The sequence below is a fragment of the Carcharodon carcharias genome, chromosome 7 (assembly GCF_017639515.1).
Source record: "Carcharodon carcharias isolate sCarCar2 chromosome 7, sCarCar2.pri, whole genome shotgun sequence".
Taxonomy (NCBI): Eukaryota; Metazoa; Chordata; class Chondrichthyes; order Lamniformes; family Lamnidae; genus Carcharodon; species Carcharodon carcharias.
Window position 1 is genome coordinate 188,765,923 of NC_054473.1, and position 488,547 is coordinate 189,254,469.

At 48.6% G+C, this 488,547-nt stretch overlaps 3 protein-coding genes across 6 annotated transcripts; 2 read left to right on the forward strand and 1 right to left on the reverse strand.

Annotated features, from left to right (window-relative positions):
* The first annotated feature begins 47,119 nt into the window (after positions 1–47,119).
* pepd (peptidase D) lies at positions 47,120–284,639 on the forward strand. The gene is made up of 15 exons (XM_041192615.1): positions 47,120–47,176; positions 56,975–57,158; positions 69,801–69,928; positions 72,494–72,557; positions 90,342–90,389; positions 91,123–91,184; positions 121,402–121,446; positions 134,873–134,948; positions 139,528–139,574; positions 175,663–175,731; positions 178,648–178,725; positions 230,839–230,987; positions 271,965–272,149; positions 276,165–276,356; positions 283,784–284,639. The coding sequence occupies exons 1-15, from the start codon at positions 47,160–47,162 to the stop codon at positions 283,931–283,933; spliced, it is 1,494 nt and encodes a 497-aa protein (XP_041048549.1). The 5' UTR covers positions 47,120–47,159; the 3' UTR covers positions 283,934–284,639.
* Positions 284,640–308,311: 23,672 nt separating this feature from the next.
* Positions 308,312–335,809, reverse strand: cebpg (CCAAT enhancer binding protein gamma). Its single transcript, XM_041190899.1, has 2 exons — positions 335,709–335,809; positions 308,312–310,220 (listed from the first exon to the last, which is right to left on the reverse strand). The coding sequence occupies exon 2, from the start codon at positions 310,094–310,096 to the stop codon at positions 309,614–309,616; it is 483 nt and encodes a 160-aa protein (XP_041046833.1). The 5' UTR covers positions 310,097–310,220; positions 335,709–335,809; the 3' UTR covers positions 308,312–309,613.
* A 26,061-nt stretch (positions 335,810–361,870) lies between these two features.
* On the forward strand, positions 361,871–364,160 carry cebpa (CCAAT enhancer binding protein alpha). Of its 4 annotated transcripts, none has more exons than XM_041190857.1 (2): positions 361,871–362,221; positions 362,264–364,160. In XM_041190857.1, the coding sequence occupies exons 1-2, from the start codon at positions 361,958–361,960 to the stop codon at positions 362,981–362,983; spliced, it is 984 nt and encodes a 327-aa protein (XP_041046791.1). In that variant the 5' UTR covers positions 361,871–361,957; the 3' UTR covers positions 362,984–364,160. The 4 variants fall into 4 exon arrangements, with proteins under 4 accessions (XP_041046791.1, XP_041046790.1, XP_041046794.1 ...); XM_041190856.1 differs by having other exon boundaries at positions 361,871–362,218; positions 362,261–364,160; XM_041190860.1 differs by having other exon boundaries at positions 361,871–362,212; positions 362,273–364,160.
* Positions 364,161–488,547: the final 124,387 nt, after the last annotated feature.

Here is a 488,547-nt window from a genome sequence, read left to right on the forward strand (position 1 = left end):
GGGAGCTTTACTCTGTATCTAACCCTGTGCTGTACCTGTCCTGGGAGTGTTTGATGGGGACAGTGTAGGGGGAGATTTACTCTGTATCTAATCCCATGCTGTACCTGTCCTTGGCATGATGAGACAGTTTAGAGGGGGCTTTACTCTGCATTTAATCCATCCTGTACTTGCCCTGAGAGTAATGGGACACCATAGAGTAGTTCTACTGACTGAACGTTGAGCAGAGCCTATAGTTCCAGCCTTTGCGAAGGGAGTTTATATCCCAGGACCTGTGATGGCCAAAATTTATCCTTCAAGCAACTTCAGTAAAACACAGGTGACCTGGTCATTTATTTCACTGTTGTTCATAGGATATTGCTTTGCTATTTACATAATCCTCTTTTCACTCTTCTGGAAGCTTACAGTCCAGCTCTGACTCACGTTTACACCAGAACAAGATGGTCCTTTGCTGGTCGGCATCACAGGGTGAACAATGAATCTTATCTTCTCTTATTTTGATGCTCGGGGGAAGAGCTGAGACTGGCTTCCGGATGGGGAACAGAGTTAAATTGAACTGTGATCTATGTGACAATTCTTGCATTTCTTTTAAATTATACTTAAGACATTGAATTATCAGCACAGAACCAAGCCATTTGGCCCATCCAGTCCATGCCAATGTTTCTGCTTCACATCAGCATTCTCCCTCCCTCGTCATCTCACCCTCACAACATAACCTTCTCCTCCTTTCTCCCTCATGTTCTTATTGAGCCTTCCTTCAAATACATGGATGCTATTCACCTCAATTTCTCCATGTGTTCATGAGTTCAGCATCCTCACTACTCCCTGGGTAAAAGCATCCCTCCTGAATTCCTGAATGTTTTTGTTGGTGACTATCTTATATTTACAGCCCTGAGTTCTGCTCTTGCTCTCAAGTGCAAACTTCTTCTCTATATCTACAGGCCAGTCAGTTTGACCTCAGTGGTAGGTAAACCTTTGGAAACTATATTTTGAGACAAAATCAATAGTCACTTAGACAAGTGCAAGGTAATTAAGGAAAGCCAGCATGGATTCATTAAGAGGAAATCATGTTTCACTAACTCGCTGGAGTTTTTGAGGAGGTAACAGAGAAGGTTGATAAAGGAAACTCTGTTGATGTGGTGTATCTGGATTTTCAAAAGGCATTTGATACAGGGCCACACAACAGACTTGTGAGCAAAATTCTGGCTCATGGAATAAAAGGGAACGTAGGCACTTGGATAAGAAATTGGCTGAGTGACAGGAAACAGAGAGTAGTGATAAATGGTTGTTTTTCAGATTGGAGGGAGGTTTGTAGTTGAGTTCCTCAGGGGTCAGTGCTGGGGCCCTTGCTGTTCCTGATATACATTAATGATCTAGACTGTGGTGTTCAGGACATGATTTCAAAATTTTCAGGTGATACAAAGATTGGAAACATTGTCAACTGTGATGAGGATAGTCTTGAACTTTAAAAGGACACAGACAGTTTGTGGATTGGGCAGACAAGTGGTAGATGAAGTTCAATGCAGAGAAGTGTGAGATGATTTATTTTGGCAGGAACGATATGGTGAGACAGTATAAAATAAAGGGAGAAACTCTAAAGGAGGTGCAGGAACAGAGGGACCTCGGTGTATATATACATAGGTCATTGAAGATGGCAGGGCATGTTGAGAGAGAGTTAACAAAGCATTTAGTATCTTAGGCTTTATTAATAGGAGCATTGAGTACAAGAGTAAGGAGGTCATGTTAAACTTGTATAAAACACTAGTTAGGCCTCAACTGGAGTACTGCATCCAGTTCTGGGCGCCATATTTGAGGAAGGATGTGAAGGCATTAGAGACAGTACAGAGGACATTCACCAGAATGATTCTCAGGATGAAGAACTGTAGCTGTGAGGATAGATTAGGGAGGTTGGGACTGTTTTCCTTGTGGAAAAGAAGGATGAGAGACTTGATAGAGGTATTCAAGATCCTGAGGGGCATGGACAGGTTATTTTTTTATTATTCATTCACAGAATGTGGGTTTCGCTGGCTGGGCCAGCATTTATTACCCATCCCTAATTTCCCTTGAGAAGGTGGTGGTGAGCTGCCTTCTTGAACTGCTGCAGTCCATGTGGTATAGGTACACCCACAGAGCTGTTAGGGAGGGAGTTCCAGGATTGGGACCCAGCAATAGTGAAGGAACGGTGATATATTTCCAAGTCAGGATGGTGAGTGACTTGGAGGGGAACTTCCAAAGGGTGGTGTTCCCATCTATCTGCTGCCCTCGTCCTTCTAGATGGTAGTGGTTGTGGGTTTGGAAGGTGATGTCTAAGGAGCCTTGGTGAGTTGCTGCAGTGCATCTTGTAGATGGTACACACTGCTGCTACTGTGCGTCAGTGGTGGAGGGAGTGGATGTTTGTGGATGTGGTGCCAATCAAGCAGCTGTTTTGTCCTGGATGGTGTCAAGCTTCTTGAGTGTTGTGGGAGCTGTACTCATCCAGGCAAGTGCAGAGTATTCCATCACACTCCTGACTTGTGCTTTGTAGACGGTGCACAGGCTTTGGGGAGTCAGGAGGTGAGTTACTCACCGCAGGATTCCTAGCCTCTGACCTGCTCTTGTAACCACAGTATTTATATGGCTAGTCCAGTTCAGTTTCTGGTCAATGGTAACCCCCAGATGTTGATAGTGGGGGATTCAGTGATGGTAATGTCATTGAATGTCAAGTGACGATGGTTAGATTCTCTCTGGTTGGAGATGGTCATTACCTGGCACTTGAATGGTGAATGTTACTTGGCACTTGTCAGCCCAAGCCTGGATATTGTCCAGGTCTTGCTACATCTGGACATGGACTGCTTCAGTATCTGAGGAGTTGCAAATGGTGCTGAACATTGTGCAATCATCAGTGAACATCCCCACTTCTGACCTTATGATGGAAGGAAGGTCATTGATGAAGCAGCTGAAGATGGTTGGGCCGAGGACACTACCCTGAGGAACTCCTGCAGTGATGTCCTGGAGCTGAGATGACTGACCTCCAACAACCACAACCATCTTCCTTTGTGCTAGGTATGACTCCAACCAGTGGAGAGTTTTCCCCCTGATTCTCATTGACTCCAGTTTTGCTAGGGCTCCTTGATGCCACACTCGGTCAAATGCTGCCTTGATGTCAAGGGCCGTCACTTTCACCTCACCTCAGGAGTTCAGCTCTTTTGTCCATGTTTGAACCAAGGCTGTAATGAAGTCAGGAGCTGAGTGGCCCTGGCAGAACCCAAACTGAGCGTCAGTGAGCAGGTTATTGCTAAGCAAGTGCCACTTGATAGCACTGTTGCTGACCCCTTCCATTACTTTACTGATGATGGAGAGTAGACTGATGGGGCGGTAATCGGCCGGGTTTGATTTGTCCTGTTTTTTGTGTACAGGACATACCTGGGCAATTTTCCACATAGCCGGGTAGGTGTCAGTGTTGTAGCTGTACTGGAACAGCTTGGCTAGGGGCGCGGCAAGTTCTGGAGCACAAGTCTTCAGTACTATTGCTGGAATATTGTCAGGGCCCAAAGCCTTTGCAGTATCCAGTGCCTTCAGCCGTTTCTTGATATCACGTGGAGTGAATTGAATTGGCTGAAGACTGGCATCTGTGATGCTGGGGACCTCCAGAGGAGGCCGAGATGGATCATCCACTCTGCACTTCTGGCTGAAGATTGTAGCAAATCCTTCAGCCTTATCTTTTGCACTGATGTGCTGGGCTCCTCCATCATTGAGGATGGGGATATTTGTGGCGTCTCCTCCTCCAGTAAATAGTGAGAAATTGTTCCCACTCAAGAGAACATCAAGAACTAGAGGGCACAGATTCAAAATAATTGGCAAAAGGAGTAAATGTGATGTGAGGAAAATTTTGTTCACCCAGAGGGTGTTTGGAGTCTGGAACGAACTTGCTGAGAGGGTGGTGGAGGCAGGTTCGATCGAGGTATTCAGAAGGGAATCAGATTGCTACCTGAAAAGAGAGAATGCGCAAGGTTATGGGGATAAGGCAGGGGAGTGGGACTAGGTAGAATGTTCTTTCAGAGAGCCAGTGCAGACTTAATGGGCTGAATAGCCTCCTTCTGCAATGTAGAGATTCTGTGATTCTGTATTTCTATGATCTACCTTATCAAGCCACCGACATAATCTGAAAGAGCTCTACCAGCTCACCCCCCAGTCCTCTCTTTTCTAGGCCAATTGCCTCTGATTCTGAAGGTGTTGGGCTCTGCTGGGACTGCACTTCCCGGAGTATTGATATATTTCCCTGTGCAAGCTTCCAACATGTTGTTCAGGTATCTAGGAGGGTCATTCACTCGCCAACATGTTGATGTTCCAGCTGGGGCCTCCCATGTCTGTTTGCCTCAGCTCCCCACCACTTCAACACGCCGGGGCAAATTTGTCAATCTGCCCCTTAACCCCAACTTCCTCCTGAGGAGGGTATCATTCTTTACTGTACTGAGTCGTGTTTGAGTTTTAAAAGGAAGGGAGACTGAGACAGGAGAGCCAAAGTGTTTGGAGCAAGGAATAAATACAAGAGCAATAGTAATCGGAGATTTCAAATAGAAAAACTCAACACAGTCTGAAAGAAAAGGGGTTTAAAAAATAATCCCCCTTTATTCTGACACTAAAAATAAAAATCCCATTTTCCAACAGCTTTGTTGAGTGTTTAATATCGAGTGAGCATGATTCAATTATATTAACTGAGTCAGTGCACAGGCTCTGAGTTCAGATAATCATTCTTCATCCTGCTTTCTCTACCCAGGTGTCTCCATCACAAAATTGCTGTTTTTATGATTCTGAGGGCACAGGACCCTGTCACTAGTGTTTCAAATACCATACTCTGTGAACACGAGGGAAAGATGACAGGCAGCACTTGTACGCAGATACCAGGGACCATCCAGCCACACATTCACCGCTGTGTCTAAGCAGTTTCTGTGCCCAGGTGAAACACTATTTTTCATTCTTTCACAGGATGTGGGATTCGCTGGCTGGGCCAGCATTTATTACCCATCCCTAATTTCCCTTGAGAAGGTGGTGGTGAGCTGCCCTCTTGAACCGCTGCAGTCCATGTGGTGTAGGTACACCACAGTGCTATTAGGGAGGGAGTTCCAGGATTTTGATCCAGCGACAGTGAAGGAATGGCCGATATATTTCCAAGTCAGGATGGTGAGTGACTTGGAGGGGAACTTCCAGGTGGTGGTGTTCCCATCTATCTGCTGCCCTTGTCCTTCTAGATGGTAGTGGTTGTGGGTTTGGAAGGTGATGTCTAAGGAGCCTTGGTGAATTCCTGCAGTGCATCTTGTAGATGGTACACACACTGCTGCTACTGTGCGTCAGTGGTGGAGGGAGTGGATGTTTGTGGATGTGGTGCCAATCAAGCAGCTGCTTTGTCCTGGATGGTGTCAAGCTTCTTGAGTGTTGTGGGAGCTGCACTCATCCAGGCAAGTGCAGAGTATTCCATCACACTCCTGACTTGTGCCTTGTAGATGGTGGACAGGCTTTGGGGAGTCAGGAGGTGAGTTACTCATCGCAGGATTCCCAGCCTCTGACCTGCTCTTGTAACCACAGTATTTATATGGCTAGTCCAGTTCAGTTTCTGGTCAATGGTAACCCCAGGATGTTGATATTGGGGGATTCAGTGGTGGTGATGCCATTGAATATCAAGAGGCGATGGTTAGATTCTCTCTTGTTGGAGATGGTCATTACCTGGCACATAATGTAGCGCAAATGTTACTTGCCACTTGTCAATACAAGTTTCCTCCTCTTGAATTCTTTCACTGTCCTCTTGAAGGCATTGACTCTCTTTGGGGTCCAGGTTCCTCAGTCACCCTCCAATACTTTTATCAAGAGGGAATCCTTTGTGCCCGAACCCAGTCCTTGAGCACCAGCACATATTTGACTATGGAAGGCTTCACAATGGATTCAGCCCTAACTCAACAACCACACGTTCCGAAAGAGTTATTGAGATGGTGATCAGGAATCAGGAAATCAGGGCCCAGTGCTGACACCCCAAAACCAAATCCAATGAGTCCCCTGAGCGCAGCAGCCGCCAACTCAAGAGGAAGACTCATTGGGAAATGAACTCTCTTCTGTTGCTTGTCTGGGTCCTGATGAAGAGTCATTCGGACTCAGAACGTTAACTGTATTCCTCTCTGCAGATGCTGTCAGACTTGCTGAGCTTTTCCAGCTATTTTTGTTTTTATCTCTTCTGTTGCCTGTCCGGTTATTTAGATGGAGTGAATCAAATGCCATTGGGCTGACCATTTTCAATTGTGCAGAACCCAATCAACTGTTCCTTACTTCACCACCACCACACCCCCCCTCCCCCCCACCCCCCAACCCCCAGTCTCTCCCACCCCGCCTCCCCCATATTGCTGCTGATGCTGCTCCCACTCTGGGAGTTTGCATCGGAGGGAACAGCTCCCTGGGAATTCTGAGTGTGTGAGGCTGGGAGCCAGGAGCAGGTACAACGCGTGACGGTGTGGGCTGGAGGATGATAGAGCTGTGAACAATCTGAGTTTGTGTCTGAACACAAGCAACTGTTTGAAATGGGAGGCTGACATTCCACACATGGGTATACGCCTGGTTTGTAAACGCGTACAGCCACTGCCTCCCAGAGCATCTCCTGCCTGCACCGTCCAATTGAATTGACATTTTCTGAATGTGACACCACAGCCACAGGAAGATAAAAGGAACTGCAAAGATTCTGCATTCGTTTCAGGAATCAGAGGAGAGAATAGACTGGGATCTGGGAGTTGGAAGCAGTGCAATGGGGCGGGGAGTGAGCTGGGAGATTGTAAAATGGGGGCTCAGGGAGAGACGGAGGGGGATTTGCAAGTTTAGAAGCAGAGATTTGGGGATTGGGGTGGTGAGGGGCCGGACGGAAACTAGGGGCCGGGAAATGTTGTGGGTGTTCAGGAAGGGAGGGGGATGAGGGTTAGAGAATGGAAGCTGAGGTAGAGAGAGGGATTGGTGTGTCCATGAGCATCAGTATTTTGTATGTAGCAGCAGAGTGAGAGCAACCAGTGAAGGACTGAGTTAAACATCGGATCTGCCCCAACTTTGTGCTGCATGGGGAAGGGGGGGCATTCTGGCTTTAGTTTCAGGGTGAGTATCATTGAGTTATAGGATTACTATTAGTTATAGGTAGGATATTGTAATAGTTGCAGTTACACACAGACTACATTATTGTTTATTAAGAGAGGAATCAGAGTTTTATCCTGAGTACAATGCACTTTGAATGAGTTACCATCGGTTATGGGATGAATCAAAGTTCATCCCATCTCTGTAAATCACTCCATATATTATTAGCACAACCAGGCTCTAGGTGCGTTGGATAGAAGAGAGCTGGAAACCATGCTGTTGCAAACTAGTGAGCATTTATTACCTATTTACATGATTTACAGAGACAGACTTTAGCAGAACTTCATATGAACCTTATTCCCTCAGGTTCCAGTTACGTGTGATCTGACATCATCTGACATCACTGATGATGCACTCTAGCCATCAGCATAATAGCTTTTAACCCTTTACACCACTCTCCCCTCCCTTGATTAGAAGCTGGAGTTAATGGGGCTAAGGTGAGTTCCCAGCGGGAGCACTGTTTGAGTTCAGGGGAAGTGAAAATCCCTAAAATGACAACAGGCAGCAGGTCCATCAGCAATGAAAGGAGGAACAGAGAGGGGTTAGCAGAGATCCTGATTCAGAACCAAGCTCTGCATGAACCCAGTGAAGTGACTGTCACTAGCCCCCACTTTCAGACATTGTGACCTGCTGAGTCTCGGACATTTTCAGTTATAAAATGATGGAATTATACAGCACAATAACAGGCCAGTGTCACAATTGGTCCATGTCAGTGTTTATTCTCCACTCGAGCCTCCTCCCACCACCTCTTTATCCATCAGCATATTCTTCCATTTCTTTCTCCCTCGTGTCTATCCAGCCTCTCCCACATTTATCCATACTATTCACCTCAAACGTTCCCCGTGCTAGCACGTCTCACGTTCTCACTACTCTCTCGGCTAAGACGTTTCTCCTGAACCCCTGATTGGATTTATTACTGACGATCATATAATTGATGAGCATCTGACTGAGCTCTTGTTCAAATTCAATGGAAGGTGTCTTTATAACTTCAGGTCTCTGAAAATGCTGAGGTGAAAACAGATGAATTGTTAAACTGAGACTCTGGGTGGAATTGTCCCAGATTTGCACTACGTGCACCCTACCCTACCCGCCCACACCCTCCACATGCTTGTGTACTCCCTCCAACCGCAGGGCAGTCCTTGCACCCCCTCCCCCAACTGCCCCCACCCCCCCCCAACACACCTCAACCTAGAAGTCTAACCAGTTTCCCTGGCGAGCGCTGTGTAACGTTACTGTGCACTCACCTCCGAGACCCCCTCCAGACGCAGCTCACCGAGTGCTCGCCTTTTACATGCTGTTGTGAGATATGTTGGTGTGATGGGCAGATGATCCAGTGCAGGGGGACTGGCCTTAGAACGATAATGCTGATGTGTTACAATGAGGTTCCTGACTTCCGATGGTGGGAAACGTGATCCATCATCAATGGGCTGAGCGGACGATCGCAAACTGGTTGTGAAACTGATTCTTGTCCGTCTCGCCATCTTGTCGCTCACCCCACTGAACATGCCCAATGCCAGCGAACATGGACCACTCCGTCCCCTGTCTACCTTCTCAGGTAGGTGTAAAAGATTCCATGACAGGTTTGAAGATGAGCAGGGGAGTTATTCCTGCTGTCCTGGCCAATATTTATTCCTCAATCAACATCACATAGACAGATTATTTGGTCAGTGCCACATTGCTGTTTGTGGGATCTTGCTGTGTGCAAATTGGCTGCCATGTTTCCTACATTATAACGGTGACTACGCTTCAAAAATATTTAATTGGTTGGAAAGCATTTTGGGATGGCCTGAGGTTGTGAAAGGCGCTATAGAAATGCAAGCCTTTCTCGTTTTTTCACCTTGATAGGACATATTGACCGAGACGGGACCCTGCTGATGCATCTTTCTATTCCATCGTGTTGAAGTCTGTTAAAGTGTGTGTTCGGGGAGTACAAAGGGGTCGTTCAATGTGATTGCCAAGCTGCGAGATGGCTTAATGCACCCGAGACTTACTTCAGCAGCTGTTGCCTGCTCAGGTTTGGGATGTGGAAGCTGCGGTTCCTCCACATTGACTGGAGATTTCATAAACATCCCCCAGAGATCCTCAGAGAGGCTTTCACAGCTGTCGCATAAACAGGATGCTGACAATTCCTACTCCAACACCAACACAGGAACTCATTCAGCCCTGCGTAACTCACTGTCATCCATAGAACTGCAGGTTCCAGACAGACTGGCAAATGGGACTCAGCAAATTCTATGGAATCTGAATGAATTCAAAATCTTTCCCCTTCACTCTTATTGTGCAGCATCCCAATGGATCAAAACCCTCCCCATTCACTCCCACAGGCAGAACCATCCCAGCTTCGCACTAAGTGTGGTAAAGGGCGGTTAAAAGAACGTTTTACCCACCAGCCACTATGACTGGTTTTCACACTGTATCATCCCGATCCCACCTCATTAATTTTGCATTCCGGGGAAACACGCCGTTTCCATGGTGGGCAGACTCTCACTCGCTCACCACGCTATCACCTCGCCGCTTCATCGCGCCAGCGCACACATCTCAGTCCTTCCAGCCCACGACTGCTGCTGGGAAGATGTCCATGAAAGGCAAAAAAGACTGTAGCCCCCCCAACAGGGTTTAGCGACGTGTCACTGGAATGTCATTTGGACGCCATGGAGACCCTCCACGATGTCCCCTATCCCCCACCCTGGGCAGCAGTGTCACCAATCCAGCATGGCAGGCGGTGGCAATGGTGGTCAGTGCCAATGCTGCACAGAAGGGGTCGGCCATCCAATGTAGATAGAGGATGAATGATCTCAATCGTGCAGCCTGGGTAAGGTAACCATCTCATTCACTCTAAACTCACACACACTCACAAACCCATCACACGTTCACTGGCATCTCACTCACCGCCAGCTCAAGGGACATCACCACTCACTCTCTCACACACACACCCTCACATCTCCTTCTGGCCTCATCTCCTCTGGAGACTGCCTCCTCAGCCCTCACCATCTTGAGGCCACTTGCACAGATTAACATGTGCCCCACACACACCCTGGGATACCCTCCTTCCCCAGTACAGCCCTCGCCCTGCAGCTGTTGAAAATCCACCCCCTCCTTCCGGCTGATGTGGTAGGTAGAGACCTAGCGTGAGCCCCACTAAAAGAGATGTGGAGCTCTCTGTGAAGGCTGGCGCTGATGACTGCGAGTGCTGACCACGGCAAGGTAGGTAAACAAACATGGAAGTCCCGAGCGAAATGCCACTCACCAGGTGCACACCTCATGAATGCTGTTGTGAAACAGGTCGGCGTGCTTTCCCGCCAATGTGGGCAGACAGTTCTACGGGGTGGAGGGGGGAGGGGGCGATGAGATGACCTGGGCTAAAAATGGCCTTTCTCATCGATAGTTATGTTACAAACAGAGGGTGGAATCATGGCCGGAACTCTGTTTATTTTGTTGCTGATGGAAGTTTACTGTGAGCAGGATTTGTGTGGTGAGATTTCCAGGGCAGGAGTGTGTAATGGGCTCATAGTGACTCAGTAACCTGTTTTAAACTGCACATGATTCTCAAAAGTCTTTTCCACTGACTTCATTTTTGTTCTTTGTCTACTTACCTAGTATCTCACTCTATCTTGCTACTTTTTATGAGTTTTTTGTGGTGTTGAAATATCGTGATTAAGTTGTGTCAGGCTTGCTGATCAAGAAAACACAAACACATTTGTGAACCATTCAGTCTTTGTCCTCTGGACTCTTAAAAGTTGCATTGCACAGAGACACCTGAGGACTCCAATGCTTCTCAATGACAGTGAAGATTTATGTTGTTCCATCATTCCACTTTGTTGATCAGAAGTCATATGATCTTTCTACCCTATCAGGTTACTGATAAAAAAAAACCCATTACGCCCCCTTGTATGAATAACTCTATTGAATAATATCACGCACACAGACAGAAGAAAGTCTTCTACAGAATGAAAAAGATCTTGTACAGTTTAAGTAGTGTACATGACCACAGGACATCCCAAAGCACGTTGCAGCTTTTGAAGTGTAGTCACTGCAGTGAAACTGATGGTTCTAATTTTTTTAAAAGTCGGTCAGCCACAAAGCTGCCCAAAGGTTTTTCCTGCTTTCAGCAATTGTAAGGTTCCTTTCTAAAAAAAAACTGACTGTCAGTTGCTGAGATTGGGAACTGACAGCAAAACAGCGATTGGAGGAGCAGCAGATGTGGGAAAGACAGGGACTGCTTCTCCAATCACAGATCCTGTCTCTTCCACATTGGATATATTCAAGTTCCTCCTTGTGTTCTTTTATCTCTGAAATCTGTTTGCCAATCTAGTCTTCCAGTGGCCCTCTCCATGCTGTCGGTTCCTCTCTTCCTCATGCTGTTTGATCTCTAAAGGTTGTCTAGCAAATCTCTTCATTTTATGTATGAAAAAGAAATGAACGTCATAATGTATGAACAGATCTGAGGTGAGAGTGTATTGCTGAGGGCTTTCTTTGGAAACTCTCATGTTATGTCCCCTTGAAGTTGTTAAAATCTGTTGAATGCGAACTGTTGAAACCAATGAGACAAGACAAGACTGTGCAAGTTAGTCATTGATCCAGTTCCTCCAATCAAATATTCCCACCCTCCTGCTCTGGCCGCCTCTCCAGAGACAGAATCTATGATTGGAGCAGCAGCAAGGGCGAGAGAGAGAGAGCCTGTGATTGGAGGAGCTGGGGCAGTTACTCTGGCCGTATCCCAGTGGCCACCATACAGGAGACTTTCAGCGGCACTGAACAGTTTAAGACCATAAGACATAGGAGCAGAAATTAGGCCATTCAGCCCATCGAGTCTGCTCTGCCATTCAATCATGGCTGATAAGTTTCTCAACCCCATTCTCCCGCCTTCTCCCCGTAACCTTTGATCCCCTTACCAATCAAGGACCTATCTATCTCGGTCTTAAATACCCTCAATGACCTGGCCTCCACAGCCTTCTGTGACAATGAATTCCATAGATTCACCACTCTCTGGTTAAAGAAGTTTCTCCTCATCTCTGTTCTAAAAGGTCTTCCCTTTACTCTGAGGCTGTGCCCTCGGGTCCTAGTCTCTCCTACTAATGGAAACATCTTCCCCACGTCCACTCTGTCCAGGCCTTTCAGTATTCTGTAAGTTTCAATCAGATCCCCCCTCATCCTTCTAAACTCCATCGAGTATAGACCCAGAGTCCTCAAACGTTCCTCATATGTTAAGTCTTTCATTGCTGGGATCATTCTCGTGAACCTCCTCTGGACCCTCTCCAGGGCCAGCACATCCTTCCTGAGATACGGGGCCCAAAATTGCTCACAATATTCTAAATGTGGTCTGACCAGAGCCTTATAAAGCCTCAGCAGCACATCCCTGCTTTTATATTCTAATCCTCTCGAAATAAATGCCAACATTGCATTTGCCTTCCTAACTACCGACTCAACCTGCAAGTTAACCTTAAGAGAATCCCGGACTAGGACTCCTAAGTCCCTTTGCACTCCAGATTTCTGAATTCTCTCCCCATTTAGAAAATAGTCTATGCCTCTATTCTTCCTACCAAAGTGCATGACCTCACACTTGCCCACGTTGTATTCCATCTGCCACTTCTTTGCCCATTCTCCTAACCTGTCCAAATCCTTCTGCAGCCTCCCCACCTCCTCAATACTACCTGTCCCTCCACCTGTCTTTGTATCATCTGCAAACTTAGCCAGGATGCCTTCAGTTCCTTCATCTAGATCATTAATGTATAAAGTGATAGGTTGTGGTCCCAACACTGACCCCGGCGGAACTCCACTAGTCACCGGCCGCCATCCTGAGAAGGACCCCCTTATCCCCACTCTCTGCCTCCTGCCAGACAGCCAATCTTCTATCCATGCTAGTACCTTGCCTCTAACACGATGGGCTCTTATCTTCCTGAGCAGCCTCCTGTGCGGCACCTTGTCAAAGGCCTTCTGGAAGTCCAAGTAGATTAACATCCATTGGCTTTCCTTTGTCTAACCTACTCGTTACCTCCTCAAAGAATTCTAACAGCTTTGTCAGGCATGACCTCCCCTTGATGAAACCATGCTGACTTTGCCCTATTTTACCATGCACTTCCAAGTATTCTGAAATCTCATCCTGAATAATGGACTCTAAAATCTTACCAACGACCGAGTCGGCCTGTAATTTCCTGTCTTTTGCCTCACTCCCTTCTTAAACAGGGGGGTTACATTAGTGATTTTCCAGTCCTCTGGGACCCTCCCTGACTCCAGTGATTCCTGGAAGATCACCACTAACGCCTCCACTATCTCTTCAGCTATCTCCTTCAGAACTCTGGGGTGTAATCCATCAGGTCCAAGTGATTTATCCACCTTCAGACCTTTCAGTTTTCCTAGCACCTTCTCCTTGGTAGTGGCCACCATACTCACCTCTGCCCCCTGACTCTCCTGAACTTTGGGGCTGTTACTCGTTTCTTCCACCGTGAAGACTGATGCAAAGTACCTATTCCGTTCCTCTGCCATTTCTTTGTTCCCCACTGCTACTTCTCCAGCGTCATTTTCCAGCGGCCCAATGTCCACTTTTTCCTCTCTCTTACCCTTTATATAACTAAAAAAACTCTTGCAATCTTCTTTTATATTACTGGCTAGTTTACCCTCATATTTAATCTTCTCCCTCCTTATTTCTTGTTTAGTTGTCCTCTGTTAGTGATAACATCTTCCAGGAGGCCAAGGAGAAGAAACAGAAAATGAAAGAACAGCAGGAAGTCCAGACCCGTAACAAGGCCGGAGCAGCCTCGGGGAGCAGGTCCAGGGGGAGCAGGCCCAGGGGGAGCAGGCCCAGGGGAGCAGGCCCAGGGGGAACAGGCCCAGGGGGAACAGGCCCAGGGGAGCAGGCCCAGGGGAGCAGGCCCAGGGGGAACAGGCCCAGGGGAACAGGCCCAGGGGATCAGGCTGGGGGAGCAGGCCCAGGGGATCAGGCTGGGGGAACAGGCCCAGGGGAGCAGGCCCAGGGGGAACAGGCCCAGGGGGAACAGGCCCAGGGGGAGCAGGCCCAGGGGGAACAGGCCCAGGGGGAGCAGGCCCAGGGGATCAGGCTGGGGGAACAGGCCCAGGGGAGCAGGCCCAGGGGGAACAGGCCCAGGGGGAACAGGCCCAGGGGGAGCAGGCCCAGGGGGAACAGGCCCAGGGGGAGCAGGTCCGGGGGAGCAGGCCCAGGGGATCAGGCTGGGGGAACAGGCCCAGGGGAGCAGGCCCAGGGGAGCAGGCCCAGGGGAACAGGCCCAGGGGGAGCAGGCCCAGGGGGAACAGGCCCAGGGGAGCAGGCCCAGGGGGAACAGGCCCAGGGGGAACAGGCCCAGGGGGAGCAGGCCCAGGGGGAACAGGCCCAGGGGGAGCAGGTCTGGGGGAGCAGGCCCAGGGGATCAGGCTGGGGGAACAGGCCCAGGGGAGCAGGCCCAGGGGAGCAGGCCCAGGGGAACAGGCCCAGGGGGAGCAGGCCCAGGGGGAACAGGCCCAGGGGAGCAGGCCCAGGGGGAACAGGCCCAGGGGGAACAGGCCCAGGGGGAGCAGGCCCAGGGGGAACAGGCCCAGGGGGAGCAGGTCCGGGGGAACAGGCCCAGGGGAGCAGGCCCAGGGGAGCAGGCCCAGGGGAGCAGGCCCAGGGGAGCAGGCCCAGGGGGAACAGTCCCAGGGGGAACAGGCCCAGGGGGAACAGGCCCAGGGGGAGCAGGCCCAGGGGGAACAGGCCCAGGGGATCAGGCTGGGGGAACAGGCCCAGGGGAACAGGCCCAGGGGGAGCAGGCCCAGGGGGAACAGGCCCAGGGGGAGCAGGCCCAGGGGAACAGGCCCAGGGGGAGCAGGCCCAGGGGGAGCAGGCCCAGGGGATCAGGCTGGGGGAACAGGCCCAGGGGGAACAGGCCCAGGGGGAGCAGGCCCAGGGGGAACAGGCCCAGGGGATCAGGCTGGGGGAACAGGCCCAGGGGGAACAGGCCCAGGGGGAACAGGCCCAGGGGGAACAGGCCCAGGGGATCAGGCTGGGGGAACAGGCCCAGGGGAACAGGCCCAGGGGGAGCAGGCCCAGGGGGAACAGGCCCAGGGGAGCAGGCCCAGGGGGAACAGGCCCAGGGGGAGCAAGCCCAGGGGAGCAGGCCCAGGGGGAACAGGCCCAGGGGAGCAGGCCCAGGGGATCAGGCTGGGGGAACAGGCCCAGGGGGAACAGGCCCAGGGGGAACAGGCCCAGGGGGAACAGGCCCAGGGGATCAGGCTGGGGGAACAGGCCCAGGGGAACAGGCCCAGGGGGAGCAGGCCCAGGGGGAACAGGCCCAGGGGAGCAGGCCCAGGGGGAACAGGCCCAGGGGGAGCAAGCCCAGGGGAGCAGGCCCAGGGGATCAGGCTGGGGGAGCAGGCCCAGGGGGAGCAGGCCCAGGGGGAGCAGACCCAGGGGAACGGGCCCAGGGGGAACAGACCCGGGGCAACAGGCCCAGGGGAGCAGCCCTGAGGGAGCAGCCTCGGGGGAACAGGCCCAGGGGGAGCAGACCTGGGTGCGGGGGTGGAAGGAGGTGGGGTGGGGAAGGTTTTAGGGTAGCTGGGCAGTGGTGGCAGGCTGGGGAATTATGCCTAGAGGAGCAAGCCCCCGGGGAGGTGTCACTCAGTCTCACACCGGGCTGGATTTGCTGATCCACATCTGCAGCACAAGATCCTACCAGGGAACTGGAGCTTTGGTTCGAGTGTTGCTGAGTTATCTTGAGTGAGGTGAGTTAGTGCTGTGTCTGTGTCTGTGTGTGCAGCGAGGAAGGAGGGAGCTTAGGCAGCATCCAGTGACTGGGACTATTACCTCTCCTCCTCTCCTCCCTCCCTCTTTCCCTTCTACAACCCTCCAACAATGAAACAATGTGAGCTTCAGCATGGAGACACTTTCTTTTCTATACAGAACAGGTGGTCAAAATATATAAAACAAAAAGCTTTCTTGCAATCTGCATTGCAAGTATTGAACCTTGTCCATTCGGGTGCAATGTGCAGAACATGTTAATGAGGGTTAAGGCAGCCACCGGAATCAGTGTTATTATCTGCACAGTGTTCCAAATTACTAACGGGATAGATTCCTGTCAAACTAACAATATTGCACAATGCTGTTAAAGTAAAATTTATACTCTCTGAGTTGTTGAATAGTCACGGTGGGATCACTTATAGGCACACACAAACAAACACTGCCTTATATCGTTGCTGCTCTTAATATTAATGACCCATGCTGCAAATATATCGGACAATATTTGTAACCAGATGCCAACAATGGGCATTATCATTTTATCAGAGTCTTTCTGTGATTGTTTGTTGAATTGATTGGTGAATCTTGAAAGTGGAGGGAGGGTGATAAAGTGTAACAAGTGAAGCACCCAGGGCCCATGATTCCTCTCCCTGGCCCTGGGTCCACATTCCCAATGGATCAAACCCCTTCCCATTCACTCCCACTGTACACAATCCCAATGGATCAAACCTCTTCCCATTCACTCCCACTGTACACAATCCCAATGGATCAAACCTCTTCCCATTCACTCCCACTGTACACAATCCCAATGGATCAAACCACTTCCCATTCACTCCCACTGTACACAATCCCAATGGATCAAACCTCTTCACATTCACTCCCACTGTACATAATCCCAATGGATCAAACCCCTTCCGATTCACTCCCACTGTACACAATCCCAATGGATCAAACCTCTTCCCATTCACTCCCACTGTACACAATCCCAATGGATCAAACCTCTTCCCATTCACTCCCACTGTACACAATCCCAATGGATCAAACCCCTTCCCATTCACTCCCACTGTACACAATCCCAATGGATCAAACCTCTTTACATTCACTCCCACTGTACACAATCCCAATGGGCCAACACTTTCCTAATCCCCAATTATACAGAATTCCAAAGGAGCGAACCTTTCCCGGTCACACCCATTGTGCACAATCCTGATGGACCCAAACACCTGCCCATTCAAGAGAAAAATACTGCAGATACTGGAAATCTGAAATAAACCCATCCCGTTTGTTCTTATGGCTCTATTCACTGGAGAGAAGGTTGTTCTCCTGGTGGGCACTGGGACATCCTGAGCACATGAAAGGCTTTGTAGAAAACACAATTTGTTTGATGTTTTTCACTTACTGTCTTTGTTCCTGGTAATGCCCTACCAATAAGGCTTGACCTTTCACCTGGACCTCTCCTTCAGAAGATTGTGATCCAGCGGAGAGCTCTGCCTGACCCCTCACTGCCTCCTATATTAGAATCGCCTGCCCAGCTCTCTCGATTTAAAATGATACCTCAGGGTAGGCTTTCAAAAAAGAGCCAGATCCTGTCAGGAGGCACTTCCTGCTCATACATCGATCCGATCTCAGTTCTACATATGGTGACCGCTTTTCATTTTGAGCTGTCACAAAGTCTTCCTGCGATTTTGCTGTTTGACATTTACCCCTGGTGTTCTGTGACTTCTCTCACCTCAGCCCTGTGCATTGCCATGCCAGGACTCATCTCTTGTAATTATGCTGCAGGTGTAACCTTCAAGGTCCATCACTGGGACCAACGTATACACTCGGCAATTCAGAGTGGCTTAGAACTGCTCATTACAACAGCCAGTATTCTCACTGAATGTGTCAGTTTCTTCAGTTCCAGGGTAGGCTTTGCACTCCTATTTTTCGTCACACTGAGTAATGAGTCTGCATGAGAAACACATGTTCCCTATGGGGAATGCGCACTCTAACCAGAACAGGTACACTCTGCATTACAACCTTCTTAATTCACAGGAGAATTCCTCCACCCCATCCATGTACTCTGTCAACCACCTCCTCCTTCAGGCACCATGCCCTAAGAAGGTGTTGGCAACCATGGACTTCCCTTGGATTGGTCCATGATTACACTTGGCAAAGTACTGCAGTGATTGGCTGTTGCCTTGTGCAGGAAACTGTCCCACTCTTACCTCCTGCCATCAGGCGCATTGGAAGGATTTACAGGCAGATAGTCAACCTGTTTGGCCACATTATGAATGAACCTTCATGGCCATCGAATTCTGGAATTGGACTTGAATCCAGAGCTTCAGGCCCAGAGGTGGGGACGCTACCCACTGCCGACCACAGAGATAATAAAAAACCAAAGACCACAGTTAGGAAACTTCCTGGCATCACCCCTATTTTACAGGCTCAAAATAGGTATCCAATCCTCCAAATGGTGTCTGTGGTGCATGTATGTAAAGCTGAATATGTGCTCCCATCATATTGGTAAAGGCAAAAAGAGACAGAGATCATGTTCTTCACAATGGTACAGTAACATAGTGCTTATGTCACTGGGCTAGAAATCCAGAGACCCAGACAAATGATCATACAAACATACAAATTAGGAGCAGGAGTAGGCCACTCAGCCCCTCGAGCCTGCTCTGCCTTTCAATAAGATCATGGCTGATCTGATAGTAACCTCAACTCCACATTCCCACCTACCCCTGATAACCTTTCACCCCCTTGCTTATCAAGAATCTCAAGAATAAAGGTCAGGGGACACAAGTCTAAATCCTGCCACAACAGTTGGGGAATTTAAATTCAATCAATTTAATAAACCTGGAATAAAAAGTTAATATTAGCAACAGTGACCAGATTCTCATATAAAACCCATCTGGTTCTCTCATGTCCCTTAGGGAAGGAAATCTGCCTTCCTTACCTGGTCTGGCCTACATGTGACTCCAGACCCACAGCAATGCTTTTGGCTCTTAATCACCCCGAGCAAGCCATTCGGTTGTTACCACCACCTTCTCAAGGGCAAATAGGGATGGGCAATAGACGCTGGCCCAGCCAGCGATGCCCACATCCAGTGAATGAATAAAAAAAGTGTATGCAAATCGGAGGATCAGTGCCTGTTTAAAAGTGTGTCTGTCCAGGTTACAGGTGCAGGAGTGGTGGGGAGAGGTGAAAGGTGAAACCTGAGCCTGGGTTAGCCCGATGAGCTGTGTCAAACTGAGAAGGTAACTGGAGTCCCAGCCACTTGGACTGATTCACCTTTCCCTCTCTCCCAAAGGTGTAGACATGTATCAGAGAACACAGAAGGGACAATTCCAGGACTGGTTGCAGAAAGAGAGGGAGATAATCCAATCCAAAAAACCTTGGGATAATAAACGTACCTACCACTGGTGTCAGTGATTGGGCCTAAATTCTCCCCTGCCATTCCTGTTCGGGCAGGTTGAGCCTTTTCTCTCTCTCCCGCTCAAATGTTGGTGAAGGGCCACTGAGTAAATTGGGAGTTCAGAGCTCGAGGAGGGAAGAGCAAATCTCCAGCCTGGGGCCTGAGACAGCAAGGCTTTCGTCCCCCAGTTCCCCCGCAGTAGACTCCCACTCAATGTGCTGCATGTCCTCTCCTGCTTCACGCATAACTGGGAGACACTGACCACACAGACTCTCATCACCACACTTACCTTCAGTATGCATGGCAGGACATAGCTCATTGCACGCACTCCACACTGCCTCTCTGTCAGCTCAGCGCTCTCAACCTTTAATCATAAACTGAAATGTGAGGGGCTGTGCATGGGTATGGAATATGACAAGGTTGCTATGGGAACAGGACTCCCACTGTGGCTGTTTCTCCACGTTTATTTTGAGATGTGTCAGTATGAGTTGGTTGGGTGCTGCCAATCCAATGCAAATTGAGAGGTGCCATGGCTCAGCTGTTTGCTCTCTCACCTCGAGTCGGAAGGTCATGTGTTCGATTTCCTCTCCAAACATTTGAGCAACAAATCCAGACTGACGCAGAATGCAATACTGAGGGGGTGCCACACTGTAAGAGGGTCAGTGCTGAGGGAGCCCTGTGCTGTTGGAGGTGCTGTCTTTCGGAAGAGACATAAACCAAGGCACTATCTGCCCTCTCAGGTAGTTGTAATAAATCCCAGTGTGCTATTGATTGTGTACAATATTTATCCCTTCAACTGTCACCTGTAAACAGATACAAGAGCAAAATATTGTAGCTGTTGTAAACACAGGAACTACTCAGTAGTTCAGGCAACGCCTGTGGAGAGAGACTCGGAGTTAAGGTTTCAGCTTGATGACCTTTCACCAGAACTTTCTGCTGAAAGGTCATTGACCTGAAATGTTCTCTCTGTTTCCAGGAAGAAGATTATGTGGTATTCTATCCTCACTCACTTTTCCAGAACTGCTTTATCCAGTTCAGGGTTGCAGGTTATCTATACTGCTTTGCACAAATTGGCTGCTGTGTTTCTGACATTATCAGACTAATTTATCAGATTGGAACAATGAGAAGAGGCAATATAAAATAAACATCCAGTACTGGAGATGAAATTTCCTCCAATTAAATATTGGGAAGGCAGAAGCCATTGTTTCTGGTTCCTGCTCCAAATTCCATCCCCAGCGACTGATTCTACCCCTCTCCCTGGAAACAGTCCAAGACTAAGCCAGTCTGTTCAAAACCTTGGTGTCATATTTCACCCTGAGATGAGCGTCCAGCCTCATATTCATGTCATCACCAAGCCCACCTATTTGCACCCCCATAACATCTTCCAAGGCTCACCAAGACTCCTTAGACAGCACCTTCCAAACCCACGGTCACTACCATCTAGAAGGACAAGGGCAGCAGATAGATGGAAACACCACAGCCTGCAAGTTCCCCTCCAAGTCACTCACCATCCTGACTTGGAAATATATCGCCGTTCCTTCACTGTCACTGGGTCAAAACCCTGGAACTCCCTCCCTAACAGCACTGTGGGTGTACCTACACCACATGGACTGCAGCATTTCAAGAAGGCAGCTCACCACCAACTTCTCAAGGGCAACTAGGGATGGGCAATAAATGCTGGCCCAGACAGTGAAGCCCACATCTTGTGAATGAAAAAAACTTTGCCTCTGTCTCCGTTCATCTGCTGCTGAAACCCTCACTCATGCCTTTGTTACCTCTAGACTCGACTATTCCAACACACTCCTAGCTGGTCCCCCACATTCTACACTGTGCAAACTTGAATTCATCCAAACCTCTGCTGCCTGTGTCTTAACTCGCACCAAGTCCAATTCCCCCGTCACCCTTGTGCTCACTGACCTACATTGGCACCCAGTAAAGCAATGTCTTGATTTTAAAATTCTCATCCTTGTTTTCAAATTCCTCCATGTCTTCACCCCTCCCTATCTCTGTAATCTCCTCCAGCCCCGCTGTAGGATGTTGGTTACAGTTCAGTAGCTCTGAAGAAGTCTTTGTCGGTTAACTGTAAGCCTTTATTGACTCTTAGAACTATTTACAAATATAAAATAAAGGGTATAAGCTTGGAGCTGTCTCCGTGCTTGCCGGTACACACAGCTCTGTCCTGCAGTAGACTGACCCTGGGTACAGGTCATGTGTTCTCTTACATCACTATGTGGGCGGTACTGTACTCTGTCCCACATTAACACTTAATGAGCAAGACTGTTATACTCTACCTCCCCACAAGCCTTTATCCAATATATTTTAAGTGATAATAGATTACCTTAAGGTTACATTGTCATTACTACATTCTCACTACCCCATATCCCGCCTCAAGTCCTTGAATTCAAAGGTGCAGGGGGTCTCAAAGCCTTATAACCCTTTCATATCTTGTTCACCTTACTGCTGGAGGAGTGGTAGGCTCTGTCGCTGCTGGTTCTTCCAGGAAGTTGTTCTGGCATCTTGGTATCTTTCTCGATGTCTCTCCATTGCACAGTGGGGATGGGCAGTCTAGTGATGAGGTGGAGACTCCTCCTGCTTCTCCTGACTGCACCCTCTGGGGTGCCAACCAAGTAGGACCGAGGTTGATCATCGTCCTTCCTGATGATAGTTCCCTCTCCCTCAAGGTCTTTAATCCAGACCTTGTCATCCTTTCATAGTTGTGGCAAGTGTCTGGTGTGGTGCCTTCTTCTGCTTCTGCCTGTAGGACTGCTCTCTTGTTTGGAAGTCCTGGTAATCCTTGGTTACCAACCCTGGTTTGAGTTTTTTTCAGCAAAATTGTAAGTTGTGTGTGCAGATTCCTGCCCATCAGGAGTCTGGATGGGGTCAGGCTGCATTGTAAAGGGGTGGACCTGCAAGTTAGCAGTGCTGTGGGAAAGTCCTCATTCTTTGTTAGGGGGGCTTTTACTGTCCAGACCCTTCCTTCGGCCTCCCCATTTGACTGTGGGTATCTCAGGGAGCTGGTATGGTGGTGGAAGTTGGATGTGGTTGCAAAGTGTGCAAGATACTGATTTGAAAATTGTGGGCTGTTATTTTTTGAAGGATCTCCGGCTGAAGGGAAACTGGGATGACCAGCCGCTCAGTGTAGACCAGGAGATCGTCACTGACAGTAAAGTGTTTTTGTTGTTCGAACCAAGCTTTTATGGTACCACCATTTGGTCTCAGTTGTGGCCACACTTGTTGGCAGTAATGGTGGATGCGGGCACACTTCCCATTGTGCGTTTGATCCTGGTGGTTCTGAAGGAGTTTACTTGTGGTTGCTGGCAGGTGTCTCCTTGTCAATTGGGAGTACACTTCCAGTTCTTCGATGAGATTGACGTCCTGGTTTGTTGGAAGGCCCACTGTGGCCCTGGAAAGCATGACTGCCATTGGCTGGTTTTTTTACCTTGGATGTGTATTGTCTCATAGACGAACTTCATGAGGTGCAGGTGGAATCTCTGGATTCTGGGAGGCATCTTTGTAAACACCTTCTCACCCTATAATGAGGCTAGTGGCTTATGCTGTTTCAGTTGTGACCTTGAGGCCAATGATATAGTCTGAAAACCTCTTACATGCCCATCTGACTGTGAGGGCTTTATTTTCTATGACAGCATATCTTGTCTCTGTGTCCGACAGCCCTCTGGAAGCAACTCGGCAACTTCCATCCAGTTGTTCCTGGAATAGGGCCACTCCAAGGCCTATGGACGAAGCATCCATTGGTGTGGTGGTGGGCAGGGCTGGGACATAATGGGCCAGAATGTCAGTGGTGAGCTGCACAGTTGATGTGAGTGAATGCTTGCTCTTGATGTGAGTTCCAGCACCATGCTCGGTCTTTCTTAAGCAGATGCAGATGCCAAATTTGGGAAACTGTTGCAGTTTTCACCATCCCCAAGAATTGCTTAAGGTCTGGAATCGAGGATGGGGTTGGGAACTCGCTAAGAGCTTTAATTTTCTGTGGCTCTGTTGTGATGCCTTTATTGCCGATGATGTGGCCCAGGAACTGAATTGATGTTTTGGAGAACTCACATTTCTCATTGAGCGTCAGCCCTGTTTCCTGCAGGCACTCTAAGCCTGCTTTAAGTCTCTTGTCATGTTCATCCACTGTTGCACTGTGAACAATACATCATCCATGTGGCAAATGAGCCCTTGTAGGCCCTGCAAAATGACTGACGTTGTACGTTGAAATATTTCTGGCACAAGTGATTCCAAATGACAGACGGTTAAAACAGAATCTGCCAAAGGGGGTAATGAATATGGGCAGCAGCCTGGATTTGGCATCAAGGGGAAGTTGCCAAAAGCCGTTGTTGACGTCCAGCTTTGAAAATACTGTGCTCTTCAAGAGTTTATTTTGGCTTTCATCCACTAAGGATATGGGATGTACTTCTCTGGCTATGGCTTTATTGAGGTGTGTCAGGTCAACGCTGATACAGATGGGCCCATTCAGATTTGGGACTGGGACCATGAGGTTGGCTGTGTGACTGGGGAGATGACTCCCATGTTTGTCAAGTCGTCCAGGTGCTGCTGCACTTGTTTCATGAGTGGGTGTGTGGGATCTTATGTGATGTGAATAGGTTCAGCATCCTCCCTCAGTGTGACCTTGTATGTGCTCTTCAGTCTCCCAGTCCTGTAAAGAGCTTCAGGAACTCACATTTGTACCTGGAACCAGGCCTTTGTTGGTTGACCATGTCAATCCTCTGTAGCAGGTTAAGTTCAGCATAGGTTTTGCAGCTTAGTGATGAACCATCCAGGTTGTCAATCACAAAGAAGGTCTCATGAATTGTTTTATTCTTGTATCTCAGTCTCGCCTGCAGAAACTACACTTTCATTGGGAGCTTTAAGCCTCCATGTAGGGCTGTTGTGGGTGCTGTCAGCGGGTGGGTCGCCAGCCATGGCTCTTTGTCCAACAGGACTGTTACACTGGCTCTCATGTCTAATTTCAAATCGGTTAAGTGGCCATTAACTGAAATGTCCGCTTTCCAAAATGAGAAACCAAGATCTTTGACCTCACCAGAGAAGCGTGGCTGTGTGTCCTCTAGGCTTGCAATCTCGGCCTCCTGGGTAATCTTTGGGTCTTCTGTGCATTACAGAGTTTTTTGTCTTGCACGGTTTGCAGTAGTGTCCAGTCCTGTTGCACTGAAAACACTGAGCTAAACTCGCAGGACATCGACCTTGCCTGTGGGGGTGCCTTGCTCCACATGGCGGCTCTGCTGGTCGGTTTGGGTATTGCTTTCTCTGGCCTGGAGTGTTCCTGTATCTTTGTTGCTTAACCAGCTGAACTGTGGGTTGGCCTCTGCACCACAGTTTATTTTCTCCCCTTAAAGTGGTTCTGTGCTGCCCACAGAGATCTGACTGTCTAACTAGCTGGGTTGCCTTTTCCAGGGTTAGAGATTCCTTTGCTTGCATTAGGTCAGAGACCTGCTTCACCTGCTACTCTTACCACAATTCAGTCTCTGATGAGTTCAGATATTAAGTCTCCATATTCGCAACATTCTGCCATCCTATACAGATCATTGATGAATGAATCGACAGGTTCTCCTGGCTGCTAGAGCCGCTTGTTAAATTTAGCACTGTTGAATATTTTATTGTTTCTTAGATTGAAATAAATATCAAATGCTTTTGGTACTTCTTCAAATTTAGCAGATGATTCATTGATTCTCCATCTTCCAATAATGTCATCCAGAATCAGGCCTACTGAGTAAAACAGTGTGTTTTCCATTTCGCCTCATCTGTTTTAAATGAACAACCCCTTATTTTTAAACAGTGACCCCTAGTTCTAGATTCTCCCACAAGAGGAAACATTCTCTCCACATCCACCCTGTCAAGACCCCTCAGGATCTTATATGTTTCAATCCAGTCACCTCTTACTCTTCTAAACTCCAGCGGATACAAGCCCAGACTGATCAACCTTTCCTCATAAGACAACCTGCCCATTCCTGACACTAATCTGGTAAACCTCCTTCTGGTAAAATGCTTCCAATGCATTTATACCCTTCCTTAAATAAGGTGACCAATACTGTACACAATATTCCTGATGTGGTCTCACCAATGCCCTGTATAACTGAAGCATAATCTCCCTACGCTTGTATTCAATCCCTTCACAGTAAATGATAACATTCTATTAGCTTTCCTAATTACCTGCTGTATTTGCATACTAGCCTTTTGTGATTCATGCACTAGGACACCCAGATCCCTCTGCACCTCAGAGTTCTGTAATCTCTCATCATTTAGATAATATGCTTCTCTTTTATTCTTCCTGCCAAAATGGACAATTTCACGTTTCCCCACATTATGCTCCATCTGCCAGATCTTTGCCCAGTCACTTAACCTCTCTATATCTTCTTGTAGCCTCCTCATGTCCTCTTCACAACTTACCTTCCTACCTATCTTTGTGTCATCAGCAAATTTGACAATGATCTCTAGAATCCCTTCATCTAAACCATTTATATAAATTGTAAATATTTGGGGTTCCAGCACGGATCCCTGTGGCTCGCCACTCAGAAAAAGACCCATTTATGCCTACTCTCTGTTTCCTGTTAGCCAGCCAATCCTCTATCCATGCCGATATGTTACCCCCTACACCATGAGCTTTTATTTTCCACAATAACCTTTGATGTGGCACTTTATCAAATGCCTTCTGGAAATCTAAGTACAGTACATCCACTGGTTCCCCTTTATCCACAGCACATGTTACGTCCTCAAAGAACCCCAATAAATTGGTAAAACACGGTTTCCCTTTCACAAAACCATGTTGACTCTGTCTGATGACCTTGAGCTTATCTAAGTGCCCTGCTATAGCTTCTTTCATAATAGCTTTTGCTATTCGTCTGTTCCTGACTTTTTGTCCAAACCTGAAGTGATGCTGCATCTCAGGAACCTTTTCCTCCAAAGTCCCCAATTTTTGTGATTGATCTGGGCCTCGGGTTAATCTAAATTGATTTGGAAATGCGGAATTCTGTTCCATGGTTCAATTTTTAAAAGAGTAGTTTCTGCTTGAAGAGCTTTCTGAATTTCAAGACGGCATCAGTTGGACACAAAGGGATTTCCCACGCTTGCTGGTTTTGGTGGGATCTGCTCAGGTTTCCCACAGTGGCTGCCTGGATCAACTGCCCACAGAGTTCTCTCGCTCAGCGTTTTACTTTAATATTTATGCAGCGTCTTTAATGTAGTAATCTGCCCCAAACAGGAACAATGATCAAATACAAGTTGACATCGAGGAGTTTGATTCTTTGTGCTCCTGTGCAGTGCAGTGCAAGGAGATATAAGGTCAGGAAGGGGATAACAGGCCAGGAAGGAGATATCAGGTCAGGAAGGGGATAATCCGGCCAGGTGACCACAAGCTTAGCCAAAGAGGTAGGTTGCAAGGAGCATCTTAAAGGAGGGGGGAGAGGGAGAGAGCTGGAGAGGTTTAGGGAGGGATTTCCAGAACTTGGGCCCCAGGCAGCAGAAGGCACGGCTGCCTATGGTGGAGCGATTCACTGCAGGGGATGCTCAAGAAGCAGGACTTCCATACTTTGTGTTTAAGTCAGTGTCTAGGTGCAAACTGAATGGTCACTGAGGTGAAATGTGAGTGTGTGTGTGTGTGTGTGTGCGTCACAGGACTCTCCTTGTCATCTTCCCTATGCTGTGAAGCTGATCACTGCTGTCACAGGTGGTGAAATTCATCATCGCCTCCAGTGTGTCAGCTCAGCTTTTACACAACTGAGGAAAAGGGTGTTTGAGGATGAGGGTCTCACACCTGAGACTAAGGTCATGGTTTACCGGGCAGCAGTGACCCCCACTCTCCTATTGGCTTCAGGGACTTGGAGAACCTTCGGCAGGAAAGCACTGGAGAAGTCCCACCAGGGGGGCCTTCACAAACTCCTCCAAACCTGGTGGCAAGAAAGGTAGCCCAACAGCAGCGTCCTCTCCCAAGCTAACATATCCAAGCCAACGTACCCAGCATCGAGGTGCTAACCACTCACAGGACATGTTGTTTGTAATGCCTCACATCAGACTCCCAGATCACAGGAGCAATTGTTCTTCTTGGAACTCAGTCGTGAGAGGAGGCTCCCAGTTGGATGGTGAAAACGTTTTAGGGATGTCCTCAAAGCATCCCTGTGGAGGTCAAACATTCCCACTGACTCATGGGAGTCCCTGGCTGGTGACCGATCAAAATGGAGAAGGCTCATCCGGGGAGCCGCTTCATTGGGAACGCGCAGGGGTGAAGTCGGGGAATTGGAGAGAGTGCACAAACCTCCAAACACCTTATCTACCCGGCCCTTCAAACACCGCCTGCCCCTCATGTGGCAGAGTCACGTATTAGGCTTATCAGCCATCTTGGAACCCCTCTCACCGGAGTGGAAGCGAGTCATCCTCGATCCCGAGGCACTGCCCAAGGAGAGAAGAGGCTTCTCGGAGATGTTGCTGTGTCAGCGTCTGGACTCCCTCCCGCCCATGCCCCCCCCCCCCCCGCCCCACTCCCCACCAACGCCACCAGACCCCCACCCCCCCCACCCCCTGACCCACATTTCCTGAACTGACCCTTGGGTCAAGGGTGACTGAGGCCTACTCCCCGCATCCTGAGGCAGCACCAGGCTTTCCCCTGTTCATGCCCTGGGAGAATGCTCTAACCGCTCCAGTTCTGATGGAACTTCATCGTTTCACTTTGCGCAGCCGCCCTCCTAAACTCGGACTAATCACTGTGCCTACCCATTGAAGACCCCCATCTCCCCATCACTGATCGCCAAGGTAATCCCCCTCACTCTGAGGGGCTCACATCTCCATGGTAACACCCCATTTCCTGTTGCCATGGCGATGCCCCAATCCCCTCACTGCATAAGAGCCCCATGTTTTGCCACGGTCACTGAGTGACAGGAGACTGGCAGCAGACAGGGCATAAAATAACCAGACTGAAATCCCTTCATTCAAATGCAGTCAGTCTGTGAGGATCAGCTACGATTTTAAATTTTAATATAATGCTCAGAGTGATGGAATTTGTTTAAATCACCAATGAATAATTGAAGAAAAGGAACTAGCATTGGGAATGATTATGAAAAAGCGCATAATGATATTTATATTAAATAAATCTCCATGGCTCCAATTTTAAAATAAGGTTGACCAATGTTAATACAATTCCTCAAGGGCAGGGACAGTGTAGGGAGCTTTACTCTGTATATCACCAGTGCTACTGTAACTCCTCGCTCAGCGTTATAGTTCTGTTCCGAAAAAATGCAACTTTAACTGAAACAATGTGAAGCAAAATCAAATCTTGAAAAAAGATTATACTTTGCAAGTTGAAATACCTTACGTTGCCTAATTATTATATTTCTCGACAAAGTAACTTGAATTTTATTTTATGCTGACTCTTTCAACTTGTCTCTATTGCGCTGACCCTCCCTCTCGCTAAACCTCCTGCTCACTGCTCTCCGCTCCAGAGCTGAGCAATGAGAGGCAGGAACAGCTTCAGGTTGGTAGGTTGCAGCGGGTAAGCCCCAAGCTGGAGACTGGGCAAGAGGGAAGATCGCTGGTGACAGGGGGACTCAGGGAGAGGGAGAGGCTGTTCCATGATGGCACCAATTGGGTCACTCAGCCCCATGTCAGGTCCTGTGTGAAATAAAGTTAAAACAAACCTCCCAACATTTAACATCCGTCACTTAATAGGGCCCATACTAACCTTGAAGTGGAACGACTTAAAACAGGGATTTATTGTACTCCTATCCTGGGAATGTTTGATGGAGGCAGTGTAGAGGGAGCTTTACTCTGTATCTAACCTCGTGCTGTACCTGTCCTGGGAGTGTTTGATGGATACAGTGTAGAGGGAGATTTACTCTGTATCTAACCCCGTGCTGTACCTGTCCTGGGAGTGTTTGATGAGGACAGTGTAGAGGGAGCTTTACTTTGTATCTAACCCCGTGCTTTACTTGCCCTGGGAGTGTTTGATGGGGACAGTGTAGAGGGAGCTTTACTTTGTATCTAACCCCGTGCTTTACTTGCCCTGGGAGTGTTTGATGGGGACAGTGTAGAGGGAGCTTTACTCTGTATCTAACCCCATGTTGTACCTGTCCTGGGAGTGTTTGATGGGGACAGTGTAGAGGGAGCTTTACTCTGTATCTAACCCGGTGCTGTACCTGTCCTGGGAGTGTTTGATGGGGACGGTGTAGAGGGAGCTTTACTCTGTATCTAACCCCGTGCTGTACCTGTCCTGGGAGTGTTTGATGGGGACAGTGTAGAGGGAGATTTACTCTGTATCTAACCCCGTGCTGTACCTGTCCTGGGAGTGTTTGATGGGGACTGTATGGAGCAGTGGTTTTCAATACATTTTTGCTTAAGGAATCCTATATTATTACGTGAAATTCTGTGGAAACCCGACCATCTCTCTTCCTCCTCCCTCCTAGCCTGTATATACTGTAAAGCAAAGTAAAAACTATTGACTGAAGGATTGAAAATGCAAAAAATTTTAATGATTATTTTTCATTAAATGCAAGAGTGGCACGTTTTGAAAAGTTGAAAAATTAAGATTCAGCGTGGAACATATTTGCATATTTCTTTGATTCTTGGGTGAATTGTGAATCAGCAAACTTGAGTCTCTCCTTTGACAGAAGGAAGTTGTCCCCTTTTGTTAATTTTGACATTGCTAAGTGATGAAAACCTGAGTTCGTACAGATGTGTTGTGGAAAATTGCAGCCAAATTCTCAGAACCCTTTTTAGAATGGGGCATTTGGTTTTGATTCTTAAACAAAATGAGTCCAGAGGTGGTTCAAGGCGCTTTAACTTCAGTAACCAATCATTTTGAATATCTGTGATGTTGAATATCCAATTGTCCTTGTTCAGAGGCCATTTAAGAGTCATCCACATGGCTGTGGGTCTGGAGTCACATGTAGGCCAGACCAGGACAGCAGATTTCCTTCCCTAAAGGGCATTAGTGAATCAGATGGGGTTTTACAACTATCGTTTCAAGGTCATCATTAGACTTTTAATTCCAGATTTTTATTGGATTAAAATTCCACCATCTGTGTTGGTGCATTTCAAACTCAAGTTCCCCAGAGCATGGCCCTGGGTTTCTGGATGGCTAGCCCAGTGACAATACCATTACACCTCCCCTAAAGTGTGAACTGTTCTGCGCTGTATGGTACTTTTCGAATGGGTTTCTCATGCAATTGTACTTTGGAACTGACAAAGAGGGAAAATAGAAACAGATACTTTCTTGTGATGAATCCAGATGATCTAAAATAAGAGGGAGAGTTTCATCATATTTTGTCTGGGCAGCTAAAAGAAACATATCCAGATTCCCAATTGAGGCACCGCATTTCCCAAATCCTCATTTTCTTTTGAAGTGTACAAATGTTTCCTTCCTGTTCCTGCATCTTGGTGTTCACCTTGTTCAATGCTGAAACACTTCAGTTAAATATGAACAGCAGAAATCCTTACTGAGCAAATTAGAAACATCGACTTGATTTTTTTCCTATAAAGAGAAGCAATAATTCTTTTAATTCATAAGAACTCCAGACAAGACTTTTCCCCCGACAACCATCTCACTTTGTGTGTAGGACAAGGTTGTGTGTAGGACGAGGTTGTGTGTAGGACGAGGTTGTGTGTAGGATGAGGTTGTGTGTAGGACGAGGTTGTGTGTAGGATGAGGTTGTGTGTAGGATGAGGTTGACATGTCGAATCCATAATTTCACAAAGATTCTAAAAATGGGTGATTTCAATGGCCTTTGTTTTACATGATTCATCATCTTCACTGCTTGACTATTTTCAAATCATGTCCTATTGTTTTAGCAATGAGGGGTTTCCAATGCAGCAAACAATAAGTAGACACGATGTTAGAATTCTTTTGCGTCACAATTGAGACATACTCTATCAGATATCGGTTATCAAGGGATCAGTGCATGTATTCCAATATCTATTGCAAAATTCCAAATAAGAAGTCTAAGTGTCAACACGTTTTGGCCTTTTTGTTGTTTCTTGTAGCTCTTTACATCAAAAGAAGTTTTCAATTATTATCCCATTGCCAATAAAATGAGCCAATGTTAGAAGCTGTGCTTTGCCAATAATATCCATAGATTCATCCACTTGTAGGGCAAACTACAGAGGTATAGTAGCTCTGAAGAAGAGTCATATGGATTCAAAATGTCAACGCTGTTTGTCACTGCACAGATGTTGTCAGAACTGATGAGCTTTTCCAGCATATTCTGTTTCTGTTGTAGTATAAAGAGATATAGATAGGTTAAGTAAGTGGTCAAAATTTGGCAGATGGAGTATAATGTGGGAAAATGGGAATCTGTCTACTTGGCAGGAAGAATAGAAAAGCAGTGCGCTATTTAATTGGAAAGAGATTAGAGAACTCTGAGGTACAGAGGGATCTGGGTGTCCTAGTCCATGACTCATAAAAAGTTAGTATACAGGTGCAGCAAGTGATCAGGAAGGCAAATGGAATGTGGCATTTATTGTAAAGGGAATATAAAAGTAGGGAAGTTTTACTGCAGCTGCACAGGGCATTGGTGAGGCCACATCTGGAGTACTGTGTACAGTTTTGGTCTCCTTATCGAAGAAAGGATATAATTATGTTAGAAGGAGTTCAGAGAAGATTCACTCAACTCATTCCTGGGATGAGGATCTTATCTTACGAAGAAAGGTTGAACAGGTTGGGCCTATACCCATTGGAGTTTAGAAAAATGAGAGATGGTCTTATTAAAACATATAAGATCCTGAAGAGACCTGATGGGGTGGATACCCAGAGGATGTTTCCTTTTGTGGGAGAGACTAGAACTAGAGGACACAGTTTAAGAATAAGAGGTCATTTATTTAAGCCGGAGATGAGGAGAACCTTTTTCTTTCAGAAGGGCGTTAGTCTGTGCAATTTTCTTCCCCAGAAAGCAGTGGAGACCAGTTCACTGAATTTATTCAATAGTGATTTAGATAGATTTCTGATAGGCAAGGGAGTCAACGGTTATGGGGGGCAGACAGGAAGTAGCTTCAGGGTTTGTTAGGGTTAATGTGTGGGACTGTGTAAATAGCACCTCCCATAATGATGCTGGAAGAGAACACATAACTAAGAGTCAAGAAAGAGAGTGTTCATGGCTTCTGCATTGTGATACCTGGTCATGGAAAGCTGTATAGCTGTATCAGATGTGTAACATAAACCAGTTGTTGTTTGAACACACTGACATCTCATTAATCATTTTGAAGCTGAACTAACCAACATACAACAGAGTTGAAGCCATAATCAGATCAGTAGGAACAGGCTGCAAGTGCTGAATGGCCTCGTCCTGCTCCTAAGCCCTGTCTGTTCGTACGTTCTTCCTTTCGATATAATTGGACACGTCAATGATTCGCCTACTGATGGTGTTATCAATAAGTGTGGCCTTGTTGAGTTCCTCTCATCTTCAAACATTGCCTTTACTATTGTTTGACAGGTGGGTAAGATCAAAGACTCTGCTCTAGTGTGTGCTTTCATTTCTTCAGCTAGCAGCTCTCCTGCCAGATAACTCCCCTCTTGAGCTTTATCATTTACTTTGCCTTTCTTTTCAAAACTTGAATCTGTCCTCTCTTTGTACGTTCAAAAGTCTCTTAAAATAGTTCACCTTTTCTGTGGAAGGGTCATGAGGACTCGAAACGTTAACTGTGTTCCTCTCCGCAGATGCTGCCAGACCTGCTGAGTTCTTCCAGGTATTTCTGGTTATGTTTTGGATTTCCAACATCTGCAGTTTTTTGCTTTTATCACCTTTTTATCTGCTAAGTGGCTATGGATGGAATATTGAGCTGGTGGGATTTTATGGTCCTGCTGAAGTCAGTAGATTAGCGAGAGGTGAGCTGCATTTTGAGACCCCGCCCCCACTGTGACAGGGCCATTCAATTCTGCCCTATGTTTAGTAGAAAAGTTATTAATTTTGCTTCCAATCTCCACCCTTCCATCATTTTCACATGGTCCATCTCTGACACTTCCCTTCCCTTCCTTGACCTCTCTGTCTCAATCTCTGGTGATAGACTGTCCACCAATATCCAGTACAAGCCTACCGACTCCCACAGTTACCTCAACTACAGCTCCTCACACCCCGCTTCCTGTAAGGACTCCATCCCATTCTCTCAGTTCCTTCGCCTCCGTCGCATCTGTTCCGATGATGCCACTTTCAAAAACAGTTCCTCTGACATGTCCTCCTTCTTCCTTAACCGAGGTTTTCCACCCACTGTGGTTGACAGGGCCCTCAACCGTGTCCGGCCCATCTCCCAAGCATCCGCGCTCACGCCTTCTCCTCCCTCCCAGAAACATGATAGGGTCCCCCTTGTCCTCACTTATCACCCCACCAGCCTCCACATTCAAAGGATCATCCTCCGCCATTTCCGCCAACTCCAGCATGATGCCACCACCAAACACATCTTCCCTTCACCCCCCCTGGCAGCATTCTGTAGGGATCGTTCCCTCTGGGACACCCTGGTCCACTCCTCCATCACCCCCTACACCTCAACCCCCTCCTACGGCACCTTCCCATGCAACCGTAGAAGGTGCAACACCTGCCCCTTTACTTCCCCTCTCCTCACCGTCCAAGGGCCCAAACACTCCTTTCAAGTGAAGCAGCATTTCACTTGCACTTCCCTCAATTTAGTCTACTGTATTCGTTGCTCCCAATGCGGTTTCCTCTACATTGGAGAGACCAAACACAGACTGCATGACTGCTTTGCAGAACACCTTCGGTCTGTCCGAAAGCATTACCTAGACCTCCCTGTCGCTTGCCATTTCAACACTCCACCCTGCTGTCATGCCCACATGTCCGTCCTTGGCTTGCTGCATTGTTCCAGTGAAGCTCAATGCAAACTGGAGGAACAGCACCTCATCTTCCGACTAGGCACTTTACAGCCTTCCGGACTGAATATTGAGTTCAACAACTTCAGACCATGAACTCTCTCCTCCATCCCCACCCCCTTTCCGATCCCCCTTTTTCCAATAATTTATATAGATTTTTCTTTTCGCACCTATTTCCATTATTTTTAAATGTATTTCCATCCATTGTTTTATCTCTACCTTTTAGCCTATTTCGATCCCTTCCCCTCACCCCACCCCCACTAGGGCTATCTGTAACTCTTTTAAGTACAAAGGGCTATCTGTACCTTGCTTGTCCTACTTTCTACCCTTAATTAGCACATTCCTTAGATAATATCACCACCTTCAACACCTCTTTGTCCTTTTGTCTGTGACATCTTTTGGTTATCTCCACCTATCACTGGCCCTCTATCCAGCTCTACTTGTCCCACCCCCCCACCCCCAAACCAGCTTATATTTCACCTCTTTCCTATTTTTGCTTCGTTCTGTTGAAGAGTCAAATGGACTTGAAACATTAACTGTGTTCCTCTCCGCAGATGCTGCCGGACCTGCTGAGTTTTTCCAGGTATTTTTATTTTTATTTTTGTTTGAGTGGAAAAGTGCCCAGCACTATGGCAGCATTTGACAGCTTTCCCCCACAAACAATGCATTTAGGTCGGCTAGAGGGCAGTGCACATCTCCAGTCCAAAGAAAACCCGTGACGAGACAGCTATCGTTACTTTGGTGAGTTTAGTTAAGTTGTGCGGCTATGCTGCTTCTCCTTACCTTTGCTGACTTTCAACATTTCTCATGTTATTGCCACTTTTTGTCCCTTCTTCACTAGAATTATCCAATCGATATTTACCCATGTTTTTAAATCAATTTCAGAATATAAATTCTATGTAATATTAAAATCACTTTCCGCTGCTCATAATTGACAGAATCAAAACATAAGAATGAACAAAAGTTTGAGAACTGAAAACAGGAAGTGTCGGAAAAACTCAGCAGGTCTGGCAGCATCGGTGGCGAGAGACAGAGAGTTCACAGTTCGAGTCTGATATAACTCAACCTAGGAACCAAACAGGTAGAAAAATGCAATGGGTTTTATGCTGTTGAAAAAAGGCTGGGTGAGCAAAAGGGAAGGTCAGGGAAAGGTTTGGTGGGGTGGGGGACGGGGAGCTTAAATGACAAAATGTCATGGGACAAAAAGCAAAGGGAGTTGTAATGGTTGTTGTAAAAGAACAAATCACTGATGTAGAGCTGGTGTTAATAGAAAATTGCTCTCTCTCTTATTTACATCCAACATCATCTTTCAGTGATGCCCTAGCATGATTAACTGGGATGGGAGTAACACTGTCTAAATGGGTTGTGATTTAAAACTATTCCAGATGGATTCTGTTTAATATCTAAATCAATACATTTAAAAGCCAAGTATGTTGCAGTTTGTCCAACCTTTTATGTGACACACATCTATAGTCATTTGGTAGCAAAGAACTTGAGTATTGCTGAAAAAAGAGACATGTTGAAGCTTTTTGCCTTGTACTTCACAAGAATATCAATATGAGAGAAAAACAACAATTGATACTGTACGTGAAGAGAGTGAGGATTGTACTTAAAAGCTCCATGAGCCTGACCCACAATTTCAAATTCTACTCCAACAGGATCAGATCTGATGAAAGGTCATTGACCTGAAACATTAATGCTATTTCTGGGTCCATAGACAATACCAGACCTGCTGAGTGTTTCCAGCATTTTCTGTTTTTATTTCAGGTTGCCAGCATCTGCTGTATTCTGCTTTTCAATCTTTTCCTGTTATTGGCTGAAGGTTAAATATTGGCCAAAACTTGGAGAACTTCCCTGCTCTCCTTCCATAGCGGCTGTGGGATCCTTTCCACCGAATGGGTACATTGGGCCCCAGGTTAACATCTCATCTGAATGACAGCACATTCGACAGTGCAATAAAGGCGCAATATAAATGTTAACACAGTAAAACGTCCCAAAGTGTTTCTGAGTGCTAATGCAGCACTCCCTCAGTACCGCAGCACAGTGAGAGTCTGGATTATGTGAGAATGGGGAGGTCGTCACCAGAATCTCAGTCTGTAATTCTTCTTTTCTAATTCTATTAAAATGTGCATTCATCTTTCAGTTCTATTCTGAAGGTGTGTTCTCTCCAGCATGCTGATTAATCTGCGGTTTATCCAGTCTTTTCAGTTTTCCCTTCACTCCACCCAGCCTGGCTACATTCTGCAGGGTTGTTTGGATCTTTAAACTCACAATCCCATTTAAAACCAATCCAGCTCCTTTAACAGACTAGTTACTCACGAAAATTTTATAATCTTTACCCTCTCGCTTCTCCTGAACCTGCTGCCTCTAGCTGGGCTACAGCTGCAAGTGTCACTCATTACATGTGGAACTATTCCACCACTGAAAACCTCACAGCACAGTCTGATTCCAACCTTCAGGACAGTATTTAGTAACAAAAACAGAATTACCTGGAAAAACTCAGCAGGTCTGACAACATCGGTGGAGAAGAAAAGAGTTGATGTTTTGAGTCCTCATGACCCTGCGACAGAACTTAAGTGAGTCCAAGAAAGGGGTGAAATATAAGCTGGTTTAAGGTGTGTGTGTGGTGGGGGCGGGGTTTGGGTGGGGGGAGAGAAGTGGAGCGGGGGTGTGGTTGTAGGGAGAAACAAGCAGTGATAGAAGCAGATCATCAAAAGATGTCACAGACAACAGAACAAAAGAACACATAGGTGTTAAAGTTGGTGATATTATCTAAACGAATGTGCTAATTAAGAATGGATGGTAGGACACTCAAGGTATAGCTCTAGTGGGGGTGGGGGGAGCATAAAAGATTTTAAAATATTTAAAAATAATGGAAATAGGTGGGAAAAGAAAAATCTATATCATTTATTGGAAAAAACAAAAGGAAGGGGGAAACAGAAAGGGGATGGGGATGGAGGAGGGAGTTCAAGACCTAAAGTTGTTGAATTCAATATTCAGTCCGGAAGGCTGTAAAGTGCCTAGTCGGAAGATGAGGTGTTGTTCCTCCAGTTTGCGTTGGGCTTCACTGGAACAATGCAGCAAGCCAAGGACAGACATGTGGGCAAGAGAGCAGGGTGGAGTGTTAAAATGGCAAGCGACAGGGAGGTTTGGGTCATTCTTGCAGACAGACCGCAGGTATTCTGCAAAGCGGTCGCCCAGTTTACGTTTGATCTCTCCAATGTAGAGGAGACCACATTGGGAGCAACGAATGCAGTAGACTAAGTTGGGGGAAATGCAAGTGAAATGCTGCTTCACTTGAAAGGAGTGTTTGGGTGTCTTGGATGGTGAGGAGAGAGGAAGTGAAGGGGCAGGTATTGCATCTATTGCGTGGGCATGGGGTGGTGCCATAGGAGGGGGTTGAGGAGTAGGGGGTGATTGAGGAGTGGACCAGGGTGTCCCGGAGGGAGTGATCCCTACGGAATGCCGATAGGGGGGGGTGAAGGGAAGATGTGTTTGGTGGTGGCATCATGCTGGAGTTGGTGGAAATGGCGGAGGATGATCCTTTGAATGCGGAGGCTGGTGGGGTGATAAGTGAGGACAAGGGGGACCCTATCATGTTTCTGGGAGGGAGGAGAAGGCGTGAGGGCGGATGCGCGGGAGATGGGCCGGACACGGTTGAGGGCCCTGTCAACGACCGTGGGTGGAAAACCTCGGTTAAGGAAGAAGGAGGACATGTCAGAGGAACTGTTTTTGAAGGTAGCATCATCGGAACAGATGCGACGGAGGCGAAGGAACTGAGAGAATGGGATGGAGTCCTTACAGGAAGCAGGGTGTGAGGAGCTGTAGTCAAGGTAGCTGTGGGAGTCGGTGGGTTTGTAATGGATATTGGTGGACAGTCTGTCACCAGAGATTGAGACAGAGAGGTCAAGGAAGGGAAAGGAAGTGTCAGAGATGGACCACGTGAAAATGATGGAGGGGTGGAGATTGGAAGCAAAATTAATAAATTTTTCCAGGTCCAGACAAGAGCATGAAGCAGCACCGAAGTAATCATCGATGTACCGGAGAAAGAGTTGTGGAAGGGGGCCGGAGTAGGACTGGAACAAGGAATGTTGCACATACCCCATAAAGAGACAGGCATAGCTGGGGCCCATCCGGGTACCCAGAACCACACCTTTTATTTGGAGGAAGTGAGAGGAGTTGAAGGAGAAATTGTTCAGTGTGAGAACAAGTTCAGCCAGACGGAGGAGAGTAGTGGTGGATGGGGATTGTTCGGGCCTCTGTTCGAGGAAGAACCTAAGGGCCCTCAGACCATCTTGGTGGGGAATGGAGGTGTAGAGGGATTGGACGTCCATGGTGAAGAGGAAGCGGTTGGGGCCAGGGAACTGGAAATTGTTGATGTGACGTAAGGTGTCAGAGGAATCACGGATGTAGGTGGGAAGGGACTGGACAAGGGGAGAGAGAAGTGAGTCAAGATAACGAGAAATGAGTTCTGTGGGGCAGGAGCAAGCTGAGACGATCGGTCTACTGGGGCAGTTCTGTTTGTGGATTTTAGGTAGGAGATAGAAGCGAGCCGTCCGAGGTTGGGCGACTATCAGGTTGGAAGCTGTGGGAGGAAGATCCCCAGAGGAGATGAGGTCAGTGACAGTCCTGGAAACAGTGGCTTGATGTTCAGTGGTGGGGTCATGGTCCAGGGAGAGGTAGGAGGAAGTGTCTGCGAGTTGACGCTCAGCCTCCGCGAGGTAGAGGTCAGTGCGCCAGACAACAACAGCACCACCCTTGTCAGCGGGTTTGATGACAATGTCAGGGTTGGACCTGAGAGAATGGAGCGCAGTAAGTTCAGAGACAGATAGGTTAGAATGGGTGAGAGGAGCAGAGAAATTGAGACGAATAATGTTGCGCCGCCAGTTCTCAATGAAAAGATCAAGAGAAGGTAAGAATCCAGAGGGAGGGGTCCAGTTGGAGGGAGAATATTGGAGGTGGGTAAAAGGATCCGTTGAACTGGGAGAGGACTCCTGCCCAAAGAAGTGAGCCCGGAGACGAAGACGGCGGAAGAAGAGTTCAGCATCATGCCGAGCCCAAAATTCATTGAGGTGAGGGCGTAAGGGTATGAAACTAAGTCCTTTGCTGAGCACTGAACGTTCAGCTTCGGAGAGGGAAGGTCAGGGGGTATAGTGAATACACGGCTAGGGCTGGGATTGGAAGATGGGGTGGGGATGGAGGTACAGGCAGGGGTGGAGGGTCCTAGATGGGTGTTGGTGTCGATGAGTTGTGGGGGCTTGCGTTCCTTAGCACTTGAGAGAAAGAGAAAAAGTTTCTTGTTGAGGCGTCGGATGAGCCGAAGAATAAAATGAAACTGGGGGCACGCGCAGCTTTGAAAAAGCGTTTGGCGGTGCTGCTGGATGAGAGGTCAAGTGTGTTCATATGGCGGCTCATGGCACTGAGTGTGGATTTCAGAATGTGACGGGAACAGCAGTCCGAGAAATGTTTTATGTCCCGGAGATACCTGTAATCCTGGGTGGGTTCGAAACATGAGGGGTGGAATTTCAGTTGAAATCCACGTGGGGTATGTTGGAGACGGAGACAGTCACTGAGAAAGGAGATATGGCTGTGAAAGCGGGTTTTAGTAAACACCTTGTCAAACACCAGGAGAGAAATGGAAAGCAATGAAGGTGAACAAGGCAAAAGAGAGATACGGAAGTCTTGTCGCAGAGAGGAACAGAACTTCTTCAAGGAGGTAGGCATTTCTTGAAGAGCAGTGGCAGTCAATTAAACAGAGATAAAAACAAAAAAACTGCGGATGCTGGAAATCCAAAACAAAAACAGAATTACCTGGAAAAACTCAGCTGGTCTGGCAGCATTGGCGGAGAAGAAAAGAGTTGACGTTTCGAGTCCTCATGACCCTTCGACAGAACTTGAGTGAGTCCAAGAAAGGGGTGAAATATAAGCTGGTTTAAGGTCGGCATTCCGTAGGAATCGTTCTCTCCGGGACACCCTGGTCCACTCCACCATCAACCCCTACTCCTCAACCCCCTCCTATGGCACCACCCCATGCCCACGCAAAAGATGCAACACCTGCCCCTTCACTTCCTCTCTCCTCACCGTCCAAGGGCCCAAACACGCCTTTCAAGTGAAGCAGCATTTCACTTGCATTTCCCCCAGCTTAGTCTACTGCATTCGTTGCTCCCAATGTGGTCTCCTCTACATTGGAGAGATCAAACGTAAACTGGGCGACCGCTTTGCAGAACACCTGCCGTCTGTCCGCAAGAATGACCCAAACCTCCCTGTCGCTTGCCATTTTAACACTCCACCCTGCTCTCTTGCCCACATGTCTGTTCTTGGCTTGCTGCATTGCTCCAGTGAAGCCCAACGCAAACTGGAGGAACAACACCTCATCTTCCGATTAGGCACTTTACAGCCTACCGGACTGAGTATTGAATTCAACAACTTTAGGTCTTGAACTCCCTCCTCCATCCCCACCCCCTTTCTGTTTCCCCCTTCCTTTTGTTTTTTCCAATAAATGATATAGATTTTTCTTTTCCCACCTATTTCCATTATTTTTAAATATTTTAAAATCTTTTATGCTCCCCCCACCCCCACTAGAGCTATACCTTGAGTGTCCTACCATCCATTCTTAATTAGCACATTCGTTTAGATAATATCACCAACTTTAACACCTATGTGTTCTTTTGTTCTGTTGTTTGTGACATCTTTTGATGATCTGCTTCTATCACTGCTTGTTTGTCCCTACAACCACACCAACCCCCTCCACTTCTCTCTCTCTCCCCCCACCCAAACCCCCACCCCCCACACACACCTTAAACCAGCTTATATTTCACCCCTTCCTTGGACTCACTCAAGTTCTTTCGAAGGGTCATGAGGACTCAAAACCTCAACTCTGACATCTTTTGATGATCTGCTTCTATCACTGCTTGTTTGTCCCTACAACCACACCCCCACTCCACTTCTCTCTCTCTCTTTCCGCCCCCAACACACACACCTTAAACCAACTTATATTTCAACTCTTTCTTGGACTCGAACTCAAGTTCTGTTCAAGGGTCATGAGGACTCGAAACGTCAACTCTTCTTCTCCGCCGATGCTGCCAGACCTGCTGAGTTTTTCCAAGTAATTCTGTTTTTGTTTTTGTTTTGGATTTCCAGCATCCGCAGTTTTTTTGTTTTTATCTCTGTGTTTAATTGACTGCCACTGCTCTTTAAGAAATGCCTACCTCCTTGAAGAAGTTCTGTTCCTCTCTGCGACAAGATTTCCGTATCTCTCTTTTGCCCTGCTCACCTTCCTTGCTTTCCATTTCCCTCCTGGTGTTTGACAAGGTGTTTACTAAAACCCGCTTTCACAGCCACATCTCCTTTCTCAGTGACTGTCTCCATCTCCGACTTACCCCACATGGATTTCAATTGAAATTCCACCCCTCATGTTTCGAACCCACCCAGGATTACAGGTATCTCCGGGACATAAAACGTTTCTCGGACTGCTGTTCCCGTCACATCCTGAAATCCACACTCAGTGCCATGCGCCACCATATGAACACACTCGATCTCTCCCTCCAGCAGCACCGCCAAACCCTTTTTCAAAGCTGCACGTGCCCCCAGTTTCATTTTATTCTTCGGCTCATTCGATGCCTCAACAAGAAACTTTTTCTCTTTCTCTCAAGTGCTAAGGAACGCAAGCCCCCACAACTCAACGACACGAACACCCATCTAGGACCCTCCACCCCTGCCTGTACCTCCGTCCCCACCCTTTCTTCCAATCCCAGCCCCAGCCGTGTATTCACTATACCCCCTGACCTTCCCCTCTCCGACGCTGAACGTTCAGTGCTCAGCAAAGGACTTAGTTTCATACACTTATGCCCTCACCTCAATGAATTTCGGGCTCGGCATGATGCTGAACTCTTCTTCGCCGTCTTCGTCTCCGGGCTCGCTTCTTTGGGCAGGAGTCCTCTCCCAGTTCAACGGATCTTTTTACCCATCTCTAATATTCTCCCTCCACCTGGACCCCTCCCTCTGGATTCTTACCTTCTCTTGATCTTTTCATTGAGAACTGTTGGCGCGACATTAGTCGTCTCAATTTCTCTGCTCCTCTCACCCATTCTAACCTATCTGTCTCTGAACTTACTGCACTCCATTCTCTCAGGTCCAACCCTGACATTGTCATCAAACCCGCTGACAAGGGTGGTGCTGTTGTTGTCTGGCGCACTGACCTCTACCTCGCGGAGGCTGAGCGTCAACTCGCAGACACTTCCTCCTACCTCTCCCTGGACCATGACCCCACCACTGAACATCAAGCCATTGTTTCCAGGACTGTTACTGACCTCATCTCCTCTGGGGATCTCCCTCCCACAGCTTCCAACCTGATAGTCGCCCAACCTCGGACGGCCCGCTTCTATCTCCTACCCAAAATCCACAAACAGAACTGCCCCGGTAGACCGATCGTCTCAGCTTGCTCCTGCCCCACAGAACTCATTTCTCGTTATCTTGACTCACTTCTCTCTCCCCTTGTCCAGTCCCTTCCCACCTACATCCGTGATTCCTCTGATACCTTACGTCACATCAACAATTTCCAGTTCCCTGGCCCCAACCGCTTCCTCTTCACCATGGACGTCCAATCCCTCTACACCTCCATCCCCCACCAGGATGGTCTGAGGGCCCTTAGGTTCTTCCTCGAACAGAGGCCCGAACAATCCCCATCCACCACTACTCTCCTCCATCTGGCTGAACTTGTTCTCACGCTGAACAATTTCTCCTTCAACTCCTCTCACTTCCTCCAAATAAAAGGTGTGGCCAAGGGTACCTGCATGGGCCCCAGCTATGCCTGTCTCTTTATGGGGTATATGGAACATTCCTTGTTCCAGTCCTACTCTGGCCCCCTTCCACAACTCTTTCTCTGGTACATCGATGATTACTTCGGTGCTGCTTCATGCTCTCGTCTGGACCTGGAAAAATTTATTAATTTTGCTTCCAATCTCCACCCTTCCATCATTTTCACATGGTCCATCTCTGACACTTCCCTTCCCTTCCTTGACCTCTCTGTCTCAATCTCTGGTGATAGACTGTCCACCAATATCCATTACAAACCCACCGACTCCCACAGCTATCTCGACTACAGCTCCTCACACCCCGATTCCTGTAAGGACTCCATCCCATTCTCTCAGTTCCTTCGCCTCCGTCGCATCTGTTCTGATGATGCTACCTTCAAAAACAGTTCCTCTGACATGTCCTCCTTCTTCCTTAACCGAGGTTTTCCACCCACGGTCGTTGACAGGGCCCTCAACCGTGTCCGGCCCATCTCCCGCGCATCCGCCCTCACGCCTTCTCCTCACTCCCAGAAACTTGATAGGGTCCCCCTTGTCCTCACTTATCACCCCACCAGCCTCCGCATTCAAAGGATCATCCTCCGCCATTTCCGCCAACTCCAGCATGATGCCACCACCAAACACATCTTCCCTTCACCCCCCCTATCGGCATTCCGTAGGGATCACTCCCTCTGGGACACCCAGGTCCACTCCTCCATCACCCCCTACTCCTCAACCCCCTCCTATGGCACCACCCCATGCCCACGCAAAAGGTGCAATACCTGCCCCTTCACTTCCTCTCTCCTCACCGGCCAAGGACCCAAACACTCCTTTCAAGTGAAGCAGCATTTCACTTGCATTTCCCCCAACTTAGTCTACTGCATTCGTTGCTCCCAATGTGGTCTCCTCTACATTGGAGAGATCAAACGTAAACTGGGCGACCGCTTTGCAGAACACCTGCCGTCTGTCCGCAAGAATGACCCAAACCTCCCTGTCGCTTGCCATTTTAACACTCCACCCTGCTCTCTTGCCCACATGTCTGTCCTTGGCTTGCTGCATTGTTCCAGTGAAGCCCAACGCAAACTGGAGGAACAACACCTCATCTTCCGACTAGGCACTTTACAGCCTTCCGGACTGAACATTGAATTCAACAACTTTAGGTCGTGACCTCCCTCCCCCATCCCCACCCCCTTTCTGTTTCCCCCTTCCTTTTGTTTTTTTCCAATAAATTATATAGATTTTCCTTTTCCCACCTATTTCCATTATAAAAAGAGAAAAAGAAAAAAAAAATATTTATTTATTTATTTATTTTACATCTTTTTTGCTCTCCCCACCCCCACTACAGCTGTACCTTGAGTGCCCTACCATCCATTCTTAATTAGCACATTCGTTTAGATAATATCACCAACTTTAACTTTAACACCTATGTGTTCTTTTGTACTATTGTTGTTGACATCTTTTGATGATCTGCTTCTATCACTGCTTGTTTGTCCCTACAACCACACCCCCACTCCACCTCTCTCTCTCTCTCTCTCCGCCCCCCACCCCCCACCCCACACACACCTTAAACCAGCTTATATTTCAACTCTTTCTTGGACTCGAACTCAAGTTCTGTCGAAAGGTCATGAGGACTCGAAACGTCAACTCTTTTCTTCTCCGCCGATGCTGCCAGACCTGCTGAGTTTTTCCAAGTAATTCTGTTTTTGTTTTTGTTTTGGATTTCCAGCATCCGCAGTTTTTTTGTTTTTATATCTGCAACTCACTGTCTCCCTGCGGACACAGAGCCACCCTCATCACTCCATTCACCTCCCAAACTCACTCATGTTCCTAAACAAAAACAAAAACAGAATTACCTGGAAAAACTCAGCAGGTCTGGCAGCATCGGCGGAGAAGAAGAGTTGACGTTTCGAGTCCTCATGACCCTTCGACAGAACTTGAGTTCGAGTCCAAGAAAGAATTGAAATATAATTAGCACATTCGTTTAGATAATATCACCAACTTTAACTTTAACACCTATGTGTTCTATTGTACTATTGTCGTTGACATCTTTTGATGATCTGCTTCTATCACTGCTTGTTTGTCCCTACAACCACACCCCACACCCTCCACCTCTCTCTCTCTCTCTATCTCTCCACCCCCCACACAAACACCTTAAACCAGCTTATATTTCAACTCTTTCTTGGACTCGAACTCAAGTTCTGTCGAAGGGTCATGAGGACTCGAAACGTCAACTCTTTTCTTCTCCGGCGATGCTGCCAGACCTGCTGAGTTTTTCCAGGTAATTCTGTTTTTGTTTTGAAATATAAGCTGGTTTAAGGTGTGTGTGTGGGGGGCAGAGAGAGAGAGAGAGAGAGAGAAGTTGGGGGGTTGTGGTTGTAGGGACAAACAAGCAGTGATAGAAGCAGATCATCAAAAGATGTCAACAACAATGGTACAAAAGAACACATAGGTGTTAAAGTTAAAGTTGGTGATATTATCTAAATGAATGTGCTAATTAAGAATGGATGGTAGGGCACTCAAGGTATAGCTCTAGTGGGGGTGTTTTTTTTTTAAATAATGGAAATAGGTGGGAAAAGGAAAATCTTTATAATTTATTGGAAAAAAAAGGAAGGGGGAAACAGAAAGGGGGTGGGGATGGGGGAGGGAGGTCACGACCTAAAGTTGTTGAATTCAATATTCAGTCCGGAAGGCTGTAAAGTGCCTAGTCGGAAGATGAGGTGTTGTTCCTCCAGTTTGCGTTGGGCTTCACTGGAACAATGCAGCAAGCCAAGGACAGACATGTGGGCAAGAGAGCAGGGTGGAGTGTTAAAATGGCAAGCGACAGGGAGGTTTGGGTCATTCTTGCGGACAGACCGCAGGTGTTCTGCAAAGCGGTCGCCCAGCTTACGTTTGGTCTCTCCAATGTAGAGGAGACCACATTGGGAGCAACGAATGCAGTAGACTAAGTTGGGGGAAATGCAAGTGAAATGCTGCTTCACTTGAAAGGAGTGTTTGGGTCCTTGGCCGGTGAGGAGAGAGGAAGTGAAGGGGCAGGTATTGCATCTTTTGCGTGGGCATGGGGTGGTGCCATAGGAGGGGGTTGAGGAGTAGGGGGTGATGGAGGAGTGGACCTGGGTGTCCCAGAGGGAGCGATCCCTACGGAATGCCGTTAGGGGGGGTGAAGGGAAGATGTGTTTGGTGGTGGCATCATGCTGGAGTTGGCGGAAATGGCGGAGGATGATCCTTTGAATGCGGAGGCTGGTGGGGTGATAAGTGAGGACAAGGGGGACCCTATCATGTTTCTGGGAGTGAGGAGAAGGCGTGAGGGCGGATGCGCGGGAGATGGGCCGGACACGGTTGAGGGCCCTGTCAACGACCGTGGGTGGAAAACCTCGGTTAAGGAAGAAGGAGGACATGTCAGAGGAACTGTTTTTGAAGGTAGCATCATCGGAACAGATGCGACGGAGGCGAAGGAACTGAGAGAATGGGATGGAGTCCTTACAGGAATCGGGGTGTGAGGAGCTGTAGTCGAGATAGCTGTGGGAGTCGGTGGGTTTGTAATGGATATTGGTGGACAGTCTATCACCAGAGATTGAGACAGAGAGGTCAAGGAAGGGAAAGGAAGTGTCAGAGATGGACCATGTGAAAATGATGGAGGGGTGGAGATTGGAAGCAAAATTAATAAATTTTTCTCCAAGTCCCGACGAGAGCATGAAGCAGCACCGAAGTAATCATCGATGTACCGGAGAAAGAGTTGTGGAAGGGGGCCGGCGTAGGACTGCAACAAGGAATGTTCCACATTCCCCATAAAGAGACAGGCATAGCTGGGGCCCATGCGGGTACCAATAGCCACACCTTTTATTTGGAGGAAGTGAGAGGAGTTGAAGGAGAAATTGTTCAGCGTGAGAACAAGTTCAGCCAGACGGAGGATGCATGTTCCTCTCTGCATGCTACTTCCGGGTGGGCGGGGCTGCCGGAGGCGGGGCTCCTGGGAGTGGGCAACGTCCCTGTAAGTGGGCTGGGCTCCGGGTAGTGGGCGGGGCTCCGGGTAGTGGGCGGGGCTTAGGGTTGCGCGGGCGTTGTTACGTGGGGCGGGGCTCCTGTGAGTGGGCGGGGCTCCTCGGAGCGGCGCGGGTCACTGGCAGTGGGCGGGGCTCCTGGCGGGTCCGGATCGGCTAGTGTCCATTCGCCGCTGAACTACAATTCCCGGAGGTCCTCGCGCTGTGCCCCGCCCCTCCATGCCCCTATTGGTCGGATCTGCTAGGGGCGGGGCCTACGCTGGGTAAAGTTCAGTTTGTTCACGTGAGGACAGAGAGCACCAAGATGGCGGCGGGAGCGGAGTGAGTGGATGCAGGGGATTGGGGATTGATCTCAGGGATCCAGCCGGGGAGCTCACGGGAATACAGGGGGAGATCTCAGGGATCCGGGGGGGAGATGCTCTGTGAATCGGGGTGTGTGGGGGTCAGTGAGGGGATTGGGTGATGGTGGAGCCGGGGGCCGGACAGGGGGAGAACTCGGGGAATTGGGGGGGGGGGGGGGAGGGGGGATGGTCAGAGACAGGAGGGAGGGAGGACGAAGGGGGAGGGAAAGGGGGGGAAGCGGGGAGGGAGAGGGAAGGGGGAAAGCGGGAAGGGGGGAAAGCGGGGGTGGAAGGGGGAAAAGTGGAGGGGGGAGGGAAGGGGGAAAAGCAGGGGGGAGAAAGGGGGAAAAGCAGGGGGGAGAAAGGGGGAAAAGCAGGGGGGAGAAAGGGGGAAAAGCGGGGGGGAGGGAAGGGGGAAAAGCAGGGGGGAGAAAGGGGGAAAAGCAGGGGGGAGAAAGGGGGAAAAGCAGGGGGGAGAAGGGGGGAGAAAGGGGGAAAAGCAGGGGGGAGAAAGGGGGAAAAGCAGGGGGGGAGAAAGGGGGAAAATCGGGGGGGAGGGAAGGGGGAAAAGCAGGGGGGAGAAAGGGGGAAAAGCAGGGGGGAGAAAGGGGGAAAAGCGGGGGGGAGGGAAGGGGGAAAAGCGGGGGGGGAGGGAAGGGGGGAAAAGCAGGGGGGAGAAAGGGGGAAAAGCAGGGGGGAGAAAGGGGGAAAAGCGGGGGGGAGGGAAGGGGGAAAGCGGGAAGGGGGGAAAGTGGGGGTGGAAGGGGGAAAAGTGGAGGGGGGAGGGAAGGGGGAAAAGCAGGGGGGAGAAAGGGGGAAAAGCGGGGGGGAGGGAAGGGGGAAAGCGGGAAGGGGGGAAAGCGGGGGTGGAAGGGGGAAAAGTGGAGGGGGGAGGGAAGGGGGAAAAGCAGGGGGGAGAAAGGGGGAAAAGCAGGGGGGAGAAAGGGGGAAAAGCAGGGGGGAGAAAGGGGGAAAAGCGGGGGGGAGGGAAGGGGGAAAAGCAGGGGGGAGAAAGGGGGAAAAGCGGGGGGGAGGGAAGGGGAAAAGCGGGGGGGAGGGAAGGGGGAAAAGCGGGGGGGAGGGAAGGGGAAAAGCGGGGGGGAGGGAAGGGGGAAAAGCGGGGGGGGGGAGAAAGGGGGAAAAGCAGGGGGGAGAAAGGGGAAAAGCGGGGGGGAGAAAGGGGGAAAAGCAGGGGGGAGAAAGGGGGAAAAGCGGGGGGAGAAAGGGGGAAAAGCAGGGGGGAGAAAGGGGGAAAAGCGGGGGGAGAAAGGGGGAAAAGCGGGGGGGAGGGAAGGGGGAAAAGCGGGGGGGAGGGAAGGGGGAAAAGCAGGGGGGAGAAAGGGGGAAAAGCAGGGGGGAGAAAGGGGGAAAAGCGGGGGGGGAGGGAAGGGGGAAAGCGGGAAGGGGGGAAAGCGGGGGTGGAAGGGGGAAAAGTGGAGGGGGGAGGGAAGGGGGAAAAGCAGGGGGGAGAAAGGGGGAAAAGCGGGGGGGAGGGAAGGGGGAAAGCGGGAAGGGGGGAAAGCGGGGGTGGAAGGGGGAAAAGTGGAGGGGGGAGGGAAGGGGGAAAAGCAGGGGGGAGAAAGGGGGAAAGCAGGGGGGAGAAAGGGGGAAAGCAGGGGGGAGAAAGGGGGAAAAGCGGGGGGGAGGGAAGGGGGAAAAGCAGGGGGGAGAAAGGGGGAAAAGCAGGGGGGAGAAAGGGGGAAAAGCGGGGGGGAGGGAAGGGGGAAAAGCGGGGGGGAGGGAAGGGGGAAAAGCGGGGGGGAGGGAAGGGGGAAAAGCGGGGGGGGAGAAAGGGGGAAAAGCGGGGGGGAGGGAAGGGGGAAAAGCGGGGGGGAGAAAGGGGGAAAAGCGGGGGGGAGGGAAGGGGGAAAAGCGTGGGGGAGGGAAGGGGGAAAAGCGTGGGAGAGGGAAGGGGGAAAAGCGTGGGAGAGGGAAGGGGGAAAAGCGGGGGGGGGAAAGGGGGAAAAGCGGGGGGGAGGGAAGGGGAAAAGCGGGGGGGAGGGAAGGGGGAAAAGCGGGGGGGGGGAGAAAGGGGGAAAAGCTGGGGGGGAGGGAAGGGGGAAAAGCTGGGGGGGAGGGAAGGGGGAAAGCTGGGGGGGAGGGAAGGGGGGAAAGCTGGGGGGCAGTGGAAGGGAAGGGGGTGGGAGGGAAGGGAAGAGGGGGGAAGGGGAGGGAAGGGAGTGGGGGGGAGGGAAGAGGGGGGAAGGGGAGGGAAGGGAAGAGGGGGGAAGGGGAGGGAAGGGAGTGGGGGGGAGGGAAGAGGGGGGAAGGGGAGGGAAGGGAGTGGGGGGGAGGGAAGAGGGAAGGGAGTGGGGGGGAGGGAAGGGAGGGAAGGGGGCGCGGCAAGAGGGAAGGGGGGTGAAGGGGGGGAGGGAAGGGGAAGAGGGGGGAAAGGGCAGGAGGGAGGGGGTTAGGGTTAGGGTTGTGGTTGGACAGGAGGGAGGGGGTGGAAGGAGGGAGAGGGGTGGAAGACAGGAGAGGGGAGGGAGGACAGGCAGACAGGAGGGTGGGTGGGGGGGGGGAAGGACAGGCAGAGAGGAGGGAGGGTGGGGGGGGGGGAAGGACAGGCAGAGAGGAGGGAGGGTGGGGGGGGGGGAAGGACAGGCAGACAGGAGGGGGGTTGGGGGATGTGGATGGAGACAGGAGGGGGGAGGGAAGGAGAGACAGACAGGAGGGAGGGGGGAGGGGGGGGAAGGACAGGCAGAGAGGAGGGGGGTTGGGGGATGTGGATGGAGACAGGAGGGGGGGTGGGGAGGAGAGACAGACAGACAGGAGGGAGGGGGGGTGGGGCAGGAGGACGGACAGGATGTTTGGGGGGGGGGGGGCCTCTGTGAACGGAGGATGTGGGTTGTCCATGTGGTAGGGGTGGGCTATCCCGCAAGGTAGGGGGATCCCGGGGGGAGGATGAATCCTTGAGGGGGATCCTGAGGGTGGGGTGATCCTTGAGGAGAGGAGGAGGGGTAGGGGGGGATCCTTGAGGGGTGAGCAAGGGTAACCCCCAAGGGGGGAGGGGGACAAATCCCTGAGCGGAGAGGGGGATCCCTGAAGCCAGGGCAGGGGGTTCTTGAGGTGGAGGTGGGTCTGAATGTGAGGGCTGGATGTGATCTATTGTTTTGTGAACTTGTTATTTTGCAGTTATTACTTTTTTCGCCTGGGAGACACTTGGTTTCATTAACTGAGTGCCTAGTTCCTCTGTTTGAAATACTGTGTACTTGTCTCTGGGTTAAAGGTGAAATCTCTTGTAGGAAATTATCTGAATTTGATAAATCAGGAAAACTAAGTCAGGTGGGACTCTATCTCGAGAGGTTACCTGATAGACAGTCTTTAACGTTATGTACGGTGTTGATAAGGTAGACATGGAGAAGTTATGCCTACTTGTGGGGGAAGAGCACAAGCTAAGAGTGATAAATATAAGATAGTCTCAAAATCCAATAAGGAATGAAAACAGGAAATGCTGGAAATACTTAGGTCTGCAGCATCTGTGGGGAGAGAAACAAGAGTAAACTTTCCAGGTGAATGAAACATTAACTCTGTTTCTCTCTCTCCACAGATGCTGCCAGACCTGCTGAGAATTCCCCGCATTAACTGTTGTTGTTTCAGTTTCTAGCATCTGCAGTATTTTTCTTTTGCTTCTGTTTTTGAATCCAATCGTGAATTCAAGAGAAACTTCCTCATCCACAGGATAATGAGAATGTGAAATTCGTTGCCACAGGGAGTGATTGAGGCGAATAGTTAGAAACATTTAAGGGGAAGCTGTATAAACTCGAGGGAGATAGGTATTGGGAGGTGAAATGTAGGAGAAGCTCCATTTAGAACATAAACACCAGCATGGGCCAGATGGGCTGAATGGCATGGTTCATGTTGTAAATTCTGTGGAATTCTATATCAATTGGCCAAGGTTTCATGGGGTCTCGTATTGCACTTGATGTAGTGAGCAGATTCTGAGCAAGACAGCAAGTTGCAGACTCTGAGTGAAGCTCCCTATGTGACCGAGAGGGTAAATGATGGGCTGCCTCCTGGAAGATATGCTATCCTTTCATAATGAGATAGCTGCGCTGTCAGGGGGGCCATTGAAGATTCTACAGTCACCTTTGGGACTGAGGAAGGTGGGAATTCGGCAAGGGATTGTCCTCCAGAGGTTACTAAATACTGTCCTGAGGTTGGAATCAGACTGTGCTGTGAGATTTTCAGTGGTGGAATAATTCCACATGTAATGAGTGACACTTGCAGCTGTAGCCCAGCTAGGGGCAGCAGGTTCAGGAGAAGCGAGAGGGTAAAGATTATAAAATTTTCGTGAGTAACTAGTCTGTTAAAGGAGCTGGATTGGTTTTAAATGGGATTGTGAGTTTAAAGGTCCAAACAACCCTGCAGAATGCAGCCAGGCTGGGTGGAGTGAAGGGAAAACAGAAAAGACTGGAGAAACCGCAGATTAGTCAGCATGCTGGAGAGAACATACCTTCAGAATAGAACTGAAAGATGAATGCACATTTTAATAGAATTAGAAAAGAAGAATTACAGACTGAGATTCTGGTGATGACCTCCCCCTCCCCATTCTCACATAATCCAGACTCTCACTGTGCTGCAGTACTGAGGGAGTGCTGCATTAGCACTCAGAAACACTTTGGGACGTTTTACTGTGTTAACGTTTATATTGCACTGTCGAATGTGCTGTCATTCAGATGAGATGTTAACCTGGGGCCCAATGTACCCATTCGGTGGAAAGGATCCCACAGCCGCTATGGAAGGAGAGCAGGGAAGTTCTCCAAGTCTTGGCCAATATTTAACCTTCAGCCAATAACAGGAAAAGATTGAAAAGCAGAATACAGCAGATGCTGGCAACCTGAAATAAAAACAGGAAATTCTGAAAACACTCAGCAGGTCTGGCAGTGTCTGTGGACCCAGAAATAGCATTAATGTTTCAGGTCAATGACCTTTCATCAGATCTGATCCCAGTAAAGTAGGATTTGAAATTGGAAGACAGGTTTGTGGGACTTTTAAATATATTGGTTTAGATATTAAACAGAGTACATCTGGAATCATTTTAATTCACATTTCCATTTAGACAGTGTTATCCAATCCCAGTTAATTGTGCTAGGTCATCACAGAAAGATATTATATTTAAAGATGATCAAGTGAATTGCAAGGCTTAATTGGTCAGTTAAACTGGCTGGACACTCCCGTGCTGTATCCCCCCAAGTTGTGTGTGATGGGGACAGTGTAGAGGGAGCTTTACTCTGTATCTAACCCCGTGCTGTACCTGTCCTGGGAATGTTTGATGGGGACAGTGTAGAGGGAGCTTTACTCTGTATCTAACCCCGTGCTGTACCTGTCCTGGGAGTGTTTGATGGGGATAGTGTAGAGGGAGCTTTACTCAGTATTTAACCCCATGTTGTACCTGTCTGGGTGGTAGTGCTGTGGAATAGGAATCTGGCCGTCATGAGATGCCCAATCGGTTTGGGGATATGTTGTCTGCAGTTCACAATTGTGTCTCATTAGTAAGTACACAGAACCCAAAGGACTGCGATAGTGAGTGGTGTATTACAGAGGCTGCTTTGGGTACCCATTGGTAGAGCAATGATGATCTTTAACAAAAACAGAATTACCTGGAAAAACTCAGCAGATCTGGCAGCATCGGCGGAGAAGAAAAGAGTTGACGTTTCGAGTCCTCATGACCCTTCGACAGAGTCGTGGATTTCAGAATCTTCCACGACTCTGTCGAAGGGTCATGAGGACTCAACGTCAACTCTTTTCTTCTCCGCCGATGCTGCCAGACCTGCTGAGTTTTTCCAGGTAATTCTGTTTTTGTTTTAGATTTCCAGCATCCGCGGTTTTTTTGTTTTTAATGATGATCTTTAATTGACTTCATTGGTACACTGGTTAGACCTAATTTAAGGTGTGAAAGAAAGGTCTGTGCGTTTTCATTTATATTGCCCCTTGCCCCATCTCAACACTTTACACATGGAATTTTTTTTTTTTATTCATGCACAGGATGTGGGCATTGCTGGCTGGGCCAGCGTTTATTGCCAATCCCTAGTTACCCTTGAGAAGGTGGTGGTGAGCTGCCTTCTTCAATTGCTTTGTGTTTTATGACTGTTTTATAGAACAGTGATTGCTGATATGCAAATTGTGCCAGTTTTGAAATCTGCTGTCTACAAATTAATAGTGTTGCCAGCCATGTCTTCGTGGGTAACTGTCTTACTCGAGGTCTGATTGTGAGTTCAAGAGTCTCCAGAGACTTTACATAATCTGTGCAACGGTGGACAAAATGTTGGATTGAAGCTGAATAAATCTCCAGATCTAGACTGTTTCTAACCAGCAATATTAAAAGAAATAACTGCATTATTTCTCATCACCTGCTGCTTGCTGGGTTCAGGGATTGGAATTGGGAAGCAGTAGGGAAAATTCAGCAGGTCTGACAGCATCTGTGGAGAGAGAAAAACCAGAGTTAACATTTCAGATCTATAACCTTTCAGAACTCTGAGTGGTTCTGGTGACAGATCATTGACCTGAAACGTTAAATAAGTTGACAAAACTGCTTAAAGAAAAGCATAAGGTCTTCTTGGCTTTATAAATAGAGGCTTATAATGGAAAAGCAAGGAAATGATGGTAGACATTACTAAACCGCTGGTTAGGAGTTGGGTGGAATATTCTGCCTATTTTTGAGTGCTGTGTTTTGAAAAGGCCTTAGACAGGAGCTTTACCAAAATGGTACCCAGTTTATGGAGAGTTTACAGAAGCTGTGAATGTTCTCCCTTGAGCAGAGGGGAGATTTGACAGAATTGTTCTAAAAGGTCGATGTTTTAATAGACAAGATGGGGAGAATCTGTTTGTACCGGGAGGAGAGTTGGTAACCAGAAACCAGAGCACACAGATTTAAGAATATTGGCAAAACAGGCAGAGGGAGATTTTTTTCACAGTTATGACCTGGGATGAACGGCTTAAAAGGGTCTTGGAAGCAGATTCAATAATAAATTTCAAAACTGAAATGGATCTCTACTTAAAAAGGAAGAAATTATAGGAGTGTGGGGAAAGAGCAGGGATATGGGAGTAATTGGAAAGCACTCTCAAAGAACTGGGATAGGCTTGATAGGCCAAATAACCTCCTTCGGTGCTATCACTGTAAAATTCTGGGTAAAGGATATGGGAACAGGGTGGGTGCATGTGATTAGGATTATTTACTAGGATGGAGGGTAAACGCTGACAGGAATTACCTGAGCTTGTGGGAAAGAAACACATCTGTTAAAACATCAGAGGATGAATCTCTGTGCCTGAGTTTCCAGCTGTCTTTGGGAATAAGAAAGGAAAATATAATTTCTTCAGCCCGTGTGGGGTTGATTGAGAACAATTGACTTGGGCACCCCCACTGCGAGTTGGCAGGAGGGTGTGAGATCTTAATAAAAGCTCATTCCATTGTAAGTGCTGCCTGCAAGTTAGTTAATGTATGAAGGTGATTGTTGGGAAGGTGGGTTTTTGTGGGAGACATGTGAGTTGATATGTCAGGTGGAGGGAGGGTGAGATTGATAAATAGAGCACAATGATTGACCTGAGTGGAAATCAGAGGGAGCTTTTTGGTGTGAGGCTGCATGATAACTTGCTGGGAAGCGCACATTGCTGCAGCTTGCCCAATGTAATAACTGTCTTGAGTGCAGATCTGTAATGTAGAGATATACAAAACATATGCATTTACCTCAGGATGACACAAAGCGCTTTGCAGCCAACGAAACACTGAAGTGCAGGCACTGTTTAATGTAGGAAATGTGGCAGGCAATTTGTGCACAGCAAGCTGCCACAAACAGCAATGAAGTAAATGACTTATTTTTATGTTGAGGGCTGAACATTAGCAGGACACCGTGGAGAACTCCAAGTGTTTTAAAAAATGCCATAATCTTTAATGTGCACCTGAGTGGGCACTTCTGGCTGAAGATGGTTGCAAATGCTTCAGCCTTGTCCTTGCTGCTGAGCACTTAGCTCAGCCTATTGTATGTTATCTCCTGCCCCCTCAGCTGATGAATCAGCGCTGCTCCATGTTGAACACCACTTGGAGGAAGCACTGAGAATGGCAAGGGCTCAGAGTGTACTCTGGGTGGGGACTTCATTGTCCAAGAGTAGCTCAGGAGTGCCGCTACTGACCGAGCTGGCCAAGTCCTGAAGGACATAGCTGCTAGACTGGGCTGGCAGCAGGTAATGAGAGAACCAACAAGAGGGACAAACCTATTTGACCTCGTCCTACAAATCTATTTGTTTCACTTGCATCTCTCCATGCTGGTACTGGAAGGAGTAATCACCACACATTCATTGTAGAGATGAAGTGTTGTCTCCACATTGAGGACACTGTCCATCACGTTGTGTAATATCACCGTGCTAAATAGGATAGATTTCAAACAGAGTGGGGGCCGGTAGGTGGCAATTGGCAGCAGCTTTCCTTGCCCACGTTTGACCTGCCCTGTTGATTTGGCTATGTATTTCAGCATTCTTTTTGCCTTGTTATTTGCTGCAGTGCATTGACTGTAGGAATATGATCTCTGTGCTCACTCTTGTCCAGTTGGATTTCTTGGAACACATCCTTAGATGGTTGGATGTTGTGTGCCAATGGAACCTTGGGGCTGAATTTTACACTGATCAGGTGGGTGCGTGCCCTACCTGATCGGGCATGAAATCGCGTAAGATGACATCGGGCAAGCATCCTGATGTCATTGCGCACTCGCGCGATATATCGGTCAGTGAGCACGTGCAGAATTAAGAGGGCAATTAAGCCCATTAATGACGCAGTTTTCTGCTATTTTTCATTGCCCGTCCAACCTGACAGTTGGCAGATGGGTGAATTGGCCGGGGGGCCTATACATTTGCCACGAAACCTCATCCAAGGTCGGGATGAGATTTCCGTAATTACATTAAAAATAAAAATCTGTGGGCAGCATTTTTATCATCTATATTTTTAGCTGCCTGATTGTGATGCTTGGACGCTTTTTTTTCTGCTTTTTAAAAAATTTTATTGGAACGTTTTTGGATCTGCAGCTCCCTGCGGCAGCTCTCTGCCCTCGGGGAGCTTTCTCTCAGCGATTGCCCGTCCTTCTCCTTCCCCCTCCCTGGCAGCTCCATTAATTGGCCAGCCAGTGTGAAATCGCCCATTTCCCAGCCGATCCCGGGCCTGCCGATTGCGCCCACCCGCCGAGCTAAAATTTAAGGACTTGATTTTAGAAACTTAGGCCTGAAAGAAAGAGAGAGACTTGCATTTACATAGCGTCGATCACCACCTTAGAGCACCCCCAAAGCACTTTCACTAGTGAAATTAGTTTTTGAAGTTTTGGCACTGTTATAGGAAAGGTGGCAGCCAATTTGTACACAGCAAGATCCCACAAAAAGCAGTGAAATAGTGGTCAGAACATCTGTTTTAATTAATATTAATTAAGGGATGAATATTGGTCAAGGCACCTGGGAGTGCTGATCTTTGACATAATGTCATGGGATCTTTTTGCATTCATTTTAGAGAGCAGACGGGGCTTCAGCTTAACATTTCACCTGAAAGACTGCACCTCTGACGCTGCAGCACTGCCTCAGTACTGCACTGGGACTGTCAGTCTGGATAATGTGCTTACGTCTCTGGAGTGGAACTTAAAACCATGGACTTTCTGATTCTGAGACGAGAGCATCACCCATTGATTGGGTGAAGGGATGGGTGGGGTGGATGTTGTGTCTGTTTCTACTCATGGTGGGAGGTCTCGTTTGGCACTGCTTGTTATATAGTCAGTTAACCTTATCTTTTATACCCTGCTTTCAGGCCCTCCTTCTCGCTTGGCAGTGGGACCCTCCAGGTGCCGATGGCCCTCTTTGCTTTGAACAGACGCCGGCTATGTGAACAGTTACGACGGAACACACAGGTGCCAAAGAAAGCGGTGGTGGTGTTGCAGGGGGGAGATCAGACTCAGCGATACTGCACTGATACTGATATCGTCTTCCGTCAGGTGAGTTGCAGTTTCTAATGCCCTAAGAAACAGGTGTGGGGGTAGACTGACCTCTGTTCCATGACTTGGGTTGACAGCTAGCTGTGTGTTAATGAAAGTGGCACACGATTACATAGAATGTGCAGCACAGAGGCTTGCCACTTTGTGAACAGATCCATGCTAGTCTTTATGTGCCAAATGAGCCTCCTCCCACTCTGTCCCCTTCCACAAATCCTTCTAAGGAGCTAGTTTTGTTTCCACTTCTCCTGAATGAGCTGCCTCACACTGGGGAGTTCAGCATTCTCAGGGAACTGCCAGAATAGTCGTTCTTTGTAAGGCAGGCAATTTGAATGTATCAGACTCTCCACAGGGCTGAAATAAAAACAAAATGCTGGAAAAACTCAGCAGGTCTGGAACCATCTATGGAGAGGGAAACAAGAGTTGACAGTTCAAGTCCGTATGACTCTTCAGAGCTGAAGAGAGGTAGAAATGTGATGGATTTTATACTGTTTAAGAGAGGATGGAGCAAAATAGAAGGGTAGGTGGGTGCTCATGAGAGATTTGACAAAGGTATCATGGACAGAAGGCAAAGGGAGTGTTAAAGACTAAAGAAGGTGCTCTCATAAAGGTGAGAGCAGTATGTCTTACAACAGCATAAGGGTCAGTGCTCTGTGAAAGCAAAACATAAAAACAAGTGGCATATGAAGTAGGAGCAGAAGTAAGCCTTTCGGCCCCTTGTGCCTACTCTGCCATTCAATGAGATCATGGCTGATCTGTTTGTGTTTTGAATTCCACATTCCCATCTAACCCTGATTAACCTTAGATTCTTGTTAGGCAAGGGAATCAATCTACCTCTGCTTTAAAAATATTCAATGGCCCTGCATCCACCACCTTCTGAGGCAGAATGTTCCAAAACCACGCAACCCTTGGAGAAAAAACTTCTCCACATCTTTATCCTGATAGGGTAATCCCTAATTTTAAAACAGTGCCCCCTAGTTCTGGACTCACACACCAGAGGAACCACCTTTTCCATGTCCACCTTGTCAATAATGTTGAGGGTCTTGTATACTTCAATTAAGTCTCCCCTCACTCTTCTAAACTCCAGTGGAAACAAGCGCAGTCTGTCCAACCTTTCCTCATAAGACAACCCACTCATTCCAGGTATCAATCTAGTAAATCTCCTCTGAACCGCCTCCAATGTATTTACATCCTTCCTTAAATAAGGAGAACGAAACTGCGCACAGTATTCGAGATGAAGGCTCACCAATGCCCTGTATAACTGAAGCATAACATCCTTACTGTTGTGTTCAATCCCTCTCATAATAAAGGATAACATTCCATTAGCCTTCTTAATTACTTGCTGCACCTGCATACTAACATTTTGTGACTCATGCACTAGAACACCTAGATCCCTCTGCACCTTGGACTTCTGCGGTGGTTCTCCCTATAGGTAATACTCTTTTTTTTATTCCTCCTGCCAAAGTGAACAACTTCACATTTCCCCACATTGTACTCCATCTGCCAGATTTTTGCCCACTCACTCAACCTATCTATATCTGCCTGCAACCTCCTTATGTCCTCTTCACAACATACTTTCCTACCTATCTTTGTGTCATCTGCAAATTTTGTTACCGTGTCTTCCTCTCCTCACCTAAGTCATTGATTTAAATTGTAAGAAGTTGAGGCTCCGGTACAGATCCCTGCAGGACTCCACTCGTCACATCCTGCCATTCAGAAAAAGACCCATTTATGCATCCTCTCTGTTTTCTGCCAGTGAGCCAATCCTCTATCCAGGCTAACATGTTACCCCCTACACCATGAGTTTTTATTTTCTGCAGTAACCTTTGATGTGACACCTTATCAAATGCCTTCTGGATATCCAAATACAGCACGTCTACAGGCTCGCCTTTATTCACAGCGCATTTTACTCCTTCAAAGAAATCCAATAAGTTGATTAAACATGATTTCCCTTTTACAAAACCATGCTGACTCTTCCCAATTAACTTGATTTTCTCTTGAGTGCCCAGCTATAACTCCTTAATGATCAATTCTACCATCTTCCCCACGACAGACATAAAGCTAACTGGCCGATAGTTTCCTGTTTTCTGCCTCCCTCTCCTCTTGAATAGACATTTGCTATTTTCCAGTCTGATTGAACCTTTCCAGAATCTAGTGAATTTTGGAAAATTAACACCAACGCACCTACCACCTTATTAGCCGCCTCTTTTAAGGCCCTAGAATGAAATCCATCAGGACCTGAAGATTTGTCAGCCTCCAGCTCCAGCTCCATCAGTTGCTCAGGACTGCTTCCCTACTGATTGTAATTTCACCAAGTTCCCCCCCTTTCCATCTCCTGATTTACAGCTATTACTAGAATTTTTTTTATCCTCTAGTGAAGGCAGAAGCAAAATATTTGTTCGTTTCACTTGCCATTTCCTTATTATCTATTATTAACTCCCACTGTCCAGAGGACCAATACTCACTTTACCTACTCTTTTCCTTTTTAAATATCCTTAGGAGCTCTTGCTATCCGTTTTTACATTTCTAGTTAGCTTCTCATACTGTAATTTTTTTATCCTGATAAACCTTTTAATCATTCTCTGCCATTCTTTATATTCTGACCAATCATCTGACCTGCCACTCACATTTGCCCAGTTATATGCTTTCCCCTTAGGTTTGATGCTTTCCTTAACTTCTTTAGTTAACCACGGATGGTGGGTACCCCCCCCAACTTTAGAAATTTTCTTTATAGTGACCCATAACTCTAAGATTTAAGGTAGTTATGGAAAAGGACAAAGATGGACTGGAAATAAAGGTCCTGAATTGGGGGGAAGGCCGATTTCAATATGATGAGACAGGATCTGGCCAAAGTGGACTGGGAACAGCTGCTTGTAGGAAAGTCTACATCAGACCAGTGGGAGTCATTCAAAAAGGAAATAGTGAGAGCTTGGGGCCAACATGTTCCCGTTAAGGTGAAGGGTGGGACCAACAAGTCCAGGGAACCCAGGATGTCGAGGGATATAGAGGATTGGATAAGGAAAAAAAAAAAGGAGGCTTATGGCAGATAGAGAGGGCTGAAAACAGCGGAAGACCTAGAGGATTATAGAAAGTGTAGGGGTGTACTTAAAGTAATTAGGAGAATGAAGAGGGGCCATGAAAAAACACAGGTGGACAAGATAAAGGAAAACCCCAAAGCATTTTATAAATTTATTCAGGGTAAGAGGATAACCAGGGAAAGAGGGCCCATTAGGGACCAAAGTGACAATCTGTACGTGGAGCTGGAGGACATAGGTGAGGTTTTAAATGATTACTTTTCACTGTGTTCACTATGGAGAAGGACAATGTAGGTGTAGAAATCAGGGAGGGGAACTGAGATATACTTGAACAAATTAGCATTGAAAGGGAGGAGGATTTAGCTGTTTTAGTGGGCTTAAAAGTGGATAAATCCCCAGGTGCAGATGAGATGTATCCCAGGCTGCTGTGTGAGGCAAGGGAGGAGGTTGCAGGGGCTCTGACACTAATTTTCAAATCCTCTCTGGCCACAGGAGAGGTGCCAGAGGACTGCAGGACAGTGAATGTGGTACCATTATTCAAGAAGGGTAGTAGGGATAAACCAGGTAATTACAGGCCAGTGAGTCTAACATCAGGTAGGGAAACAATTGGAAAACATTCTGAGGGACAGGATTAATCTCCACTTGGAGAGGCATGAATTAATCAGGGAGAGTCAGCATGGTTTTGTCAGGGGGAGATCATGTCTAACAAATTTGATTGAATTTTTTTAGGAGGTGACTAGTTGTGTAGATGAGGGCAGTGCAGTTGATGTAGTCTACATGGACTTCAGTAAGGCTTTTGGCAAGGTCCTGCATGGGAGAATGGTCAAGAAGGTAAGAGCCCATGGGATCCAGGGCACTTTGGCAAACTGGATCCAAAATTGGCTTAGTGGCAGGAGGTAGAGGATGATGGTCGAAGGTTGATTTTGTGATTGCAAGCCTGTGACGCATGGTGTACCGCAGGGATTGGTGCTGGGACCCTTGCTGTTTATAGTGTACATTAATGATTTAGACGTGAATATAGGAGGTATGATCAGTAAGTTCACAGATGACATGAAAATTGGTGGAATCGTAAATAATGAGGAGGAAAGCCTTAGATTACAGGACAACATAGATGGGCTGGTAAGATGGGCAGAGCAGTGGCAAATGGAATTTAATCCTGAGAAGTGTGAGATGATGCATTTTGAGAGGACTAACACAGCAAGGGAATACACAGGAAGTGCAGAGGATCAGAGGGACCTTGGTGTACATGTCCATAGACCCCTGAAGGCAGCAGCACAGGTAGATAAGGTGGTTAAGAAGGCACATGGGATACTTACCTTTATTAGCCGAGGCATTGAATATGAGGGCAGGGAGGTCATAACGGAACTGTATGAAACGCTAGTTAGGCCGCAGCTGGAGTACTGTGTGCAGTTCTGGTCACCACACTATAGGAAGGATGTGACTGCACTGGAGAGGGTGCAGAGGAGATTCACCAGGATGCTGCCTGGGCTGGAGTGTTTCAGCTATGAAGAGAGACTGGATAGGCTGGGGTTGTTTTCCTTAGAACAGAGAAGGCTGAGGGGGGACCTGATAGAGGTCTACAAAATTATGAGGGGCATAGATAGGAAGAAACTTTTCCCTTTAGCAGAGGTGTCAATAACTAGGGGGCATGGATTTAAGGTAAGGGGCAGGAGGTTTGGAGGGGATTTGAGGAAAATATTTTTAACCCAGAGGGTGGTTGGAATCTAGAACACACTGCCTGAGGGGGTGGTCGAGGCAGGAACCCTGAAACATATAAGAGTTATTTAGATGAGCACTTGAAATGTCATAGCATACAGGGCTATGGACCAACTGCTAGAAAATGGGATTAGAATAGATAGGTGCTTGATGGCCAGCACAGACACGATGGGCCGAAGGGCTTGTTTCTCTGCTGTATAACTCTGACTCTATGACTCAAGGTACATACTTATTCTGAGTATTCTGAAATATCCCCTTAAATATCTGCCACTGCTTCTCTATTGATTTATCCCCTAGCCTAGTTTCCCAGTTCACTTCAGCCAGCTCAGCTTTCTTGCCCACATATTTGCCCGTATTTAAGTTTAAGATATTAGTCCCAGACCCGTTCTTCTCCCTTTCAAACTGGATGTAAATTTCAATCATGTTGTGGTGCCTTCACTCTGAGATCATTAATTAATCCTGTCACATTGCACAATATCAAGTCTAATATAACCAGCTGTCTGGCTGGTTCCAGAACATGCTGCTCTCAAAAAACTATCTCGAAAACATTATGAACTCCTCATCCGGGCTACTACTGCCAATCTGATTTTTCCAGATTATATGTAGATTAAAATCACCCATGAATATTGCTGTCCCTTTATCACAAGCACCCAATATTTCTTCTTGTATACTTTGTCTTACATTGTGGTTATTGTTGGGAGGGCCTGCAGACCACTGCCACTGCTTCTCTATTGATTTATCCCCTACCCTAGTTTCCCAGTTCACTTCAGCCAGCTCAGCTTTCATAGGTGGCAGATGAAGTTCAATGTGGAGAAGTGTGAGGTGATGCATTTTGGTAGGAAGAACTTGGAGAGGCAATATAAAATAAGGGGCACAATTCTTAAGGGGCTGTTGGAGCAGAGGGACCTGGCTGTATATGTGCTTAGATCACTGAAGGTGGCAGGGCAGGTGGAAAGAGCCTTCTTTCCCCTACTATTCCTCATCTCCACCTAAACAGATTCTACATCCTGATCCCCTGAACAGTTATCAGGAGAGGCTTCTATAGGATCTTATAACATAGAAGGAGGCCATTCTGCCTGTTGTGTCTGTGTTGGCTCTTTGGACGAGTTGTCCAGTTAGTCCCACTTGCCAGTTATTTTTGCCCATAACCCTGCAGATGTGTCCTCTTCAAGCATGTGTCCAATTGGCTTTTGAAAGTTCCTAGGGAATCTGATTTCACCATCTTTTCAGGCAGTGTGTTTCAGAGCACAACCACCTGCTTGAAGAAATTTCTCCTTGGTTCTCTCCAAATTCTTTACCAATTACTTTAAATCTATGACCTTTGGTTACTGATCCACAAGCCAGAGGAAATAACTTCTCCCTATTTGCTCTATCAAAACCCTTGCTGAATATCCAGTGCATTGCACTGTATAATGCTAGCTGGGAACTGCTCATGATGAGCCAAATGGCAGGCTGCTGACCAAGTCTATCTCCATAAGAACATAAGAAATGGGAGCAGGAGTAGGTCATTTGAGCTTGCTCTGCCATTCAATAAGATCATGTCTGATCTGATTATGGTCTTAATTCCACTTTATTGCCTGCCCACCATGACCCTTGATTCTCTTGACAAGCAAAAATCTGTCTAACTTGACCTTTAATATATTCAATGATCCAGCCTCCACTGCTTGCTAGGGAAGTGAATTCCAAACACTAGCAACCTACTGAGAGAAGAAATTTCTCCTGATTGCTCTCTTGAATGGGAGACCCTTTATTTTTAAACTGTACCCCTAGATTCCTCCACGAAGCAAACACCCTCTCAGCATCAATCCTGTCAAGCCCTCTCCAAATCTTGTATGTTTCAATGGGATTACTGCTCATTGTTCCAGACTTCAGTGAGTACATGCCCAACCTGCTCAACCTTTCCTGAAAAGACAAACTCCTCATATCACAGAATCATAGAATTGTTACAATGCAGAAGGAGGTCATTCGGCCCATCATGCCTGCACTGGCTCTCTAAATGAGCATTATGACTTAGTGTCATTCTCCTGCCTATTCCCCATACCCTTGTACATTGTTTTTATTCATATAAGCATCCAATTCCCTCTTGAATGCCTCAAGTGAACCTGCTTCCACCATACTTCCAGACAGTGCATTCCAGACCCGAACCATTCGCTGTGTGAAAACGTTTTTTTTCATGTCACATTTGCTTCTTTTGCAAATCACTTTAAATCTGTGCTCTCTCGTTCTTGATACTTTTATGAGCGGGGACAGTTTCCCCTATCTACTCTGTCTAGCCCCCTCATGATTTTGAACACTTCTATCAAATCTCCTAGCCTTTTCCTCTCCAAGCAAAACAGCCCCAATCTCTCCAATCTATCTTTTTAACTGAACTTTCTCATCCCTGGAACCATTCTTGTAAACCTCTTCTGCACTCTCTCCAATGTGTTCACATCCTTCCTATAGTGTGGTGCCCAGAACTGTACACAATACTCCAGCTGAGGTCTAACTAGTGCCCTATACAAGTTCAGCACAACTTCCTTGCTCTTGTACTCTCTGCCCCTATTAATAAAGCCCTGGATACTATATGCTATATTAACTGCTCTTTCCACTTGTCCTGCCACCCTCAATGATCTAAGCACATATACACCCAGGTCCCTCTGCCCCAGCAGCCCCTTAAGAATTGTTCCTCTTATTTTATACTGTCTTTCCAAGTTCTTCCTACCAAAATGCATCACCTCGCACTTCTCTGCATTGAACTTCATCTGCCACTTATCTGCGCAGTCCACCAACTCGTCTATGCCCTTTTGAAGTTCTACACAGTCCTTTTTACAGTTTACAATGCTTCCAAGTTTTGTATCATCTGCAAACTTTGAAATTATCCCTCGCACACCAAGATCTAGATCATTAATATATATCAGGAAAAGCAAGAGACCCAATACCAACCTGTGGGGAACTCCACTCCAAGCCTTCCTCCAGCCCGAAAAATATCCATTGACTATTACCGTCTGTTTCCTATTACTCAGTCACTGTCATCCCAGGAATCCACCTAGTGAACCTTCTCTGAACTGCCTCCAATACATGTGTGTACTACCTTAAGTAAGGAGACTCTCTGGTTAACCAAATGTGGAAAGCTGCTTTACCCTGTGCAGTATCAATGTGGAGCAACTGTCATTGTGTTGTGGGTTAGACATGTATGTTCCAAAAAGGAATGGTGCTCTGCCTCTGTGTTTTATGAATCCCCCACCTCTGATTATATTGGGCATAATCCTGAATTCATAGGCAGGACGATTGTAGTATGGCCTGTGGGATTATGTCTGGCACCCAGGTCAGACAGCTCGGCTTTGTTCGTCATTGCTCAGTGCTTTCTCCTGTTCAAATGTTGTGGACCAAGAGGTTTAAAGAGAGTAGTTTTTTATTCTGTTGCCTTGTTGGATCAATGAATTGGAACCCTGAGATCCGTTACAATCATCAAATTGAGGCAGATGAGAGTAGATGTAAAGGGGGAATTGAAGTTCCAAGTTGAGTATTGGCTGCCAGAATCATGTCAATCAGTTGGAGGCCAGGAGGGACTAATGGCAGAACTGATGACAAACAAATTAGTCTCTGCTGAGTAAAAGATTAAGAGTTGCTATGATTGACAGGAAACAGAATTCATGATTGAAACTACAGCAATGTCTCCCAATAAAAGCAGCATTATTTCTCCTGCAAAATGCAGTGAGTGGAGGATAGTTAGAAAATATAATTATCCCAGTAAAACCAATCCAAGTCATTTACAGCAATGTGCTCTTTAGACATGATTAACAGGACAAGTCCCTAATCTTCTCCTTTCTGCCTTGGTCTTTACATATGTCATTCTATACAGCCTTTAAAATTCTGTAGTTTCCAAGACTTCCAGATATGAAGCTAAGGCTCTCTCAAAGATGCAGGATGTTCCTGATTGAGGGTAGCTTACCCCTTAATCTTAGAAATGTTAACCTCATTCTTCCCATTTTGAACACTAGCAGTATAACTCAATATATAATATATATATATATAATCTATCACAGTTAACAGGAAATCAATCCCACATTGAAAAGCGAATTATTCTTTTCTTTATCACTTTAGACACTGAGGTTAAACATTGCTTGGTGCTGTTGGGATTCATTGCAGCTGTCAGAACTGTACAATACAGTACTGACAGCAATATTGCTAATAGATAAAAGGAACATTGCAACTCATCCAATCGTGTATTAAGAGCTACGTTTGCGTAAAGATCTTTAGAAGTAATCTGTTTAATATATTCGGAACAAATCTATCTGTTAAATACAAGGAATGAAATGCAACAGCCTTGTGTTTGCTGGATGGTACAGTCCAATCTGATAAGAGTTAGGAAAGGTTGAGTCTCACTCCCTTCTGTTTGGGATAGTGCAAGTAATTAAATCAAGCATTGTTATAAAGCTATATCACAGAGCAGGGTAACCTGGCTGTGTATTCTGCATTTAGTTACTGTCAACAGTTACCTAGTGTTTGTTACTTCTGTTGAGCAGCTAATACTAACTGCTCTGATCAGAGCAAATGACTCAGTGAATCTGGGTTTTGCTTGTTGTGCACAATAGGAGGCTTCACCACCATGGCTTAGGTGAGATGTTAGGGCATAAGAATTTTACTGTGTCTATTATCCTCTCTCTTGCCACCTCCTTGCCATAATGAGTGTGCCAGTTTGGCTCTGTGGGTAACACTTAACTCTGAGTCAGTAGATGGTGGATGTTAACCCAAGGCTGTGTCTGCTCTTTCAGGTGAATGTAAAATTATAACAGACATGGAAACTCTGTCACTAGAAAGGCTCAAAATTGATAAGGAAGAAGTGTTGAATAGACTGTTGGTGCATAAAGTTGACCAGGCACCGGGACTAGATGAGATGCATTCAAGGATATTGAAGGATGTGAGAGTAGAAATTGCAGGGGCACCGGCCATAATCTTTCAGTCTTCCTTAGAATTGGGTGGTGCCAGAGGACTGGAGAACTGCAAATATGATGCTGTTGTTCAAAAAAGGTTGTAAGGGTAAGCCCAGCAATTACAGACCAGTCAGTTTAACTTCAATGGTGGGCAAGATTCTAGCAACAATTATTCAGGATAGAATTAATAGTCACATGGAAAAATATGGGTTGATGAGGAAGAGCCAGCATGGATTTCTAAAGGGGGAATCGTCTTTAACTAGTGTGTGTGTGTCAGTGTGTGTGTGTCAGTGTGTGTGTGTCAGTGTGTGTGTGTCAGTGTGTGTGTGTCAGTGTGTGTGTGTCAGTGTGTGTGTGTCAGTGTGTGTGTGTCAGTGTGTGTGTGTCAGTGTGTGTGTCAGTGTGTGTGTGTGTGTGCGCGTCAGTGTGTGTGTGTGTGTGCGCGTCAGTGTGTGTGTGTGCGAGTCAGTGTGTGTGTGTGCGCGTGTCAGTGTGACATTGCCATATTGGTGGAGCGGCCGGATAGGTGGCAGATGAAGTTCATGTAAAATAAGGGGTGAAATTTTGAAGGAAGTGCAGGAACAGTTCATATTGTAGGAAGTATGTGAACACATTGGAGAGAGTGCAGAAGAGATTTACAAGAATGGTTCCAGGGAGAGAAACTTCAGCTATGAGGAAAGATTGGAGAAGTTGGGACTGTTTTCCTTCGAGAGAAGAAGGCTGAGAGGAGACTTGATAGAAGTTTTCAAAATCATGAGGGGGCTGAGCAGAGTAGATAGAGAGAAACTTCCCACTCGTAAAAGGATCAACAATGAGAGGGCCCAGATTTAAACTGATTTGCAAAAGAAGCAAGTGTGACGTGAGATAAAACTTTTTCACACAACGATCGGTTCGGGTCTGGGATGCACTGACTGGAAATGTGGAGGAGGCAGGTTCAATCGAGGCAGTCAAGAGGGCATTAAATGATTAATTAAATAATGTGCAGGGATTTGGGGAAAAGGCAGGGCAATGGCACTAGGTCATAATGCTCATTTGGAGAGCCAGTACAGACATGATGGGCTGAATGGCCTCCTTCTGTGCCATTTAAATTTTGTGAAGAGATCTGAGTTTGAGTAGGCCTTTTCATTAAATAAGGCTGATCTACCTCTTCTCCACCTCCCCATATCCCTCAGTACCTGAAAATCTATCAACCTATGTCTTCAGAATTCCTAACTTCAGTCAACCTCCTTAATGGCTTAAATGAAGAGACAGAGAGTAATGTATCTAAGTTTGCTGATGATACCAAGCTAGGTGGGAAGGTAAGTTGTGGGGAGGACACAGAGACTGCAAAGAGATATAGACAGGTTAAGTGAATGGGCAACAAGATGGCAGATGGAGTATAATATAGAAGTGTGAAGTTATTCAAACAAAACCAGAAAATGCTGGAAAATCTCAGCAGGTCTAGCAGCATCAGTGGAGAGAGAAACAGAGTTAATGTTTCAAGCCTGTATGACCCTCCTTCAGAGAAGTTATTCACTTTGGTGTTAAGAATAGAAAAGCTGAATATTTTTTAAAAGGTGAGAGACTTCTAAGTGTTGATGTTCAAAGAGGCTTGGGTTTGCTTGTACAAGGAACGCAAAGTTAGCATGCAGGTGCGGCAAGCAATTCGGAAGGCAAATGACATGTTAGTCTTTTTTGTGAGGGGATTGGAGTACAGGAATAAAGGAGGCTTGCTGCAATTGTACAGGGTTTTGGTGAGGCCACATCTGGAATTCTGTGTGCAATTTGATCTCCACATTTAAGAAAAGATATACTTTCATTGGAGACGGCACAATGAAGATTCACTAGATTGGTCCCTGGGACGAGGAGGTTGTCTTATGATGAGAGGCTGAGTAAATTGGGTTTATATTCCCTGGAGTTTAGAAGAATGAGAGGTGATCTCATTGAAACCTACAAAATTCTGAAGGGTTTTGACAGGGTTGATGCTGAGAGATTGTTTCCACTGGCCGGGGAATCTAAAACACGGGGGCACAGACAGGCTAAGGGCCTGATCATCTAGGATTGAGATGTGGAGAAATTACTTTACTCAAAGGACTGTGAATCTTTGGTGTTCTCTATCTCAGAGGGTTGTGGATGCTCCATTGTTGAATACATTTAAGTTGGGCTACACAGATTTTTGGGGTCTTAGGGAATTAAGGGATATAGGGAGTGGGCAGGAATATGGAGTTGAAGCCCAGGATCAGCCACGATTGTATTGGCTGGTGGAGCAGGCTCGATGGGCCCAATAGTCTACTCCTGCTCCTATTTCTTATGTTGCTTGCATTCTAAGGAGAAGGTCACCTTTGTTCCTTCTCAGTCCTGAGAGAGTCTGGGGGCTTTCACTGTCCGCTGGTTATCCTTATCGCTTGATACAGACCCACTAAAGCATGCAGCTGTGATAGCCCTTCAGTTAGTGTGTAATGTCTATAAGCAACTTGTTACAAGCTATTGGAGAGGAAGCTGTAGAGTCTGGAGTTTGTGGTGGGTAGCAGGAATGATGGGATGGGATCTCAGCTCAGCGGAGGAGAGTGCAGAATTGGGGCTGTCTCTGAGCATTATGGTGTAAGGGGCTGCCCATGGTGACCTCCCATACAACTGATGCATATGCAGTAAGAAAGGAGCTGGTAATTAGTGACATACATTATATAATTATCCATACATCCACACATTCCAGCAAGTAACAAGGTAGCTGTGACAGTCATTTAGTTTGATCTTGGTTTGTTGTATTTCCATGGCCGGTGCCTGGGATGAGGGGAGATGAGAATTTTTTTACGCAGTGAGTTGTTCTGATATGGAATGTGCTGACTGAAATGGCAGTGGAAGCAGATTCAATAGGAGCAGTCAGAGGGGAATTGGATAAATACTTGAAGGTGAAAAATTTGCAGGGCGATGGAGAAGGAGCAGGGGAGTGGATTTAATTGGATAGCATATGTTCAAAACAGTAAGCTTGTTCCTTGTTGCAGGAATCTTACTTCCACTGGACGTTTGGAGTGACCGAGGGAGACTGCTATGGTGCTGTGGACGTCGCTACTGGCAAGTCACTGCTGTTTGTGCCCAAGCTCCCAGAGAGTTACGCTGTGTGGATGGGGACGTAAGGCACTTTCTATCTCCTGTGACTTTCTGAACCCCTGCTGCTGACCTATATTGGCACCCAGTCTGGCAATGCTTCTATTTAAAATTCTCATCCTTGTGCTTCCATCCCTCCATGGCCTAGCGCCGCCCCCCACCCCGATCTCTCTAATCTCTGCATTCCCCCCGATTGTGCAACCCTGATTTTAATCACTCCACGTTGGGGGACATGCCTTCAGGTGCCAGGATCCTAAGCTCTGGAATTCCTTCCCTTTCATTTCAATCAAATCACCTCTTAAACTTCTAAATTTTAGGGAATACAATCCTAGTTGGTGTAATCTCTCCTCCTTTGGCCCTCCAAGTGAAGTATGCCTTTCCTAAGGTGCAGTGTCCAGTAAGGCTCACAGTCCTCCAGGGACGGTTCAACCAGGGCTTCATATAACTGAAGCATGACTCCCGCCTCCTTGTATACTAATCCTTTAGATGTAAAGACCAGCATTTCATTCGTCTTCCTGGTTATTTTCTGTACCTGTTCATGACATTTTAATGATCTGTGTACAAGGACCCCCAAATCTCTTTTGACCTTCACCGTTTCCAACTTTTCACCATTTAGAAAGTGCCCTTTTCTTTTGTTTTTAGGCCCAAGGTGGATGACCTCTCACTTTCCTACATTAAAGCCCTTTTGCTGCAGCTTGACCCATTTGATCTATCAATGTCGCTAATGTAATGTTTCCACCTACACAGCTTACAATGTTGTCTTGGTGTCATTTGCAGATTTGGATATGTGGTTTCCCATTCCATCATTAAGCCATTAATAAATGGGGAGAATAGTTGAGGCATCCCTGGGACACCACATCCTGCTAATGAGCAGCACAGTATAAGAGAATCCCCCCAGCTTCGATTCTGAGGCCTGTGCTGTGTTGGATGGTTATCAGTGCAGCAGCGGGGGGAGCTGCACCTTGGCTTGATGATCTTGATGAGGTGGAGGGAATGAGCAAGAGCCTGCTTTTCCATATCTCCAACCCCCTTCTTGTAAATGGCTGCATGTGTTGCTGGATTAGTACAGTTTTGGGCCTAGCTGTCACGCCCTCTGCAGTAAAATGGCTTTCTGAAACAGTCTGGGATAGCCGCATGGTTGGGATGCTGGAGGCACTTGTTCACCAAGAGTCTGTGGCTTCAGGAGAAAAAATTGGAGACACTTTCTCCAATCATTCCATTGAGTGATTTTATTTGCCGATCAGTACTTGTGATTTCTTGTATGGATTTTGAGGATGGACGATTTGGGATTAGGATTTGTTATTCTAATTTGCCAAACACACTAATTGATGGAAGCCATTATTTACTCTTGGCTTTGGGACCAGATTGAAAGTGGGAGTAATTATTCATCTGCTTTGTACTATCTCCCTCTGTAATTAATACTGCAGCTGCTGCTCTCTTGTTTGATTGCAATTATTTGTAGTGCTAATTAATGTATTGATTAAATGGCTGCCTTCAGGTTGCACCATTGTTCTCCATGCAATGAAACAATTAGATGCTATCCTCTCAATTTGGTAAAAAAAATGATTTTTTTCTTTCTCTGCAGTTGACTCTGGGATTATTTATATTTATTTGACTCCTGTGAAGGGTGAAGTTGTAATTTGGGCTCTCAGTGATGTCTCTTTACATCACAGCAAGTTACAGTCATGGTTGTTTACAAGATAAACACCAGGGACCAGTTACAGTTTCTCCCAAGGACTTGGACACAACCCAAGAATCAAATTGTACAACAGAGGAAGAGGCCATTTGGCCCGTTGTGCCTGTGCCAGCTCTATGAAAGAGCTATCCAATTAGTCCTACTCCCCGTGCTCTCTCTCCATAGCTTTTTCCAATAGCAATTTCCTTTTGGAAGTCACTATTGAATCTGTTTCCCACCACCTTTTTCAGGCAATGATTCCAGATTATCATAACTTGGGTTTAAAAAAAATAGAAATCCCCCCCCCCACCACCCCCCTACCAGTGTCTACTTTAAATGTGTGATCCTGCTTGTCTGTGGAAACACTTTCTCCTTATTTATTCTATCAAAATCCTCAAGTAATACAATTCCTGTCAAAATAGTTGGCCATTGTCATTTCCTCATTAATAAACAAAAACTCTGTAAGGATGTTCTTAATTAAGAACAATCTTTGACTTTTTTTTAAAAAAGACTTTATTTTAATAAAGGTGCCCCTTACAGAGATTAGAACAAAACCTTTTGGGAAATGTTATAATGCAACATCTGAGAAATAGAGTGGAGAATTTGGAATTAAGAGACAGAGCTGCACAAACACAGGAGCAGCTGGGGATCTCCACCTATAACTGCCTGTGGCTGAGTGGTAATACTGCGGGAAAACAGTCTTCCAGCAAGGCTGTAAATGAGGAAGGGGTGACATCAATCTGCTGCCCCGTCTTCTGCAACAGCTGGACCAGTGCCCATTGAGAAACAGCAAATTGGAACTTGACCCAACGTTCTCAGCTCCAAGGAGCAACTGTTTGGGAATAGAGGAACCAGGCAGGAGGGCCGAAAACAGATGCTGCTACTCAATCTTCTCTCTCTCTCTCTCTCTCCAAGGATTCAGTCCTGTGACTACTTCAAAAAGAAATATGCTGTGGATGAAGTTCACTACGCTCCTGATGTAAGTCTGTCTGTCTAATGGTGCCAAAAGCTTTTGAATTTTCTGTTCAGGGAGAAGGAGAAAAGCCTGAGTTAGAGGTGGGGAGGGGAGTTGTAGGAGATTAGCGATAGCACAAAGGGTGAGGCCATGGAGAGACTGAATCACAGAAATGAGGCTGCCTGTGGCACTGAGGAGACTGGAACCACTATAGGCCAGTGAGCACAGTGGTGACAATTGAATGGGACTTGGTGTGATTTAGAGGTTCAGCACAACTGAAGTTTACAGAGTGGAGGCTGGTCGATATTGGAATGGTTGAGTTTGGATGAATGTTTCAGCGGTGGGTGTACTGGGGAGGAGCACAGCGACAGGATGTTACAGGAACAGAGAGGCAGGTACAAGGGGAGCAAATCAGCGGAGGCATTAATGGAGTACAGAAAGTGCAGAGTGGAGCTTAAGAAAGCAATTAGGAGAGCAAAGAGGGGAAAAGAGGAAGCTCTGGCTGGTAAAGGTAGGGAAAATCCCAAGATATTCTATAAGTATATCAATGGGAAGGGGATAACCAGGGAAAGCGTAGGGTCCATTAGGGACCAAGGGGGCAATCTATGGGTGGAGCCAGAGGACATCGCTAGAGTGTTGAACGAATACTTCACATCCATCTTCACCCAAGAGAATGAGGATGAAGGTATCGAACTCGGGGAGAAAGACTGCGAATTGAGCAAATTGATATAGGGAGTGACAAGGTATTGGAGATGTTGGCAGGCTTAAAAGAGAACAAATCTCCAGGTCCGGATGATTTGTATCCCAGACTGCTGAGGGAGGCAAGGGAGGAGATCACAGGGGCTCTGACCCAAACCTTTAATTCCTCTCTGGCCATGGGGGAGGTGACAGAGGACTGGAGAACAGCTAATGTGGTTCCGCTATTTAAGAAGGGTTGTAGAGATAAGCCAGGGAACTACAGGCCAGTGAGTCTCATGTCAGTGGTAAGGAAACTATTGGAGAAAATTCTGAAGGAGAGAATCTATCACCACTTGGAGAGGCAAGGTTTGATCAGGGGTAGTCAACATGGCTTTGTCAGAGGGAGGTCATGCCTAACAAATTTGATTGAATGTTTTGAGGAGGTGACAAGGTGTGTAGATGAGGGTAGCGCAGTTGATGTGGTTTATATGGATTTCAGCAAAGCCTTTGACAAGGTCCCACATGGGAGACTTATAAAGAAGGCAAATGCACATGGGATACAGGGTAATTTGAGCAGGTGGATTCAAAATTGGCTTAATTGTAGGAGACAGAGGGTGATGACAAAAGGATGCTCCTGGAAGCCAGTGTCCAGTGGTGTGCCACAGGGATCTGTGCTCGGTCCCCTATTATTTGTCATTTATGTAAATGACATAGATGACTATGTGGGGGGTAGGATTAGTAAGTTTGCGGATGACACAAAGATTGGCCGGGTGGTTAACGGAGAGATTGAGTGTCTTGGGCTACAGGAAGATATAGACGGGATGGTCAAATGGGCAGATAAGTGGCAGATGGAATTTAACCCTGAAAAGTGTGAGGTGATACACTTTGGAAGGAGTAACTTGACAAGGAAGTATTCAATGAACGGCATGACACTAGGAAGTTCTGAGGAACAAAGGGACCTTGGCGTGAGTGTCCATAGATCTCTGAAGGCGGAGGGGCATGTTAGTGGGGTGGTGAAAAAGGCATTTGGGACATTTGCCTTTATCAGTTGAGACATAGATTACAAAAGTAGGGAGGTCATGTTGGAGTTGTATAGAACCTTGGTGAGGCCACAGCTGGAGTACTGTGTGCAGTTCTGGTTGCCACATTACAGGAAGGATGTGATTGCACTGGAGGGGATGCAGAGGAGATTCACCAGGATGTTGCCTGGGATGAAACATTTAAGTTATGAAGAGAGGTTGGATAAACCTGGATTGTTTTTATTGGAGCAGCGAAGACTGAGAGGTGACCTGATCGAGGTGTACAAGATTGAGGGGCATGGACAGGGTGGATAGGGAGCAGCTGTTCCCCTTGATTGAAGGGTCAGTCATGAGGGGACACAAGCTCAAGGTGAGGGAGGTTTAGGGGGGATGTGAGGAAAAGCTTTTTTATCCAGAGGGTGGTGACGGTCTGGAATGCACTGCCTGGGAGGGTGGTAGAGGCGGGTTGCCTCACATCCTTTAAAAAGTACCTGGATGAGCACTTGGCACGTCATAACATTCAAGGCTATGGGCCAAGTGCTGGTAAATGGGGTTAGGTAGGTAGGTCAGGTGTTTCTCACGTGTTGGTGCAGACTCGATGGGCCGAAGGGCCTCTTCTGCATTGTGATTCTGTGAATAGTAGTGGACTGTCTTTGTGAGGGAGAGGGTGGTGGATCAGAAACTGAACTTGGTGTTGAATAAGGATCCAGCCTGGGTAGGGATGGAGTTGGTGGAGAGAGCACGGTAATATTCCCCCATCCCGATGTTGAGCATCAATTGCGAAGTGGGCTTTTCAGGGTGGGGTATGGGGGAGGGCAGAGAGAAGGTGTAGCTTCATCTTTCTGTTCTTTCCCTTTCCCCATCACCCACTTCATTGCTGAGCTCATTGCAGCTGTGGGATGTTCTGGACAGTGCTTACCCGCCCGTTTCATCAGTGTTGTGGGGCAGGGAAGCGAGTCTTCGCTGTGTCAGAACCAGGCACCTCATCTGAGTTGGTTGCATCTTGAGCAATCAGAGCCGTTAACGGGAGGCGAGGGGAGGAAGAGATGGAGGACAGGTGTATGGCATTAATAATACTATAAATGAAAGGGATTTGATTCAGATTGCACAGAATGCAGCAGAGTAAGGATGGTTTAATTCAAAGAATCTTGATTTTCATATAGGTGCAATTGAAGCTAAGTTACTGATGTTTTATTCATCACTTGGAAACCTGGTGTTTGATTTTTGTCTGAATTATGTGGGAAGTAAAACATAAGAGTGAATAATTAATACAAAAGACAAAATACTGTGGATGTTGAACATTTGAAGTAGAAATGGAAAATGCTGGAAATACTCCAGTCTGGCAGCATCTGTGAGAGAGAAACACAGTTAACTATTCTGGTCATTGATAAAGAATGATCGAATAATTAATTCAGAAGGCCGAGGGCAGAGAGGTGGGAATGAGGTAGAGAATTTCAATAACAAGTGACTAGAAGCTTAGATTGAGTGAAGGATTCAGCAAAGTAGTTACCCAGTCAACGTTAGTTTTCCCCAGTGTGGTTGAGTGAGGGTGTTCCAGAGTGAAGTTGGGGGGCAGAGTGCAGGGGGCGGGGTAGGTGAGGAGACATGACAAGTGCAAGATGGAGGTGGGTGTTGGGGGTGGGGGGAGGGAGTGAAGACGAGTGTAAGGTGGGGTGGGTGGGGGGCTGAAGACGTGCAAGGTGGAGGGAATGGGTTGGGGAGTGTGGTGAAGACAGGTGCCATGAGGGAGAGGGAGGGACAGGTGCTGGAGGTTGTGCCATGGGTAGAGCAAGGGGAGGAGTTGAAATAGCAGCCAATCAGATTGCTTACTGTCTTCTATGTGGGGTTCCTATTCATTACTCCCCAGCGGGAGGGGGACCCTGACATCTCGGACTGGAGTTGTTTTAATAAACCTCTATTCACTCTTTACTCTTGATTAGTCTGAATGTAATCCACATTTTCCAGAGGCTGTGCTAAGTGCATTTTGCCTTTAGAGTAACTTAAAATCATTTTATTAAAATCCTGATAGAATAATCAAATCTCGGGTCTGATCTGACCAAGCCTGGATATAATTTAGGAATGAACACTCCAATAACCTGTTTGCTTTCCAAACTGCCTTACCATATCCTTGTCCACACTGGTAAATCAGCTGTTTGACTGTTTCATCATGTGGGGTGGCACCAGTTTATCATGGCTAGTGACTTGACAGTGTTCCTGATCGCTGACCTTTCTTCACTCCGTTTCTGTGTCTTCAGTTTGTAAAATCACATCAGAAAGACCTTGCATTTATTTAGCACCTTTCACAACCATAAGATGTGCCAAATACTTTACAGATGATCAAGTATTTTACAGTTGTTCTTGTAATTGAGAAAATCAATTTGTACACAGCAAGCTCCCACCAACAGGAATGAATTAAATTACTCAATCTGTTTTTCGTGATGTTGATTGAGGAATGATTGACCTGTGGAGACCGAGGAGAACCCCTCTGTCCTTCTTTGAAATAGTGCCATGGGATCACCTGAGAAAGCAGTTGGGGCCTCCATTTAACATCTCCTCCGACAGTGCAGCTACTGCCTATGTACTGCACTGAGAGCACAGCAAGACCAGTGAGGGATAAAAGAACGGCTGCAGCAGCTGGGCAGAGTGACATATGCTTTTGGGTGCAGGGTGAGGCTAAAATACTTGTACCACTGTTTACTAAGGAAGAGAAACCGGCCAAATATTAGTAGGATAACGGATGGGGTGAAAATTGATAGGTAGGATGTACTGGAAAGGCTGGCTATGCCTAGAGTGGATAAGTTGCGTGGTCTGGATGGCTTGCATCCCTGGTTGCAAAAGGAATTAAGGGTGGAGATTATGGAAGAGTTTGTCATAATCATCCAATCCTCCCTAGACAGGAGAGCTGCCAGAGGATCAGCAAACATGACACCCTTATGCAAGAAAGGCTGTAAGGACAGACCCAGCAATTACAGGCGGTCAGTTTAACGTTAGTAATGGGTAAGAGTTTAGAGACAATAATGAGGGGAAAAATATCAACGGGAGCTTGGAGAGGTTTGAATTAATTAAGAACCAGCACAAATTTGTAAAAGGTAAATGGGGCATGACTAGTCTAATTGAATTTTTTGATGAAGTAACAGAGAAGGTTGATGAAGGGAATGAGGTGGATGTTGTCTCTATAGATTTTAAGAAAGCATTTGACAAAGTACCATGTAAAAGGCTGGTTAACAAAATTGAGGATTATAGAATAGGAGGGTCAGTATCCACTTTTATAAAAATTTGTCTTAAGGACAGATAACAGTGATTTATGGTAAATGGTTGTTTATCAGACTTGGAAGATGGTACACAATTGTGCTCCTCAAAGGTCTGTGCTAGGACCACTGCTTTTTTTGATATATACCCATGACTTGGATATTGGAATAGAGAGTAAAACTTCAAAATTTGCTGATGATACCAAACTTGGATCAGTGGCAAACAATGAGGATAATATTGATCGACTGCAACAGGGCTTAGACTATCAGAATGGGTAGATGAGTGGCAGATGGAATTTAAAACAGAAGTGTGAGGTGAAGCATTTTGGCAGAAGGGAGGGAAGGGGCAATAGACTTAGTTGCACAATTCTGAAGAATGTGTAGGGACAGAGGGACCTGAGGGGTTCATATGCACTGATCTTTGAAGGTGACAGTATATACTGAGAGTGATTAGCAAAGCATATGGGAACCTGGGCTTCATAAATAGAGGTATTGAGCACAATAGCAGGGAAGTTATGCTGAACCTTTATAAAGCTCTGGTTAGGCTGCCACTAGAGTATTTCATCCAGTTCTAATTACCACACTTTAGGAAGGATGTGAGGGTGCTTGAGAGGGGGGCAGAGGAGAGGTTCCAGGGATGAGGGATTTTAGCTACAAGGTTAGGTTGGAGAAGCTGGGGTTGTCCTCCTTGGAGCAAAGGAGATTGAGGGGAGATTTGATAGAGTTGGACAAGATGATGACAGGTTTGGATAAGGTAGATAAAGAAAAACTGTTCCCATTGGCTGATGGTACAAGGACTAAGGGGGTCACAGATCTAAGATTTTGGGCAAGAGATGCAGGGGGATGTAAGGAAGAACTTTCTTATGCAGCGAGTGGTAAAGACCTGGAACTCTCTGCCCACGAGAGATAATGAATGATTTCAAAAGGAAATTGGATGGCCACTTGAATAAAGTAAACTTGAAGGGCTACGGGGGAATAAGAGTGGGGGAGGGACTGGATTGCAGTACAGGCATCCAGCATGGACTCGATGGACCAAATGGCCGTATAATGGTCAGTCTGGACTATGCGCTCGGGTCTGGAGTGAGATTTGAACCTCTGCCTCAAAGATGAGAGTACTACCCACTGAACCATAGCTACCCTCTAAATTACCTTAGAACAGCACAATACTGAAATTCTAAAATAAAGATGCAAAAAATGCTGGAAACACTCAACAGGAATGTTTCAGTTCGATGATCCTTTATCAGAAGTGGAAAATTTTAAAGATGTAACTGGTTTTAAGCAAGTACAGATGTAGGAAGAAGGGAAAGAACAAACGGGGAAGGTCTGTGATAGGGTGGAAGCATAGAGGCTAGGAGCAGGAGTAGGCCATTCGGCCCTTCGAGCCTGCTCTGCCATTCATTATGATCTTGGCTGATCCTCTATCTCAAAGTCATATTCCCGCTTTCTCTCCATGCCCCTAATATCCAAAAAATTATCAATTTCTTTCTTGAATATACTCCCAGTGACCTGGCCTCCACATCCTTCTGTGGTAGAGAATTCCACAGGTTGACCACCCTCTGAGTGAAGAAATTTTTCCTCATCTCAGTCCTAAACGGCCTGCCCCATATCCTGAGACTGTGGTCCCTGGTTCTCGACTCCCCAACCTGGGGAAACATCCTCCCTGCATCCAGTCTGTCCAGACCTGTTAGAATTTTATACGTTTCAATCAGATCCCCTCTCATTCTTCTAAACTCTAGTGAATACAGGCCCAGTCGAACCAATCCCTCCTCATACGACAGTCCTGCCATCCCCGGTATCAGCCCAGTGAGCCTTCGCTGCACTCCCTCTATGGCAAGTATATCCTGTCTTAGGTAGGGAGACCAAAACTGCACACAGTACTCCAGGTGTGGTCTCACCAAAGCCCTGGGCAGGAGAGATTAAATTGCAGAAAGGATGATGGTGCAAGACAAAAGGAGATGGTAATGGGACAAGAAAAGATAGGTCTTGAGGAGGTGTAGATGGGGATAGCAGAATCATGAACACCTGCTGCCTGAAAAAATGGGGGCAGAGGTTATGATCTGAAATGAGTGAACTCTGATTGTAAAGTGCCTAATCAAAAGGTGAAATGCCATTCTTCTTGTATCCAATGAACATCATTAGAAAAGAGTCAGAGGCTGTGAACTGAATGGGAACGGATTGTCAAATTTGTTACGATCCTCCTAGAGATAGATAATTTTTATAGAGATATGAACTTCTCAGTGATGGATGGAGAGTCGCACCACAAGATTTCATGTTTTAAGATTTTTACTGTAACAATCAAACTAAAATCAACAGAACTGAACAGTAGGCAATTAATACACTGACCCACAGAAAAGGTCCCTTTCTGAATTAACTAACTAACACAACTGAAAACCTGTTTATTCACTATGCAGTTATGTAACCTTATAGATAAAGTTCCAAACTCCTACTTTCTAACAGGATCCCTTCTCTCTGCCACACTAGGGCGAGTCTTCCATTCTCCTTCTAAAAGTCCCTTCACTTAATGTCCTGAGTTCCAACAAAAGGACTTCCAGCAGCAAGGCACCCTCTGGCAACTCCTTGGTTTTATCTCATCGACATTCACAGCACAGAAGGAGGCCATTTAGCCCATTGTATCTGTGCTGGTGAACAAAGATCTGACTACACTAATCCCATTTTCCAGTGCTTGGCCCATAGCCCTGGAGGCTATGGCAACGCAAGTGAATATCTAAATACTTCTTAAATGTTACGAGAGCTTCTGACTCAACCACCCTTTCAGGCCATGAGTTCCAGACTCTCACCAGCCTCTGGGTGAAAAATTTCTCCTCAACTCCCCTCTTAGCCTTCTACCTCTTACCTTAAATCTATGCCCCCTGGTTATTGACCCCTCTACTAATGGAAAAAGTGCCATTCTATCCACCCTATTTATGCACCTCATAATCTTATACACCTCTATCAGATAAATCTCCTCTGCACCCTCTCCAGTATAATCACTCCCTCCCTATAATGCGGCGACCAGAACTGCATGCAGTGCTCCAGTTGTGGCCTAACCAGTGTTTTATACAGTTCCAGCATAACCTCCCTGCTCTTGTATTCTATGCCTGCACCTGCCATGCTACCTTCAGGGATCTGTGGATATGCACACCAAGGTCTCTCTGATCTTCAGTACTATCCATCGTCTGACCATTCATAGCGTAATCTCTTGCCTTGTTAGCCCTCCCCAAGTGCATTACCTCACACTTTTCCGGGTTGAATTCCATTTGCCACTGCTCTCCCTACCTGACCAGACCATTGACATCCTCCTGCAGTTTACAGCTATCCCCCTCACTATTTACCACCCTACCAATTTTTATGTCATCTGTGAACTTCTTGATCATACCCCCTATATTTAAGTCCAAATCATTTATGTACACCACAGACAGCAAGGGCCCCAACACTGAGCCCTCCGGAACCCGACTGGAAACAGACTTCCAATCACAGAAACATCCCTCTATATCACCCTCTGCTTCCTGCCTCTCAGCCAATTTTGGATTCAACATGCCACTTTGCCTTGGATCCCATGGGCTCTTACTTTCTTGACCGGTCTACCATGAGGGACCTTATCAAGAGCCTTGCTAAAGTCCATGTAGACCACACATCAAATGCATTACCCTCATCAACATTCCTGATTACCTCATCAAAAAATGTGATCAAATTGGTCAAACATGACCTTCCCTTAACAAATCCATGCTGACTATCCCTGATTAATCTGTGTCTCTCCAAGTGCAGGTATATTCTGTCCGTTCCTCTTTTAATAATGGGACAACGTTAGCAGTCCTCCAGTCCTCTGGCACCTCACCTGTGGCCAGAGAGGATTTGAAAATTACTGCCAGGGCCCCTGATATCTCTTCCCTTTCCTCCCTCAACACCCTGGGATACATTCCATCCGGGCCTGCAGATTTATCCACTTTTAAGGCCGCTAAACCCACTAGTACCTCCTCTCTCTCTTTCTCTCTAATATTTCACAGTCCTCCACCCTGATGTCTATATCTGCGTTGTCCTTTTCCATTGTGAAAACTGACGCAAAACTATTCATTGAGGACTGTACCCACATCTTCTGGGTCCACACACAGATTACCTCTATGGTCCCTAATTGGCCCTACTCTTTCCCTAGTTATTCTCTTGCTCTTTATATATTTAAAAAACCACTTTGGTGAAAAGAATAAAGGAAAACTCAATGCTTTCTCATGCATTCTCTTAGCTTTCCTAATTTCATTTTTAAGTTCCCCTCTGCACTTTTCATGCTCTTTGGTATCTGCCATAAGCTTCTCATTTTTAGTTCTTAGTCCTAACCTTCATGTCCTAACCTTGACATCCAGGGTTCTCTGGACTTGGTCCCTCCATTTGTCTTTACAGGAACATGTTTGTCCTGTGCTCTCGCTAGTAAATCTCTACAAATCTTGTTTCTTCAAACAGGGACTGCATTCTCACCAGCATTCTGCTTTGGTGGTTAATGCAGAAACAGTCTTTCCCTCTGCTTGGCACAGCAATAGCTGTTTTTGGTCTTCTGAGTCTGAGAGCCGATGTCCACCAAAATTGGCTGCCCCTCAAGCTGGGAAAACTAGCACTTGAGTTTGAGTTTCGATCTGGGCCTTGGTCTCAATGACAATCAAATCACATGGACCTGCCTCAGGGCAAAGTTCAAATGACACCATCCCCCAATTCAGAATGTTCCGTTTTACCTTCCATTAAAGGAGATGGTTTGAAAGATAACAGTTTTATAAAGCTTCATATTCAAAACACCTCCCCCACCCCAAACATTTGAAAAAGAAATTATCGTAGTAATGATTTTTCTACAACACCAAAATGACAGGTTAAATAGTCTAAATTACCTTCCTAGAAGGGCATTAGGGATCTGGTTGAATGTTTTTCCATATCTCACTTAATGATGCTCATTGTTAGTTGGTAAAAACTTGCTGCATTTTCCAAACATTTATGCAGTGTCTCTATAATATTTTTAAAATTTGGTGCTTTAGAACTCCCAGGAACCATGAAGGTGTGTAAGAGTTTTAAATTTCTAACCCAAGACCTTCTAACCCACTAGACATGTTCCAGAATCAGATTAAACCTTTCATGATAGTACACTACTGACAGATGGTGTACAGTCTTCAGTGAAGTGAACGTATGTGATTCTGCATCAAAGAACTTCATTCTGGGGAGGTCTCCAGAGGAATTGAGTTAAATATCAAATCATGAGCCCTGGATTAGTGGAAGTTCAGTGCCTCACTGTTTTTTTCTTAAAAACAAACAAATGTCTGTGTTTCTTTTTATTATTGAACCGTGTGTTTTCTTTGGTTCCTTTGTCCCTTTCCTCCACAAATTAAATAACTGTTCGGCAGGCTGAACTCTCTGGTGAACTGTTGTTTGAGACTGGGGCCTGGGGCCTTGCAATGTCGTCTGCTGTCCTGGGCCTCTGTGACCATGCTGCAGCCCCTGCCATGCAGCTTTAACCATTTACATGCCTTCCGGACCTGTTATTTCTCTCACTCTGCCTCCTTTTGCCTTGCGCTATTGTTGTCACTCCTACCATTTAATCATCTCCACTTATCCACCGAATCACTTGACAGCTCATTCTATTTCTTTTCAATAGCAACTTGCATTTATAAAATGCCTTTAGCTTAGTAAAAATGTCCCCAGACTCTTCAGTTATGCCACAAACACAAGAAATAGGAACAGGAGTAGTTCTTGCAGCCTCTTTCTGTCTGAAAGCAAAATAAGTGTGTTAACAGCAGAATATGGCTCTGTGCTGTCTGAAAGCAGAAAGCATGGAGAACAAGATAAAGGCTGGTATTTGGAGGAAACAGTCAAAATGGAAGACAGCTCAGCATCTGAAGTTGTTGAATTCCGTGTTCAGTGAACTTGAATTCACTTACAGGAGGAAATCCTTCATCCTTACCTGGTCTGGCCTACATATGGCTCCAGACCCACAGCAACGTGGTTGACTCTTAAATGCCCTCTGAAATGGCCTAGTAAGCCACTCGGTTGTATCAAACCACTAAAAAGTCACATAAAAGGAATGAATCCCATGGTCACATAGCATCGATTTCGGAACTGGAAACGACAGTGGCAAACTCAGCCCTGTCGACCTGGCAGAATCCTTCGTACTAACATCTGGGGGCTAGTGCCAAAATTGGGAGAGCTGTCTCACAGACTAGTCAAGCAACAGCCTGACATAGTCATCCTCATGGAATCATACCTCACAGATAATGTCCCAGACTCCTCCATCACCACCCCTGGGTATGTCCTGTCCCAACAGCAGGACAGACCCAGCAGAGGTGGCAGCACAGTGATATACAGTCGGGAGGGAGTTGCCCTGGGAGGAGTCAACAGCAACTCTGGCCTGCATGAACTCTCTCAGCATCAGGTCAAACATGGGCAAGGAAACCTCCTGCTGATCACCACATACTGCCACACTCCACGCGCTGCCACACACACACACACCCCCCCCAAACTAATGAAATAGCACTTGTCCATGTTGAACACCATGTGAAGGAAGAACTGAGGGTGACATGGGCACAGAATGTACTCTGGGTGGGGGACTTCAATGTCCATCACCTAGAGTGGCTCGGTAGCACCACTACAGGCCAAGCTGGCCGAATCCTAAATGACGTAGCTGCTAACCTGGGTCTGCGGCAGGTACTGAGAGAACCAACAAGAGGGAGAAACATACTTGACCTCATCATCACCAACTTGCCTGCTGCAGATGCATCTGTCCATGACAGTATTGGTAGGAGTGACCACTATCCAGTACTTGTGGCGAGGTACCCTCAATCATGTTTGCAGCATTTACTCAGCAATAACCTGCTCACTGATCCTCAGTTTGGGTTTCGCAAGGGCCACTAAACTCCTGACCTCATTACAGTCTTGGTCCAAACTTGGACAAAAGAGCTGAACTCCAGAGGTGAGGTGAAAGTGACTGCCCTTGATATCAAGGCAGCATTTGACCAAGTGTAGCATCAAGGAGCCCCCAGCAAAATTGGAGTCAATGGGAATCCGGGGGGGGAAACTCTCCACTGGTTGGAGTCATACCTAGCACAAAGGAAGACGGTTGTGGTTGTTGGAGGTCAGTCATCTCAGCTCCAGGACATCACTGCAGGAGTTCCTCAGGGTAGTGTCCTGGGCTCAGCCATCTTCAGCTGCTTCATCAATGACCTTCCTTCCAACATAAGGTCAGACGTGGGGATGTTTGTACAATGTTCAGCACCATTCGTGACTCCTCAGATACTGAAGCGGTCTGTTTTCAAATGCAGCAAGACCTGGACAACATTCAGGCTCAAGCTGATAAGTGCCAAGTAGTATTGTCATCACACAAGTGCCAGGCCTTGGCCATCTCCAACAAGAGAGAATCCAATCAACACCCCTTGACAGTCAATGATATTACCATCACTGAATCCCCCACTGTCGACCAGGAACTGAACTAGACAAGCCATATAAGCACTATGGCTACAAGAGTAGGTTAGAGCCTGGGAATTCTGTGGCGTGTAACTCACCTCCTGATTCCCCAGAGCCTGTCCACCATCTACAAGGCACGAGTCAGGAGTGTGATGGAATACTCTCCACCTCCCTGGATGAATGCAGTTCCTATAACACTCAAGAAGCTCGAGACCGCCCGGGTCAAAGCAGCCCGCTTGATTGGCACCCCATCTACCAACTTCAGCATTCACTCCCTCCACTACAGATGCACAGTAGCAGCAGTGTGTACCATCTACAAGATGCACTGCAGGAATTCACCAAAACTCCTTGAAACCCAGGACCACTACCACCTAGAAGGACAAGGGCAGCAGATAGATGGGAACACCACCACCTGCAAGTTCCCCTCCAAGTCACTCACCATCCTGACTTGGAAATATATCACTGTTCCTTCACTGTTGCTGGTCAAAATCCTGGAACTCCCTCCCCAACAGCACTGTGCATGTACCTACACCACATGGACTGCAGCGGTTCAAGAAGGCAGCTCACCACCGCCTTCCCAAGGGCAAATAGGGATGTGCAATGAATGCTGGCCCAGCCAGTGAAGCCCACATCCCATGAAAAAAACAAAAGAAAGAGTTTATGTTGGGGTGAAAGGCAGGAGGCTGGACAGGAGAACTTGAAATAGTGAAGTCATGTTACATTTCTAGGTTTTATTGAAAGGTCAGTGACCTGAAACTTTAACCACTTTCTTTTTTCTACAGGCCCTCCCTGACTTGCTGAGTCTTTTTAGCATCCTCTGTTTCAGATTTCCATCAACTGCAGTACTTCTTATTGTTCCTTTGTTCTGATGTTCTTTTTAATGATTTGCCTTTCTCTAATAAGATGTTTACAAGTATAAGACTCTAGGTACCTTTATAAATCGCTGTCTTCGATTCCACAATTAACCCTTGCCATCTAGGATTATTTTGTGTTAATTCTGATTCTACTTTTTCAAAATATTAATGCTCAAAATACTCAATGCTACAGGGGGGATGTGATGCTATTACTTTGTTTGTTATAGATTAACTCCTTGTCCAATATCGATTGCTCCCGGGTGTACGGTGGGTGGGAGTTCATGGTGGTTTGTTCTCTTATCAGGTTCCTGGTTTGTTAGAATGTGCCAGTATTGTATAAAACCTTCTGTACTGGTTGATTCTTAAACTGAGTTTGGGTTAAATAACATTGGAATTATGTTGATAATTTACTAGGAGGTGGTGCGGGGCCTGGAGTGAGCTTTTGAGCCTTTTGGGGTTAACAGTGAGAGTGGGGAAGGGCGGTGATGGGGTCTGCCTCTCTCTGCTGCATGCATACTCTCTCTCTGGCACGTGTGTGCTCTCTTCCTCACTCTTTCTGGTGGCCGCTTTGCATGCACCTTCCCGCTCATGCTCTCTGGCACATGTGGACCCTCTAGGCTCCTCCCAACCCAGCCCAATTCTGTTTCTTGGCCCTCCCCTGCTGTACTCCCCCTAGTGATGGCTAGCAGACCTGACAAGCTCTTCACTTTTGCTCATGGAAATGAGGAATCAGAGGTAATTTTCTCCTCCAGCTGCTGACGAAATGCATTATAAATGACCTAGTCATTCGCATATAAATATCACTGACCTTGCAGATCACATGCTCTCTTCCCCAGTATCTTGAGAGGTTTTTTTAGCTTTTTGACAATGAAGAAGTTTCTAAGGTGCTGACTTTGGAGCCTGCTCATCGCTCCCGTGTGTAAATGCCTACTCTGGGTATCTTAGGACTTGTGTGGTTTAACTGGCTTTCTACATGATTTAAGGTCTGTTTCTTAGGTTCGGATCAATCCATGAGGAAATCAATTCCAGTGCAGACTGGGGTGTGACAAGATGTAAGCTGATTCTTGACTGTGCCCTAGTTTGTGTTGCTGTAATCTGCTCCTCTGACACACCGTGCACATTAGCGATGATTAATTGACGAAGTAGTGGTCGGTTGTCTTTAAGTGCAGTTCAGTGGAGCTGACATAGTGTGATATCTTTTGTTTCATGTCTAACATTTGTTGCTTAGTCCTTTTCCCCTGAAATAAAAAGTAAAATAGCACCGATGCTACAAGGGAAATGGTGAAAGCAGCCAGCAGAACGGGTAACACCTGTCAGATACCGAATCCTTCCCGAGAGCTGGGAATACAGATTGATAACATGTATAGAGAATAACCAGAGAGAGCGTAGGAGTGAGTTGGAGCTGGGACACTCAAGGCAATTTTCACACTCAAGATAGTGGAAACCTGAAACACACTTTCCCCAAAAGAGGCAGTGGATACTGGGGCTGATTGAAATGGACGAGATTGAAATGAATGCATTTCTGTTGGATAAGGATATTAAGGTGGCTAAATAGAATTGAAGTACAGATCTAATTCAATGGGGGGGAAAGGTTCAAGGGTCTAAATGACCTCCTAATCCTATGAGGGAAAATGGGGAATTAACAATGAACACGAATGCACGCACATGAAGATGGTGAATAAAGTGTTTAGGTGCAGAACAGGACATGATTACAAGTGATATGCACATGAGAGCAAAGGAGGGACAATGAGAGAAAACAAAGAAATGCAAGATAGTGTAGCATAGCTGAAGGTGGGCAAGAGGGATGCAGAATGGGACCTTTGTAAAGCTGACAGAATGGAATATTGATGGAAGGAAGGATATAATAGACCAGCACTCTGTGTTCAAAGCACCCTGACGCATGTTATTCCAATGGGGGAGTTCTCACCCCAGCCCATTCCCCTTCAAACCTTGGAGTGAGTGAATAATGAAGTGGAAACCTGACTTCAGAGCGGACCATAGTGGAACAAACCCCTTCTCATTCATTCCCACTGTCACATGAAATAATTCTATGCTAAACTCCTAATGTTATTACACTGGCACCATTCTCCAAGGAGGAGGGAAGATTATTTTTCTACATTTCATTGACGCAATTTTCCATTAGAGTACCTCGGAAAGCTGCTGTATCAGCTCTCCCTACTATTAAAGATAATCAGTTACCTACCTCTTGTCTCAGCAGCAACTCAGAATCATAGAATTGTTACAGGAGAAGAGGAAGCCCATTCGGCCTATCGAGTCTGCACTGGCTGTCTGAAGGAGCATTTACTTAATTCCACTCCCTGCATTCTCCCTGTAACCCTGTGTGTTCTTTCAGAAAATAATCCAATTCCCTTTTGAATACCTCGATTGAACGTGCTTCCACCACACACATTGCATTCCAGGTCCCAACCAGTCATTGCGTGAAAAAGTTTTTTTTCTCATACCTCTCTAAAAATTTCTTTCTGCCAATTATCTTAAATCTGTGCCCTCTTGTTCTCGATCCTTCCACCAATAGCAACAGTTTCTCCCTATCTACTCTTCCTAGACCCCAAATGATTATGTATACCCTCATCAAATCTCCTCTCAGCCTTCTCTTTGAGGAAAACAGTCCTAACTTCTCCAATCTATCTACAGAATTGAAGTTCCTCATTCCTGAAACCATTCTTGTGAATCTTTTCTGCAGCTTCTCTAATGCCTTTACATCTTCTTAAAGTAGTGTGAGTGCCATAACTGGACACAATACTCCAGTTGAGCTGCACCAGTATTTTATACAAGTTTGACATAACCCCCTTACTTTATACTCTCTGCCCCTATTAATAAAGCCCAGGATACTGTATGCTTTATAAACTGCTCTCTCAACCTGTCGTGTCACCTTCAATGATTTATGCACTTATACACCCTGTTCCCTCTGTTCCTGTACCCCCTCTTAGAGTTATGCCTCCTAGTTTGTGTTGTCTCTCCACATACTTCTTACCAAAATGAATCACTTCACACTTCTCTGCATTAAATTTCATCTGCCATTGTTCACCCGTTTCGCCAACTTGCCTTGTCTTGAAGTTCTATGCTTTCCTCCTCATGGTTCACAATACTTCAAAGTTTCATATCATCCAAAAAATTTAACATTTGGCTGAATGCCCCTTCCTGTTCCTAAGCAGTTGGAACAATGTCATCATGGCTCAGTAGGTAGCACTCTCGTCTCTGAGTCAGAAGGTTCTGGATTTAAATCACAATTTATAGAGAGTTGAGCACTAAAACCCAGGCTGATAACCCAGCGCAGCATTGATGGACGTATGAGATGTTAACTTGAGGCCTCTTTTGCTGTCTCAGGTGGACGTAAAGATCCTTTGTTTTATTTATTCACGGGCTGTGGGCGTCGCTGGCTGGGCCAGCATTCATTGCCCATCCCCAGTAGCCCTTGAGAAGGTGGTGGTGAGCTGCCCTCTTGAACCGTTGCAGTCCATGTGGTGTAGGTACATCCACAGTGCTGTTAGGGAGGGAGTTCCAGGATTTTGACCCAGTGACAGTGAAGGAACGGCCGATATATTTCCAAGTCGGGATGGTGAGTGACTTGGAGGGGAACTTCCAGGTGGTGGTGTTCCCATTTATCTGCTGCCCTTGTCCTTCTAGATGGTAGTGGCTGTGGGTTTGGAAGGTGCTGTCTAAGAAGCTCTGGTGAGTTCCTGCTGTGCATCTTGTAGATGGTACACACTGCTGCTACTGTGCGTCAGTGGTGGAGGGAGTGAATGTTTGTGGATGTGGTGCCAATCAAACAGGCTGCTTTGTCCTGGATGGTGTCAAGCTTCTTGAGTGTTGTGGGAGCTGCACTCATCCAGGCAAATGGAGAATATTCCATCACACTCCTGACTTGTGCCTTGTAGATAGCGGACAGGTTTTGGGGAGTCAGGAAGTGAGTTACTTGCCACAGGATTCCTAGCCTCTGACCTACTCTTGTAGCCACAGTATTTATAGGGCTAGTCTAGTTCAGTTTCTGGTTAATAGTAACTCTCAGGATGTTGATAGTGGGGGATTCAGCGATGTTAATGCCATTGAATGTCAAGGTACTATGACACTATAGAAACATAGAAAATAGGAGCAGGAGTAGGCTATTCGGCCCTTTGAGCCTGCTCTGTCATTCAATATGATCATGGCTGGCCCTCTGTCTCCATACTCCCACTCTCTCCCCATACCCCTTGACTCCTTTAGTATCTAGAACTCTATTTCCTTCTTAAATATATTCAGTTTATATATATTTAAATATATTCTACTTCAAAGATGAGCAAGTTAGTTATCCCCAGTGTCCTTGGCCAATATTTATTCCTCAATGAACATTAAAAAAATTTATCTTGTCATTATCACGTTGCTGTTTGTGGCTATTGACTGCTGTGTTTCTATATTACAGTAGTGACCGCATTTTCAAAGTACTTAATTGACTGTAAAGTGCATTGGACATTCCTATATAAATGCAAGTCTGTGTTTTCTTTATAGCTGCTGGATATATTCAGAAGTTCTACCTCGGCCAGTTTTTAATGCTGAGAGTAACGGGGGAGTGCTTTGTCTTTACAGGTGGCTGAGGTGCTGAAGAAGATGCAGCCAGATGTGCTCCTTACCCTGGTATGTACCTGTGCAGTGTGACTAGCGGGAAATGGGTCAGCCAAGGAGTTAGTGTGGATCATGGTCGAGCTTGAGGTCGTGTAGTTTGTGTTTGGTTAAGGTCCCTGGGAGTTAGTGAGTAGCTTCACTTGTGCCCTGGTGATGTGGCTATGGACTGAACTGCCCGATAGATGCTAGTCCTATGGCCCTTCATCAACAGATGATCAGATCCAATGAGGGAATCATAGTTGTGAACGTACAAATACAATAGATGGTCTTGATCAGGGTGGCATCATTGTCATCAATCTGCCATTTTATAAATGGGCCTGATGATTGTGAATGTTGATCCTGTTAATGACTTTATAACAAAGAGCTTGCAGAGGGAGCTTGTTCCTTTTAAGTGTAGCTGGGATCATCACCCCTGCCTGAAAGAAGACACCTCATGTAGTTACTGAAGAACTGAGGCTGATGGGCTTGATCATTTTACTGATGTTGTGTAAAGCAGCTGCAGGTAGTTTGTATGCTGGGCTACTGGCTGAGTAAATCTTTGCTAATTATGCAAAATGCCACAAATTTTATGGACCCTGGAGTGCTTTCCTTTTTTTTTATCTCCATGAAAACTACAAACCATGGCCTTGACTATCCACTCTCCCTCCCTCCCTCCCTCCCTCCTTACTCTGCTTCCTATGATCACTGTGAACTTAGGATGTATTCAGTAAATGTGGAGGTAAACGGTTATTTGTTATAATTTCAGCGTGGCATGAACACAGATAGTGGGCACACCACTCGAGAAGCCTCCTTTATTGGAATCAGTCAGTAAGTGCTCTTTTATAACCTTTGCTCTTTCACTATATTGGTAAGGCTCCTAATGTATAATTGAACGATTAAAGCTAATTACTTAACTGCATATTCAGGGCACACTGCTTGTTTACAAACTCTTGCAGATTGACTCCTTTTCCACTCAGGAGCTAGCTAGTTGCCCGATTGAGACAATAATACAATTCCTACTGGTGTTAAGGGCACTTCTCCAAATCTTCGCAATATAACAGATCAAAACAGAGGCTTGCGATTTTAATGATCAGACATGATGGTTGTGTGGGTGTGGAAGGTTGAAGATAAAAATGCAGGTATCCGTTTCACTTGAGATAGTACACCCTGACTCCTGATGGTTGTGGGTTCAATCCTCACTTCAGATTTGAGCACATAGTGAGGGAGTGCTGCTTTGACAGTGGTGCTATTTTTAAAGAAGGTCCAGAAGAACATTAAAGAAGCCACTATTCGAAGTGCACAAAGTTCAAAAACAGATGAACTATTTCATTGAGGGATCTCGCTGTGCAAACTTGACATTTCCCTACATAAGTGACAACAATTCATGCTTAATTTGTGGGATATTTGGAACGTTAAAAGGCATGATAAATGCATGTTGTTAGTCTTTAAACGTTATGTTTAGTTGGCTTATTGTAGGAGTTGTTATCACGTCCCTTTTTACAGACATGTTCTTTATAATCAATCCAAATGTTCAGATATTGTACAGGCTATAAAAAATCATCCTGTTAATTGCTTGTTAGCCTTGGAACTTGGACGCTTGTTTACAATATCCATCTCCTTTGAAAAATTTTGGAATTTATGAAGCTACAAGGGGAGGTGGGGAAGACTGTGGAACCATAAGAGAGTTTAGTTAATAAGGGATATGCTTGCATTGGAAGCAGTTCAGAGAAGCTTCACTCAGCTGATTCCTGGGATGCAGGGGTTTGCCTTATGAGGATAGGCTGAGTAGGTTGGGCCTATACCCATTAGAGTTTAGAAGAATGAGAGGTGATCTTATTGAGACATACAAGATTCTGAGGGGGTTTGACAGGGTAGATGCTGAGAGGATGTTTCCCCTCGTGAGGGAACCTAGAGTTAGGGGGCACAGTTTAAAGATAAGGGGTCTTCCATTTAAGATGGTGAGGAGGAGGAATTTCTTCTCTTAGAGGATCATTAGTCTTTGGAATTCTCTTCCTCAGCCAGCAGTAGAGGCTGGGTCATTGGCTGTATTCAAGGTGGAGTTCGACAATTTTGATTGACAAGGGAGTCGAGGGTTATGGGGAGGGCTAGACAGAAAAGTAGAATTAAAGCCATAATCAGATCAGCTGTGATCTTATTGAATGGCTGATCAGGCCTACTCCTGCTCCTAATTCTTTTGATTTTATCTTAGGAAATGTTTGAGATGGGGCTTTACCCTCTTTTTTTCCATGAGGAATTAGCCATTCAGCCCCTTGAGTCTAATTCGCTATTCAGATGGATCATTACTGATCTGTGTCTCAATTCCATATACCATCTTGGTTCTGTAACCTTTGTCTAACAAAAACCCATTAAGCTCAGTTTTGAAATTTTCAGTTGGAACTCAGCCTCAAACAACCTTAAACTTTTGAGGGAGATAATCATTTAAAACATCTTAATTGAACCCTTACTCTTCAATACTCAAGGGAATATAAGCTTATTCTGTGCAACCTGTCATCATAATTTACCCCTTTTGGTTATGGTATTATTCTGGAGAATTTACCCTGCAGCCCCTCAAAATCCAAATGTCCTTCCTGAGGCAGATGGTCCCAAAATGTTCAGATTGGGCTTTGTTTTGTAGGAATAGATTTATAATTTGGTGGGGGAACAGTAGCATAATGGTAATGTTACTGGATGAGTAACCAGAATCCTGGACTAGTCCTCCAGAGACAAGAGTTCAAATCCCACCCCCCACAGCTGAGGGAATTTAAATTCAATTAATTAATAAATCTGGAATAAAATGCTAATCTCATTAATAATGATCATGAAATGAGCAGATTTTCAAAAAAAAGTCCATATAGTTCACTAATGTACTTCAGGGGATAAAATTTTCCATCCTTACTCAGTCTGGTCTACACGTGACTCTAGACCCACAACAATGTGGTTGACCCTTAACTGCCCTCTGAAATAGCCTAGCAAGCCACTCAGCTGTATCAAACCGCTGCAGAAAAGCCCAGCACTGTGGGTGTAGCTACACCTCAAGGACTATAGTGATGCAAGAGGGCAGCTCACTACCACCTCCTTGAGGGATATTGGCCTTGTCAGTGACACACATCCCAAGAACAAATTTTGAAAAAGTACAGGTTTGCTAACTCTCCAACTTGTGGAGATTTTAAGACAGTCGATTTTTGGTGCAGACCAGCATTTGCGTGCATGGGCTGTGAGTGAAGTGTTCACTGCGATAAGATGGGGATCAGCAGGGGCTGCATTGAATTGTATCTGTATTTATGGGGGTCTTGGAGTGTTTGGCAACTAGTGGTCTAGAGGGTGGAGCATCCATATTAGAAACCCCATAAGCTGCCCGTTGTTGAACATCAAAAAAGGAGGCACTGCTAGACCTGGTTCTTGGGAACAAGGTGGGTCAAGTAGATAAGTGACAGTGGGGGAACATTTAGGGGACTGTGATCATTGTATCATAAGGTTTAGGATGACGTTGGAAAATGACATTGGTTGATCCAGTGTAAGAATAATCGACTGGCAGAGAACGGACTTCAAAGGGGCAAGAACGGAGCTGGACCGGATAGATTGGGACCAAAGGTTGGCGGGAAAAACAGTAACTGAACAATGGGTTACCTTCAAAGAGGAGATGGCTTGGGCACAGTCAAGGTATGTTCCCTCAAAAGGGAAGGGCAGGACTAACAAATCCAGAGCTCCCTGGATGACAAAGGAGATAGAAATTAAAGAAGAAGTGTGCTTTCGACAGGTGTCAGGTAGCAAATACAATTGAGAACCAAGCTGAATGCAGAAGGTTCAGAAGGGATGTGAAAAAGCAAATATAGGAAGCAAGGAGGGATTAGGAAAAAAGACTGACAGCTAACATAAAAGGAAATCCCCATGTATTCTATAAGCATGTCAATAGTAATAGGGTGATAAAAGCAGGAGTAGGGCTGATTAGGGAGCAAAAAGAGGATTTACACAGATGCAAAAGGCATAGCTGAGGTGCTAAATGAATATGTTGCATCTGTCTTTACCTACGAGGTAGATGCTGCCCAGGCCATGGTGACAGAGCAGGAAACTCAGTCACTAGAAGGGTTTAAAATTGATAATGAGGAGGTATTGGATAAGCTGTCGGTATTTAAAGTTGATAAGGCACCGGGACTGGATGAGATGCATCCAAGAATATTGAAGGAAATGGGAGTGGAAATTGCAGAGGCACTGGCAATAATCTTTCAATGTTCCCTGGATTCGGGGGAGGTGCTGGAGGACTGGAAAATTGCAAACATTATGCTTTGTTCAAAAAAGGTGGGGAAACTTCTAGAAACAATAATTTGGGATAGAATTAATAGTCACATGAAAAAATGTGGATTGATTCGGAAGAGTCAGCATGGATTTATTAAAGGGAAATTGTTTCTAATGAACTTGCTGGAGTTTTTTGAAGAGGTAAGAGATGGTCAGTGAGACCAAGGCCGTTGATGTGGTGTATATGGACATCTAAAAGGTGTTTAATACAGTGGCAAACACACTTGTGAGGAAAGTTATTGGTCATGGAATAAAAGGGGCAGTAGCAACGTGGATACAAAATTTGCTGAGGGATAGGAAACAGAGAGTAATGGTTAATGGGTATTTTTTGGGCTGGAAGACATTTTGTAGTGGAGTTCCCCAGGGTTTAGCATTGGGAGCCTTGCTCTTCCTGATATAAAAATTTGCAGATGACACAAAACTTGGGAGAATTGTAAACTGTAAGAAGGTTAGTATAGAACTTCAAAAGGACAAAGACACATTGGTGGAGTTGGCAGGGTTGGTGGCAGATGAAGTTCAATGTGGAGAAGCGTGAGGTGATGCATTTTAGTACAAAGAACATGGAGAGACAGTATAAAATAAAGGATACTATTCTAAAGGGTATGCAGGAGCAGAGAGAGACCTGGGTGTATGTATACATTAGTCATTAAAGGTGGCAGGACAGGTAGAGAGAGCTGTTTCTAAAGCATACAGTATTCTAGGCTTCATTAATAGGGGCATAGAGCACAAGAGCAGGGAGGTTATGATGAACTTATATAGGACACTCATTAGACTTCAGCTGGAATATTGTGTACAGTTCTGGGCGCCATAGGAAGGATATGAACACATTGGAGAGAGTGCAGAAGAGGTTTACGAGAATGGTTCCAGGGATGAGTCTTCAGTTATGAGGAAAGATTGAAGAAATTGGGACTGTTTTCCCTGGACAGGAGAAGTTTGAGAGGAGACGTGATAGAAATTTTCAAAATCATGAGGAGTCTGGACAGAGTGGATAGGGAGAAACTAAACGGATCGAGAACCAGAGGGCACAGTTTTAAAGTGTTTTGCAAAAGAAGCAAATGTGAGGTGAGAAAAGAACTTTTTCATGCCGTGAGTAGTTAGGGTTTGGAATGCACTGCCTGGAAGTGTGGTGGAGGCAGGTTTGATTGAGGCATTCAAGAGGGCATTGGATGATTATTTAAATAGAAACAACGTGCAGATTTACAAGGAAAAGGCAGGAGATTGGCGCTAAATTAAAATGCTGAGAGCCGGTGCAAACACGACGGGCCAAATGGCCTCCTTCTACACTGTTACAATTCTGTGATTCTGTGATCAAGGACGAATCTGCTCGATCTGGGAGCTGAAAATTAAATTCTGATGTGATCACTGCTGACCTCCTCCCAGTTCTTCCTGCTGCTGCCTTTTTAACTTGAGCCTGGATTTGAAATCACTCTGTAGAAAATATCAAAGTAATTCGCCCATGCCACAGTTTTATATTGGCCCCTGAGGGAAACATTACCAATAAATTCAGGATTGATGGCTGCTTTCATTGCATCTTCACTTACCCAAATAGAGCGAGAGATTATTCCATCTGTGGAAATCATCTTCAGTTTGATTTATTAAAGGGATAACTTTAAGCAAGGTGGATTTTAATGTCCAAGGATAATATTGTCAGGTGGTACTAACTCATGAAAATAATACCCAAATCCTCCTCTTGATCCGGTGGCATTAAGGATAATGCTAAGCTGCTTTAGTAGGTAGAGGGCGAAGAATTTCCTTATGATTTAAGAACCGTGATCAGTAATTACACTGACCTGCAATTCTATCACCACTCTAGAACTGGCAAGCCTACTAAAATAAACCCTGCGGTTTTCTGGGCAACGCAGTAATTAATTTGCATACAACACAATTGCACAAGTAATAATTATATAAAAAAGAAAGATTTGTATTTCTATCCGTCTCTTGTAAGAAAAATTAAACCGAGACCCTCATCTGCCCTCTCAGATGAGCATAGCAACAGGAGGAGGCCATTTAACCCATCGAGCCTGTTCACCATTTATTGACAGCATGGCTGATCTGTGATCCACCGCACTGTGATCTGTGATCCACCGCTCTGTGATCCACCGCACTGTGATCTGTGATCCACCGCACTGTGATCTGTGATCCACTGCACTGTGATCTGTGATCCACTGCACTGTGATCTGTGATCCACCGCACTGTGATCTAACTCACTTTACCTGCTTTTGCCTCCTATCCCTTAATACTTTTGGCTACCAAAAACCTATCAATCTCTTAAAATCAACAATTGATCTAGCATCGGTTGCCATTCACAGAAGAGTGACCCAAACTTCTACCATCCTTTGCGTTGAAGTATTTCCTAATTTCACTCCAGCAAGGTCCGATTCTAAAACTTTGGCGAGACCTCTTAGTCCTAAACGTCCCAATTAGCAGAAATCGTTTCTGTCTGCCCCATACATTCCCCTTAATATCTTAAAATCTTCAATCAAATCACCTCTTAACCACCTAAATTCCAGAGAATACAACACTAGCTTGTTTAATCTCTCCTCAGCTTGATCCTTGGAGTCTGGAATTATTCTAGTAGATCTACGTTGAACTCTGAGTATATCCTTCCTAAGGGGTGAAGGGCAGAGTAGCTCAGGGTGCTGCAGCTGTGGTCTATCCAAGACTTTGCATAGCAAAGCATGATCCCCACCCACCTTGTATATTTTAGCCATCTGTACATAAAGGCCAGCATTCCATTGTCTCTTTTTGGATTATTTTCTGCACCTTTTCATGACTCTTTAGTTTCCTACATTACAACAGTGGCTACACTTCAAAAGTACTTCATTTGCTGTAAAGCACTTTGAGACATCCAATGGTCCTCAAACACAATATAAATATAAGTCTTTTTTTCTTTACCTGCACTCCCAAGTCTCTTTGGACCTCTACTGTTTTTAGCTTTTCACCATTTAGAGAATTCCCTGTTCCAATTCCTTTTTTAGGTCCAAAGTGGATTACCTCACTTTGGCCTACATTGAAATCCATTTGCCACAGTTTTGCTTGTTCAGTTAATCTATCAATACCGTGTTGTAATTTTAGACTTCCACCTGCAATGCTCACAAAGCTGCCTAACGTTGTCAGTCGGCAATTTGGTTATATGGCTTTTTATCTCTTCATCTAAGTCATTAATGAATACGGTGAGTAGTTGAGGCCCCAACACAGAATCGTGCAGGACTCCCCTTCTCCCATCCTGCTCATTGGAGTTCTCTTTTCTCTTCTTGCACCTAGTGGCGTATGAGGCAGACAAAGCGCGTGCTTAACATCTGTTTCCACGGCCAGTTTTTCCTGCAACAGCTCGCGGTCACCAGAGGCTATAGCTTGTGGGCCGCCAGTCCACATCAAGCATGCCTGACCAGGAGACCCTCCCCATTGCCACCTGCCATAGGCATGTCGGAAAGATTTTCAAGTTGATGGTAAACCTGTTTGGCCACATTATGAACGCAGCTTCCGTGACCATCAAGTCCCGGAGTGGGACTTGAACTTGGAACTCCTGGCTCAGAGGCAGGGACACTACCTACTACGTACACACATACGAATTAGGAGTGGGAGTAGCCCACTTGGCCCCTCGAACCTGCTCTGCCATTCAATAAGATCATGGCTGATCTGATTGTAACCTCAACCCCACATTCCCACCTACCCCTGATAACCTTTCAACCCCTTGCTTATCAAGAATCTATCTAGCTCTACCTTAAAAATATTCAAAGATTCTGCTTCCACTGCCTTTTGAGGAAGAGAGTTCCAAAGGCTCACTACCCTCTGAGAGAAAACATTTCTCCTCATTTCTGTCTTAAATGAGCGACCTCTTATTTTTAAACAGTGACCCTTAGTTCTAGATTCTCCCACAAGAGGAAACATCGTCTTCACATCCACCCTGTCAAGACCCCTCAGGATCTTAAAGGTTAAGTTGCCTTCTACTCTTCTAAATTCCAGTGGATACAAGCCTAACCTGTCCAACCTTTCCTCATAAGACAACCTGCCTATTCTGTTGAAGAGTCATGCAGACTCGAAACGTTAACTGTGCTGCCTTCCACAGATGCTGCCAGACCTGCTGAGTTTTTCCAGGTTTTTTGTTTTTGTTTTCGATTTCCAGCATCCGCAGTTTTTTGCTTTTATCTGCCTATTCCTGTTATTAGTTTAGTAAACTTTCTGTGAACTGCTTCTAACGCGTTTACATCTTTCTTTAAATAATCAGAGACCAATACTGTACTCCAGATGTGGTCTCACCAATGCCTTATATAACTGAAGCATAACCTCCCTACTTTTGTAATCAATTTCCCTCACAATAAATGATAACGTTCTATTAGCTTTCCTAATTACTTGCTGTAACTGCATACTAACCTTTTGTGATTCATGCACTAGGACACCCAGATCCCTCTGAATCTCAGAGCTCTGCAATCTCTCACCATTTTGGTAATAAGCTTTTTTATTCTTCCTCCAAAAATGAACGATTTCACATTTGCCCACATATTCTATTTGCCAGACCTTTTCCCACTCACTTTAACCTATCTATGTCACTTTGTAGCCCCCTTATGCCTTCTTCACAATTCACTTTCCTACCTATCTTTGTGTCATCAGCAAGTATAGCAACCATTCCTTTGGTCCCTTCATCCAAGTCATTGATATAAATTGTACAAAGTTGAAGCCCCAGCACTGATCCCTGTGGCACACCACTCATCACATCCTGCCAACCAGAAAAAGACCCATTTATGCCAACTCTCTGCTTGTTAGCTAGCCAATGTCCTATCCATGGCAATATGTTACCCCCTACACCATGAGCTTTTATTTTATGCAATTACATTTGATGTGGCACTTTATCAAATGCCTTCTGGAAATCTAAGTACAGTACATCCACCTTTATCCACAGCACATGTGACCCCTCCAAAGAACTTCAATAAATTGGTTGAACATGATGTCCTTTTCACAAAACCATGTTGACTGCCTGATTGCCTTGAATTTTTCTAAGTGCCCTGCTATAACATCTTTAATAATAGCTTCAAACATTTTCCCTATGACAGATGTTAGGCTAACTGGCCTGTAGCTTTGTTTCCCTCCCTTTTTGAATAAAAGAGTTACATTTGCTATTTTCCAATCTAATGGAAGCTTCCCTGAATCTAGGGAATTTTGGAAAATTAAATCCAGTGCATCAGCTATCTCACTAGCCACTTCTTTCAGGACCTTAGGGTGAAGTCCTTCCGGACCTGGGGATTGGTCAGCCCGCAGCCCCAACAATTTGCTCAATACCACTTCCTTGGTGATTGTAGTTTTGCTGAGTTCCTCCCTCCCTTCCATTTCCTGATTTACAGCTATTTCCAGGATGTTACTTGTGTCCTCTGTAGTTGAAGACCGAAGCAAAATACCTGTTTAATTCATCCGCCATCTCCCTGCTTTCCATTCCCAATTCCCTAGATACACTTTCTATAGGACCAGCACTTACTTTGTTAACTCCTGTTTAAATATCTATAGAAACTCTTACCATTCGTCTTTATATTACTAGCTAGCTTCCTCTTGTACTCTAATTTTTACCTCCTTATTAATCTTTTGTCATTCTTTGCTGTGCTTTATATTCTTTCCAATCTTCTGACCTGCCACCTGTCTTTGCATAATTATATGCTTTTTCTTTAAGTTTGATACTTCCTTTAACTTTTTTAGTTAACCATGGATGGTGGGCCCTCCCCTTGGAATTTTTCTTTCTCATTGGAATGTATATATTCTGTGTATTCTGAAATGTCCCTTTAAAATGTCTGCCACTGAACCTCTATTGACCTATCCCTTAACCTCATTTGCTAGTTCACTTTAGATAGCTCTGCTTTCATGCCCTCATAATTGCCCTTATTTAAGTTTAAAATACTAGTCTTGGATGCACTTGTTTCTCCCTCAATATGAATGTAAAAATTCAATCGTTTTATGCTCGCTGCTACCTAGGGGAACTTAACTTTCACTATGAGGTTATTAATTAATCCTATCTTGTTGCTCAGTACCGGGTCTAGTATAACCTGCTCTCTGGTTGTTTCCAGAATGTGCTGTTCTAAGAAACTATCCCAAAATCATTCTATGAACTCCACACCTATGCTCCCTTTGCCCATCTGATTTTTCCAGTCTATTTGTCGATTAAAATCACCCATGATTATTGCTGTGCCTTTTTGACAAGCTCTCATTATCTCTTCTTTTATATTCTGTTCTACCGTGTAGTCACAATTAGGGATCCTGTACACCACTTGCACATGGGAATTCTTGCCTTTAACGTTTCTCATCTCAACCCAAACTGCTTCTACATCCTGGTTTCCTGAACTTAGACCATCCCTCTCTGATGTGCCAATACCATCATTAATTAACAGAGCCACCCCTCCCCCTTTTCCTCTCCTTCCTAGATGTCATGTACCCTTCAATACTCAGGTCCCAATATATGTCATCCTGTAACCATGTCTCTGTAACAGCTATCAGATCATACTTATTTATTTCTATTTGCACTATCAGTTCATCTGTTTTATTTTGAATAATGTGTGCATTTAGATACAGAGTCTTTAATTTTGCCCTTTTATTTTTGTAGCATCTAGCCTTATCTGCTGATTTACTCTTAGATTTATATTCTTTGTCCCTTCCTCTCACAGGTTTACCTTTCTCTCTTGCCTCGTCTCTACTCTGGTTTGTCACATCTTCCCAAATTTGATTTAAAGCCTTCTTTACATCCCTAGTTATGCAGATCACGAGGACACCAGCCCAGCACGGTTCAGGTGTAGACTGTCCCAATGGTACAAATCCCACCTTCCCCAATACTGGTGCCAGTGGCCTACGAACGGGAACCCACTTCTCCCACACCAGTCTTTGAGACACACATTCATTTCTCCAACCTTATTTTTTTAAATTTGTTCTGGCTAAGCCAGCATTTATTGCCTATCCTTATTTGCCCTTGAGAACTGAGTGGCTTGCTAGGCCATTTCAGAGGACATTTGAGAGTCAACCACATTGCTGTGGACCTGGAGTCACATGTAGCCCAGACCAGGTAAGGACAGCAGATTTCCTTCCCTAAAGGGCATTAGTGAACCAGGTGGGTTTTTACAACAATTGACAATGGTTGATTCATTAGATTTTTAATTCCAGATTTTTTTATTGAATTCAAATTTCACAGTCTGCCATGGTGGAATTACCCTGGATCTCAGGATTACTAGCCCAGTGACAATATCACGACACCACCACCTCCCTCCATTCCTTTGCCAATTTCCATGTGGCTCAGGTAATCCAGAAATTACCTTTGAGATTCTGCCCCTTAAATTGGTGCTTAGCTCCTCATACTGACTATGCAGAATCTCCTTCCTCATTCTGATTATGTCGTTGGTATCTACATGGACCACAACCACTATCCTCCTCCTCCCATTGCAAGTTACTCTCCAGCCCTGAGCAGATGTCCTGAACCCTGGCACCAGGCAGGCAACACAGCCATCTGGACTCTTGCTCTTTGCCACAGAGAATAGTATCAATCCCCTCTCACTATACTGTCCCCTACTACCGCTATATTCCTTTTTGATCTCCCCACTTGAATGGCTTCCTGTACCACAGTTCCATGGTCAGTTTGCTCATCCACTCTGCAGCCCCCACTTTCATCCAACAAGCTGAGAAAACCTCAAACCTGTTGGACAATAGCAGAGGCTCAAACTCCTGCCCTCTGAGTCCCCTTACCTGCCTCACTCGCAGTCACACCCTGCTGTTTCTGATCACTGACCAAATCAGAAGACCCTACCCTAAGTGGTGTGACTGCCTCCTGGTATAAAGCATCCAGGTAACTTTCCCCCTCCCTGATGTGTCGCAGTGTCTGCAGCTCAGCCTCCAGCTCAATGAGTCTGAGCTGAAGTTCCTTGAGCCACAAACACTTACCATAGACACGTTTGCCCTGGGTCACAATGTTATTCAGGAGCTCCTGCCATCCTTAATGGGTCTTAATTATATTAAACCCTTAATTATATTGCGTTCTGATGTATTTTATTAACTTTACCACCAATTTGTATACTATTTTAAATCTTAGACATAGAATAGAACTTACTCACTTACCAGGTACTCACTAAACAACTAGCTCCTTTCCCTGTAGTGGAGCAGAACCAATTCCTATGGAGTAAGAAAGATATAAAAAGGAAATGAAAGAAAAAAGGAATCTAGCCTGCTTACACAGTACTTTTCAGTTACTGCTAATTACAGACTTTAAGAATTTAAGAGCAAAATTTAAGAACAAAATTAACACTTAAAATTCCCCCTCTCACCAAACTCCAAGCTAGCTCAGCTACACTCCTCCATCAGTTAGAGTACCTGCTCATTATCCCTACCCTGCCACTCTGCAGATTTCCTAACGAGGTCAATAGTTTGCCTTCAATTCCATGATTTTCAACTTCAGTGAACAGTCTCTTATGAGGGACTTTATCAAATGCCTTCTGGAAGTCTGTATACATAATATCCTTAGACATTCACCTGTCCGCCACTTTAGTTACCTTTTCAAAAAAAAAGTCAATCAAATTTAATGGACGTGACCTACCCTTTACAAATCCATGCTGGTTGTTAGGCTAACTGGTCTATAATTCCCTGGTTTCCTGTCTCCTTTTTTAAATAGCAGAGTGACATGCACCACTTTCCAATCTAAAGTAATGGTTCCTGAATCGGGAGAACTTTGGAAGGTTATAGTTGGGGTATCTTCAATGTTCTCACTACCTCCTTTAAAACCCTGGGATGAAAACCATCTGGTCCTGGGGATTTGTCATTCTTTAGAGCTATTATTTGCTTCATTACTGTTACTTTTGTGCATATTTTGGTGTGCCTCTGTCCCTGACTCAATATTTGTTTCCATGGGATGTCTGGCGTGCTCACCTCTTCCTCTCCTGTAAGCACTGACACAAAGTAACCAACATATTTGCTTGTTTTCATCGACAATATCACTATTATCAGTTTTCTAGAGGCTGACATTACTCCTGATCATCTTTTTCTTCACGGAATTGTAAAAGATTTTGTGTTAATTTTCATGCCACTCACAAATTTGCTTTCATGCTCCCTTCTTATAACCCTTGCCATCTACTTGGTTATCCTTGCTGCTGTTTATCTTTTCTATTCGCCAGTATCTGTGCTTCTTATTACATTTTGGTGTGTTTTTAGTTTTATTGGTGAGGAGAGAGACATGCTGTCGAAGCTTTCTGTCCTGCACTCAGGACATTCGCAAGAATACTAAATGTAAAGAGAACAAGTTAGACTTCATGAGAAGAGAACGCTGATTGTTTTGCTAGTGGAATCTGATTGGTAAAGGCACTGCCATGGAGAATGCGCCAGTTAACTGATGACTGACCGTTAACCACCAAGCTTAGTTTAAATTCACACCTGGCAGGTTGACTCTGATTGGTCAAGGCATTGTCCTGGGGAATGTACCAGAGGATGGCTGTTGCTTATTTTGTTCAACTTAAACAGGTGCAATATGTGTACATGTTCTTTTTTTATGCAAAGAATAAGGTCCTGTGTGTTGCTATATGTAGCTTCTAGCACGTGTAAATGAGCCACACTGTGAGCCCAATTGATGATAAATTTTTGTCAGTGTAATTCTTAGCGCACTCAGGATTGTTTAGCAAATGCTGTCCAATTACGAAATCACACCTCATATAGGACACTGTTTTGAATTCTCACTGGTGACCTGACTAATATTTATCCCTCAACTAGCGTTAAAGCAGATTATTTATTGCATTGCTGTTTGTGGGATCTTGCTGTGCACAGATTGGCTGCCCTGTTTTCCATGGGCAGAATTTTTCAGTTGGCGTGTGGGGGTGGGCCTGACATGCTGATGTGTAAAGTGATGCGCCATGACGTTGGGCGTGCGTCCCGATGTAATCGTGCTGAGCAGTGATGTTTTGTTCGGCGGGCGCACGCCAGAGGCGGCCATTAAGGATCTAAATAAGATTATTGTAAACGCTCACCGTCCAACCTTAAGGTTGGCGGGCAGGCAAAAAGGCCAAGTGGCCTTCGCATTTTTACGAAACCTCACCCATGAGCGAGATGAAGTTTCCTAAAGCTTTTAATAAATAAATAAAAACTTCTCCCTAAAAATAAAAACATATCCCATCTCATGTGACACAGCCACATAAGGGGACGTGTTTAAATAAATTTTTTGACCCATTTATTTAATTATTTCTATATCCATTCAATCTCCCTGAGGCACGGAGCATGCCCCAGGGAGATTGAAGTGCTCTTTTGCGCAGGCCCTGACCCTCTGTTTTACCACCCCCCCCCCCCCCCCCCCCCCCCGCCCACACAGGTAGTGCTGAGCGCTACTGATTGCGTCTTACGCTGGGTGGGCCTTAATTGGCCCTCCCGTGTAAAATGGCAGCATGGAGCTCGCTCCCACCAAGCCTGCTGCCGTGTGAAAAGTCCTGCTCCATATTGCAACAGCGGCTACCCTTCTAAAGGTACTTCGTTGACTGTAAAAGGATTTAGAGCACCCAGAGATTCTGAAAAGCGTGATATAAATGCAAGGCTTTATTTTGTAAGCCCCTGGGAGGGAATCTGCACCAACCCTGTCCCTCTTGGTGATGCCGCCTTTCATTAAGAAACTGTTTAATTCAGCGTAGGCTGACTGTGTGCAGAGTAATTTTTCAAAATATTTAACTGCACTTCCTTTTAATTTATAACTCACTGAAAGGGTTAAAAACATGAATGTTGGAAATGTATTTATGGAGAGAAAGATCCATTTATAACCTCCAGAATACATTAGTGTCTGACTCACTCAGCAAATCCTGTAGTGCAGTCACACTCACCATCTAAAAAATCAATGAGCAGTCAGAATGTCCAATATATTTATACAGAGATAATAAAACCTGATTAGAATGGAAGCCTTTTGTACTGAAAGGTTAACCAGCCTGGCAAAAAATTGCACATTGTGAAATATTTTATTGACTGCTAATCCTTTGCCCCTTTACCCCCAGTGAAATTAGATTTCATAAATAAGCTCATAAAGTGCAGTTGAAAACTGCTAACAAGGAAAGTGTTGACCCTTGTTCCAAGCTAGTAAAGAAGTGATTGCTGCTTGCTGCTGAGGTGTGTTGCATTCAGTCACGCATCTAATTTAGAGGCCAGACATTGCCTGTTAACAGTAGCCAGCCTTGCAGAATTAAAGCATCTTGTTCTGAAACATATACCAAATGCAGACAGTATTTTTGATTCTGTTTATTAGAAAATCGGCATTCATTAGAATAAGCTTGTCCTTTTCTCATTTGCTCTTCCTCCTTCCCCAATACCCGCTCCCCCATTAATAGCCCCCATTGGCTTTCCTCAGCATTTTATGGAATAGCTGTGTCTCTATTCCCCCTGCCCCAACCCCACCTTACAACCAAGGTGAAGAAAAGCATTTTTAACTCAGTCCTGGTTCAGATTCATGTTCTCGAATAAGGTGGATCATCCTGTACAGAATCCTGCACCCTGTCACTGTGAACACTCTACCCTTGAATGTGCAATGTCTGCAAGCCTGACAAAAAGAAGAAATTGCATTTATATAGTGCTTTTCACACCGTCAGGACATCCCTAAGTGCTTTGCAGTTTTTTTTTATTCATTCACGGGATGTGGGCTTCGCTGGCTGGGGCAGCATTTATTGCTCGTTCCTAATTGCCCTTGAGAAGGTGGTGGTGAGCTGCCTTCTTGAACCGCTGCAGTCCATGTGGTGTAGGTACACCCACCATGCTGTTAGGGAGGGAGTTCCAGGATTTTGACCCAGTGACATTGAAGCAACAGTGATATATTTCCAAGTCAGGATGGTCTGAGACTTGGAGGGAAACTTCCAGGTGGTGGTGTTCCCATGTATCTGCTGCCTTTGTCCTTCTAGGTGGTAGTGGTCATGACTTTGGAAGTTACTGTCGAAGGAGCCTTGGTGAATTCCTGCAGTGCATTTTCTGGATGGTACACACTGCTGCTACTGTGCATCGGTGGAGGGAGTGAATGTTTGTGGATGTGGTGAAATCAAGCGGGCTGCTTTGTCCTGGATGGTGTCCAGCTTCTAGAGTGTTGTGCGAGCTGCACTCATCCAGGCAAGTGGGGAGTATTCCATCACACTCCTGACTTGTGCCTTGTAGATGGTGGACGGGCTTTGGGGAGTCAGGAGGTGAGTTACTCATCGCAGGATTCCTAGCCTCTGACCTGCTCTTGTAGCCACAGTGTTTATATGGCTAGTCCAGTTCAGTTTCTGGTCAATGGTAAACCCCAGGATGTTGATGGTGGGGGATTCAGTGATGGTAATGCCATTGAACATCAAGGGGCGATAGTTGGATTCTCTCTTGTTGGAGATGGTCATTACCTGACACTTGTGTGGTGCAAATGTTACTTGTCACTTGTCAGCCCAAGCCTGGATATTGTCCAGGTCTTGCTGCATTTGGACATGGACTGCTTCAGTATCTGAGGAGTTGCAAATGGTGCTGAACGTTGTGCAATCATCAGTGAACATCCCCACTTCTGACCTTATGATGGAAGGAAGGTCATTGATGAAGCAGCTGAAGATGGTTGGGCCGAGGACACTACCCTGAGGAACTCCTGCAGTGATGTCCTGGAGCTGAGATGACTGACCTCCAACAACCACAGCCATCTTCCTTTGTGCTAGGTATGACTCCAGCCAGCGGAGAGTTTTCCCCCAGATTTCCATTGACGCCAGTTTTGCTAGGGCTCCTTGATGCCACACTCGGTCAAATGCTGCCTTGATGTCAAGGGCAGTCACCCTCACCTCAGGAGTTCAGCTTTTTTGTCCATGTTTGAACCAAGGCTCTAATGAGGTCAGGAGCTAAATGGCCCTAGTAGAAACCAAACTGGGCATCAGTGAGCAGGTTATTGCTAAACAAGTGCTGCTTGATAGCACTGTTGATGACCCCTTCCATTACTTTACTGATGATGGAGAGTAGACTGATGGGACAGTAATTGCCTGGTTGGATTTGTCCTTTTTGTGTACAGGACATACCTGGGCAATTTTCCACATAGCCGGGTAGATGCCAGTGTTGTAGCTGTACTGGAACAGCTTGGCTAGGGGCGTGGCAAGTTCTGGAACACACGTCTTCAGTACTATTGCCGGAATATTGTCAGGGCCCATCGCCGTTGCAGTATCCAGTGCCTTCAGCCGTTTCGTGATATCACGTGGAGTGAATTGAATTGGCTGAAGACTGGCATTTGTGATGCTGGGGACCTCTGGAGGAGGCCGAGATGGATCATCCACTCAGCACTTCTGGCTGAAGATTGTAGCAAAAGCTTCAGCCTTATCTTTTGCACTGATGTGCTGGGCTCCTCCATCTTTGAAAATGGGGATATTTGTGGAGCCTCCTCCTCCAGTGAGTTGTTTAATTGTCCACCACCATTCACAACTGGGTGTGGCAGGACTACAGAGCTTAGATCTGACCTGTTGATTGTGGGATCTCTTAGCTCCGTCTATCACTTGCCTTGCACGCTCTTTTTTAAATGAACTCTCCTCCCTCTTTTCAAAATGATCTCTTCCCGCCCTTTTATAAACGAAGTCTCCCTGCTCTCCGCGCTCTTTTTTTATACATAGCTCACACTCTTATCCATTCCTTCAAGGTGCAAAAACCGAAAAGGTCAGTCAACTGTGGCTGACAAAGTAAGTTAAGGACTGTATAAGTTTAAAAGAAAAGACTTATAAAGTTACCAGAAGTAGTAGTAAACCTGAGGATTGGGAGGTTTTTTAGAATATAGCAAAAGTAGACCAAGAAATTGGTAAAGCAAGGGAGAACAGAATATGAATGCAATCTAGCAAAAAGCATAAAAATGGACTTTAAACCTTCTGTAGGTATGTAAAAAGGGAACGTTTGGCTATGACAAATGTGGGTCCATTACTGACAGAGTTAAGAGAATTCATAATGGGGAATAGAGAAATGACAGAGACACTAAGTGGTTACTTTGTGTCTGTTTTCACTGAGGAAGATACAGGAAAGCTCCCAGATTTAGAGATTGAAGGGACTAGGCAGAATGAGGAGTTGAAGGAAATTAGTGTAAGTAAGGGAAGGTTGTATTGGAGAAATTAATGGGAAAGAAAGTTGATAAGTCCCCAGGACCTGATATTCTGCATCCCAGAGTGTTGAAAGAGGTTGCTATAGAGATAGTGGATGCATTGGTGATCATTTTCCAAAGCTCTATAGATTCTGGAATGGTTCCTGAAGATTGGAAGGTAGCAAATGTCACCCCACTATTTAAGGAGGGAGGGAGAGAGAAAACAGAACTACGGATCTGTTAGCCTTACATCATTAGAACCATAGAACCATAGAAAAGTTAAAGCACAGAAGGAGGCCATTCGGCCCATCTTGTCCATGCCAGCCCAAAGACATCCAGGTGCCCTTTCTAATCCCACCTTCCTGCACCCGGCCCATAGCCCAGCAGCTTACAGCACTTAAGGTGCAGATCCAGGTACTTTTTAAAAGAGTTTAGAGTTTCTGCCTCTACCACCAACTTGGGCAGCGAATTCCAGACACCCACTACCCTCTGTGTAAAAAGAGTTCTTCGTCATGTTCCCCCTACACCTTCTGTCACTTTTCTTGACTCTATTCCCCTGGTTCTAGAATTCTCCACCAAGGGAAACAATTTTATCCTGTCCACTCTATCTATTCCCCTCATAATTTTGTACACCTCAATCAAGTCACCTCTCAGCCTTCTTTGTTCTAAGGAAAATAACCCCAACCTATCCAATCTCTCCTCGTAGCTACACTTTTCTAACCCTGACAACATTCTTGTAAACCTCCTCTGCACTCTCTCCAGAGCTATTATGTCCTTCCTGTAATGTGGTGACCAGAACTGTTGTGGCCTCACCAGTGTTTTATACAATTCCAACATTATATCCTTACTTTTATATTCTATACCCCTGCCAATGAAGGAGAGCATTCCATATGCCTTCTTTACAACCTTGTCTACTTGAACTGCTGCTTTCAGGGATCTGTGTATTTGTATGCCAAGATCTCTCACTTCATCTACCCCTCTTAGTATATTCCCATTTATTGTGTAATCCCTGTAACTGTTTGACCTCCCTAAATGTATGACCTCTCATTTCTCTATGTTAAAATCCATCTGCCATTTTACCACCTCCTCCACCAACCATCTATATTGTTTTGGAGGTTATGGCTATCCTCTACACTATCCACTACTCGGCCAATCTTTATGTCACCTGCAAATTTCCCAATCATGCCCCCACGTTCACGTCCAAATTGTTAATATATAACACAAACAGCAAGGGTCCCAGCACCGAGCCCTGTGGAACACCACTTGAGACTACTTTCCATTCACAAGAGCATCCATCGACCATTACCCTTTGTCTCCTGTTACAAAGCCAACCTTTTATCCAGTTTGCCACATTACCCTGAATCCCATGGGCTTTTACTTTCTTGACCAATCTGCCATGTACACAACATCCACTGCACCACCTTCATCAACCCTTCTTGTCACTTACTCAAAGAATTGAATCAAATTTGTGAGGCAAGACCTTCCTTTAACAAATCCATGCTGACCATGCCTGACTAGTCCATGCTTTCCACATGACAGTTAATCCTATCTCTCAGGATTGATTCTACTAATTTGCTCACCACTGATGTAAGACTAACTGGCCTATAATTGTTTGGCATTTCCTTTGATCCCTTTTTAAACAATGGAACTATGTTTGCATTTCTCCAGTCCTCCGGTACCTCCCCTGTATCTAGTGAAGATTGGAAAATCATCCTCAGAGCATCTGCTATCTCCTCCCTAACTTCCTTCAGCAGCCTCGGAAACAATTCATCTGGCCCTGGTAACTTACCAACTTTCAAGGATTTCAACCCTTGGATTGCTTCCTCTCTCTTTATGACAAGCTGTCTAATATCTCAGTGTTCCTCCTGGACTACTATATTTACATCCTCCCTTTCCTTTGTAAATACAGAGACCAAAATATTCATTCAAAACCCTTCCTACAGCCTTTGCATCTACACACAAGTTTCCATCTTCATCTCTGATAGGTCCCACTTTTTCCTTAACTAACCTTTTAGCATTAATGTATTAGTAAAACATCTTTGGGCTATCTTTAACTTTACTTGCTAATCTTTTTTCATGCCTTCTCTTTGATTTCCTTATTTCCTTCGTCCCTGCACTTCCTATATTCATCTAGGCTATCTGCAGTGCTTAGTTCTGTGTGCCTATCGTATGCTTTCTTTTTCTGTTTGATCTTCCCCTGTAATCCTCTAGACAACCAGGGGGGTCTAGATTTGGCAGTACCACTCTTTAATTTTTGTCGGGGACATGTCTACTTTGTACAATTAGGGTCTCGCTTTTTAGTGCTTCCCACTAGTTTTCCACTGTTTTATCCTCCAGCAGTGCTGTCCAGTCCACCTCAGCCAAGACCCTTCTCATTTCTGCACTACTTTCCCGAGTCTTTTACTGTTCCTGATGGTCACCCATTCCCTTTCTGCCTGTGTAATCTTCACCTGCAGTGTGACCACCTCACTGAGCGTGCTATCCACGACTTGCTCAGCATCGCAGATGCTGCACAATGAGTCCACCCATAGCTCCAGCTCCGAAATCCGGTTAGCTAGAAGCTGCATTTGGACACACCTTCCGCACAGCCTCCCTCATTTCTCATATCCTGCAGGAGGAGCATATCACAGGTCTGAGTTCTCCTGCCATGACATCCCTCTCGATTAAGCTAGTTACTCCCTTAAAAGATACACTAGCTCGGGGCCTTATTTATGTTAGGTAGGAACCTTGTTTCTTGACTAATTATACTTGTACAGTACTACTCTATAGTTTTCTTTTAGCTCCTACCTCAGTATTAAGCAATGAATTACTTTAATAGATTGAAGAAAAAACTCACCAGGAATTACTCACCAATCAGCTGCTTTCTTTTAAAACCCACGTTCAGAAGAGTGTCCCTCGCAGCTCTGGTGCATTCCCGAAGGTACTGCCTCTTCCTCTTTTTTTTTGGTTTGAGGAGGAGGGAGGGATGGAAACACTACAGCAATGTAATGTTTGGGACTATTCCATTCTTTGACAGTGGGTCCTCCTCGATCCCCTTCTGAGTTGCGGTGACTGCACTGACGTCTCCCAGAATGCTTCAGTCACTTCTCACTACCGCCCTCTGTTGGATGCTCTTCCTCCTGTTGAGTGCAAGGGTCCTTCTCCTTCTGAGTTGCATTGACTGCGCCAGAATGCTTTTCAGTCACTTCTCATTACTGCCCTCTGATGGATGATTAGTAAGGAAAATGCTAGAATCTATTATAAAGGATGTGATAAATGGATACTTGGATAATCATGATCTGATTGGGAATAGCAAGCATGGATTTGTGAATGGGAAATCATGTTTGATGAACTTGGAGTTTTTTGAGGATGTTAATAACAAAATTGACAAAGGAGAGTTGATGGATGTAGTATACTTGGATTTTCAGAAGGCTTTTGATGAAGTCCCCCACAGGAAGTTGATTAGCAGAATGAAAGCAGGTGGGTTAAGAGGTAATATTCTGACATGGATTAAGGATTGGCTAACAGGCAGAGAGTAGGAATAAACAGGTCATTCTCGCTTGGCAGGCTGTAATTAGTGGGGCACTGCAAGGATCAGTGCTTGGGCCCCAGCTGTTCACAATATATATCAATGATTTGGATGTAGGCACCAAATGTAATGTTTCCAAAATCATGGATGATACAAAGTTAGGCAGGAATGTGTCTGGTGAGGAAGATGAAAAGCAGCTACAGGAGGATTTTGACAGACTGAGTGAGTGGGCAAGAATGTGGCAGACGGAATATAATGTGGAAAAATGTGAGGTTATCCACTTTGGTAGAAGGAACAGATGTGCAGAGTATTTCCTAAATGGTAAGAGATTAGAAAGTGTAGATGTACAAAGGGACCTGGGTGTCCTTGTCCATAAGTCACTGAAAGCCAACATGCAGGTGCAGCAGGCAGTTAGGAAGCTAAGGGAATGTTAGCCTTTATCACAAGAGGATTTGAGTACAGGAGGAGTGAAGTCTCGCTTCAGTAGTATAGAAGCTTGGTTAGACCACACCTGGAGTACTGTGTGCAGTTTGGTCCCAGACTGATTCCTGGGATGGCAGGATTGTCGTATGAAGAGAGATTCTGTTGACTAGGCCTGTATTCACTGGAGCTTAGAAGAATGAGAGGGGATCTCATTAAAACATATACATTTCTGACAAGGTTGGACAGACTGGATGCAGGGATGATGTTTCCTCTGGTTAGGGAGTCTAGAACAAGGGGCCACAGTCTCAGAATACGGTTTAGGCCATTTGGGACTGAGATGAGGAGAAACTTCTTGACTCAGAGGGTGGTGAACCTGTTAATTCTCTACCACAGAGGGTTGGGGAGGCCAAGTCATTGAATATATTTAAGAGGGAAATAGATAGATTTCTGGACTCGCAAGGCGTCAAGGGGTATGGGGAGAAAGCGGGAGTACGGTGTTGAGATAGAGGATCAGCCACGATCATATTGAATGATGGAGCAGGTTCGAAAGGCTGAATGACCTACTCCTGCTCCTATTTTCTATGTTTCTGAGGCAAGGCAATGAATATTATTACCATAGAGGGAGTGCACCAGACTTGTTCCCGGGATGGCGGGACTGTCCTATGAAGAGAGATTGGAGAAACTGGGTCTGTATTCTCTAGAGTTTCGAAGAATGAGAGGTGATCTCATTGAAACCTACAAAATATTTAAAGGGACAGAGGGGGTAGATGCAGGTAAGATGTTTCCCCTGGGTGGGGAGTCTAGAACCAGGGGACACAATTTCAAAATAAGGGGGAAGCCATTTAAGACTGACATGAGAAGAAATTTCTATATTCAGAGGGTTGTGAATCTTTGGAATTCTCAACCACAGAGGACCTTGGAAGCCCAATCATTGAATATGTTTAAGGTAGAGATTGATAGATTTTTGATTAACGATAACGTAAAGGGTTATGGGGATAGTGTGAGTAAAAGGCATTGAAGTGTTCGATCAGCCATGATTGTATTGAATAGTGGAGCAGGCTTGATGGGCTAAATGGCCTTCTGTTCCTATGTTCAAATGATACTTGGAATGAGTGGGTTGTCTTATGAGGATAGGGTGGACAGACTGGGCTTGTTCCCACTGGAGTTTAGAAGAGTGAGGGGTGATTTGATTGAAATATACAAGACCCTGGACAGTCTTGACAAGGTGGATGTGGAAATGATGTTTTCTCTTGTGGGTGAGCCCAGAACGAGGGGCACTGTTTTAAAATTAGGGATCGCCCTTTATAGGACAGAGATGAGAAATTTTTTCTCAGAGGGTTGTGGACTTTGGAACTTTCTGCCTCAGAAGGTGGTGGAGGCGGGGTCATTGAATATTTTTAAGGTGGAGGTAAATAGATTCTTGTTAGGTAAGGGGATCGAAGGTTATCGGGGTTAGATGGGAATGTGGAACTAGTAATACAAACAGATCAGTCAAGAATGGCGGAGCAGGCTCGACGCACTGAATGTTGTACTTCTGTTCCTGTTTTGTATGTTTGCATGAGCGCAGGGGTGATAGGGGAACGGGATTTGTTGTAAGACATGGACAGCAGAGATTTGAATGACCATGTTTATGGAGGGTAGAATGTTGGGAGTGCACGGGAATAATCAAGTCTGGAGGTAATATAGGCACGGATAAGGTTTTCAGCAGCAGATATACAGAATGGCAGAGTATTATTTAAATGGTGATAGATTGGGAAATATTGATGTACAAAGGGACCTGGGTGTCCTTGTACACCAATCACTGAAAGCAAGCATGCAGGTGCAGCAAGCAGTTAAGAAGGCAAATGATATGTTGGCCTTCATTGTGAGAGGACTTGAGTACAGGAGCAAGGATATCTTGCTGCAGCTGTACAGAGCCTTGGTGAGACCACACCTGGAGTATTGTGTGCTGTTTTGGTCTCCTTACCTAAGAAAGGATATACTTTCCATAGAGGGAGTGTAGCAAAGGTTCACCAGATTGATTCCTGGGATGGCAGGATTGTCGTATGATGAGAGATTCTGTTGACTAGGCCTGTATTCACTGGAGCTTAGAAGAATGAGAGGGATCTCATTAAAATATATACATTTCTGACAGGGTTGGACAGACTGGATGCAGGGATGATGTTTCCTCTGGTTAGGGAGTCTAGAACAAAGGGCCACAATCTCAGGATACGGTTTAGGCCATTTGGGACTGAGATGAGGAGAAACTTCTTGACTCAGAGGGTGGTGAACCTGTTAATTCTCTACCACAGAGGGCTGGGGAGGCCAAGTCATTGAATATATTTAAGAGGGAAATAGATAGATTTCTGGACTCTCAAGGCGTCAAGGGGTATGGGGAGAAAGCGGGAGTACGGTGTTGAGATAGAGGATCAGCCACGATCATATTAATTGATGGAGCAGGTTCGAAAGGCTGAATGACCTACTCCTGCTCCTATTTTCTATGTTTCTGAGGCAAGGCAATGAAAATAGGTGATCTTAGTGACAGCAGATTTAGGTAGTCGGAAGGCCATTTCAGACATGACATAAGGATATGAGCGGTTTGGTTCAGCCTTGATAATGCTATGGGATTCATAAATCCCACTTAAGACCATGGACAGGGCCTCGGTTTAATGTTTCATCTGAAAATCAGCACCTCCCTGTGCAACATTCCCTTTGGTACTGGAATGTCAGCCAGGGTTGTGCACTCAGGCACCTGGGCCCGTGACCTTCTGACTCAGCTGAAGACCGTAAGATGTAGCAGCAGAAGTAGGTCATTCGGCCCATAGAGTCTGCTCTGCCATTCAATGAGATCATGGCTGATCTGACAATCCTCAACTCCACTTTCCTGCCTTTTCCCTATGACCCTTGATTCCCTTACTGATTAAAGCCCTGTCTATCACAGCCTTGAATGTACTTAATGACCCAGCATCTACAGCCCTCTGTGGTAAAGAATTCCATAGATTAACTACTGAGAGAAGAAATTCCTCCTCATCTCTGTTTTAAGTGGGCGACCCCTTACTCTGAGATTATGCTCTCTGGTCCTAGACTCTCCCACAAGGAGAAACAACCTCTCAGCATCTACCCTGTCAAGCCCCCTAAGAAACTTATAAGTTTCAATAAGGTCGCCTCTCATTCTTCTATAAACTCCAAAGAGTACAGGCCCAACCTACTCAACCTCCCCTCATAAGAAAATCCCTCTATAACCAGGATCAACCTAGTGAACCTTCTCTGGACTGCCTCCACTGCCTGTATATCTTTCCTTAAATAAGGGGACCAAAACTGTTCACAGTATTCTAGGTGGGGTCTAACTAGTGCCTTGTATAGTTTTAGCAAGATTTCCCTATTGTTATATTCCATTCCCTTTGAAATAAAGGCCAGCATTCCATTTCCCTTCCCTATTACCTGCTGAACTTGTATGTTAGCTTTTTAGGATTCATGCACGAGGACCCCAAATCCCTCTGTGCTGCAGCTTTCTGCAGTCTTTCTCCATTTAAATAATATTCAGCTCCTCTATTCTTCCGGCCAAAATGCATAACCTCACATTTTCCCACATTATATTCCATCTGCCAAGTTTTTGCCCACTCATTTAACCTGTCTATATCTTTCTTTGTGTTATCCTCACCACTTGCCTTCCCACCTATTTTTGTGCATTCTGCAAATTTGGCGATAGTACATTCACTTCCCTCATCCAAGCCATTAATATATATTGTAAATAATTGTGATCCCAGCACCGATCCCTCTGGCACTCCACTACTTACAGGTTGTCATCCTGAAAATGCCCCCCTTATGCCAACTCTGTCTTCTATTAGTTAGTCAATCTTCTATCCATGCTAATATACTACTCCCAACACCATGGGCTCTTATCTTATTAAGTAGCCTTATGTGCGGCACCTTATCGAACATCTTTTGGAAATCCAAATATATTACATCTACTGGTTCCCCTTTATCTATCCTGCCTGTTACCTCAAAGAATTCTAATAAATTTGTCAGGCATGATTTTCCCTTCATGAAGCCATGCTGACTCTGCTTGATTATATTATGCATTTCTAAATGCTCTGCTTTAAAACATCCTTGATAATAGACTCTAACATTTTCCCAATGATGAATGTTAAGCTAACTGGCCTATAGTTACCTGTTTTTGGTCTCCCTTTTTGAATAAGGGTGTTACATTGGCCATTTTCCAGTCTTCTGGGACTTTTCCAGAATCTGAGGATTCTTGGAAGATTACTACTACCAATGCATCCATTATTTGTGTAGCTACTTCCTTTAATATCCTTGGATGCAACCCATCAGGTCCAGGGGACTTATCTGCCTTTACCCCCATTAATTTTCCTAGTACTTTTTCTCTAGTGAGTTATTGTATTTACTTCCTCCTCTCCTCCCCCCTCCCTTTTGCCGTTTGATTGTTTAGTATGTTTGGAATGCTATTGGTATCTTCTATCATGAAGACTGATGCAAAGTATTTATTCAGCTCCTCTGCCATTTCCTAGTTCCCCATTATTATTTCCCCAGCCTCTTTCTCTAAGGGGCCTATGTTCACCTTGGCCCCTCTCTTCCTTTTTATATATTTAAAGAAGCTCTTACTGTCCGTTTTTATATTACTTGGTAGTTTACTGTCAAAGTTTATTTTCTCCCTCTTTATTTTTTTTTTGGTCATCTTTTGTTGATTTTTAAAACTTTCTCAATTCTCTGGCTTACCACTGATCTTTGCTACATTGTATGATTTTTCCTTCAATTTGATACTATCCTTAACTTCCTTGGTTAACCGTGGTTGGTTTATCCCCTTCCTAGAATCCTTCTTCCTTACTGGGATATATATTTGTTGCGATTTGTGAATTATTTTCTTAAATTTCTGCCATTGTTCATCAACCGTCCTATCTGCAAAACTCCTTTCCCAGTCCGCTGCAGCCAACTTTGCACTCATTCCTTCTTTCCCTTGTTATTTTTTACCTCCACCCATATGGATTCTACATCTTCCGATCCAAGATCATTTCTTGCTATCGTACTTATTCCATCTCGTATTAACAAAACTACCCACCCTTTCCTTCCTACCTGTCCTTTCAAAAAGTCGCATAGCCCTGAAAATTTAGTTCCTAGCTTTGATCTCCTTGTAACCACGTTCCTTTAATGGCTATAAGATCATATCCATTAACCTCTATATGTGCCTAATTGAAACTAATTTACAAGTCTGTGCAATAGGGAAATGAGAATTTCATTATTCAGAGTGGTGAGAAGTGAAACTTATTACCACAGGAAATGGTTGAGGCAAATAGTTTGAATATTTTCAAAAGGAAGCTGGACAGATAAACGATAAATGGGGATGGAAAAATATACTGGAAGTCTTAGATGAGGTAGATGGAATGGGAGGAGACTCGTGTGGCATATAAATACTAGCACAAACTGGTTGGGCCGAATGGCCTGTTCCTGTGCTGTATATTCTTTGTAATTCCACACACTGGTGCAGTGCCTCAGAGCAGCGTCCAGATGAGTAAGCTTTCATTCTTGAAGTCTGCGGACAATCCTGAAATGTTGAATTTGTTCTGTCCATTTAATTGTAGCATTTTAAATACCTTTATTGCAGCATCGTAAGGTCTCTGTTGGATTTGACCTTGAAAGCTCATTTCTGTCCAGGGGTGGGCAGTGGCTAAGCTTTAATAAACGCGGTGATTATCAAATTAAGATGTAACTGCAGCAGTGTTGTTCTGGGCAAGTTGACACTGAACACACGTGTTAAGTGAGTGATTACAGGATTGCTATGCAAATGAGTTGATCCAGGTCCATCTACAGAGAGCTTGCTGATGAGCTGATTATCATGATTTTAGAGTGGGGCGAATCAGTTTTGAAGGTGCTCATAGCCAGGAATTATTACAGTTGCATCAAAGGTGTGAAGTCGATGTGACTGTCTGTCTGCTGCTGTAGAAGCATGAAAATTAATGACAGCGAAAGAGGCCATTTGGTCCATCATGCCTGTGCCGGCTGAAAAAGAGCTATCCAGCCTAATCCCATTTTCCAGCTCTTGGTCCGTAGCCTGTAGGTCACAGTCTTTTAAGTGCATATCCAAATTTCTTTTAAGTGTGATGGGGGTTCCTGCCTCTACCACCCTTTCAGGCTGTGAGTACCAGATCCCCACCACCCTGGGTGAAACAAATTTCTCCTCAACTCTCCTCCAGTCCTTCTGCCAATTACTTTCAATTCAATTTCACTTTACTGTCCACATGGAAATTGAATTCAGGTACATTGCTTGTTCATTCAAAAATTACGTTCAACTTGTATGGTGCCCACTTCTCAAACTGAACCAGTTCCAATGTTCCAGGCATCTTAAAACCCTTCCTACTGCACCATCTCACCAGCCATGCATTCATTTACAATATCCTCCTATTCCAAACTCACCAGCATATAGCACCAAGAGTAACCTGGAGATTATTATCTTGGTGTTCCTATTTTTTAAATTTCTTTCCTAGTTCTGCAAACTTTGCTTCATGACCTCATCCCACTTTCTATCTATGTAGCTGGTATTGATTTGGACTTCCTCAGAATGTTCTGCAGGTGCTCAGTGATATTATTGACCCTGGCACCAAGGAGGTACCATCCTGGAATCACATCAGCAGCCACAGAAATTCCTGCTGTTACAGCCGCAGCTGACGTTACTCGCTGAGCAAGTCAGGTCCCAGAGGGAAACTTGTCCTACTGATCATAACCCTTTTTTTGAATTTTGAAAATGAGGGCAAAACTACTGATTCTAGGAGCATAGAATCCCACTTCTAGGATTTTAAAATTAAAAGATTTATGAACAAGAAGAAAAGAAAACTTTAATACACATGGGTAATTATACAGTTAAAACAGTCTTACAAAATCTTCCCCCCAAAAACCCAAGTAAACTGCTTGGCAACAGCTCCCTTATAGTTTTTTTTAACCATAAAAATCCAGTAACATCACCCAAGGCAAAAGCTCAGCCCCCTCCCCCCACCTCCCCACCCTCACCTTGCCCTTCTCCCTCCTCATCCCCTACCCCCTCCCCATCCCATATTTCCATTCATTCAGTGCAGAAGGAAACTATGAAGCAACAGTGATAAAAGTAATAAGGTTTTTAACACAGTGAGTGGTTAGGATCTGGAATGCACTGCCTGAGAGTGCGGTGGAGACAGGGTCAATCGAGTGGTTAGGGTCTGGAATGCACTGCCTGAGAGTGTGGGGGAGGCTGTTTCAATCATGTCTTTCAGAGAGAAACAATTTGCAGGGCCACAGGGAAAATGCACCTGAGTTGGACTAGCTGAGTAGCTCTTGCAGAGAGCCAGCATGAACATGAAAATTGATTGGCCACCTCCTGTGCTGTAACCATTTGTTGATTTTATTCAGCCCATCATGCCTGTGCTGGCTCTTTGTAAGAACTATCCCATTAGTCCTGCTCCCCTGCTCTTTCCCCATAGCCCTACAAATCCATCCTGTTCAAGTATTTATCCAATTCTCTTTAGGAAGTTACTATTGGGTCTACTTCCACTGTCCTTTCAGACAATACATTCTCACTGCCTGAGAAATGATTACATTTCCTCCTGTCCCCTTCTGGCCTTTTTTCCATGTATTTTCAACCTGGGACCTCTTATTACTGACCCTCCTGCCTCTGGAGACACTTTATCCTTTTTTTTACACTCCTATCAAAATCCTTGTAATTTTGAGGACCTGTTATTAACCCTCCCCTTATGGATTAGGCACTGGTAATCCTTGCTGCTGCTTTAGCTGAGTTTTATTTGGTGCACTCGTGGAGTCTGTTGGCGACCTTGAACCCATCAATTCTCAAGACTGTGGTCCAATCCCAAGACTTGGCCAGAAAATCTAGGCTGGGACCGGAGTGAGCAGGGCGTTCCCCCAGTGCACTCAGCCAACATTCCTCCCTCAACAAACTCTGCTAAAACCAGATTCACTGATCATTCATCTCGTTATTTGTGGGACTATGTTGGGCCCTAAATAGCTACCACATTTACCTATCTTGGTGACTGCGCTTGATTGTATCTGGAGAACTTCCGGCTGTGCAAATAAGGGAATCAAAGGGTGGGATTTTCTGGCCCTGCCCGTTACCCGGATAGTCCGGTCCCGCCGAAGATCAATGGACTTTTGGCTGGACTGCCGAATCTCCCTGTGGTGGGTCCTGTCACGGTGCAACCAGAAAATCCCACCATGGTTTCTTTGTTTTTCTGTTCTCTGCTTCTGGTTCTCCTGTTTATCTCCTTATGTCTGTGTTATCGACTCCTTATATTACTATAAAAGTTTGCAATCATTTTCCTGGTGCATTGGTCCCAATCTTCAATCCAGATAAACTAGGAAGAGGACCAGTGAAATTTGCACCAAGCAAAGGGATGTTTGTTAATTACCCAACACAGATTTAGCGGGGGTGAGAGGTGGTGATGTGGGGGTGGTTTCTGAGGGCAAGGGGGCAGAGTTACCAGGGATGAGAGGGTAAGTTACTGGGGTGAGGTGTGGGGGTTTTGTCAGTTCCTTTTATTTCCTTTGGTCAGTGTTGAATTTAATTGGTCGGTGTCTGGTGAATTAGTGAGTTTACACAGTTGAAAAACTATCACCTATCCAGACCTGACATTGTAACTTTTCTCTCTACAGGCACTGGTGTAGCAAGTTGTGTTTTATCCTCTCTCCTTTTCAACCTTCAACCCACCTTTGCTGTTCATAATGAAAGGCTAATGAGAATAAATGGAAAATTGAGAGCATTGAAGGCGCCTACATTTTAAAGAAAACTAAAATAAAATAGGTTCTTTTATCGTTTTCAGGTTTAATGTGAACAACACTCTGCTTCATCCTGTAATCATGGAATGGTGAGTATCTGTATGTAAACTGTGTGGATGAAACATGGTGCCATGGAATGTCTGAATGCTGTATCAGTCTCTTGTTCCCCTGTTTCATGTCATAACTTGCATTTATATAGTGTCCTTAACATAAAACATTCCAAGGTGTTTCACAGGAGCATTATTAAACAAAAGTTGGCACTGAGTCACATGATATTAGGTTAGGCAACTAAAATCTTGTTAAAGAGATGAGTTTTAAGGAGCATCTTAAAGGAGTTGAGAGATTTAGAGGGAACTCTGAGACCCTGGCTGCCAGTGGTGGAGTGATGGAAATTGGAGTTGTGCAAGAGGTCAGAATTGGATCATGGTGATCATCTTTTTAATTGTGTATATCTTTTGGGTGCTGTGTAGTCATGGTCATGTTACCAGATTAGTAAACCACAGGACTTGTAATCCAGAAATCAGGAGTTGAAATCCCACTGTTGCATTTTGCGAATTTGAAAAAAAAGTCTAAAAATAAAAAGCTGGGATCAGTAAAAGTGACATAAAAACCCAACTGGTTCACTGTCCTTTAGGAAAGGAAATCTGACCCGGACCTGTATGTGACTCCAGTCCCACACAAATGGGTTGACTTGTAACTGCCCTCTGAAGTGACCTAACAAGCCGCTCAGTTGTATCAAACCTTCCCAAGGCCACTAGGGATGGGCAATAAATACCTGCTTTGCCAGTGATGCCCACATCCTAAAAATGAATAAAAACAAATTTAAAAATCTCATTTAGTAACTTTTGTAATCTTTATTTGTCAGATTTTTGGAGGTGAGCTTGTACTATTTTTCAGTCCCACAAATTGTTTTTATTTTTCAGATTCAGTGTATTCTCCATTTCCAATTTGACCGATAGCTATTATTTCTTTAAACTTGGAGGATTTTAAATTCACAGTAAACAAACCAAATAAATCAGCATAATTTTGTATAATTTGACATTTCTCCTCATTCCAGAGGGGTGATAAGTTACTTTTACACGGTGAGTTGTTGTGATCTGGAATGCGCTGCCTGAAAGGGTAGTGGGAGCCGATTCAATAACTTGAAAAGGAAATTGGATAAATACTTGAGTAGGAAAAATATATAGGGCCATGGGGAAAGAGCAGGGGAGTGGAATTAATTGGATAATTCATTCAAAGAGCCAGCACAGGCATGATGGTCTGAATAGCCTCATTCTATGTTGTATGATTCATTGCAATTTAAAAATACAATGCAGTTTATTGATGGTGCAGGGAGGCAGTGTGTGGTTGGGGTGCCCCATGTTTGGAGATTTCTTCTGAAAAGAAGTCAAGAATTAGGCTGACACTCCATTGTAGTACTGAGGGAGTGCTGTATTTTCAGAAAAGCCATCTTGAGGATAAGACTTTAAATAGATACTCCATCTCTGCTCTCAGTGAATATAAGAGATCCCACAGCACTAATTTGACTTCTTCCTGGTGCCCTGGCCAATGTTTATCCCTCAACTAAAATCATTGAAGTAGATGACTTGGTCATTCTCTGATTGATGTTTGTTGTTGTGTGATGTTGTATGATGTGCCTGCATGCCATTGTAATGTAAAGGTGCTCGGCAGAAGCAAGGGTTAATACGGAACTGGAGAATAGCACCGCCCACGGTATGATGCATAAAGTCACATGGTAATGGACTGAGAGAGCAGACTAGAAAGAACACTCTGGAAGCAGCCTGCATGGAGATAACAGTTTCATGCATGACCATACCTTGGATCTGTAAGTAGTTAAAGGTTAACAATAAATGTTTAAATATACAAGTCTCAAGATCTCATTGTTGGGACACCACAGCTGGCACCAGAATACAACATGGGAGCTCCTAAAAGCTGTCACATCAGGGATAGTACCATAATCTGGCATGGTGATCCACAGCGATATGAAAGGTGGCAGCTAAATGTGTGAACCCAGAGCAGCATCCCAAGGTTATGAAACACTATAAGAGCAGCAGACGCCAAACTAGAGAGATGCACACCTAAGATGCTTGAAGAAAAAGTTGAAGAAGCTTCAATACGGACTAGGAAGTGAGGAATCCATCACAGTGAGTGGAAATCTATTACAGAAACTTGCAAGAACCTGAGTGATACAGTTCATGAGATGGTGAGCAAAAATACCAAAAAAGCGGCTGTACTTATATTTTAGAATAGGTAGCGATCCCAAAGGTTTAGCATCCAGAGGGCAGCTGAAAGATAGCTGCAAGTAAAAAAACAAAGGTTTAAAAAAAAACTGCAGAAAAAAGGGTGGCAGAGTTAAATAGAGAAGCCCGCAGTGCACAGCAAGAAAAAAGACTGCAGAGTTTTTAAAAAATGCATTGCTGCAGAGTTGACAACTCGCAAGTGAAAAAAAGTGTGCCCACCGAAACTCCTGAAGCTCAATGTTCAAAAAAACAAAAGAACGAAAGAAAGAAGTTTTATCCACTTCGGTAAGAGAAACAGAATAGCAGAGTATTATTTAAATAGTGATAGATTCGGAAATGTGGATGTACAAAGAGACCTGGGTGTTCTTGTACACCAATCACTGAAAGCTAGCATGTAGGTGCAGTTAAAAAGGCAATTGGTATGTTGGCCTTCACATGGATGGCAGGATTGTTGTATCAGGAGAGATTGGGCCGACTAGGCCTGTACTCACTGGAGTTTAGAAGAATGAAGGGGGATCTCATTGAAACGTATAAAATTCTGGCAGGGCTGGATGCAGGGATGATGTTTCCTCTGGCTGGGGGGCCTAGAACAAGGGATCACAGCCTCAGGATACGGGTTGGCCACTTAGGACTGAGATGAGGAGAAACTTCTTCACTCAGAGGGTGCTGAACCTGTGGAATTCTCTACCACAGAGGCTGTGGAGGCCGGGTCACTGAATATATTTAAGAAGGAAATAGATAGATTTCTGGACTCTAAAGTCATCAAGGGGCATGAGGAGAGAGTGGGAGTACGGCCTTGAGATAGAGGATCAGCCATGATCATATTGAATGGCAGAGCAGATGCAAAGGGCTGAATGACCCACTCCTGCTCCTATTTTCTATATCTTTATGTTAAAATTTAAAAAAAAGCAGCTATGATCGCCGGGGAGCCCGCCAAAATCAGAAAAGCATGGGAAAATCACAGTGACAGAACCAGCAGCTGCAGAGACAGTGTGAGTGTTAAAAAAAAGTTACTGCACTCAGAGCCTTTAAGAGACAAAGCAATTTAAAGCTGTAAACTGCGAGAAAAGAAAACAGCCATGGACAGAAAATTGGAAGAAACTCCAGAGAGAAGGCAACTCCACCGAGGGCAACACAAGACCCAGAGAGAGAGCAACTCAGTCGAGGGCAAAGGAAAACCCCAGAGCGAGGCACAGGGATGACAGTGCAGAGTGAGCAGATAGCCGTGCATTAAAGAAAGCTATCTGAGGTAACTGAAAAGAAGCAAAATGTGCAAAAAGTAAATGGAGTGGTTTTATAGGAAAATGCTTGCATCAGAGCTGAACTGAAGATTTGAAGCATAATATTCAAGCTGAGTATATACCTTTGAAAATGCATGATAAACTGAAGTCTTCAATGAACCAAGCTGTTCGAGTTCTATCAGGAGGAGATAGCGACCCTTCACTCCACAGCTGGCAAATCAAAGCAGGAGTTAGAAAAACTCAACCACATGTACAGCCAGGCAAAACAGTAGGCAGAAAAGGCACGCAAAGAAGTTGCAACTCTGAACAACGCCTTGAAGAATTGACTTGTAGCCATGGAAAAACATAAGGAGCTGCAGAGGATGTTGAATATTACTTCAGAAAAAGCTGCGTTGGAATTATCAGTAGCAACAAAACAATGCACTGAAGCCCAGTGTGGCAAGAGGTCCAACAAGAAAATAAACAGTTGAAAGAACAGTTGATTGTCCTTCAAGATCAAATGCAAAAGGAATGGGTAACCGTTCATCAACATGACAAATTGAAGACTGAGTTAAACAGCAGAATGGAAACACGGCAGAAGAAACTCGGAGACTATGGTGAATTACAGGAAAGCTCAAGATGAAGCAAGCAGGTTTTACAAAGACAAGAAAAACCTGTGGACAGACCTTCATGTGCTACAAAAATTACTTAGGTCTATGTTTCTTTCTCTGGAAAATTACGAAGAAAAGGAAAATTAATTTAATGTCACTGAACAAACGGAAGAACCAGTTGGCAGAGCAGACTCAGCAATGTTCAATATTCCAGGAGGAAGCCGAAAGCTACAGGAAACAGACTGAAGAGCTGAAGAAGCAGCTGAATGGAAAAGAGGAGGCATTGGAAAGAAAAGCCATCGAACTTCCCAAGTGGCGAGCGGATAATGAAGCCACGAGCAGCAAAATTACAGAACTGAATCAAATGAAGACTTCGCCGGAGACAGACCCGGCCAACAGTGAAACCAAAATGAAGACCACGGACAAAGTTCTGTTGCAGACAGAAAAATAAAAGGTAGGAATGAGATCAGAAAATGTAAATCTGACATAGAAGCACAAGTCCAATGAGTGAACAGGTCTTTTATATTATATGCTTTTATGTAAAGTATGTTCTCCTTAAATGCCCTGTATCCTGAGACTCTTCTTTGCTTTCTCCCACTTGTCACCAGTGGGCACCTTGCTCGTGGGCTGGAGATTTTTGTTGGGGTGGCCATTTTCCATTGCTTTGGGGAGTCTCTTAAGCTCTGGCTTGTGATTCCTCCCACTTGCACAACTTGTCCACCAAGCGTTGCATTGTGTCCCCACCACCGCCCCCCCCCCCACCCCCCCCCACCCCCACACCCTCCAGCCTCACTTAACACTAATTTCTGTGACTCTCAGCCGCATCTACGGGGTGATGAGCTCTAAGGATCAGGGGAACAAGGATTCCAAACCACTTTGTAACCCACCCGCCTGCCCATTGGAATACGAATGGATCTGTGGGACTTCCTTCAATTGTTTCAATGAAGTGTAGTTTCTGGACACGGATGAGTTAATGACATCTGTGCAACGTGCAAGTGTTGAAAAATGGTCTCAATTGGGGGAAAGTTTAAACTGTATTTACTATGAGACGTTCATAAATATTTCATGAGCAGCTGCCACAATATAGTGAGAGAGGGGATTTATCATAGTGAGGGATAGTTCTAAGTGCTGTGAAAATACAATAAATAGCAGTTGAAAAAGTGGGCTTGTCAGATATAATGCCCAATGCTGACTCACATTGGCTCTTTGAATTTATTAATTGAACGACTCTGAGAGGATAGCGTTCGTGTTCATTTGAATTGCATGAAATATGTGGAAATGGTCGATTTCGGGGTGTTGGAATCGTGCTAAACCACAGATTGTGATTTGCCGCTTTTCAGGAGAATTTATATTTTGTGCAATTCAACATGCAATATGGTCATAGAATATTCCGGCACAGGCTGTGAACCTTTCAAATTCTATACCCAGAGAGCTGTAGATGGGCAGTCATTGGCCCAGAACTTCTGTGGAGTGACATTCACCGTTAGATTGCCACTTCACGCCTCCTTACCTACCCAAGATAGGATCAGCACATTTCTCGCCCAGGCCTGGTGAGAAATGCGCAGTGCTGCAGCTCTGGGAGCCCTTCCAGTGCAGCGCTGCAGCTCCGGGAGCCCTTCCAGTGCAGCGCTGCAGCTCCGGGAGCCCTTCCAGTGCAGCGCTGCAGCTCCGGGAGCCCTTCCAGTGCAGCGCTGCAGCTCCGGGAGCCCTTCCAGTGCAGCACTGCCGCTCCGGGAGCCCTTCCAGTGCAGCGCTGCCGCTCCGCGAGTCCTTCCGGTGCAGCACTGCCACTCCGCGAGTCCTTCCGGTGCAGCACTGCCACTCCGCGAGCCCTTCCAGTGCAGCGCTGCAGCTCCGGGAGCCCTTCCAGTGCAGCGCTGCTGCTCCGGGAGCCCTTCCGGTGCAGCGCTGCCGCTCCGCGAGTCCTTCCGGTGCAGCACTGCCACTCCGCGAGTCCTTCCTAAACATCACTGCAGCTCCGTGAGCCCTTCCAGTGCAGCGCTGCAGCTCCGTGAGCCCTTCCGGTGCAGCGCTGCCGCTCCGCGAGTCCTTCCGGTGCAGCGCTGCCGCTCCGCGAGTCCTTCCGGTGCAGCGCTGCCGCTCCGCGAGTCCTTCCGGTGCAGCGCTGCCGCTCCGCGAGTCCTTCCGGTGCAGCGCTGCCGCTCCGCGAGTCCTTCCGGTGCAGCGCTGCCGCTCCGCGAGTCCTTCCGGTGCAGCGCTGCCGCTCCGCGAGTCCTTCCGGTGCAGCGCTGCCGCTCCGCGAGTCCTTCCGGTGCAGCGCTGCCGCTCCGCGAGTCCTTCCGGTGCAGCGCTGCCGCTCCGCGAGTCCTTCCGGTGCAGCGCTGCCGCTCCGCGAGTCCTTCCGGTGCAGCGCTGCCGCTCCGCGAGTCCTTCCGGTGCAGCGCTGCCGCTCCGCGAGTCCTTCCGGTGCAGCGCTGCCGCTCCGCGAGTCCTTCCGGTGCAGCGCTGCCGCTCCGCGAGCCCTTCCGGTGCAGCGCTGCCGCCCCGCGAGCCCTTCCGGTGCAGCGCTGCTGCTCCGCGAGCCCTTCCAGTACAGCGCTGCAGTGTCAGGGGGAAGTGAAGCCACCCCCCTATTTAGGGCACTAGCTGCCATAAACCAGGTAAGTTTAAAGGTCCCTGTAACATGACAGGAGGGATGGTAGGTGTGTAAGCTAAGTGGGTGAGGTGCAGGGTGGCTGGGAGGGCAAAGGGTTTGGGAGGGCAGTGGATGGAAGAGTTTGGAGGTTAGTTTAGGGATGGGGTTGGGTCGGTAGTTTAGGGGGTGGGGGTTATTCAAAGTATTGGGTGTTTGGGAGGGTAGTTGGGGCGGGGGGTAGTCAGGGGATGGAGGAGTTGGGAGGCTAAACTTTCCAGGCAATTCCGATGCAGTGTCTGGGGGGTGGTGGGGTTGGTCACCCAGTGCATCTCCTGTACCTGCATACTGACTTTTTATAACTGATGCACTGGAACACCCAGATCCCTCTGCAGCCATTCTCCATTTAAGTAATACTCAGCTTTTTTATTCTTCCTGCCAAAGTGAACAACTTCACATTTTCCTACGTTATACTCCATTTGCCCGATTTTTGCCCACACACTCAGCCTATCTATATCTGTCTGCAAACCCTTACATCCTCTTAACATATTTTCTTACCTATCTTTGTGTCATCTGCAAATTTAGCTACCCTGTCTTCACTCCCTCACCTAAGTCATTGATATAAATTGTAAAAAGTTGAGGCCCCAGCACAGAGCCCTGCAGGACTCCGCTTGTCACATCCTGCCAATCAGGAAAAGACCCACTTATACATACTCTGTTTTCTACCAGCCAGCCAATCTTTTATTGATGATAATATGTTACCCACTACACCATGAGCTTTTAAGCTGTTCTGCCCATTCCCACCACCTTTTATTATCCAACCCCATGTAATCCCACTCTTGTCCTGTTTAATAGACCACACTCTCCTCACTTCCTGCACCCTTTAGTATCTCATCCTGTCTAATCCTGCTCACTCCACATTCCTTTGAAATTACACCTAGTCTGATTCCAGTCTCCTGCCCAAGCCCCGTGTCCTTATAAAGGAGATTTACAAGAGCGTAATCAAGCAAAAAATGACAAAATAGGGTACATTAGGACAGGTGACCAACAGATTGATCAAAGAGGTAGGATTTGAGGAGTTTCTTACGGGAGGAGAACATAATTTAAGAAACAGAAGCTGGACCAGGCTTACTCGGCCGTTTGGTAAGATCATGGCGATCATCTTCAACTCCACCTTCCCACACTACCCCCTTATCCCTTAATTCCCTTCATAGAGAGATGAACAGACAGGAAGGGGGATCTCCAGAGCTTAGGGCGTAAGTAGCAAAGACGTGGCTGCCTTTGGTAGAGCAATTAAAATCCGTGATGCTGGAGGCCAGAATTGGGAGGATGCAGGTATCTGTGAAGGTTGAATGGTGGGAGTAGGTTATGGAGATAGGGAGGGGTGAGGCCATGGAGGGATTTGAATACAATGAAAATTTTATATTCTGTGTTGTTGGACCGGGAACCAATGTAGGTCAGTGAGCAAGAGTAGTGGCTGAATGGGACTTGGGGTGTGTAAAGTTACAGGCTTCAGAATGAATTCTTTGGAAACTGGGATCTAAATATCGATTTTTCATGAAACCTGGGAGGTGGTGCTCAATGTTTCATTGGCTTGCAGTGGACTAATACAACAAATACCAATTTGTTGCAATAAATGCTGGCCCAGCCAGCGAAGCCCATACCCCGTGAGTGAATAAAACTTGCGGCAGAGTAACAGCAATGAGCTGTTGAAGCTGTGCTGGGAATCTCTTATCCCCGAAACCATACATGCATTTGTCAGTCTCAAAAGGGAAAACCTTTTGAATGGGATGATGGGGCTCTGCCCAGAATGGCCTTTAGAACCCAGCACAGAAGGAGGCCATTTAGCCTACCCTGTTTGTGCTGGTAATTTACCAAGAGAATTCAAATTCAATCCCACTGCTTCCCCATCCTCTCCATGTGCCACATATATTACTGTGCTGTAAATGTTTATCCATTCTTTCCTTAAAAAATACAATGATCCCTGTTTCAACCATTCACAGAGGCAAATCATTCATGCTCCAACAACACTCTGTGTAAAAGTAATTTCTCCAAAACACACTCCTCGTTCTTACAGGCAACTTTAAATCAATAAGAGCTGCTTTATGTTTCCAGTATTTGGTTTGTTTTAGATTTCAGGCAATGCTGTTTTTTTACTCTCTGATCCCTGCTGCTCAGGCATCACTTTACACTCATCAAACAAAATCTGATTTGGCTGTATCTGGATATGAAATTTCATCTTCGCCGCATCTATTCTGGGATATTTCTGGCTTTCTGTAAGGGCTCGGGATTGGAAGGAGAGAGATTGAATCAAAATGAGAGTGGTTTAAAATTGGGAGCCTCCTGTAGCTGCGATTTGTTTCTGACCACATAATGCAACATAGTATTGGAATCTCAAGAGCTATCTCATATCTAATAATATGAGAGGATTGTGGGGCCATTGATGCAGGAGAATGAGGTGGCCAGTGAAATATGAGACAGTTGATCATGTTTGATTGCCTCGCTTGCAATGAGACCTCTCTCTTTCTGATTCTTGGTTATGAGTGTCTGTTACACAGAGCTGCTCTGATTGTGTTATTAACTCCACCTCCTGCCCTGAAATTGCCAATTCCTTGCTGAGGTATGCTTCCATGGGTCCTAATACTCTGTATTTCATACATTGGCTGAGGGAGTGAACGTCAGCCACTCGGCAGCAGGTACGTCACTTTTGCCAAAAACTCAAGTAGTGACTCAAAATGACTATTCCACCTCCACCTCACTACCTCTCCTAGTGTGGAAAAGGCAGAAGATTGGCACTAAGTTAAAATGCTCAGAGCCAGTGCAGACATGATGGGCCGAACGGCCTCCTTGTACACCGTAATGATCCTGTGATAGCCTCAGCGACTCTGCACTAATTGTAACACCCAACCTCTTGTTACTGCTTAGATCAGCTAACTGAGCACAGACCAGAGGATGAACATGGTAATGTGTGAAACAAAAACAGAATTACCTGGAAAAACTCAGCAGGTCTGGCAGCATCGGCGGAGAAGAAAAGAGTTGACGTTTCGAGTCCTCATGACCCTTCGACAGAACTTGAGTGCGAGTCCAAGAAAGTTGAAATATAAGCTGGTTTAAGGTGTTATATTTCAACTCTTTCTTGGACTCGAACTCAAGTTCTGTCGAAGGGTCATGAGGACTCGAAACGTCAACTCTTTTCTTCTCCGCCGATGCTGCCAGACCTGCTGAGTTTTTCCAGGTAATTCTGTTTTTGTTTTGGATTTCCAACATCTGCAGTTTTTTTGTTTTTATGGTAATGTATGATCTCAGTAACTTTACCAACTAGACCAAGTAATGTGGAACAGGTTTTTAGCTAACTGAATTAATGAGTTGCCCGTCTGTAGTCACTGCACAGGTAAATCACAGCATTTATCTCTTCAGATCTTTTTCATTCATGGGATATGAGCATTACTGGCAAGGACAGTATTTATTGCCCATCCCTAACTGCCCTTGAGAAGGTGGTGGTGAGCTGCCTTCTTGAACCGCTGCAGTCCATGTGGTGTAGGTACACCCACAGTGCTGTTAGGCAGGGAGTTCCAGGATTTTGACCCAGTGACAGTGAAGGAACGGTGATATATTTCCAAGTCAGGATGGTGTGTGACTTGGAGGGGAGCCTTCAGGTGGTGGTGTTTCCATGAATTTGCTGCCCTTGTCCTTTTAGATGGTAGAGGTCGCAGGTTTGAAGAGTGCTGTTGAAGGAGCCTTGGTGAGTTGCTGCACTGCATCTTGTAAACAGAGCACATTGCTACCAATGTGTGTCAGTGGCGGAGGAACTTAATCTTTAAGTTGATGGATAGGATGCCAATCAAGTGGGCTGCTTTGTCTTGGATGCTGTTGAGCTTCTTGACTGTTGTTGGAGCTGCACTCATCCAGACAAGTGGGGAGTATTCCATCAAGCTCCTGACTTGTGCATTACAGATGGTGGACAGGCTTTGGGGAGTCGGGGGGGGGAGTTATTCGCTGTAGAATTCCCAGCTTCTGACCTGCTCTTGTAGCCACAGTATTTATATGGCTGGTCCAGTTCAGTTTCTGGCCTTTGGTAACCCCCCAGGATGTTGATGGTAGGGGATTCAGTGATGGCGATGCTGTAGAAAGGGGAACTGTTGAGAATCTCTCTTGTTGGCGATTGAACGGCACTTGTGTTGCATGAATATTACTTGCCACTTAGTGCAAGCCTGAATGTTGTACAGATCTTGCTGCGTTTGGACATGGACTGCTTCAGTAGCTGAGGAGTCACGAATGGTGCTGAACATTGTGCAATCATCAGTGAACATCCCCACTTCTGACCTTGTAATGGAAGGAAGGTGATTGATGAAGCAACTGAAGATGGTTGGACCTGAGGAACTCCTGTCCTGGGACTGAGATGTTTGACCTCCAGCAACCACAACCCTCTTCCTTTGTGCTGGGTATGACTCCAACCAATGGAGAGTTTTCCCTCTAATTCCCATTGACTCCAGTTTTGCTAGGGCTCTTTGATACCTCACTCGGTCACATGCTACCTTGATGTCAAGGGCAGTCACTCAAGCTTCACCTCTGGAGTTCAGCTCTTTTGTCCGCATTTGAACCAAGGCTGTAATGAGGTCAGGAGCTGAGTGGCCCTGGCGGAACCCAAACTGAGCATCAGTGAGCAGGTTATTGCTAAGCAAGTGTTGCTTGATAGCACTATTGATGACCCCTTCCATTACTTTACTGATGATGGAGAGTAGACTGATGGGGCGGTAATTGGCCAGGTTGGATTTATCCTGCTTTTTGCATACTGGATGTACTGGGCAATTTTCCACATAGCTGGGTAGATGCCACTGTTGTAGCTGTACTGGAACAGCTTGGCTAGGGGCTTGGCAAGTTCTGGAGCACAAGTCTTCAATACTGTTGCTGGAATAATGTCAGGGCCCATAGCGTTTGCAGTATCCAGTGCCTTCAGCCAATTCTTGATATCACATGGAGTGAATCGAATTGGCTGAAAACTGGTGTCTGTGATGCTGGGTTCCTCTGGAGGAGGCCGAGATGTATCATCCACTCGGCACTTCTGGCTGAAGATTCTTGCAAATGTTTCAACCTTATCCCTTGCACTGTCTAAACCCTGCAAACTTTATTGTTTGTTTTATAAAGTCTTTTCTTCACCCACCCATCTCTGCAGAGACATTGTCCGTTTGTCCTTTGTACGCGTGTGTGTGTGTGCGCGTGTGTGTGTGCGCGTGTGTGTGTGCGCGTGTGTGTGTGCGCGTGTGTGTGTGCGCGTGTGTGTGTGCGCGTGTGTGTGTGCGCGTGTGTGTGCGCGTGTGTGTGCGCGTGTGTGTGTGCGCGTGTGTGCGCGCGCGTGTGTGCGCGCGTGTGTGTGCGCGCGTGTGTGTGCGCGCGTGTGTGTGCGCGCGTGTGTGTGCGCGCGTGTGTGTGCGCGCGTGTGTGTGCGCGCGTGTGTGCGCGCGTGTGTGTGCGCGCGTGTGTGTGCGCGCGCGTGTGTGCGCGCGCGTGTGTGCGCGCGCGTGTGTGCGCGCGCGTGTGTGCGCGCGCGTGTGCGCGCGTGTGTGTGCGCGCGCGCGCTGGGGAATTTTAAGAGAGATAGATAGTTACACTTTCAGATTACAAATTATGCATTAACCAGTTCATGCAGCTTCTTTTATAAAAGTAGTTTTGTTTCACAATAAATTGATCGTTCTGAGTTTATTGAAAGAAGCCAGGTTGAAGTCTCTCTTATTCTGTGTCTAACATTAGCGAAGGTAAATAATTGGCTGTTTTGGTGAGAGAATTAAACTTTTAAACTCATGGTGCGACCTATGGAAAAGTGGGGCTAAAACCACTTCACACTCCTCCCATCTCGATTGGAACAAGAGTAAAGCTCCCTCTACCCTGTCTCCATCAAACACTCCCAGGACAGGTACAGCACGGGGTTAGACAGAGAGTAAAGCTCCCTCTACACTGTCCCCATCAAACACTCCCAGGACAGGTACAGCACGGGGTTAGATACAGAGTAAAGCTCCCTCTACACTGTCCCAATCAAACACTCCCAGGACAGGTACAGCACGGGGTTAGATACAGAGTAAAGCTCCCTCTACACTGTCCCCATCAAACACTCCCAGGACAGGTACAGCATGGGGTTAGATACAGAGTATAACTCCCTCTACACTGTCCCCATCAAACACTCCCAGGACAGGCAGACCCACTTATACCTGAACCTATCCCATTGGCTGTCATCAACAGTAAAATGTGGAACCAGAGGACATGGTCTGTACTCGAAGGAGGCTGAATTCAATAATCAGTGTAAAAAAACATTGCCCCTGTAAATGAGTGCCCATGGACCAGACTTTCTCGGGAGGCGGTGGAAGCCCATATTTTTGATTCATTCAGATGCATATTTGATAAGCTTAATTGAGAAAATAATCATTTGATACAGTGTATGTGTAATTTGGGACATGATTGTAGTGAGTGTTGCATGTTGAGGAGGTACTAATGTATGTCCTGTGGTTGCTCAAGTTCTCCACTAAGGGTTTCCTCATCATGTCAGGCTCTGTTGTAGACTGGTTGATCTAGTTGATAGAGGTTGATTACTGTGATGAGTTAATATTCCATTATCATTGTATCTATCAAGATAGAAGTAGATACAACTTGGCCTTTTATCACCATAAATTCCTGGTTTCATTTATCTCTTAACATTCCTCAGAATGCCTTAATGTGAATAATGTATGATATCCCTGCACATGTGTTTACTGAAGTAACTTTGATGTTTTATGGAGTTGGAATGTTAAATGTTGGCACAGGAGAACTAAAACTTGATATTTTTTTCTCTCTCTCCACCCACCCCCCCTTCCCTTTAAAAGCCGTGTGATAAAGACAGACATGGAACTGGAGCTAATGCGCTACACTAACCGCATCTCCAGCGACGCACATAAGGAGGTAACACTTAAATATTGTATAAACTTTCTCATTATAATAATCAACTGTATCATCCTCTTGGGGGCACTATTCACCTAAACTGCCCAAAAGAGGTGGCTGAGAGGTGACCTGATAGAGGCCATTAATATTATGGAAGGGTTTGATAGGGTGGCATTGAAATGATGCCAGATGGGGGTGTCCAAAGATGGAGTTCATTAATATAAATATAGTGATCACAAATAAACCCAACAGGGAATTCAGGAGAAACCTCTTTACCCAGATAGTGGTGAGACTGTGGAACCCAGTATCACGTATGGAGTAGCTGAGGTGACTAGCATAGATACAATTAAGGCGAAGCTAGATAAACATAAGGGATAAAGGGGTGTGTTGATAGGTCAGATGGAGACAGATAAGAGGAGGCTGCGTGGAGCCTCAGTACTGGCATAGCCCAGTTAGGCCGAACATTTCTGTGCTGTAAGCTCAATGTACTACTCTGTAACCTAAACACTGATAGGATTGGGTCCAACATTAGCTTTTTATACATTCCTGATTTTACTCTCTGCTGAAGGCAGCTGTAAATCCTGTGTTACACCCAATCCTGTGAGTTTCCCACTCAGTAAGGTGGGTTAAAGTTACACCCCTTTGCATCGCCATTGCGATTGTGGATACCACATGTTGATAGCCCAGCTTGGTGAGGCTGATGAGCTGTTCATTACCCTCCCTTATTACCATACACACACACACAAACAGGCCATATGGGTCGATACACGCAACTTACAGCCTGCTTCATCTCACCCCATCAGCATATGTTTCTATTCTTTTCTCCTTTATATGTTTAATGTCTTAAATGTATCTGCTATTTGCCTCAACTACTCCATTAAATCATAGAACAGAGGGAGGCCATTCAGCCCATTAAGGCTGCACCAGATGTTTTAAAGAACAATTTAGTTCATCCCACTTCCCTGCTTTTTATCTAATATCCCTGCAATCCATTCCCTTTCAAATATTTATCCAGTTCCTTTTAGAAAGCTGCTATTGAATCTGTATCCATTGCCCTATCTGGCAGTGCATTCCAAACCCTAACCAATTGTTGCATAAAAATGTTTTTCTTCATGTTGTCCCTACTTGTTTTGCCAATCGTTTTAAATCTGTGCCCTCTGGTTATTGACCCTTTATCAGTGGAAACAGTTTCTCTTTATCTACTTCATGTAAATGCTTCCTGGTTTTAAACACCTTTACCAAATCTCCCCTTAACCTTCTCTGCTCTAAGTAGAGCAACCTCAGCTTCACCATTTCCTCCACATGACCAGAATCCCTCGTCCCCGGTCATATTCTACTAAAGCTCCTCAGCGTCCTTTCAAACTCGGATCTGAATACAGTACTCCAACTAGGGCTGCACTGGTATTCTATAACATGAACACAAGAATTAGGAGCAGGAATAGGCCATTTGGTCCCTCCCAGGTTGCTCTGCCACATGCTAGGATCATGGCTGATTGATTACGGCCTCACCTACACTTTCCTGCCTGTCCCCCACATAACCCTTGACTCCCTTGTTGATCAAAAATCTGTCTAACTCAGCCTTGATGATCTCTAATGACCCAGCCTCCACTGCTGTCTGGGGAAAAATATTCCACAGAATAATCACCCTCTGAGAGAAAAAAATTCACCTCATTTCAGCCTAATATGGAAGAGCCCATGTCTTTAAACTGTGTTCCCTAGTTCTATCCCCCTGACTATATTGTTGCCTTCTACCACTACACTCCTATTTACTCCCCTCACTTTCCCTGTACCACAGTGTCACACTCAGTTCATCCACCCTGCAGCTCCCTTTCTCAGCTCACTCCTTTTATGTAAAAGGTCAGAACAGCACCTGCTTCCTCACTGCACCAAATTCCCAAGCTCACACAGAGATAGAAACAAAAAAACCGCGGATGCTGGAAATCCAAAACAAAAACAGAATTACCTGGAAAAACTCAGCAGGTCTGGCAGCATCGGCGGAGAAGAAAAGAGTTGACGTTTCGAGTCCTCATGACCCTTCAACAGAACTCGAAACGTCACCTCTTTTCTTCTCCGCCGATGCTGCCAGACCTGCTGAGTTTTTCCAGGTAATTCTGTTTTTGTTCCCAAGATCACACCCTGTGCCTAGCTGCAGCCAGTGATGAGCTGCTCTCTTCGTGCTTGCTTACTCCATGTGCTTGTCGAGATTACTTGTATTTAATATATAAAGCTTTAACATAACTCCCTGTGGTAGCAAGTTCAACATTCCCACCATTCTGGGTAAGAAAGTATCTCCTGAATTCCTCATTAGATTTATCAGTGGCTGTATTATGCTTACACTCTGGATTCCCCCACAATGGAAATGTTGCTTTCGGAGAAATGTATTTGGGAAGTTGAAAGCCAAGCAGCATTTTCTCCTAATATAACTTCTTACACCATGTGTTTCAAAGAGTCTACACATTGTCCTTTGTGTGGCTCCAGGAGCATGCTTCTTGTCCACACTTCAGAACAACAAGTCCTTTAAAGAAGGAAATTGTTTGATTGCTCTGGACTGTCAGGCGGGTGTCCTGGTGATTTAATTGCATCATTCTACATGAGTGAGTGAACATCTTTATGTTTCAGACTGTGCAGTGAGGAGCTGTGCACAAGCTCTGCAGAATCAATCTGACACCTCACCCTCTTTAATAGAAATCGGGCTATTTTCTGAAGCAACCTCTTCTGAAACTTTAAAAACAGCTTGTAAATTATTGAGATTGTGCAGGCAGGGAGTAAAATGCCTTTCACCTTTACAAAATAAGCCGTTTCCCTCCCTAGTGGGAGGTCTTTTGAAGTTGCCACTGCCTGCCTGTAGGTAGTGAGAAGTAGAGTTCCCTTTAGAAATCGTTCATCAGAACTGTCAAGCATAGAACTGAGACAGCAGATGTGAAATTTAACAGTACTCCTGCACCCATCAGAAACCCCAATACATTTTATATAAGATGCATGTGTCTCACTATTTGCACTTTTCAGCGGTATACGCTGCTAGGTTTTAGGGTTCATGGAGTTTTCCTTGCGCCTCCGCCACCTATAGCTTCGGCTACTATCTTCGAGGAGCATGCAGCAAGTACAAGAACTGTACCAACCGGACAGATGTCAAAGAGCCAATTCCTGCCCATGTGTTCCACGTATTGGGATAATGTAGATGTTCATTCTATTGCACAGGCCTTTTTGTCATCTGACAGTGCACAGTTGGTGTTGTCTAGTGCAGTGTGACCCTCCCCAATTCTCAAACCAATGTAATGTAGTAACTTTGCTCTGTTTGTTATGAGCATTGTTTGGACACCATTCTGTGAAACGCCATACCTTTCAGCTTTTTGTTTTGTTCTTAGGAAATTGACATTGCTGATGAAGCTGCTGTTTATTGGCCATCCATAATTTCTCTTCAGTGTGGAGGTGAATTCTCATCTTGAATGGCACTCCCACAGTGGTGTTGGCTAGGTCATTTAGGAGTGAAATCTTTACACAAAGGGAAGTCGAAACTGGACCACGTCCCAAAAGGGTGTGGATGCTGGAGGTCAATTGAAATGCTGAAGACTGGGATCAGTAGAGTTTTGTTGGGTAAAGGTGTCCAGAGAAATGGAGTAGGGTTACATATCAGCCTTGATCTAACTGAATGCTGAATAACCTACTCCTGTTTCTTTGTTCAGGATTCAGACCCAGCAATGAAGGAGGAATACAATTTATGTTTAAGTCAGGATCATAGAATGATACAACACGGAAGGAGGCCATTCGGCCCTTTGTAACTATTCCAGCTTTTTGAAAGAGTTATCCAATTAGTCACACTCCCTCTGCTCTTTCCCCATTACCCTGCAAGTATTTTACCTTCAAGTATTTATCCAATTCCCTTTTGAAAGTTATTGTTGAATTTGCTTCAACCACCTTTTGGGCAGCTCATTAACAAACTCGCTGCATTTAAAAAAAAAAGTTCTCATCCCTGCTCTGAATCTTTGTCATTAATGTACGCAACCAGGATTTCTATGATCCTGGGATACGATTTCAAGATTGCTTAATCTAGATTCCAGACCACTCGGAACATCCCGGTGAATTGTTAAACTGAGGCCCTGCCTGTCTGTTCCAGTGGATGTAAAAGATCCCATGGCATTAGTGGAAGGAGGTCAGGGGGGTTCTCCCAGTGTCTGCACCAACATTCACTCTGGCAGTTAACGTGCGCGGAGTGGATTTACTCCACATTCATCTCATTTGCTCTGTGCAAAGATGGTTTTCACATTTGTCTAAAAAGCAGTGCTGACTGCACAGTGAGTTAATTCATTGACCTTGAAGCATTTTGGGACATCCTGAGAACATGTAAAGCAGTGAGTTCTTTAATGGAATAAAGTCCCACTGCTGACTCTTAGACCAGGAATATCGATGTTTTCAGTCACTGGATGTAGTGTTAGTGATTGACAGGAGCAGTGTAGAAACATTCCTTCAAATCACTGGTGCAAACAAAAAGAGAGAAGCTACTAATCCTGTTAAAGCCATTATCTTTGATACAGAAATGCTGTGAAACCCTTTGAGAGGTACTGATTTACACCTGTTTGATTTTCCCTTCTCAATCCTCCAGATAATGAAAGCTGTGCGAGTGGGAATGAAGGAATATGCGTTGGAAAGGTCAGAATGTTTCACATCTATATTTTCAGACAATATTAAAATGTTTCCTTTCAGTTATTTTGCATATCTTTCTTGGGAATTCTGTTGGAAAGAAGCATTAGAGCATAGCTCCAGGCAATGGATAAACAAGGTTCCTTCAAATTGTCAGCGTGAACTGGGGAGCAGCTACTGGAAGGACCTACCAATATTTTATTTTTAAGTTCCCTTTGGTTTTCAATTGTAAATTTACTGCTCAGAACCATTACCTGATATTGAAGTGCTAGTGTCAGATTTATTGATGAGAATAGACTTTGGTGCAGGTATTTTGATGATTAAGACCCCATTTCTGATATTCAACCTAATCCTGCCCCCGCCTGGGTTTCCTGCTCATTCCTCCTGCCATTCAGGCTGCAACAGCCAGCGTTCCCCTGCCTCTGAAGTTTTCCCCTAATATGTCAGCTGTGGCTCAGTGGGGTAGCACTGGGTGCCCCGAGTCAGGAGGTTGTGCCTTCAAGTTCCACAGCAGCTTAGCCTAACACTGGCACTACAGCACATGGGGAATGCTGCATTGACAGAATGTGCCGTCTTTCAGATGAGACTTAAACCAGACCTCCCCACCTGTTGAGTTGAACGTGACACTTTCTGCACAACTATTCAAGGAAGAGCAGAGGAGCTCTGCCGATATCCTGTTCATTATTGATCGTTCAACCAATACGCTTCTGGTTATTTATCTTATTGCTGTTTGTGTGATCCTGTTGTTGCTAAATTTGCTGCTGTGTTTACCTACACATGACAGTGGTTATATTCCAAAATGAATTCAATAGGACATTCTGAAAGGTTTTTAATAACCTCAGGGTTGCTCTTAACAGGCACCGACTTGAGCCATTTTGTGGCTTGTGGTGATTGGATGTGATAATCTCCTCCCTTGTTCATCCTTTGAGGTGAAGGTTCATCATCTGGGTGTTTTGTAGGGGTTTGCTGGGGACGTCGGTAACTCCTAAGGTTAACCTGCATCTGGAAGGTTACTGCTGCAAGTAAGACAGGACGCTGCAGTCAGCTGAGTTTTGGGCGAATTGCTGACTCCTCATTCCTTCTCTCTGCCTCTGATGTGCACTTGCTTTCGAAGGAGGATGCACCATTTTTTATTTTGGCTGCACCAGGTGCGTGGATCCTGGGTGAGCTTGTCCCAGGGTGCAAAGTCAATATCAAAACCTTCAGAGTGTCCTTGTAGCGCTTCCTTTGACTGCCATGAGAGCACATCCCAGACTCAAACTCCCCATAGAGGATTTACATGACCAACCCAACTCAGTCCTAACTGTCTCAATACGTTGTGGATGTTTGGCATACCAGCCCGAATGAGCACCTCAGTGGATTTTGTCCTGCCATCTGATTTTCAGAAACTTCCAAAGGCAGCTCAAGTGAAAGTGGTTGTTTTTTGGCACAACACTGGTACACAGTCCAAGTCTCACATGTAGAGCAGGGTGGGAGGGACTATTGCTCTACAGACTTTCAGTTTGGTAGGCAGACTTACTCCCCCTTGTTTCCAACTGATATTTGAAATCTGCTGATGGCTACACTTGCTTTCACAATCCCTGCATGCCTCATCGTCAATATAGACATCTCGAGAGAGAGTGTGCGGCCAAGATAAGTGTACTTATCCAGTGCTGACAGGTTCTGGTCATGGACTGAAACCCTGAGCTTGAGATGGCGGCTTTCCTGGAGCAGGCTTGTTCATTACTTCAGTTTTCTTTGTGCTGATCGTAAGACAGAAGTTGTTGTGTGCATCGGAGAAGAAGTCCATGGTACATTGCATCTCTAGCTCTGAACTGGCAGCTAGAGCACAGACACCAGCAAACAGGAAATCTCAAAGTATCTCCTTGGAGACCTTAGTCTTTGCCTGGAGCCAACTCAGATTGAGCAGCTTCTCATTCATGCGCTATCTGATTTCAATGCTAGGATCACCATCATGGAAGACATCGAAGAGCATGGCAGAGAAAAACATGCTGAAGAGGGTTGGCACAAGCCCACAGCCCTGTTTAACTCCGTTAGTGACTGGGAATGGATCAGAGGACTCACCATTATCCAGGACATGCTTGAGCATGCTGTCAAACCATTGTGATGAATTCCTCAAGGCAGTGAATTTCTCCATTACCTGTCAAAGGCCTTGGCCAGGTCAACAAATGTGGTTTGGAGATCCATGTTCTGTTCTTAGCATTTCTCCTGGATCCGTCTAACTGCTGCTGTCATATGCTAACAACTGTTTGGAACCATAGGTGAGAGCTAGGTGCAGGTGAGGACCAGTACAGGACAAACCACTCCAAAGAGTGCGACAAACCCACCTGTGAGAGGTCTGCAGACTGAACGAAGATGTTCTGCAAAGCGATCACCCAATCTGCGTTTGGTCTCCCCAGTGTAGAGGAGACCACATTGGGAGCAGCGAATGCAGTAGACCAAATTGAAAGAGGTGCAAGTGTAGCGCTGCTTCACCTGGAAGGAGTATTTGGGGCCTTAGATGGTGAGGAGGGTCATCAGAACAGATGTGACGGAGGCGGAGGAGCTGGGAGAATAGGATGGAGCCCTTACAGGTAGCAGGGTGTGAGGAGTTGTAGTCGAGGTAACCGGGAGCCGGTGGGGCTTGTAATAAATATTGCTAGGCAGTCTATCACCAGAAATGGAGACAGAGACATGTTGGAAACAGACCATGTGAAGGTGAGAGAGGAGGGGAAATTGGAAGCAAAATTGATGAATTTTTCCAGGTCCAGACAAGTGCACGAGGTGACACTGAGACAGTCGTCAATATACTGGAAAAGTAGCAGTGGGACAGGGCCTGAGTAGGACTGGATCAAGGAACGTTCCACATAGCCCACAAAAAGACGGGCATAACTGGGGCCCATGTGGGTACCCATAGCCTGTTTAGTATTTCTTGGGTTGTGTGTGTCTGATTATGTGAGTGCTACAGTTCAATTATGATTTATAATTTCCTTACATTGTTGGGTTTTTCTTTGTTACTAATGTTAAAACCAGACGTGACTTGATTACTGATGAGTTATTTGTTAATTAAAAGCCAGTGCAAGTAGGATCACAGGCACAGATGCCTTCATAGAGACAGGCTTCCCCCTCTATGAAATGCTGATTGCCTTACCATTAATGGGATGGCTGCTCTGTTTCATATTGCACGTCTGGCTGTGGAGCAATGCAATGAATGTTTATTGGCTGCTTTAACAGCCAGTAACGGGATTCATAAGATACATGATTAGGAGCATAGGGAAAATTAGATGTTTTCTGTCCTGAAGACAGTGGCTTTTGTCAGCCTTCAATTCCACAGGTGCCTCACCCCAGGGGCATCCTTCATGTATGACCTTGGCCAGGGAGGAACTTTATTTTTAAGTCCAGTGCAGACTGGTTCCTGGGACTGATGCTTGAGTGCAGCGTTGAAAATGTTAAACCCTGAGACCTGGGTATCTATGAGTGGTGTCAGCTGTGGTTTACAGCAGCACTGTCCCTAAGTCAGAGTTCAAGACCCACTCTAGCACCTTGAGCCCCCAGGTTTAGACTGGCTCTTTGTGTGGTACTGAATGGGTGCTGCACTGCCGGGTGTGCCGTGTTTTGGATTCATTAGGAGGATGTAAAAGATCTCATGGCTTTGTTTTGAAGAAGAGCAAGGGACTCTCCTGACCAATGTTTATCCTTCAACCAATATCACTAAACCAGAGGCAAATACAAGTTCTTGTAACTGACTGAGAGATGAAGCCAGCCTGCTGAGTCCTGCAATGTGAGAGTGGATTACAGGGATATAGTTCTTGTGTTCCGTTTATAGAAATTGGTTCCACTCCCACCACAGCTAGTTTACAAAGCCTGTCGTCCTGCTGATCAACTCTCTTGTTTGCAGCTTTTCAGCTCTGTTGAATTCTCATTTAATTGTTGAGTGCGGATATAATTGGAAGGAAGTAACTCTGAAATGTTAGTCACAAGGGAATTGAATTAACATTGTCCCCCTGAGACAGCACTTTGTGTTACTCGTGCCTCTACTGATATTCATTCAGTTCCCTTTTCAGCCTAGGGAGTCTGCGTCAGCAAAAGGAAGACAGGAATTGCAAATTTATAGCACCCTTCCTGATCTTGGGATGCTCTCTAATTAGGCTGCAATTCTCTTTTGCAAGTTACTGTTGAAACTGCTTCTCCCGCTCTTTCAGACAGCCTCCTTAGACAGCACCTTCCAAACCCAGGACCACTACCATTTAGAAGGACAGATAGATGGGAACACCACCACCTGGAAGTTCCCCTCCAAGTCACTCACCATCCTGACTTGGAAATATATCGCTGTTCCTTCACTGTCGCTGGGTCAAAATCCTGGAACTCCCTTCCTGCACCACATGGACTGCAGCGGTTCAAGAAGGCTGTTCACCACCATTTTCTCAAGGGCAACTAGGGATGGACAATAAATGCTGGCCCAGCCAGCGATGTTCACATCCCGTGAAAGAATTTTTTAAAATTGCAGATCACAACAACTCACTGCATTTAGTTAAGTTTCCTTATGTCACCTCGGGTACTTTTGCCAATTACCTTTAATGTGTAACATTAACAAATCTTGCAAATGCTAGAAATCTGTAATAAAAACAAAAAATGCATCCGTGGAAAGAGAAACAGAATTAACGTTTCAGGTCATGACCTTTCATCTGAACTCATGGTGAAAGCTCATCAACGTGAAATATTAACTCTTTCTCTCTCCACAGATGCTGCCTGACCTGCTGAACATTTCCTGTGGTTTCTCTATTTATTTACCTTTTTAATCTCTGTTCTCTGGTTACTGACCTTCTTGCCACTGAAGCAATTTCTCCTTATTGACTCCACCAAAACCATGTGTCGTAAGTCTCCCCTTTAAACCTTCTCTCCTCCTAGGAGGACACTCAGCTTCTGCAGTCTCTTCACATAACTGAAGTCCTGCATCCCTGGTACTATGCTGGTAAATTTTGTCTGCACCCTCTTCAGCATCTTGACCTCAGTCCTGAAGGTATGGTGCCCAGACTTGATTGCAATATTCCAGCTGAGTGTTGGCCTGTTTGATTTCACTTATTGCCTTGGAGTGTTTGTCGAGGTATCACAACCTGTTCCAAGGAGCTCACCGAGATATTTCAGTGTTTTAGATGTGAGCTGCAATGTTTGATATTTGAACCCTGTGACCCTATTAGAGTCAAAGCAAGAATTTTGTTGACAGGCAAACAGAATTAATTGAATGCATTAACCATACTGAGCTAAAGCCACCATAATTAATCGAACATCAGTCATTATTATGGCTGCCAGGGTCAGGATCTTTTAAAGGAAGATTGACAGCCCCTCATTACTGACTTAGAATTCATTTGAAATTAGTCTACTGAATTGTTATTCTCCATTTGATTGGTTTGTGGATCGTGGGAGGGTTAGACTCTGTGACTTCAGCTTAGCAAGAATAATTAGTATTCTTGAGAATTTTTAAACCTTTATCCTGCTGAATAAACAGCCTGTATATAATTTATGTTGAGTAACTCTTACCCTGCTGAACAAACGGTGACTGTACAATTCCAGTGAGTGATCCTTACTCGACTGAATAAACAGTGTCTATGCAGTTACACCATGAGTAACCCTTATCTGAATAAAGTGATCCTGTACAGTTAGTAAATGACCTTTACCCTACTGAATAATCTTCCAAAACATTTCATGTTGAATAATTTTATGAGCAGCCACTATTCTGTAGGCAAGTATAGCAACTACTTTTTAAACAAGATTCCCACAAACAGTAATGAGCTGAGCAATTAGCTAAGATGTCTGTGGTGTTGGCCATCAGTTACCTCCCAGATCTCCCTCCAATGGACCCTTTAGCATCAACCCGAACAGACTTCCTCGCTGTATTGAGTTCTCTGGTGTTAGATTCTCATCTGTCATGACTCAAAATTATTGTTAAGTTCAGTTTAAACAATTAAGGGGATAGGATGTGTCTTGTGTGTAAAAAGGAGCTTGTGTGGCATTATTTTTAAAGCTGTGTGGTAAGGATCTGTAGACAGGCTGACTCAGGGCTCCTTGTCAGTAGCTGTCTGAATGTTTCACACAGTGTGGGTGTGTGTTGAGGCATTGCTGGCATTGCCTCTATGGTTGGCTGGGCAACAGGCTCTTTACTCCAGCTCTTCCATTGGACCCTGTTAGACACACAGACTCTAGATGGAAGAGCACTCTTTCAATGAAGAAATGAAAATTAAAAACCCATGACTTCTGAAAATAAAAGGAAACAGGATTAGCATTTCTACAATGCCTTACCACTTCTCTTAAACAACCCCAATAGCTTCACGTGCCATATTGTATGAAATGATAACTGTTGTGCAGCATGTTAATGATTAGCCAGTTCATCTATTTTAGTGATGTTGGTTGAGGGATAAATGTTGGCCAGGACACTGAAATCATAGAAAGTTTACAACACAGAAGGAGACTATTTGGCCCATCATGTCCATGCTGTTTGACAAAGAGCTATGGAGCTTAATCTTACCTTCCTGCACTAGGTCCGTAGCCCTGCAGGTCACAGCTCTTTGTGTAGACATCCAAATATTTTTTAAATGTGGTGACAGTTTCTGTCTCTACCACGCTTTCAGGCAGAGTTCCTGATCCACAATCTTCTGGGTGAAAAAATGATCCTTCATCTCCTCTCTAATCCTCCTCCCGATTACTTTTAAATCTGTGTGCCCTGGTTTTTGCCACCTGTACTAAGGTAAATAGGCCATCCCTATTTAAGACCCTCATAATTTTAAACTTCTCAATTGTCACCCTTAGCCTCCTCTGTTCCAAAGAAAACAACCCCAGCCTATCCTACCTTTCCTCTAATTTTTCAGTCCTGGCAACATTCTCTTAAATCTCCCCTGCACCCTTTCCAGCAGTCACATTTTTCTGTAATGTGGTGAGTACACAGTACTCAAACCTTGGTCCAACTAGTGCTGTATGCATTTCAAGCTAATGAAAGTATGCCACATGCTGCCTTAACTACCTTATCAGCCAGTCCTGCTACCTTTAAAGATCGATGGACTGGTGGGAGAACCTCTCATTGAACAGTAGCAGTAGGATCTTTTACGTTCACCTGGGAGGTTAGATGGTGCCTCAGTTTAACATCCCATATGAAAAATGGCATCTCCAACAGTGCAGCACTCCCTCAGTGCTGCTGTATATTTAACCTGTGCTGTACCTGTCCTGGGAGTGTTTGATGGTGCTGGAATAATGGATGGTATTCCTTTCCCCAGCTTTTGATAAGTACAAAATTGTTACTTGCTTTCAACATCTTTTGAGCAAGACATATTTCAACCTAACAGTATAGAAAGTCCTCTTTTTATAATGATCCTTACAGAGGTCTATCACTGTCAGGCATTACCAGTATGGACTGAGGAATGGAGTAAAGGGCCTCCTATTGATGCATTATAGTCAAGTATAAATATTTTATTGGTGCACCTTGCAAGCAGGCACTGAACTGGTGAATACTGTGTGCACTGATTTATTGTGAGAAATGAACCATTTTGTTGATGTGGGACTAAGTTGCTTTGGCAGCATGGTGCATTCTTTGATTGAGTAACCACTAGGCCCTTGATAGTCCATAATCCATCTGACACCATTAAAGCAACTACTGATTGATTTGGGAATCGCAACCGTAAAGTTGAAAAGTGCGCTGAGTTCCCCCGAACCAGAGTTCCCAGACCTTTTATAGCAAAGAGCCCCTGAGTCACAATCGGAACTATAAAATAGATAGCAAATTTAGTGAGTTTAGAAAAGATACAATTATTAGGAACTTAATCTTTATAGGATATATAAGTAGAAAAAAAGACTTGTATTTCTCTGGCAACTTTCACTGCCTCTGGATGTCCCAAAACACACTGCAAGCAATTAAGTTCTTTTGAAGTTTAGTCACTGCTGTGATGTGGGAATTATGATAGCGTGTTTGCGCACAGCAAGATCCCCCCCAACAGAAATGAGATAAATGACTGGATCATCTGTTTTATTGACACCAGTTAAGTGATGAATACTGGCTGGAATGCCAAGAAAAGTTCCCCTGCCCTTTTTCGCAACAGTGGCCATGGGATTTTTTTTGTAACTCCCTGAGGAAGAATTTTAATAAGGCACCGTTGCACCTTCTTGCATAGCTCAAGGTAGCCTGTGTCAGGAGGTTGTGGGTTCAAACCTCATTTCTGGATTTTAGCTCATAATTCTATGCCGATGCTTTTCTGCATTAAATTTCATCTGCTACTTATCTGCCCATTCCACCAACCTGCCTATGTCCTTTTGAAGCTCTACGCTATCCTCCTCACAGTTCATGTTGCTTCCAAGTTTATATTGTCTGCAAGTTTTGAAACTGCCCCTTCAACCAAGGTTTAGGTCATTAATATATATATCAGGAAGAGCAGGGGTCCTAACACCGACCCCTGGGGAACCCCACAATAAACCTTACTCCAACCCGGAAAACAATCATTGACTGCTACTCTGTCCCCTTTCACTCAGTCAATTTTGCAACCTTTTATTCCATGAACTCTAACTTTGCTGAAAAGTCTGATATGTGGCACTTTATCAAAAGCCTTTTAGAAGTCCGTGTGCACCTTATCAACGGTAGCATTACCCTCATCAGCCCTCTCTGTTGCCTCATCAAAAACATAAGTTAGTTAAACATGATTTGTCCTTAAATCCATGCTGACATTCCTTAATTGATCCGCTTTTTCACAAGTGACTATTAATTTTGTCCAGAATTATTGTTTCTAGAATTTTCCCCACCACCGAGGTTAAACTGATTGGCCTGCCGTTGCTTTGCACCCTTTTTTGAACAAGGGTGTAACACTTCCAATTCTCCAGTCCTCTGGGCTCACCCCTGAGCCTAAGTAAAATTGGAAAATTATGGCCAGTGCCTCCACAATCCCCACTCTCCCCTCAGTATCCTTGGATGCATTTCACATGGTCCTGATGCCTTATCAACTTTTAAGCACTATCTATCCATTACCTCCTTATCAATTTTAAACTCTTCAAGTGTCTCAACTACTTCCTCTTTCACCATGACCTGCGCAGAATCTTCAGTGCCTATTGGATTCTCCTTTATGTTAGCTGCCAGTCTCTTCTCATGTTCTCTCTTTGCTTCTCTCATTTGCTTTTTAAATTCCCCCCCGAACCTTCAATATTTGGCTCTTGGTTCTATTTTCCACCTGACATCTGTCATAAGCACACTTTTTCTTTTTAGTTTCTGACTCTTTCGTAATCCTTTGTGGGAATGTACCTTCTTTAAAGGTAGCCCATTGTTTAATTACAGTCTTGCCTTCCAAACTTTGATTCCAGTTTACCTGATCCGGATCCATTCTTATCCCGTTGAACGAAAAATGTTGGAAAAACTCAACAGGTCAGGCAGCATCTGTGGAGAGAGACAGAGTTAATGTTTCAGCTCGATGACCTTTCATCGGAACGGAATAAAGGTGGAATTGTAAGAGTTTTCAAGCCAGCGGAAAGGAGGGAGGGGAAAGAACAACAAAGGAGAAGGTCTGTGCTGGGGTGAAGGCCAGAGGAGACTAAATAACCAAAGGTTTCATGATGCAATAGCCAAAGAAAAGTGGTGATGGATATAGTAGAGAAACAAAGGTTGTGTTCAAATGAGGCATGAATGGCTACACAAAAAACATCTGAATGCAACATCAAGGGATAAAGAAAGAAACAAGATAAAGACCAACCAGGCAAAACAAGAATAAGAAAAAAAAAAAGCACAGAACAAGATGGAAGCAGAGGTTACGGTCTAAATGTTGTTGAGCTCAATTGTTGAGTTTGCGTTGAGCTTCACTGGAACATTGCAGCAAGCTGAGGACAGAGAGGTCGGCGTATGGAGCAAGCTGGAGAATTAAAATGACAAGCAGCTGAAAGCTCAGCGTCGTGGTTGCAGACTGAACAGAGGTGTTCCACAAGGCAGTCCCCAGTCTGCATTTGGTGTCTCCAGTGTAGAGGGAACTGGATTGTGAGCAGCGATACTGCAATTAAAAGAACTACAAGTAAATCACTGTTTCACTTGGAAGGAGTCCTTGGGACTTGGACAGTGAGAAGGGAGGAGATGAAAGGACAGGTACTGCATCTCCTATGCTTGCATGGAATGGCGCTATAGGGAAGGGAGAGGGTGTTAGGTGTAACTGAGGAGGGGAGTAGGATGCCCCAGAGGGAATGGTCCCTCAGAATACTGAAAGGGGAGTGCAGGGGAATGTTTCAGCATTCATTCAACATTCATGGGTTGCTGTTAAAGCGAACAGACTTCCGATGGTCCCAAGAGTGTTCTTAACTTTGAGGGTGTGTAGCTGATCCTTCTACTTGACTACCATAGCTGTACCTCAGTGTAACGACACGGGGAGATGGTAGTGAAGTGGTTAGATCACTGGGCTAGTAATCCAGAGGCTCTGGCTGGTGGAATTCAAATTGAATAAAATTCAATGAATTAATAAACCTGGAATTGATAGTTTTATCGAGACTAGCTTTCATCATGATGGTCATGATGAAACTAAGATCAATTGTCATAAAAACCCCTTAGGGAAGGGAATCTGCCTTCCTTATCTGGTCTGGCCTACATGTGACTCCAGACCCACAGCAATGTGGTTGACTTCTAAATGCCCTCTGAAATGATCTAGCAAGCCACTCAACCACTAAAGAAAAATCAAAGGAATAAAACCGATGGGCCACCCAGCATCGACCTAGGCACTGGAAACTACTACGGCAAACTCAGCCCTGTCAACCTGAAAGTCCTCCTTATTAACTTCTGGGGGCTTGTGCCAAAATAGGGAGAGTTGTCTCATAGACTAGCTAAACAGCAGCCTGACATAGTCATCCTCACGGAATCATACTATACTCAATGTTCCAGCCCCCACCATCACCATCCCTGGTATGTTCTGTCTCACCTACAGGTCAAACCCACCAGCGGTGGTGGCACAGTGGTATACAGTAAAGGGGGAGTTGCCCTCAACATTGACTCCACATCCCACAAAATCTCATGGCACCAGGTCAAACATGGACAAGGAAACCTGCTGCTGATTACCACATACTGCCCGCTGCTAGTTGATTAATCAATACTCCCTCCATGTTGAGCACCACTGAGTGGAAGCACTGAGGGTGGCAATGGCATAGAATGGACTCTGGGTGAAGGACTTCAATGTCCATCACCAAGAGTGGCTCGGTATCACCAACACAGACCGAGCTGGCCAAGTCCTAAAGGACATAGCTGCTACACTGGGTCTGCGGCAGGTGGTGAGGGAACCAATAAGGAAAAACATACTTGACCCATCCTTACCAATCTGCTTGCCACAGATGTGTCGATAGGAGTGAGCACTGCGCAGTCCTTGTGGAGACAAGGTCCCGTCTTCACATTGAGGACACCCTCCATCGTGTTGTGCGGCACTGTTACCGTGCTAAATGGAATAGATTTTGAACAGATCTAGCAATTCAAAACTAGGCATCCATGAGGCGCTGTGGACCATCAGCAGCAGCAGAATTGTACTCAAACACAATCTGTAACCTCATGGCCTGGCATATCCCCCATTCTACCATTACCATCAAGCTGGGGATTCACCCCTGGTTCAATGAAGAGTGTAGGAGGGCATGCCAGGTGCAGCATCAGGCATACCTAACAATGAGGTGTCAACCTGGTGAAGCTAACACAGGACTACTTGTGTGCGAAACAGTGTAAGCAGCAACCGATAGACAGAGCTAAGCGATCCCATAATCTTCGGATCAGATCTAAGTTCTAGTGTCCTGCCACACCCAGTTGTGAATTGTGGTGGACAATTAAACAACTCTCAGGAGGAGGCAGAGGCTGCACAAATATCCCCATCCTCCATGTTGGAGGAGCCCAGCACATCAGTGCAAAAGATAAGACTGAAGCATTTGCTACAATCTTCAGCCAGAAGTGCCGAGTGGATGATCCATCTTGATTCATTCCACATGATATCAAAAAATGGCTGAAGACACTGGATATTGCAAAAGCTTTGGGCCCTGACAATATTCCAGCAATAGTACTGAAGACATGTGCCCCAGAACTTGCTGCACCCCTAGCCAAGCTGTTCCAGTACAGCTGCAACACTGGCATCTACCCGGCTATGTGGAAAATGCCCAGGTTTGTCCTGTACACAAAAAGCAGGACAAATCCAACCTGGCCAATTACTGCCCCATCAGTCTACTCTCCATCATCAGTAAAATAATGGAAATTGTTGTCGACAATGCTATCAAGTGGCACTTGGTTAGCAATAACCTGCTCACTGGCACCCAGTTTGGGTTCCGCCAGCTCCTGACCTCATTACAGCCTTGGTCCAACCACGGACAGAAGAGCTGAACTCGAGGTGAGAGTGACTGAGGAGAGAGTGAAGGCTGGGTTAGATAGATTTTTGATAGACAAAGGGGTATGGTGGATCAGCCATGATCCTATCAAATGGTGTGGTAGGCTCAAAGGGCCAAATGGCCTACTGCTGCTCCTAAGTTCTATGTTCCCTTTGCCATCAAGGCAGCATCTGACTGAGCGTGACATCAAGGAGCACTAGCAAAATTTAAATCAGCAGGAATTGGGGGAAACTGCACAGGTTGGAGTCATACTTAACATACAGCAAGGTGGTTGTGATTGTTGGAGGTCAGTCATTTCGGTCACAGGACATCACTGCAGGAGTTCCTCAGGGTAGTGTCCTCGGCCCAACCATCTTCAGCTGCTTCATCAATGACCTTCCTTCCATCATAAGGTCAGAAGTAGGGATGTTCACTGATGTTTGCACAATGTTCAGCACCATTCACGACTCTTCAGATACTGAAGCAGTCTGTGCCCCATGCAGCCATACCTGGACATCATTCAGACTTAGGCTGATAAATGGCAAGTGGCATTCGTGCCACATGAGTGTCAGGCAATGACCATCTCCAACAGGAGAGAGTCTAAGTATCGCCCCTTGACATACAACTGCCTTACCATTGCTGAATCCCCTATCATCAACATCCTGGGGTTTACCACTGACCAGAAACTGAACTGGACTAGCCATATAAATACTGTGGCTACAAGAGCAGGTCAGAGGCTGGGAATCCTGTAACGAATAACTCATCTGCTGACTCCCCAAAGCCTGTCCACCATCTACAAGGCACAACTCGGGAATGTGATGGAATACTCTCCACTTGCCTGGATGAGTGCAGCTCCAACAACACTCAAGCTTGACACCATCCAGGACAAAGCAGCCCACTTGATTGGCACCACATCCACAAACATTCACTCCCTCCACCACCGACACACAGTGGCAGCAGTGTGTACCATCTACAAGATGCACTGCAGGAATTCACCAAGGCTCCTTAGACAGCACCTTCCAAACCTGTGACCTCTACCACCTAGAAGGGCAAGGGCAGCAGATAGATGGGAACACCACCAAGTTCCCCTCTAAGCCACACACCATCCTGACTTGGAAATTTATCACCGTTCCTTCACTGTCGCTGGGTCAAAATCCTGGAACTCCCTCCCTAACATCACTGTGGGTGTACCTACACCACATGGTTCAAGAAGGCAGCTCACCACCACCTTCTCAAGGGCAACCAGGGGTGGGCAATAAATGTTGGCCCAGCCAGCGAAGCCCATATCACAAGAAGCAATATTTTAAAAATTGCTGATGCAAAGGTATTGTGGAGTTTAACCGACTTTGAACTTTTCGACCTTCGTCCGTTCTTATTAGCTTCATTTGTAGAATCTTGTGTACAGAAACTAAGTGACCTTGCAGATTTCCGTAGTTCCGAGAGCATTAGCTGTATCTCAATACTGTCTCTATGTGGGCTTTGGTGTCTTAGCAACTTCCCCTTACGTGATTCTCTCACTGAGCTCAATTTCACACAGACAAAAGGTTTCCCCTTTTCTCCACTTTCACTGGTAAATGCTAAAGTAAAGCATTGCTTGGGATTGTTTGACCGTCCCAATACTTTCCTACAGGGTATAAGTGGACCAATTAGATTCTCACGGCAGGTCTTCATTGAAAGTCTACAACAGCTTCCCAGCCTCTTCTGCTGATGGGGGATTTTTATTTCCTGAATTTCAAGCTGAAATTCTCAAGGTGCCCTGAGGAAGTTTGAACTGATATTCTGTTGATTACTGGTCCAGTAGTAAGACCACCACATTAAATTCATAACTGCATTACTGGATTTGGCAGGAGATAAGTAGAAATGGAACTGGGGCGTGAAATGGGAGTGTTGATCATTCCTCCCCTCGGGTGAATCAGCAGAAGTGTTGATGGTCTAAAGATGCTCCTGTGTAACCTGGGAACAACAGCATGGAACCCTGCACATTTACTGAGCCTGTTTGTGGAATGTGGTTGCAGTCATTGCCAATTTAAGCAGCATTGCTGGCTGGGAAGAGGGAGAGCAGCTAAAAATGTACAAAATTGGCAGGTCAGTAAAGACTGCAGATAAAAACAAAAAACTGTGGATGCTGGAAATCCAAAACAAAAACAGAATTACCTGGAAAAACTCAGCAGGTCTGGCAGCATCGGCAGAGAAGAAAAGAGTTGATGTTTCGAGTCCTCATGATCCTTCAGCAGAACTGGGTGAATCCAAGGAGAGGGGTGAAATATAAGCTGGTTTAAGGTGGGGTGGGGGGGGAGAAGTGGAGGGGGGGGTGTGATTGTAGGGACAAGCAAGCAGTGATAGGAGCAGATAATCAAAAGATGTCACAGACAAAAGAACACAGAGGTGTTGAAGTTGGTGATATTATCTAAACGAATGTGCTAATTAAGAATGGATGGTGCAGCAGGTGTTCTGCAAAGCGGTTGCCCAGGAGAGACCAGACGTAAACTGGACGACCGCTTTGCAGAACACCTGCGGTCTGTCCGCAAGAATGACCCAAACCTCCCTGTCCCTTGCCATTTTAACACTCCACCCTGCTCTCTTGCCCACATGTCTGTCCTTGGCTTGCTGCATTGTTCCAGTGAAGCCCAACGCAAACTGGAGGAACAACACCTCATCTTCCGACTAGGGACTTTACAGCCTTCCGGACTGAATATTGAATTCAACAACTTTAGGTCTTGAACTCCCTCCTCCATCCCCACCCCCTTTCTGTTTCTTCCCCCTTCCTTTTGTTTTTTCCAATAATTTATATAGATTTTTCTTTTCCCACCTATTTCCATTATTTTTAAATCTTTTATGCCCCCCACCCTCACTAGAGCTATACCTTGAGTGCCCTACCATCCATTCTTAATTAGCACATTCGTTTAGATAATATCAGCAACTTTAACACCTCTGTGTTCTTTTGTCTGTGACATCTTTTGATTATCTGCTCCTATCACTGCTTGCTTGTCCCTACAACCACACCACCCCCCTCCACTTCTCTCCCCCCACACCACCTTAAACCAGCTTATATTTCACCCCTCTCCTTGGATTCACCCAGTTCTGCTGAAGGGTCATGAGGACTGGAAACGTCAACTCTTTTCTTCTCCGCCAATGCTGTAAAGACTGCTGCTGCATCAAGCCTGCCCCCCATATGACAGAAGGACAATGAGGGATCTGTAGAGTCCAACACAGCATCCTGTTCCTCGACACCTCCAACTGTGCTGCCCACCCCCACTGTGGCTGCTCACACCGAGGTGCTGTTCGCCTCCCCTCCTCAGCCTTGCCCACTTTCCACCCTTAATACTGGCCGCCTCCCCCCTCCTCGGCATTGACCGCCTCCACCCTTGACACTGCCCACTTCTCCCTGCCATTGCCCCTGGTGATGTCCGAGCCCTCGACACTGAGCAGAAGTGTTGATCTGGATTATGGCGCAAGTGCCGGAGTGGCGACATCCCGCTTGCTACGTGGAATTCGAGAACAAGCGTAGCTAAAATGAGCAGACGGCTGATAAATGGATCTGTTTTAATAATGCAGTCTCGATAAAAATGCTAAATGAATGTGTTGAGAGAGGGAGAGTTGATGCAGTGGTAGTTTCGCTCAGTGTCGCTATTGCATTCTGACATTTTATATTGAAAACTCCAGCCGAGGAACTCTGCATTACTTTATTTTAAATGGAACATTTTCTTTCTCTTGCCCAACTTTAGAACATTGGAATTACCTTTGAGATCATGGCAACGACAGGAAAATAATTAAAGTGTGGCATGGGTTACACAGAACAACTGGCAGAGTAATGAGCGAACAGTTTGATGAGTTCCGAGTCTCTCAGAGCAGATTCAATGCGTCTTGTCTGATTCTCAGAATCCTTTGGCTGCATGTGGGTAATTGTAACCTGTGGAATTGCTCCCTCTGGGAGTAATTACTCTACAGCACAAGGCGCACTGCCCTGACTGCTGTAAGCAGCCAAGCTTCCCTCAGCAATAAAGGGATATTCCAACCCCCGCTGGCAAAATCAGTGAAAGCCAGTTTTATCTGGGGGCACATTGTGTTTTAATCGCCACCCGCCCCCTTTCTTTGTTCTTTACACTTTTCTTTGTTACAACAGTGATAATGCTTCAAAAGTATTCATTAGCAGTAAACCGCTTTGACAGGTTTTCAGGTTGCGAAAGGTGACCCTTTCTCTGCTCTTCCCCTCGTACACTTTCCCCCTCTTGGGCTCAAGGATGCTCACCTTCCCCTCTCCCCCCCCGCTGTTATTCACACCTCCCCCATCCCCACCCTGTTGTCACATTCATCCCCCACTCTCTCGCCCTCCTGCTCTAACCTCTTGCCAGGCCCCTACAGCCCCTCTGTGCCCCCCCCTCACTTCTGACTCCCTGGCCCCTCTGCATCGCACCACCAGCCCCTCCGTTCTCTCCCCCCCATCCCCCCAACCCCGGCCCCTCATATTGCCATGGGATCTTTGTGCTCTAGTTTCTGAAGTGGGTAGTGAACCCCCTGATGGCTGGCAAGAGCAGGAGAAAGGAGGACCCGGAGACAGTCAGCAGCCTGTTAAAGAGGTGTCCAGTGGCTCCAGAGCAAACTGACCACATTCTGAAAAAAATCAAAATGTGACATCACAGGGAAACGGGTAGTTGATTGGTTTGTGAGTATTTTTCTCAGTTATCTTTTAAAACTGGGATAATTTTAGTAATTCTAGAGGCTGGTGGTGTGATGCATAGGAGCCAGAGGTGCAGAAGTGAGGGGAGCACAGAGGGGCTGGTGGGGTGAAGCAGAGGGGAGGGGGCGCAGAATTTACTACTACTTAGTAGTAGTAGTAAAGCTAATTAGATTGGGAGGTGAGTATTCCTTATTTGTCTTATCTAAGGATTTTCAGTCAGGGTAAGTAGAACATTTATTGAATTCATAAGAATATCAGCACAGGCAGGAATAGAGGTATTAATTAAAATAAATCAGTAAAATAATTAAACATTATAACTATGGCAGACAAGTGATGTGTGGTGGCTGCAAAATGTGGGAGCTCATGGACACCTGTGTTATCCAAGGTAAACACGTCTGCAGCTGGAGGCTGAGCTGCAGACACTGCAACACACCAGAGAGAGGGAAAGTTTTTTATATGGACACTTTATCCCAGAAGGCGGTCAGATCTTAGGCTAGGGTCATCCAATTTGGTCTGTGGTCAGGGACAGGACGATGTGACTGCAAGTGAGGCAGGTAAGGGGGCCCAGTAGTGGAGGAATCTCAGCCCTTGCAGTTGCCCAACAGGTCCAAGGTTCTTGCAACCTGTATGGATGAAAGCAGTGGCTGCCGGGTGGATGAGCAACTGACCATGGCACCGTGATACAGGAAGCCATGCAAGTGGGGGGGAGTTAATTTTTTTTTTTCCATTCATTCATGGGATGTGGGCTTCGCTGGCTGGGCCAGCATTTATTGCCCATCCCTAATTACCCATGAGAAGGCGGTGGTGAGCTGCCTTCTTGAACCGCTGCAGTCCACGTGGTGTAGGTACACCCACAGTGCTGTTAGGGAGGGAGTTCCAGGATTTTGACCCAGTGACAGTGAAGGAACGATGATATATTTCCAAGTTGGGGTGATGAGTGGCTTGGAAGGGAACTTCCAGGTGGTGGTGTTCCCATCTATCTGCTGCCCTTGTCCTTCTACATGGTAGTGTCTGTCAGTTTGGAAGATGCTGTCTAAGGAGTCTTGTTGAGTTCCTGCAGTGCATCTTGTAGATGGTACACACTGCTGCTATTGTGTGTCAGTTGGGGGTACTGAGTGTGTTTGTTGAAGGGCTGCTTTGTCCTGGATTGTGTCAAGCTTCTTGAGTGTTGTTGTAGTTGCACTCATCTAGCCAAGTGGGGAGTATTCCATCACACTTCTGACTTGTGCTTTCTAGATGGTGGACAGACTTTGTGGAGTCTGGAGGTGAGTTACTCGCCACAGGATTTCCAGCCTCTGAGCTGCTCTTGTAGCCATAATATTCACCCTCTGGTCAATGGTAACCCCCAGGAAGTTGATAGTGGGGGATTCAGTGATGGTAATGCCATTGAAGTCAAGGGGTGATGGTTAGATTCTCTCTTGTTGGAGATGGTCATTGCCTGGCACTTGTGTGACACGAATGTTACTTGTCAACCCAAGCCTGGATATTGTCCAGATCTTGCTGCATTTGGACATGGACTGCTTCAGTATCTGAGGAGTTACAAATGGTGCTGAACATTGTGCAAACATCAGCGAACATCCCCACTTCTGACCTCATGATGGAAGGAAGGTCATTGATGAAGCAGCTGAAAATTGTTGAGCCTAGGACACTACCCTGAGGAACTCCTGCAGTCAGTGTAGTGGTAGTAGGGGACAGCATGGTCAGGGGGATAGTTACAGTTCTCTGTAGCCGAGAGAGGGAGTCCAGACGGCTGTGTTGCCTGCCTGGTGCTAGGTTTTGGGACATCTCCTCTGGGCTGGAGAGGAACTTGCAGTTGGGGATGGGGGATCCAGTTGTCGTTGCCCACTTAGGTACCAATGACACAAGTAGGACTAGGAAAAATTCTTAGAGAGTATGAGAAACTAGGGGCTAAATTAAAAAGCAGAACCTCAAAGGTAATAATCCAGAGCAAACTGGATTAGGGTAAATAAGATTAGAGTTAAATTTATGGCTCAGAGATTGGTGTGGAAGAAATGAGTTTAGATTCATGTCACCAGTACTGGGGAAAGTGGGAGCTATACTGTCAGGGCGGTCGACACCTGAACCATGGTGGGACCAGTGTTCGGGTGAGGCATATAACTTGCGTGGTAGAAAGAGCTTTAAACTGAATAATGGTGAGGGAGGCTGTGATAAACTAAAGAGAGTGGACAAGGCAAGAGAACAAGCTAGCAATAAGAGAAATGATAATCTGAATGTGGCAGGCAGAGACAAAGTACGAACTTGAGAATGCGCCAACAGATAAGGCAAAAATAATAATACTGAATTAGAGACACTTCCAGCTGAATGCAAACAGTATTCACAACAAAGGTAGATGAATTGGCAGCACAAATTCAAGTAAACAGATATGATCTAATTGCCATTACAGAGATGTGACTGCAGGGTGACCAAGGCTGGGAAATGGATGTTCACGGGTATTTGACGTTTAGGAAGAATGGACAAAAAGGAAAAGGAGGTTGGGTAGCACTGTTAAATAAAGGATGAAATTAGCATATTAGTGAGAGAGGATCTTAGATTGGAAGATCAAGGTGTAGAATCATTTTGGTTGGAGTTAAGAAACAGCAAAGGGCAACAAATATTGTGGGATTTGTTTATCGGCCACTAAATAGTGACAAAGTAGGACAGAGAAAGGGCTAATTAATAATTTTGTTGTAAAGGCGCCTCTAGGGAAGAGTGCCCATAATATGATAGGAATTTACATTAAGTTTGAGAGTGATGTAGTTCAGTCCAAAACTAGGGTCTTAAATCTAAACAAAGGGAAATGTGAAGGTATGGGCGGCAAAGTGGGCTCTGGTAGATTGGGAACTACGTGAACAGGTATGATGGTAGACAGATGATGGCTAGCATTTAAAAAATTAATACATAGTTTACATACAACAAGTTTACATTCCTTTAGGTGTAAAACCCAGCAGGAAAGGTGATCCAACCATGGCTAACAAGAGAGGTTAAAGATTGTATTAGATTAAAGGAAGAGGCTTATAAAGTTGTCAAAAAAGTAGTAAACATGAGGGAGCATTTTAGAATTCAGCAAAGGAAAACTAAGAAACTGACAAAGAAACGTAAAATAGAATATAAGAGTAAACTAGTGAGAAACATAGAAACAGACTGTTAAAAACTTCTATCGATATGTAAAAAGGAAAAGATTAGCAAAGACAACAAGCAGAGACAGTGAGAATTTATAATGGGGAATAAGGAAATGGCAGAGAAACTAAACAAATACTTTGTGTCTGTCTTCATGGAGGAAGATACAAGAAACCTCCCTGAAATACTGGAGAACTGAGGGACTAACGAGAATGTGGAACTGAAAGAAATTATTATTCGTAAAAAAGTCGCACTGGAGAAATTAATGGGACTGAAAGTTGATAAATCCCCTGGATCTGATGATTTGTATCCCAGAGTGATGAAAGAGGTGGCTGTAGAGATAATGGATGCATTGCTGATCATCTTCCAAAATTCTATAGATTCTGGAAGGTTTCCTGCAGACTGGAAGGTGGCAAATGTGACCCCACTATTTAAGAAGGGAGGGAGAGAGAAAACTGGAACTACAGACCTGTTAGCCTTACATCATTAGTAGAGAAAATGCTAGAATCTATTACAAACGATGTGATAACTGGATAATTAAAAAAATAATGGCAAGATTGGGCAGAGTCAGCATGGGTATGTGGAAGGAAAATCATGTTTGACAAACCTGTTAGTTTTTTGAGGATGTAACCAGCAGAACAGATAAGGGAGAACCACTGGATGTGGTGTATTTGGATTTCCAGAAGGAAGTTAGTAAGCTAAACTGGAGCACAGTGGGATTGGGGGTAATAAACTGGCATGGATTGAGAATTGGTTAATGGACAGAAAACACAGAGTAGGTATAAATTGGGTGTTCTCAGGTTGGCAGGCTGTGACTAGTGGGGTATTGCAACAATCAGTGTTTGGGCCCTAGCTATTCACAATCGATACCAATGATTTAGATGTGTGACCGAATGTAATATTTCCAAGTTTGCTGATGACACAAAACTAGGTGGGAATGTGGGTTGTGAGGAGAATGCAAAGAGGCTTCAAGGGGATTTAGACAGGCCAAGTGAGTGGGCAAGGACTTGGCAGATGGAATATAATGTGGAAAAATGTGAAGTTTTTTTTTATGGGTAATCCTTGTTCAGAGGGCATTTTAAGAGTCAACCACATTGCTGTGAGTCTGGAGTCACATGTAGGCCAGACCAGGTAAGGATGGCAGATTTCCTTCCCTAAAAGGCATTAGTGAACCAGATGGGTTTTTACAGCAATCGACAATTGTTTCATGATCATTATTAGACTTTTAAGTCCAGGTTTCTATTGCCGTGGTGGGATTTGAACCCAGAGCATTACCCTGGGTCTCTGGATTACCAGCCCAGTGTCAAAGCCACTACACCATCGCCTTCCTTTGGTAGGAAAAACAGAAATGCAAAGTATTTCTTAAATGGGGAGACACTGGGAAGTTTTGATGTCCAAAGGGACCTGGGTGTCTTTGTTCCTAAGTTACTGATGCTAACCTGGCAGTGTAGCGAGCAATTAGAAAGGCACATAGTGTGTTGGCCTTTATTGCAAGAGGATTTGAGTCCAGGAGTGGAGAAGTCTTGCTGCAGTTGTACAGGGCCTTGGTTAGACCGCACCTGGAGTATTGTGAACAGTTTTGGTCTCCTTACCTAAAGAAGAATATACTTGCCATAGAGGGAGTGCAAGGAACGTTCAGCAGACTGATCCCTGGGCCTGAGAGTGAGGAGACTGGATCTGTATTGCCTAAGTTTTGAAGAAATGAGAGGTGATCTAATTGAAGGGTATAAAATTCTTACAGGGTGTGACAGGGTAGATTCAGGAAGGATGTTTCCCCCGGTTGTGAGCCTAGAACCAGGGGACACAGTTTCAGAATAAGTGAAAGGCCACTTAGGACTAAGATGAGGAGACATTTTTTCACTCAGTGGTTGGTGAATCTTTGGAATTCTCTACCCCAGAGGGCTGTGGAGACTCTGTCACAGAGTATGTTCAAGACAGAGATCAATGGTTTTCTTGATAGGAAAGACATCAAGGGGTATGGGGGTCGAGTGGGAAGATGGTGTTGAAGTGGATGGTCAGCCATGATCCTGTTGAACGGTGGAGCAGGCTCGAGGGGCCGAATGGCCTCCTCCTATTTCCTATGTTCCTATAAGAGCAGCTGTTTGCAGAGCTGTTAACTGCCCTGTCTCTTGCATGTGTCCTTGCCATAAGTCAATTGCCCTGCTTCCAATGGTGTGTGAAAGTGAGCAGATGAATGAATCTCATGAAATATTAAAATCCTGCAGCTCCCCAGTGCTAGCAACCAAATAATGACCTCTCAGGCACTTTGCTGTCAAATATTAATTTAGGAAGCATGCAGCATTAATGCATTCACTGGATAATTTAGCAGCTGAGTGGTGCATTAAGATGTTCAAGCACTTATTGCACTCTGTGATCTCAAGCTAATTGTCAGTGCTGTTTTCTTAAGGATTTTATTTCCAACCCTTTCACATTTAACGGTATGAGAGCTAAAGACTGCCCTCTTGTGGTCAGCTTCTGACAATGCCTCTCTCTCTTCAAATTTCAAACCTTGAGACAAAGGGTTGGTTGTTCACCTCCAGCCCAGATCAAAAGTGGAGATGGGTGAGAATGGTGAGTAGGGTTGCATAGACTTGGCTTATATTTGATTAAGTTTAGAAGGTTGAGGGGTGACCTCGCTAAGGTGTTTAAAATGTTAAAAGGGTAGATGGAGTCACACTGAGCTATAGGTGTGTGTTACATGAATGGGACTCACTTGTGACCCAGTGTAAAATTCTGCAGATGTTAGAAAGCTTGAAATAAAGAGGAAATTCAGCAGGCCAGGCAACATCTGTGCAAAGAGAAATGGTCAAAGTTTCATCTTTCATCAGAACCAATCACTCTTGAACAATGCCCTCTTTCATGCTGCTCTTCACCAAAGATAGCCATTGCCTCTTGGAGCTTTTTCAAGGCGTCACTGAGTGATTTTGAGCTAAATGTCTTGGTTGATTGGTGGTCCTTGCTCAGCTTTCCCCCCCTCGGCCCTCTGTTGTTCCATTTCTTTGTAGTACTTGGTAGACAAAATCTCTGCATGGGAGGCAAGCAACTCTGCAACATCCTTGGTCTTTTGCTCATCCAATCCAATTTGCTTGCCAATTTCTACGATCACCTCTTAGATTTTTGCAGTAGGTTCCACATAGCCTTGGGCTCTAACACAACCTGGCCACAAGTTCCTCTGCACACCATTCATTTTGGATGAGGTAACCTCATTCCATGTCACAGAGATGTTATCAATGGCCTTAACGATGTCATGCTACTTCCAAAATTCCTTTAGGGGTAGGGCATCATCACCTTCAGTTTCCCTGATAATCTGTCTGAAAACTCTTCTATGGTAATAGGCCTTAAAGGTTGCAATCACTCTTTGATCCAAAGGCTGCGAAAAGGAGGTGGAAATATTGACATAGTCACTGAGGTCATCAAGAGCAGTAGAATGATCAGGACCATTGTTCAGGAGAGGAAATGCTTTGTTGGCAAGACTATTTGCTGAACAATAATTCTTGACAGTTGGACAAAAGTAGGATGTAAACCAATTCTTAAAAATTGCTAGGTTACCCATACCTTCTTGTTTGCCACACAACAGGTAGTTTGTTCTTTGAATAATCTTTCATTGCCTTGGATGTTTGGGAATGGTAAACAAGCATTGGCTTCACTTAAAATCACCTGCATTCCCAACAAGCAACAATGTCCTTTTCTGCTTTAAACCCTGGCATAATTTTTTCATCGATTGAAATGTATGTCCTGAAAGGCACCATTTTCCAGAATTAACCAGACTCATCACATGAATCAACGGAGAAGAAAAGAGTTGACGTTTCGAGTCCTTATGACCCTTCGACAGAACTCATGTTCTGTCGAAGGGTCATGAGGACTCGAAACATCAACTCTTCTCCGCCGATGCTGCCACACCTGAGTTTTTCCAGGTAATTCTGGTTTTGTTTTGGATTTCCAGCATCCGCAGTTTTTTTGTTTTTATCATCACAAGAATCACTTGTTGAGGAGTGTATCTTTTTATTATTCACTTACAGGATGTGGGCTTCGTTGGCTAGACCAGCATTTATTGCCCATCCCTAGTTGCCCTTGAGAAGGCGGTGATGAGCTGCCTTCTTGAACCGCTGCAGTCCCTGTGGTGTAGGTACACCCACAGTGCTGTTAGGGAGGGGGTTCCAGGATTTTGACCCAACGACAGTGAAAGAACGGTGATATATTTCCAAGTCAGGATGGTGAGTGACTTGGAGGGGAACTTCCAGGTGGTGGTGTTCACATCTATCTACTGCCCTTGTTTTTCTAGATGGTAATGGTCGTGGGTTTGGAAGATGCTGTCTAAGGAGCCACCCTCCTCAATGATTTCACTGAATGTTTTAATGAAGGATTATCATTGCACTGCTTCATCATTGGCACAGGCAATTTCCCCATTTACAGCAATTTTACACGTTAACAGGTTTTTTATACCTTGCAAGCCACCCACGACGAGCATCAAATGATTCTATGTTTGAACATTCACCATAGTCTTAAGATCATCATACAAACTCCTAGCCTTTTCTTGAATAAGGTAAACTGAGAGGCATGTGGTGTTGCATTTGATGTTCAATCCAAATAAGTTAGCAGTCTTTCCATATCCACCATAATCCCACTCTGATTATTTCTATTTAAATCTAACAGCAGCCAAAGGAGTTGCTGGCATAACAAACTCTTATTTTATCAGTGTTTTTAATAATTATTTTCACTATTGTTGCTGGCAAGTCAAGACCTCTAGAGATATCCACTGCACATTCACATGTTTCAGAGTGTTTTATAACATCTAATTTCACTTGAAGTGTAACTTTTCTCAGCACGAGGCACTTCATAATTTCTGACTCTTTTTCAGCTCATTATCAATGAATGTTATGGGTAACATTAATGAATAATACGACAACAATTTAAGACAACCATGATTGTATCAGGAGGGAACTCTGTTTTCATATCCCAAAATGTTGCAGTGCATACTCCTCCAATCTATACTGTACAGGGCGGTGAGTCTTTAACCAGTGGCATCTCAGAGAACCATTGGAGACATAATGGCCAGTGGAACCTGGGCCCAGCACAAATAGAAATCTGGGCTGCTTGCAGTAACCGATTTCTCCCGAGCTTCTCATGATTGCCTGCTCGGCATCTCCCCCGAGGCCCAGCTCTCGCAGGCTCAATATGGAAGTTAGGTGGGAATGTCTAGGTGTGCGATGACATTAATGCAGAACAGCAGCAACACAATGCAAAGGCTGGGTGTTGATTGGAGATCATTGTTAACGCGGAACAATGTTGTACAGGACAATATTGTGAGGACACCCTGGATGGGGATCAGATGGGAAAATGCAGTTGATGTATATCAGCCATGATCTCAGTGAATAGCGAGCAGAGCAAACTCAAAGGACCAAATGGCCTGCTTCTGCTCCTATTATGCTCTTAAAGTGAGACAAATATCGGAACAAAAGATAGGTTCAGAGGAGGTGTGATTGGCAACAGCTGAATTGCATTTAAGAGGAGGGAAGTATGGAAAACTGGGAAAGAGGAGACTCCGTGGCCTGTGGTGAAGAGACCCTAAGGTTGTGGACTGCCATCCCTGGTTATGTACTGGAAGGTGCTCCCCACTCTGCACCAGCCCACCCAACCCAGACATCTCCCATAACGCACAAGCAAAACACTGCAGATGCTGTAAATCAGAAATAAATACCGATAATGCTGGAAGGACTCAGCAGGTCAGACAGCAGGCTAGATGATCGCTTTGTGGAACACCTTCATTCAGTCCAGACACATGGCCCCAAGCTTCCTGCCTCCTGTCATTTCAATTCTCCACCTTGCTCCCACTCTGATCTTTCTGTCCTTGGCCTGCTAGAGCGCTCCATTGATGCTCAGTATATATGCTCGAGGAATAACACCTTTTTTAGGCTTGGCACTCTACACCCTTCTGGACTCTACATTGAATTCAACAATTTGAGATCATAACCTTTGCCCCCATCTTGTTTCATTTGTTTTGCTGTATCTTTTTCTTCTGGTTTCTTTTATTATTCCTTCACTTTGTGTTCAGGTGCTGCTCACCCCACCCCACCTCACCTCGATACCTCACCTCGACACCTCACCTCGCCTTGCCTCACCCCACCTCACCCCACCTCGCCTCGCCTCGCCCCACCTCACCTCACCTCGACACCTCACCTCACCCCACCTCACCTCACCTCCTCACTTCGACACCTCACCTCACCCCACCTCGACACCTCACCTCACCCCACCCCACCTCACCTCGACACCTCACCCCACCCCACCTCACCTCGACACCTCACCCCACCCCACCTCACCTCGACACCTCACCTCGACACCTCACCTCGACACCTCACCTCACCTCGACACCTCGCCTCACCCCACCTCACCTCACCTCACCCCACCCACCCCACCTCACCCCACCCCACCTCACCTCGCCTCGCCTCACCTCACCCCGCCTCGCCTCACCTCACCCCGCCTCACCTCACCTCACCCCACCTCACCTCGACACCTCACCTCGACACCTCACCTCGACACCTCACCTCGACACCTCACCTCGACACCTCACCTCACCTCACCTCGACACCTCACCTCGACACCTCACCCCACCTCACCTCGCCTCACCTCACCTCGACACCTCACCCCACCTCACCTCGCCTCACCTCACCTCGACGCCTCACCTCACCTCACCCCACCTCACCTCACCTCGACACCTCACCTCGCCTCACCTCACCTCACCTCGCCCCACCCCACCTCACCTCGACACCTCACCCCACCTCACCCCACCTCACCTCGCCTCACCTCGCCCCACCCCACCTCACCTCACCCCACCTCACCTCACCTCGACACCTCACCCCACCTCACCCCGACACCTCACCCCACCTCGCCCCACCTCACCCCACCTCACCTCGACACCTCACCCCACCTCACCTCGACACCTCACCCCACCTCACCCCACCCCACCTCACCCCACCTCACCTCGACACCTCACCCCACCTCCTCTCGACACCTCACCTCACCCCACCTCACCTCGCCTCACCTCACCTCCACACCTCACCCCACCTCACCTCACCCCACCTCACCTCACCCCACCTCACCTCGACACCTCACCCCACCCTACCTCACCTCGACACCTCACCCCACCCCACCCCACCTCACCTCACCTCACCCCACCTCACCTCGACACCTCACCCCACCTCACCCCACCTCACCTCACCCCACCTCACCTCACCTCACCTCGACACCTCACCTCACCTCGACACCTCACCTCACCCCACCTCACCTCACCTCACCCCACCTCACCTCACCCCACCTCACCTCGACACCTCACCCCACCTCGCCTCACCTCACCTCACCCCACCTCACCTCGACACCTCACCTCACCCCATCTCACCTCGCCTCGCCTCACCTCACATCACCCCACCTCGCCTCACCCCACCTCGCCTCGCCTCACCTCACCTCACCCCACCTCACCTCGCCTCACCCCACCTCACATCACCTCACCTCGCCTCACCTCACCTCGACACCTCACTCCACCCCACCCCACCTCACCTCACCCCACCTCACCTCGACACCTCACCTCGACACCTCACTTCGACGCCTCACCTCACCTCACCTCGACACCTCACCTCACCCCACCTCACCTCGACACCTCACCTCACCCCATCTCACCTCACCTCACCTCGACACCTCACCTCGACACCTCACCCCACCTCACCCCACCTCACCTCACCTCGACACCTCACCCCACCTCACCCCACCTCACCTCGACACCTCACCTCAACACCTCACCTCGACACCTCACCTCGCCTCGCCTCACCTCACCTCGACGCCTCACCTCACCTCACCCCACCTCACCTCGACACCTCACCCCACCCCACCTCACCTCGACACCTCGCCTCACCTCACCTCACCTCGCCCCACCCCACCTCACCTCGACACCTCACCCCACCTCACCCCACCCCACCCCACCTCACCTCGCCTCACCCCACCACACCTCACCCCACCTCACCCCGACACCTCACCCCACCTCACCTCGCCCCACCCCACCTCACCTCACCCCACCTCACCCCACCTCACCTCGACACCTCACCCCACCTCACCTCGACACCTCACCTCACCCCACCTCACCCCACCCCACCTCACCCCACCTCAGCTCGACACCTCACCCCACCTCATCTCGACACCTCACCTCACCCCACCTCCCCACCTCACCTCACCTCACCTCACCTCGACACCTCACCCCACCTCACCTCACCCCACCTCACCTCGACACCTCACCCCACCCCACCCCACCTCACCTCGACACCTCACCCCACCTCACCCCACCCCACCTCACCTCACCTCACCCCACCTCACCTCACCCCACCTCACCTCGACACCTCACCCCACCTCATCTCACCCCACCTCACCTCACCTCGACACCTCACCTCACCCCACCTTGACACCTCACCTCACCCCACCTCACCTCGCCTCGCCTCACCTCACCTCACCCCACCTCACCTCACCTCACCCCACCTCACCTCGACACCTCACCCCACCTCGCCTCACCTCACCTCACCCCACCTCACCTCACCTCACCCCACCTCACCCCACCTCACCTCGACACCTCGCCTCGCCTCGCCTCACCCCACCTCGCCTCGCCTCACCTCACCTCACCTCACCCCACCCCACCTCACCTCGCCTCACCCCACCCCACCTCACCTCGCCTCACCTCACCTCACCTCACCCCACCCCACCTCACCTCGCCTCACCCCACCTCACCTCACCGCACCTCACCTCGCCTCACCTCACCTCGACACCTCACCTCACTCCACCCCACCTCACCTCACCCCACCTCACCTCGACACCTCACCTCGACACCTCACTTCGACGCCACACCTCACCTCACCTCGACACCTCACCTCACCCCACCTCACCTCGACACCTCACCTCACCCCATCTCACCCCACCTCACCTCACCTCGACACCTCACCTCAACACCTCACCCCACCTCACCTCACCTCGACACCTCACCCCACCTCACCCCACCTCACCTCGACACCTCACCTCACCTCGACACCTCACCTCACCACCTCACCCCACCTCACCTCGACACCTCACCCCACCTCACCTCGACAACTCACCTCACCCCACCTCGACACCTCACCCCACCTCACCTCACCTCACCCCACCCCACCTCACCTCACCTCACCTCACCCCACCACCTCGACACCTCACCCCACCTCACCTCGACACCTCACCTCACCCCACCCCACCTCGACAACTCACCTCACCTCGACACCTCACCTCGACACCTCACCTCACCTCGACACCTCACCTCACCTCGACACCTCACCTCACCTCGACACCTCACCTCACCTCGACACCTCACCTCACCTCGAAACCTCACCTCACCTCGACACCTCACCTCACCCCACCCCACCTCACCTCGACACCTCACCCCACCTCACCTCACCCCACCTCACCTCACCCCACCCCACCTCACCCCACCTCACCTCACCCCACCTCACCTCACCCCACCTCACCTCACCCCACCTCACCTCACCTCACCTCGACACCTCACCTCACCCCACCTCACCTCACTTCGACACCTCACCTCACCCCACCTCACGCCACCCCACCTCACCTCGACACCTCACCCCACCTCACCTCACCTCGACACCTCACCTCACCCCACCCCACCTCACCCCACCACACCTCACCTCGACACCTCACCCCACCTCACCTCACCTCGACACCTCACCCCACCCCACCTCACCTCACCTCACCTCACCCCACCTCGACACCTCACCTCACCCCACCTCGACACCTCACCCCACCACCTCACCCCACCTCGACACCTCACCTCACCTCGACACCTCACCTCACCTCGACACCTCACCTCACCTCGAAACCTCACCTCACCCCACCTCACCTCACCTCGACACCACCTCACCTCACCCCACCCCACCTCACCTCGACACCTCACCCCACCTCACCTCACCCCACCTCACCCCCCTCACCTCACCCCACCTCACCTCACCTCACCTCGACACCTCACCTCACCCCACCTCACCTCAACACCTCACCTCACCCCACCCCACCTCACCCCACCCCACCTCACCTCGACACCTCACCCCACCTCACCTCGCCTCACCTCACCTCACCTCGCCTCACCTCACCTCACCTCACCCCGCCTCACCTCACCTCGACACCTCACCTCACCTCGACACCTCACCCCACCCCACCTCGCCTCACCTCACCTCACCCCACCCCACCCCACCCCACCTCACCTCGACACCTCACCCCACCTCACCTCACCTCACCCCACCCCACCTCACCCCACCCCACCCCACCTCACCTCGACACCTCACCCCACCTCACCTCACCTCACCTCGACACCTCACCCCACCTCACCCCACCCCACCTCGCCTCACCTCACCTCACCTCACCCCACCCCACCCCACCCCACCTCACCCCACCCCACCTCACCCCACCTCACCTCACCCCACCTCACCTCACCCCACCCCACCCCACCTCACCTCACCCCACCCCACCCTACCCCACCTCACCTCGACACCTCACCCCACCTCACCTCACCTCACCTCACCTCGACACCTCATCTCACCTCACTCCACCCCACCTCACCCCACCTCACCCCACCTCACCTCACCTCACCCCACCTCACCTCACCTCACCTCACCCCGACACCTCACCTCACCTCACCTCGACACCTCACCCCACCTCACCTCACCTCACCTCACCTCGACACCTCACCTCACCCCACACCACCTCACCCCACCCCACCTCACCTCGACACCTCACCCCACCTCACCTCACCCCACCCCATCCCACCTCGCCTCGCCTCACCCCACCCCACCCCACCCCACCCCACCTCGCCTCACCTCACCTCACCTCACCTCACCCCGACACCTCACCTCACCCCACCCCACCTCACCTCACCCCACCTCACCTCACCCCACCTCACCTCGACACCTCACCCCACCTCACCCCACCCCACCTCACCCCACCCCACCTCACCCCACCCCACCTCACCCCACCCCACCTCACCTCGACACCTCACCCCACCTCACACCTCGACACCTCACCTCACCTCACTCCACCCCACCTCACCCCACCTCACCCCACCTCACCCCACCTCACCTCACCTCACCCCACCTCACCTCACCCCGACACCTCACCTCACCTCACCTCACCCCACCTCGACACCTCACCCCACCTCGACACCTCACCCCACCTCGACACCTCACCCCACCTCGACACCTCACCCCACCTCACCTCACCTCGACACCTCACCTCACCTCACCTCAACTCGACACCTCACCTCACCTCGACACCTCACCTCACCTCGACACCTCACCTCACCTCGACACCTCACCTCACCTCGACACCTCACCTCACCTCGACACCTCACCTCACCTCGACACCTCACCTCACCTCGACACCTCACCTCACCTCACCTCGACACCTCACCCCACCTCACCTCACCCCACCTCACCTCACCTCACCCCACCTCACCTCGACACCTCGCCTCGCCTCGCCTCACCCCACCTCACCCCACCTCACCTCACCTCACCTCGACACCTCGCCTCACCTCACCTCACCCCACCTCACCCCACCTCACCCCACCTCACCTCGACACCTCACCCCACCTCGCCTCACCTCACCTCACCCCACCTCACCTCACCCCACCTCACCTCGACACCTCGCCTCGCCTCGCCTCACCCCACCTCGCCTCGCCTCACCTCACCTCACCCCACCCCACCTCACCTCGCCTCACCCCACCTCACCGCACCACACCTCACCTTGCCTCACCTCACCTCGACACCTCACCTCACTCCACCCCACCTCACCTCACCCCACCTCACCTCGACACCTCACCTCGACACCTCACTTCGACGCCTCACCTCACCTCACCTCGACACCTCACCCCACCTCACCTCGACACCTCACCTCACCCCATCTCACCCCACCTCACCTCACCTCGACACCTCACCTCAACACCTCACCCCACCTCACCCCACCTCACCCCACCTCACCTCACCTCGACACCTCACCCCACCTCACCCCACCTCACCTCGACACCTCACCTCACCTTGACACCTCACCTCACCACCTCACCCCACCTCACCTCGACACCTCACCCCACCTCACCTCGACACCTCACCTCACCCCACCTCGACACCTCACCCCACCTCACCTCACCCCACCCCACCTCACCTCACCTCACCTCACCCCACCTCACCTCGACACCTCACCCCACCCCACCTCGACACCTCACCTCACCCCACCCCACCTCGACAACTCACCTCACCTCGACACCTCACCTCGACACCTCACCTCGACACCTCACCTCACCTCGACACCTCACCTCACCTCGACACCTCACCTCACCTCGACACCTCACCTCGACACCTCACCTCACCTCGAAACCTCACCTCACCCCACCTCCTCACCTCGACACCTCACCTCACCCCACCCCACCCCACCTCACCTCACCCCACCTCACCTCACCCCACCTCACCTCACCCCACCTCACCTCACCCCACCTCACCTCACCTCACCCCACCTCACCTCACCTCACCTCGACACCTCACCTCACCCCACCTCACCTCACCTCGACACCTCACCCCACCCCACCTCACCTCACCTCACCTCACCCCACCTCGACACCTCACCTCACCTCACCCCACCTCGACACCTCACCCCACCACCTCACCCCACCTCGACACCTCACCTCACCCCGACACCTCACCCCACCTCGCCCCACCTCACCCCACCTCACCTCGACACCTCACCCCACCTCACCTCGACACCTCACCCCACCTCACCCCACCCCACCTCACCCCACCTCACCTCGACACCTCACCCCACCTCCTCTCGACACCTCACCTCACCCCACCTCACCTCGCCTCACCTCACCTCCACACCTCACCCCACCTCACCTCACCCCACCTCACCTCACCCCACCTCACCTCGACACCTCACCCCACCCCACCTCACCTCGACACCTCACCCCACCCCACCCCACCTCACCTCACCTCACCCCACCTCACCTCGACACCTCACCCCACCTCACCCCACCTCACCTCACCCCACCTCACCTCACCTCACCTCGACACCTCACCTCACCTCGACACCTCACCTCACCCCACCTCACCTCACCTCACCCCACCTCACCTCACCCCACCTCACCTCGACACCTCACCCCACCTCGCCTCACCTCACCTCACCCCACCTCACCTCGACACCTCACCTCACCCCATCTCACCTCGCCTCGCCTCACCTCACCTCACCCCACCTCGCCTCACCCCACATCGCCTCGCCTCACCTCACCTCACCCCACCTCACCTCGCCTCACCCCACCTCACATCACCTCACCTCGCCTCACCTCACCTCGACACCTCACTCCACCCCACCCCACCTCACCTCACCCCACCTCACCTCGACACCTCACCTCGACACCTCACTTCGACGCCTCACCTCACCTCACCTCGACACCTCACCTCACCCCACCTCACCTCGACACCTCACCTCACCCCATCTCACCTCACCTCACCTCGACACCTCACCTCGACACCTCACCCCACCTCACCTCACCTCGACACCTCACCCCACCTCACCCCACCTCACCTCGACACCTCACCTCGACACCTCACCTCGACACCTCACCTCGCCTCGCCTCACCTCACCTCGACGCCTCACCTCACCTCACCCCACCTCACCTCGACACCTCACCCCACCCCACCTCACCTCGACACCTCGCCTCACCTCACCTCACCTCGCCCCACCCCACCTCACCTCGACACCTCACCCCACCTCACCCCACCCCACCCCACCTCACCTCGCCTCACCCCACCACACCTCACCCCACCTCACCCCGACACCTCACCCCACCTCACCTCGCCCCACCCCACCTCACCTCACCCCACCTCACCCCACCTCACCTCGACACCTCACCCCACCTCACCTCGACACCTCACCTCACCCCACCTCACCCCACCCCACCTCACCCCACCTCAGCTCGACACCTCACCCCACCTCATCTCGACACCTCACCTCACCCCACCTCCCCACCTCACCTCACCTCACCTCACCTCGACACCTCACCCCACCTCACCTCACCCCACCTCACCTCGACACCTCACCCCACCCCACCCCACCTCACCTCGACACCTCACCCCACCTCACCCCACCCCACCTCACCTCACCTCACCCCACCTCACCTCACCCCACCTCACCTCGACACCTCACCCCACCTCATCTCACCCCACCTCACCTCACCTCGACACCTCACCTCACCCCACCTTGACACCTCACCTCACCCCACCTCACCTCGCCTCGCCTCACCACCTCACCCCACCTCACCTCACCTCACCCCACCTCACCTCGACACCTCACCCCACCTCGCCTCACCTCACCTCACCCCACCTCACCTCACCTCACCCCACCTCACCCCACCTCACCTCGACACCTCGCCTCGCCTCGCCTCACCCCACCTCGCCTCGCCTCACCTCACCTCACCTCACCCCACCCCACCTCACCTCGCCTCACCCCACCCCACCTCACCTCGCCTCACCTCACCTCACCTCACCCCACCCCACCTCACCTCGCCTCACCCCACCTCACCTCACCGCACCTCACCTCGCCTCACCTCACCTCGACACCTCACCTCACTCCACCCCACCTCACCTCACCCCACCTCACCTCGACACCTCACCTCGACACCTCACTTCGACGCCTCACCTCACCTCACCTCGACACCTCACCTCACCCCACCTCACCTCGACACCTCACCTCACCCCATCTCACCCCACCTCACCTCACCTCGACACCTCACCTCAACACCTCACCCCACCTCACCTCACCTCGACACCTCACCCCACCTCACCCCACCTCACCTCGACACCTCACCTCACCTCGACACCTCACCTCACCACCTCACCCCACCTCACCTCGACACCTCACCCCACCTCACCTCGACAACTCACCTCACCCCACCTCACCTCACCCCACCTCACCTCACCTCACCCCACCCCACCTCACCTCACCTCACCTCACCCCACCACCTCGACACCTCACCCCACCTCACCTCGACACCTCACCTCACCCCACCCCACCTCGACAACTCACCTCACCTCGACACCTCACCTCGACACCTCACCTCACCTCGACACCTCACCTCACCTCGACACCTCACCTCACCTCGACACCTCACCTCACCTCGAAACCTCACCTCACCCCACCTCACCTCACCTCGACACCTCACCTCACCCCACCCCACCTCACCTCGACACCTCACCCCACCTCACCTCACCCCACCTCACCTCACCCCACCTCACCTCACCCCACCTCACCTCACCCCACCTCACCTCACCCCACCTCACCTCACCCCACCTCACCCCACCTCACCCCACCTCACCTCACCTCGACACCTCACCTCACCTCACTCCACCCCACCTCACCTCACCTCACCTCACCTCACCTCACCCCACCTCACCTCGACACCTCACCTCACCTCACCTCACCTCGACACCTCACCTCACCTCAACACCTCACCCCACCTCGAAACCTCACCTCGACACCTCACCTCACCTCACCCCACCTCACCTCACCCCACCTCACCTCACCTCACCTCGACACCTCACCTCACCCCACCCCACCTCACCTCACCCCACCTCACCCCACCTCGCCTCGACATCTCACCTCGACACCTCAGGGCTCTGAAGAAGGGTCATACAGACTGGAACCGTTTACCCTGTCTCTCTCTCTCTGCACTGACACTGTCAGACCTGCTGAGTTTTTGCAGCACTTTCTGTTTTTGTTTCAGATTTCCACCATCTGCAGTATTTTGCTTTTATATTACGTTGTAATAAAAATACCTTCTGTTTAAGTTCGATAATCCCAGGAAAGGTGTCCAACAAGGAGCAAAGGGACTGTTGTTATGGATAATTTTAGTGATAATGAATTGCATGTTTTGTTTCTGTACAGCTTGTTTCAACATTATTGCTACACTCGCGGAGGGATGCGTCACGCTTCCTACACGTGCATCTGTGGCAGGTAAGAACCTGCCTGTCTTCCTCTGTTTTCTGGAAAGTTCCTCTGTGTCTGTCAGAGGGTCAGAATTGTGGGAGCAGCGCATTGATGGAGGGTCAGTATAGAGGGAGGACAACACTGTCAGAGAGTCAGTGCTGAGGGAGTGCTGCACTGTCAGAGAGTCAGTGCTGAGGGAGTGCTGCACTGTCAGAGGGTCAGTGCTGAGGGAGTGCTGCACTGTCAGAGGGTCAGTACTGAGGGAGTGCTGCACTGTCAGAGGGTCAGTACTGAGGGAGTGCTGCACTGTCAGAGCGTCAGTGCTGAGGGAGAGCTGCACTGTCAGAGGGTCAGTACTCAGGGAGTGCTGCTCTGTCGGAGGGTCAGCGCTGAGGGAGCGCCGCATTGTCGGAGGGTCAGCGCTGAGGGAGCGCCGCACTGTCGGAGGGTCAGCGCTGAGCGAGCGCCGCATTATCGGAGGGTCAGCGCTGAGGGAGCGCCGCACTCTCCACTGTCAGATATGTCACCTTTTGAGTAAGATGTTAAACTGAGTTGTAAACCGTTAATTACATCCTGCTCTAAGTTGGATGTAAAAGAATCACAGGGAATATTTGATCAGGAGCAGGGGAGTTCTCCACAGTTTCCTGTCCCAGTATTTACTCCTCATCAGCATCACTAAAACAGATTATCTGGTCACCGTTGCATCGCTATTTGTGGGATGTTGCTGTGCTGAAACTGGCTGCTGCGTCTTCCACAACACTGCCCACACTGCACAAGTACTGCATTGGCTGTAATGGCAGGTGCTTTTGGACATTGGCTGTAATGGCAGGTGCTTTTGGACATTGGCTGTAATGGCAGGTGCTTTTGGACATCCTGACTTTGTGAAAGGATTTATAACAATGCAAGTCTGGCTACCTTAGTGCAGTGATCCAGTGCTGAGATCAGGAACTGTGTCTCTGACCAGCTGGGGCTCCAGTAAATCCTCTCACCTTTCTGAACCTCATGTCACATGGATTTCCTAAACAAATCTGGCTGTTGGGTTAAAGCTTGACATCCCCATTTTAGCAGTAGGACCCATGCAGAGAAGAGGCGAGTATTTCCGCAGCCAGTGGTTGCGATCTGGAAGGGACTGCCTGAACGGGCGCTGGAGGCAGATTCAATGGTAACTCCCAAAGGGGAGTTGGTTAAAGAATGGGAAACATTCTGTGACCCTGTAGGGTAATGGGATTAATTGGATCATTCTTTCAAATAGCCTGGGTGGGTACAGTGGGCTGAATGGTCCCCATTCCTATTTGGACTGTTCTGTCCATGACCCCTTACACTATTCCAACGAAACTGAGCCCAAGTTCACCGAGCTTCTCTTGACCACTAACCAGACTCATTATTTCAGTTCAGCAGCTTCAGGTCTAGAATCACCACCCCTATTTCTGTTGGACATTGACCATTCCCACCTCCTCTCAATCCAGATTTTGATGACTTCGCTTGTCCCATCACCACCATCCCTTTCGTCATTTAATTTCTCCTGCCTTTCACCCTATCACCCTTTTGTTCTCTACCCCCTTCCGCCCCTCCTTTTCCCCTGATCCTGGACTAACTTTAAACCCGTTACATATCTAGCCTTTCCCAGTTCTGACGAAGGGTCACAGACGTTAACTCTGTTTCTCTCTCCACGGACACTGTCAGACCCACTGAGCTTTTCCAGCGTTTCCTGTTTTATTTCAGATTTCCAGCAACCGCAGTATTTAGCTTTTATATCTTTCCTGGGCTGTGATGCCCTTTGTCGGATCCAATATGGTTGACCTCCCCCCTTCCCCCACTTGAGGTCTGTGTCCCCAAATCCTGCTGCACCCCAGCTCATATCCACTCCTTTGTGCTGGTGCTCGTAGTCCTCTGGCGCCACCAGGTGCTGCACTGATGTAATGTCACGCAATGCCCTGGCTGCTCTTCCTCATAGCCCCGCAATATCAGCCTTCCCTTCCAGCCCAGCTACCAACAGAACCTCCCTACAGCAGAAACACCTGCTGCAACGTAGGAAATGTGGGATGTAACTCATGTCTGAAGTCAGCGTTCAGGCCAGAGGGCCGTGGGGTGGGGGGAAAAGATGAGACCCAGTTGCTGTAGCTTCCATTGAGTTTGGTTGAAACAAGTAGAGAGATCAGAGTGCAAAAGGGGGGAAGGGCCAAAAGCTGGTACACAGGAACTGGGACCCACAGTTGTGAAAAGAAAGAAAGACTTGCATTTATATAGCGCCTTTCAACCTCTGTCTCCCAAAGCACCCTACAGCCAGTTAAGTGTTTTTTTCTAACTGGAGTCACTGTTTCCCTGTAGGAAACGTGGTAGCTAATTTATGCACAGCAAGCTCACACACACAGCCGTGAGCGGATGCCCAGAGTGTGTTTTTAACGATGATGGTTGGTTACTTACAGATCCATGTGCAATGGCGCCTATCTTTCAAGGTGGGCAGCGTTCTCTCATTTCTCATCTTGTGTTCAATCCCCAGTCCGGGGAATTGGGCGTGGTATCCAGGCTGACACGCCAGTGCAGTACTGAGGAATGCTGCACTGTTGGAGGTGCTGTCTTTTAGATGAGACGTTAAACTGAGGCACTGTCTGCCCTGTCATTTGGGTGTGAAAGATGCTAAGGCACTAACTGAAGACGAGCAGGGGGGTTATACACTGGCCATCGTAAGAGCAGATGATCTGGTCATTATCACAGTGCTGTTTGTGGGAGCTTGCTGTGTATAAATCAGCTGCTGAGTTTCCTACATCACAACACAGATTACATTTAAAAAATGCTTAATTGGCTGTAAAACACTTTAGGACATCCTGAGGTTGTGAAAAGCCCTATAAATACAAGTTTGTTCAGTCTGTCAGTTTTCATTGTTAACAAGAGACTGGTCAGTACTTTACAACAGTCAATGCGTTGTGTTCATTTACATTTCAGTGGGATTAATTCTTCTGTCCTGCACTATGGACACGCAGGTGCTCCGAATGACAAGATCATAAGGGATGGAGACATGTGGTAAGAGCTGTTTTATTCCTTCTATTATTTCCTCTTGATTCTGCCATTGTGTAGCTGTAGCCTCTCACTGGTATTGTGTGTTGGTATGGTTGAAGACGGTTGTTGTGTTTTTGACTAGCCGTTCATTTTGGTCCATTTTGTGTGAAAAAGACATCAGCTCCTTAAAGTTGAATCTTGTTCTTGCTTTGATCTATTCAGACTCCAGGTACAATTTCTTCTCCTCTGCTGTTTAGTGGCTCAATGTTAGACTTCCCCATAAGCCAGTCCATAGCTGAGTGAATGAAGAGCTGCTGGCACCTCTTCAATCCTCCTTGACCACCAGCGTGTGCGAACCTAGCCCAGAATGTGGGGTCTTGAAGGTGAAGCCTAAATCCTCCTCGCTCCACACATTTGCATCTTCTCAGGAAGAGGATTGGAATCCAGGTTTATGCCTAACTTTGTCATTGGACACCATATCCAGTGAGCACACTGTGCAAGGACCAGGGATGGAGGTGAGGCTTCTACAGCCTCTCTAAGTCACTGCTAGGGTCCCCCCCACACGTTCCTCGGAGGAGGAGATGGGTTAATCAGCCGTAATACCTGGATTGACTGTTTTTTCATGAAACCTCATCCAAGGGCAGGATGAGGTTTCCACTATTAAATTTTAAAAATAAAAATGTATGGACAGAATTTTCATCTTCTATATGTTCAGGTGACTGATGCTTGCACATTTCTTTCATGATTTTTAAATCTTTAATTGTTTTGAAGTCTTCAGCTCCCTGAGGCAGCTCTCTGGTGGGAGCTTTCATTCAACGCTCTCCCGCAGTGATGTCAGTGTCCACCCTCCTCCTGCCCCCAGCCCAGCAGCCCGAGCATTTTAGGGTGCACTTCACGCTGGCTGGCCATTAATTGGTGAGTCAGTGTGAAATCATGGTCAGGGCCTAATCACAGGCGGTGATCCATTTCCTGGCCACTCCTGGGCCTGTACACCGACCTCCCCTGTGTGTGTGTGTCTGTGTGTGTGTGTGTGTGTGTGTCTGTGTGTGTCTGTGTGTGTGTGTGTGTGTCTGTGTGTGTGTCTGAGTGTGTGTCTGTGTGTGTGTGTGTCTGTGTGTGTGTGCGTCTGTGTGTGTGTGCGTCTGTGTGTGTGTGCGTCTGTGTGTGTGTGCGTCTGTGTGTGTGTGCGTCTGTGTGTGTGTGCGTCTGTGTGTGTGTGCGTGTGTGTCTGTGTGCGTGTGTGTGTGTGCGTCTGTGTGTGTGTGCGTCTGTGTGTGTGTGCGTCTGTGTGTGTGTGCGTCTGTGTGTGTGTGCGTCTGTGTGTGTGTGTGTCTGTGTGTGTGTCTGTGTCTGTGTCTGTGTGTGTGTGTGTCTGTACGCACATGCGCCTGTCTGTGTGTGCGCGTGCGTCTGTGTGCGCGCGTGTGCATGCACCTGTCTGTTTGTGTGTGTCTGTGCTTATGTGTGTGTGTATACGCGCACGCACACACACGCTTGCTTGTGTGTCTGTATGTATGTGAGTGTATTTAATCAGAGTGCTGCTTCCTCAGTTCTACACTCCCACGTAGACAAAGACTGACCAGCCATACCAACTTGATTTATATAGTGCCTGTAATAACAACAACTTGATTTATATAGTGCCTGTAATAACAACAACTTGATTTATATAGTGCCTGTAATAACAACAACTTACATTTATACAGCACCTTTTAATGTAGCCAAACATGCTAAGGTGCTTCACAGAAGTGTTATCGGCCAAAATTTGACAACTAAGCCAAAAGGAGTATTATTAGGACAGGTGACCAAAACGTTTATCAAACATGGGTTCAGGGAAGATTTAGGAGCAGAGAAAGTGGCAGTCTGGAGAGATCGAGGGAGGAAATTCCAGAGCTCAGGGCCCAGGCAGCTAAAGGCACAACCACAGGCCAGGACTACTCGAGGTCAGAAATGGAGGACTGATCAAATCTCAAAGCCCTGTTTAAAAAAACATCCCTCCCTATCTCTGTAACCTCCTCCAGTCCCTACAACCCTCCCTATCTCTGTAACCTCCTCCAGCCCCTACAGCCCTCCCTATCTCTGTAACCTCCTCCAGCCCCTACAACCCTCCCTATCTCTGTAACCTCCTCCAGCCCCTACAACCCTCCCTATCACTGTAACCTCCTCCAGCCCCTACAACCCTCCCTATCTCTGTAACCTCCTCCAGCCCCTTCAACCCTCCCTATCTCTGTAACCTCCTCCAGCCCCTACACCCCTCCCTATCTCTGTAACCTCCTCCAGCCCGTACAACATTCCCTATCTCTGTAACCTCCTCAGCCCCTACAACACTCCCTATCTCTGTAACCTCCTCCAGCCCCGACACCCCTCCCTATCTCTGTAACCTCCTCCAGCCCCTACACCCCTCCCTATCTCTGTAACCTCCTCCAGCCCCTACAACCCTCCCTATCTCTGTAACCTCCTCCAGCCCCTACACCCCTCCCTATCTCTGTAACCTCCTCCAGCCCCTACACCCCTCCCTATCTCTGTAACCTCCTCCAGCCCCTACACCCCTCCCTATCTCTGTAACCTCCTCCAGCCCCTACAACCCTCCCTATCTCTGTAACCTCCTCCAGCCCCTACACCCCTCCCTATCTCTGTAACCTCCTCCAGCCCCTACACCCCTCCCTATCTCTGTAACCTCCTCCAGCCCCTACAACCCTCCCTATCTCTGTAACCTCCTACACCCCTCCCTATCTCTGTAACCTCTTCCAGCCCCTACAAACCTCCCTATCTCTGTAACCTCCTCCAGCCCCTACAACCCTCCCTATCTCTGTAACCTCCTCCAGCCCGTACAACACTCCCTATCTCTGTAACCTCCTCCAGCCCCTACAACACTCCCTATCTCTGTAACCTCCTCAGCCCCTACAACACTCCCTATCTCTGTAACCTCCTCCAGCCCCTACAACCTTCCCTATCTCTGTAACCTCCTCCAGCCCCTACACCCCTCCCTATCTCTGTAACCTCCTCCAGCCCCACAACCCTCCCTATCTCTGTAACCTCCTCCAGCCCCTACAACCCTCCCTATCTCTGTAACCTCCTCCAGCCCCTACACCCCTCCCTATCTCTGTAACCTCCTCCAGCCCCTACACCCCTCCCTATCTCTGTAACCTCCTCCAGCCCCTACAACACTCCCTATCTCTGTAACCTCCTCCAGCCCCTGCACCCCTCCCTATCTCTGTAACCTCCTCCAGCCCCTACAACCCTCCCTATCTCTGTAACCTCCTCCAGCCCCTACAACCCTCCCTATCTCTGTAACCTCCTCCAGCCCCTACACCCCTCCCTATCTCTGTAACCTCCTCCAGCCCCTAGACCCCTCCCTATCTCTGTAACCTCCTCCAGCCCCTACAACCCTCCCTATCTCTGTAACCTCCTCCAGCCCCTACACCCCTCCCTATCTCTGTAACCTCCTCCAGCCCCTACACCCCTCCCTATCTCTGTAACCTCCTCCAGCCCCTACACCCCTCCCTATCTCTGTAACCTCCTCCAGCCCCTACACCCCTCCCTATCTCTGTAACCTCCTCCAGCCCCTACACCCCTCCCTATCTCTGTAACCTCCTCCAGCCCCTACACCCCTCCCTATCTCTGTAACCTCCTCCAGCCCCTACAACCCTCCCTATCTCTGTAACCTCCTCCAGCCCCTACACCCCTCCCTATCTCTGTAACCTCCTCCAGCCCCTACACCCCTCCCTATCTCTGTAACCTCCTCCAGCCCCTACACCCCTCCCTATCTCTGTAACCTCCTCCAGCCCCTACACCCCTCCCTATCTCTGTAACCTCCTCCAGCCCCTACAACCCTCCCTATCTCTGTAACACCCTCCAGCCCCTACACCCCTCCCTATCTCTGTAACACCTTCCAGCCCCTACACCCCTCCCTATCTCTGTAACCTCCTCCAGCCCCTACACCCCTCCCTATCTCTGTAACCTCCTCCAGCCCCTACACCCCTCCCTATCTCTGTAACCTCCTCCAGCCCCTACAACCCTCCCTATCTCTGTCACCTCCTCCAGCCCCTACACCCCTCCCTATCTCTGTAACCTCCTCCAGCCCCTACACCCCTCCCTATCTCTGTAACCTCCTCCAGCCCCTACAACCCCCCCTATCTCTGTAACCTCCTCCAGCCCCTACACCCCTCCCTATCTCTGTAACCTCCTCCAGCCCCTACACCCCTCCCTATCTCTGTAACCTCCTCCAGCCCCTACACCCCTCCCTATCTCTGTAACACCCTCCAGCCCCTACACCCCTCCCTATCTCTGTAACACCCTCCAGCCCCTACACCCCTCCCTATCTCTTTAACCTCCTCCAGCCCCTACACCCCTCCCTATCTCTGTAACCTCCTCCAGCCCCTAGAAGCTTTATAAATGAGAACATGGAAAGCGAATGGAGGTGTGGGAGGAAAGATTAGGAGGGAGCACTGAAAGCTTGGTCAGGAAGATGGGTCATGAGATGCTTTAAACGGAGAGGGAAGATGCCTGTGGTGAAGAGTTTGGAAAGTAGAGAAGGCCAGAGAGTGGAGTTGGGGCAGCTGGAATCTGGGCTGTCCAACGTGCAGTGCAGTGGAGGCAAGGCCCTTTAATATTTTTAAGGCAGAGGTAGATGGATGGGAGTCAAAGGTTATCAGGGGTAGGCGGGAATGTGGAGTTGGAGTCGTGATCGGATCAGCCTTGATCTTATAGAATGGTGGAATATATCCAAGTGAAGGCCAGTGAGGAAGCTGTGGAGAATGGAGCACTAAAGGATTGGGCCAAAGGCAGGGAGGGCTGTGAAGGTAATGAGTCCTGAGCATGGTCAGTGTCCAGGAGGTTTGGAAGCTCCGGTCCTGTGTTGGTGACTGAGTATGGGCGGTGATGGTGAGCTGGCCTCAGTGAGGTATCAGGGCAATTTAGGTAAACGCCAGATGATCTCAGCTTCCTTCATAGTTTGATTTGGAAACTACTGAACATGGTGATGGAGTTCTGGAATTTTTAGGCACCCAACTATCCCTAAGTCCACTTAGTCCCTGTATCCTCAACATCCACCTACTCACTGTCTCACCCTATCCCTCAGCCCCTTCTCTCCATAAAAACTTATATTTTGATATACTCTCTGCTTTAATGTTCTTCCCTGGATAACCATTTCACTGTTTGACTACCCTTTGCTCCCCAGTGTCTTGCCCTCTCATTCCCTGTATCCTCATTTTTAACTTCTCCCAACAGGAAACAACCTCTTTTGATCAACTTTAACAATTCTCTTTACAATCTTGAAAAATTCAATTATTTCATTGCAAGAACCCTTTCCAAAGAAAACAGCCCCAGTTCCTGTTTGTCTGTAAAACACAGACTAGCATCTTGCTAAATTGCTTTTCTTTAGAACTTGATACTGGGTCTCCAAGGTAAAGGTACATTTGCCAAGGGAATCCAATCTGTAACGATACACAGGACATCAGTTCAAATCCCAGCAAAGCAGTTTAAAAACATCCTGGAAATTAAAAGTCTAGTGTCAGTAAAAGTGGCCATGAAGGTATTGAATTTTCATAAAACCCTAACTAGCTCATTAATATCCTTTTAAGGAAGGAAACCTACTGTCTGTACCCAGTCTGACTCCAGCCCCACATCAGCATGGTTGACCCTTAACTGTTCTCTGAAGTGGCCTAGCAACCAGTCTGTTGTATTAATCTGCTACCTGCAGCATTTCAAGAAGATGGCCCACAACCTTCTCAGGGTAACTAGAATGGGCAATAAATGCCGGCCTTATCAGACCCCAGATCCTGAGAATGATTAATGTAAAAAAAAAACCAAAGAGAGTCCTAGTCTCCATGGTTATCAGATGAGGATAGAATCAGGTTTGGCATGAAAGCTTTGTAACTGTTACAGTGTGGACTGAGTACAGGGCTGGTGCTGTGTCACCGCTGTGGGTAGGTCTTGATACCCACAATTCCAGACTAACATAGTGCTTAGGCCTCTGGGTAAGTGACAAACAGAGGCAAAGACAGTTTTCACTCCATAAGATCAAATGATCAAATTCCACAGCATTTAATCATTCTGAAAGAGGTTAATCCCATCCTTTGTCTCTTTATTAAAATTCATTCACGAGATGTAGGCATCGCTGGCTGGGCCATCATTTATTTCCCATCCCTAGTTGCCCTTGAGAAGGTGGTGGTGAGCTGCCTTCTTGAACCACATCCTTAGTGCTAGGTACATCCACAGTGCTGTTATGGAGGGAGTTCCAGGATTTTGACCCAGCGACAGTGAAGGAACGGCGATATATTTCCAAGTCAGGATGGTGAGTGACTTGGACGGGAACTTGCAGGTCGTGGTGTTCCCATCTATCTGCTGCTCTTGTCCTTCTAGATAGTAATGGTTGTGGGTTTGGAAGGTGCTGACGCAGGATGAGTTCCTGCAGTGCATCTTGTAGATGGTGCACACTGCTGCTACTGTGTGTCAGTGGTGGAGGGAGTGAATGTTTGTGGATGTGGTGCCAATCAAGCAGCTGCTTTGTCCTGGTGTTTGAGCTTCTTAACTGTTGAGGGAGCTGCATCGTCCAGGCAAGTGGGGAGTATTCCATCACACTCCTGACTTGTGCCTTGTAGATGGTGGACAGCCTTTGGGGAGTCAGGAGATGAGTGACTCTCTGCAGGATTCCTAGCCTCTGACCTGCTCTTATAGCCACAGTATTTATGGCTGGTCCAGTTCAGTTTCTGGTCAATGGTAACCCCCTGGATGTTGTTAGTGAGAGATTCAGTGATGATAATGTCATTGAATGTCAAGGGGCGATGGTTAGATTCTCTCTTGTTGGAGATGGTCATTGTCTGACACTAGTGTGGCGCAAATGTTACTTGCCACTTGTCAGCCCAAGCCTGGATATTGTCCAGGTCTTGCTGCATTTGGACATGGGCTGCTTCAGTATCTGAGGAGTCCTGAATGGTGCTGAACATTGTGCAAACATCAGTGAATATCCCCATTTCTGACCTTATGATGGAAGGAAGATCATTGATGAAGCAGCTGAAGATAGTTCAATTGAGGAACTCCTGCAGTGATGTCCTAGAACTGAGGTGACTGACCTCCAACAACTACAGCCATCTTCCTTTGTGCTAGGTATGATTCCCAACCAGTGGAGCGTTTTCCCTCTGATTCCCACTGACGCGAGTTTTGCTAGGGCTCCTTGATGCTACACTTGTTCAAATGCAGCCTTGAAGTCAAGGGCAGTCACTCTCACCTCACCTCGGGAGTTCAGTTCTTTTGTCCATGTTTGAACCAAGACTGTAATGAGGTCAGGAGCTGAGTGGCTCTGGCGGAACCCAAACTGAGCGTCAGTGAGCAGGTTATTGCTAAGCAAGGATCACTTGATAGCACTGTTGATGACCCCTTCCATTACTTTACTGATGATGGAGAGTAGACTAATGGGGCAGTAATTGGCCGGGTTGGATGTGTCCTGCTTTTTGTGTACATGACGTACCTGGGCAATTTTCCACACAGCCGGGTAGATGCCAGTGTTGCAGCTGTACTGGAGCAGCTTGGCTAGGGGCGCGGCAAGTTCTGGAGCACAAGTCTTCAGTACTATTGCTGGAATATTGTCAGGGCCCAAAGCCTTTGCAGTATCCAGTGCCTTCAGCCATTTCTTGATGTCACGTGGAGTGAATCGAATTGGCTGAAGACTGGCATCTGTGATGCTGGGAACCTCCAGAGGAGGCTGAGATGGACCATCCACTCTGCACTTCTGGCTGAAGATTGTAGCAAACTCTTCAGCCTTATCTTTTGCACTGATGTGCTGGGCTCCTCCATCATTGAGGATGGGGATATTTGTGGAGTCTCCTCCTCCAGTGAGTTGTTTAATTGCCCACCACCATTCACGACTGGATGTGGCAGGACTGCAGAGCTTAGGTCAGATCCACTGGTTGTGGATTGCTTAGGTCTGTCTATCACTTGCTGCTTATGCTGTTTGGCATGCAAGTAGTCCTGTGTTGTAGTTTCACCAGGTTGACACTTCATTTTTAGGTATGCCTGGTGCTGCTCCTGGCATGCCCTCCTGCACTATTCATTGAATCAGGGTTGATCCCCTGGTAGAGTGGGAGATATGCTGGACCATGAGGTTATAGATTGTGATTGAGTACAATTCAGCTGCTCCTGCTGATGGCTCACAGCACCTCATGGATGCCCAGTCTTGAGTTGCTAGATCTGTTCGAAATCTATTCCATTTAGCACGATGGTAGTGCCACACAACACAATGGAGGATATCCTCAATGTGAAGGCAGGAATTTGTCTCCACAAGGACTGTGCGGTGATCACTCCTACCGATACTGTCATGGACAGATGCATCTGCGGCAGGCAGGTTAGTGAGGATGAGGTTTTTCCCTCTTGTTGGTTCCCTCACCACCTGCTGCAGACTCAGTCTAGCAGCTATGTCCTTTCGGACTTGGCCAGCTCGGTCAGTAGTGGTGCTACCGAGCCACTCTTGGTGATGGACATTGAAATTCCCCCACCCAGAGGACATGCTGCACCATTGCCACCCTCAGTGCTTCCTCCAAGTGGTGTTCAACATGGAGGAGCACTGAGTTATCAGCTGAGGGAGGGTGGTACGTGGTAATCAGCAGGAGGTTTCCTTGCCCATGTTTGACCTGATGCCATGAGCCTTCATGGGGTCCAGAGTCGATGTTGAGGACTCCCAGGGCAACTCCCTCCTGACTGTATACCACTATGTCCCCACCTCTACTGGGTCTGTCCTGCCGGTGGGGCAAGACATACCCAGGGATGGTGATGGTGGTGTCTGGGACATTATCTGTAAAGTGTGATTCTGTGAGGATGTCTATGTCAGGCTGCTGCTTGGCTAGTCTGTGAGACAGCTCTCCCAATTTTGGCACTAGCCCCCAGATGTTAGTAAGGAGGACTTTGCAGGGTTGACAGGGCTGTGATTGCCGTTGTTGTTTCCAGTGCCTAGGTTGATGCCGGTTGGTCCATCTGGTTTCATTCCTTTTTTGTGACTTTGTAGTGGTTTCTTACAAACTGAGTGTCTGGCTCGGCCATTTCAGAGTGAACCACATTGCTGTGGGTCTGGAGACATATGTAGGCCAGACCAGGTAAGGATGACAAATTTCCTTCCCTCAGTGACACTCGTGAGCCAGATGGGTTTTTACAACAATTGACTGGTTTTACGGTCAACATTAGACTTTTAATTCTAGATTTTTAAACATTCAAATTCCACCATTTGCTGTTGCAGGCTTCAAACCCTGGGGTCCCCAGGGCTCCTCCGGGTCTCTGGATTGTCTCGCGATAATACCACTCTCTACACCATTGTGTAGTTGATTTGCTTCAGTTAGTGACTCACAGACCAACACAGACAAGACTGCTGGGAATGTGGTGGAGCTATCTCATGGCTCTCCGAGTGGCTCACAGCTGCACAGTGGGGTCAAACACTGAGCCACCACTGGTGAACAGCTGAAGGGGGTGTGGGGGCTTGGGTGGAGGAACTGGTGTTACATTGGGACCATGGGCAAACCCATTTACAACCAGTGTGGTCAGTTCAAGTTAAACTGGTGCACTCTGGGGATCGAGGAAGTTCTTTATTTCAACCCCTGCCCACAAGCAATTCAATTAGAGTCGGCCTCGCTCTGGATAAAACAAAGCTCAGCTCCCAGTCAGAGTCCGGAGACTTGAACTCGTAATCCACATTGACATCCCAGTACAGTACTGATGGGGTGCTGCACTGTTGAAACATTAAAGTTGAAACATTAAACCAAAATTAAACATTGAAATATTGAACCAAGTCCCATCCACTCTCTCAGACAGATGTAAAAGATCTCATAGCTCATTTCAAATAAGAGCAGGGGAGCTCCCCCCCACCGCCCCCCCCCAGTGTCCTGACCAATATTTATCCCTCAACGAACATCACAACAACATTATCTGGTCATTGTCACGTTGCTGTGTGTGGGAGTTTGCTGCACATGAATTGGTTGCCACACTCCCTGGACCACAACAGTGTCTGCACTTCTGAAAAGTACTTTACTGACTGCTTTGGGACACCCTGAATTGGGAGGCGTTATATAATTGCAAGTCTTTTTGAGGTCTTTACATTGCTGAAGCGATGGGTGTTTCCATCTTGAGAACTCTCACTGTTTTGGGGGGAGGGGTTGTGTATGGGGATATTAGTGTATGGAAATTGTGGGGGGTGGTGGGGATGTGAGAGAGTCAGTATCGGTGGGGGGTTAGGGATGTGGGTGTTTGTGTGACTGGTTGAATCCGAAATTCTGTTGACAGGTCAGCAGTGATTTTCACTTTGAATATTGAAACCATGTTCAGCCCATTTGACTTTCATTTTCTCGTTTCCCGTCTCTGGGGAAAGGCTTATCAGCTCTGCCTCGGGACACTCTTGTGTTTACTGCTTCAGTTTTCATTCTTAATCGCACTTCTTGATCTGTTGCATGTGATTGATGAGTGGTTCAGGGTTGTCTCTGTAACCCTGCAATGTCTGAATTCTCGCAAACCCCTTGCAGCTTTAGAATTATGTCTGTCAGCACGCTGAGTGTGGGAAATGCCTCTATTTGTGTCAGAGATTGACAAAATCGAGGCTGATGTTCCAGAGGGAGTGCTGCACTGTTGGTGATGCTGTCCCCTAGACATGACATTAAGCTGAGAGCCCGTCTGCCCTCTCAGTTGAACATAAATGATAGAAGCAAAGGAGTTCTCCCTGGTATCCTTCAACCAACATCACTAAAACAGATTGTCTGGTCATTATTACATTGATGTTTGTGAGAGCTCGCTGTGCACTAAACAGATCAGCTCTGATGTTACTCAATGGGAGAGCAGGCTTGAGGGGCCGTGTGGCCTACTCCTACTCGTGCATCATGTGTTTGTTAATGTGCTGCCATGTTTTCTACACTAGAGCAGGTACTCCTCAGAGATTCCTCTGACCAGCTGTAAAGTGCTTTGAGTTCCCTGACAGTGCAAAAGGCGCTTTCAAAATTAAATTTATTTTTATAGAGCCTTTCATGTTGACGTGTTCGATGCCACACTGTAAATTACTTTTAAATTTTTACTTTGGCAACCATCTGTCTCATGAAGCTACAGTTTGAATCCTGGTGGTCAATTCTGGCAAACACTGTCGATGTGACTCAGTAACCCCGCTCTGGTAAACACTGTCGATGTGACTCAAGAGACCCCGCTTTGGTAAACGCTGTCGATGTGACCCAGAGACCCTGCTCGGGTAAACACTGTCGATGTGACTCAGTGACCCCGCTCGGGTAAACACTGTCGATGTGACTCAGTGACACCGCTCTGGTAAACACTGTTGATGTGACTCAGTGACCCCGCTCTGGTAAACACTGTCGCTGTGACTCAGTGACACCGCTCTGGTAAACACTGTCGCTGTGACTCAGTGACACCGCTCTGGTAAACACTGTTGATGTGACTCAGTGACCCCGCTCTGGTAAACACTGTTGATGTGACTCAGTGACCCCGCTCTGGTAAACATTGTCGATGTGACTCAGTGACCCCGCTCTAGTAAACATTGTCGATGTGACTCAGAGACCCCGCTCTGGTAAACACTGTCGATGTGACTCAGTGACCCCGCTCTGGTAAACACTGTCGATGTGACTCAGTGACCCCGCTCTGGTAAACATTGTCGTTGTCACTCTGCGACCCCGCTCTGGTAAACACTGTTGATGTGACTCAGTGACCCCGCTCTGGTAAACACAGTCGATGTGACCCCGTTCTGGTAAACAATGTCGATGTGACCCCGTTCTGGTAAACACTGTCAATGTGACTCAGTGACACCGCTCTGGTAAACACTGTTGATGTGACCCTGTTCTGGTAAACATCGTTGATGTGACTCCGTGACCCCGCTCTGGTAAACACTGTTGATGTGACTCAGTGACCCCGCTCTGGTAAACACTGTCGATGTGACCCCGCTCTGGTAAACACTGTCGATGTGACCCCGCTCTGGTAAACACAGTCGATGTGACCCCGTTCTGGTAAACAAAGTCGATGTGACCCCGTTCTGGTAAACACTGTTGATGTGACTCAGTGACCCCATTCTGGTAAACAATGTCGATGTGACCCCGCTCTGGTAAACACTGTCAATGAGACTCAGTGATCTTGCTCTGGTAAACACTGTCAATGTGAACCCGCTCTGGCAAGCATTGTTAATGTGATCCAGAGACCCTGCTCTGGTAAACACTGTCGATGTGACTCAGAGACCCCGCTCTGCTAAACATTGTCGATGTGACTCAGAGACCCCGCTCTGGTAAACACTGTCGATGTGACCCCGCTCTGGTAAACACTGTCGATGTGACCCCGCTCTGGCAAACATTGTTAATGTGACCCAGAGACCCTGCTCTGGTGAACACTGTTGATGTGATCCAGAGACCCCGCTCTGGTAAACATCGTTGATGTGACTCAGTGACCCCGCTTTGGTAAGCATTGTCGATGTGACTCAGAGACCCCTCTCTGGTAAACACTGTCGATGTGACTCAGTGACCGCGTTCTGGTAAATATTGTCAATGTGATTCAATGACCTCGCTCTGGTAAACACTGTCAACGTGCACCCGCTCTGGCAAACATTGTTAATGTGACCTAGAGACCCCGCTCTGGTAAACACTGTCGATGTCACCCTGAGACCCCACTCTCGTAAACACTGTCGAAGTCACCCTGTGACCCCGCTCTGGTAAACACTGTCAATGTCACCCAGAGACCCTGCTCTGGTAACCACTGTCGATGTGACTCAGTGACCCCACTCTGGTAAACATTGTCGATGTGACTCAGAGACCCCGCTCTGGTAAACACTGTCGATGTGACTCAGAGACCCAACTCTGGTAAATGTTGTCGATGTGACCCCGCCTTGGTAAACATTGTCGATGTGACCTTGCTCTGGTAAACACTGTCAATGTGACTCAGTGACCCCGCTGTGGTAAACGCTGTCGATGTGACCCAGAGACCCCGCTCTGGTAAACATTGTCGATGTGACCCAGTGACCTCGCTCTGGTAAACACTGTCAATGTGAACCCGCTCTGGCAAACATTGTTAATGTGACCCAGAGACCCTGCTCTGGTAAACACAGTCAATGTGAACCCGCTCTGGTAAACATTGTCGATGTGACCCAGAGACCCTGCTCTGGTAAACACTGTCAATGTGAACCCGCTCTCGCAAACATTGTTAATGTGACCCAGAGACCCCGCTCTGGTAAACGTTGTCGATATGACCCTGCTCTGGTAAACATTGTCGATGTGACTCAGTGACCCCGCTCTGGTAAACACTGTCGATGTGACTCAGTGACCCCGCTCTGGTAAACACTGTCAATGTGACCCAGTGACCCCGCTCTGGTAAACATTGTTGATGTGACTCAGAGACCCTGCTCTGGTAAACATTGTCACTGTGACTCAGAGACCCCGCTCTGGTAAACATTGTCACTGTGACTCAGAGACCCCACTCTGGCAAACGCTGTCGATGTGACCCAGAGACCCTGCTCTGGTAAACACTGTCGATGTGACTCAGAGACCCGGCTCTGGTAAGCGTTGTCGATGTGACTCAGGGACCCTGCTCTTGTGAACATTCTCGGTGTGACTCAGTGACCCCGCTCTGGTAAACATTGTCACGGTGACTCAGAGACCCCACTCTGGCAAACGCTGTCGATGTGACCCAGAGACCCTGCCCTGGTAAACACTGTCGATGTGACTCAGAGACCCGGCTCTGGTAAGCGTTGTCGATGTGACTCAGGGACCCTGCTCTTGTAAACATTCTCGGTGTGACTCAGGGACCCTGCTCTTGTAAACATTCTCGGTGTGACTCAGTGACCCCGCTCTGGTAAACATTGTCAATGTGACCCAGTGACCTCGCTCTGGTAAACACTGTCAATGTGAACCCACTCTGGCAAACATTGTTAATGTGAACCAGAGACCCTGCTCTGGTAAACACTGTCAATGTGAACCCGCTCTGGTAAACATTGTCGATATGACCCAGAGATCCCGCTTGGGTAAACACTGTCGATGTGACTCAGTGACCCCGCTCTCGCAAACATTGTTAATGTGACCCAGAGATCCCGCTCTGGTAAACATTGTCAATGTGACCCAGAGACCCCGCTCTGGTAAACACTGTCGATGTGACCCAGAGACCCCGCTCTGGTAAACACTGTCGATGTGACCCAGAGACCCCGCTCGGGTAAACACTGTCGATGTGACTCAGTGACCCCGCTCTCGCAAACATTGTTAATGTGACCCAGAGATCCCGTTCTGGTAAACACTGTCGATGTGACCCAGAGACCCCGCTCTGGTAAACACTGTCGATGTGACCCAGAGACCCCGCTCTGGTAAACACTGTCGATGTGACCCAGAGACCCCGCTCTGGTAAACATTGTCGATGTGACTCAGTGACCCCGCTCTGGTAAACATTGTCGATGTGACTCAGTGACCCCGCTCTGGTAAACATTGTCGATGTGACTCAGTGACCCCGCTCTGGTAAACATTGTTGATGTGAAACAAAAACAGAATTACCTGGAAAAACTCAGCAGGTCTGGCAGCATCGGTGGAGAAGAAAAGAGTTGACGTTTCGAGTCCTCATGACCCTTCGACAGAACTTGAGTTCGAGTCCAGGAAAGAGCTGAAATATAAGCTGGTTTAAGGTGTGTGTGTGGGGGGCGGAGAGATAGAGAGACAGAGAGGTGGAGGGGGTTGGTGTGGTTGTAGCGACAAACAAGCAGTGATAGAAGCAGATCATCAAAAGATGTCAACAACAATACTACAATAGAACACATAGGTGTTAAAGTTAAAGTTGGTGATATTATCTAAACGAATGTGCTAATTAAGAATGGATGGTAGGGCACTCAAGGTATAGCTCTAGTGGGTTTTTTTTTATTTTTTTTTAATTTTATATAATGGAAATAGGTGGGAAAAGGAAAATCTTTATAATTTATTGGAAAAAAAAAAAGAAGGGGGAAACAGAAAGGGGGTGGGGATGGGGGAGGGGACTCACGACCTAAAGTTGTTGAATTCAATATTCAGTCCGGAAGGCTGTAAAGTCCCTAGTCGGAAGATGAGGTGTTGTTCCTCCAGTTTGCGTTGGGCTTCACTGGAACAATGCAGCAAGCCAAGGACAGACATGTGGGCAAGAGAGCAGGGTGGAGTGTTAAAATGGCAAGCGACAGGGAGGTTTGGGTCATTCTTGCGGACAGACCGCAGGTGTTCTGCAAAGCGGTCGCCCAGTTTACGTTTGGTCTCTCCAATGTAGAGGAGACCACATTGGGAGCAACGAATGCAGTAGACTAAGTTGGCGGAAATGCAAGTGAAATGCTGCTTCACTTGAAAGGAGTGTTTGGGTCCTTGGACGGTGAGGAGAGAGGAAGTGAAGGGGCAGGTGTTGCATCTTTTGCGTGGGCAAGGGGTTGTGCCATAGGAGGGGGTTGAGGAGTAGGGGGTGATGGAGGAGTGGACCAGGGTGTCCCGGAGGGAGCGATCCCTACGGAATGCCGATAAGGGGGGTGAAGGGAAGATGTGTTTGGTAGTGGCATCATGCTGGAGTTGGCGGAAATGGCGGAGGATGATCCTTTGAATGCGGAGGCTGGTGGGGTGATAAGTGAGGACAAGGGGGACCCTATCATGTTTCTGGGAGGGAGGAGAAGGAGTGAGGGCGGATGCGCGGGAGATGGGCCGGACACGGTTGAGGGCCCTGTCAACGACCGTGGGTGGAAAACCTCGGTTAAGGAAGAAGGAGGACATGTCAGAGGAACTGTTTTTGAATGTAGCATCATCGGAACAGATGCGACGGAGGCGAAGGAACTGAGAGAATGGGATGGAGTCCTTACAGGAAGTGGGGTGTGAGGAGCTGTAGTCGAGATAGCTGTGGGTGTCGGTGGGTTTGTAATGGATATTGGTGGACAGTCTATCACCAGAGATTGAGACAGAGAGGTCAAGGAAGGGAAGGGAAGTGTCAGAGATGGACCACGTGAAAATGATGGAGGGGTGGAGATTGGAAGCAAAATTAATAAATTTTTCCAAGTCCTGACGAGAGCATGAAGCAGCACCGAAATAATCATCGATGTACCGGAGAAAGAGTTGTGGAAGGGGGCCGGAGTAGGACTGCAACAAGGAATGTTCCACATACCCCATAAAGAGACAGGCATAGCTGGGGCCCATGCGGGTACCCATAGCCACACCTTTTATTTGGAGGAAGTGAGAGGAGTTGAAGGAGAAATTGTTCAGCGTGAGAACAAGTTCAGCCAGACGGAGGAGAGTAGTGGTGGATGGGGATTGTTCGGGCCTCTGTTCGAGGAAGAAGCTAAGGGCCCTCAGACCATCCTGGTGGGGGATGGAGGTGTAGAGGGATTGGACGTCCATGGTGAAGAGGAAGCGGTAGGGGCCAGGGAACTGGAAATTGTTGATGTGACGTAAGGTGTCAGAGGAATCACGGATGTAGGTGGGAAGGGACTGGACAAGGGGAGATGCTGCCAGACCTGCTGAGTTTTTCCAGGTAATTCTGTTTTTGTTTTGGATTTCCAGCATCCGCAGTTTTTTTGTTTTTATCTCTGTGTTTAATTGACTGCCACTGCTCTTCAAGAAATGCCTACCTCCTTGAAGAAGTTCTGTTCCTCTCTGCGACAAGATTTCCGGATTTCTCTGTTGCCTTGTTCACCTTCATTGCTTTCCATTTCTCTCCTAGTGTTTGACAAGGTGTTTACTAAAACCCGCTTTCACAGCCATATCTCCTTTCTCAGTGACTGTCTCCGTCTCCGACTTACCCCACATGGATTTCAACTGAAATTCCACCCCTCATGTTTCGAACCCACCCAGGATTACAGGTATCTCCGGGACATAAAACGTTTCTCGGACTGCTGTTCCCGTCACATTCTGAAATCCACTCTCAGTGCCATGCGCCGCCATATGAACACACTCGACCTCTCCCTCCAGCAGCACCGCCGTACCCTTTTTCAAAGCTGCGCGTGCCCCCAGTTTCATTTTATCCTTCGGCTCATCCGACGCCTCAACAAGAAACTTTTTCTCTTTCTCTCAAGTGCTAAGGAACGCAAGCTCCAACAACTCATCGACACCAACACCCATCTAGGACCCTCCACCCCGGCCTGTCCCTCCGTCCCCACCCCATCTTCCAATCCCAACCCCAGCCGTGTATTCACTATACCCCCTGACCTTCCCCTCTCCGATGCTGAACGTTCAGTGCTCAGCAAAGGACTTAGTTTCATACCCTTACGCCCTCACCTCAATGAATTTCGGGCTCGGCATGATACTGAACTCTTCTTCCGCCGTCTTCGTCTCCGGGCTCACTTCTTTGGGCAGGAGTCCTCTCCCAGTTCAACGGATCCTTTTACCCATCTTCAATATTCTCCCTCCACCTGGACCCCTCCCTCTGGATTCTTACCTTCTCTCGATCTTTTCATTGAGAACTGTCGGCGCGACATTAGTCGTCTCAATTTCTCTGCTCCTCTCACCCATTCTAACCTGTCTCTCTCTGAACTTACTGCACTCCATTCTCTCAGGTCCAACCCTGACATTGTCATCAAACCCGCTGACAAGGGTGGTGCTGTTGTTGTCTGGCGCACTGACCTCTACCACGCGGAGGCTGAGCGTCAACTCGCAGACACTTCCTCCTACCTCTCCCTGGACCATGACCCCACCACTGAACATCAAGCCATTGTTTCCAGGACTGTCACTGACCTCATCTCCTCTGGGGATCTCCCTCCCACAGCTTCCAACCTGATAGTTGCCCAACCTCGGACGGCCCGCTTCTATCTCCTACCCAAAATCCACAAACAGAACTGCCCCGGTAGACCGATCGTCTCAGCTTGCTCCTGCCCCACAGAACTCATTTCTCGTTATCTTGACTCCCTTCTCTCTCCCCTTGTCCAGTCCCTTCCCACCTACATCCGTGATTCCTCTGACACCTTACGTCACATCAACAATTTCCAGTTCCCTGGCCCCTACCGCTTCCTCTTCACCATGGACGTCCAATCCCTCTACACCTCCATCCCCCACCAGGATGGTCTGAGGGCCCTTAGCTTCTTCCTCGAACAGAGGCCCGAACAATCCCCATCCACCACTACTCTCCTCCGTCTGGCTGAACTTGTTCTCACGCTGAACAATTTCTCCTTCAACTCCTCTCACTTCCTCCAAATAAAAGGTGTGGCTATGGGTACCCGCATGGGCCCCAGCTATGCCTGTCTCTTTATGGGGTATGTGGAACATTCCTTGTTGCAGTCCTACTCCGGCCCCCTTCCACAACTCTTTCTCCGGTACATCGATGATTATTTCGGTGCTGCTTCATGCTCTCGTCAGGACTTGGAAAAATTTATTAATTTTGCTTCCAATCTCCACCCCTCCATCATTTTCACGTGGTCCATCTCTGACACTTCCCTTCCCTTCCTTGACCTCTCTGTCTCAATCTCTGGTGATAGACTGTCCACCAATATCCATTACAAACCCACCGACACCCACAGCTATCTCGACTACAGCTCCTCACACCCCACTTCCTGTAAGGACTCCATCCCATTCTCTCAGTTCCTTCGCCTCCGTCGCATCTGTTCCGATGATGCTACATTCAAAAACAGTTCCTCTGACATGTCCTCCTTCTTCCTTAACCGAGGTTTTCCACCCACGGTCGTTGACAGGGCCCTCAACCGTGTCCGGCCCATCTCCCGCGCATCCGCCCTCACTCCTTCTCCTCCCTCCCAGAAACATGATAGGGTCCCCCTTGTCCTCACTTATCACCCCACCAGCCTCCGCATTCAAAGGATCATCCTCCGCCATTTCCGCCAACTCCAGCATGATGCCACTACCAAACACATCTTCCCTTCACCCCCCTTATCGGCATTCCGTAGGGATCGCTCCCTCCGGGACACCCTGGTCCACTCCTCCATCACCCCCTACTCCTCAACCCCCTCCTATGGCACAACCCCTTGCCCACGCAAAAGATGCAACACCTGCCCCTTCACTTCCTCTCTCCTCACCGTCCAAGGACCCAAACACTCCTTTCAAGTGAAGCAGCATTTCACTTGCATTTCCGCCAACTTAGTCTACTGCATTCGTTGCTCCCAATGTGGTCTCCTCTACATTGGAGAGACCAAACGTAAACTGGGCGACCGCTTTGCAGAACACCTGCGGTCTGTCCGCAAGAATGACCCAAACCTCCCTGTCGCTTGCCATTTTAACACTCCACCCTGCTCTCTTGCCCACATGTCTGTCCTTGGCTTGCTGCATTGTTCCAGTGAAGCCCAACGCAAACTGGAGGAACAACACCTCATCTTCCGACTAGGGACTTTACAGCCTTCCGGACTGAATATTGAATTCAACAACTTTAGGTCGTGAGTCCCCTCCCCCATCCCCACCCCCTTTCTGTTTCCCCCTTCTTTTTTTTTTTTCCCAATAAATTATAAAGATTTTCCTTTTCCCACCTATTTCCATTATATAAAATTAAAAAAAAAAATAAAAAAAAAAAAAAACCCACTAGAGCTATACCTTGAGTGCCCTACCATCCATTCTTAATTAGCACATTCGTTTAGATAATATCACCAACTTTAACTTTAACACCTATGTGTTCTATTGTAGTATTGTTGTTGACATCTTTTGATGATCTGCTTCTATCACTGCTTGTTTGTCGCTACAACCACACCAACCCCCTCCACCTCTCTGTCTCTCTATCTCTCCGCCCCCCACACACACACCTTAAACCAGCTTATATTTCAGCTCTTTCCTGGACTCGAACTCAAGTTCTGTCGAAGGGTCATGAGGACTCGAAACGTCAACTCTTTTCTTCTCCACCGATGCTGCCAGACCTGCTGAGTTTTTCCAGGTAATTCTGTTTTTGTTTTGGATTTCCAGCATCCGCAGTTTTTTTGTTTTTATTATTATTATTGTTGATGTGAATCCGCTCTGGTAAACATTGTCGATGTGACCCAGTGACCTCGCTTTGGTAAACACTGTCAATGTGAACCCGCTCTGGCAAACATTGTTAATGTGACCCAGAGACCCTGCTCTGGTAAACACTGTCAATGTGAACCCGCTCTCACAAACACTGTTAATGTGACCCAGAGACCCCGCTCTGGTAAACATTGTCGCTATGACCCCGCTCTGGTAAACATTGTCGATGTGACTCAGTGACCCGGCTCTGGTAAACACTGTCGATGTGACTCAGTGACCCCGCTCTGGTAAACACTGTCAATGTGACTCAGTGACCCCGCTCTGGTAAACACTGTCAATGTGACCCAGTGACCCCGCTCTGGTAAACATTGTCGATGTGACTCAAGAGACCCCGCTCTGGTAAACGTTGTCACTGTGACTCAGAGACCCCGCTCTGGTAAACATTGTCACTGTGACTCAGAGACCCCACTCTGGTAAACATTGTCGATGTGACTCAGTGACCCCGCTCTGGTAAACACTGTCGATGTGACTCAGAGACCCAACTCTGGTAAACATTGTCGATATGACCCCGCTCTGGTAAACATTGTCGATGTAACTCAGAGACTCCGCTCTGGTAAACACTGTCAATGTGAACCCGCTCTGGCAAACATTGTTAATGTGACCCAGAGACCCTGCTCTGGTAAACACTGTCGATGTGGCCCAGAGACCCCGCTCTTGTAAACATCGTTGATGTGACTCAGTGACCCCGCTTTGGTAAACATTGTCGATGTGACTCAGAGACCCCACTCTGGTAAATATTGTCAATGTGATTCAATGACCTCGCTCTGGTAAACACTGTCAACGTGCACCCGCTCTGGCAAACATTGTTAATGTGACCCAGAGACCCCACTCTGGTAAACACTGTCGATGTCACCCTGAGACCCCACTCTGGTAAACACTGTCGAAGTCACCCTGTGACCCCGTTCTGGTAAACACTGTCAATGTCACCCAGAGAACCTGCTCTGGTAACCACTGTCGATGTGACTCAGTGACCCCACTCTGGTAAACACTGTCGATGTGACTCAGAGACCCCGCTCTGGTAAGCGTTGTCGATGTGACTCAGGGACCCTGCTCTTGTAAACATTCTTGGTGTGACTCAGTGACCCCGCTCTGGTAAACATTGTCGATGTGACCCAGTGACCTCGCTCTGGTAAACACTGTCAATGTGAACCACTCTGGCAAACATTGTTAATGTGACCCAGAGACCCTGCTCTGGTAAACACTGTCAATGTGAACCCGCTCTGGTAAACATTGTCGATGTGACCCAGAGACCCTGCTCTGGTAAACACTGGCAATGTGAACCCGCTCTCGCAAACACTGTTAATGTGACCCAGAGACCCCACTCTGGTAAACATTGTCGATATGACCCCGCTCTGGTAAACATTGTCGATGTGACTCAGTGACCCCGCTCTGGTAAACACTGTCGATGTGACTCAGTGACCCCGATCTGGTAAACACTGTCAGTGTGACCCAGTGACCCCACTCTGGTAAATATTGTCGATGTGACTCAGAGACCCTGCTCTGGTAAACATTGTCACTGTGACTCAGAGACCCTGCTCTGGTAAACATTGTCGATGTGACTCAAAGACCCCACTCTGGTAAACATTGTCGATGTGACTCAAAGACCCCGCTCTGGTAAACGCTGTCGATGTGACCCAGAGACCCTGCTCTGGTAAACATTGTCGATGTGACCTCGCTCTGGTAAACACTGTCAATGTGACTCAGTGACCCCGCTCTGGTAAACGCTGTCGATGTGACTCAAAGACCCCGCTCTGGTAAACGCTGTCGATGTGACCCAGAGACCCTGCTCTGGTAAACACTGTCGATGTGACTCAGAGACCCCGCTCTGGTAAGCGTTGTCGATGTGACTCAGTGACCCTGCTCTTGTAAACATTCTCGGTGTGACTCAGTGACCCCGCTCTGGTAAACATTGTCGATGTGACCCAGTGACCTCGCTCTGGTAAACACTGTCAATGCGAACCCACTCTGGCAAACATTGTTAATGTGACCCAGAGACCCTGCTCTGGTAAACACTGTCAATGTGAACCCGCTCTGGTAAACATTGTCGATGTGACCCAGAGACCCTGCTCTGGTAAACACTGTCAATGTGAACCCGCTCTCGCAAACATTGTTAAGGTGACCCAGAGACCCCGCTCTGGTAAACATTGTCGATATGACCCCGCTCTGGTAAACACTGTCGATGTGACCCAGAGACCCCGCATGGGTAAACGCTGTCGATGTGACCCAGAGACCCCGCTTGGGTAAACACTGTCGATGTGACTCAGTGACCCCGCTCTGGTAAACATTGTTAATGTGACCCAGAGACCCCGCTCTGGTAAACATTGTCGATGTGACCCCGCTCTGGTAAACATTGTCGATGTGACCCCGCTCTGGTAAACATTGTCGATGTGACCCCGCTCTGGTAAACATTGTCGATGTGACCCCGCTCTGGTAAACATTGTCGATGTGACCCCGCTCTGGTAAACATTGTCGATGTGACCCCGCTCTGGTAAACATTGTCGATGTGACCCCGCTCTGGTAAACATTGTCGATGTGACCCCGCTCTGGTAAACATTGTCGATGTGACCCCGCTCTGGTAAACATTGTCGATGTGACCTCGCTCTGGTAAACACTGTCGTTGTGACTCAGTGACCCCGCACTGGTAAGCGCTGTCGATGTGACCCAGAGACCCTGCTCTGGTAAACACTGTCGATGCGACTCAGAGACCCCGCTCTGGTAAGCGTTGTCGATGTGACTCAGGGACCCCGCTCTTGTAAACATTGTCGATATGACCCCGCTCTGGTAAACATTGTCGATGTGACTCAGTGACCCCGCTCTGGTAAACACTGTCGATGTGACCCAGAGACCCCGCTCTGGTAAACATTGTCGATGTGACTCAGTGAGCCCGCTCTGGTAAACATTGTCGATGTGACTCAGTGACCCCGCTTTGGTAAACATTGTTGATGTGAATCCGCCCTGGTAAACACTGTCGATGTGACTCAGTGACCCCGCTCTGGTAAACATTGTCGATGTGACTCAGTGACCCTGCTCTGGTAAATATTGTCGATATGACCCAGAAATCCTGCTCTGGTAAACATTGTCGATGTGACTCAGTGACCCCGCTCTGGTAAACATTGTCGTTGTGACTCTGCGACCCCGCTCTGGTAAACACTGTTGATGTGACTCAGTGACCCCGCTCTGGTAAACACAGTCGATGTGACCCTGTTCTGGTAAACAATGTTGATGTGACCCCGTTCTGGTAAACACTGTTGATGTGACTCAGTGACCCCATTCTGTTAAACAATGTCGATGTGACCCCGCTCTGGTAAACACTGACAATGTGACTCAGTGACCCTGCTCTGGTAAACACTGTCAATGTGAACCCGCTCTGGCAAGCATTGTTAATGTGACCCAGAGACCCTGCTCTGGTAAACACTGTCGTTGTGATTCAGAGACCCCGCTCTGCTAAACGTTGTCGATGTAACTCAGAGACCCTGCTCTGGTAAACACTGTTGATGTGGCCCAGAGACCCCGCTCTTGTAAACATCGTTGATGTGACTCAGTGACCCCGCTTTGGTAAACATTGTCGATGTGACTCAGAGACCCCACTCTGGTAAATATTGTCAATGTGATTCAATGACCTCGCTCTGGTAAACACTGTCAACGTGCACCCGCTCTGGCAAACATTGTTAATGTGACCCAGAGACCCCACTCTGGTAAACACTGTCGATGTCAACCTGAGACCCCACTCTGGTAAACACTGTCGAAGTCACCCTGTGACCCCGTTCTGGTAAACACTGTCAGTGTCACCCAGAGACCCTGCTCTGGTAACCACTGTCGATGTGACTCAGTGACCCCACTCTGGTAAACACTGTCGATGTGACTCAGAGACCCCGCTCTGGTAAGCGTTGTCGATGTGACTCAGGGACCCTGCTCTTGTAAACATTCTCGGTGTGACTCAGTGACCCCGCTCTGGTAAACGTTGTCGATGTGACCCAGTGACCTCGCTTTGGTAAACACTGTCAATGTGAACCCGCTCTGGCAAACATTGTTAATGTGACCCAGAGACCCTGCTCTGGTAAACACTGTCAATGTGAACCCGCTCTGGTAAACATTGTCGATGTGACCCAGAGACCCTGCTCTGGTAAACACTGTCAATGTGAACCCGCTCTCGCAAACACTGTTAATGTGACCCAGAGACCCCGCTCTGGTAAACATTGTCGATATGACCCCGCTCTGGTAAACATTGTCAATGTGACTCAGTGACCCCGCTCTGGTAAACACTGTCAATGTGACCCAGTGACCCCGCTCTGGTAAACATTGTCGATGTGACTCAGAGACCCTGCTCTGGTAAACATTGTCACTGTGACTCAGAGACCCCGCTCTGGTAAACATTGTCGATGTGACTCAGTGACCCCGCTCTGGTAAACACTGTCGATGTGACCCAGAGACCCCGCTCTGGTAAACATTGTCGATGTGACTCAGTGACCCCGCTCTGGTAAACATTGTCGATGTGACTCAGTGACCCCGCTCTGGTAAACATTGTTGATGTGAATCCGCTCTGGTAAACACTGTCGATGTGACTCAGTGACCCCGCTCTGGTAAACACTGTCGATGTGACTCGGTGACACCGCTCTGGTAAACACTGTCGATGTGACTCCGTGACATCGCTCTGGTAAACATTGTCGATGTGACCCCGCCTTGGTAAACATTGTCGATGTGACCTCGCTCTGATAAACACTGTCGTTGTGACTCCGTTACATCGCTCTGGTAAACACTGTTGATGTGACTCAGTGACCCCGCTCTGGTAAACATTGTCGGTGTGACTCAGTGACCCCGCTCTGGTAAACATTGTCGATGTGACCCCGCCTTGGTAAACATTGTCGATGTGACCTCGCTCTGGTAAACACTGTCGTTGTGACTCAGTGACCCCGCTCTGGTAAACGCTGTCGATGTGACTCAGAGACCCCACTCTGGTAAACGCTTTCGATGTGACCCAGAGACCCTGCTCGGGTAAACACTGTCGATGCGACTCAGAGACCCCGCTCTGGTAAGCGTTGTCGATGTGACTCAGGGACCCCGCTCTTGTAAACATTGTCGATATGACCCCGCTCTGGTAAACATTGTCGATGTGACTCAGTGACCCCGCTCTGGTAAACACTGTCGATGTGACCCAGAGACCCCGCTCTGGTAAACATTGTCGATGTGACTCAGTGACCCCGCTCTGGTAAACATTGTCGATGTGACTCAGTGACCCCGCTCTGGTAAACATTGTTGATGTGAATCCGCTCTGGTAAACACTGTCGATGTGACTCAGTGACCCCGCTCTGGTAAACACTGTCGATGTGACTCAGTGACCCCGCTCTGGTAAACATTGTCGATGTGACTCAGTGACCCCGCTCTGGTAAACATTGTCGATGTGATTCAGTGACCCCGCTCTGGTAAACATTGTCGATGTGACTCAGTGACCCCGCTCTGGTAAACATTGTCGATGTGACTCAGTGACCCTGCTCTGGTAAACATTGTCGATGTGACCCAGAAATCCTGCTCTGGTAAACATTGTCGATGTAACTCAGTGACCCCGCTCTGGTAAACATTGTCGTTGTGACTCTGCGACCCCGCTCTGGTAAACACTGTTGATGTGACTCAGTGACCCCGCTCTGGTAAACACAGTCGATGTGACCCTGTTCTGGTAAACAATGTTGATGTGACCCCGTTCTGGTAAACACTGTTGATGTGACTCAGTGACCCCGTTCTGTTAAACAATGTCGATGTGACCCCGCTCTGGTAAACACTGACAATGTGACTCAGTGACCCTGCTCTGGTAAACACTGTCAATGTGAACCCGCTCTGGCAAGCATTGTTAATGTGACCCAGAGACCCTGCTCTGGTAAACACTGTCGTTGTGATTCAGGGACCCCGCTCTGCTAAACATTGTCGATGTGACTCAGAGACCCCACTCTGGTAAATATTGTCAATGTGATTCAATGACCTCGCTCTGGTAAACACTGTCAACGTGCACCCGCTCTGGCAAACATTGTTAATGTAACCCAGAGACCCCACTCTGGTAAACACTGTCGATGTCACCCTGAGACCCCACTCTGGTAAACACTGTCGAAGTCACCCTGTGACCCCGTTCTGGTAAACACTGTCAATGTCACCCAGAGACCCTGCTCTGGTAAACACTGTCGATGTGACTCAGAGACCCCGCTCTGGTAAGCGTTGTCGATGTGACTCAGGGACCCTGCTCTTGTAAACATTCTCGGTGTGACTCAGTGACCCCGCTCTGGTAAACATTGTCGATGTGACCCAGTGACCTCGCTTTGGTAAACACTGTCAATGTGAACCCGCTCTGGCAAACATTGTTAATGTGACCCAGAGACCCTACTCTGGTAAACACTGTCAATGTGAACCCGCTCTGGTAAACATTGTCGATGTGACCCAGAGACCCTGCTCTGGTAAACACTGTCAATGTGAACCCGCTCTCGCAAACACTGTTAATGTGACCCAGAGACCCTGCTCTGGTAAACACTGTCGATGCGACTCAGAGACCCCGCTCTGGTAAGCGTTGTCGATGTGACTCAGGGACCCCGCTCTTGTAAACATTGTCGATATGACCCCGCTCTGGTAAACATTGTCGATGTGACTCAGTGACCCCGCTCTGGTAAACACTGTCGATGTGACCCAGAGACCCCGCTCTGGTAAACATTGTCGATGTGACTCAGTGACCCCGCTCTGGTAAACATTGTCGATGTGACTCAGTGACCCCGCTTTGGTAAACATTGTTGATGTGAATCCGCCCTGGTAAACACTGTCGATGTGACTCAGTGACCCCGCTCTGGTAAACACTGTCGATGTGACTCAGTGACCCCGCTCTGGTAAACATTGTCGATGTGACTCAGTGACCCCGCTCTGGTAAACATTGTCGATGTGACTCAGTGACCCCGCTCTGGTAAATATTGTCGATGTGACTCAGTGACCCTGCTCTGGTAAACATTGTCGATGTGACCCAGAAATCATGCTCTGGTAAACATTGTCGATGTGACTCAGTGACCCCGCTCTGGTAAACATTGTCGTTGTGACTCTGCGACCCCGCTCTGGTAAACACTGTTGATGTGACTCAGTGACCCCGCTCTGGTAAACACTGTCAATGTGAACCCGCTCTGGCAAGCATTGTTAATGTGACCCAGAGACCCTGCTCTGGTAAACACTGTCGTTGTGATTCAGAGACCCCGCTCTGCTAAACATTGTCGATGTAACTCAGAGACCCCGCTCTGGTAAACACTGTCAATGTGAACCCGCTCTGTCAAACATTGTTAATGTGACCCAGAGACCCTGCTCTGGTAAACACTGTTGATGTGGCCCAGAGACCCCGCTCTTGTAAACATCGTTGATGTGACTCAGTGACCCCGCTTTGGTAAACATTGTCGATGTGACTCAGAGACCCCACTCTGGTAAATATTGTCAATGTGATTCAATGACCTCGCTCTGGTAAACACTGTCAACGTGCACCCGCTCTGGCAAACATTGTTAATGTGACCCAGAGACCCCACTCTGGTAAACACTGTCGATGTCAACCTGAGACCCCACTCTGGTAAACACTGTCGAAGTCACCCTGTGACCCCGTTCTGGTAAACACTGTCAGTGTCACCCAGAGACCCTGCTCTGGTAACCACTGTCGATGTGACTCAGTGACCCCACTCTGGTAAACACTGTCGATGTGACTCAGAGACCCCGCTCTGGTAAGCGTTGTCGATGTGACTCAGGGACCCTGCTCTTGTAAACATTCTCGGTGTGACTCAGTGACCCCGCTCTGGTAAACGTTGTCGATGTGACCCAGTGACCTCGCTTTGGTAAACACTGTCAATGTGAACCCGCTCTGGCAAACATTGTTAATGTGACCCAGAGACCCTGCTCTGGTAAACACTGTCAATGTGAACCCGCTCTGGTAAACATTGTCGATGTGACCCAGAGACCCTGCTCTGGTAAACACTGTCAATGTGAACCCGCTCTCGCAAACACTGTTAATGTGACCCAGAGACCCCGCTCTGGTAAACATTGTCGATATGACCCCGCTCTGGTAAACACTGTCAATGTGACCCAGTGACCCCGCTCTGGTAAACATTGTCGATGTGACTCAGAGACCCTGCTCTGGTAAACATTGTCACTGTGACTCAGAGACCCCGCTCTGGTAAACATTGTCGATGTGACTCAGTGACCCCGCTCTGGTAAACACTGTCGATGTGACCCAGAGACCCCGCTCTGGTAAACATTGTCGATGTGACTCAGTGACCCCGCTCTGGTAAACATTGTCGATGTGACTCAGTGACCCCGCTCTGGTAAACATTGTTGATGTGAATCCGCTCTGGTAAACACTGTCGATGTGACTCAGTGACCCCGCTCTGGTAAACACTGTCGATGTGACTCGGTGACACCGCTCTGGTAAACACTGTCGATGTGACTCCGTGACATCGCTCTGGTAAACATTGTCGATGTGACCCCGCCTTGGTAAACATTGTCGATGTGACCTCGCTCTGGTAAACACTGTCGTTGTGACTCCGTTACATCGCTCTGGTAAACACTGTTGATGTGACTCAGTGACCCCGCTCTGGTAAACATTGTCGATGTGACTCAGTGACCCCGCTCTGGTAAACATTGTCGATGTGACCCCGCCTTGGTAAACATTGTCGATGTGACCTCGCTCTGGTAAACACTGTCGTTGTGACTCAGTGACCCCGCTCTGGTAAACGCTGTCGATGTGACTCAGAGACCCCACTCTGGTAAACGCTTTCGATGTGACCCAGAGACCCTGCTCGGGTAAACACTGTCGATGCGACTCAGAGACCCCGCTCTGGTAAGCGTTGTCGATGTGACTCAGGGACCCCGCTCTTGTAAACATTGTCGATATGACCCCGCTCTGGTAAACATTGTCGATGTGACTCAGTGACCCCGCTCTGGTAAACACTGTCGATGTGACCCAGAGACCCCGCTCTGGTAAACATTGTCGATGTGACTCAGTGACCCCGCTCTGGTAAACATTGTCGATGTGACTCAGTGACCCCGCTCTGGTAAACATTGTTGATGTGAATCCGCTCTGGTAAACACTGTCGATGTGACTCAGTGACCCCGCTCTGGTAAACACTGTCGATGTGACTCAGTGACCCCGCTCTGGTAAACATTGTCGATGTGACTCAGTGACCCCGCTCTGGTAAACATTGTCGATGTGATTCAGTGACCCCGCTCTGGTAAACATTGTCGATGTGACTCAGTGACCCCGCTCTGGTAAACATTGTCGATGTGACTCAGTGACCCTGCTCTGGTAAACATTGTCGATGTGACCCAGAAATCCTGCTCTGGTAAACATTGTCGATGTAACTCAGTGACCCCGCTCTGGTAAACATTGTCGTTGTGACTCTGCGACCCCGCTCTGGTAAACACTGTTGATGTGACTCAGTGACCCCGCTCTGGTAAACACAGTCGATGTGACCCTGTTCTGGTAAACAATGTTGATGTGACCCCGTTCTGGTAAACACTGTTGATGTGACTCAGTGACCCCGTTCTGTTAAATAATGTCGATGTGACCCCGCTCTGGTAAACACTGACAATGTGACTCAGTGACCCTGCTCTGGTAAACACTGTCAATGTGAACCCGCTCTGGCAAGCATTGTTAATGTGACCCAGAGACCCTGCTCTGGTAAACACTGTCGTTGTGATTCAGGGACCCCGCTCTGCTAAACATTGTCGATGTAACTCAGAGACCCCGCTCTGGTAAACACTGTCAATGTGAACCTGCTCTGGCAAACATTGTTAATGTGACCCAGAGACCCTGCTCTGGTAAACACAGTTGATGTGACTCAGAGACCCCACTCTGGTAAATATTGTCAATGTGATTCAATGACCTCGCTCTGGTAAACACTGTCAACGTGCACCCGCTCTGGCAAACATTGTTAATGTGACCCAGAGACCCCACTCTGGTAAACACTGTCGATGTCACCCTGAGACCCCACTCTGGTAAACACTGTCGAAGTCACCCTGTGACCCCGTTCTGGTAAACACTGTCAATGTCACCCAGAGACCCTGCTCTGGTAACCACTGTCGATGTGACTCAGTGACCCCACTCTGGTAAACACTGTCGATGTGACTCAGAGACCCCGCTCTGGTAAGCGTTGTCGATGTGACTCAGGGACCCTGCTCTTGTAAACATTCTCGGTGTGACTCAGTGACCCCGCTCTGGTAAACATTGTCGATGTGACCCAGTGACCTCGCTTTGGTAAACACTGTCAATGTGAACCCGCTCTGGCAAACATTGTTAATGCGACCCAGAGACCCTACTCTGGTAAACACTGTCAATGTGAACCCGCTCTGGTAAACATTGTCGATGTGACCCAGAGACCCTGCTCTGGTAAACACTGTCAATGTGAACCCGCTCTCGCAAACACTGTTAATGTGACCCAGAGACCCCGCTCTGGTAATCATTGTCGATATGACCCCGCTCTGGTAAACATTGTCGATGTGACTCAGTGACACCGCTCTGGTAAACACTGTCGATGTGACTCAGTGACCCCACTCTGGTAAACACTGTCAATGTGACCCAGTGACCCCGCTCTGGTAAACATTGTCGATGTGACTCAGAGACCCTGCTCTGGTAAACATTGTCACTTTGACTCAGAGACCCCACTCTGGTAAACATTGTCGATGTGACTCAGTGACCCCGCTCTGGTAAACACTGTCGATGTGACTCAGAGACCCAACTCTGGTAAACATTGTCGATGTGACTCAGTGACCCCGCTCTGGTAAACACTGTCGATGTGACTCAGAGACCCAACTCTGGTAAACATTGTCGATATGACCCCGCTCTGGTAAACATTGTCGATGTAACTCAGAGACCCCGCTCTGGTAAACACTGTCAATGTGAATCCGCTCTGGCAAACATTGTTAATGTGACTCAGAGACCCAACTCTGGTAAACATTGTCGGTGTGACCCCGCCTTGGTAAACATTGTCGATGTGACCTTGCTCTGGTAAACACTGTCAATGTGACTCAGTGACCCCGCTGTGGTAAACGCTGTCGATGTGACCCAGAGACCCTGCTCTGGTAAACACTGTCGATGTGACTCAGAGACCCCACTCTGGTAAGCGTTGTCGATGTGACTCAGGGACCCTGCTCTTGTAAACATTCTCGGTGTGACTCAGTGACCCCGCTCTGGTAAACATTGTCGATGTGACCCAGTGACCTCGCTCTGGTAAACACTGTCAATGTGAACCCGCTCTGGCAAACATTGTTAATGTGACCCAGAGACCCTACTCTGGTAAACACTGTCAATGTGAACCCGCTCTGGTAAACATTGTCGATGTGACCCAGAGACCCCGCTCTGGTAAACGCTTTCGATGTGACCCAGAGACCCTGCTCTGGTAAACACTGTCGATGCGACTCAGAGACCCCGCTCTGGTAAGCGTTGTCGATGTGACTCAGGGACCCCGCTCTTGTAAACATTGTCGATATGACCCCGCTCTGGTAAACATTGTCGATGTGACCCAGTGACCCCGCTCTGGTAAACACTGTCGATGTGACCCAGAGACCCCGCTCTGGTAAACATTGTCGATGTGACTCAGTGAGCCCGCTCTGGTAAACATTGTCGATGTGACTCAGTGACCCCGCTCTGGTAAACATTGTTGATGTGAATCCGCTCTGGTAAACACTGTCGATGTGACTCAGTGACCCTGCTCTGGTAAACATTGTCGATGTGACCCAGAAATCCTGCTCTGGTAAACATTGTCGATGTAACTCAGTGACCCCGCTCTGGTAAACATTGTCGTTGTGACTCTGCGACCCCGCTCTGGTAAACACTGTTGATGTGACTCAGTGACCCCGCTCTGGTAAACACAGTCGATGTGACCCTGTTCTGGTAAACAATGTTGATGTGACCCCGTTCTGGTAAACACTGTTGATGTGACTCAGTGACCCCGTTCTGTTAAATAATGTCGATGTGACCCCGCTCTGGTAAACACTGACAATGTGACTCAGTGACCCTGCTCTGGTAAACACTGTCAATGTGAACCCGCTCTGGCAAGCATTGTTAATGTGACCCAGAGACCCTGCTCTGGTAAACACTGTCGTTGTGATTCAGGGACCCCGCTCTGCTAAACATTGTCGATGTAACTCAGAGACCCCGCTCTGGTAAACACTGTCAATGTGAACCTGCTCTGGCAAACATTGTTAATGTGACCCAGAGACCCTGCTCTGGTAAACACAGTTGATGTGGCCCAGAGACCCCGCTCTTGTAAACATCGTTGATGTGACTCAGTGACCCCGCTTTGGTAAACATTGTCGATGTGACTCAGAGACCCCACTCTGGTAAATATTGTCAATGTGATTCAATGACCTCGCTCTGGTAAACACTGTCAACGTGCACCCGCTCTGGCAAACATTGTTAATGTGACCCAGAGACCCCACTCTGGTAAACACTGTCGAAGTCACCCTGTGACCCCGTTCTGGTAAACACTGTCAATGTCACCCAGAGACCCTGCTCTGGTAACCACTGTCGATGTGACTCAGTGACCCCACTCTGGTAAACACTGTCGATGTGACTCAGAGACCCCGCTCTGGTAAGCGTTGTCGATGTGACTCAGGGACCCTGCTCTTGTAAACATTCTCGGTGTGACTCAGTGACCCCGCTCTGGTAAACATTGTCGATGTGACCCAGTGACCTCGCTTTGGTAAACACTGTCAATGTGAACCCGCTCTGGCAAACATTGTTAATGCGACCCAGAGACCCTACTCTGGTAAACACTGTCAATGTGAACCCGCTCTGGTAAACATTGTCGATGTGACCCAGAGACCCTGCTCTGGTAAACACTGTCAATGTGAACCCGCTCTCGCAAACACTGTTAATGTGACCCAGAGACCCCGCTCTGGTAAACATTGTCGATATGACCCCGCTCTGGTAAACATTGTCGATGTGACTCAGTGACCCCGCTCTGGTAAACACTGTCGATGTGACTCAGTGACCCCACTCTGGTAAACACTGTCAATGTGACCCAGTGACCCCGCTCTGGTAAACATTGTCGATGTGACTCAGAGACCCCACTCTGGTAAATATTGTCAATGTGATTCAATGACCTCGCTCTGGTAAACACTGTCAACGTGCACCCGCTCTGGCAAACATTGTTAATGTGACCCAGAGACCCCACTCTGGTAAACACTGTCGAAGTCACCCTGTGACCCCGTTCTGGTAAACACTGTCAATGTCACCCAGAGACCCTGCTCTGGTAACCACTGTCGATGTGACTCAGTGACCCCACTCTGGTAAACACTGTCGATGTGACTCAGAGACCCCGCTCTGGTAAGCGTTGTCGATGTGACTCAGGGACCCTGCTCTTGTAAACATTCTCGGTGTGACTCAGTGACCCCGCTCTGGTAAACATTGTCGATGTGACCCAGTGACCTCGCTTTGGTAAACACTGTCAATGTGAACCCGCTCTGGCAAACATTGTTAATGCGACCCAGAGACCCTACTCTGGTAAACACTGTCAATGTGAACCCGCTCTGGTAAACATTGTCGATGTGACCCAGAGACCCTGCTCTGGTAAACACTGTCAATGTGAACCCGCTCTCGCAAACACTGTTAATGTGACCCAGAGACCCCGCTCTGGTAAACATTGTCGATATGACCTCGCTCTGGTAAACATTGTCGATGTGACTCAGTGACCCCGCTCTGGTAAACACTGTCGATGTGACTCAGTGACCCCACTCTGGTAAACACTGTCAATGTGACCCAGTGATCCCGCTCTGGTAAACATTGTCGATGTGACTCAGAGACCCTGCTCTGGTAAACATTGTCACTTTGACTCAGAGACCCCACTCTGGTAAACATTGTCGATGTGACTCAGTGACCCCGCTCTGGTAAACACTGTCGATGTGACTCAGAGACCCAACTCTGGTAAACATTGTCGATGTGACTCAGTGACCCCGCTCTGGTAAACACTGTCGATGTGACTCAGAGACCCAACTCTGGTAAACATTGTCGATATGACCCCGCTCTGGTAAACACTGTCAATGTGAATCCGCTCTGGCAAACATTGTTAATGTGACTCAGAGACCCAACTCTGGTAAACATTGTCGGTGTGACCCCGCCTTGGTAAACATTGTCGATGTGACCTTGCTCTGGTAAACACTGTCAATGTGACTCAGTGACCCCGCTGTGGTAAACGCTGTCGATGTGACCCAGAGACCCTGCTCTGGTAAACACTGTCGATGTGACTCAGAGACCCCACTCTGGTAAGCGTTGTCGATGTGACTCAGGGACCCTGCTCTTGTAAACATTCTCGGTGTGACTCAGTGACCCCGCTCTGGTAAACATTGTCGATGTGACCCAGTGACCTCGCTCTGGTAAACACTGTCAATGTGAACCCGCTCTGGCAAACATTGTTAATGTGACCCAGAGACCCTACTCTGGTAAACACTGTCAATGTGAACCCGCTCTGGTAAACATTGTCGATGTGACCCAGAGACCCCGCTCTGGTAAACGCTTTCGATGTGACCCAGAGACCCTGCTCTGGTAAACACTGTCGATGCGACTCAGAGACCCCGCTCTGGTAAGCGTTGTCGATGTGACTCAGGGACCCCGCTCTTGTAAACATTGTCGATATGACCCCGCTCTGGTAAACATTGTCGATGTGACCCAGTGACCCCGCTCTGGTAAACACTGTCGATGTGACCCAGAGACCCCGCTCTGGTAAACATTGTCGATGTGACTCAGTGAGCCCGCTCTGGTAAACATTGTCGATGTGACTCAGTGACCCCGCTCTGGTAAACATTGTTGATGTGAATCCGCTCTGGTAAACACTGTCGATGTGACTCAGTGACCCCGCTCTGGTAAACACTGTCGATGTGACTCAGTGACCCCGCTCTGGTAAACATTGTCGATGTGACTCAGTGACCCCGCTCTGGTAAACATTGTCGATGTGACTCAGTGACCCCGCTCTGGTAAACATTGTCGATGTGACTCAGTGACCCCGCTCTGGTAAACATTGTCGATGTGACTCAGTGACCCCGCTCTGGTAAACGCTGTCGATGTGACTCAGAGACCCCGCTCTGGTAAGCGTTGTCGATGTGACTCAGTGACCCCGCTCTTGTAAACATTGTCGATATGACCCCGCTCTGGTAAACATTGTCGATGTGACCCAGTGACCCCGCTCTGGTAAACACTGTCGATGTGACCCAGAGACCCCGCTCTGGTAAACATTGTCGATGTGACTCAGTGAGCCCGCTCTGGTAAACATTGTCGATGTGACTCAGTGACCCCGCTCTGGTAAACATTGTTGATGTGAATCCGCTCTGGTAAACACTGTCGATGTGACTCAGTGACCCCGCTCTGGTAAACACTGTCGATGTGACTCAGTGACCCCGCTCTGGTAAACATTGTCGATGTGACTCAGTGACCCCGCTCTGGTAAACATTGTCGATGTGACTCAGTGACCCCGCTCTGGTAAACATTGTCGATGTGACTCAGTGACCCCGCTCTGGTAAACATTGTCGATGTGACTCAGTGACCCTGCTCTGGTAAACATTGTCGATGTGACCCAGAAATCCTGCTCTGGTAAACATTGTCGATGTAACTCAGTGACCCCGCTCTGGTAAACATTGTCGTTGTGACTCTGCGACCCCGCTCTGGTAAACACTGTTGATGTGACTCAGTGACCCCGCTCTGGTAAACACAGTCGATGTGACCCTGTTCTGGTAAACAATGTTGATGTGACCCCGTTCTGGTAAACACTGTTGATGTGACTCAGTGACCCCATTCTGTTAAACAATGTCGATGTGACCCCGCTCTGGTAAACACTGACAATGTGACTCAGAGACCCAACTCTGGTAAACATTGTCGATGTGACTCAGTGACCCCGCTCTGGTAAACATTGTCGATGTGACTCAGTGACCCCGCTCTGGTAAACATTGTTGATGTGAATCCGCTCTGGTAAACACTGTCGATGTGACTCGGTGACACCGCTCTGGTAAACACTGTCGATGTGACTCCGTGACATCGCTCTGGTAAACATTGTCGATGTGACCCCGCCTTGGTAAACATTGTCGATGTGACCTCGCTCTGGTAAACACTGTCGTTGTGACTCCGTTACATCGCTCTGGTAAACACTGTTGATGTGACTCAGTGACCCCGCTCTGGTAAACATTGTCGATGTGACTCAGTGACCCCGCTCTGGTAAACATTGTCGATGTGACCCCGCCTTGGTAAACATTGTCGATGTGACCTCGCTCTGGTAAACACTGTCGTTGTGACTCAGTGACCCCGCTCTGGTAAACGCTGTCGATGTGACTCAGAGACCCCGCTCTGGTAAACGCTTTCGATGTGACCCAGAGACCCTGCTCTGGTAAACACTGTCGATGCGACTCAGAGACCCCGCTCTGGTAAGCGTTGTCGATGTGACTCAGGGACCCCGCTCTTGTAAACATTGTCGATATGACCCCGCTCTGGTAAACATTGTCGATGTGACTCAGTGACCCCGCTCTGGTAAACACTGTCGATGTGACCCAGAGACCCCGCTCTGGTAAACATTGTCGATGTGACTCAGTGAGCCCGCTCTGGTAAACATTGTCGATGTGACTCAGTGACCCCGCTCTGGTAAACATTGTTGATGTGAATCCGCTCTGGTAAACACTGTCGATGTGACTCAGTGACCCCGCTCTGGTAAACACTGTCGATGTGACTCAGTGACCCCGCTCTGATAAACATTGTCGATGTGACTCAGTGACCCCGCTCTGGTAAACATTGTCGATGTGACTCAGTGACCCCGCTCTGGTAAACATTGTCGATGTGACTCAGTGACCCCGCTCTGGTAAACATTGTCGATGTGACTCAGTGACCCTGCTCTGGTAAACATTGTCGATGTGACCCAGAAATCCTGCTCTGGTAAACATTGTCGATGTGACCCAGAGACCCCGCTCTGGTAAACATTGTCGATGTGACTCAGTGACCCCGCTCTGGTAAACATTGTCGATGTGACTCAGTGACCCCGCTCTGGTAAACATTGTTGATGTGAATCCGCTCTGGTAAACACTGTCGATGTGACTCAGTGACCCCGCTCTGGTAAACACTGTCGATGTGACTCAGTGACCCCGCTCTGGTAAACATTGTCGATGTGACTCAGTGACCCCGCTCTGGTAAACATTGTCGATGTGACTCAGTGACCCCGCTCTGGTAAACATTGTCGATGTGACTCAGTGACCCCGCTCTGGTAAACATTGTCGATGTGACTCAGTGACCCTGCTCTGGTAAACATTGTCGATGTGACCCAGAAATCCTGCTCTGGTAAACATTGTCGATGTAACTCAGTGACCCCGCTCTGGTAAACATTGTCGTTGTGACTCTGCGACCCCGCTCTGGTAAACACTGTTGATGTGACTCAGTGACCCCGCTCTGGTAAACACAGTCGATGTGACCCTGTTCTGGTAAACAATGTTGATGTGACCCCGTTCTGGTAAACACTGTTGATGTGACTCAGTGACCCCGTTCTGTTAAACAATGTCGATGTGACCCCGCTCTGGTAAACACTGACAATGTGACTCAGTGACCCTGCTCTGGTAAACACTGTCAATGTGAACCCGCTCTGGCAAGCATTGTTAATGTGACCCAGAGACCCTGCTCTGGTAAACACTGTCGTTGTGATTCAGGGACCCCGCTCTGCTAAACATTGTCGATGTAACTCAGAGACCCCGCTCTGGTAAACACTGTCAATGTGAACCCGCTCTGTCAAACATTGTTAATGTGACCCAGAGACCCTGCTCTGGTAAACACTGTTGATGTGGCCCAGAGACCCCGCTCTTGTAAACATCGTTGATGTGACTCAGTGACCCTGCTTTGGTAACCATTGTCGATGTGACTCAGAGACCCCACTCTGGTAAATATTGTCAATGTGATTCAATGACCTCGCTCTGGTAAACACCGTCAACGTGCACCCGCTCTGGCAAACATTGTTAATGTAACCCAGAGACCCCACTCTGGTAAACACTGTCGATGTCAACCTGAGACCCCACTCTGGTAAACACTGTCGAAGTCACCCTGTGACCCCGTTCTGGTAAACACTGTCAATGTCACCCAGAGACCCTGCTCTGGTAACCACTGTCGATGTGACTCAGTGACCCCACTCTGGTAAACACTGTCGATGTGACTCAGAGACCCCGCTCTGGTAAGCGTTGTCGATGTGACTCAGGGACCCTGCTCTTGTAAACATTCTCGGTGTGACTCAGTGACCCCGCTCTGGTAAACATTGTCGATGTGACCCAGTGACCTCGCTTTGGTAAACACTGTCAATGTGAACCCGCTCTGGCAAACATTGTTAATGTGACCCAGAGACCCTACTCTGGTAAACACTGTCAATGTGAACCCGCTCTGGTAAACACTGTCGATGTGACTCAGTGACCCCGCTCTGGTAAACACTGTCAATGTGACCCAGTGACCCCGCTCTGGTAAACATTGTCGATGTGACTCAGAGACCCTGCTCTGGTAAACATTGTCACTGTGACTCAGAGACCCCACTCTGGTAAACATTGTTGATGTGACTCAGTGACCCCGCTCTGGTAAACACTGTCAATGTGACTCAGAGACCCAACTCTGGTAAACATTGTCGATATGACCCCGCTCTGGTAAACATTGTCGATGTAACTCAGAGACCCCGCTCTGGTAAACACTGTCAATGTGAACCCGCTCTGGCAAACATTGTTAATGTGACCAGGAGACCCTGCTCTGGTAAACACTGTCAATGTGAACCCGCTCTCGCAAACACTGTTAATGTGACCCAGAGACCCCGCTCTGGTAAACATTGTCGATGTGACTCAGTGACCCCGCTCTGGTAAACACTGTCGATGTGACTCAGTGACCCCGCTCTGGTAAACACTGTCAATGTGACCCAGTGACCCCGCTCTGGTAAACATTGTCGATGTGACTCAGAGACCCTGCTCTGGTAAACATTGTCACTGTGACTCTGAGACCCCGCTCTGGTAAACATTGTCACTGTGACTCAGAGACCCCACTCTGGTAAACATTGTCGATGTGACTCAGTGACCCCGCTCTGGTAAACGCTGTCGATGTGACTCAGAGACCCAACTCTGGTAAACATTGTCGATGTGACCCCGCCTTGGTAAACATTGTCGATGTGACCTTGCTCTGGTAAACACTGTCAATGTGACTCAGTGACCCCGCTGTGGTAAACGCTGTCGATGTGACCCAGAGACCCTGCTCTGGTAAACACTGTCGATGTGACTCAGAGACCCCGCTCTGGTAAGCGTTGTCGATGTGACTCAGGGACCCCGCTCTTGTAAACATTCTCGGTGTGACTCAGTGACCCCGCTCTGGTAAACATTGTCGATGTGACCCAGTGACATCGCTCTGGCAAACACTGTCAATGTGAACCCGCTCTGGCAAACATTGTTAATGTGACCCAGAGACCCTGCTCTGGTAAACACTGTCAATGTGAACCCGCTCTGGTAAACATTGTCGATGTGACTCAGTGACCCCGCTCTGGTAAACACTGTCGATGTGACTCAGTGACCCCGCTCTGGTAAACTGTCGATGTGACCCAGTGACCCCGCTCTGGTAAACATTGTCGATGTGACTCAGAGACCCTGCTCTGGTAAACATTGTCACTGTGACTCAGAGACCCCGCTCTGGTAAACATTGTCACTGTGACTCAGAGAACCCACTCTGGTAAACATTGTCGATGTGACTCAGTGACCCCGCTCTGGTAAACACTGTCGATGTGACCCAGAGATCCCGCTCTGGTAAACATTGTCGATGTGACTCAGTGACCCCGCTCTGGTAAACACTGTCGATGTGACTCGGTGACACCGCTCTGGTAAACACTGTCGATGTGACTCGGAGACACCGCTCTGGTAAACACTGTCGATGTGACTCCGTGACATCGCTCTGGTAAACATTGTCGATGTGACCCCGCCTTGGTAACCATTGTCGATGTGACCTCACTCTGGTAAACACTGTCGTTGTGACTCCGTTACATCGCTCTGGTAAACACTGTTGATGTGACTCAGTGACCCCGCTCTGGTAAACATTGTCGATGTGACTCAGTGACCCCGCTCTGGTAAACATTGTCGATGTGACCCCGCCTTGGTAAACATTGTCGATGTGACCTCGCTCTGGTAAACACTGTCGTTGTGACTCAGTGACCCCGCTCTGGTAAACGCTGTCGATGTGACTCAGAGACCCCGCTCTGGTAAACGCTTTCGATGTGACCCAGAGACCCTGCTCTGGTAAACACTGTCGATGCGACTCAGAGACCCCGCTCTGGTAAACATTGTCGATATGACCCCGCTCTGGTAAACATTGTCGATATGACCCCGCTCTGGTAAACATTGTCGATGTGACTCAGTGACCCCGCTCTGGTAAACATTGTCGATGTGACTCAGTGACCCCGCTCTGGTAAACACTGTCAATGTGACCCAGTGACCCCGCTCTGGTAAACATTGTCGATGTGACTCAGAGACCCCGCTCTGGTAAACATTGTCACTGTGACTCAGAGACCCCGCTCTGGTAAACATTGTCGATGTGACTCAGAGACCCGGCTCTGGTAAACACTGTCGATGTGACTCAGAGACCCCGCTCTGGTAAACACTGTCGATGTGACTCAGAGACCCCGCTCTGGTAAACATTGTCGATGTGACCTCGCTCTGGTAAACACTGTCAATGTGACTCAATGACCCCGCTCTGGTAAACGCTGTCGATGTGACTCAGAGACCCCGCTCTGGTAAGCATTGTCGATGTGACTCAGAGACCCTGCTCTGGTAAACATTGTCACTGTGACTCAGTGACCCCGCTCTGGTAAGCACTGTCGATGTGACTCCGTGACCCTGCTCTGGTAAACGCTGTCGATGTGACTCAGAGACCCCGCTCTGGTAAACATTGTCGATGTGACTCAGAGACCCTGCTCTGGTAAACATTGTCACTGTGACTCCGTGACCCCGCTCTGGTAAGCACTGTCGATGTGACTCCGTGACCCCGTTCTGGTAAACACTGTCGATGTGACCCAGAGACCCTGCTCTGGTAAACACTGTCGATGTGACTCAGTGACCCTGCTCTGGTAAACATTGTCGATGTGACCCCGCTCTGCTAAAAATTGTCGATGTGACTCAGTGACCTCGCTCTGGTAAACACAATGTGACTCTGCTCTGGTAAACACTCTAGATGTGACCCCGTTCTGGTAAACATTGTCGATGTGACCCCGTTCTGGTAAACACTGTCGATGTGACCCCGTTCTGGTAAACATTGTTGATGTGACTCTGAGACCCCGCTCTGGTAAACACTGTCGATGTGACTCAGAGACCCCACTCTGGTAAACACTGTCGATGTGACCCCGTTCTGGTAAACACTGTCGATGTGACTCAGAGACCCCACTCTGGTAAACACTGTCGATGTGACCCCGTTCTGGTAAACACTGTCGATGTGACCCCGTTCTGGTAAACACTGTCAATGTGACCCCGTTCTGGTAAACACTGTCGATGTGACCCCGTTCTGGTAAACACTGTCGATGTGACCCCCGTTCTGGTAAACGCTGTCGATGTGACCCCCGTTCTGGTAAACGCTGTCGATGTGACCCCGTTCTGGTAAACGCTGTCGATGTGACCCCGTTCTGGTAAACGCTGTCGATGTGACCCCGTTCTGGTAAACGCTGTCGATGTGACCCCGTTCTGGTAAACGCTGTCGATGTGACCCCGTTCTGGTAAACGCTGTCGATGTGACCCCGTTCTGGTAAACGCTGTCGATGTGACCCCGTTCTGGTAAACGCTGTCGATGTGACCCCGTTCTGGTAAACGCTGTCGATGTGACCCCGTTCTGGTAAACGCTGTCGATGTGACCCCGTTCTGGTAAACGCTGTCGATGTGACCCCGTTCTGGTAAACGCTGTCGATGTGACCCCGTTCTGGTAAACGCTGTCGATGTGACCCCGTTCTGGTAAACGCTGTCGATGTGACCCCGTTCTGGTAAACACTGTCGATGTGACCCCGTTCTGGTAAACACTGTCGATGTGACCCCGTTCTGGTAAACACTGTCGATGTGACCCCGTTCTGGTAAACGCTGTCGATGTGACCCCGTTCTGGTAAACACTGTCGATGTGACCCCGTTCTGGTAAACACTGTCGATGTGACCCCGTTCTGGTAAACACTGTCGATGTGACCCCGTTCTGGTAAACACTGTCGATGTGACCCCGTTCTGGTAAACACTGTCGATGTGACCCCGTTCTGGTAAACACTGTCGATGTGACCCCGTTCTGGTAAACACTGTCGATGTGACCCCGTTCTGGTAAACACTGTCGATGTGACCCCGTTCTGGTAAACACTGTCGATGTGACCCCGTTCTGGTAAACACTGTCGATGTGACCCCGTTCTGGTAAACACTGTCGATGTGACCCCGTTCTGGTAAACACTGTCGATGTGACCCCGTTCTGGTAAACACTGTCGATGTGACCCCGTTCTGGTAAACACTGTCGATGTGACCCCGTTCTGGTAAACACTGTCGATGTGACTCAGTGACCCCGTTCTGGTAAACACTGTCGATGTGACTCAGTGACCCCGTTCTGGTAAACACTGTCGATGTGACTCAGAGACCCCGCTCTGGTAAACACTGTCGATGTGACTCAGAGACCCCGCTCTGGTAAACACTGTCGATGTGACTCAGAGACCCCGCTCTTGTAAACACTGTCGATGTGACTCAGTGACCCCGCTCTGGTAAACACTGTCGATGTGAACCCGCTCTGGCAAACATTGTTGATGTGACCCAGAGACCCCGCTCTGGTAAACACCGTTGATGTGACTCAGGGAGACCGCTCTGGTAAACACTGTCAATGTGAACCCGCTCTGGTAAACACCGTTGATGTGACTCAGTGACCCCGCTCTGGTAAACACCGTTGATGTGACTCAGTGACCCCGCTCTGGTAAACATTGTTGATGTGACTCTGAGATCCCGCTCTGGTAAACATTGTCGGTGTGACTCAGCGACACCGCTCTGGTAAACACTGTCAATGTGACTCAGTGACCCCGCTCTGGTAAACATTGTCGGTGTGACTCAGCGACACCGCTCTGGTAAACACTGTCAATGTGACTCAGTGACCCCGCTCTGGTAAACATTGTCGCTGTGACTGAGGGATTCTGCTCTGGTAAACATTGACCATGTGGCTCAGCGTCTCCGTTCTGGCATGGCATTCTTTTAAAGTGTAGTTGCTGTTACATAGCAAGATTCCACATGCAATACTTAAGGTATATGATCAATTTTTTGGTGATGGTGTTTGTGGGTGGAAAGTTGGCCAGGATAACAGGCACGTTCACTGCTCCTTGTCCCGAATCTGTGTGTCCATGTCCCGTCGGAGTTCCTGCTTTAATAATCTGATCTTTCTCAGTGGGAGGTAGCTGCAATTGCAAACCAGTGACTCTTATTGCAGAGGGCTGAGGAGTGGCAATCTGGCGAGTGCAGCCGCAGACTTTAGTGAAATCTATTCAGTGTGCCATCCTCGTGAATGTTGACTGGTTTGGCTCATTACTAACTGAGCCACTTCTCACACTATTCTGATGCTCAGTGATCTACTTTGACTCCCAGTCCAGCAGCACCTCAAATTTAAAATTCACCTTCATGTTTTCAAATCCTTCCCCTACCTCAGCCCTCCCTCTGCCCACCGGGACTCAGTGAGCAGCAGTTTTGCCTCTTGAGTTGGAAGGTTAGAGGTTCAAATCCCTCTCCAGAGATTTGAGCTCAAAAATCTGGGCTGAGACTCCAGTGCAGTAACCGAGGAGTGCTGCCCTGTTGGAGGCACTGTCTTTCGGAGGAGATGTTGAACTGAGGCCCTACCTGCCCATGCAATTGGATGTAAATGGCACTATTTCGAAGAGGAGCAGGGGCAATATCCACTGGTATCATGGCCAATGTTTTTCTCTCTCAATTAACATCACAATAACAAATTATCTGATCGCTACCATATCGCTGTTTGTTGGATTTTGCTTTGCACAAATTGGCTGCTGCATTTTCTACATTACAACAGTGAGTTTACTCCAAAAGTACTTAATTGGCTGAGAAGCACTTTGTGATGTCTCGAGATTGTGAAAGGTGCTATATAAATGCAAGTCGGTCTTCTTTTAATCTCTGTAACCTACTGTAGTCTGTCAACCCTCAGAGGGCTCTGCGCTTTTGATTCTGGCCTCATGCACAGCTTTGATTTTAATTGCTTGTACCCTGAGCCCTGGAATTCCCTCCCTAATCATTTCCACCTCTTGCTCCTTTAAGACACTCCCTAAAACCCATCACTTTGACCACTGACTCACTGTCAAATTGTGCGCATTTGACCTATGAATAAACCTATGAAACGCCTTGCGAAGTTTTACAATGTTAAAGGCGTGGTGCTATATAAATATAAGATGTTTTGTTTTCAGACAATCTGCCTCATCTGGATGTGGTGTGGATGATATTGCTGTCCATGAGGTGGCAGTGTTGTACTGCAGGAAGAGCAGCCGGTGCCTATCTCTGTGAACAGTCTGTTTCAGGGGCCCTGAGCTCAGCTTTCGCTCCCTCCCCCAGTCACTTTGCCGTTCCCTACTGCAAGGAACCTCAAACCTATCATCCCACTTTTCCCCTCCCCTGCAGAGAAGCAGCTGCCACTGAGGGTGGTGCGAAGAGGCACAGACGCTTGGCGTGGTCGGCTCTGTTGTCTCTTGGTTCTGGTGCAGTTCCCCAGCAGCAATGACAATGGGAGCAGAGCCACAGTCCAGCCTCACTCCCACCAAGCTGTAGACTGACTGAGAGCTCCCTGCAGCCCCTGCTATCATACACAGCAGTCTGGATATTGAGGAGTGGGAGAGTGGGCTCTACACTGTACATGTGCTATTGCAGGCTCGTTTCCCCAACTGTTCAACCTGCCCGCTGCAGCCACTGCTCCCCCCACCCTTCCCTACCCTTGCTTTTACCTCCCCGTCCCTGCACAAACCCCCTCCCCATCCCCACTCTTCTGCCCCCTCTAGGCATGAAGCACCAGCACAGTCTCACCAGGTTTCTCCATTTCTATCCTGCATCTTGTCTCACTCTACTGGGACCTGGGGGTTTGGTGGGGGGGGGTGGGGAGGCAGGTATCTGAGTGCAGATGGGGAGGTGGGTATCTGCTGGGGGGTGGGGGGGGGTGGCGCGGGGAGGTGGGTATCTGAGTGCAGATGGGGAGGTGGGTATCTGAGTGCTGGTGGGGGGGGTGGCGCGGGGAGGCGGGTATCTGAGTGCAGATGGGGAGGTGGGTATCTGAGTGCAGATGGGGAGGTGGGTATCTGAGTGCTGGGGGGTGGGGGGGTGGCGCGGGGAGGCGGGTATCTGAGTGCAGATGGGGAGGCGGGTATCTGAGTGCAGATGGGGAGGTGGGTATCTGAGTGCTGGGGGGTGGGGGGGTGGCGCGGGGAGGCGGGTATCTGAGTGCAGATGGGGAGGTGGGTATCTGAGTGCTGGGGGGTGGGGGGGGTGGCGTGGGGAGGTGGGTATCTGAGTGCTGGGGGCAAAGCAGAGGACAATTTGGGGTCTTCATGCTGGATCTAGTTATGAGGACAGATTCAGGCTCCTCAGCAAAAGGGAAAGTGGTGACTGAAAGGACCCCATTTCCACAAGATATTAGTTAAATTGAGCAAACTGCATAAAGCTTCAAACTGGGCAAAGGCCTGACCTCAGGATATTGTTGATCTAAATGCTGTGCTCCAAGGGCAGCCTGGGTGCCTGGAGAGAGACTTGCAGAACTAGAGACATGGCAAGCAGGCACTGAGAGTCTCTGAATAACTCTTCTCCCTCACTGACTGAAAGCTTTTGGCCATTTTCAAAGCTGGAAATAAGTTGCAGCAGGGAAGGGGTTAAACCTGAATCTGGTAGAGGCTGCTTACATGAGCTGTGGTTTCTGGCCGTTTTGGTTATTGACTGCACTCTGGTTGAGCAACATTCCGATCTCCATGATCAGCATCAAGAATCTCGGAGAGAGCCTTCAGTGAGATAGAAAACCTTCCTTCTGTTGATTGTGCTGATAACAAGGGGGCTGGGCTGACACCAAGATAGTTGATCACTGTTAGAAATAAAGTCTCCCCACCCTGGGTGGGTCATTGTGGAAATGCTTTTCTTGGTGAGGTACAGATTAGAAAAGTCCCAGGTCTGTGCAGTGTTGGTTAGGATCAGGCCCTCCGTTCAGTTAGATCACGGCTGATTTGTATGTTAGCCTGTGACCCTTAAACCCTTACCTAACAAAAAATCTTTGCATCTCCATTTTGAATTTTTTAATTAACCCCAGCCTCAACATCTTTATGGAGGAGTGAGTTCCAGATTCTTACTCCCCTTTGTGTGAAGAAGTGCTTCCTGACATTATCCCTGAACTGCCTGGCTCGAATTTTAAGATTCTGTCTCCTTGTTCCAGACACACCCACCAGAGAAAATAGTTTCTCTCTCTCTCTCTCTCTCTCTACCCTATCAAATCCTTCAATCGCCTTACAATCGGTTAGACGTCTCTGAATCTTCTAAAGTCGAGAGGGATACAAGACGAGTCCATGGAACCTGTCCTCAATGAACCTTAAGGCTGGAGCACTACAGTTTGTCTTGTCCACATGGGGGTGTAGGGGAAGCCTGAGTGTTGGATCATTATCCGTTGGGAACTGAAATGGGAAGAAGGTGATAATGTATCTGCAGGTTTACTGGCTGTTCCCTAAAGGAGGAGGAGGTCATTCAGATAAAGGCTGGACCTGCAGGAGTTATGAATGGGCAGTTGGATTGGGATTGGTTCCAGTGATTTGATGTTTAGTTTGAAAGGATGATGTGAGAGAGCAGATGATGGACAGTAGCCCTCAGCACAAGGGCACCACTGAGGGAGTGCAGCCCAGTGGCCTGGCATTGTGCTGAAGCTCCACTATCAGAGCAGCCCTTTCAATCATCATCCCCTCCTGAACTGGGCGTAGGGTGTAATACCAATCTTGGGGAATCCCACAGTTGCCCCTGAGTTTACAGATTGGTTCTGAGTGCTCCAATTGTGACACACACTGTGACCCGTGCACTTCAATCAACACAAGAAGCTTGTGCCTGTTAGGGAGACATGATATGTTGGGTTCTGGTGATTGCTTTACTATGCCGTGTTTGGAGGTGAGGGGAGGTGATGGGTAGGGTGGGGAGAGATCCTGGTACCTGTTGATGAGCACTGACATCTTAATGGGGGTTCTTGGGAGTTGATGTGTGACTGAGGTGGCTGGAGGGCCCTGACTGTTAATAGGTGAGTAAGTCCGAGTAAATTCTCTGGCAGGCAGGGTATTCTAGACTGAGCTAAGCAGGTCTTCAGCATCCTAGTCACCCTGGCTGAGTGATGTTTCATTGTGATGGTGGTGGGTTTAGTACCTTCACTGGGGGTCGGACTCCAGGTAACTTGATGACCCATTGCTATAGTGTGATGCACACCTCCAGTATGAAGTTAACCTCGTGCTCAGTGCTGTGGTTCAGTGGGAAGCACTCTCACTAGGAGTCAGTAGGTCGTGTGTGGATTTAAGTCCCACTCCAGAGATTGGAACACATAATCCAGGCTGACTCTCTGGTGCAGTACTGAGGGTGTGCCACACTGTTGGAAGTGTTATCTTTCAGATGAGACATTAAACCAAGGCACAAAAATTGCTGGAAAAACTCAGCAGGTCTGACAGCATCTGTGGAGAGAGATTAGACCAAGGCCTAGTCTGCTCTCTCAGGTAGATGCAAAAGATCCCACAGGCTCCGTTTGAAAATTGGAAGGACCTGGTAATCAGAAGACATGGATTTAACAGAAAAGTCCTCATGGGAAACGGTTTCTACATTGCATTGTTGTAATCTGGAATGTGCTGCTTGAAAGGGTGGTGGAAGCAGATTCAATTGTAATTTTCAAAAGGGAACTGGACACTTTAAAAAAAGGAGAAATTTGCAGAGAAATGGGGAAAACCAGTACAGGCACAATGGGTTGAATGGCCTTCTTCTGTGATGTATGATTCTGGGAGCCATGAAGTTCTCGATCAATACTTATCCCTCAATCAACATCACTAAAACAGATTATCTGGTTGCTATCACATTACTGTGAAAGCTTGCTATGCACAAATTAACTGTTGTATTTTTGCAATACAGCAGTAATTACACTTTAAAAATAATTTTTTGGCTGAAAAGCACTTTGGGACATCCTGAGGTCATAAAAGAAGATATATAAATGCAAGTTCCATCTTAAACTCTGTGGTGTACCTGCACACACTGGAGTTGTTGAGCTATGCTTCTGACAAGCTGTGTCTAACCACTCAACTGGGAGAGCAGGGGGTGTTGCTGTGAAGCGAGAGTGCCCACTCAATATTTGCCAGGTGGGAACCCTGTCTGTGTGAATTCCCAGCTTCATTGGGAGGCTTGTAAAAGTGCAGTGGTGGGTTTGTGTGTGTCAGACAGACTGAGATCACCTTCCCAGGGCTCAATTAACACCACCTCTCCCTGCTAGTTCCACAGGTCTCAAATCCAGTTCAAATGCGTGACGTAAACTGTGTCAGGTTGTAAATATTCACACAAAAATATAAAGTTGTTTCTTATGCTGGGCTGCTCCTAAATTTGAGGAAGGTTCGTCCGAACGTTTAAAGGTTAATGGATCAGTTCAAATGTTAATGGCTCAGGTTCGTAAGAGAACAGAATGATGACGTGTGCAGCAGTTTAGAATGAAAGGTCAGTGTAGGTAATTCTGTCCTTTGCTGCAAAGGGGTGGAACTGGCAGCGATCCAGGCTGCTTGAATTGTACAATGTGTACGGTTTGTAACTGAGTCACGGTGTGACTCGATATGGAGAGTTATCCCACAAACCTCGTGTCTCTGGTGTGTTCTGACTGACCTACTTGCAGCTCGTATCAAGGTGCAATCAGCCAGTATCGATAAAGTATAGCTCGTTATGTTGAGTCATATTGTGTTCACAGAACAAGATGGTAGAAGGGGGCAGGGAGGAGCGCGTTGTCATCCTGGCATCTCTGGATATCGAACTTGCTTTGGCTCCTGATCGACAACGCCTCAGTTTTAAAATTCTCCACCTTCTTTTCAAACCTGCCCATGACCTCACCCCCTCTCTTTGTAACCCTTTCCAACCCTACAACCCTCAGATATCTGCACTCCTATTTTAACCTCTTGCACTTCTCCAGTTTCCGTCACACCAATGTTGGCAGCCACCCCTTCACCCAGCAAAGCCCAAAGCTCTGGAATTCAATCCCTAAACCTCTCCACTTCTCTCTCTCTCCTCTAAGATGCTTCTTAAAACCTTTCTCTTTGACCAAACTTGTCCTATGCACTCCTTATGCAACTTGGTGTCAAATAATGGTTGATAATCATCCCTATGAAGCACTTGAGAACATTTTTATTATGGTGAAGGTGCTATGTAAATGCAAGTCGTTGTTGATGACATCCTGCCCTTTGAGCCTATTTCTCTGTCATGATGAAGTCTTCATGTTTGTGAATTCATTGGGATCCCTGATCAGAGAAAATAACTGTGATTACTGTTGTGTTGTTGTCTCACACACTGCAAGAGCAGAAAATAGCATAAGATCATAAGAAATAGGAGCAGGATTGGCCTTTCAGCCCCTCGAGCCTGCTCCGCCATTCAGTAAGGTCATGGCTGATCTGCTTGTGGTCTTAACTCCACTATCCTGCCTGTCCCCATAGCCCTTGACTCCCTTGTTGATCAAGAATCTGTCTAACTCAGCCTTGAATATATTCAATGATCCAGCCTCCACTGCTGTCTGGGGAAGAGAATTCCACAAACTGGCGACCCTCTGACAGAAGAAATTCCTTCTCATCTCCATTTTAAATGGGAGACCCCTCTTTTTGAACCACCCCCCTCTCCAGTTCTAGATTTCCCCCAAGAGGAGAAACATCCTCTGTTTCAATAAGGTCACCTCTCATTCTTCTCAACTCCAATGAGTACAGGCTCAACCTGCTCAACCATTCTACATAAGGCAAACCCCTTCATCCCACAAATCAGCCTAGTGAATCCTACCCATTCAAGCTCAGTTTTGACTTCTAGAAACAGGGCAAGAGTCTGGAGACAATCCTGCTTTTCATTAGCCAACAGGGACTTGAGTGGCAATTGTATCTGCTAAAGAGCCCTCACGTGCTACAATGAACTGAGGTCCCGTCTACCCTCCTCCAGGGTGTAAGTCAAAGGGACTGGAACACAAAGTGGAGGAAGTGATGCTTCAGTTGCTCAGAGCCTTGGACAGATCCCACCTGGAGAAACCGCTTAGCTCTGGGCATCACACCTCAGGGAGTGCCTGGTGGGGGAGTGCAGCACAGATTCACCAGAATTATATTGGGGCTTTAAGGTTAAGTTATGAGAAGGTTGCATAGACTAAGCTGCTTATCCCTTGGAGTTTGTGAATAAAGAACTTTTGCCACAATTAAGTAGGGCTTTGGTGAGAGCACACCTAAAGTGTACAGTTTTGGTCTGCTTTTCAAGATAACATGGAATACAGATAGGCTAGTTGAGGGAAACTATTTTTGCGGGTTGTGGAGTCTAGAACTAGGGAATTATCTAAAAGTTAGAGCCAGATGTTTCAGGAGTGAAACTAGAAACAAGGTGGAGAGGTTTAGTGCCATTGATGCTGAATCAATTGTTAATTTTAGTAAGAGATTGTAGATTTTTGTTATCCAAAGATATTAAGGACAAAGGTGGGTATATGGAGTTAGGTCATGGATCAGGCTCATGGGGCGAAACAGCATCCTCTTTGTTCATATAATCCCCCCACTCTCACCCTCATACCTCCCCTCTCTCTCTCTCCCCTGTCCCTCCCCCCTCGAATTCTCTCCCCTGTCCCTCCCCCCTTGAATTCTCTCCCCTGTCCCTCCCCCTTCTATCTCTCTCCCCGTCCCTCCCCCTTCTATCTCTCTCCCCGTCCCTCCCCCTTCTATCTCTCTCCCCTGTCCCTCCCCCCTCTATCTCTCTCCCTGTCCCTCCCATTCCTTCGCTCCCAGTTCTTGCCACAAGCTGTGCTCCCTCCCTCCCTCTCTCTGTTAGTGAGGTTGCACTGCATGGATTCGCTGACCATTGTGAGGGTGCTTGTGGGTCAGAGTTTGGTCAACATGCTCTAAATTTGATCAGGTATTTCGGTGATATTCTCCTGGTTGAAATAGATTGCGCAGGACATGCCAATTAGAGTTTGAATCATTTTTACCCATCATACAATCATGAGGGGACATAAGTTCAAGGTGAGGGGCAGGAGGTTTAGGGGGGATGTGAGGAAAAGCTTTTTTACCCAGAGGGTGGTGATGGTCTGGAATGTGCTGCCTGGGAGGGTGGTGGAGGCGGGTTGCCTCACATCCTTTAAAAACTACCTGGATGAGCACTTGGCACCTCATAACATTCAAGGCTCTGGGCCAAGTGCTGGTAAATGGGATTAGGTAGGTAGGTCAGGTGTTTCTCACGTGTCGGTGCAGACTCGATGGGCCGAAGGGCCTCTTCTGCACTATGTGATTCTGTGATATTGTCTCCTCTCCTGCCCCAGCAAGGTTAAGTGCCTTCAGCAAAGGAGGAAAACAGTTACAGGAACAAATTGGCACCAGCTCAACTTCAGTAAATGGTGAGGGTCTGATACAGGAGCTCAGTGCAGCAGCACATCAGCTGTGGTCAATACAGAGTGCCTTCATAGACCCTTAAACTGTACCTAACCTGTCCTCTACTTGTCCTGGGAGTGTTTGATGGAGACAGTGTAGAGGGAGCTTTACTCTGTATCTAACCCCGTGCTGTACCTGTCCTGGGAGTGTTTGATGGGGACAGTGTAGAGGGAGATTTACTCTGTATCTAACCCTGTGCTGTACCTGTCCTGGGAGTGTTTGATGGGGACAGTGTAGAGGGAGCTTTACTCTGTATCTAACCCCGTGCTGTACCTGTCCTGGGAGTGTTTGACGGGGACAGTGTAGAGGGAGATTTACTCTGTATCTAACCCCATGCTGTACCTGTCCTGGGAGTGTTTGATGGGGATAGTGTGGAGGAAGATTTACTCTGTATCTAACCCCGTGCTGTACCTGTCCTGGGAGTGTTTGATGGGGACAGTGTAGAGGGAGCTTTACTCTGTATCTAACCCCATGCTGTACCTGTCTGGAATGCTAAATGTTGCTTTGTATTTAGCCCCTGCTGCGTGTAGGTCTGTGGATGAGAACTGAGACTCTGATTATCTTTTATCAATGTATTGATTTTATATTTCCAGCCTCTTCGATATGGGCGGTGAATATTATTGTTACGGCTCTGACATCAGCTGCTCATTCCCAGCCAATGGCAGGTTCACTCCTGACCAGCGAGATATCTACCAGGCGGTTTTGAAAGCGTCACGGGCAGTGATGGATGCCATCAGACCAGGTACGATAACACCTATCCTCCCTAATAAATACTTTTATTGAGTTGCTGTGTAGTTTTGCAACTCGCATTTATATAGCACCTTTAACGTCATAAAACATCCCAAGGTGCCTCATAGCAAGATTATCGAACAAAATTTGACACTGAGCCACATACTGTTATATTAGTGCAAACAACCAGAAGCTTGGTTAAAGAGGTAGGTTTTAGGATGTGACTTGAAGCGTGATTGAGGTGTAGAGGTCTCGAGAGGGAATTCTAATGCTTGGGCCTTGGGTAACTTAATGCGTGGCTGCCAATGGTGCGGTGATTAAAATCAGGATGCTCAAGAAGTTCGAATTGGAGGATCGCAGTTATCTTCAGGTTATAGGGTTTAATTCCGATATATGGTATCATGTCAGGATTAGCTTTTGTTGGATCTCAGGTGAATGCCAGGGTAGGTTTTTGTCCATTAAAAACCACAGTCGTCAGGCTTGCTGTGTGAGTATGGTACATCACTGGAACCAGCTGGCTTTCTAGCTGGGATCCAGACACACCTGACCCCGCCTGTGTGTGGGCTGCTTCTCATTAAAGCAGAATGTGAGCTGTCCCCACACAGAAACCAACAGCCCAGACACACAAACATGGGAAACATAGCCCAGAGCTCTAACCCCACACTCTAACCCCACCCATCAGCCATCCCCTTGTGTTCTATTCAAGGGAATTAATTATCTATAAATCTTATCTCTCTGACTGGAGGTTCTCCAATCAGGAGAACAAAAATGTGGGTTTTTTTGGGGTAAATTCTAGAAACTGATTTGTGGCTGCCAGATTGAGGATTTTATCTCAGTTTGTGCACCGCCTGAAAGGGGAGTGGAAGCAGATACAAAGGGTAATTGGAATAAAAGCTTGAAGGGGAAAGATTTGCAGGGTATTTGTCTGTGTATACGTGATAAATGTGCTCTGGTCGGGGGTTCTCCAGTTCCAAACAGATGACTTTCTGATGTCATTGGGATTGCTGCCCAGAGGAATATTTAACTTCCCTATTTGTAGTGTAGTCTCCTGAGTCGGAGTGAGGTTATTACCCAGAGCTAGGGGGCCACCAATGTTTAAAGTGACTTTGGTTTCAGCTTCAAAGTCCACTGGAATTGAATAAACTGCCACAAACCAGTGGCTGGCCTTGTGAGTTTCAAAGTTGAACGTCTGATCTGAACACTGTCATGGGATATGGAAGGGCAGAGGAGAGGGACATACGGTAACTAAAATCCAACGTCACTGCTGTCCTTCAACCTTCAGCACTCCTGTCAGGACAACCACCTGAATCCTTTGGCAGGCTTATGAGAATTCAGGCCTTCAGGCACACTACTCTGACCTGCCCAGGGCCAAGGTTCAGTGTCAGACTCTGGGCAAATGTAGCCTGTGCCCCAGCTGCCAGATGAGAGATAGGTGAACGGTGGCATGCATTGGAAAACCTTGTGTAGAACAAGCTCAGAGTTTCCAAAGACTTTCTTCTCTCCCTCCCATGCTTTAAGTTGGCTCCCTCAAGCCCTTAGACCAATTGCATGGTATGCTTAACACAGGCAGCAGTGTATGATCCACGATTGTTACGCTCCTGTGCCTCCTATCCATGGAAAATCACTTTGGTCAGTTAATGTGCAGATTCTGAACGACATTCAGTACTCAGAAGGGTTAATCTGTGCTGTTTCATTTCAATGAAGTGTTACCAGTGATTAAAAAAAAAACCTTGCTTTGGCTTTTTTTATTGTAGTTCACCTGCTGTTGTGACTTGGTTTCTTTTGAGCATTCTCCCGTTTTTGTAAGTCTGGTTGCTTGTTACCAAATCCAGAGGTCACACTTGTGCAGTCTCCCCCATTTCAGTAACTCTCAATCCAGTCAAAGAGCTGGAGTATGGAGGGATAGGCTGGACAACCGAGACAGAAATTTCCAATTTAAATGTATTTTGGCTTGGCCTTTCTGTTGTTTTGCTGGTAACAGAGACTGCAACCTAAAGGTGTTTGTATATTTATGAAGAAGGGGAGTCCTTGCCATTTTTGTTTCCGAGCTACCCCTCCATTACTTTCCCCAACTCTTTAACAGGTTTGCCTTTTACAGGCAGTTTTCCAAAATTTTCAAGACTGATCTGGGAAGGAGGGTATCAACAATGAAACCTTATATTTATATTGTGCCTTCAACATAATAAAATGTCCCAAAATACAGCAAAGGAGCATTGGGGAGATGTTAATGTCACTGGAATAGTAATCCAGGCTAATTCCCTGAGGACTGCAGTTCGTAATCCCACCACAGCAGATGGTGAAATTTGAATTCAATTAAAATCTGGAATTACACAGCTGGTGGATTTTAAATTTAATAAATAAATTCAATTAATTAGTAAATATGAGGCAATGGCGTGGTGGTATTAGTAATCCAGGCCCCCCCAGGATAATGCCCTAGGGACTCTGGTTCGAATCCTGCCACAGCAGGTAGTGAAATTTGAATTCAATAAAAATCTGGAGTTAAAAGTCTAATGATGATCATGAAACCAATGCCGATGGTCATAAACCCATCTGGTTCACTAATGTCCTTTAGGAAATCTGCCATCCTTAGACCCCAGACCCTCAACAGTGTGGTTGACTATTAAAAACCCTCTGAAATGGGTGGGACAATTCAGTGTCCATCACCAAGAGTGGCTCGGTAGCAACACTACTGACCGAGCTGGCCGACTCCTACAGGACATATCTGCTAGACTGGGCCTACGGCAGGTCGTGAGGGAACCAACAAGAGGGAAAAACATACCTGACCTCATCCTCACCGACCTGCCTGTTGCAGATGCATCTGTCCATGACAGTATCAGAAGGAGTGACCACCACACAGTTCTTGTGGAGACAAAGTCCCAGCTTCACATTGAGGATACCCTCCATCGTGTTGTGTGGCACTACCACCGTGCTAAATGGGATAGATTTCAAACAGATCTAGCAACTCAAGACTGGGCATCCATGAGGTGCTGTGGGCCATCAGCAGCAGCAGAATTGTACTCTAACACAATCTGTAACCTCGTGGTCCAGCATATCCCCCACTCTACCATTACCATTAAGCCAGGGAATCAACCCTGGTTCAATGAAGAGTGCAGGAGGGCATGTCAGGAGCAGCACCAGGCACACCTAAAAATGAGGTGAAAACCTGGTGAAACTATAACACAGGATTACTTGCGTGTCAAACAGCATAAGCAGCAAGCGACAGACAGAGCTAAGAGATCCCACAACAAACGGATCAGATCTAAGCTCTGCAATCCTGCCACATGCAGCCGTGAATGGCGCTGGGCAATTAAACAACTCACTGGAGGAGGAGGCTCCACAATTATCCCCATCCTTAATGATGGGGGAGCCCAGCACATAGACTCATAGACGTTTACAGCACAAAAGGAGGCCATTCAGCCCATTGTGTCCACGTCGGTCAACAAAGATCTGACTACACTAACCCCATGTTCCAGTGCTTGGACCATATCCCTGGAGGCAAGTGAATACCTACATACTTCTTAAATGTTACAAGGGTTCCTGACTCAACCACCCTTTCAGGCAGTGAGGTCCAGACTGCCACCACTTGGTGAAAAAATTTCTCCTCAACTTCCCTCTTAACCTTCTACCTCTTACCTTAAATCTATGTCCTCTGGTTATTGACCCCTCTACTAATGGAAAAAGTGCCTTCCTGTCCTCCCTATCTATGCCCCTCCTAATCTTATACACCTTTATCAGGTCCCCTCTCAACCTTCGCTGATCCAAGGAAAACAACCCCAGCCTATCCAATCTTTCCTCATAGCTCACGCCCTCCAGCCCAGGCAGCATCCTGGTAAATCTCCTCTGCACCCTCTCCACTGTAATCACATCCTTCCTACAATGTGGTGACCAGAACTGCACACACTACTCCAGTTGTGGCCTAACCAGCATTTTATACAGTTCCAGCGTAACCTCCCTGCTCTTGTATTCTATGCCTTGGCTAATAAAGGCAAGTATCCCATATGCCTTCTTAACCACCTTATCTACCTGCCCTGCTACCTTCATGGATCTCTGCATCTGCACACCAAGGTCCCTCTGATCTTCAGTACATTCAGTGCAAAAGATAAGGCTGAAGCATTTCCTACAATCTTCAGTCAGAAATGCCAAGTGAATGATCCATCTTGGTCTCCTCTGGAGGTTCCCAGCATCACAGATGCCAGTCTCCAGCTAATTCAATTCTGTCCAGATGATATCAAGAAACGGCTGAAGGCACTGGATACTGCAAAGGCTATGGGCCCTGACAATATTCCAGCAATAGTACTGAAGACTTGTGCTCCAGAACTTGCCGCGCCCCTAGCCAAGCTGTTCCAGTACAGCTACAACACTGGCATCTACCTGGCTATGTGGAAAATTGCCCAGGTATGTCCTGTACACAAAAAGCAGGACAAACCCAACCCAGCCAATTACTGCCCCATCAGTCTACTCTCGATTATCAGTGAAGTAATGGAAGGGGTCATCAACAGTGTTATCAAGTGGTACTTATTTAGCAATAACCTGCTCAGTGACACCCAGTTTAGGTTCCGCCAGGGCCACTCAGCTCCTGACCTCATTACAGCCTTGGTTCAAACATGGACAAAAGAGCTGAGCTCCCGAGGTGAGGTGAGAGTGACTGCCCTTGACATCAAGGCAGCATTTGACCGAGTGTGGCATCAAGGAGCCCAAGCAAAACTGGAGTCAGTGGGAATAAGGGAAAAAAAAAACTCTCTGCTGGTTAGAGTCATACCTAGCACAAAGGGAGATGATTGTTGGAGGTCAATCATCTTGGCTCTAGGACATCACTGCAGGAGTTCCTCAGGGTAGTGTCCTAGACCCAACCATCTTCAGCTGCTTCATCAATGACCTCCTTTCCATCATAAGGTCAGAAGTGGGGATGTCCGCTGATGATTGCACAATGTTCAGCACCATTCGTGACTCCTCAGATGCTGAAGCAATCCATGTCCAAATGCAGCAAGACCAGGACAATATCCAGGCTTGGGCTGACAAGTGGTAAGTAACATTCATGCCACACAAGTGTCAGGCAATAACCATCTCCAACAAGAGATAATCTAGCCATCGCCCCTTGACATTCCATGGCATTATCATTGCTGAATCCCCCACTATCAACATCCTAGGGGTTACCATTGACCAGAAATTGAACTGGAGTAGCCACCAATATCCATTACAAGCCTACCAACTCCCACAGCCGCCTCAACTACAGCTCCTCACACCCCTCTTCCTGTAAGGACTCCATCCCATTCTCTCAGTTCCTTCGTCTCCGTCACATCTGTTCCGATGATGCTACCTTCAAAAATAGTTCCTGTGACGTGTCCTCCTTCTTCCTTAACCGAGGTTTTCCACCCACGGTCGTTGACAGGGCCCTCAACCGTGTCCAGTCCATCTCCCATGCATCCACCCTCACGCCTTCTCCTCCCTCCCAGAAACATGATAGGGTCCTCCTTGTCCTCACTTATCACCCCACCAGCCTCCACATTCAAAGGATCATCCTCCGCCATTTCCGCCAACTCCAGCATGATGCCACCACCAAACACATCTTCCCTTCACCCCCCCCGGCGGCATTCCATAGGGATCATTCCCTCCGGGACACCCTGGTCCACTCCTCCATCACCCACTACTCCTCAACCCTCACCTATGGCACCTCCCCATGCCCATGCAAAAGATGTAACACCTGCCCCTTCACTTCCTCTCTCCTCACTGTCCAAAGGCCCAAACACTCCTTTCAAGTGAAGCAGCATTTCACTTGCAATTCCCCCAACTTAGTCTACTGCATTCGTTGCTCCCAATGTGGTCTCCTCTACATTGGAGAGACCAAACGTAAACTGGGCGACTGCTTTGCAGAACATCTGCGGTCTGTCCACAAGAATGACCCAAACCTCCCTGTCGCTTGCCATTTTATCACACCGCCCTGCTCTCTTGCCCACATGTCTGTCCTTGGCTTGCTGCATTGTTCCAGTGAAGCCCAACGCAAATTGGAGGAACAGCACCTCATCTTCCGACTAGGCACTTTACAGCCTTCCGGACTGAATATTGAGTTCAACAACTTTAGATCTTGAACTCCCTCTTCCATCCCCACCCCCTTTCTGTTTCTTCCCCCTTCCTTTTGTTTTTTTCAATAATTTATATAGATTTTTCTTTTCCCACCTATTTCCATTATTTTTAAATCTTTTATGCCCTGTTAGCCTTTCCAGCCCACCCCCACTAGAGCTGTACCTTGAGTGTCCTGCCATCCATTCTTAATTAGCACATTTGTTTGGATAATATCACCACCTTCAACACCTCTGTGTTCTTTTGTCTGTGACGTCTTTTGATTATCTGCTCCTATCACTGCTTGCTTGTCCCTACAACCACACCACCCCCTCCACTTCTCTCCCAACACCCAACAACACCCCCCCCCCCCCCCGCCAACCTTAAACCAGCTTATATTTCACCCCTCTCCTTAGATTCACTCCGTTCTGTTGAAGGGTCATGAGGACTCGAAACATCAACTCTTTTCTTCTCCGCCGATGCTGCCAGAACTGCTGAGTTTTTCCAGGTAATTCTGTTTTTGTTTTGGATTTCCAGCATCCGCAGTTTTTTGTTTTTATATCCATATAAACACTGCCTACAAGAGCTGATCAGAGGCTAAAAATCCTGGGGTGAGTAACTCACCTCCTGATTCCCCTAAGCCTGCCCACCATCTACAAGGCACAAGTCAGGAGTATGATGGAATACCCTCCACTTGCCTGAATGAGTGCAGCTCCCACAACACTCAAAAAGCTGGACACCATCCAGGACAAAGCAGTCCGCTTGACACTTGATTGGCACAACATCCACAAACATTCACTCCCTCCATCAGTGACGCACAGTGGCAGCAGTGTGTACCATCTACATTCACCAAGGCTCCTTCAACAGCACTTTCCAAACCCACTACCATCTAGAAGGACAAGGGCAGCAGATAGATGGGAACACCCCCACCTGGAAGTTCCCCTCCAAGTCACTCACTATCCTGACTTGGAAATACATCAGTGTTCCTTCACTGTCGTTGGATCAAAATCTTGGAACTCCCCCCTAACTGTGGGTGTACCTACACCACATGGACTGCAATGGTTCAAGAAGGCGGTTCACCACCACCTTCTCAAGGGCAATTAGGGATGGGCAATAAATACTGGCGTAGCCAGTGAAGCCCACATCCCTTGAATGAATAAAAAAAAAACCTGGAGTAAAAAACTAGTCTCAGTCATGGTGACCATGAAACTATCATCAATTGTCGTAAAAACCCATCTGGTTCACTTATGTCCTTTAGGGAAGGAAATCTCCTGTCCTTACCTGGTCTGACCTACATGTGACTCCAGACCCACAGCAATGTGGTTGATTCTTAAATGCCCTCTGAAATGACTTAGCAAGCCACTCAGTTCAAAGGCAGTTAGGTATGGGCAACAAATGCTGGCTTTAAGAATAAACACAAGTATAATACAAAAGTTGACGCTTAAGGAGATATTAGGCCAGATGACCAAAAGCTAGGTCAAAGAGGTAGTTTTTAAGGGGTACCTTGAAGGAGGAAAGTGAGAAGAAGAGGGGGTAAGGTGTAAGGAGGCTATTCCAGAGTCTAGAGCCTATGCAGCTGAAGGCACGACTGCCAGTGGTGGAGTTATTAAAATTGGGGATGCTCAAGATGTCAGAATTCGAGGAACACGGAAGTCTTATAGGGGTCTAGGGGCTGGAGGAGATTACAATGATAGGGAGCGGCGGAACCATGTAGGGATTTGAAAACAAGGGTGAGAATTTTAAAATCAAGACATTGCTTGACCAGGAACCAATGAGCCAGCGTAGGTCAACGAGCACAGGGTTGAATGGGACATGCTGCAATTTTTTGATCTCAAATTTATGACAGGTAGAATGTGGGAAACCAACCAGGAATATGTTAGAACAGTCACACCTAGACATAACGACGAAGGCATGAACAACGGCTTCAGCAGCAGATGAGCCGAGACGGGTAAAGTCAAACGATGTTATGGGACTGGGAATAGGCGTGTTAGTGATGGTACGTGTACATGGTCGGAAACTCATCTTGGGGTCAAGTATGCCACCAAGGTTACGAACGGCTGATGGTGGGCACAGAAAAACATTCCAATGGATGTCTTCATCTGGTGTCCATTTGCTGATGGCTGAGGAGGCCAATCCTTGAGAGGCAGGTTCTGCTGCAAGTGCCACACATGCAGCTACTGAGTGACATTGTGGATTGTTGTTTTCAGTGTCGATGTCTGTTGCCAAGCTGCTATGGTGCTGTATGCCAGTCCACAGGAATTTTTTAAAAATTCTTTCATGGGATGTGGCTGTCGCTGGCTGTGCCAGCATTTATTGCCTGTCCCTAATTGCCCTTGAGAAGTTGGTGAGCTGCCTTGAACCGCTGCAGTCCATAGTACACCCACAGTGCTGTTGGAGGGGGTGGTGCTGGTTCCAGGATTTTGACCTAAGGAATCTTGTTCCAAGTCAGGTTGGTGGGTGACTTGGAGGGGAACTTGCAGGTGGTGGCGTTTCCATGTATCTGCTGCCCTTGTTCTCCTGGCTGAAAGTGGTCATGGGTTTGGAAGGTGCTGTCTAAGGAGCTTTGGCAAGTTCCTGCAGTGCATCTTGTAGATGGTACACACTGCTGCTACTGTGTATCGGTGGTGGAGGGAGGATGCCAATCAAGCAGCTGCTTTGGCCTGAACAGTGTCAAGCTTCTTGAGTGTTGTGGGACTCTTCCAGGCAAATGGAGAGTATTCCATCACACTCCTGACTTGTACCTTGTAGATGGTGGACAGGCTTTGGGGAGTCAGGAGATGAGTTACTCGCTACAGGATTCCTAACCTCTGACCTGCTCTTGTAGCCACAGTATTTATATGGCTAGTCTAGTTCAGTTTCTGGTCAATGGTAACCCCCAGGATGTTGATAGTGGGGGATTCAGTGAGGGTAATGCCATTGAATGTCATGGAGCGATGGTTAGATTCTCTCTTGTTGGAGATGGTCATTGCCTGGCACTTGAGTGGCATGAATGTTACTTGCCATTTATCAGCCCAAGCCTGGATATTGTCCAGGTCTTGTTGCATTTGTACATGGACTGCTTCAGTATCTGAGGAGTCGCGAATGGTGCTGAACATTGTGCAATCATCAGCGAACATCCCCACTTCTGACCTTATGATGGAAGGAAGGTCATTGATGAAGCAGCCTAAGATGGTTGGGCCGAGGACACTACCCTGAGGAACTCCTGCAGTGATGTCCTGGAGCTGCAATGACTGACCTCCAACAACCACAACCATCTTCCTTTGTGCTAGGTATGACTCCAACCAGCAGAGAGTTCTCCCTCAATTCCCAGGTGTCCCCATTTTCCTCTGTTGTCAGCTAGTTACTCCCAGGTGCATGAATCAGTTAGGGCCTTCATGACACACTTGCAAGCATCCTTGGAGCGAAGCTTTGGGCTTCTTACTGGTTGTCTGGCGCCAGTTACCTCACCATACAGAAAGCCTTGTGTATGTGACCATCTTCCATCCTGCAGATGTGCCTAAGCCAGTGAAGCCACCCCTCTTTAGGACCATAAGACATAGGAGCAGAAATTAGGCCATTCGGCCCATCGAGTCTGCTCCGCCATTCAATCATGGCTGATAAGTTTCTCAACCCCATTCTCCCTCCTTCTCCCCGTAACCTTTGATCCCCTCACCAATCAAGAACCTATCTATCTCGGTCTTAAATACACTCAATGACCTGGCCTACACAGCCTTCTGTGGCAATGAATTCCATAGATTCACCACTCTCTGGTTAAAGAAGTTTCTCCTCATCTCTGTTCTAAAAGGTCTTCCCTTTACTCTGAGGCTGTGCTCTCGGGTCCTAGTCTCTCCTACTAATGGAAACATCTTCCCCACGTCCACTCTGTCCAGGCCTTTCAGTATTCTGTAAGTTTCAATCAGATCCCCCCTCATCCTTCTAAACTCCATCGAGTATGGACCCAGAGTCCTCAAACGTTCCTCATATGTTAAGCCTTTCATTCCTGGGATCATTCTCGTGAACCTCCTCTGGACCCTCTCCAGGGCCAGCACATTCTTCCTGAGATACGGGGCCCAAAATTGCTCACAATATTCTAAATGTGGTCTGATCAGAGACTTATAAAGCCTCAGCAGCACATCCCTGCTTTTATATTCTAGTCCCCTCGAAATAAATGCCAACATTGCATTTGCCTGCCTAACTACCTACTCAACCTGCAAGTTAACCTTAAGAGAATCCTGGACTAGGATTCCCAAGTCCCTTTGCACTCCACATTTCTGAATTCTCTCCCCATTTAGAAAATAGTCTATGCCTCTATTCTTTCTACCAAAGTGCATGACCTCACACTTGCCCACGTTGTATTCCATCTGCCACTTCTTTGCCTATTCTCCTAACCTGTCCAAATCCTTCTGCAGCCTCCCCACCTCCTCAATACTACCTGTCCCTCCACCTATCTTTGTATCATCTGCAAACTTAGCCAGAATGCCCTCAGTTCCTTCATCTTGATCATTAATGTATAAAGTGAAAAGTTGTGGTCCCAACACTGACCCTTGCGGAACTCCACTAGTCACCGGCCGCCATCCTGAGAAGGACCCCCTTATCCCCACTCTCTGCCTCCTGCCAGACAGCCAATCTTCTATCCATGCTAGTACCTTGCCTGTAACACCATGGGCTCTTATCTTACTGAGCAGCCTCCTGTGCAGCACCTTGTCAAAGACCTTCTGGAAGTCCAAGCAGATAACATCCATTGGCTCTCCTTTGTCTAACCTACTCGTCACCTCCTCAAAGAATTCTAACAGGTTTGATGAGTGCGAACAACGTTGGGAGTTCTGCCCATGAGCAGACTGCCACGTTCATGATTCTTTCGTACCAGGACACACACACAATACACTGCAGGCAGTGAAGATGCAAATTGTTGAGCCAAAATTGCCCACCAAAGCTCCTCAGTCTCACCCGTCCCTCCCATCACAACATGACTGTGCTGCACAGTTTGATGGCTCTACTTCCCACAGTTTCAGACTGAAGAATGGAGTGAATGGCAGCTGCTTCTGTGTGTTCCTGACCATCACCTTCCCTGCAGATACGGAAGGAGTTTACCTGCATACCAGGTCCAGAATTCAAGCTCTACAATCGATCAAGCTGAAAGCAAAGACAAAAATACATTGTGTCCTGATCAGAGAACTCCCCTACGCTGAAGCCATGGTCTGTTAGAATGTCGGAAAAGTCTCAAGGGGCTGAATGGCCTCCTCCTCTCCCTATGAAACCATGATCCAAGCCAACGTAATGCCTTGTGCCACAGTAAACTGAGAGTGGGGGAACTGGGCAGTGCCACCACTCATGGCTGTGGGCCTCCAGCAATGTTTTGTGAACTAACTCCTCTGTGTCTGAAGGGAATCTTGTGACCCCTGCTTTACTGAGCTTGGATGTTAAATAAACTGTTGGCCTGTTTGAGAAAAGCATCATCTGAATTTTACTGCTGTGTGTCAAACTAGTGAACCCAGCACTAAAACGGCATGAAAAATACAGAGGTTCCAATGTCTGCACTGTCCTTGGCAGCAGGTTGTAACACAGCTACAGGGCATGAGTTCACTCTCCAGGGATTCCCCACACAGTCTCTTACCATTCCCTGATCTCCGCTGTCAGAAATGGGCAGACCTATTTCAATCTCATTCCCCTTTCTCGGCAGGATATTGATGCAGCTTCTCTTTAAAAAGAAAAAGTGTTTTCATTTCTATAGCGCCTTTCATGACCTCAGAACATCCCAAAGAGCTTCACAGCCAGTGAAGTACTTTTTGAGGTATAAACACTTGTAATCTAGGAAACATGGCAGCCAATTTGCGCACAGCAAGATCCCAAAGCAACAGTGAGCCAAGTAGCCAGATATCTTATTTAGTGATGTTGGTTGAGGGATAAATATTGGCCGGAACAAAAGTTAGAACTCCCCTGCTCCTCTTCAAACAGTGGCGTGGGATCTCTCAGCTCCACTTGAGGGGGCAGACAGGTCCTCGGTTTAATGTTTCATCTGAAAGATTGCTTAAATTTGTACCGTGGCTTATTCCATCTCAGTCATCTCCTGGCTCTTGTCACACACGCCTGGAGAGAAGAAGAAACCCATGAGGTGCTGATTAAATGATTGTAGTTAGCCAGTGTTGGACAATGATATTCCGTGCAGGAGTAACACAGGAGAAGAATATTTGACTTTTGTTGAGTCAACAAATGAAAGTTACTCAGTTTCCTGATGAGGAATGAAGCTGAATGATCTCATTTATACATGTGCAGGCAGTTTTAAAAAATCTGTTTGCACTAAACTGATAGACATCATCTGTGCTTAATAGGTATCAGGATGTGTTGTGTACAGAACCATGTTTGGCATCTGTAGCAGGCTGCAACTTGTTCAATTTATTTGAGGAGAAAGCTGAGACCGTCACTTGTGACCTAGCAACTGCCTGTCGGTTGGGACATTGTGGCTGAGGGTCATTTCCCTGGCACCAGCAGCAGTGCTGCTGCTGTACATCTTGTGTCTTCACCCACTTTCCATAGAGATGCCGCCCCATTTCCTTCTGAAGCGGAAGATATGGAATCATGGAGCACAGAAGGAGGCCATTCAGCCCATCGTGCCTGTGCTGGCCCTCTTGTAAATCGTATCCAATTTTTCCACTTTTTCCTTCATAGCCTTGGAAATGTTTTCACTTCCAAGTATTTATCCCATTCCCTTGTGAAAGCTACTGTTGAACTTGCTTCCGCTTCCCTTTCAGGCAGCACATTCCAGACTATAATAAACTTGTTGCGTAAAAAAGAAATTCTCCTCATCCACCCCCCCCCAATTTGGTTCTTGTAATCATCTTAAAATCTGTCTCTTCTGTCCATGGAAACCATTTCTTTTTATTTACTGTGTCAAAATGCCTCAATTTTCAATGCCTTTATTAAATTTCCCCTTAACCATCTCTGCTCTGTTGAGAACAATCCCAGTATGGCAAGAATATTTACCCAGGAATGGAACTCTTTGGTAAGATAGATTGGATTTGCATTTCTGCAGAACACCATCACATCCCAAAGCTTTTCACATCCAATGAATTACCCTTGGCTGCTGTTTTACATCAGGAAGGTTTGAAGCCAATTACAGCACAAAAAGAAGCTACAAATGGCAGCGAAACAAGGCTAATCACATATTGGTGTTAGTGGTTGAGGGACAAATATTGGCCAGGACATTGAGAGAACTTGCCTGATTTTAAAATGATGCCATGAATCTTTCACATCCACCTGAGAGAGCAGACTGTCTCAGTTTAATGTCCCATCCATAAACTCTGTGTTAGCTGAACTGACAGAGTGGACCTTGAATCTGTAACCTGCTGACTGAGTCCTAAAGTAATTGTAATGTTGACTGTGGCTCAGAGGTGAGAGATCTACCCACTGGCAGCAAACTCACCTCTGAGCCAAGAAGTTGAGTTCGAATCTCACTCCAAAGACTTGGACACATAATCCAGTTTGACACTTGTGCAATACTGAGAGGGTGCTACACTGTCAGAGGTGATGTCCTTTTTGATGAGACATTAAACCAAGGCCCATCTGCTCTTTCAGGTGGACATAGAAGATTCCGCAGCACTGTTTCAAATAAGAGCAGGGGAGTTTTCCCTGGTGCCTTAGTCATTATTAATCCCTCAACATCACTGAAGCAGATTGTCTGACCATCCATTTCATTATTTGTGGAATCTTGCTGTACATAAATTGGCTGTCATGTTTCGTACACTGTAACAGTAAATCGCTTTGGAGTGTTGAGAGATTGTGAAGAGCACTATATGAATGCAAGTCTCCCCCCCCGACCCCCAACCAGAGGAATATTTCTGTAATTCCATGTTTGGCTCCTACTCTCAGGTGGGATTCAACATGACAGTATCATTTTTGGCAGCTGGATCAGCCTCCCTGTATCCTATGGTTTAGATTGTCACTGGATTAGTAATCCCAGGGTAATGCTCTGGGTCTCGGATCCAAATCCTGCCACGGCAGATGGTGGAATTTGAATTCAGTAAAAATCTGGAATTAAAAGTCTAATGATGACCTTGAAACCACTGCTGATTATTGAATAAACCCATCTGGTTCACCACCTTCATTTAGGGAAGGAAATCTGCTGTCCTTACCTGGTCTGGCTTTCCCTAAAGGACATTAGTGAACCAGATGGGTTTTTACAACAATCAGCAATGGTTTCAAGGTCATCCATATTTTTATTGAATCCAAATTTCACTATCTGCCATGGTGGGATTCGAACCCAGGTCCCCAGAGCATTGCCCTGTGCCTCTGCATTACTAGTCAGTAACAATACCACTATGCCACCACCTCCATGTTGAACACCACTTGGAGGAAGCACTGAGGGTGGCAAGGGTGCAGAATGTACTCTGGGGGGTGCGACTTCAATGTCCATCACCAGGAGTGGCTCGGTAGCACCACTACTGACCGAGCTGGACAAGTCCTAAAGGACATAGCTACTAAACTGGGCCTGTGGTAGGTGGAACCAACAAGAGGGCAAAACATACTTGACTTCACCCTCACCAACCTGCCTGCTGCAGATGCATCTGTCCATGCAGTTTCAGTAGGAGCTGACCAGCACACAGTCCCTGTGGAGACAAAATCCCATCTCAACATTGAGGATTCCCTCCACCGTGTTGTGTGGCACGGCCACTGTGCTAAATGGAATAGGTTTCAAACAGATCTAGGTACTAAAGACTGGGCATCCATGAGGCACTGTGGGCCATCAGCAGCAGCTGAATTATAGTCAACCACACTCTGTAACCTCATGGCCTGGCAAAAGATAAGGCTGAAGCATTTGCAACAATCTTCAGCCAGAAGTGCTGAGTGGTTGGTCCATCTTGGCTTCCTCTGGAGGTCCCCAGCATCACAGATACCAGTCCTCAGGCAATTCTATTCACTCCACGTGATATCAAGAAACAGCTGAAGGCACTGGATACTGCAAATGCAATGGGCCCTGACAATATTCCAGCAATAATACCGAAGACTTGTGCTCCAGAACTTGCCGTGCCCCTAGCCAAGCTGTTCCAGTACAGCTACAACACTGGCATCTACTCGGGAATGTGGAAAATTGCCCAGGTATGTCCTGTACACAAAAAGCAGGACAAATCCAACCCGGCCAATTATTGCCCCATCAATCTACTCTCGATCATCAGTAAAGTAATGGAAGGGGTCATCAACAGTGCTATCAAGCGACACTTGCTTAGCAATAACCTGCTCACTGACGCTCAGTTTGGGTTCCACCAGGGCCACTCAGCTCCTGACCTCATTACAGCCTTGGTTCAAACATGGACTAAAAAGCTGAGGTGAGAGTGACTGCCCTTAACATCAAGGCAACATTTGACCTATTAAAGCAAAATACTGTGAATGTTGGAAATCTGAAATAAAAACACAAAATGCTGGAAAAACTCAGCAGGTCTGGCAGCATCTGTGGAGAGAGCAAGAGAGGTAACGTTTCAAGTCCATATTACTCTTCTCCAGAGCTAGAGTAGAAATGTGATGGATTTTATACTGTTTTAAAAGAGGGGATGGAGCCAAATACAAGGTCAGGAATGGGTGGGAGTTCAGGAGAGATTTGACAAAGATGTCATGGACACAGGGCAACAAGAGTGTTAGTGGTAGTGTTAAAGACTAAAGAAGATGCTGATAGTGGCATAAAGATAAGATAGCAGAATGTGTTAATAGCAGAACAAGGGTCTGCACTCTGTGAAAGCACAGCATAGAAACCAGTGAAAGGTGGCCCCATGGGGCTGGGGGGGTGATTGGGGGGAAAAAAATGAAAATGAATTTTAAAGATGTAAAAATTGGATTAAGAAAGGGATAAAGATAGAGGAGAGAGTTCATGATCTGAAGTTGTTGAACTCAATATTCAGTCCGGAAGGCTGAAAAGTACCTAATCGGAAGATGAGGTGCTGTTCCTCCAGTTTGTGTTGAGCTTCACTGGAACAATGCAGCAGGCCAAGGATGGACATGTGGGCATGAGAGCAGGGTGGAGTGTTGAAATGGCAAACGACAGGGAGGTCCGGGTCATGCTTGTGTACAGACTGAAGATGTTCCGCAAAGCGATCACCCAGTCTGTATTTAGTCTCTCTAATGTAGAGGAGACTGCACTGGGAGCAGTGAATATTGTAGACCAAATTGAAGGAGGTGTAAATGAAGCTCTGCTTCACCTGAAAGGAGTGTTTGGGCCCTAGGACAGTGAGGAGGGGGGAAGTAAAGGGGCAGGTGTTGCAACTTCTGCGATTGCATGGGAAGGTGCCCATGGGAAGGGGATGAGGAGTTGGCATAATGGAGGAGTGGACCAGAGTGCCCAGGAGGGAATGATCCCTGTGGAATGCTGACAGGGGGGGTGAAGGGAAGCTGTGTTTGGTGGTGGCATCAGGTTGGAGTTGGCAGAAATGGCGGAGGATTATCTTTTGAACACGGGAGCTGGTGGGGTGATAAGTGAGGACAAGGGGGATCCTATCATGGTTCTGGGAGGGAGGGGAAGGGGTGAGGGGAGAGATATGGGAGATGGGTCAGACACGGTTGAGGGCCATGTCAACCACAGTGGAGGGAACCCTCAGTTAAGGAAGACATGTCAGAAGCACCATTTTGGAAAATGGCATCATTGGGACAGAAGTGACAGAGCCGGGGGAATCGGAGAATAAGATGGTGTTCTTATAAGATGCAGAATGTGAGGAGCTGTAGTCGAGGCAGCTGAATATTGATAGACAGTCTATCGCTAGAAATGGAGAGAGAGAGAGGTCAAGGAAGGGAAGTGTTAGAGATAGACATATGTGAAGGTGAGAGTGGGGTAGAAATTGGAAGCAACCTCAGTAAATTTTTCCAGGTCCAGATGAAAGCATTTGACCAAGTGTGGCATCAAGGAGCCCTAGCGAAACTGAAGACAATGGGAATCGGGGGAATCTCTCCACTGGGTGGAGTCATACCGAGCACAAAGGAAGATGGTTATGGTTGTTGGATGTCAATCATTTCAGTTCCAGGACATCACTGCAGAAATTCCTCAGGGTAGTGTCCCAGGTCCAACCATCTCGAGCTGCTTCAACAAAGACCTTCCTTCTGTACAAGATCAGAAGTAGGGATGTTCGCTGATGATTGAACAATGTTCAGCACCATTCATGACAACTCAGATAGTGAAGCAGTCCATCCAAATACAGTAAGACCTGGGCATTCTCCAGGCTTGGGCTGACAAGTGGCAAGTAACATTTGTGTCCCACAAGTGCCAGACAATGACCATCTCCAACAAGAGTGAATCTAACCATCGTCCTTGATATTCAATGGCATTACCATCACTGAATCCCCGAGTAACTCACCCCCTGACTCGCAAAAGCCTACAAGGCACAAGGCATCAGGAGTGTGATGGAATACTCCCCACTTGTCTGGATGAGTGCAGCTCCCACAGCACTCAAGAAACTTGACACCATCCAGGACACAGCTTGATTGGCACCACATCCACAAACATTCACTCCCTCCACCACCGATGCCCAGTAGCAGCAGTGTGTGTCATCTACAAGATGCACTGCAGGAACTTGCCAAAGCTCCTTCGACAGCACCTTCCAAACCTGCAACCACTACCATCTAGAAGGACAAGGGCAGCAGACAGATGGGAACACCACCACCTGGAAGTTCCCCTCCAAGTCACTCATCATCCTGACTTGGAAATATATCGCCGTTCCTTCGCTGTCGCTGGGTCAGAATCCTGGAACTCCCTCCCTAACAGCACTGTGGGTGTACCTACACCACATGGACTGCAGCGGTTCAAGAAGGCAGCTCACCGCCACCTTCTCAAGGGCAATTAGGGGTGGGCAATAAATGCTGGCCCAGCCAGCGAAGGCAACATGCCGTGAGTGAATTTAAAAAATTGTCCCCAGCCAAGATGATCTCCATTCGAAAAGTTAGTAGTTGGGGCTTGGGACCCTCCTGGCCTGATTGAATATTAAACACACTGGTGGTACACTTTAAAAGTTTCATCCTTATTTTCCAGTCCTTCTAAGGCCTTGCGCCTCCCTATTTACAAGATCTCTGTACCCCTTCAATTCTGGCCTCTTCCTCCACTCCCCAATTTTAATCACCCCACCATTGGCTATTGCTTCAGCTGTCTTCTCCTCTCTTTCCTCTGTCACTCCTGAAAACCTCCCTCTTTGACCAAGCTTTTGGTTACCTGTCCTAATGTCTCCTTAGGTGACTCGGTGTCAAATGTTTGTCTGATTACATTCCCGTTGACTGGGACCATTTCACTACATTAAATGCATAAAGTTGTTGTCTGATGTCCTCACTGAATCCTGAAGGGGATGGGGATGGAGGAATCTGTTGATAACTAAAATTGAGAATTGGGCTTGAGCTGAATTGCGAATGAGTTCCACTGGGTTTGTATCAGAGCAACTTCATTCACTTTTCCAAGTCTCAAATCAGGGAATGAGAAGAATCCTGGTTGGAAACATTGCCTTGTTTATAAATATTGTTTCTGTTCCAGCACAGAGAGATGATTGAGTACCTCCTGGTCATGAGTCCTCCACTCAATCTTGCTTGAGGATGTCAGTTCTGGCTGGCTGGGGGATATAGCCTCTCTGTAAACACATGTGCGTGTCTTGACCAGCTCTGGCCTCTGCTGCATCTGCTGTTGAACAGTTTTGTAAAGCCTTGCTTAAGTGAACTGCAAACATCCTCCCTGATGCTCTGTGTTGTTCCCCAGTCTTCGACTGCACCCAGTATCTTGCCTAAGGAGTTGTTTATCGTGTCACTTTAAAGAACGAGCTTTGGGAGCTGTTCCTTTATGTGTCAGATGACTGCACTCTGTTCTCAGCTGATGCTTTCTTGTGCACTTCAGACAGGGAGCAGGAGCTGCTGACTGACTCTATTTAATACAAATGTATGTACATTTTCCTGTCCTTGGCCCTGAGAAGCTCCTGGCAGCATGATTTGCCAGCAAGCTACGGTAACATTGGTTAACTTTTGACTAGCATCTTGAATTGGCAGGCAGCAGGGGAACAGTGCAGACACATCAGATTCTGTCGCAGGCAGGCTTCTGTGAGGCCACATATCTGAAGTCCAAGGGCAGTGTAATATAGCATTGTATACTGTAGCTGTCATCGAGATATAATCAGTTGATAAATTGATAGTCAGAGTTGAATTGTGTGTGTCTCTGTGTGTATAAGTGCTGTTATATTGTAACAGAGTTTGAGTATCTATTAGCTGAGGCTGCAGTGGTCACTGCGATCTTTCTACCAGACAGACTCTAAACGTCAAAACTTGTCAACAGAAGATCTCTGCCTACTGATTGACTTCAGCTTTAATTACATCTTAAATAACGCTGGTTAGCTCTACAAGACAAAAATGAAAAATAAATATTTTTCAGATCTGAGAAACAAAAGATAAATCCATCTCATTGCTACTAAGCTTTGACAAATCAACAAATATTGGTTAGCGGACAGGAAGCAGAGAGTGAGCATAAATGGGACATTTTTTGAGCTGGCAGGCAGTGAATAGTGGATTGCCGCAAGGATCAGCTGTTTACAATCTGTATTCACGACTAAAATGCAGACACGGAGAGTAATGTACCCAAGTTTGATGATATAAGACTAGGTGGGGAAGACATACAGGCTGCAAAAACGTAAGGGAGAATTTTCTCCCCGTCGAGTGGGCTGGCCGAGAGCCAGCGCGGAGTCGATCGCCACCTGCAATCGGCTGCGCACCACCATTGGCGGACCAATTAAGACCTGCCCAGCGTGACGTGCGCCCAGAGTGCTCAGCGCTACCTGTGCGGGTAGGGGTAGGAGGGAGAGTCAGGTTCAGGGTGTGTGCGAGAGGGCGCAGAAATCTTCCTGAGGCACGGAGGGAGATTAAGTTCAATAACAAAGTTGGCCGGATAAAAGAATAACATTATTCAGACATGTCACATGAGGGGACAGTGTCACATGAGCTGGGACATGTTCATAAATTTTCATGAAAGTTTTTATTTAATTAATAAACACTTCATGAAATCTAATCCCGCCCGTGGATGAGGTTTCATGAAAAATGCGAAGGCCGCCTGGGCTCTTCTCCTGCACCTCCCCCCCCGCCAACCTGACAATCACGTTAATTAGTTTGTTAATGGCCTTAACAAGCCTTTGACAGTTCGGCGGGTGCACAGCCGACTCCTGTGCGCGCCTGTCAAACTAAAGATTGGAATGACGCGCGGTGATGTTGGGACACATGCCCGATGTCACCGTGCGTCATTTTACACGTCAGTTTGTGAGGCTCACCCCCCACACGCCAAACAGAAGATTCTGCCCATATGGGCAGGGTAAGTGAGTGGGCACCAAGATGGTAGCTGGAATATAATGTGGGGAAATGTGAAGTTATTCACCTTGGCTGTAAGAATAGAAAAGCAGAATATTTTTTAAAAGGTGAGAAATCTGTAAGTGTTGATGTTCAAAGAGGCTTGGGTTTGCTTGTACAGGAAATGCAGAAAGTTAGCTTGCAGGTGCAACAAGCAATTCGGAAGGCAAATGGCATGTTGGCCTTTATTGTAAGGGGATTGGAGTACAGGAATAAAGAAGACTTGCTACAATTGTACAGGGTTTTGGTGAGACCACATCTGGAATAGTGTGCGCAGTTTTGGTCTCCACATTTAAGAAAGGATATACTTACATTGGAGATGTTACAGCGGAGGTTCACTAGATTGGTCTCTGGGGTGAGGACGCTGAGTAAATTGGGTTTATATTCTCTGGAAGTTGGAAGAATGAGAGGCGATCTCATTGAAACATACAAGATTCTGAAGGGGCTTGATAAGATGGCGCTGAGGCATTATTTCCCCTGAGAATCCAGAACATGGGGAACAGTCTCAGGATAAGAGGCTGATCATTTAGGACTGAGATGAGGAGAAATTACTTCACTCAGAGGGTTGTGAATCTTTGGAATTCTCTACCCCAGAGGGTTGTTTATGCTCCAACGTTGAATATGTTTAAGTCTGCGATAGGCAGAGTTTTGGTCTCCCAGAGAATTAAGGGATATGTGGAGCAGATGGGAAAGTGGAGTTGAAGCCCAAGATCAGCCATGATCATACTGAAGGCAGAGCAGGCTCGATGGGCTGAGTGGTCTACTCCTCTGATTCTTGTGTCCATGAATTTCATTCATCCCCATTATAATTTCTCATGCATCTGCCTCTAAGGAACCCATGTGGACCTTTGTTACTATCTTTCTTTTTGTACACTTGCAAAAGCTCTCGCTGTCTGTTTTTGCATTCCTTGCCACTTGCAGCCCTTCGAGATGTTAAGCAGTGATTCAACCTGCCTTGCCATGGTTGAGGTGAACATTAAAAGACTTTGCAGCATCTATAATCAGCGTGTCCTCCTGGGGTCCTGATCAACAGCATCCAAAAAGCAGATTAACTGGTCATTCACTCCCTTGCCTGTTTGTGGGATTTTCAGAATCATTCTCGGAATGTGGTTATCTCGGGCATGGCTGGCATTTATTACCAGTTTGACACAACGGAGTGATTTACTGGGCTACAGTTAAGAGTTAACCGCATTGCTGTGGACCTGGAGTCTCATGTAGGCCAGCCTGGGTAACAACACCAGATTTCCTTCCCTCAGGTACATTGGTGAACCGGGTGGGTTTTTATTTAGATTTTTTTAAACCACATTGAAGTTGTCAAACCGCCACAGTGGGATTTGAATTCATGTTCTCTGGAATACTTGTCCTGTAATAGAATCACAGCACTACTGTACCTCGAAGCCATGCTATATGCAGATTGGCTACTGCATTCAGCTATTTGTTTTATTCGTTCATGGAATGTGGGTGTCGCTGGCTGGGCCAGCATTTATTGCCCATCCCCAGCCATCATGGCTGACCATCTACCTCACGCCATTTTCCTGCGCTGTCCCCATATGCATTGATGCCTTCAGCATCCAGAAATGTATCGACCTCTGCTTTGAACATTCTCAATAATTGAGCATCCACAGGCCTCTGGGATAGAGCATTCCAAAGCTTCCCTAATCCTCCTCATCTCGGCATTCCCCTTATTCTGCCCAACACCGGAGCCAATAATTTTCACCTTTACTTTTGGTGCAATTTGTCCCAGATTAATTTGTGAAAAGTGTAGGATGTGCGAAGATATTGTGCAGGAGGGAAGCAGTTGAGGGGGGTCCTTAGAGAAGGACAAAGACTGGTAGCGGTGTTGGGGGAGGAGGTTTTTCACTAGAGAAACATTCTCCAACCCTTTCACCACATTCTGCTTCTGAAGATTTTAGGATAGCTCCTGCTATTGCCTCCACAAACCCCTCCACTTGATGCAAGGTTGCACGTTTAACATATACAGGTAATTAAAGAATTCCGTTTTTCTCTGTATGCAAAGCTGGGTTAGAATGGGACATTCTCTGCCATTGACTTGTTGGCATACAACAACAACTTGCATTTGTATAGCATTTTCAGCTAAATGCATCCCAAGCGGAAATTGTAAATTCTTCTAAAAGATTATCAGGTAGTTGAATGAGGAAAATTATTTAGGGAGCAAACGACTCAGTAAGTCGATTTACTGAGTTTAAAGAATTAAAAGCCTCAGTGAATAGCTCTTTCTGTGCTGTAGTTTGGTTGTAACTGTGTGAGGTTCCCATATTAATATGGATTTGTAACTCTCAGACCGCCTGGCTGCTATCAACATAAAGGACGCATGATCTAGTCCCAACATTTGCAGGAGTTCACATTACAAGGATTCTTTCTAGATGAGCGGCCAGATGTTAACCCTTTGAGGACTGCAGCAGTATTCCACACCACTTTTCAAAACAGAACTATTGGTGCGATGCTCTGAATTGAAGATCCATGTCAGACTTCCCAAATGTAACTTCCTCCAACTCTACAGCTCTCCCCCTCCACCCCCAAGATCTCTGCCCTCCTCCAACTCTGGCCTCTTGCAAATACCCCATTTCCTTCACCACCCCCTGCCCCCCACCCTCCCCCAACCCCGACTGCCAATGGCAGCCGTGCCTTCAGCCTCTAAATCCTGAAATACCCCCACCCCTCCACCAAACCTGTCCACCTCTCCCATTTCCTTTAAATCTCTCATTTAAAATCCTACCTGTTTGACCAAGCTGTTGGTCATCTGACCTGATGTGGGTCAGTGGTCACTCCTGTCGAGTACCTTGGAACATTTTACTACATTAAAGGCACTATATAAATGCAAGTAGATGGTGATGCATCAGCAATGTATAGTGTGAGTTAAACAGCAGAGAAAGCCACACCAGTGTTGATGCTGACTAATCTGGTTGACCTTGGTCAGGGAGATGCTTGGGCTGCTACATTGGATTAGGGAGGGGGAAATCCGGTTATTTTCCAACCCCGCCCACCGTCAGGATCATCCGGTCCCGCCGCAAGTCAAAGAGTTTTTGGCTGGGCCACTGAATCTCCCACAGCGGGTCCCACCACAACAGGGCCAGAAAACCCCAGCCCTAGTCTCTGTCCTGTTCCTGGAGCACATGGAGGGGGCTGTGTAAAATACCCTACTTGGAGAAGGGTCCCCCACCACCATCTCAGGGCAATTTGGGCTCGGCAGTGAATGTGCTCAGACACCCAGAGAAACGATTTTACAAAGCTGAGCTTGTGATGGTGTCCACTTGGATGAGGCACCTGGAGGTCTGAGGCAAGAGAGCAAAATTGAAAAGAAGAGAATAACATGGCTTTCGTGGCTGTCTCTCCGAGCTCCTGCTGACACCGTGGATAAGGAGCAAAGGGAGAATAAACCTTGGGTTGGGGAGCGATGCAAAGTTCAGTCAAGCAGGAGGATTGAACTGAAGTTAACCAAAGGCTGGAATTGTATTACAGTTCCAGACATGAGTGGCCCCTGTCACCTTTGTAACTGCTTTGTGTTTGTACAAGTTCCCCATCGGTCATCCCACTGCCACCCTTCAGTCCACTAGCACAATGCATAACAGTTTAGGAAAGTTCCCCCTCTGTTTCCATTCCCTCTCCCCCCATTCCTTCACCAGTCCCCCTCTTAATCTTCCCCCTTACCTCCCCTCCTCCTCAGCCATCCACCTGGCCATACCTTTATCCATCCCCATCACCCATCTTACTTCCCATCCTCTGTTCTTCCATTGCTGTCCCCCACACCTTCCCTCCTCCTCACTGGGACGTAGCAGTTACTAGATGAAAAAAGATCGCATCCACCATCTTCATCTTCCATCTTCCTGGTGATAGCATGAAGTAATGATAATGGAGTCATTGACCAATCACAGTGATCAATCTCTATCAATGAGTCTACAAGACCCATACACTGGGGTAGAGCTTTAGAAACTATAGGCACACTGTTTCCTGTTCTTCCCGTGCATGGAATAAAAGGGACAGGAGCAACATGGATACAAAATTGGCTGAGGGATAGGAAACAGAGAGTAATGGTTAATGGGTATTTTTCAGGCTGGAAGAAGGTTTGTAGTGGAGTTCCCCAGGGGTCGGTATTGTGCCCCTTGCTTTTCCTGATATATATAAATAATCTAGTTTAAGGAGAACTTATTCAGTGAGAGAACAAGTTCAGCCAGACGGACAATCCCCATCCACCACTACTCTCCTCCGTCCGGCTGAACTTGTTCTCTCACTGAATAAGTTCTCCTTAAACTCCTCTCACTTCCTCCAAATAAAAGGTGTGGCTATGGGTACCCACATGGGCCCCAGTTATGCCTGTCTCTTTATGGGGTATGTGGAACATTCCTTGTTCCAGTCCTACTCCGGCCCCCTCCCACAACTCTTTCTCCGGTACATCAATGATTATTTCGGTGCTGCTTCATGCTCTCGTCTGGATTTGGAAAAATTTATTAATTTTGCTTCCAATTTCCACCCCTCCATCATTTTCATGTGGTCCATCTCTGACACTTCTCTTCCTTGACCTCTCTGTCTCAATCTCTGGTGATAGACTGTCCACCAATATCCATTACAAACCTACCGACTCCCACAGCTACCTCGTCTACAGCTCCTCACACCCCGCTTCCTGTAAGGACTCCATCCCATTCTCTCAGTTCCTTCGCCTCCGTCACATCTGTTCTGATGATGCCACTTTCCAAAACAGTTCCTCTGACATGTCCTCCACCTTCCTTAACCGAGGTTTTCCACCCAGGGTCGTTGACAGGGCCCTCAACCGTGTCCGGCCCATCTCCCGCGCATCCGCCCTCACGCCTTCTCCTCCCTCCCAGAACCATGATAGGGTCCCCCTTGTCCTCACTTATCACCCCACCAGCCTCCGCATTCAAAGGATCATCCTCCGCCATTTCCGCCAACTCCAGCATGATGCCACCACCAAACACACCTTTCCTTCACCCCCCCCCCAGTGGCATTCCATAGGGATCGTTCCCTCCGGGACACCCTGGTCCACTCCTCCATCACCCCCTACTCCTCAACCCCCTCCTACAGCACCTTCCCATGCCCACGCAAAAGATGCAACACCTGCCCCTTTACTTCCTCTCTCCTCACCGTCCAAGGGCCCAAACACTCCTTTCAAGTGAAGCAGCATTTCACTTGCACTTCCCCCAATTTAGTCTACTGCATTCGCTGCTCCCAATGCAGTTTCCTCTACATCGGAGAGACCAAACGCAGACTGGGTGATAACTTTGTGGAACACCTTCGGTCTGTCTGCAAGCATGACTCAGACCTCCCTGTCGCTTGCCATTTCAACACACCAACCTGCTCTCATGTCTGTCCTTGGCTTGCTGCATTGTTCCAGTGAAGCCTAATGCAAACTGGAGGAACAGCACCTCATCTTCTGACTAGGCACTTTACAGCCTTCCGTACTGAATATTGAGTTCAGCAACTCCTTAGATCATGAACTCTCTCCTCCAGCCCCACCCCCTTTCCGATCCCCTTTTTCCAATAATTTATGTATATTTTTCTTTTCCCACCTAATTTCCATTGTTTTTAAATGTATTTCCATTCATTGTTTTATCTCTACCCTTTAGACTATTTCAATACCTTCCCCCTATCCCACCCCCACTAGGACTATCTGTACCTTGCTCGTCCTGCTTTCTACTCTTAATGTCCCCATTGGCACGTTCCTCAGCTAATATCACCACTGTCAACACCCCTTTATCCTTTTGTCTGTGACATCTTTGGCAATCTCTTCTTTGCCTCCACCTATCACTGGTCCTCTATCCAGCTGTACCTGTCCCACCCCCCCCCCTTAAACCAGCTTATATTTCACCTCTTTTCTATATTTCCTTAGTTCTGATGAAGAGTCATTCAGACTCGGAACATTAACTCTGCCTTTCTCCCCACAGACGCTGTCAGACTTGCTGAGTTTTTCCAGCATTTTTGTTTTTGTTTCAGATTTCCAGCATCTGCAGTATTTTGCTTTTATCTTAAGGCTAAGAAGAGACTTGATAGAAGTTTGCAAAATCATGAGGGGTCTGGACAGAGTAGATAGGGAGAAACTGTTCCTACTTGTAAACCGATCAAGAACCAGAGCGCACAGATTTAAAGTGATTTGCAATAGAAGCAAATGCGATGTGAGAAAAAACATTTTCACACAGCGAGTGGTTCGGGTCTGGAATGCGCTGCCTGACAGTGTGGTGGAGGCAGGTTCAATCGAGGCATTCAAGAGGGCATTAGATGATTATTTAAATAGAAACAATGTGCAGAGATATGGGGAAAAGGCAGGAGATTGGCACTGAGTTAAAATGCTCAGAGGGCCAGTGCAGACACAATGGGCCAAATGGCCTCTGTCTACACTGTTACAATTCTGTGATGTTACACTCACTATATGTCATGCCCCAAATTACTCACGTATTGGATCCCAATATTTGATTCTCTGAAAAAAATTATCTAGTTTCCATTTGAATGAATCAACACTGTTTCCTCCATCTCCTCAGGAGCCTGTTCCATAGATTCACTGCTCAATGAAATAATGTCCTGGCAGTAAGTATTTACCCCCTTCCCTTTCTCCTCCCTCCTTATCCCTCCCACCCATCATCCTTCCATTCCCCCTCAGACTTCCATCCCCTTTTCCTTCTCCTCCATCATACCCTCCATCTCTTTCTATCCCTTATCTACCTCTGCCGTCTCCACCTCCCCCTCCTTCTACCCTTTTCCCCCACTCCTCCCTCCTCCCTTTCCACCATATCCTCATGTCTCATCTCTCTCTACCTCCCCCCAACCCCTTACCTCACTCCTCCCCTCCCTCCTCTCTGCCGAAATCCTGGATGGAGCTTTGAAGCTGTAGCCTTGGCTCAGAGACAAGTTCAGACCAGGAACCGGCTGATAGTCTGACCAGCTGTTGCCCAGTATTCTTGCGTACTTGCTACACACATACACACGCACACACACGCAATCACAGGCACACACACTCTCACTCGCATTCACACAGACACACACACTCACAGACACACGCACTCACGCGCGCACTCACACAGACACACACACTCGTGCACACACTCAGACACACACTTGCGCACACACTCTCTCAGACACACACTTGCGCACACACTCTCACAGACACACACAGACATTCACTCACACACATAACACACACATTCACTTGCTCTCTCTCACACACTGACACACTCTCACGTACGCACACAAACACACAAGCACACACACATACACCCACACACACAGGCACACACACTCTCACACACAGACACACTCATGCAGGCGCACACACACGCACGCTCACCCAGACACACGCATGCTCACACACACCGGCACACACAGACACACTTGCACTCCAACTTATGCACACACTCACAGACACAGACACACACAAATATGCGCACACGCATCACACACACGCTCACACAAATTCTCACACACATTCACAGACACAGTCACACACGCTCACACACATTCTCTCACATTCGCACACACAGGCACACATTCACAGACATAGTCACACATGCTCACACACATTCTCACACATTCTCACACACAGACATACACTCTCACAGACACACACTCACACTCTCTCTCTCTCACACACACACACTGTCACAGGCACCGACACACACACACACTCACATCCCACATACGCACATGCTCGGGCGCACATACTCATACTCACACACACACACACGCGTGCACACACACACAGACACACATTCTCTCTCTCACACACACACCCCCCCCAACACTCTCTCACACACACACAAACAAATACACACACACACACCACAACTCTCTCTCACTCACTCACAGACACACACACACAGTCACAGTCACACACAGTCACACACACACACACAGTCTCACACACACACACAGTCTCACACACACACACAGTCTCACACACACACACAGTCACACACACATACACAGTCACACACACACACACACTCACATTCATACAGTCACACACGCTCACACACATTCACAAACACAGACACACACGCTCACACACATTCACAAACACACACACGCGCTCACACATTCACACACAGACACACGCTCACACACATTCACACACACAGACACACACGCTCACACACATTCACACACACAGACACACACGCTCACACACATTCACAGACACAGTTACACATGCTCACACACATTCTCTCACACATTCTCACACACAGACACACATGCTCAGACACATTCTCACACACACGCTCACACACATTCACACACACAGACACACGCTCACACACATTCACACACACACGCACAAACTCAGACAGACACACTCACTCACAAGGCACACACACCAGCGCGTGCACACAACAGTGAGCAGCGCCACACATGCTTACTCTGCAGAAAGATAATGACCTTTATGTACTTAACCCTTGGCCGCAGAATGTGCCAGTTATAGTTTAACTATTGCCCACTAATAAACTGCGGACAAGGTCAGATGGCCATATACCCAGTCAGCACGGCGGTCGATAAAGCTGGTTACTGTGTAACTTCACTACTTATCATTTTCCAGTGGAATCAAGGCACTGTCACTGCATATAATCGAAAGAGAGAGAGGTTGCTGTTTAAAAATGTGTCTGTATCCTCAAATACAATTCTCTGCCTCCAGTAGTTTGATGATGTAAGGCGCTTATTGACAAGGGTGAGGAAAGCTAACTTCATCAATATTCTGGCTAATCCTACCCCTTCTCCACAAAGAGACTACCAACGATATTCACACTCCCATTGACCTGAGAAGCTGATATGCAGGACCAAGCTCAAATTCCAGAATTTATGAGAGGAGTTGAAATCATGGAATAAATTACATGGGTTATGGGTGCATCAGGACAAAACAACTTGAATTTACATAGCGCCTTTCATGACTCAAAGCTCATTACAACCAATTAAGTATTTTTCAAGTGTAGTCACGATTATAATGACACAGATAATCTATGTCAGTGATGTAAGTTCAGGCCTAAATATTGGCCAGAACACCTGGGAAAAATCCCCTTTGCTTTGAGTTAGAGCCATTGGTTCTTACATCTACCTGAAAGATCAGAATGGGTTCATCACTCATTTAGAAGACACCAGCTCTGACAGTGCAGCACTCCCTCAGTACTGACCCTCTGACAGTGCAGCACTCCCTCAGTACTGACCCTCTGACAGTGCGGCACTCCCTCAGTACTGACCCTCTGACAGTGCGGCACTCTCTCAGTACTGACCCTCTGACAGTGTGGCACTCTCTCAGTACTGACCCTCTGACAGTGTGGCACTCCCTCAGTATTGACCCTCTGACAGTGCGGCACTCCCTCAGTATTGACCCTCTGACAGTGCGGCACTCCCTCAGTACTTACCCTCTGACAGTGCGGCACTCCCTCGGTACTGACCCTCTGACAGTGTGGAGCGCGTTCAGCACTCTGTTGGAGTGTCAGCCTGGACTTGGTGTGAGTTTTGAGAATCTCTGTTAAGTGGCGTTATCTTCTCACTGGAAACACTGAACATGATCTTGTGATTCAGTGTTTGTACAGGCTTCAAACCCGAGTGTGAGCCTGGAGTAAGTGGGCAGGGGTCCGATCATAAACTTGATAGGGGGATGCCGGGTTTTGGTCAGAATTGAGATTCTTGGTTGAATCAGACTCCTCGGAGAATTTATCCAGGGAATAGGTGAGGCCTTGAACACACTCGCTTTGATCTTGCAACCTGGAGCAAGTTATGTGAGCTGAGGCGGAGTGATGGTGCTACATGTAGCTCTAGGGTAGTAAGTTATGTGAGCTGAGGCGGAGTGATGGTGCTACATGTAGCCATGAGTTAGTAAGGAGGATTCTGTTCCCATCGCTGTCCCGTGTGTTTCAATGAGACGAGATGATGGTTGTGTGTGATGCTCAATGTTATTGTAATGTAGGAATTGATAGACAAACAGAGCCACCCAGCTCATCTTCTCCCATCCCGGCAGTCACATGATCCCATGATGATGGAGTCATCAGCCAATCACACTGATCAATCTCTATCAATGAGTCTAAAACAGACTCAAACATGAGGTGAGGAAAACCCCCAGTGGGGGAGGGATTAGGGAACCATAGGCCCAAAATCACCTGTTCCTCCCGAGCACATTACACTCTCTACGCATCAGGTCTCAGACTGCTCATAGATCGGATCCCAAAATATTACTTCCTGAAAAAAATCACTGTTTCATTTCAATAAATCAGTGCTATCCACTTCCACTGAATCCCCCAGGAGCCTGTTCCATATATTCACTCTCTCCTATCGCTGGGACAGTCGTTCTCTTCCTTTCAGCTGTTCTGTGTTCCCTTCTTCTCTCATGTCCTACCTGTTCCTCAGTTACATACTTTGGCTGGTGATTGAATCTCCTTCAGACCAGTGTGCAGGTTGCAGCTCATGAACCAGTGTTTGAGAATATGCCCAAAGAAGGGATTGAGAGAAAGGAAAGCAAAATGCTGCAGGTGCTGGAAATCAAAATAAAAACAGAAAACGCTGGAGCAGAATTTTCAGGCGGGCGCGATCAGTGGGTTCAGGATCGGTCGGGGAACAGAGCACCAACCGCGATCGGCTCCCAACCACCATCTCAGGGCTGTTCATTGGCCAGCCAGTATGAAACAGCTGCTGATAGGCTCAGCGCTGTCAGGACAGGAGGAGGGTGGGAGGAGGAGGGTGAGCACTGACAGCAAGCTCTCTGAAGGCAGGGAGCTGCCTCCGGGAGCTGAAGACCTGAAAAAGCATTAAATAAAGTTTTAAAAATCAGGAAAAAATGTGCAAGCATCACAGTCAGTCACCTGAATATATCCATCACAGTCAAGTCACCTGAATATATCCATCACAGTCAGTCACCTGAACATATCCATCACAGTCAAGTCACCTGAACATATCCATCCCAGTCAAGTCACCTGAATATATCCATCACAGTCAAGTCACCTGAATATATCCATCACAGTCAAGTCACCTGAACATATCCATCCCAGTCAAGTCACCTGAATATATCCATCACAGTCAAGTCACCTGAATATATCCATCACAGTCAGTCACCTGAACATATCCATCACAGTCAGTCACCTGAACATATCCATCCCAGTCAGTCACCTGAACATATCCATCCCATTCAGTCACCTGAACATATCCATCACAGTCAAGTCACCTGAACATATCCATCACAGTCAAGTCACCTGAACATATCCATCCCAGTCAGTCACCCGAACATATCCATCCCAGTCAGTCACCTGAATATATCCATCACAGTCAGTCACCTGAACATATCCATCACAGTCAGTCACCCGAACATATCCATCACAGTCAGTCACCCGAACATATCCATCACAGTCAGTCACCTGAACATATACATCACAGTCACCTGAACATATCCATCACAGTCAGTCACCTGAACATATAGATGATAAAAATGCTGCCCAGAGATTTTTATTTTTCTTTCATTTAATAACGGAAACTTCATCCTGCCCTTGGATGGGGTTTGATGAGAAATACAAAGGCCGATTCACCCGTCTGCCAACCCGTGTGATTGGACAGAGCATGAAAAATCGCAAACAGTCGTACCTTTAATAACCCGAATCGGTCTCTTCATTGTCAGCCGGAGCACTCCCGACTTTTACACACACCCGACAACTGAAATATCGCAGCAGCACAGGATGGAGTTCGGGACGCTCGCCCAACATCGTCTCCCACAATCGGGCGCGCACCCACGCACTGAGCTAAAAGCCCTGGCCTTGGAATTGCTCTGTGGGTTTGGCGGTTCTGGTAAAAGGTCATTGAGCTGCTGAGTGTTTTCAGCAGGATCAGTTATTATTATTGAGTAAAAGAGTCCTTGCTGCACCCAGCCAGCCAGTTCCTTGCCCTATGTCACCCAGTTACCATCCTTAACGCAGCCTTCAGAAACAAAACCACTCAAAAGATGAGGGAGAAAAGTTTCAAATAGAAAGCAAAAAGCAAATTGGGATCAGGCAGAGTGATCCCTGGAACAGAAAGAGCTTAATTTCCATGCCTGCTCATCTGTACGGATAGCTGGGTTTCTGATATGAATGAAAGCACAGCACCAGCCCCTTCCACATTATTCAGAAATACTGGAACCAGAAGACAAGTTCCATAAGCTCATCCACCTGATCCATATCTGAATTGTACTGAGAATGTAAACACATTTCTTTTAACAATATCTTATGGTTGCAACGGATGTTCAACATGTAGAGTTTTAAATATGTGTTAGCACTTCTCGTCAATAACTTTAATGTTTAGCCGCTTATCTGGGCAGTTACAGCAGTGAATTTGAACACAGCAGGATCCCAATTAGCTCACTTGCCAGTTCCTTTTGGTGCGTGTTGGTGAGGGTGGAAAATTGGCTCAGGAAGCCAGGGAGAGTTCCCTTACTTTGTAAAGCATGAGGAAAGCTTTAGTGTGCCTCTGAACAAAGTACAAATAAAGTTGGGGTTCATCTCTGCTGTCTGGCTTCTAAAAGTTGCTGATTTTCTGTCCCTTTAATCCAGCGCCTGAAATCCAGTGGGATAGCAGAAATGGAATGAGTCAGATATGGGACTCAGTAGGGATTGAGTGTAAACAGGAAGGAGGAGGAATTCAATTCAACTGCTTCCCCCTCAATCTTCCAAACTCAGGCAGGCCTTTCTCCTCGGGCAGGCCTGGGAATGGCTGGGAGATAAACCACCGCCCGCTATCGGGCTCGAAGTGCGATTTGACACTGGCTGGAAACACACACACACTGAGATTCTCAGCACTGCCGGGGTAGGAACATGAGCGTGAGCGCTGAAGTCTGCACATACACAGGGGAGCACGCGCTGGAAACTCCCTGAAGGCACAGAGCTACCTCAGATGGCTGAAGAATTTTGAAATTAAAAATAAACATTTTACAAATGATATAAACGTGTTCCCGCATGTAACTCAGTCGTACTGAAGAGGGACATGTTCAAAATGATGTTCAAAGTTTTTATTGTGTTTTTAGTCACAGTTGGAAACCTCACCCCGCCCATGGATGAGGTTTTGTTAAAAATGCGAAGGCCGCCAGGCCTGTTTGCCCGCCTGCTAACCGAATGGGTGAGTGGGCAGCGAAAAATGCAACTTAATTAATTACTTAAGGGCCTTAATAGGCCTCTCAATTGTCAGCGGGCACATTGCTGACTCTCTCACATACCCACCAACCGAAAGATCGGGGGAATGCGCGATGATGTCGGGACACTCGCCTGAGGTCATCACGCACTGTTTCACTCCCATTCAGGTCGGGCGCACACCCACGGGGCAAAGATTTCTGCTCCAAGTATTAGCTTCAGTGCTTCAAGAATGAAGTGAGGTGGTGCTGAAAATACCAAGTTGCCCTCTAGATGTCTCTAATGTGCTGTTTAAATACAACAGGATAGTTTATACTCAAGGGATCTCTAGTTGCAGAGTGTTGGTCCTCCATCAATTTATTTTTGTTGGGGTTTTGTTTGAATTTCACACTGGCTACTCCCTGCTGCTTCCAGTTAGAAGGCCAGCTATTGTTGGCTCAGATATATAAAGAGTATAAGTCCCTTGAACCTGCCCCGCCATCCAACAAAATCATGATTGATCTATCTCAACAGCACCTTCCTCTTATCTATCCCCTACACTATCCCTGTATCCCGTAATTCTCTTAGTACCCAAACTTAAACACATTCAACGACTGAGCACCCACAACACTTTGGGGTAGAGAATTCCAAAGATTCACAATCCTATGATGAAGAAATTTCTCATATAAGTCTGAAACAACCAATCCTTGATTCTGAGACTGAGCCCCTGTGTTCTAGATTTCCCAGTCAGCAAAACCATCTTTTCAGCATTTAGCCTGTTCAGCCGCTTCATTTCAATAAGATCACCTTTCATTTTTCTACAATTGGCATTGCTCAACATGGATCCCCTAAAAACAATCAAACTGCACAAACAGTCTGGCCCTTAGGTAGGATGTCTTGGAGTGTGTTTCGCAGGTTTGGCTGTGCTGTAGACAGAGACTCTGAGAAGACATATGGGCACAGGCTGCCTAGCTCCAGCTCCCACTCACCTTCCCAGTCCGACAGTGCAGCACTCCCACAGTACTGACCCTCCGACAGTGCAGCACTCCCTCAGTGCTGACCTTCCGACAGTGCAGCACTCCCACAGTGCCGACCCTCCGTCAGTGCAGCACTCCCTCAGTACTGACCCTCCGTCAGTGCAGCACTCCCTCAGTACTGACCCTCCAACAGTGCGGCAATCCCTCAGTGCCGACCCGCCGACAGCATTGACACGATGGGCCGAAGGGCCTGTTTCTGTGCTGTATACTCTACTCACCCTCTGGCAGTGCAGAGCTCCCTCAGTACTGACCCTCCGACAGTGCAGTGCTCCCTCAGTACTGATGCTCTGACAATGCAGCGCTTCCTCAGTACTGACCCTCTGACAGTGACGCACCCCCTCAGTACTGGCCCTCCAACAGTGCCGTACTGCCTCAGTTCTGGAGTGCTCACTGTCAGGCGGTCAGTACTGAGGGAGTGCTGCACTGTCAGACGGTCAGTACTGAGGGAATGCTGCACTGTCGGAGCAGGAATTAATCAGGGATAGTCAGCATGGTTTTGTCAGGGGGAGATCATGTCTAACAAATCTGATTGAATTTTTCGAGGAGGTGAGTAGTTGTGTAGATGAAGGTGGTGCAGCTGATGTAGTCTACATGGACTTCAGTAAGGCTTTTGACAAGGTCCTGCATGGAAGAATGGTCAAAAAGGTAAGAGCCCATGGAATCCAGGGCAATTTATCAAATTGGATCCAAACTTGTCTTATTGACAGGAGGCAGAGAGTGAGGGTCAAAGGTTGTTTTTGTGATTGGAAGCCTGTGACGCATGGATCAGGGATCCATGCTGGGACTCTTGCTGTTTGTAGTGTACATTAATGATTTAGACATGAATATAGGAGGTATGATCATTGAATTCGCAGATGACATGAAAATTGATGACATCGTAAATAATGAGGAGGAAAGCCTTAGATTACAGGACAACATAGATGGGCTGGTAAGATGGGCAGAGCAGTGACAAGTGGAATTTAATCCTGAAAAGTGTGAGGTGATGCATTTTGGGAGGACTAACAAGGCAAGGGAATACACAATGAATGGTAGGAACCTAGGAGATACAGAGGATCAGAGGGGCCTTGGTGTACATGTCCATAGACCTCTGAAGGCAGTAGCACAGGTAGATAAGGTGGTTAAGAAGGCACATGGGACACTTGCCTTTATTAGCCGAGGCATAGAATATAAGAGCAGGGAGGTTATGTTGGAGCTGTATAGAATGCTAGTTAGGCCACAGCTGGAGTACTGTGTGCAGTTCTGGGGGCCATACTATAGGAAGGATGTGATTGCACTGCAGAGGGTGCAGAGGAGATTCACCAGGATGTTGCCTGGGCTGGAGTGTTTCAGCTATGAAGAGAGATTGGATAGGCTAGTGTTGTTTTCATTAGAGCTGAGGGGGGACCTGATAGAGGTATTCAAAATTATGAGGGGCATAGTTAGGGGAGATAGGAAGAAACTTATCCCCTTAGTGGAGGTGTCAATAACCAGGGGGCTTAGATTTAAGGTAAGGGGCAGGAGGTTTAGAGGGGATTTGAGGAAAGTTTTTTCATCCAGAGGGTGGTTGGAATCTGGAACTCACTGCCTGAGGGGGTGGTAGAGGCAGGAACCCTCAACATTTAAGAAGTATTTAGATGAGCACTTGAAACACTATAGCATACCAGGCCACGGGCCAAGTGCTGGAAAATGGGATTAGAATGGATAGGTGCTTGATGGCTGGCACGGACACAATGGGCTTGTTTCTGTGCTGTAAAATTCTATGACTCTACTGACCCTCAAACAGTGCGGTGCCCCTTCAGCGTTGACCCTCAGACAGTGTGGCGCTCCCTCAGTATTGACCCTCCAACAATGCAGTGCTCCCTCAGTATACCCTCTGATAGTGCAGCACTCCCTCAGCACTGACCCTAAGACAGTGCAGCACTCCCTCAGCACTGACCCTAAGACAGTGCAGCACTCCCTCAGCACAGACCCTAAGACACTCTGTGTGTCAACCTGAATTTGCGATGTTCATGATCTCCTGAATGAAATGTTTTCCTGCTGAGGGAGAGGGGAGAATGAGGTTTGGATATTGGAAATACACTGCATCTGAAAGGAGAGGCTCAGATATCGGGTGTGTCTTCACCCAGATCCAGAGGGCGTGTCATTGTCTGCAGTGTGCTCTCTGTGTGCAGTTGATTTGTGTGTGGTTTACCTCCTGGATTCTCAGCTCCTGGATCGTTCTTTGTCACTGGTTTTGTAATGAAGTTTTCTTGCTAAGTAACGTTAGCACTGCTGCCCCAGGATTATACTTCACATTGAATCCTTTGCTGATTCTGTGTCCTGGCACCATACAACTGGCAACCTCACACTGTCGGATATCAGGCACTCTCCTTACTGCGGGCTGGGCTGGGCTGGGTTGGGTTGGGCTGGGCTGGGCTGGGCTGGGTTGGGCTTGGGCTTGGCTGGGCCGGGCCGGGCCGGGTTGGGCTGGGCCGGGTTGGGTTGGACTGGGCTGGGCTGGGCTGGGCTGGGTTGGGCCAGGTTGGGTTGGGTTGGGCTGGGCTGGGTTGGGTTGGGTTGAGTTGGGTTGGGCTGGGCTGGACTGGGCTGGGCTGGGTTGAGTTGGGTTGGGTTGGGTTGGGCCGGGTTGGGTTGGGCTGGGCTGGGCTGGGCTGGGCTGGGCTGGACTGGGTTGGGTTGGGCTGGGCTGGGTTGGGCTGGGCTGGGTTGGGCCGGGTTGGGCTGGGCTGGACTGGGTTGGGCTGGGCTGGGTTGGGCTGGGCTGGGTTGGGCTGGGCTGGGTTGGGTTGGGTTGGGCTGGGTTGGGTTGGGCTGGGCTGGGTTGGGCTGGGTTGGGTTGGGCTGGGCTGGGTTGGGTTGGGCTGGGTTGGGCTGGGTTGGGTTGGGTTGGGCTGGGTTGGGTTGGGTTGGGCTGGGCTGGGCTGGGCTGGGTTGGGTTGGGTTGGGCTGGGTTGGGTTGGGCTGGGCTGGGTTGGGTTGGGCTGGGTTGGGCTGGACTGGGCTGGGTTGGGTTGGGCTGGGCTGGGCTGGGTTGGGTTGAGTTGGGTTGGGCTGGGCTGGACTGGGTTGGGCTGGGCTGGACTGGGCTGGGTTGGGCTGGGCTGGGCCGGGTTGGGCTGGGCTGGGCCGGGTTGGCCTGGGCTGGGCTGGACTGGGTTGGGCTGGACTGGGTTGGGCTGGGTTGGGTTGGGTTGAGTTGGGTTGGGCTGGGCTGGACTGGGTTGGGCTGGGCTGGGCTGGGCTGGGTTGGGCTGGACTGGGCTGGGCTGGGCTGGGCTGGGTTGGGTTGGGTTGGGCCGGGTTGGGCTGGGCTGGGTTGGGTTGGGTTGGGCTGGGCTGGGCTGGGCTGGGTTGGGTTGGGTTGGGTTGGGCTGGGCTGGACTGGACTGGGCTGGGCTGGGCTGGGCTGGGTTGGGTTGGGCTGGACTGGGCCGGGTTGGGTTGGGTTGGGTTGGGTTGGGTTGGGCTGGGCTGGGCTGGGCCGGGTTGGGTTGGGTTGAGTTGGGTTGGGCTGGGCTGGACTGGGCTGGGCCGGGTTGGGCTGGGTTGGGCTGGGCTGGGCCGGGTTGGGTTGGGCTGGGTTGGGCCGGGTTGGGTTGGGTTGGGTTGGGCTGGGTTGGGTTGGGTTGGGCTGGACTGGGCTGGGTTGGGTTGGGCTGGGTTGGGTTGGGTTGGGTTGGGCTGGGTTGGGTTGGGTTGGGCTGGACTGGGCTGGGTTGGGTTGGGTTGGGTTGGGCTGGGTTGGGTTGGGTTGGGCCAGGTTGGGTTGGGTTGGGTTGGGCCGGGTTGGGTTGGACTGGGTTGGGCCGGGTTGGGTTGGGTTGGGCTGGGCTGGGTTGGGTTGGACTGGGTTGGGCCGGGTTGGGTTGGACTGGGTTGGGCCGGGTTGGGTTGGGTTGGGCTGGGCCGGGTTGGGTTGGGCTGGGTTGGGTTGGGTTGGGTTGGGCCGGGTTGGGTTGGGTTGGACTGGGTTGGGCCGGGTTGGGCTGGGTTGGGCCGGGTTGGGTTGGGCTGGGCCGGGCTGGGCTGGGCCGGGCTGGGTTGGGCTGGACTGGGCTGGGTTGGGCCGGGTTGGGCCGGGTTGGGTTGGGTTGGGCTGGGCTGGGTTGGGCTGGGCCGGGTTGGGTTGGGCTGGACTGGGCTGGGTTGGGTTGGGTTGGGCTGGGCTGGGTTGGGCTGGGCCGGGTTGGGTTGGGCTGGGCCGGGTTGGGCTGGGCTGGGTTGGGCTGGGCCGGGTTGGGTTGGGCTGGGCCGGGTTGGGCTGGGCCGGGTTGGGCTGGACTGGGCTGGGTTGGGCTGGGTTGGGCTGGGCTGGGTTGGGCTGGGCTGGGTTGGGCTGGGCCGGGTTGGGTTGGGCTGGGTTGGGCTGGGCTGGGCCGGGTTGGGTTGGGCTGGGTTGGGCTGGGCTGGGCCGGGTTGGGCTGGACTGGGTTGGGCTGGGCTGGGTTGGGCTGGGTTGGGTTGGGCTGGACTGGGCTGGGTTGGGTTGGGCTGGGTTGGGCTGGGCTGGGCCGGGTTGGGTTGGGCTGGGTTGGGTTGGGTTGGTTTGGGCTGGGTTGGGTTGGTTTGGGCTGGGTTGGGTTGGGTTGGGCTGGGCTGGGCTGGGCCGGGTTGGGTTGGGTTGGGTTGGGCTGGGCTGGGCTGGGCCGGGTTGGGTTGGGTTGGGTTGGGCTGGGCCGGGTTGGGTTGGGTTGGGTTGGGCTGGGCTGGGCTGGGCTGGGCTGGGTTGGGTTGGGCTGGACTGGGCCGGGTTGGGTTGGGTTGGGTTGGGCCGGGTTGGGTTGGGTTGGGTTGGGTTGGGTTGGGTTGGGCTGGGCCGGGTTGGGTTGGGTTGGGTTGGGCTGGGCCGGGCTGGGCTGGGCTGGGTTGGGTTGGGCTGGACTGGGCCGGGTTGGGTTGGGCTGGGCTGGGCTGGGCTGGGCTGGGCTGGGTTGGGTTGGGCTGGGCTGGGCTGGGCCGGGTTGGGTTGGGTTGGGTTGGGCTGGGCTGGGCTGGGCCGGGTTGGGTTGGGTTGGGCTGGGCCGGGTTGGGTTGGGTTGGGCTGGGCTGGGCTGGGCTGGGTTGGGTTGGGCTGGACTGGGCCGGGTTGGGTTGGGTTGGGTTGGGCCGGGTTGGGTTGGGTTGGGTTGGGTTGGGCTGGGCCGGGTTGGGTTGGGTTGGGTTGGGCTGGGCTGGGCTGGGCTGGGCTGGGTTGGGCTGGACTGGGCCGGGTTGGGTTGGGCTGGGCTGGGCCGGGTTGGGTTGGGTTGGGTTGGGTTGGGCTGGGCCGGGTTGGGTTGGGTTGGGCTGGGCTGGGCTGGGCTGGGTTGGGTTGGGCTGGACTGGGCCGGGTTGGGTTGGGCTGGGCTGGGCTGGGCTGGGCTGGGCTGGGCTGGGTTGGGTTGGGTTGGGCTGGGCTGGGCTGGGCTGGGCTGGGCTGGGTTGGGTTGGGCTGGACTGGGCCGGGTTGGGTTGGGTTGGGCTGGACTGGGCCGGGCTGGGTTGGGTTGGGCTGGACTGGGCCGGGTTGGGTTGGGTTGGGTTGGGCTGGGCTGGGTTGGGCCGGGTTGGGTTGGGTTGGGTTGGGCTGGGCTGGGCTGGGCTGGGTTGGGTTGGGCTGGACTGGGCCGGGTTGGGTTGGGTTGGGTTGGGTTGGGCTGGACTGGGCCGGGTTGGGTTGGGTTGGGTTGGGCTGGGCTGGGCTGGGTTGGGTTGGGCTGGACTGGGCCGGGTTGGGTTGGGTTGGGCCGGGTTGGGTTGGGTTGGGTTGGGTTGGGCTGGGCCGGGTTGGGTTGGGTTGGGTTGGGCTGGGCTGGGCTGGGCTGGGCTGGGCTGGGTTGGGTTGGGCTGGACTGGGCCGGGTTGGGTTGGGTTGGGCTGGGCTGGGCTGGGCTGGGCTGGGTTGGGCTGGGCTGGGCTGGGCCGGGTTGGGTTGGGTTGGGTTGGGTTGGGCTGGGCTGGGCCGGGTTGGGTTGGGTTGGGTTGGGCTGGGCTGGGCTGGGTTGGGTTGGGCTGGACTGGGCCGGGTTGGGTTGGGTTGGGTTGGGCTGGACTGGGCCGGGTTGGGTTGGGTTGGGTTGGGCTGGGCTGGGTTGGTTTGGGTTGGGTTGGGTTGGGTTGGGCCGGGTTGGGTTGCGTTGGGCTGGGCTGGGTTGGTTTGGGTTGGGTTGGGCCGGGTTGGGTTGGGTTGGGCTGGGTTGGGCTGGGTTGGAGAGCTAGCCTGGGAGCTGTCAATGTGTTCTAGATGTGTCATTTGGCCCTGCCAGTTTTCTTCAAACCTTCCAGACCTTAGAACAAACCAACGAATCCCATTGCAGAATTGAGTGGGAAGTGGGGAGCTGGAGAATTAACGGGGGCTGCAGGTTTGTAGAAGAGGGGAAGAGATGAGGGGGACACAGGGTGAGGGGAGTGGAATTGGAGGGTATGAGGGGTGAGGGGAAGAACAGTGTCAATGAAGATTTTGCCACTTGTAGGCTCAGCGACAGATTTATTTCTTGCATTTTTGTTGGAATTCCTAACATGTCTCCTGGTTTATGTTCTAACAAGGGGTTGCTTGGCCTGACATGCATCGCCTCGCTGACAGAGTACAGCTGGAAGAGTTGACAAGGATTGGCATTCTCCAAGGCAATGTGGCAGACATGATGAAAGTCTATTTAGGAGCGATATTCATGCCCCATGGTCTGGGTCATCTGCTGGGATGTGACGTACATGATGTTGGTGGCTATCCAGAGGTCAGTCCAGCTCTTGTTTTTTCAATATTGTGGAGCTGTATATTAAAATGAGGAAAGAACCCAGCTTTAACTCTCTCTGTTTGTCACTGGCTCTGCTCATAGACAAATCAATCTGACTGTCCTTTGTATCCCCCGTCTCTTGCGAAGGTGCTGACTCTGCCCGGGAACCTGGTTTCCCTCTGTTGGGTGCTCAACCTGAGTGTGTAAACCAGAACAGCGAGAGCTGATTGGCTGTTTGTCCATAGTATGCATCACATCAGAGCCAAAGTCCTGTTTGTGTGCTATCCCAGCAGAGTAGGAGCCCAGGCTGATAGTCCCCAGTGCAACCTTCTTTCTCTCTTATCTTCCTCTCCCACTCCCTCCCCCTTCTCTCTGTCCCTCCCCCATTCCCTCCCCCTCCTCTCTCTTCCTCCCACAGTCCCTTCCTTCCCTCTCTCTCCCCTCCCCCTCACTGACCGTCTCCCTCCCCAACTCCCTCCTGTCTCCCTCTCCCTCCCTTCCCAGTAAATCACGTGCAGTCTCCATGATCCCATGTGAATAGAGAGATCAGGGTATCAGTAATTCATAAATCACTGATAATAACAGCTTTGGCGCTTATTTTTAAAGTTTAGTTCCAGCTGATTAACTGCCAAATTCATAAATTATATAAATAGGATTCATTCTGGCAGTTCCAGTTTCGTACTGGGCAATTTTCCAGAGTAGAGCTCTTGTGTTGTTTCATTGGGATGTATGTAGTTGTAAATTTCTGTAAGCCTTCAACCATAAACTGAGTATTTACAATAATCCATTGAGATTGGGATTAACTGTCACCCTCTCCTTAACCTATAATGAGGCAATGGGAATGGGTGTAATGGGGAAGAAGAAGGGGAAGTGGGAGTGGGTATACTGGGGCATTGGAAGGGGATGTTATTTGGCAGTGGGAGGGGCTCTAATGGGAAAGCAAGAGGACGTGTAATGAGGCAGTGGGAGGGGGTGTAATGGAGCAACAGGGTGTGTAATGGGGCAGCAGGGTTTGTAATGGGGCAGAGGGGTGTAATGGTGCTGGGAGGGATGTAATCCACCTGGGGGTTCTAATCAGGCAGGGAGATGTGTAATGAGACAGTGGGAAGTGTAATGGGGTAGAGGGGGGTGTAATGGGACAGGGATGGGTGTAATGGGGCAGGGAGGAGTGTAATGGGTCAGGGAGGTGTGTAATGGGGGAGCAGAGGTGTAATGGGGTAGCGGGAGCTGTGATGAGACAACAGGGGTGTAATGGGGCAGTGGAAAATGTAGTGGGGCAACGGGGGTGTAACGGGGAAGTGGGGACTGTAGTGGGGCAATGGGGAGGGTATAATGGGGCAAGGCAGGGTGCAGTGGGGCAGGGAGATGTGTAATGGGGCAACAGGCGGTGTAATGGGGCAGCGGAGACTGTAATGAGGCAGCAGGGGCTTATAATGGGAATGTGGGATGTAATGGGGCAGCACGGGTTGTACTGGAGCAGGTAGGGGTGTAATAGAAACATAGAAAATGGGAGGAGTATGCCATTCGGCCCCTCTAGCCTGCTCCCCCATTCATTATGATCATGGCTGATCATCCAACTCAATAGCCTGCTCCTGCTTTCTCCCCATACCCATTGAACCCTTTCGCCCCTTGAGCTATATCTAACTCCTTGAAAACATACAATGTTTTGACCTCAACTGCTTTCTGTGGTAATGAATTCCAGAAGCTCACCACTCTCTGGGTGAAGAAATTTCTCCTCATCTCAGTCCCAAATGATCTACCCCATATCCTCAGACTGTGACCCCTGGTTCTGGACTCCCTCACCATCGGGAACATCCTTCCTGCATCTACCCTGTCTAGTCCTGTTAGAATGTTATAGGTTTCTATGAGATCTCCCCACATTCTTCTGAACAGGGCAGTGGGAAACTAATGGGGCAGCTAGGGACTGTAATGGGGCTGTGAGGGGTGTAATGGGGCTGTGAGGGGTGTAATGGGACTGAGGGATGTAATGGGGCTGTGAGGGGTGTAATGGGGCTGTGAGGGGTGTAATGGGGCTGTGAGGGGTGTAATGGGGCTGTGAGGGATGTAATGGGGCTGTGAAGGGTGTAATGGGGCTGTAAGGGATGTAATGGGGCTGTGAGGGGTGTAATGGGGCTGTGAGAGGTGTAATGGGGCTGTGAGGGGTGTAATGGGGCTGTGAGGGGTGTAATGGGTTTGTGGGAGGTTAATGGGTTTGTGGGAGGTTAATGGGGCTGTGAGGGGTGTAATGGGTTTGTGGGAGGTTAATGGGGCTGTGAGGAGTGTAATGAGTTTGTGGGAGGTTAATGGGGCTGTGAGGGGTGTAATGGGTTTGTGAGAGGTTAATGGGGCTGTGAGGTGTGTAATGGGTTTGTGGGAGGTTAATGGGGCTGTGAGGGGTATAATGGGGCTGTGAGGGGTGTAATGGGGCTGTGAGGGGTGTAATGGGGCTGTGAGGAGTGTAATGGGGCTGTGAGAGGTTTAATGGGGCTGTGAGGGGTGTAATGGGTTTGTGGGAGGTTAATGGGGCTGTGAGGAGTGTAATGGGTTTGTGGCAGGTGATTGGGGCTGTGAGGAGTGTAATGGGTTTGTGGGAGGTGATTGGGGCTGTGAGGGGTGTAATGGGTTTGTGGGAGGTTAATGGGGCTGTGAGGAGTGTAATGGGTTTGTGGGAGGTTAATGGGGCTGTGAGGGGTGTAATGGGTTTGTGGGAGGTTAATGGGGCTGTGAGGAGTGTAATGGGTTTGTGGGAGGTGTTTGGGGCTGTGAGGAATGTAATGGGTTTGTGGGAGGTTAATGGGGCTGTGAGGGGTGTAATGGGTTTGTGGGAGGTGATTGGGGCTGTGAGGAGTGTAATGAGTTTGTGGGAGGTTAATGGGGCTGTGAGGGGTGTAATGGGTTTGTGGGAGGTGATTGGGGCTGTGAGGAGTGTAATGGGTTTGTGGGAGGTTAATGGGGCTGTGAGGAGTGTAATGGGTTTGTGGGAGGTTAATGGGGCTGTGAGGAGTGTAATGGGTTTGTGGGAGGTGATTGGGGCTGTGAGGGGTATAATGGGTTTGTGGGAGGGTAATGGGGCTGTGAGGGGTGTAATGGGTTTGTGGGAGGTGATTGGGGCTGTGAGGGGTGTAATGGGTTTGTGGGAGGTTAATGGGGCTGTGAGGGGTATAATGGGTTTGTGGGAGGTGATTGGGGCTGTGAGGGGTATAATGGGTTTGTGGGAGGTTAATGGGGCTGTGAGGGGTGTAATGGGTTTGTGGGAGGTGATTGGGGCTGTGAGGAGTGTAATGGGTTTGTGGGAGGTTAATGGGGCTGTGAGGGGTATAATGGGTTTGTGGGAGGTGATTGGGGCTGTGAGGGGTGTAATGGGTTTGTGGGAGGTGATTGGGGCTGTGAGGAGTGTAATGGGTTTGTGGGAGGTGATTGGGGCTGTGAGGGGTGTAATGGGTTTGTGGGAGGTTAATGGGGCTGTGAGGAGTGTAATGGGTTTGTGGGAGGTGATTGGGGCTGTGAGGGGTGTAATGGGTTTGTGGGAGGTGATTGGGGCTGTGAGGAGTGTAATGGGTTTGTGGGAGGTTAATGGGGCTGTGAGGGGTGTAATGGGTTTGTGGGAGGTGATTGGGGCTGTGAGGAGTGTAATGGGTTTGTGGGAGGTGATTGGGGCTGTGAGGAGTGTAATGGGTTTGTGGGAGGTTAATGGGGCTGTGAGGGGTGTAATGGGTTTGTGGGAGGTGATTGGGGCTGTGAGGGGTGTAATGGGTTTGTGGGAGGTTAATGGGGCTGTGAGGAGTGTAATGGGTTTGTGGGAGGTGATTGGGGCTGTGAGGGGTGTAATGGGTTTGTGGGAGGTTAATGGGGCTGTGAGGAGTGTAATGGGTTTGTGGGAGGTGATTGGGGCTGTGAGGGCTGTAATGGGTTTGTGGGAGGTTAATGGGGCTGTGGAGAGGGTATAACCAGCTCCAGCAATGCCCTGCTGCTTGGCTGTATCCTGAGTGGGTGACGGGTCAGTCTTGTGTTCCAGGGTGTCGAGCGTATTGATGAGCCAGGACTCCGGAGCCTTCGTACCACACGGACCCTGCTTCAGGGGATGGTGCTGACCATCGAGCCAGGAATCTACTTCATCGACTGTCTCTTGGACCAGGCTCTTGCAGATCCAGCCCAGGCTGCTTTCATCAATAAGAATGTCCTGGCTCGATTCCGAGGGTTTGGTGGCGTGAGTACTCATGAATGTTTGGAACCGCGATGTCCACAGAATCTCACAGCACGAAGGGAGTTCAGTCATCCCATTGTGCCTGTGTTTTAGTGTATACCGAAGTCTATCTGTCGTTTATTTTATATCTTTTATTCAGAGAAAAGAGCTGAATATCTTTTCATCAAGATAGAACAGTGTAGAGGGAGCTTCACTCTGTATCTAACCCCGTGCTGTACCTGTCCTGGGAGTGTTTGATGGGGACAGTGTAGATAGAGATTTACTCTGTATCTAACCCCGTGCTGTACCTGTCCTGTGAGTGTTTGATGGGGACAGTGTAGAGGGAGATTTACTCTGTCTCTAACCCTGTGCTGTACCTGTCCTGGGAGTGTTTGATGGGGACAGAGTAGAGGGAGCTTTACTCTGAATCTAACCCCGTGCTCTACCTGTCCTGGGAGTGTTTGATGGGGACAGTGTAGAGGGAGATTTACTCTGTATCTAACCCCGTGCTGTACCTGTCCTGGGAGTGTTTGATGGGGACAGTGTAGAGGGAGATTTACTCTGTCTCTAACCCTGTGCTGTACCTGTCCTGGGAGTGTTTGATGGGGACAGTGTAGAGGGAGCTTTACTCTGTATCTAACCCCGTGCTGTACCTGTCCTGGGAGTGTTTGATGGGGACAGTGTAGAGGGAGATTTACACTGTATCTAACCCCATGCTGTACCTGTCCTGGGAGTGTTTGATGGGGACAGTGTAGAGGGAGCTTTACTCTGTCTCTAACCCCGTGCTGTACCTGTCCTGGGAGTGTTTGATGGGGACAGTGTAGAGGGAGATTTACTCTGTATCTAACCCCGTGCTGTACCTGTCCTGGGAGTGTTTGATGGGGACAGTGTAGAGGGAGATTTACTCTGTCTCTAACCCTGTGCTGTACCTGTCCTGGGAGTGTTTGATGGGGACAGTGTAGAGGGAGATTTACTCTGTCTCTAACCCTGTGCTGTATCTGTCCTGGGAGTGTTTGATGGGGACAGTGTAGAGGGAGCATTACTCTGTATCTAACCCCGTGCTGTACCTGTCCTGGGAGTGTTTGATGGGGACAGTGTAGAGGGAGATTTACTCTGTATCTAACCCCGTGCTGTATCTGTCCTGGGAGTGTTTGATGGGGACAGTGTAGAGGGAGCTTTACTCTGTATCTAACCCTGTGCTGTACCTGTCCTGGGAGTGTTTGATGGGGACAGTGTAGAGGGAGCTTTACTCTGTATCTAACCCTGTGCTGTACCTGTCCTGGGAATGTTTGATGACATCATCCTTTTTAAAAGTGTTGTCATGTATAAAAGCTGAAGGGAGTGGAGCGTTTCTGTGTCTCAAGGACATGTTTTAATTTGTCAGTACTGAGCAGGTCAGTAGGGTGAGGTTTGCCTGGGCTATTTTTACTCAGACTGCATGCGAGGTCAGAGTATAATTACAGCAGCAATCGCGTGGGAGTAACCTCCACATTACTGCCTGTTGGATTTACACCTGATCAGATAGGAGGTTTATTGAACACTTTGTGACTGGTTACAGACCTACTGATAAGATACGACAATATAAAATCAGTGTCAGTGGGTTTTTTTGGGAGATAATGTTGGAGAAGGTTGGGGTGTGTAATAAATCACATATTAATTTGGACCTGACTGGCACAACTGCTAACAGCAGCAGCATATTGTGTCAGTCACTAATGGGAGCTACAGACTTAACCCTTTCCTGTCTGTCCCGAGCTCTGAATTGCAGAGCCACCTAATCCCTCAGCATGGGCCTCACCCTGACACAACTGAAGGCTGTTGAGCCCATCGTGCTTGTGCTGGCTCTTTGAAAAAGCTATACCAATTAGTCCCACTCCCCAGCCCTTTCCCCACAGCTCAAGACTATTCTCCTTTTCAAGTATTTATCCCATTCACTTTTGTTGAATTTACTTCACCACCCTTTCTGGCAGCGAGTCACAGTTCACAACAACTCACTTTGTAAGTATATTTTTTCTGATGTCCCCTCTGGTTCTTTTGCCAATCCCCTTTAATCTCTGTCCCTTTATAGTTTCTCCATATTTCCTCTCTCTTTGTGATTCTGAACACCTCTATTAATCTCCCCTTATCCTTCTCTGCTCTAAGGGGAACCTCTGCACAGATCTGAAGTTCCTCAAGCCCATGAGCAAAATGGTAAATCTCCTCCCCACCCTCTCCGAAGCCTAAAGTGTGGGACTCAGAATTGGACTGAGTCCTTCAGCTGGGCCCAGGCAGCGATTTAGAAAGATTTACCATTACCACGTCCTCTGTGTCTCTCTTAACAAATTGCTGGATTGTGTAAGGAAAGTGAAGTACTGCAGTTGCTGGAAATCTGAAATAGCGGACGCTGTGTGTTTTATTATTCCTGCCACCTTCACAGATCAATGTTCGTCCATAAAATGTTCCAGACAACTTTGCAGTGGGAAAAGTAAAAAAGGCGCAGAGTGACAGGGTGGGGGGGGTTGGTAGGCATGGGTAGGGGAGGGGCTGTGGGGGCGGGGCAGTGGGAGTGGGGGCTGGGTTGTGGGAGTGGGGACAAGGGCGGGGCAGTGGGAGTGGGGGCTGGGTTGTGGGAGTGGGGACAAGGGCGGGGCAGTGTGACGGGGCGGGGCAGAGGGAGTGGGGGCGGGGCAGTGTGATGGGGCGGGGTAGTGGGATGGGGCGGGGCAGAGGGAGTGGGGGGCGGGGCAGTGGGATGGGGCGGGACAGAGGGAGTGGGGGGGCGGGACAGAGGGAGTGGGGGGGCGGGGCAGAGGGAGTGGGGGCGGGGCAGTGTGACGGGGCGGGGTAGTGGGATGGGGCGGGGCAGAGGGAGTGGGGCCGGGGCAGTTGGATGGGGGCGGGGCAGTGGGACGGGGGCGGGGCAGTGGGACGGGGGCGGGGCAGTGGGACGGGGGCGGGGCAGTGGGATGGGGCAGTGAATAAACAGTTGGATGGGATGGAGCTTTTCATAGAGTGAGTGATTGGTGAGGAGAAAGAATCTTGTGATGGAAAATTCCAGACATGAGAGGTTTAACGAGTGTGTGTGAGGAGTCCCAGGACATGAGGAGGTTACAGATTGGATGGGTGATGACGTGACAGGATTTTAAGATGAGAATTTTCAATTGAATGGACTATGGGCTAGTGGATGGTTAATACAGGGTGTGATGGGTTAATACAGGGTGTGATGGGTTAATACAGGGTGTGATGGTTAATACAGGGTGTGATGGTTAATACAGGGTGCGATGATTAATACAGGGTGCGATGATTAATACAGGGTGCGATGGGTTAATACAGGGTGCGATGGGTTAATACAGGGTGTGATGGGTTAATACAGGGTGTGATGGTTAATGCAGGGTGTGATGGTTAATACAGGGTGCGATGATTAATACAGGGTGTGATGGGTTAATACAGGGTGCGATGGGTTAATACAGGGTGTGATGGGTTAATACAGGGTGTGATGGGTTAATACAGGGTGTGATGGTTAATACAGGGTGTGATGGTTAATACAGGGTGTGATGGTTAATACAGCGTGCGATGATTAATACAGGGTGCGATGGGTTAATACAGGGTGCGATGGGTTAATACAGGGTGTGATGGGTTAATACAGGGTGTGATGGTTAATGCAGGGTGTGATGGGTTAATACAGGGTGAGATGGATTAATACAGGGTGTGATGGTTAATGCAGGGTGTGATGGGTTAATACAGGGTGAGATGGATTAATACAGGGTGCGATGGTTAATACAGGGTGTGATGGTTAATACAGGGTGCGATGGGTTAATACAGGGTGCAATGGTTAATACAGGGTGCGATGGGTTAATACAGGGTGCGATGGTTAATACAGGGTGCGATGGGTTAATACAGGGTGCGATGGTTAATACAGGGTGCGATGGGTTAATACAGGGTGCGATGGTTAATACAGGGTGCGATGGTTAATACAGGGTGCGATGGGTTAATACATGATGCGATGGTTAATACAGGGTGGGATGAGTTAATACAGGGTGCGATGGTTTATACAGGGTGCAATGGGTTAATACAGGGTGTGATGGTTAATACAGGGTGCGATGATTAATACAGGGTGCGATGGGTTAATACAGGGTGTGATGGTTAATGCAGGGTGTGATGGGTTAATACAGGGTGAGATGGATTAATACAGGGTGTGATGGTTAATACAGGGTGTGATGGTTAATACAGGGTGTGATGGTTAATACAGGGTGCGATGGGTTAATACAGGGTGCAATGGTTAATACAGGGTGCGATGGGTTAATACAGGGTGCGATGGTTAATACAGGGCGCGATGGTTAATACAGGGTGCAATGGTTAATACAGGGTGCGATGGGTTAATACAGGGTGCGATGGTTAATACAGGGTGCGATGGGTTAATACAGGGTGCGATGGTTAATACAGGGTGCAATGGTTAATACAGGGTGCGATGGGTTAATACAGGGTGCGATGGTTAATACAGGGTGCCATGGTTAATACAGGGTGCGATGGGTTAATACATGATGCGATGGTTAATACAGGGTGGGATGAGTTAATACAGGGTGCGATGGTTTATACAGGGTGCAATGGGTTAATACAGGGTGTGATGATTAATACATGGTGCGATGGGTTAATACAGGGTGCGATGGGTTAATACAGGGTGTGATGGTTAATACAAGGTGCGATGGGTTAATACAGGGTGTGATGGGTTAATACAGGGTGCGATGGGTTAATTCAGAGTGTGATGGTTAATACAGGGTGTGATGATTAATACAGGGTATGATGGTTATTACAGGGTGTGATGATTAATACAGGGTGTGATGGTTAATACAGGGTATGATGGTTATTACAGGGTGTGATGATTAATACAGGGTGTGATGGTTATTACAGGGTGTGATGATTAATACAGGGTGTGATGGTTAATACAGGGTGTGATGGATTAATACAGGGTGTGATGGTTATTACAGGGTGTGATGATTAATACAGGGTGTGATGATTAATACAGGGTGTGATGGTTAATACAGGGTGTGATGGATTAATACAGGGTGTGATGGTTATTACAGGGTGTGATGGTTATTACAGGGTGTGATGGTTAATACAGGGTGTGATGGATTAATACAGGGTGTGATGGTTAATACAGGGTGTGATGGTTAATACAGGGTGTGATGGATTAATACAGGGTGTGATGGTTATTACAGGGTGTGATGATTAATACAGGGTGTGATGATTAATACAGGGTGTGATGGATTAATACAGGGTGTGATGGTTATTACAGGGTGTGATGATTAATACAGGGTGTGATGGTTAATACAGGGTGTGATGGTTAATACAGGGTGTGATGATTAATACAGGGTGTGATGGATTAATACAGGGTGCGATGGGTTAATACAGGGTGTGATGGGTTAATACAGGGTGTGATGGTTAATACAGGGTATGATGGTTATTACAGGGTGTGATGATTAATACAGGGTGTGATGGTTATTACAGGGTGTGATGATTAATACAGGGTGTGATGGTTAATACAGGGTGTGATGGATTAATACAGGGTGTGATGGTTATTACAGGGTGTGATGATTAATACAGGGTGTGATGATTAATACAGGGTGTGATGGTTAATACAGGGTGTGATGGATTAATACAGGGTGTGATGGTTATTACAGGGTGTGATGATTAATACAGGGTGTGATGATTAATACAGGGTGTGATGGTTAATACAGGGTGTGATGGTTAATACAGGGTGTGATGATTAATACAGGGTGTGATGGATTAATACAGGGTGCGATGGGTTAATACAGGGTGTGATGGGTTAATACAGGGTGCGATGGGTTAATTCAGGGTGTGATGGTTAATACAGGGTGTGATGATTAATACAGGGTATGATGGTTATTACAGGGTGTGATGATTAATACAGGGTGTGATGGTTAATACAGGGTATGATGGTTATTACAGGGTGTGATGGTTAATACAGGGTGTGATGGTTATTACAGGGTGTGATGATTAATACAGGGTGTGATGGTTAATACAGGGTGTGATGGTTAATACAGGGTGTGATGGATTAATACAGGGTGTGATGGTTAATACAGGGTGTGATGGATTAATACAGGGTGTGATGGTTATTACAGGGTGTGATGATTAATACAGGGTGTGATGATTAATACAGGGTGTGATGGTTAATACAGGGTGTGATGGATTAATACAGGGTGTGATGGTTATTACAGGGTGTGATGATTAATACAGGGTGTGATGATTAATACAGGGTGTGATGGTTAATATAGGGTGTGATGGTTAATACAGGGTGTGATGATTAATACAGGGTGTGATGGATTAATACAGGGTGTGATGGTTATTACAGGGTGTGATGATTAATACAGGGTGTGATGGTTAATACAGGGTGTGATGGTTAATACAGAGTGTGATGATTAATACAGGGTGTGATGGTTAATACAGGGTGAGATGGATTAACACATGATGCGATGGTTAAAACAGGGTGTGATGGGTTGGCTGGGTTTAGTGTAGGATGGGATATTGGTTGAGTTTTGAGTGAGTTGGAGGTCCTGGATTTGGGGAAAACTGGAGTTGCCAAGCTGAGTGAAGAGCAGGCAAGGTTTTCCATGGTATGGGTGCCTGTTGGGACAGAGATGGAGTCGTGTAGTCCTCGTGCTAGGTCCAATCTGAGGGCAAGTGGAAGCAGTGGCTGGAGATTGGAGTTTATGACAGGGAGGAATGTGAGGAATTTCCTATGCCCAGTGTTGATTTGGAGAAAGTTAGACCCTGACAGATCTTTGCAAGGGATATGATGGGGTCATAAAGCTGAAAGTCACCAGGACATCACCAAGCGGAACCATGTAGCTGAACAAGTGCCATGGCTAATGAATCCGTGGGGAACCTCAAATAAATTGATTAAGGTTGGGTTTGTTGAGGGGGTGATGATGGTTTTAGGAAGGAGTCAGCGGGAATGGTAATTGGTCAGAAGTTGGTTGGGGTCAGTGGCAGTGAAGTTGGGTCTGATATGGCATTGATTTAGAGAGGGTGAGTGGGAGGTACACAGTAACAGAGTTGGGTGGGCTTTGGGGTAGGATCAGGAGCAAAGGTAGCCATCTCTCCTTCCCCATTTCCCCTCAGACCCTCCTCCCCTTGACCCCTCCTCCTCTCACCCCTCCCCCTCCTTGCCAGGGCAGTAATGAGGGAGTGCTGCACTGTCTGAGGAGCTGTCTGTTACAGAGATGTTAAACTGAGGTCCTGTTTTGCTGCTGGAAAGCAGGGGGTAGTAGACAATATTTATCCTTCCACTAACATTCTCTCAAATAGATTAGGTGGGCTTTTATTTAATTGCTTGTGGGATCTTTCTCTGCACATATTGGTTGAAGAGTTTATATGTAATTACTGAGCTCCTTTGGGGTGTGTGTAGATGGAATTGAGGTCAAAGCCTTCAGTGATCTTACCTGCTCTCCTTCCAGGTCCGTGTTGAGGATGATATTGCAGTGACTGCCAGTGGGATGGAGCTGCTGACTTGTGTGCCTCGCACCATCGAGGAGATTGAGGCCTTCATGGCAGGAGATTCTGGTTCCACCAAGCAGTTTGGCCAACTTTCCGGCCAGGAAGCCTGAGGGCCAGGCTGTCCTGTGACTGCTTTACTCTGTCCTGTGTCTGAGCGGTTCCATGATCACAATCTCAAAATGAATCAAGCTTTGTGCTCGCTAATTATACACAAATAATGATACAAAAATCCGAAACCTTCCACTGTCTGCCAACAAACCGAATTCAGTGGTGGAGACAGTGAGTGAAATCTCAGCTCAAGGGGAGGCTGGATTCATCAACATAATACACTTCAAAATGCATAAACATGTACACGCTTACACACACAGTCACACAAGCACATCCACATGTATACACAGACACATGCAATTATGCACACACACACACACACACACACACACGTACACGAATGTGTACACATGCACACACACACCGATAAACAGACATGTATACACATGCGAACACTCCCATGCACAAAGAATGGCTGGTTGATTGGGAGTGAGTGTAGTCTGTGTTAAGTAGGCAGTCAGACTCCAGCTCTCCACTCATCGTGTCAGTCAGATACAGCTTGCTTGCCACCTTTGCCTCATAGATTCTGCAGTGGGGAGGCTGTGAGCCTAAGTCCTTCACATTCACTCACTTCTCTCCATCCAGTACATCAAACACCAGCAATCACTGCCTGTGCCTGTACACCCAGTAACAACACAATCCACAAAGGGGTAAAATCTGAGCTAGTGCCCAAGGGGCCACAGGGAGAGGGGACGGGGATGGGACACAGGGAGCAGGTCTGCGGGGTACGGGGAGCGGGTCTGTGGGGACCAGGTCTGTGGGGAGTGGGTCTGTGGGGAGTGGGTCTGTGGGGAGTGGGTCTGCGGGGAGTGGGTCTGTGGGGAGTGGGTCTGTGGGGAGTGGGTCTGTGGGGAGTGGGTCTGCGGGGAGCGGGTCTGTGGGGAGCGGGTCTGCGGGGAGTGGGTCTGTGGGGAGTGGGTCTGTGGGGAGTGGGTCTGCGGGGTGTGGGTCTGTGGGGAGTGGGTCTGCGGGGTGTGGGGAGTGGGTCTGTGGGGAGTGGGTCTGCGGGGAGTGGGTCTGTGGGGTGTGGGGAGTGGGTCTGCGGGGAGTGGGTCTGTGGGGACCAGGTCTGCGGGGAGTGGGTCTGTGGGGTGTGGGGAGTGGGTCTGCGGGGAGTGGGTCTGTGGGGTGTGGGGAGTGGGTCTGTGGGGAGTGGGTCTGTGGGGAGTGGGTCTGCGGGGAGTGGGTCTGCGGGGAGTGGGTCTGCGGGGAGTGGGTCTGTGGGGAGTGGGTCTGTGGGGTGCGGGAGTGGGTCTGCGGGGTGCGGGGAGTGGGTCTGTGGGGAGTGGGTCTGTGGGGAGTGGGTCTGTGGGGAGTGGGTCTGCGGGGAGTGGGTCTGTGGGGAGTGGGTCTGTGGGGAGTGGGTCTGCGGGGAGTGGGTCTGTGGGGAGTGGGTCTGTGGGGAGTGGGTCTGTGGGGAGTGGGTCTGCGGGGTGCGGGGAGTGGGTCTGCGGGGAGTGGGTCTGCGGGTCTGTGGGGAGTGGGTCTGTGGGGAGTGGGTCTGTGGGGAGCGGGTCTGTGGGGAGTGGGTCTGCGGGGAGCGGGTCTGCGGGGAGTGGGTCTGCGGGGAGTGGGTCTGTGGGGAGTGGGTCTGTGGGGTGTGGGGAGTGGGTCTGCGGGGAGTGGGTCTGTGGGGAGTGGGTCTGCGGGGAGTGGGTCTGCGGGGTGTGGGGAGTGGGTCTGCGGGGAGTGGGTCTGCGGGGAGTGGGTCTGCGGGGAGTGGGTCTGTGGGGAGTGGGTCTGCGGGGAGTGGGTCTGCGGGGAGTGGGTCTGCGGGGTGTGGGTCTGTGGGGAGTGGGTCTGCGGGGAGTGGGTCTGCGGGGAGTGGGTCTGCGGGGTGTGGGTCTGCGGGGTGTGGGGAGTGGGTCTGCGGGGAGTGGGTCTGTGGGGAGTGGGTCTGCGGGGTGTGGGGAGTGGGTCTGCGGGGAGTGGGTCTGCGGGGAGTGGGTCTGCGGGGAGTGGGTCTGTGGGGAGTGGGTCTGCGGGGTGCGGGGAGTGGGTCTGTGGGGAGTGGGTCTGCGGGGTGTGGGGAGTGGGTCTGCGGGGAGTGGGTCTGCGGGGAGTGGGTCTGTGGGGAGTGGGTCTGCGGGGTGCGGGGAGTGGGTCTGTGGGGAGTGGGTCTGCGGGGTGTGGGGAGTGGGTCTGTGGGGAGTGGGTCTGTGGGGAGTGGGTCTGCGGGGAGTGGGTCTGCGGGGAGTGGGTCTGCGGGTCTGCGGGGAGCGGGTCTGTGGGGAGTGGATCTGTGGGGAGTGGGTCTGCGGGGAGTGGGTCTGCGGGGAGTGGGGAGTGGGTCTGCGGGGAGTGGGTCTGCGGGTCTGTGGGGAGTGGGTCTGCGGGGAGTGGGTCTGCGGGGAGTGGGTCTGCGGGGAGTGGGTCTGCGGGGAGTGGGGAGTGGGTCTGCGGGGAGTGGGTCTGCGGGTCTGTGGGGAGTGGGTCTGCGGGGAGTGGGTCTGCGGGGAGTGGGTCTGCGGGGTGCGGGGAGGATCCAGATGGAGTGCTTGCTGAATTCGGAGCCTAGCATTGGAGAAGGACAAAGCAAAGTGTCAGGCTGGATGGTGTCAATCAGCTCCGCTCCCTCCCAAAGTGAACGCAGGGACAGGCAGCATCTTGTTCCAGGTGTGACAAATGAAGCAAATATTCTCTTTAAAATAATGACAGTTGCTGTAAATTCCTTTATATCTCTGCAATAAAGCTGTTGTGTTTTCAGGAACTATGTTGCTGGTGTGTCTGTGTTAGAGGGGGCTGGGGTGGGTGGGAATTTTAAGCAGTTCAAGCCCCTCAGAAGGAACATCAGAGGGCAGACTGTCCTATCTCTGGCTGTGAGTGGTGGCTGGATAATGATGGGGAGGAGAGAGCAAAATTCCCAGACTCTGCACCAGTCATTCAGTTTGGAAATCACTTCCACTGGTGTTGAAACAGAGCATCACAGTGCTCAGGTCGACCCTAACCCTGAGCCTCCAGTCCCGAACCTCGAGGAGAACCCGGCCCCTGCACAACAACAACTTGCATTTCTATAGCACCTTTAATGTAGTAAAACATCCCAAGGTGCTTCATAGGAACAATATAAAAAGAAATCAAAATTTGGCAGAGAGTTAAATAAGGACATGTGAGGTTGAAATGGGAGGTTTCAAGGAACAGAGATTTAGGGAGGCAATTCCAGAGCTTAGGACCCAGGAAGCTGAAGGCACCACCACCAATGGTGATGAAATTGAAATTTTGAGATGTGCAAGAGGCCAGAATTAGAGGAATGCAGATATCTCAGAGGGATGTAGGGGCTGGAGGAGATTACAGAGATAGGGTTGTAGGGGCTGGAGGAGGTTACAGACAGGGAGGGTTGTAGGGGCTGGAGGAGGTTACAGGGATAGGGAGGGTTGTAGGGGCTGGAGGAGGTTACAAAGATAGGGCGGGTTGAGGAGGTTACAGAGATAGGGAGGGTTGTAGGGGCTGGAGGAGGTTACAGACAGGGAGGGTTGTAGGGGCTGGAGGAGGTTACAAAGATAGGGAGGGTTGAGGAGGTTACAGAGATAGGGAGGGTTGAGGAGGTTACAGAGATAGGGAGGGTTGTAGGGGCTGGAGGAGGTTACAGACGGAGGGTTGTAGGGGCTGGAGGAGGTTACAAAGATAGGGAGGGTTGAGGAGGTTACAGAGATAGGGAGGGTTGTAGGGGCTGGAGGAGGTTACAGACAGGGAGGGTTGTAGGGGCTGGAGGAGGTTACAAAGATAGGGAGGGTTTTGGGGCCTGGAGGAGGTTACAGAGATAGGGAGGGTTGTAAGGGCTGGAAAAGATAAAAGGTAGGGAGGGGCAAGGCCATGGAGGGAGTTAAAAACAAGGATTGAGTCAAATAGGAAAATGTAAAATAGGGAGTTAAGGAGGATCTCCCAGCCCTGCTGTGAAATTCTCAAATATTATTACTGTAAAGTGAAGCTGTTGTCTCCCTGATGAGTGAAGATAGGTGGACCCTAAATTGCCCCTCACTGCACAAATACACCATTTGAATTGGGTATGCCATTATAGAGTTTATATAACACCATTAGTAACCTAGAGACCACCACTGAAATGGAGAATGTGAGTTCAAATCCCATCATGACAGCTAGGGATTTAAATTCAATTAATAAAATCTGGAATGAAGAGCTAGTTTCATTAAAGATTGTGGTAAAAACCCATCTGGTTTACTAATGCCCTTTAGGGAAGGAAATCTGCCATCCTTACCTGGTCTGGCCTACATGTGACTCCAGACCCACAGCAATGTGGGTGACTTTAAAGTACACTTTGAAATGGCCTAGCAAACCACTCAGCTGTAACAGACTGTTACAGAAAAGTCAAATAAGAATGAAACTGACAGACCAGCCGACATTGAGTGAGGTACCAGAAATGACATGGGCACACCTTGCCTAGTTAAGCCTGCAAAGTCTAACTTACTAACATCTGGGGGCTAGTGCCAAAATTGGAAGAGCTGTCTCACAGACTAGTCAAGCAACAGCCTGACATAGTCATCCTCACGGAATCACCTTACAGATAATGTCCCAGACAGCATCATCACCATCCCTGGGTATGTCCTGTCCCACCGGCAGGACAGACCCAGTAGAGGTGGTGACACAGTGATATACAGTCAGGAGGAAGTTGCCCTGTGAGTCCTCAACATCGACTCTGGACCTCATGAAGGCTTATGGCATCAGGTCAAACGTGGGCAGTAAAACCTGCTGGTTACCACATACGGCCCTCCCTTAGCTGATGAATCAGTGCTCCTCCATGTTGAACGTCACTTGGAAGAAGCACTGAGGGTCTGGGGATAGCAAGGGCACAGCACTCTTGTTACCCTCAATGACAGGGCCTTTGACCATTACAAGGCCAACTCAACAACATTTGTACAAGTCATGTGATCAGGCATCAGATGGTCTAATATCATGGTCCAAATGTCATATGATCAAAGTTCCAGAAGTGTCCCCGATCAGAGTTGACATTTCAAACCTGGAGCAGTGTCCCAGGCTCCAGAAAATGTACCGCCCTGTCTCACAGTCTCCCTGGGGAAGGTAGACTAACTCCAGGAGACTGCAGCAATTTCATAAGAGCCCTAACCTCCCAATCGACATGTCTCCCTGTCTCAATCTTCTCCAGCAACTTCTTGTTGGTCAGAGTGTATGGCCACCTGCTGCTCGCTCCTGAGCTCTGAAAGGGACTATCCCTCTTGGTTTCCCTAGATCCCAGGAGAGTTCCAGCACATTTAGGGTGATTGGAGGAGGAGAGGGGAAGGAAATCCATCCTCATTGTTTCCAAACTGCAGCTTGTGCCTCGCTGTTAGACCCTCTCTCTGACATCAATGTTGAATCTACAATTCTGGCAGTTTTGAGATGAGTCTTCAGATCAACCATGACATATCAACCTGAAAGGGTTAATCCATGGCCCTATAAACTCTTCACTGTAAATATCAGTTTACAGAATGACTGCCCATGTACATTAAAGAACAAAGTTAATTATTAAACTTTTTTTATGAGCAGCAGACTTGGACTCTCAATAGTGCAACCTCAGACTAAATTCATGTTGAATGGGGCAGTGGGGAGGGGAGGAGCATAAGCAACAACCCTTCCCCCATAGACACAGTGCAACCCAGTGATATGAAGTAAGCAAACCTGTGAAGGCAGCTTGCTGCCCTTCCCTCATTCTTCAAGTCCCCCAAATCTTATCTCCCTAATTCCATTTTGGTTTCAGGTCTGGGGAGTTGGGAAGCATGAGGAGAGAGGAAGGGAAAGTGGGGGTGTGGGAACACATGGGATCAAATACAATTCCAGACCTCCACAGTAACTTGAGCCAAGGCTGCCTGGTGCCCTTCAAGTTTCCAAAGGATCTTTGGCCATTTCCACAACCTAACTCCCAAAACCCAGCTCCACCAGCAACCTCGTCTTCTAATGGTAAGAGTTTACTCTTAGCAATTTGTTCTCAGGATAGAGGGAGGGGGTGGACACACTCACTGCCCAATGAAGAATTGGATGGCACACCTTGCTAGGTTAACTCATGTCAAACTGAGAGGCTGAAAATGGATTCTGATCCGATATGAAATCATTTTTCTATTGTCCTATTGTGGACCCAAATAGCTGTAAGGAACAGAGAAATAGCAACAGTGGAGAAAGCTAGCACTGGTCCAGCGCAAGGGGCTGAATGCCCTCCTTGTACTAAAACTTCTATTCTGTGACAAATGGCAAACTCCTTCTAAAAAGCCCTGGACGAGTTAGTTACACAGCTTTCCAAGTGAATGTTCTGGAACATGCATAGAGGATGCTGGACTGATGTTCTAGCTGCACTGCTCCTTGGATTTTCAACCTAAAGATGAAAATGAACCAGATTAGACTGTCAGACCTGTTCCACCATTCAATATGATCATGGCTGATCTACCCTGACTCCGCTTTCCCACACCATCTCCATGTCCCTCAATTCCCCCAGTCTCCAAAAACCTATCAATCTCTGTCTTGAACATACTCAATGACTGAGAATCCACAGCACCCTGGGATAGAGAATTCCAAAGATTCACCTCTGAGTGAAGAAATTCCTCTTCATCTCAGTCCTAAGTGATTGGACCCTTATCCTGAGACTGTGGCCCTGTTCCTGGATTGTCCAGCCAGGAGAAACATCCTCCCAGCATCTGCCCTGTTAAGTCCCTTAAGAATGTTGCATGTTTCAATGATATCACTCCCCGCCACCCCCTTCCCCCCCCCCCCCCACCCCCACCCCACCATCCTTCTAAACTCCAGGGAATATACAGCTAGTCTACTCAACCTCTGCTCAAAGGGCAATCCCCTCATTCCAGGGATCAGTCTGGTGAACCTTTGGTTCTCTCCCTCAAAGGCAAGTATTTCCTTCCTTAAATAAGGAGGTACACATTACTCCAGGTGTACACAGCACTCCAGGTGTAGACATTACTCCAGGTGTACACATTACTCCAGGTGTACACATTAATCCAGGTGTACACAGCACTCCAGGTGTAGACATTACTCCAGGTGTACACATTACTCCAGGTGTACACAGCACTCCAGGTGTAGACATTACTCCAGGTGTACACAGCACTCCAGGTGTACACAGCACTCCAGGTGTAGACATTACTCCAGGTGTACACAATACTCCAGGTGTAGACATTACTCCAGGTGTACACAGCACTCCAGGTGTAAACATTACTCCAGGTGTAGACATTACTCCAGGTGTACACAGCACTCCAGGTGTACACAGCACTCCAGGTGTAGACATTACTCCAGGTGTACACAGCACTCCAGGTGTAGACATTACTTCAGGTGTACACAGTACCCCAGGTGTACACATTACTCCAGGTGTACACAGCACTCCAGGTGTAGACATTACTCCAGGTGTACACAGTACCCCAGGTGTACACATTACTCCAGGTGTACACAGCACTCCAGGTGTACACAGTATTCCAGGTGTACACATTACTCCAGGTGTACACAATACCCCAGGTGTACACAGTACCCCAGGTGTAGACAGTACTCCAGGTGTACACAGTATTCCAGGTATGGTCTCACTGAGGTCCTAGGCAATTGCAGTAAGACTCCTTCATTCTTCTACTCCAATCCCTTTGTAATAAAGGCTAACAGAACATTAATTAATTGATATACTGGAATATTAACTTACTGTGATTCATGTGATTCCAGAACTCCTCTAAATACCAATATTTGTCAGTCTGTCAGCATTCAAAAAATATTCTGCTTTTCTATTATCCCTTCCAAAGTGGATACCTTCACACTTCCTCGAATTATATTCCATCTGCCACATTAATATCTTGGACCCCAGCACTGAGCTTTGCGGCACACCAAGAGTTACAGTTGGACAATTCAAAAATGCACAATTTATTCCTACTCTTTGCTTTCTGTCTGGTAATCAATCTTTCATCCGCGCTAATACATCACTCCAAAATCTATGGAGCCCTTACCTATTAATCTTTTGTGTGGCACCTTATCAACTACCTTGTGGAAATCCAAATGTACAACATCTACCTGTTTCCTTTGATCTATCCTACTAGTTACACCCTCAAAATACTCTAATAAATTTGTCAAATATGATTTTCCTGTTGTAAAATCATGTTGACTTTGATCTCACTATGATTTTCCTATGTGCGTTGTCATGACTTCCTTAATAATAGACACCAGCACTCACCTGAAAACTGATGTCAGGCTAACTGGTCTGCACTCCCGTGTTTCTTCTCTCCCTCCTTTCTTGAATAGCAGAGTTACATTTGCTAACTTCCAATTTGTTCCAAAATCTAGGGAATTTGGGAACATAAAAACCAGTGCATCCACTATCTCTACAGTGACCTCTCTCAGAATCCTAGGAGTTTTTTTATTCATTCATGGGATGTGGGCATCACTGGCTGGGCCAGCGTTTATTGCCCATCCCTAATTGCCCCCTTGAGAAGGTGGTGGTGAATTGCTTTCTTGAACTTCTCCAGTCCATGTGGTGTAGGTACACCCACAGTGCTGATGGAGAGGGAGTTCCAGGATTTTGACCCAGCAACAGTGAAGGAACGGCGATATATTTCCAAGTCAGGATGGTGAGTGACTTGGAGGGGAACTTCCAGATGGTGGTGTTCCCATCTATCTGCTGCCCTTGTCCTTCTAGATGGTAACGGTCGTGGGTTTGGAAGGTGCTGTCTAAGGAGCCTTGGTGAGTTCCTGCAGTGCATCTTGTAGATGGTACACACTGCGGCTGCTGGGTGTTGGTGGTGGAGGGAGTGAATGTTTGTGGATGTGGTGTCAATCAAGAGAGCTGCTTTGTCCTGGATGGTGTCAAGCTCCTTGAGTGTTATGGGAGCTACACTCATCCAGGCAAGTGGGGAGTATTCCATCACACTCCTGACTTGTGCCTTGTAGATGGTGGACAGGCTTTGGGGAGTCAGGAGGTGAGTTACCCACCTCAGGATTCCTAGGGCAGGAATTATAGGTTGGTGGGCCCAGGAGTGGCTGGGCCCACGATCAGCCCCTGGCTGCGATTTCACGTTGGCTGGGCAATTAATGGCCAGTCAGCGTGAAACACGCACTGAAATGCTCACAAGCCCCCAGGGTGGGAGTGCTCACTGATGTAAGCATGGATGTGGGGGAGCGTGGAATGAAGGCAGAGAGCTGCCTCAGGGAGCTGAAGAATTTAAAAGCAATGAATAAGGATTTTAAAATCCAGAAAAAAATGTCCACGCATCAGGATCAGTCACCTGAACATATACATGAGAAATATTCTGTCCATGCTTTTTTATTTTTTTTACTTGAAAACAGAAACCTCATCCCGCTCTTGGATAAGATTTCATCAAAAATGCAAAATCCGCCTGGCAGACTCCCCCCCTCCGCCGGCTGTTAATCTTGGACGGACCAGGAAAGGTTAGGGACGAATGGAACTTCAATGGGTTTAATCGGCCTCTTAATTGTCGTCGGGTGTGTGGAAAAGTCAGAAGCGCATCGCCAACTGAAATATCGCATGAGCGCGGTATGATGTTGGGACACTCACCCGATGTCATCACGCAATATTTTACACTCAAACTGGTCAGGCACATGCCCACTCGCCAAGCTAAAAATTCTGCCCCTAATCTCTGACCTGCTCTTGTACTTATATGGCTAGTCCAGTTCAGTTTCTGGTCAATGGTAACCCCCAGGATGTTGATAGTGGGGGATTCATTGATGGTAATGCCATTGAATGTCAAGGGGTGATGGTTAGATTCTCTCTTGTTGGAGATGGTCATTGCCTGACACTTGTGTGGTGTGAATGTTACTTGCCACTTGTCAGCCCAAGCCTGGATATTGTCCAGGTCTTGCTGCATTTGGACATGGACTGCTTCAGTATCTGAGGAGTCACGAATGGTGCTGAACATTGTGCAATCATCAGCGGACATCCCCACTTCTGACCTTATAATGGAAGGAAGGTCATTGATGAAGCAGCTGAAGATGGTTGGGCCGAGGACACTACCCTGAGGAACTCCTGCAGTGATGTCCTGGAGCTGAGATGACTGACCTCCAACAACCGCAACCATCTTCCTTTGTGCTAGGTATGACTCCAGCCAGCGGAGAGTTTTCCCCTTCCTTGATGCCTCACTGAGTCAAATATTTCTCACTGTTTTTTATCATTGTATCTTTTAGTCTATTTACCCAAACAACCCTTGATAGCTCTCTCCTAATACTTATGCATTTGGATTGTTTCAGTTGAAGGTTCTTGTTTGGGAGTGGAGTTTGTCACTTTCAAACTTCACATGGAATTCAATTATATGACCATCATTTGCTTTGCTTTAATTGAGACTGCAGTTCCCCATTTACCCCTCATTTCCTCTCCAACCTTTTTTGAGCAGTGGGGTGATATTTGCTGCCTTCAAATTCATGTGGACTATTCTAGAATCTGAAGATTTCTGGAAGATTAAAACTAATACATCCACCATCTCTAATCAACTCTTAAAACTCTCGAGTGCAGACCATCAGCTCCATGGAATTTGTCAACTTTGAAACCTAATTCATTTCTCCAATCTTATTGACAAATAATAATATTCCCAAGTTCCTCATTTCCAATAGACCCTGGTTTTCCATTATTCCTTGAATGTTTTTTGTAGCTTCTACCATGAAGATAGATACAAAGTATTGGCTTTTTAATTTCTGCTGTTACTGCCTGGAATTGACTCATGTTTGCTCTGAATAATCATTTCCTTTTACATAGCTGTGGTCACTTTTACAATTTGTTCCTATTCTCCTCTCAATGGGTTCAAAGTATAATCCCCTCCTCCCCCTTAAAAAATAATTGTTGGTTTTGATAGAGCTCCTATAAAACACTTTGAACTCTGAACAATGGGACAAGAATCAACTTTGAGATGGTGAACAGATGCCAAGCTCACTACAGTAGCGTCTCAATCCAGTATGTATAACATGCGTGTACCACAGACTCAGTTTATTAAACTGCCCATGGGCTAAACCTGGCCTGAAGTAAGCATCCAGATCTGGCTCCAGTCCGAGTGATCCCAGCAGATAGTTCTGGAACGTTCTGAGCCAATGGCTTTTCTTTGGTGTTACATACGAACATATGAATTAGGAGCAGGAGTAGGCCACTCAGCCCCTCCAACCTGCTCCACCATTCAATAAGATTATGGCTGATCTGATTGTAACCTCAACCCCACATTCCTACCTACCCCCGATAACCTTTCAACCTCTTGCTAATCAAGAATCTATCTAACTCTACCTTAAAAATATTCAAAGACTCTGCTTCCACCCCCTTTTCAGGAAGAGAGTTCCAAAGGCTCACAAACCCTTGAGAGAAAAGAATTTCTCCTCATTTCTGTCTTAAATGGGCCACCCCTTATTTTTAAACAGTGACCCCTAGTTCTAGATTCTCCCACAAGAGGAAAAACCCTCTCCACACCCACCCTGTCCAATCCCCTCAGGATCTTAAAGGTTTCAATCAAGTCGCCTCTTAATTAATTGCAGCCAATCAGGGTCCCCGACATAAAACAGCCTTGATATTGCACCAGGAATGAGTGATGCTGAGAGATTTGTCAGAGTAACGAGGACAGGAGATTTCCCCCCATCCCCCACCCTGCCCCATGCCCGGGGGGCACTGACTCGGGAGTGAAGCACATATCATTGATCAGTGATTTAGATGGAAGGGTTATGAGATTCGGGCATTGCTAGCAACGCCAGCATTTATTCCCCTTCTGAAAGGGCTGCTCCCTCTGGGAGATCATGGTCATTTCCTCAATCACTCCCAGCACCCCTACCCATTCACATCGCACAGGGGTTATGCTTTCACAGATGTGGCTAGTTGCCCCTTGAGAAGGTGGTGGTAAGCTGCCCTCTTCAAATGCTGGAGTCCATCCGTAGCAGTTTGGTACAACTGAGTGTCTTGCTGGGCCATTTCAGCGTCACCACATGTAGGCCAGACCAGGTAAGGAAGGCAGGTTTCCCTCCCTCAGGGACATTAAACCATAGAAAAGCTACAGCATAGAAAGAGACAGTTCAGCCCATTGTGTCTGCATTAGTGAGTCAGGTAGGTTTTATAACAATCGATGATAGTTTCATGGTCACCATTACTGAGATTAGCTTTCAATTCCAGACCTATGAATCAAACTTTAATTCCAGCAGCTGCAGTGGTGGGATTTAAACTAATGTCTCCAGAACAATAGATTAACCTCTGGATTACTAGTCAGTGACATTATCACCATGTCACCATCTGCCTTTCTTTACTCCTGGAACCATGACTCCCTGTCACCTCCAGTTTGGGAGGTTTTGGGAAATCCTGGATTTTTGCCTCCGGCACTCATTGTTTAGGCAGGACCGGAAACCGTGATCAACATCCTGATTTCCCTCAAATTCCAGGAACCCGGGTGTAGCAGGAAGATCAGTGTCTCCCAACGTGGAAGAGGTGGACCTCACCTGGCTCGGTTCTGCCTCTGGTTCTGGGCTTGTTTGACTGCTCGCATCCTGGGCAGATGTGGATGCACTTACCAAGGGGTCACCGCTGTCAGATGAATGCAGCATCGTACCAGCGTACCCTATCGCCTGGGGTTCATCTTTCACCCTCTCTGCTGATGCACTGAGCAATGAAGGATCATGGTCGCACTCAGGTGGGCCTTGGTCCAATTGGTCTGTTCCCCTTCCAGTAAGAACAAGTTTAGTCTCCGTACCCAGGACATCTTCCTGGCAAAGGGCTGGATTCTCGGCCCCAGTGAAGAGTGTCCAATACCAGCACTGACGTCCCGATCGAGGTCATCAGAGCATTTGGGCAGTTTGAGGGGCTCCGATTTGGTGTCATCGATGACTGTCTGCTCCTTGACATCTTCCACTGTCTCAGTGAGATTGAGGTCGACACAGGCATTTCACTCAGGAGAGGCAATTCCTGATTGTGAAGGACATATATTGTATCCAGTATCTGCTTGTCCCTGTATTGGAGCGTTGTTTATAACATGCCTGTGACAGGTAGTGTGATCCCTCCTGGACCATATAACAGTGCTTCAGTTGTCCTCAGCCATGGTTCTTTATCAGTCGGATTGTAACACTGGCTCCCTTATCTAATTTCAAATTAATGATGTATCCATCAACACAAGTGTCCACATTCCTGAAAGTATATCTTGGATAGTCATATGGTACTTCAGAAGTTGAGTATTGCTGAAAAAAGAGCTATGTGGAAGCTTTTCATCTTGCACTCATCAGGACACTCGTAAGAATACCAATATAAGGGGAAAACAACAATTTATACTGCATGTGAAGAGAGTGTTGATTGGTTGGCAGGTGGATTTGGATTTTTTTATTCATTCACGGGATGTGGGTGTCGCTGGTTGGGCCAGCGTTTATTGCCCATCCCTAATTGCCCCTTGAGAAGGTGGTGGTGAGCTGCCTTCTTGAACCGCTGCAGTCCATGTGGTGTAGGTACACCCACAGTGCTGTTAGGGAGGGAGTTCCAGGATTTTGACCCAGTGACAGTGAAGGAACGGTGATATATTTCCAAGTCAGGATGGTGAGTGACTTGGATGGGAACTTCCGGGTGGTGGTGTTCCCATCTATCTGCTGCCCTTGTCCCTCTAAATGGCAGTGGCCATGGGTTTGGAAGGTGCTGAGACATTGTCTCTAAGGTGTGATTCTGTGAGGATGACTATGTCAGACTGTGGCTTGACCAGTCTGTGAGACAGCTCTCCCAATTCTGGCACTAGCCCCCAGATGTTAGTGAGGAGGACTTTGCAGGGTGGACAGGGCTGCGATTGCCGTTGTCGATTCAAGTGTCTCGGTCAATGCCTTGTGGTCCATCCAGTTCTATCCCTAATTGAATTTTTCACAGCGGTTTAATAAAACTGAGCGTCTTGCTAGGCCATTTCAGAGGGCAATTAAGAATTAAGCACATTACTGTGGGTCTGGAGTCACATGTAGGCCAGACCAGGCAAGGACAGCAGATTTCCTTCCCTAGAGGGCATTAGTGAATTGTTTTTTTTATGACGATTTGGCAGTTTCATGGTCACCATTTTGAAACTATTTTTTGGTTCCAGAATTATTAATTAGTTGAATTTAAATTCTCCCAGTTGCTGTGGTGGGATTTGAACACATTTCTCCAGATTATTAATCCAAGCCTCTTGATTACTAGTTTCTGTGACATAACCACTAAATTACCATAACCCAATTTCCCTGTATGACCAACAGGAACACAGTAACTGACTATGTTAATGAGTAGCTATAGGTGTAATCCCCTGATAAGGTATCTGTAAACTTGTAATGATCCTGTATTCAACCTGAAATCATGACCAGAATTCTCCCACGCTGCACAAACTGTGCTCAGGCTCAAACTCCTTCCCTGTGTCCTTGGACTGTGCACCAGACTCTGGCTCTGATATCACTCTGAACCTGGAACCTCAGGCAGCACCAACTCACACATCAAGTCTAGCTGGTACAGGCTGACTAAAACCAGAGAGAGTGCACAAAGCTAGCAGGTTCAGTTTTGGGGGAATTTCTCACAAGACAACGTTGTCCAAAACTCTGCTCAGTGCCAACATTTCGAAGCCAACCCCTCAACTCAGAACCAGTAAAGAAAGGCTTTCAATGAATTGGGGAAATTGCCGGAGAGGAAGGGGTCATTCAGTCCCTCCCAGGCTGCTGGTGTTTCTATAACTATCTCTCCAAAGATCTTTTAATATTCCCCCTTTTCAATTATATTATACCAGTCCGTTTTGAAATAAAACTCAGTCTCTATCTTAGTAACTAAAGGTGGTGAAGCATCCCACAGTCCAATAGCTCCCTGTTTAAGAACCTTCCTCCCCGTTTGCTTCTTTCAGCAACGTTCCTTGGTTTCTGGTTTCTACTTCTCCATTTTTTTTTATTCATTCATGAGATCTGGGCATCACTGGCTGGGCCAGCATTTATTGCCCATCCCTAATTGCCCTTGAGAAGGTGGTGCTGAGCTGTCTTCTTGAACCGCTGCAGTCCATGTAGTGTAGATACACCCACAGTGCTGTTAGGGAAGGAGTTCCAGGATTTTGACCCAGCGACAGTGAAGGAATGGCGATATATTTCCAAGTCAGGATGGTGAGTGACTGGGAGGGGAACTTCCATTAGCCCTCTAGTTGAATCAGTTTTTCACTGTTTACCCACAGTATTGCCCACATGACTTGTTACTGTCTGTCGCTCTCTCTTGGGGCCACTATCACATCACAACTGCTGCTCTCAGCTCTGTGGGAAACAGAGAACCAGGATCTTGGCCTGAACTCCATGGTCAACAAGGAGGAAATCTGCTGGTGTTGCAATGCCAGGAGAGATGGGATCCCCTCAAAAGAGGCAGAAGAACCTCCTCCCCCCTCTCAGATCAGTCACCATGTGTTCTACAGGGGTGAGGTCTGAAAGCCGGATAAGGTTTTGGGGCCTGAGTAGAGAGTGGTGCTCAGTATCATTGCTGATCCTGAAGAAATGCCTTGGGAGAACCCTGGGGTTGTGAGGAGGAGTGCAGAGGCTGGGAACCTCAGGTAGAGGCCATGTCCCCAGCTGTTCACAATCTAGATCAATGATTTGGATGTGGGGACCAAATGTAATTTTCCAAATTTGCTGATGACACCAAACTGGTTGGGAATGTAAGTTATGAGGAGGAAACATGGAGGCTTCAAGAGGACTTGAACAGGCTGTGTGAATGGGCTAGAACATGGCAGGTGGAATTTAATGTGAATAAATACAAAGTTATTCACTTTGGTAGCGAAACAAAGGCAGCAGAGTATTTCTTACATGGTGAGAGTTTGGGAAGTGTGGGTGTCCAAAGGGATCTGGGTGACCTTGTTCATGAGTCAGTAAAAGCTAACACACAGCTGCAGAAAGCAATGAGGAAGGGAAGTGGTATGTTGGCCTTTATTGTGAGGGGATGTGAGTACAGGAGTAACCAAGTCTTGCTGCAATTGTTTAGAGCCTTGGTGAGACCTCATGTCCTTATCTAAGGAAGGATATACTTACCACAGTGGGAGTACAACAGAGATTCACCAGACTAATCCCTGGGACGGTAGGATTGTTTTATGAGGAGCGATCGAGGAGACTGGGTCTGTATTCACTAGAGTTCGAAGAATGAGGGGTGACCTCATTGAAACTTACAAATTTCATACAGAGTGTGACAGGGTGGATGTGGATGAGATGCTTCCCCCGGCTGGAGAGTCTAAAACCAGGGGACGCAGTCTCAGGATAAGGGGTAGATCATGTAAGACTGAGATGAGGAGGAATTTCTTCACTCAGAGGGTGGTGAATCTTTGGAATTCTCTATGCCTGAGGCTGTGAAAGCTCAATCACTGAGAATGTTCAAGACAGAAATCCATATATTTCTGGAGACTGATGACATTAAGGGAAATGGGGATAGTGGGGGAAGGTGGCGTTGAGGTAGATGATCAGCCACGATCTCACTGAATGTGCAGCAGGCTGGAGGGGCTGAATGGCCTACTCCTGCTCCTTTGTCTCACCTCTTGTGGCTGGCAAATTGGGGAGGGGGTGGGGAGCAGCATTCTCCTGCTGGGGCAGGTGCAGGGAGTGGAAAAACTGTGCAGTTTAGCCAAGCAGTCAGCAGCGGATTGCTCCCACTCACTCAGTTTTCCCCCATTTTCCACCATTATGTTGGCCGATTTGAGGTGGTTGTGGGGGATGTACATTCAGGCCCAGCGTCTGAAAGCTATAACTTAGCCACTCACCCTGAGTTTACTTAAACACTTCACCTGAGCAGCACAATTAAAAAAACATCACATGATATCGAATTTTGGAAAACAAAATGTCCAACTCCCCAGAAAGAACACAGGAGAGAAAATCCAAATGAGATTTGACCAAGTGATTGTTTTTTTCACTTCAAAGAAGGTAACTTAGATTTGTTCCTATTGGGGAAAGTACATAGAATGTACAGCCCAGAAACAGGTCATTCTGCCCGACTGGGATCGCAGCACAGCAATCAAGAAGTCTTACTACAATTGGACAGGGTTTTGGTGAGACCACATCTGGAATAGTGTGTGCAGTTTTGGTCTCCACATTTAAGAAAGGATATACTTACACTGGAGATGGTACAGCGAAGGTTCATTAGATTGGTCCTTGGGATGAGTGGGTTGTCCTATGATGAGAGGCTGAGTAAATTGGGTTTATATTCCCTGGAGTTTAGAAGAATAAGAGGTGATCTCATTGAAACCTACAAGATTCTGAAGGGTTTTGACAGGGGCAATGCTGAGAGATTGTTCCCGCTGGTCAGGAAAATCTAAAACACAGGGGCACAGTCTCAGGATAAGGGGCCAATCATTTGGGACTGAGATGAGGAGAAATTACTTCATTTGAAGGGTTGTGAATCTTTTGAATTCTCTGAGGGTTGTGGATGCTCCATCATTGAATATATTTAAGGCTGAGATAGACAGATCTTTGGTCTATCAGGGAATTAAGGGATATGGGGAGGGGGCAGGAAAATGAAGTTGATGCCCAAGATCAGCCATGATGGTATTGTATGGTGGAGCAGGCTTGATGGGCCGAATGGTCTACTTCTACTCCTATATCTTGTGTTCTTGAGATTGGTCCATGGCAGTGTTTATGCTCCACACAAACCTTCTACCTCTCTTCATCCAACTCCATCAGCATATCTTTGCATTTCTTTTCACTTGTGTTTATCCAATTTCCCATTAAATGCATCTAAACGATTCATTGCAACTGCTCCACTACCCTCACTAAGCTGGTGAGCCCATGTGCAACCTTGGTACCTTGTTCAGTCCTGAGTTCTCACCATAAATGGGCCCATTTCCAGGATGACTTCTTCCCATCTCGAGGACACTCCTATCTCACACTCTCCATAAGCCTCACTCAGACTATCATTGCCTCAAGGAACAATGTCTTGAAAGTTTGCCTTGTTGATCTTCCACCTCTATCATTCGCAAACCATGACAAAGTCATATCCCTGCAGCTCAAAGTCCTTCTCTGAACCTCATCACTCTGTTTTCTTCCATCTCCCCACTCCAGCTGCCCCAGAAAGTTGACTCCCAGATGGTTACCCCATTCCCATTGAGTCATCTCCAGGGTGACATCCCAGCCTGCATCATGCAGGTTACTCCTGCAGTGTCCCAAACTCTTCCTTCCACCATTGAAGGCAAATCTTTCAGTCACTCTAATCCTGTCCCTCTGAAACTCTTCCAAAGCCACTGATGCCTTCCTCCCTCTCACCAGCAATTGAAGTTTCTAAAAAATCTCAGCTCCTTGGCTGTCTTCAATGTTCTCCTCCTACATTCCTTTGCTTCTTGCTGTCCGCATGTCTCTAATTAGTTGTGAGAGTTACCATGCTGGAGGAGTAACATATCATTGCAAATCATTTTTTCAACAGAATAGTACCCGACACAAACAGCCTTATCTCCAGCATTAAATCCTTCACATTCTTCAGATTGTTTTTCTAAACATCAAGTTTGTGATGTTAATATCCATGTTACAGATTTCACTGTATTGTAAATGAATCCATCAAGCAGATGATCACACCCTAGGAGGTTCCTTAATCTGGCATCAATATCATCTTAGGTCAAAATAAGTCAAATCCCTCGATAGAACTTGTAAATTGGGAAGTCTTATAAAGGGGAGGCTCCGACAGATTTCTTGTCGCTGACTAATATTTATAGTGCTGGAGCAAGCCAGGAGTCATGGGTTCAAATTCCACCAAGCTGTGGAACTAAGTTCAATGTTCTGGAGATTTGTGGGACAGTATCAGATAAAGTAACCATGAAGCCACTGGGATTGTCGCTAAAAGCCTAACTGGTTCCCAAATGCCGGTGAAAGGAATGCCCAATCTCGCCTCCAGGTGACTCCAGTTCCACACTATGAGGCTGACTCCCAATCTCCTTGCAGAAACTCAGGACGGGTAATTGAGGTTGGCTTGTCCACATTCCACATCAAATAATAAAAACATCTGATTATTTGTTGTCTGTAGGTGATTAAATAAGTTACAGTTCCCAATAACCAAAATGGGGAAGATGAGGGAGGCCTGGGTTTCACCTCCCCTCACTGATACTTTCACCAAATCTGATTTGAGGCAAGGATGGTATCTTGTTCATGCAGTGATCTCCTAGTCCTGTATGCTCCTGCTAAACCTACTACCTCCAGACTTCACTATTCCCCCAATGATCTTCTCACCATCCTCCTGCCTCACACCCTCTGTAAACTTCAGCCCATATCCTAACTCACACCAAGTACCATTCACCCCTCACACATCTGCAACCCCCTCCAGTCCTATAACACCCCTACTCATCTAATTCTGATCTCTTGTGGAACCCCTATTTCATTGCTTCACTATTGGCAGCTGTAACTTCACCTGCCAAGGCCCCGAGCTCTGGAATTCCCTCCTTAAACCTCTCTCTCCTTTTTTAAAACTGTCTTTAAAAGCTAGCTCTTTGGCCAAGTATTTAGTCACGTGTGCCAATATCTCCTTATGTGGCTCCGTGTCAAATGTATATCTGATAACACTGCTGCGATGCACCTTGGCACAGTTTACTACATTATAGGCGGTATATAAAGATGATGTTGTTGCTGTAGACACTGTTGTCCTGGCCTAATTGGTTCAGACACCAGTACTTTAGATCCTAACACACTGGATTAGGAGATCCCCAATGTAAACAAGTTGTGACATACACCAAGCCAAATACAATTGTGAAAGAATTAATGTTTTAATCTCCATTCTTACAACTGAAGACTGTAGTATTTGTTATTCTGAGCACACAGTGTATAAAATAGAGTGTAAAGAGATTTAAATCTTTCAACATCAAATATCCTGAGCATTTCATTCCGGTAGTTAATATCGCACATTAAAATTTCTGACTTTTTTTTACACAGCAAAGCATTTGGTTCTAACACAAGGTTTAAAACAAGGTTCTTCTAAGAGGAACACTCTCTGACTTCATTAAATAGCAAAGGATACCAAAAATTATCCTCGTGAGGGAAAGGGATCATTTAAAAAAGAATGTTATATACAATTATTTGTTTAGGTAGCACTGCCCTAATAAAGACTGTTCCTGTGTGTGGAAGAGGGGGACAGAATCTACATCAGAACCCAGATCAGCGAAATACTTATGATGGCAAAAGAGCCAGAAATGAAAAGATGTCATTTGTTGAAAGAAAGCAGCCTTGCTTTGACAGTCAAGAGAGCTGGATATTCTGGAGATTACTTTGGTGCATTTGGGGTATAGGAAGCAGATTAAATGGGCGGCTAGAGTCAGTGTTGGAGGGAGTGTGCAGGCTGGATGGTGTGAATGACGCTCTCTTGGTCATTGTTTCATTATGTTTGGATGAGTTGTTTCATTTGACAAACTGAGGCATCATCTTTCCTGTTCAATGGTGATTGTTATAGAGTATGCAACATGTCCAAACATGTGTGAGGCAACATTTCTATCATCCTGGTAGGAAATTCCTCTCTTACCTCTAAACCAAACCGACCCACCTGTCAAATAAAAGGATACGTTTGACATATACTCCCTCTCTGCCACTTCTCCTATCCATGTTGCTGAACACTGCATTCTGGGGCTGGTAGCTTCCTCAAGTCAAGCACTTAGTTCCAAACACAAAGTTTGGAAGCGGAATTTTACGGCCCCCTCACAGCGGGGGTGAGGCTATAATACTGCCAGCCGTTTTCGTAAAATCCCGCTGGATCTAAAATTCTGCCCTGGATGTTGTTCAGTACTACCCACACAACATAGCCCTCTTCTTAATTTGAGCTACCCCTCTTTCTACCTCCCCAACCCCACCCCCCATCACTGCATACTCCCTCTAACTGCACCTGTCACTGTGACCAATGTCCCTCCTATAAAGGTCAGTAGCTGTCAGGTACAGTGAAACTTGCGGATTCAGGGTACCTAAGGGACCAACAGGTTGCAGGCAGGATTCAACCCCCAGTGCAAAACAGGGACAGAAAGGAATCCAGTGACAACCCGTTGGTCATCATGCTCTTTGGACTGTACACAGTATGAACACGCCTGGTGTTAAGGTGTGTCCTGTATTTTAAGGTGCAAAAGGATTTTTTAGAACATTGAAGGCTCTGCGCAGTTCACAATTTGCAACTGTCTTCAGAGTGTCTCGTGTCTTTTTACGATGTGAGTTAGTTGGGACTGTCAATAGTGTTTTTTTTTTAAGTATCAGCTCACAGTCATGATTGAACAAATCTCAGGTGCTCCTTCACAAACAGTTCTACAGCCAGATGCTGCTCACGCCTAGACTGACCAAAATCTATCAGCAATCCGGATTCAGACAGGACATTTATAAAATATACAATTAACATTCAGCGATTCTCTTTACAAAATGTCATTTCTCAACAACCAGAAAGAGATCCCCCTTCAAATGCAGCAGGAAGTATCCTATCCAGGTGTGTTTACTTCTTTTCAACAACCAAGTCTAACAGAAAAAAAAAACCCTTCAAAATATAGCAACATAAGGGCCCATACAGAAACATATAAACATTTCATCTATACATTATAAAATTCACCTACTGTTATGGACAAAATGTGTTCATTCCTACGACTGGACTTAAAAAAATACAAGATGCAGTAGTTTCGCTGGTATTTCAGTAACAGACATTTATTAAACCTGGAAGAAAAATGCCTAAGAACACTATGGCAGGTTTGGCAAGGGCACAGAACTGTATCCCTTCAAGACTCCAACACCCTTTGCTGCTTGGACTATATGAAAAAAGATTTGATTCATAAATATCCTGGAAAAATAGGACACTGTAGGTTTTTAAACTTTTTACAAAAAGCAAAATGGCCAGACTAATTTCTGTAATGAATAGTCCTCGATCTCTATTTTCTCCCCTCACTATATCTTCGAAGAATCTCTCGAATTGGGAACTATTCCTTTCAATAAATGCTGGCCTAGCCAATGAAGCTCACATCCCTTGAATGAATAAAAAAAATGGAAAATTGCACATGTTACTGTTACTTAAGGTGAGAGATTGAAACCAAGCAATTAGAGACCAGTGTTTCCCAACATCAGTTGTCTGGAAATGACTCCAGTCCACGATTAAGCTTAGAGTGACTGAACACCTTGAAAATGTTCAGCTGATCAGAGAGAGCCAGCACGGATTTATAAAGAGAGTTCATACCTGACTAACCTGATTGGATTTTTTTAAAGGGGAGCGGGTAGTGAATGTCTATGGATATTACCAATATGGACTTCCAGAAGGCATTTGATAAAGTCCCTCATTAGAGACTATTCACTGAAGTAGAAGCTCATGGAATTGAAGGCAAACTATTGACCAGGTTTGGAAAGTGGCTGAGTGGCAGGAGACAGAGTAGGGAGAATGGGCAGGTACCCTCATTGGCAGGATGTGACTCGTGGTGTCCCACCGGGATCTGTGCTTGGGCCCCAACAATTCACTGTGCACATTAACCATTTAGATTAGGGGATAGAAAGTCACATACACACACTTGCTGATGACACAAAGATAGGTGACAGTGTAGTTGGAAGTGTAAAATTATTGATAAAGTAAATGGAAAAAACTATGGCAAATGGATTTCAGGCAAATGTGAGGTCATCCACTTTGAATCTAAAATGGACAGATCAGAGGACTCTCTAAACGGTGAAAAGCTGGAAATAGCAGAGGGTCCAAAGGGACTTGTGGGGTCCAGGTTCACAGATCATTAAACGTTATGAACAGGTACAGAAAATAATCAGAAAGCCAAATGGAATGCTGGCCTTTATATCTAGAGAACTAGAATACAAGGGGGTAGAAACAATGCTTCAGTTATTAACTATATTCAGTCCAATCCCACTTAAACTGTTGTGATATAAATGAACACAATAGCCCAGATAGGGTGTGACCATTGGAAGCATCGCTTCCACACATCTGTATCATCAAGTTGCCCCTGGTCTACATTGAAAGTCCAGCTGTTACACGGCTCAAAACACTCTGTCCAAACACAACTCAAAACTTATCAGCAAAATCTCCAGTTGTACTTCTGGTGCTCAAGTGAGCAGGGACTGAAAATTCCACATCCTGATGACAACATTGGAGTGGGAGTGGGGGGTGCGGGGCAACAGGAAATAGTTATTTAAAAAGTGTTGGGTAGCACTGTCAGCTCTGAGCTCACTTTGCATTTAGAGCTCGAATATAGGATCCAGGTTGACACTCCTAGTGCCGATCAGAGGCGGTGCTGGACTGACACCAACTTTCAGATAAGACATTCAAACTGAGTCTGGCCTGCTCTCATGGGCGGAGGTGAAAGATTCGGTGGTATTATTCACAGAAAAGGAGGAAAATTTGCCACCATCACTCAACCAAAACAGCTCATTCATCTCATTGTTGTTTGTGGGATCTGACTGTGCCCAATTGAGTATTGTATAAATTGCCATGTGTACATGAAGTGCTTAGAAATCTGACAAGACATATGTGCAAGTGCTTGTAGTGTGAGTTATCCAGTGGGTAATAAGCAAGGGAGGATGTGCAGAGTATCCACTGTGGAACCTGCCTCTGGTGCAGGTCTGCAGCCTGAGTACTGCACACATGGCAGGTTCCACGTTACGCACCCAAATGGTGCTTTACACATGTAGCAACTGGGAACTCGCTACGATGCAATCCCACAAACAACTAGTGAGGGTACTGTAATCAGAGGTGGGGGCCGAGGCGGTTTTTATTCTTTTCATGGGTCGCGGACATCGCTGGCTGGGCTAGCATTTGTTGCCCATCCCTAATTGCCCTCAAACTGAGTGACTTGCTGGGCCATTGCAGAAAGTAGTTAAGAGTCAACCACATTGCTGTGGGTCTGGAGTCACATGTAGGCCAGACCAAGTAAGGGTGGCAGATTTCCTTCCCTAAAGGACATTAGTGAAACAGATGGGTTTTTACAACAATTGATAAGTTTCATGGTCACCATTACTGAGACTAGCTTTCAATGACACATTCTTATTTTGTAATTGAATTTAAATTCCATCAGCTGCCATGTTGAGATTTGAAAGGTGTCTTTCCCAGGTATTAACCTGAGCTTCTGGACTACAAGTCCAGTGACATTCCCACTACACCACCATCGCCCCGAGCAGTTTATCAAAGGCGTTTGTGTCTATTAGCAGCTGCAATGCAGCTCCCGGCGACTGCATGATTGTCATTCGATTCCAGTCAGGTGGGTTCTCACTTATTGTTGTCGCTGCCACATACATGGCCATGGATGAGAGCTCATAAACCAGCAGTGAGGTAGGGTTTTTTTAATTCATTCGTGGAATGTGGGCTTCACTGGCTGGGCCAGCATTTATTGCCCATCCCTAATTGCCCTTGAGAAGGTGGGGGTGAGCTGCCTTCTTGAACCGCTGCAGTCCATGTGGTGTAGGTACACCCTCAGTGCTGTTAGGGAGGGAGTTCCAGGATTTTGACCCAGCGACAGTGAAGGAACGGTGAAATATTTCCAAGTCAAGAAGGTGAGTGACTTGGAGGGGAACTTCCAGGTGCTGATGTTCCCATCTATCTGCTGCCCTTGTCCTTCTAGATGGTAGTGGTCGTGGGTTTGGAAAGTGCTGTCTAAGGAGCCTTGGTGAGTTTCTGCAGTGCATCTTGTAGATGGTACACACTGCTGCTACTGTGCGTCAGGAGTAAATGTTCATGGTCATAGTGCCAATCAAGCGGGCTGCTTTGTCCTGGACAGTGTCGAGCTTCCTGAGTGTTGTTGGAGCTGCTGGTGAGGGAGGGAGGCAGAAATTCCCAGTGACAAAAAGAATGGAGGCAACAGAACTTGACAGGTAGAAAATGAAACCAAAAGCTAAAGGGTTGCTGAGTGCTGGAAACTGCAATTAGAAACTGCTATAAACTCCAGGCTTCAGAATGTTAATCTCTGCAAGGAAGCAGTGTGATTGCAGACAGTCCCAATGAGGAGACAATATTAAAATAGTGCAAATTGGCTCCAAACTGCTTCACTTGCACTGCTACCAACTTTTTATTTTAAACTGAACTCAAATTCTGAAGCTGCCCTAATGAGATTTGAACTGAATCTCTAGTAACAAAACCTCTACACTCCTGTGAATTTAAATTACCAGGGCTGTCAATCTGTAATTAAAAAGAAACAGAGCCAGCAACCCAGAGAGAGAAAATAAGAGACAGTTTAGTGTTTCAGGCAAGAACCTCTGTCAGACCCCGAGACCCTCCCCGCCCTACTGTCAGACCCACGTTTTGGCTGCAAGGCAACTTGGCTGTTCCTTAGACTAAAAGGGACAACAAGGGACTGTCCACAATGTTATTGTGTCTTATGTGCTTCAGGTATTGTCTGGACTGCTGTTCCATTAGTTAGTCTAATCACCCCTTCTGAAGTCAACAGCCCCACATGGATTCAGTGACAGACCATGACCTCCAGCTCAAAATCTTCTCACCCAATGGGGTGAAAGTGCATCCTTGAAACACACAGCCTTGCATACATCTTCATAGCTCAACTGGAATAGAAGAATAGAGGGAAATGGGACAGAGGTTGAATCGGGGTGGGTTATGGGGTAGATGCCAAGCAGCAAGATTGGAGAGTAATCCTGGATGCTTTCCATGATTGTTGACTGTGCCTTTAGTTTCTGCACAGTCCGTTTTGCAAACTCCTGCTTTTCTCAGTCCTTCGGGGATCTGAATACTTCCCGGACACAGACCACTGGACAACAGAAATATACACATCAAAGAAAGAAATTTAAATTAAAACAGACAATTCAAAGCAAAACCCCTTTCCATAAAATTTCCTGATGTTGACACTTGCCATCTCTGCCCCCTCCTATTGCTGCATATTGTTAGACTCCTGCCCAGCTCCAGTGTTTTCAGTGAATGGTGGGTGCCCATTATCTGAGAAACTATGCGCATGCTCAAGAAACAAATCCTTTAAGACGCTCAGCTCCTTGCTGAGCAGTTTGATTTTTGCTTCCAGACGCTCATTCTCCTCTTTCAGCTCATTGACTCTCTGCTGTGTGTCCTGAGCCTTCTGTTTGCTCTTTAAGCGGCTCTTCCTCACCGCCATGTTGTTCCGTTCTCGCCGCTGTCGGTACTCCTCGCTCTCCTTGTTGTAACTCGCACTCTTTTTGCTTTGTTTACTTGGTGCCATGGTCTTGCCAGCCCCTGAGGGACTGAGTGGATGGAGCTGCGGGACTTGCTGTACACCGACACTGGCACCGCTGCTGCTGGGCTGGAGCTGCACTCTGCTCACTCCATTCTGACCTGTGCTCTCTTTGGGATGAGTGGAAATGACAGACCGTGCACTCATTTGGGTCAACGGCCCCCTTGATGATCTGGATTCTCTTCACGTTGGGTTTATGAAGTGCCAAGTATTACAAAGTGGGAGAAATGTCCCCCAGGAGTGACAGTGCCACACAAGGGATCCACACAACCTAAAAACAAGAGAAGATAAGTGACTCCACAGAAACTGACAAAACTCAAAATGGAGATGGATTTCCAGAACAAACATTACCTTTACACACAATGTTTTATTTGTAGTTTTTGCCTTTGAAAAGCCTTGGGATTTTTTTTAATGAATTAAAGTTGCTCTAAAAATGCAGTTGTTTGAACATGACGGGTACCTGGGCTAGGGTTCTGAGGCAAAGACAAATGGCAGAGGTACACCACTGAGACAGAGACAGGCAGATGTGAATAATCTCAATTTTGCTCCTATTTGTCTAGAAAGGTGACAATATAAAACCAGTAAACGGGTCTCTGACCAAAGCAGTCTCTTGCGCTGGTGAGGCAGTGATGACTGGCTCATAACTAAGCAGAAAAGCTGATCACCCTGAAACGTTAATTCTGTTTCTCTCCACAGGTGCTGCCTGGCCTGCTGAGTATTTCCACCATTTTCTGTGTTTTAATAGCAGATTTCAGATTGTTTATGCAGACCACGTCCACCGATTCACAGAAACAATCAATGGTTGTGCCAGGAGAACGTGGAGAGCAAATTAACAACTGGGGAGATTTACACTGAGTCCAAATGCTAATCAATGGGCAGTGATATGAATGTCCACTAGGTTACAGTACATAAATGTGCTTTTAAACCTACGTCAGAACAGAGTGTAAGACCTGGGAATGGGGAGAAAACATGCATAAAGAAACCTGCACACATCAGCAAATGGCAAGCATTGCAGGGGTGGTGGGGAAAGCCACAGGAAGAACAGTTCTGCTCTGTATCTAGTCAGTATTCCCAGATAGTTAACATTTAATAAACCAGTAACACAGTAACTGCTTCAAATAGTCTCGCCATCTTGGGTAACTCTAGAACTTGGGTAACAGAGTCAGACTCATCTACAGCACAGAAGGGGGTGGTGTGGCCCATCATGTCTGTGCTGGCTCTCTGTACAGCAATCCAATCAGTCCCATTCCCCCACTCTATCCCCGTAACCCTGTAAGTTTATTTCATTCAAGTGCCCATCCAATTTCCTTTTGAAATCATTGATCATATTTGTTTCCACCTCCCCCCCACCCCGTGGGCAGTAAGTTCCAGGTCTTTACCACTCACTGTGTAAAAAAGTTCTTCCTCACATCCCCTCTGTTTCTCTTGCCCAAAACCTTAAATCTGTGTCCCCCTAGTCCTTGTACCATCAGCCAATGGGAACAGCTTTTCTTTATCTACCTTATCCAAACCTGTCATCATCTTGTCCAACTCTATCAAATCTCCCCTCAATCTCCTTTTCTCCAAGGAGGACAACCCCAGCTTCTCCAACCTAACCTTGTAGTTAAAATCCCTCATCCCTGGAACCATTCTGGTAAATCTCCTCTGCCCCCCTCTCAAGCACCCTCACATCCTTCCTAGTGTGGTGACTAGAACTGGATGAAATACTCGAGTGGCGGCCTAACCAGAGCTTTATAAAGGTTCAGCATAACTTCCCTGTTTTTGTGCTCAATACCTCTAGTGATGAAGCCCAAGATTCCAAATGCTCTGCTAATCACTCTCTCAGTATATACTGTCATCTTCAGTGATATATGCACTAGAGCAACTCACCAAGGCTCCTTCGACAGCAGCTTCCACACCTATGACTACAAGGACAGCAGGTAGATGGGAACACCACCACCTGGAAGTTCCCCTCCAAGTCTCACACCATCCTGACTTGGAAATATATCTCCATTCCTCCACTGTCGCTGGGTCAAAATCCTGGAACTCCCTTCCTAACAGCACTGTGGGTGTACCTACACCACATGGACTGCAGCAGCTCAAGAAGGTAGCTCACCACCACCTTCTTGAGGGCAATTAGGGATGGGCAATAAATGCTGGCCCAGCCAGCGACACCCATACCTTGTGAAAGAATAAATTTAAAAATGCACATGACCCCCAGGTCCCTCCGTCCCTTCACACTCCCAATGAGGGTATTGTGAGACATAAAAACTTGCATGGACCAGACACAAGCATTAGTAGCAGGAGTAGACCATATAACCCACCGAGCCTGCTCCGGCATTCAATAAGATCATGACTGATCTCATTTTAACTTCAACTCCACATTCCTACCCACCCCCAATAACCTTTCGCTCCCTTGCTTATCAAGAATCTATCTATTCAAAAATTCTGCCTCAACCACCTTTTGGGGAAAAGAATTCCAAAGTCTCTCAACCCTCAGAGAAAAAAATGTGGGAACCTGTGGAAAGCACCAAGTAAAAAAAAAGTCAGCATGAAAATTGCAGGTTTCTGAAAAACTCATCGATCTGATTATTGTATTCAGGGACTCTCCCACCGACCCCCACCCTCCTGACCCCGCCACACACCCGGATTCCGTGACAACAGATTCTACCGTCAATGACAGTAACTCACTATCATTGAAATGAGGCAATCATTGAAATGAAATAATAAAGGACATAGCTGAATCTTTCTAAGGTAGAGGTGGTGTCAACCACTTACTATGCACTGTTCTGCTAAACACGCCTCTCTCTCCCCAGCAACCGGCCAGTGGAAAATTAAAAGCTTTTAACCATACACTTGATTTAATACCTGCTGGTTCAGAAACAATCATTGCCCAGCGGAGCATGTGACATTAGTTGGTACAGTAATAGACTAATAATACAGTCAAGAGGCACTCTGCTAACTAGATGTTTAATCAGGTAGCCAGTGACAGCATCGTTAAACAGTCTGCCTGTTAAAAGTGACTCCAGTATCTCTCCCAAGATGGAACATCACTGCCCCAGGCACAGCTTTCAATGGCTTAAGAGTTAAGAGTTACTCTTCAGACCATTGTTCTGTGGCAGTAATTTAGGGGCTGCGAGCGATGTATCTTCTAGACTATGGTCGCAGGTCTTAAGAGATTCTCTCTTCACTTAGCAGAATTTTTACAAAATGTTTTACATGTTTTTTCAATATTGAGGAATGAGTATCTTCATTAAATCAAAGCAAACCATCCAAACCGCAGGCTAGGAGTGAGATTGCTGCTCCGATAGCAAGACAGGTCTCAGCAAGAAATCAGGCAAGCTTCCAGTTAGGAGGAGGAATTACCAAATCAGGGAAACAAACCGGAACAAAATCTCTTTCAAATTAATTTTTCTTCCTCATTTTCCTGCCAATTTTCTTCTCTCCTTAGCTGCAAGTGTCAACTTCACTCTAGGGAGTGGCCCTCACACCGGCGTACAGCCCCCTCGCTAATGTCTGCCCCCCTCGCTGGGGTGCAACTGTAAAGTCATTGTCACCTTCTTCACTTCAACTTGGGTGCTGGATTTCCTCAGGCTATTTACTGAGCCGGGGGCAGGTGGGGGAGCGGGGGCAGGTGGGGGAGCGGGGGCAGGTGGGGGAGCGGGGGCAGGTGGGGGGGTGGGGGGGGCGGTGTGCATGGGCAGGGGCAGGGGCAGGGCAGGGGGATGTACAGCAAGAGTCTGCCCTTCAGCTGCAATCCGCTGACTCTGTCCAGACCAGGTTTTAAACTGAGGTTCAGTTGTCTCTTGCTCTGAGTGGCAAGGTTGCAGGTTCAAGTCATGCTCCAGAGACCTGAGCAAGTAATTAAGGCTGACACTCTGAATGCAGTACCCAGGGTGCGTTGCCCCGTCAGAGGGTCAGTACTGAGGGAGTGCTGCTCTGTCAGAGGGTCAGTGCTGAGGGAGTGCTGCTCTGTCAGAGGGTCAGTGCTGAGGGAGTGCTGCTCTGTCAGAGGGTCAGTGCCGAGGGAGTGCTGCACTGTCAGAGGATCAGTACTGAGGGAGTGCTGCACTGTCAGAGGGTCAGTGCTGAGGGAGTGCTGCACTGTCAGAGGGTCAGTGCTGAGGGAGTGCTGCTCTGTCAGAGGGTCAGTACCCAGGGTGCGTTGCCCCGTCAGAGGGTCAGTACTGAGGGAGTGCTGCTCTGTCGGAAGGTCAGTGCTGAGGGAGTGCTGCTCTGTCAGAGGGTCAGTGCCGAGGGAGTGCTGCTCTGTCAGAGGGTCAGTGCTGAGAGAGTGCTGCACTGTCAGAGGGTCAGTGCTGAGGGAGTGCTGCTCTGTCAGAAGATCAGTGCTGAGGGAGCACTGCTCTGTCGGAGGGTCAGTGTTGAGGGAGTGCTGCTCTGTCGGAAGGTCAGTGTTGTGGGAGTGCTGCTCTGTCAGAGGGTCAGTGTTGAGGGAGCGCTGCTCTGTCAGAGGGTCAGTGTTGAGGGAGCGCTGCTCTGTCAGAGGATCAGTGTTGAGGGAGCGCTGCTCTGTCAGAGGATCAGTGTTGAGGGAGCGCTGCTCTGTCAGAGGATCAGTGTTGAAGGAGCGCTGCTCTGTCAGAGGATCAGTGTTGAGGGAGTGCTGCTCTGTCAGAGATGCTGTCTATTGCACAAGACATTAAACCAAAGACCCATTTTCCTCCTCAGTTGCAAAGGCACTTTCAAAGAATAGCAGGAGCCTTCTCCCCAGTATCTGGGCCAATATTTATCTTTTTGCAAACCTAAAACAGATTATCTTGTCATTTAGCTCATAGCTGTTTGCGGGATCTTGCTGTGCACAAGCTCTCTGCCATGTTTACTCCATTCCAGCAGTATCTACACTTCCAAAGCACTTCAGTAGCTATAAATCACTGTCTGACAGCCTGAGGTCAAGAAAGATGCTATCCAAATGAAAGTCTTTATATATGGTATTTGTCATTGTGTTCTGTAAGCAGTTGGCACCATTTACACTGTGCTATACTGTTATTGTCTACATTCATGTTGTTAGAGCTCAGCTCCAAGTCCACCGCTTGCATACTTTTCCTCCTTGTATAACCTCAAGATTTTGAAATCAAGGCTCCAACTTGTTCCTTTCCAGCACCTCAAACTGCTCCCCTCCCTTGATCATTCCTCCTACAGTCTACATGCTTTGAAACTCCAAGCTAGGATTCACCTTAGCATCAAGATAAAAGCCAAAAACTGCAGATGCTGGAAATCCAAAACAGAAATACCTGGAAAGACTCAGCAGGTCTGGCAGCATCTGCGGAGAAGAACACAGTTAACGTTTCCAGTCCAAATGACCCTTCAACGGAACTAAGTAAAAATAGAAGGGAGGTGAAATATAAGCTGGTTTAAGGGGGGGTGGGGGGGTGGGACAGATAGAGCTGGATAGAGGACCATTGATAGGTGGAGATAACCAAAAGATGTCACAGACAAAAGGACAAAGAGGTGTTGAAGGTGGTGATATTATCTAAGGAATGTGCTAATTAAGGATAGAAAGCAGGACAAGCAAGGTACAGATAGCCCTTGTGTTGGGGGGGGGGGGGTGGGGAGAAGGAATTGAGTTTTATCTCTACCTTTTAACCTTTTATGATCCCTTCACCCCACCCCACCCCCACTAGGGCTATCTGTACCTTGCTCGTCCTGCTTTCTACCCTTAATTAGCACATTCTTCAGATATCACCATCTTCAACACCTCTTTGTCCTTTTGTCTGTGACATCTTTTGGTTACCTCCACCTATCAATGGTCCTCTATCCAGCTCTATCTGTCCCACCCTCAACCCCCCCCCCACCCCCCCCCCAACCCAACCAGCTTATATTTCACCTCTCTTCTATTTTTACTTAGTTCTGTTGAAGGGTCATTTGGACTGGAAACGTTAACTGTGTTCCTCTCTGCAGATGCTGCCAGACCTGCTGAGTTTTTCCAGGTATTTCTGTTTTTGTTTCACCTTATCACCACCACCCATTTATCTCTTCTGTGCCTTTACGCTTTTCAATCTTAGTGCGGCTCTGTGAGCCTTGGCCATTCAGCTGTGTTACTCAATATCAACAGCATGAAATACCGTATCAGTGAAAGAGAAGGTAGGGCAGCAACATTTCAGTGTAAATCACTATAATTTTCATCGCTTCACCACTGCTGACTGTGTCTTCAGCTACCTGGGCCTTAATCTCTCATTCCCTCCCTAAACCTCTCTACTTCTCTTTCCTCCTTTGAGACACTCCTTAAAATCCACCTCCTAAACTGAGCTTTCAACCACCTGTGCTGACATTTCCCTATTTGGCTCAGTGACGATCTCTCCCTCGAATAACGTTCCTGTGGGGCACCTTTGGCATTTAAGGTAATTATATAAATACGAGCTGCAGAAAAGAGAAGATTAGAAGTCAATTTAAGAGAAACAATATTTCAGTTTGAACGTGGTTGCTATTCTCTGGGGTTTGTTGGCAGTATTCTCCAACTGGAAAGGAGTCACACAGGTTCGACGCCGTTTCGTGTCCAGACTCGAATACTTGGCGACTGCACAGCAAAAGTGAAACTGTGCAATGGATATGAAGCAAGTCGTACATACACGTTTCACTATTGCACTTTATCAAAATCAAGGGAAAATCAGCAGAAATCTCATGGTTGGAGGTTAAAATCTCACCACAAACTTGTAGCTAGTTACTGGCCCTAATATAGCCCAGCTAACATCACCCTGGTGTTCCTATTGACCCTGAGCTGAGTTACTGAACCAAGACCACCTGCTTCCACATCGATAACATTGGCTGCCTCCATTCCTGCTTCAGCACATTTGCAGCTCATACCCCCATCCATACTTTAGTACCTCCAGGCTGATATTTGTAGCGCTCTCCCTGCCTACCTGCCACCTTACCTCCCCCAAGAACTGGAGTTCACCCAAAAACTGTTGCCTGTATTCTAGCACGCAGTAAGTGTTGTTTTACTCATCACCCGCCTGTGCTCACTGCCAGTCCAACAACTGATTTTAAAATTCTCATCCTGGTGTTCAAATCCCTCCGTGGCTTCATCTCCTCCCCACCTCTGTAACCTCTTTCCTGGGGAGGGATTTGAACACAAAGATGAGAGTTTTACTGACATGGCACAGACTCCCTAGGGCAGCAGCCTGCCAGCACTGCACACGATTACGCTGCCCGGAGACTCTTATTCTGACAGCTCATTCAAACCCATCAATTGTGAGCAGAGTTCTCAAACTCAAGAGCTCTGTGTAGTCAATAAAATTGAAGTCATTCGTGCAACTACAGTTAGTGAGTGAAAAGAGAACAACAGCTTGCATTTATATAGCACCTTTAACATAGTAAAATGTGCTGCACCTGAGTGAAATCAGAGGAACATTTGACAATGAGTCACATAAGGAGGGCACAATCTGGCTAACAGCATTGAGATAAATGATCAGTTAATCTGCTTTTGATGGTGTTGATTCATATTGGCCAAGACACTGGAGCCATTCTCCTGCTTTATTCTGACAGTCATTGTGGGATCTCTATCGTTCACCAGAGACACCAGGCACGCCCTCAATTAATATTGCACCCAAATGATAATATCTCCGACTGCGCGGTACCTGCCCGCGCCACAGCCAAGACTGCACGGTACCCGCCCGGGTCACGGCCAAGACTGCACGGTACCCGCCTGGCCAAGGCTGCGTGGTACCTGCCCGCGCCACAGCCAAGACTGCACGGTACCCGCCCGGGTCACGGCCAAGACTGCGCGGTACCCGCCCGGCCAAGACTGAGCGGTACCCGCCCGGCCAAGACTGCGCGGTACCCGCCCGGGTCACGGCCAAGACTGCGCGGTACCCGCCCGGGTCACGGCCAAGACTGCACGGTATCCGCCCGGCCAAGACTGCGTGGTACCTGCCCGGGTCACGGCCAAGACTGCGCGGTACACGCCCGGGTCACGGCCAAGACTGCACGGTATCCACCCGGCCAAGACTGCGCGGTACCTGCCCAGGTCACGGCCAAGACTGCGCAGTACCCGCCCGGGTCACGGCCAAGACTGCGCGGTACCCGCCCGGCCGAGACTGCGCGGTACCCGCCCGGCCGAGACTGCGCGGTACCCGCCCGGCATCACGGCCGAGACTGCGCGGTACCCGCCCAGCCACGACTGCGCGGTACCCGCCCGGCGTCACGGCCGAGACTGCGCGGTACCTGCCCGGCCGAGACTGCGCGGTACCCGCCAGGCCGAGACTGCGCGGTACCCGCCCGGCCAAGACTGCGCGGTAACCGCCCGGCCAAGACTGCGCGGTACCTGCCCGGGTCACGGCCAAGACTGCGCGGTAACCGCCCGGCCAAGACTGCGCAGTACCCGCCCGGTGCCATGGCCATGATTGCGCGGTACCAGCCCAGCCAAGACTGCGTGGTACCCGCTCAGCGTCACGGCCGAGACTGTGCGGTACCCGCCCGGCCATGATTGCGCTGTACCCGCCCAGCCAAGACTGCGTGGTACCCGCCCGGCGTCACGGCCGAGACTGCGCGGTACCCGCCCGGCCACGATTGCGCGTTACCTGCCCGGCGTCATGGCCGAGACTGCGCGGCACCCGCCCGGCCGAGACTGCGCGGTACCCGCCCGGCGTCACGGCCGAGACTGCGCGGTACCTGCCTGGCGTCACGGCCGAGACTGCGTGGTACCCGCCCGGCCGAGACTGTGCGGTACCCACCCAGCCGAGACTGCGAGGTACCCGCCCGGCGTCACGGCCGAGACTGCGCGGTACCCGCCCGGCCGAGACTGTGCAGTACCCACCCAGCCGAGACTGCGTGGTACCCGCCCGGCGTCACGGCCGAGACAGCGCGGTACCCGCCCGGCCGAGACTGTGCGGTACCCACCCAGCCGAGACTGCGCGGTACCCGCCCGGCGTCATGGCCGAGACTGCGCGGTACCCGCCCGGCCGAGACTGTGCGGTACCCACCCAGCCGAGACTGCGCGGTACCCGCCCAGCCGAGACTGCGCGGTACCCGCCCGGCGTCACGGCCGAGACTGCGCGGTACCCGCCCGGCGTCACGGCCGAGACTGCGCGGTACCCGCCCGGCGTCACGGCCGAGACTGCGCGGTACCCGCCCAGCGTCACGGCCGAGACTGCGCGGTACCCGCCCGGCGTCACAGCCGAGACTGCGCGGTCCCCGCCCAGATCCACAGTTACAATTGCGCGGTACCCTGTCAACAATACAATGCAGGGCCACCTATTTCCAGGCACACTGTACACTACAGCTCAGGGTCCACACTGCATCACCATTGAAAATTTACAAAAACACACAAAATCTAAAGACTGGAAGACGCATGTTGATTGAGTCAGCCCCTTCCCACTCTTCTAGCAGTTGTAATCAATGATGGGTTTCTTTGCTGGTCTAAGTAAGGATATTGTTCAGGCCCCCTGTGGGTTGCCATGAGCTGTGTGATTACCTGAGAAATTGTGAGGGGAGTTGAACATGATGGAATTGCAAAGAAACATTCCTCACCCCCACTCTGCCACCTCCTGACCTTACACCAGAAGGAAGAGTTTTAGGGAAGCAGCTGAAGGTCGTTGAGCCAAGGACGCGCCCCCTCAGAAACTCCCGCCTCTGGCCGAGGGAGAAACCCTCACTACATTTAAAAAGTATTTGAATATGAACTTGAAGAGCTGTAACTTACAAGGCTGCAGACCAAGAGCTCAAAAGTGGGATCAGGCTGGATAGCAACTTGCCAGCTGGTATGGAGATGATGGGTCAAATGGCCTCATTCCCAGTTGTAAGCTTCTGAGATTCTATTTTTGGTGCCTGACTCTCCATAGCTTAATCATCATCATGCTTTGCATCAGATATTAGTCTACTCATTGGAGGGACTTTCCTTTGACCCCCAGCCACTGACCTCAGATTGCTAAGGCTCCCTGATGCTGTGCTCAAACAAATGCTGCCTTGATGCGATTGGCAGCTCCTGTCACATCTCGGGCCAATCTCTCAATCCACTCTTAGTCGAGTGAGAAGGTTATTGATAAGGTGTTGCAGGATTTCCCTATCGATGTCTCCTCCCTTCACTTTCTGATGATTGGGGGGAGGCTGATGGGATAGCAATTGGACATGTTATATCTTTCCTTGTTTTTTTTTTGTGGATAGAACATACCTAGACAATCTTCCATATTGTAGAACAGATGCCAACACCACAGCTGAATTGGAACAGCTTGGCCAGGGGGACACTTTAGCTTTTGTGTATCAACAGCACCATTGCTGTGTCCAGTGCACTCAGACATTTCCTAATCAACCTGGCTGAACATATCTGATATCTTTGATGTAATCTATTATTTATAGAAATCTCAGTGTCATCACTGATGAAGCTGCACCCTCCCCACCATTTCACTCTCATGTTACACAGCTGGAAGTACACGCTTCAGACACAGGCCATAATTGTAATGGGCAGGATCTGGGATCATGCTGCTGGTTAGTTTAACACTGTTCATGTAGATAGAGTATAATCATGTGGCAGTCCAACAGTTATACCTTCATGAAATCCCAGTGACAACACAAGAGCTATTTCTGAATTTGACACCTCACCTCCACCCTCTCCTCCTACACAACCATGATCCAGACTGGGAAGGTCCCATTTTCTATTGTTGGAACTTGTTGGTTTGGTTTGACTGGACCAGATGGTTTTTTCCCTATATTGACTGTGCTCTACGAGAGGCTCCTGTGGAGCCGATTCTTGTTTGTTGAGCCCGGAGCAACCCATGGTCACCCCTGTTAACCCAAAGTAGTGACAGGATGCCATTTTCGAGAAGAGAAGGATAATGAATCCAGCTCTCACCCCTTCCATCAATGTTCTTCAACAGCTCGTTTTAAAGCCCATCATCAATGGTAGTTATTCTCGACAGTAACTACTCCTAATACGAATTATGGAATGATGCAGCACAGCATGAGGCCATTCAGCCCATCACCCATCTGTTAGCTCTTTGAAAGAGTGATCCAATTAGTCCCACTTCTCCTGCTCTTTCCCCACTGCCCTGCAAATTATTCCCCTTCCAGTATATATCCAATTCCCAACTGAAAGTTACTATTGAATCTGTTTCAGGCAGTGTATTCCAGGTCAAAACTACTTTTCAATATAAGGGGCTACAGCTACTAAGCTGATGTGATGTGTGTTAGATATGGCCATGTTACATTGCTATGAACTGGATTTGGTTTTAGATCACAGTTGGTCTGGTGCAATTCAGGAGTAAAACGCTTGCAGTGCTCATTGGGGAAAAGCAAAAGACCTCACATGAGAATCTTACACTCACTGCACTAATCACATTAGAAGTCAAGTATAAAACTTACCAGACAGCATAAATGCTTGGAAACTTTTAAAAACTTAACACTACAAAATAATTACCAGCCTTTACTAACATATTCCCTACCACTCATCGAGTAAAACTGATCACTCTGGTTTTATTTAAATAACTGACACATTTTAAATCAACACCTCTTAACAATTATTCCACCATCCCCACGTACAGCAGCAAACTCAATACTGATGCACACAAACACACTTTTAAAATGTTCTTCCTGAACGGAGCATAAAAGCTTGAATCTTCCACATTTCTGAGGCTATATTACTTGTGTACAATTTTCAGAACTTAACCTCAAGAAAACTTCTTTCATGAAAGTTAATGAACTTCCTCAGGAACCCAGAAACAGGATTTAGATCACGACACTCGTGAGAATGACAGCAGCTTGTTCATGACCTAGTAACTTGGCAGTAAACAATTCTGCTAACTGCAGTTTTTACACCAATATAATGCAGAAAAAGCAGGTTGCTTTCATACACTGGCCTTAGCTTCACCTGGCCTATGTACAACTCATGAATCACCTCAAACAGACGATGAAACCAACCCCAAAGAGATAGGGAGCAGTCTGAAATCCCCACAAAACAATGGCACTTAACAATCAATGTAATGGACCAGAAGAAAGGGGTTTAACCGAGCTTATTGAGGGGGACAGACTGGGATGGTTCTTTCCCTATAGATGGTCCTAAAGTTGCTGATGATTTTGGTTGATGTACAGCTGTATTGTGTCACTTGATTAGACAGGCAGTGCACTGGATATAGTTGAGCTGTCATGTGTCTGACGTGAGGGAGTGGAGATGGGCTTTCTGCTAGGTGAAACCATCTATATGATGGTGGCTGATTCATCAGGAAGATCAAAAATCATGGCACAAGGGAATAGTTTGATGTGCTTCACACTTCGTGTCACATCGCAAGCAAGGTCAGAGGGCAGGAGGTTTTGAGAGCGAACTTCTGGGGAGACAAAGGGAAGTCCACCCAGATCCCAGGAGCAGTTAGTGAGCATAGCGGGATTGCAGTGATAGTGATAGTGCAGGGTGGCCTTGAGAGACAGAAAGGTTGAGAGGGTCTCTGAGGTTGCGAATGGAAAGTTTATATAGTTCTTCACCCAAGTGCCAATTATTCAGCCGAAGCAATAAATGTCACTGTCACTAAGGGGCTATCGGCCAAGCCCAATCCTGTTCTCACTCAATAGCCACCCAGGTGGATTGTCTAATTGAGGTCACTAATGATAATCAGGAGCAGGAACCCTGTCTGATTTATTTCTTTCCTACCATAAAAACATTGTGACTGACTGTAACACCCTAACTCTCACCTTGGCTACTCACCCACCACACAACGCCAAAATACCTTGGCCTCACTCTTGACCGTACATTGACCTTCCAGCAACAGCACCAGAACACCGGAGTCAAGGTCAAGGTGAGAATGAATCTCATACGCAAACTGGTGGGAATCAGCAGCACCAACACACGACACACTGCTTCACTCACCCTCGTCTACCCAACAACAGAATACTGCTGCCCAGCCTGTCTCAGGAGCCAGCACACAAACATGGTCCATATCCACCTTCAGGAGGCCAGGAGGGTTATTTCAGAAACTTTGAGACCAACTCAGCTCGAGCAGCTTCCTGTGCTCACGCACACTGAGAGCTTCCTGATGTCCACAGGGAAAATATCCTCCTCAAAAACACCATCGCTGACAGCTAACAAAGCACTTCCATTGACACAGCGCCACAAAAAAATACCCAAGCGTTCGTCTGAAATCCCGTAACCCCGACTGGAACGCACTCCACACCCTGATGGACATCCCCACCCTTCGATGGACGTCCCCTGGTTGACTGCAAACATCACCAACTGCAGCCAGATAACTGACCCGAGCGGTGACGCCTCAGGTTTCAACCTCCCTCGGAAAATCTAGGCTCTCTCAGCCACTTGAAGATGGGCCAGGGAAGTTGGGGCCATTATTCCTATCCGTTCAAACACAACAAGAGGTTGTAAAGGTTTTGTTCAGCCTTAGCTGCGGAGCGGGGTGCCTTCATGACTACTTTGCTACTTTAACCTGCCTGATGTTCATCTAAAGGAAATTTGACCCGTTATGATTTGAAGGCAGAGATGTTGTTCCTGGGGGTCAGAGGAATGGTAGAGAGATAGAGTTGAGTACGTATGGAAGCTTCAGGTCAGGAAGAGGAAAGGCCAAGGTTGAACCTTTGAGGTACTTCAGCAGTGACACTGTGAGAGAGCAAGGGTAAGCCAATACTACAGATGCAGCAGCACTAAGTAGACTGATAGGGATGATTAAAGCATTTATCCTTCAGTACTGTTTTGTCATCTGTTCACTGTGATGTCTGATGACATGAGCAAAAGACTTGCAGTTGCCAAAACCAAAACCAAAACAGTGCGAGTTTCCAGTGTAAAAACAACACAGACCACAGTGTTTACAAGGCTGCAATCTCACCCGAGTGTCCTGATCATTATAAAATGCATTTTTTGATAAAATCTGGGTCCTTTGATTAGGTCACAGCCTGCAAGTTTTCCCATGTATCCAGTGTCCTAAAGATAATCAGTGCTGCCAGCATAAAGTATTCACATTTCCATTCTATTTATTGAAACTGAAAAGCAGTGATCAGTACAATTAGACTCTGCTGTCAAACTGCAGTTGCATTCCAAGTTTACAAATGGCAATATTGCAACTAATATGATAAAAGGAGGAAGAAAAAATCACATCAAACTCATTGATACAGTTCGCTACATTTCTGATCCAATATTATCACTCACTTCAAAACGATCCCATCAGTAATAGTCCTGAAACCATCAGCATTTCACCCGAGCTCTAACTAAGCTCTCCTGACAGTTTCAATTTAAGCAAAAACTATAAACTGCAGTGTTTCTTTTTTAAAACACTAAATTATGACATATTCAATCTAGTAACAACACAAGGTCTCACTCAGCCACAGAGCTACTTGCTCAGGATGTCAAATCCATTTTCTTCCGAGTGAAAGAATAACACCTGGTGGAGGAGGGTAGTGGTACTGTCACTGAGCTAGTAATCCAGAGACCCAGGGCAATGCTCTGGGAACCTGGGTTCGATTCCCACCACAGCAGATGGTGAAACTTGGATTCAATAAAAATCTGGAATTAAAAGTCTAATGACAACCATGAAACCATTGCCGATTGTCATGAAAACCCATCTGGTTCATCAATGTCCTTTAGGGAAGGAAATCTGCAGTCCTTACTGGGTCTGGCCTACATGTGACTCCAGACCCACAGCAATGGGGTTGACTCTTAAATGCCCTCTGAAATGGCCGAGCAAGCCATTCATTCTCAAGGACAATTAGGGATGGGCAATAAGTGCTGGCCTAGCCAGCAATGCGATGCTCCCCCATCCCATGAACGAATTTTATAAAACCCTCATAATATCACAGAACGTAGCACCTAAGATTATGGGCTCAAGTTCTGGATTGGGGTTTGAACCCACAACCTTCTGTCCCAGAGGTAGAAGCACTACATCTGAGCCAAACAGATCTCAAAAAGGGTGAAGTGATGCGGTTACACCTGTATCCTTGCTGCTGGGAGTAATGTTAAGCAATATGAGCAGTACACAACATTAAAGTAAGTGAACTTCAGTTAAGTTGAACTTAGCTGACAGTGTAGTGGTAGTTCAGTGAGCACTACCCAGGTACCTAATATCAGCACACTGACCACTTTCTCACTAAACATCCAGTAATGATGTCAGCCAGCATCAAGGATACTGAGAGCACGCGCAGTTCCCAGATAAACCCAACTATCCCCCCAGCTCTCCCCTTGCTCTGAGCTCATAACCAATCAATTCAAGGCTTCCAACCTAATCTCAGGACAAGTTAAAAAATGCAATATCATTCTCAACAATTTGACGTCATTTGAATTTCGCAAACACACAGCAAGCTTGAATCACTCCCCTACACTCTCCCCTACACACAGCAGGCTTGAATCACTCCCCTACACCTCTCCCCTACACCTCTCCCCTACACACAGCAGGCTTGAATCACTCCCATACATGCTCCCCTACACCTCTCCCCTACACACAGCAGTCTTGAATCACTCTTGTACACTCTCCCCTACACTCTTCCATACACACAGCAGGCTTGAATCACTCCCATACACTCTCCCCTACACACAGCAGGCTTGAATCACTCCCATACACTCTCCCCTACACACAGCAGGCTTGAATCACTCCCCTACACCTCTCCCCTACACCTCTCCCCTACACACAGCAGGCTTGAATCACTCCCCTACACCTCTCCCCTACACCTCTCCCCTACACACAGCAGGCTTGAATCACTCCCATACATGCTCCCCTACACGCTCCCATACACACAGCAGTCTTGAATCACTCTTGTACACTCTCCCCTACACTCTTCCATACACACAGCAGGCTTGAATCACTCTTGTACACTCTCCCCTACACTCTTCCATACACACAGCAGGCTTGAATCACTCCCATACACTCTCCCCTACACTCTCCCCTACACACAGCAGGCTTGAATCACTCCCCTACACCTCTCCCCTACACTCTCCCCTACACACAGCAGGCTTGAATCACTCCCCTACACCTCTCCCCTACACCTCTCCCCTACACACAGCAGGCTTGAATCACTCCCCTACACCTCTCCCCTACACCTCTCCCCTACACACAGCAGGCTTGAATCACTCCCATACATGCTCCCCTACACGCTCCCATACACACAGCAGTCTTGAATCACTCTTGTACACTCTCCCCTACACTCTTCCATACACACAGCAGGCTTGAATCACTCTTGTACACTCTCCCCTACACTCTTCCATACACACAGCAGGCTTGAATCACTCCCATACACTCTCCCCTACACTCTCCCCTACACACAGCAGGCTTGAATCACTCCCCTACACCTCTCCCCTACACCTCTCCCCTACACCTCTCCCCTACACACAGCAGGCTTGAATCACTCCCATACATGCTCCCCTACACGCTCCCATACACACAGCAGTCTTGAATCACTCTTGTACACTCTCCCCTACACTCTTCCATACACACAGCAGGCTTGAATCACTCCCATACACTCTCCCCTACACACAGCAGGCTTGAATCACTCCCATACACTCTCCCCTACACTCTCCCCTACACACAGCAGGCTTGAATCACTCCCCTACACCTCTCCCCTACACCTCTCCCCTACACACAGCAGGCTTGAATCACTCCCCTACACCTCTCCCCTACACCTCTCCCCTACACACAGCAGGCTTGAATCACTCCCCTACACCTCTCCCCTACACCTCTCCCCTACACACAGCAGGCTTGAATCACTCCCATACATGCTCCCCTACACGCTCCCATACACACAGCAGTCTTGAATCACTCTTGTACACTCTCCCCTACACTCTTCCATACACACAGCAGTCTTGAATCACTCTTGTACACTCTCCCCTACACTCTTCCATACACACAGCAGTCTTGAATCACTCTTGTACACTCTCCCCTACACTCTCCCCTACACACAGCAGGCTTGAATCACTCCCCTACACCTCTCCCCTACACCTCTCCCCTACACACAGCAGGCTTGAATCACTCCCATACATGCTCCCCTACACGCTCCCATACACACAGCAGTCTTGAATCACTCTTGTACACTCTCCCCTACACTCTTCCATACACACAGCAGGCTTGAATCACTCCCATACACTCTCCCCTACACACAGCAGGCTTGAATCACTCCCCTACACCTCTCCCCTACACTCTCCCCTACACACAGCAGGCTTGAATCACTCCCCTACACCTCTCCCCTACACCTCTCCCCTACACACAGCAGGCTTGAATCACTCCCATACATGCTCCCCTACACGCTCCCATACACACAGCAGTCTTGAATCACTCTTGTACACTCTCCCCTACACTCTTCCATACACACAGCAGGCTTGAATCACTCCCATACACTCTCCCCTACACACAGCAGGCTTGAATCACTCCCATACACTCTCCCCTACACTCTCCCCTACACACAGCAGGCTTGAATCACTCCCCTACACCTCTCCCCTACACCTCTCCCCTACACACAGCAGGCTTGAATCACTCCCCTACACCTCTCCCCTACACCTCTCCCCTACACACAGCAGGCTTGAATCACTCCCATACATGCTCCCCTACACGCTCCCATACACACAGCAGTCTTGAATCACTCTTGTACACTCTCCCCTACACTCTTCCATACACACAGCAGGCTTGAATCACTCCCATACACTCTCCTTCTCTGGATTAGATATGTAAACTGGACTGTTTCTTTAATTAACTGATGTTCATCGCTCAATAAATCATAGGTATCAGCGAACCCCAGTTCATCAGGGTAATCGCAGCTATTTAGACAATACTGGTACTCAGCATCAGCCACAACCAAGGGGTACATACAACGTGCACTGATGTAACATTTAGCTAATTTCCAGGCTGTGGTTAGTTTATAAATCATGAGGATTAAAGTTTCAGCCACCCAAACCCTTGATTAGACTCTGTAACTCATGTATATTGTTCCTCAGTAGGATCAAAACTACACAGTATTCCAGATGTGGTCTCATGAAAGCCCTGTAGAATTGCAGCAAGGCTTCTTTATTCTTGCACTCCAACCTCCTTGCAGTAAAGGCTATCATTCCATTTTCCTTCCTAATTGCTTGTTCCCCCTACATGTTAACGTTCAAGGAAGCCCAAATCCCTTTGAATCCGATCATTTACTCTCACCATTTCAAAATTATTCTGCTTTTCCACCTTTCCTAGCAAAGCAGAATTTCACACTTCCCCACATTACACTCCATCTGCCTTCTTGCCCAATCACCTAACCTGTCTATATCCAGAGTGTCTTTGAATGCTCTTCAGTTTACAGGCCCAACTTGCTTTGTATTTTACTCAAAACATAATCTACTCAGACACTGATCCCTGATATGTAAGAAACATATTACTATATCTCCTATGCATCCTCTCCTAGACAGTGGTATTGTCACGAGACTAGAATTCCAGAGACCCAGGGTAATGCTCTGGGGACCCAGGTTTGAATCCCGCCACGGCAGATGGTGGAATTTGAATTCAATAAAAATCTGGAATTAAAAGTCTGATGATAATGACAAAACCATTGCCAATTGTCGTAAAAAACCATCTGGTGTTGCATCATGGACTGAGAATTGGTTAGCAGACAGGAAACAGAGAGTAGGAATAAGTGGGTCTTTTTCAGAGTGGCAGGCAGTGACTAATGGCATACCACAGGGATCAGTGCTTGGGCCCCAGCTAGTCACAATATATATCAATGATTTGGGTGAGAGAACCAAATGTAATATTTTTCCAAGTTTGCTGACAACACGAAACTAGGTGGGAATGTGAATGGTGAGGAGGGTGTTAAGCAGCTTCAAGGCGATTTAGACAGGTTGAGTGAGTGGGAAAATACAGGGCAGATGCAGTAGAATGTGAATAAGTGTGATGTTATCCACTTTGATAGGAAAAACAGAATGGCAGAGAATTATATAAATAGTGATAGATTGGGAAATGATGATGTACAAAGGGACCTGGGTATCCTTGTACACCAGTCACTGAAAGCAAGCATGCAGGTGCAACAAGCAGTTAAGAAGGCAAATGGTATGTTGGCCTTCATTGTGAGAGGACTTAAGTACAGGAGCAAGGATGTCTTACTGCAGCTGTACAGAGCCTTGGTGAGACCACACCTGGAGTATTGTGTGCAGTTTTGTTCTCCTTATCTAAGAAAGGATAGAATTGCCATAGAGAGAGTGCAGCGAAGGTTCACCAGACTGATTCCTGAGATGGCAGGATTGTCATATGAGGAGAGACTGGGCTGACTAGGCCTGTATTCACTGGAGTTTAGAAGAATGAGAGGGGATCTCATTGAAACATATGCAATTCTTACAGAGCTAGACAGACTGGATGCAGGGATAATACTTCCTCTGGCTGGAGGATCTAGAACAAGGGGTCACAGTCTCAGGATATGGGGTAGACCATTTGGGACTGAGATGAGGAGAAACTTCTTGACTCAGAGGGTGGTGAAGCTGTGGAATTCTCTACCACAGAGGCTGTGGAGGCCGAGTTACTGAATATATTTAAGAAGGGAATAGATAGATTTCTAGATGCTAAAGGTGTCAAGGGGTATGAGGAGAGAGCGGGAGTATGGCGTTGAGATGGAGGATCAGCCATGATCATATTGAATGGCAGAGCAGGCTCAAAGGGCCAAATGACCTACTCCTGCTCCTATTTTCTATGTTTCCAAGGTTCACGAATGTCCTTTAGGGAAGGAGATCAGCCATCTTTACCTGGTCCAGCCTACATGTGACTCCAGACCCACAACAATATGGTTGACTCTTAAGTGGCCTCTGAACAAGGGCGACTCGGGATGGGCAATAAATGTTGGCCTGGCCAGCAATGCCAACATCCCATGAACGAATAAAAAGAAATAGCACAAGAGAAGCCTGTGCATCCACCTGAGAAGGAAGAGGGGGCTTCAATTTAATGTCTCATCCAAAAGATGCTGCCTCTGATAGTGAAGCACTCCCTCAGTACTACACTGGAGTGCCAGCCAAGATTAGGTGTTTGAGTTTCTGGCGTGGGTTTTGAACCCATGACCTCTGATCCAGAGACAAGAGTGCTAGCTGCTGAAAGAAGCTAACACTATAGTGTTCTGTGCCCCTAATAAAACATAGGCATCCACATGCTTCTAAAAAAGGAGATTTTTTACATGACCTTATCCTAGTTCCTCATTCATGCATTAACCACGAACTTCCATCGTCCCCCATTAACCTTCATCTGAATGAAATCGGCTATTGTAATCTCTGTAACAATCTATGCTGACTAAACCTGTCTTTACCAAGGAAGATGCTGCCTAAATCATAATGAAAGATAGGAAGCTGAGAGGATGGATGGGCTAAAAAAATTGATAAAGAGGATAGAAAGGCTGTACTTCAAATTGATAAGTCACCAGGCCTGGATGAGATGCATCTGAGGTTATTGAGGGAACTAAGGGTGGAAAATGCAGAGGCACTGGCCATAATTTTCCAGTCTTCCTTAGGTAGAGGGGTGGTACGAGAGGACTGGAGAATTGCACATTTAAACCCTTGTTCAAAGAAAGTGTGAAAGGATAAGCTCAGCAACTACAGGCCAGTCAGTTTAACCTCAGTGGTGGGAAAGTTTTTAGAAATGATGATCTGGTACAATATGAAGTCACTTAGAGAAGGGGTGCATTAATTAAGGCATTCCAGCACAGATTTAGAGGCAAATTTTTATGAGGACAATGCAGTTGATGTGGTGTACATGCACTTCCAAAAGATGTCTGATAAAGTAGATGTACCAGCAAAGTTAAATCCCATGTTATAAACGGGACAGTGGAAGCATGGATATAAAACTGGCTGAGTGACAGGAAACAGAGAATAGTGTGAATGGTTGTTTTTTGGACTGGAGGAAGTTATACATTGGGGTTGCCTAGGAGTTAGTACTGGGACTGCTTTACCTGATCTATATTAATCCCCTAGACTTGGGTGTGCAGGACACAATTTCAAAATTTGCAAATAATACAAAACTTGGAAATATTCTGAACTGTGAGGACAACAGTGACATAGTCATAAAGTCATAGAGGTCTACAGCACAGGAAAAGGCCCTTTGGCCCATTGAGTCTGCACCAGTCAAACAAGTACCTAACTATTCTAATCCCATTTTCCAGCACTAGACCCATAGCCTTGTATTCCATGGCATCGCAAGTGTACATCCAAATACTTCTTAAATGTTATGAGGGTTTCTGCCTCTACTACCCTTTCAGGCAGTGAGTTCCAAATTCCCACCACCCTCTGGGTGAAAAAATTCTTCTGCACATCCCCTCTAAACCTCCTGCCCCTTACCTTAAATCTATGCTCCCAGGTTATTGACCCCTCCCCCAAGGGGAATAGTTCCTTCCTGTCTACCCTATCTACGCCCCTCATAATTTTATACACCTCAATTATGTCCCCCCTCAATCTCCTCTGCTCCAGGGAAAATAATCCCAGTCTTATCCAATCTCTCATTACTAAAACTCTCCAGCTCAGGGCAACATCCTGGTAAATCTCCTCTGCACTCTCTCTAGTGCAATCACATCCTTCCTATAATGCGGATTCCAGAACTGCACGCAGTACTCTAGCTGTGGCCTAACCAGCGTTTTACACAGTTCCAGCATAACCTCCCTGTGACAGACTTCAAGAGGACATAGGCAGGCTGGTGGAATGAGTGGACACATAATAACAGATGAAATTTAGTACAGAAAAGTGTGAAGTGATTCATTTTGGTACGAATGAGGAGAGACAATATAAACTAAAGGATACAATTCCAAAAGGGATGCGAGAACAGAGGGACCTGGGGGTATATGTGCATAAATTGAAGTTGGCAGGACAGGCTGGGAAAGTAATTACAAAGTCTGATGGGATCCTGGGTTTTATAATTAGCCCCATAAAGTACAAAAGCAAGAGATTATCATATGCCATAAAACACTGATTCAACCTCAACTGAAGTATTGCATCTACTTTCGGGCACTGCTCTTTAGGAATGACATCAAAGCTTTGGAGCAGGGGTGAGAAACACTTTTCCTATCACAGGCCATTCACACAGACAAAATCAGTCGCAGACCCCACACACACACACACACACACACACACACACACACACACACACACACACACACACACACACACACACACACACACACACACACACACACACACACACACACACACACACACACACACACACAAAATCAACTCAATTTAGTTTCTTTTAAAAAGAGAGAAGACAGAAACATTCAACGCACCCATTGTTTTAATGTGATGGCAGAATTTGAATATTGTTAAATGTTATTATAGTAATTTAGTTGACCTTTTTAACCAAAGCAAATTCTTAATGATGATGATAAATGCTATTTTGAAGGCGCTACTGTCATAGGCCTATTGTCTTAGGAGTCTTGCTGTGGGCCGGATAACATTGAGCAACAGGCCGGATCTGGCTAACAGGCTGTAGGGTCCCCACCTCTGCTTTAGAGGGCGCAGAAAAAGATTCACAAACATGGCTCCTGAGATGAGGAACTTCAGTTAGATAGATTGATAGATCGGAGAAGTTAGGACTGTCTTCTTTAGAGAAAAGAAGGTTGAGAGGACACTTGGTAGGAGAATTAAAAATCATGAGGAGTCTGGACAGAGTAGATGCAGAAGAACTATTTCCATTGGCGGAAGGATCAAGAATCAGAGGACACCGGTTTAGGACGACTAAAAGAAATTCCAAACGGCCACATGAGGGTTTTTTTTAAAAGCAGTGAGTAATTAGGATCTGGAATGCACTGCCTGATTGTGGGGAGGCAGGTTCTATATTGGCTTTCAAAAGGGAATTAGATAAGCACAGAAGAGAAAAAAAAATTGCAGGGATACAGGGAATGGAGAGTGGGACTAGCCGAGCAACATTTAGACAGCCAGCACAGACATGACAAATCAAATAGTTTCTTCTGTGCTGTAACCAATCTTTGATCCTATTAAGCCTCATTCTCTGGGCATACTGTGTGCTCTCTGTTGCTGTGTATAAACTGCACCTCCATCTCTAATTGCCTACTTGACACTGAAGAGGTCAAATTTCCTAAAGGCTCAGGAGGGATGTGTATCTGTGTGTGCGCGTGTGTGTGCGTGCGTGTGCGTGCGTGTGTGTGCCGTGTGCATGTGTGTGCGTGTGTGCCGTGTGCGTGTGTGTGTGCTGTGTGCATGCGTGCCGTGTGCATGTGTGTGTGTGTGCTGTGGCAGGCAGTGTTGAATATGCTGAAGGGTGAGATAGACAGATTTTCAGGCTGTTGGGGAATGAAGGGATATGGGAAGCAGATGGGAAAGTGGAACTGATGCCCAAGAACAGCCATGATCATGCTGAATGATGGAGCAGGTTTGATGGGCCGAGTGGTCTGCCCCCCACCTTCCACCTCCATCCCCACCCCACTCCCCGGACAGGGAACCTTCTCCAATTTTTTGTGTTGTAATTGGTGGGAGTGCATGGAAATGGCGAGGGGGGAGGGGATGGGGATGGGGATGATGGAGATGGGGGGGAGATGGGGGCGGGGGCGTGGGGATGGAGATGGGGGCGGGGGGGTGGGGATGGGGGGGGGAGTATGGAGAGGATGGAGATAGGGGTGGGGATGGGGGAGGGGAAGGGGGGAATGAGTGGGAGGGTGGGGGGGATAGGGGGATGGGGTGGGGATGGGGATGGGGGGGGCGGGGATGGAGATAGGGGGATGGGGATAGGGGTGGGGATGGAGATGGGGGCGGGGGGGTGGGGTTGGGTATGGGGATGGGGATGGGGCGGGGGGGTGGGGATGGGGGTGGTGGGGGGGGGGGGGGATGGGGGCCGGTGGGGGTGGGGATGGATGGGGAGAGTATGGAGAGGATGGAGATAGGGGTGGGGATGGGGGAGAGGGAGGGGGGAATGAGTGGGAGGGTGGGGGGGGGATGGGGGTGCAGATGGGGGATGGGGGTGGGGATGGAGATAGGGGGATGGGGGTGGGGATGGGGATGGAGATGGGGGCGGGATTGGGTATGGGGATGGGGGGGTTGGGGGGGGATGGAGATGGGGGCGGGGGGGTGGGGTTGGGTATGGGGATGGGGCGGGGGGGTGGGGGGATGGGGGATGGGGGTGGGGATGGAGATATGGGGATGGGGATGGGGGGGCGGGGATGGAGATAGGGGGATGGGGGTGGGGGTGGGGATGGGGGGGGATGGAGATGGGGGCGGGGGGGTGGGGATGGGGGCGGTGGGGGGGGTGGGGGTGGGGATGGATGGGGAGAGTATGGAGATGGGGGTGGGGATGGGGGAGGGGGCGGGGGGAATGAGTGGGAGGGTGGGGGGATAGGGGGATAGGGGGTGGGGGGATAGGGGGTAGGGGGGTGGGGGGCGGGGTGGGGGTGGGGGGCGGGGGTGGGGGGCGGGGGGGGTGGGGATGGAGATGGGGGCGGGGGGGGTGGGGGTGGGGATAGGGGTGGGGATGGGGGAGGGGGCGGGGGGAATGAGTGGGAGGGATAGGGGGTGGGGGGTGGGGGGGGTGGGGATGGAGATGGGGGCGGGGGGGCGGGTGGGGATGGAGATGGGGGCGGGGGGGTGGGGGTGGGGATAGGGGTGGGGATGGGGGAGGGGGCGGGGGGAATGAGTGGGAGGGATAGGGGGTGGGGGGTGGGGATGGAGATGGGGGCGGGGGGGGTGGGGTTGGGTATGGGGATGGGGCGGGGGTGTGGGGATGGGGGTGGTGGGGGGATGGGGGATGGGGGTGGGGATGGAGATGGGGGCGGGGGGGTGGGGATGGGGGCGGTGGGGGGGTGGGGGTGGGGATGGAGATGGGGATGGGGAAGGGGGAGGGGCGGGGGGAATGAGTGGGAGGGTGGGGGGGATAGGGGCTGGGGGGGCGGGGGGGGGATGGAGATAGGGGGATGGGGATGGGGATGGGGATGGGGATGGGGGGGGTTGGGGGGGGATGGGGAGGGGGCGGGGGGGAATGAGGGGCGGGGGGGGACTGAGTGGAGAGGGTCGGGGGGGATGGGGATGGGGGTGGGGATGGGAGATGGGGCGGGGGGGTGGGGATGGGGGCGGTGGGGGGGTGGGGGTGGGGATGGAGATGGGGATGGGGATGGGGGAGGGGGCGGGGGGAATGAGTGGGAGGGTGGGGGTGGGGATAGGGGTGGGGGGCGGGGGGGGGGTGGGGGTTGGAGATGGGAGGGGATGGGGATGGGGATGGGGATGGGGGGGTTGGGGGGGGATGGGGGGATGGGATGGGGGATGGGGGGGCGGGGGGGAGGTGGGAGGGTGGGGGGATAGGGGTGGGGCTGGGGGGGGGGGGGGGGATGGGGGCGGTGGGGGGATGGGGGTGGGGATGGAGATGGGGATGGGGATGGGGGAGGGGGCGGGGGGAATGAGTGGGAGGGTGGGGGGGATAGGGGCTGGGGGGCGGGGGGGGGGGTGGGGATGGGGAGGGGGTGGGGGGAATGAGTGGGAGGGTGGGGGGGATAGGGGGATAGGGGGTGGGTGGGGGCTGGGGTGGGGATGGGGGAGGGGGGTGGGGGGAATGAGTGGGAGGGTGGGGGGGGATAGGGGGATAGGGGGTGGGGGGCGGGGGGGGGGGGGGGGTGGGGATGGTGTCTGACCCCCTCCCCCATGATTTGCCTGATTCCCTGACCTGCATTAGCCCCGCCCCCCCGGGTCATTAGGGGGTCGCGCGCGCGCCCTCCCCCCTCCCCCCTCCCCCCTCCCCCCGGCAACCTGCGGCCTCCGCCCGCCCGGCCCCTCACCCGGAGCCAGCAGCAGTAGCAGCAGCAGCAGCAGCACCGCCGCCACCCGGAGCCGCCCCGGGGTCTGGAAGCTGCTGAGCCCGGCTGCCGTGCCCCCTCCCCTGTGTCTCCCCACCCCCTTCCCCCTCAGCCCCCGGGGCCTTACCGACTCCGGACGGTTTCGCTCAGGATTTTCGGTTTTTAATTTTTTTTCCGGCGCTCGAAGGCCGGCGGTCCCGCCCCCGTCATTCACTCGGGAGACTGACCAATCACAGCCGCAAAGTTCGGGTATGACGCAATCTCCTTATTGATTGGCATGACTTGTAACCAATCAGCACCCCTCTTCGAGAAATGATGTAATCTGCTAATTGGCTGACGGACACACCGACCAATCGGAGGGCCGGAATGAGTGCAGGACCATTTTAAGCCAATGTGAGTGCAGACGTTAAGAGCTGGACCCGCCTTTTTTTCCTAACTGACAAGCTTTTCAACCAATCATAGAGTGGCTTTTACCCGTTTAATGACCAGAAGCTCCTGCTGGATAGATAGACGCTGCAGCCAATCAGAAGACTCTCTTGATGTGCTGTCCCGCCCATTAGTCATGATTCACTCAGTGTCTCAATGTGGAGCCATGAGCAAAGCAACACCTGCATTTCTGTAGCGCCTTTCATGACCTCAGGTTATCCCAAAGTTGCTTTACAGCCAATGAAGTAACTTTGAAGAGTAGCTACTGTTGCAATATAGGAAACGTCTCAATTTGTTCGCAGCAAGCTCCCCTACGCCGCAATATTATTGAAAATCATGCAATCTGCTTTAGTGATGTTGGCTGAGGGATAAATATTGTGCAGGACACCAGGGAGAGCTCACCTGCTCCTCTTGAAACAATGCCATAGGATCTTTAACATCCACCTGAGAGGGTAAATGGGTTAACTCTGTTTCTCTCTCCACAGGTGCTGTCAGACCTGCCGAGATTTTCCAGCATTTGTGGTTTTTAGTTCAGATTTCCGACATCCGCAGTATTTTGCTTTTATCTTATATGAGGGAAAATGGGGCTTTGGTTTGTGTGGGAGGAGGCACCACCGACAGTACTGCACTACCACACTAGCGTCTCAGCCCAGATGATGTTCTTGGCGTGAAATCATGGAAGAATGACCATAACAGCATTGGAGAAATATTTGTCTCGTTCAGGATAAATGTGGGTCTGAGGACTGAAACGATTACCTAAAGACTTGAGCATGTTTTTATTCATTTACAAGATGTGAGTGTTGCTGGCTGGGCCAGCATTTATTGCCCATCCCTAATTGCCCTTGAGAAGGTGGTGGTGAGCTGCCTTCTTGAACCGTTGCAGTCCATGTGATGTAGGTACACCCACAGTGCTGTTAGGGAGGGAGTTCCAGGATTTTGACCCAGCGACAGTGAAGGAATGGCGAATTATTTCCAAGTCAGGATGGTGAGTGGCCTGGAGGGAAACTTACAGGTGGTAGTGTTCCCGTCTACCTGCTGCCCTTGTCCTTCTGGATGGTAGTGGTCGTGAGTTTGGAAGGTGCTGTCAAAGGAGCCTTGGTGAGATCCTGCAGTGCACCTTGTACACACTGCTGCTACTGTGCGTTGGTTGTGGAGGGAGTGAATGTTTGTGGATGTGGTGCCAATCAAATAGGCTGCTTTGTTCTGGACGGTGTCAAGCTTCTTGAGTGTTGTGGGAGCTGCACTCATCCAGGCAAGTGGAGAGCATTCCATCACACTCCTGACGGTTCCTTTTAGATGGTGGACAGGCTTTGGGGATTTGGTTGAGGAATAAATTTTTGGAGATTTTAAATAGAATGTGGACAGTGGTGGGTTTGGGAGACGCTGCCAAAGAAACCATGGTGAGTTGTTACAGAGCATCAACAACGATTTGCAATTATGTTAACACAATGAAACATTTCAAGGTGCCTATCAGCTGTGTTATGAAACACAAGTTGACACTGACCCTCAAAAGGAGATATAAGGACAGCTGACTGAAAGCTTTGACAATGAGGTAGAGTTTAAAGAGTGTCATAAGGGAGGAGAAAGGGGCTCAGAGCCAGAAGTTTAGGGAGGGAATTCCAGAGCCTGGGACTTAGGCAGCTGAAAACACAGCCATTGGTGTTTGAGTGATTCAACTCAGAATGTACCAGAATTGGAGGAGCACAGATATCGCGAAAGCTGGTAGTGCTGGAGGAGGTTACAGAGATAGGGAAGGGAAAGGAGATGGAGGGATTGAACACAAGAGCAAGAATTCTAAATTAAAGATGTTGCCGGACCAACGGCCAATATAGATCAATGAGTACAGGGGAGGTTGGATGAATGGGGTCTAATATCAGCTAGGATACAGGAAACAGAGTTTGAATAAGTTCAAGATTATGGATGATGGAAGATGGGAGACCAGCCAGAAGAGCATTGGAATACTCAAGACTAGAGTTAACAAAGACATTGATGAGACTTTCAGCAAGAGATGGAGCTGAGGCAGGGACATGTTATGTAAGGTTACAGAGATGAAACTAGGTGGTCTTATTGATGTGTGGTCAGATATGTGGTCAGAAGTTCATCTTTGGGTTGCGAATGTTCTGATTCAACTTCAAACAACTCCAGGAAGAGGAATGGAGTCAATGTTTAGGGAGTGGAGTTTGGACCAGGGACCAAGGCAACAGCTTTGGTCTTCCCAATATTTATTTGGAGGAAGCTTCAGTTTATCCAGTACTAGATGTCAGACAAGCAGTCTGACACATCAGAGATGCTGGAGGGGTTGAGAGAGGTGGTGGTGCGGTAGAAGAGTCACGCAGACTCGAAACGTTAACTGTGCTCCTTTCCACAGATGCTGCCAGACCTGCTGAGTTTTTCCAGGTATTTTTGTTTTTATAGTGAGGTAGAGATGGGTGTTGTCAGTGTACATGTGAAAACTAACAATGAGGTCTTCTGATGAGGTCACTGAGTACGTATAGATGACAAATAGGAGGGGCCAATGACAGATCTTTCGAGACTTTGAAGGTAATGATGTGGCAACAGGAAGATAAATATTCTCTGGCTACAACTGAATTGCCTTTCTAACAGCACTGTGGGTGTACCTGCACCACATGGGCTCCAGCTGTTCAAAAAGGTGGTTCACCACCGCCTTCTCAAAGGGCAATTAGGGATGGGCAGCAAATGCTGGCCCAGCCAGCGATGCTCAGACCCTGTAAAGAAGTAAAAGTAGGATAAGATTGAAAGCAAGCAAGGGCAGTCCCATGCAGTTGGGTGGTTGTGGACACTCATTGGAAGAGGTAGTGTCAAAGGCTGCTGATAGGTCAAGATGGATGAGGAGGATGGTTTCCCATGGTTATAGTCACAAAGGATGCAATTTATGACATTGATAAGAGCCGTCCGTGGCAGTAAGGGAACATGATTACAGGGATCTTACATGGATTGTGGGAAAGATTGGCATAAATTTGTGAGGTGACCACACATGCAAGGACTTTGGAGAGGAAAGGGAGATTGGAAAAAGAGTGCAGTTTGGAATGGAGTGTATGCCTGGGAGTTTGGTGAGTGGGGGAGTTAGGTGAGGAGGGGAAGGTGGTGTTCCTTTCCCTTTGCTTTTGCTTTTCTAACTTTCTCACCCTGTAAGAATTAGTTCTTATGCAATTACAGAACAGAAGCTGGCTGTTTGGTGAGTATCTGGTAAGTAGTTATGGTCTGTTCCATTCCTAAAATTTAAAATAGTACTGGAACTGGTGGTAAAGTTAATAAAATATATAAAAAAGGAAAATAAATAATTGAACAATATAATTATGTAGTTGATTAAAACACATTAAGGATGCCAGGACAGGTGATGTGTCACGGCTGCAGTGTGCCTGTGTGATCTGGGGCGAACACGTCTGCAGTAAGTGTTTGCAGCTCGAGGGGCTTCAGCTCAGGGTCACCGAGCTGGAGGCTGAGCTGCAGACACTGCGATACATCAGGGAAGGGGGAAAGTTACCTAGTTGCTTTGTAACAGGAGGCAGTCACACCACTTAGGATAGAGTCTCCTGATTTGGCCAGTGGCCAGGGACAGGAGGCTGTGACTGTGAGTGAGGCAGGGACCCAGAGGGCAGGAGGGTAGGAGTGTGAGGCTTTGCAATTGTACAACAGGTTTGAGGTTCTCTCAGTTTGTTTGTTTGAGAGTGGGGGCCGCAGGGTGGATGACCAAACTGACCATGGCACCGTGGTACAGGAAGCCATTCAAGCAGGGGGAGCAAAAAGAAATGTAATGGTAGGGGGGACAATATAACCAGAGGGATTGACACTGTTCTCTGTGGCAAAGAGCGAGAATCCAGATGGTTTTGTTGCCTGCCCAGTGCCAGGGTTCAGGAAATCTGCTCAGGATTGGAGAGGAACTTTCAGTGGGAGGGGGAGGATCCAGTGGTCGTGGCCCATGTAGGTACTAATGACACAGGTGGAACTAGGAAAGTGGTTCTGCATAGATAATATGAGGAGCTAAATTGAAAAGCAGAATCTCAAAGTTTATAATCTCTGGATTATTAGCTGAGCCACGTGCAAATTGGCATTGGGGATGAATGATTAGAGAGGAGAATGTGTGGCTCAAAGACTAGTGTGGGAGACTGAGTGGGTTTCAGTTCATGGCATCAGAACCAGGGAAAGTGGGGGCATTCCCTTTGGGCAGTCTACACCTGAACCCTGCTGCGAACGGTGTTCTGGTGAGCGGCATAACTAGGGAAGTAGAGAGGGCTTCAAACTAAGCAGTGAGGGCAAGGGATCAAATTTGGGAAGTTGTGTTAAATCAAAGAGATAAGGCAAGAGAGAAAAGTATTAATGTGGGAAATGTTAAACAGACTATGACAGGAAGGGACAGAGAATACTAATCTAAGAGTAAATCTACACATAATGCTAGAGGTTACAAAAATAATAAAAGAACAAAACTAAAGGCTCTGTATCTGAATGTGTGTAGAATTCGAAACAAAACAGATGAATTGATAGCGCAAATAGAAATAAATAAGTACGATCTGATAGTCATTACAGAGACATAGCTACAGGATGACATGGATTGGGACCTGAATATTGAAGATTATGTGACATTTAGGAAGGACAGGAAGTTAGGAAAAGGTGGAGGGGCGGCTCTGTTAATTAATGATGTATTAGCACAATAGAGAGGGATGGCCTAAGTTCAGGACACCAGGATGTAGAAGCGGTTTGGGTTGAGATGAGAAATGATAAAGGCAAGAAATCACTTGTGGAAGTGGTGTATAGGCCCCCTAACAGTGACCACATTGTAGGACAGGGTATAAATGAAGAAATAATGGGAGATTGCCTGAAATGTACAACAATAATCATGGGGGATTTTAATCCAAATATAGACAATAAAAATCAGATGGGCAATGGCAAGTGTCACGTACCCTTCAATATTCAGGATCCAATCCATGTCATCTGTAATGGCTATCAGATCAAACTTAATTATTTGTATCAGTTCATCTGTTTTGTTTTGAATGCTACGTGCATTCAGATACAGAGTCTTTAGTTTTGTCCTTTTATTATTTTATTATTATCTAGATGAGGAATTTCTAAAATGTTTTCAGGATAGTTTCTTAGAACAGCAAGTTCTGGAACCACCCAGAGAACAGGCTATACTAGACCCAGTACTGTGCAATGAGATAGGATTAGTTATGACCTCATTGTGAAGGGACCCCTAGGTAGTAGCAATCATAATATGAGTTTTACATTCAGTTTGAGGGACAGAAAAGTGGGTCTAAGGCTAGTATTTTAAACTTAAATAAGGGCAATTATGAGGGCATAAAAACGGAGCTGGCTAAAATGAACTGGCAAATTAGGTTGAGGGATGGATCCATAGAGATGCCGTGGCAGACATTTAAGGGGACATTTCAGAACAGACAGAATAGATAAATTCTAACGAGAAAGAAAAATTCCAAGTAGAGGACTCGCCACCCACGGTTAACTCAAAAAGTTAAAGATGGCATTAATCTTAAAGAAAAAGCAAACAATTACACGTAGATTGGTGGTGGGTCAGAAGTTGGGCAAAATATAAAAATCAGCAAGGAATAACTAAAAGATTGATAAGGAAGTAAAAATTAGAGTACGAGAGAAAGCTAGCTAGAAATATAAAGACAGATAGTAAGAATTTCCATAGAGATTTAAAAAGAAAACGGTTAAAAAGGTGAGAGTCGGTCCTGTAGAAAGTGAGTCTGGGGAATTAATAATGGAAAATAAAGAGATGGCAGATGAATTGAACAGGTATTTTGCATTGGTCTTCACTATAGAGGAGACACGTAACACCCCAGAAATAGCTGTAAATCAGGGAATGGAAGGGAGGGAGGAACTCAAGAAAATTACAATCACTAGGGAAGTGATCCTGGGCAAATTGATGGAGCTGCGGGCTGACAAATCCCCAGGTCCTAATGGACTTCATCCTAGGATCTTAAAAGAAGTGGCTAGTGAGATAGTTGATGCATTGGCTTTAATTTTCCAAAACTCCCTAGATTTGGGGAAGGTTACCTTAGTTTGTAAAATAGCAAATATAAATCCTTTATTCAAAAAGGGAGGGCTAACAGGAAACAGAGAGTAGCCGTAAATGGGTCCTTTTCTGGTTGGCAGGATGTAACAGGTGATGTGCCACAGGGATCAGTGCTGGGACCCCAACTTTTTACAATTTATATAAATGACTTGGATGAAGGGACTGAAGGTTTGGTTCCTACGTTTGCTGATGACACAAGAATAGGTAAAATGTGAAGAGGACATAAGGAAGCTACAAAAGGATATAGAGAGGTTAAGTGAGTGGGCAAAGATCTGGCAAATGGAGTATCATGTGGGAACATGTAAAATTGTCCATTTTGGCAGGAAGAATAAAAGAGAAGCATATTATCTAAATGGTGAGAGATTGCAGTGCTCTGAGACTCAGAGGGATCTGGGTGTTTTAGTGCATGAATCGCAAAAGATTAGTCCTCAGTTACAGCAAGTAATTAGGGAAGCTCAGCAGGTCTGGCAGCATCGGCGGAGAAGAAAAGAGTTGACGTTTCGAGTCCTCATGACCCTTCGACAGAACTTGAGTTCGAGTCCAAGAAAGAGTTGAAATATAAGCTGGTTTAAGGTGTGTGTGTGGGGGGCGGAGAGATAGAGAGAGAGAGGAGAAGCTAATGGAATGTTATTGTTTATTACAAGGGGAATTGAATACCTAAGTAGGAAGGTTATGCTTCAGTTATACATGGCATTGGTGAGATCATATCTTGGAAACTGTGCAGTATTGGTCTCCTTATTCAAGGAAGGGTGTAAATGCGGTGGAATCAGTTCAGGGAAGGTTTACCAGACTAATACCTGGAATGGGTGGGTTGTCTTATGAGGAAAGGCTGGACAGGTTAGTCTTGTATTCACTGGAGTTTAGAAGAGTAAGAGGCGACTTGATTGAAACATATAAGATCCTGAGGGGCCTTGACAGGGTGGATGTGGAGAGAATGTTTCCTCTAGTGGGAGAATCTAGAACTAGGGGTCACTGTTTAAAGATAAGGAGTCACCCATTTAAGACAGAGATGAGGCAAATTTGTTCTCGCAAAGGGTCGTGAGTCTTTGGAACTCTCTTCCTCAAAAGGCAATGGAAGCAGAGTCTGTGAATATTTTTAAGGCAGGGGTAGATAGATTTTTGATTAACAAGGGGGTGAAAGGTTATCAGGGCTAGGTGGGAGTGTGGAGTTGAGGTTACAGTCAGATCAGCCGTGATCTTATTGAATGGCGGAGCAGGCTCGAGGGGCTGAGTGGCTACTGTTAAACTGATAAGTCTGAAGCTTCCTGGCTTCTCCCTTTTTAAGTAATGGAGTAACATTTGCAACTCTCCAATCTAAAGGTATAATTCCTGAACCTAGAGAATGCTGTGATTTTAAAATCAATGGCAGGGTCAGTTGTGATCAGGGTGTCCCTCTTTCTACCTGTTTAAGGACAAGAAAAATCTACGACTCTAACACAGAGTGGGGTGAATCACACTTTAACTAGCGAGTGGTCAATGAAGTTTGGAAATTGGAAAGTGCTCTTTAACTTCATGTAGAGGTCAGCAACAGCAACATGAGGGTGTTAGCTTTTTCTCCATGAGGTTGCTCTACATCTAATATCATGAGAACTGGAGACTGGATGAATTGGTTTATCACATTTGATCGATAGTTACTGACTTTTCTGTGGTATTACAGTTAATTATATCTAATTGTATTGAGTTACACGTCAATGTAATTATAAAGCATTATTTGCAATATAGAAATTTATAATAATTATGTACAAGTTTAAATCATAGTTATATAAATGTCATTAAACACAATCTTATGCTGATTGTTCTTTCTCTAACCTCCTCAGTTTGGTTTCTTTACTCTTTATTTCTGTGTTGTTGTTTTTTGTTTCTCTGCCTCTTTCCTTTTTGATTGTAGCTCCGCTCCCTCCTTGTTGCCTCTTTGTGTTGTTACAGTCTCTCTGACAGGATGAACCTGGGGAGCAGACTCTGGATGGAGAGGGGGAGGGGGAATGGATAGATGGAGAGGGGGAGGGGGGATAGACGGAAAGGGGGATGGGGGTCTGGATGGAGAGAGAGAGAGGGGGTTGGGTGGTGAGGAGAAGGAGAGTTTGGAGGGAGAGGTGAAGGGGAAAGATGAGGAGGGGGAATATTTGGTGTTTAGTGGTGCCTCTGGGATGGGGCAGTGTGTTTGGAGTATGAGGAGATTAAGAGGACTGGCGGTTCTGAGGAAGGCTTTGGGTGGCCGTCAACTTGCATTTTTATGAAGCTTCAACCTACAAAAAATATCCAAAAGTGATTTGGTGAGTTAAATGGAAATTATGAGGGAAGGGGCTTGTGGGGAGTGGGAGAAGGAGTCAGGGAGGAGCAGGGGAGGGGAGGGGAGGAGCAGGGGAGGAGGGGAGAGGTGGGGGAGGAGCGGAGAGGAGGGGAGAGGAGCAGGGGAGGAGGGGAGGGGAGGAGGCGAGAGGAGGAGGGGAGGGCAGGGGAGGAGGGGAGGAGCAGGGGAGGAGGGGAGGGGAGGGGAGGAGGGGAGGGGAGGAGGGGAGGGGAGGAGGGGAGGGCAGGGGAGGAGGGGAGGAGCAGGGGAGGAGGGGAGGGGAGGAGGGGAGGGGAGGAGGGGAGGGGAGGAGGGGAGGAGCAGGGGAGGAGGGGAGGGGAGGGGAGGAGGGGAGGGGAGGAGGGGAGGGGAGGAGCAGGAGGGGAGGGCAGGGGAGGAGGGCAGGGGAGGAGGGGAGGGGAGGAGGGGAGGGGAGGAGGGGAGGGGAGGGGAGGAGGGGAGGGGAGGAGGGGAGGAGCAGGGGAGGAGGGGAGGGGAGGAGGGGAGGGGGAGGGGAGGAGGGGAGGGGAGGGGAGGGGAGGGGAGGAGCAGGGGAGGAGGGGAGGGGAGGAGGGGAGGGGAGGAGGGGAGGGGGGAGAGGGGAGGGGAGGAGGAGGAGGGGAGGAGGGGAGGAGCAGGGGAGGAGGGGAGGGGAGGAGGGGAGGGGAGGAGGGGAGAGGGGGGAGGAGGGGAGGGGAGGAGGGGAGGAGCAGGGGAGGAGGGGAGGGGAGGAGGGGAGGAGCAGGGGAGGAGGGGAGGGGAGGAGGGGAGGAGCAGGGGAGGAGGGGAGGGGAGGAGGGGAGGAGAGGAGGGGAGGGGAGGAGGGGAGGGGAGGAGGGGAGAGGGGAGGAGGAGCAGGGGAGGGGAGGGGAGGAGGGTACGGGAGGAGGGGAGGGGAGGGGAGGAGGGGAGGGGAGGAGGGGAGGGGAGGAGGGGAGGGGAGGAGGGGAGGAGCAGGGGAGGAGGGGAGGGGAGGAGGGGAGGGGAGGGGAGGAGGGGAGGGGAGGAGGGGAGAGGGGGGGAGGAGGGGAGGGGAGGAGGGGAGGGGAGGGGAGGAGGGGAGGGGAGGGGAGGAGGGGAGAGGGGGGGAGGAGCAGGGGAGGGGAGGGGAGGGGAGGAGGGGAGGGGAGGGGGAGGAGGGGAGGGGAGGGGGAGGAGGAGGGGAGGGGAGGGGAGGAGGGAGGGGAGGGGAGGAGGAGGAGGAGGGAGGGAGGAGGGGAGGGGAGGGGAGGAGAGGAGGGGAGGGGAGGAGGAGGAGGAGGAGGAGGGGAGGAGGAGGAGGAGGAGGAGGGGAGGGGAGGAGGAGGAGGGGAGGGGAGGGGAGGAGGAGGAGGGGAGGGGAGGAGGGGAGGAGGGGAGGGGAGGAGGAGGAGGAGGGGAGGGGAGGAGGGAGGGGAGGAGGAGGAGGAGGGAGGGGAGGGGGGGAGGAGGGGAGGGTAGGGCAGGAGGGGAGGAGGGGAGGGGAGGAGGAGGAGGAGGGGAGGGGAGGGGAGGGGAGGGCAGGGGAGAAGGAGGAGGAGGAGGAGGGGAGGGGAGGAGGAGGAGGAGTGGAGGGGAGGAGGGGAGGAGGGGAGGGGAGGAGGAGGAGGGGAGGGGAGGGGAGGGAGGGGAGGAGGGGAGGGGAGGAGGAGGAGGAGGAGGGGAGGGGAGGAGGAGGAGGGGAGGGGAGGGGAGGAGGGGAGGAGGGGAGGGGAGGAGGGGAGGGGAGGAGAGGAGGGGAGGGGAGGGGAGGAGGAGGGGAGGGGAGGGGAGGAGGAGGGGAGGGGAGGAGGGGAGGGGAGGGGAGGAGGGGAGGGGAGGGGAGGGCAGGGGAGGAGGAGGAGGAGGGGAGGGGAGGGGAGGAGGAGGGGAGGGGAGGAGGAGGGGAGGGGAGGAGGAGGGGAGGGGAGGGGAGGGGAGGAGGAGGGGAGGGAGGGGAGGAGGAGGAGGGAGGGGAGGAGGGGGAGGGGAGGGGAGGGGAGGGGAGGAGGAGGGGAGGGGAGGGGGAGGAGGAGGGGAGGGGAGGGGAGGAGGAGGAGGGGAGGAGGGGAGGGGAGGAGGGGAGGGGAGATGGGGAGGGGAGGAGGGGAGGGGAGGGGAGGAGGAGGAGGGGAGGAGGGGAGGGGAGGGGGAGGAGGAGGGGGGGAGGGGAGGAGGAGGAGGAGGAGGAGGGAGGAGGGGAGGGGAGGAGGGGAGGGGAGGAGGGGAGGGGAGGGGAGGAGGAGGGGAGGGGAGGAGGGGAGGGGAGGAGGGGAGGGGAGGGGAGGGGAGGAGGGGAGGGGAGGGGAGGAGGAGGAGGGGAGGGGAGGGGAGGAGGGGAGGGGAGGGGAGGGGAGGGGGGAGGGGAGGGGAGGAGGAGGAGGAGGGGAGGAGGGGAGGGGAGGAGGAGGAGGGGAGGGGAGGGGAGGAGGAGGAGGAGGAGGGGAGGGGAGGGGAGGAGGGGAGGGGAGGGGAGGAGGGGAGGGGAGGGGAGGGGAGGAGGGGAGGGGAGGGGAGGAGGGGAGGAGGAGGAGGGGAGGAGGGGAGGGGAGGGGAGGGGAGGGGAGGAGGAGGAGGAGGAGGGGAGGGGAGGGGAGGGGAGGAGGGGAGGGGAGGGGAGGAGGAGGAGGGGAGGGGAGGGGGGGAGGGGAGGGGAGGAGGAGGAGGAGGAGGGGAGGGGAGGAGGGGAGGAGGAGGAGGGGAGGGGAGGAGGGGAGGGGAGGAGGAGGAGGAGGAGGAGAGGAGGAGGAGGAGGAGGGGAGGGGAGGGGAGGGGAGGAGGGGAGGGGAGGGGAGGGGAGGAGGAGGAGGAGGAGGAGGAGGGGAGGGGAGGAGGGGAGGGGAGGGAGGGGAGGAGGGGAGGGGAGGGGAGGAGGAGGAGGGGAGGGGAGGGGGGGAGGGGAGGAGGAGGGGAGGGGAGGGGAGGAGGGGAGGGGAGGAGGAGGAGGAGGAGGGGAGGAGGAGGAGGAGGAGGGGAGGGGAGGAGGAGGAGGAGGAGGGGAGGGGAGGGGAGGGGAGGAGGGGAGGGGAGGGGAGGGGAGGAGGAGGAGGAGGAGGGGAGGGGAGGGGAGGAGGGGAGGGGAGGGGAGGGGAGGGGAGGAGGGGAGGGGAGGGGCAGTTACAGAAAAGCTGAAGGCAGATGAGAATGTTTTTATGCAGCAAGTTGTTGTGATCTGGAATGCGCTGCCTAAGAGGGTCAATGGAAACAGATTCACTTGTAATTTTTAAAAGAGAATTAGATAAATACTTAAAAAAAGAGAAAAAATAATGCAGGGTTAGGAGGAAATACTGGGGGATTGGGACTAATTGGATAGCTGCTTCAAAGAACCAGCACAGGTACAATGGGCCGAATGGCCTCCTGCGCTGTATCATTCCATCAATTTTCCTTGAAAATAGAATGGTCTCTGTCTCCACCAGCCCCTGTGGCAAACATTTCATGCTCCAAATACTGTTTGTATGACCATTGGATTACAGCTTTCACTCATCCAGTGGCACTGTTAATGTTTATAACATACAACAGCTCAACTGTATGGTTGCCTTCATGTTTTTTTGTTGAGTGTCTGAGCTGGCACACATTATTTATACAACTACTGATTTGTCAGCACCGTGTCAACAGTGCACAATAACATGCACACGCAGAATTTATAATTGGGACATTATCATGGCTCGTTTAATACTAACTTGCAGTTACATCAAGGAAATTCCGTGTTTAATGTCCTGTGCGTGCTCAACTTTCCCCAAGAGGATGCTGGTGCGATAGGGGAAGACTTTTAACCTGCCCCTTTCCCCAGTACCTCTTCCAGTCCAGTCTGCAGCCTCCTGGAACTGAACTTCCGTTCTTGCATCTGACCCAGGAGACTCTAAATGCAACAGTCACTCCAGGACATAACCTTAACTGATAATCTCATAACGGAGAGAGTGCTGCACTGATAGAGTGACCTGCCTGTCTATTCTGTAGTTCAGGCTAAAAATCCCTTGCCACTCTTTGAGAAAAAGCAGTATTTCCTTTATATGGAATATGGGCTTCGCTGGCTGGGCCAGCATTTACTGACCATCACTAGTTACCCTTTGAGAAGGTGGTGGCGAGCTGCCTGCTGAACTGTTGTAGTCCATGTGCTGTGGATACACCCTCAGTGGTGTTATGGTGGGAGTTCCAGCATTCTGAGCAGCAGCAATATACTCGGTGTGGTCTGCAGGTGGTGGCATTCATATGTAATTGCTGGCCATGTCCCTTTGTGTGGTGTTATGATCCCCATCGGAGGACCAGAGACCAAAAATAACCAACTTTACTGAACCACCCCACAAATGAAGGAATTACCAACAAGATTTTGCTTCTTGTCACTTTTACTTTAACACAAATCAAAACCAATATAAATTATACATGAATTAACGGGCAACGATACTTGAAATAAAAAGGTAAATAGACGATACAACAGTTATGTCTTACGCAACCACAGGCGCTTGCGTCATTCCTCACACACATGTGGCACCACATGCAGTTCCAAAGTTCTCTAACTCAGCCCCTGGTAAGTACGATTTCTTACTTTCCCATTCAATCAATTCGGTCTTCAAACCGCATTCACTGGCAGCCTTATTCCACTCGAGGACCCTGGAGACGGTCATCACCTGAACAGCAGAACTTGGTTTGCTCAGTTCACGGCAGTCTTAATGGCACAGATTCCCCAGAGACTCCTTTATTCCATCCTTTTAATAAGCTCCATTAAACAGTCTGGCTGGCTCTGGCAAAACTGAAACAGCAGCAATAAAATTGCCCAATTGACAGTCCTTGTTCTAACCTTGTCTTCGGCTGTCTGTCACATTTACCTGCATTACACACACACACACACACACACACACACACAGCACCTTATAAATGTGCATTCTCTGTTCTCCCCTCTGCTCCAGCTCTCCTTTGTCTACAGCTATCCTTTATGCCGGGCCACAGAACTTCCTTGCTTAGGACTTCCTTGCAGCTGATACTGCTGCCAAGTCATGGGTAAACAGGTCAGAAGGGCTGATATTTTTCATTACTCAAGAAAATTACTATTGATCACTTTACAATTGATGGTAACTCTCAGAAGCCCTTTTACAACATTCTTGAAAACAATTACAGATTTACAGACATTTTAAAGAGATTATAAGTTTTTCTTACTGGACTGTTTCTGGGTCAAAGGTTGACATACTGCCACCACCACCACGCACCACCCCCCCCCCCACCCCCGCCCCCCAGCACCACCCCCTGTGCCCCCACCCCCGTCCCCCTTGGTAAAAAGGAAGCTTTGCTGCTGTGTTTAAAGTTAATACTTTGACAACTGGTGTTTTACAGGTTATAAAAGTAACAACAATGAAACACTGTAATCACAAAACAGGCTCCATTACAGACATGTCCCAGACTCCACCATCACCGTCCCTGGGTATATCTTGTCCCACCGGCAGGACAGACCCAGTAGAGGTGGGGACACAGTGGTATACAGTCGGGAGGGAGTTGCCCTGGGAGTCCTCAACATCGACTCTGGACCCCATGAAGGCTCATGGCATCAGGTCAAACATGGGCAAGGAAACCTCCTGCTGATTACCGCGTACCACCCTCCCTCAGCAGATAACTCAGTGCCTCCCCCATATTGAACATAATTTGGAGGAAGCACTGAGGGTGGCAAGGGCACAGAATGTACTCTGGGTGGGGGACTTCAATGTCCATCACCAAGAGTGGCTCGGTAGCACCACTACTGACTGAGCTGGCCCAGTCCTAAAGGACATAGCTACTAGACTGGGTCTGCAGCAGGTGGTGAGGGAACCAACAAGAGGGAAAAACATACTTGACCTCATCCTCACCAACCTGCCTGCCGCATATGCATCTGTCCATGACAGGATGAGTAGGAGTGAACACCGCACAGTCATTGTGGAGACGAAGTCCCACCTTCACATTGAGGATACCCTCCATTGTGTAGTGTGGCACTACCACCGTGCTAAATGGGATCGATTTCAAACAGATCTAGCAACTCAAGACTGGGCATCCATGATGTGCTGTGAGCCATCAGCAGCAGCTGAATTGTACTCAACCACAATCTATAACCTCATGGCCCTGCATATCCCCCACTCTACCATTACCATCAATCCAGGGGATCAACCGTGGTTCAATGAAGAGTGCAGGAGGGCATGTCAGGAGCAGCACCAGGCATACCTAAAAATGAGGTGTCAACCTGGTGAAGTTACAACACAGGACTACTTGTGTGTCAAACAGCATAAGCAGCAGGTGATAGACAGAGCTAAGTGACCCCACAACCAAAGGATCAGATCTAAACTCTGCAGCCCTGCCACATCCAGTTGTGGATGGTGATGGACAATTAAACAACTCACTGGAGGAGGAGGCTCCATAAATATCCCCATCCTCAATGATGGAGGAGCCCAGCACATCAGTGCAAAAGATAAGGCTGATGCATTTGCAAGAATCTTCATCCAGAAATGCCGAGTGGATGCCAGTCTCTAGCCAATTCGATTCACTCCAGGTGATATTATGAAATGGCTGAAGGCAGTGGATACTGCAAATGCTATGGGCCCTGACAATGTTCCAGCAATAGTACTGAAGTTGGTGGAGCGGGTGGTAAAGTGGCAGATGGATTTTAACATAGAGAATTGTGAGGTCATACATTTAGGGAGGTCAAACAGTTACAGGGATTACATAATAAATGGGAATATACTAAGAGGGGTAGATGAAGTGAGAGATCTTGGCGTACAAGTACACAGGTCCCTGAAGGCAACAGTTCAAGTAGACAAGGTTGTAAAGAAGGCATATGGAATGCTCTCCTTCATTGGCAGAGGTATAGAATATAAAAGTAAGGATATAATGTTGGAATTGTATAAAATACTGGTGAGGCCACAACTGGAGTATTGTGTGCAGTTCTGGTCACCACATTACAGGAAGGATGTAATAGCTGTGGAGAGAGTGCAGAGGAGGTTTACAAGAATGTTGCCAGGGTTAGAAAAGTGTAGCTACGAGGAGAGATTGGATAGGTTGGGGCTATTTTCCTTAGAACAAAGAAGGCTGAGAGGTGACTTGATTGAGGTGTACAAAATTATGAGGGGAATAGATAGAGTGGACAGGATAAAATTGTTTCCCTTGGTGGAGAATTCTAGAACCAGGGGACATAGATTCAAGATAAGTGGCAGAAGGTGTAGGGGGGACATGAGGAAGAACTTTTTTACACAGAGGGTAGTGGGTGTCTGGAATTCGCTGCCCAAGTTGGTGGTAGAGGCAGAAACTCTAAACTCTTTTAAAAAGTACCTGGATCTGCACCTAAAGTGCTGTAAGCTGCAGGGCTATGGGCCGGGTGCAGGAAGGTGGGATTAGAAAGGGCACCTTGGGTGTCCTCGAGCTGGCATGGACAAGATGGGCCGAATGGCCTCCTTCTGTGCTGTAACCTTTCTATGTTTCTATGGTTCTAACTTGCCATGGCCCTAGCCAAGCTGCTACAGTACAGTTCCAACACTGGCATCTACCCGGCTATGTGTCCAGGTATGTCCTGTACACAAAAAGCAGGACAAATCCAACCCGGCCAATTACTGCTCCATCAGTCTACTCTCCATCATCAGTAAAGTAATGGAAGCGGTCATTAACAGTGCTATCAAGCAGCACTTGCGTAGCAATAACCTGCTCACTGATGCCCAGTTTGGGTTCTGCCAGGGCCACTTATTCCTGCCCTCATTACAGCCTTGGTTCAAACATTGTCAAAAGAGCTGAACTCCTGAGGTGAGGTGAGAATGACTGCCCTTGACATCAAGGCAGCATTTGACCGAGTGTGGCATCAAGGAGCCCTAGCAAAACTGGAGTCAATAGGAATCAGGGGAAAACTCTCCGCTGGTTGGAGTCATACCTAGCACAAAAGAAGATGGTTGTGGTTGTTGGAGGTCAATCACCTCAGTTCCAGGACATCACTGCAGGAGTTCCTCAGGGTAGTGTCCTCGGCCCAACCATCTTCAGCTGCTTCATCAATGACCATCATAAGGTCAGGAGTGAGGATGTTCCCTGATGATTGCACAATGTTCAGAACCATTCGCAACTCCTCAGATACTGAAGCAGTCCCTGTCTAAATGCAGCAAGACCTGGACAATATCCAGGCTTGGGCTGACAAGTGGTAAGTAACATTCGTGCCACACAAGTGCCAGGCAATGACCATCTCCAACAAGAGAGAATCTAACCATCACCCCTTGACATTCAATGGCATTACCCTCACTGAATCCCCCACTATCAACATCCTGGGGGTTACCATTGACCAGAAAATGAGCTGGACTAGCCATATAAATACTGTGGCTACAACAGCAGGTCAGAGGCTGGGAATCCTGCGATGAGTAACTCACCTCCTGACTCCCCAAAGCCTGTCCACTATCTACAAGGCACAAGTCAGGAGTGTGATGGAATACTCCCCAGTTGCCTGGATGAGTGCAACTCCCACAGCACTCAAGAAACTTGGCACTGTCCAGGGCAAAGCAGCCTGCTTGATTGTCACCACATCCACAAACATTCACTCCTCCCACCACCAACGCACAGTAGCAGCAGTGTGTGCCATCTACAAGATGCTCTGCAGGAATTCACCAATGCTCCTTAGACAGCACCTTCCAAATCAACAACCACTACTATTTAGAAGGACAAGGGCAGCAGATAGATGGGAACACCACCACCTGGAAGTTCCCCTCCAAGTCACTCACCATCCTGACTTGGAAATATATCACCGTTCCTTCACTGTCACTGGGTCAAAATCCTAGAACTCCTTCCCTAACTGCACTGTGTGTGTACCTACACCACACGGACTGCAGCGGTTCAAGAAGGCAGCTCACCACCACCTTCTCAAGGGCAATTAGAGATAGGCAAAAAAAATGCTGGCCCAGCCAGCGACACCCACATCCCAGAAATGAATAAAAAAATACAGTTGTTATCACAATCCCATAAAACTCAATATGTTCACTTGGCTTTGGGGCATTATTATCATCTCTTGTTCTTTAAACTCTTGACAGGACATCGCCAGCAGATTGCTTTAACTGGCAACAGGCACCACTTTTTAGCGTAAATAGCTGCAGCATCAAACTCCACTGAAACAGCCTTAGGTTCTTAGTTTTGGACTTCTCAAGTGTTGTGGTCTATATGGACTCGTTCCTTGGTTCTGCCCTCTTTGTGTTGTTTTTAAAAAAAATTCTGTAATTGTACAGTGAGGACTTGGATTAGCATTTGTGAGGATTCCAAAGGTTCTGGAATTTGTTTGTTCAAGTTAACTTTGTCAGGAATGAATTATGTTAAAAAATAATTTGAGATTGTTTCCTTTGTCACTATGCTTCATGTCCAGTAAAGAAGGTTGCAGCCCAGGGGGAGTGGTGGTGGCATGATGGTATTGTCACTGGGCTGGTAATCCCAGGGTAATGCTCTGGGGGCTGGGGTTCAAGTCCCCTCACAGCAGGTGGTGGAATTTGAATTTAATAGAAATCTGGAATTAGAAGTCTGATAATGACCATGAAATCATTGTTGATTGTCATAAAAACCCATCCCACAAAAAAAGGTGTCAGATCTGGTATCCAAATTGATATAGATGGTTTGATGAAATGGGCAGACACATAGCAGATGAAATTCTAGATGGAGAAGTGATATATTTTGCTGGGAAGAATGAGGAAAGGCAGTATAAATGAAATTTTAAAGGCGGTACAGGAACAGACTAACCTGGTGATGTCCAGACAAAAGTCTTTAAAGGTGTGAGGAGGTTAGCGTTGAGAAGGACTGCTAAAAAAACCATGGAAGCCTTGGCTTCACTGAGTGAGGCATGGAGTACAGAAGTCAGGAGGTGTTGCAAAACCTCTCCAAATCCCCGGTTAGGTCTTAGCTGGAGCATTGTATTTTCTTCCAGGCATTGTACTTTAGGAAAGATGCCAGTCACTTTTCATGGGATGTGGACATTGCTGGCCAGGCCAGCATTATAGCCCATCCCTAACTGCTATTGTTCAGCAGGTATTTAAGAGTCACAACCACACATAGGCTGGACCAGTTTCCTTCCTAAAAGGGCACTAGTGAACCAGATGGGTTTTTTACAGCAATGGTTTCAGTCATCATCAGACTTTAATTCCAGATTTTTTTTATTGAATTCAAATTTCATCATCTGCTGTGGTAGGATTTAAACCCAAGTCCTCAGAGGATTGCCTTGTGTCTCTAGTCTAGTCATGATACCACTGTGCCGCCACCTCTCCACAACATGGTACCAAGAATTAGGGATTTCAGTTACATTAAAAGACTGAGGTTGTTCTGAGAGCAGCAAAAAAGTGAAGGGTTTGAATAAGAGTAAATAAGGAGAAGGGTCCGTAACCAGAGGAGACAGATTTATGGGGCAAAATGATCAAAGGCAACATGAGGAAATCCTTTTTTATCTGATGAGATTATTAATTGAATTTAAATTCCACTAACTGCCAGAATATTACTGGCCTAGTAACATGACCACTACACCACAATCTTCCCCCTGTCATGGCCTAGTGATCCAGAGACCCAGGCTAATCCTCTGGGGACATGGGTTCAAATCCCACCACAGCAGCTGGTGGAATTTAAATTCCATTAATAAAATCTCAGATTCAAAGCTAGTCTCAGTAATGACGACCATGGAACTATCATTGATTATCATAAAAACCCATCTGGTCCACTAATGCCCTTTCGGGAAGGAAATCTGCCATCCTTACCTGGTCTGGCCTACATGTGACTCCAGACCCACAGCAATGTGGTTGACTCTTAACTGCCCCCTGAAATGGCCCTAGCAAGCCCCTCAGTTCAAAGGCAATTAGGGATGGACAACAAATGCTGGTCTTGCCAGTGACCCCCACATCCTGTGAGAGAATAAATATATTTTAAAAACTTTAAAAAGAAAGTTGCATGTTATATATAAATGTTCACAGTAGAAGTAAACAGGGGAGGAGCTGATTAAATGGTTATCAGTGGTGTTGGAAGTACAGGCCTGTTGCTAGGTAACCATACCTGCCCAGTTCCAATCCACCAGCAAAACCTCCTCACCTATCGCATTTTTTATATGCAATCCTTACTGTAGTTTTATTTTATATATTTTTTTAATGTTTGCATCTGTGAACCCTTCACAGGAGTGATTGATTTTGGCCTTGTTGATTGTTGAATGGATTCTGATTCTGTAAAGAGATGAATCAGGTTGTGAGTGCTGCTGAGGTGTTTAGTCAGAAAAATCTCGGAGTATGAAGAGAGCTGCATGTCGGGATGGAGGGAGAGAGATGAAGGTAACAGCAGAACAGTGGATAAGAATTCATTTGAATATTTCCTACATTCAGATCTTTGTTTGAGAGAATGCTGGATATTGTACCATTCCTTTCGCTTCAGTTTCCACTCTGACCCCCTCCTCCACACCCCCACTCTGCCCCGAGGGTCCAGTTCAAGGGTCACCAGACAATCTTTGTGCATCCTCCACACTAGGGTTAGGTATAAGAGGCGCCAGGCAATCGCTTGTTCCCCCAACCTCTTGCTGGGGGTCAGGTTTAAGAGGTGCTGGGTGCTGGGCCCCCTCCTTGCTGGGGTCATCCCTCTCCTCTGCAGGATTCCCTGTTAGGCCTCACTGGAATACTGGACGCATCACTGGTCACCATGCAACAATAACAACTTGTAATTATACGGAACCTATAACACAATGAAACATCCCAAGTTGTTTTCAGGAGCATTATAAAACAGAATACCACACCGAGACACATAAGGAGATAGTAGGTCAGATTACCAAAAACTTGGTGAAAGAGGTAGGTTTAAAAAGTGTCCAAAAAGAGGAAAGTGAGGTGGAGAGGCAGAGAGATGTAGGGAGCATATTCCAGAGCTTAGGGTCCTGGTGACCAAAGGCAAGAATACCAATGGTGAAGCAATTATTAGGAATGCACAAGAGGTCAGTACTGGAGGTATCTCAGAGAGTTATGGGGTTACAGGAGATTACACAGATAGGGACGTGGCAAGACCATGGAGGGATTTGAAAGCAAAGATGAGAATTTTAAAATCAAGGTGTTGCTTGACCGGGAGCCAATGTAGGTCAGCAAATGATAGGGGAAGGGGACTTGCTGGGAGTTAACATCTGGGCAGCAGAGTTTTGGGCGAAGTCAAGCTTACGGAGGATGGAATGTAGAAGACCAGCCAGGAATGCTCAATAGGAAGGATGCCAACACCATGGAGAGAGTGCAGAGGAGTATTACTACATTAGTATCAGGGATGAAGGGCTTGGGTTATATGGAGACATTGGACACCTGAGATTGTTCTTAGAGAGGAGAAGGTTAAGGGGAGATGTAATAGAGCTGTTCAATGCCCTAGGGGGTTTCGATGGAATAAATAAGAACCAAATGTTTCCAGTATCAGGTGGGTAAACAGAGGACATAGATTTAAGGTGATTGGCAAAAGAAGTAGGGAGGGAGATGAGAATTTTTGTTGAATGCAGCAAGCTATTATGATCTGAAGTGGACTGTTATGATCTGTTATGATCTGTTATGATCTGAAGTGGACTGCCTGAAAGGGCAGTGAAAACAGATCCAATAGTAACTTTCAAAAGGGGAATTAGATAAATATTTGAAGGGGAAAAGTTTTCAGGAATATGGGGAAAGGGTGGGAGAGTAGGATTAATTGGAGAGATCTTTCAAAGAACCAACACTGGCATGATTGGTCAAATGGCCTCCTCTGTCTTGTATTTTTTATATATCTATCCAATCATGGATGTGAACATTGCTGGAAAGGCTGTCATTTATTGCCCATCCATAATTGCCCTTGAAACTGGTATTCTTTGATGCAATTCTATTTCCTTTGTTTCTGAGAAATTACAATGCATACCCGAACCTTACTGCCCCCCTACTTGATCCTATCCATTGGAAATGCCAGTGCAGCCATTGCTGGGGCAGAAACAAGTCCCACCCATGAAATGCCAATGCAGGCGAACGGGGGTTTGGGGGGGTGGGGGAGTGGCATTTGGCCCCTCAAGCCTATTCTGCTATTCAATCAGTCATGTCTGATCTGGGTCTTCACTCTATTTATAGCTGCCTTTCCTCCATATCCTTTGATAACTTTATGCAACATAAATCGACCAATCTCTGTCTTGAAGTTCCATTTGACCTCATCCAGTCCTTTGGGTCAGAGAGTTTCAGGTTCCCAATATCCTTAATGTGGAAAAACACTTCCTGGTTCCACGTTGAAATGGCCGAGCTTTAATTTGAAGACCATGTTATCTTGTTCTGGATACTCCCACCAGAGGAAATATTTATTGAAACCTTTTAGCATTTTAAACACCTCGATAAGATCACTCCTCAACTCTCTCAGCCAAGGGAATATACAGCATGCTTATGGAAACTGGCCTCATCACTTAACCCTGGTATCATTCTGGTGAGCCTGCCCCACTCCTGTTCCAATGCCAACAGGCTTCAGGCTGCAAACAGTGAGTTACACCTGGGCTAGCAGCTACGTGGTATCTAGAGGAAACTGACTACCCCGGGGGTATCGCATGATACGCAGCAAGCTCACATTCACTGGCTTTAAACATTTCACATTCTCTCCCAGCTCCTGCTAGTGTCTGTTGAACTTCTGTCACCTCACTCACTCAGGCATTGTTTCACATGAATGACCACACGGGATCCCTGACATTGAGCATTGGGGGGAGGGAGGGAGGGGAGGGGGGGGAAGTTTGGGGGGGGAGGGGGGCGGGGGGGAGGGGAAGGGAGAGGAATGGGTGGGGGGGGGGTGCAATGACTCAGCCCAGACGGGGTTTCAAGCCAGGACCTCACTGGTCTACATGTCCTGAATTGGAATGAGGACAGCAGGCAGTGGCCGAAGCATTCCAGCCAGAATGATGAACTCTGTGACATGCAGGAGATAGTCCGACATGTATTCTATAACATCATAGTGTGTAGTGAGTGATTCCAAGGCTGCAATCTAATCTGTGGAATCCAGATGATGTTAATAAAGCTCTCAAGGCATCATCAGAAACCCAGATTAGATTCGAGTGTTTGTAGCTCATTCCCAGTTATCTATGCAGATGAAAAACTGATGATTAGAGTTCTGGACAAGGGGAATGGAACTGTCTTTGGTAAAATATTGACCAAGATGTGCAACAATGTTCTACAGGGTCATGGCCTTGTCTGTAAATGTGTCAGGAATCATCAAATAATCCATATGAGCTATGGCTGAGGCACAGTTACAGAATCAGGCAGAGAGGGAGCTTTACTCTGTATCTAACACCGTGCTGTACCTGTCCTGGGAGTGTTTGATGGGGACAGTGTAGAGGGAGCTTTACTCTGTATCTAACCCCGTGCTGTACCTCTCCTGGGAGTGTTTGATGGGGACAATGCAGAGGGAGCTTTACTCTGTATCTAACCCCGTGCTGTACCTGTCCTGGGAGTGTTTGATGGGGACAGTGTAGAGGGAACTTTACTCTGTATCTAACCACGTGCTGTACCTGTCCTGGGAGTGTTTGATGGGGACAGTGTAGTGGGTGCTGTACTCTGTATCTAACCCCGTGCTGTACCTGTCCTGGGAGTTTTTGATGGGGACATTGTAGAGGGAGATTTACTCTGTATCTAACCCCGTGCTGTACCTGTCCTGGGAGTGTCTGATGGGGACAGTGTAGAGTGAGCTTTACTCTGTATCTAACCCCATGCTGTACCTGTCCTGGGAGTGTTTGATGGGGACAGTGTAGAGGGAGCTGTACTCTATATCTAACCACGTGCTGCATCTTGTTATGTAACACTGGGAGAATCCATACTCCTTTGGGTGTTTACTGTGACAAACACCTTTTCTATCTCAATGTGATCCAATAAGTTGTCATGAAATGTAAAGTTAAAATGTGTAACTTTACAATGGGATTTGAATCGTTGTTTCTCTCGGAGGAATTCTGAGGTTTTAACCTCCTTCACTGTATTGCTACATGGATCTTTCAATCCTGTGTGTTGCATTTAGTGAGATATTTCAAAAGCCTTACAATAGAGCTCACTTCCGGCAAGTATCATATTTACTTCCTGAAACACTTTCCTTATCAAACTTTCTCCAGTCTGTTGTGTTTATAACGTCTGATTCTAAACTTTCAGCAATAAATCCATGACATCTGCTAGTCTCTAATTAAAGACAGATTATTAATCAGGTATAGTAAACCTTGCAAAGTATAAACAGCCGAATCCCCTTCCCCTCGAGAGCTTCAACCCATCCCAAGCTCTTCATGTAACTTTTCAGAATGGGCTTTACAGAGAGGACGACCCCACCCCACCCTGGGGAATATTTGCAAATATCCTTTCACACCAATTGGCAGCTCATTAAAGGTATTGCAGTGTGGGGAGGGGTGTGGGAGGTGGGGAGGAGTGATGGATGGGGGTGGGTGTGTAGCTAATGGGGTTAAGGGTTGGGGGTTGCTCAGTTAGTGGGTGAGGGGGTGGGGATTTAGTGGGGTGGGGGTGAGGGTGAAGGGGTGGGAGTGAGGGGGTGTTAGGAGGGGGAGGGGGTTGGGAGGTTATGGGATTAGGGTGTGAAGGGGGTGGAGAGTTAGAGGCTGAGGGTGAGGAATGTGGCAAGTAAAAGGGTGAGGATGAGGGTGGTTAGGGTGGGGGTAGTGAGGAGTGTGGGCTGTTATGAGGGTGAGGGTGAGGGGGTTGAGGAGGTGTGACGGGTTAGGATGGTGAGGGGTGGGTGTTTAAGGGGTGGGGGTTTGGGGGTGAGGGGTTAGGGGTTGGGGGTTTAGGGGGCAAGGGGTTAGGGGGTGGGGGTTTAGGGGGCAGGGGTTTGGGGTGGGCGTTTAGGGGGGGTTTATGGGGTGGGGTTTAGGGGTGGATGTTTAGGGGTTAGGGGTGAGGGGGTGGGGGTTTAGGGGGCAAGGGATTAGGGGGTGGGGGTTTAGGGAGGGTTTATGGGGCAGGGTTTAGGGGGTGGGGTTGAAGGGGTGGGTGTTTAGGGGTTGGGGTGAGGGGGTGGGGGTTTAGGGGTGGGGTTTAGGGGATGGGGGTGAGGGGATGGGGTTGAAGGGGTGGGGGTTTAGGGATTAGGGGTGAGGGGGTGGGGGTTTAGGGGCAGGGTTTAGAGGGTGGGGGTTTAGGGGTGGAGTTTAGGGGGTGGGGGTGAGGGGGTGGGGGTTTAGGGGTGGGGTTTAGGGGGTGGGGTTTAGGGGCGGGGTTTAGGGGTGGGGGTGAGGGGGTGGGGGTTTAGGGGCAGGGTTTAGAGGGTGGGGGTTTAGGGGTGGAGTTTAGGGGGTGGGGGTGAGGAGGTGGGGGTTTAGGGGCGGAGTTTAGGGGTGGGGGTGAGGGGGTGGGTGTTTAGGGGTGGGGTTTAGGGGTGGGGGTGAGGGGGTGGGGGTTTAGTGGGTGGGGTTTAGGGGGTGGGGGTGAGGGGGTGGGGTAAGGGGTTGGGGTGAGGGGGTGGGGGTTTAGGGGCGGGATTTAGGGGGTGGGGGTGAGGGGGTGGGGGTTTAGGGGCGGGGTTTAGGGGTGGGGGTGAGGGGGTGGGGGTTTAGGGGCGGGGTTTAGGGGTGGGGGTGAGGGGGTGGGGGTTTAGGGGGTGGGGTTTAGGGGTGGGGTTTAGGGGGTGGGGGTGAGGGGGTGGGGGTTTAGGGGTGGGGTAAGGGGTTGGGGTGAGGGGGTGGGGGTTTAGGGGCGGGATTTAGGGGGTGGGGGTGAGGGGGTGGGGGTGAGGGGTTGGGGTGAGGGGGTGGGGGTTTAGGGGCGGGATTTAGGGGGTGGGGGTGAGGGGGTGGGGGTTTGGGGTGGGGTTTAGGGGGTGGGGGTGAGGGGGTGGGGTAAGGGGTTGGGGTGAGGGGGTGGGGGTTTAGGGGCGGGATTTAGGGGGTGGGGGTGAGGGGGTGGGGGGGTGAAGGGGTATTGTATACTGAGAATTCTGGGCTAGTGGAGCAAGTTGAGGGTGGGGGTGAGAGAGTCCAGTGGATAAAAGACTTCAGGGGGAACGTGACTGCCTCATGTCCAGGGGCTGTTAGAGTGGACAACTCCTGCCTTGTGATAACCCCCTGCGCCCTCCCTGAACAGGAACAGGAAGATCCCATTCGACCCCCCCTCAAGCCTGTTCGGAAAAATGGCACTGACACCCGCGAGCAACGCCGCGGGCGGTCTATCAGCGAGGTTGGTGGTGGGTGGGGGTGGGGGAGAGATAAAGGTTATTTGCCCCCCCCCCCCCCCCTCCCGCCCTCCCGCTCGCTCTGCTGCGGCGGCTCTCGGCTGGTTGGAGCAGCCAGGCATTAAGACCCGGGCGGAGCCGCTTTTGCTGGGCGGGGAAGTGGTGGTGGTGGTGGTGGTGGGGGGTATAAAAGGGAGGGAGCAGCTCCTGCAGCCTCTCACTGACAGGGAGACAGACACACAGACAGACACAGAGACAGACAGACAGACAGACAGACAGACAGAGGGAGCAGCTCCTGCAGCTCGGACACCGCAAACAACTGGGACGATCTGCAAGAAAAGTTGGGATTTGGTCTGCTCCACATTCCTGCCCCTTTCCCTCCCCTCAACCCCGGGACAGACCTTTCCCCTCCACCCTCCTCCCTTACCCTCTACCCCACCCCCACCCCCCCCCCCCCCAACCCCACTTTCCCCGCAGCCCCTCCCGGGCTCCTGCCACCCTGGATTCCCGCAGTTCCTCACCATGTTTCGCTCCCTTTAGATACCCCATGGAGCAGCCCAATTTCTATGAGTCGGAGCCCCGGCCAGTGGTGAGCGCTCAGCACCAGCAGCAGCAGCAGCAGCAGCAGCACCAGCAGCAGCACCAGCAGCAGCAGGAGGGGGGGGCTTTCGGCTACCGGGACCCCCCCTCCGAGCTGGGGGACATTTGCGAGAACGAGAACTCCATCGACATCAGCGCCTACATCGACCCCTCGGCGTTTAATGACGAGTTTCTGGCCGATCTGTTCACCCACCAGCAGCACCAGCAGCAGCAGCAGCACCAGCAGCAGCACCAGCAGCAGCAGCAGCACCAGCAGCAGCACCAGCAGCAGCAGCAGCACCACCACCACCACGGGCTGGGCAAACTGAGCCAGGACAAGGCCAAAGGGCCGGAGTTTGACCACCGCAAGGTGCCCGTCCCGCAGCCCCGAAACCAGCCGCCGCCCCACCCTGTGCATCAACCGCCCGGCTTCTGCTGCCTCCACAACTACGCGGGGGGCAAGGCGGAGGGTCTGGGGCCGCCGAGGTCAGTCATGGTCAAGCAGGAGCCGCGGGAGCAGGAGAAGGAGCTGAGCCGCTGTCCGGTGCCCGGAGCCTTCGCCCCGCAGCCGCCGCACCACCCGCCTCACCTGCAGCACCAGGTCGCTCACTGCGGCCAGACCACCATCCACCTCCAAGCCGGACACCCCACGCCGCCCCCCACGCCCGTGCCCAGCCCCCAGCACCTCAGCGCCCCGTCCGCCGCCCTCAAAATGCAGCCGGCACCCCCGCCCAAAAGCAAGAAGTCGGTGGACAAGTCGAGCCTGGAATACCGCCTGAGGAGGGAGCGGAACAACATCGCCGTGAGGAAAAGCCGGGATAAAGCCAAGATGCGCAATGTGGAGACGCAGCACAAAGTGATTGAACTGACCAGTGACAACGAGAGACTCCGCAAGAGGGTGGAACACCTGAGCCGGGAGCTGGAGACCCTCCGGGGTCTCTTCAGACAGCTCCCTGAAGACTCTTTGGTAAAAGCGATGGGAACCTGTGCCTGAACACACACAGTGTGTGTGTGTGTGTGTGTGAGAGAGACACTGAGAGACTCACAGAGACACAGAGAGACTCAGGGAGAGGGAGAGGGAGCTGCAAACTCTCCAACTCCAAAAGCCTTTTCAGTAAAAACCAACACCCGACAAAGCGACGCCTCTGTCCGCCCGGACTCCTCTTTAAGCCGACACTAAAAACATGGGCTGGACCATCCAAGCAGCCCAGTCCAACTCTCCCTCCAGGCAGCTGACCACATCCCGGACCTGCTCAGACCCCAGATGGTGAAGATGTGTCTGTGTGTGTGTGTGTTTTTTTTTTTAAATTTTAAATGTTGAGTAAGTGCAGCCTCTGTCAGAATGTGCGGGGTAGCTGCTCGACCCGGAGAGCAGGGCGGGATTGGGACACAGATTGAGCGGTGGGGATTTGCGGGGAGGTGGCGATGGTTAGAGTGGGTGGGGGTGGGGGGTGGGAGGGGAAGGGTTTGAGAAATCAGTAAATAACCAAAAATATTTTATTACTAGACACAGAGACTTTAAAGAGTATTTTGTACCATGTTGCCGCTTGGGTAGCTCCAGAACTGCTGACGGGGTGGGGGGGAGGAAGATTTGTCCCATGTGAATTTATGACAGAAACTGTCTCCGAGAAGTAAATAGATGGAAAAATATATCACCCCCACCCCCCCCCATCCCCACCTCCCCAAGCCGTGTGATCATGCGGAACTTGCCAATTTCTCGATGATTTCGAGTCAGGTTTCAGGGGCTGGACATTGGGACAGAATCTGGGGAGGTGTCTGTTTGATATTTCAGCCCCAGTTTGTAAGGGGTTTTGGCTTTTGATATCGCTCTGTTTGAACTGGATGTGAAGTGTGTAGGTTTTTATTTACCCACCACCCCAGGGCTGTCTCTGTCAGTTTGTATTTGTTATTTTTTTCTCTGGCGGGAGGGAATGTCTTTGTTTTATGTGTCTGTATGTCTGTGTATATATATTTTTTCTGGATGTTTTGTTTTAGAGGGGAAGCCGCTGACTGCTTTAGTCCCAGAGACGGTCGGCTCACCCAGTCTCCATTCGCAACGTTGTCAGCGATTCCAAAGATTTTTTTAAACTAATTTGTACCGATATCTGATACCCTGTTGTCCATGCAATTTTATGAAAAAATATGTATAATAAATGAAATATTATATTTAACTCTTGTGACGCTTTATGTGTGTCAGTCTCTCAGCCCAGGTTCGGTTTGCTCTCACTTGGGGTTAGCGGAAAGCCTCTTGCTGTTTCTCTCTATCTGCCCTCCTGTTCAGGCTTCTCCCCTTGCCCATTACTCTCCCCCTTTTTTTTCTATCTCCTCCTATCTCTCTCTCTCTCTCTCTGCCTTCCTGTCTGTCCGCTTCCCCTTTCTCTCTCTCTCTCTGTCTCTCTCACTGTGTCTCTCTCTCACTGTCTCTCTCTCTCTCACTGTCTGTCTCTGTCTCTCTCTCTCTCTGTCTGCCTGTCTGTTCGCTTCCCCTTTCTCTCTCTCTGTCTCTATCTCTCCCCCTCCAACTCGCTTCCATCTCGGGTTACTCCGTCTCCCTCTGGCCAGTTTCTCTTCTCTCTGACCCGAATCATGAGGCGCGGTCTCCCGAGGTTTACCTGGATCCTACATTCGCTAAACCAGGTGCTGGGGTTCCAGGAGCTCCCACTGCCCTCCCCCCAGAAAGCGGGAACACTGCCCGAGCTGGGGCTGGGGTGGGGACTTTGGGGACTGGGTTTGATGGGAGCACAGGCAGTGCTGACCCAGGCACTGAGTGTAAATGGGTTCACCTTCCAAACGGAGCTGCTGATTTCGCTCTGCATTTTCACAGAAAATCAGAGCAGAGACTTACAGACAGACCCCCGAGGAAGCGGCGGGATTGAGAAAGTGAGGCGTGACTGAGATGAGACCAGGAAGAGCACAGGGAGACTGCCGGGAGATAAAAAACATATAAACATCTCTAAAACTATTGGCCTGAGCAAGATCCAGACCCCCCCCCACCCCCCCACCATTAACCAGAATGTAGCCCGAAGCTGTCTGTGTGAACTGTCTGTATGTCGAATACAGAGACAGGACCACAAAAATCAAATACTGCAGATGCTGGAAATCTGAAATAAAAACAGAAAAGGACCTGAAGCGTGAACTCTGCACAGATGCTGCCAAAACGACAAGATATCCTCGGAATTTTCTCTTTTTATCATAGGATGTACAGTTGTGTGGACTCTGTGATGTATATGAGAGTGTGTCAGTGTACATATGTGTGTGTGTGTCAGTGTGTGTATATGAGATTGTGTGTCAGTGTGTGTATATAAGAGTGTGTCAGTGTGCATATGAGTGTGTCAGTGTGTACATGAGAGTTTGTGTCAGTGCGTGTATGAGTGTGTCAGTGTACATATGTGAGAATGTATGTCAGTGTGTGTACATGAGACTGTGTTTCAGTGTGTATATATGAGTGTGTCTGTGTGTACATGAGAGTGTGTGTCAGTTTGTGTATATGAGAGTGTGTGTCAATGCGTGTATATGAGTGTGTCAGTGTGTATATATGAATGTGTCTATATGTACATGAGAGTGTGTGTCAGTGTGTGTACATGAGAGTGTGTGTCAGTGCGTGTACATGAGAGTGTGTGTCAGTGCGTGTATATGAGAGTGTGTGTCAGTGCGTGTATATGAGAGTGTGTGTCAGTGTGTATATATGAGAGTGTGTCTGTGTTTATAAGAGAATGTGTGTCAGTGTGTGTATATGAGATTGTGTGTCAGTGTGCATATATGAGTGTGTCAGTGCATGTATATGAGAGTGTGTGTCAGTGTATGTATATGAGAGTGTGTGTCAGTGCATGTATATGAGAGTGTGTGTCAGTGTGTATATGAGAACGTGTGTCAGTGTGTGTATATGAGATTGTGTGTCAGTGTGTGTATATGAGAGTGTGTCAGTGTGCATATGTGAGTGTGTCAGTGTGTGTATATGAGAGTGTGTGTCAGTGTGTATATGAGAACGTGTGTCAGTGTGTGTATATGAGATTGTGTGTCAGTGTGTGTATATGAGAGTGTGTCAGTGTGCATATGTGAGTGTGTCAGTGTGTGTATATGAGAGTGTGTGCCAGTGTGTGTACATGAGAGTGTGTGTCAGTGCGTGTACATGAGAGTGTGTGTCAGTGCATGTATATGAGAGTGTGTGTCAGTGTGTATATATGAGAGTGTGTCTGTGTTTATAAGAGAATGTGTGTCAGTGTGTGTATATGAGATTGTGTGTCAGTGTGCATATTTGAGTGTGTCAGTGCATGTATATGAGAGTGTGTGTCAGTGTATGTATATGAGAGTGTGTGTCAGTACGTGTATATGAGAGTGTGTGTCAGTGTGTATATGAGAATGTGTGTCAGTGTGTGTATATGAGATTGTGTGTCAGTGTGTGTATATGAGAGTGTGTCAGTGTGCATATATGAGTGTGTCAGTGTGTGTATATGAGAGTGTGTGTCAGTGTGTATATATGAGAGTGTGCCTGTGTGTATATGAGAGTGTGTGTATATGAGAGTGTGTGTCAGTGTGTGTATATATGAGAGTGTGTCTGTGTGTAAATGAGAGTCTGTGGCAATGTGTGTATATGAAGGTGTGTCATTGTGTGTATGTGAGAGTGTGTGTCAGTGTGTGTATATGAGATTGTGTCAGTGTGTGTATATAAGGGTGTGTCATTGTGTTAATATGAGTGTGTGTCAGCGTGTGTATATGAGATTGCGTCAATGTGTGTATGTGAGAGTGTGTCACTGTGTATGTATGAGTGTGTCACTGTGTGTATACGAGGGCGTGTCAGTGTGTGTATATGAGATTGTGTCAGTGTGTGTATGAGAGAGTGTGTATGAGAGTGTTTCAGTGAGGGTAGGAGGGAGCGGCAATGTGTGGGTATTTGGGAGAGTGAGGATTTCTTTTTAAATTGTTTTCAGTTTAATTTTGGCAGGTTCGCTCTGTAATCCCTATCGCTCTGTGCCTGGTTGACAGACTGCGGGCTCAAACTAGCTGTGGAATTCCAGTCCCTCAGACTCTTCACCAAGTCGGGTCCAACAAGGGTTGATATAAAGAGACGGGCATTAAGAGGCCCAGTTGCTGACCTGGAGTGCAGCAGCTCAGTTCCTCCATTCTGTTTGACGGGTTATTAAAGTTGCGTTCGATCGGGTTTTGTTTTGTAAGAAAGAGCGAGGTTGAATGTAGACTGAGGCTATGATTGAGCAGCTTTCATGAGGCTCAGTCAGCGGCCAACACCGGCAATCTCAGCTGGGACCCGCAGAGAGCGCTCAAAGCCGCCAGTGTCACTGGAGAAATCCCTGTTAAAACACTGGCAGCAGATTGATACCGAGAGAGAGAGGGTTGCTGCAGGAGAGCAGCTTGCTGCTCAACAATGATTCCACTAGAACTGAGGGTGATTGGGAAGTGATTGATTGGCACAATAGAATTTATTGGTAGGGAACGGGAAGGGGTTTGGGTCCATTGGGATTGTGTACAGTGGGAGTGAACGGGAAAGGGTTTGGGTCCATTGGGATTGTGTACAGTGGGAGTGAACGGGAAAGGGTTTGGGTCCATTGGGATTGTGTACAGTGGGAGTGAACGGAAAGGGTTTGGGTCCATTGGGATTGTGTACAGTGGGAGTGAACTGGAAGGGGTTTGGGTCCATTGGGATTGTGTACAGTGGGAGTGAACGGGAAGGGGTTTGGGTCCATTGGGATTGTGTACAGTGGGAGTGAACGGGAAGGGGTTTGGGTCCATTGGGATTGTGTACAGTGGGAGTGAACGGGAAGGGGGTTGGGTCCATTGGGATTGTGCACAGTGGGAGTGAATGTGTTAAGAATCTGTCAATCTGAAAGTTCCAGTTGTTCCAGAATCCACAGCTCTTTGGCAGAGACAATTCCGATTCCTGCCCTTTTCCTTTGTTCCCAAAGTGACCTGGCTGTAATGTTATAATGATGCCCCTTCTTCTTGATTCTCTCTCCAAAGAAAATCATTCCTCTCCATCCACTCTACCAAACACATTTAATCTTTTAAACCCCAGGATCAACTCACCCCTTAATCTAAACTCAAAGTAAGACAAGCCTGGTCTATACAACCTATCTTCAGCATTTAATCCAATTATCCCTGGTCTCATTGTGGTGAATCCACACTACCTCTCCCTCCAAGGCCAATGTATCTTTCCTGAGGTGTAATTTCTGGAGATTTTCACTGATTATTTTCATTTGCATTCTCCTGGTTAAAATAACATTGCACTCAGGCCTTGGTGAATAGGTAATGGGTGAAGCAGGCCTCACCTGTTTCATCGATAGGAAATTCCCACAGAGATAAAAACAAAAAACTGCGGATGCTGGAAATCCAAAACAAAAACAAAATTACCTGGAAAAGCTCAGCAGGTCTGGCAGCATCGGCGGAGAAGAAAAGAGTTGACGTTTCGAGTCCTCATGTTCTGTCGAAGGGTCATGAGGACTCGAAACGTCAACTCTTTTCTTCTCCGTCGATGCTGCCAGACCTGCTGAGTTTTTCCAGGTAATTCTGTTTTTGTTTAGGAAATTCCCACTGTCTGTCTGACTGACACTCCCTCCTATCGAGCAGGTCTGTGTCCCTGCTCCCTCCTCAGTTCAGGGCTTGGATAACTCGGCTGGACACCCTGCGATGCTTTTGCATCTTGTCACATAGCAATTAAACAGTAAGTTTTAATCCTTTGGATGCCACATTTAAAGGGACAGGATTAATTTAGGTAGCCACACAAATTAAACTTGCCAATTATATTTGATGCATTCCCCTGTTTATCAATAAAACCAGGGCCTTGAAGTGAAGCCATGTGGTCCAGCTGTGTCCAATGTGAAATTCATCCCTGCCTCTGTCCCTCAGTGAGGAGCACCCTTGCCCCTGTATCAAAGCATGTGGGCTCAAACTCCCCTACAGAGATTTGAGCATGTAATCTAAACTGATGCTCCAGTGCACTACTGAGGGAGTGCTACACTGTTAGAGGGTCAGTACTGTGGGAACGCCACACTGTCGGAGGGTCAGTACTGAGGGAGTGCTGCACTGTCAGAGGGTCAGTACTGAGGGAGTGCTGCACTGTCAGAGGGTCAGTACTGAGGGAGTGCTGCACTGTCAGAGGGTCAGTACTGAGGGAGTGCTGCACTGTCAGAGGGTCCATGCTGAGGGAGTGCTGCACTGTCAGAGGATCAGTACTGAGGGAGTGCTGCACTGTCAGAGGGTCAGTACTGAGGGAGTGCTGCACTGTCAGAGGGTCAGTACTGAGGGAGTGCTGCACTGTTACAGATGTTGTTTTTCAGACGAGGCATTAAACCTTCTGCCGCTCAAATATAAAATAGCCCTAGCCACTAATCTGAAGAGGAGCAGGGGAGTTCTTGTCAATATGTATCCACAAATCAACATATGGTCAAGATATGAATAAATGCTTCTTTCTGTGACAATGAAGGGACTGTGATATGTGAACCTGGACAGGGGTTGGTGGTGGGGTTGCCTTTCTCTTGAAGAATCATGCTGTAGATCATACACATTGCAGCCATAGTGTGATAATGATGGGGAGAGTAGATGCTCAGTGCAGTGACAGAGGCAAACCACTTTGTCCTGGATGGTGTGAATTTTCTTGAGTGATGGAGCTGCATTTATCCAGGCCAGTTCTTAGAGTCATCTACACCACAGAAGGGGGTGGTTTGGCCCATCATGTCTGTGCTGGCTCTCTGTACAGCAATCCAATCAGTCCCATTCCCCCACTCTATCCCCATAGCCCTGTAAGTTTATTTCATTCAAGTGCCTATCCAATTTCCATTTGAAATCATTGATCGTTTTTGTTTCCACCCCCTCGTGGGCAGTAAGTTTCAGGTCTTTGCCACTCACTGTGTAAAAAGTTCTACCTCACATCCCCTCTGTTTCTCTTGCCCAAAACCTTAAATTTGTGTCCCCCTAGTCCTTGTACGATCAGCCAATGGGAACAGTTTTTCTTTGTCTACCTTATCCAAAACTGTCATCATCTTGTCCACCTCTATCAAATCTCCCCTCACTCTCCTTTACTCCAAAGAGAACAACCCCAGCTTCTCCAACCTAACCTTGTAGTTAAAATCCCTCATCCCTGGTATCATTCTGGTAAATCTCCTCTGCCCCCTCTCAAGGACCCTCACATCCTTCCTAAAGTGTGGTGACTGGAACTGGATGAAATACTCGAGTGGCGGCCTAACCAGAGCTTTATAAAGGTTCAGCATAACTTTCCTGCTTTTGTGCTCAATACCTCTATTGATGAAGCCCAAGATTTCAAATGCTTTGCTAATCACTCTCTCAAAGATCAATGCATATGCAGGTCCCTTGGTCCCTGCACACTCTTGGAATTGTGGCATTAGGTGTGCATTGCCTCTACCTGTCCCTACTGACAAAATGTACCACCTCTCACTTCCCTGCAGTAAATTCCCTGCCACTTGTTTGCCGTTCTGCTAGCCTGTTTGTTTCTTATTGTAGTCTATTGATATCGTCCTCACTGTTCGTTACACCTCCAGGTTTGGAATCATTGGGAAATTTTAAAATTTTACTCTGTATCCCAATATCCAAGCCACTCATGTATATCGAAAAGCAGTGGTCCCAGTATTATACGAATATACGAAATAGAAGCAGGAGTAGGCCATTCAGCCCCTCGAGCCTGCTCCACCATTCAATAAGATCATGGCTGATCTGTTTGTGTTTTGAATTCCACATTCCCATCTACCCCCAATAACCTTTGATTCCCTTGCCTAACAAGAATCTATCTACCTCTGCCTTACAAATATTCAGTGACCCTGCCTCCACCACCTCCTGAGTTCCAAAGTCACACAACCCTCTGAGAGAAAAACATTCTCCTCATCTCTGTCCTAAAAGGGTGACCCCTAATTTTAAAACAATGTCCGCTAGTCCTGGACTCATCCACAAAAGGAAACATACTTTCCACAAACACCTTGTCAAGGCCGTTCAGGATCTTGTATACTTCAATCAAGGCTAATCCTTTGGGGACATGAGTTCAGATCCCACCATAGCAGCTGGTGGAATGTAAATTCAATTAATACATGTGGAATTGAAAGCTAGCCTCAGTAATGGTGACCATGAAACTGTCAGCGGTTGTTGTAAAAACCAACCTGGTTCACTAATGTCCTTTAGGGAAGGAAATCTGCTGTCCTTACCTGGTCTGGCCTACATGTGACTCCAGACCCACAACAGTGTGGCTGCCTCTGAACTGCCCCCTGCAATGGCCCAGCAAGTCACTCAGTTCAAAGACAGTTAGGGATGGGCAACAAATGCTGGCCTTGCCAGTGATGCGTACATCCCATGAATCAATAAAGAAATCTTTCCAATGCTTTGACACCTCCTCATATCTAGAGAAGATTATGGCAAGTCCTTCCCCTATCTCCACGCCCACTTCCTTTAACAACCTGGGATGCAAGCATCTGGACCAGCTGACTTATCTACCCTTTCCAGCCAGCCTTTCCAGTACCTCCCCCCTTTCATTGTTCATTCCATCCATTGCCTCTATCCTTTCCACTTGCACTTGCATTTTGTCAGACTCCTCTTCCTTAATGAACATTGATAAAATGAACTCATACAGTATTCTAGTCTTACCCTGTGCTTCTAAGCATATATCACCCTCTCTGTCCCTAACAGGACCCACCCCAGTGGGGAGTGTTCCATCACACTCCTGACTTGTGCCTTGTAGATGGTGGACAGGCTTTGGGGAGTCAGGAGGTGAGTTATTCACTGCAGGATTCCCAGCCTCTGACCTGCTCTTGTAGCCACAGTATTTATTTGGCTAGTCCAGTTCAGTTTCTGGTCAGTGGTAACCCCCAGGATGTTGATAGTGGGGGATTCAGCGTTGGTGCTTTGGGTGAAGGGAAGCTGGTTGGTTTGAGATGATCATTGCCGGCAACTTGTGGTGCAGATGTTACTTGCTACTTGTCCAGGTGTTGTCCAGGTCTTTCTTTACTCTGATTTAGGCTTCCATTATTGGATGGATCAGAAAATTGGAGAGGTTGTGAGCAACCATCCCCACTCCTGATGGAGGGAAGGTCATGGGTGAGGTTGTTGGGGGTGGTTGGGCAGAATTTCACTAGAAGCAACATGACCACGTCCCCACCATCACCAGCCTGCCAACCAATAAGGAGCTCGCAAGAAATGTAGAGTCACAGGGGAGACAAAAATCAATCAGAGAGCGTGTGCAGAGCCTTGAGCCAGGCTAACAGCTGCTGCCTCTTTCCCCAGGTTCTGGGCCTGGTGTGAGGGTGGGGGTGGTGGTGCATGGGAGGGTGAAGGAAACTAACCGACCAAACTGGGCTGGACGGAGGGTCAATCTAAAAAAAAATTGAAGCCACGGCAGTGAACATCACTGCTTGTGTCAGGCCTGGTCCGGGTTGTTAAAGAATTGGGGGTGGAGATAGAGGAGGGACTTACCCTAATCTTCCCATCTCCCCTAGATACAGGGAGGTGCCAGGGACCGGAAGTCACTCTTTATTCTTTCATGGGATGTGGGCGGGGCCAGCATTTGTTGCCCATCCCTAATTGCCCTTGAACTGAGCGGCTTGCTCGGCCATTTCAGAGTCAAGCACATTACTGTGGACCCCAAAGAAACTGTCAAATTCTAGGCTGGGAAGTGAGTGTGACATTAGCACCTATAACTTACTCAGGTCACATCAATCCTCCTGCTTCTGAAACTAGGGTTGATCAGATAGAAGGACCCGGAGCTGACAAGGGGTATGTGTCGCGGAGATGGATTGAGTATTGATGGGTTATTGATTCTGGGGTTTGATTCATTTAGAATCGAATGTAATGTTCAGAATGGCCATATTTCCAGCTCTCAGGCCAGTTCCTGTAAGCTCGGGATCGAACTGTGCCAGGTTGCCAGGCTTTACTCGCTCACCTTGATTGGCCAGGAAAAATGAAGCAAATTCCTCGAGATCCCGACAGGGACAAAGTGCAAAGTCCTGTTGAGATGCTCCTGCCTTTCTTTGTTTGTTTCCTGCTAATATTTAACCAGCTGCTCTGTTACCAGGGGAGACAGCAGCGGCTGCACAAGCTCAACCTGGACACACCACACATCACTGGCAACCTCTGCCCTCGCCCCCAGCCCTTCCTCTTCACCATCCCCCTCCCCCTCTCCCTCCCCCCCACCCCCTTCACCACCACACCACACCCCCCCACCCCCAACACCCTACACTCAGCTCTCACTCTTGTATCTAGAAGACTCTTCCTGTTCTCAGAGTGATTGGATCAAACATTTGGAAAAGTGAATTGGATCTCTATCCCTCTCCCGAGAGTCTGACTGGCTATTTAATCCTCAAGCAGTCCCTGTCCAAATGCAGCAAGACCTGGACAATATCCAGGCTTGGGCTGACAAGTGGTAAGTAACATTCACACCACACAAGTGTCAGGCAATGACCATCTCCAACAAGAGATATTCTAACCATCCCCCCTTGATGTTCAATGGCATTACCAGCACTGAATCCCTCAATATCAACATCCTGGGGGGGTTACCATTGACCAGAAACTGAACTGGACTAGCCATATAAATACTGTGGCTACAAGAGCAGGTCAGAGGCTAGGAATCCTGCAGTGAATAACTCACCTCCTCAATCCCCAAAGCCTGTCCACCATCTACAAGGCACAAGTCAGGAGTGTGATGGAATACTCCCCACTTGCCTGGATGAGTGCAGGTCCAACAACATTCAAGAAGCTTGACACCATCCAGGACAAAGTAGGATTGGCACCACATCCACAAACATTCACTCCCTCCACCACTAACACACAGTAGCAGCAGTGTGTACCATCAAGATGCACTGTAGGAATTCATCAAGGCTCCTTAGACAGCACCTTCCAAACCTACGACCACTAGAAGGACAACAACAGCAGAGACATGGGAACACCACCACCTGGAAGTTCCCCTCCAAGTCACTCACCACCCTGACTTGGAAATATATCACCGTTCCTTCACTGTCACTGGGTCAAAATCCTGGAACTCCCTCCCTAACAGCACTGTGGGTGTTAGATAGTGTTAAACAGACAGTGTAACAGACTGGGTGACAGTCAATGTGACAGGCAGTGTGACAGACAGTGTGTCAGACAATGTGACATACAGTGGGAAAGACATGACAGATAGTGTGACAGTCAGTGTCACAGGCAGTGTGTCAGGCAACGTGAGAGATAGCGTGATAGTCAGAGTGTCAGGCAGTGTGACAGACAGTGTGACAGGCCTTGTGACAGAATATGTGATGGACATTATGAAAGATGGTGTGACAGTCAGTGTGTCAGACAGTGATAGACAGTGTGACAGTCAATGTGTCAGTGCGTGTGACAGACAGTGTGACAGGCATTTGGTCAGGCAGTGTGACAGTCAGTGTGTCAGACAGTGTGACAGACAGTGTATCAGACAATGTGACATACAGTGGGAAAGACAGTGTGACAGTCAGTGTGTCAGACAGTGTGACAGACAGTATGTCAGACAATGTGTCAGACAGTATGACAGACAATGGGACAAACAATGGGAAGGACAGTGTGACAGAGTGTGACACAATGTGTGACAGACAGTGTGACAGACATTGGGAAAGACAGCGTGACAGACAGTGTGACAGACAGTTTGTCAGACAGTGTGACAGAAAATGTGTCAGATAATGTGACAGTCAGTGTGTCAGACAGCATGACAGGCAATGTGACAGACAGTATTTCAGACAGTGTGACAGGTAGTGAGACAGACAGTGTGACAGTCAGTGTGTCAGACTGTTGACAGACAGTTTTACTATTAATGGGACAGTGTGACAGTCACTGTGACAGACAGTATGACAGTCAGTTTGCCAGACAGTGTGACAGACAGTGTGCCAGACATTGGGAAAGACATCGTGACAGACAGAGTGAAACAATCAGTGTGTCAGTCAGTGTGACAGACAGGGTGACAGTCAATGTTACAGATAGTGTGACAGTCAGTGTGTTAGACAATGTGACAGTCAATGTGACAGACAGTGTGACACGCTGTGTGACCGACAGTGGAAAGACAGCGTGATAGATAGAGTGATAGACAGTGTGACAGACTGTGTGACACTCTGTATCTCAGACAGCATGACAGACAGTGTGAAAGTAAGTGTTTTAGATAGTGCTAGACAGACAGTGAGACAGACAGTGTGACAGTCATTTGCCAGACAGTGTGACAGTCAGTGTGCCAGGCAGTGTGACAGGCAATGTGACAGACAGCATGACAGTCAGTGTGACAGACAGTGTGAAAATCAGTGTTTTAGATAGTGCTAGACAGACAGTGAGACAGACAGTGTGACAGTCATTTGCCAGACAGTGTGACAGTCAGTGTGCCAGGCAGTGTGACAGGCAATGTGACAGACAGCATGACAGTCAGTGTGACAGACAGTGTGAAAGTCAGTGTATCAGACAGTGTGACAGTCAACGTGACAGACAGTGAAACAGCCAGTTTGTCAGACAGTGTGACAGACAGGGTGACAGTCAATGCAACAGATGGTACAACAGTCAGTGTGTCAGAGAGTGTGACAGACAGTGTTTCAGCCAATTTGGCAGACAGTGTGACAGACATTGGGAAATACAGTGTGACAGACTGTGTGTCAGAAAGTGTGACAGACAGTGTGACAATTAATATGACAGACAGTGTGACAGACAGAGTGACAGTCCATTGACAGACAGCGTGACAGTTTCTGTGATAGAATGTGTGACAGAGAGTGTGAAAGTCAGTGTATCAGACAGTGTCCAATATGACAGACAATGTGACAGTCAGTTTGTCAGACAGTGACAGACAGTTTGTCAGACAGTGTGACAGACAGTATGTCAGATAGTGTGACAGATAATGTGACAGTCTGTGACTCTCAGTGTGTCAGGCAGCATGACAGGCAATGTGACAGACAGTATTTCAGACAGTGTGACAGGTAGTGTGTCAGACTGTTGACAGACAGTTTGTCAATTAATTTGACAGGCAGAGTGACAGTCACTGTAACAGACAGTATGACAGTCACTTTGTCAGACAGTGTGACAAACAGTTTGCCAGACATTGGGAAAGACAGCATGACAGACAGAGTGAAACAATCAGTGTGTCAGTCAGTGTGACAGACAGTGCAACAGACAATATGATAAACCGTGTGACTGACAGTGGAAAGACAGCATGACAGATAGAGTGACAGATAGTGTGACAGACTGTGTGACACTCTGTATCTCAGACAGTGTGACAGACAGTGTGTCAGATAGTGTGACAGACAGTGGAAAAGACACCATGACAGATGGTGTGAAAGTCAGTGTTTTAGATAGTGTTAGACAGACAGTGAGACAGGCAGTGTGACAGTCATTTGACAGACAGTGTGACAGCTTCTGTGACAGGCAGTGTGACAGATGGTATGACAGTCAGTGTGTCAGAGAGTGTGACAGACAGTTTTTCAGCCAATCTGGGAGACAATGTGACAGTAAATGTGACAGACAGTGTGACAGTCAGTGTGTCAGACAGTGCAACAGACAGTGTGACAGGCATTAGGAAAGACAGTGTGACAGACAGTGACAGACAGTGTGACAGACTGTGTGTCAGAAAATGTGACAGACAGTGTGACAATTAATGTGACAGACAGTGTGACAGACAGAGTGTCAGACAATGTGACAGACAGTATGATGGTCAGTGTGTCAGACAGTGCAACAGACAGTGTGACAAGCAGCATGACAGACATTGGGAAAGACAGAGTGACAGACAGTGTGACAGTCTATGTGACAGACAATGTGACAATCAGTGTGTCAGACAGTGTGACAGGCAATGTGACAGACAGTATTTCAGACAGTGTGACAGGTAGTGAGATAGACAGTGTGACAGCCAGTGTGTCAGACTGTTGACAGACAGTTTGTCAATTAATTTGACAGACAGTGTGACAGTCACTGTGACAGACAGTATGACAGTCAGTTTGTCAGACAGTGTGACAAACAGTTGGCCAGACATTGGAAAAGACAGTGTGACAGACAGAGTGAAACAATCAGTGTGTCAGTTAGTGTGACAGACTGTGCAACAGACAATGTGACAAACTGTGTGACTGACAGTGGGAAGACAGTGTGTCAGACAGTGTGACAGACAGTGGAAAAGACAGCATGACAGACGGTGTGAAAGTCAGTGTTTTAGATATTGTTAGGCAGACAGTGAGACAGACAGTGTGACAGTCATTTGGCAGTGTGACAGCTTCTGTGACAGGCAGTGTGACTGACAGTGTGTTAGGCAGTGTGACAGGCAATGTGACAGACAGTGTGACAGTCAGTGTGACAGATGGTATGACAGTCAGTGTGTCAGAGAGTGTGACAGACAGTGTTTCAGCCAATTTGGCAGACAACGTGACAGTAAATGTGACAGACAGTGCAACAGACAGTGTGACAGACATTAGGAAAGACAGTGTGACAGACTGTGTGACAGAAAGTGTGACAGACAGTGTGACAGACAGAGTGACAGTTCATTTGACAGATGGTGTGACAGTTTCTGTGACAGACTGTGTGACAGAGAGTGTGAAAGTCAGTGTATCAGACAGTTTGACAGCCAATGTGGCAGACAGTGTGACAGTCAGTTTGTCAGACAGTGCGACAGACAGTGCGACAGACAGTGTGACAGACAGTGGGGCAGTCAGACAGTGTGACAGTCAATGTGACAGACAGTGAGACAGTCAGTGTCAGACAGTGTGGCAGTTTCTGTGACAGACAGTGTGACAGATAGTGTGAAAGTCAGTGTATCAGACAGTGTGACAGGCAATGTGACAGCCAGTGTGGCAGTCAGTTTGTCAGACAGTGTGCCAGACAGAATGACAGACAGTGGGAAAGACAGCATGACAGACAGTATGACAGTCAGTGTGTCAGAGAGAGAGTGTGATAGCCATTGTGACAGACAGTGTGTCAGACAATGTGGCCGACAGTATGATGGTCAGTCTGTCAGACAGTGCAACAGACAGTGTGACAAGCAGCATGACAGACATTGGGCAAGACAGAGTGACAGACAGTGTAACAGTTTATGTGACAGTCTATATGACAGACAGTGTGACAGTGAAGGTGACTGATGGTGTGACAGTCAATGGGACAGACAATGTGCCAAACAGTGTGATAGTCTATCTGATAGACAGCGTGACAGTCAAGGTGACAGACAGTGTGACAGTCTATGTGACAATGTGTGAGACAGTGTGAGGCAATCTGACAGCCAGTGTGCCAGACAGTGTGGCAAACGGTGCAACAGACAGTGTTACAGACAGTGTGATTGATAGTGTAACTGTCAGTGTAACAGTCAATGAGACAGACAGTGTGATGGACAGTGTGGCAGACAGCGTGGCAAACAATGTAACAGGCAGTGTGACAGACAGTGTGAATTAGTGTGACAGTCAATGTGACAGTGTGACAGACAGTGTGACAGACATTATGGCAATCAATGAGACAGGCAGTCTGTCAGATTGTGTGACAGACGGTGTGATTCAATGTGACAGACAGTGTGACAGATAGTGCAGCGGTCAATGAGACAGGTATTATGATAGACTTTATCACCAATAAAAAGCTACTGCCACTGCGGAATTGCATGTGGTTTCCTTACCCTCTGCCACCATGTAGGATTTTAATTGTAATTGCGTGGGAAACATGAGAAGGAGAGAGAGTGTAAGTGCATACAGTTTCAGTTACAGCATGGAGAATGGCATTCTGTTGACCAAATATCAGCCATTGCATGTGTAGCAGAGAGAGAGATATTTCTGACAAACATGATCAGTTTCTGTTTATCTTTTTTTTGAGATGAACTCTGTTGCTGGTTTAATTTGGGAGCTATACATTACCGAGCTTAGTAGCTGTCTGCTCCCAGTCATCAGGGCATTTACCAGAAGGAACATTTGATTCGATGAATTTGGGAAAAGATTTCATTTCCTCAAACCGAAGAGCAGAAATTCTTGGTAATCTTTCATGAAAAGGAGGCTAATTTTATTAAAAGCGAAGATAATTAACACACACCCTACAATCAATTCACTTTCACAACCACCCGGGAACTGAACTTAAAGGTTATGCACAGACAAGGACCAGCTTCTCCTTTCATTTTCTCCTCTTCCAGTCCTAAAATAAAAAAAATTACAAATAAAATGAATTGAAGTTCCGTAAATTATTTTTAAACTGTCTATACTGTAAACACAGCAATTTGCCTCTTTCCAGCACACAGGGGCCAACATAAATATCCTCACCCTTTGTCTAACACAGTTCACCCCATCCAGGCAAACCACATCAATTGTTCAACATCCCCATCCTGAGCCCAGCTCAACAACAAAATGGCACCAATCGATTCCAACAGCGAGAAACACACAAGAACATAAGCATTCAGGGGAGGGGTAGGCTGCTCAGCACTTTGAACCTGCTTTGCCATTCAATAAGACCAGCGTTAACAACCTCAATCCGAGTCTCTAGCCCAATGTAACACTAAGAGGCAGCTCCAATGATCAAATCCCACCTCTCTCACATGCCAGCCCAGTTCAACTCAACCCAACAAACTGCTCACATCACCACTCTTATCCTCAAACAAAATTCACCAAAACAGATCTACAACCCAACATTTATCATCCAAATACAAAAACCAAGGACAACATCCCCATTTGCACTCTTCCTTTCTTAATTCTGTCATGAAGGAACGGCGATATATTTCCAAGTCAGTGACTTAGAGGGCAACTTCCAGGTGGTGGTGTTCCCATCTATCTGCTGCCCTTATCCTTCTAGATGGTAGTGGTTATGATTTGGAAGATGCTGGCGAAGGAGCCTTGGTGAGTTCCTGCAGTGCATCATGTAGATGGTACACACTGTGCTTCTGTGTGTTGGTGGTGGAGGGAGTGAATGTTTGTGGATGGGGTGCCAATCAAGCGGGCTGCTTTGTCCTGGATGGTGTCAAGTTTCTTGAGTGTTGTGGGAGCTGCACTCATCCAGGCAAGTGAGGAGTATTCCATCACACTCCTGACTTGTGCCTTGTAGATGGTGGACAGGTTTTGGGGAGTGAGGAGGTGAGTTACTCGTCACACAATTCCTAGCCTCTGACCTGCTCTTGTAGCCACAGTATTTATATGGCTAGTCCAGTTCAGTTTCTGGTCAATGGTAACCCCCAGGATGTTGAAAGTGGGGGATTCAGCGATGGTAATGACATTGAATGTCAAGGGGTGATGGTTGGATTCTCTCTTGATGGAGACGGTTATTAGCTGGCACTTGTGTGGTGTGAATGTTACTTACCACTTGTCAATCCAAGCCTGGATATTGTCCAGGTCTTGCTGCAATTGGACATGGACTGCTTCACTACTCAATATAGCCCAGTCCAATCCAATTCGATTCCTGACAAAAACCATAACAGTCCAACATCACCATCCTCTTTCAGCCAATGATCCCATTAAATATTTTGAGGCCAGTGGTCTGATTATTTCGTTGCCTGGTAACTTTACATTTTGTTACACTGCTGCACACATGCGGGTATCTTAATGGACACAACCTGGCACCTTCACCAGCGACTGCTCCAGGGCTGCAAATACACAAAGCTCACAGGGAACAGGTCAATTTAATCAATCAGAACAAGCTTGATAATTCAACAATACAGCCTTCCCTCCCAGTCTAATCTAGGCTGATCCAATTCAAACAAAGTAACATATCAATAGACCAAAATCAGGACTCTCGCTCACAGTCCAGCCCTTCAACAAACAAACTCCACTGTACTAACAGCCCAGCAATGCCACTCGTCTCTTAGTCTATGCCAGTCTGAGCGAACAAATCCAATTTCACCACCCTCATTCCAAACGTTGTCCAGCCTGGTCTAAACTTAACCAACTGCTCTACCATAATGCTGACTTTCCTCAATTGCACACTTACCCAGGGGAATGCTACTATTCCACACTCATATTTAACATTACCACAAAATGAACAAAGGAGAGGGTTATACAGAGGATCCTTCACAGAATCACAGAATTGTTACAGTGTAGAAAGAGGCTATTCGGCCCATCATGTCTGCACCGGCTTTCTGAGCATTTTAACTTAGTGCCAATCTCCTGCCTTTTCCCCTTAACTCTGCATGTTGTTTCTATTTAAATAATCACCCAATGCCCTCTCAAATGCCTCAATCAAACCTGCCTCCACCACACTTCCAGGCAGTGCATTCCAAACCCTAACCACTCGCTGTGTGAAAATGTTTTTTTCTCACCTCACATTTGCTTTTTTTTGCAAAACACTTTAAAACTGTGCTCTCTGGTTCTCGATCCGTTTAGTTTCTCCCTATCCACTCTGTCCAGACCCCTCATGATTTTGAAAATTTCTGTCACATCTCCTCTCAGCCTTCTCCTGTCCAGGGAAAACAGTCCCAATTTCTTCAATCTTTCCTCATAACTGAAGACTCATCCCTGGAACCATTCTCGTAAACCTCTTCTGCACTCTCCAATGTGTTCATATCCTTCCTACAGTGTGGCTCACAGAACTGTACACAATACTCCAGCTGAGGTCTAACCGGTGTCTTATATAAGTTCATCATAACCTCCCTGGTCTTGTGCTCTATGACCCTATTGATGAAGCCTAGAATATTGTATGCTTTAGAAACAGCTCTCTCTATCTGTTCTGCCGCCTTTAATAACTTATGACTTAGGTTTCTCTGCTCCTGCACAGCCTTTAGAATAGTATCCTTTCTTTTATATTGTCTCTCCATGTTCTTTGTACCAAGATATATCATTTAGAATATATGTATTATATCATGTAAATGTATCACTTTCATTCCTTAGAACATGAAATGACCAACAAAAACAATGTTGATAGCAGAGTCCATAATCAGTTAGATACAGAGTAAAGTTCCCTCTACACTGTCCCCATCAAACACTCCCAGGACAGGTACAGCACGGGGTTAGATACAGAGTAAAGCTCCCTCTACACTGCCCCCATCAAACACTCCCAGGACAGGTACAGCACGGGGTTAGATACAGAGTAAATCTCCCTCTACACTGTCCCCATCAAACACTCCCAGTTCAGGTACAGCACGGGGTTAGATACAGAGTAAAGCTCCCTCTACACTGTCCCCGTCAAACACTCCCTGGACAGGTACAGCACAGGGTTTGATGCAAAGTAAAGTTCCCTCTACACTGTCCCCATCAAACACTCCCAGGACTGGGACAGCACATGGTTAGATACAGAGTAAAGATCCCTCTACACTGTCCCCATCAAACACTCCCAGGACAGGTACAGCACGGGGTTAGATACAGAGTAAAGCTCCCTCTACACTGTCCCCATCAAACGCTCCCAGGACTGGGACAGCACGGGGTTAGATACAGAGTAAAGCTCCCTCTACACTGTCCCCATCAAACACTCCCAGGACAGGTACAGCACGGGGTTAGATACAGAGTAAAGCTCCCTCTACACTGTCCCCATCAAACACTCCCAGGACAGGTACAGCACGGGGTTAGATACAGAGTAAATCTCCCTCTACACTGTCCCCATCAAACACTCCCAGGACAGGTACAGCACGGGGTTAGATACAGAGTAAAGTTCCCTCTACACTATCCCCATCAAACACTCCCAGGACAGGTACAGCACGGGGTTAGATACAGAGTAAATCTCCCTCTACACTGTCCCCATCAAACACTCCCAGGACAGGTACAGCACGGGGTTAGATACAGAGTAAATCTCCCTCTACACTGTCCCAATCAAACACTCCCAGGACAGGTACAGCACGGGGTTAGATGCAAAGTAAAGTTCCCTCTACACTGTCCCCATCAAACACTCCCAGGACAGGTACAGCACAGGGTTAGATACAGAGTAAATCTCCCTCTACACTGTCCCCATCAAACACTCCCAGGACAGGCACAGCACGGGGTTAGATACAGAGTAAAGCTCCCTCTACACCGTCCCCATCAAACACTCCCAGGACAGGTACAGCACAGGGTTAGATACAGAGTAAAGCTCCCTCTACACCGTCCCCATCAAACACTCCCAGGACAGGTACAGCACGGGGTTAGATACAGAGTAAAGCTCCCTCTACACTGTCCCCATCAAACACTCCCAGGACTGGGACAGCACATGGTTAGATACAGAGTAAAGATCCCTCTACACTGTCCCCATCAAACACTCCCAGGACAGGTACAGCACGGGGTTAGATGCAAAATAAAATTCCCTCTACACTGTCCCCATCAAACACTCCCAGGACAGGTACAGCACGGGCTTAGATGCAAAGTTAAGTTCCCTCTACACTGTCCCCATCCACCACTCCCAGGACAGGTACAGCACGGGGTTAGATACAGAGTAAAGTTCCCTCTATGCTGTCCCCATCAAACACTCCGGGGACAGATACAGCACAGGTTTAGATGCAAAGTAAAGTTCCCTCTACACTGTCCCCATCAAACACTCCCAGGACTGGGACAGCACATGGTTAGATACAGAGTAAAGATTCCTCTACACTGTCCCAATCAAACACTCCCAGGACAGGTACAGCATGGGTTTAGATGCAAAGTAAAGTTCCCTCTACACTGTCGCCATCAAACACTCCCTGGATAGGTACAGCACGGGTTTAGATACAGAGTAAAACTCCGTCCACACTGGCCCCATCAAACACTCCCAGGGCAGGTACAGCACGGGGTTAGATACAGAGTAAAACTCCGTCCACACTGTCCCCATCAAACACTCCCAGGACAGGTACAGCACGGGATTACATACAGAGTAAAGCTCCCTCTTCACTGTCGCCATCAACCACTCCCTGGACAGGTACAGCACGGGTTTAGATACAGTGTAAAGTTCCCTCTATGCTGTCCCCATCAAACACTCACAGGACAGGTACAGCACAGGGTAAGATGCAAAGTAAAGTTCCCTAAACACTGTCCCCATCAAACACTCCCAGGACAGGTACAGCACGGGGTTAGATGCAAAATAATGTTCCCTCTACACTGTCCCCATCAAACACTCCCAGGACAGGTACAGCACGGGGTTAGATACAGAGTAAATCTCCCTCTACACTGTCCCCATCAAACACTCCCAGGACAGGTAAAGCACGGGGTTATATAAAGAGTAAAGCTGCTTCTACACTTTCCCAATCAAACAGTCCCAGGACGAGTAGAGCACGCAGTTTGATGAAAAGTAAAGTTCCCTTTACACTTTCCCCATCAAACACTCCCAGGAATGGGACAGCACGGGGTTAGATACAGAGTAAATCTCCCTCTACACTGTCTCCATCAAACACTCCCAGGACAGGTACAGCACGGGGTTAGATAGAGAGTAAAGTTCCCTCTATGTAGTCCCCATCAAACAATCCCAGGACAGATACAGCACGGGTTTAGATGCAAAGTAAATTTCCCTCTACACTGTCCCCATCAAACACTCCCAGGAGAGGTACAGCACGAGCTTAGATGCAAAGTTAAGTTCGTTCTACACTGTCCCCATCAAACACTCCCAGGGCAGGTACAGCACGGGGTTAGATACAGAGTAAAGCTCCGTCCACACTGTCCCCATCAAACACTCCCAGGACGGGTACAGCACTTGGTTAGATACAGAGTAAAGATCCCTCTACACTGTCCCAATCAAACACTCCCAGGGCAGGTACAGCATGGTTTTAGATGCAAAGTAAAGTTCCCTCTACACTGTCCCCATCAAACACTCCCAGGGCAGGTACAGCACGGGGTTAGATACAGAGTAAAGCTCCCTCTACACTGTCCCCATCAAACACTCCCAGGACAGGTACAGCACGGGGTTAAATACAGAGTAAAGATCCCTCTACACAGTCCCCATCAAACACTCCCAGGACAGGTACAGCACGGGGTTAGATAAAGAGTAAAACTCCGTCTACACTGTCCCCATCAAACACTCCCAGGACAGGTACAGCACGGGATTACATACAGATTAAAGTTCCCTCTTCACTGTCCCCATCAGCCACTCCCTGGACAGGTACAGCACGGGTTTACATACAGTGTAAAGTTCCCTCTATGCTGTCCCCATCAAAGACTCCCAGGACAGGTACAGCATGGGGTTAGATACACAGTAAAGATCCCTCTACACTGTCCCCATCAAACACTCCCAGGACAGGTACAGCATGGGGTTAGATACAGAGTAAAGATCCCTCTACACTGTCCCCATCAAACACTCCCAGGACAGGTACAGCATGGGGATTAATTCAAAGTAAAGTTCCCTCTACACTGTCCCCATCAAACACTCCCAGGACAGGTACAGCACGGGGTTAGATACAGAGTAAAGCTCCGTCTACACTGCCCCATCAAACACTCCCAGGACAGGTACAGCACGGGGTTAGATACAGAGTAAAGCTCCGTCTACACTGTCCCCATCAAACACTCCCAGGACAGCTAAAGCACGGGGTTATATACAGAGTAATGCTGCTTCTACACTTTCCCAATCAAACACTCCCAGGACGGGTAGAGCACGCGGTTTGATGAAAAGTAAAGTTCCCTTTGCACTGGCCCCATCAAACACTCCCAGGACAGGTACAGCACGGGGTTACATACTGAGTAATGCTCCCTCTACAATGTCTCCATCAAACACTCCCAGGACAGATACAGCACGGGTTTAGATGCAAAGTAAATTTCCCTCTTCACTGTCCCCATCAAACACTCCCAGGAGAGGTACAGCACGAGCTTAGATTCAAAGTAAAGTTCGTTCTACACTGTCCCCATCAAACACTCCCAGGACAGGTACAGCACGGGGTTAGATACAGAATAAAGCTCCCTCTACACTGTCCCCATCAAACACTCCCAGGACAGGTACAGCACGGGGTTAGATACAGAGTAAAGTTCCCTCTATGCTGTCCCCATCAAACACTCCGGGGACAGATACAGCACAGGTTTAGATGCAAAGTAAAGTTCCCTCTACACTGTCCCCATCAAACACTCCCAGGACTGGGACAGCACATGGTTAGATACAGAGTAAAGATCCCTCTACACTGTCCCAATCAAACACTCCCAGGACTGGTACAGCATGGGGTTAAATACAGAGTAAAGATCCCTCTACACTGTCCCCATCAAACACTCCCAGGACAGGTACAGCACGGGGTTAGATACAGAGTAAAGCTCCCTCTACACTGTCCCCATCAAACACTCCCAGGACAGGTACAGCACGGGGTTAGATACAGAGTAAAGCTCCCTCTACACCGTCCCCATCAAACACTCCCAGGACAGGTACAGCACGGGGTTAGATACAGAGTAAAGCTCCCTCTACACCGTCTCCATCAAACACTCCCAGGACAGGTACAGCACGGGGTTAGATACAGAGTAAAGCTCCCTCTACACCGTCCCCATCAAACGCTCCCAGGACAGATACAGCACAGGGTTTGATGCAAAGTAAAGTTCCCTCTACACTGTCCCCATCAAACGCTCCCAGGACTGGGACAGCACATGGTTAGATACAGAGTAAAGATCCCTCTACACTGTCCCCATCAAACACTCCCAGGACAGGTACAGCATGGGGTTAGATACAGAGTAAAACTCCCTCTACACTGTCCCCATCAAACACTCCCAGGACAGGTACAGCACAGGGTTAGATACAGAGTAAAACTCCCTCTACACTGTCCCCATCAAACACTCCCAGGACAGGTACAGCACAGGGTTAGATACAGAGTAAAACTCCCTCTACACTGTCCCCATCAAACGCTCCCAGGACTGGGACAGCACATGGTTAGATACAGAGTAAAGATCCCTCTACACTGTCCCCATCAAACACTCCCAGGACAGGTACAGCATGGGGTTAGATACAGAGTAAAACTCCCTCTACACTGTCCCCATCAAACACTCCCAGGACAGGTACAGCACAGGGTTAGATACAGAGTAAAGCTCCCTCTACACCGTCCCCATCAAACACTCCCAGGCCAGGTACAGCATGGGGTTAGATGCAAAGTAAAGTTCCCTCTACACTGTCCCCATCAAACACTCCCAGGACAGGTACAGCACGGGGTTAGATGCAAAGTAAAGTTCCCTCTACACTGTCCCCATCAAACACTCCCAGAACTGGGACAGCACATGGTTAGATACAGAGTAAATCTCCCTCTACACTGTCCCCATCAAACACTCCCAGGACAGGTACAGCACGGGGTTAGATAGAGAGTAAAGTTCCCTCTACACTGTCCCCATCAAACACTCCCAGGACAGGTACAGCACGGGGTTAGATACAGAGTAAAGCTCCCTCCACACTGTCTCCATCAAACACTCCCAGGACAGGTACAGCATGGGGTTAGATGCAAAATAAAATTCCCTCTACACTGTCCCCATCAAACACTCCCAGGACAGGTACAGCACGGGCTTAGATGCAAAGTTAAGTTCCCTCTACACTGTCCCCATCCACCACTCCCAGGACAGGTACAGCACGGGGTTAGATACAGAGTAAAGTTCCCTCTATGCTGTCCCCATCAAACACTCCGGGGACAGATACAGCACAGGTTTAGATGCAAAGTAAAGTTCCCTCTACACTGTCCCCATCAAACACTCCCAGGACTGGGACAGCACATGGTTAGATACAGAGTAAAGATTCCTCTACACTGTCCCAATCAAACACTCCCAGGACAGGTACAGCATGGGTTTAGATGCAAAGTAAAGTTCCCTCTACACTGTCGCCATCAAACACTCCCTGGATAGGTACAGCACGGGGTTAGATACAGAGTAAAACTCCGTCCACACTGTCCCCATCAAACACTCCCAGGACAGGTACAGCACGGGATTACATACAGAGTAAAGCTCCCTCTTCACTGTCGCCATCAACCACTCCCTGGACAGGTACAGCACGGGTTTAGATACAGTGTAAAGTTCCCTCTATGCTGTCCCCATCAAACACTCACAGGACAGGTACAGCACAGGGTAAGATGCAAAGTAAAGTTCCCTAAACACTGTCCCCATCAAACACTCCCAGGACAGGTACAGCACGGGGTTAGATGCAAAATAATGTTCCCTCTACACTGTCCCCATCAAACACTCCCAGGACAGGTACAGCACGTGGTTAGATACAGAGTAAATCTCCCTCTAAACTGTCCCCATCAAACACTCCCAGGACAGGTAAAGCACGGGGTTATATAAAGAGTAAAGCTGCTTCTACACTTTCCCAATCAAACAGTCCCAGGACGAGTAGAGCACGCGGTTTGATGAAAAGTAAAGTTCCCTTTACACTTTCCCCATCAAACACTCCCAGGACAGGTACAGCACGGGGTTAGATAGAGAGTAAAGTTCCCTCTATGTAGTCCCCATCAAACAATCCCAGGACAGATAGAGCACGGGTTTAGATGCAAAGTAAATTTCCCTCTACACTGTCCCCATCAAACACTCCCAGGAGAGGTACAGCACGAGCTTAGATGCAAAGTTAAGTTCGTTCTACACTGTACCCATCAAACACTCCCAGGACAGGTACAGCATGGCGTTAGATACAGAGTAAAGCTCCCTCTACACTGTCCCCATCAAACACCCCCAGGACAGGTACAGCACGGGGTTAGATACAGAGTAAAGCTACCTCTACACTGTCCCCATTAAATATTCCCAGGACAGGTACAGCACGGGGTTAGATACAGAGTAAAGCTCCCTCCACACTGTCCCCATCAAACACTCCCAGGACAGGTACAGCACGGGGTTAGATACAGAGTAAAGCTCCGTCCACACTGTCCCCATCAAACACTCCCAGGACGGGTACAGCACGGGGTTAGATACAGAGTAAAGCTCCCTCTGCACTGTCCCCATCAAACACTCCCAGGAGAGGTACAGCACGAGCTTAGATTCAAAGTAAAGTTCGTTCTACACTGTCCCCATCAAACACTCCCAGGACAGGTACAGCACGGGGTTAGATACAGAGTAAAACTCCGTCTACACTGTCCCCATCAAACACACCCAGGATAGGTACGGCACGGGGTTAGATACAGAGTAAAACTCCGTCTACACTGTCCCCATCAAACACTCCCAGGACAGGTACAGCACGGGATTACATACAGATTAAAGTTCCCTCTTCACTGTCCCCATCAAACACTCCCAGGATAGGTACAGCATGGGGTTAGATACAGAGTAAAGCTCCCTCTACACTGTCCCCATCAAACACTCCCAGGACAGGTACAGCACGGGTTTACATACAGAGTAAATCTCCCTCTACTCTGTCCCCATCAACTACTCCCTGGACAGTTACAACACGGGTTTAGATACAGAGTAAAGTTCCCTCTATGCTGTCCCCATCAAACACTCCCAGGACAGGTACAGCACGGGTTTAGATACAGAGTAAAGTTCCCTCTACACTGTCCCCATCAAACACTCCCAGGACAGGTACAGCACGGGTTTAGATACAGAGTAAAGTTCCCTCTACACTGTCCCCATCAAACACTCCCAGGACAGGTACAGCACGGGGTTAGATACAGAGTAAAGTTCCCTCTACACTGTCCCCATCAAACACTCACAGGACAGGTACAGCACGGGGTTAGATACAGAGTAAATCTCCCTCTACACTGTCCCCATCAAACACTCCCAGGACAGGTACAGCACGGGGTTACATACAGAGTAAATCTCCCTCTACACTGTCCCCATCAAACACTCCCAGGACAGGTACAGCATGGGGTTAGATACACAGTAAAGATCCCTCTACACTGTCCCCATCAAACACTCCCAGGACAGGTACAGCATGGGGTTAGATACAGAGTAAAGATCCCTCTACACTGTCCCCATCAAACACTCCCAGGACAGGTACAGCATGGGGATTAATTCAAAGTAAAGTTCCCTCTACACTGTCCCCATCAAACACTCCCAGGACAGGTACAGCACGGGGTTAAATACAGAGTAAAGTTCCCTCTACACTGTCCCCATCAAACACTCCCAGGACAGGTACAGCACGGGGTTAGATACAGAGTAAAGATCCCTCTACACTGTCCCCATCAAACACTCCCAGGACAGGTACAGCACGGGGTTAAATACAGAGTAAAGTTCCCTCTACACTGTCCCCATCAAACACTCCCAGGACAGGTACAGCACGGGGTTAGATACAGAGTAAAGCTCCGTCTACACTGCCCCATCAAACACTCCCAGGACAGGTACAGCACGGGGTTAGATACAGAGTAAATCTCCCTCTACACTGTCCCCATCAAACACTCCCAGGACAGCTAAAGCACGGGGTTATATACAGAGTAATGCTGCTTCTACACTTTCCCAATCAAACACTCCCAGGACGGGTAGAGCACGCGGTTTGATGAAAAGTAAAGTTCCCTTTACACTGTCCCCATCAAACACTCCCTGGACAGGTACAGCACGGGGTTACATACAGAGTAATGCTCCCTCTACAATGTCTCCATCAAACACTCACAGGACAGATACAGCACGGGTTTAGATGCAAAGTAAATTTCCCTTTTCACTGTCCCCATCAAACACTCCCAGGAGAGGTACAGCACGAGCTTAGATTCAAAGTAAAGTTCGTTCTACACTGTCCCCATCAAACACTCCCAGGACTGGGACAGCACATGGTTAGATACAGAGTAAAGATCCCTCTACACTGTCCCCATCAAACACTCCCAGGACAGATACAGCACGGGGTTAGATACAGAGTAAAGCTCCGTCCACACTGACCCCATCAAACACTCCCAGGACAGGTACAGCACGGGTTTACATACAGAGTAAATCTCCCTCTACTCTGTCCCCATCAACCACTCCCTGGACAGTTACAACACGGGTTTAGATACAGAGTAAAGTTCCCTCTATGCTGTCCCCATCAAACACTCCCAGGACAGGTACAGCACGGGTTTAGATACAGAGTAAAGTTCCCTCTACACTGTCCCCATCAAACACTCCCAGGACAGGTACAGCACGGGGTTAGATACAGAGTAAAGTTCCCTCTACACTGTCCCCATCAAACACTCACAGGACAGGTACAGCACGGGGTTAGATACAGAGTAAATCTCCCTCTACACTGTCCCCATCAAACACTCCCAGGACAGGTACAGCACGGGGTTACATACAGAGTAAATCTCCCTCTACACTGTCCCCATCAAACACTCCCAGGACAGGTACAGCACGGGGTTAGATACAGAGTAAAGCTCCCTCTACACTGTCCCCATCAAACACTCCCAGGACAGGTACAGCACGGGGTTAGATACAGAGTAAAGTTCCCTCTTTGCAGGCCCCATCAAACACTCCCAGGACAGATACAGCACAGGGTTAGATGCAAAGTAAAGTTCCCTCTACACTGTCCCCATCAAACACTCCCAGGATTGGGACAGCACGGGATTAGATACAGAGTAAATCTCCCTCTACACTGTCCCCATCAAACACTCCCAGGACACATACAGCACGGGGTTAGATGCAAAGTAAAGTTCCCTCTACACTCTCCCCATCAAACACTTTCAGGATTGGGACAGCACGTGGTTAGATAGTGAGTAAAGCTCCCTCTACACGGTCCCCATCAAACACTCCTAGGACAGGTAGAGCACCAGTTTACATACAGAGTGAAGTTCCCTCTATGCTGTCCACATCAAATACTCCCAGGACAGGTACAGCACGGGGTTAGATACAGAGTAAATCTCCCTCTACACTGTCCCCAACAAACACTCCCAGGACAGGTACAGCAAGGGGTTATTGCAAAGTAAATTTCCCTCTACACTGTCCCCATCAACCACTCCCAGGACAGTTACAGCACGGGGTTAGATACAGAGTAAATCTCCCTCTACACTGTCCCCATCAAACACTCCCAGGACAGGTACAGCACGGGGTTAGATACAGAGTAAATCTCCCTCTACACTGTCCCCATCAAACACTCCCAGGACAGGTACAGCACGGGGTTAGATACAGAGTAAAGCTCCCTCTACACTGTCCCCATCAAACACTCCCAGGACAGGTACAGCACGGGGTTAGATGCAAAGTAATGTTCCCTCTACACTGTCCCCATCAAACACTCCCAGGACAGGTACAGCACGGGGTTAGATACAGACTAAAGCTCACTTGACACTGTCCCCATCCAACTCTCCCAGGACAGGTACAGCACGGGGTTAGATACAGTGTAAAGCTCCGTCTACACTGTCCCCATCAAACACTCCCAGGACAGATACAGCACGGGGTTAGATACAGAGTAAATCTCCCTCTACACTGTCCCCATCAAACACTCCCAGGACAGGTACAGCACGGGGTTAGATACAGAGTAAATCTCCCTCTACACTGTCCCCATCAAACACTCCCAGGACAGGTACAGCACGGGGTTAGATGCAAAGTAATGTTCCCTCTACACTGTCCCCATCAAACACTCCCAGGACAGGTACAGCACGGGGTTAGATACAGACTAAAGCTCACTTGACACTGTCCCCATCCAACTCTCCCAGGACAGGTACAGCACGGGGTTAGATACAGTGTAAAGCTCCGTCTACACTGTCCCCATCAAACACTCCCAGGACAGGTACAGCACGGGGTGAGATACAGAGTAAAGCTCCGTCTACACTGTCCCCATCAAACACTCCCAGGACAGATACAGCATGGTGTTAGATGCAAAGTAAAGTTCCCTCTACACTGTCCCCATCAAACACTCCCAGGACAGGTACAGCACGGGGTTAGATACAGAGTAAAGTTCCCTCTACACTGTCCCCATCAAACGCTCCCAGGACAGGTACAGCACGGGGTGAGATACAGAGTAAAGCTCCCTCTACACTGTCCCCATCAAACACTCCCAGGACAGGTACAGCACGGGGTTAGATACAGAGTAAAGTTCCCTCTACACTGTCCCCATCAAACACTCCCAGGACAGATACAGCACGGGATTAGATACAGAGTAATGCTCCCTCTACACTGTCCCCATCAAACACTCCCAGGACAGGTACAGCACAGGGTTAGAGACAGAGTAAATCTCCCTCTACACTGTCCCCATCAAACACTCCCAGGACAGGTACAGCATGTGGTTAGATACAGAGTAAATCTCCCTCTACACTGTCCCCATCAAACACTCCCAGGACAGGTACAGCACGGGGTTAGATACAGAGTAAAACTCCCTCTACACTGTCCCCATCAAACACTCCCAGGACAGGTACAGCACAGGGTTAGATACAGAGTAAAGCTCCCTCTACACTGTCCCCATCAAACACTCCCAGGACAGGTACAGCACGGAGTTATATACAGAGTAAAGCTTCCTCTACACTGTCCCCATCAAACACTCCCAGGACAGGTACAGCACGGGGTTAGATACAGAGTAAAGCTTCCTCTACACTGTCCCCATCAAACACTCCCAGGACAGGTACAGCATGGGGTTACCTACAGAGTGATATTCCCAGAAGTCATGTTTTCGGGGGTTTAATATATATAATAAGAGATACCCAGGAACGAGTTGCAGACTGGAATCTAATCGAGGGGTATAAGGTGTGATAAAATTTTTTTTAAAAGCCATTTGCTTGTACCGGATGTTTCCAGGATGCCAGAGGTGCCTTGTATAGATTGTGCAGGGATACCTGCTGCTGGATCAGAGTCAGCGAGTCTATATGGCACAGGAGGAAGCCCTTCAGCCCATCCACTTGGTCCCAACCCAGGAGCTGCCAGCAATGAGAGGAATAACCTGTTTGTGGGATAGGGCAGAATGTTCTGGAAACTGCGGCACTCGCTTGTAGAATGTCACTGCAATTACATTTAATGAGTCCTTGAAAAATGAAACTGAAAATATGAGATGGAAATAAAAACGATATTTTAGTGAGTGGAAGTGTTAAATTATAAGACAGTAAGAAAATCATTAATAACCCTCAGTTACCAAAATAAAACGGAAGGAATGAGCATTGTCTTTACATGAACATGAATAGTTCTGTGTTTCTTTGGCAATCATTTGTTAACAGGGTGGATGTGATAACTCACATGTGGGGCTGATAGGGTGAAGCCTGTTTGCTCTATAGGGAGGAGGCTGCGGGGGAGGGGAAACACGCTGTTAAAGTTCACTCGCAAACCAGCTCAAACTCAACAAATGTCTCATTCAAACCAACTTCACTCCGGCAGGAGAGTTAGTATAAGATTCCCCAGACAACGAACAGCATATCATCCGATTAGAATTGAGGAGGAGATCCAGCAGAGGATGAGCAGACTCCAAGGAGTGGACACTATCACCAGGCCTTATAGAACCATCAACGCAAAATACTGCGGATGCTGGAAATCTGAAATAAAAACCGAAAATGCTGGAAAAACTCAGCAGGTCTAACAGCTTCTGTGGAGAGAGAAACAGAGTTAACGTTTCGAGTCCATGTGACTGAACTATAGAATGGTGACAGCATGAAGAGGCCATTAGACCCTTCATGTCTGTGCTGGCTCGCTGCTCAGCTAGTCCTCACAGACCTGCAAATCTTTTCTCTTTAATTATTGAATTTCACTTTGAAAACCTCGATTGAACCTGCCTCCAACACACTCTCAGACAGCGCATTCCAGATCCTAACGCCGTGATTGATCCTGTCTCCACCACACTCTCAGACAGCGCATTCCAGATCCTAACACCTCGATTGACCCTGTCTCCACCACACTCTCAGGCAGTGCATTCCAGATCCTAACGCCTCGATTGACCCTGTCTCCACCACACTCTCAGGCAGTGCATTCCAGATCCTAACGCCTCGATTGACCCTGTCTCCCCCACACTCTCAGGCAGCGCATTCCAGATCCTAACGCCTCGATTGACCCTGTCTCCACCACACTCTCTGGCAGCGCATTCCAGATCCTAACCACTCGTTGCGTAAAAAAATTATTTTCCCCATGTCGCTTTTGCTTCATTTGCTAATCACCTTAACTCTGCTTCTGAATCTGTTTTCCATGGTGAACAGCTTCTCTCTATTGACTCTGTCCAGACCCCTGATGGTTTTGAACATCTCTATTAAATCTCATCTCAATCTTCTCCTCCAACGAGAACAACCCCAGCTTCTCCAATATTTCTTTTTATTCTTGGAAGGGATGTGGAGTTTGCTGGCAATATTAGCATTTATTGCCCATCTCTAATTGCCCTTGAACTGAGGGCCCGCTCAGGCCATTTCCGAGGGTGGTAATAAGCCAACACATTGCTGTGGGTCTGGGTCTGGAGTCACATGTAGGGTCAGACCCGGTGAGGACAGCAGATTCCCTTCCCTGAAGGACACTGGTGAACCAGATGGGTTTCCACAATGATCATTGATAACTTCATAATCACCATATTCCAGACTTTTATTAATTTAATTCAAATTCCACCAGTTGCTGTGCTGGGACTTGTACCCACCCCCAGAGCACTATCCTGGGCCTATGATTACTAGTCCAGTGACATAACCACTATACCACCCTCCCCAATATGTAACTGAAGTCTCTCAATCCAGGAACCATTCTGATGAATCTTTCCTGCTTCCTCTCTAACACTTTCAAACCTTTCCTAAAGTGTGGCGCAGAACCGGATTGAATACTTGCAATAATTGATTGAGGTATTCAAGATTATGAAGGGTCTGGACAGGGTAGGTAGGGAGAAACTGTTCCCACTGGTGGAAGGATTGAGAATGAGAGGGCACAGATTTAAAGTAATTGGCAAAAGAAACTGAACAGATAGGAGGAGAAACTTTTTCACACAGCAAGTGGCTAAGGTCTGGAATGCGGTACCTGAGAGTGTGGTGGAGACAGGTTCAATCGAGGCGTTAGGATCTGGAATGTGCTGCCTGAGAGTGTGGTGGAAGCAGGTTCAATCGAGGCGTTAGGGTCTGGAATGCGCTGCCTGAGAGTGTGGGGGAAAAAGTGTCAATCGAGGCGTTAGGGTCTGGAATGTGCTGCCTGAGAGTGTGGGGGAGAAAGTGTCAATCGAGGCGTTAGGGTCTGGAATGCGCTGCCTGAGAGTGTGGTGGAGACAGGGTCAATCGAGGCGTTAGGGTCTGGAATGTGCTGCCTGAGAGTGTGGTGAAGGCAGGTTCAATCGAGGCTTTCAAAAGGGGAATTGGATTGTTATCTGAAAAGGAAGGATGTGCAGGGTTATGGGGAGAAGGCAGGAGAATGGAACTAAGTGAATTGCTCATTCAGAGAGCCAGTACAGTCACGAAGGGCTGAATGGCCTCCATTTGTACAGCAACAATTCCGTGATTCTATGATACTCCAATTGAGGCTGAACCAGTGTTTTTTACAGGTCCATTAAAACTTCCTTGCTCTTGTACTCTATGCCTCTATTACAGGGCCCAGGATACTGTGTGCCTTTCTCAACCTGTCTGTTACCTTTGACAATTTGTACACGGATACTCCCCGGTCCCTCTGCTCCTGCTCTTACCCCCTCAACTGAACCATTACCTAAAGATAACTTTGCTTCCATTGCAGTCCTGTGCTGTTGGTTGGTGAAAAGCTGTAATATGACCAGGCCTCAAGGCCTGGCCTGCTACCATGTGTGTCAAGGAATATTCTGGATAAATCACTTCTTATTGCTAAAGGCAATCCCCGCACCATTATTACCTATAACTCTGCTGTAATGTCCTACATTCAAACAGTGACTTCACTGCGAAAGTAACTCCAGTTTCAGATTGGGCCGGGTGCTATATAAATGCAAGTCTTTCTTTCTTTCGAAGCCTCTTAATCTACTTCCAAACATCCAGTATTCTGTGTAAAAGCTACAGGGTTATAACTGTTCCATCTGACAGCCTGTTCTGGATAAATTCGGGTTGATTCTGATTGTTACGGTCCATTTAACACCCGCTTAAGCTCCTGTTGACTAAACAACAGCATCGATAAAACATTTAACTGGCCAAGCACTCCTGTGGGATTCTGTTGCCATGGCTGATTTCGGGAGAGAAAGTTGGACAAAGGTTCCTTACCCAGAGATTGGTTAAAAATTGGGTAAAGAGAGCTTGGAAATGGGGCAGCCATGGCTGATAACAAACTACACTTATACATCGGGGAGTGACAGCAAAGGGAAGACAGCAAAGAGGAAAGCAGATCAGGCTGAAATAGTTAATGCTGTGTGGGTTTCATTCATCCGCAGAGCCTGAGGTTTAGGGGAGCACTGCCTGCAGCAACTGCCTGAGAGCTGGTCTTTTCCAGCGGTCACCATCTTACTCCATGGTGGAGGAGCTGAGCTGCTTCATTGCCTTTTGAGGCAGATAGCTGCCAGGCAGGAGGAGTCAGCACTTTGTCGGACGGTCAGCAGGGACATAGAACATTCCAGCCTTTAAGGAAATGTGGGATAAATAGATGAAGCAGAGGAAGTTCCGGAGCTATGGGGAGAGAGCAGAGCAATGACACAGGAATAATGGGCTGAATGGTCTCCTTCTATTGCTCTATAAGAACAATGACTGGAGTAGAATTCATTGGCAGTTTTGTGTTTTGGGATGTGTTCAAGTCTGGGTAATGAAACTCGAGAAGGTGGAGGGTGTCCATTGCAGATTCGCAACGATCGCCAGGCTAACAGTGTTAGATTACAAAGGACAGGGTCAAGGACACGCTTGGCTTGTATGTTCTTGAGTTTATAGGATCAAGGAGTGATCGGATCAAGATGCTTACGATGATGAAATGATTCAATAGGGTCGGTAGAGAGGAACTATTTCCTCTGGTGAGAGGATGAGAGAATCCAGATCAAGGGGACAGAACCTTCAAATTCAAGCCGGGCCATTCAGGGTTGATGTCAGGAAACATGGGATTGGGAATCCGGAACTCTCTCACCCTCCAAAAGGATTGTGGATGCTGGGATAACCAAAGCTTTCAGTTTTGGGTTGAGTGATAATATTAAGGGATAGGGAGCAAAAGCAGATAAACAGAATTGATGAAGCTGATTGGTGGAACAAGGAGAGGAATAGTCTAAATCTGTCCCTATTTTCCTGTGTTTCTCAGCTGTGAATAGGCTACGAATAACTATGATTAGTCTTTTTCTCTATTTAATACAATCTATCTTGATAAATTAATTTGACCAGGGTCTGTTCCTCATGACTCCAAACCCAATGAAGTGTTCTTCACCCCAGCTCCCTGAATGTGTCCCTTTGCACCCAATCCTCCTCCAACTCGCTCTTTATCAGACCTCCCCCCTCCTTTAGATCTCCTCTACCTCCTGTAATCTGTCAAATGTAGCACAGTGTCAGCTGATCACTGTTCCCTGGCCTGCCCAGGCCCCTTTCCTGAGCCTCGAACCCTGACTGGGCTTTTATCGAGACACTTGGCCTTCAAATCAGTTTCTGAATAAGAAAAGGGGACTCTGGCCTTCAGAAACCCCTGAGCCACCTGGTGCCTTGTGTAAGAATCAGGTCAGAGTGAATCTTGGGAAGACTTCAAAAGACTACAAAATCTGAGAAACTCTGTGGGTGCTGGAAATCTCAAATGAAAACAGAAAATGCCGGAAAAACTCGGCAGGTCTGTCAGCCTCTCTGGAGAGAAAAACCCTGAGCTGTCTGGTCCGCTGAGGTTTTCCAGCATTTTCTGTTTTTACTGCGAAATAAGGAACTTGGGACAACAGGTGGGGGCTTATACAACCAAATGTGTAGAATAAGTTAAAGGGGGAGTCAGTAAATGGCACAAGTGGACTGCAAGAGGCAAATGGGCGTGTTATTGGATAAAGGTGATCGAGGGATATGGGGAGAAGGTGGGTAGGTGGGATTGAGGGATATGGGGAGGTGGGTAGGAGGGATTGAGGGATATGGGGAGAAGGTGGGTTGATGGGGATTGAGAGATATGGGGAGAAGGTGGGTACGTGGGGTTTGAGGGATATGGGGAGGAGGTGGGTAGGTGAGATTGAGGGATATGGGGAGAAGGTGGGTAGGTGGGGATTGAGGGATATGGGGAGAAGGTGGGTTAATGGGGATTGAGGGATATGGGGAGAAGGTGTGTGGGTGGGGATTGAGGGATATGGGGAGAAGGTGGGTTAATGGGGATTGAGGGATATGGGGAGAAGTTGGGTAGGGGAGGATAATTTTATAACAAGAGACAAGCTTGTTGTGTTTAATGGTATTTTGTGCTCACTATAATGGGTTACTGTCTATCAGGTATTAACTGATATTTTTGAATGTACCACATCAACCTTTTTGTGGGGAAAAAGATAGATAAAGAGAGAAAGAGAGAGATAGAGAGATAGTGAGAGATAGAGAGATAGAGAGATGGATAGCAATCACCAAAAAACAAATGGAGTGGAGCCAATTAGCCTCGAGCCAAAACATGTCGGCAAAATATTGATGTTGGCTTCAGTTGTAGGCGATTCTGTGTGGTGAATGAACAGGTTAGCAGATGTCAATACACAGCGTGCTTGTACAGGCTGTGTATGCAATGTTACAGGCTGTGTACGCAATGTTACAGGCTGTGTACACAGTGTTACAGGCTGTGTATGCAATGTTACAGGCTGTGTATGCAATGTTACAGGCTGTGTACGCAATGTTACAGGCTGTGTATGCAATGTTACAGGCTGTGTACGCAATGTTACAGGCTGTGTACACAATGTTACAGGCTGTGTACGCAATGTTACAGGCTGTGTACGCAATGTTACAGGCTGTGTACGCAATGTTACAGGCTGTGTATGCAATGTTACAGGCTGTGTACGCAATGTTACAGGCTGGTCTCCTGGGAAAAACTCAGTCGATCAAATGGGTGCAGATTCTCAAGGCAATATTCTTATTTTATGGTACGTTTGTTTATGTATCTATCTTTTGTAGGTGTGTACATGTGTTTCTGTGTGTATATCTGTGTTTATGTATAATGTATTAACAGCACAGGAACAGGCCATTCGAGCTACATTGTTTCTGCTTCACATGAGCCTCCTCCCACCCCCTCTTGATCTCACCCTACCAGTGTACCCTTCTATTCCTTTCTCACTCATGTGTTCATCCACCTTCCCCTTAAATGCCTCTACACTGCTTGTTTCAATCACTCCCTGTGTTTCACATTCTCACCACTCTGGGTGAAGAAGTTTTTCCTGCACTCCCTATTGGGTTTATTAGTGACTATCTGTGTGTATATGCATGTGATGTGTGTGTGTGTGTGCATGTATTGTTGTGTTTAATGTGTGCGCGCATGGATATGCATGTGAACTCTTTCTGTATTGTACTGCTGCCTGGATTTAGAGTTTAGCTCCCTCTGTGAGGACTTTGGGTTGAAATCTAAGGATCCTGGTACTAAATGGCTGATCCAAGTGCACACTTTTACACAAGAGGTAGAATTGTTAGAATATCAGCTCCCTCAGCTATCAGTCTGCAGAGGGGGCACTGCATGCACATTCCTTAAAATCTTACACCCACACATTCCGGTTCCGAATGCACCCTGGGAGTTTGTGTTGGGATAATTGCTTTCAACAGAAACTTCTTCAAAATTAAAAAAACATTCAGCCAATATCCTTCGAGACTCCCTTGACAGCGGCTGGTCTCAAGTCCGGATAGCTCTCAGCCTGCACATTACTGTAAAGAAAAGACAACACCAAAATGATGGGATGCGCCACAAAATGGAAACTCCCTTGCACATTGTGCATGTATAACTATTAAAGCATTATCCTGGGACCTGGTTTATCCAATTCCTCAAATACGAGATATACTCGAGGTGTTTTAGTGTCAGTGAGGATGATCCATCTCGGCCTCCTCTGGAGGTCCCCAGCATCACAGATGCCAATTGGATTCACTCCAGGTGAGGACACTGGATACTGCAAAGGCTATGGGCTCTGATACTATTCCAGCAATAGTACTGAAGACTTGTGCTCCAGAACTTGCTGCGCCCCTAGCCAAGCTGTTCCAGTACAGCTACAACACTGGCATCTACCCGGCTATGTGGAAAATTGCCCAGGTAGGTCCTGTACACAAAAAGCAGGACAAATCCAACCCGGCCAATTACCGTCTCATCAGTCTATTCTCCATCATCAGTAAGGTAATGGAAGGGGTCATCAACAGTGCTATCAAGCAGCACTTGCTCAGCAATAACCTGCTCACTGACGCCCAGTTTGGGTTCTGCCAGGGCCACACAGCTCCTGACCTCATTACAGCCTTGGTTCAAACATGGACAAAAGAGCTGAACTCCCGAGGTGAGGGGAGGTGAGAGTGACTGCCCTTGACATCAAGGCAGCGTTTGTGGTATCAAGGAGCCCGAGCAAAACTGGGGCAGGAATTTTTGGGTTGTCGGGCACAGTGAGTAGGCCTGGGAGGGAGGGGTAGGGAAACAGGCCACTGCCCGCGATTGACCCCCGACCCTGACTTCACACTGGTAGGCCAGTTACCGGCCAGCCAGCATGAATCTCGTGCTGAAAGGCTCAGTGCTGTGGGGTGGGGGGGGCGGGAGGAGGGTGAATGTTGACGCCTGTGTGGGTGTGGATGAGGTTTCCACCTGACCAATTCACTGTAACGTTGGATGGGCAGCAAAAAGCCACACTTAATGAATACATTAATGGCCTTAATAGGCTCTTAATTGTCGGGGGTCTTGTTGCCATCTCTCACGCGCGTCCATTGACTGAAATATCGCAGGAGTGCGCAATGACATTGGGACCCTTGCCCGAGGGTCGGGTATGAGCCAGCCCACGAGACATAAAATCCTGTCCCCAGAGTCAATGGGAATCAGGGGGAAAACTCTCCGCTGGTTGGAGTCATACCTAGCACAAAGAAAGGTGATTGTGGTTGTTGGAGGTCAGTCACCTCAGCTCCAGGACATCACTGCAGGAGTTCCTCAGGGTAGTGTCCTCGGCCCAACCATCTTCAGCTGCTTCATCAATGACCTTCCTTCCATCATAAGGTCAGAAGTGGCGATCTGAAACAAAACCAGAAAATGCTGGAAAAACTCAGCAGGTCTGACAGCATCTGTGGAGAGAGGAACAGACTTAATGTTTCGAGTCCGTATGACACTTCTTCAGAGCCCTGTTTCTGTCTCCACAGACGCTGCTAGAGCTGTTGAGTTTTTCCAGCATTTTCTGGTTTTGTTTCAGATTTCCAGCATCCGCAGTATTTTGCTTTTTTCAGAAGTGGTGATGTTTGCTGATGATTGCACAATAAGGGTAACTAGGAGGGTATGAAAGCAGAGCCGGCTAAAGTGAACTGGCAAATTAGGTTAAGGGATAGGTCAATAAAGAGCAGTGGCTAATATTTAAGGGGATATTTCAGAATACACAGAATAGATACATTCCAACGAGTAAGATAAGTAGGAGCTAATGTTGTGAAGAGGACATAAGGAGGCCACAAACATATAGAGAGGTTAAGTGAGTGGGCAAAGATCTGGCAGATGGAGTATGATGTGGGAACATGTGAAATTGTCCATTTTGGCAGGAAGAATAAAAGAGAAGCATATTATCTAAATGGTGAGGGATTACAGAACTCTGAGGTGCAGAGGGATCTGGGTGTCCCAGTGCATGAATCACAAAAGGTGAGTATGCAGGTACAGCAGGTAATTAGGAAAGCTATTAGAATGTTATCATTTATTGCAAGGGGAATTGAATACAAAAATAGGGAGGTTATGCTTCAGTTATACAGAGCACTAATGAGCCTACATGTGGAGTACTATGTACAGTGTTGGTCACCTTATTTAAGGAAGGATGTAAATGAGTTGGAAGCAGTTCAGAGAATGTTTACCAGCCTAATACCTGGAATGGGTGGGTTGTTTTATGGGGAAAGGTTGGACAGATTAGTTTGTATCCACTAGAATTTAGAAGAGTAAGAGGCAACTTGATTGAAACATATAAGATCCTGAGGGGTCCTGACAGGTGGATGTGGAGAGAATGTTTCTTCTTGTGGGAGAATCTGGAACTAAGGGCCACTGTTTGAAAATAAGGGGTCGCTCAGGGATGAGGAGGGATTATGACAGGGATGAGGAGAAATTTTTTCTCTTAGAGGGTTGTGAGTCTTTGGAACTCTCTTCCTGAAAAGGTGGTGGAAGCAGAGTCTGTGAATATTTTTAAGGCAGGGGTGGATAGATTATTGATAAGCAAGGGGGTGAAAGGTTATTGGCGGTAGGTGGGATGCAGATTTGAGGCTACAGTCAGATCAGCCGTGATCTTATTGAATGGCAGAGCAGGCTCGAGGGGTCGAATGGCCTACTCCTGCTCCTAGTTCATATGTTTGTTCATATGTTAGTGTCCAGCACCATTCATGACTCCTCAGATACTGAAGCAGTCCATGTCCAAATGCAGCAAGACCTGGACAATATCCAGGCTTGGGCTGACAAGTGGCAAATAACATTCGTGTCACACAATGCCAGGCAATGACCATGTCCAATAAGAGAAAATCTAACCATCACCCCCTGACATTCAATGGCATTACCCTCACTGAATCCCCCACTATCAACATCCTGGGGTTTACCATTGACCAGAAACTGAACTGGACCAGCCATATAAATACTGTGGCTACAAGAGCAGGTCAGAGGCTAGGGATCCTGTGACATGTAACTCACCTCCTGACTCCCCAAAGCCTGTCCACCATCTGCAAGGCACAAGTCAGGAGTGTGATGGAATACTCCCCACTTGCCTGGATGAGTGCAGCTCCTACAACACTCAAGAAACTGGACACCATCCAGAACAAACCAGCCCGCTTGATTGGCACCACATCCACAAACATTCACTCCCTCCACCACTGATGCACAGTAGCAGCAGTGTGTGTACCATCTACAAGATACATTTCAGGAATTCACCAAGGCTCCTTAGACAGCACCTTTCAAATCCACGACCACTACCATCTCAAAGGACAAGGGCAGCAGATAGATGGGAACACCACCAGCTGGAAGTTCCCCTCCAAGTCACTCACCATCCTGACTTGGAAATATATCACCATTCCTTCACTGTCGCTGGGTCAAAATCCTGGAACTCCCGCACTGTGGATGTACCTACACCACATGGACTGCAGCGGTTCAAGAAGGCAGCTCACCACCACCTTCTCAAGGGGCAACTAGGGATGGGTAATAAATGCTGGCCCAGCCAGAGGTGCCCACATCCTGTAAATGAATTTTAATAAGTATTAATGCCTGTTGTAATCTCACCTTGGCTGTTGTCCAATCAAGTTTAAGGAGTTGGGGAAGAATGTACAGACTTGGAACATGGGGTTTGGGTAGGTGGAGGTGGGAGATTGTAACCAAAGATAAAAACATTTCAGGGACACAAGCAAATGGATGCATCTAGATTGTCATCTGGTCTTTTTCTCTGCTTCCACTTTTCTCCCTTTCCCTCGTGACAACACTTACTGGAGTTTTAGATCTTGGCTGGTCTCCCGTAATTTGATTGTTTCTCATGTGTGAGCTTAGACAATGAGCGGTGACAGGAATCCAAATTATGAGGGGTATCGTAGTAAAACCCAAGCTTGCCTGCAGGATCAGATTCACCCACCCATCAAACCCTCTCACCCAAAGACCCCCCCTCTACCCCCTCCACAGCCGCCATCCCTGGGATTAGGCCCCATTGACCATCAGGATCTCAGGATTGGATCTGACCCAGCATTCCCACCACACTCCCACTCTGAGCTGCCGCCTGTTCCCGACACCCGGAACATTACTGCCAATCAGGCTGACTTCCAGGTGGGGAAGCTGGGGAACATTCCAATGCAGTCGTGGAGTTGACAGCTCAGACTTCCAGGATTCCTTTTGGAATCACCACTGGTTCTGTTTGGATAATGTCTGTCAACATTGGGACACTGGTCAGCCTTTGGCAGGCTGTCTGGGGGCACAGGGGAATCAGTCGGCATTGATTCGTTCCAATGTAAATGAGATCCATTTCTTTCAGGAAGTAATATTTTGTGATCCGATCTATGAGCAGTTTGAGACCTGATGTGTAGAGAGTGTAAGGTGCTCGGGAGGAACAGGTGATTTTGGGCCTATGGTCCCCTAATCCCTCCCCCACTGGGGGTTTTCCTCACCTCATGTTTGAGTCTGTTTTAGACTCATTGATAGAGATTGATCCCTGTGATTGGCCAATGTTGTTATCAGATCATGTGACTGCCGGGATGGGGGAAGGTGAAGGTGAGAAGATCTTGGCCTTTTTCTTGTTGAGACAATCCTTAACCCCTCACCGCTGCTGCTTGGGCCCTAAGCTCTGGAGTTCCCTCCCTACACCCCTCTGCCCCTCACTTTCTTCCTTAAAACTCTATCTCTTTGAACAAGCTTATGGTCATCTGCCCAAAATCACCTCATGTGGTTCAATGTCAAGTTCTGTTCCGAGTAGCTCCTTGGGATGATTTATGATGTTAAAGGTGTTATTTAAATGTAAGAGTTGTTGTTTTTCCCTGACAGTGATCGGGACTGGGGACCCTGACTGATTCGGTGTTCTGTCGAATCCTGGTGCAGGTCAGTCGAGGCCAAGGTTTGAAGATGGCTCTTCCTGCCTGGTGGCTTCACTCAGTAACCAGCAGCTGAAACCTTTCCCTTTGTAACTCAGCTTCCAGCTGAAGGGAGTTGGCCTGGATGATGGGAACTTTGTTAACTCGAGTCAGGGTGTGTGCACAGACTCCATCAGTGTGAAAGAGGAAGCACTGAATGTCACATTGTGTTGTGAATGTGGGTTAGGTTGGGCTAGTAATGTCGATCCATCGAAGGACAGTCAGTGCACTAGAAGAATGAAGTGAAACTAAAGTTCACAAACCTTAGAGGAACTTGGAGAGATGCCAGGAAGGAAGATGCATGAAAAAACCCATTCCAAGCAAAGAGAGATTTACTGATCTTGTGAGGCCAATGCTGGCGTGAGATCAGCTAAAGGGGCCTAGCTGAGAGAGTTGAACATCAAAACATTGGACAAGGATGGTAATAAAATCCCAGAATCCCTTCAGGGCACACAGGACTGCGCTTTTTAAAATGCTTCTCCTTTTCACGGGATGTGGGATTCGCTGGCTGGACCAGCATTTATTACCCATCCCTAATTGCCCTTGAGAAGGTGGTGGTGAGCTGCCTTCTTGAACCGCTGCAGTCCATGTGGTGTAGGTACACCCACAGTGCTGTTAGGGAGGGAGTTCCAGGATTTTGACCCAGTGACAGTGAAGGAACGGCGATATATTTCCAAGTCAGGATGGTGAGTGACTTGGAGGGGAACTTCCAGGTGGTGGTGTTCCCATCTCTCTGCTGTTGTTGCCCTTCTAGCTGGTTGTGGGAGTGGGTTTGGAAGGTGCTGTCTAAGGAGCCTTGGTGAATTCCTGCAGTGCATCTTGTAGACTATTGGTTATACAAGGCTGGATTTTAGCCAGTCTGCATCGCAATCCCATTCCAGTTTCAGGATAGTCCTCTAGTTTCGACTTTATTGAATCATTTTTTCCCTCCTCCTGCTTGCTCTCCTTTCTCGGTCCCTCATTCCTCTCTGGTTCCACCAGTGGGAGCTCCAGTGTATGGCTCACAGTCAGAGTTATCAAGATAGTATTTGCTTCATGTCTTGCTTCCTACATTGCAACAGTGACCACACTTCAAAAAACACTTCATTGGCTGTAAAAAGCTTTGAGACATCCAGTGGAGGTGAAAGGCACTATATAAATGCATGCCTTTCATTTTTTTTCAAAAAGAAAATTCATTTCCCTTCTCACACAAAGTAATAAGTAACAGATCCTCAGTTCAGCATTCGCACACCACAATTTACAAGGCTTGTCATGGAGACAAATTGTGGTATTGGCTGCTCCTCGATTCCACATCTACTCAGGGTCCTGAGTTTCTGCCATGGGACTTCATGTGGCATAAGAACAGAAGGAGTAAACCATTCAGCCCATCGAGCCTGCTCCTCCATTCAATACAACCAAGGCCTCAACTCCACTTTCCTGTCCACTCCCCATATTCCTTCATTCCCTGAGAGACCAAAACTCTGTCCATCCCAACCTTAAATATATTTAATGATGGAGCATCCACAACCCTCTGGAGTAGAGAATTCCAAAGATTCACAACCCTCCGAGTGAAGTAATTTCTCCTCATCTCAGTCCCAAATGATCGGGCCCTTGTCCTGAGACTGTGCCCCCGTGTTTTAGATTCTCCTGACCAGCGGAAACAATCTCCCAGCATCAAACCTGTCAAAACCCTTCAGAATCTTGTAGGTTTCAATGAGATCACCTCTCATTCTTCTAAACTCCAGGGAATATAAACCCAATTTACTCAGCCTCTCATCATAGGACAACCCCCTCATCCCAAGGACCAATCTAGTGAACCTTCGCTGTACCATCTCCAGTGTAAGTATATCCTTTCTTAAATGTGGAGACCAAAACTGCGCACACTATTCCAGATGTGGTCTCACCAAAACCCTGTACAATTGTAGCAAGACTCCTTTATTCCTGTCTGCAATCCCCTTCTGAACAGGCCGATTTGTGACCCACAGGATTTTGGGCACGTAGGACAGGACAACCCATGTGGAAGTGGGATCCAGAGTGCAGGGTTTGATTCCTTTTCTTTTTTTCTCTGCTGCCGCTCTGCTTCATTAGGACGTTGTGAATCAAAGCCTGATGCAACTTGGTGGACAAGTTGTTGCCATTCTGAACAATTAATAGCAAGCTCCCTGCAGTCATTAACGTAAATGCTGCTGTGCTTCAAGGAAAGCATCTGAATGTCTTTGAAGCATCTTCTTTGCCCTCCCCAGGAATGTTGGCCAATTGAGAGTTGGGAAAACAGGACCTTGTGGGGAGACGGTTTTCAGCCACCCGGACACAGCGTCCAGTCCGTCGAAGTTGATTTTTCAGGGGTTTTGCACGAATGCTCGTGGAGCTGGTTTCAAGAAGGACATTAGTGTTTGTTCAACAGTCCTCTCACTGGTTTGATGGAGGATGTGATGGCCCATTCAGCGCATAGCAAGATCCCACAAACTGCAATGAGAAGAATTTTGAATTCCAATGTTATAAATCTGCCAACAAAAGCCTGGAGTCAGTACAAGTGAGGCAGTCGGATTGACATAAAAACTCAAACCACGGTCACCTGTGTTGTTGAGCGGAGGAAATCTGCCCCCCTCACCCGGTCTGGGTGGAAAGTGATCGCTTTCACCTGCTTTGGTGGGATTCGGATTATCCCAGGATTATTAGTCAGAGACTCTGGATCATCATCAGTTGTAACACAGGGCTCGATTTTACAGGGCACCGGGTTCCCCCAGTAAAAAGTTAGTCAGGGGCCAGCCACATGTTACATTTGGTGAGACATGAATTGGCTCAGGGTGAGATTTCTGCCCCATCCAGGAAGCCCCGCCCTTGAGAGTTACTGGCCAATCTGATTGCCAGGTTCAGGCAGTGGGCAGTCCCCAAACAAGAGGAGGTTATGGAAGCCGGACTGAAAGTAAGTCCAGTGTACCGGCGGGGCCTGAGTGGAGGGCTCCAGTGAGGAGGGTGAGGGAGGCAGGGGGCCGAGATTGAGAGGCCAGAGGTGGAGGATTAAAGGCAGGGGTGTGACCTTGGGTGGGGGATGCCTCCAATGGACACAGAAGATCCCCCAAAGGAGGCCCCCCTCCCTTGCCCGACACCACCTCACCCAGTAAAAGTGGTCGGGCCACCCGCTTGTCCTCCCCCTGTTGCGGGTAGAATAGCAATGGGGGGGGTGGGGGGGTGGGGGGCAGTGGCTGCAATAGGTCCAAAGAGAAGCAGGCTGATTGATACCTCCACCTCACCACCCCCCCCAAACCCTGCACACCCCCATTAAATGGGGAACAGGTCGGGGGCAGTTGGGATGCAGAATTTTACAAGACCCCCTCACCACCCACCCACCTTCAAGCACACCAGCCCATAACCATTGCACTACCACACCGAGTGAGACTAGCTAAAGAACCAAAGGAATGGCTCCTTTACACTGAATGCAGCATCATGGGTTGACAGTTCCACACCTCACCAGCCTCCCTGTCCCTATTGACAGCTGCAAGCCTCAGGTCCCTGGATGTGGACAGGACCTGTCCAATTCTGCCCATTCCAGGTGCTGATAGGAAAACTCATCGGGGCTCCTGCAACTATTTATCTCAGGCTCACTACAAAATTCAACAGAGCCAGTGTAAATCATGTGGGTGACAAATCACCCCAGCAATTTAATACAAGCAGTCCCAACCCATCAACATAATCCCAGTAATCCCAACAATGTCATCACAGACATCCCAGTCCCAGTGTGATCTCAATCCAGTGTAATCCCACTGATCCCAATTCCAGTGTAACCTCAGAGATCCCAATCTCAGTGTAACCTCAATGATCCCAATCCCACTGTAATCCCAGTGATCCCAATCCCAATGTAGCCTGAGTGATCCCAGTCCCAGTGTAACCTCAGTGATCCCAATCCCAGTGTAATCCCAATCCCAGTGATCCCAATCCTAGAGTAACCTCAGTGATCCCAATACACTGTAATCCCAGAGATTCTAAACGATCCAATGGGTCTTTTTCCGGTTGGAAAGGCGTAACTAGTGGAGGGCCACAAGGATCAGTCCTAGGGTCTCAATTATTTACTATCTATATTAATAATGACTTGGAGGAGGGAGCAGAGTGTAATGTATCCAAATTTGCTGATGTTACAAAAATAGGTGGGAAAGCATGTTGTGATGAGGACATAAGGAATCTGCAAGGGGATACAGACAGGTTGAGTGAGTGAACAAAAACATGGCAGATGGAGTTTAATGTAGGAAAGTGTGAGGTCATGCACGTTGGTAGGAAGAATCAAAAGGCAGACTATTGTTTAAATGGAGAGAGACTCCAAAAAGTGCAGCACAGAGGGATCTGGGTGTTCTTGTACATGAAACACAAAAAGTTATCATGCAGGTGCAGCAAGTAATTAAGAAGGCAAATGGAATTTTGGCCTGTATTGCGAGGGGGTTGGAGTTTAAAAATAGGGAAGTCTTGTTACAGCTGTACAGGGTGTTGGTGAGGCCACACCTGGAGTACTGTGTAAAGTTTTGGTCCCTGTATTTAAGAAAGGATATACTGGCATTGGAGGCAGTTCAAAAGAGATTCACAAGGCTGATTCCTGGGATGAAGGGGTTGACTTATCAAGAATGGCTAAACAGATTGGGCCTTTATTCATTAGAGTTTAGAAGAATGAGGGGTGATCTTATTGAAACGTACAAGATTCTGAGGGGGCTTGACAGGGTAGATGTTGAGAAGATATTTCCACTAGTGAGGGAATCTCGAACTAGGGGAAATAGTTACAGAATAAGGGGACACTCATTTAAAACTGAGATGTGAAGGAATTTCTTCTCTCAGAGGGAAGTGAATGTCTGGAATTCTCTACCCCAGAGAGTTGTGAAGGCTAGATCACCGAAAGTATTTAAAGAGGAGGTAGATAGATTTTTGAAATATGGGGGAGTCGAGGGCTGTGAGGAGCTGGCATGAAAGAGGAGTTGAGACCTGGGGCAGATCAGCCATGATCTTATTGAATGGAGGGGCATGCTTGAGGGGCTGAATGGCCTACTCTTCTCCTATTTCTTATGTTCTTATATAATCCAGTGTAATCCCAGTGATCCCAATCCCAGTGTAACCTCAGTGATCCCAATACCAGTGTAATCCCAATCCCAGTGTAATCTCAGGGATCCCAATCCCAGTGTAATCATAGTGATCTCAATTCCAGTGTAACCCCAGAGATCTCAATCCCAGTGAAATCCCAATGATCCCAATTCCAGTGTAATCACAATCCGACTGTAATCCCAATCCCAGTGTAACCTCAGGGATCACAATCCCAGTGTAATCACAGTGATTTCAATTCCAGTGTAATCTCAGTGATCTCAATCCTAGTGTAACTTCAGTGATCCCAGTCCCAGCGTAATCCCAGAAAACCCAATCCCAGTGTAATCCCAATGATCCCAATCGCAGTGTAACCCCAATGATCCCAATTCCAGTGTAATCCCAGTGATCCCAATCCCAGTGTAATCCCAGAGATCAGAATCCCAGTGTATCCTCAGTGATCCCAATCCCAGTGTAATCCCAGTGATCCCAATCCCAGTGTAACCTCAGTGATCCCAATCCCAGTGTAATCACAGGGATCTCAATTCCAGTGTAATCCCAGAGATCCCAATCCCAGTGTAATCACAATGATCCCAGCCCCAGTGTAACCTCAGTGATCCCAGTTTCAGTGTTATCCCATAAAACCCAATCCCAGTGTAATCCCAATGAACCCAATCCCAGTGTAATCCCAATGATCCCAATTCTAATATAAACCCAGTGATCCTAATCCCAGTAACCCCAGAGATCAGAATCCCAGTGTATCCTCAGAGATCCCAATCCCAGTGTAACCTCAGTGATCCCAATCCCAATGTAATCACAGAAATCCCAATCCCAGTGTAATTCCAGAGATCCCAATCCCAGTGTAATCCAGTGATCCCAATCAAAGTGTGATCCCAGCGATCTCAATTCCAGTGTAATCCCAGGGATCCCAATCCCAGTGTAATCACAGTGATTTCAATTCCAGTGTAACCTCGGTGACCTCAATCCCAGTGTAACCTCAGTAATCCCAATCCTAGTGTAATCCCAGAAAACCCAATCCCAGTGTAATCCCAATCATTCCAATCCCAGTGTAATTCCAGAGATCAGAATCCCAGCATATCCTCAGTGATCCCAATCTCAATGTAATCCCAGCAATCCCAATCCTAGTGTTACCTCAGTGATCCCAATCCCAGTGTAATCATAGTGATCTCAATTCCAGTGTAACCTCAGTGATCCCAATCCCAGTGTAATCATAGTGATCTCAAAGAACAAAGAAAAGTACAGCACAGGAACATGCCCTTCAACCCTCCAAGCCTGCGCCGATCATATTGCCCATCACCTAAAACATTTTGCACTTTTCTCAATTTCAGTGTAATCCCAGAGATCCCAATCCCAGTGTAATCACAGTGATTTCAATTCCAGTGCAACCTCAGTGATCTCAATCCCAGTGTAACCTCAGTGATCCCAGTTCCAGTGTAATCCCAGAAAACCCAATCCCAGTATCCCAATGATCCAAATCCCAATTTATTCCCAGTGATCCCAATTCCAGTGTAATCCCAGTGATCCCAATTCCAGTGTAATCCCAGTGATTCCAATCCCAGCGTAATCCCAGTAATCCCAATCCCAGTGTAATCCCAGTGTTCCCAATCCCAGTGTTCCCAATCCCAGTGTAATCCCAGTGATCACAGCCTTTCCAACATGCTCCTAGAGATCCTCCACCTCTCTCCAGTCCTGCGGAGCAGCATCAAAGGGCTGAATAGTTTGACACTGAGTTCTCTGTTTGAAAGGTTTATTCACATTGCTCAGTGATTATTAATGAAATTACACCTGGTGTCCAGCTTTGGGACTGGGGAGGTGGTGAACTGCCTTGTCAGGACAGCACGCAGGCCACTCGCAAATGGATTGTAGAGAAAAGATGAAAGGACAAATGTCACTCAATAGTGGAAGTGTCCCCCCTCTGGGTAATCAGTGGAGTAACAGGGAAAGTGCAGAGCAGTGTGAAGAAGAGAGAAACCTGCTGGGTTCCAAACGCACCAAGGACTCCTGAGTAACCACTGCTTAAACTATGCAAGCAGAACAAAAGATAAACTTCAAGCTGGACTTGGACGATGAGAGATTCTAAATTTCAGAAGGAGCAACAATATCTAAAAGTCGGAAAACCTGTCTCCACTCTCTCTCCCTCTGTCAGACCATCTGCTCATGTGCCAATGGCAGCAAACCAATCTTTGAATGAGTTTGCTCAATTTGACTATCAAACCTGTGGCAGATTTGCATCTGATAAAAGATGGTGGTTTGCCCTGTGTTGGTCCACTCTGTGTTGGGCATCACCTGCTCCGCTTCAGCAGCCTCACTGACATGGCAATCTGTGTTATATTTGCTGCACAGGAAGACAGGGCATTGAGAAGCTACAGGCTTCACTGCCCTTTGTTTTCTCTGGGCTCTTTTCTCATCGGGCTGAGCTTTTTGTTGCTGTTGACCTGTTCCAACCCCCTTCCAAGCAGCCGGTTTGAGGTCACAGCTGTCAGCGACTGTCTCCCAGCTGTCAGTGTCAATGTTCGCCATCTTCATATCTCACTTGCAGGTCTGCTTGTAAGGGAGGTATGGCTGCCCAGAAGGTTGTGATCCAGCAGCCAATTCACCATATAGAAGGTCTTTGGGTTTATGGTTGTCGTCCATCTGATGCGGTTGGCAGAGCCAGCAGAGATGCGATTGGCAGAGCCAGCAGAGATGCGATTGGCAGAGCCAGCAGAGATGCGATTGGCTGAGCCAGCAGAGATGCGATTGGCAGAGCCAGCAGAGATGCGATTGGCAGAGCCAGCAGAGATGCGATTGGCTGAGCCAGCAGAGCTGCCATTGGCTGAGCAATGAGTGTATGTTGATAGAATGAGCACACTCCAGGACCTCGGAGTTGGTGACCTTGTCCTGCCGAGAGATGTTGAGGATACGCCTGAGATAGTGAAAACGGAAACTGTTCAGCTTTTTCTCCTGCCCAGAATATATTGCCCAGGTCTCACCACTGAGGACACAAGCTTGGTAGACTTGCAGTTTAATGATCTCAGTCAGGTTGCTATTGTTCCCCACTCTCTTCCTCAGCTTGGATATAATAGCTGCAGCTTTTGTGATGCATGCGTTCATTTCAGCATCAAGTGGCCGATTGCTGGTGATTGTGGAGCGAGACACCTCCAGTGTCACATTGTCAATGCTGATAGATGGTGGGACAGAAACATCCTGGACCATGACACTTGTCTTCCTGATGCTGATGGTCAAACCAAACTCTTTACAGGTGGGAGTCTGTCCATTTGCTACTGAAGGTGTTCCTCAGTGTGGATAGCGCAGCATGGTCAGTGTAGAACAGCTCATTGCTGCGGACTTGGCACACTTTCGTCTCTGATCTCAGGTGAGCAAGTTTGAACAGTTTTCCATCAGTTCTGATGTGTGAGTGGACACCTCTGTAAGTGACCTGAAGGCAGCAGCAAAGAGGAGAATCTGCTGAAGGGTGTCAGTGCCAGAACACAACCCTGTTTGACCCCACTGCGGGTCTCGAAGGGTTCCAAAGTTGCTCCGTCATTGCTGACAGGGTCCATCATGTCCTCATGGAAAGAGGAGATCACCTTGAGCAGCTTCAGTGGCAGCCAGTTTTCTCCAGCAGCTTCAATAGACCGTCTCTGCTGGCATGGTGGAACGCCTTGGTGAGATTGATGAAGGCAACATATAGTATCTCCTTTGTTCATGACATTTCCTTTGTAGCTGCTGGACTGAGAAGATCATCGTAGACCTTTCAGTTCTAAAACCACACAGGGATTCAGGGTGGATCCGTTCATCCAGGATCTGCAGTCTGACGATGACAACATGGACATATACTGTTCCCGTGATACTCAGCAAGGAGAGGCCTCAATAGTTATTGCAATCACTGTGGGCCCCCCTATTCTTGTACAGGGTCACAATCTTTACATCATTTACCCTGGGCACTGCCCCTTCCCTCCAACAGAGACACAGAAGTTTGTGTAGTTGCTGCAGGAGGTGCTGGTTTCTCGTGCTTAATGAGTTCAGGCAGTAGAGCATCAGCACCTGGAGTTTTGCCCATTGCAAGTGAGTCAGTAACTTTGCTCAGCTCCTCTACTGTGGCTTCAATATCCAGCTTTGCCCTGATGGACAGGCTTTCTGTGGTGTCTAGAGTTTCCTCGGTGACAATGTTCTCCCTAGAGTCCAGCTCAAGGTAGCGTTCCACCCATCTCTCCGCCTCTTTATTACAGTCGGTGATGACCTCCCCTGCCTTGGTTTTCCATGGAGCTGTTTCCTTCGTTGGTGGACCCAGTTGTCCTTTTCTGATCCCATCATGCATTCCCTGTGTCGAGGGACATCTGGATATTCTGGCAGAGTTGTAATAATGTCGTTGACACGCTGCCTAGCAGTCTGCTGGCCTTCACTTCGAGTGGCTCTTAGTCCATTCCAAGTTTTCCAGGTTGGGTCTCTCTTGTAATTAATAAAAGTGGATTGCTTGCTTCAATGGCAGGTTCAATGTTCACATCGCCGGGATGGAACCTGTCAGCATTTTTCCGCTCTTGTTCCCCATATGTTGAGGGTGTGGTATTGTAGATGGTGTCCCGAAGTATGTTCCATTTTGTTTCTGGCACTCTGTGTGGGAACGCCAGAGTGCCTGTTTAATCCAGTTGAGGGTATGTTGGTTTTTATTGGGTAGCCCTTATGGCTGATGTTGATACGAGGACAGCATTTGTGCTTTGAATGAAAAATCTTCAAGGGTTACATCCCCACATGAGTGCAGGCCAGGGAGGGATCTGTATCACAGTCAGCGCTGTGGTAGCTGTGTGTGTCGGGAATCCTGTTCAGAGTCATGTCAGGTGATGCTCAGATCCGGCTGGCGCCAATGACCCAATCTTGGATGTCTCTGGGATGCCTTGTGCCATGGTTTGTTCTGTAAGACGGTGTTAGTTACACAAAGCTCGTGGTAGCAGCAGAACTCAATTAGTCCGTCTGTTCTCATTTAGCTTTCTCAGAGCACAATGTCCAAGGTGTGAGGACTGTGCCACATGGTCTGTACCCACCCTTGTGTTAAAATCCCCCAATAGTAAAGATGTTCTGACTCAGGGATTCTGCTGAAAGCAGCGTCAAACTCCTCACAGAACTGGTCTTTCACCTCTCTGCTGGAGCACAGATACTCATGAGGTTAACTGACCCTGTTTGACAGGTGGATGGAGAGAACACCTGAACCATTTGTGTGGGGTTCGATTATCGAGTAGCGAGTTCCTTACAGCGAAGCCTACACCTTGCTCACACATTCCTCTGAACTCTTTCCTCTGCCAGATGAACGGGTAATGTTTTACTCCGAGTGGGAGCCTGGTCTCTTGTTGGGAAGCCCTGTCAATGTACAGCCATGTTGATCACGGTTGTCTTGCTTGGGTTATTGACCAGCTGCAAGTCGTCTGTAAACCCCATGCACGTGGTCGTGACGTTCCAGTTTGTCAATCAAAGAGTTGGGGTTGCCTTTCATTTTGTTTGTTTTATTTATTTGCCCAGGTACGATGGATTCTGTCTGCTTTTTGATAAGTGACTCAAATCTGCAAACACCCATTGAAGCAGATGGACTGTGGCAGGTCAGCACCTCACTACTCGGGGGCTGCTGGACTTGAGGCTGGCGATGGCTGACCATTGGGACACGATGCTCCCTCTCACCATGGGAGACAGCCCGTAGCACCCGTTCTCTACACCAATCGAGTTGGGCTGTAACTGCTGTCTCCCGTGTTGTGATAAAGTTCTGCAGTGACACTGGAGTGTCCTCCAGGGCAAAATTAATGCAGACTCTGGGCTGCCCAAACGTCAGGGACCCCTCTTGACCTCTCTGATTGAGCGCAAAGGGATGCAAAGCGTCACGCTTGGCACCGGCCCGGTTCCAGGAGTTGCCGGAAAGATGAGGAATTGAGACATCGGTCTCTCTTTGGGCTCCACTCCAGATTATAGGTCAGGGTTTTACTCCCTCAGTCTTCAACCCTCCCCATGTATCTACAAGGCAGTGGAGCTATTCACCCACAGCTGGGAGGTTGGTTCATGTGCCAGCACTTGTCCACATGCAGATGGGCCCACACACGGCGTGTCTGGGGCCAAAACACCCCGGGGTTCCTCTGAAGCTTTAGCCCAAAGCCACGAGGGAGCCTGTTTCCGTGAGTCAACATGAGGAGGCGTAACTGAGGACTGATGGAGAGACTGTGTACTGACAGGGAGAGACTTACACATCTGGCTGAGGACCTGCTGATGGAGAGACTGTGAACTGACAGGGAGAGACTAAAACATCTGGCTTAGGACTTGCTGATGGAGAGACTGTGTACTGACAGGGAGAGATTTACACACCTAGCTGTGGATTTGCTGATGGAGAGACTGTGAACTGACAGGGAGAGACTCAAACATCTGGCTGAGGAATTGTTTTTGGAGAGACTGTGAACTGACAGGGAGAGACTTAAACATCTGGCTGAGGACTTGCTGATGGAGAGGCTCTGTACTGACAGGGAGAGATTTACACACCTAGCTGTGGTCTAGCTGATGGAGAGGCTGTGTAATGACAAAGAGAGACTTAAGCATCTGACTGAGGACTTGCTGTTGGAGAGACTGTGTACTGACAGGGAGAGATTTACACATCTGGCTGAAGAATTGATGATGGAAAGACTGTGTACTGACAGGGAGAGACTTACACATCTGGCAGAGGACTTGCTGATCGAGAGAATGTGTACTGACAGGGAGAGATTTACACATCTGGATGAGGACTTGCTGATGGTGAGGCTGTGTGCAGACAGGCTAGAATTACACATCTGGCTGAGGACCTGCTGATGGAGAGACTGTGAACTGACAGGGAGAGACTTACACATCTGGCTGAGGACCTGCTGATGGAGAGACTGTGAACTGACAGGGAGAGACTTACACATCTGGCTGAGGAATTGTTTTTGTAGAAACTGTGTACTGACAGGGAGAGACTTACACATCAGGCTGAGGACTTGCTGATGGAGAGACTGTGTACTGAAAGGGAGAGACTTACACATCTGGCTGAGGAATTGTTTTTGTAGAGACTGTGTACTGACATCGAGAGACTTACACATCTGGCTGAGGACTTGCTGATGGAGAGACTGTGTACTGACAGGGAGAGATTTACACATCTGGTTGAGGACTTGCTGATGGGGAGACTGTGCAATGACAGGGAGAGAATTACACATCTGTCTGAGGACTTGCTGATGGAGAGTCTGTGTACTGACAGGGAGAGACTTACACGTCTGACTGAGGAATTGCTGATGGAGAAACTGTTTACTGACAGTGAGAGACCTTCACATCTGGCTGAGGACCCGCTGATGTAGAGACTGTGTTCTGACAGGGAGAGCCTTACACATCTGGCTGAGGACTTGCTGATGGAGAGAATGTGTACTGAAAGGGAGAGACTTACACATCTGGCTGAGGAATTGCTGATGGAGAGACTGTGTACTGACAGGGAGAGACTTACACATCTGGCTGAGGACTTGCTGATGGAGAGACTGTGTAATGACATGGAGAGACTTGCACATCTCTCTGAGGATTTGCTGATGGAGAGGCTGTGTACTGACAGGGTGAGACCTACACATCTGGCTGAGAACTTGCAGATGGAGAGACTGTGTTCTGACAGGGAGAGACTTACACATCTGGCTTAGGACTTGCTGATGGAGAGACTGTGTACTGAGAGGGAGAGAAATACACATCTGGCTGAAGACCTGCTGATGGAGTGACTGTGCACTGGCAGGGAGAGACCTACACATCTGGCTGAGGACTTGCTGATTGAGAGACGGTGTAATGACAGGGAGAGACTTACACATCTGGCAGAGGACTTGCTGATGGAGAGTCTGTGTACTGACAGGGAGAGACTTACACGTCTGATTGAGGACTTGCTGATGGAGAAACTGTGTACTGACAAAGAGAGACTTAAGCATCTGGCTGAGGACTTGCTGCTGGAGAGACTGTGTACTGACAGGGACAGATTTACACATCTGGCAGAGGACCTGCTGGTGGAGAGACTGTGTACTGACAGGGAGAGACTAAACATCTGGCTGAGGACTTGCTGATGGAGAGACTGTGTAATGACATGGAGAGACTTGCGCATCTCTCTGAGAATTTGTTGATGGAGAGGCTGTGTACTGACAGGGAGAGACCTACACATCTGGCTGAGAACTTGCAGATGGAGAGACTGTGTACTGACAGGGAGAGACTTACACATCTGGCTTAGGACTTGCTGATGGAGAGGATGTGTACTGACAGGGAGAGAATTACACATCTGGCTGAGGACTTGCTGATTGAGAGACGGTGTACTGACAGGGGGAGACTTAGACATCTGGCTGAGGACTTGCTGTTGGAGAGACAGTGTACTGACAGGGAGAGACTTACACATCTGGCTGAGGACTTGCTGATGGAGAGACTGTGCAATGACATGGAGAGAATTACACATCTGTCTGTGGTCTTGCTGATGGAGAGACTGTGTACTGACAGGGATAGACTTACACATCTGGCTGAAGACTTGCTGATGGAGACACTGATTACAGACAGGGAGAGACCTACACATCTGGCTGAGTACTTGCAGATGGAGAGACTGTGTACTGACAGGGAGAGACTTAAACATCTGGCTTAGGACTTGCTGATGGAGAGATTGTGTAATGACAGCGAGAGACTTACACATCTGGCTTTGGACTTGCTGTTGGAGAGACTGTGAACTGACAGGGAGAGACTTACACATCAGGCAGAGGACTTGCTGATGGAGAGACTGTGTAATGACATGGAGAGACTTGCACATCTCTCTGAGGATTTGCTGATGGAGAGACTGTGTACTGACAGGGAGAGACTTACACATCTGGCTTAGGACTTGCTGATGGAGAGACTGTGTACTGAGAGGGAGAGAAATGCACATCTGGCTGAAGACTTGCTGATGGAGACACTGATTACACACAGGGAGAGACCTTCACATCTGGCTGAGGACCCGCTGATGTAGAGACTGTGTACTGACAGGGAGAGACTTACACATCTGGCTGAGGACTTGCTGATGGTGAGGCTCTGAACTGACAGGGAGAGACTTACACATCTGGCTGAGGACTTGCTGATGGAGAGACTGTGTACTGACAGGGAGAGATTTACACATCTGGATGAGGACTTTCTGATGGTAAAGCTGTGTGCAGAAAGGGTAGAATTACACATCTGGCTGAGGACCTGCTGATGGAGAGACTGTGAACTGACAGGGAGAGACTAACACATCTGGCTGAGGACTTGCTGATGGAGAGACTGTGTACTGAGAGGGAGAGAAATACACATCTGGCTGAAGACTTGCTGATGGAGTGACTGTACACTGGCAGGGAGAGACCTACACATCTGGCTGAGGACTTGCTGATGGAGAGACTGTGTACTGACAGGGAGAGACTTACACATCTGGCTGAGGACTTGCTGATGGAGAGACTGTGTACTGACAGGGAGAGACTTACACATCTGGCTGAGGAATTGTTTTTGGAGAGACTGTGTACTGACAGGGAGAGACTTACACATCTGGCTGAGGACTTGCTGATGGAGAGTCTGTGTACTGACAGGGAGAGACTAAACATTGGGCTGTGGTCTTGCTGATGGAGAGACTGTATACTGACAAAGAGAGACTTAAGCATCTGGCTGAGGACCTGCTGATGGAGTGACTGGGTACTGACAGGGAGAGACTTACACATCTGGCAGAGGATTTGCTTATGTAGAGACTGTGAACTGACAGGGAGAGACTTACACATCTGGCAGAGGATTTGCTTATGTAGAGACTGTGAACTGACAGGGAGAGACTTACACATCTGGCTGAAGACTTGCTGATGGAGAGGCTGTGTACTGACAGGGAGAGACCTACACATCTGGCTGAGTACTTGCAGATGGAGAGACTGTGTACTGACAGGGAGTGACTTACACATCTGGCTTAGGACTTGCTGATGGAGAGACTGTGTACTGACAGGGAGTGACTTACACATCTGGCTTAGGACTTGCTGATGGAGAGATTGTGTAATGACAGGGAGAGACTTACACATCTGGCTGAGGACTTGCTTTTGGAGAGACTGTGAACTGACAGGGAGAGATTTACACATCTGGCTGAAGACTTGCTGATGGAGAGTCTGTACTGCCAGGCACAGACATAAACATCTGGCTGATGAATTGATGATGGAAAGACTGTGTACTGACAGGGAGAGACTAAACATCTGGCTGTGGACTTGCTGATGGAGAGTATGTGTACTGATAGGGAGAGAATTACACATCGGGCTGAGGACTTGCTGATGGAGAGACTGTGTACTGACAGGGTAGAATTACACATCTGGCTGAGGACCTGTTGATGGAGAGACTGTTAAATGACAGGGAAAGACTTACACATCTGGCTGAGGAATTGTTTTTGGAGAGACTGTGTACTGACAGGGAGAGATTTACACATCTGGCTTTGGACTTGCTGGTGGAGAGACTGTGTACTGACAGTGAGAGACTTACACATCTGGCTTTGGACTTGCTGGTGGAGAGACTGTGTGCTGACAGTGAGAGACTTACACATCTGGCTTTGGACTTGCTGGTGGAGAGACTGTGAACTGACAGGGAGAGATTTACACATCTGGCTGAGGACTTGCTGATGTAGAGACTGTGTAATGACATGGAGAGACTTGCACATCTCTCTGAGAATTTGTTGATGGAGAGACTGTGTACTGACAGGGAGAGACCTACACATCTGGCTGAGAACTTGCAGATGGAGAGACTGTGTACTGACAGGGAGAGACTTACACATCTGGCTGAAGACTTGCTGATGGAGACACTGATTACACACAGGGAGTGACCTTCACATCTGGCTGTGGACCCGCTGATGTAGAGACTGTGTTCTGACAGGGAGAGATCCAAACATCTGGCTGAGGACTTGCTGATGGAGAGACTGTGTAATGACATGGAGAGAAATACACATCTGGCTGAAGACTTGCTGATGGAGTGACTGTGTACTGGCAGGGAGTGATCTCACATCTGGCTGAGGACTTGCTGATGGCGAGTCTGTGTACTGACAGGGAGAGACTTACACGTCTGACTGAGGACTTGCTGATGGAGAGACTGTGTAATGACATGGAGAGAAATACACATCTGGCTGAAGACTTGCTGATGGAGAGACTGTGTACTGACAGTGAGAGACTTACACATCTGGCTGAGGAATTGTTTTTGGAGAGACTGTGTACTGATAGGGAGAGACTTACACAACTGGCTGAGGACTTGCTGATGGAGAGGCTGTGTACTGAGAGGGAGAGACTTACACATCTGGCTGAGGAATTGTTTTTGGAGAGACTGTGTACTGATAGGGAGAGACTTACACAACTGGCTGAGGACTTGCTGATTGAGAGGATGTGTACTGACAGGGAGAGACTTACACATCTGGCTGAGGACTTGCTGATGGAGAGACTGTGTACTGACAGGGAGAGACTTACACGTCTGATTGAGGACTTGCTGATGGAGAAACTGTGTACTGACAAAGAGAGACTTAAGCATCTGGCTGAGGACTTGCTGCTGGAGAGACTGTGTACTGACAGGGACAGATTTACACATCTGGCAGAGGACCTGCTGGTGGAGAGACTGTGTACTGACAGGGAGAGACTAAACATCTGGCTGAGGACTTGCTGATGGAGAGACTGTGTAATGACATGGAGAGACTTGCGCATCTCTCTGAGAATTTGTTGATGGAGAGGCTGTGTACTGACAGGGAGAGACCTACACATCTGGCTGAGAACTTGCAGATGGAGAGACTGTGTACTGACAGGGAGAGACTTACACATCTGGCTTAGGACTTGCTGATGGAGAGGATGTGTACTGACAGGGAGAGAATTACACATCTGGCTGAGGACTTGCTGATTGAGAGACGGTGTACTGACAGGGGGAGACTTAGACATCTGGCTGAGGACTTGCTGTTGGAGAGACAGTGTACTGACAGGGAGAGACTTACACATCTGGCTGAGGACTTGCTGATGGAGAGACTGTGCAATGACATGGAGAGAATTACACATCTGTCTGTGGTCTTGCTGATGGAGAGACTGTGTACTGACAGGGATAGACTTACACATCTGGCTGAAGACTTGCTGATGGAGACACTGATTACAGACAGGGAGAGACCTACACATCTGGCTGAGTACTTGCAGATGGAGAGACTGTGTACTGACAGGGAGAGACTTAAACATCTGGCTTAGGACTTGCTGATGGAGAGATTGTGTAATGACAGCGAGAGACTTACACATCTGGCTTTGGACTTGCTGTTGGAGAGACTGTGAACTGACAGGGAGAGACTTACACATCAGGCAGAGGACTTGCTGATGGAGAGACTGTGTAATGACATGGAGAGACTTGCACATCTCTCTGAGGATTTGCTGATGGAGAGACTGTGTACTGACAGGGAGAGACTTACACATCTGGCTTAGGACTTGCTGATGGAGAGACTGTGTACTGAGAGGGAGAGAAATGCACATCTGGCTGAAGACTTGCTGATGGAGACACTGATTACACACAGGGAGAGACCTTCACATCTGGCTGAGGACCCGCTGATGTAGAGACTGTGTACTGACAGGGAGAGACTTACACATCTGGCTGAGGACTTGCTGATGGTGAGGCTCTGAACTGACAGGGAGAGACTTACACATCTGGCTGAGGACTTGCTGATGGAGAGACTGTGTACTGACAGGGAGAGATTTACACATCTGGATGAGGACTTTCTGATGGTAAAGCTGTGTGCAGAAAGGGTAGAATTACACATCTGGCTGAGGACCTGCTGATGGAGAGACTGTGAACTGACAGGGAGAGACTAACACATCTGGCTGAGGACTTGCTGATGGAGAGACTGTGTACTGAGAGGGAGAGAAATACACATCTGGCTGAAGACTTGCTGATGGAGTGACTGTACACTGGCAGGGAGAGACCTACACATCTGGCTGAGGACTTGCTGATGGAGAGACTGTGTACTGACAGGGAGAGACTTACACATCTGGCTGAGGACTTGCTGATGGAGAGACTGTGTACTGACAGGGAGAGACTTACACATCTGGCTGAGGAATTGTTTTTGGAGAGACTGTGTACTGACAGGGAGAGACTTACACATCTGGCTGAGGACTTGCTGATGGAGAGTCTGTGTACTGACAGGGAGAGACTAAACATTGGGCTGTGGTCTTGCTGATGGAGAGACTGTATACTGACAAAGAGAGACTTAAGCATCTGGCTGAGGACCTGCTGATGGAGTGACTGGGTACTGACAGGGAGAGACTTACACATCTGGCAGAGGATTTGCTTATGTAGAGACTGTGAACTGACAGGGAGAGACTTACACATCTGGCAGAGGATTTGCTTATGTAGAGACTGTGAACTGACAGGGAGAGACTTACACATCTGGCTGAAGACTTGCTGATGGAGAGGCTGTGTACTGACAGGGAGAGACCTACACATCTGGCTGAGTACTTGCAGATGGAGAGACTGTGTACTGACAGGGAGTGACTTACACATCTGGCTTAGGACTTGCTGATGGAGAGACTGTGTACTGACAGGGAGTGACTTACACATCTGGCTTAGGACTTGCTGATGGAGAGATTGTGTAATGACAGGGAGAGACTTACACATCTGGCTGAGGACTTGCTTTTGGAGAGACTGTGAACTGACAGGGAGAGATTTACACATCTGGCTGAAGACTTGCTGATGGAGAGTCTGTACTGCCAGGCACAGACATAAACATCTGGCTGATGAATTGATGATGGAAAGACTGTGTACTGACAGGGAGAGACTAAACATCTGGCTGTGGACTTGCTGATGGAGAGTATGTGTACTGATAGGGAGAGAATTACACATCGGGCTGAGGACTTGCTGATGGAGTGACAGAATACTGACAGGGAGAGATTTACACATCTGGATGAGGACTTGCTGATGGTGAGGCTGTGTGCAGACAGGGTAGAATTACACATCTGGCTGAGGACCTGTTGATGGAGAGACTGTTAAATGACAGGGAAAGACTTACACATCTGGCTGAGGAATTGTTTTTGGAGAGACTGTGTACTGACAGGGAGAGATTTACACATCTGGCTTTGGACTTGCTGGTGGAGAGACTGTGTACTGACAGTGAGAGACTTACACATCTGGCTTTGGACTTGCTGGTGGAGAGACTGTGTGCTGACAGTGAGAGACTTACACATCTGGCTTTGGACTTGCTGGTGGAGAGACTGTGAACTGACAGGGAGAGATTTACACATCTGGCTGAGGACTTGCTGATGTAGAGACTGTGTAATGACATGGAGAGACTTGCACATCTCTCTGAGAATTTGTTGATGGAGAGACTGTGTACTGACAGGGAGAGACCTACACATCTGGCTGAGAACTTGCAGATGGAGAGACTGTGTACTGACAGGGAGAGACTTACACATCTGGCTGAAGACTTGCTGATGGAGACACTGATTACACACAGGGAGTGACCTTCACATCTGGCTGTGGACCCGCTGATGTAGAGACTGTGTTCTGACAGGGAGAGATCCAAACATCTGGCTGAGGACTTGCTGATGGAGAGACTGTGTAATGACATGGAGAGAAATACACATCTGGCTGAAGACTTGCTGATGGAGTGACTGTGTACTGGCAGGGAGTGATCTCACATCTGGCTGAGGACTTGCTGATGGCGAGTCTGTGTACTGACAGGGAGAGACTTACACGTCTGACTGAGGACTTGCTGATGGAGAGACTGTGTAATGACATGGAGAGAAATACACATCTGGCTGAAGACTTGCTGATGGAGAGACTGTGTACTGACAGTGAGAGACTTACACATCTGGCTGAGGAATTGTTTTTGGAGAGACTGTGTACTGATAGGGAGAGACTTACACAACTGGCTGAGGACTTGCTGATGGAGAGGCTGTGTACTGAGAGGGAGAGACTTACACATCTGGCTGAGGAATTGTTTTTGGAGAGACTGTGTACTGATAGGGAGAGACTTACACAACTGGCTGAGGACTTGCTGATTGAGAGGATGTGTACTGACAGGGAGAGAATTACACATCTGGCTGAGGACTTGCTGATGGTGAGGCTGTGTGCAGACAGGGTAGAATTACACATCTGGCTGAGGACATGCTGATGGAGAGACTGTGTTCTGACAGGGAGAGATCTAAACATCTGGCTGAGGACTTGCTGATGGAGACTCTGTGTACTGACAGGGAGAGACTTACACATCTGGAAGATGACTTGCTGATGGAGAGTCTGAACAGGCAGGGAGAGACTTACACATCTGGCTGAGGAATTGTTTTTTTAGAGACTGTGTACTGAAAGGGAGAGACTTACACATCTGGCTGAGGAATTGTTTTTGTAGAGACTGTGTACTGAAAGGGAAAGACTTACACATCTGGCTGAGGACTTGCTGATGGAGACTCTGTGTACTGACAGGGAGAGACTTACACATCTGGCTGAGGAGTTGCTGATGGAGAGACTGTGTTCTGACAGGGAGAGATCTAAACATCTGACTGAGGAGTTGCTGATGGAGAGACTGTGCTCTGACAGGGAGAGACTTACACATCTGGCTGAGGACTTGCTGATGCAGAGACTGTGTACTGACAGGGAGAGACTTACACATCTGGATGAGGACTTGCTGATGGTGAGGCTGTGTGTAGACAGGGTAGAATTACACATCTGGCTGAGGACCTGCTGATGGAGAGACTGAACTGACAGGCAGAGACTCAAACATCTGGCTGAGGACTTGCTGATGGAGAGACTGTGTAATGACAGGGAGAGACTTACACATCTGGCTTAGGACCTGCTGATGGAGAGACTGTGTACTGACAGGGAGAGACTTACACATCTGGCTGAGGACTTGCTGATTGAGAGATGGTGTAATGACAGGAAGGCAACGTACACATCTGGATGAGGACTTGCTGATGGAGAAACTGTGTACTGACAGGAAAGCGACGTACACATCTGGATGAGGACTTGCTGATGGAGAAACTGTGTACTGACAGGAACGCGACGTACACATCTGGATGAGGACTTGCTGATGGAGAGACTGTGTACTGACAGCGAATATTTACACATCTGGCTGAGGACTTGCTGATGGAGAGACTGTGTTCTGATCGGGTGAGATTTACACATCTGGCTGAGGACATGCTGATGGAGAGGCTGTGTAATGATAGTCAGAGACTTACACATATGGCTGAGGGCCTGCTGATGGAGAGACTATGTACTGACAGGGAGAGACTTACACATCTGGCTGAGGACTTGCTGATGGAGAGACTGTGTATTGACAGAGAGAGACTTAAACATCTGGCTGAAGACTTGCTGATGGAGAGACTGTGTACCGACAGGGAGAGATTTTCATTTCTGGCTGGGGACTTGCTGATGGAGACGCTGTGTACTGACAGGGAGAGTCTAACACATCTGGCTGAGGACTTGCTGATGGAGAGGCTGTGTACTGACAGGGAGAGATTTACACATCTGGTTGAGGACCAGCTCATGGAGAGACTGTGTACTGACATGGAGAGTCTTACACATCTGGCTGAGGATTTGCTGATGGAGAGAATGTGTAATGATAGGGAGACACTAACACATCTGGAAGAAGACTTGCTGATAGAGAGACTGTGTACTGACAGGGAGAGGCTTATACATCTGGCTGAACAATTGCTGATGGAGAGGCTGTGTACTGAAAGGGAGAGACTTACACATCTGGCTGAGCACTTACTGATTAGAGGCTGTGTATTGACAGAGAGAGACTTACACATCTGGCTGAAGACTTGCTGATGCAGAGACTGTGTACTGACAGGGAGAGTTTTACATATCTGGCTGAAGACTTGCTGATGGAGAGACTGGGTACAGTAAAGGGAGAGATTTACACATCTGGCTGAGGACTTGGTGATGGAGAGACTGTGTTCTAACAGGGAGAGACTTACACATCTGGCTGAGTACTTGCTGAGGGAGAAACTGTGTACTGACAGGAAAGCAACGTACACATCTGGATGAGGACTTGCTGATGGAGAAACTGTGTACTGACAGGAAAGCGACGTACACATCTGGATGAGGACTTGCTGATGGAGAAACTGTGTACTGACAGGAACGCGACGTACACATCTGGATGAGGACTTGCTGATGGAGAGACTGTGTACTGACAGCGAATATTTACACATCTGGCTGAGGACTTGCTGGTGGAGAGACTGTGTTCTGATCGGGTGAGATTTACACATCTGGCTGAGGACATGCTGATGGAGAGGCTGTGTAATGATAGTCAGAGACTTACACATATGGCTGAGGGCCTGCTGATGGAGAGACTATGTACTGACAGGGAGAGACTTACACATCTGGCTGAGGACTTGCTGATGGAGAGACTGTGTATTGACAGAGAGAGACTTAAACATCTGGCTGAAGACTTGCTGATGGAGAGACTGTGTACCGACAGGGAGAGATTTTCATTTCTGGCTGGGGACTTGCTGATGGAGACGCTGTGTACTGACAGGGAGAGTCTAACACATCTGGCTGAGGACTTGCTGATGGAGAGGCTGTGTACTGACAGGGAGAGATTTACACATCTGGTTGAGGACCAGCTCGTGGAGAGACTGTGTACTGACAGGGAGAGATTTACACATCTGGCTGAGGACTTGCTGATGGAGATACTGTGAAATGAAAGGGAGAGACTTACACATCTGGCTGATGACTTGCTGATGGAGAGAATGTGTAATGATAGGGAGACCATAACACATCTGGAAGAAGACTTGCTGATAGAGAGGCTGTGTACTGACAGGGAGAGGCTTATACATCTGGCTGAACAATTGCTGATGGAGAGGCTGTGTACTGAAAGGGAGAGACTTACACATCTGGCTGAGCACTTACTGATTAGAGGCTGTGTATTGACAGAGAGAGACTTACACATCTGGCTGAAGACTTGCTGATGCAGAGACTGTGTACTGACAGGGAGAGTTTTACATATCTGGCTGAAGACTTGCTGATGGAGAGACTGGGTACAGTAAAGGGAGAGATTTACACATCTGGCTGAGGACTTGCTGTTGGAGCAGCTGTGTACTGACAGGGAGAGATTTACACATCTGGCTGAGGACTTGCTGATGGAGAGACTGTGTTCTAACAGGGAGAGACTTACACATCTGGCTGAGTACTTACTGATGGAGAAACTGTGTACTGATAGGAAAGCGACATACACATCTGGATGAGGACTTGCTGATGGAGAAACTGTGTACTGACAGGAAAGCGACATACACATCTGGAAGAGGACTTGCTGATGGAGAAACTGTGTACTGACAGGAAAGCGACGTACACATCTGGATGAGGACTTGCTGATGGAGAGACTGTGTACTGACAGCGAATATTTACACATCTGGCTGAGGACTTGCTGATGGAGAGACTGTGTTCTGATCGGGTGAGATTTACACATCTGGCTGAGGACATGCTGATGGAGAGGCTGTGTAATGATAGTCAGAGACTTACACATATGGCTGAGGGCCTGCTGATGGAGAGACTATGTACTGACAGGGAGAGACTTACACATCTGGCTGAGGACTTGCTGATGGAGAGACTGTGTATTGACAGAGAGAGACTTAAACATCTGGCTGAAGACTTGCTGATGGAGAGACTGTGTACTGACAGGGAGAGGTTTTCATTTCTGGCTGGGGACTTGCTGATGGAGACTCTGTGTACTGACAGGGAGAGACTTACACATCTGGCTGAGGAGTTGCTGATGGAGAGACTGTGTTCTGACAGGGAGAGATCTAAACATCTGACTGAGGAGTTGCTGATGGAGAGACTGTGTTCTGACAGGGAGAGACTTACACATCAGGCTGAGGACTTGCTGATGCAGAGACTGTGTACTGACAGGGAGAGACTTACACATCTGGATGAGGACTTGCTGATGGTGAGGCTGTGTGTAGACAGGGTAGAATTACACATCTGGCTGAGGACCTGCTGATGGAGAGACTGAACTGACAGGCAGAGACTCAAACATCTGGCTGAGGACTTGCTGATGGAGAGACTGTGTAATGACAGGGAGAGACTTACACATCTGGCTTAGGACCTGCTGATGGAGAGACTGTGTACTGACAGGGAGAGACTTACACATCTGGCTGAGGACTTGCTGATTGAGAGATGGTGTAATGACAGGAAGGCAACGTACACATCTGGATGAGGACTTGCTGATGGAGAAACTGTGTACTGACAGGAAAGCGACGTACACATCTGGATGAGGACTTGCTGATGGAGAAACTGTGTACTGACAGGAACGTGACGTACACATCTGGATGAGGACTTGCTGATGGAGAGACTGTGTACTGACAGCGAATATTTACACATCTGGCTGAGGACTTGCTGATGGAGAGACTGTGTTCTGATCGGGTGAGATTTACACATCTGGCTGAGGACATGCTGATGGAGAGGCTGTGTAATGATAGTCAGAGACTTACACATATGGCTGAGGGCCTGCTGATGGAGAGACTATGTACTGACAGGGAGAGACTTACACATCTGGCTGAGGACTTGCTGATGGAGAGACTGTGTATTGACAGAGAGAGACTTAAACATCTGGCTGAAGACTTGCTGATGGAGAGACTGTGTACCGACAGGGAGAGATTTTCATTTCTGGCTGGGGACTTGCTGATGGAGATGCTGTGTACTGATAGGGAGAGTCTAACACATCTGGCTGAGGACTTGCTGATGGAGAGGCTGTGTACTGACAGTGAGAGATTTACGCATCTGGTTGAGGACCAGCTCATGGAGAGACTGTGTACTGACATGGAGAGTCTTACACATCTGGCTGAGGATTTGCTGATGGAGAGAATGTGTAATGATAGGGAGACACTAACACATCTGGAAGAAGACTTGCTGATAGAGAGACTGTGTACTGACAGGGAGAGGCTTATACATCTGGCTGAACAATTGCTGATGGAGAGGCTGTGTACTGAAAGGGAGAGACTTACACATCTGGCTGAGCACTTACTGATTAGAGGCTGTGTATTGACAGAGAGAGACTTACACATCTGGCTGAAGACTTGCTGATGCAGAGACTGTGTACTGACAGGGAGAGTTTTACATATCTGGCTGAAGACTTGCTGATGGAGAGACTGGGTACAGTAAAGGGAGAGATTTACACATCTGGCTGAGGACTTGGTGATGGAGAGACTGTGTTCTAACAGGGAGAGACTTACACATCTGGCTGAGTACTTGCTGAGGGAGAAACTGTGTACTGACAGGAAAGCAACGTACACATCTGGATGAGGACTTGCTGATGGAGAAACTGTGTACTGACAGGAAAGCGACGTACACATCTGGATGAGGACTTGCTGATGGAGAAACTGTGTACTGACAGGAACGCGACGTACACATCTGGATGAGGACTTGCTGATGGAGAGACTGTGTACTGACAGCGAATATTTACACATCTGGCTGAGGACTTGCTGATGGAGAGACTGTGTTCTGATCGGGTGAGATTTACACATCTGGCTGAGGACATGCTGATGGAGAGGCTGTGTAATGATAGTCAGAGACTTACACATATGGCTGAGGGCCTGCTGATGGAGAGACTATGTACTGACAGGGAGAGACTTACACATCTGGCTGAGGACTTGCTGATGGAGAGACTGTGTATTGACAGAGAGAGACTTAAACATCTGGCTGAAGACTTGCTGATGGAGAGACTGTGTACCGACAGGGAGAGATTTTCATTTCTGGCTGGGGACTTGCTGATGGAGACGCTGTGTACTGACAGGGAGAGTCTAACACATCTGGCTGAGGACTTGCTGATGGAGAGGCTGTGTACTGACAGGGAGAGATTTACACATCTGGTTGAGGACCAGCTCGTGGAGAGACTGTGTACTGACAGGGAGAGATTTACACATCTGGCTGAGGACTTGCTGATGGAGATACTGTGAAATGAAAGGGAGAGACTTACACATCTGGCTGATGACTTGTTGATGGAGAGTATGTGTAATGATAGGGAGACACTAACACATCTGGAAGAAGACTTGCTGATAGAGAGACTGTGTACTGATAGGGAGAGGCTTATACATCTGGCTGAACAATTGCTGATGGAGAGGCTGTGTACTGAAAGGGAGAGACTTACACATCTGGCTGAGCACTTACTGATTAGAGGCTGTGTATTGACAGAGAGAGACTTACACATCTGGCTGAAGACTTGCTGATGCAGAGACTGTGTACTGACAGGGAGAGTTTTACATATCTGGCTGAAGACTTGCTGATGGAGAGACTGGGTACAGTAAAGGGAGAGATTTACACATCTGGCTGAGGACTTGCTGTTGGAGCAGCTGTGTACTGACAGGGAGAGATTTACACATCTGGCTGAGGACTTGCTGATGGAGAGACTGTGTTCTAACAGGGAGAGACTTACACATCTGTCTGAGTACTTACTGATGGAGAAACTGTGTACTGACAGGAAAGCGACATGCACATCTGGATGAAGACTTGCTGATGGAGAAACTGTGTACTGACAGGAAAGTGACGTACACATCTGGATGAGGACTTGCTGATGGAGAAACTGTGTACTGACAGGAAAGCGACGTACACATCTGGAAGTGGACTTGCTGATGGAGAAACTGTGTACTGACAGGAAAGCGACGTACACATCTGGATGAGGACTTGCTGATGGAGAGACTGTGTACTGACAGCGAATATTTACACATCTGGCTGAGGACTTGCTGATGGAGAGACTGTGTTCTGATCGGTGAGATTTACACATCTGGCTGAGGACATGCTGATGGAGAGGCTGTGTAATGATAGTCAGAGACTTACACATATGGCTGAGGGCCTGCTGATGGAGAGACTATGTACTGACAGGGAGAGACTTACACATCTGGCTGGGGACTTGCTGATGGAGAGACTGTGTATTGACAGAGAGAGACTTAAACATCTGGCTGAAGACTTGCTGATGGAGAGACTGTGTACTGACAGGGAGAGATTTACACATCTGATTGAGGACCAGCTCATGGAGAGACTGTGTACTGACATGGAGAGTCTTACACATCTGGCTGAGGATTTGCTGATGGACAGAATGTGTAATGATAGGGAGACACTAACACATCTGGAAGAAGACTTGCTGATAGAGAGACTGTGTACTGACAGGGAGAGGCTTATACATCTGGCTGAACAATTGCTGATGGAGAGGCTGTGTACTGAAAGGGAGAGACTTACACATCTGGCTGAGCACTTACTGATTAGAGGCTGTGTATTGACAGAGGGAGACTTACACATCTGGCTGAAGACATGCTGATGCAGAGACTGTGTACTGAAAGGGAGAGTTTTACATATCTGGCTGAAGACTTGCTGATGGAGAGACTGGGTACAGTAAAGGGAGAGATTTACACATCTGGCTGAGGACTTGGTGATGGAGAGACTGTGTTCTAACAGGGAGAGACTTACACATCTGTCTGAGTACTTGCTGATGGAGAAACTGTGTACTGACAGGAAAGCGACGTATACATCTGGATGAGGACTTGCTGAGGAAGAAACTGTGTACTGACAGGAAAGCGACGTACACATCTGGATGAGGACTTGCTGATGGAGAGACTGTGTACTGACAGCGAATATTTACACATCTGGCTGAGGACTTGCTGATGGAGAGACTGTGTTCTGATCGGGTGAGATTTACACATCTGGCTGAGGACATGCTGATGGAGAGGCTGTGTAATGATAGTCAGAGACTTACACATATGGCTGAGGGCCTGCTGATGGAGAGACTATGTACTGACAGGGAGAGACTTACACATCTGGCTGAGGACTTGCTGATGGAGAGACTGTGTATTGACAGAGAGAGACTTAAACATCTGGCTGAAGACTTGCTGATGGAGAGACTGTGTACCGACAGGGAGAGATTTTCATTTCTGGCTGGGGACTTGCTGATGAAGACGCTGTGTACTGACAGGGAGAGTCTAACACATCTGGCTGAGGACTTGCTGATGGAGAGGCTGTGTACTGACAGTGAGAGATTTACACATCTGGCTGAGGACTTGCTGATGGAGAGACTGTGTACTGACAGGGAGAGATTTACACATCTGGTTGAGGACCAGCTCATGGAGAGACTGTGTACTGACATGGAGAGTCTTACACATCTGGCTGAGGATTTGCTGATGGAGAGAATGTGTAATGATAGGGAGACACTAACACATCTGGAAGAAGACTTGCTGATAGAGAGACTGTGTACTGACAGGGAGAGGCTTATACATCTGGCTGAACAATTGCTGATGGAGAGGCTGTGTACTGAAAGGGAGAGACTTACACATCTGGCTGAGCACTTACTGATTAGAGGCTGTGTATTGACAGAGAGAGACTTACACATCTGGCTGAAGACTTGCTGATGCAGAGACTGTGTACTGACAGGGAGAGTTTTACATATCTGGCTGAAGACTTGCTGATGGAGAGACTGGGTACAGTAAAGGGAGAGATTTACACATCTGGCTGAGGACTTGGTGATGGAGAGACTGTGTTCTAACAGGGAGAGACTTACACATCTGGCTGAGTACTTGCTGATGGAGAAACTGTGTACTGACAGGAAAGTGACATACACATCTGGATGAGGACTTGCTGATGGAGAAACTGTGTACTGACAGGAAAGCGACGTACACATCTGGATGAGGACTTGCTGATGGAGAAACTGTGTACTGACAGGAAAGTGACGTACACATCTGGATGAGGACTTGCTGATGGAGAGACTGTGTACTGACAGCGAATATTTACACATCTGGCTGAGGACTTGCTGATGGAGAGACTGTGTTCTGATCGGGTGAGATTTACACATCTGGCTGAGGACATGCTGATGGAGAGGCTGTGTAATGATAGTCAGAGACTTACACATATGGCTGAGGGCCTGCTGATGGAGAGACTATGTACTGACAGGGAGAGACTTACACATCTGGCTGAGGACTTGCTGATGGAGAGACTGTGTATTGACAGAGAGAGACTTAAACATCTGGCTGAAGACTTGCTGATGGAGAGACTGTGTACCGACAGGGAGAGATTTTCATTTCTGGCTGGGGACTTGCTGATGGAGACGCTGTGTACTGACAGGGAGAGTCTAACACATCTGGCTGAGGACTTGCTGATGGAGAGGCTGTGTACTGACAGGGAGAGATTTACACATCTGGTTGAGGACCAGCTCGTGGAGAGACTGTGTACTGACAGGGAGAGATTTACACATCTGGCTGAGGACTTGCTGATGGAGATACTGTGAAATGAAAGGGAGAGACTTACACATCTGGCTGATGACTTGCTGATGGAGAGAATGTGTAATGATAGGGAGACACTAACACATCTGGAAGAAGACTTGCTGATAGAGAGACTGTGTACTGATAGGGAGAGGCTTATACATCTGGCTGAACAATTGCTGATGGAGAGGCTGTGTACTGAAAGGGAGAGACTTACACATCTGGCTGAGCACTTACTGATTAGAGGCTGTGTATTGACAGAGAGAGACTTACACATCTGGCTGAAGACTTGCTGATGCAGAAACTGTGTACTGACAGGGAGAGTTTTACATATCTGGCTGAAGACTTGCTGATGGAGAGACTGGGTACAGTAAAGGGAGAGATTTACACATCTGGCTGAGGACTTGCTGTTGGAGCAGCTGTGTACTGACAGGGAGAGATTTACACATCTGGCTGAGGACTTGCTGATGGAGAGACTGTGTTCTAACAGGGAGAGACTTACACATCTGGCTGAGTACTTACTGATGGAGAAACTGTGTACTGACAGGAAAGCGACGTACACATCTGGATGAGGACTTGCTGATGGAGAAACTGTGTACTGACAGGAAAGCGACGTACACATCTGGAAGAGGACTTGCTGATGGAGAAACTGTGTACTGACAGGAAAGCGACGTACACATCTGGATGAGGACTTGCTGATGGAGAGACTGTGTACTGACAGCGAATATTTACACATCTGGCTGAGGACTTGCTGATGGAGAGACTGTGTTCTGATCGGGTGAGATTTACACATCTGGCTGAGGACATGCTGATGGAGAGGCTGTGTAATGATAGTCAGAGACTTACACATATGGCTGAGGGCCTGCTGATGGAGAGACTATGTACTGACAGGGAGAGACTTACACATCTGGCTGAGGACTTGCTGATGGAGAGACTGTGTATTGACAGAGAGAGACTTAAACATCTGGCTGAAGACTTGCTGATGGAGAGACTGTGTACTGACAGGGAGAGATTTTCATTTCTGGCTGGGGACTTGCTGATGGAGACGCTGTGTACTGACAGGGAGAGTCTAACACATCTGGCTGAGGACTTGCTGATGGAGAGGCTGTGTACTGACAGGGAGAGATTTACACATCTGGCTGAGGACTTGCTGATGGAGAGACTGTGTACTGACAGGGAGAGATTTACACATCTGGTTGAGGACCAGCTCATGGAGAGACTGTGTACTGACATGGAGAGTCTTACACATCTGGCTGAGGATTTGCTGATGGAGAGAATGTGTAATGACAGGGAGAAACTAACACATCTGGAAGAAGACTTGCTGATAGAGAGACTGTGTACTGACAGGGAGAGGCTTATACATCTGGCTGAACAATTGCTGATGGAGAGGCTGTGTACTGAAAGGGAGAGACTTACACATCTGGCTGAGCACTTACTGATTAGAGGCTGTGTATTGACAGAGAGAGACTTACACATCTGGCTGAAGACTTGCTGATGCAGAGACTGTGTACTGACAGGGAGAGTTTTACATATCTGGCTGAAGACTTGCTGATGGAGAGACTGGGTACAGTAAAGGGAGAGATTTACACATCTGGCTGAGGACTTGCTGATGGAGATACTGTGAAATGAAAGGGAGAGACTTACACATCTGGCTGATGACTTGCTGATGGAGAGAATGTGTAATGATAGGGAGACACTAACACATCTGGAAGAAGACTTGCTGATAGAGAGACTGTGTACTGACAGGGAGAGGCTTATACATCTGGCTGAACAATTGCTGATGGAGAGGCTGTGTACTGAAAGGGAGAGACTTACACATCTGGCTGAGCACTTACTGATTAGAGGCTGTGTATTGACAGAGAGAGACTTACACATCTGGCTGAAGACTTGCTGATGCAGAGACTGTGTACTGACAGGGAGAGTTTTACATATCTGGCTGACGACTTGCTGATGGAGAGATTGGGTACAGTAAAGGGAGAGATTTACACATCTGGCTGAGGACTTGCTGTTGGAGCAGCTGTGTACTGACAGGGAGAGATTTACACATCTGGCTGAGGACTTGCTGATGGAGAGACTGTGTACTGACAGGGAGAGATTTACACATCTGGTTGAGGACCAGCTCATGGAGAGACTGTGTACTGACATGGAGAGTCTTACACATCTGGCTGAGGATTTGCTGATGGAGAGAATGTGTAATGATAGGGAGACACTAACACATCTGGAAGAAGACTTGCTGATAGAGAGACTGTGTACTGACAGGGAGAGGCTTATACATCTGGCTGAACAATTGCTGATGGAGAGGCTGTGTACTGAAAGGGAGAGACTTACACATCTGGCTGAGCACTTACTGATTAGAGGCTGTGTATTGACAGAGAGAGACTTACACATCTGGCTGAAGACTTGCTGATGCAGAGACTGTGTACTGACAGGGAGAGTTTTACATATCTGGCTGAAGACTTGCTGATGGAGAGACTGGGTACAGTAAAGGGAGAAATTTACACATCTGGCTGAGGACTTGGTGATGGAGAGACTGTGTTCTAACAGGGAGAGACTTACACATCTGGCTGAGTACTTGCTGATGGAGAAACTGTGTACTGACAGGAAAGTGACATACACATCTGGATGAGGACTTGCTGATGGAGAAACTGTGTACTGACAGGAAAGCGACGTACACATCTGGATGAGGACTTGCTGATGGAGAAACTGTGTACTGACAGGAAAGTGACGTACACATCTGGATGAGGACTTGCTGATGGAGAGACTGTGTACTGACAGCGAATATTTACACATCTGGCTGAGGACTTGCTGATGGAGAGACTGTGTTCTGATCGGGTGAGATTTACACATCTGGCTGAGGACATGCTGATGGAGAGGCTGTGTAATGATAGTCAGAGACTTACACATATGGCTGAGGGCCTGCTGATGGAGAGACTATGTACTGACAGGGAGAGACTTACACATCTGGCTGAGGACTTGCTGATGGAGAGACTGTGTATTGACAGAGAGAGACTTAAACATCTGGCTGAAGACTTGCTGATGGAGAGACTGTGTACCGACAGGGAGAGATTTTCATTTCTGGCTGGGGACTTGCTGATGGAGACGCTGTGTACTGACAGGGAGAGTCTAACACATCTGGCTGAGGACTTGCTGATGGAGAGGCTGTGTACTGACAGGGAGAGATTTACACATCTGGTTGAGGACCAGCTCATGGAGAGACTGTGTACTGACAGGGAGAGATTTACACATCTGGCTGAGGACTTGCTGATGGAGATACTGTGAAATGAAAGGGAGAGACTTACACATCTGGCTGATGACTTGCTGATGGAGAGAATGTGTAATGATAGGGAGACACTAACACATCTGGAAGAAGACTTGCTGATAGAGAGACTGTGTACTGATAGGGAGAGGCTTATACATCTGGCTGAACAATTGCTGATGGAGAGGCTGTGTACTGAAAGGGAGAGACTTACACATCTGGCTGAGCACTTACTGATTAGAGGCTGTGTATTGACAGAGAGAGACTTACACATCTGGCTGAAGACTTGCTGATGCAGAAACTGTGTACTGACAGGGAGAGTTTTACATATCTGGCTGAAGACTTGCTGATGGAGAGACTGGGTACAGTAAAGGGAGAGATTTACACATCTGGCTGAGGACTTGCTGTTGGAGCAGCTGTGTACTGACAGGGAGAGATTTACACATCTGGCTGAGGACTTGCTGATGGAGAGACTGTGTTCTAACAGGGAGAGACTTACACATCTGGCTGAGTACTTACTGATGGAGAAACTGTGTACTGACAGGAAAGCGACATGCACATCTGGATGAAGACTTGCTGATGGAGAAACTGTGTACTGACAGGAAAGCGACGTACACATCTGGATGAGGACTTGCTGATGGAGAAACTGTGTACTGACAGGAAAGCGACGTACACATCTGGAAGAGGACTTGCTGATGGAGAAACTGTGTACTGACAGGAAAGCGACGTACACATCTGGATGAGGACTTGCTGATGGAGAGACTGTGTACTGACAGCGAATATTTACACATCTGGCTGAGGACTTGCTGATGGAGAGACTGTGTTCTGATCGGGTGAGATTTACACATCTGGCTGAGGACATGCTGATGGAGAGGCTGTGTAATGATAGTCAGAGACTTACACATATGGCTGAGGGCCTGCTGATGGAGAGACTATGTACTGACAGGGAGAGACTTACACATCTGGCTGAGGACTTGCTGATGGAGAGACTGTGTATTGACAGAGAGAGACTTAAACATCTGGCTGAAGACTTGCTGATGGAGAGACTGTGTACTGACAGGGAGAGATTTTCATTTCTGGCTGGGGACTTGCTGATGGAGACGCTGTGTACTGACAGGGAGAGTCTAACACATCTGGCTGAGGACTTGCTGATGGAGAGGCTGTGTACTGACAGGGAGAGATTTACACATCTGGCTGAGGACTTGCTGATGGAGAGACTGTGTACTGACAGGGAGAGATTTACACATCTGGTTGAGGACCAGCTCATGGAGAGACTGTGTACTGACATGGAGAGTCTTACACATCTGGCTGAGGATTTGCTGATGGAGAGAATGTGTAATGATAGGGAGACACTAACACATCTGGAAGAAGACTTGCTGATAGAGAGACTGTGTACTGACAGGGAGAGGCTTATACATCTGGCTGAACAATTGCTGATGGAGAGGCTGTGTACTGAAAGGGAGAGACTTACACATCTGGCTGAGCACTTACTGATTAGAGGCTGTGTATTGACAGAGAGAGACTTACACATCTGGCTGAAGACTTGCTGATGCAGAGACTGTGTACTGACAGGGAGAGTTTTACATATCTGGCTGAAGACTTGCTGATGGAGAGACTGGGTACAGTAAAGGGAGAAATTTACACATCTGGCTGAGGACTTGGTGATGGAGAGACTGTGTTCTAACAGGGAGAGACTTACACATCTGGCTGAGTACTTGCTGATGGAGAAACTGTGTACTGACAGGAAAGTGACATACACATCTGGATGAGGACTTGCTGATGGAGAAACTGTGTACTGACAGGAAAGCGACGTACACATCTGGATGAGGACTTGCTGATGGAGAAACTGTGTACTGACAGGAAAGTGACGTACACATCTGGATGAGGACTTGCTGATGGAGAGACTGTGTACTGACAGCGAATATTTACACATCTGGCTGAGGACTTGCTGATGGAGAGACTGTGTTCTGATCGGGTGAGATTTACACATCTGGCTGAGGACATGCTGATGGAGAGGCTGTGTAATGATAGTCAGAGACTTACACATATGGCTGAGGGCCTGCTGATGGAGAGACTATGTACTGACAGGGAGAGACTTACACATCTGGCTGAGGACTTGCTGATGGAGAGACTGTGTATTGACAGAGAGAGACTTAAACATCTGGCTGAAGACTTGCTGATGGAGAGACTGTGTACCGACAGGGAGAGATTTTCATTTCTGGCTGGGGACTTGCTGATGGAGACGCTGTGTACTGACAGGGAGAGTCTAACACATCTGGCTGAGGACTTGCTGATGGAGAGGCTGTGTACTGACAGGGAGAGATTTACACATCTGGCTGAGGACTTGCTGATGGAGAGGCTGTGTACTGACAGGGAGAGATTTACACATCTGGTTGAGGACCAGCTCGTGGAGAGACTGTGTACTGACAGGGAGAGATTTACACATCTGGCTGAGGACTTGCTGATGGAGATACTGTGAAATGAAAGGGAGAGACTTACACATCTGGCTGATGACTTGCTGATGGAGAGAATGTGTAATGATAGGGAGACACTAACACATCTGGAAGAAGACTTGCTGATAGAGAGACTGTGTACTGATAGGGAGAGGCTTATACATCTGGCTGAACAATTGCTGATGGAGAGGCTGTGTACTGAAAGGGAGAGACTTACACATCTGGCTGAGCACTTACTGATTAGAGGCTGTGTATTGACAGAGAGAGACTTACACATCTGGCTGAAGACTTGCTGATGCAGAAACTGTGTACTGACAGGGAGAGTTTTACATATCTGGCTGAAGACTTGCTGATGGAGAGACTGGGTACAGTAAAGGGAGAGATTTACACATCTGGCTGAGGACTTGCTGTTGGAGCAGCTGTGTACTGACAGGGAGAGATTTACACATCTGGCTGAGGACTTGCTGATGGAGAGACTGTGTTCTAACAGGGAGAGACTTACACATCTGGCTGAGTACTTACTGATGGAGAAACTGTGTACTGACAGGAAAGCGACGTACACATCTGGATGAGGACTTGCTGATGGAGAAACTGTGTACTGACAGGAAAGCGACGTACACATCTGGAAGAGGACTTGCTGATGGAGAAACTGTGTACTGACAGGAAAGCGACGTACACATCTGGATGAGGACTTGCTGATGGAGAGACTGTGTACTGACAGCGAATATTTACACATCTGGCTGAGGACTTGCTGATGGAGAGACTGTGTTCTGATCGGGTGAGATTTACACATCTGGCTGAGGACATGCTGATGGAGAGGCTGTGTAATGATAGTCAGAGACTTACACATATGGCTGAGGGCCTGCTGATGGAGAGACTATGTACTGACAGGGAGAGACTTACACATCTGGCTGAGGACTTGCTGATGGAGAGACTGTGTATTGACAGAGAGAGACTTAAACATCTGGCTGAAGACTTGCTGATGGAGAGACTGTGTACTGACAGGGAGAGATTTTCATTTCTGGCTGGGGACTTGCTGATGGAGACGCTGTGTACTGACAGGGAGAGTCTAACACATCTGGCTGAGGACTTGCTGATGGAGAGGCTGTGTACTGACAGGGAGAGATTTACACATCTGGCTGAGGACTTGCTGATGGAGAGACTGTGTACTGACAGGGAGAGATTTACACATCTGGTTGAGGACCAGCTCATGGAGAGACTGTGTACTGACATGGAGAGTCTTACACATCTGGCTGAGGATTTGCTGATGGAGAGAATGTGTAATGACAGGGAGAAACTAACACATCTGGAAGAAGACTTGCTGATAGAGAGACTGTGTACTGACAGGGAGAGGCTTATACATCTGGCTGAACAATTGCTGATGGAGAGGCTGTGTACTGAAAGGGAGAGACTTACACATCTGGCTGAGCACTTACTGATTAGAGGCTGTGTATTGACAGAGAGAGACTTACACATCTGGCTGAAGACTTGCTGATGCAGAGACTGTGTACTGACAGGGAGAGTTTTACATATCTGGCTGAAGACTTGCTGATGGAGAGACTGGGTACAGTAAAGGGAGAGATTTACACATCTGGCTGAGGACTTGCTGATGGAGATACTGTGAAATGAAAGGGAGAGACTTACACATCTGGCTGATGACTTGCTGATGGAGAGAATGTGTAATGATAGGGAGACACTAACACATCTGGAAGAAGACTTGCTGATAGAGAGACTGTGTACTGACAGGGAGAGGCTTATACATCTGGCTGAACAATTGCTGATGGAGAGGCTGTGTACTGAAAGGGAGAGACTTACACATCTGGCTGAGCACTTACTGATTAGAGGCTGTGTATTGACAGAGAGAGACTTACACATCTGGCTGAAGACTTGCTGATGCAGAGACTGTGTACTGACAGGGAGAGTTTTACATATCTGGCTGACGACTTGCTGATGGAGAGATTGGGTACAGTAAAGGGAGAGATTTACACATCTGGCTGAGGACTTGCTGTTGGAGCAGCTGTGTACTGACAGGGAGAGATTTACACATCTGGCTGAGGACTTGCTGATGGAGAGACTGTGTACTGACAGGGAGAGATTTACACATCTGGTTGAGGACCAGCTCATGGAGAGACTGTGTACTGACATGGAGTTTCTTACACATCTGGCTGAGGATTTGCTGATGGAGAGAATGTGTAATGATAGGGAGACACTAACACATCTGGAAGAAGACTTGCTGATAGAGAGACTGTGTACTGACAGGGAGAGGCTTATACATCTGGCTGAACAATTGCTGATGGAGAGGCTGTGTACTGAAAGGGAGAGACTTACACATCTGGCTGAGCACTTACTGATTAGAGGCTGTGTATTGACAGAGAGAGACTTACACATCTGGCTGAAGACTTGCTGATGCAGAGACTGTGTACTGACAGGGAGAGTTTTACATATCTGGCTGAAGACTTGCTGATGGAGAGACTGGGTACAGTAAAGGGAGAGATTTACACATCTGGCTGAGGACTTGGTGATGGAGAGACTGTGTTCTAACAGGGAGAGACTTACACATCTGGCTGAGTACTTGCTGATGGAGAAACTGTGTACTGACAGGAAAGTGACGTACACATCTGGATGAGGACTTGCTGATGGAGAAACTGTGTACTGACAGGAAAGCGACGTACACATCTGGATGAGGACTTGCTGATGGAGAAACTGTGTACTGACAGGAAAGTGACGTACACATCTGGATGAGGACTTGCTGATGGAGAGACTGTGTACTGACAGCGAATATTTACACATCTGGCTGAGGACTTGCTGATGGAGAGACTGTGTTCTGATCGGGTGAGATTTACACATCTGGCTGAGGACATGCTGATGGAGAGGCTGTGTAATGATAGTCAGAGACTTACACATATGGCTGAGGGCCTGCTGATGGAGAGACTATGTACTGACAGGGAGAGACTTACACATCTGGCTGAGGACTTGCTGATGGAGAGACTGTGTATTGACAGAGAGAGACTTAAACATCTGGCTGAAGACTTGCTGATGGAGAGACTGTGTACCGACAGGGAGAGATTTTCATTTCTGGCTGGGGACTTGCTGATGGAGACGCTGTGTACTGACAGGGAGAGTCTAACACATCTGGCTGAGGACTTGCTGATGGAGAGGCTGTGTACTGACAGGGAGAGATTTACACATCTGGTTGAGGACCAGCTCATGGAGAGACTGTGTACTGACAGGGAGAGATTTACACATCTGGCTGAGGACTTGCTGATGGAGATACTGTGAAATGAAAGGGAGAGACTTACACATCTGGCTGATGACTTGCTGATGGAGAGAATGTGTAATGATAGGGAGACACTAACACATCTGGAAGAAGACTTGCTGATAGAGAGACTGTGTACTGATAGGGAGAGGCTTATACATCTGGCTGAACAATTGCTGATGGAGAGGCTGTGTACTGAAAGGGAGAGACTTACACATCTGGCTGAGCACTTACTGATTAGAGGCTGTGTATTGACAGAGAGAGACTTACACATCTGGCTGAAGACTTGCTGATGCAGAAACTGTGTACTGACAGGGAGAGTTTTACATATCTGGCTGAAGACTTGCTGATGGAGAGACTGGGTACAGTAAAGGGAGAGATTTACACATCTGGCTGAGGACTTGCTGTTGGAGCAGCTGTGTACTGACAGGGAGAGATTTACACATCTGGCTGAGGACTTGCTGATGGAGAGACTGTGTTCTAACAGGGAGAGACTTACACATCTGGCTGAGTACTTACTGATGGAGAAACTGTGTACTGACAGGAAAGCGACATGCACATCTGGATGAAGACTTGCTGATGGAGAAACTGTGTACTGACAGGAAAGCGACGTACACATCTGGATGAGGACTTGCTGATGGAGAAACTGTGTACTGACAGGAAAGCGACGTACACATCTGGAAGAGGACTTGCTGATGGAGAAACTGTGTACTGACAGGAAAGCGACGTACACATCTGGATGAGGACTTGCTGATGGAGAGACTGTGTACTGACAGCGAATATTTACACATCTGGCTGAGGACTTGCTGATGGAGAGACTGTGTTCTGATCGGGTGAGATTTACACATCTGGCTGAGGACATGCTGATGGAGAGGCTGTGTAATGATAGTCAGAGACTTACACATATGGCTGAGGGCCTGCTGATGGAGAGACTATGTACTGACAGGGAGAGACTTACACATCTGGCTGAGGACTTGCTGATGGAGAGACTGTGTATTGACAGAGAGAGACTTAAACATCTGGCTGAAGACTTGCTGATGGAGAGACTGTGTACTGACAGGGAGAGATTTTCATTTCTGGCTGGGGACTTGCTGATGGAGACGCTGTGTACTGACAGGGAGAGTCTAACACATCTGGCTGAGGACTTGCTGATGGAGAGGCTGTGTACTGACAGGGAGAGATTTACACATCTGGCTGAGGACTTGCTGATGGAGAGACTGTGTACTGACAGGGAGAGATTTACACATCTGGTTGAGGACCAGCTCATGGAGGGACTGTGTACTGACATGGAGAGTCTTACACATCTGGCTGAGGATTTGCTGATGGAGAGAATGTGTAATGATAGGGAGACACTAACACATCTGGAAGAAGACTTGCTGATAGAGAGACTGTGTACTGACAGGGAGAGGCTTATACATCTGGCTGAACAATTGCTGATGGAGAGGCTGTGTACTGAAAGGGAGAGACTTACACATCTGGCTGAGCACTTACTGATTAGAGGCTGTGTATTGACAGAGAGAGACTTACACATCTGGCTGAAGACTTGCTGATGCAGAGACTGTGTACTGACAGGGAGAGTTTTACATATCTGGCTGAAGACTTGCTGATGGAGAGACTGGGTACAGTAAAGGGAGAGATTTACACATCTGGCTGAGGACTTGCTGATGGAGAGACTGTGTTCTAACAGGGAGAGACTTACACATCTGGCTGAGTACTTGCTGAGGGAGAAACTGTGTACTGACAGGAAAGCAACGTACACATCTGGATGAGGACTTGCTGATGGAGAAACTGTGTACTGACAGGAAAGCGACGTACACATCTGGATGAGGACTTGCTGATGGAGATACTGTGAAATGAAAGGGAGAGACTTACACATCTGGCTGATGACTTGCTGATGGAGAGAATGTGTAATGATAGGGAGACACTAACACATCTGGAAGAAGACTTGCTGATAGAGAGACTGTGTACTGACAGGGAGAGGCTTATACATCTGGCTGAACAATTGCTGATGGAGAGGCTGTGTACTGAAAGGGAGAGACTTACACATCTGGCTGAGCACTTACTGATTAGAGGCTGTGTATTGACAGAGAGAGACTTACACATCTGGCTGAAGACTTGCTGATGCAGAGACTGTGTACTGACAGGGAGAGTTTTACATATCTGGCTGACGACTTGCTGATGGAGAGACTGGGTACAGTAAAGGGAGAGATTTACACATCTGGCTGAGGACTTGCTGTTGGAGCAGCTGTGTACTGACAGGGAGAGATTTACACATCTGGCTGAGGACTTGCTGATGGAGAGACTGTGTTCTAACAGGGAGAGACTTACACATCTGGCTGAGTACTTACTGATGGAGAAACTGTGTACTGACAGGAAAGCGACATGCACATCTGGATGAAGACTTGCTGATGGAGAAACTGTGTACTGACAGGAAAGCGACGTACACATCTGGATGAGGACTTGCTGATGGAGAAACTGTGTACTGACAGGAAAGCGACGTACACATCTGGAAGAGGACTTGCTGATGGAGAAACTGTGTACTGACAGGAAAGCGACGTACACATCTGGATGAGGACTTGCTGATGGAGAGACTGTGTACTGACAGCGAATATTTACACATCTGGCTGAGGACTTGCTGATGGAGAGACTGTGTTCTGATCGGGTGAGATTTACACATCTGGCTGAGGACATGCTGATGGAGAGGCTGTGTAATGATAGTCAGAGACTTACACATATGGCTGAGGGCCTGCTGATGGAGAGACTATGTACTGACAGGGAGAGACTTACACATCTGGCTGAGGACTTGCTGATGGAGAGACTGTGTATTTACAGAGAGAGACTTAAACATCTGGCTGAAGACTTGCTGATGGAGAGACTGTGTACTGACAGGGAGAGATTTTCATTTCTGGCTGGGGACTTGCTGATGGAGACGCTGTGTACTGACAGGGAGAGTCTAACACATCTGGCTGAGGACTTGCTGATGGAGAGGCTGTGTACTGACAGGGAGAGATTTACACATCTGGCTGAGGACTTGCTGATGGAGAGACTGTGTACTGACAGGGAGAGATTTACACATCTGATTGAGGACCAGCTCATGGAGAGACTGTGTACTGACATGGAGAGTCTTACATATCTGGCTGAGGATTTGCTGATGGAGAGAATGTGTAATGACAGGGAGAAACTAACACATCTGGAAGAAGACTTGCTGATAGAGAGACTGTGTACTGACAGGGAGAGGCTTATACATCTGGCTGAACAATTGCTGATGGAGAGGCTGTGTACTGAAAGGGAGAGACTTACACATCTGGCTGAGCACTTACTGATTAGAGGCTGTGTATTGACAGAGAGAGACTTACACATCTGGCTGAAGACTTGCTGATGCAGAGACTGTGTACTGACAGGGAGAGTTTTACATATCTGGCTGAAGACTTGCTGATGGAGAGACTGGGTACAGTAAAGGGAGAGATTTACACATCTGGCTGAGGACTTGGTGATGGAGAGACTGTGTTCTAACAGGGAGAGACTTACACATCTGGCTGAGTACTTGCTGAGGGAGAAACTGTGTACTGACAGGAAAGCAACGTACACATCTGGATGAGGACTTGCTGATGGAGAAACTGTGTACTGACAGGAAAGCGACGTACACATCTGGATAAGGACTTGCTGATGGAGAAACTGTGTACTGACAGGAAAGCGACGTACACATCTGGATGAGGACTTGCTGATGGAGAAACTGTGTACTGACAGGAAAGCGACGTACACATCTGGAAGAGGACTTGCTGATGGAGAAACTGTGTACTGACAGGAAAGCGACGTACACATCTGGATGAGGACTTGCTGATGGAGAGACTGTGTACTGACAGCGAATATTTACACATCTGGCTGAGGACTTGCTGATGGAGAGACTGTGTTCTGATCGGGTGAGATTTACACATCTGGCTGAGGACATGCTGATGGAGAGGCTGTGTAATGATAGTCAGAGACTTACACATATGGCTGAGGGCCTGCTGATGGAGAGACTATGTACTGACAGGGAGAGACTTACACATCTGGCTGAGGACTTGCTGATGGAGAGACTGTGTATTGACAGAGAGAGACTTAAACATCTGGCTGAAGACTTGCTGATGGAGAGACTGTGTACTGACAGGGAGAGATTTTCATTTCTGGCTGGGGACTTGCTGATGGAGACGCTGTGTACTGACAGGGAGAGATTTACACATCTGGTTGAGGACCAGCTCATGGAGAGACTGTGTACTGACAGGGAGAGATTTACACATCTGGCTGAGGACTTGCTGATGGAGAGACTGTGTACTGACAGGGAGAGATTTACACATCTGGTTGAGGACCAGCTCATGGAGAGACTGTGTACTGACATGGAGAGTCTTACACATCTGGCTGAGGATTTGCTGATGGAGAGAATGTGTAATGACAGGGAGGAACTAACACATCTGGAAGAAGACTTGCTGATAGAGAGACTGTGTACTGACAGGGAGAGGCTTATACATCTGGCTGAACAATTGCTGATGGAGAGGCTGTGTACTGAAAGGGAGAGACTTACACATCTGGCTGAGCACTTACTGATTAGAGGCTGTGTATTGACAGAGAGAGACTTACACATCTGGCTGAAGACTTGCTGATGCAGAGACTGTGTACTGACAGGGAGAGTTTTACATATCTGGCTGAAGACTTGCTGATGGAGAGACTGGGTACAGTAAAGGGAGAGATTTACACATCTGGCTGAGGACTTGGTGATGGAGAGACTGTGTTCTAACAGGGAGAGACTTACACATCTGGCTGAGTACTTGCTGATGGAGAAACTGTGTACTGACAGGAAAGCGACGTACACATCTGGATGAGGACTTGCTGATGGAGAAACTGTGTACTGACAGGAAAGCGACGTACACATCTGGATGAGGACTTGCTGATGGAGAAACTGTGTACTGACAGGAAAGCGACGTACACATCTGGATGAGGACTTGCTGATGGAGAGACTGTGTACTGACAGCGAATATTTACACATCTGGCTGAGGACTTGCTGATGGAGAGACTGTGTTCTGATCGGGTGAGATTTACACATCTGGCTGAGGACATGCTGATGGAGAGGCTGTGTAATGATAGTCAGAGACTTACACATATGGCTGAGGGCCTGCTGATGGAGAGACTATGTACTGACAGGGAGAGACTTACACATCTGGCTGAGGACTTGCTGATGGAGAGACTGTGTATTGACAGAGAGAGACTTAAACATCTGGCTGAAGACTTGCTGATGGAGAGACTGTGTACCGACAGGGAGAGATTTTCATTTCTGGCTGGGGACTTGCTGATGGAGACGCTGTGTACTGACAGGGAGCGTCTAACACATCTGGCTGAGGACTTGCTGATGGAGAGGCTGTGTACTGACAGGGAGAGATTTACACATCTGGCTGAGGACTTGCTGATGGAGATACTGTGAAATGAAAGGGAGAGACTTACACATCTGGCTGATGACTTGCTGATGGAGAGAATGTGTAATGATAGGGAGACCATAACACATCTGGAAGAAGACTTGCTGATAGAGAGGCTGTGTACTGACAGGGAGAGGCTTATACATCTGGCTGAACAATTGCTGATGGAGAGGCTGTGTACTGAAAGGGAGAGACTTACACATCTGGCTGAGCACTTACTGATTAGAGGCTGTGTATTGACAGAGAGAGACTTACACATCTGGCTGAAGACTTGCTGATGCAGAGACTGTGTACTGACAGGGAGAGTTTTACATATCTGGCTGAAGACTTGCTGATGGAGAGACTGGGTACAGTAAAGGGAGAGATTTACACATCTGGCTGAGGACTTGCTGTTGGAGCAGCTGTGTACTGACAGGGAGAGATTTACACATCTGGCTGAGGACTTGCTGATGGAGAGACTGTGTTCTAACAGGGAGAGACTTACACATCTGGCTGAGTACTTACTGATGGAGAAACTGTGTACTGATAGGAAAGCGACATACACATCTGGATGAGGACTTGCTGATGGAGAAACTGTGTACTGACAGGAAAGCGACGTACACATCTGGATGAGGACTTGCTGATGGAAAAACTGTGTACTGACATGGAGAGACTTACACATTTGGGTGAGGACTTGCTGATGGAGTGACTGTGTATTGACCGAGAGAGACTTAAACATCTGGCTGAAGACTTGCTGATGGAGAGACTGTGTACCGACAGGGAGAGATTTTCATTTCTGGCTGGGGACTTGCTGATGGAGCGGCTGTGTACTGACAGGGAGAGATTTACACATCTGGTTGAGGACCAGCTCATGGAGAGTTTGTGTACTGACAGGGAGAGATTTACACATCTGGCTGAGGACTTGCTGATGGACATACTGTGAAATGAAAGGGAGAAAATTAAACATCTGGCTGAAGGCTTGCTGATGGAGAGACTGTGTACTGACAGGGAGAGATTTACACATTTGGCTGAAGACTTGCTTTTGGAGAGACTGTGTACCGACAGGGGGAGATTTTCATTTCTGGCTGGGGACTTGCTGATGGAGATACTGTGAACTGACAGGGAGAGTCTTACACATCTGGCTGAGTACTTGCTGATGGAGAGGCTGTGTACTGACAGGGAGAGATTTAGACATCTGTTTGAGGACCAGCTCATGGAGAGACTGTGTACTGACAGGGAGGGACTTACACATTTGGCTGAGGTCATGCTGATGGAGAGGCTGAGTTCTGACAGGGAGAGATTTACTCATTTGGCTGAGTAGATGCTGTTGGAGTGGCTGTGTATTGACAGGGAGAGATTTAAACATCTGGCTGAGGACTTGCTGATGGAGAGACTGTGTACTGACACGGAGAGACTTAGACATTTGGTTGAGGACTTGCTGATGGAGAGACTGTGAACTGACAGGGAAAAAATTACACATCTGTCTGAGGACTGGCTGATGGAGAGACTGTATTGACAGAGAGAGACTTAAACATCTGGCTGATGACATGCTGATGGATAGACAGTGTAATGACAGGGAGAGGCTTACATATCTGGCTGAAGACTTGTTGATGGTGAGAATGTGTACTGACATGGAGAGATTTACACATTTGGCTGAGGACGCTGATGGTGAGACTGTGTACCGACAGGGAGAGATTTACACATCTGGCTGAGGACTTGCTGATGGACAAACTGTGAAATGAAAGAGAGAGACTTACACATCAGGCTGAAGAATTGCTGATGAAGAGACTGTGTACTGACAGGGCGAGATTTACACATCTGGCTAAGGACATGCTGATAGACAAACTGCGTACTGACAGGAAAGCGATGTCCACATCTGGCTGAGGACTTGCTGATTGAGAGGATGTGTACTGACAGGGAGAGATTTACACATCTAGCTGAGGACTTGTTGATGGAGAGGCTTTGTATTGGCAGAGACCGACTTACACATCTGTCTGAGGACTTGCTGATGGAGAGACTGTGTACTGACAGGGAGAGATTTACACATCTGGCTGAGGACTTGCTGATGGAGAGACTGTGTACTGACAGGGAGAGATTTACACATCTGGCTGAGGACTTGCTGATGGAGAGACTGTGTACTGACAGGGAGAGATTTACACATCTGGCTGAGGACTTGCTGATGGAGAGGCTGTGTACTGACAGGGAGAGACTTACACATCTGGTTGAGGACTTGCTGATGGAGAGTCTGTGTACTGACAGGGAGAGACTTACACATCTGTCTGAGGACTTGCTGATGGAGAGGCTGTGTATTGACAGAGAGAGACTTAAACATCTGGCTGAAGACTTGCTGTTGGAGATACTGTGTACCGACAGGGAGAGATTTTCATTTCTGGCTGGGGACTTGCTGATGGAGAGGCTGTGTACTGATAGGGAGAGACTTACACATCTGGCTGAGGACTTGCTGATGGAGAGACTGTGTACTGATAGGTAGAGCCTTACACATCTGGCTGATGACTTGCTGATGGAGAGACTGTGTACTGACAGGGTGAGACTTACACATCTGGCTGAGGACTTGCTGATGGAGAGGCTGTGTATTGGCAGAGATCGACTTACACATCTGTCTGGGGATTTGCTGATGGAACGACTGTGCACTGACAGGCAGAGGCTTACACATCTGGCTGAGGACTTGCTGATGGAGAGGATGTGTACTGACAGGGAGAGACTTACACATCTGGCTGAGGACTTGCTGATGGCGAGACGGTGTACCGACAGGGAGAGGTTTACACATCTGGCTGAGGACTTGCTGATGGAGAGACTGTGAACTGACAGCGAGAAGCATGCACATCTGGCTGAGGACTTGCTGATGGAGAGACTGTACTGACAGCGAGAGACTTACAAGTCAGGTTGAGGACTTCCTGATGGAGATACTGTGTACTGATAGGGAGAAACCTACACATCTGTTTCAGGAATTGCTGATGTAGAGACTGTGTATTGACAGAGAGAGACTTACACATTTGGCTGAAGACTTGCTGATGGAGAGACTGTGTATTGACAGAGAGAGACTTAAACATCTGGCTGAAGATTTGCTGATGGAGAGACCTTGTACTGACAGCGAGAGAATTACACATCAGGCTGAGAACTTGCTGTTGGCGCAGCTGTGTACTGACAGAGAGAGATTTATTCATTTGGCTGAGAACATGCATTTGGAGTGGCGGTGTATTGAAAGGGAGAGATTTGCACATCTGGCTGAGGAATTGCTGAAGGAGAGACTGTGTTCTAACAGGGAGAGCGTTACACATGTGGCTAAGGACATGCTGATGGACAAACTGTGAAATGAAAGAGAGAGACTTACACATCAGGCTGAAGAATTGCTGATGGAGAGACTGTGTACTGACAGGGCGAGATTTACACATCTGGCTGAGGACTTGCTGATGGAGAGACTGTGTACTGACGGAGAGACTCACACATCTGTCTGAAGACTTGCTGATGGAGAGGCTGTGTACTGACAGGGAGAGATTTACTCATTTGGCGCAGTACATGCTGTTGGAGCGGCGGTGTATTGTCAGGGAGAGATTTACACATCTGGCTGAGGACTTGCTGATGGAGAAACTGTGTACTGACAGGAAAGCGACATACACATCTGGATGAGGACTTGCTGTTGGAGAAACTGTGTACTGACAGCGAATATTTACACATCTGGCTGAGGACTTGCTGATGGAGAGACTGTGTTCTGATCGGGTGAGATTTACACATCTGGCTGAGGACATGCTGATGGAGAGGCTGTGTAATGATAGGCAGAGACTTACACATATGTCTGAGGGCCTGCTGATGGAGAGACTATGTACTGACAGGGAAGAGACTTACACATCTGGCTGAGGACTTGCTGATGGAGAGACTATGTACTGACAGGGAGAGACTTACACATCTGGCTGAGGAATTGCTGAAGGAGAGACTGTGTTCTAACAGGGAGAGCGTTACACATGTGGCTAAGGACATGCTGATGGACAAACTGTGAAATGAAAGAGAGAGACTTACACATCAGGCTGAAGAATTGCTGATGGAGAGACTGTATACTGACAGGGCGAGATTTACACATCTGGCTGAGGACTTGCTGATGGAGAGACTGTGTACTGACGGAGAGACTCACACATCTGTCTGAGGACTGGCTGATGGAGAGACTGTGTACTGACAGTGAGAGACTTACACATCTGGCTAAAGGCTTGCTGATGGAGAGACTGTGTACCGACAGGGAGAGATTTACACATCTGGCTGAGGACTTGCTGATGGAGAGACTGTGTACCGACAGGGAGAGATTTACACATCTGGCTGAGGACTTGCTGATGGAGAGACTGTGAACTGACAGAGAGAAACATGCACATCTGGCTGAGGACTTGCTGATGGAGAGTCTGTCCTGACAGGGAGAGACTTACAAGTCAGGTTGAGGACTTCCTGATGGAGATACTGTGTACTGATAGGGAGAAACCTACACATCTGTTTCAGGAATTGCTGATGTAGAGACTGTGTATTGACAGAGAGAGACTTACACATTTGGCTGAAGACTTGCTGATGGAGAGGCTGTTTACCGACAGGGGGAGACTTACACATCTGGCTGACGACTTACTGATGGAGAGTCTGTGTTCTGACAGGGAGAGACTTATACATCTGGCTGAGGACCTGCTGATGGAGAGACTGTGTACTGACAGGGAGAGACTTACACATCTGGCTAAGGACATGCTGATGGAGAAACTGCGTACTGACAGGAAAGCGATGTCCACATCTGGTTGAGGACTTGCTGATGGAGAGGCTGTGTACTGACAGGGAGAGATTTACTCATTTGGCGCAGTACATGCTGTTGGAGCGGCGGTGTATTGTCAGGGAGAGACTTACACATCTGGCTGAGGACTTGATGATGGAGAAACTGTGTACTGACAGGAAAGTGACGTACACATCTGGATGAGGACTTGCTGATGGAGAAACTGTGTACTGACAGCGAATATTTACACATCTGGCTGAGGACTTGCTGATGGAGAGACTGTGTTCTGATCGGGTGAGATTTACACATCTGGCTGAGGACATGCTGATGGAGAGGCTGTGTAATGATAGGCAGAGACTTACACATATGTCTGAGGGCCTGCTGATGGAGAGACTATGTACTGACAGGGAAGAGACTTACACATCTGGCTGAGGACTTGCTGATGGAGAGACTGTGTACCGACAGGGAAGAGACTTACACATCTGGCTGAGGACTTGCTGATGGAGAGACTGTGTACCGACAGGGAGAGATTTTCATTTCTGGCTGGGGACTTGCTGATGGAGACGCTGTGTACTGACAGTGAGAGATTTACACATCTGGCTGAGGACTTGCTGATGGAGAGGCTGTGTTCTGACAGGGAGAGATTTACTCATTTGGCGCAGTACATGCTGTTGGAGCGGCGGTGTATTGTCAGGGAGAGACTTACACATCTGGCTGACGACTTACTGATGGAGAGTCTGTGTTCTGACAGGGAGAGATTTACACATCTGGCTGAGGACTTGCTGATGGAGAAACTGTGTACTGACAGGAAAGCGACGTACACATCTGGATGAGGACTTGCTGATGGAGAGGCTGTGTACTGACAGGGAGAGATTGACACATCTGGCTGAGGACCTGCTCATGGAGAGACTGTGTACTGACTGGGAGGCACTTACACATCTGGCTGAGGACTTGCTGATGGAGAGGCTGTGTACTGACAGGGAGAGACTTACACATCTGGCTGAAGACTTGCTGATGGAGAGACTGTGTACCGACAGGGAGAGATTTTCATTTCTGGCTGGGGACTTGCTGATGGAGACGCTGTGTACTGACAGGGAGAGTCTAACACATCTGGCTGAGGACTTGCTGATGGAGAGGCTGTGTACTGACAGTGAGAGATTTACACATCTGGCTGAGGACTTGCTGATGGAGATACTGTGAAATGAAAGGGAGAGACTTACACATCTGGCTGAGGACTTGCTGATGGAGAGAATGTGTAATGATAGGGAGACACCAGCACATCTGGAAGAAGACTTGCTGATAGAGAGACTGTGTACTGACAGGGAGAGGCTTATACATCTGGCTGAACAATTGCTGATGGAGAGGCTGTGTACTGAAAGGGAGAGACTTACACATCTGGCTGAGCACATACTGATTAGAGGCTGTGTATTGACAGAGAGAGACTTACACATCTGGCTGAAGACTTGCTGATGCAGAGACTGTGTACTGACAGGGAGAGTTTTACATATCTGGCTGAAGACTTGCTGATGGAGAGACTGGGTACAGTAAAGGGAGAGATTTACACATCTGGCTGAGGACTTGCTGTTGGAGCAGCTGTGTACCGACAGGGAGAGATTTACACATCTGGTTGAGGACTTGCTGATGGAGAGGCTGTGTACTGACAGGGAGAGATTTACACATTTGGTGCAGTACATGCTGTTGGAGCGGCGGTGTATTGTCAGGGAGAGACTTACACATCTGGCTGACGACTTACTGATGGAGAGTCTGTGTTCTGACAGGGAGAGATTTACACATCTGGCTGAGGACTTGCTGATGGAGAAACTGTGTACTGACAGGAAAGCGACGTACACATCTGGATGAGGACTTGCTGATGGAGAGGCTGTGTACTGACAGGGAGAGATTGACACATCTGGCTGAGGACCTGCTCATGGAGAGACTGTGTACTGACTGGGAGGCACTTACACATCTGGCTGAGGACTTGCTGATGGAGAGGCTGTGTACTGACAGGGAGAGACTTACACATCTGGCTGAGGACTTGCTGATGGAGAGACTGTGTACTGACAGGGTGAGACTTACACATCTGGCTGAGAACTTGCTGTTGGCGCAGCTGTGTACTGACAGAGAGAGACTTACAACTCTTGCTGAGGAGTTGCTGATGGAGAGACTGTGAACTGACAGCGAGAAACTTAAACATCTGGCTAAGGACTTGCTGATGGAGAGACTGTGCTGACAGGGAGAGACTTACACATCTGGCTGAAGACTTGCTGTAGGGGAGATACTGTGTACTGACAGGGAGAGACTTACACATCTGGCTGAAGACTTGCTGTAGGGGAGAGACTTTGTACTGACAGGGAGAGACTAACTCATCTGGCTGAAGACTTGCTGTAGGGGAGATACTGTGTACTGACAGGGAGAGACTTACACATCTGGCTGAGGACCTGCTGATGGAGAGACTGTGTACTGACAGGGAGAGACTTACACATCTGGCTGAGGACTTGCTGATGGAGAGACTGTGTACTGACAGGGAGAGATTTGAACATCTGGCTGAGGACTTGCTGATGGTGAGACTGTGTACTGACTGTGAGAGACTAACACATCTGGCTGTAGACTTGCTGATGGAGAGACTGTGTACTGACAGGGAGAGATTTACACATCTGGCTGAGGAGTTGCTGATGGAGGGGCTGTGTACTGTCAGGGAGAGATTTACACATCTGGCTGAGAACTTGATGATGGAGAGACTGTGTACTGACAGGGAGAGATTTACACATCTGGCTGATTTTCACGTTGCTGCGAGCCAGTGGTGGGGGCTGAAAACGAGAAGCACAGAAAAGTGGAAAGCGTGCTAACCCTCTTCACTCACACACTGGACACATCACATCGACCTGTCGGACATACAAGTATAAAATACATCTCAGAAATCTTCAGTAACCTCCTTACGCATCAGCTCCTGGATTTCCATCCCATGTCCCATGGCTGGGTGATCGTTAATTGGGTTGGATGACTGTGCCTCACAGGTTAGGAGAAAGTTGTCGATGGTCAGGGGCAGGGAGGTTTGGGGGCGGGGAGGTTTGGGGGTAGGGGGTTTGGGGGTAGGGGGTTTGGAGGTAGGGGGTTTTGGGGGTAGGGGTGTTTGGGTGTAGGAGTGTTTGGGGGTAGGGGTGTTTGGGGGTAGGTGGTTTGGGGACGGGGAGGTTTGGGGACAGGGGGGTTTGGGGGTAGGGAGGTTTGGGGGTAGGGGGGGTTTGGGGACAGGGGGGTTTGAGGGTAGGGGGGGTTTGGGGACAGTGAGGTTTGGGGGTAGGGGGTTTGGGGACAGGGGGGTTTGGGGGTAGGGGGGTTTGGGGACAGGTGTTTTGGGGACACGGGGTTTGGGGGTAGGGGGTTTGGGGGGAGGGGGGTTTGGGGACAGGGGGTTTGGGGACAGGGGGTTTGGGGACAGGGAGATTTGGGGACAGGGGGGTTTGGGGACAGGGGGGTTTGGGGGTAGGGGTTTTGGGGACAGGGGGGTTTGGGGGTAGGGGTTTTGGGGACAGGGGGGTTTGGGGACTGGGGGGTTTGGGGACTGGGGGGTTTGGGGGTAGGGGGTTTGGGGACAGGGGTGTTTAGGGGTAGGGGGTTTGGGGACAGGGGGGTTTGGGGACAGGGGGGTTTGGGGACAGGGGGGTTTGGGGACTGGGGGGTTTGGGGGTAGGGGGTTTGGAGACAGGGGGCTTTGGGGGTAGAGGGTGTTTGGGGGGAGGGGGGTTTGGGGACAGGGGGGTTTGGGGACAGGGGGGTTTGGGGACAGGGGGGTTTGGGGGTAGGGGGTGTTTGGGGATGGGGAGTTTGGGGACAGGAGGGTTTGGGGACCCGGGGGTTTGGGGACAGGGGGGTTTGGGGACCCGGGGGTTTGGGGACAGGGGGGTTTGGGGACAGGGGATTTTGGGGACCCGGGGGTTTGGGGACAGGGGGGTTTGGGGACCCGGGGGTTTGGGGACAGGGGGTTTTGGGGACCCGGGGGTTTGGGGACAGGGAGGTTTGGGGGTAGGGGGTTTGGGGACAGGGAGGTTTGGGGGTAGGGGGTTTGGGGGTAGGGGCATTTGGGTTAGGGGTTTTGGGTGTAGGGGGGTTTGGGGACAGCGGGGTTTGGGACAGGGGGGTTTGGGACAGGGGGGTTTGGGGGGTAGGGGAGTTCGGGGACAGGGAGGTTTGGGGACAGGGGGTTTGGGGACAGGGGGTTGGGGGGTAGGGGGTTTGGGGACAGGGGGTTGGGGGGTAGGGGAGTTTGGGGACAGGGAGGTTTGGGGATAGGGGGTTGGGGGGTAGGGGGTTTGGGGACAGGGGGTTTGGGGACAGGGGGGTTTGGGACAGGGGGGTTTGGGGGGTAGGGGAGTTCGGGGACAGGGAGGTTTGGGGACAGGGGGTTTGGGGGTAGGGGGTTTGGGGGTAGGGGGTTGGGGGGTAGGGGGTTTGGGACAGGGGGGTTTGGGGGTAGGGGGTTTGGGGGGAGGGGGGTTTGGGGACAGGGGGTTTGGGGACAGGGGGTTGGGGGGTAGGGGAGTTCGGGGACAGGGAGGTTTGGGGGTAGGGGGTTGGGGGGTAGGGGAGTTCGGGGACAGGGAGGTTTGGGGGTAGGGGGTTGGGGGGTAGGGGAGTTCGGGGACAGGGAGGTTTGGGGGTAGGGGGTTGGGGGGTAGGGGAGTTCGGGGACAGGGAGGTTTGGGGACAGGGGGTTGGGGGGTAGGGGAGTTCGGGGACAGGGAGGTTTGGGGGTAGGGGGTTGGGGGGTAGGGGAGTTCGGGGACAGGGAGGTTTGGGGGTAGGGGGTTGGGGGGTAGGGGAGTTTGGGGACAGGGAGGTTTGGGGGTAGGGGGTTGGGGGGTAGGGGAGTTCGGGGACAGGGAGGTTTGGGGGTAGGGGGTTTGGGGGGAGGGGGGTTTAGGGACACCGAGGTGACTGATGGGTGAACAGCAGGTTGATGGTTTGGTGGGAGACTGATAAATGGAATTGAATTGTTTCTTGGGAAGAAATTGGAAGAATTGACAGGATGGGGATTGAAGTATGGAGATATGTTGCTTGTGCGTTATGTGCTGTGTGCACTTGCAGCACCGCCTTCAGTAAATATCAGGAGAAGATCAGACAGAGATCAATAACCTCGCAGGTTAGTGACACTGAGGGGGTTGGTGGAAAACATCAATACTTCACAAAACAACAACCTGCTGTGTTTTTCCACTAATTCCACAAATCTAACTTCAGCTGCTGAAACAGGTCCCACACACACTGACTCTCACTGGGGTATGGGTCCCACACACACTGACTCTCACTGGGTTACGGGTCCCACACACACTGACTCTCACTGGGATACGGGTCCCACACACACTGACTCTCACTGGGGTACGGGTCCCACACACACTGACTCTCACTGGGGTACGGGTCCCACACACACTGACTCTCACTGGGGTACGGGTCCCACACACACTGACTCTCACTGGGGTACGGGTCCCACACACACTGACTCTCACTGGGGTACGGGTCCCACACACACTGACTTTCACTGGGGTACGGGTCCCACACACACTGACTCTCACTGGAGTACGGGTCCCACACACACTGACTCGCACTGGGGTACGGGTCCCACACACACTGACACTCACTGGGGTACGGGTCCCACGCACACTGACACTCACTGGAGTACGGGTCCTACACACACTGACTCTCACTGGGGTATGGGTCCCACACACACTGACTCTCACTGGGGTACGGGTCCCATGCACACTGACACTCACTGGAGTATGGGTCCCACACACACTGACTCTCACTGGGGTATGGGTCCCACACACACTGATACTCACTGGGGTACGGGTCCCACACACACTGTCTCTCACTGGGGTATGGGTCCCACACACACTGACACTCACTGGAGTATGGGTCCCACACACACTGATACTCACTGGGGTACGGGTCCCACACACACTGACTCTCACTGGAGTACGGGTCCCACACACACTGACTCTCACTGGGGTACGGGTCCCACGCACACTGACACTCACTGGAGTATGGGTCCCACACACACTGATACTCACTGGGGTACGGGTCCCACACACACTGTCTCTCACTGGGGTACAGGTCCCACACACACTGACTCTCACTGGGGTACGGGTCCCACACACACTGACACTCACTGGGGTAGGGGTCCTACACACACTGACTCTCACTGGAGTACGGGTCCCACACACGCTGACTCTCACTGGGGTACGGGTCCCACACACACTGACTCTCACTGGGGTACGGGTCCCACACACACTGACTCTCACTGGGGTACGGGTTCCAGTCTTTGTGGAGTCAGGAGGTGAGTTATTCACCGCAGGATTCCCAGCCTCTGACCTGCTCTTGTAACCATAGTATTTATATGGCTAGTCCAGTTCAGTTTCTGCTCAATGGTAACGCCCAGGATGTTGATAGTGGGGGATTCAGCGATGGCAATGTCATTGAATGTCATGGGGCGATGGTTAGATTCTCTCTTGTTGGAGATGGTCATTGCCTGGCACTTGTGTGGTGCAAATGTTACTTGCCATTTGTCAACCCAAACCTGCTGCATTTGGACATAGACTGCTTCAGTATCTGAGGAGTCGTGAATGGTGCTGAACATTGTGCAATCATCAGTGAACATCCCCACTTCTGACCTTATGAAGGAAGGAAGGTCATTGATGAAGCAGCTGAAGATGGTTGGGCCGAGGACACTACCCTGAGGAACTCCTGCAGTGATGTCCTGGAGCTGAGATGACTGACCTCCAACAACCACAACCATCTTCCTTTGTGCTGGGTATGACTCCAACCAGTGGAGAGTTTTCCCCCTGATTCCCATTGACTCCAGTTTTGCTAGGGATCCTTGATGCCACACTCGGTCAAATGCTGCCTTGATGCCAAGGGCAGTCACTCTCACCTCACCTCAGGAGTTCGGCCCTTTTGTACATGTTGAACCAAGGCTGTAATGAGGTCAGGAGCTGAGTGACCCTGGTGGAACCCAAACTGAGCATCAGTGAGCAGGTTATTGCTAAGCAAGTGTCGCTTGATAGCACTGTTGATGACCCCTTCCATTACTTTACGGATGATCAAGAATAGACTGATGGGGCTGTATTGACTGGGTTGGATTTGTCCTGCTTTTTGTGTACAGGACATACCTGGGCAATTTTCCACACAGCTGGGTAGATGCCAGTGTTGTAGTGTTGTATTGACTGGGTTGTATTGACAGTATTGTATTGTATTGACTGGGTTGTATTGACAGTGTTGTATTGACTGGGTTGGGTTTGTCCTGCTTTTTGTGTACAGGACATACCTGGGCAATTTTCCACACAGCTGGGTAGATGCCAGTGTTGTAGCTGGACTGGAACAGCTTGGTTCAGGGCACGACAAGTTCTGGGGCACAAGTCTTCAGTACTATTGCTGGAATATTGTCAGGGCCCATAGCCTTTGCAGTATCCAGTGCCTTCAGCCGTTTCTTGATATCACGTGGAGTCAACTAAATTGGCTGAAGACTGGCATCTGTGATGCTGGGGACCTCTGGAGGAGGCTGAGATGGATCATCCACTTGGCACTTCTGGCTGAAGATTGTAGCAAATGCTTCAGCCTTATCTTTTGCACTGATGTGCTGGGCTCCTCCATCATTGAGGATGGGGATATTTGTAGAGCCTCCTCCTCCAGTGAGTTCTTTAATTGTCCATCACCATTCACGACTGGATGTGGCAGGACTACAGAGCTTAGATCTGATCTGTTGGTCATGGAATCGCTTAGCTCTGTCTATCACTTGCTGCTTATGCTGTTTGACATGCAAGTAATCCTGTGTTGTAGCTTCACCTCATTTTTAGGTGTGTCTGGTGCTGTGCCCTTGCCACCCTCAGTACATCCTCCAAGTGGTGTTCGACATGGAGGAGCACTGATTCATCAGCTGAGGGAGGGCGCTACGTGGTAATCAGCAGGAGGTTTCCTTGTCCATGTTTGACCTGATGCCATGAAACTTCATGAGGTAGGGAGTCAATGTTGAGGACTCCCAGGGTAACTCCCTCCCGACTCTATACCACTGTGTCCCCAGCTCTACTGGGTCTGTCCTGCCTGTGGGACAAGACATACCCAGTGATGGTGATGGTGGTGTCTGGGACATTATCTGTGAAGTGTGATTCCGTGAAGATGACTGTGTCAGGCTATTGCTTGACTAGACTGTGAGACAGCTCTCCAAAATATTAGTCAGGAGGAATCTGTAGGTTCAGGAGGGTCAGTACTGAGGGAGTGCTGCAATGTCAGAGTGTCAGTACTGAGGGAGTGCTGCACTGTCAGAGGGCCAGTACTGAGGGAGTGCTGCACTGTCAGAGTGTCAGTACTGAGGGAGTGCTGCACTGTCAGAGGGTCAGAACTGAGGGAGTGCTGCACTGTCAGAGGGTCAGTACTGAGGGAGTGCTGCACTGTCAGAGGGTCAGTACTGAGGAAGTCCTGCACTGTCAGAGGGTCAGTACTGAGGGAGTGCTGCACTGTCTGAGGGTCAGTACTGAGGGAGTGCTGCACTGTCAGAGGGTCAGTACTGAGGGAGTGCTGCACTGTCAGAGGGTCAGTAATAAGGGAGTGCTGCACTATCAGAGCATCAGTACTGAGGGAGTGCTGCACTATCAGAGGGTCAGTGCTGAGGGAGTGCTGCACTGTCAGAGGGTCAGTACTGAGGGAGTGCTGCACTGTCAGAGGGTCAGTACTGAGGGAGTGCTGCACTGTCAGAGGGTCAGTACTGAGGGAGTGCTGCACTGTCAGAGGGTCAGTACTGAGGGAGTGCTGCACTGTCAGAGGGTCAGTACTGAGGGAGTGCTGCACTGTCAGAGGGTCAGTAATAAGGGAGTGCTGCACTATCAGAGCATCAGTACTGAGGGAGTGCTGCACTATCAGAGGGTCAGTGCTGAGGGAGTGCTGCACTGTCAGAGGGTCAGTACTGAGGGAGTGCTGCACTGTCAGAGGGTCAGTACTGAGGGAGTGCTGCACTGTCAGAGGGTCAGTACTGAGGGAGTGCTGCACTGTCAGAGGGTCAATACTGAGGGAGCGCTGCACTGTCAGAGGGTCAGTACTGAGGGAGCGCTGCACTGTCAGAGGGTCAGTACTGAGGGAGTGCTGCACTGTCAGAGGGTCAGTACTGAGGGAGTGCTGCACTGTCAGAGGGTCAGTGCTGAAGGAGTGCTGCACTGTCAGAGTGTCAGTACAGAGGGAGTGCCGCACTGTCAGAGGGTCAGTACTGAGGGAGTGCTGCACTGTCAGAGGGTCAGTACTGAGGGAGTGCTGCACTGTCAGAGGGTCAGTACTGAGGGAGTGCTGCACTGTCAGAGTGTCAGTACTGAGGGAGTGCTGCACTGTCAGAGGGTCAGTACTGAGGGAGTACTGCACTGTCAGAGGGTCAGTACTGAGGGAGCGCTGCACTGTCAGAGGGTCAGTGCTGAGGGAGTGCTGCACTGTCAGAGTGTCAGTACAGAGGGAGTGCCGCACTGTCAGAGGGTCAGTACTGAGGGAGTGCTGCACTGTCAGAGGGTCTGTACTGAGGGAGTGCTGCACTGTCAGAGGGTCAGTACTGAGGGAGCGCTGCACTGTCAGAGGGTCAGTACTGAGGAAGTCCTGCACTGTCAGAGGGTCAGTACTGAGGGAGTGCTGCACTGTCAGAGGGTCAGTACTGAGGGAGTGCTGCACTGTCAGAGGGTCAGTACTGAGGGAGTGCTGCACTGTCAGAGGGTCAGTACTGAGGGAGTGCTGCACTGTCAGAGGGTCAGTATTGAGGAGAGCTGCACTGTCAGAGGATCAGTACTGAGGGAGTGCTGCACTGTCAGAGGGTCAGTGCTGAGGGAGTGCTGCATTGTAGGAGTCTCGGTAGTGAGGTTGTGTTGCATTGTCAGAGGGTCTGCGCTGAGGGAGAGCTGCAATGTCAGAGGGTCAGTACTGAGGTAGTGCCGCACTGTCCAATGGTCAGTAGTGAGGGAGTGCTGCACTCTCCGAGGGTCTGCACTGAGAGAGAGCTGCAATGTCAGAGGGTCAGTACTGAGGGAGTGCTGCACTGTCACAAGGTCAGTAGTGAGGGAGTGCTGCACTGTCAGAGGGTCAGTACTGAGGGAGTGCTGCACTGTCAGAGGGTCAGTACTGAGGGAGTGCTGCACTGTCAGAGGGTCAGTACTGAGGGAGTGCTGCACTGTCAGAGGGTCAGTACTGAGGGAGTCTTGCACTGTCACATGGTCAGTACTGAGGGAGTGCTGCACTGTCAGAGGGTCAGTACTGAGGGAGTGCTGCACTGTCAGAGGGTCAGTACTGAGGGAGTACTGCACTGTCAGAGGGTCAGTACTGAGGGAGTGCTGCACTGTCAGAGCGTCAGTACTGAGGGAGTGCTGCACTGTCAGAGGGTCAGTACTGAGGGAGTGCTGCACTGTCAGAGCGTCAGTACTGAGGGAGTGCTGCACTGTCAGAGGGTCAGTACTGAGGGAGTGCTGCACTGTCAGAGGGTCAGTACTGAGGGAGTCTTGCACTGTCACATGGTCAGTACTGAGGGAGTGCTGCACTGTCAGAGGGTCAGTACTGAGGGAGTGCTGCAATGTCACATGGTCAGTACTGAGGGAGTGCTGCACTGTCGGATGGTCAGTACTGAGGGAGTGCCGCACTGTCAGAGGGTCTGTACTGAGGGAGTGTTGCACTGTCAGAGGGTCAGTACTGAGGGAGCACTGCACTGTCAGAGGGTCAGTACTGAGGGAGTTCTGCAAGTCGGAGCGTCAGTACTGAGGGAGCGCTGCACTGTCAGAGGGTCAGTACTGAGGGAGTTCTGCAAGTCGGAGCGTCAGTACTGAGGGAGTGCTGCACTGTCAGAGGGTCAGTACTGAGGGACTGCTGCACTGTCAGAGGGTCAGTACTGAGGGAGTGCTGCACTGTCAGAGGGTCAGTACTGAGGGACTGCTGCACTGTCAGAGGGTCAGTACTGAGGGAGTGCTGCACTGTCAGAGGGTCAGTACTGAGGGACTGCTGCACTGTCAGAGGGTCAGTACTGAGGGAGTTCTGCAAGTCGGAGCTCCCATCTTCCTGTTTTGAGGTTAAATTGAGGTGAGGTCTGCTTGCCTGGATGGGTGTTAAAGATTCCACGGCCATTACTGGAAGAAGAGAGGTGGTGGGTGTTCCAGTGTCCCGGCCAATGTTTATCCCTCAGCCAACATCATTAAAACAGGATATGTGAACCATTCATAAAAACAAAAAATATATTTCATCTCTTTCTTGGACTCGAACTCAAGTTCTGTCGAAGGGCCATGAGGACTCGAAACGTCAACTCTTTTCTTCTCCGCCGATGCTGCCAGACCTGCTGAGTTTTTCCAGGTAATTCTGTTTTTGTTATGTGAACCATTCAGCAAAAGTTGCAAGGGCGGGTGGAGGCTAAGTGGTAGTGTCACTGGACTGGGACCCAGGGTAATGCCCTGCGGAAACATGTTCAAATCTCACCACAGGATTCAAAACCATTGTCAATTGTTGTAAAAACCCATCTGGTTCCCTTTAGCGAAGGAAATCTGCCATGCGTCTGGGCTGGCCCGCCTGTCACTCCACAGTACTGACCCCACAGCAATGTTGACTCTTAAAACACCCTTTGAAATTGCCTCACAAGATATTCAACTGTATCAAACCATTAAATAGGATTGAAACTGAATGGTGTTGACCCAGGCACTGGCAACAGCAAACCCAGCCCTGTGCAGCACTCCCTCAGTACTGACCCTCTGACAGTGCAGCACTCCCTCAGTACTGACCCTCCGACAGTGCACAACTCCCTCAGTACTGACCCTCTGACAGTGCAGCACTCCCTCAGCACTGACCATCTGACAGTGCAGCACTCCCTCAGTACTGACGCTCTGACAGTGCAGCACTCCCTCAGTACTGACCCTCTGACAGTGCAGCACTCCCTCAGTACTGACGCTCTAACAGTGCAGCACTCCCTCAGTACTGACCCTCTGACAGTGCAGCATTCCCTCAGTAGTGACCCTCTGACAGTGCAGCACTCCCTCAGTACTGACCCTCTGACAGTGCAGCACTCCCTCAGTATTGACCCTCTGACAGTGCAGCACTCCCTCAGTACTGACCCTCTGACAGTGCAGCACTCCCTCAGTACTGACCCTCTGACAGTGCAGCACTCCCTCAGTACTGAGCCTCCGACAGTGCAGCACTCCCTCAGTACTGACCCTCCGACAGTGCAGCACTCCCTCAGTACTGACCCTCTGACAGTGCAGCACTCCCTCAGTACTGACCCTCAGACAGTGCAGCAATCCCTCAGTACTGATCCTCAGACAGTGCAGCACTCGCTCAGTACTGACCCTCTGACAGTGCAGCACTCCCTCAGCACTGACCATCTGACAGTGCAGCACTCCCTCAGCACTGACCATCTGACAGTGCAGCACTCCCTCAGTACTGACGCTCTGACAGTGCAGCACTCCCTCAGTACTGACCCTCTGACAGTGCAGCACTCCCTCAGTACTGACGCTCTAACAGTGCAGCACTCCCTCAGTACTGACCCTCTGACAGTGCAGCATTCCCTCAGTAGTGACCCTCTGACAGTGCAGCACTCCCTCAGTACTGACCCTCTGACAGTGCAGCACTCCCTCAGTATTGACCCTCTGACAGTGCAGCACTCCCTCAGTACTGACCCTCTGACAGTGCAGCACTCCCTCAGTACTGACCCTCTGACAGTGCAGCACTCCCTCAGTACTGAGCCTCCGACAGTGCAGCACTCCCTCAGTACTGACCCTCCGACAGTGCAGCACTCCCTCAGTACTGACCCTCTGACAGTGCAGCACTCCCTCAGTACTGACCCTCAGACAGTGCAGCAATCCCTCAGTACTGACCCTCAGACAGTGCAGCACTCGCTCAGTACTGACCCTCTGACAGTGCAGCACTGAATCAGTACTGACCCTCTGACAGTGCAGCACTCCCTCAGTACTGACGCTCTGACAGTGCAGCACTCCCTCAGTACTGACGCTCTGACAGTGCAGCACTCCCTCAGTACTGACCCTCTGACAGTGCAGCATTCCCTCAGTACTGACCCTCTGACAGTGCAACACTCCCTCAGTACTGACCCTCCGACAGTGCAGCACTCCCTCAGTACTGACCCTCAGACAGTGCAGCAATCCCTCAGTACTGACCCTCAGACAGTGCAGCACTCGCTCAGTACTGACCCTCTGACAGTGCAGCACTGAATCAGTACTGACCCTCTGACAGTGCAGCACTCCCTCAGTACTGACGCTCTGACAGTGCAGCACTCCCTCAGTACTGACGCTCTGACAGTGCAGCACTCCCTCAGTACTGACCCTCTGACAGTGCAGCATTCCCTCAGTACTGACCCTCTGACAGTGCAACACTCCCTCAGTACTGACCCTCCGACAGTGCAGCACTCCCTCAGTACTGACCCTCTGACAGTGCAGCACTCCCTCAGTACTGACCCTCTGACAGTGCAGTGCTCCCTCATTACTGACCCTCTGACAGTGCAACACTCCCTCAGTACTGACCCTCTGACAGTGCAGCACTCCCTCAGTACAGACCCTCTGACAGTGCAGCACTCCCTCAGTACTGACGCTCTGACAGTGCAGCACTCCCTCAGTACTGACGCTCTGACAGTGCAGCACTCCCTCAGTACTGACCCTCTGACAGTGCAGCACTCCCTCAGTACTGACGCTCTAACAGTGCAGCACTTCCTCAGTACTGACCCTCTGACAGTGCAGCATTCCCTCAGTAGTGACCCTCTGACAGTGCAGCACTCCCTCAGTACTGACCCTCTGACAGTGCAGCACTCCCTCAGTATTGACCCTCTGACAGTGCAGCACTCCCTCAGTACTGACCCTCTGACAGTGCAGCACTCCCTCAGTACTGACCCTCTGACAGTGCAGCACTCCCTCAGTACTGACCCTCTGAGAGTGCAGCACTCCCTCAGTACTGACCCTCAGACAGTGCAGCAATCCCTAAGTACTGACCCTCTGACAGTGCAGCACTCCCTCAGTACTGACCCTCCGACAGTGCGGCACTCCCTCAGTACTGACCCTCAGACAGTGCAGCACTCGCTCAGTACTGACCCTCTGACAGTGCAGCAATGACTCAGTACTGACCCTCTGACAGTGCAGCACTCCCTCAGTACTGAAGCTCTGACAGTGCAGCACTCCCTCAGTACTGACGCTCTGACAGTGCAGCACTCCCTCAGTACTGACCCTCTGACAGTGCAGCATTCCCTCAGTACTGACCCTCTGACAGTGCAACACTCCCTCAGTACTGACCCTCCGACAGTGCAGCACTCCCTCAGTACTGACCCTCTGACAGTGCAGCACTCCCTCAGTATTGACCCTCTGACAGTGCAGCACTCCCTCAGTACTGACCCTCTGACAGTGCAGTGCTCCCTCATTACTGACCCTCTGACAGTGCAACACTCCCTCAGTACTGACCCTCTGACAGTGCAGCACTCCCTCAGTACAGACCCTCTGACAGTGCAGCACTCCCTCAGTACTGACGCTCTGACAGTGCAGCACTCCCTCAGTACTGACGCTCTGACAGTGCAGCACTCCCTCAGTACTGACCCTCTGACAGCGCAGCACTCCCTCAGTACTGACGCTCTGACAGTGCAGCACTCCCTCAGTACAGACCCTCTGACAGTGCAGCACTCCCTCAGTATTGACCCTCTGACAGTGCAGCACTCCCTCAGTACTGACCCTCAGACAGTGCAGCAATCCCTCAGTACTGACCCTCTGACAGTGCAGCACTCCCTCAGTACTGACCCTCAGACAGTGCAGCACTCGCTCAGTACTGACCCTCTGACAGTGCAGCACTGAATCAGTACTGACCCTCTGACAGTGCAGCACTCCCTCAGTACTGACGCTCTGACAGTGCAGCACTCCCTCAGTACTGACGCTCTGACAGTGCAGCACTCACTCAGTACTGACCCTCTGACAGTGCAGCATTCCCTCAGTACTGACCCTCTGACAATGCAACACTCCCTCAGTACTGACCCTCCGACAGTGCAGCACTCCCTCAGTACTGACCCTCTGACAGTGCAGCACTCCCTCAGTATTGACCCTCTGACAGTGCAGCAATCCCTCAGTACTGACCCTCTGACAGTGCAGTGCTCCCTCATTACTGACCCTCTGACAGTGCAACACTCCCTCAGTACTGACCCTCTGACAGTGCAGCACTCCCTCAGTACAGACCATCTGACAGTGCAGCACTCCCTCAGTACTGACGCTCTGACAGTGCAGCACTCCCTCAGTACTGACGCTCTGACAGTGCAGCACTCCCTCAGTACTGACCCTCTGACAGTGCAGCACTCCCTCAGTACTGACGCTCTAACAGTGCAGCACTCCCTCAGTACTGACCCTCTGACAGTGCAGCATTCCCTCAGTAGTGACCCTCTGACAGTGCAGCACTCCCTCAGTACTGACCCTCTGACAGTGCAGCACTCCCTCAGTATTGACCCTCTGACAGTGCAGCACTCCCTCAGTACTGACCCTCTGACAGTGCAGCACTCCCTCAGTACTGACCCTCTGAGAGTGCAGCACTCCCTCAGTACTGACCCTCAGACAGTGCAGCAATCCCTCAGTACTGACCCTCTGACAGTGCAGCACTCCCTCAGTACTGACCCTCCGACAGTGCAGCACTCCCTCAGTACTGACCCTCTGACAGTGCAGCACTCCCTCAGTACTGACCCTCAGACAGTGCAGCAATCCCTCAGTACTGACCCTCTGACAGTGCAGCACTCCCTCAGTACTGACCCTCAGACAGTGCAGCACTCGATCAGTACTGACCCTCTGACAGTGCAGCACTGACTCAGTACTGACCCTCTGACAGTGCAGCACTCCCTCAGTACTGAAGCTCTGACAGTGCAGCACTCCCTCAGTACTGACGCTCTGACAGTGCAGCACTCCCTCAGTACTGACCCTCTGACAGTGCAGCATTCCCTCAGTACTGACCCTCTGACAGTGCAACACTCCCTCAGTACTGACCCTCCGACAGTGCAGCACTCCCTCAGTACTGACCCTCTGACAGTGCAGCACTCCCTCAGTATTGACCCTCTGACAGTGCAGCACTCCCTCAGTACTGACCCTCTGACAGTGCAGTGCTCCCTCATTACTGACCCTCTGACAGTGCAACACTCCCTCAGTACTGACCCTCTGACAGTGCAGCACTCCCTCAGTACAGACCCTCTGACAGTGCAGCACTCCCTCAGTACTGACGCTCTGACAGTGCAGCACTCCCTCAGTACTGACGCTCTGACAGTGCAGCACTCCCTCAGTACTGACCCTCTGACAGTGCAGCACTCCCTTAGTACTGACGCTCTGACAGTGCAGCACTCCCTCAGTACAGACCCTCTGACAGTGCAGCACTCCCTCAGTATTGACCCTCTGACAGTGCAGCACTCCCTCAGTACTGACCCTCCGACAGTGCAGCACTCCCTCAGTACTGACCCTCTGACATTGCAGCACTCCCTCAGTATTGACCCTCTGACAGTGCAGCACTCCCTCAGTACTGACCCTCTGACAGTGCAGCACTCCCTCAGTACTGACGCTCTGACAGTGCAGCACTCCCTCAGTACTGACGCTCTGACAGTGCAGCACTCCCTCAGTACTGACCCTCTGACAGTGCAGCACTCCCTCAGTACTGACGCTCTAACAGTGCAGCACTCCCTCAGTACTGACCCTCTGTCAGTGCAGCATTCCCTCAGTAGTGACCCTCTGACAGTGCAGCACTCCCTCAGTACTGACCCTCTGACAGTGCAGCACTCCCTCCGTATTGACCCTCTGACAGTGCAGCACTCCCTCAGTACTGACCCTCTGACAGTGCAGCACTCCCTCAGTACTGACACTCCGACAGTGCAGCACTCCCTCAGTACTGACCCTCTGACAGTGCAGCACTCCCTCAGTACTGACCCTCAGACAGTGCAGCAATCCATCAGTACTGACCCTCTGACAGTGCAGCACTCCCTCAGTACTGACCCTCCGACAGTGCAGCACTCCCTCAGTACTGACCCTCTGACAGTGCAGCACTCCCTCAGTACTGACCCTCAGACAGTGCAGCAATCCCTCAGTACTGACCCTCTGACAGTGCAGCACTCCCTCAGTACTGACCCTCAGACAGTGCAGCACTCGCTCAGTACTGACCCTCTGACAGTGCAGCACTGACTCAGTACTGACCCTCTGACAGTGCAGCACTCCCTCAGTACTGACGCTCTGACAGTGCAGCACTCCCTCAGTACTGACGCTCTGACAGTGCAGCACTCCCTCAGTACTGACCCTCTGACAGTGCAGCATTCCCTCAGTACTGACCCTCTGACAGTGCAACACTCCCTCAGTACTGACCCTCCGACAGTGCAGCACTCCCTCAGTACTGACCCTCTGACAGTACAGCACTCCCTCAGTATTGACCCTCTGACAGTGCAGCACTCCCTCAGTACTGACCCTCTGACAGTGCAGTGCTCCCTCATTACTGACCCTCTGACAGTGCAACACTACCTCAGTACTGACCCTCTGACAGTGCAGCACTCCCTCAGTACAGACCCTCTGACAGTGCAGCACTCCCTCAGTACTGACGCTCTGACAGTGCAGCACTCCCTCAGTACTGACGCTCTGACAGTGCAGCACTCCCTCAGTACTGACCCTCTGACAGTGCAGCACTCCCTTAGTACTGCCGCTCTGACAGTGCAGCACTCCCTCAGTACTGACCCTCTGACAGTGCAGCATTCCCTCAGTATTGACCCTCTGACAGTGCAGCACTCCCTCAGTACTGACATTCTGAGAGTGCAGCACTCCCTCAGTACTGACCCTCCGACAGTGCAGCACTCCCTCAGTACTGACCCTCTGACAGTGCAGCACTCCCTCAGTACTGACCCTCTGACAGTGCAGCACTGCCTCAGTACTGACCCTCTGACAGTGCAGCACTCCCTCAGTACTGCCGCTCTGACAGTGCAGCACTCCCTCAGTACTGACCCTCTGACAGTGCAGCACTCCCTCAGTACTGACCCTCTGACAGTGCAGCACTCCCTCAGTACTGACCCTCTGACAGTGCAGTGCTCCCTCAGTACTGACCCTCTGACAGTGCAACACTCCCTAAGTACTGACCCTCTGACAGTGCAGCACTCCCTCAGTACTGACCCTCTGAGAGTGCAGCACTCCCTCAGTACTGACCCTCCGACAGTGCAGCACTCCCTCAGTTCTGACCCTCTGACAGTGCAGCACTCCCTCAGTACTGACCCTCTGACAGTGCAGCACTGCCTCAGTACTGACCCTCTGACAGTGCAGCACTCCCTCAGTACTGCCGCTCTGACAGTGCAGCACTCCCTCAGTACTGACCCTCTGACAGTGCAGCACTCCCTCAGTACTGACCCTCTGACAGTGCAGCACTCCCTCAGTACTGACCCTCTGACAGTGCAGTGCTCCCTCGGTACTGACCCTCTGACAGTGCAACACTCCCTAAGTACTGACCCTCTGACAGTGCAGCACTCCCTCAGTACAGACCCTCTGACAGTGCAGCACTCCCACAGTACAGACCCTCTGACAGTGCAGCACTCCCTCAGTACTGACCCTCTGACAGTGCAGCATTCCCTCAGTACTGACCCTCTGACAGTGCAACACTCCCTCAGTACTGACCCTCCGACAGTGCAGCACTCCCTCAGTACTGACCCTCTGACAGTGCAGCACTCCCTCAGTATTGACCCTCTGACAGTGCAGCACTCCCTCAGTACTGACCCTCTGACAGTGCAGTGCTCCCTCATTACTGACCCTCTGACAGTGCAACACTCCCTCAGTACTGACCCTCTGACAGTGCAGCACTCCCTCAGTACAGACCCTCTGACAGTGCAGCACTCCCTCAGTACTGACGCTCTGACAGTGCAGCACTCCCTCAGTACTGACGCTCTGACAGTGCAGCACTCCCTCAGTACTGACCCTCTGACAGTGCAGCACTCCCTCAGTACTGACGCTCTGACAGTGCAGCACTCCCTCAGTACAGACCCTCTGACAGTGCAGCACTCACTCAGTATTGACCCTCTGACAGTGCAACACTCCCTCAGTACTGACCCTCCGACAGTGCAGCACTCCCTCAGTACTGACCCTCTGACATTGCAGCACTCCCTCAGTATTGACCCTCTGACAGTGCAGCACTCCCTCAGTACTGACCCTCTGACAGTGCAGCACTCCCTCAGTACTGACGCTCTGACAGTGCAGCACTCCCTCAGTACTGACCCTCTGACAGTGCAGCACTCCCTCAGTACTGACCCTCTGACAGTGCAGCACTCCCTCAGTACTGACCCTCCAACAGTGCAGCACTCCCTCAGTACTGACCCCCTGTCAGGGCAGCATTACCTGAGTTGTGACCCTCTGACAGTGCAGCACTCCCTCAGTACTGACCCTCTGACAGTGCAGCACTCCCTCAGTATTGACCCTCTGACAGTGCAGCACTCCCTCAGTACTGACCCTCTGACAGTGCAGCACTCCCTCAGTACTGACCCTCCGACAGTGCAGCACTCCCTCAGTACTGACCCTCTGACAGTGCAGCACTCCCTCAGTACTGACCCTCAGACAGTGCAGCAATCCATCAGTACTGACCCTCTGACAGTGCAGCACTCCCTCAGTACTGACCCTCCGACAGTGCAGCACTCCCTCAGTACTGACCCTCTGACAGTGCAGCACTCCCTCAGTACTGACCCTCAGACAGTGCAGCAATCCCTCAGTACTGACCCTCTGACAGTGCAGCACTCCCTCAGTACTGACCCTCAGACAGTGCAGCACTCGCTCAGTACTGACCCTCTGACAGTGCAGCACTGACTCAGTACTGACCCTCTGACAGTGCAGCACTCCCTCAGTACTGACGCTCTGACAGTGCAGCACTCCCTCAGTACTGACGCTCTGACAGTGCAGCACTCCCTCAGTACTGACCCTCTGACAGTGCAGCATTCCCTCAGTACTGACCCTCTGACAGTGCAACACTCCCTCAGTACTGACCCTCCGACAGTGCAGCACTCCCTCAGTACTGACCCTCTGACAGTGCAGCACTCCCTCAGTATTGACCCTCTGACAGTGCAGCACTCCCTCAGTACTGACCCTCTGACAGTGCAGTGCTCCCTCATTACTGACCCTCTGACAGTGCAACACTACCTCAGTACTGACCCTCTGACAGTGCAGCACTCCCTCAGTACAGACCCTCTGACAGTGCAGCACTCCCTCAGTACTTACGCTCTGACAGTGCAGCACTCCCTCAGTACTGACGCTCTGACAGTGCAGCACTCCCTCAGTACTGACCCTCTGACAGTGCAGCACTCCCTTAGTACTGCCGCTCTGACAGTGCAGCACTCCCTCAGTACTGACCCTCTGACAGTGCAGCATTCCCTCAGTATTGACCCTCTGACAGTGCAGCACTCCCTCAGTACTGACATTCTGAGAGTGCAGCACTCCCTCAGTACTGACCCTCCGACAGTGCAGCACTCCCTCAGTACTGACCCTCTGACAGTGCAGCACTCCCTCAGTACTGACCCTCTGACAGTGCAGCACTGCCTCAGTACTGACCCTCTGACAGTGCAGCACTCCCTCAGTACTGCCGCTCTGACAGTGCAGCACTCCCTCAGTACTGACCCTCTGACAGTGCAGCACTCCCTCAGTACTGACCCTCTGACAGTGCAGCACTCCCTCAGTACTGACCCTCTGACAGTGCAGTGCTCCCTCAGTACTGACCCTCTGACAGTGCAACACTCCCTAAGTACTGACCCTCTGACAGTGCAGCACTCCCTCAGTACTGACCCTCTGAGAGTGCAGCACTCCCTCAGTACTGACCCTCCGACAGTGCAGCACTCCCTCAGTACTGACCCTCTGACAGTGCAGCACTCCCTCAGTACTGACCCTCTGACAGTGCAGCACTGCCTCAGTACTGATCCTCTGACAGTGCAGCACTCCCTCAGTACTGCCGCTCTGACAGTGCAGCACTCCCTCAGTACTGACCCTCTGACAGTGCAGCACTCCCTCAGTACTGACCCTCTGACAGTGCAGCACTCCCTCAGTACTGACCCTCTGACAGTGCAGTGCTCCCTCGGTACTGACCCTCTGACAGTGCAACACTCCCTAAGTACTGACCCTCTGACAGTGCAGCACTCCCTCAGTACAGACCCTCTGACAGTGCAGCACTCCCTCAGTACAGACCCTCTGACAGTGCAGCACTCCCTCAGTACTGACCCTCTGACAGTGCAGCATTCCCTCAGTACTGACCCTCTGACTGTGCAACACTCCCTCAGTACTGACCCTCCGACAGTGCAGCACTCCCTCAGTACTGACCCTCTGACAGTGCAGCACTCCCTCAGTATTGACCCTCTGACAGTGCAGCACTCCCTCAGTACTGACCCTCTGACAGTGCAGTGCTCCCTCATTACTGACCCTCTGACAGTGCAACACTCCCTCAGTACTGACCCTCTGACAGTGCAGCACTCCCTCAGTACAGACCCTCTGACAGTGCAGCACTCCCTCAGTACTGACGCTCTGACAGTGCAGCACTCCCTCAGTACTGACGCTCTGACAGTGCAGCACTCCCTCAGTACTGACCCTCTGACAGTGCAGCACTCCCTCAGTACTGACGCTCTGACAGTGCAGCACTCCCTCAGTACAGACCCTCTGACAGTGCAGCACTCCGTCAGTATTGACCCTCTGACAGTGCAACACTCCCTCAGTACTGACCCTCCGACAGTGCAGCACTCCCTCAGTACTGACCCTCTGACATTGCAGCACTCCCTCAGTATTGACCCTCTGACAGTGCAGCACTCCCTCAGTACTGACCCTCTGACAGTGCAGCACTCCCTCAGTACTGACGCTCTGACAGTGCAGCACTCCCTCAGTACTGACGCTCTGACAGTGCAGCACTCCCTCAGTACTGACCCTCTGACAGTGCAGCACTCCCTCAGTACTGACGCTCTAACAGTGCAGCACTCCCTCAGTACTGACCCTCTGTCAGTGCAGCATTCCCTCAGTAGTGACCCTCTGACAGTGCAGCACTCCCTCAGTACTGACCCTCTGACAGTGCAGCACTCCCTCAGTATTGACCCTCTGACAGTGCAGCACTCCCTCAGTACTGACCCTCTGACAGTGCAGCACTCCCTCAGTACTGACCCTCCGACAGTGCAGCACTCCCTCAGTACTGACCCTCTGACAGTGCAGCACTCCCTCAGTACTGACCCTCAGACAGTGCAGCAATCCATCAGTACTGACCCTCTGACAGTGCAGCACTCCCTCAGTACTGACCCTCCGACAGTGCAGCAGTCCCTCAGTACTGACCCTCTGACAGTGCAGCACTCCCTCAGTACTGACCCTCAGACAGTGCAGCAATCCCTCAGTACTGACCCTCTGACAGTGCAGCACTCCCTCAGTACTGACCCTCAGACAGTGCAGCACTCGCTCAGTACTGACCCTCTGACAGTGCAGCACTGACTCAGTACTGACCCTCTGACAGTGCAGCACTCCCTCAGTACTGACGCTCTGACAGTGCAGCACTCCCTCAGTACTGACGCTCTGACAGTGCAGCACTCCCTCAGTACTGACCCTCTGACAGTGCAGCATTCCCTCAGTACTGACCCTCTGACAGTGCAGCACTCCCTCCGTACTGACCCTCTGACAGTGCAGCACTGCCTCAGTACTGACCCTCTGACAGTGCAGCACTCCCTCAGTACTGCCGCTCTGACAGTGCAGCACTCCCTCAGTACTGACCCTCTGACAGTGCAGCACTCCCTCAGTACTGACCCTCTGACAGTGCAGCACTCCCTCAGTACTGACCCTCTGACAGTGCAGTGCTCCCTCAGTACTGACCCTCTGACAGTGCAACACTCCCTAAGTACTGACCCTCTGACAGTGCAGCACTCCCTCAGTACTGACCCTCTGAGAGTGCAGCACTCCCTCAGTACTGACCCTCCGACAGTGCAGCACTCCCTCAGTACTGACCCTCTGACAGTGCAGCACTCCCTCAGTACTGACCCTCTGACAGTGCAGCACTGCCTCAGTACTGACCCTCTGACAGTGCAGCACTCCCTCAGTACTGCCGCTCTGACAGTGCTGCACTCCCTCAGTACTGACCCTCTGACAGTGCAGCACTCCCTCAGTACTGACCCTCTGACAGTGCAGCACTCCCTCAGTACTGACCCTCTGACAGTGCAGTACTCCCTCGGTACTGACCCTCTGACAGTGCAACACTCCCTAAGTACTGACCCTCTGACAGTGCAGCACTCCCTCAGTACAGACCCTCTGACAGTGCAGCACTCCCTCAGTACAGACCCTCTGACAGTGTGGCACTCCCTCAGTACTGACCCTCTGACAGTGCAGCACTCCCACAGTACAGACCCTGTGACAGTGCAGCACTCCCTCAGTACTGATGCTCTGACAGTGCAGCACTGCCTCAGTACTGACCCTCTGACAGTACAGCACTCCCTCAGTACTGGCGCTCTGACAGTGCAGCACTCCCTCAGTACTGACGCTCTGACAGTGCAGCACTTCCTCAGTACTGAAACTCTGACAGTGCAGCACTCCCTCAGTACAGACCCTCTGACAGTGCGGCACTCCCTCAGTACTGACCCTCTGACAGGGCAGCACTCCCTCAGTACTGACACTCTGACAGTGCAGCACTCCCTCAGTACTGACCCTCTGACAGTGCAGCACTCACTCAGTTCTGACCCTCTGATAGTGCAGCACTCCCTCAGTACTGACCCCTCTGACAGAGCAGCACTCCCTCAGTACTGACCCTCTGACAGTGCAGGACTCCCTCAGTACAGACCCTCTGACAGTGCGGCAATCCCTCAGTACTGACCCTCTGACAGTACAGCACTCCCTCAGTACTGACGCTCTGACAGTGCAGCACTCCCTCAGTACTGACGCTCTGACAGTGCAGCACTTCCTCAGTACTGACCCTCTGACAGTGCAGCACTCCCTCAGTACTGACGCTCTGACAGTGCAGCACTCCCTCAGTACTGACGCTCTGACAGTGCAGCACTCCCTCAGTACTGACGCTCTGACAGTGCAGCACTCCCTCAGTACTGACCCTCTGACAGTGCAGCACTCCCTCAGTACTGACCCTCTGACAGTGCAGCACTCCCTCAGTACTGACAATCTGACAGCGCAGCACTCCCTCAGTACTGACACTCTGACAGTGCAGCACTCCCTCAGTACTGACCCTCTGACAGTGCAGTACACCCTCAGTACTGACCCTCTGACAGTGCAGCAATCCCTCAGTACAGACCCTCTGACAGTGCAGCACTCCCTCAGTACTGACCCTCTGACAGTGCAGTACTCCCTCAGAACTGACCCTCTGACAGTGCAGCACTCACTCAGTACAGACCCTCTGACAGTGCGGCACTCCCTCAGTACTGACCATGTGACAGGGCAGCACTCCCTCAGTACTGACCCTCTGACAGTGCAGCATTCCCTCAGTACTGACCCTCTGACAGTGCAACACTCCCTCAGTACTGACCCTCCGACAGTGCAGCACTCCCTCAGTACTGACCCTCTGACAGTGCAGCACTCCCTCAGTATTGACCCTCTGACAGTGCAGCACTCCCTCAGTACTGACCCTCTGACAGTGCAGTGCTCCCTCATTACTGACCCTCTGACAGTGCAACACTCCCTCAGTACTGACCCTCTGACAGTGCAGCACTCCCTCAGTACAGACCCTCTGACAGTGCAGCACTCCCTCAGTACTGACGCTCTGACAGTGCAGCACTCCCTCAGTACTGACGCTCTGACAGTGCAGCACTCCCTCAGTACTGACCCTCTGACAGTGCAGCACTCCCTCAGTACTGACCCTCTGACAGTGCAGTGCTCCCTCATTACTGACCCTCTGACAGTGCAACACTCCCTCAGTACTGACCCTCTGACAGTGCAGCACTCCCTCAGTACAGACCATCTGACAGTGCAGCACTCCCTCAGTACTGACGCTCTGACAGTGCAGCACTCCCTCAGTACTGACGCTCTGACAGTGCAGCACTCCCTCAGTACTGACCCTCTGACAGTGCAGCACTCCCTCAGTACTGACGCTCTAACAGTGCAGCACTCCCTCAGTACTGACCCTCTGACAGTGCAGCACTCCCTCAGTAGTGACCCTCTGACAGTGCAGCACTCCCTCAGTACTGACCCTCTGACAGTGCAGCACTCCCTCAGTACTGACCCTCTGACAGTGCAGCACTCCCTCAGTACTGACCCTCTGACAGTGCAGCACTCCCTCAGTACTGACCCTCTGACAGTGCAGCACTCCCTCAGTACTGATCCTCTGACAGTGCAGCACTCCCTCAGTACTGACCCTCTGACAGTGCAGCACTCCCTCAGTACTGACCCTCCGACAGTGCAGCACTCCCTCAGTACTGACCCTCTGACAGTGCAGCACTCCCTCAGTACTGACCCTCAGACAGTGCAGCAATCCCTCAGTACTGACCCTCTGACAGTGCAGCACTCCCTCAGTACTGACCCTCAGACAGTGCAGCACTCCATCAGTACTGACCCTCTGACAGTGCAGCACTGCCTCAGTACTGACCCTCTGACAGTGCAGCACTCCCTCAGTACTGACGCTCTGACAGTGCAGCACTCCCTCAGTACTGACGCTCTGACAGTGCAGCACTCCCTCAGTACTGACCCTCTGACAGTGCAGCACTCCCTCAGTACTGACCCTCTGACAGTGCAGCACTCCCTCAGTACTGACCCTCTGACAGTGCAGCACTCCCTCAGTACTGACCCTCTGACAGTGCAGCACTCCCTCAGTACTGACCCTCTGACAGTGCAGCACTCCCTCAGTACTGACCCTCTGACAGTGCAGCACTCCCTCAGTACTGACCCTCTGACAGTGCAGCACTCCCTCAGTACTGACCCTCTGACAGTGCAGCACTCCCTCAGTACTGACCCTCTGACAGTGCAGCACTCCCTCAGTACTGACGCTCTGACAGTGCAGCACTCCCTCAGTACTGACCCTCTGACAGTGCAGCACTCCCTCAGTACTGACCCTCTGACAGTGCAGCACTCCCTCAGTACTGACCCTCTGACAGTGCAGCACTCCCTCAGTACTGACCCTCTGACAGTGCAGCACTCCCTCAGTACTGACCCTCTGACAGTGCAGCACTCCCTCAGTACTGACCCTCTGACAGTGCAGCACTCCCTCAGTACTGACCCTCTGACAGTGCAACACTCCCTCAGTACTGACCCTCCGACAGTGCAGCACTCCCTCAGTACTGACCCTCTGACAGTGCAGCACTCCCTCAGTACTGACCCTCTGACAGTGCAGCACTCCCTCAGTACTGACCCTCTGACAGTGCAGCACTCCCTCAGTACTGACGCTCTGACAGTGCAGCACTCCCTCAGTACTGACCCTCTGACAGTGCAGCACTCCCTCAGTACTGACCCTCTGACAGTGCAGCACTCCCTCAGTACTGACCCTCTGACAGTGCAGCACTCCCTCAGTACTGACCCTCTGACAGTGCAGCACTCCCTCAGTACTGACCCTCTGACAGTGCAGCACTCCCTCAGTACTGACCCTCTGACAGTGCAGCACTCCCTCAGTACTGACCCTCTGACAGTGCAGCACTCCCTCAGTACTGACCCTCTGACAGTGCAGCACTCCCTCAGTACTGACCCTCTGACAGTGCAGCACTCCCTCAGTACTGACCCTCTGACAGTGCAGCACTCCCTCAGTACTGACCCTCTGACAGTGCAGCACTCCCTCAGTACTGACCCTCTGACAGTGCAGCACTCCCTCAGTACTGACCCTCTGACAGTGCAGCACTCCCTCAGTACTGACCCTCTGACAGTGCAGCACTCCCTCAGTACTGACCCTCTGACAGTGCAGCACTCCCTCAGTACTGACCCTCTGACAGTGCAGCACTCCCTCAGTACTGACCCTCTGACAGTGCAGCACTCCCTCAGTACTGACCCTCTGACAGTGCAGCACTCCCTCAGTACTGACCCTCTGACAGTGCAGCACTCCCTCAGTACTGACGCTCTGACAGTGCAGCACTCCCTCAGTACTGACGCTCTGACAGTGCAGCACTCCCTCAGTACTGACCCTCTGACAGTGCAGCACTCCCTCAGTACTGACCCTCTGACAGTGCAACACTCCCTCAGTACTGACCCTCCGACAGTGCAGCACTCCCTCAGTACTGACCCTCTGACAGTGCAGCACTCCCTCAGTATTGACCCTCTGACAGTGCAGCACTCCCTCTGTACTGACCCTCTGACAGTGCAGTGCTCCCTCATTACTGACCCTCTGACAGTGCAACACTACCTCAGTACTGACCCTCTGACAGTGCAGCACTCCCTCAGTACAGACCCTCTGACAGTGCAGCACTCCCTCAGTACTGACGCTCTGACAGTGCAGCACTCCCTCAGTACTGACGCTCTGACAGTGCAGCACTCCCTCAGTACTGACCCTCTGACAGTGCAGCACTCCCTTAGTACTGCCGCTCTGACAGTGCAGCACTCCCTCAGTACTGACCCTCTGACAGTGCAGCATTCCCTCAGTATTGACCCTCTGACAGTGCAGCACTCCCTCAGTACTGACCCTCTGAGAGTGCAGCACTCCCTCAGTACTGACCCTCTGACAGTGCAGCACTCCCTCAGTACTGACCCTCTGACAGTGCAGCACTCCCTCAGTACTGACCTCTGACAGTGCAGCACTCCCTCAGTACTGACCCTCTGACAGTGCAGCACTCCCTCAGTACTGACCCTCTGACAGTGCAGCACTCCCTCAGTACTGACCCTCTGACAGTGCAGCACTCCCTCAGTACTGACCCTCTGACAGTGCAGCACTCCCTCAGTACTGACCGCTCTGACAGTGCAGCACTCCCTCAGTACTGACCCTCTGACAGTGCAGCACTCCCTCAGTACTGACCCTCTGACAGTGCAGCACTCCCTCAGTACTGACCCTCTGACAGTGCAGCACTCCCTCAGTACTGACCCTCTGACAGTGCAGCACTCCCTCAGTACTGACCCTCTGACAGTGCAGCACTCCCTCAGTACTGACCCTCTGACAGTGCAGCACTCCCTCAGTACTGACCCTCTGACAGTGCAGCACTCCCTCAGTACTGACCCTCTGACAGTGCAGCACTCCCTCAGTACTGACCCTCTGACAGTGCAGCACTCCCTCAGTACTGACCCTCTGACAGTGCAGCACTCCCTCAGTACTGACCGCTCTGACAGTGCAGCACTCCCTCAGTACTGACCCTCTGACAGTGCAGCACTCCCTCAGTACTGACCCTCTGACAGTGCAGCACTCCCTCAGTACTGACCCTCTGACAGTGCAGCACTCCCTCAGTACTGACCCTCTGACAGTGCAGCACTCCCTCAGTACTGACCCTCTGACAGTGCAGCACTCCCTCAGTACAGACCCTCTGACAGTGCAGCACTCCCTCAGTACTGACCCTCTGACAGTGCAGCACTCCCTCAGTACTGACCCTCTGACAGTGCAGCACTCCCTCAGTACTGACCCTCTGACAGTGCAGCACTCCCTCAGTACTGACCCTCTGACAGTGCAGCACTCCTCAGTACTGACCCTCTGACAGTGCAGCACTCCCTCAGTACTGACCCTCTGACAGTGCAGCACTCCCTCAGTACTGACCCTCTGACAGTGCAGCACTCCCTCAGTACTGACACTCTGACAGTGCAGCACTCCCTCAGTACTGACCCTCTGACAGTGCAGGCACTCCCTCAGTACTGACCCTCTGACAGTGCAGCACTCCCTCAGTACTGACCCTCTGACAGTGCAGCACTCCCTCAGTACTGACCCTCTGACAGTGCAGCACTCCCTCAGTACTGACCCTCTGACAGTGCAGCACTCCCTCAGTACTGACCCTCTGACAGTGCAGCACTCCCTCAGTACTGACCCTCTGACAGTGCAGCACTCCCTCAGTACTGACCCTCTGACAGTGCAGCACTCCCTCAGTACTGACCCTCTGACAGTGCAGCACTCCCTCAGTACTGACGCTCTGACAGTGCAGCACTCCCTCAGTACTGACGCTCTGACAGTGCAGCACTCCCTCAGTACTGACCCTCTGACAGTGCAGCACTCCCTCAGTACTGACCCTCTGACAGTGCAGCACTCCCTCAGTACTGACCCTCTGACAGTGCAGCACTCCCTCAGTACTGACGCTCTGACAGTGCAGCACTCCCTCAGTACTGACCCTCTGACAGTGCAGCACTCCCTCAGTACTGACCCTCTGACAGTGCAGCACTCCCTCAGTACTGACCCTCTGACAGTGCAGCACTCCCTCAGTACTGACCCTCTGACAGTGCAGCACTCCCTCAGTACTGACCCTCTGACAGTGCAGCACTCCCTCAGTACTGACCCTCTGACAGTGCAGCACTCCCTCAGTACTGACCCTCTGACAGTGCAGCACTCCCTCAGTACTGACCCTCTGACAGTGCAGCACTCCCTCAGTACTGACCCTCTGACAGTGCAGCACTCCCTCAGTACTGACCCTCTGACAGTGCAGCACTCCCTCAGTACTGACCCTCTGACAGTGCAGCACTCCCTCAGTACTGACACTCTGACAGTGCAGTACTCCCTCAGTACTGACCCTCTGACAGTGCAGCACTCACTCAGTTCTGACCCTCTGACAGTGCAGCACTCCCTCAGTACTGACCCCTCTGACAGTGCAGCACTCCCTCAGTACTGACCCTCCGACAGTGCAGCACTCCCTCAGTACTGACCCTCTGACAGTGCAGCAATCCCTCAGTACTGACCCTCAGACAGTGCAGCAATCCCTCAGTACTGACCCTCTGACAGTGCAGCACTCCCTCAGTACTGACCCTCCGACAGTGCAGCACTCCCTCAGTACTGACCCTCTGACAGTGCAGCACTCCCTCAGTACTGACCCTCAGACAGTGCAGCAATCCCTCAGTACTGACCCTCTGACAGCGCAGCACTCCCTCAGTACTGACCCTCAGACAGTGCAGCACTCGCTCAGTACTGACCCTCTGACAGTGCAGCACTGACTCAGTACTGACCCTCTGACAGTGCAGCACTCCCTCAGTACTGACGCTCTGACAGTGCAGCACTCCCTCAGTACTGACGCTCTGACAGTGCAGCACTCCTTCAGTACTGAACCTCTGACAGTGCAGCATTCCCTCAGTACTGACCCTCTGACAGTGCAACACTCCCTCAGTACTGACCCTCCGAGAGTGCAGCACTCCCTCAGTACTGACCCTCTGACAGTGCAGCACTCCCTCAGTACTGACCCTCTGACAGTGCAGTGCTCCCTCATTACTGACCCTCTGACAGTGCAACACTCCCTCAGTACTGACCCTCTGACAGTGCAGCACTCCCTCAGTACAGACCCTCTGACAGTGCAGCACTCCCTCAGTACTGACCCTCTGACAGTGCAGCACTCCCTCAGTACTGACGCTCTGACAGTGCAGCACTCCCTCAGTACTGTCCCTCTGACAGTGCAGCACTCCCTCAGTGCTGACGCTCTAACAGTGCAGCACTCCCTCAGTACTGACCCTCTGACAGTGCAGCATTCCCTCAGTAGTGACACTCTGACAGTGCAGCACTCCCTCAGTACTGACCCTCTGACAGTGCAGCACTCCCTCAGTATTGACCCTCTGACAGTGCAGCACTCCCTCAGTACTGACCATCTGACAGTGCAGCACTCCCTCAGTACTGACCCTCCGACAGTGCAGCACTCCCTCAGTACTGACCCTCTGACAGTGCAGCACTCCCTCAGTACTGACCCTCAGACAGTGCAGCAATCCCTCAGTACTGACCCTCTGACAGTGCAGCACTCCCTCAGTACTGACCCTCCGACAGTGCAGCACTCCCTCAGTACTGACCCTCTGACAGTGCAGCACTCCCTCAGTACTGACCCTCAGACAGTGCAGCAATCCCTCAGTACTGACCCTCTGACAGTGCAGCACTCCCTCAGAACTGACCCTCAGACAGTGCAGCACTGACTCAGTACTGACCCTCTGACAGTGCAGCACTCCCTCAGTACTGACGCTCTGACAGTGCAGCACACCCTCAGTACTGAAGCTCTGACAGTGCAGCACTCCCTCAGTACTGACCCTCTGCCAGTGCAGCACTCCCTCAGTACTGACCCTCTGACAGTGCAGCACTCCCTCAGTACTGACCCTCTGACAGTGCAGCACTCCCTCAGTACTGACCCTCTGACAGTGCAGCACTCCCTCAGTACTGACCCTCTGACAGTGCAGCACTCCCTCAGTACTGACCCTCTGACAGTGCAGTGCCCCCTCAGTACTGACCCTCTGACAGTGCAGCACTCCCTCAGTACTGACCCTCTGACAGTGCAGCACTCCCTCAGTAGTGACACTCTGACAGTGCAGCACTCCCTCAGTACTGACCCTCTGACAGTGCAGCACTCCCTCAGTACTGACCCTCTGACAGTGCAGCACTCCCTCAGTACTGACCCTCTGACAGTGCAGCACTCCCTCAGTACTGACCCTCCGACAGTGCAGCACTCCCTCAGTACTGACCCTCTGACAGTGCAGCACTCCCTCAGTACTGACCCTCAGACAGTGCAGCACTCCCTCAGTACTGACCCTCTGACAGTGCAGCACTCCCTCAGTACTGACCCTCTGACAGTGCAGCACTCCCTCAGTACTGACCCTCTGACAGTGCAGCACTCCCTCAGTACTGACCCTCAGACAGTGCAGCAATCCCTCAGTACTGACCCTCTGACAGTGCAGCACTCCCTCAGTACTGACCCTCAGACAGTGCAGCACTGCCTCAGTACTGACCCTCTGACAGTGCAGCACTCCCTCAGTACTGACGCTCTGACAGTGCAGCACTCCCTCAGTACTGACGCTCTGACAGTGCAGCACTCCCTCAGTACTGACCCTCTGACAGTGCAGCACTCCCTCAGTACTGACCCTCTGACAGTGCAGCACTCCCTCAGTACTGACCCTCTGACAGTGCAGCACTCCCTCAGTACTGACCCTCTGACAGTGCAGCACTCCCTCAGTACTGACCCTCTGACAGTGCAGCACTCCCTCAGTACTGACCCTCTGACAGTGCAGCACTCCCTCAGTACTGACCCTCTGACAGTGCAGCACTCCCTCAGTACTGACCCTCTGACAGTGCAGCACTCCCTCAGTACAGACCCTCTGACAGTGCAGCACTCCCTCAGTACTGACCTCTGACAGTGCAGCACTCCCTCAGTACTGACGCTCTGACAGTGCAGCACTCCCTCAGTACTGACCCTCTGACAGTGCAGCACTCCCTCAGTACTGACGCTCTGACAGTGCAGCACTCCCTCAGTACTGACCCTCTGACAGTGCAGCACTCCCTCAGTACTGACCCTCTGACAGTGCAGCACTCCCTCAGTACTGACCCTCTGACAGTGCAGCACTCCCTCAGTACTGACCCTCTGACAGTGCAGCACTCCCTCAGTACTGACCCTCTGACAGTGCAGCACTCCCTCAGTACTGACCCTCTGACAGTGCAGCACTCCCTCAGTACTGACCCTCTGACAGTGCAGCACTCCCTCAGTACTGACAATCTGACAGTGCAGCACTCCCTCAGTACTGACCCTCTGACAGTGCAGTGCTCCCTCAGTACTGACCCTCTGACAGTGCAACACTCCCTCAGTACTGACCCTCTGACAGTGCAGCACTCCCTCAGTACAGACCCTCTGACAGTGCAGCACACCCTCAGTACTGACCCTCTGACAGTGCAGCACTCCCTCAGTACTGACCCTCTGACAGTGCAGCACTCCCTCAGTACTGACCCTCTGACAGTGCAGCACTCCCTCAGTACTGACGCTCTACAGTGCAGCACTCCCTCAGTACTGACCCTCTGACAGTGCAGCACTCCCTCAGTACTGACCCTCTGACAGTGCAGCACTCCCTCAGTACTGACCCTCTGACAGTGCAGCACTCCCTCAGTACTGACCCTCTGACAGTGCAGCACTCCCTCAGTACTGACCCTCTGACAGTGCAGCACTCCCTCAGTACTGACCCTCTGACAGTGCAGCACTCCCTCAGTACTGACCCTCTGACAGTGCAGCACTCCCTCAGTACTGACCCTCCGACAGTGCAGCACTCCCTCAGTACTGACCCTCTGACAGTGCAGCACTCCCTCAGTACTGACCCTCTGACAGTGCAGCACTCCCTCAGTACTGACCCTCTGACAGTGCAGCACTCCCTCAGTACTGACCCTCTGACAGTGCTGCGCTCCTTCAGTACTGACCCTCTGACAGTGCAGCACTCCCTCAGTACTGACCCTCTGACAGTGCAGCACTGACTCAGTACTGACCCTCTGACAGTGCAGCACTCCCTCAATAGTTGACTCTCTGACAGTGCAGCACTCCCTTAGTACTGATCCTCTGACAGTGCAGCACTCCCTCAGTACTGACCCTCTGACAGTGCAGCATTCCCTCAGTACTGACCCTCTGACAGTGCAACACTCCCTCAGTACTGACCCTCCGACAGTGCAGCACTCCCTCAGTACTGACCCTCTGACAGTGCAGCACTCCCTCAGTATTGACCCTCTGACAGTGCAGCACTCCCTCAGTACTGACCCTCTGACAGTGCAGTGCTCCCTCATTACTGACCCTCTGACAGTGCAACACTCCCTCAGTACTGACCCTCTGACAGTGCAGCACTCCCTCAGTACAGACCCTCTGACAGTGCAGCACTCCCTCAGTACTGACCCTCTGACAGTGCAGCACTCCCTCAGTACTGACGCTCTGACAGTGCAGCACTCCCTCAGTACTGACCCTCTGACAGTGCAGCACTCCCTCAGTACTGACGCTCTGACAGTGCAGCACTCCCTCAGTACTGACCCTCTGACAGTGCAGCACTCCCTCAGTATTGACCCTCTGACAGTGCAGCACTCCCTCAGTACTGACCCTCTGACAGTGCAGCACTCCCTCAGTACTGACCCTCTGACAGTGCAGCACTCCCTCAGTACTGACCCTCTGACAGTGCAGCACTCCCTCAGTACTGACCCTCCGACAGTGCAGCACTCCCTCAGTACTGACCCTCTGACAGTGCAGCACTCCCTCAGTACTGACCCTCTGACAGTGCAGCACTCCCTCAGTACTGACCCTCTGACAGTGCAGCACTCCCTCAGTACTGACCCTCTGACAGTGCAGCACTCCCTCAGTACTGACCCTCTGACAGTGCAGCACTCCCTCAGTACTGACCCTCTGACAGTGCAGCACTCCCTCAGTACTGACCCTCTGACAGTGCAGCACTCCCTCAGTACTGACCCTCTGACAGTGCAGCGCTCCCTCAGTACTGACCCTCTGACAGTGCAGCACTCCCTCAGTACTGACCTCTGACAGTGCAGCACTCCCTCAGTAATGACCCTCTGACAGTGCAGCACTCCCTCAGTACTGACCCTCTGACAGTGCAGCACTCCCTCAGTACTGACCCTCTGACAGTGCAGCACTCCCTCAGTACTGACCCTCTGACAGTGCAGCACTCCCTCAGTACTGACCCTCTGACAGTGCAGCACTCCCTCAGTAATGACCCTCTGACAGTGCAGCACTCCCTCAGTACTGACCCTCTGACAGTGCAGCACTCCCTCAGTACTGACCCTCTGACAGTGCAGCACTCCCTCAGTACTGACCCTCTGACAGTGCAGCACTCCCTCAGTACTGACCCTCTGACAGTGCAGCACTCCCTCAGTACTGACCCTCTGACAGTGCAGCACTCCCTCAGTACTGACCCTCTGACAGTGCAGCACTCCCTCAGTACTGACCCTCTGACAGTGCAGCACTCCCTCAGTACTGACCCTCTGACAGTGCAGCACTCCCTCAGTACTGACCCTCTGACAGTGCAGCACTCCCTCAGTACTGACCCTCTGACAGTGCAGTGCTCCCTCAGTACTGACCCTCTGACAGTGCAGCACTCCCTCAGTACTGACCCTCTGACAGTGCAGCACTCCCTCAGTACTGACCCTCTGACAGTGCAGCACTCCCTCAGTACTGACCCTCTGACAGTGCAGCACTCCCTCAGTACTGACCCTCTGACAGTGCAGCACTCCCTCAGTACTGACCCTCTGACAGTGCAGCACTCCCTCAGTACTGACCCTCTGACAGTGCAGCACTCCCTCAGTACTGACCCTCTGACAGG

Bases quoted from the DNA above. Each gene is read 5' to 3' on its own strand.
- pepd (XM_041192615.1), top strand. The intron at 91,185-121,401 runs GTAAGTGCTCTT...TATCGTTTTCAG, and splicing joins TCCTTTATTGGAATCAGTCA to GTTTAATGTGAACAACACTC. The intron at 139,575-175,662 runs GTCAGAATGTTT...GTTTCTGTACAG, and splicing joins AAGGAATATGCGTTGGAAAG to CTTGTTTCAACATTATTGCT.
- cebpg (XM_041190899.1), bottom strand. From the start codon at position 310,096: ATGAGTGCACGGTCTGTCATTTCCACTCATCCCAAAGAGAGCACAGGT.
- cebpa (XM_041190857.1), top strand. From the start codon at position 361,958: ATGGAGCAGCCCAATTTCTATGAGTCGGAGCCCCGGCCAGTGGTGAGC. The intron at 362,222-362,263 runs CAGCAGCACCAG...CAGCAGCACCAG, and splicing joins ACCAGCAGCACCAGCAGCAG to CAGCAGCACCAGCAGCAGCA.